The sequence below is a fragment of the Bos taurus genome, chromosome 8, assembly GCF_002263795.3.
Source record: "Bos taurus isolate L1 Dominette 01449 registration number 42190680 breed Hereford chromosome 8, ARS-UCD2.0, whole genome shotgun sequence".
NCBI classification, from domain to species: domain Eukaryota; kingdom Metazoa; phylum Chordata; class Mammalia; order Artiodactyla; family Bovidae; genus Bos; species Bos taurus.
The window spans coordinates 61,696,919-62,268,116 of NC_037335.1; the positions used below are offsets into that span (position 1 = coordinate 61,696,919).

Sequence of the window (571,198 nt, forward strand, 5' to 3'; positions counted from 1 at the left end):
AGGGGTGAGTTCTTAAGTGATTCCAGTAACTTGGGTCTCTAATGCTGACTGAATTTAGATAAACAGTTCTCATATGAAACTACCCGTTTTTTACTTTGCTAAGATGCTCTTGAGTAACTTCCCTGGATTCATAGGGAACCAAAGAGGGGAGAAATTAATAGAAAATCATGCTTCTTGATGAAAAAGAATAGATTGTTAGCATTTGCATTTTATTCATCCAATGTTTATCTGATGATATGGTAATTCGTGGCTGATTTGTTAAAGGACAGTGTTACTCTCATAACAATTCCCTTCCAAAGGTCTGGTGCCTGCCTTCTTGTAGAGAGACAGGAAAGTAGTGGGTGGCAGTATGGCACAGCTGTGTCTTGGGGTGAGGAACTGGTTCTGGATGCAGGCTAGAAGGTGAACTATTCCTGTCTCAGAAATGTTCATCCTTCCCCTTGCATGGTTCCTCTAGTTGTAATGGAGGAAACAGTAAAAGAGGTTTGGCTATTTGTCTTTTCTTTTCATGGTTTTTATTTTTTCGCTTGTTTGTTTGGTATGTAAGTGGTGGTATTGTCCAATTATGGTTGACATAGGTGAGGTAAATTGAGAGACCATGCTTCAGGAAGTTAATACTGGAATTAGCTGTTTCACATCTTGGACCCCTCATTTTGTTCCTCATTGAAATGATGAGGGACTTGGGTCAAATCTTTAAAGTTACTTGCAGTTCTAAAATGCTGAAATTCTGTGTCTGTCTTTCCTGTTCTTCCTTTATAATCTTACACGAAAGGCTAAAAGCAAAGAATTCCCTGTGCTTTGCCACGGAAGGCAAAAATAAAAAGTATGCACACATAATTTAATATTGATATTTGTATTATTTAGTCTAATCAAATGGTAGTTGATGTCACAACCTGACTTGTTTTTCGTTTCAATCCCAGGAGGGTTTTAAGAGCTATTTCCTTTGCCTCAACTTCCCAGATGGTACTGCACACAAGCATTCATTGTGTACAGACTACCCATAAAATAATTAACCATTTTAATTTCTATCACTGGGGAGGAATTTGTATTTGCAAAGTCAGAGATGAGAGATGACTCATGATTGGGGAATAATTCCAGCATATAATCACAGGAACTTTGTGGTTTCTAATTTATAGGGGATGTGTAGTTTTCACATATTGAACCTACAGCCCCTTCAGATGAGAAAACTGAGGTCCAGAGGGAAGCTAGTTAGAGGCAGAGCCAGCTGGGGCTGGGGTAGGAGTCTGTGCTCTCAAAAAAAAAAAAAATATATATATATATATATATATTTTGTGCGTGTGTGTGCACTTATTTATATATCTATTTTTTACCAAAATGGATAACATGATATATACTGTTTTCACTTGCATTTTCCATTTAAGCTATATTGACTGTCTTCCTACATCTTTATTCTTCTAAATATCATTAATGATGTCTCTGTGGTATTCTTTATATGCTGCTGCTGCTTCTGCTAAGTTGCTTCAGTCGTGTCTGACTCTGCGACCCCGTAGGCGGCAGCCCACCAGGCTCCGCCATCCCTGGGATTCTCCATGCAAGAACACTGGAGTGGGTTGCCACTGCCTTCTCCGATTCTCTATATGAATGTACCATAATTTATGTAATTAACCTCTACTTTTGAGCATTTAGATTACTTCGATATTTTCCCTATAAATATTACCCTGAGAAACATTCTTATAATAATCTTTGTGGACCCTCAACATGTTTTGATCATTATAATTATTACCTTAAATTCAGAGTTCTCAACTTCTCTCAGTGACCCTCCCCACCTTTTTTTTTTCCTAAGGACAAAAAAGCACTCTCTGGCCAAGAGCATAGGTATCAGATTTCCAGATCTCTGGGAATTACAAACAAGGGATGGGAAATTTTGTTTGTTTTCAGAAAAGGTTTTCTTCCTCGTACTATAAGTTCTTATTATTTAGCAGCAGGAGAAGTAAAATATGCTCCAGGGTTTAGTTTGCATTGACATTATTTAGAGCACATAATAATTACCAGCCATCTCCTTGGCAGAGGTTAGATGATTGCTTTTGCCACTACTCCCACCTCACCCCCATCACACAAAACACACATAGTATATGTTGTAGAAATGTGCCTATACACAGATGGATATAGTTTCTTGCCTATTAGTAAAAATGTAGAACCTGTTGTATAATAAGTGCTTAATTAATATTTATCAAGTGAAAGAAAGCACTAGAAGGAAAAAAGAATCTTTTACTGATTCAGTGACAGCACATCCACCTTTGTTAGACTTGCCTTCATCCCATGTCAGGAGACCTTTGCAAAAGCTGGAAATGAGCTCCTTACTTTTAACTTCCACAGGAAAAAAAGGACGAGGCTACCAGTATGAATTCTCCACACCCTGTCCCCGGCATTTTGCAGATGACACACCTGCCTGATCAAAGCAAACAAGTAGATACCCACAAGCATATTTTCTCATCTCAGAAAACATAAAGCTTCCTAAAGGTAGGAATATATTTCGCTCTAGCATATCAAATTTGAATAGCTATATGTTGTTTGTACAAATTGTGAGTGAAGGAAGTGCCAATAAAGGCCAGGCCTTAATCTGTGAGTTGTTTGGTCACTCGGTCATGTCTGACTCTTTGCAACCCCATGGACTGCAGCACCCCAGGCTTCCCTGTCCTTCACCATCTCCTGGAGCTTGCTCAAACTCATGTCCATTAAGTTGGTGATGCTATCCAACCATCTCATCCTCTGTCGTCCCCTTCTCCTGCCTTCAATCTTTACCAGCATCAGGGTCTTTTCCAGTGAATCAGTTCTTCACATCAGGTGGCCAAAGTATTGGAGTTTCAGCTTTAGCATCAGTCCTTCCAATGAATATTCAAGATTGATTTCCTTTAGGATTGACTGTCCTGATCTTCTTAATTCCAAGGGACTCTCAAGAGTCTTCTCCAACATCACAGTTCAAAAGCATCAATTCTGTGGCTCTCAGAGACTTCTATGGTCCAACTCTCACATCCATACACGACTACTGGAAAAACCACAGTTTTGACTATGCGGACCTTTGTTGACAAAGTAATGTCTTTGTTTTTTTAATACACTAAGTTTGTCATAGCTGTTCTTCTGAGGAGCAAGTGTCTTAATTCCATGGCTGCAGTCACCATCTGCAGTGATTTTGAAGCCCAAGAAAATAAAGTTTGTCACTGTTCCCATTGTTTTCTCATCTATTTGCCATGAAGTGTTGGGACTGGATGGCATGATCTTTGTTTTTGAATGTTGAGTTTTAAGCCAGCTTTTTCATTCTCCTCCTTCACCTTCATCAAGAGGCTCTTTAGTTCTTCTTTGCTTTCTGCTATAATGGTGATGTCATCTGCATATCTGAGATTATTGATATTTCTCCCAGCAATCTGATTCCAGCTTGTGCTTCATCCAGCCTGGCATTTCACATGGTGTACTCTGCATATAAGTTAAATAAGTGGGATGACAACATACAGCCTTAACGTACTCCTTTCCCAATTTGGAATCAGTCTGTTGTTTCATGTCTCATTCTGTTGCTTCTTGACAGGTTTCAGGTTTCACAGGAGGCACATAAGGTGGTCTAGTATTCCCATTTCTTTAAGAATTTTCCACAGTTTGTTGTGATCCACACAGTCAAAGGCTTTAGCATAGTCAATGAAGCAGAAGTAGATATTTTTCTGGAATTCTCTTGCTTTTTCTGTGATCCAATGGATGTTGGCAATTTGATCTCTGGTTCCTCTGCCTTTTCTAAATCCAGCTTGAACATCTGGAAGTTCTCAGTTCACGTACTATTGAAGCCTAGCATGGAAACTTTTGAGCATTACTTTCCTAGTGTGTAAAATGAGTGCAATTATGTGGTAGTTTGAATATTCTTTGGCATTGCCCTTCTTTGAGATTGGAATGAAAACTGATCTTTTCCAGTCCCGTGGCCACTGCTGAGTTTTCCAAATTTGCTGGCATATTGAGTGCAGCACTTTCACAGCATCATCTTTTAGGATTTGAAATAGCTCAGCTGAAATTCCATCACCTCCACTAACTTTGTTTGTAGTGATGCTTCTGAAGGCCCACTTGAGCTTTCACTCCAAGATGTCTGGCTCTAGGTGAGTGATCACACCGTTATAGTTATCTGGGTCATTAAGATCTTTTTCATATAGTTCTGTGTATTCTTGTCACCTCTTCTTAATATCTTCTACTTCTGTTAGGTCCATACTGTTTCTATCCTTTATTGTGCCCATCTTTGCATGAAATGTTCCCTTGGTATCTCTAATTTTCTTAAAGATATCTCCAGTCTTTCCCATTCTATTAGTTTCCTCTTTTTCTTTGCATTGATCTCTGAGGAAGGCTTTCTTATCTCTCCTTGCTATTCTTTGGAACGCTGCATTCAGATGGGTATATATTTCCTTTTCTCCTTTGCTTTTAGTTTGAGCAAACTCCAAGAAATTGTGAAGGACAGGGAAGCCTGGCATACTGCAGTCTGTGGGGTTGCAAAGACTTGGACACAACTTGGAAACTGAACAACGACAACAAAAACCTAAATGTAAGCTCTGGAACCATAAAACTTCCAGAAGAAAACACAGGTGATCAACTCTTTGACATTGATCTGGGTTAATATTTTTTGGACATGTCCTCTCAGGTGAAGGAAATAAAAACAAAAATAAACAAGTGGGACTGCTGCTGCTGCTAAGTCACTTCAGCCGTGTCCGACTCTGTGTGATCCCATAGACGGCAGCCCACCAGGCTTCCCCGTCCCTGGGACTCTCCAGGCAAGAACACTGGAGTGGGTTGCCATTTCCTTCTCCAATGCATGAAAGTGAAAAGTGAAAGTGAAGTTGCTCAGTCGTGTCCGACTCTTAGCGACCCCATGGACTGCAGCCTACCAGGCTCCTCTGTCCATGGGATTTTCCAGGCAAGAGTACTGGAGTGGGGTGCCGTTGCCTTCTCCGAACAAGTGGGACTATGTCAAACTAAAAAGCTTTTGCACAGTGAAGGAAATTACCAACAAACGAAAAGGTCATGTACTGAATGGAAGAAGATATTTGCAAACAGTATAGCTGATAAGGGGTTCATATAGAAAACGTTCAAAGAACTCATACAATACAACATCCCTTCTACCCAAAAAAACCTAATTCAAAAATGGGCAGACAATCTGAATACACATTTTTCCAAAAAAGACATACTGATGATCAACAGGTACATGAAAAGATGCTCAACATCACTAATCATCAGGGAAATGAAAATCAAGATGAGCTATCACCTCACACCTGTAAGAATGGCTATTATCAAAAAGACAACAAATAACAAGTATTGGTAAGGGTGTGGAGAAGAGAAACCCATGTGCACTGTCGGTGGGGACAAAAAATTGGCACAGCCACTGTGGAAAATAGTATGGAGAGTCCTCAGAAAATTAAACATGGAACTACCATACAATCCAGTGATTTCACTTCTGGGTGAAAAGCATGAAAACACTAATTAGAAAAGATATATACACTTATACACTACCATGTTCATTACATTATTTATAATAGCTGAGATACAGAAGTATCCTAAGGGCCCCTTGATAGACGAATGGATAAAGAAGAAGTGGTATAAATATACAATGGAATATTACTCAGCCATAAAAAGAATGAAATCTTAATATTTCCAGCAACATGGATGGGCCTAGAGGGCATTCAGTTCAGTTCAGTCGCTCAGTCGTGTCCGACTCTTTGCAACCCCATGAATCTCAGTCCCTGTCCATCACCAACTCCCAGAGTTCACTCAAACTCATGTCCATTGAGTCGGTGATGCCATCCAGCCATCTCATCCTCTGTTGTCCCCTTCTCCTCCTGCCCCCAATCCCTCCCAGCATCAGAGTCTTTTCCAATGAGTCAACTCTTCGCATGAGGTGGCCAAAGTACTGGAGTTTCAGCTTTAGCATCATTCCCTCCAAAGAACACCCAGGGCTGATCTCCTTCAGAATGGACTGTTTGGATCTCCTTGCAGTCCAAGGGACACTCAGGAGTCTTCTCCAACACCACAGTTCAAAAGCATCAATTCTTCAGCACTCAGCTTTCTTCACAGTCCAACTCTCACATCCATACATGACTACTGGAAAAACCATAGCCTTGACTAGACGGACCTTTGTTGGCAAAGTAATGTCTCTGCTTTTCAATATGCTATCTAGGTTGGTCATAACTTTTCTTCCAAGGAGTGAGCATCTTTTAATTTCATGGCTGCAGTCACCACCTGCAGTGATTTTGGAGCCCCCCAAAATAAAGTCTGACACTGTTTCCACTGTTTCCCTATCTATTTCCCATGAAGTGATGGGACCAGATGCCATGATCTTCGTTTTCTGAATGTTGAGCTTTAAGCCAACTTTTTCACTCTCCTCTTTCACTTTCATCAAGAGGCTTTTGAGTTCCTCTTCACTTTCTGCCATAAGGGTGGTGTCATCTGCATATCTGAGGTTATTGATATTTCTCCCGGCAATCTTGATTCCAGCTTGTGCTTCTTCCAGCCCAGCATTTCTCATGATGTACTCTGCATATAAGTTAAATAAGCAAAGTGAAATCAGAAAGAAAGAAAAAGACAAATACCATATAGTTTTACTTATAAGTAAAATTTAAAACAAACGAGCAAATGAACAAACAAAATAAAACAGAAACAGGATCCTAGATGCTGAGAACAAATTGTTGATTGTTGAAGAGGAGGGGGTTTGGGAGAGAAGAGAAATAGGTAAGGGAGATTAAGAGATACAGAATTCTTGTGAAATAAATGTGTCACACGTATAAAGTGTACAGTGTGGAGAATATAGTTGGTAGTTATATAATATCTTTTGGCGTACAGATCACACATTGCAGTGATCATTCTGAAATGTACAGAAATATTGAATCACTATTTTGTGTAACAGGAATTTATATAATCTCGTAGGTCAACTATACTTCAAAAACAAACTCAGAGGAAAGGAGATAGGATTTGTGGTTACCAGAGATGGGGTGTGGCGGTGGGGTAATTGAATGAAAGCATTCAAAAAGTACAAACTTCCAATTATAAGATAAATAAGTTCTAGGGATGTGATATACAACATGAGAAATATAACACTACTATATGTTATATATGAAAATTGTTAAGAGAGTAAATCCTAAGAATTGTCATCACAATGAAAAAAATGTTCTTTTCTATTTCTTTGATTTTGTATCTACATGAGATGGTGAATGTTCACTAAATTTATTGTGATAAGTTCATGACGTATGCAAGTCAAATTAGTAAACTGTTTGAAGCATATATAATGTTTTATGTCAATTATAGTAAAATTGGAAGAACTAAATTAAAAACAAATAAAATTTAAAATTAAGACAAACCTCTACTAACTGTCCTGTGCTGGCTTAGCTGTGTGTCTGCATGGCCTGTTCCTACCCCTGTGAGAGTGTTAAAGCACTGAGCACAATGTCTTGCCATTGTGTATGTGCTCTTCTCCGTCCCTTAAAAAGGATAGCCATCATGTCTTACTCATTTTAAATCTCATAGTACCTAGCAGATGGGAACTGTTCAGTAAGTGTCTCCTAGGTAAATGCTTGTTGTCAAATAAGTTGATTTTGAGGAATGGTATCAAAGCTTTTATTGTTGGATAACCTGGAATTGTAAGCCTAGAAAAGACTTAGAAGTCTGAGACATTATAAATGACTCATAGGCTCTGTTTCCTTCTCAACCTGATGGACTTGGAAGACATGCAAGGACTGATACACACGAACGTCACATGCATCCCTACACAGTGTATTTCCAAGTCACATGACGCCCATTCCTCTGCAGGGAAAGAGCCCCGGGCCAGCTGAGCTAGGTTAGTGCACTATGGGTGAGCCTCACAGGCTGCTGGCACACCTCAAGAGGGTGTGGATTTTGTGTCAAGTGTAGGAAAGCCAACTAGGGCAGAGAGTATGAGAACCGGTTGGAAGAAGGATGACACCCCAGGAAGATGGATCTCCTGTTCAGCAGTTCTAGTCTCAACTCTTTCATTCATGAGCTGTGTGATCTTGAGCAAGTGTCTTCCTTTGTGTAGGCTCCAGTGTCCCTGTTTGTAAAATGAGGGCTTGGATTGGCTGGTCTCTAGAGTCCCTTCCAGGATTGATGCTCTGGGATTCTGTGAAGTGTGAAGACTGCAGACATCAGTGGAAGGAAGCAGGTAAGTGTGTATTAGGAGCATGTGGCAATCAGCCATCTGTTCCAGGCCTTTGGCAAAAGGGAGCCAAGCCAGTGTACAGATTTGCTTTAAATCAACCCAGAAGTGGAGACATCTGAGGCACAATGGCTCACCATTGTGTCTTAAGGATCTAACTCAGGTCTGTCAGAAGGAAGCATTTCCAAGGATTAGAGTGGGGGTGGGTGGCAGAGCAGTGTTAGTTTTCATTTCATAATAAAATGATCACATTTGGGACAAGTTTTTATGGTTTTTTAGCCAATAGTTTGATTAAATTTTTTGCACTGAAATTATCCCAAATATGAGTGTTGGAAATGATGCAAAGAGTACCACCTGGAGCTTAGCTAGGGGAGACCTGACAGCAGTGCAGTGTTTTTGAGACCTCATGAACTGTAGCCCACCAGGCTCCTCTATCCATGGGATTCTCCAGTCAAGAATACTGGAGTGGGTTGCCATTCCCTTCTCCAGAAGTGTTTTTGAATGGAACTGTTAAGTGGATGAATTGAGATTTTTTTTTTTTTTTTTTTGAGTTTGAGGCTGTGAACCATCAAGTCATAGAAACTTGCCTTAGCCAAGTGAAAAACATCCAGTTTCTTCTGAAGTCTTAAATGGGTGGTAGTGCCTTTGATAATTAAATGAAAGATTCCTTTCCTTGAGAAGCATAAAGAAAAGTATATATATATATATGCCTAACTGAATAAATACTTCATAACCAACTCTTACTAGGTCTAGTACACTGGTGTCAGAGTCTCTGAGAGGTGTGTGGAAACTCCCACCTTTGTTCCTGAAGGAACTGGAAGCACGTAGGCACAAGGTGTGCTCAGGAAGTCAACCTTCTGGCCCAGGATAACTCCTTCAAGTCTTGTCCTTCCTTTGTGTTGACCAAGAGTTTCCTCATCTTCTTAGAAAAATGCCTGTGTGATGATTCACTTGGGTTCAGAAAGATGGATGCATAATCTCTTAATTCTTGAGGGTGTTTGGGTTTGTATCCTACTGGACAAAGCACAAGACAAGTGTTGGTGTGCCAAAGTTCCGTTTTTGGCTCTGAGGATTCAGTTGAGCCAGGAGCAAAGTAAAGCCCCTCCTGAGGGGACCAGCCAGATGCAGAAAGAATGAAAGGAAATGGACCTCCAGGAAGAGGAGCCAAAACACAGAAATAGTAATAGTTAAATTCACTGACTGTTTACTCTGTGATTCCAAATCACAATGATCGTAATCAGAATTACACTATTAATAGTTCTCACACCATCCCTCTGAGGCAGCCTCTCTTATTCCATTTTCTAAATGGAAAACTCAGGTACAGAGGGGTTAAACAGTCACCCAAGGAGAATCGGGTGGTGATTGTAGAGCTGGGATACAGACCCAGGTAGTTGGGCTGTAGGGTCCTTGCTGTTTACCCCTGTGCCCTGCTGCATCCATAACCTTTCAAGGTCATATACAACTCTCGCCATGTATCTCCAGCATCCAGTCTGGGGCTGGGGAGGTAATGGGCTTTGTGGAGCGTTCGTGAACCGAATGGAACCCAACAGACCCAGCCTGTGCCCACCTGGACTCTGGGAGGCTCTGTTTGACTCAGCGCAGTACTTGAGAGGAGCAGAATGCTAGCCGGTCCCTGGGGGTTGACAGCTGAAGCCCAGTCTGACCAGCAGATGTGGGATCATGTGCAGGGTTCCCTCTTACTGCACAGACATGGGGAGGCAAACCATGGGTATAGAAGAGCCCAGAGCTGGGGCTTGTGAGGGAGCAGACTTCTGGTTCCAAAGCATGTACTGAGAACCCTCTGCACCAGCCCCTGTACTGGGCACTGGCCACTGTGATACAGAGTTGGATTGTCCATATTCCATGCCCCGGAGGAGCTCTATGCTAGTATTTGGAAGGGCTACCTATCTGAGGGGACCCAGGAAATTGCCTTAGGACTCCTGTCCTGCTTTGCAGGGCCAGAGAAGACTAATTCTCAATCCTACTGTCTTTCTTACAGAGTTTTAAAATTCAGCTCATTCTCACTAACTGGATTCAGGAGATGGGTTATGTAACTTTCAGGCCTCTGGATGAACTTTCTGGATCAAGACTGTAGGGCTAAGATGGTGGCAAGAACTTGGAAAAGGGCTCTGCAATTAAAATGGCTAGAGAGATGGTTGGATAAGAGAAAGGAAGAAAAGAAAGATAGCTGTTCATGTGTTCATAAAACACTGCTGCTGGTGCTAAATCGCTTCAGTCATGTCTGACTCTTTGCAGCCCTATGGACTGTAGCTTGCCAGGCACCTCTGTCCATGGGATTCTCCAGGCAAGAATACTGAAGTGGGTTGCCATTTCCTCCAGGGCATATTCCTGACCCAGGGATCAAACCCACATCTCTTAAGTCTCCTGCATTGGCAAGCAGGTTCTTTACTACTAGCGCCACCTGGGAAGCCCCACATAAAGCCCCCATTGAAGTATAAACACTAGGACCTATTTACCCAGTAGGGAGGAGAGGACATTTAGTCTCTGTGTTAATTATGGAACCATCTTTTGGGTCAAGTGTCTTAAGTGATGAAGCAATTTTGGCAGACTAGGGACTCATTTGGTGGTAAGTGATGAAGCTGATGTCTGTCTGGTTTGCCTGGCTAGTCACAGTTTATGCTTGTTATACTGCTGGCATTATTTATTTATATTGCCTTGTTTCACTCTAAAAAGTGTCCTGGTTTGGATGGTAAATTTTATGGTCATGCTGCCCAAGGACCCAAAAAACACCTGCATTTTTTCTGGTGGGCTTGAGTTCTTCATTTTAAGACCAAAGAGATTGAAGTATAAACACCTCTTGCTAGATAGCCTTTTCCTCTGTTACCATCATGCCTGAATATGGTCAAAACTCAGTCCTTTCCCCCCTTAGCCTGGCTGGAAAATGTAAAACTAAAATTTACTCTAAAAATTAATAAAACCTCTCCCCACTTCCAGAAATCTCTTTAGAAATAGAAAAACACGGGCAAGGTACAAATTCATTCAGCTTTTGCCATAGATTTCTTTGACTAGCGTCAGTTAGGCTTATCAGTTCTCAAATCTTTTAGTTTTCCTCCACTTAAAGTTCTGGGGCCCACAGCAGACAGAGGCTGGAGCAGGGTGCTGGTAGGCAACCACAGATGTAGAGGGGTCCTGTCAGCCTCTCACATGTCCTGCTGTTCTATAGGACCCTAGTCCTTGAGGTGTAATCTCCTGATTCCTCAGGGAAGAGAGGGAGGAGAGTTATTTTCTCATGTGGAGCCACCCCTGGAGATCTGCTTGAAACATAGTCACTGTGACTGTAGCAATTGTTAGAAACTAGCAAAAGAATCAAGGAAAAGGAATGAAACTGGTGGTGTTTCATGAAATTTAATTGAGCATTGCCCTGCTTATTAGCATCCCTTAGCTCAGTTTATATGGTCTCATTTACACACGGAAGAAAACAAGGATTTGGGGAAGGAGCTCTCTTGTGTGTCCTTTGCTTTCTCTCCCCTCACTGGGACATCTGCCCTTGCCTGTGTTGTTGCGCTGCTGTTGCTAAAGCCATCAAGCAAGACCTGTGGCTGTACGTGACCTTAGTCATCTATTTGTTACAGAAGCATTTTTGGACTGTTTGAATGGCTTCATCACCTCATCCTTTTGGATACAGCTAGAGACTAGGAGGAATAGTAATAGACAATTATTGAGTGTTAGGCCTGTCATAGATGTTGAAGGGAATTACAGGGTCAAGAAATTATAGTCAAAATTCAAAGGGATGCAAAAAGAAGGAGATATTGTTTAGGTTTTGATGCTAGAAGCTCATTATTTCAAAGATCTACAAGTATGTAATAAAGCCATGTCAGCTCTTGTTTTCACCTTCTCAACAGCCAAAAAATCACTGAATAATAAGAGACAGCGAAGGTGTGCTTCTTCATGGAGAATACCCCTAGGAATCTTGCTGTTTCAGGGAGACATTGGTTTTCTTCACATCAAATTCTCTTTAAAACAAAGTGAACTCTGGGTTGATGAAACAACACACTGATTATTTAAGAAACGTGACATAACCTACCTGTGAAGATTATTGAATGTGTGCAGAAGCCTTCCAGATTTTAAACTCTGGGGGATAGAAACCAATTCCAAACCACTGCCATTGCAGAAAACCTTGTTTTCCTTTGCAAATCATGCCTGAGAACTGTCGCTAATAACGACTTATCAACCTTAAAAGCAACCGCAATCATAACTTTATAGTAATGATAGAAGTACTGAAAGTATTTAAGTTTTAACAAAAACAATAATTAAAATGTATCAAGGGCATATTGTGCACCAGATCCTACCCTGAGAGCTTTACATGCATTGTCTTGTTTAATCCTCCCAATAAAAAGTATTCTTATGTAGGCATTATTATATTATTATCCTAATTTTACAGATGAATATTATTACAGTCCAACCTCTCTCCAGACATCAACTGTCTACTCAGCATCTTTGTTTGGATATTTAATAAGCATCTCAAGTTTAAAGTCCAAAATTTGGCTGCTAATATTCCCTTTCTCTTTCCCCTTCTTCCAGCATACTTGCATGCCTTCAGTAGTTCCTCATCGCAGGTAATGGCAACTCCAGCCTTCAAGTTGCTCAGGCCAAAAATCTTGGAGTCGTCTTTGACTCCTCTTTTCTCACTCATGCGCCGCATCCCACGTGGTTAGAAAATCCTGGCGCTGTACCTTCAAACCTTGTTGGAATCTGACTGCTTCTCACTCTTCCACGGCTACTACCTGGTTCCAACTACCATCCTCTCTCATCTGGATGACTGCAGTGATCTTCAAGTCTATGCCCTCGCCCCCTTCAATTCTATTCTCTTCATGGAGGCCAGACTGCCTCTGCTAAAAGGCAAGTTCAGAATCCTCCAGTGGTTACTCATCTGACTCAGAGTAGAAATCAAAGCCCTTCCAACAGCTGCAAAGCCTCAGTCAGGGCTAACTTCTTTTCTGATCTTCACCTTGAGTTCACCAACCCTGAATTTTTTACAGTGTCTTGTGCATATATAAATCTGTGCATTCTTCTGGGAGAACCTATCTAGTGGTTACCAGCTTCTTGAAAGACTCAGCACCTCCCCAAAGCTTAAGAATCACTGCTTGGAGGAAACCTCGTATTTGAAAATCCAATTTAAGGAAAGCATTTATTCAAATTATAAAATGTTTTGAAAAGGATTTTTTATTTGATGAAAAGAGTCACTGAAAATGTCTTGTGCATTTACAGTACAATGAAATCAATATGTTTAATTATTTTACTAGACTCTGTGACCCAAGTATATCAGTTCTAAGAGGATTCAGAGTATATCTGACTATAGTAAAATCTATGTGTAACAGATAGATGTTTAAGCCTTAGCTAACAGTTCTCTTATTCTCATTAATATCAAACCTATATGTACAGTTTGGGGGCTGTTATATGTAAGGTGTTGTATTTGGAAATATTTTTGACATATTTAATTTCACAGAGCCTAATGTAAAGCTGGGCACAGAGTAATGATGTCTATATTCTGTATGCTCTTCATGCCTTTACCCCTTATCCTAGAACTTGAATCATTTCACAGATCAGCAAATTGTAAAATGAGACTGGAGCCAAGTGATTCTCTTGAACAGGGAGAGAGACCAGCAGTGTTTGCAGGTGGATCAGCCTGGATATGGGTTCTTGAGTCACTGAGACCCCAGGACTCAATCATCCTCTGCATCTCAACCATTTATAGACTAGAAACCCTGACATATGCCAGGGGTGTTGTGTGGATTAACCAGTAAACCATAATCAGTTATGAAGTAAACATTAATTATTGTTTTCATGGTGAGTTCTGGTCTGGGTTCCTGACCTGGAGAGAGGATCTGCTTGCACAGTAGCCTCTGTTGGAGTTCAGAGCACCCTACAAACCTGTGAGGGATGTGTCCTCATTTGCCATACGTTGGGAGTACTTCAAAGAGTTGTGGAGCACTTGATTTTGCACTGGAGACGTGTCCTGTGTGTGACTACAGGGAACCCGGTCCCTGTCTCCAGCATAAGAAGGGCTGCTGTTGGGCAGAGGATTTGTTCTTCTTGGACCCAGAGGGCAAAACCAGGACCAGTGGGGAGGCAGGTGTTAGCCCAAGAGTGGGAAGAACTTCAACAGTTGGAGCAGTTCAACTGTGGAACCAATGCCTGAAAAGGCAGGGAGTTTTTCCCAGCCATGGAAAAGTTTAAGGAAAGGCTAAATGACTTATTTTCAAATAACTTACTGATTTATTACCTACCCTATGTAGGACATTATGCTGAGTGCTGGAGGAGCCCAGATGTGAACTAGACAAGTACTGTGCTCTTAGCATAGATGTAAGAGGGAAGATAAAACCCATCCATCAATCCAGTGAATCTACAGTGGTCCCTCAGTCTTCATGGGAGATTAGTTTCAGGACCTCTGCCCTCCCCACAGGTACCAAAACCCAAGAATGCTCAAGTTCCTTGTGTAAGATGGACAGTATCATCTATAAAACAGTATAGTCTGCCCTCCACATCTGGGGATACAGAACTTTTAGATACAGAGGGCCAACTGTATATTGAGGTATCATAGCGCTGGGTGCTATACAGTACTGCATAAAACAGAGAGTTTGTGTGTCTTGCAGCTGGTAGATGAGTTTGACAATAAGAACCCCTAAAGCATGAAGTTAATGTCAGTCTTCGAGAATGAAACTAGGAAAAGTTAACATGAAACGAAAATCAACTGGCTAATGGCAATGTGATTTTAACTGAAAAAATTTAAACAAAAACAAATCATACTTTGGCAACTGTGAGGACAGTGTGAAGGGAGTGGTCTGTCTGGAGCTAGAGGACAGGGAGTTAAAAGGCAAGTGTTTGTGAATTGTTTCCTAGCTAGATCTGAACACAGGCTCGTGGATCAGGGACTGAGAACATTGGGCTGTCACAGCTCAGTGACACTGGCCATGGAGATTATACCACTCATACTCTTCTCAAGGAGATCTCTTCTCCTGGATGACTCCTACTTATCTTCAGGTTTTAACATAAATGTAACTTTCCTGGAAAACCCTCATCTGCACTCTCACAGTACGGAGTGATATTTCTATGTGGCACTTATTCCAGCTGTAATTTATTCATTGTTCCTTGGCATCTCTCTTCCCCACTAGACCAGACGCTGCATCAGTCTTATTCACCCTTGTATCCCATTGCCTGGCACACAGAGGCACTCAGTAAATACTTGTCAAATGACTGGATAAATAAATGAAAGATGGAATAAATCTGATTTCCCAGGAAGATTTTTTCCTATAAGAGAAGAATTTTCTGAGCAGAGAGATGACTTTTATTTCTGGAATTCTTGGAGACCTCACTTAGAGCAGGATTCTAACATAAGGTAGAAATGTGAGTGGACAGGAAATGAGCTATGGGACTTCGGAGATGGAATAGCAATGATAGAAGCGGTTATGTAAGGGAGGGCACCTGACCTGAGTACCGAATCAAAGATGGGATTTGGCAAGTGGAACTGAGAAGTAGATGGAAAAAGATTATTCTAGCTAGAGATAGACAGCATGAGCAAAGATATCCAGTTTGGAATTCAGAGTGTATGTACAGGAGTGATGAAATATAACATGGGGAGGCAGGCTGGGATCCCGCTGAGGCAGGCAGGATAAAGGGTTTAGACTTATTCATCTATTGGCAGGCTTTGCCATAGAGGGGACCCCAGCATTGCATGGGTGTCAGTTCCTTTTGTAGCTTTTCAAAAGATATGACATGGACAAGGACTGGGTGACTTCAGTAGAAGGCCAGCTGTGTGTCTCCTTAAATGTCCTCAAAGTAGGGTGTAATTATCAGGGATCTCATAGGGTTCAGGTTCTTGCCCTTTATCTGTCAGGCTCAAAAATCTGTTTATCCATACTCAAAGGTGGATCAAAGCTCACAAGGCTACCGTATATAACCAGGATGCTAATTTAGTAATTCATAAGGAAAACTAGCATTGCTACAGGTATCATATAGTCAAGTCCTAAAATGTTCCAGCCCTGTAAGCAGATCACATAAAAAGTCATATATAATTAGGTGTTAGCTTGTTAACTCACAAGAAATACATTCCCCAAGGATGCCCAAGTCCAGTAGCTAGGTAGTCATTTCCTGTCGGTAGATTTAGACGGGAGGCCAAACTACAATCAGTTGCTTGATAAACCTGGAATTTAGAACAAGGGAAACTCATTAGAAGGATGTTTCAAATGAACTTATTTACAAAATAGAAATGGACTCACAGACTTAGATAATGAATTTATGGTTACAGGGTTGGTGGAAGGGTAGGAGGGGAGGGATAGATTGGGGGTTTGAGATTGACATGTACACATTGCTGTATTTAATATAGATAACCAACAGGACCTACTATATAGCACAGGGAACACTGCTTGCTGCTGCTGCTGCTAAGTCGCCTCAGTCGTATCCGACTCTGTGCGACCCCATAGACGGCAGCCCACCAGGCTCCACCGTCCCTGGGATTCTCCAGGCAAGAACACTGGAGTGGGTTGCCATTTCCTTCTCCAATGCATGAAAGTGAAAGTGAAATTGCTCAGTCGTGTCCGACTCTTAGCGACCCCATGGACCGCAGCCTACCAGGGAACACTGCTTAGTATTCTGTAATAAACTAAATGGGAAGAGAATTTGAAAAAGAATAGATACAGGCATATGTGTAACTGAATAACACAATGTTGTTAATGAACTATTTGTTGTTTAGTTGCTAAATTGTGTCCAACTCTTTTACAACCCCATGGACTGTAGCCCACCAGACTCCTCTGTTCATGGGATTTCTCCAGGCACAGAATACTGGAGTGGGTTGCCATTTCCTTCTCCAGGGGAATCTTCCTGACCCAGGGATCAAACCCTGGTCTCCTGTGCTCCAATATAAAATAAAAATTAAAAGAATGTTTCTAGACATCTGACATCTGTAATAGGCAGGTACTTGTCACCAGAATTACCTGGGTCACGTTTTTAACCAGAACCCCTCTTCTCTAGATGGTATTAAATGGACAATGCCAAGGTTTGCATGTCTGACCTCCTTTCTTTGCATTTGTATGGCTGGTCAACCTCCCTTCTGACTGATGCTTGGCTTTTCTAGCTGTGTTAACACTTTCAACTCGATTTCATCAAGTTTTCCTGGTCTGAGAACCATTCTGTTTCTTTAGAGTGATTTAGCAAATCTCTCCTGTAATTGATGTTGTGTTGATGTCCCAGTTTAATTCTCAGAGGACAATCTCATTTCTGATTCTTTCAGGATCACTCACTCACTGTTGGCCCTAGTACTGACAACACTTTCCAGCCTCGAGATTCTAGGGCAACCCAAGCCTCCAAAGGTTTGAAACAATCTTATTTAACATTGTGAGATTGTTACAAACTAGATGAAGCCTCAGTGATAATAACTATTTCCATTCCACTCATGTTCCTTTTTGCAATCAAAACACAGGCTCATGTCTTTTATCACTCTAAGATGAAATTCCTTACCTCTTAAGGTAAAGAGGGCAGGGATTGAGTTGCTCATGGTCACATAGTTAACAAGAGACAGAAACAGAGCTCAAATCCCAGGCCACTTTCTAGTATATCCCACTCCTCGACCGTGTAACAGAAGAGTTTTCTTTTAAATTCCATTTACGTTGAAAGAAAAAATCAAATTACACTAACATTTAATTTATCTAACTGAAGATCATGCAGAGAAGTCAAATCAATTCTCCATCACGAGTGATGGAGAATTCTAGTATCAGGACCAGGGCTTGATTAGCAGTAGATATGAAAATCCCACCCCTACCTCAAGGAGGCAGAACAATGAGATTAGACAGATCCCTGCGATCACAACCGGCAGGAGCAGTAGGAACAAAGACCAGATCACAGACCGCAAGGCCCTTGGGTAAGCCCAGAGTTGGGAAAAAGGGGCTGGTATTCCTGAGGGATGGTGCCACTATTCCCCAGGGAAAATTGGGTGAATGGTGCCTCTTAGCCTTTCTGGAATCAAAACACTCTTTTATTGCTGGAAATAGGAGGATACATTCACACTCTTTGAGTCTTTGCCCCATACTTTATACAACCCACCTCCCTTTGTGATAATTCGGGGCTAGGGACATTATTTTGCTCCTAACAAGGGTGAAGATTGTATTGCCTCCAACCTAAACCCAGGAAACTATAACTCTTAGACGTTAAGTAACTTGAGCAAGGTCACTTAACCAATATATGTTGGAAAAGGGTTTCTAAGGTAGGTTGGTTTGGATGTAAAAGTCAAACTTCCCCATTGTGCCGTGCTGACCCTCAATACATTCATGTCTTTGAAAGAGATCTTACAATTCAGGCCTCTTTTGTCCTCCAGTCCTGCAGTCAGAGTGATGAGAACAAAAGACAGGAGAAAGGCAGGAAAGTGTTGCATTCAGTATGTGCTAGAGCCGTATCATCTGGGTTCAAGTTCTACCACCTGCTAGCTGGATGACCTGGGGCAAGCCTTACCCTCTTCTGTGCCTGTTTCCTCACTTCTAAAATGAGGAGAATAATAGTACTCACTTAAAAAAAATAATAGTACTCACTTCACAGGATTGTTGTGAGAATCAAATACATTAATATAACTATGGTGCTTAGAAAGGGGCTTCCCTAGTGGCTCAGATGGTAAAGAATCTGCCTGTGCTTAGAAAAGTATCTGGCACATAGTACATGCTCAATAAAATTAGCCATTAATATCTTGATTAAATTGAGGTCTTGACCTCAATCCAGTCTGACTCCTTCAGTGGCTTTGGGAGACACTGCAGCCTCATTAATTCCATAATTCTAAACTCAACATTCAGAAAACTAAGATCATGGCATCTGGTCCCATCATGGCAAATAGATGGGGAAACAATGGAAACAGTGACAGACTTTATTTTGGGGGGCTCCAAAATCACTGCAGATGGTGATTGCAGCCATGAAATTAAAAGAAGCTTGCTCCTTGGAAGAAAAGTTATGACCAACCTAGACAGCATATTAAAAAGCAGAGACATTACTTTACCAACAAAGATCCGTCTAGTCAAAGCCATGGTTTTTCCAGTAGTCATGTATGGATGTGAAAGTTGGACTATAAAGAAAGCTGAATGCTGAAGAATTGATGGTTTTGAACTGTGGTGTTGGAGAATACTCTTAAGAGTCCCTTGGACAGCAAGGAGATCGAACCTAAAGGGAATCAGTCCTGAATATTCATTGGAGGGACTGATGCTGAAGCTGAAACCCCAATACTTTGGCTACTTGATGTGAAGAACTGACTCATTGGAAAAGCCCCCGATGCTGGGAAAGATTGAAAGCAGGAGGAGAAGGGGACGACCGAGGATGAGATGGTTGGATGGCATCACCGACTCGATGGACATGAGTTAGAGTAAACTCCAGGAGTTGGTGATGGACAGGGAGGCCTGGCATGATGCAGTTGATGGAGTCGCAAAGAGTTGGACACAACCAAGCACTTGAACTGAACTGAAGCCACCTGTTGGGGTAGGTTGCTTTCTAGATGGGTCATCTGAACTATTTTAATGGGTCATCTTAAGCATTTTAACACATCCCTACTGATGTAAATACTAGACGTCATCTAGAATTCTAGGGTCACATGGGTAGTCCCTACAGTTTGCCTCTGTTGTACCCTCTGCCTCCCTCTCCTAGAAATGCTTGTCTAAAGTGACTGATAAATTTACTGGAGATTTGCCCTGATGTGGGTGCCAGCAGCTCACAGGTGGCTAGCATTCCCCACAGAGCCCATTCCTTGCATGCTTTGTAGCTTAGCAGGCTCCTGCATCTTCTCAGCTGGTGAGATTCCAGATGCCTAAGCTGGCAGGAAGGGTGAGGCCGCCCCAGTTGACTCCAGGAAGGGAATCAGCTCTGTCCACACAGACAACTGCAGACCAATTAAAATGGTGCATAAGCTAATTAAAGACTGAATGAGGTGCCACATACGTGCCAGATAATGACAGCCTTGAGCAAGAACCTTCTATGACTTGAAACTGAATGGCTTAGGTGACGAGATTAAAGCAAATAGGGCCACAAAGTGCAAGACATAACTTCATGCTTTCACATGGAATCTTTAATTCCGTTCAATTTCATAAATACTTATGAAATGTGAATAGGGCAAGAAACAGTGCTAGACATTATGGGAACAACATGGGTGACACTCAGCCCCTGACTCTAGGGTGTCAGTTCTCCAACCCGACTCCCACATGTCATCGGTACCTGCAATTCCTCTCACACGGACCATTGTAACCTCTCTTACCTAATCTCCCGTCTCCTGTGTTTCCTCAGCCACAATCCATACAAACTTTGGTCTCATAACTCTTCGCTCAAAATGGTTCCCATTGCCTACACATTAAGTGCAAATGTCTTGCCAATGTTAAAGACCCCATAGATTGGTCCAAATTAATCTTTCCAGGTTTTTCTCTAACTACATTGCCCTCCTCCATGTCAGCCTTATTGGTCTATTACGGTTTCCTCAAACATGCAGTCTTCATTTTCTCCCCATCTTCCTGCTTTCCTGAGTCTGTTACAAGGCACAGCATGCTTTCCCCTTGCATCTCTGACCAGAGAGATCTTGCCTCTAGGCTTCAGGGCTCATCTCCAGTGCCACTTCTCTGAAGTATTGTCTGATGCTGGCCGCCTCTCATGGGATGTCAACAATCCCCATGTTATCCTCCATTGTACTTGGTTTGTCCTGCTCTCATGCCTGAGTTTTCTTCCAGCAAGTCTCCTGAAGAACTGGTCCTGGGGTTGGCTTTGTTATTTTCCTCTCCCACAGCTTAACGAGCATGGTACTCATGTGTAGTGAATTATACTGAATGGTATGGGGCAGATAAACCCAGCCGAAAGTGACTATTGTCAGCCACAATGCTACAAGGTTCTATGCCAGAGCTCCAAAGTGGAAAAGAATTCCAAGTAGGAAAGACCGGGAAAGGTTTCATTTTTTTCATGTAAACCTTTCCTTATTTCTCCTCCTCTTGTGACATGTGTCCTTCTTGTATGCCATGCTCTGCTCCCCACTGTAGTATTCACAACTTGGTATTTTAATTGTTCCCTTATATTAATATATCTGATTTAGGCTTCCCTGGTGGCTTAGCGGTAAAGAATCTGCCTGCCAATGCAGGTGATGTGGGTTCAATCCCTGGGTTGGGAAGATCCCCTAGAGAAGACAATGGCAACCCACGCCAGTATTCTTGCCTGGTAAATCCCATGGACAGAGGAGCCTATAGTCCATGGGGTCACAAAGAGTCAGACATGACTTAGTGACTAAACAACAACAACAAATATATCTGATTTATCTCCTGGATGAGAAGATCCTTGAGGGCAGGGACCAAGCTTTAGTCCCTGTTATATTTTTGTACCAAGCCCAGTGCTTGGCACATAGTAGGTGCTCAGCAATTATTTGTAGGAGGAGGAAAAAGAGGGTGGGAGAGAGGGAAGGGAGAGTTTATTTATGTAGAGATGGAAAAAGGTGAACACTATAAAGAAATTGAATCCAAAGACGTATAGTCGTAAGTGGGGCTCTGCCAAATTGTCTTGGTGGAGTAGCTTGATGTAATGAAAGTGCTCACTTCTTACATACTGCTTTTTGTAGGTGCTAATTGGCACTGAGTAAATAAGGAAAAAACCCAACTCAGTATTCCTAGATCCTTTTGTCCCCCTCTTCCTCCCACATCCTAGAGTTAGCACAGTGATACTTTCCTCAATACAAGATAATTAGGAGGCAGTTGGCAGCTGCAATCCATTCCTCCTTCATTACAGACAATCATTGTGATTGCTGGAGCTTCCACCGACACAAAGACCCTTCAAATGGCCACTTAAGGTAACTCTTAAAAAAAAAACAAAGACTTCCAGATGAGGCTGAAATTCTTTTTCCCTTGCTTCTACATAAAAGGCAAAATTAGGAGTGGAAGGGATTCCCAGGAGGCTCAGTGCATAGAGAATCTGCCTGCTACACAGGAGCTGCTGCTGCTGCTGCTGCTGGTAAGTAGCTTCAGTCATGTCTGACTCTTAGCAACCCCATGGACTGCAGCCTAGCAGGCTCCTCCATCCATGGGATTTTCCAGGCAAGAGTACTGGAGTGGGGTGCCATCGCCTTCTCTGGCTACACAGGAGACTCAGGTTCAATTCTTGGGTTGGGAAGATCTCTGGAGGAGGACTTAGCAACCCATTCCAGTATTCTCACACATTCTCTTTCACCTGCCTGCAGTCAGGGGCCACAGCATAGCAGAAGGAGCGGTGACTCTGGCTTTGCGCAGGCATGCCTGGCGGTTTCACCACTTACAAAGCACACAACTTAAGCACCTTAATCACTGAAGCTTATTTCCCTCATCTATAAAATGGGAATAAATACTATCTTCTTCCCGGGACTGTTGTGAGAATTAAGTAACACGTACCACAAATACCTTGGTCCAGCACCCAGCATAGAGCAAGTCCTATGTAAATGGTTAGCTGTGGATCATCATTATTTAAAGTTTTGGGTTGACCAAAATGTTTGTTTGGGTTTTCCATAAGATGGTACAGAAATACCCAACTGAACTTTTTGGCCAACCCAATATTTGGGGTAAGGATTCAAGGGCCTAACGCTGTAGACAACTGTTATCAATACATATTTCAGAAATCCTGTTAGTTGCTCCAGTTGTCTGATGGGATAGTTTTAGAGCCCTTGGTATTCCTTTCACTCCCTGTTTTTATTTTATCCCATTCCTGTGCCTGTATTTATATGCTACAGAAAGTATGGCACACTTAGCAATAATTAAATTCATTCCTGGCCCCAATTTATCCTCGTCTAGTTTCCTTCTACCCCAGGCCCTACTAGGAACACAGGATAAAGCTCTTTCTTTTCTATAACATTTTAAAAAGTGCATGTTTGCAAGAGTTTTGCAAGAACTTTGCAACTTGAACTTTGAAGAGTTCCAATCCAAATAGACAACATTCTAGACTTTGGGTTAGAAAAATTATTCTGCTTGTAAGATAATCTGGCTTCCAATATTTTCATTATTGTAGTTTTAAAATTATTCTCAGTTTCCTTATCTATTCTGGTACAGAAAGTGAAAACATTTTCTCATGTGTATCTACAGTGATAGCTGGAAGTTTGTGGGAAGGAAGGCAGGGAAAAATGACAGATTCATCATAACTCTTGATAACAGGAAGGTGAAAAAGATAATGAGGAGAGAAAGAAGCAGGAAACAGGAGAGTCTACACTGGGGTAGACCTTTGACAGTCGTTCGCTGGACACATTAATGAATTGCAACTTCAGAGCATTAGACTGAAAGTTCTCAGAGAGAAGCAAGACATAATAGCTATCAGATACCCAAAGCTGTGAGACAGACCACCCCGAAGAACCTACCAAAGATTTTTAGCAGAAAAGTAGTTACATGACTGTTGTGCTATTACCCCATCAAGGGTCCAGAGATGCCACACTCTTGGAAGCTTTTGAAGAGGATTTCCTTGGAGGAAGTGATGAGTGTAAGTGCCACCCGCGGCCCCAGGGCTTAAGGGATGTGGGTATCCACCTCATCTCACTGCAACAAGACCACTCAGAGCGTGAGCTGTGTCTCCTGCAGTTATGGGCCCTGGGGACTGGGTCTGACTCCTTTCCCTAATTTACAGGAAAAGAGCAGGACTGGCTGATGCTTTGGCAGCAAATCAAAGGAGGTTGCTGCTGCTCCCAGATTGGCCAACACTCCTAGAGTTCCAAGGAGTGTTCCAAGGAGTGGATAGAGCCAGTATGGGAGGCGCCTTAGATCTGCTTAGAGGGAGTTCAAAGAGGCCCCAGATGAGGAGAAGCTCTGTGAGGGCTGCAGCATTTTCTAGAAACTCTAGAAACATTGAATAGAATGTTTTTGCTCAGGTTAAGGGACCGTCTAAAGTGAGAAACCACCAGGGCTGGGGAAGGGCGAAGATCTTTGAGGAACTTGAAATAATATTATATAGGGGAAAATCAGTTTCAGACAACTGCCAGGCCTGGAGAGGATGAACCCATCTCACCAGGGGCCCAATCAAGCAGGCCCTCCATGCCCACTTTTCCTCTCCTCCTCTCTTTCTCCAGGAGGGGTCAGAAACCCCATTTAGGAAGACAGGAGTGTAACAGGAAGGAAAGAGGATTTAGATTCTGGTTTCCCAGCCATTGAAAGCCCCCTGAACGAGGTTAGAAGTTTCTGTTACTATTCCGTGGATGTGGATATTTTAATTTACTGAATTGAAATGGTTACTAACTGTGACTTAAAGCCAGGACTTGTGGCCACTTAGGAGTGGCCACTAAAACCTAGGGGCATGCTTAAATTTACATCTAGTGACAGAGGAAGTTCTGTCCCCATTCCACCCCTGCTAAGTTTAAAGGGTGGTGGAAGATTTAAAATAGTGTTTTTGTTATATTCCCTGAATTTTGGTTGTTCAATGTACTGGCTACAGAATGAATAAATGAACAGATTAAAACTGAATGAAAGAGTGTTGTTTATATTAGGGTGCACTATGATGCAAACATAGGGCTTTTTATTTCTTAATTTTTTAAAAAGTATTTTTGATGTGGACCATTTTAAAAGTCTTTATTCAATTTGCTACAGTATTGCTTCTGTTTTTATGTTTTTGATGTTTTGGCCACGAGGCATGTGGGATCTTAGCTTCCCAACCAGGGATCGAACCAGAAACCCCTGCATTGGAAGGCAAAGTCTTAACCACTGGAGAGCCAGGGAAATCCCAGGGCTTTTTAAAACTTGAATTCTTATGACATTTTATCATCTTTGGAGGGTGTGTGGTTATAGGTAGACATTACTGTTGGCTGTTAGCTATACTAAGGTCCCATATTGAAATGAGCACCATCCTACCTGTTTCCTGTTACCTCCAAAGCTGTAGCAAGTGAAGTGGGTCACCAATGTTTGTTACGTCCCTCACCTCCTTTTACTCTCTGATTGTGTTCATTTCCTGCTGAAAACCTTAGCTAGCTGTTCTGCTGAGAAGGTGCTCAGAATGCGTTCACACTCAGGCGTAGAAGAGTCAAGATCTGGCTAATGCTTATTTCCAGGGACATTTTTGCTTTAATTGTGAAATGCCTGAGTTCAAAGAAGTGATGCCTTCATGGTGGGTTTGGGGCATTTGCAGCAGGCAAATGTAGACGGAGATTTCTTTGGCTGTGGCTCCCCAGCTCCCTGGGAACCTGGTCTCTAGGCATATGGGCAGCTGCCCAGGTGCATACCCGTTCTCCAGCTTAACTTGTCTGAGATGGTAAATGGGAAAGCATGGTGTGAACTATAACATACCCTGCAAATGTGAGCCAGCATTATCATGATTCTTTAATAGCTTCAACTACTCACAAGAGATTTGTAAGCTCTTCTTAAAAGGTCATTTAACCCACAAGATGCTTTTGCTGTCCTCACCAAATTATCTCCTTTTGACAGGAATTTCGTGAGCATCCCAAAGGGCCAGGGGCAACTCTCCTCCATCATGACAGACATGGTTCTGAAAACCAAAGACTTAGCCCCTTGTGGGGCATTTTTCCTTTCTTCTTGTCTTTGTCCACCTGTCTGGAAACATTTCTGCTTCTGATGCTATCACTCCCATCTTGCAGCTGAGGCAAAACCTCCTGCCTGGCTGAGCTTCTTTTTGTGTTAGAAATGATAAGGAACAGCTGTCCTCGGATTAATGCCATCACCCCTGTTATGATTCAGCCATTCAGCTTGTGGCAGCAATTACGTGTTAGATGAATGTCTTTCTAAATTCAATCACCCCAAAATAAATACACTGCAGTAGCCTCATTAAACAAAATTGGATGCAAGGAGAGGATGGGGCTGACTGATAGGAAATGAGAAAGAAGTAGAATATTTCAAAACTGCACGCATTCAATTGCCCTTCAGAAACCTCTTCTAGGACCTTGTTCAGCTTTAGAACACTTAAGTTGTTTTTTTTTTTTTTTAAAGATGCTTGTGTATGTGGTACCACTTTCCAAAAGGAGACCTTTTTAAAAAAATAGCATATGATAATATATATATTCATATTAAGAGATCATCATATAAAATAGGCTCCGATGTTTGGCAGAAACCAACAAAATTCCGTAAAGCAATCATCCTTCAATTAAAAATAAATTTTAAAAAATAAAAAATAAAATAGGCAAATATGCAGATGTTTTTATATACAGCATCTTATATAGGATATTTAGCATACCTTAGGCAGCTTGTTCAGCGATCATTCAAATATTTGAAAGTTTAGCCTCGAGTTTGCTGAGAATGTGTTAAATTGAATCTATTCATGTGTTCATTCATCCAACATATACTTGCTGAGACCTACTCTGTGCTATGTCCTGTGCTCTTTATTAGTGGACCACCATCTACTAGACAGTCTCTGTTGGGAAAGCTGCTTAGAATAGGGTGTGGGATTGGATAGAAACCCATAACAATATTGAAAGATTCAACATGCTAAGTGCCATAAGAAAGATGCGGGAAGACCCATGAGGGTTTAGAAGAGGAAGTGGTTGTTTATTAAGAAATAGAAAATCTTTAGGCCGAAGGCAGCATTTGGGCTGACCTTGAAGTCTCTGAACAGTTTTAAAATTGAGGGCTTTTTTTCAGAAAGAGAGAAACAAATATCCTATTAATGTGTGTGTGTGTATATATATATATATATATATGATTAAAAAAAAGTGGTACAGATTAACCTGTTTGCAGGGCAGGAATAGAGATACGGACATAGAGAACAAACATGTGAACACAAGTGGGGAAGGGGAGGGTGGGATGAATTGGGAGAGTGAGGTTAACATATATACACTACCATGTGTAAAATAGATAGCTAGTAGGAAGCTGCACAGGGAGCTCAGCTTGGTGGTCTATAATGAACTAGATGGGTGGGATTGGGGGGTGGGGGTAGGAGGCAGGTTCAAGAGGGAGGGGAAATATGCATACATATAGCTGATTCACTTTGTTGTACAGGAGAAACAAACACAACATTGTAAAGCAATTATACTCCAATAAAACATTTTAAAAAATAAATTAAAAAATTGAGGCCTTCCCTTCTAGGCTAAGGGAACGGTGTAAACAAAATGAAGATGATACATTTGGGTGAGGGGTGGGAGCCTGGAGGGCACAGACTCACAGGGGAGAGTACCGAGTGCTGGGCTAAAGGGTTGAAACCTTTTGTCGTAGACACTTGGGAACCACAGTAGGAATGATATGATCAGATTTGTGCACAAGGAAATTTAATCCAGTAGCAGGCTCTGGTTAGAATCGACTGGAGGTGGGAGGCTTTAGAGACCATCGCAAAAGTTCAGGCCAGGAATAAAGAAGAGCCCAAGGTAGGATTATGGCAAATAAGCACTGGAGAAACAAACATTAATTATTAAAAAGGAAAAATCAATGAGTTTGTGACTGTGGATGTTTTAGGCTTAGTCTGTTCTTCTGGGCATTAGATTTATTTGTACAGGTTAGGACTATGTGGGAGAGAGGTTTGTAGCATTCAGGGTCCTGGGGGAAACTGAGGTGAGATTTTTAATGACAGCACTACTTGCAGAGGGGTGAGTGGGATTAAGGGAACCAGCAAGAGGTGGTAAGGCACCCAGAGATTAGCAAGAGTGAGAAGCTTTAGCATACCTACAGAGCAAGGGGAGTAAACAGCATTCCCAGTGTCCAGTGAGAGCTGGAGCCATGGAGGTGCTGTATTCTAGGAAAGAAAAGCAAGAGAGTTGGAAAGAAATACCCTTACTTCTCTCCTTTACTGCTGTTTGATCTGCTGGTTCCTTTCATTGGCCAAACTCAGCTGAAAAGGTGTCGAGGTAATGCAGTTACAGGGGTGGGCCTCTCAGGGCACGGATCAGGGGAAAGATGGGCAGAAATAATGATGGGGAGAGAGTAGGGAGAACAAATGGAGAATAACCAAGAAACAGTGCTAAACTGTGCTGAATGTTAGGTGATAGTGTCCTGGAGCTTCTTGAATCCTACAGATTTCAGACAGAGGGGTTTCACCATGAATCCTGATTCCAATAAAATCATCACTACACTCTTGATAATAAAAGCAAGTAATCAAATATACATAATGAAAGGTGAGAGCCAGGCTTAGGCACATAATTTAACTATTGAAATTCAGTTTATCTGTAGAACAATGATAATTCCTGCTGAGCCTACTCAGTAAGGTGATTATGAAAATAAAGTGAGATAAAGGTTGTAAAAGTGTTTTTTATTTAAAAAAAATATCTATTTATGGCTGTGTTGGGTCTCAGTTGCAGCACTCTGGCTTCTGTCTCGTTGTGGGCGTGACACACCAGCTGCTCTGCAGCATATGGGATCTTAGCTCCCAGACTGGGGATCGAACCCACGTCCCTGAATTGGAAGGTAGACTCTTAACCACTGGGCCACCAGGGACATCCCGTAAAGGTGTTTTTAAAATTAACTTTTGCAAGCTTCCCTAGTGGCTCAGTGGTAAAGAACCACCTGTACGTGCAGGAGACGCGGATTCGATACCTGGTCTGGGAGGATCCCCACATGCGTGGAGCAGTTAGCCCGTGTGCCACAGCTGTGGGGCCTGTGCTCTGGAGCCCAGGAACCACAAGTGTTAAGCCTGTGAGCACTAGAGCCCATGTTTTGCAACCAGAGAAGCTACTGTAGGAAGAAGCCTGCACACGGCAACGAAGAATAGCACACCCTCTCCACAACTAGAGAAATGCCCGCGCAACAATGAGACCCAACACGCCCAAAAATAAATAAATTTTTTAAAGTATTAAAAAATTAATTTGGGGCATAAATCATTTGCAAGATGTGAAGGGTTTTTCTTATCACCTGGATCATCCCTTTTGCGGTTTGGTACTCTCCACCCTACCAGCACAGTGCCTGGCCCAGGGGGCTGCTGCTCCATCCACATTTACAGCATTGAATTAACTTGAGTTCTGAACGCACTTCTCCTTTCTCCCATGATTCTTGCACAATCTCTTTCAATCAGCTTTTGCTACTGTGGGACTTTTCCCCTTTTTCAACATATTCTATCCCTCAAATAGGCTGTCAAGAAAAAATTGAAAGTGAAAGTGAAGTCGCTCGGTCGTGTCCGACTCTTTGCGACCCCGTGGACTGTAGCCCACCAGGCTCCTCCGTCCATGGGATTCTCCAGGCAAGAATACTGGAGTGGGTTGCCATTTCTTTCTCAAGAAAAAATTAAGACCGCTCAAAATTAAAATAATCAGGAAATATTTAACTTCATCAAGGGAAAGTTCCTTCCTGTGTTCTTAGAGTAAGATATTGTGAATAACTTTTGACCAAGGATCCCAGGTTCTGGACCTAGGATTCCTTCTCTGAATTTACTAGTTTCCTTTCACAGCCTAAAACTGCTGCACATACTGTGATCTGGAGGAGGTACAGTTTGAAAGATGAAAAGCCCTTCAAAGCAGTATGAAATCTCTAAACCCCATATGTGAAGTGACTCAGTGCTCGTGCTGTAATTGCTTTCCTTAGTCTGGCCCTCAGGGAGAGGCCCTCGATGAGATATTAGGCTGGTTCCATCTCCAGTACTTGTGATTTTGCCTTCAGAGCTCTGATTTTGCTGAAGTCTGTACAATGAAATGCAGGCACGGAGCTCCCTGCCAGGAAGTCATTTGAGGGAAGGCCTGTGATTTCTGGCCCTGCAAGGGCAGGGAGACTCCTGCACACTCAGGAGTACTCCCCTTCACTGGTTCCCTGAAACATCAGCACCGATAACCTTTCCTGAACTCTGGGAACCTCTAAATGTTTAGGGGGTCTCCTGGCCACAGACCTGTCCCAGGGCCTGTTGATATCCTTGCTTCCAGAGCTGAAAGACCTGGAGAAAATGTGTGAGTAGCGAAAAGAACTACAAGTGTGGAGCATGAAGATGAGACAACTGGGGTGGGAGACATGAAGTGGTTTTCACCCTGCAGCCATCTCTGGGAGTGAGGGGGCTGTCTTCCCCAGAGAGGACACCCATCTTGTGCCCACAGCTCTGCCCCTCCATGCCCAGGATTCTCCAACCCCACGAAACTGGCTGTGTGAGCAGTGCTCCTCAAAATGTGGTCCATCCAGCAGCACCATCAGCATCAACTTGGAGCTTGTTAAAAATGCAAATTTCAGGCCTTACTGCAGACTTACTGAATCAGAATCCCTGGGGGAAAGGGCCCTGAAATGTGTTTTAGCAAGGCCTCTAGAGGTTTTGTGTGCACTTTAAGGTTTGAGAAGTACTGGTTGAGGGTGTAGAGATTGCTTTGCCCAAGAGTGTGAAGATCTTGAAGGTAAAATCATACGCAGTGAGGTGATTGTGTTTGTCTTCATGCCCTTTAGCATAACAGAGATTCAGACCACACTGGGGTGTGTGTGTGTGTGTTAGTCACTGTCAGTTCTTCCACCTTTCAGGCCATCTTTGCTGTTCCAATTTTCCTTACATGTGCCTGAAATTGTTTATTTCAGCTCTGATGGTCCCAAAGAAGTAAGTTCTTTTACTTTCTACTCTTTCAACCCCAGTTTGAAACTAGGATCTCAAGATCTTCTAAATTCCAGCCTAATCCCTTTATCTCAAGCCCCTGAGTTTCAGAATTTCCCTGGTCTTCCCTCCCGGCTTAAGAGCTGCTTTAGATCCCTCAGACTCTTTGCTCCCCTTCTTTTAAGTTTTTCTTTTTTGACTTCTACCTTCTTCAATTTCTAAAATAATAACTCTCCTGACAAAATTTTATTTCTTACTCTTTATATTGGTGGCATCTCCCCACATCACTGCCCATGAGAGTTTTAAGATTCAAGGTCCTCTCCTTTCATCCCCAGTCATGATTTCCACCGTAAACAACCTATTTGACTTCATGCCTTCCCCCCGGAGTGTGTGACTTCTAAATCTCTCTAGTTTGGAATGCTGAGGGGTGGAGGATATGTACTCAAGTACATGAGGTTGCCGAATTTTCGTTGGGAAAACATATAGCCTATTCCGGCTACAAAGTAATGAAAGTAATGGGAAGAATGGAAGGGTCCTAAGAGTTATCAGCAGGGCCCAACCAGGCTTAAGCTCAACTCGATTCAACAAACATTTATTGAGAGCCTAAACAATGAACAGGATGTATACAGGAGAAGGCTCAGACAAAAGGGAAAACCCAGCACTGGTGGATCCCATTACTAATGAGGCTTGCTCCTCTGCATAGAGTAGACGCTTAATGAAAAATCTTGGTTAAATGAAGAAGACTTTAAGACTGACCTGCCTTTGATTATACATGTCTTTTCCTCTGTTGCTGTGAATTTGGGTTTCACAGAGCAGTTTTTATAGTGCTTTATGTTGCAAGACTGTGTGTACCATTCCTCCCAGTCCTGTTCTCCTTCTGCTTCTGTGATAATGGATGGGGCAGCAGCAGGACGGAGTTTTACTGGAAAATGTGAAGGAGACACTTGGAATCTAGACAAAAAGAGAACTTGTAAACATATTAGTCTTTGGGGAAATCTTACTGCAAATTGCTCTGAAGAATACAGAGAGAAGAAAAAGGACAGAGAAAAAGAGTTAGGAAGGAGAAATGAAGTTTTAAAAGCAAACAGAAATAATAGCTTAGATGGGATGTATTTGCTGTACCAATCAACCTAATGACACGAGTCTCACTTGATTATTGGCAATTATATTAAAAATTTAAATATAAAACAAATTTTGTAGATACAAAGTGCTCATCATACCCTTTAACTCTCTGGATTGGCAACTAATGTAACTATATGAGGGGAAGTCACATGGGATGAGGATAAAGAAGAGAAGGGGCTGAGGTTCAGGCCTGGCGTTGCATGATATAGTGTGTGATCTTCAGCAAACCCCTTCCCTTCTCAGTGCTCCAGTTTATATCCTGAGTAGTTTTGACCAGGTCAGTAGTTCTAAATGTGTGGTCACTAAACCATCAATAGGGACATCATCTGAAAACTTGCTGGAAATGCCAGTTCCTGCTGCAGCAGAAACTCTGGCGTGGGGCCCAGCTGTATCGTTTTATAAGGCTTCCAGCTGATTCAAGTCTGAGACCCACTGAACTAGTCATTCTGTGTTTCTGTAAATGAAGTAAGCCTGGGCAAAACAGATTTAGACAATCGAGGCAGATGTCAGTGCTCCAGGCCAAGACACAGCTGCTTGGTCATGGGGTGCCGTGGAGTGTCGTGGGGCTGTTCTCAGCCACAGCCCTGTCATTCTGTCTCTCCAGTACCAGATGGCCCAATCGTAGGCACACTGAGCACGTGCCCAGGGCACTAGCAAAGCACTTACTAGTGTTATTTTTGTTTAGAAAAAATTCAAAACCTTAGTTTTCAAAAAAAACCATTAAAGTACATAGACCTCCTAGGAAAAAAGTCAGAACATTGTTAGACCTCTTTATATTTAGTTTGTTACTTAGTGCTTTTATGTTTGAAATTCTCAAGGCAGAGATGGGAACATGGTAGGCTCTCTATATAGCCTTTTCAAAGTTTAGGGTATTTAAAGTTCTCCATCCTACCTTCCCTTTCTCCTTGTTTTTCCTTCAGATTTTCAGTAAGTAACTTACTATACTTCACAGACTTCTAAAAAGTGTATCTTTTTACTTCTGAGATTGGGATGTGTCTTACAATTCATGGTGCCTTTGATCCAATGAAATATAGTATATTGTTGGCACTGTTGATGTTCCTTAGAAGCCATTCTATGTCAAGATTTCCCCCCTATCCTTTTCGGAAGTCTAAAACTCTCTAAAAACCCCGTGTCTGGAATTAGAGTTCCTTTGCAGTGTGCGCCATGGTTCAGGCATTTGGACACACTCAAGCAGAAGGTATCCAGGCAGTTCTTGATAAAGCTCCCACGACCGTGGTGACTCCTAGGTGATTCAGGGCTGGGTGAGCAGCTTCCTCTGGGCAGCTTGACTGATTACGATGATCAATCCAGAAGGACAATTGTTCTGGAAGACAGTGTAATGGGTGGAAAAGGCCTTGACACACAGCCAGCCCTCAAAGAGCTCACATACTAGTGGATACAACATGAATGTCCACGAACAATAATAATGTCATAGGCTAAATGACATGCTGCTGCTGCTATGTCGCTTCAGTCGTGTCTGACTTTCTGCGACCCCATAGATGGCAGCCCACCAGGCTCCCCCGTCCCTGGGATTCTCCAGGCAAGAACACTGGAGTGGGTTGCCATTTCCTTCCCCAATGCATGAAAGTGAAAAGTGAAAGTGAAATTGCTCAGGCGTGTCTGACTCTTTGCGACCCCATGGACTGCAGCCTACCAGGCTCCTCCATCCATGGGATTTTCCAGGCAAGAGTACTGGAGTGGGGTGCCATCGCCAACAGAGGCAAATATAAACTTCCACGGAAGGGAAAAATTCAGTCTGTCTGGGTTTACTGGGTGTGAATTCACAGAGGGGGTGATACTGCTTGGGTCTTCAAGAAGAGTGGGAGATGGTTAAGTGGAAAAGGAAGGCAGGAACAGCGTGTTCCAAGCACTTGGATACGTGGACAATGGTGATTTTTATGGTATGTAAATTATAGCACAATAAAGCTGTTTATAAAAGGAAAGTGCTTAGAGCCTAAAGTGTACCTTGAGAAATGACAAGAACATCTTTGTGACCAGCAGAGAGGGTGCTTATGTCAGTGGTGAAAGATGAGGAAGACATTTTGTTGTAATGAGATTGTAAAGTTTTATTTTGTTTTATTAAGAAATTGAAGTGGCCAGAAATTTAGGCGGGAGTGTTGAGTAGAAAACAGGGATTTGGAAGTTGGCAGAATGGTCTGTGAAAATGTGGGATTTGTTGCTATGGGGCAGGAAAAGCTGCTGTCATTTAGCACTAAATGTAACTCTTTCTTGGCAGTCTGGGCACAAAGAAATGGGTGGTGAATTAGACAGCTTTCATTACTGATAAAGGGAACTACGTCAGTTTTTCAAAAGAGACAAATTGTTTTCCTAGTGCTAAACTTTAAAGAATTTCTAAAGTTCATCTTAGCATCAGGGTCTTTGAACAACACAGTTTAAACTAATGTCATGGATCGTGCATTTCTGGTTTTTGCTGTTGTTGGAGCATAGTTGCTTTACAATGTTGTGTTATTTCCTGCTGTACAGCAAAGTGAATCATCTATACGTGTACATATATTCCCTCTTTTTTGGACTTCCTTCCCATTTAGGTCACCACAGAGCACTCAGCAGAGTTCCCAGTGCAATACAGTTGGTTCTCATTCATATGAACACTTGAGACCATGAGGATGGCAGCTATGTCGCTCATCTCTGTAGTTCTAGGAGTCGGGGCTCGGTAGTATTCGTGGAATGACTGAGTGACTCTCAGAGGCAGTGGGAGACCTGGTGCTCAGGACCCTTTGCTTGCTGGAGAGGAGACTGACCCAAAGCCTAGCAACTGGGGCTGTGCTTAGTCACTTAGGACCCGTAGGGCAGGCAGCATCATAGTGATAGAAAAGGAGAGAGGATTCTCTGTGAAGGAGAGAGGATTCCCAGGACTTACCCTGGGATTTTGGATTAAGTTCAGCTACATATAACAGACAATCCAAAATAACAGTGGCATTTACACATAATGGGGCTTCCCTGGTAGCTTAGCAGTAAAGAAGCTGCCTGCCAATGCAGGAGACACAAGTTCAATCCCTGGGGCAGGAAGATCCTCTCGAGAAGAAAATGGCAACCCACTCCAGTATTCTTGCCTGGGAATTCCCATGGACAGAGGAGCCTGGTGGGCTACAGTCCATGGGGTTGGGAAGAGTCGGACATGACTCAGCACGCGTGCACGGGCACTAACACATAATGAATTCATTTTCTCTCCTGAATTTTCACAAAATGATCTCACCTATGTGTTCAGCAACCAGATAAAAAAACAGAATATTACTCCTCTTTCCTGACACTAGCCCTACCCAAAGGCAGCAACTGTTTTGGCCTCTAACACACATGAATTAGTTTTTTCTGGTTTTGAACTTTGTTAAATGAAATCAATAGTATGTACTGTTTTTGTCTGGCTTCCGTTTTAACCTCTTTTATTGTAAAATTGTACATAGCTACAGAAAACAACATACAACTATGTAGTTCAATGAGTTCTTATCACCTAGGCCAAGAAATAGAACACTGCAAGCCAACCCAGGGACACTCCCTGTGCCCTGCTGCAATCTGAACTCCACTCCTCCATAAATATTCACTCTCCTGATTTTAGAATGACAATGTCCTGTACTTCCTATAGCTTTATCACCTGACTCTGCATCCCTAGACGCTATATTTTTAGTCTTGCCCATTAAAAGAAGTTGATTATGTCATTTAAATCTTTTAGTCTACCAGCTTCCCTTCGATTCCTTTTTTTCCCCCCCTAACAATTCATCTGTTGAATAACCTAGATCATTTGACCCATTGAGTTTTCCACAGCCTAGGTTTACTTATCACACTCATGGTGCAGTGTAGTATATTCCCCATTCTTTGCATTTCCTGCAAAACTACAGCTGAATCCAGGGGCTCTGCAGACTTGGGTTCATTCCCACTGGCAAGACCCTCAGTGGTGCAGGATTCTTTAATCAGTTGTGACTCCTAGTGTGATGTCCGCAGCTGTGGTGCCAAATGCCAAGATCTACTAATTCACTGGAAGTTGCAAAATGATGATTGTTCTAACTCCATCATTTCTTTTTCACTTATAGGTTGGGATATTTTTGATAAAGAGATGTTTCCCTTCACTGACTATTTTGTTACTTAGAGATAGAGCCAGCTAGCTCATGAAAACTGATTGTACACATCTCTTCCCAGCCTGGTGTTCACCTATGTCACATGACTAGCTTGAAATTGGCTATGGTATTATTTACACTCTGGAAATTAGCAGATGATGCAAATCCGGGCTTCCTCCCCACCCCTGCCAGAAAGCTAGTAGTTAAACTTTTACCAGCATTTAACTGGACCATTCATATAGGTAAGGCAGGGTAAACACTGCTTCCTTTTTATTTACTCCAGCATCACCCAAAGGTGACCAAATAGGTTTTTTAAATATATCATTAGAATTTATGGATTTAAATATATTGGATATGAGTTTCAACATAGTGCTTTTATTATTCTTATTGGAACTCAGAGTATCCCATCTTGGGCCAGAGTGTAGGTATGATAGCTCAGTTTCCAGCAGTGATTTAGGCTTGTGATATTTTCAAGTTTATTGCAACAATTTTACTATTTGTTTGCCATTGATCCCACCTGTTTTATATTCTTTTCCTGTTCTTTGTTTATCTTGGATTAATCAACTGTTTTTCATTATTCCATGTTTTCCCTCTTTGAATTTCTTAATTATATGTTCTTTTACTTTAGTGGCTACCCTAGAGATTATAATATATAACCTCGACTTCTTATAGACCCAGATTTCTTTTATCTTGTTTTTTTTTTTTTTTTCACAGTCTTTAGCATAGGTTTCCATCTTCAAGGTCACCTCATGGTCCCAATGGCTGCTAGAGTGCCAGCTATCATATCCACATTCTAGGAAAATGGGAAGGAGAAAAGGGAGACAGGCAAAAGGGAGCATGGCACTAAAAAGCTTTTCTAGGACAATCTTCCCATGACTTCTTAAATCCTAATGGGCACCTTTATCTAAGGCATAGGCTAGGAGATGTAAGGTTTTGGTTAGGCACAATACCCAGAACTCTACTACTAAGGAGGAAGCACAGAATGGATACTGAATAGCTTCTGCCTTGCTTTCTCTCTTTAGACCTCATTTGAAAAGAGCAGGCAGTTGGACTAGACAACATCTAAGGCAGTTTAAGAGTTCCAAATATAGTCCAAAAAACCTGTTATCTCTCTGCCTTCTTAATAATTTAAAGACAAACCAGCAAACTTTTGTCCTTAATGAAAATTCTCTTATCTTTCTGACCCTTTCTGAAACAGATTTTTGTGTGTTGAAGAAAATCATTGTCGAAAACTAATAGAAAAGTGAGCAATTGAACAAACCTTTCCAACTGGCTTTAGGAAAGAACGATGTTCTATGCCTTCTCTCTCCATCTCCCATAACGATCTGGATTTTGTCATCAAAAAATCTGAAGCAAGAGATTCTTTTAATAATTTGGATAGAGATTATTAGTGTTGTTCAAGTATTTCAGGAGTGCAGCAGTAGTAGAGTTATACAATAATTTGTCTGTGGGTGGGAATGGATGGGGTAGCTACAGGTACACAGAATTAGAGACTGAGAGCTATAGGGCTTAATAGGACCTCAGTTTTGCTTGTAAGAGAAGGAAGTAGAGTCAAGGATTCCTGTGAGCTCAGGCTTGAGTACTGCTGCTGCTAAGTCACTTCAGTCGTGTCCGACTCTGTGCAACCCCATAGATGGCAGCCCACCAGGCTTCCCTGTCCCTGGGATTCTCCAGGCAAGAACACTGGAGTGGGTTGCCATTTCCTTCTCTAATGCATGAAAGTGAAAAGTGAAAGTGAAGTTGCTCAGTCGTGTCCGACCCTCAGCGACCCCATGGACTGCAGCCTTCCAGGCTCCTCCAGGTTCCTCCAGGCTCCTCCTTCCAGGCTCCTCCGTCCATGGGATTTTCCAGGCAAGAGTACTGGAGTGGGGTGCCATTGCCTTCTCCAAGGCTTGAGTACAGGTGGATGCAGATCAAGTCGCTCCCCTTTACAGATAATACTGTGAGGGGTCTACCAACACCACAGTTGAAGGGACCCCATTTTGCTCTCATTGGTTGCAAAGTCAGGCATCACCACCTTGCCAGTGTATAAGAGGAGGAACCCTAGCACAGGCCCCACTCTCAGAGCATTGCTCTTAGTGCCTGAGCTTGAGGCCCAGGAGGCAAGGTGGGGCCTTCTCTATGTGCTCCATCAAGGAACAGGCTCTGGGGAACAGAGAAGCCTGTCTTAACTCCTAAAGTCTTCCATCCATTGATTCCACCTCCTCCCATTGGTTGTGGCTCTGCCCTATGAGGCTCACAAAACAAACCGAATCTGTTTTGTGAGCTTCCACAAAGTCGAAAACAGCCATCATCTTCCCTCATATTTCTGATGTTTCCCCTCTGACTGAGATAATGCATTTTCATAACAGAGGACATCTGCTGATATTCAGTGCAGATTGAAACAGCCTCTGCAGGGTATAAAGCTGATATAAAGCTGTCACTGTACATGCCTCCTAGGAGCACATCCTCACGAATGGAGGGTGCTGATGTTGCAGCAGTCCCTGCAGAATCTGGAGGCTCATGGGAGAGGAGCTCCCACACTTCTCAGGGTTTGCTGGACAGGCTCCCTTTGCTGATTTGGGTCCAGAATTGAAAGCTGCAGGGCAGTTTGGGAGCAATCTGAAAGTACTCACTGTATTCTATGAGGGTGTCACATCATGAGACAAGCAGAAACTTTCATCTGTTTTTCTGAAAATGGTGAGAAGCTAGATCCAACCATCTACCAACTGGTTCCTCCAGAGACTGCAGTCTGTGAAATATCTGATCCCAGACTGGGACTCAGCCCATGCTCGGTATACAAAGACAAACTTCCCATCAGTGACTCATAGAGTATCGGAGCTTGGAAGTAACCCCAGGGTTCATCTGGGTGCTCTCCAGATGAGAAAATGATGCATTGTTTCATCTGCAGTTGTTCTGGTATGCCAGCTGCTCTAACCAGTTATATAGACCAAATAGCCCATTCTTCGTAGAAGGCAATGGCACCCCACTCCAGTACTCTTGCCTGGAAAATCCCATGGATGGAGGAGCCTGGTAGGCTGCAGTCCATGGGGTCACGTAGAGTCGGTCACGACTGAGCAAATTCACTTTCAGTTTTCACTTTCATGCACTGGAGAAGGAAATAGCAACCCACTCCGGTGTTCTTGCCTGGAGAATCCCAGGGACAGGGGAGCCTAGTGGGCTGCCGTCTATGGGGTCACACAGAGTCGGACATGACTGAAGTGACTCAGCAGCAGCAGCAGCCCATTCTTTTCCCTTTTCCAGAGAATTGTTTCCCATGGAAAAGAAACTCATCACCTTGGCTGACGGAGATGTCCTCAAGATATCCAGAACCTATTTCAAGATCCAGGGCAAGTGAGGCTAAAATTAGAGATTGATCGAGGAATATAATGCAGCATTCCAACTCCCAGCCCAGGGCCAGGCATATGCCTCTTGCCTCCTAGCTTGGTCTAACATGCATACAGTAAAATAGGAAGAATCCTTCCTTGCTTTTTTAGAACCATATAAAGCAATTATTTTGATCACTACAGAGAGCACTCAAAATCACTGCAGATGGTGACTGCAGCTATGAAATTAAAAGATGCTTATTCCTTGGAAGGAAAGTTATGACCAACCTAGATAGCATATTCAAAAGCAGAGACATTACTTTGCCGACAAAGGTCCGTCTAGTCAAGGCTATGGTTTTTCCTGTGGTCATGTATGGATGTGAGAGTTGGACTGTGAAGAAAGCTGAGTGCCGAAGAATTGATGCTTTTGAACTGTGGTGTTGGAGAAGACTCCTGAGTGTCCCTTGGACTGCAAGGAGATCCAACCAGTCCATTCTGAAGGAGATCAGCCCTGGGTGTTCTTTGGAAGGACTGATGCTAAAGCTGAAACTCCAGTACTTTGGCCACCTCATGCGAAGGGTTGACTCATTGGAAAAGACTCAGATGCTGGGAGGGATTGGGGGCAAGAGGAGAAGGGGATGACAGAGGATAAGATGGCTGGATGGCATCACTGACTTGATGCACATGAGTTTGAGTGAACTCCGGGAGTTGGTGATGGACAAGGAGGCCTGGCATGCTGCAATTCATGGGGTCACAAAGAGTCGGACACGACTGAGCTACTGAACTGGACTGAACTGAACAGAGAGCACTCACTACTAAACATATGAATTCATTTTTCTGTAGCACTGATATTCCATACCAGGGTCTTTTTAGGCTCAATTAGTCTCATGGAAGGTAACGGAGGGCAATTGAAGTCCATATTTTTAAATATATGAGCAGTAATTTAGACACCTTTTGTTTGTTTCCCACTGCTGTTCCATGGGAGAAACAAGTGCTGGGTGAGGGTGCTTATATAAAAGCACAGTATTAATAATCAAAATGTTGCCTGATGAACTTAAGTTCTGACAGCAATAATATTAGGCAGGCACTTGATACAACTCTTCTGAAATATGAGCAATACTTAAATAGGACCCAAGACCACAAACTTAAACTAGTAACTATTGATTAAATATTGATAAATGCATGAAAAAGCATTTAAGGTGTGTGTCTGACCCTGCGACTCCATGGATGGTAGCCTACCGGGCTTCTCTGTCCATGGGATTCTCCAGGCAGGAATGCTAGAGTGGGTTGCCATTTCCTCCTGCAGGGGATCTTCCAGATCTGGGGATCAAACCCACATCTCCTGTGTCTCCTGCATAGGCAGGTGGATTCTTTACCACTAGCACCACCTGGGAAGCCTATGAAAACATATTTAAGCTTCACTTATAATCAAGTAAAGTGAAAGTCGCTCAATTGTGTCCGACTCTGCGACCCCATGAACTGTACAGTTCATGGAATTCTCTAGGCCAGAACACTGGAGTGGGTAGCCTTTCCCTTCTCCAGGGGATCTTCTCAACCCAGGGGTCGAATCCAGGCCTCCCACATTGCAGGTGGATTCTTTACCAGTTGAGCCACAAGGGAAACCCAATCAATGCAAATACACTTTTTCATTTCATAATCTACAAAATTATCGCCTACTACACTGTGTGAAGAGCAGAGCCTGATTTGGGATAATGTTCTTTTCAAGAAATCCTGGGACCTGAGAGAGTCCAAAGATGGAGAATAGGATGAGGAAGAGCCTCTCATAAACAGTTTGGGGCTCTGGGGGAGCTTGACCAGGGAAGTGAAGACTCAGAGTGTCCAGATATCTCAAAAGAGACTAGTAGGAGAGGGGTAATGACTCTAATGACAGAATCTGAGTCAACAGGCAAGAACCCACAGAGAGGCAAGATTCAACTCATTAGAGACACTCCCCTATTTTTAAACATATGTTTGAGCATTTTTTGTTGATTAGGTCATAGTTGCCATCATAAAGCATTCATAAACCACAAAGGGACATACAATGAAAAGGAAGTTGTCTTCCCATGTCTGTATTTCAGTCACTCAGTCCCCGTTCCCAGGAATTTCTCATATTATTCTTCCATAAATAGTCTATGTATATATAAGCATACCATAAGCAGATGATACAGATTATTCTACATAGTCTTTGTTCATTCAAAACTAAGATTATTCTCTATCAGTCCATATAGTGCTACCAACTTATTTTTTCCTTATTTTTTTAATGAATGCATGCAACTTTTTGTATGACTGTATTATAGTTTATTAAGCCCTCCTCCGAGCATTTAGGATGTCTCCAATCTTTGGCCATTAAATAATACACTGCAATGAATATCTTTGTACATATGGAACACATGTGTAAATATACCTATAGAATTAGTTCCTAGAATTGGAATTCCTGAGTTAAAAGATTTTTTTCAATACTAAAACTTAAAAATATTTAATACCATTATACAGTTCAAAATTCATAAGATTCAAAGGGTATATGTAGACAGTTTAACTTTCATTTCTGTCCTCAGCCTTCTAGTTCTATTCCCTGAGTTAACCAGTGTTATCAGTTTCATATCTATTCTTAAAGAAGCATTTCCTTCCTTTTTTATATACATATGGTACCACATTATATTCATGGTTCTGTGCCTTGCTTTTAAAAAATTAATATATCATGAAAACCATTCTCAGTCAGTGGTACAAAAGAGGTTTTTTTTTTTTTTTTTTTACTGTTACACACTATTCCATTGAATGGATGTGCCATAACTCACCTATCCTCTAATGATGGACACTTAGGTTGTCTAAAATGTTTTGATGTACTTTTAAAATTTTTCATAGGTATTGCCAAATTGTCCTTCACAGAAATTTTATGAATTTATACTTCCATCAGGGCTTCCCTGGTAGCTCAGCAATGAAGAATCTGCCTGCAATGCAGGAGACCCGAGTTTGATCCCTGGGTTGGAAAGATCCCTTGGAGGAGGGCATGGCAACCCACTTCAGTATTCTTGCCTGGAGAATCCCATGGACAGAGAAGCCTGGTGGGCTGCCGTCTATGGGGTCGCACAGAGTCAGACACGACTGAAGCGACCAAGCAGCGGCAGCAGCATGCTTCCACCGATAATATATGAGTTTGTTTCTCCACATTTCAACAACACAGTATATTATGAAAAATTTTGATCTTTGACACTATGATAGGTAATGCATGACATTTCGATGTTAACCTTTATTTGAATTTCCCTTATGAGTGAGGTTGAGTATTTCTATCACTGTTAGGGTCATTTATAATTGCTTTATCATAAATTATCTATTCCTATCTTTTGCTTATTTTACTACTGGGTTGTTGATCTTTTCATTATTGATTTTTAGAAAAAATATATAATAAGGATATCATCCCCATGTTTGGCACATGTATTACAGATATTTTTCCCAATTTTTCATTTATCTCTTGAGTATGCCTATAGGGTTTCCCCTTCCCCTCTTATGCAAGATTTTTTATTTTTATGTAATAATATCTATTCATCTTCTGTTTAATGTTCACAATCTTTCCCATATTTTCTTCTAGTGCTTTGATGGTTTCATCATTTAAACATTTGATTCATTTGAATTTTATCTAGGAATAAAGAGTAAGATATAGGAAGCAAGATAGAGTTTCAGTTCTTTAGTTTTTTCAGATAGTCATATATTTTATTTAAATTTTAGAGCTTTTTGTGTGTCAAGACCATATCTGATGCATCTTTCCATGCTCCATAATATCTCTCACTAATAATGCCTAGGACTTAATGAGCACTTACTCAGGCCAGGATGTCTGTACATTCTTGTGCTGAATGACTCCAGGACCCTTGCACTTCCCCAGGACACTACTTCCCCTCACCTAGCACACTCAAAGGCTCCCAGTCAATGACAATTGAATAAATGAATGCATTTGCATATACTAAGTTTGGGCCACATCTGATTCAGGTGAGCAATTCACAGAATCCAGTCACGTCAAGTCAATACTTCCGCATATCCAGCATGGTTTTGGGCTATTACATTGGACTACGCTTTAGCTCTGCCACTTATCTCTGACCTCCAAGCAAATAGTTTAACTGTTGTGAGCTTCTGTTTTCCTTGTCTGTGAAATGGAATAACAATACATAGCTTAGAGGAGTACTGTGAGAGTCAAATGAGATACTCTTTGCATAAGGGGTCTGAAGGATATCAAGGTGGTGCGCCTTAAGGGATTCTGGTTCAAGCGTGAGTAGTGCAGATGCCACTAACGACTCGCCCCTATTATGCATCCTTTTCTGGTAGGACTGAAAGAAGAGGGGGAAGCTGAACAGAGCTGTGGGGAAGGCAGGGCTGTAAGTAGCTATTTCTGTTCCCCAAGTGTTTATTCTCTGAGCATAGACTCAAATTCCCTCTGGAGCCATACTAATGGTCACATTAGTATCAGTTGACAAAGTACCATATGCTTCTGAAATGTTCTCCCATTAAATTCCATGGGAAATAGCAGGAATTCATGGTCCATTATAGGAAATCTGCCATTACTTTAGCCTTTATTAAAACACACTCCTAGATCTCCTAGCTCTGGGGTGTCAGGCCGTGCCCCCAGCTACATGATGATGCATAAGACAGAAAATCTGTAAAGTCAGGTTATCCTGTCAATTCTAGGCTCATAAAGTCATGTTTTATTTTTGAAAAAAAAAAAAAAAAGAATGTTTTAATAAATATTATTATTATTTTGTGGATTATTTTGTGAATGCTCTTGCTGTTGGATTTCAAGCTAATTAGCATGTATAGCAGTCATTATTCAGAGTCCAGATTAGGAAAGTATACCATATCTTCAGTGTCATTAACAAGTACGCAGTTTTTCATAATTCACCACCCTAAATTTAAAATACCTTCAGCATTCCTTTGGGCTTCCCCGGTGGCTCAGACAGTAAAGCGTCTGCCTGCCATGAGGGAGACCCTGGTTCGATTCCTGGTTGGGAAGATCCCGTGGAGAAGGAAATGGCAATCCACTCCAGCACTCCTGCCTGGAAAATCCCATGGATGGAGGAGCCTGACAGGCTACAGTCCATGGGGTCACAAAGAATCAGACACGACTGAGTGACTTCACTTTCACTTTCAGCGTTCCTTTGCAAAAAGTATTGTCTCTTTTTGTATCAAAAAAATCTTCATCAAAAAAGAAAAAAGACAGACACAAGCTCCACAGCAAAGTATTCAGATCCGGGAGTTTCCACGTGCATAATAATAGCTGCCTTTATCAAATGCCTACAACACTCCTGATCATATGCTATGTACTTTGTTCTTATTATTTGATTTACTCCTCACAACACCCTTCAAGGTCAGCATTATCTCCTTGCTATGATGAGAAAAACTGAAAGGTTACATTAGTTGTCCAAGGACACAAAACTCACAAGGGACAGAAGCTGGAATTCAGCCCATCTGACTCCAGCACCCATCCTTCCCAGAACATCCCTGAGATTCAAAGCAGACTGAAGCACAATGTTGCAGTCCACAGTACATAGTAACAGAACGTGAATAAAGCCTTGTTTTTAAGAAAATCTAGATCACCCATCTCTCTGCCTGTCCTGGACTAAAAATGAAAGAGGGTGCCTCCAAGACTCTCCCCTGTGCCTGGAGCATGCACCCGTTCCAGATTTTAGGTTGCAAAGGAGTGTTTTAACTGAGAGCCTCACTGGTGGCTCAGATGGTAAAAACTCTGCCTGCAGTGCAGGAGACCCTGGTTTGATCCCTCGGTCAGGAAGATCCTCTGGAGAAGGGCGTGGCAACCCACTCTAGTATTCTTGCCTGAAGAATTCCATGGACAGAGGAGCCTGGGAGGCTACAGTCCATGGGGTCACAAAGAGTTGGACACTACTGAGCAACTAACTGAAAAGCGTCCAGGCTAGCACTGCCCCTTCAGTCAGGTTTGCTCTGCCTTTACCTGTCTTCCACATTGGGCTGTTTAATAGGTTTTGCATTGAATAAAGGATTCCACAGTCTCCCCTCAGCCAAAGAGAAAAAAGCTGATGTAGCACGATTCTTTCTTTTATAGATAAGGCACTAAGACCCAGAGCAGCTGTGACCAAAATTATCCAGAAAGGTAGGACAGATCCCTTTCTCTTTAAGGTTTTAATTGCTGAGTTCCTGCAGGAAAACTATTCGGGTGACAAAGATGATCATCATGGGAAATAGGTCCCAAGAGCTTTTCTAGTTTGTTGACTGAATAGAGAATGGTCACTGACCCAGATTTAAATTCTGTCTTCATTGCCTGCTAGCTGGATTTTGAGCAAGTTACTTAACCTTGCTGAACCTCTTCGTCTACAAAACAGACACCGTAATATCTGCTTATTAGAGCTTTGTGATTGATTAATATTCTATTTAAAACACCTTGCATATCATAGGTTTTCCTTCCGACCTTCAGAACCTTCTCATAGACTGTTGTCTCTGCCAATGAGCTCTATCTTCCCTCTCCTTCCCCTGGTAGCTAACTTGTACTTATTTTTTAGATTGTTTCATTAAACTCCTTGGGTTTGAATCTAAGCTCTGCCACATACTAATTAAGTGACTTTGGAAAACTTAGCTTTAATTTTCTCATCTACAAAATGAAGGTACTAATTAATAATATAAATCCTGTAGAATTATGTTAAAATGAGATAACATGAATTGCTTAGAACTGTGACTAACAAGTATTAGGTCTCGATAAATTTTAACAATTTTGTAGGGTCCACAGAATAATTTTGGAGGGTTCTCTTTCCTTCATAAATAAGCTATTCACATTGTCTAGAAGCTTATGACATTTATACTTTATTCTTGGAGTTCAGGTCATGCAAATTTACCAGGTCATGCAAAATCCATTCTGTCAATCTCTGTTAACTGGTGTATTTTAGACAACTTACTTCTAATGTAATTATTGAAATGTAAAGACTTAAGTCTGACATTCTATTATTTATTTCCTATTTATTCTCCATTTTCATTTATCTTTTCTTCTTTCTGCCTCCCTGTGAATTATTGGGCATTTGAAAATAATTTTATTTAGTTATTTCTTTATTTATTTTTGGCTATGCTGGGTCTTTGTTGCTGTGCAGGCTTTTTTTTTTTCCTCTAGTAGTGGGAAATGGGGATCACTCTCTGGTTGCAGTGCACTGGCTTCTCATTTCAGTGGCTTCTCTTGTTGTGGAGCACAGGCTCTAGAGCCTGTAGGCTTCAGTAGCTGTGGCACATGGGCTCAGTAGTTGCAGCTTCTGGGCTCTACAACACAGGTTCTATAGTTGTGGTGCGTGGGCTAGTAGCCCCACGGCATGTGGGATCCTCCGAGATCAGGGATTGAACCTGTGTCTCCTGCACTGGCAGGCAAATTCTTTACCACTGCGCCACCAAGGAGGCCCTACTTGGGCATTTTTAAGAATTTCAATTTGATTTATCTGCAGATTTTTTTTGAGTACAGTTTTGTATATATTTCAGTTGTTGATAAAGTATTAACATTAAACTATACATACCCAATATGTCAGCAGATTTGGAAAACTCAGCAGTGGCCACAGTACTAGAAAAGGTCAGTTTTCATTCCAATCCCAAAGAAAGGCAATGCCAAAGAATGCTCAAACTACCACACAATTGCACTTATCTCACATGCTAGTAAAGTAATGCTTAAAATTCTCCAAGCCAGACTTCAGCAATATGTGAACGGTGAACTTCCAGATGTTCAAGCTGGTTTTAGAAAAGGCAGAGGAACCAGAGATCAAATTGCCAACATCTGCTGGATCATAGAAAAAGCAAGAGAGTTAAAAAAAAAAACATCTATTTCTGCTTTATTGACTATGCCAAAGCCTTTGACTGTGTGGATCACAACAAACGGTGGAAAATTTTTCGAGATGGGAATACCAGACCACCTGACCTGCCTCTTGAGAAACCTGTATGCAGGTCAGAAAGCAACAGTTAGAACTGGACATGGAACAACAGACTGGTTCCAAATAGGAAAAGGAGTACGTCAAGGCTGTATATTGTTACCCTGCTTATTTAACTTATATGCAGAGTACATCATGAGAAACGCTGGGCTGGAAGAGGCACAAGCTGGAATCAAGATTACTGGGAGAAATATCAATAACCTCAGATGTGCAGATGACACTACCCTTACGGCAGAAAGTGAAGAAGAACTAAAGAGTCTCTTGATGAAAGTGAAAGAGCAGAGTGAAAAAGTTGGCTTAAAACTCAACATTCAGAAAACTAAGATCATGGCATCCCATCCCATCACTTCATGGCAAATAAATGGGGAAACAGTGGAAACAGTGGGTGACTTTATTTTTGGGGGCTCCAAAATCACTGCAGATGGTGATTGCAGCCGTGAAATTAAAAGATGCTTACTCCTTGGAAGGAAAGTTATGACCAACCTAGACAGCATATTCAAAAGCAGAGACATTACTTTGGCAACAAAGGTCCATCTAGTCAAGGCTATGGTTTTTCCAGTGGTCATGTATGGATGTGAGAGTTGAACTATAAAGAAAGCCGAGCGCAGAAGAATTGATGCTTTTGAACTGTGGTGTTGGAGAAGACTCTTGAGAGTCCCTTGGACTACAAGGAGATCCAACCAATCCATCCTAAAGGAGATCAGTCCTGGGTGTTCATTGGAAGGACTGATGTTGAAGCTGAAACTCCAATACTTTGGCCGCCTGATGCGAAGAACTGACTCATTGGAAAAGACCCTGATGCTGGGAAAGATTGAGGGCAGGAGGAGAAGGGGACAACAGAGGATGAGATGATTGGATGGCATCACCGACTCAATGGACATGATTTTGGGTAAACTCTGGGAGTTTGTGATGGACAGGGAAGCCTGGCGTGCTGTGGTTCATGCGGTCGCAAACAGTCGGACACGACTGAGCGACTGAACTGAACTGAACTGATACATACCCAACTTGTCACAGTCTATTGGTGTTGACATTTTACCACTTCAAGTAAAATGTGCCTTTAGGTCCCTTTGTTTAGCCTCTCTCCCAATATGTGAAAGTGAAAGTCACTCATTTGTGTCCGACTCTGTGTGACTCCAGGCCAGAATACTGGAGTGGGTGGCAGTTCCCTTCTCTAGGGGATCTTCCCAACCCAGGGATTGATCCCAAGTCTCCTGCACTGCAGGCAGATTCTTTACTAGCTGAGCCAACAGGGAAGCCTCCTCTTCCAATATAATTGTCTTAAATATTACCTCTATATATAATGAGGACATCTGGCAATATTATATTTTTTGCTCCCACAAATATAAGTCTAAAAACTTGAGGAAAGTAATAATCTATTATATTAACTAATATTTTAACTTTTTCTTTTATTCTTTCTTCATTGCTGATATTCCTAGTTTTCTTCTTTTATCATTTATTTTCTGTTTGAAGAATTTCCTATAGTCATTCTTTTAGGTGGATCTAATTGTTCACGAGTTATATTGGTTTTTCATCTTAGTTTTTCACCTTCATTCCCAAAGGATTTTTTTTTTTAACTGAATACAGAATTCTGAGTTGACAGCCGTTTTCATTCAGCACTTGAAAAACATCACACCACTTCCTTCTAGTCTTCATGATTTCAAATGAGAATTCTGTTATCATTTGAATTGGTATTCCTCTCTAAGTCATTTCTCTCCACTATCAAGACTCTTTTTTTTGTCTTCAGTTTTTAGAAGTATAATTACAATGCCTGATAATTATTGAAATGTTAGGACTTAAGTCTGTCTGTGGATTTCTTTAAGTTTCTTTGAACTTATCCCTTCTGGAGTTTGTGCAACTTCTTTAATCTAAGCTTAAGCCTTTTGCCAATTTGGGGAATTCTCAGAGATTGTTTCTTTATTTTTTTAGTCCCTCCCTCTCCTTCTCTCTCTCTCTTCTTTCCTGGGACTATGATGATATGAATTTTAGTTTAACTTTGTTCTTTTATTTTCCCCCAAGGCTGTTTCATGCTGTTGTTCAGCTTGGTTAAATTCTATTAATCTGCCCCAAGACCACTGAATTTTATCCTCTGTTATCCCTGCTTTGCTATTGAGCCTATCCAGTGAGTTTTTCACTCCTTTTATTTTCCAGTTATATATTATTTAGTTATTTTTTAATAACATCTATTTTTTTGCTGATAGTTTCTAAAGTTTCACTTGTTTCAATAGAATTCAGAAGTGCTTGTTTAAGAATTTTTAGGATGGCTGCTTTAAAATCATTGTCAGATAATTCCAAAATCTGTAGTTTCTCCCTTTTGGCATCTGTTGATTGTCTTTTTCTCATTCAAGGTGAAATTTTTCTGATTGCGGTGTGATGCATGATTTTTAAAAATTGTACTTTGGACGTTTTAGGTATCATGTTCTAAATGCTGCATCTTATTTGCATCTTCTGTTTTAGCAAGCTGACACTGTGCTAGTGGAGAAAGGGAACACTGCCTCATTACCCACGGACAGGGGTGGAAGTCCAAGTTCCCCACTTAGCCTCTACTGACCAGAGGTGGGAGAATAGGAGTGTTGTGTGTGTGTTTTTTTTGGGGGGGTGTTTGTCTGAAGTGGGTTGGTGTTATCACAAGAGCTTCTTCTTCTTCTTCTTTTTTTTTAATATTTATATATTTGGAAGTGCCAGGTCTTAGTTGTGGCATGGAGGATCTTCAAAGCAGCATGTGGGATCTTTAGCTGTGACACGTGGGATCTAGTTTCCTGACCAGGGATCGAACCTGGGCACCCCTGCATTGGGATCACAGAACCTTAGCTGCTGGGCCACTGGGGAAGTTCCAAAGCTTCTGTCTTGTTAGGCTGCTCTTTCCCACTCCTTTGACAATGAAGATCAGGCTTTCCTTGAGGCTCTTTTTGTCTGTCCCTACTGGCATTTCTTAGCTGTGGGCTTCTCTAGTACTCAGTCTGGGATGTATAGGAGGCAAAAAGAAAATCTAGGGAATTCATTGTCATGTTGTTCATTGAGTCCTGAGGTCCCTGGCTGGTCTGCTTTCTCTGTCATTCAGAGTTTTCTTATGTTTGTTTTATACGTTAGGGGTTTAGGAGGAATAGGGAGAAATGTATCACCTCCATCTTGTCCAGAACTGGAATTCCTAGGTGTGTAATTTAAATTACTACTGTGTACCATTAATGAGTCTTTTCTACCTGAAAATTCCATTTTCTCAAATTATAAAATTCCGATTTTCTGGAATTATAAATTATAAAATTCTCCTATTACTTCTTTGGCTGTTGCATTGTTCTTTTCTTATTTTTGCTCTATTTGGTACTGCTGTTATTTGCACGACTCCTAGATACTTCATCCACTTTTTTTTTTTTTTTAATATTTCCCTCACATTTCCATTTCTTTGTATTTTGGGATTGGTTCTGTGGGATTGTTCTCTCTTTTAATCTTTCAGACCATTAAATCAATTTTCAGTGGTGTTCATTCTATTCTTTGCTTCCACAATTGAAATGTTCAAATTTGAATTTTCTTTTACATCCCAAAACCATTTTTACTCATTCTTATTACTTTCCCCCCAATCTCTAAATCCTCTTAAAAATCTTATTTTCAAAGCTTATTTTGTCTTATTTTAAATCTGTCTGAATATGAGTCCTCTCTTTTAGTTATCTACCTTGGTCTTTCTCCTGTAAGTGATTGAGCTCCCTAACTCAGGTCTGTGGACTGGTACCTCCTGTCAGATCAGCAATGACATTAGATTAGAAATAAAGTCACAATAAATGTAATGCTCTTGAATCATCCCCAAACCTTCTCCCCTACTCCTGGTCCATGGAAAAACTGTCTTCCACAAATCAATCCCTGGTTCCAAAAAGGCCGAGGTCTGCTGCCTTAACTGATCTCTGATCTGCCCTGGCTACTCATACCAGCTCCTGGGCAGGTCAGGCTCTTGTGGCCTCTTGGGTATCAACAGCTGAACAGTTGTAAAAAGGAAGAAAGATTGCTATTTCTCCAGTGACCTGGTGGTGAACAAGGCTGGTCGGCTGGCCCACCAGGCTGAGGTGATGTGGGAGAGATTCTTGGAATCTTTAGACACTCCCAGGATGAACGGGGAAGGATGGGGCTTCTGTTAATGTGTAAGTTGTTTTCCATACAGGGTACCTAGTTGAGAGAATATTAGGAGCTAAAATCCACTTGTTGAGCTGTTTTTGGAGCTACATCTGCCTGAAAGAAGGAAACATTACTTCCTCATTTGCACAAAAGCATCTGAATGTGATGCCTTTTTGTAACCCACATGAAGATGCTGTATAAGCTAGTAGTGGCCCTGGGAGGGGTAGTTTGACTTACTTGTGACATTCCCCTCTAGGGAAGCAAGCCCCAATAGAATTCACTCAGCACTCTGTGCAGGAAGTGGGCAAAGACAGTTCTTTCTCACTGCTAAGGGGTCCCATTCAGTTGGGCCCAGCTGGGTAGCTTTAAAATTGGAAGCCTTTGCTGCACGTGTGCCAGTGAAGCAAGCACTTCCCAGGCTTCTGGGCCTTGGTCCTCCCTGCAGTTTTAAAAAGTGTGGCGGAGGCACCATCCTTCTCCAGTCCTGCACTGGCTCAGTCTCCCAGGGATGTGTGAGGTTTGCTTTAGGCCCCAGATCTAGGCCCTAACATCCTACCCTCTATTCAACATATGTCTCACAGTTTGAGTCACTTCTGCAGAGAGCTGGTTGAGAGAGACAGTGTCAGCTGTAGGGTGCAAGCCCCCATCTTTAGAGAATTCCCTTGGATAGTCATCCTAAAATTATTTAGGAAATTTTCCCATACTGCAATTCTATTGCAGTCATCTCCGTGTCCCACCCCCACCCCAGATAGAGATATATTACCTAGAAAAACCTGAACTCAAATCCCATTTACCAGATCTGTGACTTCATACACATCATTTGACTTCTCTAAGTTTGTCTTAGTTTCTTTGTCTGTAATAGGAGGGTCATAATGTTTGTCTTCTATAATTCAAGGAGCTATTGAAAGAATAAAATGAGACGACTGCTCTGTCTAACGCTTTATTAAACTGTAAAGTACAATGAAAAGGTAAAGGAGATGAGAAACGGGTGATGGTGACATCCGTCCCTGGGGCCGTGGGAAGCAGGGCAGTGGTGTGAAGCCATAGTCTCCCAGGAGAATCAGAGCAGGATCAAACCTGGGGGAACTGTAGCAGTCAGGATTGGCAAGACCAGAGTAGGGCCACCCCAGACACTGGCCACAACCTCAAGGACATGCCTTCTTATTAGGAGCTGACCTTCCAAAAGCTGAAGCAGCAGAGGAAAAGAGAATTTTTAAAAGATTAAAAAGGAAAGGGTAAAGATGCTAAAACCACTCATATATTTTCAAAGCTGTCTCTCAGAACACTGAAAGATTTATCATCTAAAGAATGAGATAAAAATATCTGATAGGAGATATAAAGATCTTGAATATATAGTTTTTAATTGTGATAACCATTCCCTATGCAAATACCCCATCCTTTTTCTCTGTTTCCAACCAAGTCATTAAGTCTATCAAATTACAACAGATTAGAACACCAGTTTTATCAAGGATCAGAAAATAGGATTAGGAACAAGAAAATAAATTTAAGCAGGCAAGCCTTATATGAGAGCTAAGGTTTTCCACACTCCCTGACCCTTCCCCAAGAAGGGAAAATAGATCATCTTTGGGAGAATGACTATGATAGGTGATCATGTAAGGTTTGGAAAGTACTGGGAGACTGATCTCTCTTTGCTAACACACAATGGACGTTCTAGCCTAACTTTCTATTCTAGATATTTTACAATGAACTGGACAATTCATTTTTAAGACATGAGCAGTGAATGTCTGCCTCTGTGTCCTAGAATTTTGGAAGCAAGAACATGTTGTTTTTATGCCATTGTTTTTCTTTGTAAGGCAAGAATTTACTTGTCCTCAAGAGGTAATATAATCCACATGATAAGCACCCGGTTTCTTCTGCAGACAACAGCAGAACCTCTCTTTCAACTTAATAATATTTAACTTCCTTAAACTCAGAGGATCATTTGGTTTAGGACTCAAGAGACATTGTTTGTCAGAAGGTATCATTCCCTCCTTTTACAGAAGAGCCCAAAGAGGCAGTGTGACTTTCCTATAGCCATGTGGCAAGTTTAAGTACAGAACTAGGTTCTAGACCTGCAGGGCACAGCTTTTCTATAAGCAGCTGACCACAAATGCTGGTATGGATGTTCCTAATGGTCCTGCTGCAGTATTCCAACTGTCCATGAGTCTTGGCTCAGCAAAATCTCAGTGACACTATCTTCATTATAGTTCACTGTTAACTAGAGCTTGAATATTAAAAACATGTCACCAGTTTATGTAGTGTAATAATACTGTCTTAACCAAACCATTCCATTACCTAACCAGTCTGGATTTATGTTTGAATCACTACACTTCAAAAGGCATGAGTTGCTAGGAGGGCACTCAACAATGCTGAATGAATGACCACTTAGAGGCTCATTAAGGAACTACGTCATTTTAGATCTAAAAGAGACCTTGCAGGTCCTTATGTCTACTCCTCCTTTCTTCTGCAGCCTGAGGAGTGAGGGCATTTGAGCAAGTGGCAGAACAGAGCTAGAACTCCCCAACTTTTCTCTATTTCCCAGACCAGCTTTCTTTTCTCCACCTGCACTGCTTTTCATTAATTTGATACAAAGACATTAAAATAGCCAGTTTACTTGTCTGGTAAATAAAAGTAGTGTTTCTAACATCTCATTTTAAAATGCTACTCCATACAAAATGACAGGGTCAGGTTGTTTTTTTCTTAATCCTGTGGAATTTGATCATTCTGATGAAGAGCAGAAACTCATCCTATATCACAGCAGACAGTAAAGCTGAAACTTGAAGCAGTAAATGATTCTATTTTGGGAACAAGAGATATAAAGTCAGGAAGAGTTAGGCATTCTAAGAAGGAAATTATATAGGAAAGCTTACTATTAAGTCAGCTCTCCAAAGTATTTGAATGAAAAGGAGATTAATACAGATAAGGGGAAGGTATGGGCTCTTAACAGATGACAAACGGCACATTCATGCCACAGAGAAAGCAAACTTTTAGCTGAAATGGTACTTATGGGAAGTAAATTCAAACCTCAGATGTTTTAGTCAGGAAGTCTCATTAGGATGCTACATAGCTCCTTATTATGGGTTATTACATAGTGTCACTAAAAAAAGAAAAGACATCTGAGAGGGACAAGACACGACCAAATAGCAATTTGAGAAATTTCAGTCTTGCCATGAAAGTGAAAGTGAAAGTTGCTCAGTGGTGTCCAACTCTTTGCAACCCCATGGACTATACTCCAAGCCAGAATCCTGGAGTGGGTAGCCTTTCCCTTCTCCAGTGGATCTTCCCAACCCAGGGATCAAACCCAGGTCTCCCACATTGCAGGCAGATTCTTTACCAACTGAGCTATCAGGGAAGCCTTGCCTTGCCATAGCTTGCTCTATAATAATATTGGATCATTAAATGTTATCCTCTCACCAAAAATGACCTCAGAATGACAGAGATTAAACAGAGCTATCATCGTTGAAATGACAGCTGTTAGGGTAAAACTCTTCTGAGAATCTAATATGTATTTTATTCACTGATTTATTCATTCATTCAACAAATATTTATGGAGTTCTAGGAAGACAAACGCTTCCCTGGTGGCTCAGTTGGTAACGAATCCACCTGCAATGCAGGCGACCCGGGTTCAATTCTTGGGTTGGGAAGATCCCCTGGATAAGGGAATGGCAACCCACTCCAATGTCCTTGCCTGGAGAATTGCGTGGACAGAGGAGCCCGGGGGGCTACAGTTCATGAGGTCACAGAGTCAGACACAACTGAGCAACTAAATCACCACCAACCACCATCAGGAAGACAAAAAGAAGATAGTGTCTTTTTCTAGGAGGTCTCAAGAAGACAGACATATAAGTAAACCATTGTGGTGAGGTATGCCTGGTACTTTATTTGAAGAATAAACCATGCGCTTTTTGATGTTCATTCAGCAAGTGTGTCCAACTCTTCACAACCCCATAGACTGAAGCATGCCAGCTTTCCCTGTCCCTTACCATCTCCCAGGGTTTGCCCAAGTTCATGTCCATTGAATCAGTGATGCCATCCAGCCATTTCATCCTCGGTCACCCTCTTCTCCTTTTGCCCTCAATCTTCCCCAGCATCAGGGTCTTTTCCAGAGTCAGCTGTTTGCATCAGGTGGCCAAAGTATTGGAGCTTCAGCTTCAGCATCAGTCCTTCCAAGAAGTATTCAGGGTTGACTTCCTTTAGGATTGACTAGTTTGATCTCTTTATAGTCCAAGGGACTCTCAAAAGTCTTCTCCAACACCATAGTTCAAAAGCTTCAATTCTTTGACACTCAGCCTTCTTTATGGTCCAACTCTCACATCTGTACATGACTACTGGAAAGACCATAACCTTGACTATACGGACCTTTGTTGGCAAAGTGATGTCTTTGCTCTTTAACACACTGTCTAGGTTTGTCATAGCTTTTCTGCCAAGGAGCAAACCAAGCACAGCCCAGGCACAAACAAGGGACTGGGGGGACCTCAGAGAAGAGAAGATGTTTTTGACCAGGATTTAAAGGCGGAAGAAAGTTTGGAGGGCTGTGGTAAACCCGGGGAAGTAGGGAAGCCTCCCCAGTGAGGCAGTAGCTTATGCAAAGTATTTCGCAGTATGGGATGTAGAATCCTGGGTGAATCCCAGTGCAGCTACTTTAAAACTGTGGAATCATAGGTAAGTGATGTTCCTTCTTGGAGCCTCAGTTTCCTTCACTGTAAAAGGAGTGGAGCATAGTAATCCTCACTGTGTATTCTGATTATAAGCATGACTAACAGTGCTAGCTACTGTTTCATCTCTAATAGCTCTTTTAGAACATGCCTAGGTTGCAGGTATTCTTATTAAGTTCCCCCCTGCAGAGGAAGAAACCTAGAACTGAGAGCTTATGGAATTTCCCCTACATGACACAGGATAACACGTGACTTCTTTGGGATTTGAACTCAGGCGGTTGGGCTTGAGACTGTCGGTTTTAGCACTGGGTTCTATACCTTTTATTACATGAGATATTGTGTGTAAAGCACTCAACCCAGTGTCTGACATAGAGTAATAAATTAATAAATTATAGCTGCTTTTACTATTGTAAAATATGATTGCCCTAGGAACATGAGGTCTTTGGTGTGCAGGTACAGGGTGAGGTGGGGATGGGACTGCAGCAGTAATGGGTTGGATCACTGGGGACTTCATGCCATGCTAAGGAGTTAGAGCTTTATCACCAGGCCAAGAAGGAAAAATGGCAGTATCTTCAGCAGGAGAGTGACATCAGATTTATGGTTTAGAAAGGTCACTGGCAGCATATGGCAGCACTTGGTGAAGCTGTGCTTCACTAAGAAATGATGAGGCTCCAACTAAGGCAAGGGCAGCAGGATAAAGAGATGATGTGTATGAGAGATGTTATGGGGACGGAGTTAACTGGACTTAGTGACCAGTAGGATATGAGGGCCAGGAAGGTGGAAGAGTCTAGAATGTTCCTTTGGTTTCTGGCTTAAGTCCCACCACCAGTTGAGATATGGAAGCAATGCAGTAGGGGAAAGATGTGAATTTGGTTTTGGCTCTGTTGAGACTTGGGGACCTGAGGGGCATTCAGGAGTTGCAGCAGCCAGTGGTGTCTCTGGGTGTGGAGCACAGAAGATCTCAGTTGAAGATTAGAATTGCAGTGGATGGAACTTCTCAGTGAGGGTGAAGAGAGACTAGGGACCAAGAGGGGACACAAGCAACCTTGGTATTTAAGCAACAGGCACACCAGGAAGGCTGAAGGGGTATGAAGGATCAGAATGGCAGTGGGAACCCAGGGTTTAAAGGTGAAATTGTTTATACAGATATACATAAAGCACCTGAAGATGCAGACACTTCTGGTATGGGCAGCTAGGACACTGAGAGGAACAGGACAAAATTCCATGGGCAAAATTTGTACTCACTGGACAAGAAGTTTGAGTTTTATTTTCTTTCTTGACAAGTGACCTCTTCTTTCTTTAATCTACATTAGGGAGAGTAATTTGGTTATTTTTATCTATAACACATAATGTTAAAGCTTAAACTTTAGAGATTGTAGATTCACACTCAGTTATAAGTAACAATATGGAGAGGTACAAATTTAACTTTTTAGCAGCTGACTTTATTTCCACCATGGCTTCAAAATTTTCCATTTTTGTCCACTTTCCCTAATGGTGCTGATGGTGGAGGAAGAACTCTGTACATTCTAACTAGTGTGGAGATGGGCCAGGGAAGGAGGCCTCAAGGAGTGAAGGGCTAACTTCACTCCTGGGGCACTAAGAGAAAAGGGAGTTTTTGGTGGAGGTACCTAGGACACATTTTAAAGATGGAGCCTCTCAGGAGAGAGTTTTTGGATAGAAGCCTGGATTTGGGAATGAACCATGAGATGGGGTAGGTGCTGAAAAGCCTTTCTTCATCCAGGCCAGGTGGGTTCCAGGTCCAGCTACTGCAATGCAGCTGGGTGTTTTTGGGTATGTGTGTGGTGGGGGTGAAGGACACACTTTCAAATTTATATTTGTGCTCCATTCCACCACCAAAATAATCTAACATGCCAAACTGATGTCCCTTCTAACATGCCAACCTAACACACCACTTCTAACATGCCCCTTCCCTACTCAAAACTCCCAGCATGGTCCCTGCTGACTTTGCTGCTTCAGCCCTGGACTCCTGCCCTTCCCCACTGTGCTTTCTCTAACCCTGGGGTCTTTGTTTCTATGGTCTATGTCTGGAAGGCTTGCTCCACACTGGTACCTTTCACTGGCAACCCCCTTGGCCTTTCAGGTTTCTTTTTGGAGGGCATCTTCTCCAGGAGGCGATCTTTCTTAAGCCAGTGCAGGCTGCCATGCCTCCTTGGCCCCCGAGGATCACACTATGGTTACAGAAACTGCACTGTATTAGCAGTCTGCCAGGCAGTACATTCTGTGAGAGTAGGAACTGTGTTTTATTCGAGGCTGAATCTCCGGTGTCTAACAACAGTACAGGGACCTAGTAGGTGTTGAGTAGGTATTTCCGCAAGAAAGAGTTCTGAGTATCCATCCTGCAAATGGGTAGGATGGAAAGAGAAGCGATAGGACTGGAGCCAGTGGAGTGGGTGGGTGGCCAGGGAGTCAGAAGAGGGCTGAATGCAGAGTCCTGAGGGCACCCCAACATTTTAGGGCTTTGGGTTTTGAGGAGCCCTCAGGAGAAGGCGATGGCACCCCACTCCAGTACTCTTGCCTGGAAAATCCCATGGACGAGGAGCCTGGTAGGCTACAGTCCATGGGGTCGTGAAGGGTCGGACACGACTGAGCGACTTCACTTTCACTTTTCCTTTCATGCACTGGAGGAAATGGCAACCCACTCCAGTGTGCTTGCCTGGAGAATCCCAAGGACGGGGGAACCTAGTGGGCTGCCGTCTATGGGGTCGCACAGAGTCGGACACGACTGAAGCGACTTAGAAGCAGCAGCAGCAGCAGCAGCAGCAAGAAGACTAGGAAGGAGTGGCTAGAGAGATCAGAGGAACCAGCATCCCAGAGACCAAGGAGTTTGCAGAGGCAGGGGAGGTGGTCCATAGTGCCAAGGTGGACCCACCCCTTCTACCTCTCCTCAGCGCGAGGGCATGTGTGTGTGTGTGTGTGTGTGTGTGTGTGTGCGCGCGCGCGAGCGCGCTCGCGTGTCTGTGGTGGTGGTGTCGGGGACAGTCGGGATCATCTGTGTCCCTCGAGTCCCGTGTAGCTGGAGCTCTCTTCAAAAGGCCTTGGAGTAAGAGAGCCTGGGGAAGGGAGGAGTGAGAAGGAAATCGTGACTCTTCTGGGTTCTAGTTCTGGCTGTACCGCCGCCGGTCCGGGTGAGCCTGGGAGTCCCTTTCTCTCCCGGCCTCAGTCTCCCAGTGGATACCCGGCGGACGCTGCGCGCCCAGGCAGGAGCTGGCCAAGGCCGGCGGAGGCAGGGCCCGGGTGGGAGCGGGACCGCCCACTGCGGCGGGCCGGGACCTCCGGGGCCCGCGGAGGCGGCGCGCAGGGCTCCTCCCCCGGGGCGGGGGTCGCGGCGCCGGCAGCTGGCAGCCCCGCAGCTGCAGCCTCAGCACCTGCCGCGGCCAGACGGCGCGGGCGGGCGCGGCCGGGCCGTGCGCCCCCCTCCTCCGGCTGCAGCCGCGGCGCGGGAGGCGGAGCCCGAGCCGATCCCGAGCCGAGCCGCTGGCCGAGCCTTGCCCGCGTCCGTGCCGCCGCCGGGCGGGGCCGCCCCTAGCCGAGAGCGTCAGCCCGCCAGGTCCGCGTCCGCGCGGGCGGCGCTTCCTTGCAGGTAAGGGCGAGGTCCCGGCGCCGCAAAGTTTTGGGGGGGGACTGCAGGTCCCTACGCCCCGGGCCTGCGCCTCCGGGAGCTACAGACTGCCTGTCCCCGCAGCTTCCTCCGCGCCGCCCTCCGCCGTGCGCTCCGCTTGCACCACCGGCCCCTGGTGACCCGCGCCCGCCTCCAGTCCTAGAGCCCCCACTCCTGGCGGGGGGCGCGCGTCCCGGTCTCGCTCAGGGCCTGCGGTGGTTAAATCTTTACACAGTATCAATGTATTGCTTAAGTTTTCGAGATCTGCATGGCATAGTGCAAAAGAGCGGCAAACCGGGCGACCTGAGTTCAAGTGCGCCCACGGCCAGCGGCCAACTTTCTGAGTGACCGCAGACCAACTCGCCCTACCCCGTCTCTACGGCCACACCTGGACCGGGAGGGGTTTGCCAGGGGCGATCACCTGAAGCGTCCTGCCTTATTGCCACTTAGTGAGTCGCGGGGCACCCCTGAGTGTCTCAGTTCCACAGCTCCTTGGGGGTGTAGAGAAATGTTGGGACCTTACAGAAGTCAGTCTCAGGGGTCAAGTTGCTAACCTGCAGCAGCTCTGGCTGAGCTTTAGGAGGAGTGTTGAGTCAGCCTTTGGAAATAGCGGATGCTCCCAGGGCGGGGAGCCAGGGGGCCCCTGGCTTCTGGTGGCTGCTCTGCCATTCACTGACTATGTGACCTTGGGCAAGTACCCCCTACCAGTTTTGCCACCCATAAAAAGGTGGGGGCGGGTGTTGAGTTCACTACCTGATCGTTGAGATCCTTCGGCTATAAACCTGATGAAGTGAAATCTCCTGGTCTCTGTATTTGGGGAGGGACTATTTCACCAGGAATCCACACAGCACTTGCAAATAGGCGTTTAGGAAATAAAGGAGACATTGGCAGTTTGTTTCGAGTTCTGAAATAGACATGGTAAGGATTGGTGAATGCTCACCTTTCCCCCTTCAGAGCTTTGGACCATCATAAAATATTTAAGGGCATAATGATTTGTTTTCAAAGTGGCTTGTAGATCAGGAAGCATTTCTGTTTGTGAGTCGGTTATTTTAGTAAAAACCTCAAATAATTGTGTGGGGAAAAAATAATTCACTGATCTAAGGGTCCTAACGTAGAGGCCAGCATCTCCTAGTTTCTAGTCTAAAGCCACAGACTAAGATGTTTTCCAATCAAGACAATTTGAAATCACTTATAGACCAGATATCCTTTGGTGGATGTTCAGCATAGCTGTGATTGGAGAGGCCAACAGTTAGGCAAGTGCGTATTTTCCAGGACAAGTGAGTTCTGGTGCATCCACAGCAGAACAAACTCAAGGTGGCTAACTGTGACATCCTAGCAGTTGAACTTTGTCCTTTGCCCAGTCTCTTACCAACACCACCCACCCCCCATCTCCTGCTTGTGCTGCAATTAGTGACTCCCCAGTGTGTGGGTGAAATCCATTACTATGAAAGGATTCTTATGGAAGTGATTTTATTATTTGATTTCCTTCCTAGACTTCCCGGTTTTAAGTTTCAAGCTTTATGAAATCAGAGGACTAATGAGAGTGTGTTTTGGGACTGGAGCAGGAAAATGGCAGAATTGTGGCACATAAATCATAAATTTGCCTTTCCTGAACAATACTCTGTAATTGAAGCTAATTTGTTCAGAGCCTTCGATCTCTCAGATGCCTCCCAGTGCCACCAGTCTTTCCCCTCTTCATTTTTCAGTGGTTCAGCAAGAACTTTCTCAACTCATTCTGGAGGAAACAAAGAGGTAAAATACTGATGGGCTCTACCCTCAAGGAGCTCAGATTTTAGTGAGAAATAAAGAGAAATAGCACAGGGCATTCTGGGAGCTAAACCCTGGGACCTCTGGGAATGTCATGGGGAGTGAATTCTAACTGGGGAGACTGGGGACATGCACACCATGGAAAGTGGAAGGAAGAAGAGGATTCAACAGGTGGTGAAAAGTGGAAAGACCATTTTAGATCACAGCACTAGAATGAGCAAAGATACACAGGTAGGAAAGCACAGGGCCCAGACGAAGAACAGCAAGTCTGGTGGAAGCACAAGAGAGGGCAGAATGCCTCAGAGCAGAGGACAGTGGAAAGTGATTCAGAAGGCACTGACCCTGGGCTGGGATCCACACTGGTCTGGGGATGTTGGCCCTCTGAGCCTCACTTTTCTCCTTTTTCAAAGGGGAATAATAATAATTCCAGACTCACAGGGTTAAATGAGGTCTTGTGTGTAAAAGTGTCTTAACAGAGTGTTTGCGTACAATGAGTGTTTGATAAGTTAGTTCCTTTTAATAGCAGATTCATAGGCAAGTTCCCTAAATGTTGGAGTATGTAAATAGTACTTTTGTTTTAGCAATCTGTATTGTGTTAGAGGGCTTCCCTAATAGCTCAGTTGGTAAAGAATCTGCCTGCAATGCAGGAGACCTGGGTTCGTTCTGTGGGTTGGGAAGATCCCTTTGAGAAGGGAAAAGCTACCCACTCCAGTATTCCAGCATGGAGAATTCCACGAACTGTATAATTCATGGGGTTGCAAAGAGTTGGACATGACTGAGAGACTTTCACTTTCACTTTTCATTGTGTTAGAACCCCTCCACCAGGACGGAGTTCCTATGACAGTGTGATTTGTATTCAAGATGCCTCCTGATTGAAGGTGTGGGGGCTTTTTGTTCTTTGGAGGTTGCTTGGACCATAACTGACATCAACAGCAGCCAGTGACCTGCAAGTACTGTTCAGTGGTGGAAGGCTACAGAGGGATAAATTGGAAGATGGAATCTCTGCCTCCCACAAGCTTATCATTAGTGCTCAAGGACCTGGGTTTGGGGGACTTGACTGCCAGACACAGTTATAAATAGGTCAGTCTTGTCCATATATACTGGGAACTGGGTGCCTGCTCTCATCTGCCTAGTGTAGGGAGGGGCATTTGTAGTAGCCAAGGAAGAAGAAGAGGACAGGGGGGTAAAGGACAGCATTGCAATACCTGGGTAGCGCCATGTAGCATCCAAAGCACTATCCTTCATTTGCTTATTCAATAGTTATTCATAGAACATTCTCTGTGCCAGAGAATTATTCTAGGTGCCCCAGGAATACACTGGAACAAAAGGCAAGATCCCTGCATTCCTGGAGTATATATTCTAGTTGGACAAACATAATAAACAAACAATACATAAATAAGATAATTGCAGGTGGTGCTAAGGGCTGGGAAGGAAATAAGCAGGGTAATGTGAGAGAAGGTAGGTAGTGGAGTGCTCCATTTGAGGGTGGGCAGGCAAGGCCTGTCTGAGCCATGGAGAGGCAGCGAGAGAGGGAGCCAGTCATGCCTGAAACTGAGAGAGGCAGCCCAGCTCTGGAAGAGGTGGGGTAACTGTAAAGAAGTGTGCAGACTCTGGGGCCACACCGCCTGGAGTCCTGGTCCCCCGACAACTAAATATATTCCACGGTCAGGTTATATATAGTCTTCTGGGTTTCTTCATCTATAAACTGGGGGTAATAATCCTACTTGATAGGGTTGCTTTGAGGATTACATGTGTTGTTATATTAGAATAGAGCCAGGGATGTAGCAAGCTTCCAGGCAGAGGGAACAGCAGATGCAAAGGCCTGGAGGTCTGAAGGAACTTGGTGGGTTCTAGGCCTAGATGGGCTGTCTGGACAGATGTCATCTTCACTGTTATTAAGGAGATTCTGGAGCAGGTTGTCTGCCCCTTGAATGTAAAACTATGTTTTTGGAGTTTTGGAAAGAGACACATCCAGCCAACCACCCTCTCACCTTCAGGACTGGGCCCCGGGGGTGTGGTAAGCTGCTGTTTCTGCTTTGGGATGTCTCACTGTAGACCCAGTTCTGCAGGTAAGGTGGAAGCTGGTCTGAGAGAACTGGCCACAATGAACTACAGAGGCTGGAGCCCTCAGGCATCCACGAGTCAGTCTGCTTTGGTGGACACAGTTCAAGTTCATTAAAGTTGTTGACAGTTCACTTAAAAAAAAAACAAAAACCTTGTCTCTGCATCCCTTCCCTGTAGGCTCCTCCTTTCCTCTCTGTCCCTCCTTCACTTCTCTTTTCCCTTATCTCCTCTCTCTCTCTGCAACTCTGTAGAGTAATGCCCATGGAGGTACCCAGGGCACCCCCATAGATGTGCCCAGGGGAAGCTTGACTGGGGCTGAGCCCATGGTGGTATCAAAGCTAGCCTTGCCTGCCTGCTGTGGGATCCCCGATGGCCAGCATTCCCCTCCCCCTCCAAGCCAGGAGCCGCACAGCAGGGGAGAATGATCATCTTGTTCCCTTGATCCCTCCGTCCTTAAATCTAATCACTCATCAAGTGATTTTTTTACTTCTAAAGTCTCTCTCAAACACATCCTACTCCTTCCACTCTCTCTCTGAGTGTCAAACTTATTTCTTCTAACATGTGGTCCAGAGGCCTTCAGTGGGTCCCTTGTATATGGGGAATGAAGTCCAGGGACCTCAGCCTAGCAGACACGATGGGCTGTCTTCATCCTGCCTCAGTCCCTCTTCTCCTTCACCCTGTCCTCCATGCATAATCCCTACCCCCCGCACCCAGGGCTAGGGCTTTGCTCATCCATCCATATGGCCCCTCTGCCTAGCATTCACCTCAGCCCTGGTGGTCTTGCCCTCGCCTGAAGGTCCAGCTCAAATCTGATTTGTCCTGGGAATTGTCTTCCTTATCCCCTTGTCCCAGGCAGGATCTTCATCTTCACCTGACCTCCCTTCTGCAGTTGGTACCTCTTATGAAGCAGCATCACTGTCAACCTTGAAGGATTCTGTGTGTGGCCACTTGTGTATTTGGCCATGGCCTTGAGAAGTCCTTGGGAGGGTGGGCATAACCCCCCTCTTACCTCTACCCCACAGCCCTTCTCACAGAGCCCAGCCCTAGTGATGACTTTGCCATACTGGAGTAACAGAAACTGGTGATTTTATGAGTTCTGAAATGGTTTGAATCAGGCCAGAAATATGATGCTAATGCACAGGGGGTGTGGTCCTCAGCTAAATTCCCTTGTGACATTCAGATGCCTTGAAATGTAGGCCCTTCATTTGGTGAAGACTTGATGTAACCTCAGAGATGAGTCTGAGTTTAGCTTATTCAGTATGGCCTATATTATTAAATGGGCCTCCCTGGTAGCTTATTGGTAAAGAATCTACCTTCAATGCAGGAGATGCAGGTTCGATCCCTAAGTTGGGAAGATCCCCTGGAGAAGGAAATGGCAACCTGCTCCAGTTTTCTTACCTGGGAAATCCCATGGACAGAGGAACCTGGCAGGCTGCAGTCTACCGGTCACAAGCACATAAGTGTCAGACACAACTTAGTGACTAAACAACCCATTTTAATAAATATGCTATGTAAAATTTGAAATTTCAAGTTAGACAGACTTGGTAATAATTGTTCATATTGTAGAAGGATTCTGCCCTATACTCAAAGATTTGATGTGGGAAACTTTCAAATACCAAGCATGCCTGTGTACTTAATACCAATCAGTATATAAAGTTCTGATTTATGCAAAGCTGTTGTAGCTGTACTTCTACGATAGTCCAAGATACACACCAAACTTACCACACATTCATGGAAGCAGGGTAAAACAGTCTTACATTTATTTTGGTAACTACAGATTATATTATGCAGCTCTGCAAATGTAAGGATTTTTTACAAAGTTAACTCTCTGCTTGAAGGACCATGGGCAGCCTGATTTAGTGCCTGGCTGATCGATGTGAGGGCAGTAGCCAGTTATGTTCACTAAAGTGAAACAACATTTTCAGGGACCCACTTGATGTTTGGAGACCTTTTTGCCAGTGGTTAGAAATGGTTCAGGCTTCCAGTCATTTCACAAAGTGGCTGCTAAATGATGTGTGTGCTTAACACTGGTTCTTATGGAAAAAAGAAAAAAAAGAAGGAAAAACTCTAATTACAGGCTAGAAATGGTATGGTGGTAAATCTAAAAGTATGAAAGTGTGTTCTTTTGACCTCTCTTGAAGAATGATTGGAGAAGCTCAGCCTTTTCAGCAAAAGCGTAACATGGCAAACTGTCAAAATCCTGAACAGAAAGAGCTTCAGAGGAATTCATCCGGATGCAACAGTGCTTAGTTCTCTGAGACTTAGACTTAAGAGATGACAGATGTGCAGGCAGACGTGAAAGGCTGCATTTCCTGTTCTCTGAATATCCAGAATATAGGGTGTAGGCTAGAACTTGTAACATCCAGTGGTAACAATGCCATCCGCTGTCCCCGCCGGGGTCGACATGGTTAAACTTCTGGGCTACTGCTTCGTAGTTCAGTTTATTCCATATATATGATTCAGAAGGGTGCAAGAGGAAAAGCAGTTATCAAAATAAAGATGAGGGTGCCGTTTATTTGTTCTTACGAAAGTAATTCAGTTGGTAGCCGGAGTCTGTGTTCTCTCTGGTTTTCACTGGAGAAGGGCATCAAGCCCAGGCTGTTCAGGGCTCCTCTGGGACTGGTGCACGTGCTGTTGGCCCCTGGCCAACTTACAGGTGATGTCTGTACAGAAGTATATATTTTTCCTCTTCCTTCCTCCTTGGGAACGAGGGACATTTTGAATATAGAAACAGGAAGAATTGATTCTTTTTGGAGCTCATTCCTGGGTAGTGGCAATACTCAGTGCTTCACAAAAGCTGTGTAATAAGTTTTAGTGAGAGCGTTCCCTGTCTGTATGCCGAAAACCTAGATTCACACAGGATATTTTAGCCACAAGGCACAGACCTTCAAACAAAGTTGCCAACCCTGAAGAAGATCAAGTGTAGCCTTTGTTTGGCGCAGGAATTTCCCTAGCACACCCAGCCTCTGCGCACAGACCTGCCTGTCCCTGAGGCATTCCTAGTCCCTTGTCAGTTGGCTCTGATTATTAGAAGGTTCTTCATTATGCTGAACCCAGCTCTTCCTCCAGGCAACAGCTGCCCCATTGGCCTTGATTCTGCTCTATGAAGCCCTGTACAAAAATCCATTTCTTTTCCCATGACAGCCTTTTTAGCCATTTGGACATTCAAAGACAGGGATAAGTTCCCAGAGTCTTTACTTCTTTAGTCAGAATGCCCCCAGTTTATCCAGTCCCCTGGAAAAGACAGAGCTGAGAATTGGACACAGCTGTGCAGGTGGGGTTCAGGAGCCTCACTTCAGAGTCTGGCCTTGTATTAACATACCTGTGGCCCAGTTGGGCTCCCTGTGAGCCCGTTTTTCAGTCACTCAGTCGTGTCCGACTCTTGGTGATTTCATGGACTGCCACATGCTAGGCTTCCCTGTCCTTCACTGTCTCTTGAAGTTTGCTCAGACTCATGTCCATTGATTCCATGATACCATCCAACCATTTCATCCTCTGCTGTCCCCTTATCCTTCTGCCTTCAATCTTACCCAGCATCAGGGTCTTTTCAAATGAGTCAGCTGTTTGCATCAGGAGTTTTAGCTTCAGCATGTGTCCTTCCAATGAGTATTCAGGGTTGGTTTCCTTTAGGATTGACTGGTTTGATCTCCTTGCTGCCCAAGGGACTCTCAAGAGTCTTTTCCAGCACCACAGTTTGAAAGCATCAATTCTTCAGTGCTCAGCCTTCCTTATGGTACAACTCTCACATCAGTACATGACTACTGGAAAAACCATAGCTTTGACTGGATGGACCTTTGTCACCAAAATGATGTCCTGCTTTTTAATACGCTGTCTAGGTTTGTCATACCTTTTCTTCCAAGGAGAAAATGTCTTTAATTTCATGGCTGCAGTCACAGTCCACAGTGATTTTGGAGCCCAAGAAAATAAAGTCTGTCACTGTTTCCATTTTTTTCCCCATCTATTTGCTGTGAAGTGATGGGACCAGATGCCATGATCTTAGTTTCTTGAATGTTGAGTTTTAAGCCTATTTTTCACTCTCCTCTTTCACTTTCATCAAGAGGCTCTTTATCCTCTTTCCTTTCTGCCATAGGGTAGTGTCATCTGCTTATCTGAGGTTATTGATATTTCTCCTGCAGTCTTGCTTTCAGCTGTGCTTCATCCAGCCCAGCATTTTGCATGATGTGCTCTGCATATAGTTTGCTATCAGCTGCTTCTTCTGGGCTTTACATGGGCCACTGGGGACTGCATGCACGTTGGTGTCACAGAGACCAGGTGGGCCATGGAGGAGTGTCCCGGATCAGTGGCTGACACAGAGCGGCTCTGGGTGAGTCTGCCCCATCTCTGTCTGGGACTCAGATCCCTCATCAGATCACTCCATTACTTTTTTCTGGCTGCTGTGACAAATCCCCACAACTTTGACTTAAAACAACAGGAATCTATTCTCTCAATAGTTGTGGAGACCAGAAGTCTGAAATCAGGGTGTCGGCAGGGCCATACTCCCTCTGGAGGCTCTAAGGAACCATTCTGTCTCTGCTTCTTCCAACTCCTGGTAGCTGCTGGCACTTACTGAGTTGTGGCTGCTTCACTCCAGTTTCTGCTTCCTTAGTCACATTGTCTCCTTCTCTTCCATCCATCAAATCTCCCTTTGCCTCACTTTTATAGAGACATGCGTGCATGCTAAGTCATTTCAGTCTTGTCTGATTCTTTGCGACCCTGTAGACTGTGGCCCACCAGTCTCCTCTGTCCATGGGATTCTCCAGGCAAGAATACTGGAGTGGGTTGCCATGCCCTACTCCAGGGGATCTTTGCAACCCAGGGATCGAACTCACCTCTCTTATGTCTCCTGTATTGGCAGGCAGTTCTTTACCACTAGTGCCACCTGGAAAGCCCGATAGATTAAAGGCCAACCTGAATAATCCAGGATAAGATCCTTAACTTAATGCAGTGACCCTGTTTCCAAGTCAGCTAACATTTTCAGTTTCTTGGGATTAAAGCGTGAACATTTTTTTTTTTAGTGGGCCTTTGTCTACTTTTTTTGCTTTTTTTTAAACTCTACTTTTTCTACTTATGTGACTATCCTTCTTCTTCTTCTTCTTTTTGCATTTTTAAGCTGTATTTTATAGATGAAGGAACTAAGTGTCAGGGAAATTGCCTAAGCTAAGACCTCTCCACTAATACAAGGTGGAGCTGGGGTCAAATTCAGTTCTCCTGACACCTCTCATGACTGTTCGTTCTCTCAATTATATTTGGACCCAGCTCTCCAGGTCAGCCTTGAGTCTTCATTCTGCATGTTTCATGTCTCTTCCTTCAGCATCATGGCTGCTACTCTGAGGGTGCTGAGCCTGCTCTAATCCACTCCACCATAGATGTAGGAGGGGCTCACGGATTAGGCTGCCAGGGAGAATGCAGGTGTTTCTAGTCCACCTGTCATCTTTAGGCATGCTCTGGCTGATCAGGGGGAGTTTTTATCAATGTAAAGGAGAAGCTGTGTCTATTAAAATATTCATTACCAGGTCTTAGACTTAGGGGAGATCCCACAATGAACATGCTCTGGGTAGAGAAGGGACATGTAGAGGAAGACTTAATGTCCTTGAATTTCCCCTCTAATTTAGTCCAAGTTTGACTCACTGAACTCGAGGGAAATTATTTATATTGTCAGTGCCCAAGTTCATGTCTCTTTCTATCAGTGATGAGGCAATGGTGCTTTGCAGCGCTGAACGCACATTGCAGTGTGATCTTCTTGCCCTTCAGCTAGCTGAAGTTCACAGTCCTTTAAGTGGGGTCTTCCATCTGCTGCTGGCTAATGAGCTCTCCAAATGCAATGCATAGCAAAATATGCTTCCCTGCCCCTCCAAAAGTGCGTGCACCACTTCGTTTGCACTTGACATTCCAGAGTACCAGAGAGGCCTAGGGCAAGCAGGAGTGTTGGGTCTGTTGAGGCAGGTGGGGGAGCTGAGAAGAAGCAGAGGGAAGGGAGCGGCTGGGAGGACCTGGCACCGAGCAGTGCCAGGCTCTCTGCTTGTGGCCGTCACTGCTGATCCAGGATTACGGCTCACACCTGCCCAGAGCGGCCTCCTGGACCGCTGCTCCACTCAGTTCAATATGCTTTGCTAAGAAAGGCCTGTGTGGGGAAGGGGACAGGAGGGTTCAGGAGGGGAGTGGAGACAGGTGAATCAGATGGCTCTTGCCCAGCCTGGAGGAAGTCAGTGTGGGGCAAAGTGCTGCATGTTACAGAGACTAACAGGAGCCCAGCAGAGGGCTGGCCATGCCTCGGGTGATGGCTGGGAAGGCTTTGAGGAGGGACTGGCATTTGAACTAAGCCCTCAGGGGAAAGGCAGATAGAGCAGTCCACCCAAAGGTGCCCTCAGTTGTGTCCCCACCAGGACCCTAGATTGCCCCCTTCCTGGTCATCCACTGGACATGACCTGGATAAACCTCAGGTCTGAAAGGGACCTTCAGTTCAGTTCAGTTCAGTCGCTCAGCCGTGTCCGACTCTTTGTGACCCCACGGACTGCAGCACGCCAGGCCTCCCTGTCCATCACCAACTCCTGGAGTTTACCCAAACTCATGTCCATTTACTTGGTGATGCCATCCAACCATTTCAATGTCCAGTAAAGCAGATATTCCACTTTACGGCTTGGAGCCCTAAGGGCAGAAGAGGGGGAGCATGTCAGAGATTTCTACTCAATTTATTTGCTGGATGTAAAGAACATCAACTTCCCATTTTGACAAGACTTGTTTGGTGTAGCCGCTTGGAAATATCCCCACATCAAAGTGTCCTGTGTTGTCTGGGAGGTCTCTTCCAAGCTAGGAGAGCCCTCCTCCCCAACTCTGTCATCCCTCCTGGATAACACTCCCTGGGATCTGTGGTCATGGGATGTTTCCATGTAACCTGCCCCACTTGGCTGTGAGCTTCTCCCAGGTAGGGACAAGCCTGGTTCAATCTAAAGCCAAAAAGAGGCCTGGTCCTGGGCAGAGGCTTGTCATACAGTGTTGACTGATGAAACCAAGGGCTATGGTTCTGATGACTGCCTTGCTTGCATCTGGCTCCCAGCTGCCCCATTGCTTTTAAGTCGTGAGTGCTATCCTCTAAGTCGAGGGCAAATACGGGCCTCTTGTTTCTCTGTCTTATACCTGTTTCTGCAGTGGGTCTAGCCTGTCAGCCAAGTGCTCGTGAAGGGTGGTGCCTGCTCTCTGCCTTTTCAGAGGGTGGGGAGGCTGCAGACCTAACATTCAGCATCTGGAGCTGCTGCCTGTCACCCTGAGATATGGCCAGGGCTACCTGTGACCTCACGCAGTAGCAAGCACCTGGGCTTTGGCCTCAGTCAGACCCAGGTCTACTAGCTGTGTAAACTGAGACACATAATTTACTTGTTTATTTAATTGATTATCTGTGAGTGTTAAACTTATAGAAGACACAGAGAGGACAGGATTGCTGTTTTCTACCTGTATGTGGTTAAATATTCAATAAGAGTCAATTTCCTTTTTATATTATCTGAAGGGCTGTCATGGAGAAGAAAGATAAAGCTTGTTCTCTGTGTTAGAGGCTGTCCAAAACCAAAGTTAGTTACCCCCAGTTTGTCATCCTTTCTAAGTTCCATCAAACCCCTCAGCCTCCTAATTTCTCAAGCATTGCTAACATCTTTGATTTCTTTCTCTCTTCCACCTGCTAATTACCACCAGCTCTCTGTGTATTTGGAGAAGCTGCTTCCCATGTCTGAGGCTCTGTTTCCTATATGTCTATGTTAGTCACTGAGTCATGTCCGACTCTTTGCAACCCTGTGGACTGTAGACCGCCAAGCTCCTCTGTCCTTGGAATTATCCAGGCAGGAATACTGGAGTGGGTTGCCATTCCCTTCTACTGGGAATCTTCCTGACGCAGGGATCAAACCTGGGTCTCCTGCATTGCAGGTGGATTCTTTACTGAGACACAAGGGAAGCCCATATGTGGACTAGATTTTTTCTAGGGTCCTTTCCAGCCCTCCAGTGCCACACAGCCATGGACTTTGAGGAGATATCCCACTTCCAAGGGCAGAGAAGCCCCAGAAAGATGGTAGGAGCTATGAAATTGCATTTAGAATCAAACCCCATACCTGCCAGAGCTGCTCAGAGGGCGCAAATAAACCTTGTACACACCAGGACCCACAGAGACTGACACAAAACTGTGTTTGAGTGTCTCCTGCAGAGGTACGGGTCAGCAGTGGACTGCTGCAGGGGCAGGGCATCTGGGTGCAGTAGACCTGGGTATGGCATAAGCCCTCTTGGAGGAGGTCACCATTAACCCCACCATACAGCTACCAGGGCTTACACAGAACTGAGGAAACAGACTCTTGGAGGGCACAAACAAAACCTTGTGTGCACCAGGACCCAGGAGAAAGGAGCAGTGACCTCACAAGAGACTGACCCAGACTTGCCTGTAAAGTGTCCAGGAGTCTCAGGTGGAGGTGTGGATCGGTGGTGGCCTGCTGCAGGGTTGGGGGCACTGAGTGTAGCAGTGCATGCATGGGACCTTTTGAAGGATGAAACCATTATCTTCATTGCCTCCACCATAGTTTGGCCTCAGGTCAAACAACAGGGAGGGAACACAGCCCTGCCCATCAACAGAAAATTGGATTAAAGATTTATTGAGCATGGCCCCACCCATCAGAACAAGACCCAGTTTCCCCCTCAGTCAGTCTCTCCCATCAGGAAGCTTCCATAAGCCTCTTATCCTTCTCCATCAGAGGGCAGACAGAATGAAAACCACAGTCACAGAAAACTAACCAACCTGATCACATGGACCACAGCCTTGTCTAACCCAATGAAACCTAGAGCCATGCCGTGTAGGGCCACCCAAGACGGACAGGCCATGGTGGAGAGTTCTGACAAAACATCGTGCACTGGAGAAAGGAATGGCAAACCATTTCAGTATTCTTGCCTTGAGAACCCCATGAACAGTATGAAAAGGCAAAAAGATAGGACACTGAAAGATGAACTCCCCAGGTCAGTAGGTGCCCAATATGCTACTGGAGATCAGTGGATATATAACTCCAGAAAGAATGAAGGGACGGAGAACACCCAGTTGTGGTGATGTGACTGGTGCTGGAGGTAAAGTCTGATGCTGTAAAGAGTGATATTTCATAGGAATCTGGAATGTTAGCTCCATGAATCAAGGCCAATTGGAAGTGGTCAAACAGGAGATGGCAAGAGTGAACATCAACATTTTAGGAATGAGAGAACTAAAATGAACTGGAATGGGTGAATTTAACTCATATGACCATTATATCTACTACTGTGGCCAAGAAACGCTTAGAAGAAATGGAGTAGCCATCATAGTCAACAAAAGAGTCAGAAATGCAGTACTTGGATGCAGTCTCAAAAATGACAGAATGATCTCTGTTCATTTTCAAGGCAGACTATTCAGTATCACAGTAATCCAAGTCCATGCCCCAACCAGTAATGCTGAAGAAGCTGAAGTTGAATGATTCTATGAAGACCTACAAGACCTTCTAGAACTAACACCCAAAAAAGATGTCCTTTTCATTTTAGGGTTCTGGAATGCAAAAGTAGGAAGTCAAGAGATACCTGGAGTAACAGGCAAATTTGGCCTTGGAGTACAAAACGAAGCAGGTCAAAGGCTAATAGAGTTTTGCCAAGACAATACACTGGTCACAGCAAATACCCTCTTCCAACAACCCAAGAGAAGACTCTACACATGGACATCACCAGATGATCAATACTGAAATCAGATTGATTATATTCTTTGCAGCCAAAGATGGAGAAGCTCTATACAGTCAGCAAAAACAAGACTGGGAGCTGACTGTGGCTCAAGTCATGAACTCCTTATTGCCAAATTCAGACTTAAATTGAAGAAAGTAGGGAAAACCACTAGACCATTCAGGTATGACCTAAATCAAATCCCTTACGATTATATGGTAGATGTGACAAATAGATTCAAGGGATTAGATCTTATAGACAAATTACCTAAAGAACTATGAACGGAGGTTCATGACATTGTACAGGAGGCAGTAATCAAGACCATCCCCAAGAAAAAGAAATGCAAAATAGCAAAATGGTTGTCTGAGGAGGCCTTACCTATAGCTGTGAAAAGAAGGGAAGTGAAAGGCAAAGGGGAAAAGGAAAGATATACCCATTTGAATGCAGAGTTCCAAAGAATAACAAGGAGAGGTAAGAAAGCCTTCCTCAGTGATCAATGCAAAGAAATAGAGGAAAACAACAGAATAGGAAAGACTAGAGATCTCTTCAAGAAAATTAGAGATACCAAGGGAACATTTCATGCAAAGATGGGCTTGATAAAGGACAGAAATGGTATGGACCTAACAGAAGCAGAAGATATTAAGAAGAGGTGGCAAGAATACACAGAAGAACTATACAAAAAAGATCTTCATGACCCATATAACCACGATGGTGTGATCACTGACCTAGAGCCAGACATCCTGGAATGTGAAGTCAAGTGGGCCTTAGGAAGCATCAGTATGAACAAAGCTAGTGGAGGTGATGGAATTCCAGTTGAGCTATTTCAAATCCTAAAAGATAATGCTGTGAAAGTGCTGCACTCAATATGCCAGCAAATTTGGAAAACTCATCAGTGGCCACTGGACTGTAAGAGGTCCATTTTTATTCCAATCCCAAAGAAAGGCAATGCCAAAGAATGCTTAAACCACCACACAATTGCACTCATCTCATGCGCTAGCAAAGTCATGCTCAAAATTCTCCAAGCTAGGCTTCAACAGTATATGAACCACAAACTTCCAGATTTCAAACTGGATTTAGAAGAGGCAGGGGAACCAGAGATCAGATTGCCAACATCTGTTGGATCATCAAAAAAGCAAGAGAGTTCCAGAAAAACATCTACTTCTGCTTTGTTGACTACACCAAAGCCTTTGACTATGTGGATCACAACAAACTGTGGAAAATTCTTCAAGAGATGGGAATACCTGACCACCTGACCTGCCTCTTGAGAAATCTGTATGCAGGTCAAGAAGCTACAGTTAGAACTGCACATAGAACAACATACTGGTTCTAAACCGGGAAAGGAGTACGTCAAGGCTGTATTGTCACCCTGCTTATTTAACTTCTATGCAGAGTACATCATGAGAAATGCTGGGCTGGATGAAGCACAAGCTGGAATCAAGATTGCAGGGAGAAATATTGATAACCTCAGATATGCAGATGATAGCACCCTTATGGCAGAAAGTGAAGAAGAACTAAAGAGCCTCTTGATGAAAGTGAAACAGGAGAGTGAAAAAGCTGGCTTATAATTTAACATTCAGAAAACTAAGAACATGGCATCTGGTCCCATCACTTCATGGAAAATAGATGGGGAAACAATGAAAACAGTGGCTGACTTTATTTTGGGGGGCTCCAAAATCACTGCAGATGGTGACTGCATCCATGAAATTAAGAGGCTTGCTCCTTGGAAGAAAAGTAATGACCAACCTAGACAGCGTATTAAAAAGCAAAGACACTACTTTGCCAACAAAGTTCTGTCTAGACAAAGCTATGGTTTTTCCAGTGGTCATGTATGGATGTGAGAGTTGGACTATAAAGAAAGCTGAGTGCCAAAGAATTGATGCTTTTGACCTGTAGTGTTGGAGAAGACTCTTGAGAGTCCTTGGACTGCAAGGAGATCCAACCAGTCCATCCTAAAGGAGATCAGTCCTGGGTATTCATTGGAAGGACTGATGCTGAAGCTGAAAACTCCAATGCTTTGGCTACCTGATGTGAAGAACTGACTCATTGAAAAAGACCCTGATGCTGGGAAAGATGGAGGAGAAGGGAACAACAGAGGATGAGATGGATGGATGGTATCACTGACACTATGGACATGAGTTTGAGTAACCTCCAAAGGTTGGTGTTCGAGAGGGAAGTCTGACGTGCTGCAGTCCATGGGGTTGGAAAGAGTCGAACTTGACTGAGTGACTGAACTGAACTGAACTTCCAGCCCTAGCATGACATTTTATTTTACGACATTGATGGATCATCTACTGTGTGGAGGGTGATGTTCCAGGCCTCAGGGCACATAGGGATTGAAAAACAGTCATCTGACTTTAGAGGTCACGGCCTACTGTGGGGACAGACAGGCAAAGCAGTGTGATGAATGCTGTAGTAGGAAATGAATCCAGAGCTCGGGGGAGGGGGGGGGATCCAAACCAGAACAGAAAGAGACCAGCTACTTGAGGGACATATGGGCTCTTTGCCCTTAGGGAAGAATTATCTAGGAATGTTGCCTGCTTGAGTGATGAAGACTGGTTCCTCCCAGGTGGCCTTAGGATTTTAACTTTTTATTGGAATTATCAGTATGGAATATCTCAGCAGAGAGGGCAGGTAGTAGAGGCCTTCTTTTCTCTCTTTTCTTCTTGCCTCCATGCAAAGAAAAAAATCCAGACCTCCAAACTACACTGACCTTTATGCACAGAAGTTTCTAGGATATATGGCATAGTTTAACAAGTACCATTTGTGTGACTGAGAAACGTCTAAGTCGATGCAGAAATGCAGGCCTAAAGTGAATTATTCCGTCTTTTGCTGTGATTGTGTTCAGTAGCTAATTTTCAAAGTTTCCATTTTCCCAGCTGTCTGGATGATAGTTAGATGCATACATGTGCACTCTCATCCCTTTTCTTGTATTTATTCTGCCCAATTTAATTCGGTTACATTCTATAAGCATTTACCAATTATAAGTTAAGCCCCATGTTGAGAGGCTATGGGTACAAGAGAATGTATCACCATCCAGAGGTTTCTCTCTAGCTGGCCTGGTAAGACTTATAGTTAGGGATCAGCAGAACAGAGCCATCTATTCACTGGGGGTTGCTGAGGAGATTGGTGTGAGGCCAGGATTCCTGCCCCAAAAAGAGAGGTATACAGAGATGGATGGTGTGGATGGGTCTTAAGAAGGACTTTGGAGGAGTCTGTCTGCAGGGCAGGGAGTACAAGCAGAGTTGAGATGCAGGGAAGAGAGCAGTTCAGCAGGTGAATTCAGCAGGAACTAACTTTTCAAAATCGTTCTCAGCCCCTCATTCACATGCCTTGTTAATGAAAACATTCTTTCAACACCTGACTCTTTAGCATGCCTCAGGACCTTTGCTCATGCTATTCCCTTTGCCTAGCCTGCTCTTTCCCCTTCACCTGCCAATGAAACTATGAGTTATCTTTCAGTTCAAGTGTACTTCTGCTTTTGGGGCCTCATTGACTTCCCTTCTCCCGGCTTCTTATAGTGTTTCATTTATATTAATACTTTAGCACCTGGAGCATTACAGACCCCCAAGAGATGGCAGGTGAATAGATGGCTGAGTGAATAAATGACTGATTATGGGATTTTTAGTCTGGCGTACTTCAAGAACTGTGAAATGTTTGTTGAGAAAGGAGTGAAGGGCACCAAGATGAAAATGTGGGTGGCAGGTGCTGAGCAGGGAGACCCTGGGGCTGCTCTTGGATGTGGGGTGGCAGAAATACCTTTTGGAGAGGGGATTGGACTTTGGCTTTCTGATGAATAGAAGTACACAGTTAAAAAAAATTCTCTGCAAAAATACTGTAGACATAAAACATTTGGAGAAAAGTCTGCCTCCAGAGTATTCAAAGGACTACAGATAAAAGCAGCAACACCCCCTTTATAAATCTACTAAATTAAGGATCAGTGAGCAACTGGAGGAAGTAGCTCTGGTACTGCCGGGAAGAGAGCCTGGGATAACCTTTCTGGAAGCCTTCTGCCTGCATCTAAAGCCTTATAAACTTACCCAGGGTTTCACCCAGCTGTGCCGCTTCTGGGAATTTATCCTAAGAGAATAACTGGAGACATATCATGCAAAGATATTTATCTCAACATTATTTGTAATACAGACATTGACAAGATAAACCAAATGTCCAGCACTAGAGGATTAGCTTTATAAGTGGCACTCCTCCCTATAAGGCATAAAAAATAATACTGTAGAATAATAGACACACACATGTATATAGAATATTGTTCTAAGCGGAAAATCAGAGTACAAACCAGTAGGTACAGTAAGTTCCCAATTATGTCGAAAATGTACATTTTCACACAAAAAGGCTGGAAGGGTAATTCGCAACTTGTAGATTACAGTGGGGGCTTCCTTGGTAGCTCAGCTGGTAAAGAATCTGCCTGCAATGCAGGAGAGCCTGGTTTGATTCCTGGATTGGGAAGTTCCCCTAGAGAAAGGATGGGCTACTAACTCCAGTATTCTTGGGCTTCCATGGTGACTCAGATGGTAAAGAACGTGCTGACAAAACGGGAGACCTGGATTCAATGCCTGGGTTGGGAAGATCCCCTGGAGTAGGTTTTGGCAATCCAGTCCAGTATTCTTGCCTGGAGAATCCCATGGACAGAGGAGCCTGGTAGGCTAAAGTCCATGGGGTTGCAGAGTCAGACAAAACTAAGCGACTAAGCACAGCACAGATGACAGTGGATAATTTTTATTCTTTCCAAATAAGAAAAAGTTTAAAATTTTCTACCAGACACAGGTATCACTTTAATTATCAGAAGCGGGGAAAACAACTGTTATTTAAGAAGAAGAGAGAAGCTTTTGGAGAGCACTGTTCGAACTTCAGTGGGTTGAAAGCAGGCTGGGCACATCGTTTATCTTGCAAATTCCTGACAGGTAGTGTTTTCATAAGGGAGAGTGGTCTTAGGTCCATTTGTGGGAGTGTATTTATAGAAGTGAGAGCTTTGGGGGAAGGAAATAGATTGATTTTTTTTTCCCCTTGAACTTTTTAAATTGTTTCCACTCCATTTGTAATTGAGCCCAGGCAGCTATTCTTATTTCTTCCTTTCTGGACACTGCATGAGATCTAAAAATGTTAACTGGCTTAGGATGTGGGTTTTGCTTAAAATGATCCCCTTAAAGTCTCCACTAGACTTTCTCTCATGCTTAAAAGAGGGGGTCCCAAGAAAAGCTGCCTTTTGCATGTATTTTGCCCCCTTATCTTTGGGTAACTCTGGATATTCCCAATAACCAAGTTGGGAACCACCTTTGCCTTACTGTGATCATGGGTGCCATCAGCCATGGGTCAGGGACTCAGGAGGAGGTACCTGTGCTGGGTGCTGTTTGTTAGGAAGGTTTATTTAAAGGCCAGTCTGGCATCACTGTATCCTGTGGACGTAACATTAGTCTGCAGAAAAGGAGATCAGAGCTGGGTAGAGTCTCTTTAAATATTAATTGGAGTGATGCCTTTTGCCACACATCTCCAAAGAGCTTTGAGCATTTCACAGACATTACCTCATCATTAATTTTTGTGGTGTTCTTGAGTGAGAAGCTGATGGTAGGTACTACGGTCTCCATTTGGGGCAGAATATATAGCATATTTTTGTTTATTTATTTATTTTGGCCATGCTACATGCATGCAGGATCTTAATTCCCTGACCAGGAATCGAACCCATGCCCCCTGCAGTGGAAGCCCTGCTGGGAAAGTCCCAAGCATATATTTTAAATAGTTAAAATGTCCAGTACTAGACAAACTCCTAAGCACTTATTAGGAGTTGTCCTAACTAGATATCAGTTGATTAAAAAAAAATAGAAGCTTTTGTTTGTTTGTTTGTTTTTGGTGTCTTTATTCACAATCCTCCTGCGTCTTCCGTGGATTAAGTTGCCTTCACTGCTTTTTGTTTCACCAACGTTTATTGAGTGCCTACCGTGAACAAGGTACAGTGCTGTGTACTATGGCTAGCAGTGAAATTTAACCTCCTTAATCCCACACTGAAGGCCTTTGATGAGATGGCTTATACCTGCCTATGTACCCTAAAGCCCTCCACCCTACTTCACATACCATTTGAACTTCACATCCCTCTTGCTGAGCTGGTCTTCAGGATAGCCCTGTGCCTAGCATCTCCCTTCTTCTCCAGCCACTGTCCCCAGTGCCCTCCTGTCTTTCACAGTCTGGTCACCTCCTCCACTGAACCTGCCCTACTATCAGCCTACTGTTTCCACAGCTGTGTGTCATCTCCCACCGTCAAACCCAGGCTTTCTACCAGCCTCTGTTGTGGTCCTTACTAATTTTTACTTTGTATTTTAGTGATTTGTGCAACTCTTGATGATATTTCAAGATTCCTAACTGCAGGGAGAGTCCATTTCATCTTTCTATTTCTCTCTGTGACTTGTTCATGTTAGATGTGCAAGTATTTGTTGTATAATGGAATGAAATGGGTGTAATTTCAGGCCAGAGTTCACCAGTTTGTGCAGGGTCCTGCAGGGTACAGAAGACAGAGATCATTGATAGAACCCTGCTTGGCCTGAGCCCTCCTTTGATCCTAATCACTGAGGCCCCTCGCTGCCTACAGACCTATTCTGTCCTCTCATTGCACTCACACCATTTTTCAGCTAATATATATATATATTAAAAATCATTCCTTTCTCACGGCCTTCTAGGAAGACACACAAAGAGACAGTTGGAGTGGTTTTAAAAAGGTTACCTCTGTGCTTATTTCTTTCTTGACCTCTGTTGTGCAGATCATTCACACTGCCTGGGACCCTAGAACTTCAAAGGTCTTCATCCAGAGCATCTCTGTTCATGAGCTGGCATGGGGGCTGGTATCATCTCGTGCTCCACCTGTGGCAGGCTGTTGAGGCTGGGCAAGTTATTTAATCTTCCCATGGCGTCATTTCCCCATCTGTTAAGGGGGGATAATGTGCTTGAGGGTGACCTCCCTGCCTGGGATGCTGTGAGGCTTATCGACTTATTGCTGTTGCTATTAACTTGAACGGAAGATGGCTGGGCAGAAACAGTGAGAGACCAGGCACAGAATAAATTCTCCAGCCGTCAGATGGATGCCTCATGAGACCTCAGACATCACCTTCTGTGTTGCCCTTGGCACAGAGGAGGCCAGTGTGCTATTCAAGAACCTCTAGGATTTCCTCTCTCAGCCAGCTCAAGTGGCTGAGGTCTTGAGAATGGCATCTGGAGGGCTTCTGGGCTTGCTGAGCTGAAAGGAGAGAGGCCAGACTCATGTTAAGGACATAGCTGCAGCTGCCCAGTATCAGCAGATATGTGGGACCCAAGCCACAAAGACCATCCAGCTTTGCCCACATGGCCTGGCAATCAGTTTTTCTCGGGCTCATTGACGAACTCCGGGAAGGTTATTTGATAGTCACATTCTTGTGGCCACAATCTTTGGAATGTGGCCTTTTATCTTTAAAAATAGCTGTGTGCTGGGAGGCCCAGGTGCAGTGTCCTGGGATGGGAGGGAGGTGCCAGCATTGGGAAGAGGGGCAGATTTCTTTCCTTGGAGGACTCTCTTTCACTCTGCTGGACTGGTGAGTTGATGTTTTCTTATTCTATAACCTGTTCTGTTTTCTCTGTTTTCTGAGACTTTTCTCAGAAAGGGAATGGTGGTGTGTGTTTTTTTTTTAATTGTAGTATCTTTGTTGTATATTTTTAATCCATTTTTATGGCATATTTGTTCTTGAGCACTTAATATTATACACAAAACCCGTTTAAGTAAAAGTTCTTTCAGTTCTCATAATTGCAATTTATTTGTTATACATTCTGAAATTTGGTAATTATTTCACATGTTTTGTGTTTTGAAACTGCAGTGTCTTTAATCATTTTATACGAAGGGCAGACATGGCTCAGACGGTAAAGAATCTGCCTGCAATGTGGGAGAACTGGGTTTGATCCCTGGGTCAGGAAGATCACCTGGAGAAGGGAAGGACAACCCATTCCAGTATTCTTGCCTGGAGAATTCCATGGACAGAGGAGCCTGGTGGGCTACAGTCCATGGGGTCACCAAGAGTCAGAAACGATTGAGTGACTAACACTTAATCTTTTTATATATAGATGGGATAATCATTAAATACTTTTGGGACTAAATTGCCAACAGGTTTTCAAGATTGTGAGATCATAGAACATAAGACCTGACACTGGAGATTTAGAGGATGACTATCTGTTGCACTTGGTGCAGTGACGTCCTGAGATGGTAATGAGTGGTCTTTAGTTACACAGCTAACTAGCGACAGAGTCAGGACTTGAACCCAGGGCTTCTGACTCGCTTCTCCAAAACTCTCTGGTCTACCTTGTAGAATTTAGCTTCTGAACTACACATGATAAGGAAAAAAAGAAAATCACATTCCAACTTAATTTTTCTGTGTGTTTTAACCTAATTAAAGATGAATTTTCTAGCTTTAGGAATGCCTGTGCCATGTACCACAGCAAATCCTCCTCTGTTAAATCCCTGGATTCATTTTCCAGACTGCATGGATGATCCTTAGAATGTGGTCCCTATCAGTGTTACCAGGAGCTTGTTAGAAATGGAAAATCTCAGCCCCACCCCAGACTACAGACACAGAAACTCTGGGGGTGGGGCCCATTTGTCTTTTAATGAGCCCTCCAGGTGATCACATACTCAGTTCATGCAGTCCTGTCTGACTCTTTGTGACCCCATGGACTGCAGCACGTCAGATTTCCCTGTCCATCACCAGTGTTTGGAGCTTACTCAAACTCATGTCCATTGAGTTAGTGATACCATCCAACCATCTGATCCTCTGTTGTCCCCTTCTCCTCCTGCCTTCAATCTTTCCCAGCATCAGGGTCTTTTTCAATGAGTCAGTTCTTCACATCAGGTGGCCAAAGTATTGGAGTTTTCAGCTTCAGCATCAGTCCTTCCAATGAATATTCAGGACTGATTTCCTTTAGGATGGACTGGTTGGATCTCCTTGGAGTCCAAGGGACTCTCAAGAGTCTTCTCCAACACCACAGTTCGAAGGCATCAATTCTTTAGTGCTCAGCTTTCTTTGTAGTCCAACTCTCACATCCATACATGACTACTGGAAAAACCATAGCTTTGACTAGACGGATCTTTGTTGGCAAAGTAATGTCTCTGCTTTTTAATATACTATCTAGGTTGGTCATAACTTTTCTTCCAAGGAGCAAGCCTCTTAATTTCATGGCTGCAGTCACCATCTGCAGTGATTTTGGAGCCCCCCAAAATAAAGTCTGTCACTGATTCCACTGTTTCCCCATCTATTTGCCATGAAGTGATAGAACCAGATGCTATGATCTTAGTTTTCTGAATGTTGAGTTTTAAGCCAACTTTTTCACTCTCCTGTTTCACTTTCATCAAGAGGCTCTTTAGTTCCTCTTCACTTTCTGCCATAAGGGTGGTGTCATCTGCATATCTGAGGTTATCGATATTTCTCCCTGCAATCTTGATTCCAGCTTATGCTTCATCCAGCCCAGCATTTCTCATGATGTACTCTGCATATAGGTTAAATAAGCAGGGTGACAATATACAGGCTTGATGTACTCCTTTCAATTCAGAACCAGTCTGTTGTTCTATGTGCAGTTCTAACTGCAGCTTCTTGACCTGCATACAGATTTCTCAAGAGGCAGGTCAGGTGGTCAGGTATTCCCATCTCTTGAAGAATTTTCCACAGTTTATTGTGATCCACACAGTCAAAAGCTTTGGTGTCATCAACAAAGCAGAAGTAGATGTTTTTTCTGGAACTCTCTTGCTTTTTTGATGATCCAACAGATATTGGCAATCTGATCTCTGGTTCCCCTGCCTCTTCTAAATCCAGCTCGAACATCTGCAGGTTCATGGTTCACATACTTTTGAAGCCTGGCTTGGAGAATTTTGAGCATGACTTTGGTAGTGCATGAGATGAGTGCAATTGTGTGGTAGTTTGAGCATTCTTTGGCATTGCCTTTCTTTGGGATTGGAATGAAAATTGACCTTTTCCAGTCCTGTGGCCACTGCTGAGTTTTCCAAATTTGCTGACATATTGAGTGCAGCACTTTCATAGCATCATCTTTTAGGATTTGAAATAGCTCAACTGGAATTCCATCACCTCCACTAGCTTTGTTCATGCTGATGCTTCCTAAGGCCCACTTGAATTTGCATGCCAGGATGTCTGGCTCTAGGTGAGTGATCACACCATCATCGTTATCTGGGACATGAAGGTCTTTTTTGTATAGTTCTTCTGTTTTCTTGCCACCTCTTCTTAATATCTTCTGCTTCTGTTAGGTCCATACCATTTCTGTCTTTTCTTGTGCTCATCTTTGCATGAAATGTTCCCTTGGTATCTCTGATTTTCTTGAACAGATCTCTACTCTTTCCCATTCTATTGTCTTCCTGTATTTCTTTGCATTAATCACTGAAAAAGACTTTCTTATCTCTCCTTGTTATGCTTTGGAACTCTGCATTCAAATGGGTATATCTTTCCTTTTCTCCTCTGCCTTTCACATCTCTTCTTTTCACAGCTATTTGTAAGGCCTCCCCAGACAGCCATTTTGCCATTCTTTTCCTTGGGGATGATCTTGATCACTGCCTCCTGTACAATGTCATGAACCTCTGTCCATAGACGTCCAGGCACTCTGTCTATCAGATCTAGTCCCTTAAATCTATTTCTCACTTCCACTGTATAATGGTAAAGGATTTGATTAGGCCATACCTGAACGGTCTAGTGGTTTTCCCTACTTTCTTCAATTTAAGTCTGAATTTGGCAATAAGGAGTTCATGATCTGAGCCACAGTCAGCTCCCGGTCTTGTTTTTGCTGACTGTATAGAGCTTCTTCATCTTTGGCTGCAAAGAATATAATTAATCTGATTTCGGTATTTACCATCTGGTGATGTCCATGTCTAGAGTCTTCTTTTGTGTTGTTGGAAGAGGGTGTTTGCTATCACCAGTGTGTTCTCTTGGCAAAACTCTGTTAGCCTTTGCTCTGCTTTGTTTTGTACTCAAAGGGCAAATTTGCCTGTTACTCCAGGTATCTCTTGACTTCCTACTTTTGCATTCCAGTCCCCTATAATGAAAAGGTCATCTTTTTTGGGTGTTAGTTCTAGAAGGTCTTGTAGATCTTCATAGAACCATTCAACTTCAGCTTCTTCAGCATTACTGGTCGGGGCATGGACTTGGATTACTGTGATACTGAATGGTTTGCCTCGGAAACAGACGAAGATCATTCTGTCATTTTTGAGATTGCATCCAAGTACTGCATTTCAGACTCTTTTGTGACTATAATGGCTACTCCATTTCTTCTAAGCGTTTCTTGGCCACAGTAGTAGACATGATGGTCATTTGAGTTAAATTCACCCACTCCAGTGCATTTTAATTCGCTGATTCCTGAAGGTCAATGTTCACTCTTGCCATCTCCTGTTTGACCACATCCAATTGGCCTTGATTCATAGACCTAACATTCCAGATTCCTATGCATTATTGCTCTTTACAGCATCGGACTTTACTTCCATCACCAGTCACATCCACAACTGAGTGTTGTTTTTGCTTTGACTCCCTCTCTTCATTCTTTCTGGAGTTATTTCTCCACTGATCTCCAGTAGCATATTGGGCACCTACCGACCTGGGGAGTTCATCTTTCAGTGTCATATCTTTTTGCCTTTTCATACTGTTCATGGGGTTCTCAAGGCAAGAATACTGAAATGGTTTGCCATTCCTTTCTCCAGTGCACGATGTTTTGTCAGAACTCTCCACCATGGCCTGTCCGTCTTGGGTGGCCCTACACGGCATGGCTCTAGGTTTCATTGGGTTAGACAAGGCTGTGGTCCATGTGATCAGGTTGGTTAGTTTTCTGTGACTGTGGTTTTCATTCTGTCTGCCCTCTGATGGAGAAGGATAAGAAGCTTATGGAAGCTTCCTGATGGGAGAGACTGACTGAGGGGGAAACTGGGTCTTGTTCTGATGGGTGGGGCCATGCTCAATAAATCTTTAATCCAATTTTCTGTTGATGGGCAGGGCTGTGTTCCCTCCCTGTTGTTTGACCTGAGGCCAAACTATGGTGGAGGTAATGAAGATAATGGTTTCATCCTTCAAAAGGTCCCATGCATGCACTGCTACACTCAGTGCCCCCAACTGTGCAGCAGGCCACTGCCAACCCACACCTCCACCTAAGACTTCTGGACACTCATGGGCAAGTCTGGGTCAGTCTCTTGTGAGGTCACTACTCCTTTCTCCTGGGTCCTGGTGCACACAAGGTTTTGTTTGTGCCCTCCAAGAGTCTGTTTCCCCAGTTCTGTGTAAGCCCTGGTAGCTGTATGGTGGGGTTAATGGTGACCTCCTCCAAGAGGGCCTATGCCATACCCAGGTCTACTGCACCCAGATGCCCTGCCCCTGCAGCAGTCCACTGCTGACCCATAACTCTGCAGGAGACACTCAAACACAGTTCTTTGTCAGTCTCTGTGGGGTCTGTGGGTTCTGGTGCACACAAGTTTTGTTTGTGCCTGTACTCAGTAAAGTAAGATAACCATTGCCTGGCAGGTCTTAAACTATATTCCACTCCTACCATCCCTCCCATGTTTGACAGCCAGTGTAGTGACACTTTGGCTTTTTTGTTGATTTTGACTTTGTTCACTGAAGAAGGAGCTTCTTTTTGCTAGTTTTTAATAATAATTCCCTTTATTCACTCTTCCTCCCATCATCACAAAGCACACACACAATCTAGCAATGAGTGAAGTATTTGTGGGCAAATAATGACAGTAAAGAGAGGATATCAATGAAAACAGTTTTGTAGACAGCAAAATATTCCAACCAGTGAGGTATATTTTTTAAAATTTTAAGACTTGCTACCTTTCTAAGGACAGAGATAAATTAGACTACCACTGACTGTATTGTGCTGTTTTGTTTCATTTTTTAAAATTTGTTCATTCAACAGATATTTTGTATCTTCTATTTGCATGGCATATGTTAAGTGTGAGGGGAAAATGTATTTGAGTTTATAGTTTATCAGGAAGTAGAGACTAAGTTCAGAAATGACTGTAATATAAGCTGTGCATGTGTGCTAAGTCATATCAGTCAGACACGACTCTTTGCAACCCTCTGACTGTAGCCCACCAGGCTCCTCTGTCCATACGATTCTCCAGGCAAGAATAATGGAGTGGGTTGCTATGCCGTCCTCTAATGGATCTTCCCTACCCAGGGATTGAACCTGAGTCTCTTACATCTTAAGCCAGCCATTGATAAACACATGAGAATCATCTCCAGTGAAAGGATTATAGAGGCCTAGAGGTGATAGAGATGTGTTACAGAAGAGGACATCATGGAATACTTCATGGAGGAGGGAGCATTTGAATGAGTCTTAAAAGGAGGCAGCTTTTGTCATGGAGAGTTTGGAGATGCATAAAGAACATTCTGGGGCTTTGCTGGTGGCTCAATGGTAAAGAACCCACCTACCACTGCAGGAGACACAGGTTTGATTCCTAGGTCAGGAAGATCCCCTGGAGAAGGAAATGGCAACCCATTCCAGTATTCTTGCCTGGGAAATCTCATGGACAGAGGAGACTGATGGGGCTACAATCCATGGCGTTGCTGAAGAGTCAGACCGAATTAGTGACTAAACAACAACAAAAGAACGTTCTAGGCAGAGGTGGAAAAAAGATAACGGCATGGCAGGGGCTCTCAGTGCATTTGTATGAATCAGGGGTTATTTGAAGGTTAGTTAGTGTTAGTTGCTCAGTTGTGTCCAACTCTTTGTGACTCTATGGACTGTAGCCCACCAGGCTCCTCTGTCCATGGAATTCTCTAGTCAAGAATACTGGAGTGGGTTGCCATTTCCTTCTCCAGGGGATCTTCCCAATCCAGGGATCAAACCCAAGTCTCCTGCATTGCAGGAAGATTCTGTACTGCCTGAATCACCAGGGAAGCCCTATTTGAATGTGATTAGCAGGAAACGAGGCTACACAAGTAGGTCAGTTCCTAAAGGAGGAGGATCTTCAAACACAGTTTGTTCTTTATCCTTAAGGCAATGGGAGCCATTGAAGGGTTTTGAATGAGGGCTAGGCATGACTAGAGCTGTGCTTTTAGTAAGTCTAATCTGCTGTTAGTGTACGATGTAGATTGAAGTGTGTGAGAGGGAGTAGGTGAGACTTCTGTTTTTATTCTGTAACTGTTTTGCAGCAGTATGTTGATATATTGGAAAAATCATCTCAATGTTCATTTATGAAGTAATTGGTTTTTCTTATGAGAGTCATTGGATTTTGAAATAAGCTCCCATGGCCTAGGTTATTGTCCAAGGAAACACAGCTCTAATTTTATAATGAGGAATCTGCAAGAAAATAGAAATTGCTTAACAGAATGGCTTTATAGAAAACTTTCAGAACTCCTTCCTTCTTTGTTTTCTCTCCTGACATTTTCTTTTAAGCAAAATGTATTTGTATTCATTTTACTCAATAATGACCTGATAATGCCAGGTCACATAGACTCTATAATATTGAATTCCTAAAACATGAATCTTTCTTTTCTTTTTAAGATTTTTTTTTTTGATATGACTATTTTTTAAAGTCTTTATTGAATTTGTTACCATATTGTTTCTGTGTTATGTTTTGGTTTTTTGGTGTGAAGCATGTAGGATCTTAGTTCCCCAACCAGCGGTCGAACCTGCACCCCCTGCACGGGAAGGTGACGTTTTAGCCACTGGACAGCCAGGGAAGTCCCTTCTGCTGCTTCTTACTCAGCCTCCAAAGCAGTTTTCCCTCTCACTAATGGCCTTATTTTGTGAATGCACCTGAATAAAATTCATTTTACAAGGATCTGCCTTATTCCAATGGTGGCTCTAGTGGGAATAAGTGGTAGGAAACCTGACTATCATAAATTTTTTAATGTGTTATTACTTCAACTATATGTAGTATTGAGAAGACCCTGTTCATTGTTGAGTTTTTTTTCAGTAGGGCTATCTTCGTAGGGTTTGGCTTTGACTCGTTGCACTAGGCTACCCTGGTGGCTCAGCTGGTAAAGAATCTGCCTGCAGACCTGGGTTTGATCACTGGGTTGGGAAGATCCCCTGGAGAAGGGAACGACTACCCACTCCAGTATTAGTCCGTGGGGTCTCAAAGAGTTGGACAGGACTGAGTGACTTTCACCTTCTCCTTTAAATCGCACCATTGGTTTTAGTCATTCAACCAATGTTTACTGACTATCAGTTAGGCAATGAAGAAACACAATGACTTGGACAACCACAGTCCTGCTGACATGGAGCTTATATACTCTAGCAGGGGGTATATAAACACGTAGTTCTGAGAGAGGGAAACTAGGGATATATGGATGCACCCAACCCAGAGTTGGAGATCAGAAAAAAGTTAGCAGTTAGAATATAGACCAAGACCTAAAAATCAACTAGGGTAAACCAGTGGTTTCCTGAGACTGAGAAGGCATTGTTGAGGGGAAAATGGGAGAATGACGGCTAGTGGGTATAGGATTCCTTTCTGGGATGATGAAAATGTGGTAAAATTCATTGTGGTGATGGTTGCACAACTCCATAAACTTACCCAAACTACTGACTTGTATACTTCAAGTAGGTGAAGTTTATGGTATGTGAATTACATCTCAATAAAGCTGTTTTTAAAAAAATGAATCAGACAAGCCAGGAGTGGGAAGAGGGCAATGAAATGGCAAGTGGAAAGGCTCAGCAGCAAGAGCAAAAATGGGAGAGATTTGGTAGGGCTGCATTCCCTGGGAGATCGAGAGCAGTGAGACAGAGGGAAGACTCAAATGGATGCCAGGGTCCTGTGCTTGGGAAGCTGAGGTAGTGGGGGGTTTAATGCTGCCCATGATGTCCGTGCCACAGAGGTGCTGCAGTGTGGGCTGGTTAGTGTCTGTCACGTGAGAGTAGTTCAGACCTCTGAGCTCTCTGCCGGTGAGAATCATGGAATCAGTGGTGGCAGGGGCCTTAGAATCCTTCTAGGTCTAGAGATGGAAATGGAGGTCCTAGAAGAAGGGGCTTGCTACAGATTGCACAGGGGCAGATAAGGTGTGCCCCTGCTGACACTCAGGCTGGCTGCATTTGCTTGCCACGTTGCCAATCCCCAGAGCTTTGTTTCTCTGCTCAGAAGTTGTCAGTCTGATCCTAAAATGAGGTATCATTGTACACAAACAATAATTGGAATACAAATAAAAACAGAAGACATTTACAGCCTAAACCCATCATCCATCAGATCAAACTTGCTGTTTTGTGTCTCCTGCCTGCCACTGCCCAACATCAATTTTACAGCTGTACCCAGAACACAGATGTGGCTTTACAGCCCAGAGTTTACACTTTACATGAAAACAGTTGCTTTTCCTGAAATGTTATACAGCTTCTGGTTATCATTTCTTAAGGATTCAAAAAAGAGGATGTGCTGTAACTTACTTACTCTCTGTTGTCAGGTGTTTTGTTTTTCTTCCTTGGAGATATTGTCTCATTGAGCATCTGTGTTGCACAGCCTTTTCCTTCTTTCCTTGAGCAAAACTCCCAGCCAGGAGAGTCTCTCTGTCCTTTTAAAGTGGAATAGCCCAACTGGACACTTTTCTGAACTGAAGTCAGGGACAGAAGGCAGAATGCTCAATTAGGGCTAAGTTTCTGTGTTTCTGGGCCCTACTGTCTTCACTGATTTCTGACTCCAGCTGGCATCTGTCCACAGTTGTCGGCACTGCTCCTAATGGCTGCCATCTCTGAACAGCTGACCTGATTCTCTGAATCGTTGGCTATAAACTGGGCAATTCTACAGGATGGAGAGGAGGTTTCTGGGCAGAATGCTTAATCAGGGCTTAATGAAGATGGCCAGAGTGGCTCATTGGCTTGAACCCTTGCACAGGGTCCTGATGGGCAGGTGACACCTGGTGTTCTTGGCTGTCTGACAGCCACCAGCCGTCCCTAAGCCCCATGCAGAGATGAGCAAGACACATGCTGCCACAATGGTTGGTAGGAGCCCTTTCACAGACTCCCTGGAGCATTTTAGACATCCCTTTCTCATGGGCCCCACACTCTGCCTCACGTTGGTTAGGAGTTAATTATGTAGGTGTCAAATCCTCTTGATAACACAACAAACTCTCAAAGGGCAGGTGCTGTGTCTGGCTAACCTTGATCTCCTCTACCACACCCAGCACAGGGCACAGTAAAAAGAGAGTGCTTGATATGAATTGAATGGAAAGCATTGGTTTTTTGGACCAGATCCCTCCACTTGAGATAGTTGCAAGGACTAGACTTGAGAAATGCAGGGACTGGGAGCCTACAAGCCCATGGCCAGTGCCAAGTCTATGGGAAGGGTGGAGACTTTTTGAGAAGACCTCAAGATCTCTCTGGGCAGGACAGAGCCTGATGTCACAGGTCCTGAGGCAGGAGCTCTGAAAAGCATGCCTTGCACCCAGCTTTGGGAGCCATTCTTGGTTTCTTGTGCTGTAGTTGTGGTTGTTGTTGTTCTTTTAGTGTGGTAGATTTGGAATCTTGCTTTCCTTCCCTGGATGCAAACACACGGAGGCAAATCCCAGTCCACCCGGGTGGCCAGCTGCTTCATTTGAGCCACTCTGCGGTGCTCGGTCTGAATTTCCCAAGCACTGTACTTGCTGTGGGTTTTGCTTTTGGTGCCTGTGGTATCAAACATGCCAGAAGCTATTGAAATTAGTTGGCAGGTAATGACATTTGATGACTCATTTGATCACAAAAAAACAAATCTAGCCTTTGAGTCTACATTCTACAGTTTTGTTGAATTATACCCAAATGGTGGTAAAGAGGATTTTTCTTAACAGGTTTGGAGCATTTATAATAACCAACAAGTCTATGAAGACAAAGAGAACTTCATGTTGAATGTCAAGGGGTACTAAAAGCTGGAGGATCTTATGGTCTCTGAGATAGAAAATCCCTAATTAGCTTCTGGTCCAGCACCTGGATACTTTGTGCACCTGAGAAGCAGCAGGTAGCCCCAGGGAAAATATGTTATCATGAAGGCCCCAGCCATCAAGGCTTTGGCCCCTTTTCAAGATGGACTTTTGGCTGTCTTGTATTTGAAATGGTTGGTCACATATTCTTTAATGTATGTGTGGCAAAATACACAGAGCATAGAATTTACCTTTAAAATATCATTTTCAAATGCACAATTCAGCGGCATTAAGTATACTCACAGTATTGTGCTATCATTACTGCTAACTAGTTCCTGCATTTTTTCATCTCATAAGGAAACCATCAAACAAACATACCCTATTCCCTCCTCCCCTGAGTCCCTATAATATATAGTATAATTAGATAACTAGATTATCTCATTTACTGTGAGGTAGGTGAAGTCAACCCACTTCACTGATACAGGTTCAGGAAGGTTAAGGTATTTGTTGAAAGATGCAGAAGTGAGTGAGAGCTGGGACTGGAACCCAGGTCACGTCCAGGCCTGTGCACTTGACATGAGAAGTTACTGGGGAAGAGCCTTGAGCCCAGCAGCACTGTCAAAGCACAGAAGGAGGGAATGAAGATGTGCCCACCACATGAGCTCTCCATGCCCTGGAGACTGCTTTGAAAACTGCAGAGGACAGTGCAAAACCTTCGCAAACCGTGCTCGTGTGTCTCCAGCAGATCACTGCTACCATTCTGCTCTGAATTACAATTGGGTGTTTATAGCTCCGACTCCCCCCAGTGAATTACAAACTCCATGAGGGTGAGAACTGTGCTCACTTGTCTCAGTGTCCCCGTCAGCCTGTGTCCTGGCACACTGCTGATCAGTGAGTATTTCCTGAGTGAGTGTGTGTGTGTACGCCTTGGCTTGGAGAGGAGGAAAGGGAAACAGATGCCAAGATGATGTCTGTCCAGGTATGTCATAACCAAAGGCTTTGATGAGAATTGGAAAGAAAGCGAAGAGCTCTCTGGCCTTCTGGAGATGTGAATGGGAGAACCCATAATGGGAAAAACTTTGGCCTGACCCCTGACTTCCAGCTCCATAGCACTGATAAACTAATCTAATTCTTTTTTCTCTCCCTAGCCCTTATCAGTTTTTAACATTCTTAATCCATTTCCTTTATTATGTTTGTCATTTCTTGTCTAGTGAGAGCTTCCATGAGAAAGTAAGCTTCATCAGGGTCGTCAGTTTTGTCTGTTTTGCTACACTTGTCTTTCCCCAAGCCCCTCGACCTAAGCCAGCACTAATTCCTTTCTATCACTATAGATTTGCCCCTTCTGGACTCTCATATGAATGGAATTGTATAACACATATGTCTCTGGCGACTGGCTCCTTTCACTGAGCACAGGGTTTCAAGGTACATCCATGCTTGCCTCTTTACAGGCAGGAGAATTGAAACTCAGAGAAGGAATGTACGTGACCTGGGTTATGTGTCCTGAGGGTATGGCTGATTGCAGGTGTTCTATCTCTCTTGGACTGACAGGCTTGGCAGCCACAGCCAATTCAGCAGTGCCATTTTGCCATCTACCTTCGGGGCTGCCTATAGGCCCCCATCAAGCATAGCCATGGTGAGATGAGGCCTTGGAGACAGTGTTATTGCTAGTGGCAGCTTTCTCCCATGTTCTTTCCAGGGCTGTCTGTCCACCTGATAAAGTAGATGCCTTGTGTGACCAGTTTCCAGTCTCCTGGTGTCGCTGGGCCCTTAGATCACTAGCAAGGGAAAGGCACAGCCCCACGTGCTGACTGCTCCTGCTGCCACCCTGTTGCTCCCAGAGGGCCATGCAGAGGCCATCTGCACTGAGCTAGATAAGAGGCTATGCCCTTCCTGAGAGATGTCTAATCCTGTTAGGCAGATGTGAAATCTGGGTGGCATGGTGATGCCTTGAGCCTGTGTTTCCCAAAGGTTTGTTTTTGTACATGTGGCACCCAGGGTGGTTTCAGGTGATTCAGGAACAACCATTTTTCTTTAAATAGTTGTATATTTACTTTAATATGTACCAAGAAAAAAACCCCATATCTATCAATAGTATGATCAGACATGTGACTTAATGAATATTATCATTAATATTTAGGCTGAAGGTAAAGTAGGAGGTGCTGTACCGTAGAATCTTTCTTTAGGCAGATGGCATGTCACAGGCATAATACTCTGGATGACTTGCTCCCCCTACCTTTCTCACTTTCTCAGAACTGTCATTTTTCTGATAAAGTACCATCTTCATCTGAATTTCTTTTAGAAAATGAATGCAGCCCATTATCTCTCACTGAGCTATATAATCACTGTAATGAACCAAGATGATCTCAAATAATTGACCAGAAACGTAAATATGCATTTCCCTAAAATATTTGCAATTAATTTTTCCTTTTGGCTTAGAACTTCAGGAAATAAAACTGCTTATTGTTCTAGTGAGTCTAGCAGACTTACAGATATAGAGATATAACTATAGATATAACTGCAGACTAGTACTTACAAGGAGGGGGAAGAGGGAGGGGCAATACAGGAGTCGTGGGGGGAAAGGGTTATTTGGGGATTATATGAAATCATGTGTGTGAAACTTTAGAAAATTGTAAGGCACTTTGGAATTATTCAAAAAATCTTTCAATGTTTTTGAAAAAGAATTAAAGCTGCTTATTGTTCTAGTGTTCTGAGCTCACCACAGCATTTCCGACATCTGTAAGCTGCCATTATTAATTCAGCAAATGTCGATTGAGCTCGGGGCATTCTGCTGGACCCTGCAAGGATTATGAAGAAACAGGACATCTTTCTGCTCCTCTCAAGGAGTTTACAATCTGGAGGGCAAAAAACAACAACAACAACAACAACTCTGAATCCATATGAAGTTTGGAAACATAAGATGAGAGCATAGACCAGGAGGTCAGGTGCTGGAAAGAAAGGGTAAGACATAGCACAACAGCTCTGCAATGGGAAACTGGGTAGTTCGTGGTAGACTGGTAAGCAGGAACCCACCCTGGGTGTGGTGGAGCTCCAGCTGAGTTTTGAAGGTTAGATAGGATTTGGATTAAGTCTCAGAGAGTGAGGAAAGAAAGAAAGTGAAGTTGCTCAGTCGTGTCTGACTCTCTGTGACCCCATGGACTCCACCAGGCTCCTCCATCCATGGAATTTTCCAGACAAGAGTACTGGAGTGGGTTGCCATTTCCTTCTCCAGGGGATTTTCCCGACCCAGGGATCGAACCTGGGTCTCCCACATTGCAGGCAGATGCTTTACCATCTGAGCCACCAGAGATGAGGAGATCATGAACAAATGCACAGGTGCGGCCACCTAGGGCTCTTCTGAGGGCCAGCGAAGCATTGGAAGAGAGAATTACATGATTGGAGGAGGATGCGGCCTTGGGTTCCCTCGGTCATTTGGAGGAAGTTCTTTACCCTTTACAAGACTCAGCTTCCTTGTCCTTAAAATGCAATTATGTATTCCCACCACACAGGGCTGTCATGAGAAGTCAGTGACACGCTATTGGTTATATATTTATGTTTGTTCCCTTCCTTTTCCAAATGTGTCAGGTGGGAAGTTGAGTTGGACATCTGGGTAGAGATTGGATATTAGGGATGGGAAGCCCTGGAGGCCTTAAGGAGGAAACTGATGAGGTCCAAAACATAATTTTAGGACTGGCAGATTCTTAGAGAAGTTCAGTGCTTATAAAAGAAATAACCAGAACTTTGGTGACTTGTGCAATTTCAGGCCTAATTAGAGTCAAAGTCAGGAAGAGAATCCAGGTTTCCTGACTTTTAGCTCAGTGCTCTTTTCAGATTCCCTAGCTTTTATCTAGAGGGATGTTAAAATGCACATTCTTGGGCCCTACTGTACTACTGTAGGGCAACTGAAGTAGAAACTCTGGGGCCCTACAATTGGTGGTTTAATCAGCCCTCCAGATGCTTGTAATGCTTTTTGGGAACCAGTGTTCTGGGTTTTACTAAGAAAGAATGGGGGGAGGATATGAGGAAAGACAGGTTCCTTATTGGAGTTGGATATTACTTACCATTAAGGGAAAGGGGGCAGAAGGGTTAAGCTCAGTGCCAGAGAGAAACTTCCTTTAAAATGTACAATTCAGTGGTTTTTAGCATATTTGCAAGGTTATGCTACCATCACCACTGTCTAATTCCAGAGTATTTATCACTCCCAAAATATACGTCTTTCCCATTAGCAGTCAATCCTCATTTCCCCTTTCCCACAGGCCCTGGCAACCACTGATCAATGCTCTGTCTCTATGGATTTGTACATTCTGCACATTTTGTATAAATAGAATCATCCAATATGTGGCTTTTTGTGTCTGGTTGCTTCTACTTTGTGTAATGTTTTCAAGTTTCATCCATGTTGCAACACCTACCAGGACTTCATTCCTTTTTTATGGCAGAGATGAACTTCTTTTTTAATATTTATTTATTTATTTGGCAGTGCTGGGTCTTAGTTGCAGCATGCAGGATCTTCGATATTTGTTGCATTATATGGGATCTTTAGTTGTTGCCTGTGAACTCTCAGTTGAAGCATTTGGGATCTAGTTCCCTGACCAGGGATGGAACTCAGGCTCTCTGCATTGAGAGCATGGAGTCTTAGCTATTGGACCACCAGGGAAGTCCCAGAGATGAACTTCTCATAGTTCAAACTTTTGTTTCAGATTTGGTTATATAACTGAGCTTTACACTACCTCAAAAAAACAGGTTTCCCTTGGACACATTTGTGTAGAACTTTATAGTTTTCAAAGAATTGTCACAGCACATTGGAATGTAAACCGTTAACCAACCCTGGAACATGACCATGCAGGAATCATCGCAGTTGTTCTTCCAGATGAGAAGACAAGCTTCTTGTCTTCTCATCTGGAAGAGAGAGAAGAGTTTGTGCTTGACCAGTGTACTGTTATGCCCACACACTGAAGTATCAGTTGGAATTTGGGGCGTGACAGGCAGGGCAAGTGGACCAGGCAGAGGAAATAGCATCGACAGAGGCATGACAGTGTGAGAAATCAGGCATGACAGTGTTTGGGGAACAGTGGGTAATTCAGTTCTAATGGAGTGTGCAGTGTAAGGGAGATGACAGACAGGTAGGCAGGGGGCCGCTCACAAAAGGCTTTGACTGCCACTCCAAGGCTGGGAGGAAGGCAGGGGGAGAGGATAGTTGAGTCCAGCTCCAGAGACCAGCAAGCTAATCTGATTTGGAATTTCATTTCTGCCACTTCCTTGCTATGTACTAAAAAGCCAAATTGCCTCTTCATGCCTCAATTTCCTTTTTGTAAGTGAGGATTGTAATAAGCATTAAATAGGATAACACATATAAATTGCTTAGCCCAGTGTCTAGCACATAGTAAATGGTAGTATGTTAATGTACTTGTGTTATTAATATTATTGTAATTCTTGAGCTCAGACATTATCCTAAAGATGAAGGGAAACCACTAAAGGATTTTAAAAATAAAAGTGACATAATTAGGATTACATTATATCATTTTGGCAGCCACATGGAGGATAGATTGATGGAGGGTAAGTCTAGAAGCATAGATACTGGCTAGGAGATTATCATAGTATTTCAGATAGGATCAAAGTTTGAGCAATGGCTATAGCACTAAGAAAGGAGAGTTACTGAGAGATGAAGGTAATTGGAGGGTTTCCCAGGTGGTGCTAATGGTAAAGAACCACCTGCCAATGAACAAGACATAACAGAGGTGGGTTCAGTCCCTGGTTTGGGAAGATCCCCTGGAGGAGGGCATGGCAACCCACTCCAGTATTCTTGCCTGGAGAATCACATGGACAAATAGTCTGGCTGGCTGCAGTCCATAAGGTCACAAAGAGTCAGACATGACTAAAGCACACACACGAGCACAAAGGTAATTGGGAGCAAAGTCAATAGAACTTGTGACTTGCTCAAAGTGGGGCATGTAACAAGGGGAAAGAGTCAAGAATGATTTTTGGCTTGGGCAGTTAGAAAATTAAATAGTGGTCTCCTTCAATAAAATGTTCCACCCTAGAGGAGACAATTTGAGGAGTGGAGCAATGAAAGACAGTGAATTCTATCTTATATATAACTGGCCCAAGTGCTTATGGGACATCTTGGTAGAGATTCTAAAGAAGCAGTTGATTCTCTAAGCAGCTGAAACTGGGAGAGTAAATGATATCACCCTTGGAGAGTGTTGTGTGGTAGTTTTAGCATTCTTTGGCATTGCCTTTCTTTAGGATTGGAATGAACACTGACCTTTTCCAGTCCAATGGCCACTGCAGAGTTCTCCAAATTTGCTGACATATTGAGTGCAGTACTTTCACAGCATCATCTTTTAGGATTTGAAATAGCTTAACTGGAATTCCATCACCTCCACTAGCTTTGTTCATACTGATGCTTCCTAAGGCCCACTTGATTTCCCATTCCAGGATGTCTGGCTCTAGGTCAGTGATCACACTATCGTAATTATCTGGGTCATGGGGATCTTTTTTGTACAGTTCTTCTGTGTATTCTTGCCATCTCTTCTTAATATCTTCTGCTTCTGTTAGGTCCCTACCATTTCGGTCCTTTATCGAGCCCATCTTTGCATGAAATGTTCTCTTGGTATCTCTAATTTTCTTGAAGAGATCTCGTCTTTTCCATTCTATTGTTGTCCTCTATTTCTTTGCATTGATTGCTGAGGAAGGTTTCTTATCTCTCCTTGCTATTCTTTGCAACTCTGCATTCAAATGGGTATATCTTTCCTTTTCTCCTTTGCTTTTCGCTTCTCTTCTTTTCACAACTATTTGTAAGGCCTCCTCAGACAGCCATTTTGCTTTTTTGCCTTTCTTTTTCTTGGGGAAGGTCTTGATCTCTGTCTCCTGTACAATGTCACAAACCTCCGTCCATAGTTCATCAGGCACTCTGTCTATCAGATCTAGTCCCTTAAATCTATTTCTCACTTCCACTGTATAATTGTAAGGGATTTGATTTAGGTAATACCTGAATGGTCTAGTGGTTTTCCCTACTTTCTTGAATTTAAGTCTGAATTTGGCTATAAGGAGTTCATGACCTGAGCCACAGTCAGCTCCCGGTCTTGTTTTTGCTGACTGTATAGAGCTTCTCCATCTTTGGCTGCAAAGAATATAATCAATCTGATTTCGGTGTTGACCATCTGGTGATGTCCATGTGTAGAGTCTTCTCTTGTGTTGTTGGAAGAGGGTGTTTGCTATGACCAGTGCATTCTCTTGGCAAAACTCTATTAGCCTCAAACTACAGCACAATTGCACTCATCTCACACGCTAGTAAAGTAATGCTCAAAATTCTCCAAGCCAGGCTTCAGCAATACATGAACTGTGAACTTCCAGATGTTCGAGCTGGTTTTAGAAAAGGCAGAAGAACCAGAGATCAATTTGCCAACATCCACTGGATCATTGAAAAAGCAAGAGAGTTCCAGAAAAACATCTCTTTCTGCTTTATTGACTGTGTCAAAGCCTTTGACTGTAATACCAGACCACCTGACCTGCCTCTTGAGAAACCTGTATGCAGGTCAGGAAGCAACAGTTAGAACTGGACATAGAACAACAGACTGGTTCCAAATAGGAAAAGGAGTACGTCAAGGCTATATATTGTCACCCTGCTTATTTAACTTATATGCAGGGTACATCATGAGAAATGCTGGGCTGGAAGAGGCACAAGCTAGAATCAAGATTGCCAGGAGAAATATTAATAACCTCAGATATGCAGATGACACCACCCTTATGGCAGAAAGTGAAGAACTAAAGAGCCTCTTGATGAAAGTAAAAGAGGAGAGTGAAAAAGTTGGCTTAAAGCTCAAGATTCAGAAAACTAAGATCATGGCATCCGGTCCCATCACTTCATGGCAAATATATGGAGAAACAGTGAAACAGTGGCTGACTTTATTTTGGGAGGGCTCCAAAAATCACTGCAGATGGTGACTGTAGCCATGAAATTAAAAGACGCTTACTCCTTGGAAGGAAAGCTATGACCAACCTAAACAGCATATTAAAAAGCAGAGATAGGGAGGAGGGTTCAGGATGGGGAACACATGTATACCTGTGGCGGATTCATTTTGATATTTGGCAAAACTAATACAATTATGTAAAGTTTAAAAATAAAATAAAATTAGAAAAAAAAAAAAAGCACAGACATTACTTGGTCAACAAAGGTCCATCTAGTCAAGGCTATGGTTTTTCCATTAGTCATATATGGATGTGAGAGTTGGACTATAAAGAAAGCTGAGCACCAAAGAACTGATGCTTTTGAACTGTGGTGTTGGAGAAGACTCTTGAGAGTCCCTTGTACTGCAAGGAGATCCAACCAGTCCATCCTAAAGGAGATCAGTCCTGGGTGTTCATTGGAAGGACTGATATTGAAGCTGAAACTCCAATACATTGGCCACCTGAAGCAAAGAGCTGACTCATTGAAAAGACCCTGATGCTGGGAAAGATTGAAGGCAGGAGGAGAAGGGGACAACAGAGGATGAGATGGTTGGATGGCATCACTGACTCAATGGACATGAGTTTGGGTAAACTCCTGGAGTTGGTGACGGACAGGGAGCCTAGTGTGCTGCAGTCCGTGTGGTCACAAAGAGTTGGACACGACTGAGCAGTGGAGCCTCAAACTTTGCTGTTCATTGGAATCGCAGGCCAGGGTTGGGCGGGTCTTTAAAACTAACAGTATCTGGCTTGAACCCACAAAGAGTCTTAATTGTTCAAGGGTGTGATCAGGGATTGTTAACAGCTCCCCTGGTGATTCTCATGTTCCTGAAGTTTAGAAACTACTGCTTTAGAAATAATGTGTCATTTATTTACATAAGAAGGGAGCTGAGAACCAAAACCTGTAATTAGGTGATGGAGGAAAGAGGAGTGGGTGAGTAGGTGTAGTCTGAGATGCTGGAGGAAACTGGGGAGACAGATGTCACAAGAGCCAAGAAACGAAGGTCAAGACATTTTAGCACTTAATTATTTGTTAGCTTAAGAAAAAATGCTAGTTTGGTAGTTTGTTTTCTCTCATTCTTCAAAAGGCTGGATGTTTGCCATGCATTTTGTTTCTTGTTTGTAACATCAGTTGGTTTATATCCTTAGATCTAGTGTATATTAGAGATTAGATGTTATAAAAAGATACACATATAAAAGCTCTTTCTCTACCTGGGTAGCCCAATGCCATTTTGGTATAATAGCTCTGATTATGAAGTGTTTAACAAGGTGGACAAAATCAATAAATATTAATAAAAGCTACCTCCATGGGTACATGGAGATTCATGATTCTATTGTCTGATTTGTGTATGTTTTGAAATTTCCCTTAAGAAAAATTAAAGAGAAAAGTTGTTTGCATTGTTTTCTTGAGCTTAGATAAATGTTTACTTTAGGTTTCATTCAGAACAAGTTCAGGCACCTTTTTCACGTATAGTCCTTTCCAGTACTTGTTATTGTCCATAAAGTCTTAACAACTGAACAGTTTTGCTCAGGTTATTTATTATTTCTGATATTTTGAAATTGAGGCCCATATGCAGTCATGCCACCTGTAGGCACTGGTGATTTAGGCCCCTTTGGTTTATTTACTTCTCATTTCTCTTTCATGTCATATCACACTAGCTGGTGACCCTAATGTTGTGATGAACACTGTTATTTTTATTTTCCTTTGTGAGTGGAATGCTTTTATCTTTTATTCTAAAGTAATTTTGAATTGCCTGGTATTTCTGGTTTTTTAAAATCAAAACAAGGAGATTAGATTACATAAAACAAATGATTTTCCAGAATCTTATGATGTGATCATCCATTATTTTTTTTTCTGTTTATGAGCTAAAACATATAAATAGTTTTCCTTAAATGGAACTTTTCTTTCTTAGAATAAATCCAGCTTGATTATGATATATTATCCTGTTAATGTGTTGTTTCTGGATTTTACTGGAGGTTTCTTTAAATTAAAAAAAAAAAAAACGAGTTTATTGAGAAGATTTTTAATGTACACAAAAGTCAAGAGAATAGTAAAATGAAGTTTAAATACCCATCTGCTAGCATCAAGAATTATTAACATTTCTGGCTAGAATCTTGTTTAGAAATTTTGTGAATATTTTATGAGTAAGATTGGCCTCGATGTCCCTTTTTAGTATAAGCTTTGCTAATTTTAAGTTCAGGGCTACCTTTACATTATTAGGAGAAATTGGTCACATGCTATTGTTTTTCTCTGTTGAAGAATATTGTCCATTAGTTTTTGAGAGAGTGTTTGAAATAATTCTCTGATAAACACAACAGCAAGTTCTATGTAGACTTTTAAATAGATTTTTGAAAAATTGACTTTCCAAATTTCTTCCACAGGTATAAATTTACTCAAATTTTTAACTTTAATTCTGGTTGTTTGCTTTAGGGGTAAAGGTGTTGAGGTAGGGGCTGCATCTTACTCATCTCTCATTCTTGGTCACCTGCCCTGAGTGTTTTTTCAATGAATGTGTGCTTAGTCACTTGGATTTATATTTAAACAAATGGTATATATCTTAGCACATCCAAGAAAGATCAACATCTCAGATCCCCAGAGGCTACTACCAGGGTGTTTCACTGTTTTCATCTTCATTATGGGTCTTAGAGTCTTCTCCTTTTAACACCCAACGTAGAAAGTATTTCTTCCCCTCTGCCCAAAGAACTGGTCTAGGAAAATCCCTTCACAGGTCCAAATGCATTTACATACCAAGGGTTGATATGGAAATCTTGGGAGACACTGTTCTATGGGGCTGACCTTGTTAGGCAGAAGTCTGTCCCTCAAGAAGACTGAAGGATTTATGAGAAGAATACATCTAGAAAGATGCATTCCCAGTAGATCTTCCAAAGCCACTCATATTCTTAGCTTATCTAAATTGTGTATAACATGTATAGGACTCTCTAGTGTTTTTTTCCCTAATGTTTGTTTGTCTTTGCTCATTTCTCATTTTGTTCATAATAACTTGTACCAGTAGTTTACTGTTTTTTGTCAATCTTTAAAAACCCACATTAATTTTGTCTTTATTAAGTGACTCTTTTTTTCTTATTTTCCGGTTTATTTCTGCTTTATTTTAATTTTGTTCATTCAGTCATTCAACAAACATTTATTCAGCCTATGTGACAGGTCCTGAGAGAGAATTAAAAGGGGTAAGGCATGTTCTTTATGCTCAAGTTTCTGACAGTAGTAATAAGAGAAGAAATAGTGAAAGAAAAAAAAGCCACTAAGCGGACAAATGACCTTCACTAGTAGGTTAAAAAAAATCACAGAACGACTCCCAGGGATATCTTTCAAGGATAGAGCGTCAAACATCACTTGTAAAGCTTTTACATTCCCCAAAGAGAAATAATGAACTGAGTCTATGTTTATACCTAAATCATATGCTACAAAATATAAGAGCTTAAGCGTTTCTTTTTCAAATGATATTTTTTTTTAACTCCTTTAAAACAGATTTTAATGGTGATTCTTTAATCTTTGGCACTTAAGAGCTTGAGCTGATGTGTAAGGAACCTTCGTTGAGGCATATATCTGAGAGCTGCTTCTTGTGTTCTTTATATTTGAAATGTATTTTCCAGCTCAAGAAATTTACCTTTAACTTTTTTTATTACAATTTTGTGCATTCCTTTTCTTTCTTTACTAGCTCCTATTATTTGGAAGCTGAATATCCTCAACCTGATTCTAGCTCTGACAGTTTCACTTGAATTGGTATCTGAAGTTCAATTTAGTGTAAGTGATTTTTAGCTCTTCACTTTATCTTCTACCATTGCTGCCTCCTTTGATGTTTTTCATTACTCATTAGCAGTTAATGGTTTCTTGAAGTTCTTTATTATCACCCCTTATATCCCTTTTGAAGGGTTTATATCCTTGTCTGTTTGCTTTATAAGATGATTATCACCCTAGTGTGTTTGGTCTTTTCCATTTGCAAAATATTTTGAGAGAGTTTGTCTCTTCACAGTGCTTTGTTCCAGACAACCAGAAGTGTGTTCCGTTTGGAGATTCATGCTCTTTTTGCGAAGCTGGCGTGTGCCCCTAGGAGGACGATCTAAAGTGATCCTGTTGTGTGACGACCCTTTGAATGAACTGAGGATGCTTGGTCTGGGACAGAGGGGGCAAGATTGCTCTGTTCAAGTCCAGAGAGACTGATGTATAGAAGAGGGAGCTGCTTTATTCTGGTTGGTGTGCTGGTGTGGGGTGTGGAATTCAGCTTTATGTAAAGCAATTTTCTGGCAGTAAGATAGTTCTAACAATAAATGACAGAACAATTAGAGGCTGGATGACTTCTTAGCAATGCGGTTGCAGAGAAGATTCAAGTGTATGGAAATTATCTGGGCTCTTATTTTCTTCTATTGGCTCAGCATTCCCAAGGCAAATGTTAAAACCATTAGCAGGTCATTTTCTTGACTTTAAACTTTCCTGCTCAGGCTTTGCTGAGTCAGGGAGCACTTTTAATGGCTTGATTGATGTCATTTGTTTGGTCTTTGGGGATCCCTAGATGAAGGCATGTGCCTATCCACAGTCCAGATATATACTTCAAATTAATTACTTTAATTAGAGCTATATATGTTTATAGAAATCAATTAGCTAGACTATATTTGGCAGCATTTGTAACAGTCTCCTGTAAGTTACCATTGCAGTCAGATGACCTTTGAAAGAAATGGAGCATCATTATGGATGAGTCTGAGATCCTTAGCAACTCTGCGGTCATTTGGAGATTGAAATAACATAGTGGTCAGAGATTTTATAACTTCCAGAACTGTGGTGACTTCAGGAGTTCCAGCTACTCCCCAAGGGATGTGGGTCTTTGAATTCTGAGACAGAACACAATATCATCTCGTCTGCTTTTTTAGATCTAGTAGAGACCTCAAGTTCCATGGGTGGAAGCAACTAAAGAAGTCATCTGGTCCCTGTGCTCTATTGTAAGGTCCCTTCTGTAATCCAAGCAGAGTTATTTATTTAGACTCTGCTTGATTGCCTTCAGTGACCTGGGTCTTGCTAACTCTTGAGAAAACCCATTCCATCCTTGAATCCCTAGGAACACTAGAGAGCTTTAGCCTCAGTCTGAGCTGGAGTCTCCCTCTCTGTGGCATTCCCCCATTAATCTTGACCCTGCACCCCAGAAACATATGGCATATGTCTCTTCTACCTGGTAGCCTTTTGGGCGTTTGTGAACCATGATCATAACAGGCCACCTACAGATCTTTGTTGAATAAACATTCTCTAATTTTTTAAAGAAACAAAATAGTGACAGACTTTATTTTCTTGGGCTCCAAAATCACTGCAGATGGTGACTGCAGCCATAAAATTAAGACACTTGCTCCTTGGAAGAAAAGCTATGACCAAACTAGACAGCATATTAAAAAGCAGAGACATTACTTTGCCAACAAAGATCCGTCTAGTCAAAGCTATGGTTTTTCCAGTAGTCATGTATGGCTGTGAGAGTTGGACCATAAAGAAGGCTGAGCACCAAAGAATTGATGCTTTTGAACTGTGGTGTTGGAGAAGACTCTTGAAAGTCCCTTGGACTGCAAAGAGATCAAACCAGTCCATCCTAAAGGAAATCAACCCTGAATATTCATTGGAAGGACTGATGCTGAAACTGAAGCTCCAATACTTTAGCCACCTGATGCAAACAGCCAAGTCTTTAAAAAAGACCCTGATGCTGGAAAAGACTGAAGACAGGAGGAGACGGGGACGACAGAGGATAAGATGGTTGGGTGGCATCACTGACTCAATGGACATGAGTTTGAGCAAGCTCTGGGACATAGTGATGGACAGGAAAGCCTGGTGTGCTGTAGTCCATGCAGTCGCAAAGAGTCAGACATGACTGAGGGACTGAACAACAACAATTTTTTATTGAATCTAAATATGACTTGGTTTTAAGTCTACTTAGCATCCCAGACCCCTAGGAGAGGTGCTGGAAGTGTGATGTTCAGACATAAGGCAAACGGAATTAACATCCATATCCTAGAATTGCTAGCTAACTCATTCCTGTTAAGGGCATGTTTGAGGCAATTGATACTTGAAAGCAATATCCTGTGGACTTTACTGAATGTTTATTTTTGTATCCTTTGTGATTAGTCTTTGTGTTGTCAGGACACTGGAACCTACATTCTTGACTCTCCCTGGTAAGTCTCATAGAAAGATGATGTGGTTTAGTGTCCTTGGCAAAAGGACATTAAATAATCCTTAGTATGAAAGTGCTTTTGCAATAACAGAAAGGCAGACATTCTAGTAGAAAGATAAGGAGAAAACAAAAATGAGAAAGTAACAAAAAAGAAACATAAATGGCCATAGTGCATAAAAAATGTTAAGATATACAAGTAATCAGGTACCTTCAAATCAAAACTATAATGCATTCTAATCTGGAAATATATCTACAATGTATTCACCAATTAAAAAATGCAAGATGCAGACACTGAGTATAACATGATTCTATTTTTGTGGCCTATATATTTTAATATATGTAATGTAGATCTCTATAAGTTTAGGGCAAAGTTAGAGTGAAAGTCAAAGTGAAGTCGCTCAGTTGTGTCCAACTCTTTGTGACCCCATGAACTGTAGCCTACGAGGCTCCTCTGTCCATGGGATTTTCCAGGCAATAGTACTGGGTTGCCATTTCCTTCTCCAGGGGATCTTCCTGACCCAGGGACCCAACCCAGGTCCTCCCACATTGTAGACAGCTGCTTTACCATCTGAGCCACCAGGGAAGTCCAAGTTAGAATGAATACACACCAAATTGTTAACAGTGATAATCTCTAGGAACTAGATTGGATGTTTGAAGAAAGATACTCAACTTATATAATTTTTAATGTTATTGAATTATATGTGACATTTACTTTTGTTTTCTATATTTCTCAAGAAATATATTTAAATTAATAATTTGATGCTACTTTCCATCCCATTAGCAAATATTTAAAGCATAGTATCTTAATATTATATGAGAATGTGGATTTTGTTTACTTATATCTGATGTATTTTTCAAAATAGAAATATTTAAATCACTATTTTCCATCCTGTTAGCAAGTATTTTTCAAAAGTATTCAATATTTACAAAGGTCAGTCCTGGCTGGTGTGCAAATTGGTAGCTTCTTGGAAGCAATTTGACGTTATACATCCAAATTCTTAAAAATGAACATATGCTTAAATCCAATAATTCTATTTCTAGGAATTATCCCAAGAAAATACCTGGGAAGTAGCCATTTATCATGAATAAGAAGAGTCATTATAAAGCTTTTATAATAGTGAAAAATTGGAAATAGCACAAATATCCGATGTTAGACTTATTGAATAGATTATGATATGACCAAAGAAAACAATACTGTGTAGCAATTTAAAATTATTTAAATGCTTAAATATTAATATGGAATAATGTTCATGAAATATTAAGTGGGAAATGTATAATATCTCATTTTAATAAAAATATATAGCATGTATAAATGTAGAAAAAGAATGGAAATACACAAGTGATAACTCTAGGAGTTAGGACTACAAGAGATTTTGTTTTTATATTTTTCTGTGTGTTTATTATAAGTATATATACTTTTAAAATTAAATAATTAAAAGTAAGTAGTTCTAAAAAATAATATTAAGGGCTTATAATGGAAAACACCAGTCTCCACTCCACTCCTCCTCAGCCTCTAATTTCTTATTTTTTTTAGAAGCAACCTCTTTCTACTCTTCTGTTTCCCGTTTTATTCTTCCATATTTAGGATGCTGCTGCTAAGTCACTTCAGTCGTGTCCAACTCTGTGCGACCCCATAGACGGCAGCCCACCAGGCTCCCCCATCCCTGGGATTCTCCAGGCAAGAACACTGGAGTGGGTTGCCATTTCCTTCTCCAGTGCATGAAAGTGAAAAGTGAAAGTGAAGTCGCTCAGTCATGTCCGACTTCGCAACCCCATGGACTGTATGCTTAAATTACTTCCCTAATTTATTAATTTTATAGATTGTCTAATTATTATGGCAGATGAGAATTTAGCTCTTTTACCACTGTACTAGCTTTCCTTTACTATATCCTCCCAATATCATCATGTCACTAATTTTGAGAAGTAATTTTTCAGTGTTTATATTATTATAGAAATGTAAATATTATTCAATACTGAGCCAAGTAGTGAGCTCTAATTTTGTTTCCTTTCTTATACGACTTTTTTTTTATTTTATAATTCCCTGTTTTTTATTTGTTTAGTTTTCCATGTACTTATTGCTAATACTTTTCACACTTTCCAACACTATCTCAGTGAGATTTCTGCAGAAACACATTAGATAATCTATCCGCTCATATTTCTTTTCCTTAAGACCTGTGTCTTCGTGTACCAGTCTGTATAGGTTTCTCTCTAGGTCTTATAGACAGGCATTACCATAGTACATCCTTTCATGGTCATCCTGAGTATTCCCTTAGCTTCTTGTCTGTATTTCATCCCTATCTTCTTGGATTCCATTTCTTCTTTTCTTCCTTGTTTTGCTGGAATACATCCTCTAGTAGAATCCTGAGAAAGTGTATATGAGAAGTAAATTTTTATAAACCTGAACATTTTTGAGGTTTTTCCAGTGGTCATGTATGGATGTGAGAGTTGGACTATAAAGAAAGCTGAGCACTGAAGAACTGATACTTTTGAACTGTGGTGTTGGAGAGTCCCTTGGACTGCAAGGAGATTCAAGCAGTCCATCCTAAAGGAGATCAGTCCTGAAGGTTCATTGGAAGGACTGATGTTGAAGCTGAAACTCCAATACTTTGGCCACCTGGTGCAAAGAACTGACTCATTTGAAAAGACATTGATGTTGGGAAAGATTGAAGGTGGGAGGAGAAAGGGATGACAGAGGGTGAGATGGTTGGATGGCATCACTGACTCACTGGATATGATTTTGAGTAAACTCCGAGAGTTGGTGATGGACAGGGAAATATGACGTGCTGCAGTCCATGGGGTCACAAAGAGTCGGACACAACTGAGTGACTTAACTGAACTGAACATTTTTTAATGTCTCTGCTATTTGATAGGTAGAATGGGTGAATTTAACTCATATGACCATTATATCTACTAGTGTGGGCAGAAATCCCTTAGAAGAAATGGAGTAGCCATCATAGTCAACAAAAGAGTCTGAAATGCAGTACTTGGATGCAATCTCAAAAATGACAAAATGATCTCTGTTCATTTCTAAGGCAAACCATTCAATATCACGGTAATCCAAGTCCATGCCCCGACCAGTAATGCTGAAGAAGCTGAAGTTGAACGGTTCTATGAAGACCTACAAGACCTTTTAGAACTAACACCCAAAAAAGATATCCTTTTCATTATAGGGGACTGGAATGCAAAAGTAGGAAGTCAAGAAACACCTGGAGTAACAGGCAAATTTGGCCTTGGAGTACAGCATGAAGCAGGGCAAAGGCTAATAGAGTTTTGCCAAGAGAATGCATTGGTCATAGCAAGCACCCTCTTCCAACCACACAAAAGAAGACTCTATACATGGACATCACCAGACAGTTGACACGGAAATCAGATTGATTATATTCTTTGCAGCCAATGATGGAGAAGCTCTATACAGTCAGCAAAAACAAGACTGGGAGCTGACTGTGGCTCAGCATGAACTCCTTATTGCCAAATTCAGACTTACATTGAAGAAACTGGGAAGAACCACTAGACCATTCAGGTATGACCTAAATCAAATCCCTTACGATTATACAGTGGAAGTGAGAAATAGATTTAAGGGACTAGATCTGATAGACAGAGTGCCTGATAAACTATGGACAGAGGTTCGTGACATTGTACAGGAGACAGGGATCATGACCGTCCCCAAGAAAAAGAAAGGCAAAAAAGCAAAATGCCTGTTTGAGGAAGCTTTACAAATAGCTGTGAAAAGAAGAGAAGCAAAAAGCAAAGGAGAAAAGGAAAGATATACCCATTTGAATGCAGAGTTCCAAAGAATAGCAAGGAGAGATAAGAAAGCCTTCATCAGTGATCAATGCAAGGAAATAGAGGACAACAATAGAACAGGAAAGACTAGAGATCTCTTCAAGAAAATTAGAGATACCAAGGGAACATTTCATGCAAAGATGGGCTCAATAAAAGACCGAAATGGTAGGAACCTAACAGAAGCAGAAGATATTAAGAAGAGGTGGCAAGAATACACAGAAGAACTATACAAAAAAGATCTTCATGACCCAGATAATCACGATGGTGTGATCACTCACCTAGAGTAAGACATCCTGGAATGTGAAGTCAAGTGGGCCTTAGGAAGCATCAGTATGAACAAAGCTAGTGGAGGTGATGGAATTCCAGTCGAGCTATTTCAAATCCTAAAAGATGATGCTGTGAAAGTGCTGCACTCAATATGTCAGCAAATTTGGAAAACTCAGCAGTGGGCACAGGACTGGAAAACGTCAGTGTTCATTTAAATCCCAAAGAAAGACAATGCCAAGGAATGCTCAAACTACCGCATAATTGCATTCATCTCACACGCTAGTAAAGTAAAGCTCAAAATTCTCCAAGCCAGGCTTCAGCAATACGTGAACTATGAACTTCCAGATGTTCAAGCTGATTTTAGAAAAGGCAGAGGAACCAGAGATCAAATGGCCAACATCTGCTGGATCATCGAAAAAGCAAGAGAGTTCCAGAAAAACATCTCTTTTTGCTTTACTGACTATGCCAAAGCCTTTGACTGTGTGGAAAACAATAAACTGCAGAAAATTCTTCAAGTGATGGGAATACCAGACCACCTGACCTGCCTCTTGAGAAACCTGTATGCAGGTCAGGAAGCAACAGTTAGAACTTGACATCGAACAACAGACTGGTTCCAAATAGGAAAAGGAGTACATCAAGCCTGTATATTGTCACACTGCTTATTTAACTTATATGCAGAATACATCATGAGAAATGCTGGGCTGGAGGAAGCACAAGCTGGAATCAAGATTGCAGGGAGAAATATTGATAACCTCAGATATGCAGATGACACCAGCCTTATGGCAGAAAGTAAAGAAGAACCAAAGAGACTCTTGATGAAAGTGAAAGAGGAGAGTGAAATGTTGGCTTAAAGCTCAAGATTTAGAAAACTAAGATCATGGCATCCGGTCCCATCACTTCATGGCAAATAGATGGGGAAACAGTGGAAACAGTGGCTGACTTTATTTTGGGGGGCTCCATAATCACTGCAGATGGTGACTGCAGCCATGAAATTAAAAGACGCTTACTCCTTGGAAGGAAAGTTATGACCAACCTAGACAGCATATGAAAAAGCAGAGACATTACTTTGCCAACAAAGGTCGGTCTAGTCAAGGTTATGGTTTTTCCAGTAGTCAGGTATGGATGTGAGAATTGTAATATAAAGAAAACTGAGCATCGAAGAATTGATGCTTTTGAACTGTGGTGTTGGAAAAGACTCTTGAGGGCCCCTTGGACTGCAAGGAGATCCAACCAGTCCATCCTAAAGGAGATCAGTCCTGGGTGTTCATTGGAAGGACTGATGTTGAAGCTGAAACTCCAATACTTTGGCCACCTGAAGCAAAGAGCTATCTCATTTGAAAAGACCCTGATGCTTATAAAGATTGAGGGCAGGAGGAGAAGGGGACGACAGAGGATGAGATGGTTGGATGGCATCACCAACTCAGTGCACATGGGTTTGGGTGGACTCCAGGAGTTGATAGACAGGGAGGCCTGGCATGCTGGGGTTCATGGGGTCACAAAGAGTTGGACATGACTGAGCGACTCAACTGAACTGATAGTATAATTCTGTAATCTATAGAATCTATAATCTATAATTCAACCTAGAGATTGAAAATTATTTTCCTTCAGAGATTTGAAGGCATGGCTTCAATGTCCTCCGGCCTCTGTTTTTCCCGAGAAGTCTAATGCCATTTTTGTTCTCAGTTTTTCGTGTGTGATCCATTTTTTTTCCTCCCAAAGCTTTGAAGATGTTCTGTTTCTAGTTTCTGAAATTTTACAATGTTATTTCTTGATGTGGGTATTTTTTCATTAATTATGCTGGGTAATTAGTAAACATTCTTAATCTGGAAATAAGCTTCTAAGGCAAACGTTATTGACTTATTTAACAATTTCCTTATCTCCATTTCCTTTACTCTCTCCTTACAGAACTCATGGTGGATGAATTTTGGACGTCCTGGATTGTTAACTATACATATCTATTTTTTTCTTTTTACCCTGTCTTTGGCTCTTGGTTACTTTTTCTATATTTTATTGACTACATTTCTCAACTTTTTAACTGAATTTTTATTCCAGCTATTTTATTTTTAGTTTCCAGATTTATGTTCTCTGATTATTCTTTTTCAAAGAAAATTCTCTTGTTTCATAGATGTAACATCTTATCTTTTTGAGGATTTGAATTGTAGATTAACATTTTTTCTTATTTCCTGCATTGTCTCTGTTAGAGTTCCATTTGTTTTGATCTTTTTAAAATAGTATAGGTTTCCTCAAATATCTATTCATGTGTAAGAGTGAAGCATTAAAAGCAATTGGATGGGGCAGGTCATCGACAATATGTATGCATGGTCAGGGCATTGAGATTATCAAAGAATGAAAAGAGATCTGAGATGTTTTGGGAAAAAAACCAAAATGATTGGAAGCTTTGTGTGATGGATGGATGGAGCCCACTGACAGGACACTGACAGATTTCAAGCCAGGGTGATCTGGCAGCAAGTTACCAGAAGTATCACTATCTAAAGGTCTTTTCTCCGGTGCTCTTTAGTTCTCCAGAAAAAGATCTCTTGTCTCTTTGGATGTAAATTCCTAGCTGCCTGGATTCTGGGAACTGGGCAAAGGAGTTCTTGTCATTTAGTAAGAAGAATTTTTCTTAATCCTTCTATTTCATTCCCATATCCTGTGTTGTGCCTGGTCTCCACAAATCTGCAGCCTCTCATGTTTGATTCGCTAAAGAACAAGTCTTTTTCCCCCAGAAGGCTAGGGAAGGGATGGTTGTCTAGGCAGGTAGTAGGATGGGGCCTGTGAATATAGTTGCTGCTTTATACAGACATTTCATGTTTTCAGCCCTATTCTTCATCCCTGCTTTCTCCCATACCTGCTGCCTCTAATTCCTGAGCCATCAAATGGCAAATCAACCTGTTTTCCATCAGAGTCTCTTTCTGCAAGCACACTGGTTTCTGTTTCCTTTGCTCTGCTCAGTTACATCTCCTCCCAGCAGTTTATCTTCCAGACACTGTCAACATTGCTCATCTATGGTCTTCTCTATTCTATGGGTTTATTTCCTTTATTGTAATTTGTAAGATTTAGAAAAGAGAAGAAAGATTAAGACATTGTTTCAATTCACCATCTTTAACCAGAAATCTCTCACTTTTATAATTATAAAAAGTGAGCTGTGTAGAACTGAAGATAGTATTCAGGTCTGCTGTCCCCATAGGAAAAAAGCTAGACTGACACATCCCTTGATCCAAATGGAATTTATTTTTGGTTGCAGTCTATGTTTTATACCCATTAATTTGTATTTAGCTGCCATTTGATGAAAAATGTTGTCTCCGTGTTTCCAAAGTGATGAGTTTGGGTGTCCTGCTTTCATTTTTATATGAAAACGGTTAGTGCACTCCTAGTAGAGATTCCATTATTATTCTGTAGATTCTGATAGGTTCTAGTTGCTAATATTTTATTGGGGATATTTACTTTGATAATTGTGGGAGATGGTATTTCTGCCTTATCATAATATGTTTATCAGAATTGGTATCAATGTTATAATGACTGTTTAAAAAATTTTGGAAGCTTTCTTTTTTTTTTTTAATGCTCTTCAATACCTGGCATAGCATTGGGGGAAATAAACTAAGCTGGCTAAAAGCAATGTGATATCCTAGATTGAATCCTAGAACAGAAAACAAGCATAAATGGAAAAGCTGATGAAATCTGAATAAAATCTACAGCCTAGCTAATATTAGTGTACCAATGTTAATTGCTTAGTGTTGACAAAGTTACAATGATTATGTAAGATGCTAACATTAGGGAAAGCTGAATGAAGGGTGTAATGGAATTCTCTGTATTATCTTTGCAGCCTTTGTGTTCATCTAAAATTATTCCAAAATTTAAAGTTTATATTTAAAGTAAAACAAATAAAGATCATAAGGGTGAGCTATGTCTTATAAATTTGTGAGAGTTCACCTTTGAACCTATTTACCTGGGAATTTTTGTTTTCTTTTCTTTTTTTTTTTCCTATTTATTTTTAGAGGCTAATTACTTTACAATATTGTATTGGTTTTGCCATACATTGACATGAATCCACCATGGGTGTACATCTGTTCCCCATCCTGAACCACCCCCCACCTGCTTTCCCATCCCATCCGTCTGGGTCATCCCAGTGCACCAGCCCTGAGCACCCTGTATCATGCATCGAACCTGGACTAGCAATCCGTTTCACATATGATAATATACATGTTTCAATGCCATACTCCCAAACCATCCCACCCTCTCCCACAGAGTCCCAAAGACTGTTCTATACATCGGTGTCTCTTTTGCTGTCTCGCACACAGGGTTATTGTTATCATCTTTCTAAATTCCATATATATGCGTTAGTATACTGTATTGGTGTTTTTCCTTCTGGCTTACTTCACTCTGTATAATAGGTTCCAGTTTCATCCATCTCATTAGAACTGATTCAAATGTATTCTTTTTAATGGCTGAGTAATACTCCATTGTGTATATGTACCACAGCTTTCTTATCCATTCATCTGATGATGGACATCTAGGTTGCTTCCATGTCCTGGCTATTATAAACAGTGCTGCGATGAACACTGGGGTACATGTGTCTCTTTCAATTCTGGTTTCTTTGGTTTGTATGCCCAACAGTGGGATTGCTGGGTCATATGGCAGTTCTATTTCCAGTTTTTTAAGGAATCTCCACACTGTTCTCCATAGTGGCTGTACTAGTTTGCATTCCCACCAACAGTGTAAGAGGGTTCCCTTTTCTCCACACCTTCTCCAGCATTTATTGCTTGTAGACTTTTGGATCGCAGCCATTCTGACTGGCGTGAAATGGTACCTCCTAGTGGTTTTGATTTGCATTTCTCTAATAATGAGTGATGTTGAGCATCTTTTCATGTGTTTGTTAGCCATCTGTATGTCTTCTTTGGAGAAATGTCTGTTTAGTTCTTTGGCCCATTTTTTGATTGGGTCATTTATTTTTCTGGAATTGAGCTGCAGGAGTTGCTTGTATATTTTTGAGATTAATTCTTTGTCAGTTGCTTCATTTTCTATTATTTTCTCCCATTCTGAAGGCTGCCTTTTCACCTTGCTTATAGTTTCCTTTGTTGTGCAAGAGCTTTTAATTTTAATTAGGTCCCATTTGCTTATTTTTGCTTTTATTTCCAATATTCTGGGAGGTGGGTCATATGTTGGAGAGTGTTTTGCCTATGTTCTCCTCTAGGAGTTTTATAGTTTCTGGCCTTACCTTTAGATCTTTAATCCATTTCGAGTTTATTTTTGTGTATGGCGTTAGAAGTGTTCTAGTTTCATTTTCTTACAAGTCATTGACCAGTTTTCCTAGCACCACTTGTTAAAGAGATTGTCTTTTCTCCATTGTATATTCTTGCCTCCTTTGTCAAAGATAAGGTGTCCATAGGTGCATGAATTTATCTCTGGGCTTTCTGTTTTGTTCCATTGATCTATACTTCTGTCTTTGTGCCAGTACCATACTGTCTTGATGACTGGTTTTGTAGTAGAGCCTGAAGTCAGGCAGGTTGACTCCTCCAGTTCCATTCTTCTTTCTCAAGATTGCTTTGGCTATTTGAGGTTTTTTGTATTTCCATACAAATTGTGAAATTATTTGTTCTAGTTCTGTGAAAAATACCATTGGTAGCTTGATAGGGATTGCATTGAATCTATAGATTGCTTTGGGTAGTATACTCATTTTCACTATATTGATTTTTCTGCTCCATGAACACGGTATATTTCTCCATCTATTGTGTCCTCTTTGATTTCTTTCATCAGTGTTTTATAGTTTTATATATAGATCTTTTGTTTTTTTAGGTAGATATATTCGTAAGTATTTTATTCTTTTCGTTGCAATGGTGAATGGAATTATTTCCTTAATTTCTCTTTCTGTTTTCTCATTGTTAGTGTATAGGAATTCAAGGGATTTCTGTGTGTTGATTTTATATCCTGTAACTTTACTATATTCATTAATTAGCTGTAGTAATTTTCTGGTGGAGTCTTTAGGGTTTTCTATGTATTGGATCATGTCATCTGCAAACAGTGAGAGTTTTACTTCTTCTTTTCCAATCTGGATTCCTTTTATTTCTTTTTCTGCTCTGATTGCTGTGGCCAAAACTTCCAAAACTATGTTGAATAGTAGTGGTGAGAGTGAGCACCCTTATCTTGTTCCTGACTTTAAGGGAAATGCTTTCAGTTTTTCACCATTGAGGATAATGTTTGCTATGGGTTTGTCATATATAGCTTTTATTATGTTGAGGTATGTTCCTTCTATTCCTGCTTTCGGGAGGGTTTTTATCATAAATGCATGTTGAATTTTGTCAAAGGCTTTCTCTGCATCTATTGAGATAATCATATGGTTTTTATTTTTCAATTTGTTAATGTGATGTATTACATTGATTGATTTGAGGATATTGAAGAATCCTTGCATCCCTGGGATAAAGCCCACTTGGTCATGATGTATGATCTTTTTAATATGTTGTTGGATTCTGTTTGCTAGAATTTTGTTAAGGGTTTTTGCATCTATGTTCATCAGTGATATTGGCCTGTAGTTTTCTTTTTTTGTAGCATCTTTGTCAGGTTTTGGTATTAGGGTGATGGTGGCCTCATAGAATGAGTTTGGAAGTTTTCCTTCCTCTGCAATTTTCTGGAAGAGTTTGAGTAGGATAGGTGTTAGCTCTTCTCTAAATTTTTGGTAGAATTCAGCTGTGAAGCCTTCTGGCCCTGGGCTTTTGTTTGCTGGAAGATTTCTGATTACAGTTTCAATTTCTGTGCTTGTGTTGGGTCTGTTAAGATTGTCCATTTGTTCCTGGTCCAGTTTTGGAAAGTTGTACTTTTCTAAGAATTTGTCCATTTCTTCCAAGTTGTCCATTTTATTGGCATATAGTTGCTGATAATAGTTTCTTATGATCCTTTGTATTTCTGTGTTGTCTGTTGCGATCTCTCCATTTTCATTTCTAATTTTGTTGATTTGATTTTTCTCCCTTTGTTTCTTGATGAGTCTAGCTAATGGTTTGTCAATTTTATTTAACTTCTCAAAGAACCAGCTTTTGGCTTTGTTAATTTTTGCTATGGTCTCTTTTGTTTCTTTTGCATTTATTTCTGCCCTAATTTTTAAGATTTCTTTCCTTCTACTAACCTTGGGGTTCTTCATTTCTTCCTTTTCTAGTTGCTTTAGGTATAGAGTTAGGTTATTTATTTGACTTTTTTCTTGTTTCTTGAGGTAAGCCTGTATAGCTATGAACCTTCCCCTTAGCACTGCTTTTATAGTGTCCCATAGGTTTGGGTTATTGTGTTTTCATTTTCATTCATTTCTATGCATATTTTGATTTCTTCTGTGGTTTGTTGGTTATTCAGCAGTGTGTTGTTCAGCCTCGATATATTGCAATTTTTAATAGTTATTCTCCTATAATTGACATCTAATCTTACTGCATTGTGGTCTGAAAAGATGCTTGGAATTATGTCAATTTTTTGAATTTACCAAGGCTATCCTGGAGAAGGTTCCATGTGCACTTGAGAAAAAGGTGAAATTCATTGTTTTGGGGTGAAATGTCCTATAGATATCAATTAGGTCTAACCGGTCTATTGTATCATTTGAAGTTTGTGTTTCATTGTTAATTTTCTGTGTAGTTGATCTATCCATAGGTGTGAGTGGGGTGTTAAAGTCTCCCACTATTATTGTGTTATTATTAATTTTACCTTTCATACTTGTTAACATTTGTCTTACATATTGTGGTGCTCCTATGTTGGGTGTATATATATTTATAATTGTTATATCTTCTTCTTGGACTGATCCTTTGATCATTATGTAGTGTCCTTCTTTGTCTCTTTTCACACAGCCTTTGTTTTAAAGTCTATTTTATCTGAGTATTGCTACTCCTGTTTTCTTTTGGTCTCTATTTGCATGGAATAGCTTTTTTAATATTTAAAGTAAAACAAATAAAAACCATAAGGGTGAGCTATATCTTATAAATTTGTGAGAGTTCACTTTTGAGCCTATTGCCCAGAATGTTTTTTGAGTGTAGCTCTTTAACAACTTTCTCTTCTGTGGTAATTGTCTTTTAGACATTCTGTCTCTTCTAGGGTCATCTCATATCATTTATATTTCCCTTGAAAACCATCTAGTTATTAAGTTTTTCAAAGGTATTTATGTATTGTTAAGCAACATAATCTCTTGGAATTAAAAAATTTTTTTTTCTGTATCCATGGTTATTTCCCAGTGTCATGTATTATTTTGTATGGGTATTTATTGGATTGTGAAATTAACTTTATCAGTTGAGACAGTATTTTAAGAAATATAAAATTATATATTGTTTTAGGAAACTTTAATCTCAAGCATATATACTGTTTTTCTTGGTAACCTGATAATGTCTATCAAAGCACAAATGCATGTAAATTTTGACCTCGCAATTCAATATCTGGAAACTTAACCAAATATATAATTGCATATGTACAGAAATGATATTTGTACAACATAACTTGTTGCAATATTACAATAGAGAGATTGGCAATAACCCAAATGTCTATCAAGGGAAGACTACTTCTTAAATTAGAGTACATTCATACAGTGTAATACTCAGAGGCTGTCAAAAGGAATGAGGAGGCATTCTTTGTATTAATGTGAAAAGATAGTGATGAAGAAAGCTTGGTGTGGAACAATGTGTGTGGTGTACTATCCTTTGTGTTAAGAAGAGGATACATAAAATCTATATTTGTATTTGCTTGTTCAGGCATACAGAAACTCTGGAAAGACAGATATCTCAAGTGGGAAAACTGATTATGTATCAGTATGGGAACTGAGTGGATGGGGTTAGGGAAGAGGAGAGCGGAGACCTTTCACTGTATATCTTTTTTTATTTTTATGGTAAGAACACACTTAACATGAGATCTACCCTCTTAACAAATTTTTAAGTGCTCAATACAGTAACTGTATATCTTTTTCTTTTTTTAAATCTTGGGTTTGAATTATACAAATTCAGAATTACCTGTTCAAAAATTAGATATAAAATGCTAAGCAAAAAAAAAAAAATCCAGCACTCAGACGAGTGGGCACAATGTGATTAAAATGCTTCCATCTCCATGTAGTTCCTGATGCAGTCAAAACCAAGTTGTGCTGTCCAGGGATGCACACAGAGTTGAGGTGGGAGGGCAGCATCACAGAAAGTGTGTCTCTGACAGTGGGTCATAGTCACAGTTTGAGAAGCCTTACTTACATTTCCCAATCCTTATCTTTAACCACTGAAGAAATAAAGCCAGTCTGTGTATCACAAGACTGTGGGCTCTTTAGGGCAGAGGGCTGCTAAAGTTGTCCACTCTGTGCACCCTGAGCACCTGTGTGTGTTAATTTCAGATACAAATAAAGCCCTGGTTATTTGATCAGCGTGTCTTAAAATTGGCAAACATAGGAAGCATCACGGTGATCTGTTAGAATCCTCTTCCAAGCATTTTGGTTAGCTTCTTAAGAAAACTCTTCTTCTTTTTAGGTAAATGGAAGAGCTGGAGACCAGCTTATTCCAGACACGGAAAGCACACAGAATAGAACAAATGGTGGCAAGATGGCTCCGGCGCTCCCGGGACAGCTCGGCCCGGTAAGACTCCTGGGCTGGCAGAGATTTCTGTCTGTAAGGGTTCAGTGTTCCCGTGGGAGGAGGTTTTGCAGTCTTGGCAGCGCCTGGGGATCACTGTCTCCGGCTTGCTTTGTTCTTACATCCTGTGAGATGTAAGAACAAATGGGTCAGCAATTTTGTAAATGGGTCAGCATTTTTGCTGGAGTGCCTTTCTCTCTGTCCCTTTCCAGTTCCTCCCCTCTGCATCCTTCAACAGGCACTCACAGACATAGAGTCACTCACCCCAAACTCATGCCCACATTTATAGAGACACACATTCACACACAGAGACATATGTACACTCATACCCACATACTTGCAGCCATGTGCCTATATGCTCTGAAACACACACCCACACACACAGTTTTGAATACACACTCACACATGCTCACTGTTTCTGTCTGTTTCACACACACCCCTTGTCTTAGTACTTGATGTCAGGCAATCTGCTGTTTATACTCTTTCCCCGTCTTTGTTTCCAGCAGCTGTTCCTTCCTTGCAGTCCCTATTTCATTCTAAACAAAATGAAATGAAATCAAATACAGATCTGATTTGACTGCTACAAGAGAACTTAAAATATGTTCTGTTTGAAAGCGCTCATTTTCCATCTCAGATTTCCTGTCTGGCCCTGACATGGAGATGAAATATCACGTGTCAGGTGTTTCTGATACACATACTCTTCCAAAGGAACTGGGAACAGCTGTCCTGTTGCCGAGCAGTAAACTTGCTCAGAGCTGCACTGCCCTGTGTCCAAGTGCTCGGGTCCTCGCACACTGCAATAGGATGAGGTTGGGAGGACTAGCCCCATTTCACAGATGAAAACCTGAGGTTCAGGGAGTATCTCGTTCACAGCCATCCGCACCCGCTCTGCTCTGAAATGTTCGCTGGGTCGTCATCTCCTATAGGACGAGTTCAAACATTTTTGGTTGGATATTCAAGGCTCTCTATGATCAACCCACAATCTGTTACAGCTGTCTGTCTTACTCTTCTGCTTCATTCACATCATACTCCAGCTGAAATGACCTACTCGCTGTTCCCCGACCCAAGCACCCAACTTCCCCTTCCACCACCTAGACCTGGGTTCCTGTGCCACATCCCTTCCTCCCATCTCCATGTGTCTAGACCCCACTCACAGTTCAGGGTCTGGCTGAAATGCTGGGTCTTCCATGAAGTGTTCCACAGTCCACAGCCAGAATTCATCTCTCCCAAGGGGTCCCATAGTATTTAGTTTGTAGCATCAGCATTGTGCTTCTCCCGATGTGTTCAGCTTAAATTTGAGCACATCCCTTTTCTTTCTTCTGAGCTTCTATACAAGCTCAGTGGAAGGCAGGGAAAGTAGTCAGCCTCACCTCATAGCCCCGATTGAGTTCCAGGAGACTGCAAGGACTCAGGTAGTGCTTGGTGAATAAATGGGAAAAGTCCTAGGTACATTGTTTTCTGAAGTGGGTTCTGCAAAACCTAATTGTGGTGTGTGTGTGATGCAACCTATATCCGATTCCTACCCACCCACTCTTGGTAATTCATAGTGTGTTTTGGCACAGTAAAGGCTCTGAGAAGTCCTGCAGAAAAAGACCTGTGTAACTTTGACTTGGCCTTACCTGAATATTTTCCCACGTAACTCTCTAATATCTAGCTTCTCTCAGAGTGTAAATAAAAGGCAACATCTAGGAAGTTTTTTTTCCCTCATCTATTTTGAGATATGTTTCACATAACATAAAATTTACCCATTTAAAAATGTACAGATTTATTTAGTGTATATACAGTATATATTTAGTGTATATATAAAATTTTGCAACAATCTACCACAATCTAATTTTAGAATACTTTCGATGCCCCCAAAAGAAATCCCATACCCATTAACAGTCATTCCGTATTTGCCCCTCCCCCAGCTCTAGACAACCACTCATCTACTTTCTGTTTCTCTAGATTTGTCTGTTCTGGATATTTCCTGTGAATAGAATCATACAATATATTGTCTTTGTGACTGCCTTCTTTCACTTAGTGTAATGTGTTTGAGGTTCATCCATGTTATAATATGCATCGGTGTGCATTCCTTTTATTTAAAACCTTTTTATTTTGTGTTGGAGTATAGTGGATTAACAATGTTATAGTGGTTTCAGATGGAGAGCAAAGCAACTCAGCCATACCTATACATGTATCCATTCTCCCCCAAAACCCTTCCCACCTAGGCTGCCACATAGCGTTGAGTAGAGTTCCCTGTTAGTTATCCATCTTAAATATAGCAGTGTGTACCTGTCCATCCCACACTCCCTAACTATCTGTTCCCCCATCCTCCGCCCCCCGCCCACTGCTGCTGCAACTGTAAGTTCATTCTCTTAAGTCTGTCAGTGTGTTTCAGTTTTATAAATAAGTTCATTTGTATCATGTTTTTTTAGATTCCTCATATAAGGGATGTCATATGATGTTTCTACTTCTCTGTCTAACTTACTTCACTCAGTATGACAGTTTTTATTGTTGCTCAGTTGTGACCGATTCTGTGACCCTATGGACTGCAGCACTCCAGGCCTTACTGTCCTTCACTGTCTCCTGGAGCCTGCTCAAACTCATGTCTATTGAGTCCGTGATGCCATCTAACCATCTTGTCCTCTGTCGTCCCCTTCTCCTCCTGTCTTCAATCTTTCCCATCATCTGAGTCTTTTCTAATGACAATTTTAAGGTCCACATCCATATTGCTGCAAATGATATTATTTCATTCTTTGTGATGGCTGAGTAATATTCGATTGTAAATATGTACTGCCCCTCCTTTATGCAGTCCTCTGTTAATGAACATTTAGGTTACTTCCATATCTTGGCTGTTGTAAACAGTGTTTGCATTCCTTTTTATTGCCAAATAATATTCTATTATGGTGTATATTCTTTGTCCATCAGTTAATGTACACTTGAGTTGTTTCTACTTGGGAGCTATTGTGAATAATGCTACTATAAACGTTTCTTATTTGAACATATGTTTTCATTTCTCTTGGGTTTATACTTGGATTAGAATAGCTGGGTCATATAGCAGCTTGATGTTGAAGCTTTGGAGGAACTGCCAGGCTGTTTTCCAAAGCATTTCCACCACCAGGATATGAGGGTTCCAGTGTCTGCACACCTTTGGCAACAGTTATTATCTGCTATTTTTTATTATAAACATCCTAGTGGGTGTGAAGTGGTATCTCATTATGGTTTTGATCTGTATTTTCCTGATAGCTAATGATGTTGAGCATCTTTCCATGAATTTAGTAGGAAGTTTGTTTTCCAAGTGCTTTAGAAAGAGAAGAAAAAGAGGGAGTGATTCTTAGAAGTGTCCATGGAAGGCATTATTTCTGTGTTTCTAGGATAAATCACTGGAGAAGGCAATGGCACCCCACTCCAGTACTCTTGCCTGGAAAATCCCATGGACGGAGGAGCCTGGTAGGCTGCAGACCATGGGGTCGCGAAGAGTCAGACACGACTGAGCGACTTCACTTTCACTTTTCCCTTTCATGCATTGGAGAAGGAAATGGCAACCCACTCCAGTGTTCTTGCCTGGAGAATCCCAGGGACGGGGGAGCCTGGTGGGCTGCCGTCTATGGGGTCGCACAGAGTCGGACACGACTGAAGCGACTTAGCAGCAGCAGCAGGATAAATCACATGTAGTCTTATTGAAATTGTTTCTCATCTCTAATCCTGCAACCTTGATTCAAGCTGGGTTCTTCTGTCTTCAGATTAGTTGAAAATGGTCAAGAATTGAAAAGCATAATTTGTTTTCCTGAAGTAGAGTAAATGGTACCACCTTCCACAGAATTGCTTAACCAAGAGACCTGTGAGTCATCCTGAATTTTCCTCTCTCTCATACTCTGTATCTACCCCATCAGCAACTTTTGTCAGTTCATCCTCAAACGTATCTCCACTCTGTCCACCTCTCTGTCCCAAGAGGGCATTGCCATAGTCACTCACTCTTTCTCTGCTCCACCCTGAAGCCAGAGTGAGCTTTTCAAAATACACACTGCTCCTGTCCCACATGCTCGCTTCTGGCTCCACCCCATCCCAAACCATTCAGTGACCACCTGCCACCATGCCATAGCCTACAAGTCCCTTTACAATCTCGTCCTGATTTCATGTCTTCATCTTGTTCCTCCTACTTCCTTGCCACAGTTTATAACAATATATCCATTTGTTTGCTTGTTCTTTGCCTAACCCCCTACCTGCTTAATATATGACTCTTCTCCCCCAACCCTCCTGCCACATATAAGACCAAAGACCATAACTATCTTGTCTAAAAAGTATCTTTAGCCCTAGAAGAATGCATACATAGAATGAAGTAGATATTCAATAAATTTTTATTGATTAAGGGCTTTCACAGTCAGGGACTATATTACTTATTTTTATTTATTTAAAATATATCTAAATTTTGCATTGTTTCTTCTTCCAAATGGAATTTTTGATGATTAACAGTTTTAAAATGCATAAAAAGTTTTAAATAAACTCTGGAAATTCTACAGATAGAATAGAAAACCAATTAGATGTAGGATTTAGCATTTGAGTACTAACATTGGCTCTGCATTTCCTGATAGCCAGGTCAAGAAATGAAAAAAATACATTGAAGTGTTTTTTATAGTCCAGAGAAAAGGAAACAGAAATTAATCTGCAGTCACAAGTTTACATGCATCTTTTAACAATCCTGCTATCTTTTCAGACCTTTAAAAGTTTCTACTCATTTCAGCTGGTTGTACTTACTTAATTATAATTGCCATTTTTTCCATAAAGTTAAATTTTATCTCTAACACTAATTGAACTGTCTAGGAAGAAATTAGTCAAAAATAACAATTTCCATTTCCAAACATTATTAAACAAATTTATAATTTTTATGAACTTGGGTAATATTAGAGCTTTATAAGGCATCTTAAAATGGTTTTTTCTGGGGAAGAGTGTCAACTTTCAAAGTTACTTTGATTTCTTCAATTTTAAATGAGTGGACAATCCCTAGTCAAATTCAGATAGTGGCACTCAGTTTGAATGTCTGTGTGTGCGTGCTTGGGTAGGGTGGAAGCTTAGTGATACCAATAATTGTAGAAATGCAAAATTACTCAGATATTATTAAGATGACTGCTATTTTACCACTTAATTTCACATTCCAATATAAAAATAACATTTACAGTATCAGTGCTCTTTTAGAAATAGCTAACCCCCTCGAATAGTCTCTGTGGCATGTTTTGAATTTCTGTAAAAATAGTGTAATAGAAACCACTTAATAAAAGCTATAACATAGTGACATTACATTATAAACTAATTTTTAACCATTTTACTTTGTACTAAATTGTCATCTTCTTTACCACTTTCTATAACTAGGTAGGTGATAAACTGAGATGAGAAGGACATGTTATAGAATACTTTTTTGCTTAATTATACCATTTTTTGTCTCCTACAATTTTTGATTTTTATATAGTTAAATGATAATCTCTTGATGATTTCTTTGATTGGTTCAAAGCTTAGAAAATCCTTACCCAATAATTAATTAATTAATTTTCAATTTGATAGTTTAAGGTATTTTATATTTAAGTTTTTACTTTGGTGTTTATTTTAGTACAGGCTGTGAAATAAAGATCTAGCTTGGTTTTTTCCAAAGTAAGTAGTATTTGCATCACCATTAACTGTGAATAACCTTTCCTTTCTTCACTGACTTATGGTCTCATTTTATCATATATGAAATTGCTGTGTCTGTGGGTGAAAACTTGTATCTCTTCCTAGGCTAGCTATTCTGTTTAATTGATCTAACTGCCTTCTTTCACACACCTGTATTAAAACTATTTATATTTATTGTCTGTTAAACTAGACTTTTGTTCTCTTCATTTGCCATTTTATATTCTTATCTGCCTTTTCCATGTGAGCTTTAGAATAATTTTATTGTATGATTGAAACAATTTTGTGTAAGATTTACTGAATTCTCTTATGTGTAATCTAGAAATGTTGGTTTTATAGGTAAAAACTTAAAAAAATCTAAGGAGTTTGATGAATTTCATGTCTTCTTCTTGGTGCTTGGTTTTATAAACTTCAAAGCTTAAAAAGATTTCTTTCAATTTATATTTAATCTTAATATTAGTGTGTATTATATTAATCTAATGTGCACACATGTATGTTTAATAAATACACATATGCACACACACATGTACACACAGGCATATGTATTCACAAATGTGCAAACATGCATCATGGCATCTCTGTGTCAGAAGTCTTGGCTATTGATTTTCCCCTCCTTCTAAATTTGCTTGTTCATTATAACCATAGTCTGTTTACTAGTTATAGGAATGGTATTTTTGACCTTTCTAATACTCCTAATGGTGTAGAAAGACCATTTCAGGTACCAGTTTTTTATTGCTATTTGACCATGGGCAAAAGGGAAAGATTTTAAGAGAACAGGTTAGAAAGTTCCTGTGCTGTGTCTGTAGGGTCACCCTTGTCTTCTGAACCTCCTTTTTAAAGTAGCAATGGAATACTTTCTCCTCTCAGCTGTAAGCTTTTGCCATATAGCACTGTACACACAATATATACATTCAGTGGTCTCTAGAAACTATCACAGCCACAAGCCTAGTCCTGGGATTATGACTACAAGATAAATTTCTTTCTGGAACAGGCCACTCCCTCTATTTCTTCTTTCTTTGAATAAACTTTAGATTAAAAATCCAGTTTATACCAGACGTTCACTTTTAAAATCACTCAAGCTGAACATAATACAGTGTTTAAACACAGATTCAAAATAGTTTCTCCACATCCTGCTGGAAGTCAGAGGTGAATTCTTTGTTGTTACAAGATAGGGGCAAATATATTTCACAGCCTATTAGAGAGCAGATAAAATGCCAGAGAATATTTGAAGCCTAATCTGTCTCCATCTGGTATTTTTTTTCTTCTCGGGGTTATTGATCAACTCAATGTGAACTTATAACCCATAAAATACAGAATGAAGCTATTTTCATGATAAATTTAACATGTGTTTTCCAGTTCTACCTTAGGATCCAGTTATCTGATAAGATTTCTATTAGTGTCGCCAGGTCTTATGCTGTTCCTATGTAAAACCACAGGAATGATCTCAGATTTATGATTTAAAACCATTACAGAGGCAGCAGACAGAGGCTTTTGGATTGTCAGCGTTTAGTTTGATGTTTATAAGATTCTTCAGAGGAGGAAATTTTGCTGCAGAGATCATTTCCTTCAGTTCCCTGTCGAACATTCTTTTCGAGGAGAGACTATAGCTTCGTCCTGTTTTTAAGCAATCCCTTTCCAAACAAAAGCCTAGATGTGGCCTTCAGGGAAAATGTCAAATCCAGACTTTGGGCCAAAGCTCCTGACACTGCCCAGGGATTAATCAACACAGTGGGGCCTTGTTTGTCTACCATTGTTGGGGAGCACACCCTTTCAAATGGAAAAGTCAGATAAATGAAGACTACTCACTTGAAAAGCATCCAAACGAATTCTGTTCTAACCACGTGGTAGGGTTTGTATTTTTCTTTAGTCTTGTAAACATTTATTAAGCCTTACTGTATGCCTAGCATTGAATTCAGCACATGGGGGCAAGAAAGACATGATTGTACTATATGAGCTATTGTCTAGAAAGGACAAGAGACTTCACACTGGTCATTACAAATATGATAAGTTTCAAAAATTGATGTATAGATTTTGTGTACAGGTTCAGCAGAGGGAGAGGGATATTTCCACCAAAAACAGAAGATTGAGTAGGAGCTGTGCAGGTGAAGTATATGGTGGGGTGTTTTGAGAGCTGTGTCAAGGGCTAGGGGATATTCTAGGCAGAAGGAAGACCTTGTGTGTTTGAGGAACTCCAAAGGGACTTGTCTGGCTAAAACAAAAATACTGAGAGAGTGAATGGCTTGGTTGTAGAGGCTTCAGTGGCGAGCAGGGGCTGTATTAAGCCATACTAAGGTTTTTGGATTAAGTCATTCGGTCAGGGCAGACATATGAGCAGGATTGCACTTATTAATATAATATCAATCTACTTGCTGGATGGAGAATCATTTAGGTGAGACAAGAATGAAAAGTGGGGAGGGACTTCCCTGGTGGTCCAGTGGCTAAAACTTTATGCTTGCAATTCAGGGGGCCTGGATTCAATCACCGATCAGTGAACTAGATCCCACATGCTGCAACTAAGAGTTCGCATGCCACATCTAAATGATTCTGCATGCCACAACGAAGACCTGGCACAGCCAAATAAATAGATATATTTTTTAAAAAAAGAACGAAAAGTGGTAAGACCAGCCAGGAGACACTTAGAGAAATCTGTCTGTAGGACAGGTGACAAGGTCCTGAAATAGAATGGTGTCATGGAGACAGAGAGAAATGGACATCTTTAGAGAGTTTTGAAGTCATGACTGATAGGATACTAGGGGTGAGAGCAGGGTAAAGTCAAAGATTACTTCCAGGAGTGTGTCTTTAGCAACTGATCACTGTTCTCCGGATACTATTTATTGAGCTCTGGGATATGGAGAAGATGGGTCCTGATTAGGACTCATAGTCAAAAGGCTGCGCTGTATATCAAATTAAGCAAACTTACAGGACAAATGACAAACATTGAAGTCTGTCATATTCAAATTTACTGCTATTTATTAGTGGCTATATATACATTTCCACCTTTGCTAATCATATTAGGTGTACTATTTTGTATCATGCTCTCTATATTCAGTATTTTGCTCATATATTCACCTAATAAATAGAGATGCTTTCTGTGGGCAAAGTTCTTCACTTGATATAGAGAGAAATACAGAGGTGGGTAAAAAATGGTTCCTGAATTCTGAGAATTTGCAGTCTATGCGGGGTGATGATATATGGAATCAAATAGCTGTCACTGACAGTTGAGGTGCTCAAGGCCAGAAGGGCTCAGAGATGAGTGAACCTGTGTCTAGCTAGGAAATCAGAGGAGCATTTTTGGAAGAGGTGGCATTTGAGCTGGATTTTGATTGGCCTCACAGTTTCCTGTGAGGCAGCTGCATGAACTGAAGCCCAGATGTAAAACTGGTGCAGCAGGAAAGGTTAGGCTGGAGAGAAGGCCTGGGAAGGAGAGTGGGTGGAGAATGTTGGCTGGGACCTGAGACCTAAAGACAAAAGACCAAGAGGGTAAGGTTGAGGAGTTTAACTTTTATCCTGTGGGTGATGGGGAGTTGTAGGGGCAGAATAATCCACACAAGGGGGTTTGGGCAGTTTGGAAGAGTATTTTCTAAGCTATATTTCCATGTATGTCTAAGTTTCACAGGCTTGTGGCCCTTCATTTTTGTAGAGTCTTGGGGCAATTCCTTACCATGCTTGATCTATTCTCTGTTGGATGGTTCAGTTTTTTCAACTATTATAAATAAAGCTATGGTAAATATTTTTGAATACACAATTGCCAGGGTGTTTTGAGCTCACACTCTGTTCTAGGGCTTTATGATACAAGGGAATGTTTGTCTTCTAGGAACTCATAGTCTAGTGCAAACAGTGTTTTATATTTTAGGGGGATGCATATTACTTTGAGGAATGTTATTCCAAATGGTAACAGAAGGTCAAAGAAAATGATCAAATTTTAAATTCATATTATAATTTCCCTGATGACTTTCCAAAGAGAGTAAGCAGCCAATTTATATGGTCCCCCTTAAATCCCAGGGCCCACACATGTTGGACTTTATTATTTTTATTCCTACGTGGTGATTTAGTGACATGTAATAGTTCTCTGTAGTCCATTCAGTTGTTCTTCTTTAATCACCAGAGTTGTACATTTTCTGTTATTTACCAGCTTTATTTCTTCATGTGCGAGTTTTCCACTCACTTGCTTTGAGGATGTGAAGTATGGGTATTTACTGCATGTTTTTATGTCCATTCTGCATATATTTTTAGTGTAAGCTTTTTCCCTCCAGGATTTTATAAGTTGATTTACTTATTTACAACAGCTCTATCTATATGTTGCATACCATGCAATTCACTCACTTAATATGTACAACTCACTGATTTTTAGTGTTTTCACAGGGATGTAAGACCACCACCACAATAAATTTTGGAAAATTTCATCACCCCAACAAGAAACTCTGAATGTATTAGCAGTCACTCTCTATTTCCTTTCTAAACCCTCCTTCCCCAGCCCTAGGCTATCACTAATCTACCTTCTGTCTCTATAGATTTATTTAGTCTGGACGTAGCACATGAATGGAATCATACGGTATGTGGTCTTTTGGACTGACTTCTTTCATTTCGTATGACGTGTTCAAGGTTTATCCATGCTATAGTACATATCAGTATTTCATCCCTTTGTATTCCCGAATAATACTCTGCTATAGAATATTGTTTTTGTCATTAGTTGAGGTACACTTAGATTGGTTCCACTCTGGAGCTATTATAAGTAATGTTGTTATGAACACTTGCGTGCAAATTTTGTGCGGACCTATGCTTTTCAGTTTTCTTGGCTGTATGCCTAGGAGTGGAATTGCTGGGTCTTCGGTGTTTAGTCTGTTAAGACTGCAAGTCTGCAAGACTATATGAGGGTTTCGTTTTTCTCCACATCTTAGTCAGCACTTGATCTATCTTTTTGATGATAGCCATTCTAGTGGGTGTGAAGTGGTATGTCCCTGTGCTTTTGATTTGTATTTCCATAACTGCTAATAATCTTTTCATGTCCTTATTGACTGTGTATTTTCTTTGGTGAAATGTCTATTCAAATCCTTCACCCAATTTTTATTTGGGTTATTTGTCTTTTTTGTTTAACTGTATTATAAAAATTCTTTATATATTCTAGATACCAGGTCCTTATCTGACTCTTTTTAACCTCATGGACTGTAGCCCGCCAGACTTCCCATGGAATTCTCCAGGCAAGAAGACTGGAGTGGGTAGTCAGTGCCTTCACCAGCCGATCTTCCCAACCCAGGGATTGAAGCTGTCTCCTGCATCACAGACAGTTTCTTTTACTGTCTGAGCCACCGGGTTTGCAAATATTTTCTCCTATTTTGGGCATTGCCTTTTCACTTTTTCATTGGTGTCCTTTGAAGCACAAAATTTTCAATTGTGAAGTTCAGTTTATTTATGTTTTCATTTGTTGCTTGTGCTTTTAGTGTCATATCTAAAATGACACTGAAGTCACAAAGGAATATTCTTATATTTTCTACTAAGAGTTGTATAATTTTAGCTCTCGTATTTAGATCTGTGATCCCTTTTGAGTTAATTTTTGTTTATAAGAAGTTAAAATTTTTTCACTTAAATTTCTCTTTGTGCTTTTCTATGTAGTTATCCAATTTTTTATTTATTTGAATTTATGTATTGGTTATTGAAATTTCACATTCAAACCATCCCCCTTATATCTTATGCCTATCTTTAATTCTTCAATCCTTAGAAATGTATCTCCTCTCCAGAGCTGGCACAAAGGGTCCGCATTTATTTCCAGTTCTTGTAATTCTCTCTTTTGACCTTTTTGAAATTTAGTACTTTGTATAATGCTTAGTACCACAGTGTGATGATTTTGTCACCATGTTGAATTATTTCTGGCTGCTGCTGCTGCTGCTAAGTCGCTTCAGTCGTGTCCGACTCTGTGCGACCCCATAGACGGCAGCCCACCAGGCTTCCCCGTCCCTGGGATTCTCCAGGCCAGAACACTGGAGTGGGTTGCCATTTCCTTCTCCAATGCATGAAAGTGAAAAGCAAAAGTGAAGTTGCTCAGTCGTATCCAACTCCAGCGACCCCATGGACCACAGCCTACCAAGCTCCTCCGCCCATGGCATTTTCCAGGCAAAAGTACTGGAGTGGGGTGTCATTGCCTTCTCCATATTTCTGGCTAGCCACATAATATTTTAAAAGACTTTCTGGAATTTCTATTCACTTTCATTGGTAAAGACCAGGCAGTTTTGATCATTGCTGGCCTCTGATAGGAGCATAAAAATAAATTAGCTCACTGCCTGGTACATAGTTAGTGCTCAATGGATGTTGCAAGTGATTATTGTTGTTGTTACTGCTACTCTTACTGTCATCAATTTATTAGATTTTTTTTTTTTAATCTGGAAGGATTTTGAACCAGTGTTCCATCAAGTTTATATTTTCATCCAGTACTTATGTTCATTGTTGAATCTGTAATCTTCCCAACCAGGACTCCAGCATCAGTATTATTTGTGTCTTCTGTTATTACATCAACTTTTTAAGAAAACCTAGTTCCTGATACACATTCAGCTGTTCTGTCTTTAATGGATTATAGGATGGTTTTTGTGGCTGTGTTTTATGTATTTATCCTGCAACTCCACTAAACTTATTTTTTAAGTACTAGCAATTCTTTTTTGTGGATCATTTTCTCAGTGTACATTGTCATTTGTTTGAGAAAAAAAAAAAGGTATGCTTATTACTCCTCTTATCATTTTTCTTTCTCCAATAACTATTCCAGGCATTTCTCCTGCCACTTAAATAGGAGTAGTGTCTAGGGTGTCCTTCCTGTTGCTTTTTCAAAGGAACACAAATGTTGATTTTTGTTTTTCAGTGTACTATATTATTTATTTTATTTAGAGAGGCCCTTTCAAAGCTTTAAAGTTTTTTTTTTTTTTTAATCAGGAATACCTATGGTTTTATTCAGTATAAATTATCAGAGTTTTCTGTCTCTTCTCTCTTGTTAAGTCTGGCTTCTAATACTTCTCAGTACTCCCCATGTGCTTGCCTGGGAGAAATCCTTTCTTTGTTCCTAAGGGAACTCCTTTATGGGTTATCTGCATAATATGGCTTTGTGCTTGGACTTGTCACATGCATGTTGGTTCTTTGAGGCAGTTTTGAAAAATATATTTCCTGGTCCTTGTTGAAACTTGAGATTATTATAAATGACAGAGAGGTGATTTTCAGATAAGTGAGGTCCTATTGCATTAGGAAGAGTTCCTGACAGTATTTGGTAAATGGATGAGAATAAATGAAAAACCTTAACTGCAGAGCCCCAAGGAAGCTGTTACTCCTCCACATTTCTGTTGTGTATAATGACAATAAACACCTTATCTCTCACTATATGACCTTCCACAGAAAGAACCACTGACCCTTAGAAAGACAAAAGCCATTTGTCACAAATAAAAAGTAGCTCGTAAATTCCCTTTGTGATATTGAGAGATAGAAGATACAACTTTCAACTTATCTGCTTTTAGATATACTGAAAACACACGTATTTTTAACAATTAATATAGAGGGAGTCTGTGTTCTCTGGGATTTTATATTGGAATCCTCATAGATACAAAGTTGAAGGGGAAGCAGCATTCATCATAAAGCAAAAAAAGAAAAAATCACCAAAGAAACAATTCACCTATAAAAAATTAGTCATCATCAGACATCCAAACTGAGCAACTGCTTGCTCCTACTCACAGTCCATGTTTTTCCTCTTTTGTACCTCTACTGAAGCAGTGCCCCCTGCCTGGGTTGCCTGTCTGTCCATCCATCCATCCATCCATCCATCCATCCATCCATGGATCTATCGATCTATCCATCCATGCATCCATCCGCTCAGCAGCAGTTACTGAATATCTTCCTCGTGCCAGGATTTGGTTTGGGTAGATATACCCTTGAAATCTCTCAGATGCCATTTCTTCCAGGTAGCAAATACTTGCCTGATTCCTTCTCCCCTAGCTCCACAAAGTTAAAACTGCTCTGCCTCTTCTTTGCACACTCACAGCACTTTGTGACTTGTCTTTCAGAGCATGGTGCTGTGTCCTGCTGTTTTATTTGCTGGTGTTTGTGTCTTCTCTCTTTTGAGAGGAGAGTTAGTGTCCACTCAGCTCTCCATCTTCCTTCTCCAGGATGTTTGGGGCTGACCTGGTTTGTGCCACCCACTAGACTCCCCTTGCTGTCTCTTTTACATACTGCTTCTCTTCCAGGGCTAAAGTTGCCACAGCTGATGGGCCCCCCGGGGTCCCAACCCAGACCATCATCCCTGTGAAATACACAGTAAAAATAGACAAAGACACCCTCCTCCAGGACTATGGATTTCACATCTCCGAGAGCCTTCCCCTCACAGTGGTGTCCGTCACAGCAGGTAGGGGCTGATTGGGAAACAAGAAAGGACTTGGGCTTCTTGTGGGGGATTATCCCCGGCTCTCTTCCCATATCTCTGTGCTGTAACATAATGCAGAAAAGGCATTTGTGCCCAGGAAGTTAGAAAGGGCACATCTAATTTTGACCTAATTCTGCCTGGGGCTTTGCACTTTTCTATGATACAGGGAAGAGGAGCCCCAGTGCAGTTGCTGATCTGCATTGCAGGTCCACTGGCCTCAGCTGAGGCTTTGCCCATCCGTGGCCCCCTGGCCAGTCTCAGGAACAGTGACAGTTTTGGGATCAGCAGGCCCTCTTCTCTGAATCCTGCATGCTCTGAGCTGGGGAGAATTTCTTGTCAGACAGTAATAGAAATTATTGATTTGTTTTCACTTGAGTCTCTGTAAAATATAGGCTGTATCGGGGAAGAGGAGCAGGCTGGGAATGTCTAGTGTTTGTTTTCATTCTTCAGTTATATATTGATGTGAGATCTGGGACCAGTTAAAATCTATTAATCTGAATTTACACACACACACACCCCGCACCCCCACATTTCTTTAGAGATGAATGTAGTAGATTTGTTGGCTGGCTCTGTTGATTCAGGGGATTTCTTCTGCTAGTCCTCTTTCCTTGGACAGTTTCCTAACATCCCTTGAAGGTGATGGATGGTAGGTATCCAATTTTGTTATCCAAGATTTGTAAACAGGGAAACTGAGATCCAGGTGAGCCCAAGTCTGGTAGGGGTGGGGATAGCTGGTGCCCCGGAGACTGGATCAGGCTGCCATTCAGCTGAGTGGCTATGACACACTGGGTCTGGGCCCTCCTGGCATGAGCACCAGGTATTTCTTTTCTCTCCAACAGGGGGCTCTGCTCATGGTAAACTTTTCCCTGGTGATCAGATCCTCCAGATGAATGATGAGCCTGCCGAAGACCTTTCCTGTGAACGAGCAGTCAATATTCTGAGGTACTAAATTGGCTTCCATCATCCATAGAGTTGCACAGGTTATTACAGAGCAAGAATGAGTGACAGAAAGGGCATAGCTGATCCTCTGTGATTTAAGTAAGGTCCAGGCTCCTTTAAAGCAGCAACAGTAGCCTCGTTTTCGAATTTCATCTCGGTTCCTCTCTGCTCCCTTTCACCTGCCTATAAATGGGATTAGGAGGAATGGGTCCTATATTCATCAGCCCCCTGCAATGCCCAAAACACTGTGCTAGGTGCTGTGGGGAATGTAATTATGAGTGATACATAGGCCCTGCCCCTTAAGGATGTACAATATAGTGTTGTTAAAGATTCCCTGAAGAAGGAAATGACTCCCCACTCCAATATTCTTGCCTGGAGAATTCCATGGACAGAGGAGCCTTGTGGGCTACAGTCTGTGGGGGTCACAAAAAGTTGGACATGACTAAGCAACTAACACTTTTATCCCTATGGATGTGTAGGGCTGTTGTAGCATATGGCAAAGATTGGACTAAATCGATACCAAATCTACTTGTTGTTCTTTAATACTTTTAATATCTCTTCCTAAATCTTCTTGGTAAAGCCTGCTTGATATATATGTAGTTCCATTGATACAGCACTCACCACCTTCTACCTGGTGTCATGGTGATCTTTGTGAATGCCTCACTTTCTGCCTTGACTGATCACCTTGAGACCAGACATATAGCAGGTGCTCAATGAAACAAGTGAATGTGGTTGGCACTGACAGCTGGTAACCCTCATCTTAAGACAGAGGAAATCAGTGACAGGAGTGAGGAGGCCTGATGGACGTTCTATAGGTCGATGCGGGCTTTGTCTTTTAAAACTTCCACCCAACTCGTTTGAATGACTTTAATATAAATAAAGGGAAATGAGAAATAGAGCTAGAGCAAAGCCACCTTGAAGATACTTCAAGTTTGTACTTGAGTTTGCGCCTTTTGGTGAGTGGTGGTTTTCCTTTCTGAGGGCCTGTCGTGTGCAGCACACACTGAGTAACAGGCAATAATAGCAAAGTCAGAGAAAGAAAATGGAAATGCAGATGCAGTCTCTACCCTCAGGAAGCCCACAGTCTCACTGTAGAGAAACACACACACACAGGGTAAGATTTACAGAGATTCCATCAAAGTATAGAAAATAGGACTGCCAGGCTAAGGTGATTGGGTGGGGCAGCCAGGAAAAGGATTTGATGATTTCAGTTTTAAAAATGAAATATGGTTATGGAAATCGTGAAGTTTGCTTTCCCAATTATTGGGTGATTTTCTCAAAGAATTTCTCAAGTCCAGCAAATGGGTTTTACATTTTCAGTGCCACTAATATCTCTGCCAAGTTAGATTGAAGTCTGACTAATAAATGAAAAAGTATTCACAATTTAAAACAGTAGACTAGAATTTGGATGTTTAGGTAACATTGAACTCAGATCGATTCACTGGGCAAGGAACCCTCTAGGGGAAGGGACTCCACTCCCCAATACTTAGGCTCATAGTGCAGATATAAGTCATATAAACCCCACTGAGATGGAGGGCAGACAGTGCATCCGGAGAACTAGGGGAGGACTTCCCCGGTGGTCCATCGGTTGAAAGTCCGCCTTACAATGTAGGGGACATGAATTTGATCCTGATCAGGGAAGATCCCACGTGTCACAGAGTGGCTAAGCCCACTCTGAGCCTGCGCACTAGATCCTTTGTGCCACAGCTACTGAAGCCTGTGTGCCTAGAGCCCGTGCTCAGCAACAAGAGAAGCCATCGCAATGAGAAGCCCACGCACTGCAACTGGAGAGTATTCCTCTCACACCGCAACTAGAGAAAGCCCATGGGCAGCAATGAAGATCCAGCATAGCCAGAAATAATAAATAAGTTAATTAATTAATTAAAAAAAGAGAGCAAAACAGGGGAAAGGGGTCGTAAACGCTGGAGAGTCCTCCACCTTGTGAGGAAGTTGTGGTTTGACAAAATATAGAAGAGTCCAGAAGTATTTCAGCTGACCAAATTCTACCTTAAATGCTGGGCAGAATTTGTGCCTCAAAGATGGAGGTGAAGGGCAGACCAAGTTAAAGTGATCAGGAGGAGCCATTGGCTGGGGAGTTGGGGGTGCTGAATGGTTCAGTTTGTCTAAGGCACCGGATGCCTAGACAAAGTTCTGACAAGTGAGTCCAGAGGATGATGGAGGGTCTTGGTGCTGACACAGCAAGTTATTCTCCTTCTGGCAGGAGGAGCCACCGAATACTGCTGAGCAGGGATGTGACCTAATGTTTGCTTGCCCCTGCACTCTCGGCTACATGCCTTGTGTGGGAATGCTGAGACTGCTTACTTTTGTAGCAGAGTTCCCAGTGTCAGTGCCATTTACAAAAGGAAAACAACCAAGCAAACAAAAAACCAGCAAAATCTCTAATTCCTCCAATTATCTATGAGGCCAAACTCTCCTTTTGAGAGCTCCTGGGCATTGGTTTGCTGTGAATTCTCTTGGAAAAGACCTATTCTTACATAAAATGGGTAAGAGGCAGTCTCCAGACCCTTAGAAACCTTGGGTTGAGTTTATCTGTTTGAGGCAGTAACACATGGGCAGAAATAGGCCTCAATTTCATATTGCAAGAAATCAAATGTATTTGTTTTTCTATGTAGCAATGAAAAAGGAAAAGGAAAACATGAATCAGTTGTTCAGTTCTATCCTCAAAAAAGTTGAAGTTTGGTGCTTATCTAGTTGATTTGATCACCTTTGGAACCTAAGAGATTATAACAAAACAAAAATGTCTACTATTTGATTACATGATTGTGCTCATTACACTGACTTTATTTGCTCAAACACCATAAACTGATTGGCTTTAATCTGATAAGTGTTATCCACATTCTTTTATTCTGTTTCATGGATATTTAGCCAAGTTTTCTGAAATAGCAACCTAAGTTATCTGTGTTATTGCTGTTTTCTCTTCAAAAATATTTTGGACATAAACCTAGCTAGTGGTCATAGCAACTAGATGAGTCTTCCATCATACAGACTAAATAAAGGCTAAGTAACTTCATTTAGTGGCTGTAGGTATAGACAAGATGGTAGAGACAAGTATCTGAAGACTTTCTTAAGGTCACAGTGGCATTTGGGACAACTTAAGTTCTTTCACAGATCACTGCTTTCTCAATGTCCTTCTCAATTTTGCTGAGGCAAGAGAAGCTGCTTTGTAATTCTACCAGTCTCTTTGACGCCCCCAACCCCACACATGCACCCTCATGTATCACCCAGGACGATGACACCTTTTTTGTTTATTCTTTTTTTTTCAGGGAAGCTGAAGATTCTCTCTCAATCACGGTTGTTCGCTGCACATCGGTAAAGCTCTTTCTATGTCTTGTGTGTTAGTTGTGCCCTTCTTGGCCCCAAGACCCTGTACCACCAGCAGAATATTCCTCAGAGAATAAACGGGGAAGGCAAAGGGCATCAGAGAAGCTGTCAGGCAGTCAGTGTTGCTTGACGACCACATATGTGCTCGTATTATGGAGAACTCGTATGTGGGTCCAGGCTTCGAGAACTCATGGTCTTGCGAAGGAGACAGGCCTGTGATTATGCAGGTGACAAGGGCACCAAGCTCAGAGTTTCAAGACAAATCTGAGTGGCATCACTGTGCAGAGGTCCCTTAGTTTCAGTTTTGAATTCTGTAAAACAGAGATGAGGACAATAACTGCCCTATCTATCTAGTGGGTGTTATGAGGACCCAGTGAGGTGTTGGATGTGAACGTGTTCTGTCAGCCACAAGGCAAGGCACAGGACAAGAAACAGACGATGCCCAGGGCAGCAACAGCCATCCTAAACCACCGCACATCCAAGAGCCTTTCGTATGTGGTAGAGGGAAAAGTGTATAATCAAACTGTAAGAGAAAATTACCAAGGAGGAAAAGTTGACAGAAAATTCTCATTCTGAGAGACCTTAGTACATACTTCTTAGCCCTTGGTCACTAATAGAGAAAAAAATATAAATAGGGGCATAGAGAATTTTAATAATGCATTTAATAATCTAATCTAATTGATCCCATATCAGGCTACCCAAAAGCTAAATTTCTCAAAGCAACTGTGTAAGTGTCTTCTCTAAAATACAATAAAGCACAAATTGATAACTATCAAAAGCTTAACACCACCCAGTCATTTGGAATAAAAATGCAATTTCCTAAGTAAAGATGGAATCAAATGGAAAATTAAAAATTATCATTATATACTAGCTAGAAAATAATTAAAATTTAGAGCTCTACTTCTTAGAACTTATTATATACAGTTGAGCTATACTCAGAGTAAAATTTGTAACCTTAAAAGTGATTTCATTATTTAACAAGAAAAAAGAAAACAGGTCAGGAGAATACTCAGTGCCAGAAGCATAAAGAAAGACTAATAAAATAAGCATAAAGCACATTAAAGAAAATGATAAAAATTTAAATCTAAATGATGCTTTGGGAAAACAGAAAAATTAGAAAGTTGGTAAATCCAAGGGCTAGTTCTTTACAGGAAAAAGTAAAAAAATTGAAGAACTTGAAGGAAAAGAACTATGTGGGCCTTATGTGAAGGAAACTAGAGTAATACTGGAGGAAATAAAATATTTTCTTTAATAAAGAGGAGATACATATTATATTCTTTGATAGGAAGACTATTAATACATCAGATTTTCTCATATTAATGTATATGCTTAAAGCAAGTTCAAACTCCCTGTAGGAATTTTATTTGGATTTTGACAATGTCAAGGTGAGACTTATCAAGAAAATCTTTTTTTTGAAAAGGATAATGAGGATGGCCTTGAGATACAAGATTTTAAAACTAATAAAGCTGCAATAATTAAAACAGTATGATATTGATGAAATGTTGGATGTATCAATCTAATCAAATAGAAAGTCCAAGAATAGATACTAGTATAAGAATTTGGTATATGCTAAATATGGCATCCCAAATCAATGGGAGAAAAGATGATCATTCAAGAAATTGTACTGGGACATTTCTTTAGGTATTTGGAAAAAATAAGTCTAATCCCACACTATTTGGTGTTAAAAATTTAAATATAAAAAACAAATCATAGAAATGTCAACAATATGGAAGGGCATCTATTTGGCCATAAGTTGCAGAAGGAATTCCTAAGCACATAGGGAGTGGGAGGAAGTACAGTAGAACAGACAGCTCTTTGATTATGTGCAAAGAAATTGTCTCTTCTCCTTATTTAACCAGTGTTATCTTTTTTGTTTGTTTCCTGGAAATAGAACAGGAAATAAACTCACCTAAATAGAACTAGGAAGTTTGCCATAAATATGACAGACCGAGTGTTTTACACACACATAAATGGAGATTCTTCTATTTTAAATAGAATAATTTATCTATGGAATAATGTGAAACCAATACATAAAAAGCAGTATTGCTGCTGCTGCTGCTGCCGCTAAGTCACTTCAGTCGTGTCCGACTCTGTGCGACCCCCATAGACGGCAGCCCACCAGGCTCCCCCATCCCTGAGATTCTCCAGGCTGAAAGCTAATTGCTATAAATAGTCATGCAGGTGTTGAGAGATTCTTTTCATCTAGCTGATTATCATCTCAATGGAGAACATCTGAATTTTAATTAGGTAGTTCTTTTCCTACTCTATTTCCAAGAAATGAAAGCAGAAGGTAGCACTTGTTAAGTAAGGAGAGAGGGAAACAGCATATAGCTGCCTCCTTTTAAAAAGTAAAAAGTATAGAGAGGAAAATTAGCATGATCCAGTACCATTCCTGAGATTCTTATGAGGTTCCCCAGAAAAGAGGAGTGTGAATACTGTACTTTGGAGGTCCTGCAGGGAAAGTTGATACCAGCCCAGCTGATGGTCCCAGAGGCCCTGAGAAACGCCCTGAAGATTGTCTAGCCCACTCAGGCCTCTCACCAGAAGTCATAGGATCACAAGACACATGTCATATATATTTTACTTCAACAAGAATACTCATTTTTGTCTGAGTGGATTCTTAGAATCCTCAAATGATTTGAAATTGATTAGGAATTATAATATCCAAAGTTGGAATATTAATGACTGCTTCTCTAGAACATAGAATTTTATGATCAAAACATATTTTGGTTTAATTGTCTATATCTGTATTTCTATTAATTATTTATTAATATAATAAGCATTACATTAATTATTTATTAGAATATGAATGCTAATATTTGTCTTATTTAATTTTTGCCAAAAGAAAATCCTACAAGGTAGATATATTGGTAATATCGCTTTTACAGAAGAGGACACTATGACCTCACACACCCATGGTCTCACATTCAGAAATTGGTAGAGCTGGGCTTTTTCCAGGTAGTTAGACTCTGGAACCTATGCTCATTAGCATTATGCTATTTTTACCTCCTGGTCCAACTCCCCTATTGCGCAGAAAAGAAGACTGGAGGCCAAAGAGGGAAATGTACACACACACACACACACACACACACACACACACACACTCACAACTGGTTTTCTTCCTCGATAATTTGTGTTTAAGGTGGTTCTCAGAACTGTTGAGTAGCTGAAGTTGGGTTAGAATTCAGGTCTCTCTGTTCACAGGCCAGTTCTCTTTGTCTTCATCATACTACAGCCTTGGGCCAATGTGTTAAAGCTTTAGCTTTTCTCAGACACACAAGACATATTTGGTTGAGATCTCTAAATTTTATGAAAAGAGATCTTTAATTGGATATCATTCTTCTTTGTGGTTTTAATTGAGCTCTCAGTAGCTGTCAGAGCTTTTGCTTTTAAGAAATGAGAAGATGCACATGGCTTTTTTGAAAGTCCTGTTCTAAAGAGCGTCATGTTAATGTTTTGCAGGGAGTCCCCAAGTCCTCCTTCCTGACAGAAGAGAAGCGAGCCAGGCTGAAGACCAACCCCGTGAAGGTGCACTTTGCGGAGGAAGTGCTCGTCAGTGGACACAGCCAGGTGCAGCACTGGTCAGGGGGTGGAAATGGCTGTTCATGAAGCAGGCATGCTGCCTCCTGGCACTGTCTCCTGGAGACGCTGGAATCTACAGCACGGAGGGGACAAAGTGGGAGTGTAGTGGGCTCGCTGGAGGCTCTATGCTCGCTCAGTAAGGTGCCTACAAACCAGGGACAGGGAGAGACACACTGGGTATGACTGTGTCTTTCTGAGACTCCATTTTTCTAGCTTGAAATTTCAACATGTTCCAGTTATTCACTTCTCATTCTGAATCTTCTAACTTAGTACTCCCTCTGAAAGTGATACATTGATAGTAGAAATGGTGGCAGGGGTTGCTTTTTTAAAAGACCCTATCATCTACTGAATCTCTAATACGTGAATCAAAACATCTTGGGTACATAGTCCTTCATCATCACCATACCCTGTAAGGGAAGATATTTTAACAAAGAAGAAACAGAAGCTTAAAGAGGTTAAGAGAATTAACTTCTGAGATCATACAGCTAGGAAATACAGGAGAACAGGTCTGTGTGACTTTAGTTTTTCTGTTTTCCACTACAATATGCTGTCTAGTCCTTTTTGATATGGAATACCCAGGATTGATGTGATTGAATATGGGGGTTCAGGAGACAAGACTGACCCTAGAAGAATCTGAAATAAAAACCTATGTTTGGATTTTTTTTTTTTTAAATCATTGAGGTATAGTTGATATACAAGTTTCAGGTTTCAGCATTGTGACTAACAATTGTTAAAGGTTATATACTGCATTTATAGTTATTAAAAAATATCAGCTATATTCCGTGTCCTATACAATATATCTGTAGCTTATTTATTTAATATACAATAGTTTGTACCTCTTAATGCCCTACCCCTACCTTGCCGCTCCCCTCTTCCTTCACCCTATTGGTAACCAGTAGTTTATTCTCTATATCTGTGAGTCTGTCTCTTTTTGTTATATTCACTAGTTTGTTTTACTTTTTAGATTCTACACATAAGTGATCAGATCAGATCAGATCAGTAGCTCAGTCGTGTCCGACTCTTTGCGACCCCATGAATCGCAGCACGCCAGGCCTCCCTGTCCATTACCAACTCCCGGAGTTCACTCAGACTCACGTCCATCAAGTCAGTGATGCCATCCAGCCATCTCATCCTCTGTCGTCCCCTTCTCCTCCTGCCCCCAATCCCTCCCAGCATCAGAGTCTTTTCGAATGAGTCAACTCTTCTCATGAGGTGGCCAAAGTACTGGAGTTTCAGCTTTAGCATCATTCCTTCCAAAGAACACCCAGGGCTGATCTCCTTCAGAATGGACTGGTTGGATCTCCTTGCAGTCCAAGGGACTCTCAAGAGTCTTCTCCAACACCACAGTTCAAAAGCATCAATTCTTCGGCGCTCAGCCTTCTTCACAGTCCAACTCTCACATCCATACATGACCACAGGAAAAACCATAGCCTTGACTAGACGAACCTTTGTTGGCAAAGTAATGTCTCTGCTTTTCAATATGCTATCTAGGTTGGTCATAACTTTCCTTCCAAGGAGTAAGCGTCTTTTAATTTCATGGCTGCAGTCACCATCTGTAGTGATTTTAGAGCCCAGAAAAATAAAGTCTGACACTGTTTCCACTGTTTCCCCATCTATTTGCCATGAAGTGATGGGACCGGATGCCATGATCTTCGTTTTCTGAATGTTAAGCTTTAAGCCAACTTTTTCGCTCTCCACTTTCACTTTCATCAAGAGGCTTTTGAGTTCCTCTTCACTTTCTGCCATAAGGCTGGTGTCATCTGCATATCTGAGGTTATTGATATTTCTCCCAGTAATCTTGATTCCAGTTTGTGTTTCTTCCAGTCCAGCGTTTCTCATGATGTACTCTGCATATAAGTTAAATAAACAAGGTGACAATATACAGCCTTGACGAACTCCTTTTCCTATTTGGAACCAGTCTGTTGTTCCATGTCCAGTTCTAACTGTTGCTTCCTGACCTGCATACAGGTTTCTCAAGAGGCAGATCAGGTGGTCTGGTATTCCCATCACTTTCAGAATTTTCCACAGTTTATTGTGATCCACACAGTCCAAGGCTTTGGCATAGTCAATAATGCAGAAATAGATGTTTTTTTTGGAACTCTCTTGCTTTTTCTATGATCCAGCGGATGTTGGCAATTTGATCTCTGGTTCCTCTGCCTTTTCTAAAACCAGCTTGAACATCAGGAAGTTCACGGTTCACATATTGCTGAAGCCTGGCTTGGAGAATTTTGAGCATTACTTTACTAGCGTGTGTGATGAGTGCAATTGTGCGGTAGTTTGAGCATTCTTTGGCATTGCCTTTCTTTGGGATTGGAATGAAAACTGACCTTTTCCAGTCCTGTGGCCACTGCTGAGTTTTCCAAATTTGCTGGCATATTGAGTGCAGCACTTTCACAGCATCATCTTTCAGGATTTGGAATAGCTCAACTGGAATTCCATCACTTCTACTAGCTTTGTTCCTAGTGATGCTTTCTAAGGCCCACTTGCCTTCACATTCCAGGATGTCTGGCTCTAGGTCAGTGATCACACCATCGTGGTTATCTGGGTCGTGAAGATCTTTTTTGTACAGTTCTTCTGTGTATTCTTGCCATCTCTTCTTAATATCTTCTGCTTCTGTTAGGTCCATACCATTTCTGTCCTTTATCGAGCCCATCTTTGATTGAAATGTTCCCTTGGTATCTCTGATTTTCTTGAAGAGACCCCTAGTCTTTCCCATTTTGTTGTTTTCCTCTATTTCTTTGCATTGATCGCTGAAGAAGGCTTTATCTCTTCTTGCTATTCTCTGGAACTCTGCATTCAGATATTTATATCTTTCCTTTTCTTCTTTGCTTTTCGCTTCTCTTCTTTTCACAGCTATTTGTAAGGCCTCCCCAGACAGCCATTTTGCTTTTTTGCATTTCTTTTCCATGGGGATGGTCTTGCTCCCTGTCTCCTGTACAATGTCACGAACCTCATTCCATAGTTCATCAGGCACTCTATCTATCAGATCTAGGCCCTTAAATCTATTTCTCACTTCCACTGTATAATCATAAGGGATTTGATTTAGGTCATACCTGAATGGTCTAGTGGTTTTCCCTACTTTCTTCAATTTAAGTCTGAATTTGGCAATAAGGAGTTCATGGTCTGAGCCACAGTCAGCTCCTGGTCTTGTTTTTGCTGACTGTATAGAGCTTCTCCATCTTTGGCTGCAAAGAATATAATCAATCTGATTTCGGTGTTGACCATCTGGTGATGTCCATGTATAGTGTCTTCTCTTGTGTTGTTGGAAGAGGATGTTTGTTATGACCAGTGCATTTTCTTGGCAAAACTCTATTAGTCTTTGCCCTGCTTCATTCCGTATTCCAAGGCCAAATTTGCCTGTTACTCCAGGTGTTTCTTGACTTCCTACTTTTGCATTCCAGTCCCCTATAATGAAAAGGACATCTTTTTGGGGTGTTAGTTCTAAAAGGTCTTGTAGGTCTTCATAGAACCATTCAACTTCAGCTTCTTCAGCGTTACTGGTTGGGGCATAGACTTGGATTACTGTGATATTGAATGGTTTGCCTTGGAAACGAACAGAGATCATTCTGTCATTTTTGAGATTGCATCCAAGTACTGCATTTCGGACTCTTTTGTTGACCATGATGGCCACTCCATTTCTTCTGAGGGATTCCTTCCCTCAGTGGTAGATATAATGGTCATCTGAGTTAAATTCACCCATTCCAGTCCATTTCAGTTCGCTGATTCCTAGAATGTCAACATTCACTCTTGCCATCTCTTGTTTGACCACTTCCAATTTGCCTTGATTCATGGACCTGACATTCCAGGTTCCTATGCAATATTGCTCTTTACAGCATCAGACCTTGCTTCTATCACCAGTCACATCCACAGCTGGGTATTGTTTTTGCTTTGACTCCATCCCTTCATTCTTTCTGGAGTTATTTCTCCACTGATCTCCAGTAGCATATTGGGCACCTACTGACCTGGGGAGTTCCTCTTTCAGTATTCTATCATTTTGCCTTTTCATACTGTTCATGGGGTTCTCAAGGCAAGAATACTGAAGTGGTTTGCCATTCCCTTCTCCAGTGGACCACATTCTGTCAAATCTCTCCACCATGACCCGCCCGTCTTGGGTTGTCCCAGGGGCATGGCTTAGTTTCATTGAGTTAGACAAGGCTGTGGTCCTAGTGTGATTAGATTGACTAGTTTTCTGTGAGTATGGTTTCAGGGTGTTTGCCCTCTGATGCCCTCTTGCAACACTTACCATCTTACTTGGGTTTCTCTTACCTGGGGCGTGGGGTATCTCTTCACGGCTGCTCCGGCAAAGCGCAGCCATTGCTCCTTACCTTGGATGAGGGGTATCTCCTCACCGCCGCCCTTCCTGACCTTCAATGTGGGATAGCTCTTCTAGGCCCTCCTGCGCCCGCGCAGCCACGGCTCCTTGGACGTGGGGTTGGTCCTCCCGGCCACCGCCCCTGGCCTCGGTCCTGTGGTTGCTCCTCCCCTCTGCTGCCATTGGCTTCGGGCTTAGGGGCGTTGAGTAGCTCCTCCCTGCCGCCGCCCCTGACAGACGCAGGGTAGCTCCTCTCGTCGCCGCCCCTGGCCTCAGGCGTGGGTATCTCCTCTCGGCCGCGCCCCCTGACCTCGGACGCCGGGTAGCGCCTCTCAGCCGTTCCTGCGCCGACGCAGTCTGGTACTCTCAGCCGCTGCCCCTGACTTGGGACGTGGGGTAACTCCTCTTGGCCGCCGCCCTTCGGGCATGGGGTCCTCCTGGCTTCTGCCCCTGACCTCGGACGTGGGGTGGCTCCTCTCAGCCGCGCTATGGCGCGCCCGTCGCAGCCGGCATCATGCAGTATTATTTTTCTCTGCCTGACTTAAGGAAACCAACATTTCAAATATTCTTAAATTTGCTAGCCATTAAAGAAATGCAAAGGAAAATATTAAGAACTGCCACTTTATAATTAATAAATTAGCACAAAAAAGGAAAATATAAGCCCTGATACTGAGACAGTAGCTGCATTCATGTACTAATTGGCGGCTTTGTAAATTGATTTAATCTTTGGGAATAGAAAAAAAGTTAATGAATGCCATAAAAATGGCCCAAGGATCACATTCTTATTAATTTATTTCTATAAAATAAATGCAAAAATCCATGTATTTAAACATATATATATGTATATCTCACAAAAATTTTTGAGAAAATGTTAAATGCTTAGGCAGAGAAATGGTTACAGAAATTCTGATGTTTCAACTCAATAGAATATTTATAAGTCCATTAAAATTATAAACATTAAACTCACATGAATAAGTATATATGAGTTGAGTGAAAATACACATAGAATTGTGTATAATCTATTAGTGCAGTTCTCTGAAAGCTATTTACAGGTATAGATAAAAATCGGAAGAAGCCTTAGAGAAAAGTGAATAGTGTTAGTTATGTGGTGATGTTATGAATGTATTTTTTTGTAAATCACAAGGATCAAGGAAAGCAGTCATACTTCGAAAATCCAAAGATTAAGATTTCTAAATACCTAAAACCAGAGTCAGGAGATGACAGCAGAGTGAAGGGTTTAAAATCCCTCATCCCTGGTTGAGTGTGAACGGGCCCTGGGGTATGAACATATGCCTTTTCTTCCATAAAAGTACTCTGGCTTTCAAAAAAAAAAGTTATATAGAGTGATGAATGTGTCTTAAAAGATACAAACACCCTTATATTTAGAAGATACAAAATTCTTAACTGAAAAAGACTGTCAGTTTTCTGAAAAAAGGTGATAAGCTTCTAACCTAGGTGGGCTTCCAGAGATGAGAGCTGGGGGGCAGTTGTAGCTCAAATCCTGGAGACTCTAGAATCTCTTATAGGTTCTGAAGGGCACCAGCCACTTCTTTGTCTACAGCTCAACACTCAGAAGTCACTTTTTAAGAGAGCCAGCCCTAAGGGTTTCTCCAAACCCAAAGGGAATGATTCCCTTGCCCTGCTCTGCCTCAGGAATTTTGGCTGGCCTGGGGTCACCAAAGACAGACCAGTCCTGTGCTTCCCTCCCTAAAAGCCCTCCAAGAATGGCAGAACCCCTCAAGGGGTCCCATGAATCCAGAGTGATAGTTGGGGTGAGTAGAGGCTACTTGGTGTAAAGAGCTGACTCACTGGAAAATACCCTGATGCTGGGAAAGATTGAGGGCAGGAGGAGGAGAAGGTGACAGGGGATGAGATGTTGGTTGGCATCACCAATTCAATGGACATGAGTTTGAGCAAATTCTAGGAGATGGTGAAGGACAGGGGAGCCTGGTATTCTGCAGTCCATGGGGTCACAAAGAGTCAGACACAGCTGAACAACTGAGCAACAACAAGAGGTGGAAAGCAGCCCTCTGCCCTTTGGTGATGCTTTACTACAGAGAATGCAGCAGTGAAATGTTGAGGAGACTCTCAAGGAGCTTCCTGCCCCCCATTTCACCCAAGCCTACAAGGCACAGTGCGAGAATCTCAGAAAGGCCCATTTTGGGCAGTGGGCTTGCTTGTCACTTGATTTGCTGTAGGTGGCAACGAGCAGTGACGTGTCAACGGACGGTATCATACATGCCTGCGCAATGCCATCAGCATGCCCGTGGCAGGGCTCACTCTTCACCCTCCTCCCTCCTGTCGAACAGTTCTTGTGACTGGCCCTGGAACAAAGCCTGTATCTGTGTGGCGTAGGCCTCCTCCCTTGCAGAAATCTCTTAATGTCAAGAGTCAGCCTACAATGTGGTGAGGAAGTTGGGGAGAATCCTGCTGTCCACACCAAGGCAGGGCCAGGGAAACAGGCTCTGTCACATCCAGGAACAGGGAGGGACAGTTTTGACACTGCTCTTGTGTCTTCCAGGGTAATTCTCTGCTGTGTATGCCCAACGTGCTCAAGTTGTACCTGGAGAATGGACAGACCAAAGCTTTCAAGTTTGAGGCACACACGACTGTGAAGGTAATTTGGAGTAAACTTGACTCTCTTTCTGGTGAGAATTTGCTGGCTCCCAGGACCCCCAGGCCTCTTGTTAGCAGCTGCCTCAGTGATCTCACAATCCCATGGTCTGAGCACCTGCAGTTAGCCAAGCACTGTGTCATCTCAGTTCATTGCACAAACACCCAGCAAGCTGATATTTTAGTCACCCTCTTGCAGGGGAGGAAATCAGGGTTCAGAGAGATGAAGTACCCAATACAACTCATTAGCCTTCCCCATTAACCACTGGGATTTCCTGCCTCTTGTATGGGGTTCCACCTGCTTCCCAAAAGGCCAGAGTCACTAAAAAACCCAAGCAAGGTATCAGGGCAGGTCCAGGCCCCTGGGAATTCTGTTCTGGATGGAAGTCAGTTTGAATTAGATTTAATTACGTTCCCACAAAGGAGACACTCTGAGGCGGGTGATACAGAGAGAGGTAGAAAGTGGTCTCTGTCCCCCTAGCTTGCAGTCTAGTTGAGGGAAAATGGACGTCCAAGGAGCTCCCAACGGTCCAGGGCAGGACGAAGGAAGGGCTGTAAAGAGAGGGCCGAGGGGCGTGCTTAGCATACAAGAGAAGGAGCCCTCTGTCTCATCCCATCAGAATGTCAGAGAAGGCTTTGCTGAGAAGCTGGACCTGAGCTAGGCTTTGAAGGGTGACTAAGAATTCATCAAGGGCAGGTGGGGGCACAGCTGTAGAGGGGTCAGAGGATGAACATCAGGCTGAAGAAGTCCCATGAACAAGGCAGAGAGCCAGTAAGACAAGGCATCGCCTGGGAGGTAGTAAACCATCCCATGGGACTGGAGCAGAGACCGTTGCCTTGTAGGGGGAGTGGGAGAGGGTGCACACTGGCTGCAGGGATGGCCTTGCATGGCAGGCAGTGGAATTGGGATTTTATCCATAGACAATAGGGGATAGCACTATAGTTTTTCAATAAGGGAGCAAATGGTGTTAGAGGCAGGCTCCAGGGAAGAAACAAAGGACTTGTTCAAACATTAGAAACCATGTAAGAGTCAACACTGAGCCCAGTTCCTCTTATTAGAAGAAGAGCAGGTTCAGGTGGGTAGGTACACCTCTAGGTACTGGACAAGATATACACACACACATATTGCACACACACTTGTGTGCACACATGCAAACATAATGCACGCATACCACCAGTGTTCCCTGGCACCTTCCTTTGGCAATTCCTATTGTTGTTCAGTTGCTCAGTTGTGTCTGACACTTTGCGACCCCATGGACTGCAGTATGCCAGGCTTTCCTGTCCATCACCAACTTCTGGAGCTTGCTCAAACTCATGTCCCCATTGCGTCAGTGATGCTGTCCAACCATCTCATTCTCTGTTGTTCCTTTTTCCTCCTGCCTTCAATCTTTCCTAGCATCAGGGTCTTTTCAAATGAGTCAACTCTTCGCATCAGGTGGCCAAAGTATTGGAGTTTCAGCTTCAGCATCAGTCCTTCCAATGAATATTCAGGACTGATTTCCTTTAGGATGGACTGGTTGGATCTCCTTGCAGTCCAAGGGACTCTCAAGAGTCTTTTCCAACACCACAGTTCAAAAGCATCAGTTCTTTGGCACTCAGCTTTCTTTATGGTCCAACTCTCACACAAATACATGATTATATAGCTTTGATTATATGGGCCTTTGTCAGCAAAGTAATGTCTGCTTTTTAATATGCTGTCTAGGTTTGTAATAGCTTTTCTTCCAAGGAGCAAGTGTCTTTTAATTTCATGGCTGCAGTCACCATTTGCAGTGATTTTGGAACCCAAGGAAATAAAATCTGTCACTGTTGCCATTGTTTCTCTATCTATTTGCCATGAAGTGATGGGACTGGATGCCATGATCTTTGTTTTTTGAATGGTGAGTTTTAAGTGAGCTTTTTCACTCTCCTCTTTCACTTTCACCAAGAGGCTCTTTAGTTCCTCTTCAAGTTTCTGCCATAAGCCTGGTGTCATCTGCATATCTGCGGTTGTTGATATTTCTCCCAGCAATCTTGATTCTAGCTTATCCTTCGTCCAGCCCGGCATTTCTCATGCTGTACTCTGCTTATAAGTTAAATAAGCAAGGTGACAACATACAGCCTTGTCATATTTCTTTCCCAATTTTGAACCAGTCCATTGTTCCATGTGCAGTTCTAACTGTTGCTTCTTGACCTGCATACAGGTTTCACAGGAGTCAGGTAAGGTGGTATGGTATTTCCATTTCTTGAAGAATTTTCCACAGTTTGTTGAGATCCACACAGTCAAAGGCTTTAGTGTAGTCAATGAAACAGAAGTAGATGTTTTTCTGGAATTCTCTTGCTTTTTTGGTGATCCAGCGGATGTTGGCAATTCGATCTGTGGTTCCTTTGCCTTTTCTAAATCCAGCTTGAACTGGAAGTTCACGGTTCGTGTACTGTTGAAACATGGCTTGGAGAATTTTGAGTGTTACTTTTGTAGCATATGAGATGAGTGCAATTGTGTGGTAGTTTGAACATTCTTTGGCATTGCCTTTCTTTGGGATTGGAATGAAAACTGATCTTTTTCAGTCCTATGCCCACTGTTGAGGTTTCCATATTTGCTCGAATTTTGAGTCCATACTTTAACAGAATCATCTTTTAGGATTTGAAGTAGCTCAGCTGGAAGTCCATCACCTCCACTAGTTTTGTTTGTACTGATGCTTCCTAAGGCCACTTGACTTCAGACTCCAGGATGTCTGGCTCTAGGTGAGTGATCACACCATCGTGGTTATCTGGGTCATTAAGATCTTTTTTGTATAGTTCTTCTGTGTATTGTTGCCACCTCTTAATACCTTCTGCTTCTGTTAGATCCATACCATTTGTGTCCTTTATTGTGCACATATTTGCATGAAATATTCTCTCGGTATCTCTAATTTTCTTGAAAATATCTCTAGTCTTTCCCATTTTATTGTTTTCCTCTGTTTCTTTGCATTGATCACTTAGGAAGGCTTTCTTTTTTTTATCTCTCCTTGCTATTCTTTGGAACTCTGCCTTCAGTTGGGTATATCTTTCCTTTTCTCCTTTGCCTTTCACTTCTCTTCTTTTCTCAGCTATTTGGAAGGCCTCCTTAGATAGCCATTTTGTCTTGTTTGCATTTCTTTTTCTTGTGGATGGTTTTGGCTACCACCTTCTGTACAACGTCATGAATCTCCATCTATAGTTCTTCAGGCACTCTATCAGATCTAATCCCTTGAATCTGTCACTTCCACTGTATAATCGTAAGGGATTTGATTTAGGTCATACCTTAATGGCAGTTCCTAGGGCTGCCCCAAATGCCCTATTTCATTCTTACTTCAGCATGACTGAAGAGAAGCTAGAGAAAGCCTGTCTGGCCCTGGGAAGTTCAAGCCCAGAGGAGGAATAGGAGAGGAATGGATTTGTTCAGTGTCATTCCATGTCTGGCATTCCCTGGGCACTTCCTTATTTGCTATCTCACTTAGTGCCCCCAGTAACCTTGTAAGGTGACAGATGTCTCACTTTTCAGATGAGAACACTGAGATATCCGAAACTCATCAAAATCAGTTCTTCCAACTTGGTCTGTTGTCTCTGAACCCTGCACTGGAGCTGACCATGTTGCCATTCAGCATAGAAGCTATGCAAATGCATTAGACATGGTTTCTACTTCTGTCACCTTTGAGCAGAGTGCACTGGAATGGGGGGTGGGGTGCACTGGAAGGGGAGGGAGTCCTCCTTCTGTGGCCAAAAAGACTTTGAGATGATTTACAATAAAACACATACCACAGGGGAATTAAAGCCAAGATGACACATGGAGTTGGGGAAATGGGCAAGGACTTAGCTAGTATAGTCCTGGTTAATCTCACTTATCTGTAATAGCCCAATTTTTACAGAGCAAATCTTTTAGCTCTTTGTGACAGAAAAAGAGAGGGGGATATAAGCAAATTGTATGGGTGAAAAAGAGAAAAAAACACTGTCAAGTCATCAGCGACTTCTCTTCCTCACTCCCTTACCAAGAGAAGCAAGAGTTTTCTTACATTAGAAAACCCTCTTTCTCTGCTGCTGCTGCTAAGTCACTTCAGTCGTGTCTGACTCTGTGCGACCCCATAGACGGAAGCCCACCAGGCTCCACCGTCCCTGGGATTCTCCAGGCAAGAACACAGGGGTGGGTTGCCATTTCCTTCTCCAATGCATGAAAGTGAAAAGTGAAAGTGAAGTCACTCAGTCATGTCCAACTCTTTGCGACCCCATGGACTGCAGCCCACCAGGCTCCTCCGTCCATGGGATTTTCCAGGCAAGAGTACTGGAGTGGGGTGCCATTGCCTTCTCCACTCTTTCTCTTAAGTCAAGGAAAATAATATGTCACTTAGTGATACTTTTGAGTGCTAGCAAAGCTGTTAATGATACAGAAATAAACTCCCTAGGGTCACTCTCTTAGGGAGCCCAGAGTGTTGGGGTGGGGCTGGGGTGAGGAGATGGGACCTCAGGTTAATTCATGAAGAAACCAAGGCAAATGCAGTGCGTTCAGAAGCAGGAAAGTAGGATGTGAAAATGGGGTGCTGTGGGCTCCCAGGAGTGAGAGCTTCCAGCTAGGTAGCAAGGAATGGCCCCCAGGATGTGGTGACCTATGAGATCAACTTGGAAAGATGGACAGGAATGGGTCAGGAGTGGTATGTGAAGACAGATTTCCAGTCATGGGGAGTGACACCAACAAAGACCCAGTGATGGGAAAGTTTAGCAAGTACATGGGGCTTGCAAGCAAAGTGCAACAGAAGCAGCAGCAAAGGATAAAGTGGAATAAATGGGTTGGCACCTGATACTTGAGAACCTTTAATGTTAATTGAGGAATCTGGATTTGGGCTAGTGGGCCATGATGGAGGAGGCACTGAAAATTCTTGAGCCAGGGAGAGCATGAGCAATACAAGGCTTAGACAAGTTCCTCTAGGTCAAGGGTCAGCAAACTCTTTCTGTAAAGAGCCAGATAATGAATTCGGTAGGTTTTATGGGCCGGGGGCTTCTGTCATGGTTACTCACCTCTGCCAGTGTAGAGAATGGGTGTAGCTGTGTTCACATATGACTGTAATTACAAAAACAAGCAATGGGCTGGATTTGGTTTCCAACCTCTGCTCTAGATGTAGGGTGGAGGTCAGATAGGGTAGCAGGGTGTTCCTTAGGACATGAATCAACAAGGCCAGGACAAATGTGTGTGCTGAAGCCAAATGGAGAATGGAGAGAGTGGACAGAGCCATGAGAGGGGCTCTCTATCATGGCCAGCACACAGTAGGCATTGAACTAATGTTGTTGAGTTTCGAGGTGAGTGAACTTTAGGACCTAGTCACCGGTTAGTTATGGGGGGCGATGGAGAAAGCAGGAAGAGGATTCAGAATGGGGAGCCATGAGGAGCAGGTAGCGCCCGATGGTTTGGCACTTACTAAATCTAAAATTCTAGCAGGATGTGCATGATGAGTCCATGATGACTGTTTATTCATTGAATGGAAGTCTACTGAGCATCACTGAATGCCAAGCTTTGCAGATATAATGGAGTACAAGACAAGCAAGGTTCACATTCTGGGGGAGTCTAGCATCTAGCAGGTAAATGACAATAAGCAGAAAAACAGATGTCAGCAGCTACCAGGCAGTGAACACCTGTCATCTGCCAGGTGCTATTCTAAAGGCCATGTATGGGGATAGCCATTTAATGCACACAACAACCCCCGAGAGAGATGTCACTATTATGACCATTTTAGAGATGAAACCACTGAGGCATGGAGAGAGTAAGCACGTTATCCAGGGAAACAAAGCTAGTGATTAGAAGTCTAGGTCTAGAGCCCATTCACTTCACTGTACTGTCTATTACTGAAGAACAGTGCTGTCATCGAAGAAGATCTCACAGTGATGAAGGACCCTGGGACAGAATAACAGGGACAGTCACATTTAGATACAGAGACCAGAGGTAGCCTTGGGAAGCGTGCAGGAAGAGTGTGCCAGGCAGAGGAAACAGCACTTTGAATGCCCCGAGGCAGCAAAGACCTTGTGATGCCCAGGGGGCCCTGTAGTGAACGAGGGGAGTGTGGCATGGCAGTTCTGGTGGCCCAGTATTTACCTGCTAGATGCTAGACTCACCCCATCAGCCCCTCTAAGTGGGCATCATTATCCTCTATTTCACAAGAAGAAACAGGTTCAGAGGCATCAGATTGATTTCCGTCAGTGGCAGAGAGGGCAGGTGGTGGGATTATGTCTGGTAAGCAATTGACAGTGCAGACTCCAGACATAGGATGGATCTGGAGACCTTGAAGAGGGGCGTAAGGCCCCAAGGGATAGCTTCAGCCTCCCAAGTAAAGCCGGAGAGGGCGGCCATGCGGGGGGCACTGGAGCCCTGAGGGGAAGGGAGCAGCGGGCACAGGGCCCTGAAGGGGTGATGAGAAGTCCTACGTGGGGCCCATCAAGATTAGCCTCCTGTGTTGGCAGTGGACCCAGCCAGCACGGGCCTTTCTTTCCCTGGCAGCACGGAGGAGCGGAGGGGAGTCAGGGGAGTCCTCCCCGCTCTGTGCCTGAATGTGAGGACCAGCCCGCTCCTTGGTGACCCTTGTGCCTCTGTGCCCACAGGACATCATCCTCACGGTGAAGGAGAAGCTGTCGATCCGAAGCACAGAGTACTTCGCGCTGGTCCTGGAGGAGCAGTACAATGTCTCCCGGCTGCACCTGCTGCATGAGGAGGAGCTCATCCAGCAGGTAGCACCTGCCTCTGCTCCCAGTGGGGAGATCTGGGCAGGGTGAGCTGCCTGCCTCGGCCACAGCCTTTGAGTACAGGGTGCAGTGCATCTGCAGGTTTGATGTGCTTTCTTGTGCCCAGACAACACAGAGCTCACTCAGCCTGGTTTGCAAACAAAGTTAGGCAGGCCTCCGTTTTGCAGACAAGGAGAAAGAGGCTTAGATAGGTGAGCAAGGTAATGCAACCACTAGACCCCATCTTTTGCTCCCAGCTCTGATGACCTTTCTCTGAACCTCCCACCTTTGAGATGTCAGGAAAGCATCTGTTGCTGGGTCTCAGCCCTTTCTGTGAGGCTTGTCCTGAGCAGGACAGGGCTAACACTGTCCATCTGTATCTCTCAGTCTTTAAGCCATGCAGTGATTTGTTATACCAGCTTTCAAGAGCCAAACACAGGTCAGTTCCATAAATTCTTATTGAGTGTGTACTACTATAAAGATAAGTAGGATTTCAGTAATTGGAAAAGGAAAAGGGGCTTTTTTTAAGAAGTGGAGCAGCGTGAACAAGGCATGAGCTCATGGAAGCCGCTCTGAGTGTTCCTCATTGCAGACGAATTCCTGCCGTGGTCACTCATTTCCTAACATTGCTGCTTACAAACTTTAAAAAAATCACTTCTGTTCCATTAGCATTGGAAAAAGAAATCAAATTAAACCACTGAAATAGCTGAAGTGAAAAAAAAAGTAAGGTACAGGGCATATTTATTATATATACCCACATAATGTATTGTATACTACTATTTATGGGAAATAAAGGAATGTACATTTATAGGAGCATAAATACCCATAGACAGTCTCTGGAAGGGTATATAAGAAACCAGATGCAGAGATTTCTTCTGGAAAGGGGAACAGGTTGATGGGGGTGAGTGGGAAACTGTTCTTTTGAGCTTTTTACATCTTATACCCATGGGAAAGTCAGTCAAGGGCACAGGTCTGTGCTGACTTGGGAAGAACTAAAACTGAAATCTCTAGGGACTGTCTTTCATTGTCTTTTTTTATTTAAGTTGTTTGTGGAATAACTGAGAACAAAAACAGAAGATGAACTGTGTCTCTCTTATGCATTGCAGGTAGTGGAAAGGGAGGAGTCACATGACTACCGCTGCCTCTTCAGGGTTTGTTTTGTCCCCAGGGACCCCCTGGACCTCCTGAAAGAAGACCCCGTGGCCTTTGAATACCTCTATCTGCAGGTGACCTGGTCTGCCCTTCCTAAAATAACAGTGGTTTTTCTCAAAGATGGCACATTGGGTTATTTTCAACATGAGCTCGAGGCAATTAAGCAACTCACTGGTAAGGATTATCTTGGTCTGAGGGAGAGTAGGCCTGATTATCCCTTAGAATTCCGTTTTATGTCACTGAGTTGCTATGTTAGGCGATTTGCAATATATTAATGAACTTAGAGCTTAGTCCTCCATGTAGATTTACATTTTCTAACACCATTTAGGATCTTTAGAGTTAAGTTTTTATTGCCAAAAGGGGCAACCAGGGTCACACAGGCAAGAATTGGCAGAGCTAGATCTCCAAGTTGCCTTTCACCCGAGAGCACTAGGAACCCAATCCATGTGTTCTTCTTTCCCAGTGTCTCTGATCTCATCTCTCCTAGAGCTGCAGCGATGTGCTCCAGGAGCGCTTTGCGGTTGAAATGAAGTGCAGCTCGGCGCTCCGCCTGGCAGCCCTGCACATCCAGGAGCGGATCTACGCATGTGCGCAGCCACAGAAGATCTCTTTGAAGTACATAGAGTGAGTGGCAGGGGACTTCGATGTCCCGCCAACAGCAGCTGTGTTGCATTTATCACTTGGCTGGCGCTGGGCCAGGATGGCCAGAATCCACACGAAGCTGACACTCACCCACCCCCCACATCTGTCCATTGTCTTCCCTTCATTTCCCTCTGCACCCTCTCCAACACAGCCTGGCTTCCCCCAGGTCAGAACCCGGATGCTCCCTCTGGGGCCCAAGCCAGCTCCAGATGGAATGACACAGGATCCCTTTGTAAATTCCCAGTTCCTGGGAGGATATCTCAGGAAATCCTGACAACTTCAGCATCAAGCTCTTCTGAGAGCAAGAATTCCCTGGAAATTCATTTGTGGTGAACAAAATCCTATTGTATTACATTTCTATTAGAGCAGTTTCAAGTCCTGAGGCTCTGACATCTCCAGATTCTTAGCTTAAAATGTCACTTTGCTCTGGGTGTTATCACCCAGATTTACTCATCTCTTCACCAAATCTCAGCTCTGTCTTGTCTGCTGATGAATTATATTTAAAATTTTTTTAAAAATCCTTGGCCTTCCCCCGGATATCCTAGGTTAAATCTCTAGAGAGTGGGACCTGAGAATCTGTATTTTTAACTAGTTTGTTGGGTGGGATGGTGGGGGATTAGGCTGGCATCATCCTCAAGCATGGCCTCAGGGATTCACGTGTTCTATGTGTTGCCCTATGAGACTGTGCTGAACATGTGTAAGGAGTAATGGGCTCCTTGAATGATCATGGGGTTTAATTCCAGAATGGCTCATTTTTGTGGACTGGGTATGTGTTTGTATAAATAAATAGGTAGATAGATATCACACATATACAGTATTCATATATATATATATATTTACATATACTCCACAAGACCAGCCAGATATCTTCTGCTGAGAAAGAAGCTCATAATTACAGTATTCTTGGAACAATAACTACTGAATCAAATATAATTACGTTCTTCATTAGAGTCAAGTTTGCTGTAGACATGAGCCTCCTTGTCTCCAATGTCTCATGGCAGGAAGGATTGGGGAATCGAGAACTTTATATCTCCAACTTTACTACGAAACATGAAAGGAAAAGACATCAAGAAAGCCATCAGCTTCCACATGAAGAGGAACCAGAACTTGCTGGAACCCAGACAGAAGGTAATTTAGCCACAGCCCCTGCCAACCACACGCTGACTGTTGTGAAACCTCAGGGGGAGAATTTTCAACATTGCCTGCATTTTAGACAAATGAATAGCTCTGACTTCAACAGTCTTTTTTTGTTTTCTTTTTTTTTCACCCTTATTTAAGCAACTTATTTCTGCTGCCCAGCTACGTTTAAATTACCTACAGATCCTTGGGGAACTCAAGACGTATGGTGGGAAAATCTTTAATGCTACTTTAATGGTATGTATTAAAGAACTTCTTATAAGGGATGCAAGAGAGCCTCTGAACATCAGTGTATCTTTTAGTCTAAAATTCCTGAGGACTGTTCTGGACTAGAGTTTGTTTGGGAAAGTGAACATTATGATGTCAGGGAGCGTCTGCCATGCCATTGCTTGACACCAGCCCTCTGACAGATGCTGGGGGAGGCAGAGCTGAATGAGACATGGTTCCCATCCTCAAATGATGCAACGAGGCCCCAAACAGGGCACAGCAAAGCCATGAGAGGCACAGGACCATTCTGGAAAGTCAAAGACAGAGACCACCACTGCCAGCTTCAGGTTGAATGGGGAAGGAGAAGGCATTAAGGAAAGGCAAGAAGATTGCATTTGGCCAGATTTCAGAGGAAAGGCATTCTGAGGGCACGATACTGTGATCAGTTTACCCTGGAGCTTTGGATATATGAAGGTGAAGAGGGATAAAAGGGAAATCGTGAAGAAAAGATAAGAATGTTAGACTGGAGGCTGGGGCCCTGATTATTCAGAACGGAAGAAGTGAGGAGTGGACCTGAGAAGGGAAAACAAGAAGAAGAGTCCTCTGCTGTGTTATCCATTCCTCCCTTGGTCTGCTTTTTGGAGCCTAGGCCTGGAGCTCTGTGCTCTGCTGCAGTCAGTGATGTGGGATGTGGCTTAAGGGAATTCTGCCCCCACAAGTCAGTCCCAGAACTCTCAAGCACAAAGCCAGACAATTTACCAATTAGAGATTAAAAAAAAATAATAATAGCAAAGCTCCTTTCAGTGGATTTAGTGTGCTTCTTAGTCATTTACAGTGATGGGTTAATTTAATTAGGCTGCTGACCTAACAGTGTAGATGGAAAAAGAGAATTGATGTTTTGAAAGAAAGGAAGAGCATCTGATTGTTTGGGGAAGAGAAAAATTGGTCGAGTCTTTGTACAAGTAGTGGACTAAATGGTGGAGAAGACACACTAGATCACAGAAAGGAAACTTGAAGGTACAAGAAAAACTACCCACTTTTCTCTAGGGCTAATCCTGCCCTCTGCCAGCTGTCCGGTTCCTGTCTCCAACTCCGCTTTACCTTTCTTGTCTAAGGAAAGACCTGGGAGTGGGAGAAGAAACCAACTACACTGAACTGGCTCAGGGTGCTTGCTGGTCACTGGAGGTACAGATGTAGGCATACACAGACTCTGTTGTCAGGGACCTTAATGGAATATGCAACTCAAATACAAATAATAACAGTAAGAAGTCTGAGCTTAGAAGTCCTAGAAATCCTAGTCCTAGACAGTCCCGTGCTGTCCAAGAAGGACAGAGGACGTGGTGTGGAATCAACATAGAAAAGTACTGTTCTGGTTTGAGGAGCAAATCAGGTGGCATTTTCAATGGGCAGTAGGTTTTGATGGAAGGTTCTAAAAAAGGGTGGGTTTTCGATAGGTAATGATAACAAGGGATCCCAAGTGGAAGGCACAATGTGAATTTAGGCATATAGGTGTGCAAGTATATGGTTGTGTTTATGGAACAGGTAAAAGTCCCGTGGTTTGATCCTCTACTGTGAAGAGTATTATGGGAGATAAATTAATACTGAGTTTATCTGTAGATGGGGCCCAGGTTAGGCTGTCACCTAACTTGGTCATCTAGAGGAGTGGTGGTTAGGGGTTTGCAGAAAGAGGTATCATGTCCTACGTGTATAATGTATTTTCCCTAGCTTGTGAATGGAAACTAATTCCCCTTCCTGCCCTCTGCAGTTACAGGACAGAGAATCCTACATTGCCCTTCTGGTTGGAGCCAAGTATGGCATTAGCCAAATTATCAATAGCAAACTCAACATCATGTCCACGTTGGCAGAGTTTGCCAACATCAGCCGTGTAGAGCTGACAGAAGAGTCTGAGAAAGTGAGCATGGTCAAAGTGTATCTTCAGGATGTCAAGGTAAAGGGGAAGAAATTTTTAATCCAGCTTCTGGAATCTGGGGCTAAATTACTTGAGTGTAGTTTATGTGAGTTTGGATATTAACAGAGTCTCATGTTCAACATTTTCTTAAGAGATGGAATTGTCCATCCTGTCCCATCAAAGGGAAAGTAATGAACAGGGTACATTTTCCCAGGCAAGTCCTAAAAGGTTTTTTTTTCTATAAACTGAGCTTGACCGTGTACTTTCCTGACAGGTTCAGCAACCTAGATGGGAGCACCAGAGGGTATTATCACATACATTAGACCAGAATGGCTGCCCAAGATTTTGGGTGATGGCAATTAAAATAGATCAGTGGTATAGGGTACTTCCTGTACCTCTCTGGAAGGTCCTACATTTATCCTGCTTCCTTTGACTTAATCCCAACATGCACAGGACTGGTGCTTCATTCTTCTTATCCCCCTCTCCTTCCTTCTCTACTCGATCCTGCTCCTTTTTCTTCTCTAGGTCAGGTCTTGAAGAGGTCCCATAGCATGAATGAGCAGGGTGGGGTGGTTGGGATAGAAGGATAGTCACTGTGGAGACTGGTTGGGAGGAACCCACCGCATGTGTGAGTGCTTGTGTGGCTGTGTGTGGGCATACTCATTTCAAATCTTGTAGGTGAGGACAGGTATATTGTCAGGACACCAGGGGGCCTGTCTATGGACCGTGGCTGGATTTACCTGAAATCTCTCATGGGCCCCACATGGCCTGATTGCCCTTTCTGTTGCTTGCTGCCAGCCTTCAGACGTTGTATCCCTTGTTGCCAGCCTTAGCCCTTTATACGCTTAAGAGCCTCTTTACCTTCAAAGGTTCTGACTTTGCTGCTGGAATCCAACAGTGCGAAAGACCTAGCCTGCCTGATTGCTGGGTACTACAGGCTGTTTGTTGACCCAGTGACCTCCATTTTCCTCTGGCCTGGAAACAAACAGCAGGTGCACCGGGTGTCTGCTGAAGAAGGTGAGGTGCTGAGGCTTGGACCCAGGAAGGACAGGCCCACTTCGCTGCCTTGTAGGGTCAAGGTAGCCTAAAAGGGGATGGTGCATTGAGTGGAGCGGAGGCTTCCACTCAAGAGGGTGAGAGCTGTTTCTCCATTCATTTCTTGGTAAACAGCTGATCTTTCCAAAATCCTAAATAGAGAGGATTTCTTTGTACCTGAGAGTCCCATAAAGCCAAGCAAGGCTGTGGAAGGTCTCTGATTCCCTGTAGTATTACCTAAAATCATCTCCAAGATCCACAGTATTTTATCTTTGACAGTAAAACAAGATGTCACTTGTTTAGAAAGTATAGCTGACCTAGCTTCTCATCTCATGCCTCTTTTGCTTCTCTTGAATTATAATAAAAATTCTCTGCCTTACATGTTTATAAGAACAGGGTACATGGAGATAGAAGCTAAAAATCATATGACATAAGGAATGAAGTAGGGGAGGCCACATTAGGTGAACATTTTCCCAGTTTCCACCAGGCTTTTGCCTCCGCACTATTGACGCAGCATTCTTCCCAGCGGTTTGCTGATAAATGTTTAACAACTGTCTCTGCAGGGGAAGAAACAAAATGAAACAGAACCCTGATTTGAAGCAATTGCCTAAACATTGGCAGTGGCATAAACACTCCCACCGTGTCAGCTATACTTTCTAAACAAATAAGTGACATCTTGTTTTACTGTCAAAGATAAAATTTCAAGCCCCTGACATGCTGTCACTGGACATGGAGGTGGGGAGAGGTGCTCAGTAGCACACCATCGTATGGCATTTCCTCCATGTGGATAAGACAAGCATAAGTAATCTCAGAGATTGGCTAATAGGAAACTAAGAATTCAGAAGTGAAGCATTTCCTGTACTTGTTCCCTCTGTCTTTAACACAGCTTATTAACAAGGGATGATGCCTCTGAGACGGCACCCCATGGAGCCATGCTGTTGTGGAGGCCTGGTGAGGTGGTCACAGGAGGCCTACTTCAGCCTGTTTGTAATAGGTTATGACGAACATGGTGAAGTTACCCAGGCAAAGAGGGGAAGAGTGATCCTTTGAAGCAGAGGGACACAATGGAGGCATGAAGGCTGAAAAGCTCTCTGTAGTAGCTAGAGCCTGGGGAAGGCTGCAGTGAGTGAGCAGGCTGCTGAGGAAGGGTGGGACCTGCACTGTGAGAGGGGGACCAGGCTGCTGAGGGTCACCCTGTGAGAGCCCCCAACCTCAGTAGGAGAGCTTAGGTTCTTCCCTTTAGGCAAGAGAAACCATCAGAGTTTTAAATACAATGTGATGTGATCAGAGAGAAGTGGCTTTGTTTGTTTGGTTGTTTTTTTTTTTTTTTTTTTGGCTGTGGTGTATGGCATACAGTATCTTAGTTCCCTGACTAGGGGTCAAACCCTTCCCCCCTGCAGTGGAAGCATGGAGCACTAACCACTGGACCACCAGGGAAGTCCCCAGAGAGAAGTTGAAAACAGATTGCACCTGGAGGTTTATGGTGCATGCGCAGTTTGAGACCTGGCTCAATGCCCCCCAACCCTCTCACCATGAATCCTTCCAAGTACCAGCAGTGGGTCACTTTTCACTTTTCTAAAAGCTCTGTAGCACCAGTGGGTCGCTAGGCCAGGCTTCAGAATGATGCCAGCCTAGCAGCCTCAGGACCCCCATAAAGTTAGTAAAAATACAGATTCTCAGGCTCCACTCCCTAGCTTTTAGACTCAATACATCAGGATGAGGTCCAAGGATATGTTATTGTTGTTTTTTAAATATGATTCCCTGTCTGATTTTGATACCCAGTCAGGACAGAGCTGAGATTTTTAGGAGAGCTGTAGCAAACCACCTAAATACCCGGCTGTTTCCATAAACAGATAGATCTCCTTGGAGGTGGAGGTAATCCTGTCTCCTTTAGGTGGCTTATAGATGTGGGGAAGGAGACTTGACAGTTGTGTGGAGAACGTGGAAATTTGGAGTCCTGTGGATCCTGTGTCAGTCAGTGTAGCATGGTCCAGGCCTGTCATCCCGCTGGACCTCTGTTCTCTCATCTGCAAAGTAAGAGGGCAGGCAAAGTGGGGGCGGGTGGACATGTGAGCATCTGCCAGTCCCCTAATCCTGTCACATAACTCTTGTGTCAGGCTACGAGTCCAGGGCCTGCAGTGACTCCGAGGAGTCATCCGAAGTGGACTGCGTGCCGGAGCCCTTCTCTGACAGATGCCTGCCGAAGCTGGGCCCCTGCAGACCACTTACAGAAGAAGAGCAGCCTTCTGGGGACAGCTCCATGCCTGCAGTGGCTGGGAAAGGCCCAAGCACTTGCGGGGCCAGCAGCACAACAGACAGTGCCGAATCTGAGGCATCTGACTCGGCCAACACCGAGAGCCGAGGCTGCAGGACCAGCGGCTCCAGTGAGTCCATGGACGCTCTGGAGGAGGATGACCTGGATGCCTGCTCTTCCAGCAGGTCCGGCTTCTTCCACCTGGGCTTGCCTGGCTTCCCGGAGAGTCTTGATTCAGACAGCCAGGAGGAGAGAAGCAGGGTTGAAACCGGTGGCTTCCTCTGTCTCCTGGACCTGGCCCAGAGAGCCAACCCTCAGAGCCAGAAGACAGAGTTTTCTGAGAGTCCTGCTCCTGAGGCCTTCAGTTGGGGGCCGGAACTGAATGCGCTCAGGCTGGACCCCAGGCTGTATGAGGGCAGCCGGATTGACTACTACAGCTTGTGCACCAACGTCTCCCCCGCCAGCCACCTGAGCAACAGCTCTGATAGCACAGCTACCCGGCAGGGTGGGGGCACGGCAGCCCTGGGCCAGCGGGGAGGGTCTGAGGCCCCGTCCAGCTCCGTGCTGCAAGCCCTGGCCCCAGGCCTGCCACTGGCCTTGGAGGATGGCAGTTCCGACGAGGAATACTATGATGCAGCTGACAAGCTCACACCCCCAGAGGCCCTCTCAGGTGAGCCCTCCCTGGCAGGTCTGTGGATCGTGCAGGCAGCTCCTCAGTCCCCAGGGAGGGCAGTGTACAAGCCTGAGGGGAAAACATTTGGGTGAAGCATGGGTGCTCATTCTCTTTTGAGGTGGGCTCCCTGGGCTCAGTGGACCACGTTGTGGGCATCCCAACTTCAAGCAAGGGCTACAGGGGAGGTTCAGAGAACTGTGGACAGGCAGAGATGGGTGGCATTAATTCTACAGTGGGAATCAGGGAAAGCTTCCCAGAAGAGGCAGCAAATGGGCCAGGCCTTGTGAGATGGACAAAATTCACAGAGAAAGAAAAGGTCTGATATGAGCACCCAGTAGAGGGAAGCAGCTGTGCTGTTGTTGACCTGGAAGCTTTAAATGAGGCCTTAAAACAAAAAGAACCTAACTGGCAGGCCACTGGTGGTCCTTAAGGGACTCAGACATAGGTGGGAAGATCAGATTCCTCATTCTTTCCTCCACAAAGAGTGTGGGGTGTCTTTACTCATAGAATGACTTCCTAAGCTGACCTGAGGTCCTTGCAGAACATTTACATACACACACACACACTCACACTCACACTCAAACATACACTCTCTCTCCCTCTCTCTCACTGCACTCTGAAGGAAAAAAAAAAATTGGAAAATGGCACCCAGACATTAAGAGTGACCTACTAAGAGCGGGGGCAGCTGTGAGCCCTCTTCTGTGTCCCAGCCCTTTTCTGTTGCTCCCTGTCCTCCAGTGGGTTCCCATTGCTTGTGGGAGAAAGGCCAACTCCTTAGCAGCCCCTGTGAGGTTTCTCGAGGCCCTCTGTGACATGGCCTCGGTGTCTCTCTCCTTCCCCCTGAGCCCTCTTCCTGCATTCCTGCCACACAGACCTCCTTGGCATTTTTAAAAGTGCCCGGTTCTTTCCCGCCTCCAGCCTTTGCACATGCCGCTCCGTCTACCTGAAACACTCCTTACCCTCACCTTTGGCTGCTGCTGCCCTTCTGTCTCTCAGGCCCCACCTGGACATTCGCTTCCTCTCAGGACGAGGTCTCCCCACCCCCATCACACACCTTGGGTGCTTCCTGCCTGTAGCTGCATATTTATTTGTGTGATTTTTTGTATGGATATTTCTCTCCTTCACTAAAGCAAAAGCTTCTGTGATGTGGGAACGGTGCATTTGACACTCACCTCTGTGTCCTGCCACAGAATTCCTGGCAGTTGCTGCTAGATGGATGAATGAATGCCCTTTCCACCACATACCCTGATTTCATGAACTGATTAGTAGAAACCCATGGCCGGGTTGCACACTGCTCCCCAGAGAACACAGTCAGCTGCCATCCATGCCTCCAGTCTTGTCCCGCTGGGCCAGCCATTGTGCTGGAGACATGATGGAGGTGAAACAGACCATCACTCAAGGCCTTCCTTTGTGGGAGTCCAGTCAGGGAGATAAGGTCCACATTGGACACTTCCTCTTTCATGGAGAGCCAGTGAGGTGCTGGGGAGGCAGCCCAGACCTGGGACTCAGGGGCCCAGGGTCTGCTTGGGCCGCTGACTCACTGTGAGAGCCTCTCCCGTTTTTAAGCTTCAGAAACACCCTTGGCCAGTGGCTGAAGGGGCCTAGAGCAGAGCAGCAACTTCAAAAGGTGTCTGGGCATCAAAATCACCCAAGGGGCCTGAGTCAAATACTATAAATTCCTAGACCCAGACTCAAAGATTCTGCTTTAGGAGGTGTGAGGAGCAGCATAGGATTTGATGAGGCTTTTAATAAGGTTCAGCCAGGTTGGAAAAAAAACGGTCCGAGTATAAGAGCCCTCTGATTCTCAGGCATTAGCCTGTGATCCTAATTCCTTCTGGCTGATTCCCAGGACTTCTTCATAGAAGTGTTTCTCCTTTCAGAATGATCCTTCTCGGTATGCACAAGATCCCTCCTGCCCGAGACTGACAGTTGTAGTCACTTTTTGTCAAAAGAAAGCTCCTTCAGAACGCTCACCCTGTGGTGATGATTGTAACAGTAATGGCACAGGCTTCCTTTAGTGACCACCCACTAGGCATAGGCTTGTGCTAGGAGCCTGATATGTACTAAGTCATCTATCCAGCATGGCAGTGTACTGGTACTGCCTGACTTGGGTTAATGAGAGAAAGTGAAATAGTGTTGGAAGGATGTCAGATAGCTTAGAGAATTGCCAGCAGAGGTGAAGCCCTGATTCTGACATAGGCAGAGATACCAGACCAGGAGGCTAGGCAGCAGGATTCCTCATTGTACTGTTAGGATTCCGTGGCTGCAAAGAATGGGTTGTACTGGTTTTTTTTTCTATCAATGTGTTTGAGTTTGAAATTTTAGGAAATTTTGTGACTGACTTTCTAGCTCATACCTCTGACCACTTGGCTGATATGGATAGGGCTCTTTCATTAATAGTTTCAGCAGCCTATAATTGTTGGAGAGATGTCATCTCCTGAAAGGAAGTTGACCAAAAGACAAGGCAATGGATGTTGGGCAACCCGGAATCAAAACACATCTACCACAGTGCCCATCCCCGTCTTTCAGAAGAGGAAACTGAGGAGCTCAAGGTTTAACATGCCCCAGGTTACACGGCCCAGGCAGGATTCAAACCCAGGCCATCCTGCATCCTGAGCCCCAGATCTACACGTCTCTTTGTTATTCTGCTTTTCATCTTCTTTTTACTTTCTTGTTTCTCAGGGCTCAGAGCTGCTTCTGCTGTAGAAACCAGTGCCATGGGATCACAGAATGAGGCCAGCCCCTGCAGCCCTGAGGTCAGCCTGAATCCTGGGCCAGATGGAAGAGAGCCAAACAGAAGGGGAGGGGTGAAGAAGTATGCCAAGACCCTGAGGAAAAGAAGGTCTTTCCTGCAGACCGACCACACCTGTCAGGTCTCCTTCCCCCTGGTGGCATCAGCTTCCCTGGAGAGTGTGGACGACGTGTGCTACTACAACCGGGAGCCCTACCTGGCCCTCGGTGCGCCCTCCCCAACCGTGTCCTCGCTGCAAGACGTGCAGGGTGAGCCTGGCGTCCTGGAGACCAAGGCCCTGGGGCTGCTGACTCCCTTGAGGGAGACCAAGAGCAAAAACCCAGCCTCCCGGGCCATGGAGATGGAGCCAGAGACCATGGAAACCAAATCTGTCATCGACTCTCGAGTGTCATCTATTTCTGCCATTCGCCTCCGGATTGACCCTAACCATAAAGAGAATTCTGGGATTGCCCCTCTGACCTCCAGTGTCGCCAGTTCCCCAGCAAACACCCCTCACGGTCTCAACCCAGGCTCATCTGGCCCAGATACTGCTCAGGCAGGGCCTCCCCAGACCTTATCTCCATTTCAAGACTTGAATGGCAGTGCCCCCCAAGAACTCACCATGGAGCTTGGGAACAGCACCTTGTCCCTCTCCAGTGCTGATGTGAACCCAGACAGAGTCTGCCTGACTGTCAGCCCAGGGCCACATACTATTGCTCAAGGAGACACACTGGAGCTGGGAGGAGTTCAGTTGGAAACAGGATTGGGATCTCTGTTTATAAATCCTATGCCAGAAACTGCCCCCCAGGACACAGAGCCTTTGTTGTCTTCTCAAGACAGACCTAAAAGTGATGACTGTGGAATAAATTCGGAAGAGACGATGGCTTCTTTCCCTGCAAAGGAGGAGCAACAAGGACAACTATCTCTGGAACATAGAGAAGAACATAGAGAGAACATTTGTAGAGAAGTTACAAACAAAAATGACACCAGCTTATTTCATGATGAGTCTGGGAAGGATCCAGGTGACCCCAAAGTTGATGGGTTGGATGTTCTTCCACAGACTACTGGTGTCAGTGCTCCAGCTCGTGGCATGGTAGCCTCCCTCTTCTTGGAGACTCCTGTTACAGGGACTGAGCAGACCCCACCAAGTTCCCCTACAGAACCCCAAGGACAAAGCAGAGAAATCCCAGGTCAAGCCTGCCAGGCCCAAGAACAAAAACTATCGGCAGATTTGGATTTTAATTCAGATTTCTTGCTTAGGGACCAGACCATTTCATCAGCCTTCTCTCTAGAGGAGGTCAAGGCAGAGCCATCTAATCATGTGACAGGGGAAGACACCACCCCTAGGGACATTCCCCAGCACGTCTCTTTGAATCCAGGGCCTGCTCTGCCGGAGCCACTACCGTGTCCCCAAGAGGAGCCCCACTTAGAAGGTTCAAACCATTTTCCGGTGCCAGAAAGTGAAGGCAAAAGGCCTAGCATCTGCCTTCCTGCTGAGAAGTCTCTTCTGTGCTTTGCCCCAGAGAGCTATCCTAAAGGTTCTGACAGTCTCAGGACAGCCCCATCTTTGGGGTTTGCAGGTGTGAATGAGACCGTGGCCCCCAGGATGGGCATGGAGCAGTGCAGCTGCCAGTTCTCCTATGCCACGTGCTTCCCTGGCCTGCAGCCAGAGACAGAGGAGGAAGACAGAGACTTGGAAGCATGTCCTACAGCCCCCCTCACCTCACCGCCCTCTTCAGGAAGTCGGCTGGCTCTGCCCTGGAGGCCTGCCCGGGCCCACAGCTGCAGTGCTGAGCTCCCATCGAGGAACAGCCACATCTGGCCGGAGTACTGCTCCAGGGCTCTAAGACAGCTGAAAGCTGCCCCTGCCAGCATCCCTGAGGGCTTCATCCAACTCATAGAGAGCTTGCTGGAATTACAGGACATTTTAGAAGCTTCCTGGGGGAATGGGAATAAACACCCCCCCGAGAAGTGCACCTGGCACTTTTCTGAAAGCCGGAGCCGCCTCTGCATGGGCTCCCAAAAGCTCCTGTCGAGCTGTCAGCACGTGATCAGAATGGACCAGACCCCGGAGGAGATGCAGAGTGCTGTGCGGGACACCTTCCAGCACCTGGTCCAGCTGGCCGGCCTGTGCTTCCAGTTCACAGACTGCAGCCGCTGCTCCACCCGCCACAGGGAGGCAGCGGGGAACCTGAGGGATGTGGTGTACACCTACCATCAGTTTGTGGAGGCTGCTAAGCTGACCTGTGAGAGAGGCTACCATGACCTGAGCGTGAAACTCTTGGCCCGTCAGTGCACGGCCCTCACGGCCTCCGTGTTCTGTTTGACCCAGAAGTTCCGGGCCTCCACTGCCCTGTGAGCAGGCCAGTCGCCCCGGCCCCCTGCTCTGCCCTGACTTCCCCGAGTGGTGTCTACCATTCTTCTACCCACCCCTCTCAAATGTTTACTATTTAAAGTATTCAAATAAACTACTGCTTAATCTTTGCCTGAATTCTACAAAGTGATGACAAGTTTGGGTCAAAAGCATTCACTCTTATTCATTCAACGAACATTCACTGGATACCTCCTCTAGTCAGGGCATGTACTAGGGTCTTATTCATAAAGATGAGTAAGACAAGTCCCTGCCCCTGGCCAGGATGCTCACAGCCCCTCTGGGTGGGTACAGAGAAGCAGATTGCCATCAGTAATGTGTGTACCCTAGGAGGAGCATACTCTGTGAGTGTGGAAGCAAGAAGTCACATTCTGTCCCAAGAAGGCAGGGATAGGGGAGGAAGGTGGAGTCGCTGAAAAATCATTTTAACCTCTCCCAGCACACTTATTTGGCAGTAACCTCTGCAAATAGGAGTGAATACCTGTGATATCTGATAGATTCTACCTTCACAAGTTAGGGTTGGCAGCACCTCTACCTGGAGGCCGGTATTCTTGGTGGCCTCACTGCAATGAGCATAGGTTGCCACTAGGTGGCAGTAAGCACCTTGGTTACATGGCCCCCACAGCCAGGAGTGCTCTGTGCTTGACCTGAAATTGACTGTACCCTCTATCCGATTTAGGGCTTCCTGGATAGTTCAGTTGGTAAAGAGTCAGCCTGCAATGCCTGGATCAGGAAGATCTGCTGGAAAAGGGACAGGCTACCCACTCCAGTATTCTTGGGTTTCCCTTGTGGCGCAGCTGGTAAAGAATCTGCCTGCAATGCAGGAGACCTGGATTTGATCCCTGGGTTGGGAAGATCCCCTGGAGAAGGAAAAGGCTGTCTACTCCATTATGGCCTGGAGAATTCCATAGACTGTATGGTCCATAGGGTTGCAAAGAGTCAGACACGACTGAGCGACTTTCACTTCACTTAGGTCACTTCTATTCATTTTAAATAGCTAAAAAGGCAAATATTAAAATCCTGAATCTAGATTTGCCTTTTAAAGACTAATATTACAGCAAAAGAAATATATCCCGTACCTTTCTCACTAATTCCAGTTGAGCCAGTTAATCCCTGTTAATCTTGGTGGGACCTTGATTCGACATGGCTACCTAACTTATCAGCGCTTTGGTTTTCTATTCTGAATATCAGAGATATTAATAGTGCCTACTTTGCGTGGTAAAAACTAGTAAATGGTCAATAAAAGTTAGTAATCATCCCCAAAGTTTATGGATGCTTCTCCCCATCTGAAATCCTTTCCTGCATTTTGTTTCCAGGAAAACTGATTTCTAGATACCCTTAGGATGCCTTTCCCCTCGACTTCTCTGTCCAGGCCAAAGATAATTTAGACACTGACTTTGGGCTATCAGAGTTTATTCAAACCCCTGTGGGGCTCCTGATTAGTTTTGAGCTCAGTGTGCTCTCTCCTCTGAGGCTTCCTAATTCCTCTCCTTCACCCAGCAAAAGCAGAGCAAAGGTGGGGGTGTTAAGTGACATACCCAAGCTCTTGCCAATCAGAAGGAAAGCAGTATTGGGGGAGAAGGGAGGAGAATCTTCCCATCACCTGTTATCAGTTACTTGTTAACTAGTAACCAGTTAATCAGTACTTGTGCCAGGACAAGATTTATTTTCTTAGAGGCCTGTTTCTTTTCACAGAATACTTTGAACAAAATTTAAATAAGGCTCTTGAGAACAGATTTGAAGTGGTTTCATGACCATGAAAGGGAGGAACAACAGGACATCGAAATAATAAAAATTGTTATGATGTTAAACAGAACTTGAATACTTTCACAAGCAGACATCTATGAAGAGCTACATGACCAATTTATGTGAACACAATCCATGTATTCACAAGCTTAGGGAAGGAGCTCAGGACTTCAATGCAATCAGGTCTTGAATCCTGGTGATCAGGGAACGCTTCCTGTAGGCGGCAGCATTAATTATAGAACCAGTATGTCAAGAAGTATTTGTTGAGTAGCTACTCTGTGTCAGGTCCTGGGTTTAGTAGATAGGAAGGTAAGTTATTCTCAGGAAAGGTGAAAAATCACTCATTTGTTTATCCTGTTGACGAATATTCACTGTGCAGTGCCACTGGGAATATAATCATTTACATGATAGATGTATTATCAGGGAAGACAGAAAAAAGATATATGATAGGTGAAGGTGAAATAAACAAAATGAAGAGTGTCAAGATGCGGCTGGGATGAGCCTATCTTCCCTAGCAGGGATCAGTAAAGGTCTCTCTGAGGAGGGAAGGTTTAAGCTGAAACCGAAAGGGTAAGAAGGAGCCAGGCATTTAAAAAGTGAGAGAAAAGGGAACAGTACTTGCAAAGTACTGTTTAAATCATTGAAACATTTTGTGTGTTTTAATCATTTCAAGATGGATGTGACTGGAACACAGCAGGCTGGAAGAAGAGTGAAAGATAAAGTTGGAGGGGCATCCAGGAACCAGACTGTGCAAGGTCTTAGGAAGATTCAATTTTACCTTCAAGTACAAAGGGAAACCACTGAGAGGGAGTACGGGACACACATAGTCATCTGGTAAATGGATGGGGGCGGAGCAGGGTGGGCAATTACACCAGCCAAGTGCTCTTTTCTGTGGGGAAGTGGCCATGAGCTCACAGGAAAGGTGTTCAGTACAGCTGAGTGCAAGGTGCATGGATTGGTAGGTGTGGGAGCCACTGAAGACCATTTTAGCCAATTTTCAAGTCCTGCTGAGTACAAAGCCAAGGCCAACTTCTGAGCAAAGAAGAGACTTTAGAGCTGGGTTTCAGAAAAAAGCCTTCTGAGGGAGGAAATCATGTTTGGTTTCAGTATTTTACAAGTTGTTCCACTGGCAGATAAAGGATGGATTAAGGCTTGGACTGGGAGTGGGAGGTGCTGGAGAAGTTGTGGAAAGAAAAGAGGAAAACTGTGGGGCCAAGGACAGATCCAACAAGGCTGTGGTTTCTTGGACAGTAGATATTTCAGGCTCATTCAGGGTAGGGTCTCTCAAAAGGATGAGACATCTAAGACTGCAAAAATAAAGAGTGGCTGATAGTTTTTATCAGGCCAAGGCTTGGACAAGACACTTTAGGTTTCTGAGAGTCAGTTTCCCTGTGGATTTGTGAGATGAGATGAAGGAGGGAGAGTGGCCAGAGGCTAGATTCATTTGTGATCTGCCCAAGCTAGGATATCTGTTATCCTGGATGACCAGATTGTGGTGAGAGGAACTGTGTCATCCCAAGGGCTCTGCTGGTTTTGGGGAAGGCAAGGCCCCAGGATGCCAGATGAGGGGTGGTTCACGTCTGGTTTCAGTCCAGTTTCGCTGTGTTCAGACTTTCAGTTCAGTTCAGTCGCTCAGACGTGTCCGACTCTTTGCGACCCCATGAATTGCAGCACGCCAGGCCTCCCTGTCCATCACCAACTCCCAGAGTTCACTCAGACTCACGTCCATCGAGTCGGTGATGCCATCCAGCCATCTCATCCTCTGTCGTCCCCTTCTCCTCCTGCCCCCAATCCCTCCCAGCATCAGAGTCTTCTCCAATGAGTCAACTCTTCACACGAGGTGGCCAAAGTACTGGAGTTTCAGCTTTAGCATCATTCCTTCCAAAGAACACTCAGGACCGATCTCCTTTAGAATGCACTGGTTGGATCTCCTTGCAATCCAAGGGACTCTCAAGAGTCTTCTCCAACACCACAGTTCAGACCCTAACAGCCATCAAAGCGCCTGGTCATCTGCAGCAGCGCTGTGCGGTCGGCAAGCGGCTGGGATTGTATCCCCAGCGAACAGGCAAGGAAATCGAGGCTCAGCGAGGCGCAGGAACCTTGCAGCGGGACGCAGCTCCTTAGTGCCACCATGCGCTTGGCATCCTAAGCCCGAGCCTTCGCCGCACACCGACCAGCCAGGCTGAAAACGACAACTCCCAGAATGCTAGTCGGCGTGGGGCCGGAACCGGAAGTGGAGTCGGAGGCGGGACTTGGTGAGTGCCGCTTCCGCCGCGGGAGGAGACTGGTTCAGGTACGTAGGGCATGTATTTGTGGGAGGAATCGGGCATGAGGGTCGGGCCTCTGATAGCCGCCTCCTTTGACCGTGTGGCAGAAGCCTGGGAAGCAGGCGCTCGCCCTGCAGTTGTGTGGCGCCAAACTCTTGATGATGGTCCTTTCTGCTTCCCGTCGCTTTCGCAGCCTGTGGGCCATACGGGGCCTACGTCGGGGTACTCTTCGAGCTTGGGGTCAGGGTGTTCTAGTGCTGAAGGTGCCAGAGGAGGAGAGCCGACTTTGGTAGCTAAAACCTAGAATGAAAAACTAAGAGAAGAGTTCAGAGGCTGGTCCATCACTTAGCGCCCAGGGATATATTCATCAGGTGCAACATGGGTTAGAAAAGTTCTGAGGCCTCCGTCAACTCAGAGATGGGGGTGGAGTGGAGGATTTATTAATTCAGCAAGTCTTTACTGAGCGTCTGTTATGTACGAAGCCTGTTTCCAGGCATAGAGGATATAGTGAACAATACAAACATAACACTTATAGGAGTGGGGACGTTCAGACCAAAAAATAAGTAAGATGTGTGCCATGTTGGAAAGGGAAAATTGGAATGTAGTGAGAAAGGTAGTAGTCATATAATTATCCAGGGGAAGAGAATTGAGGTAGAAAAAACAGCAAGTGCAAAGACCCTAAGGTGCTATATCCTTAGTATATTTAAGAAACATAAATATAGCAAGTATTGGTCAACAGCAAGTAGACCAGATAGTTCAGACAACAATAGATGATCAATAACAATCAGTGTAGGCCATTGTAAGTGTTCAGGAAAATAATCAATAAGCAATCTATAATAGGAATAGAAGAGAGTTTTATTCTAGCCAAATTGAGGAGTGTAGCACGGGAGACATAAAATCAGGAAGCACCTGAAGTGTGTTCCACCAGACAACAAAATGGGAGAACCTTATAAAGGTAAAAACTGCAAGGTTACAGTTAGTTACATGAGTTACTTGTCATGAATTATAATTGGAGCTGGCAAGAAATAAGGGTGCTTATTAGTAAGGATTGGTTAAGGTCTGAAATGGTTGCATAGTTATGAAAGGAGATCTTGAGACTGTAGGGTTGCAGCTGGCTGGTGTTATTCTGAATATGACTGATAGTGTCCTTGGGGGTCTGGTACAGTTCAAAGAAAGTTCAAGTTCTCAGTGGTGCAGAGACTTGTCTGAGACCAGATCTTCAGTGGCCACCCAATTCCATTTTTGTCTGCCTGAACTCTTACTCCATTTTAATTTCAATGGATCATTACAGAGATTTACTTTTTCAAAGATACACGTTTCCTATTATGTTGGTAGCACACTGGACTCAGAGGAGTAGCCATGAGCAATGGTTATAGCATTCTTAATCTGCCACTTGCCTCTAGACTAGAGCACTTTTTTTACATATCTTCCTCAGGGATTTTGAACACCACTTTGAAATTATTACACTAGTTAAGTGTGCTGTAACAATAATTCTTCGTATTTTTCTACCTCAACTCTTCTGATGGATATTACCCATTTCCTCTATGACTATGGCTTTCTGCTGCAGTAATATGTAAGTCAGAGGAGGGAATATGTAGATTTGAAAAGTGAATTCTGATACATCACCAGCACCTTAGAATCCTTGGTGGGATTTGGGCTGCTCTTTACCATAATTTTTGGCCAGCTCTAAACCTTCCAGGGTGTTTCTAGTATAGGACTTTGCATAGCATAGGTGCTTAGTAAATATTTGCTAAAAGAATGGTTTTTAAAAATGGAAACGTAATGGGATAGGTAGGTTTTACCATCTCTGTCTCACCCTCAACTCATACACGCATTCCAAAGAAAATGAACTGATGTCACTGCAGCAGTGAATAATTATTGCTTGGAGGTGTCAGGGGTCATGCCTGTCTTCTAAAGAGGAAATTTGGCTTCCTTACTACTGAAAGGTTTCTGCGCTTACATATTTCTCTAGAAGACACACATGCTTTTTTCTGTGTTAGTATTTTACACACTTTAACACTATTTGTCACTTGGATATAGGGAAATACTTCTGCAAGTATAATAGTTCCTTTTTCTAATCTGGGTGACAAGGACAGAGGACTAAACGCATGGACTGGAAATTGGAAGGGAGTGCTCAGAAAACAGAGTCACGGGTGCTGCAGGAGCACGAAATCACCCTAGATGACCCAGGTGAAGATGGTGTCTCTGAGAGCTTCCAGCTTCTACAGATTGATGTGGGATGTGAGCATTGGGAGCAAGAGACCCTGCCCACAGGCAGTGCAGCGTGGTGCTCGGTGAGTGGAACGAGTTGCCAGGTCACAGGCTTTGAGATGATGAAATGTCCCAGAGGCCGTATTTCAAGGATAGATCCTGGTAACGAGAAGATTGGGAATGAGTTAGGTGTATTCCAAGGGATGAGTTTCATGTTACCTGGTTTAAGGTTTAATTTCATTTGGATCATAGAAAAAGTAAATTAAGTTCAAGAGGAATCTTTGTATACCTCAGAAAGGTCAGGAAATCTCAACCCTGTTCCTAACAAATTTACTGTGACCTTGGGCATGCCACTTCTCTTTTCTGGGGTTCTGCTTTCTTGGCCATGCCACTTCTCTTTTCTGGGGTTCTGCTTTCTCTAAACACAATCTAGGCCATTTTTGTTTTTAAGACTAACACCGCTTTTCTCTCCTAATCCTATATCTAAATTTGAAAAATAAGTAACTATTTCTAATATTCATTTTCCTTTTTGGTGCTTATGAAGTTCTCAAACAATTTTGTTTTCTGGATAACATAAGAAAAATGTCCAAAGAAAGCAGAGGCACTGGGAAAAGATAGTTGCGGCAAAGAAGAGTAAAAGAAAACAAGAAAAAGAAAGACGAAAAGCCAACCGTGTAGAAAATTCAGGTAACGGTAAATTAGATTGTTCGTGTAATTATTAGTATATTTATTTGTTAGCAAACTGGTATCTGCTTGTTCCTGGAAGAGTGGGGATATTGTTTTTAAGTAAAAACATCTGGGAGATATGACCTATTGTTCTATTTTGTCGGGAATCAGAGTATCAAAGAAAGCAAAATTTAAGACTGCCTTTCACATATAGGCAGTCTAGTGCATATATGTGTTTATAAGCTCAGAAGTAGAAGGAATGATACTAACAACAGCTAATGTTTATTCAGGACTGTGTACTAGGTTCATTGCTAAGAATTTTACCTGGTTTACCATAAGGGGACTTTTATTATCCTCATTTTCTCAGCAAAGAGATTGAGGCTCAAAGCAGTTAAATAACATGCCCAAGATCATATAGGTAATAAATAAACAAACTGAACTCTGCCTTAGATCCAGCAGTGTGTTCAGAGCACTGACTTCACTGTTCTGCGATACCTACACTGCCTAATGAATGAATACCTTGTATGAGCTTCCAGTTTCTCTTCTTATGCAAAAAGTACTCACCTGGCTGAGGAGATTTAGTTCTTACTGAATAATATTTTTCTGCTTTTCCACTTTTATTCCTTTCTGGTATTTCTTACCCTAGGCATCTACCCGCAGCACAGCAAACGTTTTCTGAGATCCCTAATCAAGGAAAGACTTTTGGAAGCCAAGCACTCAGGCCCAAGACTCTGTATCGATTTGAGTATGACTAACCACATGTCTAAGAAGGTAAAGCATCCACTGAACTCTGAATGGCTGCTCACATGAGAGAGGTTCAGGTGGGAGCAGCTTTTACAAAGAGCATGACCAGCTCCAGTCTCTAGGATTCTCTAGAAATCCAGGAAATGTGCTTAGTTTTCTACACATGGCTACTCAGTTCCAAGAGGGCTATTGTAAATAGGAAGAGAATAGACATCCTTTGGTTTAGTTTAAGATTTTTTGCCTTATATTCTGTTTTAAACCCAACGCATTTGCCACTGTGTTCATGGTGTCCCAAGTCTAGAAGGAGCCTTTCAGGTGTAATTGTCCAGGGAAATCTTTGGCTTTCTGCTAGGGAGAGGAATGTTTGCCTGGTTGCATGTTGTGGGGAGATTACCTGGTGGGAGGTCTTGCTACACTGTAAGTGTTTTGTAAAGCCCTGTTGGTGAAGGATGGCTTTTCGCCCTAGGATTCTGCGGGTGGCTGAACACACAACACTCCACACCAGACAGATAAGATTGATAACAGTCACATGTACTCATCCGGAAAGGAGCATGATACTGCACAACATTTGGGCCACATGGGATTGCGTTCGGGAACAGAATAAATAGCCAGGGGTCATACTTTATAGGTTTCTGCAGGAAGATTGATTGATTTGTTGGAATAATGCTGTGGGTTGGCAGGAGCATTGAAACCCATTAAGATGCCCTGGAGGAGGGCATGGCAACCTACTCCAGTATTCTTGCCTGGAGAATCCCATGGACAGTGGAGCCTGCGACACAGTCCATGGGGTCGCAGCTAGTCAGACATGACAGAAGGGACTTAGCACACATGCACGCATTCAGGGATAAACAGGAACCCTTTATCAGAGGAATCCCTTTGATAAAAAAGAATTGTTTAGCTTGTGCACCTTATCAGTGGCAGCAGAATTTGGAGAGGAACTTGCAGCTCAGCCCTTCACAGCCCTCTCATTTTCACCAGATAACAAAGTGGCACACAGTATTGGACCTTGCTTTTGGGCCTTATACCTTAAAACGCATCTTTGTTTCCCATCGTCCCTGTTGTACGTGCTAGTGTCTCCATGTTTTTCAGAGAAATTAGTATCTGAGATTCTTCCAGGAAACCTCTAACTATAGCCCACTGAAAAGGTCAACCAAGAATTTTCTACTGTTTGTATTCATTGAGATATCAGATTAAATCAAAGCCTAAGGTTTCTTGTGTGTGTTTTTATTTTTTCCTGTACTGAACCAAGTCAGGCCAGATTGTGAAATAACCTTTCTATAAGGGTTATGTCTCTGAATCAGGATGGAAAGTTAAAAATTCCAAACCTATGACATTTCCTGGAGTTAGGGAGAATGTGCCAAGTTTACCTGAGGGAGTATAAAAATGCCTATACAGTAATCTAACCTCTTTTTAATAAATAGTAAATATCACATGGTAAGCTTTTTGATAAAAGCTAAAAGAGAAATAGAGTTACAAATATAGAAAACAAACTTACAGTTACCATGGGGTAAAGGGAGGGGCAAGGATAAATTGGGAGTTTGGGATTGACATATACACACTACTATGTATAAAATAGATAACTAATAAGGACCTACTGTCAGAGAAGGCAATGGCACCCCACTCCAGTACTCTTGCCTGGAAAATCCCATGGATGGAGGAGCCTGGTAGGCTACAGTCCATGGGGTTGCTAAGAATCGGACACGACTGAGTGACTTCACTTTCACTTTTCACTTTCATGAGTTGGAGAAGGAAATGGCAACCCACTCCAGTGTTCTTGCCTGGAGAATCCCAGGGACGGGGGAGCCTGCTGGGCTGCCATCTATGGGGTCGCACAGAGTTGGACACTACTGAAGCGACTTAGCAGCAGTAGCATCAGCAAGGACCTACTGTATAGCATAGGGAACTCTACTCAATATCTTGTAATGGCCTATATGGGAAAAGAGTCTAGAAAAGAGTGGGTTTAGGTATAAATGATTCACTTTGCTGTACACCTGAAACTTAATACAATATTGGACGTCAGCTATACTTCAATAGAAGTTTTTTAAAAAGCTAAAATAAATATATATACACATGTATATATATGTATGTATTAGCCAGTCTAGAAGGAGGGAGAGGTCTTAGTTTTTTCATTAACTGACTATTTCTGGGCTGGTATCATTACCTTGACTTTCATCTGTAAGGTATGATGCCATGGGATGTAACACAAGTGCATACATACGTGTACGCACTTGTGGAGTAAAAGGGGCCATTGTATTTCATGAGCTTTCCCAGAGTCGTATTCAGTGAACTTACTCAGTAACCATTTGTTGATAATGAATTTAGAAAGAGTGGGCATGTTACTACCCTAAGTTATCCTTACTTTGAAGGAATTAAGTAGACTGGCTGGACAGATCCGAAGGTTGTATGGTTCCAATAAGAAAGCTGACAGGCCATTTTGGATCTACCTCACTGGGTTCACCACAGACAGCCCCCTGTATGAAGAGTGTTTGAGGATGAATGATGGATTTTCCAGTTATCTGGTAAGCCTTATTTTGCATATTATTTGAATTGTCATTTGAAAAGTAGGTTGGAGGAGATAATAGTAAGTTTTTTAACTTTTTCATATTTTGATGTAAAAAAATTTTATATAATTTATATATTTTCACTATTACAGTCTTAAAAAATTTAGAACCTCTCATCGGTTCTTATATTTAAAAATTTTCATCCTTCCCACTGCATTGGAAAACTAGTATTACCAGTATCTAGGGCTGTATTTTGTATCTGGTGTATTTTATACTAGACTGCATTCCAGGAATGTTTTAGGGAAATGCCATGACTCCTTGTTCTTAAAGTGCAGAATTTGGAAACATGAGTTTTGAGGGGAAGAGAGAATCCTTATGGAAGTAATATGGATTTAAGATGAGTTTTAGGGAGTATTAAGTTATTTTCAGTACTTTCCTTAGGATCTCTTAAATGTAGACATTGGTATACAGGTAGGAATCTAGATCAGTGCCTAAGAAGTGACTCTAAAAGTGCCCTTGTGTGTTTGCATCGTGTAGCTGAGACTGAGTAGTGTGACCTTTCCCAGGGAGGTCCTCGGAGGCCCCAGGTGTGAAAAGTGCTGTTTGCATTGCTGCCCAATTAGTCATGGTGCTGTTACCTCATATCCCTCCTGTAATGCGCCATTCCCAGCTTTATTTCTCTGTACATGTTTTGTGATTCCTGCATATGAGCCAAACAGATCCACTCTAAGGCCCGTGTAGTTCAGCCCTCTTGCTTTCCTGTCTTCGTGCTTTTCTTAGATGATTCTCTCCAGTTTGAATACCTTTTCCTTTTGTCTGTGTCAGTCTCACCTCTTTTCAGAAACCCAGTTCCAGCATTCCCTTCACTACAAGGTCGTTGCTGGTGCTGTCATTCTCTCTCTGTAGTCCCAGGGCGTGCTCCCTGTGTGTCAGGGCCTCATTACCACTTTCTGTCTCATTTTGTAAGGTTGAATGTCTGTGCCTTTCTACTTCTGCTCCCCAACTGAGCCCTTTCTGAGAACAGGTTGTCAGACATGTATCCCCTTGGAGCACCTGGAGCCAGGCCTGATAGAAACCACTGCGTGCTCTGTAAGTGACTGGGTGCTGCAGTGTGGGCTGTGTCTTAATCTAGTTAACGCTACATTGGATTGTTTACATTTTTCAGCTAGACAGAACAGAAGAAGACTGCTTTAGTTTATTTCCTCTGGAAACCCTTGTGTACCTGACTCCGGACTCAGACCATGGTATGTTCTTTATGCAGTCATTGCTTCTTAGCCCTTTATTTCATTATTCCTGGTGTCAGAATTTGTTAAAGCCACCCATGGTGTATCCAAGGTAAAAAAGGAATGAACGTTAATTGCACACCTCTTATGGATAGAGACCTCACTGGATACATTGTATTTGTCCTGCCATGTGTACAAAGCTGCACAGATTTAGGGTCTCCATCCTCAGTTGGACCTTGTAAGCTACTTGGTAATCCTCCTGAGTTTTCCTGGTCACCTCCTTGCATTGACTCTTTTTGGATCAATGTCAGATAAGTTTTTTTTTCCCTGAAAATTATCTATTTCACATAATTTTCACTTTTATTAAGTTGATCTCAGTAGTTGTCTAATTATTTTATATTTCTCTGAAATTTTATCTCCTTTCTGAATCCTGATGGTGATCTGAGTCTGCCTATCTGATTAGATATGCCAGTGGTTTATCTATTTAATTGAACTTTCCAGGGGATTAGCAAATCTACTCTCTTTTCATTTCCTATTTCATTAAATTTCTACTTTTTATCATTAATAAATTCTTTCCTTTTACAATCTTTGGATTTAGAAATTATAAAACAGATTAATCTTAATGGCCTTTATTTTTTCATTAGCTCTTGAAAATGTTGATCTAAACAAAGTTTACATCCTTGGTGGACTTGTGGATGAAAGCATTCAGAAGGTAAGTGTACATTTTAGGCCTGACAACTGCATTTTGAAAAATGAAGCTTTCTTTTAGAGGCACCTGCCCTGTCGTAATCGCACCCAAAAGACGTGAGAATCCAGAAGGAGTAGGAATAAAGAGCCTACTCTATCTAGGTTGACCCTCCTACTTGCCAAGTTCCCTCTCTTATCACCAATGTTAACAATCCTGATACCTGACAGAATCCAGTCAGGGACTAGAGTGGGGAGTATTTGGTAATTACATAAATAGCCATTATTGAATTCCTTTCTTATTTTCTTATCTTCAGTTCTGTAGGGATTACTCTGATCTTGACCAAGGAATTTGTTTAAAAAAAAAAAAATGGTTGGCTGTACCAGATCTTAATTGTGGCACATGAGATCTTTAGTTGTGGCACGTGAGATCTAGTGCCCTGACCAGGGCTCACACCCAGGCCCCCTGCATTGGGAGCCAGGAGGCTTAACCACTGGACTGCCAGGGAAGTTCCTACCAGGGAAGCTTTCAACATTCTTACCAATTATTTGTTCTTTGTTGAAACAGTAGTTTGTTCCTTCTTGGATCATCTTCCCTGTTGACAGACGTCTTACCCATAATCTCAACCGCAGTAGAATTGTCCAGGTTTCTTTTGTTGAATTTGAATTTTATGAGAATAATTGGAGTTTTGAAACACACTTCTATTATACAAATATTTGTTGAGATAATTTTGTATGCTTAATAATTAGGATATTCTGTAGATGTAAATAATGATATAATGGTTAAAATGTACAAAAAGGAGCACAGCGAAAAATAAGTCTATCTCTCATCTTTGTCGCCCAGCGTCTGCAGTGTGAGGCAGCCATGGTTTTCTTGTGTATCTCTTGATATATTCTGTGACCACACAAGTATGTATTTATGGGTTTATGGGCATGTTAAATTAATATATTTTTTCATGTATAAGAGTGTATTTTTTCATATGTATGTGAGATACATACACATATTTAACACAAATGATATTTAACTGTACTGCATTTATTCTAAAAAAAGTCAGTGTTCCACGACTCCATAATGATAGTCTTAAAATATGGACAGGAGGTAGGGGTAGGGGAGCGCTGTAAAGAATGTCAGCTAATAAATGAGAAACGAATAATAGAATTGAAAAGTCGCCATTTTGTCACTCCCAGTGTAATCATTGATTCAGGGAACTGACTGAAAGAAAGGTTGTGAGGGAACTAACTATTCATGTGGTCTCAAAGTAGCAGCCCACGGATTAGAAAGGCAAAAGTGTACCCTTAAAATGGAGTGATCTGGAGTTCACCATCTTAACAAATGATCAAGCAGAATCCCCAGTGGTGGCAAGTACCTCCTTATGATGGAATCTCACCTGTGATGTATTCTTACTAGAAAATGTTTAAACTGAATTTAATCATCAACAGACCTAGGATGTGAGACATTCTATAAGACAACTGGACCAGACTTTCAAAGAAGTCAGTGTAATGAAACCTGATATGGCTATGGGGGCTATTTTAGGTTAAAAAGATTAAAAAGACAGAACAGCAAAGTGCATCTCCTGCAGCAGAGTGACAGCCCCTTTTTTGAAGCATACAGTTCTAGAGGGCCAGTGAGCAGTGTGTAATATATAGATGCACAAATGTAACACACTGTCCTCTTTATTTTCCACCAACATTTAAACTGAAAAATAACTGGTACGAAGATTTGTCAAAGGTATAGAACTTTCTGGTTGCTACTTAAGAGTTTGGCTCCTTCACTGCTGCTGCTGCTAAGTTGCTTCAGTTGTGTCTGACTCTGTGTGACGCCATAGATGGCAGCCCACCAGGCTCCTCTGTCCCTTGGATTCTCCAGGCAAGAACACTGGAGTGGGTTGCCATTACTTTTCCAATGCATGCATGCATGCTAAGTCGCTTCAGTCGTGTCCGACTCTGCAACCCTATGGACAGCGCCCACCAGGCTCCTCCGTCCATAGGATTCTTTATGCAAGAATACTGGGGTGGGTTGCCATTTCCTCCATCACAGAAATATACTAAGAACAGCATTTATTCAAGGGGAATCATTTTATCTTTAAGTGTTCAGAGAACAGAAACTAGACTGTAAACTCCTTCAGGGCAGCATCCAAGTCTCCTCCTGTGTACTCTAGTTCAAAGTAATTATAAAATAATGGAGTAGACTTTAATAATCACAGCTCATATATGCAAGAGGTTGTTAACTTTCAAAGAAGTCCTTTGAGTAGCTGTACCTTTATTTCATCCAAATTGCATCACTTAAAACATTTTTGGAAGGTCTTTCTTGGAACCGTGTTTCATGTGAATCTGAGAGGCTAGTAGTCCAGTGTCAGAAGAAGGAAGGTGCTAGGCCTGCTCTATGCTGTTCCAGTTCTTTAGACCACACCCACAGTGGTCAGTCAATATGGGATGATAAATGAAAAGACATTGACAAGCTAGAACAAGTTCAGAAGAGGTTGACCTGAATAATGAAGGGACTCAAAACTAAATCATGGTCAAGGAAAAGTTGACAGAACTGAGACTGTCAGCCTGGAGATGAGAGGATTCATAGGGCACGATCCCTGCCTTTGAGTATCTGAATGGCTGTCCTGTGGAAGGGCCATTTGACTTGCCTGGTATGGCTCTGGAGGAAAAGAACTAGAACAAATGACCAGAAGTCTCAGAGGAAATAGAAAATGTGCCTCAATATCAAGATTTCCTATTAACTGCTACTATCAGAATTGGAATGGGTTACCCCAGGACGCATGAACTCCCTGTCACAAGAGTTGTCCATTTAAAGCCAGAGGCCACCTGGGAACGAGGTCATAGAGAATAGACAAACATTGAATGGGTGGTTGAAGTGGAATAGTTGACTATCAAGGTCCCTTTCAAACCTGAGTATGCTAATTTTCTCAGTAATCTAAAACTTTAATCCTGAGATTCCAAATATGTAGATGACTTTCCTGGATCTTCTTAAAAGGTAGTGAGTATAATTTAAACTCAGTCCATGACTCAGGGACATCTTTAAGGGACATTAATAACTGTACTGTAATGCTTAATGGCCTCAGTACTCTGAAGCTAAATGACCTCGGATTGTTGGATTTTTTTGAGTTCTGTCTCCTTTTTGTAGTTTTCAGAACCTTGCCTTTTCATCGGGCTGTATCGGGCTGTATGTTCTTATACCTTAATGCTGTCTTGTTGCTAGTGGTGTAATTAACTTGAATCCCGTCTCCTCATTTCTAATTTGCTGCTACCAGTTGGCGGTGGCTGACAACTCCAGATATCCAGAATTGGATCTTACTGAATTCGGGCCAGTAATGTTCTCTGGTTGATTAGACTGCTTGGATTTTTGGATGCAGATTGTGACTGCAGATATGCCTCTTTTTACTTCCTTCCTTCTTGGTTGTATTGATAAGTAGCCGCAAGTAGAAGCTAGCAGATAAATGGCTTCCAAATAAGTGGGTTATTGCTGCATAAGCCATTTCTTACTTGCCAGAAATACTCATTATCTGCAGTTTCTTCCTTTCTATTTTTTTAATACACATCATTTAATTATGATTACAGATGTAAATGGTAAATGAGAATTCTCACAATTTGCTCTGCTGCATATTACATTGAGAATAACTTCATGTATTATTTTTATAAGAAAAATGTTTGTGATTTACAGAAGGTGACATTTCAGAAGGCCCAAGAACACTCTGTTAAGACTGCCCGCTTACCAATCCAGGAATATATGGTCAAATGCCAGAATGGGAAGAACTATCATTCAGAGATACTGACCATCAATCAAGGTACTGCTCACATGGCCCATGCTTAATATATGTTAGTTATGCTACTGCTTCTTTACATTGTATTTAAGTATAAATGGTCCTTGAAGCAGCCTCCCATGTGACTAATGTGCTTGGACTTTATTGTATGCACTTTGTGACAGGTATCCTGGCCTCTCAGAGGCATTTTGCATTTTCTTCCTATTCCCAACTGTGTTACAGATGGTTGAAATTGTTTCTTTGTCCTAGTATGCCATGCCTTCAGCCTGTCACCGAACAGTGAATTCCTGTTTGTCCTTCATGATTCCATTCACAGGCATCTTGGCTGCTCCCTTCCCCTTCAGGCCATGTCAGGCCCCTCTGTTGTGTTCCCATTGTACTGTGTCCCTCTCTGCTGCAGCATTGTCCATTCACAGGCCTGTATCTCTCAATGTAGGTTGAGATCCTTGTAGGTAAGCAGGGCCTTTGTCTTTGCCTGTCTCCCCAGGAGACATAGGTGGTACCATATGTGGTGGAGTAGATCTGTTGATTGAAATATTCCAGAACACTTTTTTCCTTGTTAGTCATATACTAATTCTCTTTTTTCCTCTGTGTGGTCCCTTTGTTTTCTGTTTACCCTTCTAACAGTGTTTGATATCCTGTCTACTTACTTTGAGACTCAAAACTGGCCTGAAGCATTGAAGAAAGGAGTTTCTTCCAGAAAAGGCTATGTTCTTCGGAACTCAGTGGAATGATAGAGAGCCTAAGGAGGCAGCTGCAGGAGGTGAAGTTGCTGGAGTTGTCTTGACCAAAGAGCAGAGCAGAAGATGGTGGTAGTACTCATTGGCCTTTACTTGACATCTTGGCTGTTCACTGGGATGAAGAGGGACCACATTTTATGCTCTTTTGTATCTCCCATAGTGCCTGTCTCACAGGAAGTGCCCAGATACATGTTGACTAACTAGAAAGTTTACATAACAATGAATTAGCCCTAAGACTACATGGCTTTGGATGTGTTAATTCATCTTCTGTACATCTATTTGTGAAATAGCTACTCCTAAGAGTAGCTTAAATAATCAAGTAAGAATTATTCTATCACGAGTTGAATTTTCATTGCACAGGCATCATAAAGTTGCATGACTTTGTCCAGCCATCTCAAACATGCTGATTTTCCCCAGCTCAGTAATATGCTATACAGACTTTGCAGGGTCAGCCTGTCCTAACAGCCCTGCTTTAAGCCCCCATAGCATTTTGTTCCATCTGTGTGGCTCCTACTTTGTCTCCCCTATTCTGAGGATGGGCAGTGAGTGTTTCTTTCTTCCTAATAGTAGCCTTGTAACAATTTGTGGCAGTATCTTTGTATCCTTATGAGCTTTGTACCAACTAGATTCTTCATATATACTTGTGATTAACAGGTCAAATTGAAAAGCACACAGTATTGTAAGTCTAACTTGAAGAGACAGAAAATACATTGCATCTGTCACAAGTATGTTAGGTAACCTAAATCTCAGTGATCCCTTTTTTTCATGTCCTAGTCAGGTAGAGTTGCTTCAGTTACTCTAGCCAGTTTGGGTTAGTAAACTTGTTAATTTAGCTGCTAGCAAGTTCAGAAAATGTATTCTATATCTTAGAAGAATCAAAAGGTTACTTTTCTGCTCTGTCCCCTCTCCTTCACAATTTAAGTTCCTCAAGAGCTGTGATCACTTGATATATTTTATCAGTGTCTTTTTACTACTTACAAATGGCCCAGTCTTCAGGAAACATGTTTAGGAATACATAATGCTCCTTGGTCTTTATCAGCTTACTGAATGTGTTCTATAATCCTTGGTCTTTATCAGCTTACTGAATGTGTTCTATAATCCTTGGTCTTTATCAACTTACTGAATGTGTTCTATAATCTGTCATCGGAAAGAACCTATGGATAGGCTTCAGGGGTCTGTAACTAGGTCTCTTAACAGAACCACTGACCTGGATCATCTGTCAGGCTTCATTTTCACCTTTAAAGGCTTTGCTTAAAATGCAAATTTCCTCTCTGACTCCCTCACAAACCTCGTTTTTTTTCCAAAACCCACAAGTAGTTTTTTGTTTGGCTTCCCAGAAATGATTTTAACAAAGTAAGATCTGGCTAGACTTGGAATCAGAGACCTTCATTATAGTGTTATCTATAGAACAATAAAAAACTACACATATCTAAAATATCCTATAACATGAAAATGAAATATTATACAACTATTGAATTTTTAATAGCAGTCACAAAATATATTACATGTTGTTTAATGTGGACAAAGTATACAATGGAGTGGTATATAGAGTATAATCCTGTAGTTCCAATTTGAAAACCATACATTCACATACAGTAGTTGAGAATGTAGGCCAAGTTAATCCATGCCTCAGTTTCTTCAACTAGAAAGTTAAATGTCTTTGCAGTTACTAAGTGAATTAATCCATGCAAAATACTTGGAACCAATAATTGTTAGCTGCTACATACTCACCCACTAAATAGTGGGATTACAGGTGGTTTTTGTTTGCTTTATATTTTTTTATGTATTCTGCATTTTCTTTGGTGAACATATTTTACTATCAGAAAATAGTTTTATCTTAATGCTCACTTCCACTTACAGAAGCTACACTCTAGCAAAGTAATAGTTAACATCAAATAAACTGTAACAGTAACTGTTAGTAAACTTTATTGTAAAAAACAAAAAACTACATCATGGCTTCATGATTTTTCTCACCCATAAGAATCTGGGTGGCAACCAGTAACTTTTTTATAAAAATATTTTATTTAGCACTATAATAGACAATATGTACATTCACATCTTGTCTCCTGAAGATTTAATGTGGAATTCACCTGAGAAACCTTTTCCCCAGGAAACCCAGTCTCTTGGTTCAGCTGACCCATAAAAAAGCCCACATAGGTCTTCAGCTCTCTGCCAATCTGGAGAAGATTTGTTTTCTTTGATCTGCTGTCATGTGTTCACAAGCTTCTAAAATGTTTGCCAAAATCAGAGTCTGCTGAATGGTTTTTGCCTTAACCCATATTCTTCCATTCATTCCAAATACTATCTCCAGGGGGTAGAGTTTTCCCACTTCTTGTAGGATTTCGCAGTCTGGAGCTAACAGCCTGGTGAGGAAGGGAAAGAAAACAAAACTTTATTAAGTGACAGGGTGTGCGCCTTGACTTTACTTCAGGGGACTCCTTTTTTGGGCAGTTCTCCCCAGTCACTCAGAGCTCCACCAACATCATTGCAAAACAACAAGGCACATGAAAACATCTACTCCCCTTTTTCTTCCAAGAAGCTTTATAACTTACAGGTATACCAGAGGTCACAATGGTGGGCTATCCTCTAAAGAAACCAATCTCCCTATGCCACCAACTTCACAAAAAAACATATAAAGTTCTTCCTTCACATTGTCAGAGCACCTTAATTCTAGACTTAAGAACTGTAGCTTTTTTATTGTCTCTGGTGCTAAAAGAACACTTTAACCTTATTTTCCTGACCATGTAAATTATTCTTAGGTATTAAATTCAATACTTGGAGGAGAGTGTTGACTCTTTCAAACCACAAAATGTTGCTTGGTTAATAACATGCTTCTTTAAATGTCCTGAACTAATTCTGCAAATCTGCAAAATAAGTAGCAAAGAGAGATATGGAAGATAGCTGCGAACCTCAGCTTTAGGAGTAAAGCCCTTTAACAGGGCATAGCTTTGGGTAGGTGAAGATCTAAACCTAACAAAGAGAATCTGCCTCTGGGAACTATTAAAAGAACAGTAAAGCAGGAGCCTTTTGTAAATGTCTGCATAAGTCTGAGGGTCACATCACTCTAGCTTAATTTGGCTCCCATTATAAGAGAAATATGATTTTGTATTAATAAAATACAGATAATAAATTGCATCTGTATTCAAGTAACTTAGAAGGGGGAACGCCAGTTTTCACATTTGGTCTGAGTATATATAAGGAACAACTGGCCTACCAGCAGAGAAGTCCAGATTCCATATCAATACAGAAACTATAATGACAAATAGGTCTGAATTTTATCTATTCACATTGAGAGGATGGGGCTAAATGCAAATGCAAGAGTTTACAACTGTGCTAAAATGGATACTGATTTTAACTTTGAAGAGATAACAGCCATTGTTATAGCCAAAGATTAGTCAGCTTTCTAAGAAGGTATAATATAAAAGACAACAGGCAAGCTGGAAAGCATCAGACTTACTTTCTAATTAAGCCCAAAGTGACTTTAAAAAGCAGACCATCCTGTCCAATCACACCCATTCCATTGGCTCGTCCACAGCTGTCAATACAGACCATCTCTGGTTCCATGTCTTTATTAGCAACCACAAATTGGCCATAGATGAGATCTCCGACCTACAATGATAATTAAAAAACATCGTTTCTTCTCAGCAAACTATGCTACAGGTGCTGCTATTGGCTGTTTTCAATAGGCGTCAATGCCAGTCATCTGCAATTCTGTGGCTAAATAACAGACTACACTCCAGGATTCTCACAGTCCTGCTGGAGTTGTGTCCTAAAAGAAGGCAAATTAAAGCGTGTACCCTCACCCTTCCCTTCCCAGAAAATCCCCAGACTGGGAGCCTCAGCAAAGCCAGAGTGCCCACTGGGGTTACACTGTCAACTACAGTAGCCACTACTCACATGTAATTATTTAAACTTACATTTAATTAAAACGATGTACTTAAAATGCAGTTTTTCAGTTGCATTAGCCACATTTCAAATGCTCAATAGCCATGTGTGACTTAGTGGCTCCCATAATACTCAGTGCATATGTAAAACACTAGCATCACCACAGAGTTTTATTGCACAGCACTGCTTTAGGGAACTACACAAGCAACAACCCCTGGCATGCAAATTGTTCAAAGCAAACAGAACACTGGCAATTCATTGACTGTTCTCCATACAATAATTACTTTAAAAGCTTCAAGAGTTAAACTTCAAAATGACAAAAACTATGGAAATGAAGAAAAACTATGGTACTTGTTTCATTAAGTACCAACAACTGCTGGTTACTCAAGGAACTAGAGAGAACATGCTCTGCCTTTTAGAAGCATTTAGTTTCAGAGGGCAGTGGGGATATATATGTAAACAAACTTCATTCACAGCTGAATCCAGTAAGTAAGAAAAATGACTGAGAATTAGGGATGTTTTTACAGAGGGGTAGTGGTGCTCAGCCTGGGTCTTGAAAGACCAGAATGTGTTCCACAGGTTGAGAAGAGGATAAAGCAGTCCAGACAGAGGGAACAGCATTACAGGAGCAGGAGATTATGAATTGAGTGGTGCTCTTAAATAGTTCGGTGTAATTCAGGCAGGGCCACATGGAGATATAATTATGGATGAGGGAAGACCTCTGGAAATAGTAATATGTAGGCTTTGAAGAACTTTTTCTTTTGCAGAAAGGGGTATGAGAGGCTGTCAGCTCTTAAAAGCCTGGATGAAGGGGCAGAAGTGTACAGGTAGGATGTTACTAAGGAGGTCACTGACTTAAGTCCAGTCAAGAGACAGCCAAGGCCTGAACTTGCAAAATGGACATAAAGGGGTGGACATGTGGCAAATCAGAGAGACTTGACACGAGGGATGAGTGAGAAAAGGCAAAGAAACCTCCACATTTCTGGCTTGGATGGACAGGAAGAGTGTGGCCATGCTACCTGAAAAGCCCAAGTTGAAACTTGAAGTAGCAAGACTGCTTCTCTTGTCAGCTGCAAAATGGGATTGTTGGGAAACAGTGATGTAACTGAAACTGTGAGATACAAGTCCCAGGACCCACATCCAGGAAAGACGGATGAGTGATGTGGCAATTTCCACCACTGTTCCTTCCTTCCTCCCTAAGCCTCTGGCTTACTTCTTTGTCCAGTGTATATGGATATAACAAACAACAGATACAACCTTTCAATTCAGCAGAGATGAAAACATCCCCCAACATAGCAAATGTAAACTAAGTATGTGGCTTTGGTCCCAGAGGTGGAGCATCTGAAAGAATTCTTGAAGCCTGGAGTGATTACAAAGATGCTCTAAGATCATCCAATAGCACTAGGAAAATCAGACAGTTCCGGTAGCCTTCTGGATATATGACTGTTTAGGAAATGGATATTTGCTACTTTTGAAACCAAAGGTCCTGTTGTTACCTGCACATTAGGTCTGTTTCTTTTAGTTGCACCTTCAAATGCCAAGTAAGACAGGGAAGCTGGCTCACTCCCTCCAACATCAACTTTGAATATGTCTCCAGACTTAGCTGTCACTATGCCAATCACATGGTCTCCTTTCACCGGGACATACTACAAAAAAATGAGAGAACAACCATAAATGACAATCATTTTTAAGACATCTTCAACAAGTGCTCAGCGGTTATGTTTATCAGTTAAATATTTAGAAAATATTTTAAAACCCATGTTTACAAATCAATACAAACCTTACAACAAACCTAATCATGTCACTCTCCCTAAAAGAAAACCAATCACATGATAAAACTCTCAGATTTCCAGCTTCTAACAGTGTTCATTTAAGTCTGTATCATCTTATTTCTTCTGAATTCTTATCAGAAACTCCCTAGCTTTTGTTTGCGAGAGTCCAGTGATACAGGGGTCCTCAACCAAGCAAGGCCATTCTGTTGTTAGTTTCTTCCTATGTGAAATTTCTTACTTATTCTAAGAGAAACTGAACTCCCTGTGACATCCACTCATTGAACTTGATTCTTTGGAACCCCGAAAGGCAAGTCTGTTGCTCCCTGACCTATGGGGTTTTGAAGACAATGACCACGTCTCACAGTCTTTATCCCCTTATGCGCCCTTATATTCCCAGGCTCGTTTCTTTACTGGTCGCCCATCTAGGGCCACGTTCCAGCTGTTCACGGTCCCTCTAAAAGAATTGTAGAAGTAAGCACAAGACTCTAGTGGCTCTTGGCTAGCCTTACCAGAGGAAGGCTCCAGGGCCCCTTCCGTGCTTCCGAAGAGTATCCTCAGCCTTCTCCCGGCCGGACAACCCCTCCGGAGTCCCAGCTTACCCGTTTCTGCTGCGAGTCCACCCAGTAAACGCCACCGCCGCTGCCACTGCCGGGTTCCTTGTGACGGAGCCGGCCGCACTTGGTGACCAGCAGTCGGTCGCCGCAGCGCCGCAAGCCTGGGCCGCACACCACGCGTCCCCGGGAGCGCGCTGCGGCGTTTAGGCGCAGCGGTCGCTCCCCTGCACCTCCTGGGCCGTCTCCGTCCTCCTGATCTGGCAGTAGCAGCTCCTCGCCCGGCAGCACCACTTGATCCAGCACCGTCCGCGCTGCCCGCGCCCTGCAGCCAGCCAGGGACTCCGCTGGAACACCCGCTGCTTCGGCCATCACGGGCGTCACTATACAGTTTCCGGCTTCCGGCTCCGCGACCAATCGCCAGCCCTCTCAAGAGTTTCCGTTTCCGGCAGCACAGACTTGTGGGACTTGAACCTGTTTTCCAAAGTCCGATCGCGCTGGGTCGGCGGGTTCCTTCATGATGGCTATGATTGTGTCATTAGCTGGTCGTGCATCCAGCAGTCTGTTCGCAGGTCCGCAGGAGAAACGCGTAGCTTGAGTCAGTCGCGGAGCCTCCTATCCCGGCGTCTGAGATGCACAGTGGGATATGAGACCTCGCCACCTTTAGTTTCGTGGAAACCTTGGGAACTGAGCAGGCCTTCGGGAGTTGGCTCTCTCTTCTGACTCTACCTTCAGAGGGACCTCTAATCTTTTACCAGATAGAGTATTCAGTATTTTCTTTTCTTTTCTTTTTTTTTTTTTTTAGTTCTACCAGTTTATTGCTACCAACCCGTGACCCTCCACCCTCATGCACACATGCTCAGTCATGTAACCCCATGGACTGCAGCCTGCCAGGCTCCTCTGTCCATGGACTTTTCCAGGCAAGAATACTGGTCAGTATCTTCTTTTTCATAGGAAACTTTTATCTATTCACGTTGTGGAAGACCAGAGAAGAATAGAAAGAAAATGAAAAGCATTAGTTTTGCTCCCTGTTTGTCTTTCTGCCAGGCTGTCAGCTAGTTCTCCTTTTTTTTTTTTTCTAGCGCAGGTCCTGGCACGAAATAAATAATACCTGGTGAATGAATGAATGAAAATGAATGTTGACATTTTGGTGTGCGTTTCCTTTCCCCTCCCCCTGAAAATATTTACATATCACATGCATATTTCCGTATAACTGAGTTTCCCCTCCACGGCCTGGGAAAATCAGTAACTGCAGTTAAATCTTTGCTACTGTTTTCCTTGGAGCACGCTTTAGTTGTCCAGGTGAAGAGCAGCTGAATTGCAAATCAATAGCACATGGGGTCTGCCCTTCTGACTTCCAAGGCTCTCACTTGAAATCAGTTTTCTCTGTCAACTGGTACCTTCAATTAGCATTGGTCAGATTATCCAGTAGGAGTCGGAACTCCTGGGGACTTGGGAGGGCGTGGCCCTGACCAATGGCTTTTAGCTGTCTTCTATTTCTACTGCTCAACTCTTTGAGGTATCTGCTTCCAACCTGAGTCTTTAGATTTTTAGGATTTTAGACCATCTCTAACATATCTTCACAATTTTATAAGACGCTGGTGAATCAACTAAATACAATGAAGTGAAAGTGAAAGTCGCTCAGTCGTATCAGACTCTTTGGGCCCCACGGACTATACAGTCCATAGAATTCTCCAGGCCAGAATACTTGAGTGGGTAATCTTTCCCATCTCCAGCAGATCTTCCCGACCCAGGGATCGAACCCAGATCTCCTGCATTGCAGGTGAATTCTTTACCAGCTGAGCCACAAGGGAAGCCGCAAATACAATAATAGAGGCCAACTGAAATGTAACTGGTTTTGCGACAGATTATTGCAAGAGCTGTTCTTGTTTGGCTACCTTTGCAGAAGGGATGGCGTAGATAAGTTTTTCTCTCCTCCCCACTCCAACCCAGTTCCAGAGGGCCTGCATGGAGCAGGTATTCAGTGACCAAGACTACCTCTATCGCAGCTGGCCTAAGGCCATGCTGTACGGTACTCAATGACCTCAGGTCCCGGCCAGACAGAGAGGTCAGGAAATGATCCTTGGATTGTCTCTCACGCACCTTCACGTCAATAAGAGGAGCCTCTGTCAGAAATGGCCCAAATCTGGCTGAGGAGGTCTACCAAGGGCAGTTCGGGCACGTGTGTCCGCACGTGGGTGTTGGTCTGGTACATTGCCAAGTCCACAGTGGCAAGCATAGGTGTGGAAAAGAACAGTCACCTGAGACCGGAAGCTCAGGTTTGGAGGGCGGGTCGAAGGCCCCTGGAGGGCGGTGCCCTGCGCGACACGCCCAGAGGGCGGAGCACGCTAGACGCATCCTGGTCCGTGCGCCGCGTGCCGCCATGTCGGTTCTCTGCTGTCTCGGCGTCGTGCAGCCGGCGGTGAGTAAGCGCACGTGGCCGTGGCCGGCGCGGCTGGCAGGCCCAGGGGTGCTGAGGTCCACCCGCGTGAGAGGGTGGAAACCGAGACCGCAGCCAAGTGTGTGGAGCCCGGCTCAGAGCTGCGCACCCGGACTAAGGGGGCGCGGGTTGTGTGGGGGCTCGTTGAGAAGTTCGCTTTTAGAATGGCGCATGCAGCCTTTTTTGGGTATGAAAGTGGCCGCTGCCATTGGGGAATGAAGAGGAGGCGGGGGCCCGTGCGGTCGATGGCGCGCCCTTGGGGTCTTCCGGGCTTATTTACCAGGGTGAATTAGGCCGGCTACTTGTTTGCCGGACTTGCGGGCCTGGAGCCTGTGCAGCAGGAGTGGTACCGCCCTCGATTGCCTTTGGGACATACCCCCGCATTCCTTAGCGTTTCCTTCGAGAAAATAACCACATTGCCCTTCGGAAAAGTTGGTCCAGACCGTGGCCTTCTGAACTCTTTCCCAGAACTTCCTGTTTAGAAATCTTTGCTACTTGAGAAGCTGGAAAAGTGCTATCTCATGGTTGCTTTTCTTTGTTGACTGGTGAAGTTGGGCGTTTTTGGCACTTTCAGTCAAGACTAGTTGAGCTTGTGCTCTGGACCAGGAATTGAGCTGGGCAGTGAGCCCGGAAACCAGCTGAATCTGGTACCTGCCCTGGGGGAGATGACTGTCACCACACGGAAATACCAAGTGTAACTGACTATAACAACCTGATTTGTGTGTCAGCCCCGAGAGTACAAAAGATGAAATGATTACCTCTATGTCGGAGGAAGGTGGGAGTCAGAATAGATGTCCATAAAGAAGTAGAATTTGAATGAATCTTTAAATTAGTTTAGTTCACAGGTTTCTAAAAATGATGAATGAACTGCATGCTAATTTATATACAAAAATTAATAGGAAAAGAATCCATGGAAGTGTTAATATTTTTATTCAAGTGAAGAATTTAAATGAAATGCTCACAATTATCACTACACAAGTGAGAATCTGTTTGGTATAAACATTTTTAATCACAAATGATCTTGGCTTGTGAAAACTAAAGAGAGCTTTAAAGGGTTTAAGAATAGCAGGTATAAGGAACAGCCATTACTCCTAGTACTTAGCTCACCTAAGCAAACTCTCTTCACTGGCCTGGCCTGATTGAGACCTTGTTGTATAGGACATTGTTATGGCTTGTTAAATGGCAGGAAGTCATTAGAAATCTGTGCCAGACTTCCCTGGTGATTCAGTGATTAAGAATCCACCTTGCAATGCAAGGGACACCTAGTTAAATCCCTGGTCCTGGAATGTCCCACATGCTGCGGAGCAACTAAGCCCATGCACCACAACTGCTGAGCCAGTGCTCTAGAGCCCCATGAGCTGCAACTACAAAGCCCATATGCCATGTGGAGCCCATGCTCCACAAGAGAAGCCACCACAATCAGAAGCCTGAACTCTCCACGACTAGAGAAAGCTCACATGCAGCAATGAAGACCCACCACAGCCAATAAAGAAATAAATCTGTGCCAGTGGAACTTGCTGGAAATCAACCCTTCAGAACTTGCTGGCATTTCTAGGATGCGAGGGAAAGCTACTCCTGGGGAGGTGTTTCTTGGAAGCATCTGTTATAAAACTGCCTAATTGCATGCTAGGGGAAACTGCTGACTGCTGGGTGATTGCACCCACCAAACCAAACAGGAGCTGATGCTGCAGAAGCTGTGGTACTGCAGGAATATGCCAGAGAGCACAGTGGAACTACCAACCAAATCTCATTCCTTCTGCAGTGCTTCTGCAGGGTATTCTGCCTACAAAGGTTGTCTTCATGATAGATAGCAAAGGAAAAATGTTTTAAAGGCCCAGATCCATTTTCTCAGAGCAGGCAGTGAAGGGTGATTTTAGAGCTGAGTGGCAATACATTGATAACTGGCCTGGAGTCTCATGAGAGGTTTTAAGATGAATAAATTCATCAGTAATAGCAGTAAGATAGAGTCTGCCTGGGCCCAGATGGCTTCACTGATGAGTTCTGCCAAATATTTAAAGAATTAATAGCCATTAATACAAACTCTACCCCAAAAATAGAAGAGGAGGAAACATAGCCTAATTCATTTTATGAAGCCAATATTACCCTAATATCAAAGTGAAAGGTATCACAAGAAAAGAAAATCATAGATCAGTATTCCTTATCAATATAAACACAAAAATACTAGCAAACTGAATACAGTAACCTACAAAAAAGGTTACATACCATGACTAAATGGTATTTATCCCAGGAATACCTGCTCTTTTAACATCTGAAATCAATCAATATAATACACCATATCAATAAAATAAAATCCACATTATCATCTCAGTACATGGATGAAAAGCATATGGAAAAGTCCAACATCCTGTTATGATAAAAAACAATAAACTGGAATTAGAAAGGAACCATTTAAACCTAATAAAGAACATTTATGGAAAAACCCACAGCTAACATCATAATTAATGGTGAAAGAATGAAAGCTTTCTTTCAAGAACAAGGGTCAAGAACAAGACCAGGAAGTCTGCTCTCTTCACTTCTATTCAACGTTGTATTCAAGATTCTATCCTGGGCAGTTTGGCAAGAAAAATTAAAGGTATCTAGATTGGAAAGAAAGAAGTAAAACTTGCAGGTGCTATGATCTGGTATATATAAAATTCTAAGGAATCTGTTTTACAATAGGAAAGAGAATTAAACATTTGGGAATAAATTTAATGAAAGAAATAACCTTAAAACCTTGGGAACTACAAAACACTGTTGAAAGAAATTAAAGATCTAAATAAATGGAAAGGTACTCTCATGTTCATGGATCAGATGAATTAGTGATAAACAGATTTAAAGCAGTCCCTGTCAAAATCTCTACTGTCTTCATTGCAAAATTTGATAAATGGATCCTCAAACTTAGATAGAAATGCAAGGGACCTAGAGAAGCACCACACCCTCCCCCCAAAAAACTGAAAAAGAATGAATTTGGAGGATTTATACTTCTGTTTTCAAGATTTACTACAAAGCTTACAGTAATTAAGATAGCCAGAGGCATAAGCATAGATGTAGATCAGCAGAATACAATTGAGAATACAGAAGTAAACCCTCACAATTGTGGTCAATTGTTGTTTGACAAGGGTGCCAAGACGATTCATTGGGGGAAGAAAAATCTTCCAGTACTATTGTCCCAAGTAGTGTTGGAACAACTGGATATCTACAGGCAAAAGAAAGATGCTGCATCTGTCTCTACTGAAACTACCAAATTTATGCACACCCCTGGGATGCAGAAACTTGTATATTAAAGTCGTCACATGAAGGAGTTTCTATACCTGTGAAGGAGTTTTATACCAGAAAGAGCCCCATTGCCTTACTCTTGTCAGATAATTCTCTAGCTTAATTAATATTTTATGTCACATATGCCTGCAGGAACTACTTAGTTTACTTTTGCTCTAGGCTAAAAACAATATATTTGAGGAAAAACATGGTCCCCACCCTTGAAAATGTGTGTCTCACTTCTAATTTTCCTTTAAATAATGTAGGTGATGAGTTTTAAAAGTCTACATGGTTTTCAAAGGAAAAAAACAGTGGTGGTTGCCAGGGGTAGGGGAAAGGGGAGTTAAAGAGTTTCAGTATGGGAAGATGAGAAAAGTTCCTCTAGTCCCTATCCCAAGAGGCAACCACCTCTTCTTCTGTACACTTAGGTCAGACTCCAGGCATTACTTCGTTATCGGAGTCTTAAAACAACTGTGGCAAAAACAAAACTATGGCAGGGTACAGAAGTTTGCTCTTCTTCCATTCTGGCAAAACCTTTTCCAAATCTCACTCTAAAACTAAACATGATATTTTATACCCCCCATACATGCAGGATTTTAAAACTGCTATACAGACTATAAATTTCATGCACTTCAAATATACAATTAAGTTAGTTTTAGTAAATGTATTAGTAGTGCAACCATCACCAAAATCCAGGTTTAGATCACCTCTGATGCTGCTAAGTCACTTCAGTCGTGTCCGATTCTGTGTGACCCCATAGACAGCAGCCCACCAGGCTCCCCCGTCCCTGGGATTCTCCAGGCAAGAACACTGGAGTGGGTTGCCATTTCCTTCTCAAATGCATGAAAGTGAAAAGTGAAAGTGAAGTCGCTTAGTTGTGTCCAACCCTCAGTCACCCCATGGACTACAGCCTACCAGGCTCCTCCATCCATGGGATTTTCCAGGCAAGAGTACTGGAGTGGGGTGCCATTGCCTTCTCCTCAGTCACCCTAAAAAGATCCTTCATGTCCATTTGTGATCAACATCTGTCCTACCCCAGTTCCACACAGCCACTAACCCACTTTCTGTCTCTCTAGCCTTTTCTGGACACTTTACATAGATGGAATCATACAGCATGTAGTTTCTTTGTGTCTGGGTTTTTTTCACTTAGCATGGTGTTATTTAGGTACATCTGTGTTTGTAGAATGTATTAGTAGTTCATTGCTTTTTATTTCTGAATTGTATTCTACTGGGTTTGTCAAAAAGATTGTTCAGGTTTTTCTGTAATATCTTATGGAAAAATCCAAGTAAACTTCTTTGCCAACCCAGTATTTCATGGATACACTACATTTTGTTTATCTGTTTACAAGTTGAAGGCCATTGGGGTTGTTTTCACTTTTTGACTCTAATACTGTTAGCATTTGCATACAAGTCTTTGTGGATGTATAAGTTCATTTCTCTAGGATAGAGTACTTATGATAGGGATTGCTGGGCTTGTGATAAACTTATATTTAACTTTTTAAGAAACTGCCAAACTTTTCTAATGATGCTGTAGCATTTTACATTTCTCCCACCAGTATATAAAGGTCCTAGTTTCTCCACATCCTCACTAATACTTGTTATTGTCTTTTTTATTAAAGTGGGTATGAAGTACTAATTCATTGTGGTTTTATTTTTAATTTTCCAAATAAGTAATAATGTTGAGCACCTTTTCATGTACTAAATGACCATTTGTATGACTAATCTGGTGAAATGTCTATTCACATCTTTTACCCACTATTAAAATGTGTTATTTGCTTTCTTATTGAATTATAAAATATTTAAAAATATATTTTGGGTACAGATCCCTTATCAAGTATATAATTTGCAAATATTTTTTACTGGTCTGTGGATTGTCTTTTCATCTTTGTAATGGTGTCTTTTGAAGCATGTTTTAAATTTTGATGATATCCAGTGTACCGATTTTTTCTTTTTGGATTGTGCTGTACTGGTTCAAAATCGGGAAAGGAGTATGTCAAGGCTGTATATTGTCACCCTGCTTATTTAACTTACATGCAGAGTACATCATGTGAAATGCCAGGGTGGATGAAGCACAAGCTGGAATCAAGATTGCCGGGAGAAATATCAATAACCTCAGATATGCAGAGGACACCACCCTTATGGCAGAAAGCAAAGAAGAACTAAAGAACCTCTTGATGAAAGTGAAAGAGGAGAGTGAAAAAGTTGGCTTAAAACTCAACATTCATAAAACTAAGATCATGGCATCTGGTCCCATCACTTCATGGCAAATAGATGGGGAAACAATGGAAACAGTGAGAGACTTAATTTTGGGGGGCTCCAAAATCACTGCAGATGGTGACTGCAGCCATGAAATGAAAAGATGCTTGCTCCTTGGAAGAAAAGCTATGACCAACCTAGACAGCATATTAAAAAGCAGAGACATTACTTTACCAGCAAAGGTCTGTCTAGTCAAAGCTATGGTTTTTCCAGTAGTCATGTATGGATGTGAGAGTTGGACTGTAAAGAAAGCTGAGTGCTGAAGAGTTGATGGTTTTGAACTGTGTTTTGGAAAAGACTCTTGAGAGTCTTTGGACTGCAGAGAGATCAAATCAGTCCATCCTAAAGGATATCAGTCCTGAATATTCATTGTAAGGACTGATGCTGAAGCTGAAACTCCAATACTTTGGCCACCTGATGTAAAGAACCAACTCACTGGAAAAGACCCTGATGCTGGGAAAGATTGAAGGCAGGAGGAGAAGGGGACGACAGAGGATGAGATGGCTGGATGGCATCACTGATGCAATGGACATGAGTTTGAGTAGGCTCTGGGAGTTGGTGATGGACAGGGAGGCCTGGCATGCTGCTGTCCATGGGGTTGCAAAGAGTCAGACACGACTGAGTGAACTGAACTGAACTACACTGGTAGTGGAATCCTGATGCTGGGAAAGGTTGAAGGCAGAAGAATAAGGCTGTGGCAGAGGATGAAATGGTTAGCATCGTCAACTCAATGGATGTGAATTTGAGCAAAATCTGGGAGATAGCGAAGGACGGGGAGCCTGGCGTGCTGCAGTCCATGGGTCACAAAAAGTCAAGAAACAACTTAGTGACTGACCAGCAACAACAAAATGGAACCCAGTCTCTATATTTTAGAATCATGAAGTATCTGATATTTTTACAGAATTAAAGTTTTAACCTATAGTTCACCAATAACAGCTGTCATTTTACACTCATCTAATGTCAAGTACTGTGCCTGTGTACATACCTCAGATGGTTTCATCAGTTGGCTTTTTACATTAGAAAATGTAAGCTAACATTTTACAGACTTTTTAAAAATACGTGTTTGTCCTACAGGTTTTTAAAAAATAATTAATTATCGTTTTAAATTTGTTTTATTATGGAAGATTCCAAACATAAAAGTTGGCAGACTACTATAGTGAACTTCCATGTAGCCAAAATAGAACCCCAGTGGCCACCAGTCCTGCCACATCTGTACTCATGGGAAAAACAATTGAGTCAACAGTTAATAATCAGGCAATTTTACCTGAAAATTTCTGATGAGCCAATCCAGAACACCCAGTATGAGTTCAAAGATTGGAAAGAATAATATCACCTTTACGTTGTTTTTATTTCAGTGTAGTATCAAGCTGGCAAACAAGCAGGGCAAAGAGTCAAGGACATAGAATCACAGAATCAAGGACATAGCTGCCCCCTCCCCACTTCCACAGAGAAGTGTGCACAGTTCAGAGGTGTTCCAGGTGAAAAGTCCAGCATCTGGGGCTTAGTGCCCTGAGAAACTGGAAGATGGAGGTGGCTGTGTTATCTGATTTTACCCGCAATCACAGGAGGTGCTTCCTTGCTGTGCTAGGTATGCTAGGTACATAGTCCTGTGTCCTATTTCTTGCTGCATCATCAAGCAGACAGCAGGTCTTATTTTGAACTTCAACTTCCAGCTTCTCTTGAAAAAGTTGTGACAGTGCTGATCCTGAACTCATTCATGGTAGCTGAGGTCTGGTGTGCCCCAGTGGAGGAATATACAGTGGTGACATTTAAAGTTCAGAGGACAATACCTGTAAAGCTCCTGCCAATAAGCCTGGTGAAGTACTAATGGAAGTTGTTCTTTTAAAATAGTATTCTGGTTATCCAAGGTTCAGAATGAAAATTTTGAAAGTGTTTAAGGGAATAGGTCCCTTACAGTCCATGGGGTCACAAAGAGTCGAACACTACTGAGTGACTGCACATTCACATTCATTCATTCAAGGGAATAGGAGGACAAGACCTGACATTTATAGATTAGTTTGGATTTAGGGACTAAAAAAAAAAAGTAGTAGTTGTCCTTGGCAATGAGCTTGTATATACAACACAGCACAAAGATTATAAGCATGGACATGGGAGGTAGGCTGCCTGGGGTTGAATCCTGCTCTGTGACTTGTAGGCTCTTGTGACTTATCCTTCCTGTGCCTATTTTGAGATGGCACAGAGAATGAGAAATGTTTTCTCATTTCTAAAATGAGAACAAGAACAGTGCCGACATATCTTGAAATAATATATAGATAAAGCAGCCAGAATATTAGGCATGTATTAAGCATTTTATGAGTGTTTACTTTTTGTTTATTTTTGAAATAAGCTTATGTGATAGGAGCTCTTTACTTCTGATTCCCTTGTTTTCTTTGGGTTAGAGAAGGTTCATCGATTGAGAAGACATGTTTGCTTTCTCTTTCTTGTCATTCTGATTTTTCTTGGCAATGCGTAAGTCCTGTCTCAAGTATTGTAAAAGTAGGCATCATGTTACGTGTGAACTGAAACTGAGAGGTCATTGGGTACCTCAGAGGACCTCTGCAGCCAGACCCTGGGAACTGTGTCATGAACAAGTCTCAGTTGCTCTCAGTCCTACCTCTTTTTGTCTGTCTGCATCTCCTCCTACCACCAGTGTTCTTCCTGACCCTCTATCCTGAGTCTTTTCTCCCTCTCATAGCTGCCGTTTACTCCTGATTTTTCTCTTGCTCCTTTGGTGCATAACTGACCAGCATGACCTCAGTGGCCTGGCTTTACCTCATGACTTTTCAGCTCCGGCTCTCATTGCCAGCTAGCTCACTCCTGATTTCCCAGTTCAGATCCCAAAGAGTATGAATCTATGTGGGCAGAGCTTTTTGTCCTAGTAGCCTCATGGAGCAGTGGCCAGTCTGTGGCCTGGATACTCAGATACTTGCTCCACCCTAGCTAATGGGTAGGGAAAACTAAGGTAGAAAAGCTACAGAGTTTCACAGCCTAGGCCTTCCCCTTTAGTAGGATGTATATGCTGGCACATAGGTGAGGTGTCAGATGTGAAAGGCAGGCAGGTAGGCTGCTACATACAGTAGATAGAACCCATCAGGGGTCCCCAGAGGATGTGAAGTTGCTAAGTTGCTTCCGTTGTGTCTGACTCTGTGCAACACCATGGACTGTAGCGTGCCAGGCTCCTCTGTCTATGGGATTCTCCAGGCAAGAATACTGGAGTGGGTTGCCATTTTCTTTTCCAGGGAATCTTCCTGACCTAGGGATCAGACCTTAAGTCTCCTGTATTGGCAGGTGGGTTCTGTGAAGGGAGCTGTCCAGATCTTTTCTGTGGGTCTCATACTGAATATATAGGCAAATGTCAATTGATAGATCCATAATGTACCCAATATACTTTAATCACACCTTTATTTTAAACCTGTAACACTTTATTTAATACACAATATTTACTAAGTGCAAGGCTCTGTTTTAAGAGCTTTGTGTGTATTAACTCATTAAATCCTCATAACAGCTCTATGAGTTGGTATTATTATAATTCATACTTTATAGATGAAGAAATGGAGGGACAGAGAAGTAGTGTGCCTCTGGTTACATAGCACATAAGTAGCAGAGTCAAGATTTGGACCCAGGCAGTTAGGCTTCAGACAGCCCTATATTATACTATCTTTCACAGTTGGATTACTGACTAGACTGAGTTTTCTAGGAAAGCATAATCTTGTTTTCTTGCACCCATTTTAGAACCTTGTATGGTAAAATGCATGAAGAGGCTACCCATTAACAGAAGAGCTAAATAGGCATTTCTCCAAAGAAGATATACAGATGGTCAATAGGCATATGAGAAGATGCTCAAAATCTCTAATTATTAGAGAAATGCAAATCAAAACTCTAGTGAGGTACCATCTCACACCAGTCAGATTGGCCATCATTAAAAAGTCTACAAATAGCAAATGCTAGAGAGGATGAGGAGAAAAGGGAACCCTCCTACACTGTTGGTGGGAATGTAAGTTGGGGCAGTCACTGTGGAAAATAGTATGGAGATCCTTAGAAAACTAAATGTAGAATTACCATATGTTTGAGCAATCCCACTCCTGGGATTATCTGGGATATCCAGATAAAAGTGTAATTCAAAAAAATACATGCATCCTTATGTTTATAGTAGCACTCTTCACAGTAGCCAAGATGTGGGAATGTCCATTGAGAGGTGAATGGATAAAGAAGATGTGGTACATATATACAATGGAATACTACTCAGTTGTTATAAAGAATAATGCCATTGGCAGCAACTAGAGATATCATTCTAAGTGAAGAAAGTCAGAAAGAGAAGACAAATACCGTATGATATCACTTATATGGGAATCTAAAATATGACACAAATGAACCCATCTAGAAACAGAATCATGGACATGAGAACAGACTGGTGGGTGCCATGGGGAAGGGGGTTGAGGGAGGGATGCAGTGGGAAGCTGCAGTTAGTAGATGCAAACTTTTATATATAGAAAGGATAAACAACAAGGTCCTACTGTATAGTACAGGGAACTATATTCAGTATGTTATCATATACCATAATGGAAAAGAATATTAAAAAGTGTGTACATATATATATATGTATGTATACATGTATGTGTGTATTACTGAATCACTTTGCTGTTCAGCTGTAATTATCCCAACATTGTAAATCAACTATAATTTTTTTAATGTAAAAAAAATAAAGAGGTTGCCCTTTTAGGTTTATGTTGCTTTTTCTCAGTTTTCATTTAGAATAAATGTAAAGTTTTTAGTTTTCTATATTTTTTAGTTAGATTCTAAGAGACAGGATTGTAAAGTGAGAATAATGAAGACTTTGGAGTCAGATAGACCTGAATTTTATCTCTGTGTGACGTAATCCATCTGATCCTTAGATTTCATATCTGTAAAGTACAGGATTGCTGGGAGTTTGGGGGAGTGTATGCAGAAAACCTGACACATACTAGGTGCTCATTATATGACAGTTATTGTCATTGCTATTGGCAGCAGATGATATATATAAATCCTGGCCATCATTTGGTAGCCTTAAAAGGCTTCAGAAAGTCTTCATGGTGTTGAAGAACCCCAGGAGGTTTTATTGTTATTAGGTGGTATCTGAGCTGGGCTTTAAGGCAAGCATTGTAGATATGTTATTTGGACTATCATGCCCTCAATATCCTCTTCTCATGTCAGACATTATCAATGGATTACAGCATTATTTCTTGTTGAGCTCAGAATCCATTTCATGATTGCTCAAGAATTGGTTGTAGTTAATGGGAATTGACCCCGGAGGTACCATTTTTTCTTTAAGTCCAGATATACAAACAAGCTATCCAAGCCATTCCTTTAGTAGCCCATTCCAATCTTGTCTTTGTTTCCTTTCAGTCTCTTCTTCGCCTTGTGACCAATAAATTTTGGAAGAAGTTGCCTCTGGTGACCCTGAACTTGCGCCTTTATGAGTCTCAGCAGCAGGAAGAGAAGTCCAAACCCATCGGCCGTTACCCCATTCCCTACAAAAAGGACCTGCCTTTTGACATTTTAGAGCTCATGGAGGAGATAGAAAAGAAGGTGAGACACTTGCCTCATGCAGAGAGCCACAGCCAGTGCAGACCTTTGTTTGCTGGAGTGTAATCCCTGGAACTGGTTGCCGCGGTCTGCCCAAGTTCCCACTGTGCATGAGCCCTTCCTTTGGGGTTCCCAGTCAGAAGAACATGCACTTTTTCCTCTTGTCTTAGGCACACCATTTTAAGTTCTGGAACTCTGTCACTCAGTTCTCTGCCCACTGTGACCTGTAGCTCCCTTTAGCACCATAATATGGTGTGGAGATAGAACCATGAGATACGTGCCAGATACTTCAGTAAATGTGAGAGGTACCTTGATCCTTCCTGCAATTATATATTGAAAAATTAGAAAAATAAGCAAAAATTTCAAAAATAAAAATTCCACCAAAGTCAGTCACTTGTAGCACTTCTTCCCTATTTTTTAAAAATAAATATACATGTAACTCTTTTAATGAGATCATGTTAACATGAACACTTTACTGGGTTAAAACATCATGTTTAATGGCTGCATGATATAGCACTGTATAATAGAGATGTTTTAATTTATTTCAGCAATCTCCCAATCTTGGATATTTGTGACTTGTAACATGTTTATACAGATATCTTTTTGAACATCCCAGAATTATTTTTTGAGGATACTTTTTATTATTTAAAATTTGTTATTTATTTGTTTTTGGCTGTGCTGGGTTTTGTGTTGCTGCATGTGGACTTTCTCTAGTTGGGGTGAGCAGGAGCTAAGTATGCAGCCTTCTCATTGCAGTGGCTTCTCTTGTTGTGGAACAGGGGCTCTAGGTGTGCAGGCTTCAGTAGTTGTACACAGGCTTAGTTGCCCTGAGGCCTGTGGGATCTTTTATGACCAGGGATCGAACCTGTGTCCCCTGCATTGGCAGACAGATTCTTAACCACTGGACCACCAGGGAAGTCCAAGGGTACTCTTTAAAGTTGATGCTTTATATTGTCAAATTATAAAACCCTTGTCTGAATGCAGACATTTACTCTAAACTTTGTTTTTGAAACTTGGTGCTGAAACTTTGTGGATTTTTTTTCCAGACAGAATCTTGTATGTAAATCCATTTATAAGTATATAGAAACCCAGCTGCTCTGGTGGGAAAGGTTTGGAGCCCCCAGCCTCTCTCTCAGTACCTGTCTGTACCTCCTCACATCATCACCTCTTCCCTAGCTCCTGCCTCAGCAGACATAAATGGTTCTTTTACCATGTCTTCTAGATCAGTAATGAACTTTAGCTTCTATTATCAGTTAGAGTGCTTTCAGCTATAGATAACAGAAAATCCAATTCAGTTGATATAACAGCAAGGACAATTCAGTGTCTTGTATTAACAGTAGGTCCAGACACAGGGTGATTTCTGGATTGTTAATCCAGTTGCTCAGTGATATCAAGGATCAAGTTCTTTGCCTTTTTTAGCTCTGACTTCCTTGATATGAGAACTGTGTGCTCAGACTTGTGACCTCCTGGTTCCTGGGTATAACAGCAGCAAACATTACGTCCTTGCATAGCTCCTAGAATGGATGTGGAGGTCACACCCTTTTCTCATATTCCTTTTGGGGAGAGAAGTCTCCCAGCTGATTTCCCTTCATTTCTTATTTGGCATAATGGTGTCACATGCCCATTCCTAGGCCAATCACTGACAAGTAGAATAGAATCACTATAATTGGTTTAGATCAATCAGGATTCACCCAGTGAGGTTGGGGAAGGGTTTAACCTTCCCTGGAGCCCATGGCAATCTGATATCTGAACAATGTCCAGTATCCACTGTCAAGGGAAGAGGAAAGAAATGGCTACTGGGAAGCAGTCAATAGTTTTCTGCCATAGCATCCCATTGGAAAACATACTGAGGGACTTCCCTGGTGGTCCAGTGGCTAAGACTGTACTCCCAACGCACAGGGCCTGGGTTCCATCCCTGGTCAGGGAACTAGATCCCACATGCTACAACTAAGAGTTCACGTGCCACAACTAAAGATCCTGTGTGCTGCAACTAAGCCATTGAGCCACAGCCAAGATCAGAGATTCCATGTGCCACAAAGACCCAGAGCAACCAAATAAATAAGTAAATAAATATCTTTTTTTAAAAAAGAAAAGAAAACCCAATGTCAAAATCGCAAACATGCCTCTTAGATTTGGTTTGGCTTGTGCAAGTCAGTCAACCTCTCTGGGCCTTAGTTTCCTTATCTGTAAACTGGGATAATGATCCTTGCCTTACCTACCTTAGAGAGTTGTAGAGAAGAAAAAATGAGATTGGATGTATGAAAGAACTTTACAGAACTTTACTAATATCAAGGCTTGTTACTGATTTAATTCTTAGAAATAAATGAGCACCATCAGCCCCTCTGTGAAAAGGGAGGTAATAAGTATAGCCTAAATTCTAAGAAATATCATTTAGTTTACATACAACTCTCTAAATTTTATAAAATGCCTTACTAAAAAGAAATTACATATGCCTTTAGAAGTAACCCTTATAATCCCCTAAAACGTGAAAGGATGTGTGGGTTGTGCTTTGACACAAGGCTGTAGCCTTCTTAAGACTGCATCTGGCATTCAGCAGACAGTATGGGAACTACCAGTTACTATTTGCCAATCCTGTTCTTAGTTGTCATTTTACATTTCCCTGTTTCTCTCCTTCCCTACAGACAGGATTTTTACCAAATGTATTTAAAGTGTTGTCTCACCGGCCATTGGAATTCAGAGCCTTCTTTGCTTATTACAATGTGATCTGTAACAAGAAAACAGGTAAGTGGGGGGCACGGGGGAAGTGCTAAGTCATTTTTAGATAAGATCCAGGTGCCTGCTTGCTAGAGTTCATTCCCACATAGTCCCAGATTACTCTGGAGCTAGGGAGAAGCTCAGAAGGACTGGAGCTGGCAGAGACATTGTCTGGATTCTGACACTGAGGTCTGAATGTTACTTGATGGTTATAGGTATAGAACGGAAATAAGTTAGATAATAACTCTGGCTCGACTTTCTTTGTGCTCAAAGGCCCTCTCTGGCTCCCTACAACACCCTGGATAAAGTTCAAGGACTTTAGACCAGTAATCATGGATTTCTTGCTTAGGATTCAGGTTAGGCTGCTGTTGCTCAGACCAAAGACACATTGATTTAAACAAGGTATTTTTCTCTCTGTCTCTCCTGTAGTCTCACATGAGCTTCTGAGGGGCAGTGTAGTGTTGTTTGCTATCTGGAATTCCCTTGCTTACATGCTTATGTGGATTTACCACTACTACCTGCAGAAAAAGAAAGAAGGGTATGTGTAGACACATATCCCTTCCTTTATGGTCATGACATGGAAGCCACACCCATCAGTTCCATTTACCTCCCATTGGCTAGACTTGCCTCACATCTAGCTGCAAGGGAGGCTCTCTGGCCATGTGCCCAGATAAAACTAAGGGATTTTATTATTAAAGGAAGAGTGAGCAGCAGAGATGGGAGGCAGCCTGTCACCATGACTCTCTATGGCTTGACACCAGCCTGCCTCCCAGCCTCATTTCCTTCAGCCTCTCTTCATGTTCTGTCCATTCAAGTCAAAGTGAACTGTGAATTATGCTTTACTCTCCAAAGCACTCCAGTCTCATGATATCTCTCCTTTTTAACTTGGATCACACTTTACTCTGCCTCTGGGCTGCCTTGTCCCTTATCCATGCTTTGTGAATCTGAACTTTCCATCAAAGTCCATCTCACCTGCCTTCACTTATGAGGGACTCTTTCTCCTCTGACCTCCCACAGCCTCCCTCATTTGTCCTTTTCCAGTGGCATGCAGAGTGCTGTCTGCTGTATCTTCCACAACTGCCTCAGCCTCTCCATCCTAGAGGGAAGAGATAGGTCCTGTGTTCAGATCTGATTCTGCCATAAATCATGATGTGAGCTTCAACAGAGTACTTAAATGTCTCAGTGCTTTGGTTTTCTAACTAGTAAAATGGTATTAATACCTCCTCTACAGAGCTGTTGTGAAGATTATCTAAAGTTCCCAGATGGTACCAGGTACCAAAGTGGACTCTCCCCTTCTCTGCCTTTCTCTACCTAGAGGTAGCATGGCCCCTGAGGTTGGAAAATGTCTTTTTTTTTTTTTTTTTTTAACCTCCTTTTCAAAAAGTGTCTAGTACCTGATGGGCCTCAGAAAATACTTTTTTTTTTTTAAGAAAATACTTCTTGAATTAGTAATTCATTCACGTATTTTCTGAGCAACTGTTATCTGTTAGGCATTCCTCTGGGTATACAGTGGTGAACGAATCAGAAAAATGCATAGATTTTCAAGTATATTCCAGAGAGGAGAAAACAGTGAACAACTTAAAAGAACAAGTTGACTTCAGAAAGTGTTAAGTATTGTGAAGAAAATAAAAAAGGTTAGCTCATAGCACAGGACTGGGAATGAATAAGTGAGCAGATAGGTGGGCAACTTGCTAAAATATGGCTGAGCCTGTTTAGGTTCCTCTGAGCTGCTCTCCAGGCTTACGGCAGCTCTTCTCTCTTCTCCCTCCCCAGGCCAGCTCAGCAGAGCTGACAAGGAACTCATCATTTTGGTGACCAGCCTGGCCAACAGGTGCTCATATAGCGTGGTTGTCCACAGTGCCCTGTACAGGGTCTTTTCGAAGAACCCAGTGCTCTCTGACCAGGTGAGTGCCCACCTCCCCATGACAGTTTCCCATTCCTGTGCCCACCTGCTTCTGTGTGCACGTGATGTTTGGGACGAAGGGATAGCTAAGCTCTAGCCTTGTGCCAGACCTGACATTCTCTTAAATGCACACAACTCCCTAAGTTGAACCTTATTATAACCCTTTTACCTTTGAGGTTCAGACCTGGAATTAATGTGGGGTGCACAACTAGAATGGCAGAGTCCACTTTCAAAGTTTACACTCTCTCTGCTACATTGTATAGTATGCATTTTCCAGTATGAATTTAGTCTATGCATGCATGTCCAGTTGCTTCAGTCGTGTCTGGCTTTTTGTGACTCTGTGGACTGTAGCCCAGCACGCTCCTCAGTCCACGGAATTCTCCAGGCAAGACTACTGGAATGGGATGCCATGCCCTCCTCCAGGGGATCTTCGCGACCAGGGATTGAACCTGCATCTCCTGCATTACAGGCAGATTATTTACTGTCTGAGCCACCAGGGAAGCCCTTGTGAGTTTAGTCTATCCACTAGTTATTCCTAATGGGCTCTAAACAGTTTTTTTTTTAATTAATTTATTTTAATTGGAGGCTAATTACTTTACAGTATTGTAGTGGTTTTTGCCATACATTGACATGAATCAGCCATGGGTGTACATGTGTTCCCCATCCTGAACCCCCCCTCCCATCTCCCTCCCCATCCCATCCTTCAGGATCATCCTGGTACACTGGCCCTGAGCACCCTGTCTCATGCATTGAACCTGGACTGGTGATTTAAGATTTCTTTTACTTCGTACAGCTGGCCCCAAGCTTGGGCTTGTCAGTCTCCCATTCTGGAACTGCCCCTACTTGCTCTTTCCCACCAAGACTGGTTGTAAAATGGGTCTCAACCCCCCAGCCAGCAGCTTACTCTTGTTTCATCCAGAGTCAGGCTGTTTGAATGTCAGAGGTCGTGCTAATTCTTCCCAGAGAAATGAACCGAGGATAAAGACACAGTAAACATGGGTTTGTCACCAAGCTTACAAAACCCTGCTCATCCCTACAGTGAAATTCCTGATCTTCTGAGCCAGATGTTTCTTCAGAAACAGATGTTTCTGTTCTATGCATTTATTCCTGAGGGAGAGTCATCAGTCTTTTCTAATCCTCCAACCTTCCTTCCTGACCCCACCTGAGTAGAGACCTTGAAAATTGTTCCAAGGGCCTCTGTTGCCAGCCAAAAGCTAAACAAGACAGGTATATCATCACCTTTGCCCTTCTCAGAGCCGCCTGCTTATTCACCAGAACTGTGCTCATCCAGGACCAGTCTCAAACATAGTCTCCCTAATGATCATAGGATGTACTATCACACCATTTGCTCAACTGTTCTTCCGATTTTTAGGTAGTTTGTGTGTGTGTGTGTTAGTCACTCAGTTGTGTCCGACTCTTTGTGATCCCATGGGCTGTAGCTCACCAGACTCCTCTGTTCATGGAATTTTCCAGGCAAGAAAACTGGAGTGGGCTGCCATTCTCTTCTCCTGACCCAGGGATTGAAACTCAGGTCTCCTGCATTGCAGGCAGATTCTTTACTGTCTGAGCCACCAGGGAAACCCCAGGTCATTAATGGTTTCCAGTATTTTGCTTTAGTAAGGGTAATGATTATCAGTATAGTCACTGGAATCAAATATACTTGGATTCATATCCCAGCTCTGCCACTCTAGCTGTGTGACCTTGGGAAAGTGTGTGAACTCTTTGAGCTTCAGTTTCTTTGCCAGTAAAATTGGGAGTGACTAATAAAAAACATTACTTCCTAGGATTTTTATAAGAATTAAATGAGATAATGAATATGAAGCATTGAGCACATTCTTAGCACATAGTCATTGCTTAAGTATCAGCTATTAATTTTGCAAATTAATAGCTGATACTTAAGTGGGGATAAAGGGATAATTATCTGAGCTTCACTTTTCTCATACAAAAAGGTTGATATTTGCAGGCCCTTATGTATTAGGAGTCTCTGAATCTTGGTTCCGAGGTTTTTGATGCTATGGGTGTTTAGAGGAGAAAAAAGTACTTGCAGTTGGAGTGAGCAAAGATTTCCTGGCAGAGCTAGAGTTCCAGGTTTGCATTATATTGAACTTGACCAAGATACTTCCTGTCTGTAAAGTTTATTTTGGCCTCACTTCACCTCTTTACTTTGACTTGGGTTTTTTCATTAATGCTTCTTTTGTTAGGCCATGTGTTTTATTGGCTATGTTGTGATGGACAGAGATTCTGCCTCTGTGTGTTTTCTTACAGGTCTGTATCAACTGGAGAAAGTCTGACCTCCCTGCCCGGGAAAAGGCAATGCTGGAATTTGCACTTGCTATTTCCCAAGCTGATGACATAACAGATGACCATTTCAAAAAGCTCGAGGTGCATGGCTTCAACCAGGAAGATGCCTGGGATATAGCTGCAATTTCAGCTTTTTATGCCATGTCCAACCGCCTTGCTCATTTTGTCAATCTTGTTCCCAACAAAGAATTCTATTTGATGGGCAGAACCAATGATGTCAAAGACATCAGGAGTGAACCTGCTGCTCCTGAAATATAAAAGCCTGAACAGAAAGGCCAGTGTTTACATTTCTAGCACATTTCATTATAAGACACCAGTTGGGAAATAATTTTTAAAAAAATGTTTAGTCAACGGATAGGGAAGAAAGTAAACAAATTTGTTCTCTGCCTCCTTAATGAGATTGATGCTAAAAGGACATGTGATGGATATCACATGTGCTTTTGCTTGCTTGCTTTTTTTTTTTTTTACTTTTGTTGTGATTGGAAAGTCACATCGGGATTAGAAAAGAGTGTTGGGGCAAAGGATTTCAGAAGATGCTTCAGGCATTTCTATTGAATTGATATCTGTGAATTTCAGCAGTTGAAGTTGAACATTTTTTAGTTTTTTAAAAAATAGCATTGCATAGAAATTAGTCTATAGACTGCAGTTTGAAATAGATTTCTTGTTAACACAGTGGTATTTAAGGGCTCTGAAAGGCAGGTAAATAGAAGCATGCATAGAGTTGTTCTGTCTTTAATGCCTTCTCTGGTAACCTCTAGTGATTTTTATTTTTTTGACTGAGAGGTTTTAAAATAATGGTGAAACATTTTAAGTAGAAGTGTAAGAAAAAAACCCCAAACCTAATATTGCTAAATGGTTACCACAACCACTACTTTAGATTTGTGGGTATCTTAACTTTTCAGAAATCATTTTCGCTATCTAACTTTTACACATACATGCAAACCTACAAAATGTTTTTGTTTCCATTGGATTTCTTTAGATTCTGTAAGTTGCCAGTGAACAGTTCTTAATCAGTTTGGGAGCAATAGTGAGTTAATTTTGAATTGCCTGAACTGTGAAACCTGATTATCTTGAGACAGCACAACTCTTGTTGCAGAGCTCTGTTGGAATTATATCTTAAATACTTTGTAATATGTAACCTTTTAACATTGAGTTTTGAGGGAAGGAGGCAGACAAAAGAAAGAAAGTTGAGTTTTATTTTACTTACTGAGAAAGTTAATAATGTTGGTGAATATCATGGTCAAAGTTTTGTAGACCAAAGAAATTTTAGCCATTGGCCATAACTTGGAATCAAGCAGAGGACCTTTAATAAATAATTGTTGCAGTCAGAAGTTGTGGGTCACTAAGGGACATTATTTGTTAATCATAAAACAGACCTCTAACCCTTACACAAGGAATATCTCCAGAAGAATGCCTCCCTTGATCTTCTCTGAACACCAGACACTTGCTTCTTGCCCATGTTTCAGTCAGCTTATTGAGTAACTACTAACTTTGCTGGTGGGAGGACCTGCTGAATGTTCAGCCCTGTCTAAATATCATTCCTTTCCTCCTGGCATCTTTCAGACTATCCTAAACCATCACCAAATCACAGCTTTCTGTAACTCAGTTCTTGCTCAAGGCCTGGAAAGTGAAAGTCTCTCAGTCGTGTCTGACTCTTGGTGACCCCATGGACTATACAATCCATGGAATTCTCCAGGTCACAATACTGGAGTGGGTAGCCTTTTCCTTCTCCAGGGGAATCTTCCCAACCCAGGGATCGAACCCAGGTCTCCTGCATTGCAGGCAGATTCTTTACCAGCTGAGCCACCAGGGAAGCTCCAAGGCCCGGAAGGGTTGTCATTTCTTACACCTACCTCTTCTTATACCTCAAGGTTCCCTTCCTTGAAGACTTTCCTTCTCTCCTCAAGAAACACCCCAGTTCCAGTTAAGCTTTTTCTGCAAATGAATTCTATGTATTTAGCTTCAGCAGCACTAACAGCATCTGTTATGCCCTCTATGCCCTGCTTGGCAGATGTAAGCAGGATTGACCCTGGGCTCTGTCGCTTGTAAGGTTGAATTAAGATTTCGGCTCCTCTCAGTGACTCCTGGCTGGGTATATGCTCCTTGCAGAGAGGAAGGCTTTGGTAAAGGCTTGACCTAGTAGGTAAAGTTGCTGGTAACTGGGCAGAGCTCCAGGGCAGCAGTAAGCCCCAGGCGCTGTGCCATCCAGGGCTTTTCAGTGCAGAAGTTAAACCTGAGTCCCTAGATTCCCAGGCCGAGTAGGCAGTACACCATGCTGCTTACTGTGTGAGCAGCACATAATATGGTCATTTCTTACCTTCGTTGGTCTCAGTGTAAAGTAGAGATGATTATGTAAACAGTACCCAATCATACTCAGCCTCTTGGACTGACCAATCAGACCCTGTCATCCCCAAAGACACAGTCTGGTCATTGATAACCACATACTGACAATAAGGCACGCAGTTCCCGGGTGCTAGCGCTACCCCATGCAGCCTAGGCCCTGGGCATCCTCACTGTCGCACACACACAGTAGCTCTAGACCTCCAACCCTCTCGACTGTGGCACCCCGAGTCGAATGGTGTCTCCGCTTTCTTGGTCCCCGGCGGATGATACCGAGAGGCGGCGCGGGTTTCCCAGCCGGCGAGGTTAGGCGGCGGCACGCCGGAAGTGGCGGCTGGAGCGGGAGTACTGAGGTGTTGGCCGGCTGTGCTGCGGCCGGGAGCCGGGGGCGGGGGCGTTGGCCATGTTTCCCCTCGGGCTCCGTTGCCCCGGAGGGAACAGGGCGGCTGGAGCTGGGGCTGAGGAGCCGGCATCCTATAGGAGAGAGGCGGCTGCTGCCGGGCCGCTCCCTTCCCCGCCCTCGCCACTACAGCCCAGGGCTGACGCAGCCCCTCCCCCGTCGCCCGGAGGGAGCCCTCGCAGTCCTTGCGCCCCCTCGGAGCCCCCCGGCGGGCGCGCGCGGGAGTTCGGGCTCCCCGGAGCTCCAGAGTCCTCAGCCGCTTCCGCTCAAGGAGATCCTTCACCGCCTTCCCCGCCACGCCGGCCACCGGGGCCTGACTGCAGGGCCGGGAGCCGTGGCCAACCCTGCCTCAAAGCCCGCCTGGGCGGCCCTGGCGCACGGCTCTTCGGGTGGCTGAGAGAGCGCAGCCTGGGCCGCGGGCTGTTCGTGGACCCGGCGCGGGACAATTTCCGCACCATGACTAACCTCTATGGTTCCATCCATCCCGCGGATTCGGTGTACCTCAGCACCCGCACCCACGGGGCAGTCTTCAACCTCGAGTACTCGCCCGACGGGTAAGCGCGGCCCCTCGGAGGGCGGGGACCCGCCTCCTCCTGGCGAGGCTGCCGGTGGGCGGCTGCCCGGGGCCTGCTCGCCCAGCCAGGCCTGGGGTTTGGGAGTCCCTGTGGGGCGGCCGGCTTTCGTGCCCCTGACTCTGTGAAGCGCTCTGTCGGTGTTGGAGGCCCCGTCCGGCACTTGGAGGTAGGCGAACCCGGGGCTGGTTTGCTCCTCTTCTGGACCAGAGCTCTCCGAAGTGACTAAAGCAATCCCGGCGGGTTTGTCAGAGCCAGTCCAGAGTTAAGGTTTTCTGGTACACCGTAGATGCTCAATAAGTTCACTTTGAATAAATTCCCATTTCCCCCTGGCACCCTAGGCATGTTTTTCCCACCTAAGCTTTGTCAAGGGTATGGAGCCTGCAGAATCCCTGTTCCCTGTGCCCGACCTGCGCTGAGGGTACAAGTATGGATTCCTTCGTTCCTTTTCTCCAGTAAGATACTAAGATCCTGCAGAGAGATATCTTGTGATGTGGGCATCTGTGAAGTTTCCAGGCTAGATTAGATGTTCTGTTAACGGTATCTAGCCTTTTTCTTGGCTAATTAAAATACCATGTTTGGCCTCGGTTTACTTTGAGCTATGGAGAATTTTCAAAGTGATATCTGTTTTTTAAACTTTGTTATTTGAGTACAGGAACAAGTTCAACAGCAGTCAAAGGAAAAACTTTACACAGGGTTCCACCATGAGGGGACATAAATAATCCAACTGTTACCAAATCAGGGCCTCTGGATTCCTAGTCATTTGCTTAGTTGTTCATTCACTCAGTCCCTCATTCAGCATGTATTTGTTGAGCACTTGTTATGCTCCAGAGGCAGAGGTGGCAGTCGTGAGCAAAACAACAAATGGCATCCCGTTCCTTAGTCTTGGGGCCTATTGGTTCAACTAGACATTAATAAGCATACTAGATAATTTCATAAAGTATATTTACAAGTTGAGATGAAGGCTGGAAAGAACCTGTTGTGGACTAGGGTGTTCAAGGTTTCCCTGAGAAAGTGACACTTAACCAAGATGGAAAGATGAGTAGGAGATAAATTAGTCAAGACAGTATTGAGGAGGGGATAGAAATATTTCAGATGAAGGAACTGGTATGTCAAACGACCTATGGTTCTCTAACATATCATGTTAGAGAAACTGAAAGACGATAGCTTAACAAAGGAAAAATTGTGCTGAAGAAAGACATAAAATATGCTAACGAAGGAGCAAAGTATTAGAATCTGGGGTCACGGAGCAGGTACACCCTATTTCATTTCACTTGCAAATGCTTTTTCTTAATATAGTAGTTGACTTGAAACAATGACTGTGCACCTGAATACAGGGAAGACTGGTGAGAGGAGAAACTATTCTGCTGAAGTTTATCTGTGGAACCTCCTCTCCTCACTCCTTCCTCCAACCAAGTGCTATTCCTAAAGTTTCTCCCAAAATATCAGCAGTTTGTTCTTCATAACCCTTCAGTTCCTCTCTTCAGCATATCTCAGCTCCTTTCCTTCCAGCCTCCTACCTGTTTTCTCAGGCCTTCAGAAATAGTTGTTTCTACTCTTTGAAGGTGGAATTTTAGGTAGAGGGTGAGAGGGATAGAATGAGTTATGAAGAAGGAATTCTCATTACCAGTACTATAAGAATGAGGAGTATATTACTGATAGTTCTTGTTTGAATATGGGCTATGTTTTCCTATAGTAACATTTTTGTAAAGGGTGGTACTTTTATTTAGGTACTCTGATATTTCATGCAATAACATGCAACTATACAATTACTAATTACTTACTGTAGAAAACCTAGACAGTAAATGAAACTAAAAGAAGCTGAATATCCATTATGATCCCAGAGAGTAAATGGATATCTAAGGAATCTTTTTCTTTGTATATATCTTTTTTATTTGTTAAAAAAAAATTTTCTTCTTCACTGCACCATGTGCAGCTTGTGGGTCTTAGTTCCCTGACCAGGGATTGAACATGGGCCATGGCAGTGAGAGTGCCGAGTCCTAACCATGGCACTACATGGAACTCCCTTTGTATGTTTAACATAAAAATAGAACCTACTGTTTTGTAGCCTGCTTTTTTTCATACATTATAAATTATCTATGTTAATGAATATACTTCTACAGCATTGTTTAAAATTTTTCATTGGTTAAAATAAAACCTCTAAACTGATATTTTAAATTTATGTCCTTATGGTAAGTCCTTAGAATGAGTAAAAGGTTATGAAGATTTTGGATTCCTATTATTAAATTGTCCTTTGTGAAGACTGTACCAATCCTTCTTCTTATCAGTCCCAATGAAAGTGCTTGTCTTCCTGTACCCTTGCCAGTGTTGCACATTGCCATTCTTTTTCATTTCTGTCAAGGTAATAGGTGAAAATAGTTCAGTGTTTTAATTTTTTAGTCTTCTGACTACATCTAATATGCCCCAGTTTTTATAGGACTTAAAATGGTTTTATATAAATTGACATATCTTGTTAAATGAGATGATTTCACATATCCTTCAGTTACATATAAGTTAAATCAGCTTACTGGATACTGTAACCACTGACAAGGACTTCTCAGTACAAAAAGAAGAGGTGATACAGAAGGTAAGAATTAAAATTAAGTATTTGATAGAGACCAGACTAGAAACAATTTGGCACTAAGAAAGAAAAATGAAGGCTATGTGGACCAGAAGGTAATTTGTAAAGAACTGTAAAATGTTTTAAGCAATAGCAGCATTGTCAAGATAAGTGTGTCACCTCCTAAAATGGCATTTTGAAAAAGGAAATTTGATATTTGCAATAATATGGACTTTCTTACGCTATCCTCTATAAGAATACATTAGGCACTGATGTGGAGAGAATTAGTATAGTGGAAAATAGAAGTGAAGAACTTATCCAGATTGCAGACAAGAGAGGCAAAGAGACTGAAAATATGAAGGAGGATTGGTGACACAAAGCACAAAGAAAAAAATGCGTACTGTGTATCTGGTTAGTTCCTAACGAAAATGCAATAATAGGATAAAACAAACTTGAAGCAGCAATAGCTGAGAACTTTCCAGAATTGAAGAAAGGTATCAAATGATTTAAGAAACCTGACACACACCTAGCAGGAATTCTCCCTTGCCATATAGGAAACTGCAGGACAACAGATATAAAATAGTAAAAGCCAGAGGGAAAAAGGCCTTCAAAGGAGTAACTATGCAAGTGAAAGCCAATCAGTCATCAGTAATAGTGTAAATTAGAGGATAGTGGTGATTACAATTCAGTATGCTGGGAAAAACTGCCAACCTGAATGTCTATACCCAGCAAATATGGGTTCTTTGTTCTTGTCGAGAACAAAGATGAAATAAATACATAAGCATCCAATCAAAGCTCTGTAAATTTGCCACCAGACCTTCAGTAATGGAATTCTAAGTTCAGAGAGAAGAAAGTGTTTTCAGCTGTAAGGTCTTGAGATATTAGAAGGAATGAAGATCAAAGAAGGTGGGAAATTTGTATGTAAAACAATCTGATTTTGTTTTTTGGGATTAACAAAGATGTAGCTAAAATAGAAGACAACAATAGCATATAAATTATGAACGGATGTTCGAAGTTCCTTATTTTTTTGAGGGAGAATTGTGATATATTCACTTTAGGCTTTAATGTGTACATACTGAAATGTACAAGGTAACCACCAAAAGACAAGTGTATTATTTCAGGACTAGAAGAAGAAAAAATTTTAGAATGAGGAAAACATATTCTAGAAGACAAGAAAGGGAAAGGGAAGAAAAGTAGAAAAGGTATAATAAAACACAAAGAATCACTGAAAATAAATACAAATATTACTAATTATAATATAGAAGTACTAAATGTACTTCTTGTACATAAGATAAAGAGGATATATCAAACACCTAAGCAAAAGAAAGCTGGTGAGCTATATTCAATATCAACAAAATGGGCTTTAAGGCAAAAAAATTACTAGACAGGTTACTTTATATTCAGATCAATTCACCTGAAAAATAAAAAAATTCTGAAATTGAGTTTTTTAACTTATATACATCCAAAATTGATAATTTCAAGGAGAAAAGAGAAAACTTATTATCATAGAGTTGATATTAATGTACATTATAGCATACCTCAGTTAAATCAGGCAGACATAGAAACAGTACTACTTCTAAAGAGTATAGAGTACCACATTCAGGCCTGATGTTCAGCTAGTACACATTGGTTCAGCTGTACCAGTTGTTAAAATATTAATATATATCCATGGTGGTTGAATAGTTAGTTACTGCCCCAAGTCCACTGAGTGTCCTCCTAGTACTTAAGCACCTTCCATAGGATCTCCTAGAGTAACCCATTTGTGGTAACTAGACTCTTGGGAGATCCAGAGATAAAAGGAGCAGTCAGATGAGAGTAATGGCACTACTGGAGGCACCATCCAAACGTTAATTCTCTTGACAAAGTGTGAACACCCACTGCAGGATAGAACCCGTGGCAGGTAAATGAGGTCAGTGGGGTGGTTTGTGGATGAATACCATATGGATACAGATCCCTAATCTTACCATTCTGACTGAATTTCACCTTTATTTAGTGGTATAATTTTCCCAAAAGCCACTGAATACATACCCAGCATAGGCATTAGTAACACTCACTTTATTAATGAACATGACTGCCAAAGTAAGTGTTCTCTATATCAGAAACATTTAGTTGAGAGAACTGAGATGCAGAAAGGATGTTAAACACAAAGGATTTGTACTCTGGTTTATGCTCTTAACTACTGTATTACATTATGTCTCATCTGGGCTGAAGGATTAGGTTTGATATCAAATATGATGTATCAATTATTTTGTGACTTAGTTATTAATATAATTGAATGTAAAAATTAACGACAAGCATTATAAGGGCTAAATTTTTTCCAGTATACTTACTGTTAACTGCAGCAAAAGATAAAAAGAGGATTCAGCTCCATGAACTATTTTATTGCTATTAAGAGTGATTTTTTTTTTTTTTTACTTATCAAGACCACAAGTTACTTAATAACTACTTATTTATAAGGAATTTTTAAACTGAAATATAGTTGCTTTACAATATTGTGTTAGTTTCAGGTATACAGAAAAGTGACTTAGATATATGTATATTTTTTCAGATTTTTTTCCATTATAGATGTTATAAGATATTGACTATACTTTGTGCTGTATAGTAAATCCTTGTTGCTTATCTATTTTATCTGTAGTGGTTTGTATCTGTTAATCTCCTACAATGAAAAAAAAAAAATCTCCTACAATGGCAAGCCACTCCAGTACTTTTGCCTGGAAAATCCCACGGATGGAGGAGCCTGGTAGGCTGCAGTCCATGGGGTCGCTAGGAGTCGGACGCGACTGAGGGACTTCACTTTCACTTTTCACTTTCACGCAATGGAGAAGGAAATGGCAACCCACTCCAGTGTTCTTGCCTGGAGACTCCCAGGGACGGGGGAGCCTGGTGGGCTGCCGTCTATGGGGTCGCACAGAGTTGGACACGACTGACGTGACTTAGCAGCAGCAGCACTCCTAATTTATCATTCCTTCCTTCCTCTTTTGTAACCATGTTTGTTTTATATGATGACTACCTGTTTAATGTGGAAATTCTTGGAGGGTCTTTATGCAGTTTCCTATGGCAGTTCATGGTCCAAACAAAGGCATCTGGGTCAAAGAGATAATTATGGCTACAATTTCTAAAATTAATAAATGTTTGGGAGTTACTAGAATAATTTGATGAACAATTTGAGTTAGAATTGATATCACTTGGCAAGCGTTTTTATAACCTATAGGTTAGCCTATTTTTTAATTTTTTAAATTTAAAATTTTTATTCATGTTAATTTATATTACTATTGAATATTTAGTATTTTTTAATATCACACTTATGTAACAGCTGCCTCATGGCTTCCCCCCACCCCCCACACACAAAGATGAGTTAAAAATTCCTCTCTTATAAGGCCACATATTTCAAAAGATTGTCATTAAATAGTTTCTCAGGATAATGTGATTGCTAGAAATCAATAGCATGTATTTTCAAGTTAAATATTTATAAGTAAAAATTTATAAATAGCTCATAAGTCAAAGTAGAAATGATAATGGAAATTAGAAATATTTAGAACTAGATGAAAATACCACATCTCAAAAGTTGTGGGATATAAATAAATCTGTACTTAGTATGAAAATTATGGTTTTTAATAAACTAGAAAGGAAGACAAGGAAAATTAATTAGCAGAGTATCTATCTCAAGAAACAATAACAGAATAGTGAAGTTATAACAAAGTAAATCTGAAGAAAGCCAAAGGAAGGAAATACAGAAATATAGCAAAAAATTATTGAAATTCTAAAAATCAATAGAAATACGCAACAGAAAGATTTGTCTTTGAAAAGACAAAGAATAATGAAACATGCTCATTAAATTGATCAATAGAATACCCAGATAAACAATATTTAGAATGAAAAGGGGGATATAATTTTAGATGCAAGAAGCAGAGATTGTAGCTTTCCAGAAGTAGCAGAATAGGTGGTTTGGACCAACCCTCCAACTGAGAATAATTAGAAAATCTACAGAAAAACATCAATATCTAATATAAGATATAAACAGTTATGTTTGAAGGGAGTAGAGAGCTGAGGCAGTGAGGAAATTGCAGGGCCAAGCTCTGCAAAAGGAGGGTAGCCAGAGATGTGAATCCACCTTTTTAGCCAACTGAATGTAGCAATATGGTAGAAATGAAAGATTGATTTGACATTAGAAAATATATTAATTGTAAATCACTACATTAACATTTTAAAAGAAAACTATAGGATAATTTCAGTAAATGTTAAAAAATATTTCATATACTTTAATGTATATTAATGAAAAAAAATGTAACAGATTTGAGGTAGAAGAGAATTTCCTTAATCCAATAGTAGGAATCTACCAAAACAAACAAACAAACCCTATAGCAAACATTGTGCTTAATGATGAAATGGTGAATGTATTCTTAAAGATCAGGAATAAGACAAGAGTGATTGCTATATAAACATTTCTGTTCAACATTGCACTGAAGGTCCTAGCTGGTGCAGCAAGGAAAAAAAGTATTAAAAATAAGAAAGCAGTTGTTTGTAGATGATTAATGATAATTGACAAAGAAAACCTAAAATAACGTGATAAATATTAAAATAAGATTGATGAATAAATAACATTTAAAAAATCAGTTGGCCTTCTGTACACCAGCAGCAAATGAAACAAAATTTTAAAAAGAACATTTACAAGAGCATCAAAAAATATCTCAAGTACCCAATAATAGATCTAATGAAAGATAGGCATGATCTACATGGAGAAAATCTCCATTGCAAATGGAGATATGTCATGTTCAAGGATTGGAAGTCTCTGTATTGTAAAACTATCAACTCTATGCAAACTTTTCTATAGATTTATTACAACCTCAAAATCCACAGGTGGATATGTATCTGTATGTATAACTTCCTATGTCAGTTCTAAATGTATAAGGATGTACAAAGAATTGTTATAGTTCTCTTGCTAAGAATGTCTTAAATATATGGAAAACTGTGCATATTACTGATGAGATGATCCAATGCTGTATGATATAAATTGTACCAGATTAATTTGTAAAGTCACTGCATCCTAATAAAAATACCAACAAAATTTTTTAGTAGGACCTGACATACTATATCTAAAATTCATTTGGAAAAGAGAGTATGATATTAGCCTCCCCTAAAAATGTTTATTGGGGCAGTGAGGGGGTTTTGCTTTGCTACTTGCCAGACCTTTTAGAAATTGCATGAAATAGAATATAGAGTCCTAAAAGAAAATCTATATATGACAGAGATGGAATTTACAAAGGTATAGAGTTTGATGTTGGGACAAATGACATCTAGTTTTAAAAGTTACAAATTATGCCATGTACAAAAATAGATTATATTAAAATGAAAAAATGACCATCAGTCTTATTGATCTTTCAATAGCTCTCTTGTTTATAATGCTTAATATTAAGACTTTCCAAAAATCATTGATTCATTACTTTTATGCATGAAAAGAAGACAAGTTCATTTCATGATTCTTCTAACAAAAAGAAATATTTATGCATCTTCTAAAACTACATATATTTGAACATTTTTACTCATGGTAGTCAACTAAAACAAAAATCCTTCGGATATTATTAAATTTTTTAAATTCAGATACCTCACAAAAGGATTTAGACGGACATCCTTTAAAGGATAATTTCATGATTTCTAAATATGGAAAAACTTTCAATTTAGTAGATGTTTCCCCTTACCTTGTTAATCATTTGTTCTGAATTTTAAAGTTTGGCCATTTAGAATTCTATCTTATGCACTTTCATCTTAAAGTGTAAAAATCCCATGTGCTTTTGGAATTATAAATTGAAAAGATTGCACTTTCAGAATTTCATTTGAAAGTAAAATCAATGCATTTCAATCTTGAATTGAAATCAAGATTTCGTTTGCTAGGTCTGAGTCTAAAATATCAGTATTTACAGAAAACTAAGACAAAATCAATAAAAGACAATAGATTTTCAGAAATCAAAATGGTGTTTGACTATCAGACATAAAAGAAATTGACAGTAACACAATAATAGTAGGAGACTTTAAACACCCCCAGTTTTGATGGACAGATCATCAAAACAGAAAATTAATAAGGAACCACAAGTCATACATGATACATTAGATGAGATGGATCTCATTGTTATCTTCAGGACATTCCATCCAAAGGCAGAAGAATACACCTTCTCAAGTGCACTTGGAACATTCTCCAGGATAGACCACAGCTTGGGTCACAAAACAAACCTCAGTAAATTTAAGAAAATTGAAATCATATCACGCATCTTCTCTGACTACAATGCTATGAGACTCAATATCAATTACAAGAAAAATGTAAGAAACACAAACACATGGAGGTTAAACAACATGTTTCTAAATAACCAGTAGGTTACTGAAGAAATCAGAAGGGAAATCAAAAAATTTCTAGAAACAAGTGACAATGAAAACATGACAACTCAAAACCTATGGGATGTAGCAAAAGCAGTCTTAAGAGGGAAGTTAATAGCAATACAATCATACCTCAAGAAAAACATCAAATAGACAACATGACTTTACACCTAAAACAACTGGAAAAAGAAGAACAAAAAAAACCCCAAAGTTAGTAGAGGGAAAGAAATCATAAAGATCTGAGCAGAAATAAAAAGAAATGAAAGAAACAGTAGTAAAGATTAATAAAACTAAAAGCTGGTTCTTTGAGAAGATAAAAGTGACAAACCTTTAGCCAGACTCACCAAGAAAAAAAGAATCAAATCACCAAATTAGAAATGACAAAGTAGAGGTTACAACAAACAATGCAGAAATAAAAGGATTATAAGAGACTACTATGAACAACTATATGGCAATAAAATGGATAACCTAAAAGAAATGGACACATTCTTAGAAAAGTTCAATCTTCCAAGACTGAACCAGGAAGAAATAGAAATTATGACCAACCCAATTACAAGCACTGAAATTGAAGCTGTGATCAAAAATCTCCCAAAAAACAAAAGCCCAGGACCAGATGGCTTTATAGAATTCTGTCAAACATTTAGAGAAGAGCTAATGCCTGTCCTTCTAAAACTTTCAACAAATTGCAGAGGAAGAAACATTTCCAAACTCATTCTTTGAGGCCACCGTCACCCTGATACCAAAACCAAAGACAACACAAAACTATAGGCCAATATCACTGATGAACACAGATGCAAAAATCCTCAACAAAATTTTAGCAAACAGAATTCAGCAACACATCAAAACTCTCATACACCATGATCAAGTTGGGTTTATTCCAGGAATGCAAGGATTCTTCAATATATGCAAATCAATCAATGGGATACACCCTGTTAACAAATTGAAAGATAAAAGCCATAAGATAATCTCAATAGATGCAGAAAAGACCTTTGACAAAATTCAGCACCCATTTATGATTAAAACTCTTCAAAAAATAGGCATAGAAGGAACCTGCCTCAATATAGTAAAGGCCATATATGATAAGCCTACAGCAAACATTATTCTCAATGGTGAAAAACTGAAAGCATTCCCCCGAAGATCAGGAACAAGAAAAGGGTGTCCACTTTCACCGCTATTCAACATAGTTCTGAAAGTCCTAGCTACAGTAGTCAAAGAAGAAAAAGAAATAAAAGGAATCCAGATTGGAAAAGAGGAAGTAAAGCTCTCACTGTTTGCAGATGACATGATACTGTACATAGAAAACCCTAAAGATAGTATCAGAAAATTACTAGAGCTAATCAGTGAATTTAGCAAGGTTGTAGGATACAAAATCAATACACATGGAGAAGGAAATGGCAACCCACTCCAGTATTCTTGCCTGGCAAATCCCATAGACAGAGGAGCCTGGCGGGCTGCAGTCCATGGGGTCACAGAGAACAGGACACGACTGAGCGATTAAGCATACACAGCACAGACAGATGCTGGTTAGCATTTTTTATCAATCAAGAATTTTTTAATTAAGATATATATGTTTCTTTTTAAGATACACTACTGTTGCACACTTAATAGACTACAGAATAGTGAACATAACTTTTGTATGCATAAGGGAAGCAAGAACTTTGTGTAACTTGCTTTATTGTGATATTGGTTTTGTTGTGGTGGTCTGGAACTGAAACTTCATCTCCAAAGTCTGTCTGTATTTGGAAAGATGGTAAAATACTTGCCGGATATGAATCAAACAGAGTAAGAATAAAACAAAATATTTGGCAAGATTTAATACAGTGCATTGTTTCTTTTAGCCAAAAACCAAGTCTTGACAACCATTCAGCTGTGTGTGCATGTATAAGTGTGTGTATATGTGTTCTGCTATGAAACACATAGAGAAATTTTATTTCGAATTTGAAAAAAAAATATGCATTGCAAAGGTACTCGGTTGGTAACTAATTCTAAAATACTTAAATTGATGATATTCTGCCTATCTTTTGTATTTTGAGAGCTAAAAAACTTGCCTAGGTATGAATTTTGGTAAGGGAAAATAGTTTTGTTATTATTTGTTACTGAATTTTCCAGAATAAATTATATACAACTTCATTTCAGGCTGGTAATTCAGTTGTCAAAACTAATTCTCATAATTTTATTGTTTTGATCTTTTATTAAATTTATAATGCTTTGAATATTCTTATATCATGTATTCAGTATATTTTTGGACTGTTACTTAAATGTTTCCCTGAAGGTTGTGACATATATACGTTTATGTACATATATATTAAACAGTAGATAATTGTGTGTGTATATATATATAATATTAGGTTATATACATGTATGTGTGCTTATATGCATAAATAAATATACATGTATACTTAAAAAAAAACAAAATCAATACATAAACATCACTTGCATTTCTATATACTAACAATGAAAAATCAGAGAAATTAAGGATTCAATCTCATTCACCATTGCAACAAAAAGAATTAAGTACCTTGGAATAAACTTAAGGAGACAAAAGAACTGTACACAGAAAATTTTAAGACACTGATGGAAGACATCAAAGATGACATAAAAAGATGGAGAGATATTCCATGTTCCTGGGTAGGAAGAATCAATATTGTGAAAATGATTATACCACCAAATGCAATCTACAGATTCAGTGCAATCCCTATCAAATTACCAATGACATTTTTCACAGAACTAGAACAAAAAATTTCACAATTCATATGGAAACACAAAAGACCCTGAATAGCCAAAGCAGTCTTGAGAAAGAAGAGTGGAGCTGGAGGAATCAACTTCCCTGACTTCAGATTATACAACAAAGCTACAGTCATCAGAACAGTATGGTAGTGACACAAAAACAGAAATATAGACCAGTAGAACAAGACCGAAAGCCCAGAAATAAACCCATGCACCTATGGGGCCCTTATTTTGACAAAGGAGGCAAGAATATACAATGGGGCAAAGACAGCCTCTTCAATAAATGGTGCTGGGAAAACTGGACAGCTACATGTAAAAGTATGAATTTAGAACACTTCCTAACAGCATACACAAAGATAAACTCAAAATGGATTAAATACCTAAATGTAAGACTAGAAACTATAAAACTCTTAGAGGAAAACATAGGCAGAACCCTCGATGACATAAAGCAAGATCCTCTATTACCCACCTCCTCAGTTCAGTTCAGTCACTCAGTTGTGTCCGACTCTTTGCAACCCCATGAATTGCAGCACGCCAGGCCTCCCTGTCCATCACCAACTCCCGCAGTTCATCCAAACCCACGTCCATCAAATCCATGATGCCATCCAGCCATCTCATCCTCTGTCGTCCCCTTTTCCTCCTGCCCCCAATCCCTCCCAGCATGAGTCTTTTCCAGTGAGTCAGCTCTTTGCAAGAGGTGGCCAAAGTACTGGAGTTTCAGCTTTAACATCATTCCTTCCAAAGAACACCCAGGATTGATCTCTTTCAGAATGGACTGGTTGGATCTCCTTACAGTCCATGGGACTCTCTCAAGAGTCTTCTCCAACACCACAGTTCAAAAGCATCAGTTCTTTGGCACACAGCTTTCTTCACAGTCTAACTCTCAAATCCATACATGACCACTGGAAAAACCATAGCCTTGACTAGGCGGACCTTTGTTGGCAAAGTAATGTCTCTGCTTTTGAATATGCTGTCTAGGTTGGTCATAACTTTCCTTCCAAGGAGTAAGCGTCTTTTAATTTCATGACCCACCTCCTAGAGTGATGGAAATAAAAACAAAAGTAAGCAAGTGGGACCAGATTAAACTTAAAAACTTTTGCACAGCAAAGGAAACTATAAGCAAGGTGATAAGACAACCCTCAGAATGGGAGAAAGTAATAGCATATGAAACAACTGACAAAGGATTAATTTCTAAAATATACAAACAGCTCATACAACTCAGTGGTGGAAAAACAAACAATTCGAAAAGTGGGAAAAAGACCTAAACAGACATTTCTCCAAAGAAGACATACACATGGCTAACAACCACGTAGAAAGATAATGCTCAACATCACTCATTATTAGAGAAGTGCAAATCAAAACCACAATGAGATATCACCTCATACCGGTCAGAAGGGCCATTACCAAAAAGTCTACAAACAATAAATGCTGGAGAAGGTGTGGAGAAAAGGGAACACTCTTGTACTATTGGTGGGAGTGTAAATTGATATAGTCACTAAGGAAGATGGTATGGAGATTCCTTAAAAAACTAGGAATAAAACCACCATATGACCCAGCAATCCCACTCCTAGGCATATACACTGAGGAAACCAGGCTTGAAAAAGACTCATGTATCCCATTGTTTATTGCAGCACTATACAATATCTAGAACATGGAAGCAACCTAGATGTCCATCGACAGATGAATGGATAAAGAAGTTGTGGTACATATACACAATAGAGTATTACTCAGCAGGAATGCATTTGAGTCAGTTCTGATGAGGTGGATTAACCTAGAACCTATTGTATAGAGTAAAGTGAGTCAGAGAAAGATAAATATCTTATTCTAACACATATATGGAATATAGAAAAATGGTACTGAAGAATTTATTTATAGGGCAGCAATGGAGAAACAGATGTAGAGAATAGACTTATGGACATGGGGAGAGGGTGAGATGTATGGGAAGAGTAACATGGAAACTTACATTACCATATACAAAATAGCCAACGGGAATTTGCTGTATGGCTCAGTAAACTCAAACATGGGCTCTGTATCAACCTAGAGTGGTGGGATGGGGAGGGAGATGGGAGGGAGTTTCAAAAGGGAGCAGATATAGGTATGCTTATGGCTAATTCCACCCTGCTTATTTAACTTATATGCAGAATACATCATGAGAAATGCTGGGCTGGAAGAAGCACAAGTTGGAAGCAAGATTGCTGGGAGAAATATCAATAACCTCAGATATGCAGATGACACCACCCTTATGGCAGAAAGTGAAGAGGAACTCAAAAGCCTCTTGATGAAAGTGAAAGTGGAGAGTGAAAATGTTGGCTTAAAGCTCAACATTCAGAAAACGAAGATCATGGCATCTGGTTCCATCACTTCCTGGGAAATAGATGGGGAAACAGTGTAAACAGTGTCAAGCTTTATTTTTTTGGGATCCAAAATCACTGCAGATGGTGATTGTACTCCTTGGAAAGAAAGTTATGACCAACCTAGATAGCATGTTCAAAAGCAGAGACATTACTTTGCCAACAAAGATCAGTCTAATCAAGGCTGTGGTTTTTCCAGTGGTCACGTATGGATGTGAGAGTTGGACTGTGAAGAAAGCTGAGCACTGAAGAATTGATGCTTTTGAACTGTGGTGTTGAAGAAGACTCTTGAGAGTCCCTTGGATTGCAAGGAGATCCAACCAGTTCATTCTAAAGGAGATCAGTCCTGGGTGTTCTTTGGAAGGAATGATGCTAAAGCTGAAACTCCAGTACTTTGGCCACCTCATGCGAAGAGTTGACTCATTGGAAAAGATTGTGATGCTGGGAGGGATTGGGGGCAGGAGGAGAAGGGGACGACGGGATGAGATGGCTGGATGGCATCATGGATTTGATGGACTTGGGTTTGGATGAATTGCGGGAGTTGGTGATGGACAGGGAGGCCTGGTGTGCTGCAATTCATGGGGTCGCAAAGAGTTGGACACAACTGAGCAACTGAACTGATGGCTGATTCATATTGAGGTTTGACAGAAAACAACAAAAATCTGTAAAGCAATTATCCTTCAATAAAAAAGTTTAAAAAATGGTGTTTGTAAAAGGTTTATAAAAATGTAATTTTGTAATAGGAAAGGGCTGAAACAAGAAACAGTACTAAAATCCATAAAAGAAAAGGTTTAGTTTGACTAAAACTGGTTTGGTAAGATGTATGCTAGACCTTTGAGTGCATTTTAATAGATGCTGATGAAGAACTGCCTAATTTATATGATCTTTTCTTAAGTTGCCTCATTTAAGCATGTTTTTCTGAAGCCAGCTTTTCTCATGTAAAAATATGTTTTTTAGGCTCTTCATATGCATATAAAGTTACCCGTTTTTAAGTGTTGTACCATTTTTCAAAGTATTATATACTATGGCTTATATAATTGATCTTTCTTTCATGTACACTTAGGTTACTTCCAGTTTCTCCCTACAATGAAGCATATCTTTATATGTGCTTCTTTGTATTTGGAAATTATTATTTCTCTAGATTGGATTCTCAGGAAAAAAAATGTTGAGATAAAAGATATACACGTTTAAAATTTTGTTAGATACTGGTACTCTCCATACAAGCTGCATCCAGCTTATACTTCACCATAATGTATGAGAGTAGTATTTCCTACTACTACTTGGAACAGTGAATAGTCTCAATCTTTTAAATATTTGCTACTAATGTGGACAGAAGTTATTCATCTATATCTTATATATAGTCATAAATAGATGAATATCAATAAAATGAGAATGCTAAATAAACTAAAAGAAATGTGTCATTTCCTTCCAGGTCAGTGCTGACAGTTGCTTGTGAACAGACTGAAGTTCTACTTTTTGATCCTATATCTTCAAAGCACATAAAAACACTTTCTGAAGCTCATGAAGACTGTGTAAATAATATAAGGTTAGTATTACTGTGAGAAAGTAAACTTTATTAATGTGACCCAAAATATTCTGTTTTGGAAGTTAGTGAAAATTTATAATGCCTTGACCAGCAGTACTAGATGGTACACATTTGTAAATTGTGCAACTTTTCCTTTTAATTAGAAAAGTTACTGTTAACCATTTTGGATTGGAATCTTTCTGAAATGCCTTTTCACTTCCATATAATTTTACCTTTTCTCTTTGTGTTTTAGGGCCATCATTATGAACCTCAGCCATGTATTTTGTTAGTCCTGTAATGCTTTGGGGCAGTGCCATTGCTTAGCCTCTCACACCACCAGCCCCCAGATTCAAACTGTTGAGGGGAAAAAAACAGATAGGCACAGAGAACTTCTTTATTGTTTGAAGCTCCTTAAATTCTCAATAATGTGGGAAATAGCAGTTGTATAGTTTGGTGGACTAATACACAGTCATTAAAATGATGATTACAGATGCTGCATATCAACATGGACAAATGCTTGAAATAGTACAGGTTAAAATCATAAAAACTGTATAAATAGGACATGCAGAAGAAAAAGATTAGAGGAAGTATTTTAAAATGCTTACAGTAGATATATTAGAATGAATGGATTATGAGTAGTTTTCTGTTTTCAAAACTATATAATGAGATTATATGACTTTTGTAATGATTACTTTTAATTATCAAAAAAGAAGAAATGCTCCAAACATATAGAACAGTAGGTTAAATAGCACAAAAGATACAGCTAGGCTCTGAAACAACATAAACATCTTTGTGGCCATATGGCCAGACTGGAACATACAGAAAAAACTGTTAAAGAACTGAAGACACAAGCCCACTGGGTTTTCAGGCTGGCACTGACATGTAGTAGTTTAACTCCTGTCAGGAATCAAAAATGCTAAAGTATTTCATGTGAGGCAGGAACCAGAACCAGAATTATTACATGAAGCCAGGGGTTTAGTTGGAATGTCTGTCCCATATTTGTGAAAGGCTGTAAAAAGGGGAAAGCTGTTAATTACCTGGGGCTATAGCTTTTAGCTGATAAAGATTTGTATAGCCTCATGACCATGAATTGAATGAAGCCATTGCTGAGTCGGTGATTGAAGGTATATAAGTGATAGTTCCAATATCATCATGAAACTGGAAGCTTTGATCTCAGTGAGACCGAGTATTGGATTTGGGTCCAGAAATCCAAATAGGACAACTATAAAATCATTAAATAGGAAGAGAGAAAGAAATTGTTTTTTCATCTTTCTTACTCAAAAGGAGTCTACAACCAAAATTCTAAAACTCATTAAGGTAATCTAATATTAATATAACAAAATCAGCAACTGGAACAGGCATTTTCTCCAGATGAAATTACTTTAATGGAGTAGTCCAACAAAGACTTTATTTTAAAAAATGAATTATTTATTTTTTTTGACTAGGTAATACATGCAAGTGGTACAAAATTCAAAGGTACAAAAGGGTAAACAGTGAAAAGTAAGTCTGTCTCCCACCTCTGTCCCCTAGCCACCCAGTTCCTCTCCCCAGAGGCAACCACTATTACCAGTTTCTTGGTATCTTTTCTGAAATAGTTTATGCATGTACAAACGTATATACACATACACTCATACATGCACACACACACACACATATATATGTATACACTTTTATATAAATGGTAGCATTCTACACATACTAATACATACCTTGGTTTTTTCACTTAATGACATATTTAGAGATCATTCCATATTTGTACCCATGGGATGATTTTATTCTTTTTAACGGCTGCATAGTATTCCATTGATTGGATGACACTTTAAAGCATTTTTAGGATGCTCAAATAAGTTAACAGAAAAAAAAAAAAAAAAAACCCAGATACTTTCCATTAATAGAGAGCTCAAAATTATGAAACAAAAGAGATGAAACAAGAATAGGTTAATATGGAAAAGAAGTAACTAGAACTTTTATAAATTAAAAATATAGTTGGTATATTAAAAAACTTAATAGATGGGATAATTATTACCCTATACACCACTGATGAGAGAATTAATGGGTTGGAAAATATTACTAAGAATTTTACCTAGAGATTAATTGAGATATGTAATATATCAAATACAGAAAAAAAGAAGTTGCAGAGATTGGAGGAGAACTAAATTTTGAAGACACAAAGGCTGAGAATTTTTTGCATTGAAAAAAGTCCTGAATTCTTGAATTAAAAGTAAACTGTAGTGTTTAGTGGGTTAAACAAAGATAAATTCACATCTGGACAGGTTGTGATGAAACTCTAGGATATCAAAAATAAAGAAAATCTTACCACCAAAGTTAGAAGCCAGATTATCTATGGAGCTATGATAATTAAACTACCTGATTTCTTATCACTAATAGTTGATGCTAGAAGAAAAAGGAGTAATATCTTAAATATCAGTACAGTCCATGGGGTCGCTGGGAGTAGGATACGACTGAGTGACTTCACTTCCACTTTTCACTTTCATGCATTGGAGAAGGAAATGGCAACTCACTCCAGTGTTCTTGCCTGGAGAATCCCAGGGACGGGGGAGCCTGCTGGGTTGCCATCTATGGGGTCGCACAGAGTCGGACACGACTGAAGCGACTTAGCAGCAGCAGCAGCAAGACAAAGTAATGTTTGATACCATTTCATATCCAGATAAATTCTTATTCTAGGATAAATAATTTCAATTATATATAATAATTATAAATGTTGTTATTACTAGAAGGTAGGTTAGGATTTTAGGGGGAAGAAGGTGCATTTAAAACAAAGTTACAATGAAAGTTCTAGATCAGCACTACCTTAAAAATTGTCTGATAGTCACATAAGGACACTAATTTTTAATAATTTATTTGCTCCAGTATGCCTAAAATGTTATTATTTCAACATGCTATCAGTATTAAAAATACTGAGATATTTTACTTCCATTTTTTTTTTCATGCTAAATCTTCAAAATCCAGTGTATATTTTAAACTTAGAGCACATCTTGAGTCAGACTGGCCACATATTAAGGACTCAAAAGCAACATGTGTCTAATGGCTACCAAATTGCACACTGTAGCTCTGGATGGTGACAACAAATAGGTTGTATGGGTGAAGGAGTTTTGTTCAGTGGGAAGGTATAACATTTAAGATTCACATCATGTTTAGGAAGAGGATAGAAATACTAAGTAATTTCTGACTCTTTCAGAACAATTTATGATTAAATGTGTATGATAAAAAATTAATAAAAATTTCATTTATAGCTTTCAAACCAGCAGAGTGGGATAGGGGGTGACAGAGACTATTAAAAACTTGATCAGTAAACAGAAGGGAAGCTTAAAAAAGTGAAAATAAAAAAGCAAAGGAAAGGAAAGATAAATAGAAAACAAGAAGTAGAAATAGGTCCAAAATATTAATAGTCTACATTTACATATAAATGAATTGATCTTCTTTATTAACAGACAGATAGAAATTTGAATAAAAAATAAGATCACACATATACTCTTTATGAAGATAGCAAAAATAAAACTACCCAGAAATGGGAAAAGAAAATTGATGTAGGTTATCCCTGTGGAACAGATGGAAGACCAGAGGCTTTCTTTGATAAGGATAAAGTGTAACTACATATTAAAAGAAAAATCCACCAAGCATATATAATAATCATGAACTTGTATAAAACTTGAAATTAAGAAAGCAAAAACAGAATAATAAGGAATTACTAATACATGTCTATAATCATAGTAAGAGGTTTTAATACAGTTCTGTACAAAAACTGGTAAATCAAGCAAATAAACATTTAAGTTGTAAAAGATTTTAAATACTTTGAATAACCTTTCTGCTAAAAACAGAAATGTTGGATAATTTTTTTTTTTAATATTGTTTTAATGTAGAGTTGAGCTGATAAGAAAGTAAGGACTCCTAGGGCCAAATATGAAGTGGAAGCAAGAATGCAAAGAAGTAAACATGTATTCAGCTGGCTTTTACCCTGGAGGCATCTGCTAAATGCCTGTGACTCTTTGAGTTTCTGTTTTGACAGGTATGAGAAGTACAAAGGACAGGAGAGTTAATTCTACATCCAGTTCAAGGTGAGGAGTCTAGTACAAAACTATGCATAAGACTGGGGCTACAAATTCTGCAAAGGGCTACAGTTTCAGCATAAAGGTTTTCTAGAAATAAACCACCTTGTTCATCTAGACTGTGGCACTGGGTAGAGGCATGTCAAAAATCTCTGTGAGTTACTAATGACAAGCTAGCCTTCATGCAGCCTTCACACGGCCATATGGTCCAAACCCCTCCAGCCAGCAATTTTAAATTGGTTCCAGCTTAGTAGTGCTGTGAGAAGAAATGCAACTCTCTGGAGGAGAAAACTCAGTATTATAAAGAAGTCAGTTCTTCCCCTAAAGTAGTCTATGAATTTAGTGCAATTTTAATAAAAAATCCCAACAGGATTTTTTATTTTTATTTTTTTTTAAAGGGTTGTTTTTTTTTAAAACTTGATATAAAAGTTCATACTTAATGATAAAGCACCAAGAATGTCTGAGAAAACTTTGAGGAAGACTGAGATGATAAGAGTACCCACCCCTTTAGATATCAGACCTTATCTTAGGACAGGGATAAATTAAGTGACCAATGAAATGAAATAGAACTTCCAGAAACAGACACATGCCTACATGTAAATTTGATTTATGACAGCAGGTTATTTACAAACCAGTGGGGGGAAATGGAAAAGAGATTGGTTTTGTGTGTGACTCGATGGACGTGAGTCTGGGTGAACTCCTGGAGTTGGTGATAGACAGGGAGGCCTGGCGTGCTGCGATTCATGGGGTCGCAAAGAGTCGGACACGACTGAGCGACTGATCTGATCTGACCTGATATATATAAAAGATGAAAATGAAATTAGATTTCTACCTCATATCATAACTAAAAATAACTGCCTGTTTCTTTGTTTTTAAAAGAAATATAGAATATATTCTAAGTACAATAAAGGATTCTTTTTAAGACACACCAAAAAAGTATAAACCATTAAGGATTGATAAAGTCACCTATATTAAAATTTAAAACTTCGTTGTAACTAAAGACATAACAGTGTGAGAAGATGCGCGATAAGCTGGTGGGAGAAGATATTTTCTATGCACATAGCCAAGAAAAGGATTAGTATCCAGAATATATGAATAAATTACCTTAGAGCAAAATAGGCAGAGACTCACTAAGAGAAAATATCAATAAAATGAGCAATAAATATGGAAAGATTTTCAAGCTTACTAGTTATCATGGAAATGCAAATAAAATAGCAGTAAAGAACAAGTATTGGCAAAGATGCTGAAAAATAGACACTTAGACATTATTGATGGAGTATAAATTGGTAAAATTATTTTGAGCAATTTAGCAATATCTGGTTAAAATTGAATATCAGTTGTTTAAAAGAAACCACATATGAATAAAGCAATGTGCAAAGAAGTTTCATTATAGCATTGTCAGTAATAGAAGTTGGAAACAAATCTCCATCAAGAGGACTATAAATAAATTGTATACTCATACAATGGAATACTATACATCGGTTAAATGAAGTAGAAGCATCAGCATCTGAGATGTATCTCAGAAATTCAGGATTGAGCCAGAAAAACAAATTGTAGAATGAGCTGTACACAGTGTGATACCATTTATATAAAGTTTAAAAATAAATAAACATAAACTTGATGAGGGCATGTATTTGTTCTCTGCTTTATCCCCAGCACCTGGAACTGTGCCACATGTGGGGGCTCATTAAATACTGACAAAATAAGTTGAATGCAAAACAAAACTAAATTGCTTATGGATGGATATACAGTTGTAAATTCATAGTATTAAAAACTTGCAAGGGGAGTAACAACTTTTGGATAGTGGTTCCCTCTGGAGAGGGAGGGAGGGGAATGGGATTGGGGAGGGATATACAGGGTTCTTTGATTGTTTGTAATGTTCAAAAAAAAAATCTAAAAGATAACCAAATGTTCAAATGTGATAAAGCTGGGTGGTGGGTATCACAGGTGTGTATTATATTCTTCATTATTTTCTTTATGTTTCTAATATTTTTACAATTTAAAAATTTCTCATCTAAGAAAAGACATGTCAGGTTCTTTGCCACTACGCAAAATGACCTCTGACTAATTTGCTGTTAGAATCTGTGCTGTTTTTCAATATCAGTTCTCATCTGCTGCTGTCAGTGTGCTTGCTCTAGTACCTGACACAAATTTGAAATTGCCTCTTATCTGTTAGAAAAACAGATTATGAAGCCATTTAGAAGTACGTATCTCATAAGTGTTTTGAATAAACATCAGAAAGATCCTCTGGCATGAGCCTAAGTGTGCATTACTTATTAATAATACTAACTTCTATTTTTTGAGTGCTTACCATGTGCCAAACCTTTTGTGAAGCACTTTTAATACACTATATTGTTTAATCCTCACAGTATCCTGATGTGAGACAGATATTGTACCCATTTGTAAGGAATGAAGAAACTGCAACTCAGATAAAGAGATTTGCCTGTGCTCTTATATATAGTAAGTGATAGAACTGGAACTCATACTTAGTTCCGTTAGACCACCTCAGTGTACTGTTCAGAAATATAGGCGTGCATTTCTCAGTTTGGTTCTAGATAGTAATTTTCCACATACTTAGTGCTGTTTTGTAGTTCGTTTCTTAGTTTTGAGGTTTGCTTATCTTGTAAAGTTAAAATACTGATATTTGTAGAGTATTTTCTGTTGCTTCATGTGAAAGTCAGGGGGAAAATATGTAATTTAAATTCTTAAGCCCATTATACAGCCTTCTTTCTCATTCATGAGGACTCTGTATGAGGATTTGAGTCCATATAATAATCAAGGTTCCCTAGTTATGAGGTTGCAAGAGGAAGTGAAGTTATCATAATATTTACTTAGCAACATGGCAGTTAAAAAAATCAGTGCCCATTTAAATATTCTAGGATCTTCTTTTCCTTCCTACTGTCTTTGTTGGTCTTTTTCTGATTGTTATATTTCAGACAATATAATATGGGTACAGTCCTTATCATGGGGAACATGAAATTTCTGATCTTGTAAAGGATGTACAATTTTGCAAGACCCTGAGAAGTGATATTAATGAACTGGTCAAAATCATTGGCAAATGAGGATATGATAGAGTTAGACCAGTTATCAGTTACAAAAAAGAGAATGACAGAATTGATGACATGATAGAAACTTCAGAGAATTAAGTGAATATCTCATAGGACTAAGGGAAAGGCATTTGGGAAAATTGATGAAGATCTTGAATATTATACAGAAATGGCCCTCTTTTTATTATAGTACAAAATTCAAAAGTAAGGATGTCATATTCTGCATCATAATTTCATTGGAAATGTTATGTAAAAACCCATACATTTAACTTATTCTCTTTCTAAGAATTTACATATAATTAAATGTAAAAAGGCTTATTATATGATTTTGGTTTTAAGATACATTTCCCTTGTACAATGAAATGTTGGTACCTGTTTTAAGAAAATTCAATTTCAGTTGCTGTTATCCTCTGAAAATGAAAACCTCAATTTATCCAGAGCTCCTTAGTCATGTATTAGAGTTAAATGGGGTTCTATTATGTCCTAGGCTTCCTTGGTGGCTCAGAGGTAAAGAATCTGCCTGTCAGTACAGGGGACGCAGGTTCAATTCCTGAGTCAGAGAGATCCCCTGGAGAGGGATATGGCAACACTTGTCACCTGAGCACACATTATGTCCTAGAGCCAGACATCCTGGGGTGTGAAGTCAAGTGGCCCTTAGGAAGCATTATTATGAACAAAGCAAGTGGAGGTGATGGAATTCAAGCTGAGCTATTTAAAATCCTAAAAGATGATGCAGCTAAACTGCAGCAGTCATTATGCCAGCAAATTTGGAAAACTCAGCAGTGGCCACAGGACTGGAAAAGGTCACTTTTCATTCCAATCCTTAAAGAAGGGCAATGCCAAAGAATGTTCAAACTACCATACAGTTGCACTCATTTCACATGCTAGCAAGGTTTTGCTCAAAATCGTTCAAGCTAGGCTTCAGCAGTGCATGAACTGAGAACTTCCAGATGTACAAACTGGGTTTTGAAGAGGCAGAGAAACCAGAGATCAAATTGCCAACATTTGTTGGATCATGGAGAAGACAAGGGAATTCCAGAAAAACATCTACTTTTGCTTCATTGACTATGCTAAAGCCTTTGACTGTGTGGAACACAACAAACTGGAAAATTCTTAAAGAGATAGGAGTACAGACCATCTTACCTGTCTCCTGAGAAACCTGTATGCTGGTAAAGAAGCAACAGTTAGAACTGGACATGGAACAGTTAACTAACTAGTTCAAAATTGGGAAAGGAGTATGACAAGGCTATATATTGTCACCCTGCTTATTTAACTCATATGCAGAAATGCTGGGCTGGATAAATCACAAGCTGGAATCAAGATTGCTGGGAGAAATATCAACAACCTCAGATATGCAGATGATACCACTCTAAAGAGGAACTAAGGAACCTCTTGAGAGTGAATAAGTTGGCTTAAAACTCAGCATTCAAAAAGCTGTGATCATGGCATCCGGTCCCTTCACTTAATGGCAGATAGATGGGGAAAGAATGGAAACAGTGGCAGATTTTTTTTTCTTGGGCTTCAAAATCACTGTAGATGGTGACTGCAGCCATAAAATTAAGACACTTGCTCCTTAGAAGGAAAGCTGTGACAAACCAAGGCAGGGACATAACTTTAGGGTTTTCCAGGTGGTGCAGTGATAACAAATCTGCCTGCCAATGCAGGAGACACAGGAGACATGGGTTCAATCCCTGGGTCGGAAAGATCCCCTGATGAAGAAATGGCAACCTACTCCAGTGATCTTGCCTGAAAAATTCCATGGACATGGGAGCCTAGTGGGCTACAGTTCATGGGGTTACCAAGAGTTGGACTTGACTGAGCTCGTGTGCTTTGCCGACAAAGGTCAATATATTAAAGCTGTGGTTTTTCCAGGAGTCGTGTGGATGTGAGGGAGTTGGTCCATAAAGAAGACTGAGTGCTGAAGAGTTGATAACTTTCAAATTGTGGTGCTGGAGAACTTGAGAATCCTTTGGACTGCATGGAGATCAAACCAGTCAATCCTTAAGGAAATCAGCCCTGAATATTCATTGGAAGGACTGTTGTTGAAACTGAAGCTCCAGTACTTTTAGGAGTTCTTATCATCAGTCACCTTCCTTCCTTTCTTACACCTGTAAGACACACAAGTCTTTATTTTTTTCAACACTGTATAGCACAAGGAGATCAAACCAGTCAATCCTGAAGGAAATCCACACTAAATATTCATTGGAAGGACTGATGCTGAAGCTGAAGCTCCAGTACTTTGGCCACCTGACGCAAAGAGCCGACTCACTGGAAAAGACCCTGATGCTGGGAAAGACTGAAGGCAAAGACGAGAAGGGGACAACAGAGGATGAGATGGTCGGATGGCATCGCTGATTAAGTGAACATGAGTTTGAGCCAACTCCATCAGATTGTGAAGGACAGGGAAGCTTGGCGTGCTGCAGTCTATAGGTCTATAGGGTTGCAAAGAGTCGGACATGACTGAATAACTGAACATATATTTTGAGGCAAAAAATGAGAAAACTAAAGTCTAAGTATTGAATTTTTCATTAAACTTATTCAGTTCAAAATTACTAACTTTTTTCCAAGATTATATTTTCTGCAGTATTAAAATATCCTTTTATGCAACAATGGTAATTTTTTTCAGTGACCTTATTGACAAAATTTTTAAACTGATCCCTCACTTTATTTTATTTTTTATGAATATACTTTTGGAACCTGGTCAGCTCAGAGATTCTTCTGAACGTCTTAACCAATCATGTTACTTTCTTGCTTAAAACCCTTCAGGGTGGACTGGTATGGTCTACAGCAATATAATCCCACTGGGGTTTTAAATCCATATGTACATTATGTTCTTTCTATATTAATAAAATATCTTAGGTTTTTTCCCCTAAACTTTTCAAATGTATGAAAATGCTTTTATGATGATAATCAGTTTAAAAAGTTTGACTTTTCATTAGCCTTTGTCATTTTGTATTTTTAAAAATCATATAATTCCTGTCAAGTGTGAAAGTCTTTGAAATACTATTAAAAGCCTCATCAGTAAATTTAAAACTATAAGGGGAAAAATGGATTTGACAATATAATTAAAATTTTCATATAGTAAAAACTATAAATCACATTTAAAGATAGAAACATATGTAAAACATTCAGCATGCTGTATTTGAAAAACTGAAGTATATTATCCTTATTATAAACAGATTTTATAACTCATTTTGCAAGAGGGAAATCAGTAAGGAATATGGAATAGAAATTCCCAGAAGAAATATAATATTCCAATTAATATGAAAAAAGTTTAACTTTACCAAGAATAAACATATCCGCTTAAAACAAGATGATATTTTTTTCCTTGCACTTAATAGAATTAATATATAAATAACTTGTTTGGGAAGGGTTTGGAGAAACAGACACTATTCTAACTGCTCATAGAACTGGCTATTATTAGTATGTTTTTTTGAGGACAATTTGGCTATTTATATTCAAAAGCCTTACATTTAAAAAGTCCCTTTTTACTTAGCAATACATTTTCCTGCAAATGTATTTAGAAAAACAACTAGGAATGTGGTTAATGTTTGACTGTTAGGATGTTCATCATAGTGTTTTGAATAGTAAATTGGCAGCAATCTAAATATCCAGCAATTTGCAAGTTAGTTTAAAAAAGAGAAAAGATTATGATTCATTCATAGTGAATGCTATTCAGCCATTAAAAATTATTTTGTCAATAATGACATGTAAAATATTTATAAAATAATATTAAGCATGAGATACATGAATTAAGCTAAATATCAATTTCAGTGGTTATTTTTGGTAGTGGATTTTTTCCATTTAAAAAATACTTCCAATGGATATGTATTTATAATTAAGAAATAGTTATTGGGAATCACTATAGAATGATTCCATGATTTATGCTCTACTTGTCTCTCGTTTTCCACACACAGCACATCTAACTGCTGTTGCCTCACAGTACAACATCCCTGTACATACCTTTATACCTTTGCTTACCCCTTGCCCTTAGGGAGTTCCTGCTCATTTTTTAAAAAAAGAAGTTCAAATGACACCACCATGAAACATTTCCTAACTGTCCTCTTTTCTTTGCTTACTCAACATATTTATTTTGTATAGCTATATATTTATAATACCTCCTCCACTAGGCAGTGAAGTGTTCATTCATTTAATAAATATTTGTGAATTTGTGAGTAGGACTGTGTGTGTTGGGTACTACAAGATCTAACCGTGAGTTATGCACACAGGTTTTGCCTGCCTTCAAGGAGTTTATAGCCTTTTAAAGTTATTCCCTTACACTGTAATATTAAGTATTGTGATAGAAGTATAGAGTGCTTTGGGAAATTAGACGATCAGTAAATCTGGCCCAGACTGGATATAGAGAGAAGTCTTCCTAGAAGGGCTAATTGTTGAGTATTAAAAAGGAAATAAGTGTTATCCAGGTCAAGAGATCGGTAGAATGTGGTTTCAGGTAGCAGAAACAGCCTGTACAAAAGCCTGAAATTTTTTAAATTGTTGTTTCAGGAAGGCCATTATGGTGCTTGTGGATATTGATTTCTGATAGAAAATAATTCTATATAATTTTATCTTGGAGGAGTTCTTTTCTTTGAGAGAAGGTAGTTACATACAATAGTATATGTTAGAGAAAGCATCCTAATATTGAATTAAGCAGAAATTAAAATGTGATAGGTTATAATTTTTAAATATTTGTAAATATATTCCCACTGAGAAATTAGTGTAAAATAATTAAAATCTGAATTATAGAGTATTTTAATTGTGTTTTTGTTTTACTGAAGTATAATTGATTTACAGTATTTTCTGGGGTACAGCAAATGATTCAGTTATATATATTCTTTTCATATTCTCCATAATGGTTTATTACAACATATTTAATATAGTTCCCTGTGCTATACAGTAGGATCTTGTTGTTTATCTGTGTTATAAATAATAGTTTGTATCTGCTAATCCCAAACTCCTAATTTATCCACCCCACTTTCCCCTTTTGTAACCATAAGTTTGTTTTCTTGGGCTGTGAGTCTGTTTCTGTTTTGTGAATAAGTTTATTTGTATATCATCTTTTAGATTCCCCATTTGAGTGATATCATATGTTATCTTCATTTAGTATGATAATCTCTAAGTCCATCCATGTTTGCAAATGGTGTTATTTCATTCTTTTTTATGGCTGAGTAGTATTCCTCTATATATGTATATATTATCACATCGTCTTTATTCATTCATCTGTCCATGGACATCTAAGTTGCTTCTGTGTCTTGGCTATTGTAATAATGCTGCTATGAACATTGGGGTACATATAATTTTTTGAATTAGATTTTTTCTGGTATATGCCCAGGAATGGGATTGCTGGATCATATGGCAATTCTGTTTTTAGTTTTTTAAGGAACCTCCATACTGTTTTCCATAGTGCTTATACCAGTTTACATTCCCACCAAGAATGTAGACGGATTCCCTTTTCTTTACATATTCTCCAGCATTAATTATTTGTACACTTTTTAATGATGGCCATTCTGACTGGTGTAAGGGGATACCACATTGTAGTTTTGAATTGCATTTCTCTGTTAATTAGCATTGTTGAACATCTTTTCATGTGCCTATTGGCTATCTAGATGTTTTCTTTGGAGAAATGTCTGTATAGGTCTTCTGCCCATTTTTTTTATTGGGTTTTTTATTATTAAGTTGTACAAGCTTTTGTAAATTTTGGAAATTAAGCCCTTGGAGGTCACATTTGCAAGTACTTTCTCCCAGTCCGTAGGTTGTCTTTTTGTTTGGTTTATGGTTTTCTTTGCTATGCAAAAGCTTATAAGTTTGCATAAGTGCCATTTATCTATTTTGTCTTTCATTTCTTTTGCCTTGGAAAACTGTTAATTATTTTGTAATCTTGACTGATCCTAATAAAATGTCGCTAAGTAAGATTATTTGGGGAATGCATTTGAAATAATGGGCTTCTCTGATGGCTCAGATGGTAAAGAATCTGCTTGCAGTGCAGGAGACCTGGGTTTGATCCCTGGGTTGGGAAGATACCCTGGAGAAGGGAATGGCTACCCACTCCAGTTTAATAGATTAAAAATGATGGCATGTTTTCCCTCTTTTTTGGTGAACGAAAGATTTTAAAAATTCTGTAGTGCTTTACAATTTTAATGGCTTCCCTGGTGGCTCAGCTGGTAAAGAATCCGCCTGCAATGTGGGAGACCTGGGTTGGGAAGATCCCTGGAGAAGGGAACAGGTACCCACTCCAGTGTTCTGGCCTGGAGAATCCCATGGCCTGTATAGTCCATGGGGTCACAAAGAGTCAGACTCGACTGAGCAACTTTCACTTTTACTTTACAATTTTAAAAAGTTTCACATAGATGATTTCATATAATCCCGTAATAAACCCTCCCCTTTCCCCTTCCTATCCCTCTTCTGCCCCTCCTTGCTTCCTTCTTCACAGTGCTGGTAACCACTAGTTTATTCTCTGTATCTGTTCATCTGCTGCTGCTTTGTTTTATTCACTACTTTGTTGTATTTTTTAGATTCCACTTACAAATGATATCATACAGTATTTGTCTTTCTCTGTCTGACTTATTTCCCTTAGCATAATGCCCTCCAAGTCCATCCATTTTGCTGTAGGCAAAATTTCATTCCTTTTTATGTCTGAGTAGTATTCTATATATATACACCACATCTTTATCCATTCATCTGTTGATAGACACATGGGTTATTTTCATATCACAGCAGTTGTAAATAATGCTGCTGTGGACATTGGAGTGCATATATATTTTTGAATTTTTTTTTCAGATATATGTCCAAGAGTAGAATTTCTGGGTCACATGGGTCTAATTTAGTTTTCTGAGAAACCTCTGTTTTCCACAGTGCCTGTATCCATACATTCCCATGAGCAGTGTATGAGGGTTCCTTTTTCTCCACGTATATACCAACATTTGATATCTCTGTTCTTTTTGATGAGAGCCATTCTGACAGGTATGAGGTGATACCTCATGGTGATTTTTAAATTTATGTTTCTCTGATTATTATTGATATTGAGCATCTTTTCATGTGCCTGTTGGCCATCTGCGTTTCAGCTTTGGAAAAACGTCTGTTTCCTCTGCCCATATTTTAACTGGGTTGTTTGTTTTTTTGATGTTGAGTTGTGTAGGCTGTTTATATATTTTGGATATTAACCCTTTAACAGTCATATCATTTGCAGTAACTTCTCCCATTCAGTAGGTTGTCTTTTCAAACTATTTTGTCAGTAATTTCCTTTACTGTACAAAAGTCTTTAAGTTAAAAAAATTTTTTTATTAATTTATTAATGTGGTTCACAAATTATACATAGCCATAAAATTATTTTGAAATATATATAATCACTAAGGAACATCTTCCAACCCTAAGTCCTTTTTTTCATTTAAAAAACAATTTTTATTTTATATTAGACTATAGTTGATTTACAATATTGTATTAGTTTCAGGTGTACAGCAGAGTAGTTTTGGTTTTTATATATACATAGTTAAGTGTATGTATGTATGTGTGTATATATATGTATGTGTGTGTGTGTGTGTATATGTATGTATGTATATATAGGTCCTTGTTGATTATCTGTTATATGTAGAAGTGTGTATATGTTAATCCCAAACTCCTACCCTCTTTCCCCTTTGGTAACCATAAGCTTGTTTTCTAAGGCTATGAGTCTATTTCTGTTTTGTAAATAAGTTCCTTTATATCATTTTTCTAAAATTCCACACATATAAGTGACATTATATGGTATTTGTCTTTTTCTGACTGATTTATTTCACTTAGTATGATAATCTCTAGGGCTTCTCAGGTGGCACAGTGGTAAAGAATCTGCCTGCCATTGCGGGAGACGCAAGATACACAGGTTCAATCCTTGGGTCAGGAAGATCCCCTGGAGTGGGAAATGGCAACCCACTCCAGTATTCTTGCCTAGAAAATTCCATGTATAGAGGAGCCTGGTGGGCTACAATCCATGGGATTGCAAAGAGTCGGATACAACTGAGCACACATGCACGATACTGTCTAGGACCATTCATGTTGCTCCAAGTAGTATTATTTCATTCTTTTTTTTTCTATTTATGTTTCTTAATATTTGTATTATTTCTATGCATCTATTTTTAATACTGAATTCTAGAGTATTTCATTCTTTTTTATAGCTGAGTAAGATTCCATTGTATATATGTACCACGTCTTTTTTTTTAATTTGAAGTATAATTGATTTATACAATGTTGTACTAATTTCTGCTGTATAGGTGACTCAGTTATATACATATATACATTCTTTTTTTATGTTCTTTTCCATTATGTTTTATCCCACCAGATTAGATATAGTTCCTTGTGATATACAAGGTATACAGGTAGGACCTTGTTGTTTATCCATTCTAAATATATTGGTTTGCATCCACTAACCCCAAACTCCCAGTCCATCGTTCTTCTGCCCAACACCCCCAGCCCTTGGCAATCACAAGTCTTGGCAATCACTCTGTGTCTGTGAGTCTGTTTCTATTCTGTAGATAGGTTCATTTATGCCATATTTTAGATTCCACATGTAAGTGATATCATGTGTTATTTCTCTTTTTGACACTTCACTTAGTGAAATAACGTCTGGTTGCTTTCATGGTGCCTGCTAATGGCATCATTTCTTTTCTTTTTATGGCTGAGTAGTATTCCATTATATTAGATTGGCCAAATGAACTTTTTGGCCAACCCTGTGTGTGTGTGTATATATATATATATATATATATATATATATATATATATATATATCTTCTTTATCCATTCATCAGTCACTGGACATTTAGGTTGCTTCCATGTCTTAGCTGTTGTAAATAGTGCTACAGTGAACATTGGGGTGCATGTCCCAAATATTTTCAAAGTATGGTTTTTTCCTAGATATATGCCTAGGGATGGGACTGCTGGATCATATAGCAGTTATGTTTTTAGACTTTTAAGGAACCTCCATAATGTACCCCATAGTGACTGTACCAGTTTACATTCACAGCAATAGTGTAGGAGGGTTCCCTTTTTCCCACACCCACTCTAGCATTTATTGTTTGTAGACTTTTTGTTGACGGCCATTCTGATTGGTACCTCATTGTAGCTTTGATTTGCATTTCTCTAATAATTAGCAGTGGTCCAGCATGTCACACAGAGTTGGACACAACTGAAGCAACTTAGCAGCAGCAGCAGCAGCATGTTTTTCAAAATATTAGCATCTTTTCTTGTGCTTTCTGGCCATTGGTATGCCCTCTTTGGAGAAATGTCTAGATTTTCTGCTCATTTTTTTGATTGGGTTGTTGTTTTGATTTTGAGCTGTGTGAGCTGTTCGTATATTTTGGGGATTAATCCCTTGTTGGTCAAATCATTGGCAAATATTTTCTCTGATTTTGTGGGTTGTCTTTTCATTTGGTTTATGGTCGCCTTTGTTGTGCAAAAGCTTTTAAGTTTACTTAGATCCTATTTATTTTTGTTTCCTTTGCTTTAGGAGACAGATCAGAAAAAAAAATGCTGTGTTTTATTTCAAACAGTGTTCTGCCTTATGTTTTCCTCTAGGAGTTATATAGTATCTGGTCTTAGATTTAGGTCACTAATCCATTTTGAATTTATTTTTGTATATGGTGTTAGAGAAATGTTCAAATTTCATTCTCTTACATGTCTAGTTTTCCAGCACTACTTATTGAAGAAACTGTCTTTCCTCCATTGTGTATTCTTGCCTCTTTCTCATAGATTAATTGACCATAGGTATGTGGGTTTATTTCTGGGCTCTCCATCCTGTTCCATTGGTCTGTGTGTGTTTTTGTGCCAGTACTATAGTGCTCTGATTATCGTAGCTTGGTAGTATAGTCTGAGGTCTGCCTTGGTGGCTCAGATGGTGAAGAATCTGCCTGCAATGCAGGCGACCTAAGTTCAATCCCTGGGTTGGGAAGATCCCCTGGAGGAGGGCATAGCAACCCACTGGTATTCTTGCATTGAGAATCCCCATGGACAGAGGAGCCTGGCAAGCTACAGTCCATGAGGTCGCAAAGAATCAGACACGAGGAGTGACTAAGCACAGCACAGTATAGTCAGAAAGCATGATTCTTCCACCTCTGTTCTTTGCTATTTGGAGTCTTTGTGTTTCCATACAAATTTTAAAATTATTTGTTCTAGTTCTGTGAAAAATGCCATTGGTATCTTGATACGGGTTGCATTGAATCTGTAGACTGCCTTGGGCAGTATGGTCATTTTAACAATAATAGTAGGTCTTCTATCCCAAGGACACATATCTTTCTATGTCGTCTTCTCATTTTCGGTTTCTTGCATCAGTGTATTATAGTTTTCTAAGTATAGGTCTTTTATCTCCTTAGGTAGGTTTATTCCTATGTATTTTATGCTCTTTGACATGATGGTAAATGGAATTGTTTCCTTAATTTCTCTTTCTGATAGTTCATTGTTAGCATATAGAACTGCAACAGATTTCTGTATATTTTGTATCCTGCAACTTTACCAAATTTGCTGATGTGCTCTAATAGTTTTCTGTGGTATCTTTAGGATTTTCTGTTATGTAGTATCATGTCATCTGCAAGCAGTGAGTTTTACTTTTTCCTTTCTTATTTGGAGTCCTTTTATTTCTTTTTCATCTCTAATTGCCGTGGATAGGACTTCAGAATGGACATCCTTGTTTTGTTTCTGGTCTTAACGCATTATTGACTGGGGGATTTTTGCAGAAACTAATGCCTGTGGCTGGCAATTTGTTATGTAAATGAATATTGAAATGTCTCTGATAAATAATTTTGGGATAACAGAAGACATATTGATACGTCTCTGATCAATAATGTGGTAAAAGGAAATGCCCTCAGCTTTTCACCATTGAGTATGATGTTGTGGCTTTGTCATATATTGCCTTATATTAAGCCAGATTCCCTCTATACCTGCTTTCTGGAGAGTTTTTAATCATAAATGGATGCTGAACTTTATCAAAAGATTTGTTTGCATATGTTGAGATGATCATATGGTGTTTATTCTTCAATTTCTTAAGGTGGTTTATCATACTCATTGATTTGTGGATATTGAAAAATCTTTGCATCCCTGGGATAAAATCTGACTTGATCATGTTGTATGATCCTCTTCATATTGTTGGATTTAGTTTGCTAATATTTTGTTGAGGCTTTTTGCATCTGTGTTTATCAGTGATACTGGCCTGTAATTACTATGTGCATGTGATATCTTTGACTGGTTTTGGTATCAGGGAACTCATAGAATGAGTTGGAGAGTGTTCCTTCCTCTGCAGTTTTTTAGAATAGTTTGAGAAGGATAGATTTTAACTCTTCCCTAAATGTTTGGTAGAATTCACCTGGGAAGCCATTTGGTCCTGGACTTCGGTTTGTGGGGAGTTTTTATTTTTATTTTTAAGTTTTAAAATATTTATTAATTTATTTACTTGGCTGTGCCATGTGGCTTTCAGGATCTTAGTTCCCCATCCAGGGATGGAACCTGGCCCTCAGCAGTGAAAGCAGAGTTCTAACTACTGTGTCATTAGGGAATTCCCTGTGAGGACTTTTTAAATTACTGATTGAATTTTATTACTGATAATTGATCTGTTGGTATTTTCTATTTCTTCCTGGTTTAATCTTGGTTCAAGACTGTACCTTTTAAAGAATTTTTCCATTTCTTCTTCGTTGTCCTAGAAGTGAGTTATTTGGGGAATGCCTTTGAATTAATTGGGCTTTCCTGGTGGCTCAATTGGTAAAGAATCTGCCTGCAATGCAGGAGACCCAGATTAGATCCCTGGGTCAGGAAGATCCCCTGGAGAAGGGAATGACAACTCTCTCCAGTATTCTTGCCTGGAGAATTTCATGGACAGAGGACCCTGTGGGCTATAGTCCATGGGGTCACAAAGAGTAGGACACAACTGAGTGACTAAACACTTTCACTTTCACTTTGAATTGATTTTGTATATGTAAATATATTTTAAAGAGAAATGTACACTAAATAGAAAGCGATGTTATTTGTAACAAAGTAAATATTTGTCATAATTTTGAACACTTTATGCTTAACATGTTTCACCTGCAATTAAGTATTCAAAATCTCCTTGTCTCCTATTGTCTCTTACCATTTGTGTTTCCTATATAGATTCTAAAATTCATTTTCTCTAGCATTGTTCTCTAAACACCCACCTCTATTCCTGGTTTTCAATAAAATAATTTAACACAAGTAGATAAAATTACAACATGGTCCTCATTAACTCCTTGTATCCTGTGGTTATGTAAAGTATACTTACTACTGTTATATATTAGAATCACTGGGTTTGTACAGTAAGTTTGTAGTCCTTTTTTGGTTTGTTTTCTTGATTAGGTAACAGCAGTTTTCTTTAATAAGAGATTAAATAAACCAGTTTTTCTTTTCTGCTTTGTAGATTTCTTGATAACCGGTTGTTTGCCACCTGTTCTGATGACACTACAATAGCCCTATGGGATCTGAGAAAACTGAACACGAAAGTATGCACTTTACATGGTCACACTAGCTGGGTGAAGAACATCGAATATGATACTAATACAAGACTCTTAGTAACGTCAGGATTTGATGGAAATGTCATTATTTGGGACACCAACAGGTTTGTGAACAGGAGACTATGTTAGGATTATGAACAACAAAAAAATGATTTTAAAATGGTAAAAAAAAAACTCGGTGTTCTGTCTTAGCTCTCATGTTTCTTTAGAAGAAAGAAACTGGCTTTGGGAAAAACAGTCAGAACGTGATTCTATCTTTAGTTCCTTGCAGTTAGTCATATATCGTGACTAAAAAACTTGGAGAAAATTATATGGAAAAAAAAACCAAGTACCAAATACTTAACCAAAACCAAGTTAATGATGAAAACTGGTTTATAAGATGAGTTTCCTGAATTTAAGGAAAAATATTTTGTTATTTCCTTTGTGGAACTGAAATGTTTTCCTTTGATCCTTCAATTCTAAATCTATTTTGTAAATTTTGAAGTTTGTTTTCATGCATTAAAAGAGTAGTTTCTCAGAGTGGTACTGATGTTAGGGGAATGTTTAGACATAATGTGTGGTGCAGTTTTAGTTGTCACTACAGGAGAAGAAAAGAGGATTTCCATTCACATTTAGTCAGCAGAGATCAGAGTTTGTAAACATCCTGTGGTGCGTGGGGTAGTTTTCACAGTGGGCTAGTCATCCCATCTAAGTTGTCACTAAAACACTTCAATAGAATATCTCCTGATAGAGAACTGAAAGAGTTGAAGTTTCGGAAATAATTATAAGTTTCTGAAATATTCTTTTTAGAGCTCATATGTAAAACTAGGGGAATATTCTTAAAGATTTCTAGTTATGCATAGTGTTTGAGCCAAGCATAGAGCTACTGATTATCTTTAAGACAAGCATCCTGTTTAAACTTAGAACTAATTATTTTTTAATTTAGAAGATTTTAATGTTATTAATAACCTTGACTTAGTTGGCAGATGTAGAATTCTGCTGCCAAATAGTGAATACATCCTCTGAAGCAGAGTTTGAACATGTACAAAAATTGAGTGTGTTCTGGACTACAAAGTACGTCTCAACCAGTAACAAAGAATTGTTATCACACAAATCTTTTCTCTGATCTCAGTATAGTTTAAATAACTACAGGTAAATTAAAATTCCAAGGTTTGGAGACTTATAAACTTATGTCCTAAATAATTGATGGGTCAAAGAAAAAAATCATAGTGAAGTCAAAAGATAGACTAAAAATTAATGAACTAAGCATCTTACTCAAAAAAGATAATAAATCTGATGAAAGTAGATATATAGAAATGATTAAGATAAAAGCAGAAATTAATGAAACAAAATGAAAGTACAATAAAGATTTTTTTAAAAGCTTGTTCTCTGGTAAGATACATTAAGGAAAAAAGAGAGATGACACAATCTTAACAATGAGAGACAATAAAAAATACAATATAAAGTAAAATAATAAGGTCACTTTTATGCCAATATACTTGAAAACTTTGATGAAACTGACAGATTACCCCCAAAAATACACCTTTGCAAAAGTGATCAAGAAAGAAATAGAAAAAAATAGACATTACCAGGACAGATATTTAACCATTATGCACTGGTTCAGCTGAAAAGGTTGTTAAAAGATTGAATTTCTTCCAAACTAACTAATAGATAGTTACTGTCATGAATCATCCTCAGGTGTCATATCCTAGCACCTCTGGGTACCCACAAACCTCTCTAGAGATACCTCCCTCAAGATCTCTCTTTATGATCCAGTAGCTGAAGTCACTCTTACATAGTAAACTAATTACAGGATTCAGTTCCAGCACTGAAACTCTGAAACTCAGGATCCAATTCCAGCATCAACTCTGGCTAGTTTTCATGTAGGGCTGGTTATTTAAATATTCTGAGCATAACCTCTGCTTTAACCATTAGAGAAATGAAAGAAAAAAAGTCAATTAAAACATAGCTACTAATTAAACAGCAGCATGTCAGTTTTACAGGTGACTTCTACCAAATATTACAAGAAACAGAACATTCCAATTTTATTAAACTGTCCAGATTGCAGAAAAATGGAATTCTCCTTACCTTAGGTATGAAGCTGGTATGACGTTGATACTTGAATTCAGAATGAAAGTTCAGTCTGTAATATGAATGTAGATGTGAATATTCTAAAAAAAAAAAAAAATGATTCTGTAACAAATTAATCAAAATAATCATGACCACTTTGGGTTTATTCTAGAAATGAAAAGATGATTTATCAGTAGAAATTCTGTTAGTATAATTTATCCCATTAACAAATTAAATAGATAAATCCTTATGACTGTATCAGCTGAAGAATAAAATTCAACAATCATTCATAATTAAAAGAGACATCATTACCAACCTTACAGAAATTAAAAGGATTAAAAAGGAATATGTGCTTACTCACTCAGTTGTATCCTACTCTTTGTGACCCTTTGGATTGTAGCCCACCAGGCTCTTCTGTCCATGGGATTTTCCCAGCAAGAATACTAGAGTGCATTGCCATTTCCTCCTCCAGGGGATCTTCCCAACCCAGGGACTGAACCCATGACTCCTGTGTGTCCTGCACTGTAGGTGGATTCTTCACCCACTTAGCCATCAGGGAAGCCCCACAAAAGAACACAATGAACAACTTTATGGCAACAAATTAGACAACTTTGATAAACAAATACCTGCAGAATCACAAATTATTTAACTCAAGAGCAAACAAAATCTCTAGACCTATTGACCTATATAGCAAGTAAAGAAATTGTATTGGCAATTTAAAAATCTTCCCACAATGAAAAGCCCAGACTTGTAAGTCTTCACTCATGAAGTTTGGTGAATTTTACCAGACATTTACAGAATAAATGATATCAATCTTTCACAGTCTTACAGAAAATAGAGAGGAAGGGAGAGCACTTACCAACTCATTTTATGAGGCTAGTATTACTCTGATACAAACCCAGACAAACATCGTAAGAATAGAAAACTACAGACCAATATCCTTCTCCTGATAGTTTGATAAAAATTCTCAACAAAATATTAGCAAATCTAACCTAGCAACATATATAAGGGATTATATGTCACAACCAGTGGAATTTATTCCAGGATATAGATAGGGTTGGTTAAACATCTAAAAATCAATTTGTGTAATGTATTAATAAAGGTCAAAGTCCATATATATGATCATCCAAAGGCAGAAAAAACACAAGACAAAATCCAATACCCATCTGTGATAAAACTAGGTAAGAAGGAACTTTTTCAGCTTGATAAAGGACAGCTATAAAAAGCCTATAGCTCAAATCATACTCGGTGTTGAAAGACTAAAAACACCCCCACTAAGACTGGGAACAAGGCAAGGATGCGTACTCTCACCACTTTTATACAACATCTTACTGGATATGCACTGAGTACATTCAGACAAAAATAACAGGCATTTAGATTGGAAAGAAAAGTAAAATTATCTATATATAAGATATGATCTTATATATTAAAAATCTTGAATTCACAAAACTACTAGAACTAATAAGTTCGCCAAGGTCATAAAATAGGATTCATATATAAAACTATATTTCTGTTCATGAGCAATGAACAGTCCAAAAAAGAATAAAAAGAAAAATTTCACTCATAATAGCATCAAAAAGAATAAAATATAAGATATAAATGAATGGAGAGACCATTTCATGCTCATGGATCTCAATATCATTAAGATGGCAATTCTCTCAAATTAGTATATAGATTCAGTGCAATCCCTATCAACTCTAGCTGCCTTTTTTTTTTGGACAAATTGTCAAACCAATTCTAAAATTTTTATGGAAATAGAAATAACCCAGAATAACCAAAACAATCTTCAAAAGGAAGAATGAATTTGGAAAATTCACACTTTCTGATTTCAGAAATTTCTACGGAGCCATAGTAATCAAGGCAAGGTGGTACTGGCATAGGATAGAAATCTAACATAAGGGAACAAAATTGAGAGTCCAGAAATCAATCCTTATATTTATGATCAGCTGATTTTCAGCAAAGGTGCTAAGGTAATTCAGTGGTTCAGGAAAAGATAGTCTGTTCAACAAATGATATGAGCAACCAGATACCCACATGCAAAGAGATGAATTTAGACCATTATCTCACATCACAGAAATGAATTCAAAATGGATTTCAACCTGAACATAAGAGCTGAAACTATATAACTCTTAGAAGAAAACATGTGAGTGAATTTTCATATAACACCAAACTGATTTTAAAAATTGATAAAATGGACTTCATTAAAGTTAAAAAGCTTTGTACATCAAATGACACTAAGAAAGTGAAAAGAAGTATTACAGAATGGGATAGCATATTTGTAGATCACATTTACTAAAGGATTTGTATCCAGAATGTATAAAGAACACTTCCAGCTCACTTGTATGTATTACAAATAACCCACTTTAAAAATAGGTGAGATATTTACATAGACATTTCACCAAGGGCAATGTACAAATGATTAATAAGCACCTGAATAGATGTATGACGTCATTAGTCTTAAAGGAAATGCAAATTAAAACCAAAATAAGATACCACTTCATATTCAATAAGATAGCTTTAACAAAAAAGACAGCAACAAATACTGGCAAGAATATGAAGAAACCAGAATCTCACATATTGCTTGTAGGAAAATAAAATGATACAGCCATTTTAGAAAACAGTTTGACAGCTTCTTAAAATGTTAAACACAAGAGTTGCCATATGATCTAGCAATTCCACTTCTAGGTATCTACCCAAGAGAAATGAATACATATGTTTGCACAAAGAATGCTTATAATAGTATTATTCATAATAGCAGAAGAAAATAGAACCAGTTCAAATACTTATAAACTGGTAAAATGATGAACAACATGTGATGATATATTTATACAGTAGAATACTATGTGATAATGAACAAAGTACTGTTAGGTGCTACAATGTCAAAGAACCCCAGAAAAGTTAAGTGAAAAAGCTAAACCAGAAGACAATTTACTGTATGATTCTATTTATATACAGTGTCAACAACAGGCAGATCTGTAGAGATAGGAAATAGTACTGGTTGCCTGTGGCTGGGAGTCGGAAAGGGAGTAACTGCTAATGGGGAAGAGGGATTTTTAAAGTGATGAAAATGTTCTAAAATTGGGTTATATTGATTACACAATTCGGTAAATTTACTAAAAAATAAATCATTTAATTGTACACTTAAAATGAATTGAGTTTTATGGTATGAAATTATACCATGATAAAACTGTTTAAAACAGTCTGTTAATTAACTAGACATAGAAGGAAACCCATTAAAAGTATGCACTAAAAACCTATAGCACATTTTGAAATGGTCAAATTTTAGAAGTTTTCTCTCTAAAATCAGGAAGGAAAACATACTTGCTATTACTATTACTGTTCACTATTGTTTTAGTGTGGAGGGAGGCAGGGTCCTAGTTGGTGCAGTAAAATAAATAAGGATTGTAATATATAAGGATTGGAAAAGAAAAAAATGAAACAGCATTCACAGATGATATGATTGTCTATATCAGGGGCTGGCAAACTTTCTATAAAGGACTGTGGAATAAATATTTTAGATTTTGTGTGTTCTACTGGGGCTTCCCAGGTGGCGCTGGTGGTAAAGAACCTGCCTGCCAATGCAGAAGACTTAAGAGATGCAGGTTCGACCCCTGGGTTGGGAAGATCCCCTGGAGGAGGAAATGGCAACCCACTGCAGTATTCTTGCCTGGAGAATCCCATGGACAGAGCAGCCTGGTGGACTACAGCCCATGAGGTCACAAAGAGTCAGACAAGTGAAGTGACTTAGCATGCACACACGTTCTATTGTCTCTGAGCAGTCATAGATAATACATGAATGAGTATGGCTGTGTTCCAACAAACTTTGTATATAGAAACAGGCAATGAGAACTTCCCTGGTGGTACAGTGGATAACAATCTGCCTGCCATTGTAGGGGACGTGAGTTCAACCCCTGGTCCAGGAAGATTCCACATGCCACAGAGCAACTAAGCCTATGCACCACACTACTGAGCCCAAGTGCCAGAACTACTGAAGCCCATGCGCCTACTGCCTGTGCTCTGCAACAATAAAAGCCACCACAATGAGAAGCCCCTGCTCGCTGCAGCTAGAGAAAGCCCATGTGCAGCAGTGAAGACCCCTAATAAAATATAATAAATTAATAAATAAAAAAAAAGTAATCCAGATTTTGCCCATAGGCCTCAGTTTTTAGACACGTGGACTAGATAGAAAACCCTGGAAATTCTACTGACAAATTATTAGAATCAGAGTTAACTACAATAGTTGATATAAGGTCAAAATATAAAAATCAATAGTGTTCCTATACATAACTTTAAATAATTAAAAATTTTTAAGTACATAATTTTAATAATTAAAAATATTAGCTGGGGACTTCCCTGATGGTCCAGTGTAAGGGGCATAGTAGGTTCAATCCCTGGTCGGGGAACTAAGATCCTGTATGCCATGTAGTATGGCCAAATTAAATAAATAAAATACTCTTAAAAATTTTAGTTGGTACACAGGAATAAATTACTGCAGAAGATTTATATAACCATTATGGAGAAAACTAAAATTTTATTTAAGTTATTATAAGACCTGAATAGAGTCTGTGAATGATAAGATTCCTCTAAAATACAAACAAATTTTAAATGAAGGGTATAAACTCGTAAGATGGGGAAACAGGAAAGAAAGCAATGACAATAAAATTTTAAAATCTGGAAAGCAGGAGGATGAGTGGCAACCATCTTAGCAACTTACTTAATAATAAGTACAAGAAAGTTGAATCCTAAACTAGCAGTGGAAAACATTAAGAACTTAAGACAGTTTATACAAAATCCTCAAAAATCACAAGAACTGGCAACTCTGGGTACTGTGTAGTAGAAAGGGTAGCTAAAATAAGGATTTAAATGAAAGATATTTAAGGATTTATATCTCTTCCCTTAATCCATACTGCTGGATGATTTACCTCCTCTATGTCAGCAGAAATCTTAAATCTTATTCTCTAAAGAGGGTAAAATAGAAATCTCTCTATATTAAAGGATGCCAGACACAGTTGAAGGCTTTGAGTACCTGACCAAAATCAGGGGGACTAAATGACCATATGCACACTGAATACTGAATTCAGATATCCTGAGAGTTCTTTCAGCTATTGAACTAAAGATACTGACATCAGAAGTTCCTCAAAAAATGGCTTCCTTTTTTGAAGCCTGCCCTTGCACTTAGAGTTCCCAGTCACTTTTTTAGTTCCCCACTCTTAACTATGAGCAGATAGTCAAAAGATAATCAGACATTTGACAGACGTGTCTTAATAGAAAGACCTAAACAAACGGGGAGATATTTTGGAAAAAGTAGAGACTACATAAGGAGAAGACGACTTAAATTTTAGAAAAACTCTCAGATAAGAAAAGACATTGCATGCTTGAAGTGCTGCATGCTGACTGAAGGATGCAACAAGGGGAGAGAAACAGGAGACTTAAAGTATTGGTATTGATACTTCTTAACATGGGTGGTGAGTTACAGATGTTCACTTTTCTCTAAACTCTACAAGTACTTTATGTACTTTTCTGTAAGGATGATACATTTCACAGTTTTAAAAATAAAAAGGAAATAAAATGGGGAATAAAAAATATTAGGCAAGGAATAAAAATGTATCCAAAAGATCATGCAGATTTGAAATAAAGCCAAATAGAACTTAAAGAAGTAAAAAAAAAAAAAAAAAAAAAGTACTGTTGAAATTTATAAAAACAAGTAGCAGAAACAGTTTATACAACAGATTAATATAGATACTGAAAAATTACCCAGAAGGCAATATATGGAGATGAGGAGATAGCAAACATGAAAAAGCAGTTATGAGACAAGAGTCTCATGGGAATGTTTCAAGTATCTATTTAGAACTCCAAAAGAATTTAGAAATAGGTGAGAGGCAACATTGGAATAATGACAGAAAATCCTCCAGAATATATGAACAATTTGAATCTTAAGATTTAGAAAGTCAACCGAATCTCAGTGAAGATCAATAATAAGAAATCAACATTTCCAAACGTCAGAGTGAAACTGCAATACTCCAAAGACAAGGGAAGATTAGTCAAAGGAAAAAAAAAAATATCCAAAGTAACAATTCAACTGATAACAGACTTTAAAATAACAACAATGGAAGCCAGAACTCAATGAAATATTATCCTATTTAGAAAGAAATAACTATCAACCCTTATAGGCTCAGCTGAACCTTTAATCAAAAAGAGTGAAATAAAGATTTTTCAGAGCAATAAAAAGAGTTTTCCTCAACCAAGTTTTACTTAATATACATGAGAAAGAAAGAATAATCTTTTTTAAAAAAGTTAAAGAGATGGAAGAAGGAATGGGGAGCAAAAATTTTTCATCTGTATAAGTCTGAGTATACATTGAGTGTAAATTCTAGTTGGAAGGGCAAAAATAGGACTATCACTGAATGTTTATGATAACTAGGTTTTGTTGGTTTGATTTCTTCTGTAGGTGTACAGAAGATGGATGTCCACATAAGAAATTCTTTCACACACGTTTTCTTATGCGGATGAGATTAACACCAGATTGTTCCAAAATGTTGATCTCAACGTCCTCTGGATATCTCTTGATTTTGCATGATCTTGACTTAACCAAGTCTTTAGAAGTAGGCAGCTATCCCATTTTGAGGGCAAGAAGAACAACATCAAGTTCAGGTAAGCTTTCCTTTTTTGATTAAAAGAAAGAGTTTTCTAAATAATCTCAGATGTGGAGATGGTATATGTTTCTATTTTGAGAATGATAACAGGAAGAAGGGAAGAAAATTAAAAGACATTCTTTGGAAAGTTCAGTGAGAGCTTTTTTCCCAAAGAAGTATAATGATCTACATGTATCTTTGATGTAGTATTAGTTTGTACCTCACAAATTATCTAGGAAGAATAACTTCAAACTCTAAAAAAAAATATTTTAGCCCTCTGCTAGCCAGAAAATTTTCATCAGTGTTTGTAAATCATCATTATCTCAAATACTAGTGATAGCCCAAAGTACTGTCAATCTTTTTAAGTCTTTCTGATAAATTGGCATTTAAAATCAGCTTCAAATGGTTGGAATCTTTCTCTGTGCATGTGGCCACTTTTGAGGATCTTTGGGAATGCATAGGCCTCATTGTATTGCAGTTGCCTAATTTCATTGCTGAAAGTAGAAATTTAAGTTTTACCAGCTTATTTGCAAGCAAGAGATTCATTAACATGTAAGTGCAGTCCTTTTAATTTCAGAATTTGTTAGGTTAAACATTAATAATCAACTTAAGCTTAGTGAGAAGTAGTGATTTAGGAGATCTAGTTGGCATGTTTTGCTTAAAAACCAAGAAGGTTTTCTGTCTTTTAAAGGTAATTCTGATACTTAATACCATCAAAAGAAATTAGATTAATAAGAAGTCCCCACAGATGTGTGGGGCTACAAGAAAAGTGTGACATAGAGACTGCTGTTTGGAGTAGTACATCAGACTCCCCTATCTGATATTCATTTTATTTTCTCAGATTTCAATATTATGTTTGTATTGCATTTCAAAGATAGTATTCACATAATTTCAATAAGCATGATAGAAGTTGTTGCTATGCTTTAAGGAAGATCTGTTCGTGTTCTCAGTAATGGGCCTGTTGTTTGGATGCTATTCTAACATAAAACAACAGACTGAGCAGCTCAGTTTTCATTCATGCTGAATTTTCTTATTCCATTTCACTACAGAAATAATGGGGAACCTAAGATGTTGGAGAAGGAAATGGCAACCCACTCCAGTATTCTTGCCTGGAAAATCCCATGGATGGAGGAGCCTGGTAGGCTATAGTCCATGGGGTCGCGAAAAGTCAGACATGACTGAGCGACTTCACTTTCACTTTTCAAAGATGTTCCTGTGTTTATTTGGTTTTTCATTTTTATTTCACTTAAGTCATTGGTGTAAAGAATTTTAGAAAGCGACTAAGCCTTGGAATGGATAGGACATTCCAAAGAAACATCTTGCCCACCTCAATCTTAGTTATTTATAGACCACTTTTAGGCGGGTATGTAGTTGCCAAGATGAACTTTAAAAATATGTTTCAAGTAGATTATTTAAAAGTTGAGACACTACCAGAATTCACTGTTGGAATGTTTTGTATTTTCAAGATCTTACCACTTTGTCGAGTTCGTCTGGTCCTAGAGTTTCTGGTTCACCTTGTCATCACAGTGATTCTAATTCATCTTCTGAGAAACACATGTCACGCACCTCACAAAGAGAAGGTAGGTTAGAAGTTGGATTTAATAATCTTGTATATAGATGCTAAAATAGCTTTCTTTGGTTTGATTTTAATCTTTAAAAATAAAAGCCAATAGAGATGAGGTTTTTCCTTGCCCCTCAATAATCATTTTCAAAAAGCTAACCAGGGAATTCCCTGGTGGTTCAATGGTTAAGACTCTGCACTTCCACTGCAGGGGGCACAGGTTTCATCCCTCGTCAAGGAACTAAGATCCCATATGTCCCTCATTGTGGCCAAAAAACAAACAAAACCCCACAAAGCTAACCAGAGTCTCTAGGTTGAATATCATGGGCTTAAATTTTTGTTGGAATTTGAATTTTGGTTTTACTTCCTGGATTTAAGTTTGGTCCTGTTTGGAGAGAGAATAGTTGGGAAATACAGACTCCAATTAAGATTGTAACAAATTAAATGAGAGAGTGCATCATGAAAAATGCTGGGCTGGATGAATCACAAGCTGGAATCAAGATTGCTGGGAGAAATATCAACAGCTTCAGATAATGCAGATGATACCACCCTGATGGCAGAAATTGAAGAGGAACTAAAGAGCCTCTTGAGGAAGGTGAAAGAGGAGAGTGAAAAAACTGGCTTAAAACTCAACATTCAGAAAATGAAGATCATGGCATTTGATCTCATCACTTTACAGCAAATAGATGGGAAAAAATGGAAACAGTGGCAGATTTTATTTTCTTGGGCTCCAAAATCACTGCGGATGGTGACTGCAGCCATGAAGTTGGAAGACGCTTGCTCCTTAGAATAAAAGCTGACAAACCTAGATAGCATATTAAAAAGCAGAGACATTACTTTTCCAATAAAGGTCCATATAGTCAAAGCTATGGTTTTTCCAGTAGTGATGTACAGATCTACAGTGATGTGAGTAGGACCATAAAGAAGATTGAGCACCAAAGAATATGCTTTTGAACTGTGGTGCTCGAGAAGACTCGAGTCCCTTGGACAGCAAGGAGATGAAACCAGTCAATCTTAAAGGAAATCAAGCCCAAATAGTCACTGGAAGGACTGGTGCCTGAAGATGAAGCTCCAGTACTTTGGCCACCTGATGGGACAAGCCGACTCACTGGAAAATACCCTGATGCTGGGAAAGATTGAGGGCAGGAGGACAAGGGGGTGAAAGAGGATTAGATGGATGGACAGCATCATTGACTCCATGGACATGAGTTTGAACAAACTCTGGGAGAGACTAAAGGACAGGGAAGCCTGGTCCGCTGCAGTCCCTGGGGTTGCAAAGAGTTGGACATGACTTAGCAACTGAGTAACAACAATGGATCTGATAGTGCTATATAATATATAATATAAAGGGATGATTTATCAGGTGCTTGTGAAAGTCGCCTGGTTCCAGCCCGGTAGGCTTTTTGCTCTGCTGTTTCCTTACCTCAACAATGCCTGGCAGCCTCACAGGGGTTGTGGGATAAAGTGAGATACAGTGTGGCCCCACTTAGCTTTTGCCAGTTTTTTCCCAGCCAGTCTGGTAGAACTGTCTGGTTAATCTAGCCTATCTACCCCTCAATTGAAATGCTTTCTATCTAGCAAATTTCACTTACCATCCCTCTCCATACTAACCCACATTTGAGGTCTTTCAGCACTTTTTATTTGTTCTCCTCTTGGTAGTCTGATGGCTAGATACAGGTTTTGTTTTTGTTTTGGTAGTTTTGGGTCACCTTTTGGAGATATCTTGTACCTAGAAATTTAGAGGAGAGACCTTACATTAGACTTCTAATTAAGGTTTTTCCTGGGTGGCCTTACCTGGTAAATGCCTATTTAATTACTTGATTACTTTTTATGGCTACTTCCAAGAATGGTTTGAGAGTCTTTCCTAACCTAACCTATTGACTATCCATCATCTGGTCCTCTGAATATTAAAGACTATGCTGTCTCATTTTAAGGTTAAATATTCTCCTCTTAGAGATTTATGCCTGGATATGTAATATTTCTCCTGTGGATTTTTAGGGATGTAGCACAAATAAAAGTAGAGTAACTGATCCAAGTGTAATTAGAGAGGCCCTTGACCCTCCAGTCTTGCTGCCCCATCTCCACTCTGACCCTGTATGGTTCCTCCCTTTAGCCAGCTCTTAAGCAACCTCCAAGGAGCAGAGACTCAAAAACCACTGCTTACCTATTCAGAATGAGTTTCTTTTCTGCTTTGGTTATAGATTTTCAAAATTAATTCTTAAAATAGGATTTTTTCCCCCTAAAATTGTTGTTAAAGTTTAATCACATGGGAAATTACTTATATATAATTTGGTTGTAACTGCAGTTTAGAACATAACAGGTTTTTGTCAGTGCAGTAATCTAAAGGGAAGCTTTTAAAAGAAGAGACCACATCAAAGTGAGAAATAATTCACAAAGGGTCTGACAGAGGCAGTTCATTATTTTTAAATTAACTCCTCAGAGAAGGCAATGGCACCCCACTCCAGTACTCTTGCCTGGAAAATCCCATGGACGGAGGAACCTGGTAGGCTGCAGTCCATGGGGTCGCTAAGAGTCAGACACGACTGAGCGACTTCACTTTTATCTTTCACTTTCATACATTGGAGAAGGAAATGGCAACCCACTCCAGTGTTCTTGCCTGGAGAATCCCAGGGATGGGGGAGCCTGGTGGGCTGCCGTCTACAGGGTTGCACAGAGTTGGACACAACTGAAGCGACTTAGCAGCAGCATAGGCACAGAATTTTTGAAATATTTCTCTTGGTATTAAATTTCGAAGTTGCTTCCTTACAATGTTTATGAAAGTGATTTTCCACATATTCAGGGACATGACATACTCCCATTTGTAACAATGGCTCACTACAGCAGTCACTTTCATCAGTGGCTAGGTAGAAAGAAATGATGGCCATAGCAGAGTACCAGGAATATGTACAGTTGGCAGTATCTCCCACCCCTTGTCTTGACATGTCTCTGTGTGAGTTGTCCTCTCTTACCTCCAAAATTATAGGTCAACTTATTGTTTATGGTACTATCCTAGGGGCTGTAAGTCCTGCTCCTTACATACATCTTTAATCTACATTAAGGCAGTCGTCATGGCTTCCAAGTATTTCTCTGGACTAGAGAGCACCAGGTCTTCTGAGATGAGAATTGTTATCTTTTACTTTTCCAGACTCCTTTCATACCACATAACTTTTGATTCTTATATAGCTTTCTGAGATGCAGATTCAAATCAAAAGGACACCTAGTCAGCTTTACTGCCGTGTGTGTGTGTGTGTGTGTGTGTGTGTGTGTGTGTGTGTGTGTGTTAGTCTCTCAGTCATGTCCGACTCTTTGCAACCCCATGGACTGTAGCCCACCAGGCTCCTTTGTCCGTGGGATTCTTCAGGCAAGAATACTGGAGTGGGTTGCCATTTCCTTCTCCATTACTGCCTTAGCCATAGATTACTGTTGATTCCTGCTGCAGGAACTTGGATTCTTTAGTTACTGTCATACCCTTTCCCCTACACCCACCTCCAGAAACATAGCCCATACACTGAAGGGCACCTCAGTGTATTTACATGTGGTAGCATAAAGGGCAGATGAAGAAATAAGGAAGCCCCGATGGGGTGGCTGCCAGAAATCAAAGCTTTGATGAGTTGCCTTAGTCTTTTAATAATACGAATTCCACATCCTAATATTCTTATATCTCAGGAATTTCACCACGAAATAGTCTTGAAGTCTTAACCCCTGAAGTTCCTGGTGAGAGAGACCGTGGAAACTGCATCACTTCCTTACAGCTGCACCCAAAAGGCTGGGCCACTCTTCTTCGGTGCTCAAGCAACACTGATGATCAGGAGGTACGGGGCAGCACCACTGCACCTTCAGCGGGGCTGACTGAACAAACTGCCATTGCCATGTGTGCTCATGGTGTCTTAATCCCTTCAAAATCCTTCTTCCTCCTCTCTGGCCTGGGTTTGGCAAGTGGGAGATACTTTAAACCAGTCATCAGCTCAGATTAAGCCCAGTTTAATTCTTGCCTCCTTCATCTCATTGTAAAAAACCTCTTACATAGTAAACCCAGGACTGAGCTAAGCTGACTAAATGGGAGGTTTTGCTAAGTCAATGGAGTATTACGAGTTTCTCTTTTTACAATGCAGGGGGCCAGGGTTTAATCCCTGGTCAGGGAACTAGACCCTACATGCCACAACTAATATCCTGCATACTGTAACTGAGACCCAGCACAGACAAAATACAAACAAAAAAAACAAAGCTTTGGGAAAGGAAGGGATTGAACTGATAACTAGGGGGAAAGGGGTTGTATGACCTTAGGATCCTCCTTACTCTGGAAAGCTAGTGTCTTCCAAGAATCTCACTAGCTTCAGAAGCCACAGCTAACAGGAGAGAAGAGTCTTCGAAGTGTGTAGGAGAGGTAGTGTAGGGCTTAGATATCTTAACCCTAAAATATCAAGATTGTTGTTACTGTCAGGGGAATTATTACTTTAGAAGTCACAGTAACCTTGGGGAATAAAATGCTTCAAAGTGTCACAGTACAGCAATAACCTTGATATGAATGTAGATAAGACAGTGTGGGGCCTACAGATTTTGTTAATTGGGAGAGGGGTAGCATTCATCTGGATGTTTTCTTGCAGCAGGGATGTAGCTGTGGCATTCTGTTGAGCCTTTGGGGGAAAGAAAGATTATCTGTAGCACTGTTTGGGGCTCTATAACTTTGTTTTTGAATTAATTTTAGTTGAAGTGTAGTTGCTGTACTGCATTTTATAAGTTACAGCTGACTACAGTTATTCACAATTTTTAAAGATGATACTCCATTTATGAGGCTCTGTAACTTTGACTTCGCTCTCTTCTCTCCCTCTAGTGGACTTGTGTCTATGAATTCCAAGAAGGAGCACCCGTGAGACCAGTCGCACCTCGCTGTTCTCTACGCCTGACTCATTACATTGAAGAAGCCAATGTAGGCAGGGGTTATATCAAAGAACTTTGCTTCAGCCCTGATGGGCGAATGATTTCGTCCCCACATGGATATGGGATTCGCTTGTTGGGGTTTGACAAACAGTGCAGTGAACTTATTGACTGTTTGCCCAAAGAAGCCAGTCCCCTGCGGGTGATCCGTTCTCTGTACTCTCACAATGATGTGGTACTGACGACAAAGTTCTCTCCAACACATTGTCAGATCGCCTCTGGGTGCCTTAGTGGACGGGTTTCTTTGTATCAGCCAAAGTTTTAGGCACAATTTAACGTCAAATAAGGAACTCTACTGGTGTTCGACTTCTGTATACTTCAATTTAGGTGAAGTATTTTCTTTTTAGAAGATCTTAAAAGTTTGGGTCAAGATCCTGGTTCTTATGGGTCCACAAACATACCTGTGACCTGAGTACTTGATCATCCAGCATCACGAGGCATCGCCAAGTTAGACTCCTTTTGCAGCATTCCTCCACTCCTGCTGACCCGTGCCACTACACTCCAGCTCTGCTGGTAGCTTTGTCAGGTCTCTTTCTTTTAATTCTCTTTCTGTTTTTGATTTTGGTGTGAATTTTGTGGACATTTGGCAGGAGTTTTGGTTGGATTAGGAGAAACTCGTGATGCTAGTATTGAATAAAACCCGGAAGTCTGATGTTGGCATACTGGTTGCTGAAAAGAAATTTCATCTTCACTTATCAGTATTCTTGGCCTTTTAAAGTTGCTGTTAGTTTCTCTATAATGAGCACAGATGATGGCATTATCCTTACAACTGTTACAGTCTTGCAGCAAAATGTCTTTTAGGTTTCCTGTCAAAATTATGTTTTTCACCGTGAGAGTAATTTTGTTGCGAAATTCTAGAAAAAACATTATCACCTCTCTTTGTAATTTACTGTATTTGTATGAATTTTTAAGTCTACAGCATATGTCCTTAGTTGATATTTTGTTCCTGTCAACAGCATTAGAAAGGAAAAGAGAGGAAGGAATGGGCTTGGGTCATTTCTATTGTATGAAGAGGATTTATTTATTAAATTAGTATACTGTCTGTCTGGCCACAGAGTGATGAGAACAATGTAGCTTAGATTTTCTGTTTCCTCCACCACATTATTTGAATCACAGAGTGACAGGTGGAGGGAAAATTGAGAGTAAATAGAGTTGTGTTTTTCTCATTTTCCTTGAGTTCAACTCTTACTATTAATGAAGAGAGAACTTCCATTTGTTTTCAAGCTGTTGTCATGACTGTGGCAGTCAGTGACTTGGTTGTCAAGACCTTTTGTTGTGTCTTGTTATGGAACATAGCAAGTAAAAAGCATCATGCAGGGGCCAGGCATAAGGCTGACTACTCTGCTGATGCAGGCAGCTTTTTTCTAGTCTTCTCTGCTTTGAATGGGATTATCTTTAGAGGAGATTTTGCCAGAGGTTAGAGTAATTTGAGCCACATGCTAGTTTTTTCCCTCTTAGAACATATTCTCTTAGGCCAGTGGTTCTCAAACATTTAGGGTGCATTATAATCATTGATGTGAAAGTCGCTCAGTCGTGTCCAACTCTTTGTGACCCCAATGGACTACTTCATGGAATTCTCCAGGCCAGAATACTGGAGTGGGTAGCCTTTCCCTTCTCCAATAATCATTGAGGAGCTTGTGAAAAATAGAGAAATCTGACCCTCACCTTAGGAGGTTCTGATTCAGCCTGGGAGAGGACAGGAATCTGTATTTTTAACAGTAACCCCAAATAATTTATATTCAGATGGTTCCTAGATCACAGCTTGAAACATTACTACCTTAAACATCAGTAAATATTTCTGTACCCATCCGGTGCTTACCACAACTCCCAGAAGGTGTTCTGATAGTTTAAAAAATAAGCAAATGAAAGCAATTTTAGAGGTCTTAAAATGGATGCAATCTCATTATTTGATGAATGTAGAAGTTAAGTGACTTAGCTAAGGTCATCCTGCAAAATTAGTGGCAGAGCCAGGACTTGAATTCAGGTCTCTCCATTCCTTGCTCAGGGCAATTTCTACTGTATTATGCTGGCTGTTAAAGATTTATAAACACTTTTTTTTTTGTCTTTAAGTTGTATTACTATGGATACCCTTAAACTGGCCAATAGATTGAAAAAGAAAGGTATGAGAATATTGATGCTGAGAATTCCAGCGATAAGGAGAAACTGTTTTAAATCTTATAGAAATATTTACGTAACCCAAATGCATGAATAAAAATAACATTTTTTGTAGAATCTACCAGACAGCCATTTACACACATAGAGGTTACATCTCACTTAGATAATGTTGGCTCTAGGACAAATTTTAAAAATTACATCTTTTTTTTTACCATGGTTGTTAAAATAAAAATTGTAAATTTTTTTAGTCATCATAAAAAGTACACACTGAAAAACAAGTTTGCCATAAACTTTTTAAAAAATACATGTTTAAAAGAAAGTTTTGGAGACAAAAATACCTAATGCTGATAGTAAAAATAAGCTACTAAGTACAATGGTTATAAGAAATTTCTATATATTGCATCTCCTTTGGAGAGCACTCCATGTTAGATGCTGGGCCCAAATGTTGCCCAACTCTAAATTTCAGTACATGATTCTTAAACCACTCTATCATATATCAAATAATGTACATACTTTACTGCTAACCTTCACAAAAACTGCAAGGTAGGTGATGTGAGCACCAATTTACTGTGGAGGAAATGGGAGACTCAGGTTAGGTGATGTGCCCTGAGCACAGAGCTGACATGTACTGAATTTCAAACCCAGTGTCTTAGTTCCTAGCCTGTGCTTACTACCCAACCATTTTACCCTTTAGTTTGTAAAGGATGGTAAACTGGCCTATTAATTTACCTATTTAACAACCTCTGGAACTCTTATTAACAGAGCTGGCTTATTTTCTTTACTATGCAAAAGAACATTTACAAGATTGACAGTTTCCATTAGAATTAGTGCCATAAACTGCAGGGTGTACATACAGTCCATACCTAACTAAAAACCCTCAAGTAGGATAAATAACTATAAAGAAAAATGGAGGATTAATAGCCTTGTACAGAGTCACACAGATAAGAATGAAAAATTAATAGCCAGCAAACTCAGTAAAATTTTTGTCTTCTCTGAGGTATAGAAGGAAGTGAAGTCACTCAGCCGTGTCCGACTCTTTGCGACCCCATGGACTATAGCCTACCAGGTTCCTCCATCCATGGGGTTTTCCAGGCAAGAGTACTAGAGTGGTTGCCACTTCCTTCTCCAGGGGATCTTCCTGACCCAGGAATCAAACCCGGATCTTCCACATTGCAGGCAGATGCTTTACCTTCTGAGCCACCAGGGAAGCCCCCTCTGAGGTATGATCATGATCAAAAAGTCATCAGGTAATATTAAGAAATTAAAAGGCATCAGGAATGCTATACTATTAATATTGGGGGATATTACACTTAAAATTTTGAGGTCCTATTTCACTTCAGTATAAAGTCTAATCTGGTGTTTTTAACTCAAAATTTTTAGTCATTTTTATTCATAACTGGTAAATTGTATTATAATTGATAAGTATAATTGTTGGTAAGTATAGTATAAATTATACTTGTTTTTAAAAGCTTTCTGCAGAGTAGTATATTTATGGCAAAGCTATGTTGAATGACTTTAAGAACATCAACTCCACAGTAGTTCTTTATTTTCAGTTGTGAAAATGAAATGGCTGATGCAGAAGAGACCTGTATTTTAATCTTTTGAAAATGTCTGTGGTCTTTTTTTCTCAGAAGCTCAAAAAGCATGTGTATTTTGTTGTTTCTCCTTGTTACATCCCTGAAGAGAGGCTATACCAAAAACTTTAGGAAAACAAGCATGGAAAAGGTTAATCATCTGTTTCCCACTTCTGTATCTAGAACCAGGATCACATCACATTATTGTTAAAGCTGTTTTCTAGAAAGTGCAATATAGGAAAAACACTCAGAGAATCTTTTGGGAGCCTAGTGTTTCCCATATTAGAATATATGGTGTTGGCATCCATAAGGATCTGTTAAGCTTGTGTTTAACAGGATAAATAGTTTGATAACTTACTGATGACAATCATCCCCATTTAATGACCAGCAGTCACTGAGAGCTATGAAAACTCACTCAGTAACACCATGTGGGTTATGAAGAAAGCATATATATTAATTTTGGGATAAATAATGCATATCTCTTTAAGTGCCAAAATTTAAAACCTGTAATTATTTTTGATGCAAGTCTTTCAGATATGTCAGTATACCTTACCTGCCTTCTTCTTAAACAGCATGCTCAGTATAATTCACTTTTTCATGATGAAAAGTAAGTGATATTCATGTGTTATTACAAATATCTAAAGAGCTCTGATGTATGTAAAATACTTCATAAATTGTAAAGGGCTATAACAAATTGATATTATTATAAAGTGATTCCCTTAGCCCCAAGGTATATATAATCATTTGCCTCAGATTGCTGGTGTGTTTTTTTTTTTTAATTTAAAAAATTTTATGTCTGCTAAGCAGTCTGTTTTGCTTATATAGTGGTTTCTTACTACACTTACCAATACACCTGCTTCTAACAGGCTCCCCACTTCCTTCTAATATGCTGTGTTCATCTGTTATGAGCTGGGAGGTGAGATAACCAAGTCTGCTTAGTGTTTAAAGAGCTGGATGCGCTCTGGGTGCACAATCTATGAGAGTTTTTTTGGTTGCTCACCACCTTCCTGACAGTTTCACAACAACCTTCTAAGTTCCCAGTTAAAGCCCAGGCTAGTGATTTTCTTCAGTTGCCACTAAGTAAAATACTACAAAAGCTAAGGATGCTGCTATATTAAGGAAAGCAATGTACCAAAGTACAGGGAAGGAAAAACAAAGGCTCTGTATTTGCACAGGGGTCTTTCATGCTTTGAAGAAAAAAGAAGAGTGCAGAGTGAAAAAATAAAAACCCAGGTAGACTTAAGAGTATTCTTGATGCCATTAAATTTTGTCGATAACTATTAAACTATATGGTTATCACATTGTACAGATAGTTTAATCTCAGTGCAAAATGAGATTGTACGAAATTTATAACCTAAACACAATTCTGAAGAATTTCTCACATTCAAATGATACGAAATTATTATCAAAAGCAAAGTCTTAAATTTACTTGTGTGCTGCTTTAGTTGTAAATGAAATTAGTGATGGAAAAATGGATTTTATTAATGGATTTTATCCAAAGTTCCAAGGAATATATCTCCCATGCACATACCCTCCTCTAAGTATGTGTATATAAATGTCACTATAGATGAAAATGCCAGAGATAATAAAATACCTTTTAAAGTTTAAATCTGGTCCAAAATACTTAAAAAAGAATTTTCAGCTTTCCTGAGTTTTTTCCCTTACATAGATTTCAGTTTTTACATTAAAGGTTGAATATTTGAATTTTCTTTTAAAATTCACTGCATCTTCTATTTCTTGACTGTGCTTTCTGACTTTCAGGAAATTTAGATTGTCCCAGATAATATGCCAAACACCAGAAAGTTTTCTCACTAGATTCTTACACCAAACTGTAAGCTCCTTGAGGGCAGGGACTTTTATTCCCAGTGCCCAGCAGGATCAATCAAATAAATTGAATGTTGGATGAATCAAATTCACCGTATGTGGTCTCAAGTTCCCATGAGGCCAGAATTTTGATGTGTAAATTATTCAGTACTACAGAAGTCCATCATTTATTATAATGAACAGACTATTCATTGGAGTAAGGTTTTTTCCTGACAGTAGGACAGAAAAACCAAGCATTTCTCATTGTTCTCGAAAATTGCAAGATTCAGTTTTTCATTCAACAAACATGTGACTCCCTACTAGATGCCTAGTCTAGTACTAGAGCTCAAGGGACAAAGATAACTCAAGTTTTGGTATTCCATAGCTGCAGGTGACACAGACTTAGACCCAGGACTGGCTTCATGGGTGTGTGACCTATGCAGTCACAAGGGCCCTTTACTAAGAAAAGCCTCAGGCTTAGTTTATTGCTCTGCTGAAGCAATCTTGACATTCTTAATTTTTTGAACACGGGGCCTGCATTTTTATTTTGCACTGGGCTCACAAATTATGTAGCTGGTCCTGCTTGGATAGTATCATTTTGACCTAGTGAAAACAATAAGCATTAGAGTACCTTTTATCTACCTTCTAGTAAAGATATTCACATTCATTGAAAACTAGCCATAAAATAATTTAGTAACTTCTCAAATCTAAAATTGAAACAAAACTTCCTTCTTCCCACGTTATTAATAGGTTTTTACCTTTTCTGAGTTTTCAAATGGATGGTAGAATTACAGGTGAACTTATCTACATACCTACATACAATTTTAAGGTTTTTAATGTTTTATTAATATATGCATTGAGTAGTTTAAGTCTACCTCATAATGTGCTTTAAAAAAATAATGCTACTTTGAAACATCTGACACACCTTTTGGGTGTCTTTTAACCTATTTAAAAGATAGCAAACATGGATTTAGTATTAGTTTGAAAACTTTTGTTTACATTTTGTTCATTTTTAGACCAGAATCAACCATAAGGCTATGACAGAGGCAGTGGTGTTTCTTGTTAGTGGTATTCTAAACTTTTTTGATCATGTAACTCCTAACAGAAAAAGTTGAGAGAAAACACTTTAAATTTTGGTTATTTATAAATTATACACATATTATACTCATCTATTATATACATCATAAAACATGTATAAAGGAAACTTTAGAAGGATCAGTTCAGTTCAGTTGCTCAGTCGTGTCCGACTCTCTGTGACCCCATGAACCGCAGCACGCCAGGCCTCCCTATCCATCACCAACTACTGGAGTCCACCCAAACCCATGTCCATTGAGTTGGTGATGCCATCTGGCCATCTCCTCCTCTGTCGTCCCCTTCTCCTCCTGCCCCCAATCCTTCCCAGCATTAGGATCTTTTCCAATGAGTCAACTCTTCGCATGAGGTGGCCAAAGTACTGGAGTTTCAGCTTCAAAAAAATCAAAGTTCTACATTACCTCCTGCACGTTTATGTTCACCTTGTCTTTCCACTGCTATGTGCACACTGCACTTTGTGAAGGCTGCTATTGTAAAACACAGAACTGGCATTTTACACTGAAAACACATTTATTAAGATCTGAACCATTCACATCTGTTCACTAAAGTTCTGGCCATTTACAAGTTTATTCAATATGAATGTGTATATGCTATGCTAAGTCACTTCAGTCGTGTCCGACTCTGTGCGACCCCATAGACGGCAGCCCACCAGGCTCCCCCGTCCCTGGGATTCTCCAGGCAAGAACACTGGAGTGGGCTGCCATTTCCTTCTCCAGTGCATGAAAGTGAAAAGTGAAAGTGAAGTCGCTCAGTCGTGTCTGACTCTTAGCGACCCCATGGATTGCAGCCTAACAGGCTCCTCCGTCCATGGGATTTTCCAAGCAAGAGTACTGGAGTGGGGTGCCATTGCCTTCTCCGATATGAATGTGTGTCATTTCATAAATGATTTATTCAGTGAAAATTATTCATACCAATAGGAAGCATAGTTGATAATTTTTTGTCAAGCTGTATACAGTGATCAGTTCTCATACAAATTTAGAACATGTTTTTCACACTGCTCCCTAGAATGACATCTTGTATTATTTAATAGTGTGAGTGACCATTCATTTTGCCATGCTATTTTAAATTTACATGCTAAATTTAATTTACCCCTACATGGGATGCTAACTTTTGGTAAGTCATTGAAAAGGAAAATAGAGTGAATCTCTTTCAGTTCAGATTATTTGGAGAAATTAATCATTCTTTAGATAATTTAACCATAGCATTAATGATCACTATTTCAATTATTCCTGAAATATGACTGACATAGATTACTTATAGTTTATTTAAATAGAAGAGATTTGGCATTCACTAATACTAAAGAACTATTTATATTCATTCCCTATTACTGATATAACAAATTTCCAAAAACTTAATGGTTAAGAAATTTCCTTCTAGGCCCTTCCCTTCCGGCAGAGAACATGAAAAGTGGTGCAGGCATTAGTATCACCAGGAGGGCTTGTTAAAAGATTGCTAGGCTGACACCCAGGGATGTTGACTTCACAGTTCTGGGGTGGGAGCCCCTATTTTGTGTTTCTAGCCAGTTCCCCGTTGATGCTGAAGATCTGGGGACCACAGTTTGAGAACCAGGGATATAGAAAATGTAGTTCAGGTTTAGTTTTTTCATGGATGACAGTTCCATGAATCTCTGTGAAGATAAAGCCAGTTTGGAGAATATCTTAACTTTGGAGGTTCAGAGAGGGATAACCATGCTTCCCGTCAGCTACAGCTATACTTGGTCCTCTCACCAAGTGCTAGAGCTAAGACGTCCCTATTTTCAAATGGTATTTACGTTACTGAGCAGTTAATTATGCTAAGATCATCTTATCTTCTCAGGAACAGACTTGGTGCTGTGTGGCTTATCTTCTAACTACATGAGAGGAGGCACTACAGAAACACAGGGAGCTCCAAACAGCTTACAGCAGCTGCGGACAGGATAACAGTTGAGAACAGGGGTAGCAGCTCTAACCAGAGTACAGACCACTCAGAACAGCTTTTAAACCCTTTTTGGCAGGTGGGGGATGGATGGCTGTCTCTCTTGAAAGCTATTTAAATTATGGGTACATGAGCCTGCTCTGTTTACATTAACTTGGAAAAGCCCATCCCTATAAAAGATTAGTTTTTGGGTAAAATGAATCCAAATTTTGTTCTAAAAAGAATACTTTCTTAAATACAAAGTGTCTGATCTGTTCTGAACACATTATTCTTAGGGAGCTATTACCTTAGAGATTTTGTGTGTGTATACAATAAACATTTGTATAAAAGAACAACTTCCTGGCCTTTATTAAAAGTTGCAGAGTACTGGCAGGAAAATCATGATGCCCACCTACCTTGGTCACTTCAGGTGTGAGTAAACCACTCACTTTTGGGGTAGTCTTAAGGAAAACATCAGCTTATTAGCATCAGCTTATTACCAGTCCTGTCCCAATCTGGCATGTCTTCTGGGCTTGAGGAGAGGGAGCTGGTGGCCACCACATCATTAGTAGGACTAGTGGGACGGTTAAGTTAGTAATATGCCATAGGTTTGTGTTCCCTTCCAGCAGGTGTTTCTATGTGGTGTCCTGATTTCATGGCAATCTAAGAATTAGTAGTATACTAAAAGAACTGAATCGAGTCTCTCAATATGTGCTGACATCAAATACTGTGACAACATCCTAATGATTTTTCTTAACATTTTATTATGAGATGTTCAAAACATACAGGAAGGTTGGAAGAATTTTACAGGGAATATATGTTTACCAAGACTCAACTGTCAACACTTTACTAAGCTTGTTATATCAATTATCCAATAGTCTATCCACCTATCAATCCATCTTTATTTTTGATGTATTTTCATGAATGAATTGCAGTTATTAACACCCATCCTTCTAAAACTCCTCAGCAATACATATTATTAACTAAAGTTCAGTATTCTTTTGTTGTAAAATGTCCATACAATGAAGTGCACAAATATTAATGGTACTTGTGCTAATAAGTTTAGGCAAATGCATACACCTATATAACCCACACCCCTATTCAAAATATTCTTATTTACCATCACCCCAGAAAGTTCCCTCGTGTCCCTTCCCAGAGACAACCACTTTTTTTCCCTACCAGATTTCCCTGTTGTACAACTTCACATAAATGGACTCAGACATTATGTATTCCCCATGATAATTTTTAAAAGACAAATTCCTATGAAATTCAAAGTGTCTCTGAAACAGGGAGAATAGTGATAAAGACAACATCTGGGATCAGATTCTGATGCATTCACTGAGCAGGTATTATGAGAACCTCTACTCTGTAGATAAAGAGATCAGACAATCTCTGCCCTCAAGGAGTTCACACTGTCTTGCGGGGATACATCCTGGTCAGAGTCCTGGAGTTGAAACAGTCATCACGTGCCACAGAAGGAGACCTAATACAGTCTGGGAACCAGAAGGGAATCAAGGGAAATTTAACGTTGTACCTAGGAACTTGTCTCAGGCAGCCAATACTCTGTATTATCTGCAATTCTAGAATCTTGTAACTCAAAATGATTTGTCCTTAAAAGGGCAGTTTTACAGTACTGAGATGTCAGGCATTCTGCCAAAGAAACTATAAAAGTTACAAACTGAAATTGGGCTTACTGTTTTCTCTAGTTTGAACTGATACAAACTCAGGTGCTGTATTCAGCATTGCTTCCAAATGTAAAAGCACCATGCTTTTCTGGTCCCGAACCACAAGTGGCAGAAGTTTTGAAGGGCTCCAAACAGCAACAGCAAAGCTTTACATCTTCCTGGACTTTGCCTTAGCTTTCTCAAGGCTTATCAGACCCATTATATCTCCAAGTTTAGGCCCTCACTTCCTAACTCATTTTCACTCATTACCTTCAAATTTTACACACAAATTACAAATGAAAGGTACTTGGATCCCTTATATACCAACTTTGTCCTATGGCTGTTTTCTAGTGGGGAAATATGAGGGGAGCCCAAGAAAATGTGATGGTATTGAAATTTGATTAATCACTCTTCTTCCAGCAAAGTATGACAGGGATAAGCAAAGTTTGCAAACTTCTTTTATCCAAAGAGAAAGGAGAAAGCTATACACCAGGAGCCACCTATTGCTACAGATATGATGACCCTTGAAAGAAATTAGTTTCTTTTTCCTATCATTTGAAACAAAAAGTTAGCTAGCATCTCAGTCTAACTAAACGCATTCCCCTTTTTTGGTGTACTCTGTCAGGAGCAAGTCACTGCTGACTAATGACTGAAAAGAACTTAAACTGAACGTTGATGGTAAAAGGAAGAGCAACTACTGAGGTGGTCTGCTTTAAACAAGTCATGGCACTTCTATAGTAACAAAGCAGCTATCAATGACAAACTAATTTTAAGGAATACTTTCTTCTTGCCCTTCTCAGTCAGCTTGACTCAGCTGAGTTCCACAATTCACAAACAGCTGCAAGAACAGAAAAATGAAGTGCCTGTACATTGGAATCCTGACTCAAGCAGACTTGTTTCATTGGCTGGATAAAGGATAGCAGAATGTATAACCGAATCATTTTCCTATACACCTGAAACTAACACAATGCTGTAAATCGACTATATTCATATATTTAAAAAAAAAAAAAAAAGATAACTAAGCATTAAAGGTAAAGGAGGAGAGGAAAAAAATCTCAGTTTAGCACATGTATGTTATAGCCTGAAGGTTTGTGTGCCCCACCTTGTATGTGGCACTCTTGACCCCCCGATGTGATGGTATTTAGAGGGCAGCCTGCGGGGAGGATTACATTTACATGAGGTCAAGAGGTTCTCTCTCTGCCATGTGATGACACAGAAGTCTGTACACTAAGAGCCAAATCTGCCAGCACCTTGATTTTGAACTTTTCAATGTCTAGAACTGAGAAATGTCTGTTGTTTAAGCTATTTGTTGTTGTTTAGTTGCCCAGTCGTGTCCACCTCTTTTGAGACCTCATGAACTTGTAGCCTGCCAGGCTCCTCTGTCCATGGGATTCTCCATGCAAAAATACTGGAGTAGATTGCGACTTCATTCTCCAGGGGATCTTCCCAACCCAGGGATCAAAGGCACATCTGCATTGGCAAGAGGATTCTTTACCACTGAGCCACCAGGGAAACCCCTTAAGCCATTCGGTCTATGTTATTATAGCAGCCCGAGTAGTGTTAAAATGTTTCCAACAACTTCTATGACCCATCAAGGAATGAAAGTCAGACAGGATATTCCAGATTGCTGTGATGCTGAATATTCATATGTCCCTTCACTCTCTTGATTCTTAAAAGAAGTATTTATCAGATATCTACCAGGTGTAAAGCACTGTGCCAGGTGCTTGCAACTGTGGAAACTGATTAGATCAGAGTCTCTGCCTTGTGGAGCCGACATTTGAAAAGCTAAGTAAGTAAAGTCGCTCAGTTATGTCCAACTCTTTGCGACCCGATGAACTGTAGCCTACCAGGCTCCTCTGTCCACAGGATTTTCCAGGCAAGAGTACTGTAGGAGTGGGTTGCCATTTCCTTTTCCAGGGGATCTTCCCGACCCAGGGATCGAACCCGGGTTCTCCAGCATTGCAGGCAGATGCTTTACCGTCTGAGCCACCAGGCTAAGGCATCAAATAATGACAATATAAATAAAATAGGTAAGTGCTATGAAAACAGCAGAGGAATATGGTACCACAAGAGTATGTAAGAGGGAGATCCGAACTGGTCCTTAAGTGTAAGCTGACAACCCCGAAAAAGTGAAATCTGAACTGAGATCTGGAGGCAATCAGCAGGACTTACTGAGTGAACCAGTACAGTGGGACTCCGCATGAACAAGGCTGGGAGACCAGAGAGTACAGAAGTCCCCATTGGCTGGGCAGGGCAGTTTTAGCTGCAGATGACAACAAGGGAGACAGGGCCTGGATCACTTGATCTAAAAAAAATACAGAAATAATAAAGAATGGACTGAAGGGAGAGGAGAACCCTGATAAATCCTATTTTATCCATTTCTACTTCAGAATCAGATACAGTTATCTGCAGAAAAAGCTCCCTACTGGAAACTAGATTCTGAAGGAAGTAAGCTGGGATCAGCCTTTGGAGACTGGGAGGTGCTGCAGCTACAGACCTCCCCAGGCCCCCCACCCCGCGTCACACTGTGAGAAATGCTCTCTACTCCCCTCACTCTGCAGGCAGTTTACAATGACATTTTATCAGAAGATGTGCTGAACACCCCTTTCATCAATTCTAGAGTTCAGGATATTCACTTTTATGATAAATGTCTTTAAAAATTCTAAAACTGGAATGTTTTAGAGTAATTATTAATGTATGGCAACTGCTTCCTCATCTGGTGGTCCCTCATCAGGGAAGCTCAACTATCCCTTTGTAAGGGTCAGGGAGCGCCTTACAATGTAATGTGTAAACCAACAGTGTAGCTCATATGATTTCACAGTCTCCTAACAGAAACAAGCAAAATGAAAAACAGATATAAAAAGCTCAGAAAGCACCCATATCCAGACCATTTAGCTTGGGAATAAGCATGACCTGAAGATACATTATTATAATACAAAGTATTAATAAGCTGAATTTACCAAGACAGTTTATACTCAGTAAGGGAAAAGTTTATTTGGAAAAATCCTTAAAAAGAAAAAAAATGCTTTGCAGTCAACCTATTTTGAAAAGAAACTTATTTTTCTTGACCAAAACTAACTTTTCTTGACCAAACAAAATGGATCAATGAAGAACTGTTTTACCTACAAAGTTATGAGGTGGAGTCACTAAGAGTCAAGGTAGCATGCTAAATGTTCTACCAAGAAAAAGACTAAGAGACTAACCTACTACAGAAAGGAAAGTGCTAGTAACCATAACCCAACCACAAGAGAAGACCAAATAGAAAGGACTTTAAAAAAAAAAACAAAAAACTTTATTCCAAACAGAAATACCAAAAGAAGCACATTACCTCTGAAACATTTAACAGAATTTCATTTAAACTGATATAGTCACAAAACTGAAAATATCAAACAAAACCAGCTTTGCGTGCTTAACCACTTTTAATAATGAAACTTTAAAAAAGGAAACATACAGAGACTCCCCCACAATTTGGGAGCCATTTAGGCAAGCATATATTCAGTATTAGGCAAAAAGGCAGCATTAAAAACTAAAAATCCTCAAATTTAAGGAGAATGCCTATTCAAGTCTTTGATACTCATTTATAAGCACATGAGAAAACAGATTATTTTCAAAGAGTCAAGTCTGAGTGCTTACCCTGTCTTTAAATGTGATCGCCACTGCACCTTCATTTTGACTGCATACCCCTCACACGACAGTACTTCACCTACACTGAATAGTCTTGGTCAGTATGACTGGCTTACCGTGAAGGCCTCCAGGACCACCGTCGTCGTCATCTTAAGGTCTGTATTGCCTGATAACTGAGTCTCACCATGTTATCAAGCTAGGGAATTTCAGGTCTCCAAAGCTGATTATATACACACAGTTCTGTTTCATTGCACAGTTCACAATATATAGCAGGTAATTATATGTAATATTAACTGTTGAGACAAAAGCACCAACTATCTCTGACCACTAAAGAAATGAAGACACACTTGCCACCATATAGAGGTTGTGTTTACTCTGTAGTGCAGTCCTGAGGGCTCATACCACTCTAAGGGTGTTTAGTATAGACTCTATAACATATTTCTGGTGGCATCAGAATGAAGTATAGGAGGCAAGACCCGAACTGCCCTGTGCTCTGAGCCGTCTGCACCACATATGTAACAGAAAGGCCACTTTTAAAGCTTTTCAGATAAAGTCATTCGATCATTATTTGCCTTTTCAAAATTATTACCATACTAGTTCACACTGAAGGTAAAAACAATAGTTAGAATCTCTTACTTACTAATAACACATTTTGACTTCTTTTAAATTTCAGACAAAGCTGTTGGCTACCAAAAGTTCTGTTGAGTTTTCTGTCAAATTTAAGAAACTACAGGACAACACAAAACCATCCCTGGTAATGTATTTGCAGTTTGGTCTTCAAAAGCTGTAAAAAGTGACAAAGAAATCAATAAAGTGAGTTAAATTCATTAAAAAATATTTATTGTTTTTAAATGCCACGTTTGAGACAGCAGAAACCAAAGCAGCCTTCCAATTCTCACTTCACTTCTATTTCACAAAAGTGCTTTAGAATTTAGATTTCTATCACCTACATGGAGTGTATAGGCAAAAGGAAGCCCTGTAGAACTGAACGCCAGGAGAGTCAGGGCCAGGGCGTGACCCCAGGCTGACTCGCCCACCACACGCTGAGCACCCAGATATGCCCCCGAGCATGGGACACACAAGAGAACGAGAGGTTCAGGCACCACAATGCCTTTGCCACCCATCCCTGAAATTCAATCTGTTTTAAATCCTGACTGTTCCATAGGCCAAAAGATGCTACTCTCATTTGGCGTTAAATTCTTATTTTCTCAAATCCTTGCACCTGCACCTCGTTTCTAGAATAAACTGCCATTTCCAGCACAACATTCCCAAAGAGCCTCTGTAAAGCTGGCGAGCTTCATTACCACCTGGCAAACACCTGACACCGCCCCCGACCCTTCACAGCCGGAAGGACGACGGTCCTGTCACCTGACCAGCCATCCTGCACTGAGAGGTAAACATCTTTGTTGGACTATCTGTCCAGAAACTGAGTAAACTATCATTTGAGGCCCTGGATTTATTTTGGTCAGCATGTGCACATATTCACATGCAATTATCCAGAAAGATGAAAAACTGGTGATAACAGCTAGGTGCTCTGCCCATGTCAAATGCTAGAAAGCAATCTTAACTACATAATACTTACAGATGTGGATTTTTAAAAAACTGATTAACCATTTTTCTAGGGTATCTGGTATGTTTTACTAGTTATTCAATACCAACTGAAAGAACCACTTTGCTTTTTTATCTGGAAGAAAATATTTTAAAATCTGATTCCTCTGACAAGCAAATTTTTGTCTGTTAGGATAAGGGATAACTATGCTACCCAGCGATCACCAACTTCTTGAATTTAAAGTATTTCAAATATCTTTATTTAAGCCTTATCCTCTTAAACTGTCTTACTATTTAAATGATAAAATGGTAAAACTGAGTTCCCAAAATGTAAAGATCCTAACAGAAGTTTCTATTTCCAAGAGTAAAATAAAAAAGACAGCTTAACACTGTGGGTGAAAGTTATCCTGAGTTTTTTCTCCTCCTTCTCTGGAACACTTAGAAACCAGAAAAAAAAAAAAAATCTGAGGTCTGATTAATAGACTTCCAAAATACAATGGAAGCACTTTGTTGTTTTTTTAAAGAGAGTTTCAAGAGAATAGGATACTTGAAAATGACAAACTAATACTCAAAGGAAAAATGAAAAAAAACTTCGAAGTTCTTCACTAAGTTGGCAAAAACAATTCAAAGAAGTTGAGCTTAACAGAGCTAGATCTGAAATACAATTATAGGTTTCCCCTGCATTCCCATGAAACCTTTTGTAAGTCGAAATGGTATAAAGTGAAGAAGCAATTACTTTTTGTAAAAGCAAAAATCAACTTTTGGTTAGTGAAAATAGGTACTAATGTAGGTCTTATGTAAAAGCAAAGTGGCATAAAAGAAACTCTGGAAAAGTGGGGGATACCTGCAATATGAAACTTAATGGGATGAAACAAAATTAACAAAATTTAAGTCTCCAGATCTTTTGGCAATGAAATAAGTGAAATATAAAAATATTTTGGAAAGGTTTAAAGTCACGTTCAGAACTACAGAGAAAACTTTCAACCCTAGAAAGCAAACCTTAGATGCTTGAGTCTACCATGTCTAGACAAATAACTCAGATAATGAACATCACAAGAGGTGCTTAGTTTCAAAATGAATACAAGCAATTTATCATGAAAAGCCTACACATAATAAACTATTTTTCTTCTCTGTTCTGCTCCATTGTTCTACCATGTACATGCTTAAGTTCACAAAAACTACCCTTTGCAATTCCTAAGAGCAGAGAAGCAAGAAATGGAGTAACAGAAGTTTGAGAATTCATGGGACCCTAAGAGCCTTTTCTCTGGCTGGTCATGGCCACTTATGTTTCAGTACAGAAGACTTCTGGAAAAGAGAATCATACCTTGGCTGTTTGTTTCCTTGTCAAAAGCTATGAGAGCAGCTAGTAATAAGGCAACTAGCCTAAAGGTCTCAGATAATGATTTTAAAAATCCCACCCTGCTCAAAAAAAAAAAAAAAACCTTTAAATTTTCCTACTGAAACCATTTATTCTGAACTTGCTGGGGCTTAAGGAAAATAGCTTTGCCCAGAATTCACTGTGCCCTGGATATGGACACCAATTTGTATTTGGCCCATTAGAAACAAGGCCGAATTGCATCCATCTTAGGTCTATTCAGTCGACAAATGGCACTGAACCAATTTCTTTCATATAATCTTTAACAAGAACTCATAAGTTGCATTAATTATGCCCCAAGAGATGAGGGACCGATGGTAATTCAGATGGGCACCTCGGAAAAGGTTTGTCAGTTTCCTGTCCCGTTCTAGCCAGATTTTTTGGAAAACCTTGGGGAAAGACTGAAATTCCCCACCGATTTGAGACTGCATGCGAGTTTTTACAACATTAACTGGAAAAAACAAGATTCCCAACATGGCACCCAACAGGCCTCCACAGATAAAATCATTGACCAAATGAGCACTGTGAGTCGTTGCTGTAGGCAGGTGCTCCTTTATGGGACCTCGAAGGCCAAAAAAAAGGACATTGCTGAATCCGTTACGGAAGAGAACGGGCACCAAGCCTCGATAATACTCTCGAATTCCATGGCATTTCAGTGCCTTGAAAGCCTGGTAAGTGTTTGTAAATTTGTCATGATGCCTGTGGTCCTGAAGCAATGTTTGGACTCTTTCCAGTGGAGTGAAAATTGCTTCTGTTGTCCCTGCAAGGACTGCGGCCATGCTGCGGGTTGCAAACTCTGGGGTACTGACATGCTTACGGAGAAGGCAAGATAAATCCTCATATAGACCAAACATAAGTGCCAGTGTGGTTGTCTTCTGCATTAATGGGGGGAGGATTCCGCGATACAAGTTTCGAAATCCGTCCCTCCTCAACTGAAGTATCGCATCCCGGGTTTTGATTCCATACAGCTGTTGCCGAAAGAGAACCTTCTGAATGGGAAATGTGATTGCTATGTTGTTGAATGCTGCACAGCAGCCACACAGGTAATGCTTCATTTCACTAACAGTTGCAATATGAGGTGCTATATCTTGCTTTGAAGATGTTAGGATTGGGGGCCTCTTTTCATGAGCTTCTGAATCCATCATGTTGCTTAAGATCTTTCTCCGTCACAAAGGACTTTTCTAACCTACAAACAACAAAATGATAATAGGTAAACCTTTATATACAGTACTAAACATATGACAAATTCCCCTAATCCTTCCTCCAATTTTTTGACTCTATTACATTTGGGGAGGGGGGCGGCCTGAGGCCCTTTCAGCAGTCCACGGGGTCCTCCTTTTTCCAGCTACATATCTGCGTAAGGCTGGATTTTCTGCATATACTTCAACTAAATCAATTTACCACAACAGATCAAATGCAGAGGTAGATATGAGATGCCACTGACCTTTTAAGTCGGACATTAAAGAGACTTACAAAACTGTAAAACATATTTCTCATTAATTCTGGGGGAGGGAAAATAATTATTTTTCATGAAAACATGTTGCTTATGTTAACATGTAATGGGTTTATTGCTGTTATTCTAAAGTGAATTAATAAATATTTAAAAATTTTGTTTTATAAGACCATGAATATTAATCCATACAAATAAAGGCTCTTTGGCTGGGGGTGGGGGGGCGGGTACCACAAAATTTTTTTAAGTTTGTAAAGGGACCAAAAAATTTGAGAACCACTGGACTAGATCATATGTAATGCCTAAACTACATAATGGTACATGCGATTATCCTTCTGAAACAGATTCAAAGGGCTCTTGTAAGTAATAAAATAACAAGACACACATTCGATCATTCTGTTTGCTAACACTTACTTAGTATCTACTGTAAACTAGGTCCTCTGCTAAGTGCTACAGATTCAAAGACAAGGAACTTGCAATCTAACAGAGGACTGCCAAGGTAGACAATCACTTCAGTGTACTACCTTCTATGATAAATATCTACTGTGGGAACACAGGTAAGGGACAGCAAGTATATACTTTGTGAAGTGGAGGCTGGGAGAACAGGGTCAAAGACAGCCTGCAGGTATATACTATACACTCTTCACATATTTAATTCTCAAAAACAACTCCATAAACATTACATTACCAGTTTTACAAATGAAAAACCAATATCCCCTTCATCCAAGATACAGTTAGTAACTGGTGGAGCTGGCATCTTGAAGTCTGCCTCCAGAGTTTATGTTCCTGTTGTCACACCACAGATGGCAGTGACTTTGGTAGGCTGTCCTGGGACAGACTGGCTGTACCAGACCATGCTGAAAAAGATCTGAAGCCTAAATACATAGGCTTAGCCCACTGAATAGAATGAAGGCAAGGTCCTACCCCTGGAATAAATACGCTTTCTAAAAAGAGCCAGATTACTCCTTGCCCGTCATCTACAACCTAATTAAAAACAAGCAAAGGGCTTGAACAGACATTTCTCCAAAGATATACAAAATGACCAACAGACATACAAGAAGATGCTCAATATCACTTATTGTCAGAGAAATGCAAATGAAGACCTCATACTCATTAGGACAACTGCTATTAGAAAAGAAAAGAACAACTGTTTAGTGGGGATGTAAAATGGTGCAACCACTATGGAAAACAGTATGGCAGTTCAAAAAATTAAAAACAGAACTACCATATGATACCATCACCAATCCCACTTCTGGGCACACATCCAAAAGAATTCATCGCAAGGTTTCCAAGAGATGTCTGCACATTCAAGTTCACAGAACTATTCACAGAGCCAAGAGGTGAAAGCAACCCCAGTGTCTGGATGCATAAACAAAACGTGGTATATTCGCACAAGAGAATATTATGTAGCCTTAAAAAGGAAGGAAATCCTGTTATATGCTACAACATGAATCAACTGTAAGGATAAGGGGAAATAAGCCAGTTATAAAAGGACAAATAACCACGTAATTCCACTTACACAAGTACCTAAAGTAGTCAAATTCATAGAGACGAAAAGTGGAAAGAATGGTGGTTACCAGAGGCTGGGGGAGGTGGGAACAGAGTTATACTATTCAGTAATGTGTACAGTTTCAGTTCTGCTAGATGAAAACTTCTGGAGATCTGTTTTATAACAATGTAAATACACTTAATGTAATTGAATTTATACTTAAAATTGGTTAAGATGGTAAATCTTAGGATACATTTTTTCTTTTTTTAACCACATACCTAGAAAAGAATACATATAAGGGTTTCAATTGTAAGTAATTACAAGAATAAAACAGGCCACATAATAAACCATCTAGGTCTTTGACATATGACCAAAATAAAACCACCCCCCTTCCCAAACAAATTTATTGTTCTTTCCTCCCCATACCACACACATGCTGCTGTGAACTGCTAACCATTCAGGACAAAAGGTGTTAAAGAGAAATGTCATCACGTGAAGGTAGAGCAGAGTGCAGAGTGAGGCGCACAATCAGAAAGCGTATGTTCAGTTCACACGTGCAGAAGCCACAGACATGTGACAGAAAATACAGAACACACCTACACGATTCTAATTTTCCTTCTAGAAATACAGCCTAGGGAAACAGTTATTAATAGAAGAGGTACACAAAGACTCATCTACAGGACAAGTACGACAGTGCTCTTAACAGAAATACAGAGTCAAAATTAAAATGTGGAACAGAAAGGCACGCACTGCATAGATGAAGACGTAGCCAACTGACAGGATGTCATACAGGTAGTAAAAATGAAGGAGTATTTACACTTAAGATTCAGTATATTAATTTGAATTTTTAATGGTGTTAAGTGTTGGATAGCAGCGAGTCCTTCTTTTGATCAATAAAGTATCACAGAAAAAATAAAAAATAAGGGAGAATACTTTTATTGACATGGCACAATCATGTTTTCATTAATATATTTAGATAAGAAATAGAAAGCCAAAATTAGTTTTATATTTTCTGATTTAATAATAATGCTATATTTTCCTATTCTATATTTTTCAGGTTGAATTAGCTGGAGACAGTGATAAATCTAAAGGTCTAACCAGGAGGACAAAAGGCCGACAGGGGGACGTGATAAGTTCCCAAGTGACCAAAGGCAAATTGCTGTGCCTCCTTGAGGCTGCTTCCACACGTGTAACCAGCCATGGCTGCCCACCCGCGCTCTGGGCAGAAGTCAGCTGCAGAGTACAGCAGCCAGGTCCCAGTAGTATGCTGGGGACACAGCGAGTTCTGAACTGTGTTCTTCTGTTTGCTTTATTCAGACTCGCATGATAACATTATCAAGATGTTATTTTCATTTACTTCTGTTAGGAATTCCTTCTTCTTTGCCTGCTTTTACACTGGTCTCCTCAGTCTATTAAGTGATTTTATTTTAATTCAATCAATTTATTCAACTCCTGTAACGTTCAGAGGTTAGGGATAAAAAACGACCTTGGCCTCAGGGGAGATACAACATGAAAATGACTGGATCACAGTGTGATAAATGCAACCACAGGGACGTGTACAAGGTATATGGTCCCATAGAGGAAGGGGCCATTAATTAGCTGTCCGGAGGGAAAGACAGGGTGGGCTATGACTTCTGGGCAGGGCTCTGCAAGGTGAATAGGACTCTGGTTGTACGTAAGGGTGAAGCACATTTTGGCCAAAGGCAGCACAGGCTAAAATGGAAGCCCCGTATCAAAGGAGCAGCAGGATCACATTCCTTAGGAGTATGTCTGGCTGGAGCTTACTGTGGAGGGAGATGCATGAGTGGCAGTCAGTAACACAAAAGCTGGCTAGGCCCTGCGTTACCAGAAACCCTCATGATGATACCAAGACCCTCTGATGCTATTATGGTTTGTTTTTCCCTTTCTCATGTGAAGCCAATAGAAATAAGACTATTTTCCTTAGGCATGTTATACCAAGATCTGTGTGCCCTTCTCCCAGAAGACAGACTACATTAAGAAGAAAATGTGACATCTATATGCTCTAGCCCAATGGCTGTTTGCAGTTGGAGCTGGCTTGCTATCACATTTCTATTAGAAAAGATAAACATGCCCTCAGTTGAGAAAAATTATGCCTGGAAACCACTGCAGGCCCAATGGACTGTAGCCTGCCAGGCCCCTCTGTCCATGGAATTCTCCAGGCAAGAATACTGGCGTAGGCTGCCATTTCCTTCTCCAAGGAAAGCCTGCCTTAAGAAGGTAATAAAAGGAGTCAGCTCTTCTCCCTGCTGTCAGCTGGTCACACCTGTAAAAGGAGACAGCGCCAGGGCCCTAACTTCTCACTGTTCGCTCCCATCACCAGAGCAGCCACACTACCCCTGGACACCAAACACTGTGTTCACCTGAACAAACGTCACCTCTGGCAGAGGCTGGAGGACTGGGACTTATCTCTAAATGCTGCTTAGTACTATCAAGATGGGGAATTAAGGGACGGTAAAAACTGTGGTTGCTGAGGGGGCTGGGAGAGGGATGGAGCAGCAGTTTAGGATTAGCAGATGCAAGCTATTATACAGAGAATGGATAAACAAGATCCTACCATATACATAGGAAATTATGTTCAATATCCTGTGATAAGCCACAATGGTAATAAATACGAAAGAGAATGTATATATACATATATAGAGATAGATAATGGAATTACTTTGCTGTAGAAAATAACACTGTAAATCAACCATGCTTCAATAAAATAAACTAAAAAAACACAATTTAAAAAAGATATTTCTTAAGAGAAAAATAAAAGTGTAATTAATGAAATACACATATGTCCTCTCCTCCAGGCTCACTGCCCTAGCCCAGGTCCTCTTCATCTCCTGCCTGACCACTGACAAACCCTCTTTACTAGTCAGCCTGACTCTAATCACACATTCCATCTCATCCCCACCAACCTCTCCATCATTTAAAAATCCGCTAACAGCAGCAGACACCCCAGTGTTTTGAATGGTCATATAGTAGTTTATCAAATGGATATATGTAATTTATTCTATCTCCTATTCATGGTCACTGTTTATGATTTTTTTCCTTTTAAATAATGCTGCAATGGGCAACTTTGTAACTACATCTGGTGAACTCTCACAAGTTTATCTGTAGGGTAAAATCTTTAGAATGGACTGCAGTACATTTTAATTTGAAAGCTATGCCAAATTGCCCCCAGAAACCTTACTGTGATTTACATTTCCACCAAGTGTATGCGAGTTCCCAGTTTCCCTACCATTTCCAATACCACGTATTAAACAGTAATTTCTGCCCATCTGATGGGTGAAAAAAAACTTGTCACTGAAATTTTTTGATCAAAATTGAGCATTTTTCATCTGAAGGTCATGCTTTATTGACCATCTGAATTTCTTTTACTGTAAAATTTCACATTATCCATTTTTCTGAAGGCATTTTGTTAATTTGTAAGATTTCTTCCTATCTAAAGAAAATCAATCCTAGTTACATTAACCAAGTTGTGGCAAATACTTTCTCCAGTTTGTATCATTTTTGTGATACTGAAGTTCCTAATATTGATATGACATCTACCGATTCTGGCTTCTAGGTTTTGTGTGCTCCACAGAAGACCTTCACTATTCTTGAAGTATAAACATGGATTATAAGTAATCCACACTTCCTTCTACAACTTCTGTGGTTTTCATTTACCACTTTCATTTAAGTTCCCAGGTAAACTAGAATGTATTTTTGTCATATTCCTCACTCAAAATCTTGGAATTTCATAGAAGTTGACTTTATAAATTTAAAAAACTGTCACTTTCTCTTAAATTGAACCTTTAAAAAAAAAACAACAAAAAACTGTACAAGGATGTGCTTTCTTCCTATTTCCTTTTTAGAAACCTTAGCAGCATTTAAAATTTTGTTCACAGATCTTGAAATTTCTCATGACCAGGTATCTTACCTTTTTAGTACCTATTATCAAAGAGTTATTTTCTTCCAATTAATTTTCTGCTCTTTGCGTATGAAACAGTTACCAGTTCCTGTGTATTAAGGTTAAAGGCGGCCAACAGCCTCTATTTCTCAGTTTTTTTTGGCGGATCTGCTCGTTTCCACTACATAAAATATCAAACAACTTTGCCTTCTCTTTATAGTATGCATCTTTCTTATGGGATTGGCATGTACTTGCTGAACAAAACTGAACTATGGTAATAGTAAACATCCTTACACTCTGACATTTGTGGGGACTCCAGTATGTGAAGCATGACGCTGGTTTGTGGTTTCAGGAACATGAAGTTCTTATCATCTGACTGTTTATAACCAAGTCCTAGCAGTTTCAAGTTTATGTGGGGAAACAAGTCATCATGATACAAAAATGTTCACTGATCAACTAGACCATGTAAAATTTGTTCCCACTCAAGTAATCTGTTTACCATCTCTCGCTGCCCATCTTCAGGACTGGGCTGCAAACATGAACTGGAGAATGTCTTCCCAGAGCTATTATGCAATTTCATCTGACAAATTACACTGTAACCCCCAACACTTCATTCCGCATTCATTCTAAGAATTAGTACATCTACAATGATAATTTAAGCCCCTGCCCCCTGCCATTTACTAGGAAATTTGTTTCCCATTAAAAATGGATTCCATTTTTCTAGCACTCTGTTCAGTCGCTCAGTCATGTTACTCCTTGCAACTCCATGGACTACAGCATGCCAGGCCTCCCTGTCCAGCACCAACTCCCGGAGCCTACTCAAACTCATGTCAGTGATGCCATCCAACCATCTCATCCTCTGCTGAACCCTTCTCCTCCAGCCTTCAGTCTGTCCCAGCATCAGGTTCTTTTCTGATCAGTCGGTTCTTCGCATCAGGTGGCCAATGTATTGCAGTTTCAGCTTCAGCATCAGTCCTTCCAATGAATATTCAGGACTGATTTCCTTTAGGATGGACTGGTTGGATCTCCTTGCAGTCCAAAGGACTCTCAAGTTTTCTCCAACACCACAGTTCAAAAGCATCAATTCTTTGGTGCTCAGCTTCCTTTATAGTCCAACTCTCACATCCATACATGACTACTGGAAAAACCATAGCTTCAACTAGACAGACCTCTGTTGCTAAAGTAATATCTCTGCTTTTTAATATGCTGTCTAGGTTGGTCATAGCTTTTCTTTCAAGGAGCAAGCATCTTTTAATTTCATGGCTGCAGTCACCATCTGCAGTGATTTTGGAGCCCAAAAAAATAAAATCTGTCACTGTTTCTATTGTTTCCCCATCTACTTGTCATGAAATGATGGGACTGGATGCTACGATCTTAGTTTTCTGAATGCTGAGTTTTAAGCCAACTTTTCTACTCTCCTCTTCCACTTTTATCAAAAGGCTCTTTAGTCCTTCTTTGCTTTCTGCCATAAGGATGGTGTCATCTGCCTATCTGAGGTTACTGATATTTCTCCCAGCAATCTTGATTCCAGCCTATGCTTCATCTGGCCCAGCATTTCGCATAATGTACTATGCATATAGGTTAAATAAGGAGTGTGACATTATACAGCCATCACGTACTCCTTTCCTGACTTGGACCAGGTCTGTTGTTCCATATCTAGTTCTGTTGCTTCTTGACCTGTATACAGATTTCTCAAGAGGCAGGTCAGGTGGTCTGGTATTCACATTTCTGGAAGAATTTTCCACAGTTTGTAGTGATCCACACAGTCAAAGGCTTTGATGTAGTCAATAAAGCAAAAGGAGATGTTTTTCTGGAACTCTCTTCTGTTTTGATGATCCAGCGGATGTTGGTGATTTGATCTCTGGTTCCTCTGCCTTTTCTAAATCCAGCTTGAACATCTGGAAGTTCACAGTTCATGTACTGTTGAAGCCTGGCTTGGAGAATTTTGAGCATTACCTTGCTAGTGTGTGAGATGAGAGCACTTGTGCAGTAGTCGGAACATTCTTGGCATTGCCTTTCTTCAGGATTGGAATGAAAATTTACCTTTTCCAGTCCTGTGGCCACTGCTGAGTTTTCCAGATTTGCTGGCATATTGAGTGCAATACTTTCACAGCATCATCTTTTAGGATTTGAAATAACTCAACTAGAATTCCATCCGCTCCACTGGCTTTGTTCGTAGTGATGCTTCCTAAGGCCCACTTGACTTCACATTCCAGGATGTTTGGCTCTACCACAGTGGTTATCTGGATCATGAAGATATTTTTTGTATAGTTCTTCTGTGTATTCTGGCCACCCCTTCTTAATATTTTCTGCTTCTGTTAGGTCCATACCATTTCTGTCCTTTATTGTCTTCATCTTTGCATGAAATGTTCCCTTGGTATCTCTAATTTTCTTGAAGAGATCTCTAATTTTTCCCATTCTATTGTTTTCCTCTATTTCTTTGCACTTATCACTGAGGAAGGCTTTCTTATCTCCCTTGCTATTCTTTTGAACTCTGCATTTAAATGGGTATATCTTTCCTTTTCTCCTTGGCCTTTTGCTTCTCTCCTTTTCTCAGCTATTTGTAAGGCCTCCTCAGACAACCATCTTGCCTTTTGCATTTCTTTTTCTTGGGGACAGTCTTGATCACTGCCTCCTGTACAATGTCACGGCCCTCTGTTCATAGTTCTTCAGGCACTCTATCAGGTCTAATCAATCCCTTCAATGTATTTGTCACTTCCATTGTATAATCGTAAAGGATCTGATTCAGGTCACACCTGAATGGTCTAGTGGTTTTCTGCCGGGAGCCGGTGAGGCATTCCACTCATGACAAAGGTCATGAGGAAGGAGGCTTGGCATACGCAAAGGTGGGATCGAGCCTCAGGAGTCCCCCTGGATATTCTCGAGCATCTACCCCCCAAAAAAACCAGAGTCTGCCTACTTTATTGCTTTGTGCTCCACCTCTGACTTTACTGGGGGCTGTCCCCCACCACCATGTCGCTCTCTCTGTCAAAGAGTTAACTTACAGCTCCAATTAATAAAGTTCCTGGGCAACTAGGAGTGTTTAAATCCAAACCCCTCAGATGGCTCTCTAACTCGCCTGACAAGTTTACTTGGACTCCTACAGCTATGCATACGATTGTTTACAGTCTCCCAGCCTCGAGAGGCACGGGAAGCTTAAGATATTCAAATAGCTTAGAGCCTCTCAGAGAGTTAGAAACTGTCAGAATAAAACGAGTAAAAGATTTCATTGATGAGCCAATGCTTGCTGCCAACTTTCCACATCCCCTGAATTGTATCCTTGAATGTGTATTAATTAATATAGTTGGTATGTAGAAAAAATAAGTAGTGGCCTTGGTGTTAGTAACTTTAGATCCTTAAGGTAATAAATTCTTTCCTTTATTGTAAACCCATTACACATCCGCCCTATAGGAATGCAATTTTATCTTCGGAAGATGACGCCAAACTTCAAAATAATTACTCTTAGAGAAAATAAGTCTTTGTTGATAAGTCTTTGTCAAGAGTCATAAAATGTTAATAAGCCTTCTGGCCAGAAGATGATGTAAATCACCTAAACCATTTGTATATGATAAATGTGCAGGAAAGAAACCCTGGTTTTTGATAAGGATCAAAAACTGCTGACTTTGCATCCCCTATTATCCTCTATGTGTAACTTAGGGTATAAAAGCCCCTGTTGAAAATAAAGCTACGGGCCTTGCTCACCAAAGCTTGGTCTCCCCATGTCATTCTTCCCCTCAATTTCCAGCTGAGTCTCCATCTGGAGCGCGGATATCCTCTGCGACCATTTATTTGCCTGGGCTTCTAAGACCCACTCGAGAAGGTGTCTAAGGTGGGGCACCTTCCGCTATTCAAGAGGGCGCCTGCGGCCTCCATGGTCAGAGCTAACCTGGTGTCACGGGTTATATTGATTTTCTGCGTAAAACAAGCTACTCAGCTTCTTTTCTCCACTGAATTTTCCTACTGAGCTATCCTCATTCTATTACTCTTTATATCTTTGATGAATAAATAAATAAATAGTCGCCGACACCGTCTCCCCTTCGAATACTCTGGATCAGCCGGGGCTGGACCCCGGCAGTTTTCCCTACTTTCTTCGATTTAAGTCTGAATTTGGCAATAAGGAATTCATGATCTGAGCCACAGTCAGCCCCTAGTCTTGTTTTTGCTGACTGTATAGAGCTTCTCCATCTTTGGCTGCGAAGAATATAATCAATCTGATTTCGATATTGACTATCTGGTGATGTCAATGCTTAGAGTCTTCTCTTGTGTTGTTGGAAGAGGGTATTTACTATGACCAGTGTGTTCTCTTGGCAAAACTCTGTTTGCCTTTGACCTGCTTAATTTTGTATTCCAAGCGCAAATTTGCCTGTTACTCCAGGTAGCTCTTGACGTCCTACTTTTGCATTCCAGTCCCCTATAAAGAAATGGACATCTTTTTTGGGTGTTAGTTCTAGAAGGTCTTGTAGGTCTTCATAGAACCTTTCAGCTTCAGCCTCTTCAGCGTTACTAGTTGGGACATAGACTTGGATTACTGTGATATTGAATGGTTTACCTTGGAAACGAACAGAGATCATTCTGTCGTTTTTGAGACTGCATCCAAGTACTGCATTTTGGACTCTTTTTGTTGACGATGATGGCTACTCCATTTCTTCTAAGGGATTTTTTTCCACAGTATTAGATATAATGGTCATCTGAGTTAAGATCACCCATTCCAGTCCATTTGAGTTCACTGATTCCTAAAATGCCGATGTTCACTCTTGCCATCTCCTGTTCACTCTTGCCACTTTCAATCTGCCTTGATTCATGGACCTTACATTCCAGGTTCCTATGTAATATTTCTCTTTACAGCATCAGACTTCACTTCTATTACCCATTATATCCACAACTGGGTGTTGTTTTTGCTTTGGCCACTAATAATCAATAAGGGCCTCTTAGTTTTTTCAAACATGAGAAGGGAATACACATTTATTCCTGTTTTATGATCACCTCCACCCTTTCCCACCACCACTACCCTAGGAATCTATCTTGAACTCTGGTCAGTTGCTTCCAGGAAGCTACTGAGAGGATCCTATGGACCCTGGAGACAGAGCCAGTGTAACATTTAACAGGTACAGATAATTGCCTGGGTTCAAATCCCGGTTGAACTATGTATATACTGTGTGACTTTCAGCAAGTTACTTCATGTCCCTATGGCTTAGTTTCCTTGTTTACAAAATAAGAATGCTATCTACCTCACAGGCCAGCCAATTAATTGAATAAATACATAGGAAGCACCCAGGAAAGTAATCTACAGCACAACAGATGGCTTGACAAGGATAAAGTACTATTGTTCTTTTCTGATGTATTTGTTTGGTGTATACGTTAGTGCGTTGCTTGACAATTTGTCACCCTTGCAATCCTACTTGGCCACAGTGAAATATTCCTTTAATGTACCACTACAGTTTGCTAATATTTTAAAATTTCACATCATTATTCGTAACATACTGAGCTTCCGATTTCAGTACTACCTTCATGTAAAGTTGAGATGTCAACGTTCCATTCCCTTTGTAAAAGAATTCTGTCATTTTTCCTTCTTTAAGCTGGCGAACAATTTAAATCTTATCATAATTATCTTTTTCTTGAAAGTTAAGAGAAGTCACCTGAAACGCCATCTGGGCCCGGTGTTTTGGGGGAGGGCAGCTTTACAAAAACCTTCTCGATTTCTTCCATTGTTACTGGCCTGTTAGGTTCACTTTCCAGAGTCAACTGTGATAACTGGATTTCCCTAGACAGAACAGAGAAAGTCTGATTTATTTAGTTTTATAAGGCACTTGTTATTTAAAAGAACACTTTTACTCTTGTGTGTCTACATTCCCTTTTTCTTGAGCAGGGTAGCCAGTTTACCTAATTTACATTTCTCTCATCACAGCAAAGAACCAGTTCTTAAATTTACCAATTTTACTATGTTTCAGTTTTCAAAAATTTTGTTTTTCTTCTTTATCATCTTATTTCTCCTGCTCTGAGTTTATTTTCTTCTAATTTCTTAAAGGGAATTTTCTTACTTTTATGTATTCTTTGTTTCATAATTTGAGTGTTCAAGGCTATGTATTTTGCTTTAAGCAAAACCTTTACTATTACTTTTTAAGCCATTCCATGGAGAGTTTTGGTCTAATTGGTGGTTACCTTACCATCTGTATCATCTCCTGTTCTTCACCACAGTGGCTTTGATTTGGGATGACATGCACCCTTTCCAGAGTCCAGGCCTATTTAGGGTTTGTGCATCACAGCATATCTTTAATTTATGCTCAGGAGATGAGAATCTTTCTTGTGTAGGAAAGATCCTACAGGGATGAACCTTGATATCTGACAACTACCCTCCAGTCTGAAAAGGTTCAATGACAAAAACACCTTGAGGCTGACCTTCATCAGTGGGAGAACAAAGCAGCAGCAAGCAGCCAAGTTCACAAAGTCCACTGCTAAGTTTTTTGATCACAGTGGGACACTGGTCATGCATGTACACAAGCCTGAAGTAGCCAGGCTCCATAATAGTCTCGCCACAGAAAGAAAATAAAACACAGACTTTTCAAAGTGACCATCTTTCTGCCGGATCATGCTGAAATACAAAGTGAGGAGGAAAGAAACTGAGATCTTAAAATGAAGCCAGAAATGTTAAAATGTCTGTTCTGAACTTTTAGTCCATCCAGGATAAACAGGATTTTCCAGCACAGATATGAGAAGCTGCCATCTGGTATCTAGCTGGGGCCTCCTTGACCTGCTGATTGCACTATTTCGACTCTTTTTCTGGAAAAGCACTTTTGATAAAAGCTGTATAGATTTCCTCCTTCATACCAAAAGTAATTTATATAGTATTGGCATTGTGCCGTGTAGTATTTGAAGACTCAATTTTTAAACTTGTTAACCTGTTTCTGACTGTGCTAACTCCCCTTTCAACAGCTGTCTCCCTTAATTCAGGATATGATCTGCATGTATGACAGCTGTCCTTCACACACAACTTTTGCAGGTATGCATAAATCTGACTTTGGGAGAACTGGAAAAAACAACAACAGTTTTTTAATTTGTTTAAAACAGATCTTCAGTTACATTTTGTGCTCTTAACGAATTAAAGGCGTCAACAGCATTTTTAGTTAAAGAAAATTTGTCCTATAGACGCTTGAGAAGTTTGCCAGGGCCTAGAGTTTGATAATTATTAATCGATCAGTCTTTTATATCCTTTCTTCTTATCATTTCAGCTGCCAGACATGAGTTCAAACTCTTACTAGTACTACACTTGTCAATCTAAGATTAACCAACATTTTAAAAATAACTTAGCATAGAAATACTTTATATCCATGTAATGCTTCGCTCTTCTTCAGTTTCAGGAATAACCAATGTTAAAACCAACAAAAACATCCAGATTCATGTATGTTATTTGCCATTAACAGTGACAATTTGTAAATGTAAAAAAATTTCATTTTTACATACAAAACACATAACAATCTCAATTATAAAGTCACAAGCTACAAGCTATTTAACAATATACATCCTTGATAACACAAACCAAGATACTTGTACACCTGAACAACACAATTTTGTTCACGTTCACCCTTAATGACTGGAATGGTACTTGCATTACTTTTCAAAATTTTGCAAATTAAAGTACTTCAATTAGTTTTGTCATGACTCTTTGGGTCTGTTATTAAACAAACAAATCTGTGGCTAATAGAAGCCAGTCATTTCTTGACTACTGTACTGAATTATTTTAGGAAATCTGAAGAACATGTGTACATTTATGGTTTCAGATTTTTAAAAAATAAGCCTGGACTTAGGAAAAAGGAACATAATGAAATCTTTCCAGACTTCACAGATTTACAGCTTTCTCCCTCATTTCATCCTATACACCAGGATAGTGTGAACAGGTTCTCAATTTAGCAACAGAAGGCAGGCTAGTGTGCAGGATAGTCTTCTGTAGCGAAATTTAAAATTTTGCGTGTTTATCTAGAGTGTGAACATGACTAAATTTCTTTGCTAAACTGATCTATATATTTAAATTCTTTAACATGGATAATAATTCTTTGCAATTTATTGCAAAACTTATTTGCCATAATTTTACATTTGTTTGCTACCTAAAACACTCAACCTATGTCAACATTAGGAAAGTTAATTAAGCTGACTTTCATTAAACTCCAAGTGTCAATTAAACTTCTGCGGCAGAAGAAAACAGTGTAAAGTCTAAATGCTCACTGTAATTTACAGTCCACGGGATAAGACCGAGAAATGAGCCAGCACAAAGGTCTTTGTGCAAAAACTGGGGAGAAAGCAACTGTTATTCTCAAAGGATGTTGACTCCCACAAGTCAGCACGTCTGAGTCAGCATTCAGAACAAGATTAATCTGGATTCTAGTTCTAGTTAGGACACCTGGATTCTAGTTCTAGTTAGGACACTATCTTGCTACTATAAATACAAAGCAATGTCTATAATTTTAAAATTCCACTTCTCTGGGCTAACTTTAATCTACCAAAGGAGAGACCAGATAAATCCACTCCCTCTTAAAGGTAACAGCTTGTGATCTTTCCCTGGGATGCACTCGAGGTGACTCCAGATCCAAAGTGCCTAACCTGTGCTCTGGAACCACTAACGGGCCCAACCAGTCCTGACACCTTTTGATTTTATGGAATTCTTTCAAAACAAGGGCACTACAGAGTTACTTTAGGGGCTTCTGTTTCACTGCTTGCAGGTGGGGATTAAGACCAGATGTGTACAGCTGAAAGGGGCAAAAAAGAAAAGCGTAAATGCAGCTGAGGCATCGACACGCTCCACCTAGATAAGCTACTAAGCTTAGTAATTGGTACAGAGATTTTCAATTAACAACAATGCCCACCCCCACTTCCCCACCATCACGGAAAAAAACCAGCCTAGTACAACGGAGTTTCTCGCAATGCGAAGCAACATGGTGTCGCAGAACAAGCATTGTTTGGCCGGGTAGCTGAACTTACTTACCGCTTCCCTGGCGTCCATTTCCCCGGTCTGTGGTTAAGGGGGAGGGGAGGGGAGTGGACGGGATCGTCCAGGCCTCTCCAGTCCCTGACATTCAACGGAACCAGAGGTCCTGGAATCCCAGGCCCCGAGATAGCAAGGGCCCTTCAGCGGTCCCAGCGTCGCTCTCCCGGGACTCAGGCAAAGCCCGGCCCCTCCCCGCCCCGCTCTCAGGGCTCGCCGGGAGGCACCTCCCCGCCCGGGGCGCACCCAAATGAAAGCACAGCCTCCTCTGCCGAAAAGGCTCTTCCCAGCAGCCAGACGGCGCCCTCAGCCCGGAAAAGCCCGGTGGCGGGCGGCAGAGCAGGGAGCGTAGAGCTGGCCCCGGCGACTGCGGACCCCACCCGGGATGGCGCGCGCGGGAACAGCGGGACGCACCGAGGGGAGGCAGTGCGCGCGCGCGGACGGGGGTGGGCGCCGAGCAACCGAGCCAGAGGGCCGGGCAGACGGCCTCCTCAGAGCCTCTTTCGTGCTTCCACTCACTCCACGCGGAGGCCGGGGGAACCCCGTGTTTTCCTTTCGCCTGCCTCCCGACTCACCCATCGCCGCGGGCGCCCGGCTTCCACGCCCGGTAGCGGCCCGCCGGCAGGTTGGTGAGCCTGCGAGCCGGCGCAGGCGCAGACCTTGACCGACCCAGAACTCTGGGCGGGGCGTGACGCGGTCGACGCCGCCGAGCCCGGTCACGTGAGGGAGACGCGGCCGCACCACCTCTCAATAATCCCGCGGAGGGTCAGGTGATGCCGGCTAACTCCTGGCAGCGGTTCGCCGCCGCAGGGCAGGTGTAGGGTCACCCATCACACCTGTCGTCAGGCTTTGGGATTCCGCTTGCTGGAATAGCGTACCCTTGGTGTATGGTGGCCTTGCCGTGCCACAAATAGCCAACGCTTTTGCTAGTGCACAGCCTGTGGGAGGACCACTGGGAATCGACAGTTGTGGATGGCAAGCTTGCACGTGGGCCTAGGCCTTCCAAGTCCCCACCTCACTACCCTTTGTATCATTGGTTAGATTTCATCAAACGCTTGGAGTTGCCTTTTGTCAGGTACTGATACTGCAGTTCACAGAACACCTTTAGAATATACAAATATGTGTGCTCTAAAATATACAGATTATTTAAAAGCCCTGTTTCCTTCAATTTCAGACAACTTGCACGTCTTGGACTCTACTGCAGTCGGAGTTAGGAGGCCTAGGTCAAGTCATAGCGATCCTTGAGCCCCAGATCTCTGAAAAGTAATACCTGCCTTGCATGCATCCCTTGGCCTTTGTAAGAATCACTGGGAATAATGATCTGACTCTTTTATCAACTGGAAGGCACACAGATGTGAGGGACCGAAGGAATTGGAAAGGTCAGCCTGGGAGCGAGGTCCTCTTGAGGATCATCAAATATGTGATGGCTTACCAGGTGGCTCATTGCTAAAGAATCTGCCTGCCAATGTAGGAGGTGCAAGAGACACTGGTTCCATCCCTGGGTGAGGAAGAGGAAGATCCCCTGGAGTAGGAAATGAAAGCACACTGCAGTATTCTTGCCTGGAAAATTCCATGGACAGAGGAGCCTGGCTGGCTACAGTCCATAGGGTCACAAAAAAGAGTCAGACACAACTTACAGCTAAACAACAACAACATGCTCTTTACTTGGGGTTTGTCCAATAAGCAACTTCCTGGAGTGAAACCAGGTGGGTGGGTCTCCCTGTGTACTTCCCCTGAGAGCACTTTGTAGATACTGACTGCTTGAGCTGGTCTGATTAACTGCTTCTTGTGATGTGGGAGGCCGTGCTACCTAATTTCAGCCAATGCTCTGCTGAGGTACCTACTGTGTGCCACTGTGTTCTCTTGGGGGAGCTTAGAGTGCAGTGGAGGCTGTAAAAGCAAAAACTCTGAAAATTCAGAAGCATGAGGGGCCTTTCCCCTTAAGAGGGAACCAGGGATGGCGTCACAGAGGAGGAAGTCACCTAGGCCTTGGGGGATGAATGAGTGGGAATTTGGACTAGTGAGTAGGAGGTAAAATTGTAAAGGTCAGGTGGTGGGGTCTGATATTGCAAACCTTGACCGTCAGATGCAGGCACCTGGCATCTAACCAGTGTGCAGAGATAGATTTCGGGCTCCACGGATAATGACAAGGCCATTCTGTACCTTGGAATCATTAAAATCAGGCAACAGTTGGCATTTATGCCAGAATTATGTTTGCCCTGTCTTTTGTGAATTCCTATTCAGATGTATTATTTGAAAAATAAATAAATTAGGCAGGCACCCAGCGTGTTCATAGCATAAATAATTCATTTCTGATTAGAATGGAGAGGTTATTCTCCTGTGGTAGAGCCTGAAGAGGAGGCAAAAATGGAAACTAAACACACAGCTGGGTCACAACAGACTCAAAAGAGGGGGGAATCCCCTCAAAAGAGGGCAGTGTGGACAGGAACACTCAGGTCTGGAGCTAAGCCAGCTGTTTCTTTTATGCAGCGGGTCACAGCGCAGGCCTCTCCCCCACCAGCTCTTAGTTCCTTGTCAGAAACCTCCCAGGTCCTTAATTGGCTATTCTTGGACATATGAATGTTGAAGGTCAAAAACCTCTATTATCTGATTCAGGATTCATCATAAAGTTATCCTTTCATTTCTCTATTCTCATCCACCCATTGTTGTATTCTTTCTTTAGTCTCTTAAAGTATTCTCTATACCTCCAGCTTCCACAGCATCTGTCAGATAACATCCTCTAACCGAGTTTTTTTTTTTTTTTCCAAGTTGCAAATACTAAGCATTTAATGGTTTTATTTTATTTATTTGTATGGTATTTTATGTTATTTTGTCTGATGGAGAAAGTAAAAATCACTCAGTCATGTCCAACTCTTTGCAACCCCATGGACAATACAGTCCATGGAAATTTCCAGGCCAGAATACTGGAGTGGGTAGCCTTTCCCTTCTCCAGGGGATCTTCCCAAACCAGGGATCAAATTCAGGTCTCCCACATAGCAGATGGATTCTTTACCAGCTGAGCCACAAGGGAAGCCCAAGAATACTGCCCATCTGATGGAGAAGTCATCTCTTTTTCATATTTTTTTCACTTAAAATTTTTTTAAATTGGAGAATACCATATAACAATGCAAATCAGCTATAAATATGTATATAAACACATATATTTATAGCCTCCCTCTTGAGCCTCTTCCCCCATCCTCTTCCACCCCTATAGGTCGTCACAGGGTGTCAGGCTAGGCCCCCTGTGTCTAACCCAGTTTTTATTATCTCAGTTTTATTATCTCACTCCTCAGCTTAAAAACTTCTAAGGGTTTTGTTTCCGCAACAAATCCAAACTCCTTCACTTGGCTCATGGGTTCTCGGTGTCCTGCCCCTTTACTATCTGTCCACCCCATCTCTAGCTTCATTCTGTGCTTCAGCGTTGCGCAGTCTCTCAGTGTGTTGCAAACCCTTGTTTCTTAAACCTTCCTCCCTCCCTCTTTCATCATTGACTCTCAGTAGTCAAACATGTTAACCATTTAAGGCCCTCTGCCTTCTCCCTGGAAAAGCATGTCTTATTAACCTGGGCAGACATGGTTGCCCTTGCCCTGCCCATCACACACAGTTTGGGGCACTTCTAATATCTGTTTATGTTACAATCACTTGTGAAGGTGTCTCCCTTTTCTACTAGGGCAGAGCTGTCTGACGTTTCTGACCCTCTAACTCAGTGCTTGGCATAAAGGGTGTTTCCCCAAATGAAATGCTGGTGGAGAGGGTCTGGGTTCTTAGAAAAAGGGCCATGGGAGTGTTGCCGATCAATCTTTGCTTAAGCACCCTCTACTCCCCCTTCAACCTCCCATTAAAATGCTTTCTAGAAACTTGTCTAGTGCACTTATGGGCCTTTATATCCACAAAAACAGCTTTACGCAAGCTGTCGTCAGTGGAGCCTTGGCTACCTTGAGAGGCTCTCTGCCCAGATAAGGTCACCGGCTCTGTCCCTAGCAAGGGTAGGTGACTTTTCTTTCCCTTTCTGGCCACTCCCCTACACATCCCCAGGCTCCAGCCACAGGCCAGCCACTTCTGGGTCCCTTCCCTGAGCTTTCACTTCCCTGCATTCTTTGACTTGTCCTAGAACCATGTACATTTTGTCCTTTGCGCCTCAAAGACTCTGCCTGCTTCATGACAGAGTTGTATTCACCCCTCACTGCTCAGCTTAGGCAGAGGCTTCTTGCTGCTCTTTCTGACCTCACTACCTGACACAGAGCTCCCTCACAGGGCTGTCCTTTGTGACTTGTATACATTTTACAGATCAAAAAGTTAGATCCTAGCAGATGCACTATGAAATCAGAATTTCCAGGGGAGAGGCTTGTTGGCCTCTCTAGCTCAAACACAAGCCTCAGGTAGTTCTTTTTAGACACCTTAGGGAAACAACAGCTCTAAACCGATATCCTGATCCATAATAGTAACCTAAAGTTTGAAAATTTTACTAACCTAAAGTTTGAATTCCCCGATGGCAGGGCTTAGGAATGTGGCCCAGAGAGGAAATTGGGGTTTAGTTTTAACAAGAAATGAGCAGGGCTTGAAACAGACATATACCAAGCACTGTGAAAGCCCATAGAAGAATGAAAATGCCCTAGCTGCAATCAGGGAAGGCTACCTGGAAGAGGTGACCCATAAAACATAACTAGGACTTAAAACAAGGTGGGCTCCAGAAAAAGCACAGGACAGGAAGGAGTGTGTAAGGAAGGAGACAGCAGGCTTCTCGTTTTCCTTGACCTCATCCCTGTCCTCCAGCTTTGCTTTTCTCCCAGTCACATCTCTGAGCAGAGCCTATGGCCCCTGGTAGCCCTCAGGGCTCAGAACATTGTTGACCTTGGGGTGGAATCCTGGGACACCTTACTTTGTATCCAAGTGACACATACTTGTGAAATACAAACACATTTCTATCTGGCAAGGGCCGAGTCAATAAAACAACATCAAACATTTGCACAACAGTCTTTGAGTTTTCCAAGCAGTGACGCGATAGCTATCCCCTCTGGTTTTCATGTAATTTGTGTGCGCAGGGAAGTCCTGTGACCTGCTTAAGTTTAGTAGGTATCAAGAGGTGAGGCTGGGCAGCACCACCTCCCACTATCTTTGAGAACAGAAGCACTGTTGAGTAGCTGGTGCCTGGCACTTGGGGAAGAATCTATGGATGGTGAGCTGCAGAGCAGCAAGCAGACTGGCCCTTCACCCAGGATGCTCTAATCATAAGGCACCTGAGTAGCTTGTTACCAACACAGGCTCCTGGTGCCCGTCAAGACCTACTGCCTCAAACTCTCTCAAAAGAAGGGCTTCAGTTCAGTTCGGTTCAGTTCAGTTCAGTTGCTCAGTCGTGTCCAACTCTTTGCAACCCCATGAATCGCAGCACGCCAGGCCTCCCTGTTCATCACCAACTCCCGGAGTTCACTCAGACTCACGTCCATCGAGTCGGTGATGCCATCCAGCCATCTCATCTTCTGTCGTCCCCTTTTCCTTCTGCCCCCAATCCCTCCCAGCATCAGTCTTTTCCAATGAGTCAACTCTTCGCATGAGGTGGCCAAAGTACTGGAGTTTCAGCTTTAGCATCATTCCTTCCAAAGAAATCCCAGGGCTGATCTCCTTTAGAATGGACTGGCTGGATCTCCTTGCAGTCCAAGGGTCTCTCAAGAGTCTTCACCAGCATCACAGTTCAAAAGCATCAATTCTTCGGCGCTCAGCTTTCTTCACAGTCCAACTCTCACATCCATACATGACCACTGGAAAAACCATAGCCTTGACTAGACAGACCTTTGTTGGCAAAGTAATGTCTTTGCTTTTGAATATGCTATCTAGGTTGGTCATAACTTTCCTTCCAAGGAGTAAGCGTCTTTTAATTTCATGGCTGCATTCACCATCTGCACTGATTTTGGAGCCCCCCAAAATAAAGTCAGCCACTGTTTCCACTGTTTCCCCATCTATTTCCCATGAAGTGATGGGATGGGATGCCATGATCTCTGTTTTCTGAATGTTGAGCTTTAAGCCAACTTTTTCACTCTCCACTTTCACTTTCATCAAGAGGCTTTTTAGTTCCTTTTCACTTTCTGCCATAAGGGTGGTGTCATCTGCATATCTGAGGTTATTGATATTCCTCCCAGCAATCTTGATTCCAGCTTGTGCTTCTTCCAGCCCAGCGTTTCTCATGATGTTCTCTGCATAGAAGTTAAATAAGCAGGGTGACAGTATACAGCCTTGACGTACACCTTTTCCTATTTGGAACCAGGCTGTTGTTCCGTGTCCAGTTCTAACTGTTGCTTCCTGACCTGCATATAGGTTTCTCAAGAGGCAGGTCAGGTGTTCTGGTATTCCCATCTCTTTCAGAATTTTCCACAGTTTATTGTGATCCACACAGTCAAAGGCTTTGGCATAGTCAATAAAGCAGATGTTTTTCTGGAACTCTCTTGCTTTTTCGATGATCCAGCAGATGTTGGCAATTTGATCTCTGGTTCCTCTGCCTTTTCTAAAACCAGCTTGAACATCTGGAAGTTCACGGTTTGCGTATTGCTGAAGCCTGGCTTGGAGAATTTTGAGCATTACTTTACTAGCGTGTGAGATGAATGCAATTGTGTGGTAGTTTGAGCATTCTTTGGCATTGCCTCTCTTTGGGATTGGAATGAAAACTGACCTTTTCCAGTCCTGTGGCCACTGCAGAGTTTTCCAGATTTGCTGGCATATTGAGGGCAGCACTTTCACAGCATCATCTTTCAGGATTTGAAATAGCTCAACTGGAATGCCATCACCTCCACTAGCTTTGTCCGCAGTGATGCTTTCTAAGGCCCACTTGACTTCACATTCCAGGATGTCTGGCTCTAGGTGAGTGATCACACCATCGTGATTATCTTGGTCCTGAAGATCTTTTTTGTACAGTTCTTCTGTGTATTCTTGCCACCTCTTCTTAATATCTAATGCTTCTGTTAGGTCCATACCATTTCTGTCCTTTATCGAGCCCATCTTTGCATGAAATGTTCCTTTGGTATCTCTAATTTTCTTGAAGAGATCTCTAGTCTTTCCCATTCTGTTGTTTTCCTCTATTTCTTTGCATTGATCGCTGAGGAAAGCTTTCTTATCTCTCCTTGCTATTCTTTGGAACTCTGCATTCAGATGCTTATATCTTTCCTTTTCTCCTTTGCTTTTCGCTTCTCTTCTTTTCACAGCTATTTGTAAGGCCTCCCTAGACAGCCATTTTGCTTTTTTGCATTTCTTTTCCATAGGGATGGTCTTGATCCCTGTCTCCTGTACAATGTCACGAACCTCAGTTCATAGTTCATCAGGCACTCTATCAGATCTAGGCCCTTAAATCTATTTCTCACTTCCACTGTATAATCGTAAAGGATTTGATTTAGGTAATACCTGAATGGTCTAGTGGTTTTCCCTACTTTCTTCAATTTAAGTCTGAATTTGGCAATAAGGAGTTCATGGTCTGAGCCACAGTCAGCTTCTGGTCTTGTTTTTGCTGACTATATAGTGCTTCTCCTTCTTTGGCTGCAAAGAATATAATCAATCTGATTTTGGTGTTGACCATCTGGCGATGTCCATGTGTAGAGTCTTCTCTTGTGTTGTTGGAAGAGGGTGTTTGTTATGACCAGTGCGTTCTCTTGGCAAAACTCTATTAGCCTTTGCCCTGCTTCATTCCATATTCCAAGGCCAAATTTGCCTGTTACTCCAGGTGTTTCTTTGGAGAAGGCAATGGCACCCCACTCCAGTACTCTTGCCTGGAAAATCCCATGGATGGAGGAGCCTGGAAGGCTGCAGTCCATGGGGTCGCTGAGGGTCGGACACGACTGAGCGACTTCACTTTCACTTTTCACTTTCATGCATTGGAGAAGGAAATGGCAACCCACTCCAGTGTTCTTGCCTGGAGAATCCCAGGGATGGGGGAGCCTGGTGGGCTGCTGTCTGTGGGGTCGCACAGAGTTGGACACGACTGACGTGACTCAGCAGCAGCCAGGTGTTTCTTGACTTCCTACTTTTGCATTCCAGTCCCCTCTAATGAATGGCACCCCACTCCAGTACTCTTGCCTGGAAAATCCCATGGACGGAAGAGCCTGGTAGGCTGCAGTCCATGGGGTCGCTAAGAGTCGGAAACGACTGAGCAACTTCACTTTCACTTTTCCCTTTCATGCATTGGAGAAGGAAATGGCAACCCACTCCAGTGTTCTTGCCTGGAGAATCCCAGGGACAGGGGAGCCTGGTGGGCTGCCGTCTATGGGGTCGCACAGAGTCGGACACGACTGAAGCGACTTAGCAGCAGCAGCAGCAGCCCCTCTAATGAAAAGGACATCTTTTTTGGATGTTAGTTCTAAAAGGTCTTGTAGGTCTTCATAGAACCGTTCAACTTCAGCTTCTTCAGCATTACTGGTTGGGGCATAGACTTGGATTACTGTGATATTGAATGGTTTGCCTTGGAAACGAACAGAGATCATTCTGTCGTTTTTGAGATTGCATCCAAGTACTTAGAAAAGAAGGGCTTAGGAATTTGTAATTTACAAGAGGCCTGAGTGAACTATATGAGGCAAAGGTGGGACCCACTGAAGTAGATGTGGCATGTTGCAAGATCAGCAGACCCAGGTCTGAGTCCTAGACCTACACACCTACAGACCAGGTGTGCACAACGTGTAGGGCACACACAGTAAGCCCCCGTATATGGGAACTGTTATCATTGTTATGTCATTTAACAAATACTTATTAAGCACCTACTATGTGTCAGGAGCTCTCCTAGACTTCTGCTTGTGTGGAGTCCACATTCTAGTGGGTGGAGACAGATAAATAATGAACATGATATGTGTTTAATAAACAGTCAACACACTGCATGGATTTGATGCTTAAACAGTAAAGACAATAAATGTGATATGATAATTAGTTAAATGGTAAACACAACAGCTGCTTATTATTTAAATAATATAGTATGTTAGCATTAATTCAAATACATAAAGATGGGATAGCAGAAGATGCAGAGGTAGGGAATGAAGAGAGCAATTTTGGACTTCAATCCGGACAGGAAAATGATCTTGAGCACTGATCCTTCATGATGTTCAGTGGTGCTGGGGCACTTTTCATTTGTAAAGTGGGCTCCTCTGTCACCTCCTACAGGAAGCCTTTCTAGAACCCCAGACCCTCTTTCCTTTGAATTCTGTGGCTGTATTGAACGCTGCCTTTGCTGAAAGCACACCTTGTTCTCATCCTAGCTGATGCTGTCTGTAGGTTGACGAAAGCTAAGACATGTGAACGGTGTTTATCCAACACTGCGTGTAATCTTTGCAGTAACCCCGTGAGGTCACTTCTCATGCCACTTTACCATGGAGAAAATGGAAGCTTCTTACACCTTGCTCAGGTCGCACAGCTGGAAAGCACAAGAGCCTGGGCTTCAGTTTCCGTCTGTGTAACAGGCCAATTGACTTGGAGCTGCCTTCCCTTCCGGCCGAGACTGGCTGCAATGTTGAAGAGAACCACATGAGGGCGCCAAAACCACACTGGTGACATCCTGCCTCCCAGTCAGCATGGTCCCTTCAAAATTGTCCTCCAAAGCCAGAGATTATACTAGTAACGGCAGGCTGGGACGCTCCCACTCAGGAGGGAGCAAGAGACAAGGAACCGGCTCACACACTGTCCTAGAAAAACCCCCACCCCTACCCCAGTCTTCCCCGAGCTGCTGCACCAGCCAAGGTAACGCTCTGCGCTGGCCACCCTCAAACACCCATGGCATGGGGCGATGGACTCACTGTGTGCTCTGAGCGTCCTCCTATCCCTCTCTGAACCTCAGTCTCTGGCCCTCGATGCTGGTCCCTGTGCAAAAACGCAGGGGGGAAGGCGCCAGGTCGCCCACCATTTCCTGTCGACTAGTTAAGGAACATGTTACCTGGACTCACCTTGCTCCTGCTCACCAGCTCTTCCCAGGCCCTGTTTTATTCTCAATGTTTGTTAAACTGAACCAAAACAGAAATTTAAAAACTCCCCCAAACATGAAATGGGCATTTAGAAGTGACCACCAGAGACATTTTCTCCTCTCTTCTGGAAATATCCCTGGTTTCAGAGCACTGGTGTTTGCCAGTGTTGGGCCCGGGAACATGCCAGGGCTTTGCCCTCCCTTGAACATGGGCCTCCTACAGCAAGCCGTGTGTGTGTGTGTGTGTGTGTGTGTGTGTGTGTGTGTGTGTGTGGTGGGGAGGGGTGTGCTCTGATAGGCTCAGGAGTTGGACCTGAGGATTGGAATGTGGAATCAAGGCCTGAGACCTGGGGGAGCAGTGGTGGAGGAAGCAGCCTGATGGGGGACAGAGGGCCACACCCTCGGGAGGGAGGGAGAGGCAGGGAGTTCCCCGGGGCCAGGTCGGGGTGGGGCTCCACTCCAGAGCAGGCTTCCAGGCGAGCTGGGATCGGGGGTATGGGGTGGGGAGGTCCCTGTGCCTCCTCAGGTGCTGACCTGTGAGGGAGGAAGGAGCTCGGGCTGCAGACCCTCCTGGGCCTCCGTGTCTCAGGCTGCGTAAGGACATCATCATGATCATGACAGGGGAACAAACAATGGCAGACTGTATGCCAGTCGTATCCTACCTGCCTCTCCCCGGAACGCAGAAAGTGCAAGGGTTAGTCGCTCAGTTGTGTCCGACTCTGTGACCCCATGGATTGTAGCCCGCCAGGCTCCTCTATCCATGAAATTCTCTAAGAATACTGGAGAGGGTTGCTACTCCCTTCTCCAGGTGATCTTCCTAATCCAGGGATCAAACCCAGGTCTCTTGCATTGCAGGCAGATTCTTTACTGCCCAAGTCACCAGGTAAGGCCTCAACGGGCCAGCACCTCCCAGTCTTCAGGAAAACCAAGAATGGCTTCCTGCCACAAGCGATGAACTCCCCTCTCCTTGCCTCCACAGGATGAAGCCCTCAGAGGCCCAGAGACCTCGCCATCTCCTACTATGCAGGCTGTGCTACACTGTGACCCCCCCACCTGTTACCTCTGCTGGGAGTACCAGGCTTTCAGGCTCCCGACTCATCCTCCAAGGCACAACTTTCCTGACCGCTGCAAACAGACTCAATCCCCCCTCATCTGCCCCCACCCCTGGCCCGCCTCTATTGCATCACGTGGAGTTGCCTGTTTTCCTCCACACTGGAAACTTCCTGAGGGCAGGGCTTGGGCTCTGTTCTCCTCTGTAGCCACTAGGCTCAAGGACTCAACAAATGTTTGCTGAACAAATTAATTTGTTTTCACTTAACGAGCTCATTAGGGCTCTAGCTTCCTCCTAATTACGAAGCAGGAAGTTTCCTTTTTTTCCATAACGATCCATCTTTGGGGAATGATGGCAGAACTTCAACTTCGGCAAGAAGAAGGCAATCAAACTAGACCCCTGGCACACGTTTGCATTTGAAAGAAAGAAAACATGCAGGCTCAGTGAGGTACAGTTTAAACAAAACACGTGTATATTAAAAGCTTCACATTAAATATACATTATCATACAGTTCATCACACAGAATTAGATCTTTACAGGACACTTTCAGCAGGAGGGGGTGGTCACAAGGCTCCTGGCAGTGACACAACAGCCCCGAGGAGAAGGGGAGAGACTGGGGGCTGTCCATGCCCAGGGGGTGCCTGAGTGTGTCTCTGTGGGGTTCTGGAAGGTTCTCCTGCATCTGGGCTCTGGGTTGTGCTCGTTCCATTGGACAACTTGCCCCATTTGTCTCTGTCAGTAATCGCTGGTGGAAGGTAAAAGACGTGGCAGCTTGCCGGATGATCATCTGATCCCGCCAGGACCCTTCACGGGCATCGATGGGCCGCTCTAATCGCCAGCCTGCCCTCTCTGCCCGTTTCTGCAGGCACTGTCCTTGGGGTCTGTGAGAGCACATGGGAAGCCTGGCTGTCTGTCCCTGCTGGGCCCTTGATCAAGTGACATCAACTGCTGCCCTGAGCGTGTATTGGAGAGCTGATCAGAGCTCGGTGTTCTGAATCTTAAAAAGGCAATCTCCGGGGCCTGTGACTGCAGAAGCAGAGCATCCACCAAGGGCTCCACCTGTTGTTCCCAGGGCCCTGCTGGAAGTTACGTCAAGATGGCCCTCTGCCTGCCCACCAGAGCTGCTCTGGGAGGGGAGGCACAGCTCAGCTGGGATTGGCCCAGCCTTCAGAAGAGGGGCCTTTTCACCTCTTTCTTTAGAAGCGCTGCTCTGTGAGCCTGTATCCTGACAGGCAGGTGGGCCCTCTCTCCCCACAAAGCCTCCTTTCTTTCTGGGCCGCCATCTTGTTCTGGAGGGGCTGCCCAAAAGGCCTTGACTCCTTGGTGCTCAAGGACATTACTGCTGAAGTGGTTGGGGCATTATGGTCAATAATGAAGCCAGCAATGGAGGGAAAGAAAAGGGAAAAAAACCCCAACAGTCCTGTGGCTCTGAGCAACGCAGCCTGTTAGGGGTTGGAGGCTGTGCTCTGAGACAAAATGCTGAGGCGGGATATTGTGTGGCAGGGAGCTTTTTTTTCCCTCTAAGAAATCCAGCTCATTTTCCCCCTCATTAATTGGCAGCAGATGAAAAAAAAAAAAAAAAGCCAAAACAAAACCCAAACCAACGCCAATAACCTGAATGTGAGTGTTTCTGAAAGGGAAAAGCTGTTTCAATTGTTAGATGTCCAAGAAAACATGAATACACGCCGCCAGAGGAAATGGTCACAATTAGAGGAAGAAGAGGGAGAGGTTCATAAAATTAAGGAAAAAAATTCCTTTTAGTGGCTCCCATCCTGTAAACTGGCTCCTCTGCCGACCTCAGTCCCCAAGGGGAGCTGGAGGTTGGGCCTCCCAGGGAAACTTCAGGAAGATGGAGGCAGGGCCCAGGAATCCCTTAAAAGAGTAAAGGCAAGAACAGAGGATGAAGCAGCCCTGTTTTTCCCTCAGACCATGGGGCAGAGCCTTTTCTGAGGATAAGTCTGTTCAGTGAGAATGGTCGTGGGCTCCTGTACTACCTGACCTGTGGTTCTTAGGAAGGGCCCTGTAGGAAATCTGGATTTGCTGGTGGAGGAAGGGCTACTGTGAGGTTCATCCCAACGGCCTACTCCTCGGGCTACCTCCCCTGTCTCCAATCTCTAACTGGGTCCTAGGGATCCACTCTCCTTTGGCACCTCTGTTTGGACAAGTGCCAACTTCACTCATTTTCTCACTCACTAGGAAAAAAAAAAAGAGGAAAGCGTGAATCACTTTAGGTACTGTAGCCTCAAAGGATGTTTTGGAAACAGCAAAGGAAAGGTCAGGATTGAGGTGCTGGAGACTAGGCCCAGGTCACAGGCAATGAAGCAACCATGAGGTGGATGGACCTGTGGGATTCATGGATGGGATGGGCTGGGGCTGCCCGGACTGAGACAAGGACTCAGGAGACTGACCAATTGGCTAAACTGGGCAGGAAGCAGATGCTAAGGGAACAGCTTTAGCCATAGCCTGCTAAAATCCACCAGACACCTAAAGGGACATGGCTGGCTTCTAGTCCTGCTTTGCACTGGCTTAACGGGCAACCAGGGCAAGTCCTCTCCTCTCATGAGGCCTCCATCTCCTATCTGAACAGTGAGTCAGGAGCATCTCGAAGGCCTGGCAGGGCTGGTGATGTTCAAGCTGAATTCAGCCCCCTCCTACTTGGGACGATGGTGACCAGACTTCCATTCCTCTTAGCCCACTGGCAGGCTGGACGACATGGGCTTGGTGAAGGTGCTGAAACTCGTGATGTATCTGGACCCCTTGTACCTCCTTCAGGAGGTGAAAGCCATGCCTTTCATGCTATTCCATGAGCTTCTTTTGTTTCTTCCATTGCATTTAACTGTGGTATGGGGGTGGGTGGGTCAGAGGAAAAGGAAAATTAAGAGTAACTGAGCGTCTGCTCTGTCGAGAAGGATCCAGCTCCTGTGAAGGGCAGGGGCAAGATGGCGGTGGAGTGTGGGTGTGTGTGCAGATGTTCCTATCTGTGTGGAGGTAGTGCAGATGACCAAGAGGGCTCCATGTCCCCCGAGAGGTCAGGATTTGCCTTCCTCCAGGAGCAAGGTGACAGCAAGAGACAAAGAACTGGCCCAAGAGTTTCCTCTGCTTGTGGACTGTGTGAACTTGGACAAATCACTCTCCTTCTCTGAGCCTCCCTTTCCCCACATGTGAAGTGCTCATGGGGTAGCACTGACCCCAGTTAATGGTGAGAGCACTTTATAGACCGCTGGGTGCTGTGCACCTGTGGGGTTAACACAGATTTGCCATCACAGGGTGGCTGTATGCAGAAGAGGGAACGTGGATGCTGGGTCAACATTTGAGGCTACCACTGCTGGAGCCTGAATGCCCCTTCTTGTAGGTTGACTCTCAAGGGGGCAAAGAAAACCCCTCTGCCCTGAGCTGGGGGCTCTGCCTCCTTCCCATGTGCCCAGAGGAGTTGCACCTTGCTCTGGGAATGAAACTCGCAGGTAAGGACTTGCCCCCCCTCACTGCAATATATTAAAAAAAAAAAAAGGGATAAGAATATATATTAAATGACTATTTTATTTACATACCCTATTCATAAATAATTGAATCCTTTTTTGACTGCACAATGATCCCTTGGAGATCTCCTAATGATTACACTGAGTGACTAGAAGTGGATTAGTGGGCTTACATCTGTGTGTGGTCGTGTTCTTCCACCAGTATGCTCGCGCACACACACACACACACACACACACACACACACACACACACACACACACACACACTGACACGCACACACCAGAAGGGAGGTGGGACTCCGGGGCCTTCTGGGCTCTTAAAACACCAGCACTTGGCTCCCAGCACCAGGGGGGCCCCGGTGGGGAAAATTGCGGCCCGGTACACAGGTGTGAATTCCTGACGGCTGGAGAACAAAGAGCCGCGACCCGGGAGCTGCCGCCCCGCCCCTCGGAGCTGCTCTCCTTTGTTCATCCTGGAAGGCATCTCTTTGGATTTGCAAATATTTTAATTCACAGAAACTCGAGGAGGGGGGTGGGGGGTGGGGGCTGGGGTGGCGCACTGGCTGTCCTTCAGTCTTTATCCAGGCCTTCTCCAGCCCCCCGCGAGTGGCGACAGCATTCTAAGACATGCAGTGGTGTGCTAGTACCATACACACGACACAAACTGGACACGGCTGGCAACAGCGGCCGGGGGCCACCGGCTCCACGTCTGCGCCCCGGCTCGGCGGGGCGGGGCTCACAGGGTCCGCACAGCCACGGGGTAGAGGAGGGACAAGTGCTCGGCGCCTTTGATGGGCAGCTTCCTGGTGGTGTAGTAGTGGATGACCTCTGGGACACTGTCGAACGGGGGGCTGTTCTGACCCAGGACGTACTTCTCTTTGGTTTTGGCCAGTTTCATGTGCATGAAGCCTTGGTTGCTCCTGTGAACAAAGCGCAGAGGTTGTTAGGATCCGCAGAATGAGGAAGGCCGAGGCCGCCACGCTGCTCGGGAGGAGGGAGGGGGTGGGAGGGCCGAGGGTCCCTCAGGAGAGCAGTTCCCAGAGAGCCTCTCGCTTCTGCTCTGAACCAGTTTGTCATGAATTCACACTCATTACCCGAGAGAGCTCTCCCTCTGGCCAACCTCCTGTTGAGGTGTGGAAGACTCCTTGCTGCCTGGGACAGACAAGAAACAGCCCTGAGCTGCCCCGCTCCCAGCCAGGAATGGGGCCCAGGCCCAGCTGAAATGTGGCCTCACCCGAGAGCCTTTCAATCCTAGCAGCAGACACGGCTGCAGGAGAGTCGTCAAAACTCAGAAGATTCGAGGGACTTCCTCAGGAAAACAAGCAAACCCCCAAACTTGGCTCCTCTCCCTATTACTGTGCAGAGAATTTAAGCCTTGCCTGGCAGGCACCGTGCTTAAATCCCCAATGCCCTGACAAGTGGGCAGGGCAGCGGTTAGCACCCCCAGTTTACAGTGTGGCAGGATGACAGGTGAATTGTTTACAATCTCCCTTCAGTAATAGGGAACTGTCAGCAGGAAGGGGCTGCTCAGCCTGAGACTACATTTCCCAGCCTCCCTTGCATCCACTGCTGTCATGTGACTAGTTGTAGCCAATGGAATGTGGGGAGAACGTGTGCTCCCCAGCTTTGCCCCAACACTGGCAGTCTCCTCTTGGTGCTTCCTCTCTCTGCTCAGTAAACCCTGCCTGCCTCCTCCAAGGCTCAGCCTGAATGTCTCCTCTGCCAGGAAGTCTTCCAAGTTCCCGCTGGCAGAGCGCCTTCCTTCCTCCAACTGCACCGAGGATATAATGCCTCCATCAGCACTTGCCTTCCTGAACTGTAATTACTTATCCATCTTCTCGATTCCCTTGGGAGCTCCAGAGCAGGGTGCAGGCTCTGTGCCCACCGTGCTTGGCATCTGCTGAAACGGGCAGTGGGTGGGTTCCTCGGAGATCAAAGCAGAGCCCTGAGCCTGTGACATGCATGCTGGGTGGGGCGCCACTTCCGCCTGGCCCAAGTGGACTTCTCCCACCTCCCACTGAGGACTCTGACCACATCGGGTCACTAACCCCCAGTCAACCCACCTTTGCTCAGACTGCCCTTTCCCTGCTCACTCAGCTCCAAGCCTGGCCTAGCCACCACACCTGTGGGTGCCTGGTTTCCAAAACGGTCTAAATTTACTGTATCGCTTAGTGAGAAAGCTGGGGCTCTGACCTCCTGCGCCTTCTCCAGAGCCCATCCTTTGTGAGCAGCCCTAGAGGCCGGCTTCCAGGAGACTGAGCCCATCCCAGGCGAGGCTAAGAGCGCTGTGTGGACGCAGGTGTGCAGCCTCCAGCCCTTCTGAGCTTTGGTTCTCGTTTCAGCTGCTCCCACATCTCTTCCATCCAGGACTGGGTTCTCCTCCCTTACCGGTGCCTGCTCTATTAATGCATCAATTTGGACTCCAGGACCATTTTCAAATGGGCAGAGCAAATGCTTAATGAAGTGCAGGCACTGAGTAATACATCTGCTCATAATAATGTATTTAGAGATGTCACCCTCAGCTTAAAGGAAATCGTTCGGAGAGCAATTATGTTTCAAGAGAGAATAATTCCTGTAAAGAACTGAAATTTAAATCAAGATTTTTTAAGGCTGACAATGTTCTAATTACAGAGCCTGTGGCAAGCTTTGCTCCTCAGTGAAGGGTCATTTCACTGGAGAATTACCTCATCTGAGAAGCAGGAGGCGCACTTGCTTAAGCCGGTGCATGCTTTAAAATATGAGCAACTCCCTCTGAGCCCAAGACTCAGCTACCTGCTACCCACCTCTGTGGAGAGACGGCAAATCTGTGCTGGCCTAGAAGAGTCTGTAACTGCTCGAATTCAGGGCCGAAACTGTATGGCTAATAAAACTAGGGACAGTTAAGAAGCCTTGTAGTCTTGGAGGCCACGTGCTCAGTTTTACCTGGAGAAGGGGTGGGTGGGTATGGGGGCAACAGGGCTGGAGCAGAGGTGAGTGACCTGGGTGGGTGGGTGTGGCCTCAGACATGTCATGCCCTCTGCCTGGGTGATATTTTGGGCTTTACAGCTAGTGCTGCAAAGCACAGGATGTGTTAGATCTCAGCAACTAGCTGTGAGCTGGCCTGAACGCCAAAGCTTTCATGGCATTGTGGGTATGAGGTCGCTAGGGGAACTGATTTAGTATCTAAGGAGGTTAAAGAAAATAACTCATATGGGTTAACAGGATATTTTCACACCAGTTGTTGTGAAAACATTCAGTGAGGGAAGTGGGCAGGGATGCTGGCAACAGGACAGAGCCAGAGAAGGAAGCTGAAGCTCTTCTGTTCCCAGATCGAAGGCTCTCAAGGTTACCACATACTAGGAACTCCACACTGATGTCTCCATCTCAACAGACATGGGCAGGCACTGGGACCTCCCTGCAGTCCTTCCTGACTCTCCAGGCCCACTGGTTTTTCCTCTGATGCTGGTATTTCAGTACATACTAGTTTATAACCCTGAGCTGGGCTATGCTGAGGGGGCGGGTGGTCACAAAGTTCAGAGCTCAAGGCAGAGAACTCAGGCCTGTGACCCTGGAATCCAGGGCCTGACTATCCCCCGCAGAGGGAGAAAGGCCCACGAGCTGGCCCTCAGGCTGGAGTTCTTGCAGGAACGGCCCTTCCCCTTGGGCTCATGGACTGCACCCTCTATTTCTCTGGACCTCAGGCTCTCCTTGGGCCCTACTGGGCTCTGTCTCTACCCACACTGGACCCACGGTAAGGCTAACTGCATGGCCTCTGAGGGCGCTTCTAGACTTAAGGTCCTAGATTCCACGTCTATGAGCATCATCTGCTGCCCATGAGGTGAGGGCTTCCTGCAGGAAGGGATCAAGTCAGCCTCATGCCCCCTCCACTGCTGCTCTTGGCCTCCAGTCCCACTCTCACAGGGCGTTGGCCTGGATGGCTCTCAGGGCTGATGTTTCCTGGGCACTTCCTGTGAGCCAGGCCATGTGCCCAGCACTGAAGCTCCAGACGGGAGGTAGCTGACTGGGGGTCACGTAGCCATCAGCTGCTCTTGCTTCCGTCCCTGGGGGCCTTTCCCAGAACCCATGCTTCTGACCTCAGCGCCATAAGCTCCAAGAGAGGGCCCAACCTAGTCCCCAACACTCCCCATGAGGCCAGCCGGGGGGCGGGTGAGAGACATCAGACTCTGAGCAGGTGACTTCTTGACTGCCAGCCTCAGTTCCCACGGCACTCACCCTGCCGGTAACAGTGGATCAGAGCAGCACAGGGGCTGGCAGTAAATGGCCGTCCCGGGGACCAGGGATGGTGTGTCCTGACCGGTGGAGTCCCCCGCCCGGAGGGACCATCATAGAGTTGGTGGGCCCCGAGAGGTGAGCGGGTCTTTCTTTCTGAGACAATCTGTCAAATCCCAACTTAACACAAACGATGGGCAGAGCCTTGTCAACACACACGCAGGAGGTGTGCTGCAGAGATATATCCTGATCGGTCACAAGGTCCCTACGAGTGAGATGCCACCTAACGACAGCTGAAGATTTAAAAACGGCTGCCAGGGATGATTTTAATAACTGCCAACTCAGAGGAGGAAATCCAGCACAAGATTAAAATTTTCGGAGAATGGAGGGTACATCAGATACCCAGCATGCACAGGGATGTGTGGGGCTTTAGGAGCAAGAAGTAGCCTAGGGACCATGCATCCAGGGCCGGGTTCCAGGCCTGGCCACCTCCCCGTCATGGCTTCTGCGAAAGCATGGGTCCCCGGGGAGCTCAGACAGGCTGCCACCTCCTGCCAAGCTCCTGCGTCAGTCCTGTCTCCTTTGATAGGACATCCTGCGAGAGCTAAGTCACAATTAGGGGTGTCTCCAGCGGGTGACCTGTCTAATGAGTCTTGTAAGGCTGGTGGAGGCTGGGGATGCTGGGGCTGTCAGGGTGTTCAGATCGCTCATTACCATCACAAAAAGCACCTCCTTGTAACCGGGATTATCAAACGTGCCTGGCGCGTCAGGCCTAATAACAGGCCCCACCTCGTCTCATAATCATGGGCTTTAATAAAACATCACTCAGCCCGCAGCTGCTGGCCCGAGCAGGGTGCGAGGCCTCACCTCACGCTTTTAGACCTAATTGCTTGATGCATATTTCATGAAGAATCTTGGGTAATAGTTATGTTAAATCGCTTCTTTTCATGATGAAATGACTTAAAAAATACTTGATATAATATTTATGTGGGAGAAGTCGAGGAAATTGTCCTTTGGGATTAGTGTGTAGGACCTGGTTACAGGAATCCACGCTCAGAGGTGTGATCTTAGGTCTACCTCTTTTGAAAGGTAGTTGGGGAGATGCTCTCTTCATGGAGATGCTCCAGCACATTGTCCCTCAGCTCAAGACCATCCAGGGCTGTCCTTGGGACCCTGCAGAATAAAGGCTGAACCCCAACGTGCACCGAGCTGCTGCTACCGGCTATCTCATTTAAGCCTGCAGCAAGGCTGACACTTTGCTTGGTGTAACTACCGTTGTTGACAGATGGGGAAACCAAGGCTGAAGGAGGCTGTGTGCCTCCATGGGCACCTTGGGGCTCACACGACAGGTACTTCCTGTGGCAATGCTGCCTCCACAAGCAGATGGCTCTGATTCAGCACATCTGCTCTCTGACCTCCAGGGAGATGTCTACAGAGAAAAGTGTCTACAGAGAAGACGTTTTTCCTCCTCATCACACCTCTGAGCAAGCCTCTCCAGAAACACTTGTGAGTGTCTGCAGAGAAGCATGCTCCAAGGAGCTGCTGTGGGAGAAATCACCCAGACCTCCAGTGATGGGGGCCTTCAGGGGAAAGGCACTGGGGTGACATCTCCTGAGGACTTTGCCCGTGCAGGCTGGACCTGCACAAGCTTTGAACTTCCCTCTTGGGGCCTGGGAGCCTGGCAGAACAAATGTGCACAACATGATTGCCACTGCTGCCCTTGGTTGGTGACTGGACCAACCTGTGGCTTCACAAAGAAGCTGGGAGGGCTGACATTATCTGCAAGAACCCCAAGGGCCAGAGGGAGAAGCAATCTGCCTGAATCGCAGGGAGAGGACACCAGGGCTTTCTGAGTCCTTACAGCCATGTGGTGGGGTTCTCCAGCTGTGCCATGCATGGGTGGGGGGCATGAAGGCCCCTTCCAGCTGACACGTTGTAGGGGTCGAGGGAGCTGGGGGAAGGGGTTTACAAGGTCACACGCCTTCTGAAATCGCCTTCATGGGGACAAGCCAAAGACACATGCACCAAGTTATAGAGCACAAACATCTAAATGTGAACACTGCTGAGCCAAATGACTTGATTTACAACCAAATAATCAGACTTTCAATAAATGCATTGGCAGCGACTAGCCTCCCCAAGAAGCCCAGGCATTTCTCAAGCTCTAAGTTGGTGGCTCAGGGTGAGATCTTCAGTAAATCATGATGAAAAGCCATCTCCAGGGGGAAGGAGCAGAGAAGGCAATGGCACCCCACTCCAGGACTCTCGCCTGGAAAATCCCATGGATGGAGGAGCCTGGTGGGCTACAGGCCATGGGGTCACTAAGAGTCGGACATGACTGAGCGACTTCACTTTCACTTTCATGCATTGGAGAAGGAAATGGCAACCCACTCCAGTATTCTTGCCTGGAGAATCCCAGGGACGGGGGAGCCTGGTGGGCTACCGTCTATGGGGTCGCACAGAGTTGGACACGACTGAAGTGACTTAGCGCCAGCAGCAGCAGGGGGAAGGAGAGCTGGCCGATGCCTTTTGCAGCAAGGGTTGTTTTGTGCCACAAAATGCAGCAGGTGGGTCAGAACGAACCCATCGGGGGCAATTTTCTCAGGAGTAGACTAACAAAGTGTCAGACAGGAGGACTGCAATGATCCAGACAGCTGAGGAAGTGAGCCTCACATCGCTGGAGGTGTATGACTGGGATGGTAATGTGCTTGATGACTTTTGTAATTCTTCTGGTTGGTGTCCCTACATAAGCTTCAGCAAGAGCACACGAAAACTACAAGGGGAGATGTGCATGCAGAGCGAAGGGTGACATGTGAAATGTTTCAGAGCTTTAGGAAGAGGAAAGAGGACTTTCCTAGGAATACAAAGACCCTTTTGTGTTTGAAGCACATGGGGTTGATGGTGATGGCTGGACTGAAGTCAGATGCCTGGGTCCAAACTCTGACCCCACTTATGTCATTGGCTGGGCAGGTCCCCTCTCCCTGGGCCTCAGCATGCTTGTCTGGAAAAGGTAGAGGGGGTTCCTCCAGCGCTGAAGTTCTCAAGCCAGTGAGAGACGTCATAGGGGCATGGGAGCTGCAGCAGCACTGCCAGTGGGACTGGTATACTCACACAGGGATAGCCAGTTTCCGGGCTTGGGGACAGCACAGTGGCAAAAGCAGGCTTTTTAGCATCTGTGCCAATGGGATGGATGCCAATGGCCTGGGGGGTTGCGGGGGGTGTCTCCTTCTACAGGACAAGCCCCTCTCTACCCATACTCTCCTTGGGGCACTGATTATCAATGGGGCAAGTTTACCTCCTTCCTGGGGACACTTGACAATGTCTGGAGACAGGGGAGCCGCTGGCATCTCTAGGTGGAGGTCAAGCATGCTGCAGAGGACAGAGCCACAGCATAGAATAACCCAGCCCAAACTTCAACAGCGGCAACTCACGGGTCACCAGTGCCTCAAATCCTTCATGTGTGAAGTGGGACTAACAAGAATAGATGTGAGGCAGAAGCGAGAATGTGTCTGTGAAGGAAGCAAGAACACCTGATAAAGGTTAGTTGTCCGGCTCCTCATTCAAGGGCTGAAGATGTGGCACAGAATTTGCCAAAGGGATGCACAGGCTCCAGGCTGTTTGCAAGGACCAAGCGCCCCCTAACCCCCCGTCACTCCAACCAGCAGGTGCAGGGGGAACATGAAGCACCTGAAGGCGGGTCCAGAACAGGGGTCGGGCAGGTGCTGGACAAAGGCAGTTGTTGAGGCAAGCACCAGCTGCCGCGGAGAGGACTTGGAGGGCACAGTGGTTTTCATAGGCAAAAGGGGAGCTGGAAACCTGAGGCCGAGCCAGGTGATGCGGAGAGGGAGATGAGGGGAGCACTCCGGGGTGAGGAAGGTCAGACAACGGCAAAGGGATCACTGCCTGCAGGTCCAGAGGGACCCAGACCTGAGTCTCCCAGGTCTGAGAGTCTCCCAGACTGCCACTTCTGAGCTGTGCCTCTCTGAGCCTCAGTTTCCTCAACTGGAGCTTTCACTGCCCACGCGCAAGGACTGTCCTGAGGTCCCAGCTGGGTGGGGCATGGCTTTGTTTGCACCCACACACTGCAGGAGCCCTCATAGAAGGTGCTGCCCAGGCTGAGCACTAAGTGTGCCCCCGCTCTGCCTGGTCTGCCGTTCGTGGCCGTGTTGGCGGCAGGCCCACCTCCTGTATCGGGGCAGCCTGCCTGGCTGAAGTGGGAGGTCTGGGTTCTGGCCCCAGCTCTGTCACCAGATGACAATGGGCATGGTGTTTACATCCCTGAGATAGATTTTCCCAAACATCGAGTGGTATTTCTCAACACTCTCAAAAGCTCATTGTTATACACCGGGGTCCATGTGAAAACAGAATGGGAATGATGAGGAAAGAGCCTTCTCTCCTTAAAAAATGCTGGTCTAAGGCAGTACTGTGGGTAGTGCTTTGCAGTCAACATTTCTGATGGACACAAGATGCCAAGCAGAGGCTTTTGAGGCCATGTCTTTCCCTGACTTTACTTTACAGATGACATGAGACCCAGAAAGGGGTGGAGGTTTGCTCCCATTCTCCAGTAAACCCAATATGACCCCCACCTTGTGCCATCAGCCATAGGGCACTACCCATAGCCTCTGTATGCTCTGAGAAGGCAGTGATGCTATACAAGGTGCAGGGTGGAAGTGGGCATGCAGAGAGCGGGAGAGACAGCAATCCACCTATACCCCAGTTCTCACCTTCGTCCTTAAAGCAAGGTGCTTACCCTCATTATCCTATGGACCCAACTCCTTTCCTGGTGGGGCTTTCCTCACTAACTGAGCAACTGATTCATTAGCACAGCAAAGAAGGGGACTCGCCCACAAACCATCTGATCCAACTCACAGTTTTACTTAAAAAAACAAAAACAAGTAAAGAAGGAAAATCCAGAAGGGTCTTTAAAAACTGCAGACTAAAACAGATCTATTTGCTCAGCAGCCCTGCCTCTAAGCTGAGGATCCATTCTTTCTCCCTGGAATTTCAAAGGCACACACGTGACTCTAAGCCAACGTGGCCCTGGCCAAAAGCCTTTTGCAAATCATGTGAAAGACAGTGATCGGTGGTTTTCAGTGGAAAAGCTCCCAATAAGCCTTGGGGATCTGGGCCACAGTCTCTTCATCTGTGAAATGGGGAGATCTTTATGACGTTCCCTAACCTCACTGAGAGCAAGGGAAAAGAGCCCTGAGCAGTAAGTCGAGACCTGGTCCCACCCCTGGTTCTCGCCCTCTTGGGCCTTGGTTTTCCCATCTACACAACAAAGGGAGAGGCCGAGGTGATCACTGAGGTCCCACAAACTTATAAAACTTTGAAACTTAGCACATAGAAGATGCTCACACCATGCGATCAGGAAAGAATGACTTCAGATATTAAACAAAACGATTGACCTTCACTGTAGATGCCCCAAGAGTTCCAGGGCTGGAAGAGAAGTGCAGGTTTCTCAAACACAGAGTTTCTTCAAATGTGCCCCGGAATGCCTACATCAATGTCCCCAGGGATTTTGCTAAGCCTGTGGCTTCCTGGGCTTCTCTGGAACTAGAATCAGCCTTTAACACGCTCTTCAAGAGATTCTGATGCACATTCAAGTTTGAGAACCACCATTCTAGTCCTTATCTGGTGATGCAAAGTCCACATTCACATCTCACATCCAGCATTTTCTTTTTGCTCACCTACAGCGCTGGGCTAGCTCACTCCTTGCAGGGACAACCTTTTTCAACCTTTGATGGCTCTCCCCATGAGAAAGTCCTTCTACGTTCTGAGCTGAATTGTGACTTAGCACAGTCCTGCAGGCCATAGCTGCTCCACCTGCCCTGGGAAGGCTCGCCTGAAGAGCAGGGTATAGAGCAGGTACAGACCTGAGGCTGCTCCTCTCTCCAGCTGTCCTCAGAGGGCAGAAGCTCCTATCCTTTCCCATTCTGGTCCCCCCTGCTGCTCACAATCTCTCACATGCTGGGGCTGCAACTGGACAGTGTCTCCCGTGGGTCTATCCCACTTGGCCGTTAGTCCCACTGTCTGGACATGATTCCATCACCACATGCACACCCCAAGCCTTCGCTGCACTTTCTTCTGGTGTCTACTGACCTCCAGAGTCCACTCTGTCTTCCTCCTCCTCCTGATCCCAAAAGACAGGATCTCATTGGCTTTAGAGTGTTAGTGGGTCAGACAACATGCACCTCTTGACCCAAACCAAAAAGGGCACCAGCCCAAGAACACAAAGAAGCAAATGCCCACTGGCTGTAGCCACACTTGGAAGGTTTGCAAATGTAATTTTGAAAGGTCACTGTCAGCCCTTCGTAATTTGGGCTCTGGAGGGCGAATCCTCTCATGTTGGGCATCCATTCTGGCAGCTTCTCGACAACCTCTGTCCACAGGGTAGAGCGTTCTCTCAAAATTAAATTGCTGGCTCTTTGCTCCCTAATGAAATTGATTTCTGCCTTGATACACAACAAAGCTTTCATTTTATTATTTGGCTAGGGTTTGACCACATTAATTACAGTTTTTTTTCAGCATGGCTGCAAGTAATTGAGTTCCCAAAAGTGACTGACTATTGGAACTGATGGCTTTTTAAAAGCATAACTACCACAGAAGTCAAACGGTCAACTCTCATTTTGTCACAGAAGATTTCTGGGGGGTAAGATTGGAACAATTCAGGACAGGAAGAAGCATTTTTCTGGTTTGAAAATCTGAACTCAAAATGGGATTATGCTCACATTTGGAGACTGCTTTTGAGATGCGGGTGTGCCCGGCACATACTACCTCACGCATTTGCTGCCTCAGTGGTTTGATCATCACTTGTGTCAGAACTCATAAATTGCCCCAAGTTTTTAATCATTGTTATTGGCACAAGTCTACCTACCTTAGAGGATACGCTGTGGAAGCCTCTTCGAATCAGTTTCTAACACCAGGTACCAGGGATTGCAAAGTGCCTACCTGGTCCTGTGTAAATGCGTTTTCCCCCAGGAGGCTGTGTTCAGCCAGGGCGGGCTATACACCTTAGTGTCAGGTGGAAATGATGGGCACACAGCTACTCTGAGCAAGTTGAGGGGTGGGAAAGAATTGTACAAGAGAGAAAGGGCCAGAAATGCAGAAAGCTGCGGGGAGAAAGAAAGAGAGCTGACCAGGACTTCAGAGTTTATAAGGCGCATCTTTGTCCACCTGGACCAAATGTTTAGTCGCTTTGGCCAAGGGGGGCTGACATGGTGGGGACAACTGAAAACTCAAGTTGGCACCACAGGGAGAGGGGACACTGCAGAGACCTCTCCTCTAATGCCAAACCTAATCGTCCTTCTCTCTTGCTGTTACTTCCCAATACGTTATCATCCTTCTAGGCCCTGCTCACACGCCACCTCCTCCAGGAAGCCTTCCAAGATGCCACCAGTCAGACTCACTTTCTTCTTCCCTTATTTATTCCCTGCCACACTTCCCTCTACCACAGCCCTCACCTATTCTTGTCCCTCTGTCTCCCTATCCAGCTGGAGGCCTGGTGCCCAGCGGGAATGCAGCAGTGACACCTAGGCTGCTGACCTGTCACCCCTGCCCTGAAAGTCTGTGCTGAGAATGTGACAGGCTGATCCCCAAACCGCCTGGAGCTGTGAGCAGCGTGTGGATTTTCAAAAGGAAAATAGCAAAAAAAAAAGTTCTAATTAAAGCATTTCTAATAAGCCAGCTTTGCCAAAACCAATTGTTTCTTATATTCCTCCTGAGTGAAGCGATCCTTTTTTTAAAAAGGCATTTATAGTGGCAGAAAGCACCCTAGGCTGGAAGGAGGTCGGCGGCTGCTCACTGTTGGGGGGTGGGGTGTGCTCAGCAAAGGACGGGTTTGAGGCACAAAATGTGTGCATATGTGAGTGTGACACACACTCAGACACAGCAAAACATCATTTTTATAGCTTTAGAATTTGAACTGTGGGAGCAAAGATGAGAGCTATAAAATCTGACATCCGATTTTATAAATCTGCAGCAAATACCAAGAACGTTTATGGAGAAAATGAGAGAAGAAAATATAGTGCTATGGGGCTTCAGAAGGGTAATAACCCTGGATGGGAGTCGAGACATCTGGGCTCCACCAGCAACTCGCTGCGGGACCTTGGGAAGGTCCTTTTCCCTTCCTGCGCCTGTTTCTCTCATGCGAAAGCCAGGGTTTTGACCTGGATGATTCAAGACTCTTCTGGTTGCAAGGGCCTGAGGGTGTGGGGAACAGGAAACCTTGAGATTTTACTGAATGAAGCTGGGTGCTTCAAGCCCCACCAGATGCCTCAAGGAGAGAGCTGGTTATATTTCCTCTGGGGAACATCCAGCTATTTACTTAGCTATTAGCAAAGTAAGACCCCCAGTTCTTCCCTGGGGAAGGCACAAGTTTCTATAAATAACCCCACCTGCATTTATACAGCCACTCGGGAATTTACAAAGAGATCTCCCTTCCGCTGTGTCCCTGAGCCTCAGGGGTGAGGCTCAGAGACGTGAAATAATTCGCTGGGTGACCCCCACAGCCGGTGGAAGCAGTGGGATTCAGGCCCTGGTCCCCTGGCCCCTGACTGAGTCCTTCTCCATGTTTCTGTCCCTTCTCTGATGGCAGGTACGAGGTCTGTAATCTGTCACCACGGCCTGGGCCTGTAGTACCCACGTGTCCTCCCAAGTTCCCAAACAAGCCATTCCCAGATGGCTTTTGCAAAAATATTGTTAAATAAATCCTATTAACAAGATGTTAGAAATGTGACTGGAAAGAAATGTTTTTCACATTTTGAGACCAGTGCTTCAGAAAGGAAGCTGTCCCAGGGCATGAGAGGCTTCCTGGCAATGAATGGGCATTTGGAACCGCCCCCCGCCCCAACCCCGCTCCCCCTCTGCCACTCGGCAGGCGAGCCACACAGGCAGATTTATGTGGCTGATACAAGATAATTAAAAACCAGCTGGAAATGTAATCGGGGTGGCTCAGACACTGCACTAGGGAGCTCTCGGGGGAGTAAAGGGCAATGCTGTGTGCCTGGCTGGGAGGGGAGTCGTGGCAGGTCAGGAAGGGAAACCCCACCCCATCAGTGGGCACCTTGGGCGCTGCCAGGCTGGCAGGTGCTCTGGACAACGGGCTGGAGTGTGAGTGCAGGCACCTCTTGCCTCTGGGTTTGGGGCAGCAATTGGGGCAGGGATGAAAACTCGTCTTGAGTTATGATGAGTTTCCTGGGTTTTTCAAAACTGAGAGTTCCAGGTCTGTGTTGCAGCTGGCGGAGCCACCACTTACCCGGCCGTTCAGAAATCGGAACGAGGCCCCAGGCTCCTTGCTCTTTCTCATCCTCTTCAATTCTACCAAGACATGACCTCTGTTTACTCCCACTGCCTGAGTCCTTCGCTGAACTGTTGCAGCCTCCTCAGCAGCCAGCCCTCCATCCTGACCTGCCTTCCAGATTCAGCGACCATCAGATGGGGCTTCTGAAAACCTCTATCTCTAAAGTTCACTATTTTCATTTCGTCTCCTACACAGAACATTTGAGGAGCCTCTTGTTTTGCCTACAGCAGTAGCTCCTAATTGCACCATTTCCTTTAAACCTTTTAGAGAAGGCGAAAACATGCTGTCCACTAATTGAGCAGAAAGTTCATTTTCCCTCCATCAGCCCTGAAAGGATGTGAAACCCTCCGTGTAGCAAGAGCAAAGATGCAGACACCCCCCTCCCCTGCTTGCTCTTTGTCTCAGGCTGACACAAATGCTGCCAAATCTCAGGGCCTGGCTGAGAAGCTAGGAGGCAGACAAGCGTCTTCCTCTCTCTGGCCTTAGTTCTGCATGCCTGTTGAGGTGGTCATCATCTTCAGGAGCTGATGAGGAACTGGCAGATCAGAGAGGTTAAGTGACTTACTCAAGGTCACACAGTCATCAAGAGGGCAGCCTGGATTTAACATGAGCTCTCAGCTCTCAGTGATTTGTCTCAGTCATAGTAGTGCAGGATTTTCTCCAGTGGCAGCCTGTATGAACTCTAAGATCCTATCACCGTAAAGGGGAGTGGATGTGGGCATGGACAGTCAGGGCAGGGGACTGAACCACACCCAGCTCTTTTCTCAATAACCTATGGCTGTAACAAAGTCTGTAACAAAGACAGTGAGCTACCACTAACTTACTGCCTGCTGGGCACAGGCCAAGCACTTCACATATATCGTCTCTTCATGAATACCTCTGTAAAACCCATTTTAATAGATGAGGAAACCGAGGCTCAGAGATGTTAAGTCCCTTTGTCCAAGACCATCCTGCTAGTAAGTGGCAGAGCTGAGGTTCAAAAGCCCATGCCAGACTGATCCAGAGCTCATGTCTTCTGCTACACTGAGCTGCCTCTATTCTGGGGAGATGGGGAGGATGTTAGTGATTGGATCTACTGAAAACTGGGTTGCAAAGTAGGCAGCTTCTCTCCTCCTGGTCTGCTGTTTCCTCAGCATGGGCAGCTCCTTACTCTGCCCACTCCCAACTGTCTCAGCCCTCCTCATTCCCCAAGGCCCAGGTCAAAGCCCTTCCTTACCCCACCCTCTCCTGCCATCGCTGTCTGCCTGGAATCAGCCAGCTACCTTATGCCAGTTTGCCTGACCCCCGCCTCTCTTTCTTTGGTATCCCCCCTCCTCCAGCCCTCACACACACCTGGCAGCTCAGAGAGGTACAAAGTAAGGGGGGCATGGGGGCAAACAGCCAGGAAACTAAGGCCCCGGTCATCGGAGCTGGGCAGTGCCCCGGGCAGTACATACCTGCCTTTCTTGAAGCCCTCAAGGGCAGGCTGGGGAGGAGGGCAAGTGGGTAGGGAAGCCTACCTATGGGGCAAGAGTCCCACATTCTGGGGCAGGAGGTCATGCTGGGTAGGGAAGCCCACGATGGCTTGGAAGCCTCCACTGTGGTCTGGGAGACCACTCTGGGGGCTCACCCATGGGAGCAGCCATTGTGGAGCTAAGAGGACAAAGCCTCAGACGCCCACTCAATAAGGGGTGCTCAGATGGCAGAAGGAACTGGAGTCCGTGCTCCCTCTGATGATCGAAGGGCGAGCAGTCTTTCCGCGTTCCCCCACCTCTCCCCACCCCACAAACTGTTATTATTTCTTGCTCCTGGCTGTCAGCAGCAACAAACTAAGATTAATCACTTGCTCGCCTGCCTAGACCCAGACATGCCTACTGTTTGAAAACTCTCTCCTTTACCATATAAATCAATGAAGGGAGAGGAGAAGGAAAAACAACCCTAACAGAAATGCGCCCCCCGCACCCCTGGAACACAGCCCATCGTCTCCTCTGGCCCCGCCACACGCACCACCCTCCCAGGAAGCATCTGTTGGGTGAAGACTGGCTGCCCAGCAGTCAGCACAACCTCCCAGCTCCAGGTGGGAACCTGAAGGGCCTCGTTTGGCAATCAGACCAGGAGGCATTTTCTTGATAAATCGTTTCGCCCCCTCCTCCCCACCTGAAGAAGGAGGTGGGGCCTTCCCACTGTCCTTAGGATGGAGCAGAAAGAGAAGCTTGTCCTGACCATGGGGACCTTGACCTGGAAGCAAATTTATGAATCAAACGCTGGACCCTCTTTCTATGGGCACTGGGGGTGGGGACAAAGACACCGGCACAAGTCATCCAGAGGCAGCCACAGCCCAGACACACCCCCAGGGTGTGTGACCCGGTGCAGCCTAGTCCACCATGCTGGCTCCGTGGCAATTTCTAAAGGCTCTGGGAAAGCTGGGAGGAGTGGAGACTGCATATACCGAGTACTTGCTGTTGGTCGGGCCTGCTAGGCTGCGTTAGTTTTTATAAGAAGTTCATGAGAGTGGCCTACATAGCTTTCCAAGTGATGATCAGGGAGGTAAATTCACGTGGCTAGAATCACACAGCAGTTAAGAGTGGAGCAAGGATTCGAATCCATGTATCTCACTGGTTGCAGAGCCCATGCTTTTCACTCTTATATCTTTACTTTTTTAAAAAAAAACAAATTTTGGCCACACTATGCAGCATGTGGGATCTTAGTTTCCGACCAGGGATTGAACCCGAGCCCTTGCATTGGAGGTGCAGAATCTTAACCACTGGACTGCTAGGGAAGTCCCTCCCTCTACATCTTTAAAAGTGATCTCCCACGGGACTCCCGCCCACTTCTTGGACTGTGCTAGCTTTGGTGGCATGTCTGTGGACATGCGAGGGCACAGGGAAGCAGAGTGATGTTCCACCCAGTTCATGAATGGTTCTAGAGCACAGCTCTGGGGACATGACTGCAACCCTGCTCAAAACCCTCAGGAATGCTCCCTGATGTACAGGATAGAGCCCCAATTCCTCAGCTGGATGACCAGTGCCACCTTTCTCCTTGGCTCCTGCCAATGTTACTTGTTATTCTCACACAAGCTCTGCATTTTCCTGTCTCTGTGCCATCTTCTCTGCCTGGCTGTCCTCTCTGCCCTGTCCACAGGGCAGCCTTCCAACACCCTCTCTTCTGGTTCCTTCCCTCTTTCATGGACCTGAGCACTTTCTGCCTTGAAAAGTGAAAAAGTGAAAGTGTTAGTCACTCAGTCATGTCTGACTCTTTGCAACCTTATGGACTGTAGCCCACCAGGCTCCTCTGCCCATGGAATTCTCCAGGCAAGAATACTGGAGTGGGTAGCCATTCCCTTCTCCAGGGGGTCTTCCAGACCCAGGGATTGAGCCCAGGTCTCCTGTCATCTGAGCCATCAGGGGAAGCCCACTTTCTGCCTTAGGTAGCCTTAAACATGTTCTGTGAGTATTTGAGTTACCAGTATAAATGCCACTTCTTCCCCACTTGGGCTATGAACTCCTGGAGACTGGAGCCCAGTAATTGACAAGAAACTGAAGGGACAGAGCTTATGGGCTGAGGAAGACTCTTGAGAGATTGGGGCTGAGTTGCAATCTGATGGAAAGGTCAGAAATGTCTCTTGAGGTCAGAATCTGGGCCACATTTGCAAGGTTGTTGCGCAGTTTGCCTGTGGGGATTTGAAAGCTGAAGGCACCTTTCGAGGCCTCCCTGGGGCTGTGTACCCTACTGGGGATGGCAGCTCAGGGCCTAAAGAGAGCTGGGCTGGGCCCAGGTCAAAGCAGCAGGGGCATCTCTGCTGAGGCCAGGAGGGTCACTCTGTCTGTCCCTGTTCCCAAGCATAAGAGGAGGCCCTGGGTGCTCTCCTACGTCCCAGCTGTAAACCCTCCAGTCTTTGAAGTCCTGTTTCCCTCATCTTGTCCAGATTCCTTTGTAAAAACTCATGAAACTAGAACTTGCAAAGAGTCATTCATAGTCCAAAGTGCCTAAAGAACCCTTTTAATGAGGTTTTTTTTTTTTTTTTTTTAAATCCCTTTCTCCCACTGCTTGCCTTTCCAGACAGGAAACTGTGTAAGAGGGTGATGTTTTCTTGCCAACTTCTAAGAGCTCAACCTTTTGCTTTCCTGAGGCTAGAGTGAGTGTACCAGGGGTCAGTGGTGTGTGCTGGCGGCCAGTGGCCCAGTGCCCTGCTGGGTCAGGCTGGAGATGGGAAGACGGAGAGGTCTGCAGAAGGGGTTGAGGACAGTGTTGAAAAGTGACAAGGCAGGACCTCTGTGAGACTGCTTCATGGTGGGGGCCGCTGCCACGGAGGGATGTGAGAAACTGAGGAAGGCAGGCACAGTCTTGGATTACCATGGGTGCAGGGAAAAGCTTTTGGTGAAGGGGCAGGTGGGTGGCTGCTTGGCCTGGTCCAGGGATCTGACTGGTCCCCACAGTGGGATGCAGACACCATCTCTATTGTCTGTGTGGTCACTTGCAGCTGGGTAGCTGGGTCAGTCGTGAGTCCCCTCTGGGTCTTGGCCTCCTTGGCCACAAAGCCAAGGGACTGGACCAGCTGGGCATCTAAGGTCACTAGAGGCTCGACACTGATGATGAGGGTGGTGATGTCTGCCCTGACCACCCCATAGGGCTGTCCCGACATCAATATGCAGGTTTTCTAAAACTGTGAAGTACTGCGAGTACTCAGGGTGGAAGTGAGGTTTAAGCACATGGCTTGATGCCTGAGGGTGGCCCCATCACTAAGAATTGAGTATCAGCTCCTCTGTGGGGCTTGAACCCTGCCTAGGCTCTTCTGCATCTCCAGGGCTTTGTCTGGCGTGTCCCCTCTACCTGAGATGCCCACCAACTGTCCCTTCCTAGGGAATACCTACCCTCTCCTTAAGGTTCAATGTACCTCTGCCCTGCCGCTTTTCCAGACCCTCCCACCCTTATGCCAGCTCCGGCCCCCAAGCCCTCTGCAAGCAACAAGGCCCAGACTGGGAGCTCTGCTGCCTAGGCCAGACTGTCCTCACCTCTGCTCCCGCCTCTGCACAGCCTTGTGCCTGGTACCCAGGGCTCTGATAAATATCTGCCAAGGGACAGATGGATGAGCTCTGTCCTCTGGCGTGGAGGGGTGGAGAGCCCTGTCCTCTGGGGCCACAGACCCCAAACTCTCTCTCTTCCCCAGAACACCCTCACAGCAGGACCCAAGGCTCACATGATAACATAGCCAGAATTCCAATGTCAATATGCACTGCAATCCTGATAATGCCACTCCCCACCCCGCCCCTGCCAGGCAGCCTTCGGCATCAAAGAGACCCCAAACCTCCATGGTGGCTGGCAAAGCTGGCACCTGCCCCAAGCAGCTGGGACATTCAGTACCAGGGCAGTTCCATTTGGGGTTGAGGTGATGAATGCCAGGTGTCTCTCCCTGATTGGCAGCCTGGCTGGTTACTAGGGCTGCTCTGGAAAACAAGCCCAACTTCCCTTAGTAGGTTGCCCTGGCCCAACCCTCCTCCCCAGCCTCCTTTGAGGGAAAGCTGACCAGGTAAGACCACCCCTCTGGCGTTTGGGATCTAATGGCTCTAGACAAGCATGCAAAACTAAACCCTCTACCTTGGCATCCGTGGGCAGAGACCAGTCATCCAGACTGCACTTCCTGATAATGAGAACAGACAGGACGGGTGCAGGAAGACAAACCCGGGCTTGATGGCAGAGTGCTCTGGTCGAGGTCCCAGTACAGGCCCCCCCTGAGCTGTGCCCCCCACCTTCTCCCCTTGCCCGGGAGGTGCAGGGGATCCGGCTACAGTAAGCCAGGGGAAATCTGGAGAGCCAGGGACACTGATGGGCCTCTCTGTCTATATGGAGAACAGCATTGCCTCTCGTGCACAGGTGAGGACACAGGCTCAGAAAGGTGACACGGCTGCCGAGGCCACGAGGTCAGGGAATGGGAAAGCCCGGCCCCTGGACTGTAAGCCTGTGACAGAGCAGGAGGGTCGGGGAAGGGAGCAAACCTGGGACGAAAAGGGAACTACGCCCTTAGAACCGCGACACGCACACTCTTCTGAAGACCCACCTGTGAGCCAGCATTTGCCTCTGTCCGCATGACGGATGGCACGGGCTCAGGATGCTGGGGGGTGGACCCTTCGGGCCCTGCTGGTGTGAGTAGTTCCCACCCCTGGTTCAAGATCCCTCGTGTGCTCCCAGTGAATAAACAGAAGCGAGATGGGTCCCTGACACGTGCAGGAATGACTGGGCTGGAGTGGGGCGCCCCCACCCCCTCCTCTGTGCCTTCAGCCAGTTCTCTAGGGAAGACGCCTCTGGCCTGGTCCCAGATGACGGAATTCCAGGAAGAGTGAAATACACTGAGGAGCTCAGAGACGGCCAGTGTGATGAGTGTGTGGAAGACCAGGGAGTGGGCAGTCTATCCGGGTCAGCAAGGAAGGATGGATGGTGATATGGAGTCCCATCTCTGATGTCACTCATCTCTCTCACCTCCTGAAGCCCAGAAAGGCACAGTTCACCTTGAGGCAGGAAGGTGAAGATCTGGAAGCATCATTCATGGGCACCCGGTTGCTAGGTTACCTCGAACAGTGGGGGCGGGAAGAGGCAGCATGGAGCAGTAGGGAGTTCAAGACCCCTGACCCTGGCAGCACAGCAGCTGTGTGCACCTCTCCCTGCTGTTGCCCTCTCCCCTAGGCAGGGACAGCCCTTTGACTTTGGCCGCCATCAGCCCAGCTACAGTTTAGCATACTGAATTCTCCTTGGCTGTAATAAAACCGGCCTGATTCTAAGCTGTCAGGCCTGATGGTGGACAATGAAGTATCCATGTGTCGCTTGCCCTGAGTGCCCTCCCAGAGGCTCAGAAATCCCCTCGACATCCTCCCTGGCAAAGCAGTTGTCCAGCTCCTGGTTGCACATCCCCAGTGATGAGACACTCACCACCTTCTGAGGCAGCTCTGATTCCTGATAGGCTTGAAGGGTTAGAGAACCGTACCTCTTGCTGACCTGGAATCCACCTGCCCATAACGCCCCATCTACCACTTCTGCCCTGATGTCCTTGAGAGACCTGTGGTTCCTCCATGTCCCCACACATCCTCCCTTCTCCAGGCAGACTTCTGGTGCCTCTGTTTCCGGCCCAGGCTCTGCTCTACAGTTTGTCACGGTCCCTTGCAGGTGGGGTCAGTCATGAGCAGAGAGCCCAGGCCAGTCTCTCTCTGCTTGTGTGCACCGACCCTACTGACCTCATAGCTGGCCTGCACAGGGCTCTCCTGATGCGTCCTGGCAGTTCTCTCTGCATCACCTGGCCTCGAATAACAGCAAGCTGAGTAGAAAGAAAGCAGGCAGCTGCTTGCTTTCTGGTGGTCTGTGCTGGCTGACCATTGCTCCCAGTGGTCTGTGCTGGCTGAAGGACCTGGGTTTATATCTCAGTTCTGTCATTAACTCTTTAAATCCCTCCTCTCTCCCAGTCTCACTTTTCCTATCTGTAAAATGGGTTTTAGTCAATATGTTGGCTTCCATCCAGCAATAGCACTGAAGGATGAAACCCTCAATCAAAAAACCCTTTTCTTATTTCAGGGTCACCTATCCTGAAAGCAACATCTTGTGGATCACAAAGACCCAATAGTTTACAAAGCAACTGCAGGTGATCATGTCAGCAAGATTCTTCCTGGCTCTCTGTGGGGTTCCTTACAACCTTCGTGCGACACATAAAAGAGAGGCTTTCCCAACAGTAGCCAAGAACATAAGGAAAAAGTGGTTCCCACGGGGGCAGCAGGAGCAGTGGGGCGTCAAACACCGGGCCTTGAGTGCTGACCCAGCCCACCTCGGGTCAGCCCTGGTCCCTCTCTGAGCCTCAGCTTCCTCATCTGCACAATGGGGACAAGATGTTTCTCCTCAAAGGGCTGTTGTGAGGTTTGAAGGAGGGACGAGGCACGCTAAGTGCTTCTACAGTCCCTGGCTCACGGCAGATGTGGAAACTATTCTTGGATATTTAATATAAATCCTAGGAAAATGCCCCTCCTCTTCAAGGGAGGCAGAAATGGAGAATATAAAAACTTCTCTGTGTCCCAGAAGAATTAGATCAAATTGGAAAAGCAAGGCGTGAAATAACTCATGCTGGCAAGTTTCCCCGGGGGGACACTGGCGGGTCTTTCTGCCTCAGACAGCCGGGCCGGATCGCACATCGCGGGAGGCTGCCAAGGGCCAGGGGTGGCCGAGGTTACTCACTTCAGGGAGAGGGAGTAGTCATGCCTGCTGGTCTGGCTGTTCCGGACAAGGTAGCTACACTCCTTACAGAGGCGCAGCAGGTTCTCAGCGTCGCCCCTGCTGATGGCTCCGTGATACCATCTGCGGAGAAGAGATGGGGTCAGAGTTCAGCAGGGATAGACCCCCACCATTGACATCCTGAAACCCATCTGCCCCGAGGAGGCTCAGCCCCACTGGAGGGCGGCTGTGGCATCCTGGGCCTCGTCACTAGGCCGCGTCCCTGTGCGTGCAGATGTCACGTGTGCCTGTGCGCACGCGCGTGTTCAGTCACTCATTAGACATGCACAGTGCCTGCTGCATGCAGGTCTTGGGGAGAGTGTGGTACGCAAACCTGGCCTCCACACCGTGAGGCACACAGTCTCGTGTGGATGCCACGAAGGACACGGAGCAGGGTCACCTGGCTTGGAGCTGGCGGGAGGGACTGCTGTCTTAAGCAGCAGCAAGGGAAGCCTTCTGCAGGGGGTGACATTTCAGTATGGGCCTGAAGGAGCTGAGGGAAGATGCCACAAAGGAAGAAGCTGGAAAACAGCCTATTTGGCAGAAGAAAGGCAGCCAAAGCAGGATGTCTGGCATGTTTTGGAAACAACAAGAAGGCCAGTGACGGCTACAGTGAGACAAGGGGGCGGTGTGGGCGCTGAGGCCTCAGAGGCCCCGTGGCAGGGCTGGGTTGGGGGCCTTGTGTACAAGGGGACTCTGGTCTCTCTGAGAGACACAGAAGCCATCAGAGGGTGCTGACAGGCGGGACACATGCTGGCTCTGCGACACCTGCGGGACAGAGGGCCGGTGCTCGTCACTCAGGAAAGCAGGCGGTGGGGTGGGGTGGCCAAACCAGTGCTCCCGCCAAGTGCATCTGGCATCGACCGGGCACGTGGCAACCCCAGCAGTTCTGCTTCCGGGCAGCACGTGGTGAGCGGCAGAATCTCATGGGAGGGGCGCCATGGCAGATGCCTGGCTAAGGCCCCGAGTGCAAGACCAAAGGGGGACGTGGGTTTTCAAGATTGGAAGAGTTGAACTTTAAGTTTCAGTGGCAGAGTGAAGATCCTAGGACGCTGGTCAGTAGGTGTACTCAGAACAGGTCTCTACTTACTTACATTATGGTCTCTGAGGGATCGGGTCAGTGGGAAGATGGCCAGAGATGTGGTTAGGAAGGGAACCAGAGGTGCCAGTGGTCAAGGATAGATCATGCTTTGGCCGCGGAGGCACAGACCTGGCTCTGCCACTGGCCAGTTGGGAGTCTGGGGCAAGAGGCTAAATCTGAGTGCATCTCAGTTTCCTAACTTAGGGTCACTCTATTCCTGTTTGGGGGTTGTGAGGATTAAACAGAATGATGCATTGAAGGGCTGATGGAGAGCCTGCAATGGGGTGAGTTTCAGCAACTGGCAGCTACCAGCATCAGCCAAAAGAGAAGTGAACTTGCAGACAGCCAAAGGTCACTTCCCCAACTACCAGTATTTCAGGCTGCTGCTGTGTAGACTGCATTTAATTTTATACCTCCCCCAGGTGTATGGCAATGGCACCCCACTCTAGTACTCTTGCCTGGAAAATCCCATGGACAGAGGGGCCTGGTGGGCTGCAGTCCATGGGGTCACTAGGAGTCGGACATGACTAAGCGACTTCACTTTCACTTTTCACTTTCATGCATTGGAGAAGGAAATGGCAACCTACTCCAGTGTTCTTGCCTGGAGAATCCCAGGGACGGGGGAGCCTGGTGGGCTGCCATCTATGGGGTCGCACAGAGTCAGACACGACTGAAGCAACTTAGCAGCAGCAGCAGCAGCAGGTGTATGGAGGAGCCTGCCTCCGGGACCTGGCCCAGGAGTGCCCTGTGAACAGTACCCGTGAGAGTTCTGGTACAGACGTCCTGTGTGGAGAAAAGCATCACATTGCCTTTCTCTGCACGTTCTGCCATTTATAAGGCAGTGTTCTAAACAGTTAGCAGCAGTGAAGATGACATAATTATAACCTAAAAAAAAAAAAACCAACTCAACCAGCTCTAGGAAAGCAAGGACTGCAGAGTGAGAGAGACGTGAGTATCCCCGTCCAATGAGCTTGTGACAGAGTCACTGATGGCCCAAGAGGTGACCACTCACAGGTCAGACCCGGGGCTGGACATCTGGAGGGGGACTCACTGAGGGAAAAGGCGAGAGGAAGTGTACACTGCAGACCCACCTTCCTGTCTATACTTAAACAGAAATTAAGAGGATGTGACGCTAGGAACTGCATGGGTTGCCATAATTACAACACTCCCAGAGATGTGACAGGCCAGTGTATGTTTAAGAAAAGATATGTGAGACGTGGTTAGACAAGGATGGAGCTGACTTTCGAGATGAGAGTTAACAGTTTGGCCAAGGTGGTTTTCCAGGAAATTTCACCTGTGTAACACAGCCCCAGTGAGCTGACAAAATGCTGTTCTATTAGCCAAGCAAGTTTCAGCTATTTGAAGCAGAGCCGTCCTCAGGGAAGGCCAAGAAGTAGTCTCCAGGGAGGCGCTGCCTGAGTCCAACTCCCAGAGCACAGGACAAGTGGCTCTAAGAAAGGCGGTGGCAGATGGGCCTCGGGGGTTCTGGATCCTCGTTAAGGGTGATCCCTGGTGGGTAAACAGGATAAGCTGCTGGTTCCTTCCCCAGCTGCTCCAGCCATTCCACATGTAGAGAAAGGCAGGGGACTCGGGGTAGAGGATCAAAGGAGAAACAGGAGGAGTTGGGGAGAGAAGAGGCAAAGGACACTCAACTGGGGGATGGGGAGAGGGCAGACTGTCAGGATGAGGATGGCTACCAGGAGACAGGATGGGCCTGGCTGGCAACCCCTGGGCCCAAGGAGGACCTGCCTGAACTGAAAAGAGAATCCAGGCAGGAGGCCATCTTGGGGATGCACTGGACTTTGTAGAGCTGGCCACTCAGGCCTGAACCATGGGAATTAAGATTAATTAATTAATCTTAATTAATTAATCTCCAACACCCATGAGATCATCCAATTATTTACTCACCACTTACTATATCCTTGTTCTCAAAGGGCTGATGCAGGCAGATAGAAAGTCAACCAACAGATTCAGGAAACAATTTCAGATAGTGACAACTGCTATATAGGAACGCTGGGTTTGTGATAAGGCAGTGACTGGGGTGAGGGAGGTGCCTACTATGGAATGAATGGACAGGGGGGCAACCCCGAGGAGATGACATTTGACCTGAGAATCTGCACTGAGAAGGAGCCAATCATGTGAAGAGCCAAAGAAAACACGTTCACTGCAGAGGCAGCACCAAGTGCAAAGGTCCAGAAGCAGGAATGAGCTTGGGGTGTTCACAGAGCAAAAAGGTAGCAAGAACAGTTCAGTGCTGTGACTGTGGGAAGTGGGACAGGATGCGGGTGAACAGGAGGCGGGGCCCAGTTCCCCGAGGCCGTGTGGGCCACAGGAAGAAGTCTGATTTCATTGTAAGCATAGGGAAGGCAATGAGAGTTTTAAATAGAGATGTTAAGAGATACTTGCTCTGGACGATTTTACAAAAGGGTAGACAGGCTACCCTGAAGAATGGCCAGAGGGGAAGTGAAGCAGGAAACAGGCGAGGAGGCTTCTGCAGTGGTCCAGACGGGAGGACCTGAGATGACAGGAATGGATGGATTCGGGATGTGTTTGGATGGAAAACTGGAAGTTAGTAACGTACTAGATGCTGGTGTGACACCAGTAAAGGAATCACGATGACTTCAGGACTGTGGCTTGGGCAACGTGGTAGATGTGATGCTGTTGGGGTGGGGTGGGGACGGTGGGCAAACTGGGGAGCAGCGGGTGTCCAGGAGATCAGGAGTCCGGTTTTGAACGTGTTAAATTTAAGATGCCCATTCGTCAGCCAAGTGGAGATGCCAAGAAGGCAGCTGGCCGTAGGAGTTAGGAGTTCTGGGAGAGGTGTGGGCTGGGGATGGGAACTGGTGACTCACCACCAGCATCCTGAGGAGACTACCCAGGGAGAGCACGTAGCTGGAAGCCGAGCCCTGGACAGTATAACCTTCAGGTCAGCTTGAGGTGAGGAGCTGGCGGGGGAGGCAGAGGAAAACCGGGAGCAGAGAGCGTCTTAGAAGGAGGGAGCCGTCTAATGTGCTGGCTGCCACAGGGGTCAGAAGAGGTCAGCTGGTTACCCGGGCAGAAAAGGGAAGCAGATTGGGGTGGATGAGAGAATGGGAGGTAATGGAAGGGAGAGCGAATGCACTGACTGCTCTGTGGGGACTCTGTTCACCGAGGGGACAGCTACCTATTCACCGAGCACCTATTATGTGCCAGGCACCAATCTAGGCACTGGGCACGCAATGGTGACCCAGACAAGCTCCTGCCCTCATGGAGGTTACATTCCCAACAGGGGCTGGGGTCAGATGGGGATGTCTAGTCAAGATTTATTTATTTATTTGTTTTAAGAAGTTCATAAAGAAGGCTGAGCACCTAAGAATTGATGTTTTAGAACTGTGGTGCTGGAGAAGACTCTTGAAAGTCCCTTGGAGAGCAAGGAGATCAAACCAGTCAATCCTAAAGGAAATCAAGCCTGAATATTCACTGGAAGGACTGATGCTAAACCTGAAGCTCCAAAACTCTGGCCACCTGATGTAAAGAGCTGACTCACTGGAAGAAACCCTGAATGCTGGGAAAGACTGAGGGCAGGAGAAGGGGATGACAGAAGATGAGATGGTTGGATGGCATCATCGATTCAGTGGACAAGAGTTTGAGCAAGCTCCAGGAAATGGTGAAGAAAACAGGGAACTCTGGAGTGCTGCAGTCCATGGGGTCACAAAGAGTTGGACATGACTGAGTGACTGAACAACACCACCAAGAAGTTCATGACTAGGACACGTTCAAGTGCTGATGGTAATAATAATGCTGAATGGAGCGGGCGGTGTGCTGCCTCTAGGAGGCTGGGGAGCAGTCAGCCCTTAGTACCTGAGCAGCCTTTCCACTGTCCCAGGAGGGCCAGCGAGTAGTTTGGGTGCCTGGGCAGAAGTGTGACTGCCCATCCCTAACAACCCTCTAAGACTGGGGTACCTGCTCAGTGCGCCTACCTTCCCTCTCCCCTGCACTAGGGTGGGGAGAAGTCGGGAATTGGAAGTGCCTACTAAATTCCGAGGCAGCATCAGCCTGGGTGGGATACAGTGAACCTCTCGGCCTGGGTCCTGGGTCCTGGGTCCTCAGGCTCTGCTGGAAGTGGGATCTTACCTAAGCCCACCACCCTACCTCTTGGGTGATGAGGCAGGCCTCTAGCAAGCTGGAATAATCCCAGGGAGATGAGATGATGGGGAGGAAAAGCCAGCCATGACTCTGGATTTGGCTGAGGGCCTTTTGGGTGGGAACAGGAAAGGAAAGGCAGACCTGCCCTCACGGGGCTCATGAAGTTCCATCTGGGTGTGGGCAGAGGGGAGGTTGGGCCGCTGACCACAGGCAGACCTGGGTCAGGATGCACGCTGAATAGCTCCCAGGCTTCTCTGGATTATATTTTGTTTGTTGATTAAAAAGCGCACAGTCTGATCAGAAATAAGCAAAACCTGCCACCCAATCTGTGTGGCTGTGAGACGTAAGAGATTAACACGACACCTGCTGGGAGCCTACCCCTCCCCCCTCCCCCCATGTGCTCTGTGCAGCAGGCGCAGGGCTGTCACAAAGGAGGCTGCAGCACACGCTTAAAAAAGGGCACACGAGCGCATGACATCATTCGGAAAACTCTGCATCCTGCTCAGCGAGGGAGCATTTCCTGTGAGGGATGCACTGCCGGCCGGGCGAGACCAGAATCCCCTGGGTGGAGACTAATATAGTGCATGATGCACTCGACAAGGTCTCACAAGGAACCCGCTGGGTGTCAGCTAATCTCCTGGCCTTACTGAGTGCCTACTCTGTGCCGGTCACGTGCTAAGGGCGAGGGAAAATTACATACAAGAGGGAAGTGAGAGGAAGGTGTGGGGTCAAGTCACAGAATTCAAATCCTGCCTCAGCACTCTGAGCCAGGAGATCCTAGCCAAGGCTCCACATCTCTTGGGGTCCCGATTTTCTCATTTTGCAGTAAGATGATAATCCCACTTACCCCACATTTACTTGTGAAGAGGGCGATACACCTGATGGTATGAGCATGGGATCCAGGATGTGCTTTGTTAAGTTCCAGGAGACACTTACTCTAGGGCAGGTATGTGGAACAATTCACAAAGTGAGTGGCAATTCTGGGAGGTGGGATTTTATCCTGGAGGCGATGGGGAACCATGGAAGGTTTCAGAGCAGAGCAGGGACCCAAGACCCCATCAGAGAAAGGAGATGACCATCTCGGTCAAGAGGATGGAGACAACACTGACCAGAATGTTGCAGAGAAGCAGGGGGGCAAGGGGCAGCAGGGATGGGACTCGAATGCTGATTAAAGCTGGGAACTCTCTGGGGGAAACCCAAATCAAGAGTGCCAAGGTCTTGCCCAACTAAGATCAAGCAGATGTGGGGCAAAAAGATCATTCCTGCTATAAACTAAAGCTAATAGGCAGCAGGATTTAGCATGTGTATGTGTTAGTTAGTCGTGCCCAACTCTTTGCAACCCCATGGACTGTAGCCTCTGTCCATGGAATTCTCCAGGCCAGAGTACTGGAGTGGGGAGCTATTCTTTTCTTCAGGGGATCTTCCCAATCCAGGGATCGAACCCAGGTCCTGTATGGCAGGCAGATTCTTTACCACCTGAGCTTCCAGGGATGTGGGGCAAAAACATCACTCCTGCTATAAAATAAAGCTAATATGCAATCAGGCAGGAGGGTTTAATATACATTTAGCTTTTTAAAAGCTCACTTGCTGCATGATGAAACTAGAAAGGAGGATACAAAAGTAAGCAGAACACCATGTGGACGATCCCACTGTCCTTCCTACTAGCCATCCGAAGGCAGGCAGGTGATACAGAGGAGAGAGAGGAAGCACAGGGCCAGGAGTCAGGAGAGATGTGCTTTAATCCTGGCCGGACAGACTTGACAGCGGCCTCAGCCTTCTATGAGCATCGACAGTGACTCCGTGAACTGGTCACTGAGACTGAGCTTTGCTCCCTGAGGACTTACATTTGCTTCTCCAGTGGCACAGCAGGATCCACTCTCTCTCCCAGGATCCCACAGAACTCAGGGCTCCCATGTTTGATGGGCTTGAAGCCCCCTCCGGGAGCTCGAAGCTGGCGCCGCCGGTCCCGGGAAGGTGAGGGGGATGACTGCCGCTTCTCGCTGCCATTAAACTGGGCTGTGGGGGAGAGAGAAAGAGCACGGTTACCTGGTTACCCAGAGCTCAGCCCAACAAGTCACTGGCGGCACATAGTGGGGCCAGGAAATCAGCACAGTTGGTTGATGATTTACAATTTGCAGGCAGAAGAGCTCCAGGCAATGAACAGACATGGCTCAAAAGTTGTGGGCTTCCCAAACCAGGATGTGAGGAGCCATCACAATCAGATGGTGCAATCGAGGGGCTGGTTGAATCTCCAGAGGCCACTGAGCTCAGCCTTATCCCCAAAGGAACCCTCCCGCAACCTCCATCAAAGGGGCCATGGTACTCCCAGAGGGGGCTCTGCTCCCTAGACAGTTGTCAGGGGCAAAGTTTTTCTTTATTTTGTGCCAAAAACCTGCCTCCAAGTGGCTCCTCTCCTCCTCCATTCTCCTACCTTCCCCCCCGACACAGGGCTACACCGGCCACATCTGCCCCCTTCCTCCTGGGACAACCAGAGAGTTCTAGTCGAGGGGTGTGTTGCATCACAGCCGTCTGCTCCTCTATACTCACCCTACCGTGTGGGCCCTCCACACAGCCAGCCCCGTCCTGGACTAGCCCCCAGGTGAGGCTGGAGTAGTGCCCAGCACAGTGGGATGGGCCCTCCAATGTGCCTTCTTTCCAGCCCTGGACCTGCAGGAGCATCCCTTCACCCCATGGGCTGGGGAGGTACCTTTGGAGGGCAGGACCCTGGAGACACCCCACAAAGAGTAGAAAATACTGAGCTAAAACTGGAGTTACCAGGACATCCCTGGTGGCCCAGTGGTTAAGAATTCACCTTCCAATGCAGGGGATGCAGGTTTGATCCCTAGTCAGGGAACTAAGCTTCCCACATTCCTCGGGGCAACTAAGCCTGCATTCTGCAACTACTGAGCCCATGTGCTCTGGAGCCCTTGTGCCACAATGAAAGATCCTGCATACCGCAACTAAATAAATATTTAAAAACCAACAAAATTGGAGTTGCCAGAAGTGTTGGTAGAGACCAGCAGTCCACCTTGCAAGTCATGTCTATGGGTTTCCGGTTGCCTCATCTGAAAACTAGGGATGACGACCGTACCCAACTCGTGGGGCTGTTGTGAGGAGTCTGCCAGGAGGTGAACAGCCATCTTAGCAGAGCGCCTGGCGTGTAGCTAGTCTGTGCTCAGTAAATGCTATCATAAAGGGTTGCTTTCATTACTATTATCATGCCTACTCAATATGGACACATACTAAGTACTTCACAGAAGCCTCCGAACTGCCCTAAGTCCCCCTCTGAAGTTGGCCATGACCTGCTGTGTGCCTTGGCTAAGCCACTCCACTTCTCTGAAGCCCTATTTCTTATCATACTGACTGCTGTGGGAATCAGATGAGGGATTACATTTGATTGGCCCAACATATACTGAGTGCTGAGTAAACTGGGCCAGGGCCTGCGGAACCGTGTACCCAAGGCCACGTCCAGCTACAGGCCCACAGACACACAATGCTGGAAATCTCCCCAGCCCCACCCAGCAAGCACGGACGTGGCGAGTCATCCTCCGACCCCAGCTACACAGCAATCAACCTCATGTTCACGGAAGGTGGTGGGAAACTCCTGCCCTGACGGTGGTGATGTGCGGTCTATGGACCACCGAGGATGGTGAATGAACTCGTTGTGCGTCTCAGCCACGGAGCCAGATCATCCATCAGGGCGGCGAAGCATTTCCATCCCTCTGAGACAGGCTGCTCTATTAATCACTACAGAAAACAGCGGGGAGGGGGGTTCCTGCCAACGGAAGGCTCGAGACAGGTTGGACCCACGTGTTTGGTCACTCTCGTGACTGCAGCGGGGTCTGGCAGGCTGTCCCTTCTAGACTCCTGTTCACGTGGGCCAGGCTTAGTTCACAGTTGGGGAAAACAGCACTGAGCAAAACAGAAATCCCCACTTCTGGAGTTCAGGGTCTGAGAGACAACAAGTAAAGTAAGTCAGATCCACAGCATACCGGCTGGGGCTAAGTGCTCAGGAGAAAAGGAAAGCAGGACAAGGCAGGCCTCTCAAAGCACAGCATCTGAACAAATGCCTGGAGGAAGGGGGCAGAGCAGCGTGGACGTCTGGGGGAAGGACATTCTGGGGAGAAGGAAGAACAGATTCAAGGCCCTTGACTTTAGGAATGGGCTGAGGGTGACTGAGAAACAACACAGCCCAGGGCAACTGGAGTGGATTGAACTGGGTGGGATTTGAGGCCCAGGGGAGTGGGAAGGAGCAGGACCACATGGTTGGGGGTTTTGTGGACCCTGAGAAGGACTTTGGTTTTATTCTGAGAAAAATGAAGAGCCATTCTGACTTCTGATGGGGAAAGCTTTCGACCTGGTACTCTTTAACAGGACTGCTGGGCTGAAAAGGGACAGAGAATGTGGGTCTATGGGAACTCTCCATAATTTCATCTCTATTTTGCTGTGAACCTAAGACTACTCTTAAAAAAACAAAAGTTTGTTAAAAAGAGAGAGAGAGTGAGATGGACGAGGAGCAAAGCCAAGCAGTAAGTAAACTCCTGTAGGACGGGCTGGCATTGGAGAGGTGGATGGAAGTGACTGAGAATCGGACTTGTATATGTCTTCAGAATGGAGGGAGAGAGAGACAGAGGGTCAAGGTCACTACTGGCTTTAGGCCTGAGCATTGGAGGATGGGGCTGGCAAGTCCAGGTGAAGAAGTCTCACAGAAAACCCTAAGCTCTGTGAGAAAACACGGCAGAGGCCAAGCCCCAACCTCCAGACGCCCACAGCCTACGATGCCAGGACTGGGGCAGAGTGAGGACCCGTCTGGAGGCTCCCTGCCCTCTTCTCTGGCTACAGTTCTGTCCTGTGTCCAACCACGGGGACAGACAGCCAGGTGGCAATGACCTCAAGGCCCTTTTAGGGGATAGGTCCTGCGGTTGGATATCTGAGAAACAAACATCCTCCTCCATCCAGCTGATGAGCTGAGCTTTCACAGTGGTGATAAAGGGGTGATGTTCAGAGCGGGGGCCCCCACACACATGTCACCACGGGCCTTCCCCCGGCTTCCCAGTAGCCCAGCTCCCCAGTCAGAGCTTGCAGGGAGCCACACCAGCCCTCAGGGCAACCGATCAAATGGGGTACCGTCCTGGGAGGGGGTGTGAGAGAGAGGTAAAGCAAGTTCTGACCTGAGCCACCTAACTTGCAAAGCCCTGGATGGGTGACGTTGGGCAGGGGCAAGCACTGGGATCAGGTAGACAGATGAGGGTCTGGTCACCTTTCTAAAGAGCTGGGACTTGATCCTATGAGTGGGTTGAATTAAGGAATGCCATCCTTCAGACTGGGCTTTAAAGACCTCTCTGACTGCTGATGGAGAGAGGGTTGAAGGGTGACCCTGGAGGCAGAGAGATAGGGAAGGTGATGGAGGCTGAATCCCTCAGTGATGACAGGGACATTGGAGATGACTCCAACAGGACTTGACTACTCACGGGGCAAGTTGGGGAAGACTCCTGTGCAATACCGCACTGCGATGGAGATCGGGGCACAGTGGGAGGTGGGGTCAGGGAGAACGGGACCAGTGTGCACTTTCCCATGAAGCCTCCCGTCTGCTAACTTTCTGGTTTGGGGGAATGGAGAGAATGGAGACAGGGACAGTGCAGCAGGCCTCTGGCCCCAAGTGGTGAACAGTGCCCCAGGGGTAGCAGAGTGGGGGTGTGGGAAGGGGTAGGTGGGAGACAAGGTTCTAGGCTTAGTTCTGCCAGAGGCAGATAAGAGTGAGGGACTAGATGAACTGTAAGGCACTTTCACCCAGGACAATCTGGGTGCTCCACTGGCTAAATCGGAATCTGGGAATTTCTGCCAGTATAAAATCCTACTACACACCTCCTGGCCCAGAAGGTAAGAAGAGAGGCATGGAGCATGCAACACGATCATGGAAGGAATGCAGGTTCTCAAGACCAACAACCTGGCAACCTATCTAGTCTCAGGTCTCACCATGCCGCCCTCCAGGCTGTGTTCTTTGTGTGAATCATTAGAACTCTTGCCTTTCTCCTCATCCACCTGACTGACTCCACTTGTTCTTTAGGAGTCACCTCTTCCAGGAAGCCCTCCCTGGCTTCACCCCCTTCCCAGACTCACCTTGATCTCAGCCTCAGTTCAGTTCAGTAGCTCAGTTGTGTCTGACTATCTGTGACCCCATGGACTGCAACATGCCAGGCTTTCCTATGTATCACCAACTCCTGGAGCTTATTCAAACTCATGTCCATTGAGTCGGTGATGCCATCCAACCATCTCATCCTCTATCGACCCCTTCTCCGGCCTTCAATCTTTCCCGGCATCAGGGTCTTTTCCAATGAGTCAGTTCTTTGCATCAGGTGGCCAAAATATTGGAGGTTCAGCTTCAGCATCAGTGCTTCCAACGAATGTTCAGGACTGATTTCCTTTAGGATCAACTGGTTGGATCTCCTTGCAGTACAAGAGACTCTCAAGAGTCTTCTCCAACACCACAGTTCAAAAGCATCAATTCTTCGGTGCTCAGCTTTCTTTATAGTCCAACTCTCACATCCATTTATGACTACTGGAAAAAGCATAGCTTTGACTAGATGGACCTTTGTTGGCAAAGTAATGTCTCTGCTTTTTACTATGCTGTCTAGGTTGGTCATAGCTTTTCTTCCAAGGAAAAAGTGTCTTTTAATTTCATGGCTGCAGTGATTTGGGAGCCCAAGAAAATAAAGTCTCTCACTGCCATTGTTTCCCCATCTATTTGCCATAAAGTGATGGGACCGAATGCCGTGATCTTAGTTTTCTGATCTCAGCCTATGGTACCCTAATGGCCAGTTTCTTTGTTTGGCTCCCCATGAGCCCCTCAAGAGCAGGGGCTACACCATATTTTCCCCCATTCCCCCAGCCTTAGTACCTGACCACAACATAATAGGTGCTCAAAGAATGACTGAATGAAGAAACTTAATGAGCTGCTGTTTCATTTTACTGGGGAAAAATATCAGTTTTCATACCAGATAAACTGGATAAAACCTAATAACGTCCCAGTCAACACTGCAATTCCCCACTGAATTAATTTATACATTCGCTTGCAAGCTTAATAATATAGGCATATATTTTAGAGGGAACAGGTGGTGATGAATGACAGGCTTAATTAGGCAAATCATCCCACCTAAAATAAAAATATACAAACTCCAAGCGCAGTGATTCAGCAGCACAAGGGAAAAACAAATGTTAAGGACAAAAGCTCCAAACACAACTGCTTTCATTCCTTCTAATTAAGTTTCTCTTTAATCTGCAATTTTAAAAGGCAATTCTTTTAATTTAGTGATTTTCTGTAAAAGATAAAGGAAGACACAGCCCTCAAAAGAATATCTGCATTTAGAGAAAAAATATACCACCCCTGTGAGTTGTTAGAATGACAGTATCTAATTAATTCCACCTATAGGCAATTAGAAACGGAAGTCAGGGTTCTGCTGGAGGGAGGGGAGCCTCAGGCGGGCAGGACCAGGCCTCTGGAGCCCTTCGTATGTGGTGCGATGACGGGACCAGAGCCCTGGTGGCAGTGGGAGAGGTGGTCCAGTTAACGGCTCCACCAGCCTCTGTCTCCAAGGCAGGTGAGGTGGCCCTTCATGATGCCCTAGATGTCCTTCCAAAGCTCTGATCTGATGAGATCTTTAAGACCCAGCTCAGATCTCCTGGGAGGCCTTTCCTCCACCCAGGTTAGCCTTTGCTGTTGGTGGTCCCCTTCCTACTTGTATTATAGATGTTATATCAATTAGTCCTGACGTTGGGTCAGTGTTAACAAGCACCCATGCTAGCTCTAACCCTCACGACAACCCTGCCATCCTATGGGTGAAGGGAGGGGGTTACCATCTGGGTCTCAGAGCAAAGTGACAGGGCCGGCCAGGCAGGCATTACATCTCCCTCATTTAGTCTTTGAAATGACCACCAACTGTATGATGTCTAGAAGCTTCCAAGGTCTGGCACAAAAGCCTGCCTTCCACAAAACCTCCCCATCCCGCCTTCTGAGAACTCCCCTCCTCCAGTACAGCTCACAGCACTCCACCCTTCTCTTGTAGTTCAGCAAGCCCCCAGCCACTCCTCCCCTGGCAGCCCATGGGGTTCTCTGGGGGACAATACCTATGACTTATTTTCCTCTCCAATATCTTGTCAGCCCCTAAACTGAATACAGTGCTTGGCATAGAGGTGGTACTTAGTAAATGTTTGCTTAGATGAAATAAATATGTTCCTTCTAGATTTGGCTCCTTCCTGTTTATCATTCAGGGCTAGCCAAAGAGATCAGGTTCCCAAATTCCCATAAGCCTGTAAAGCACAGCTCTCCAGGTCCAGAAACCCTTGCTAGCTCCTAGGTCCCCGGGACAGGAAAGGACAGAGAACTCACTCTGGTGCTTGAGGCCCTTGGTGACTTGGTGACAACCCTTCTGGGTTTCACACCCACCCTTCGGCTCCAGTCACAAAGAATAGCTGGTCCCCCATCCCTCATCTCCCTGCTTCCAGGCCTCTGCTCTGCTGTGTCTGCCCTGGAGAATCCCTTTCTTCACTATCTCTGAGTGCAAAAATCCTAGCCATTTTCCAAAGTTCAGCTTTAATGCTGCCTCCTGGGGGCAACTTTTGTCAAGACCACCCAAGGTGGAAGGCTTCCCCTGTGGCGCTAGTGGTAAAGAACTTGCCTGCCAATGAAGGAGACAAAAGCAACATGGGTTCGATCCCTGGGTGGGGAAGATCCCCTGGAGGAGGGCATGGCAACCCACTCCAGCATTCTTGCCTGGAGAGTCCCATGGACAGAGGAGCCTGGTGTCACAAAGAGTCAGACAGGACTGAAGCAACGTACACGTACGCAGGCCCCGGGAGAAAGGAATGCCTTTCTCCTTTCCTGAACCCCGCCTCCCTGTCTAAGGCATTGTCTGACCCCACCCCAGTCCATATGATACATACATAGGTGTCTTCTCAGAACCAGATGGAGATGAGGCCTCATGCCTTAGCCTCTCCTGAAGTTCTCTGTGCCTGACACGCAGTCCATGGGCTGCAACAAGGCCAGAGGACAGAAGAACCGCAGCAGCTCAGCGTCATGGAGAGGGTATGGACTCTGCAGTTAGGAAGATCCAGCTTTGAATCTTGCCTCTGCCACTAATGTGTGACTTTGGGTAAGTTTTCAAACCTCTCTGAGCCTTAGCTGCCACTTCTATCAAACAGGGCTGACAAGGCCTATACCATAAAGGATTATGGAGGTGATTAGTAAGAGAGGACATACCAAAGCCCAGGCAGGGCCCCTGTACATGGTGGTCCCTTCTCCCCATGGCCACATCCATGCTCAGAGCAGCTCCTTTTCATTTACTCAGGAGGATTGAGTGCCTTGTATCAGAAACCACTTTCTCCAGCCTGCGCTGAAATTCTTAAGGTGGAGGCTCCAAGAAGACAAGACATGTTCTGTTTTTTTAAAGCTGAATTCCCAGTGCCTAGGATAGTGCCTGATGTCAATGCTTAGACTCTATTGAGTGAATGAATCTCCACCCAAATTTATGGTCAGCAGGTCCAAAAAAAAACCTCATTCATCAATCAAGAAAGGAAACTTAGGAGCTGGACTCCCTCCTCAAATCATTTTAAAATAGTTTTGAAAAATGACTTGACCTTTACTGAGCGCTTCCTGTTCACAGGCAGGCATATGTGAGGACCTGATGTGACATTCTCTGACCCTCACAACAAAATGAGGAGGTTGGTGGGATTTTATGTTTTTATGAACGGGGCCTGGACCGGGCAAGTAGACTGCCCAGCAGAGAGGAGCAGGCCATCATGCCAGGCAGGGGGCGCCAGCCCCCAGCCCCTGACGCTCTGCTTTGGGATGAAAGCCTGGGCAGCCTCCCCTCACCTAGGGGTGCTCTAGGAGTGCCTTTCTCTAGGCCAGGCAGGGAGAGAAGACTTGACAGCCTGCCAAACATCCCTGAGTCCTCCGGGCTGACCATGAGTATGGATGTTAGCCCCTAAGGATGATTCACAGGGAACTGGAAGAAAGTGAAGGGCACCTAGGGCCTTGGGTCCCCAGGTGGGGCCTGTGGATCAGTGGCTGCATCTTTTTGGCTGGCCTCCGGCCTCCCCAGTTCTCCAGCACAGGACAGAGTCCCTTACGCAGGGGCAACAAGGATTAGAGAACTGAAAACAAAACTCTGTGCACAGAGCTTTCAGGTGCTGAAGAGGCCTTTTAAGGCCCCATGAGGATGAGGAGGGAACAAATACGGGGCTGACAGGAGAGGCCTGACGGTGTTCCAGGTCTGGTGTTTGTTCATGGATATCCTATTACTTTGAAAACACAAGGGCAGAGAGACCAGAACGAAGGTGCACACAGCACCCTTTCCACACAGTCTAGGGTGCTGATTCCTGCACACTGCTGGCCTTGGCTCTGGCCGGTTCTTGGTAGAGGGCACAGGTGTGGAGTGGGGAGGGCAGGGGTGAAGAGGCATATAAGGGGCTGCAGCCCAGGCAGTCGTGAGCCCCCAAGAGGGGGCAAGGAGGCAGACCCTGCATTGATTTGGGGAGGTGGGGCCCCCATGACCAGAGTCTATGGAAGCTTTCATGACAATGCACAAGCGCTCCTACTTGACTAAAACTCTGTTCCCAACAATGGTCCTCCGCTGCTTCAACTTTCTAAACATATGTTCTGCATCATCTCGCTTGTTCCTCATAGACAAGCATTAGAATTTCCATCTTACAGGTGGAGAAACTAAGGCCCAGAGAGATGAAGCCCCCTTCTCCCCTGCAGTTCAAGAGCAGGCCTCACTCTCTCCTCTCCCCAGGGAGTGAAGGCTGTACCTGCAGATAGGTCGTGAGACAATGGGCAGCTCAGCACATGTTTGGCTGGCTCTTTTAGGATCACCAATAACAGGCCTCTGTGTTCCCCTCACAGGTACATGCAGGCCCCAGGACACCGTGCTGCCATATCTCAAGGGCAGTGCCTGAGAACAGAAGTTCCTCATTATAAGAGAGGGTAGTGGTGACTTCCCGAGAAGCAGGGCATGGGGAAGCCGGTGAGGTAGGCGCCTGGAAGCCGCCTGGGCTCCAGGAATGCCATCTGGGTTCCAGGAATGCTGTCCATGCATGTACACCCAAGCCTGGACTGGGGAAGGAGGGCCTGGCACAAGTGAGCATGGCTTTATCCTCCTAGTCTGCACCCCAAAAGGGAAACATGGATGTGGCTGCCTGGTGCAAAGACCCCACCCCGAGGGCTGCTGCTTGGCTGCAGGAAAAGTAGGGATAAATCCTGATGAAAATGACAAAATGACCTAAATGCAGAGGCCTTTACAGCTGCCAAAGCAAGCCATCTCCACCATCATAACTCATTTTAGAAATGAGAAATGACCAGCTGCGAAAGGGACTGTCCCATGTCAACAGCTAGACTTGAACTTGGAATCCTAGGGGCCTCTAACAAGTTCAGCACAAATCCTATCTACAGTGTAACAGGTTCTCAAAAACAGTAGTGATGATAAAGATACCAAAAGCCAGCGTCCACTGAACACTCACTGTGCCCCCGACTTCTGGCACCGATTCAAATTACCACCTGGTTTTACAGATGACGAAACAGGCCGTTTGACCCAGGTCACCCTGCTAGCAAGTGACAGCCCAGGGGCTTAAATCTAGACCCTGCAGCTCTGCTAGCTCTGGGCTGGGTTCCCTGTCAGATGGAGAATGCCCACTCAGATCTAATGCAGTGTGTCTCCTAACACTTTCACCTGCAGACACCCAGAGACACTTAGAATCAGTCCTGGGGCCTGGGAGAGGGACTTCCCCCATCCACAAGCCTCAGAGGATGTGCAGGAAGCAGGCTGGGCACGTGTAGAAACGAGTCTTCCCTCCCAGGAACCCCCAAACCTCAACCCAGCTGCTCATTATGTTTCTGCTGCTGCCTATCCATAGATGGAATTACAGGAGAGGAACGACAGGAGGGGACAGGTGCCTGGCTCTCAGGGTCCTGCTTGCCACCTACTGACACACCAGTCTCCCCACCCACAACCTGGCAGGCAGATTCGCGGGCCAATCCTCCAACATTCAGGGACACACTCTCGGCTTCTAGTTCAGACCAAGGGCAGCAACCACAGCCATCACCAGCCACTCACAAATGCCCCTATTTTGTGCAGGCCCCTCTTCCTCATTTGAAGAGAAGACAGGTGTACAGCTTGAAAAAGTGATGTGAAAACATACCATCTCTGTCTGAGCAGGCTGTGCGATACCCCTCAAGAGAACTTGGGGTTGGTTTTCCTGAGACCTAATTTACTCAATAATTTAATAAATACTTGTGTGTTCATTACCTGCCAGGCACTGATCTAAGGTGGGGACCTATGTGTCAACAAGGCCCGCCGAGTCTCTGACCTCACAGAACTTAAAACCTCTATCCACATGAAGACCTCTGTCTTGCCAAGCAGAAGAGAGAGCAAAGACATTCTACTAAACCTTTGGGGTTTTTTCCACACAGGAGACAAAGGCACTTGAAGAAGAAACATTTCTATCAACATAATTAGCTGGCAAGCCAAAGCTATGAAACACCAGTGTTTTTCTTTTCTTTTTTTTTTTAAGGTTACTAAATGAATTCATTCATATGTCAAACAGAAAAACCAACTGGAAAAACCTGTCCCTCGGTAACATATCAGCCAAAGGAAGTGAGTGATCCCAGTTCTCTGTTTAAACCCTCCCCCTCCTCTCTGCAGACCTGCTGTTCACACGTGTTAAACATTAATTACAACTGTTACTCATTACATAGCATAAAGCTCGGAGTACCAACACAATTGTTAATTTCCTCCCAGGCCCAAGGCATTCTGGGAAGCTGAGCAGGGGGCAGGAAGCATTGCTGGAGCCCCACTGGGGCCAATGGTGAGGAGGTGGCATGCGCAGGGTGCACCAGGTGAGGGTGGCAGATTCCCCGTGGACTCTTCTGCCGAGGCTGAGCCTGTTTATTCTAAGCACATGAGCATGAGTCACAGGCTTGGTGGGAATAGCGAGCCTGGAGCAGGCGCTGACGCAATCACTGTCAGCACCACCACCTTCGGAGCTCTTGTGCTTCACGGTGACAAGTTACCAGCCCAGTACGGAGTGGGTGCAGCGGCTTCTGCCTTAAGAAAAGCCACCTCACCCCAGCACAGGTAAAGGGAAGGTTCAGACCTGCTCGTGACATACTCACAATGTCAATGCAGCAGTGGGGAGAGCGCCTGACTCGACTTCATTAGCTGCGTGGACAGGCTGCTCACCGTCTCTGAGCCCGAATGGTGCCATCTGTGTGATGACAGTGAAACCACACCATCCCTTCCCTTGCAGGACTTCATAGGGTTAACCCACGCCAGCCTCGTAACCGGGGCTCACTGTCTATTAACTTCCTGCCCCTCCTCCATCACCCCCTTATCTTCATGAGATTATCTTAAATTAGCCAACTGAGCTGGCTTAGGGATGACTCACAGATGTTTAGGAAATAGACATACCTGGGACCTTACTTTCCCCTTCCTCTGCCCTTTGAGCCTCACTTGATGAGGCTGGGAAAATGTCAAAACTCAAGAGGGTGCCTGCCAAAGGGGTGACCAACACAGCAATAGCACCCCTTCAGCTGACAGTGACAAGGGAGTACCTGGCTGTTCCAGAATAAACCAGTGCACATCCACAGAGGATGTGGAGGGAGCACAGAGGGGCCCCAGCCCAAGCTGGGACGGGGGTGGGGAAGGGAGTCATGTCAAGGGAGGCTTCCTGGGGGAGGTGGCACTGACACACCAAGCCAAGCTGTGATACCCCTTTCCTACCTCCTCCCTGAGCCCAGCGCCTAACATATAGTAAGTACCGAGTGTGCTGTAGGTTCTCAAAGTGGGGTCCCCAGGTCAGCAGCCTCAGCAACACCTGGGATCCTGTTTGAGAGGCAGATTCTCCAGCCTCATCCCTGGAACCTACTGGATCAGGAGCTCTGGGGGTGGGACCCTGTAATCTGTTTGACGCTTCTTGCCGGTGACTCTGCCACATGCTCTGAGCAAACCAACCAACGAACGAACATGTCACAGCTAGAATAGAGAGGGGTTTGGGGGAGACTGGCAGTGGGGACCCTCTCATACCTGGGGACCAGTGGTCTAGTCCTCAGGAGGGACTGAATAAAGGATGGAAGAACTGGGTGGTTCACGGTGAGAACTGTTGCTGGAATCGAGAAGGGAGTATCTCCTACAGAAGTGTTGTTTTCCACACTATCCATACCTCTCATTGCCTGCAGTAACTGGGAATGAATTTCATAAATGGGCCCTCTGTGCCCCCAAAGTAGCTTTTTATGCAGTACTGTTTTAATATATAAAATTAAATTTTACTGAATACAGCAAGCCTTCCCTGAGCACCAGTAACCATTCTCTCAGGCATGACCCTTTAGAGTTTATGAAGTCTTTTCAGCCAATCTTCTCCCTTGATCACCACAGAGATCCAGCGTGATAGTTTGTGACAATCCCTGTTTTACAGACGGGAAAACCGAAGCTCAGGAGGCTGAGAGCCTGTCTGAGATCCCACAGCTGGTGAGTGGTGGAGCTGGCATGTAAACTTGGGATTGTCTGACTCCTACTACTGTCCCAGTGGCTCCTGACACCAAGACACTGTGTTGAGCTTTCAAGGGCAGAGAAATTGGCCAAGGAGCTTAGTAAGGAAGACAGATAAGTACTCAAAATAAGTATATTCAGCATTGAGTCATGTCTGTCTTCTCTTTTCGCTAGAAGGCAGGCCCGTTGCTGGCTGAAACCAGGACATTGCTTTAAAAGTAACTTCAATGGGGACAAATCTCCAGACAGTGAGTTAAAAACAAAATGCCTCTGTTTCTCTGAAAGATCTTTTTTTTTTTTTTTGACTGTGCCAGGTCTTAGCTGCAGCACGTGGATCTTTGATTTTCATTGTGGCATGCAAAATCTTTAGTTGTGGCAAATGGGATCTAGCTCCCTGACCAGGGATCAAACTGGGGCCCCCTGAATTGGGAGCAGGAAGTTTTACCCACTGGACCACCATGGTAGTCCTTCTCTGAAATATCTTAAGGGTGCCCTTCACCCACTCTCTTGCTGCCCAGCACCTTTAGTAAGCACTCTGATCATTTGCTTCTTCTCGGAGGCAACGGCAATCATTAAAAAAGTAGCTTTTAACTGAACCCACTGAATTAAAAAGAAATGTTGATCCATCCTCTGTGTATGGCCCAATTGGCTCTGCCATGAGGTCTCCAGCAGTTCCTGTTCCCTCCCTGGGCCTCAGTTTCCTTGGCTGGACAAGGAGTGGGATGCCGTGGTGTGGGGACCCCTCCTTGTGCAGAGCGGGGGCAGAGGATGACCAACCCATGGGATGGCTCTGGTCATCCCTGTGCAGTCACGAACCTTCTAGAACTTGGGCTGTCACAGGCTCCTCAGCTGGAACCATTTCGAGTGGAAACCTACACCCCAGGCACATATCCTACTCGCTGTAGACACAAGGAGAAATTGGTGATGTTGCCAACAAGGTCATATAGTCAAAGCTATGATTTTTCCAGTAGTCATAAATGAATGTGAGAGTTGGACCATTAAAGAAAGCTGAGTGCTAAAGAATTGATGCTTTTGAACTGTGGTGTTGGAGAAGACACTTGAGCGTCCCTTGGACAGCAAGGAGATCAAACCACTCAATCCTAAAGGAAATCAGTCTTGAATATTCATTGGAAGGACTGATGCTGAAGCTGAAACTCCAAAACTTTGGCCACCTGATGCGAAGAACTGACTCATTTGAAAAAACCCTGATGCTGGGAAAGATTGAAGGTAGGAGGAGAAGGGGACGACAGAGGATGAAATGGTTGGATGGCATCACCAACTTGATGGACGTGAGTTTGAGCAAACTCCAGGAGATGGTTAAGGACAGGGAAGCCTGGTGTGCTGCAGTCCATGGGGTTGGAAAGAGTGGGACACAACTGAGCGACTGAACAACAACCCAGGGGCTCTGGGAGGATGAGGGCTCTAGCACATTACATGCAGTATCTTGCGTGGTGTCAGAGAATTGAGACATCAACAGGGTAAGGGCTTGGATTCTAAGTGGGACTTTATAGGTTCAAATTCTGGCTCTGCAGCTGACTAGCTATAGGATCCTGGGCAACTGTTTCTTCTCTTTGGACTTCAATTTCTGTATCTGTAAAAGGACAAAACTAAGATCCCAGGAGGTGGTTGGGAGGATGAAATGAGATAATACACGCAAAAGTGTTCTGTAAATACCAGCACTACCAGTACAGTGCTCTGTAAGCCTCACCAGGACCCTCTGCAGCAGACACGTTTCCCCAGAGAGAGCACGGAGGCCCCAGGAGAGGTTCTATCCCTGTCCTTCCAGGGGCCCCCACAGATGTGGAGACTCCACATCCATGCCCCTCCCGCCCCCCCAGAGCCCAAGTCTGCTTCTCTAGGTTACCCACCCAGTCCTCAGCCCTCTCCCCGTGTGGCCACCTCCTGGGTAGGCTCTGTCCATCTTACAAAGCCCAGGGGCTGGTCAGACCATCTGCACCAAGCTGTGCCACCCGAGACAGCATGGGATCACTCAGGGTACTTCTCTTGCCCCACGCTGGGCAGGGAGTTGCATCAGTGAGGGGTTGGACCTGCTGCCTATAAAGTCTCTGGGGGGTGAGTCAAAGCAGCGGGGGGAACCGAGTCCAGCCAACTCTGAAGGCAGGGGAGTCTGCTGGGTGGGCAGGGGGCTGACAGCCTGATTGTAAAACTGATAAGGCATCCGTTTTGGAGGTTGGGATCAACCCCCAACCTCAGGCCAGGCATGTATGCTGAGACTCCGGTGCTGGGTGCATGGGGGCAGGGATCCTGGCTGAGGCTATCAGCAGCTTCCCATAGGGAGGGCAGGCAGGAAACCTCCTTCACCTGCTACAGAACTCTGAGCGAAGGGAAGACTATCATTCCCAGGAAGTGAGGACCACCTCAAACCCTGCAATAGCTGTTTTCATGACAACCAGGAAGTGATAATCGAGACTTCCCGAAAGGCTGCCCTGGCTGAGAAGGCCACCTTCTGTGGGAAATGCCGAAGCACCCCTTACAAGAGCCTCCTTTCATGACTGCAATGCAGGACAGCACTGTGAAGGGCAGAAAGCACTTTTGCTTCATAGACTGAATCACAGAGGTAGTTCAAAGGGCTCCCCTTCCCTCAGCCTCCGGCCAGCATGCTGGGGTCCTGATGAAATGAAGCATGGAAGCAGCCTTGAAGTGGGGGGTTGCAGGCAAAGCCCTCCTGATACCAATGCGGCCTCACTCAAGCTTCTGCTGGCCAATCTCAGTGACAGGAAGCTCATGATACACTTTCAGGTGTATCTGAAATTCTTACCACTCACCGGGACCATATATCCCTATGGCTCCTCCTTGGTAGGCCCACCTCTGCCCTTTGGGGGTGCCCATACTGTACACCTTTGGAAATCTGAAAACACTGCCCGGGTTCCTTCATGCAAGCTAAACAGGCAGAATCAGAATATAAGGGATGGAAAGAGATGATGACAGTTTTGCCCAGTGGATTTTTAGCCCAGTTGCAGATCCTGTCCCCAGGCTCCTGGGGCCCATCACAGCACCCAAGGGCCCAGAGAACTGGGCGGGGCACTTCAAACAGGGGTTGTGAAAAGGAGGACGAGGCCCAGCTCAGCACTGCCTTGCTCCCTGACACCACCAATGACGTGCTAAAGCATGTGCTGCACACTCTACTCATTCAGGCAGGAGGTGGGAGCCACCTTTGTTCCTGAGCAGCCACCCTTCCTGGTTTAGAAATGGGACTCTGGCAGCACTTCAGCAACCCAGTCGAGCTGTTTCCACTCGTTCTGGTTACCCGAGAGGTGGTGCATCCACTTCACTCCACCTACACGGTGGGCTAGGAAACAGGAGGGTGCTCCTCACCTGACAACTTCTGTCTAGATGTGGGGAGGGGATCTGGTCAAAGACTCAAGACTGGTGCTCACAGCATCCCTTCAGCCAAGGGAAACAACTTCCTTCTATGCCCCAGAAATCAGAACTGAGCCAAAAGCTTCTTGGGGAAAGCACAATCAGTATCCAGGGCTTCCCTGGGGGCTAAGCAGTAAATCCACCTGCAATGCAGGAGATTCGATCCCTGGGTTGAATCCTGGGTCGGGAAGATCCCCTGGAGCAGGGCATGGCAACTCACTCCAGTATTCTTGCCTGGAGAAGCCCATGGACAGAGGAGTCTGGTGGGCTACAGTCCATGGGGTCTCAAAGAGTCAGACGTGACTGAGTGCCTTAGCACACACCCACAATGAGTATCCACTCCAGAGCAGGACACACAGTTGATGAGGTAAGTGACTTGATGAGACACAGGTGGGGACAGGATTCTGCATCTGCCTCCTAACAGCAGCCTAAGAAGTTGACCTACAATGACACATGTGATAGCAACTCAGCAACAGAAAACCAAATCCAGAATGGAGACCCGTGGCCCAGAAACTTATGTGGGGACCAGTTCTGAGACCTTGTGATCCTTTGTGAAATGTATAGTAGTTCTAAAACCAGCTTTGGGCAGAATTGGGCAAGTTCTGGCCTGAGAGCCTTCTGAAGAGATGATGTCGTGTGGGGTAAGTGCTTTTCATTTTAACAAGCCTGAGAATCCCCTGGGGGTCTTTTGAAACTTATTGACTCTGCAGGTCTGGGGGCTTCCCTGATGACTCAGATGGTAAAGAATGTGCTTCCAAAACAGGAGACCCAGGTTTGATCCCTGGGTTGGGAAGGCCTCCTGGAGAAGTGAATGGCTACCTACTGCAGTATTCTTTCTTGGAGAATCCCATGTACAGAGGAGCCTAGCAGCTACAGTCCATGAGGTTGCAAAGAGTCAGACATGACTGAGCGACTAACACTTTCACTTTCTGCAGGTCTGGTCTGGGGCCTGAGACTCTGCATTTCTCACCAGTTCCCAGGTGATGTGATGCTGCTGGTCCAGGGACCACATTTTGAGCAGTAAAGCACCAGACTAGACCAAAACATCAGAGGTAACATGACCTGCAAGGTGGTCAGTCCAGGAGAGGGTGAGATGCCACAGCTGCCTGCAGTGTCATCTCTTGCCATGGCCCCTTGGTGTCTAGAACAGTTGTTACATGAAACGTTTAGCCCTTTAATCAAACTGGTGTTTGCGAAGAGCCACCTCTGGAACAGCATCAGTCCCATTCTAGCTTCTCCCACACCCGGGATCAACCACGCCAGGGGACAGTCCTTGGCTTTCACTGTGCCCAGAGTAGGAAAGGCTGTGAAATGCACTGGAGAGATGTGAGGTGACCAAAGACCTTTCAGTTACCCAATTACTCTCAGCCCTGGCTTTTGGCTGGCACACACCACCTGCCAGACGGGCCCAGCACCCATAGCACTGACTATATGGTGAAAGAACTGCCCCACCAGGGTCACGAGCAGGAAGCTCTGCAGGCCTAGAGAGGCAGCAAGGAAGCCCGTGGGATGCGTGGATGTGCCAGGAGGGCTCAGAGTGATGGCAAAGGAAGTGCAAGACTTTCCCAGATAGGACACAGCTGGGAAGGGCACTTAGCAGAAGGCAGAGATTGCACAGAGTGCTACATCCAGGGAACTGAGCCATACATGCTAGAGTAGTCAGAACCTCAACTGAGGGAATCAAGACAAGTGGAGGGCAGAAGCCTCACTTCTGAGCCCCAGAAAGGGAGGAAGGGTCCAGTTGTGCTTGAAAATGGGAGATTCTAAACAAAATGAATGTTAAGAATAAAAACTCTTCCTTTATGACCTTCAATGTGATAAGAGTTAGTCACTCCATGTTTCTTTGTTCATATGCCAAAACTCTTAGAAGCATAGAAATTTTTTGCATCTGACTTTCCCCTTTTAACATTAAACATAAGCATTTTCCGAGGCTGCTATACATAATATACTCTTTGTCAACGTCACTTTGTAGTGGCTGCTCAATATTCCATTTAATCAATGCCCAATGCCGAACATCCAGGTCGTTCCCCATCTCTCATGATCATCATGCCTTTTTCTGTGCTTTCGATCATAAGTTTGGATCCTAAGGACTGAGATTAGGATCAAAGGGTGTGAACATAGCTGAAGACAGGTGACACATATGACATACTGCTTTTCAGAAGGCTGTGGGAGCAGAGAGGCACCTGAATCATTCAAGGGGCTCCGGGCCAGGGGCGAGGTCAGCCCCTGAGGTCAGGACGTGCCCACAGCCTGTGCTCTGTGAACAGGCTTGTGCTGAATGAAGCTGGAACAGGAAATGCAGTGGCCCTGGATGTATGCAGGCTGTCGTAGCTGCACGACAGACTGATTTTCTTCTAGTCTTTAAAATTTCCTTCCAAAATCTTGGCTTCAGTGAACTAGAGCATTACCAACAGGACCAAGACAGAGTCAGACAATGAGATCATCTGGGCTGTCTAGATCCTGGCCTCCAGGATCTTCCTCATCTTTAAAGGGCCCAGCTGCACTAGAAACCCTGTGGCTTACCTGAGCAGGCAGGGACCCATGCACTTACTCCCTTTACACAGGTGAGTGCCATGCAGGTGAGCAGCCTCCTCTGAGTGGGGCCGCTGGCTCCTTACCTGCCAGAGCTGGGATAGTGACCCGGTTCCACTCCCATGGCTGATCGTACTCGTCAGCGGGCCTGTCGTCATCCTGGGGCAGCTTGCTCTCCCGCAGCCGGGGGCTGATCGTGCTCTCTGAGTCCGAGTCCACGCTTTGGCCCTCGGGTTCATAAGGGGTGTCGTATAACTGGATGCCTTTGTGCTGCGACCGGACGCTTTCCTGCCTCTGAAATTCTGCAGTCGAAAAGGAAGGAAGCAGAAATGTAAAGTGTGCACAGCACATGCCTCCTCACCTGGGATCTGCCGGATGATACACATGGGAATTCAGAGCCACCAGCCAGGGAGATGGGGACTGCACAGAACAGACCCCTCATTGCATTTAACCGCTGCCCTCCCCTTGAGGGCAGTGTCTCTGCTTAATGGCTCAAGGCTTCCTCACAAAGATATCAGGTTCTGGACCAAACAACAGAACCAGAATGCTCCCTGTCACCATCCGCTATCTTCAAGGGCAGAGTCCACACACGAGTGTGATGTCCTGGGTGTGTTCCAACACCAGCCCAGGACACACAGAGCTCTCAGCAACCCCCCGCTTACAGATGGGGGGGTGATCTTCCCACTAGGGCAGCTCCCTGGTCTCTGGACTTATCATTCTCCGCCTATAAGATGAGGAAAATGAAAGTGAAAGTCGCTCTGTTGTGTCTGACTTTTTGAAACCCCATGGATATACAGTTCATAGGATTCTCCAGGCCAGAATCCTGAAGTGGGTAGCATTTTCCTTCTCCAGGGGGTCTTCCCGACCTAGGAATTGAACCAGGGTCTCCTGCATGGCATAGGCGGATTCTTTACCAGCTGAACTACCAGGGATAAGATGAGGAGACTGGGCCAAATGGCCTTCAAGTTTCCACACAGCTCACATATCCATTTACAGACCTACGAAGCCAAGAACCACCTCCAGAGAACCCAGGGTCACTGATTTCTCCCCTACAAAGCCCCATGAGTGACCCTTTCCCTGCATTTCTACTTCCCTCAGGGCCTGCCTATCTCCTAACACGCTGAATACAGCCAAGACACTGGAGAGCAGAGGTCCAGTTTCACTTCTGAATAAGGAAGGAAAGCTCTTAATCTTCTGGAGAGGATGCCAGGGCCCGGCTCCAGTGTGGGCTGAGCAGCGGCCGCCCATCGAGATGAGGCCTCACACAGGGCACGATCCTTTCAGCGACTGCTGACTCCTGAGAGGACAGTGGCGGCTGAATGACAAATGCCAGGATGCTATACTCAGGCTCCTCCTCATCAAAAAAGGGGGCATTTTTCTGGCTTTGATAATAAACACCCCCTGTGTGCAGGGGGACAGGAGGGGTTGCTGAGGTTGCTCTCGGCAAGCAGAGAGGTTTGCTAATTTAGGCAAACCTAAATTAGCATAATACTGTTTTCAGGAAGGGGTCTCCTGCAGGGCCCGCGAGGGATGAGGCAGGAGAGATGACATTTGAACTGACAGCTCTGACAAGTGGAGGGATAGGACGAGGGACAGGATTCCTTGTGCTAGGACCAGGGCAAGCCCAGGCAGCACAGCTGGAGAAAAGGTGCTCACTACCCACTTTCTTGTTTTATTTGTAAGATACATATATAGAGCATTTGCCATTTAACCATTCTTAAGTGTGCAACTCAGTGACATGAAGTACATTCACACTGTCATGCAGCTATCACCACCATCCATCTCCAGAACTTTCTCATCATCCTAAACTGAAACTGTCCCCTACTAACCCCTCCATTCCCCCTCCCCCAGCCCCTGGCAACCACCATTCCCCTTTCTGTCTCTGTGAATCTGACTACCTGGGTACCTCATCCAGTGGAGTCATATAAGGTACTTGGCTGGGGACACTTGGTCTTCTTTGACAGTCTTATTTCACTTACCACAATGACACATTGTAGCATGTGTCAGAAGTCCATTTCTTTTTAAGGCTGAATAATAGTGCATTATATGTCTGTTTGGGGCTTCCCAGGGGGCACTAGTGGTAAAGAACCCGCCTGCCAATGCAGGAGACTACGAGAGATGGCAGTTCAATCCCTGGGTCAGGGAGATCCCCTGGAGCAGGGTATGGCAACTCACTGCAGTATTTTTGCCTGAAGAATCCCATGACAGAGGAGCCTGATGGGCTACAGTCTGTGGGATCGCAAAGAGTCAGACATGACTAAAGTAACTTAGCATGCATGCAAATGTTTATTTACTGCCTACTTCTGCTGGAGCACCAGGCCCAAGGAGGTGGGAAGAGGGGAGATAGGGCTTGACACGGAAGTGGTGAGGGTTTTGAGAGTGAGCCGTTCAAATGGAGTTATGAGGCGTTCTCCAAATCAGAATTCCAGCACCACAGGGACACAACAGGAACCCATGGGAGTCACACATCTTGAAGAGCAGTTGACAAAACACATAGATGATGTCAGCCCTTCCTAGGAACAGCGTTCTTTAGACTAGGCTTCATGATTCAATACCAGCTCATAGGGCCGACAAAAACTCCACCCTGTGCATAGCACCCGATACAACAGAAACTAACTGATGCTGGGCAGTGACCTTTAGTGTTTTAAATTAAACAGCGCTATGGTGATATCTTTCAGTGTCACATCTTCTGGCCTTTTCATACTCATAAAGAAAGCTGAGCACTGGAAAATTGATGCTTTTGAACTGTGGTGTTGGAGAAAACTCTTGAGAGTCCCTTGGACAGCAAGGAGATCAAACCACTCAATCCTAAAGGAAATCAATCCTGAATATTCATTGGAAGGACTGATGTTGAGGCTGAAGCTCCAATACTTTGGCCACCTGATGTGAAGAGCTGACTCACTGGAAAAGACCCAGATGCTGGGAAAGATTGAAGGCAGGAGGATAAGGGGCGATAGAGGATGAGATGGTTGGATGGCATCACTGACTCAATGGACATGAGTTTGAGCAAGCTCTGGGAGATGGTGAAGGACAGGGAAGCCTGGTGTGCTGCAGTCCATGGGGCTGCAAAGAGTTGGACACGACTGAGCGACTGAACAACATCAACACCAGGTGGTATCTCCCAAACTTCACTGAGTTACATCCCAACTTCATGATTTTGCCATTTTCTAGTACCACCTGGGTTATTATTTACCATTTTTATTGATGTTGCCTCATTTTTTAGAGTAAATAAATCCACTTAAAAAGGAAACTTTTAATTACCACCCCATAAACCATAACCTTTTACCCAAAAACAGATGATAAACATAAAAAGAACGAACAAGAACAAAGCCAGCTAGGTAGGTACATCTCCCAAAGCCCAAGGCTTGCTTTCTCTCTGCTGAAAAGGTGAACAGCAAGCACTGGAGAGCTGATGGGGCATGCAAGCAGCAAACCAAGATACCATCTTTGGCAAATAAGAACAACTTTCTCTTTTTAGAAAGAAAGAAAATGAAAAGTGAAAACCTCACTATGTGGCCACCTAAAATCCTGTCTCCTCTGAGATGTCCCATACTTTGGCAACACATGGCTTTACTGGGTCCCTTGAGTAAAGTGGGATGATTTATTAGTTTTAAGGATGATACTTTCATTTTTATGGGGGAGTAAGAGAGGAAGAGGTTTCCCAGGTGGCGCTAAAGGTAAAGAACTCGCCTGCCAATGCAGGAAACATATGAGACCCGGGTTTGTCCCTGGGTTGGGAAGATCCCCTGGAGAAGGGAATGGTAACCCACTCCAGTATTCTTGCTGGGAGAATCCCACAGACAGAGGAGCCTGGAGGGCTATGGTCCACGGGGTCACAAAGAGTCAGACATGACTGAGCGACTTAGTACACAAGAGGAGAAGAGAAGAGTTATAAGAGGCAGGACTTGGCCACTTTCAGGCAAAAACCAACTGGAAAGTACTGGAGACAACTCTGTAAATTACGAAATCTATCAAGCTATTTGAGCAGTGTTTTGTGGGGTTGTCATTATCCGCATCACTGCCATCCTGGTTCTAAAGACTGCAGTTTCACTTCCTGTCTTTGGAAAATTCCAAGGGCTTGGGACATTGGGAATGCAGCTGACAGGGACTGACCTAGGAAAACCACCTTCCACTTCGTCTTCTTTCACAAGGAGGATTGACAACCAGTAATATGTGCTCTACAGTATCCAAAGCACTTCGCATGAAAATTCGCCATTTAATCTTGGGCCTCAGAGCAACTCACGGATGCTCTGTGGGCCGCCAGTAATCATGAACATCCTTGCTCATTTTCTGTCTTAGAGTGCAGCTGCAAACAGATATTTCATGAACATGGGTGGGATAAATGAACAACAACTGACAGCCAGAAACTCCTCTTTACTCCAAATTCCAATTAATTTATGAAAGTCTCTGACTGCAGGGTTAAGGTACCTGGAACAACATGAAAAATGAATATAGTCTAGTGTTACACAATATTCAGAAGAGATGGATATTCTACATAAACACCAGCCTAAAAGGAAAACATGTGCAGGGAACAGATTAGCTATTAAATCAGAGGGACTCATGCATACACCTCTCAGACAGGATTTATTGTTCCGAAAGCATCTGTGCCTTACCAAAGCTGGGTTAGTAATGGCATGCAGTCAGGGCAGAGGATGTTAGAATGGTAATCATTAAAACGAGCTTCCCCCTGTATTACATGGTGAATTCAAATTTTCATTAAGGCTCCAACAATAGGGAGCAGTTAAGTAAATTATGGCACGCTAACTGGATGGAATATTAAGCAGCCATTAAAATGATAAATCTGAAGATTATGTAGCTACATGGAAAATTGTGCATGAAATTATGCTAAGTAAAAAAGTGAAATACAAGACTGTTTATGTGTTGAGCAGACCCTATCTCGTGGGTTTTTTAAACAAGTCCTGGGCAATGTGAACAAAGCCCCAAAGGAATTCTACTCCTTGTTTAGGAATTGCTGGATACTGCCATCACACATTTTGCCCATAATATCTAAACTCTGATGACAGCTATGTTGTAAGAACTGATACACGTGAATAAAGTGTGGAAAATCTGATACTGCGTTTAGAGGGAGGAATTATTGCATAATAATTTTTGAAAGTTTTAAATAATGAATAAGGATGCTAGTAAAGAGAAAATGTAATTAAGAGAATCTCACATGAAAGTCAATGTGATTTTAAGCAGGTTGGGTTTATAGGAGCTGTGTGTTTCAGAAGCAGCTGCTTTTGCCTGAGAAAACACCCATGTAGGGAGCATCTCTGCTCCTATTTAGGAAACATCTCCTCTCCTCTTTCCAAGAGTCCCAGGAAGTCAAGTGCTGTGGTACCATGCCAGCCCGTCACTGTCCCCTGCCTAATGACCAGGCCCATCCTCCTTATTACTCTGACTGATCTGTGACGGTCCAGAGACTGATCTAGTAGGGAGCTGTAACCATATGTTTTAACTCACGAGTTATCTGGACATCACCATCTATAAACTCATGAAAATGACCTTTAATATTGGGTGGCAGGCTGTGATTTTATGCCTCTTAGGCAGGGAGCAGAAACATTAAATTGACAGGGCAGGGATTTCTGCTGACCTCTGGAGCAGAAAGGTTTTCAAGTGCAACTACATATGGAGGAAGCACACACACACACAAAGAGCACTTTCTTTAGAATCAGAGACTGTTGAGGAAGGCACCCCGAGCACATTCACCATGGACATAGAGTCCAGAGGGTGAGGCTGGTGTGCTGGCTAAGGACTGTAGCCCTGAGAGGCAAGGAGGGCCGGGGGTTCATCTGAGTGAGGAGCCTAGGACAGAGCTTGGTGCAAACCAGGGGCCTCCTAACTGGCTCTGAGAGTTTTGAGTTCCCCAAGTCCATGGGCAACAAGTTACACTTTGCTCTGGTGCTCACCACTTCTGTGCCTCCCCCTCACAGCTTTTTGTTTGCATGTTTTTATTTTATTTCCTTTGTCTGTCGGGAAGCTCAGAATTAATTCTGATGCTTAATTGCAATGGCTCGATTAGCTTAGATATGGGTGGATTCGGGTTCACCTGCCCTTCCTTCTAGAATGTGTATCTTGATATCTATTATAGCAGCCTCATTATATACATTTCTTTGTATTACGCACAGCCTCAAATCTGTATTTTGAAAGCAGGTGGATATACATCTAACGAAAAAGACTAGAAGAAAAAAAAATTTCTTTATCTCTTGACCTTCCTTTCAGGAACAGATACAAAAGGACAGGGCTTGACTTCATCTTTCGGAAACAGTCTAAAAAAATCAGCGCACATTGCTGGTGTACCCAACCTTCTCCAGGAGCATGGGTATCCTCCTGTCCTCACACCCAGTCAGGCACCTACTGAATGCCCAGCACATGAGCAGATCGAGACGAAGCAGAACAGTCCTGGTCTTCAGGACTTGGTCCTCGGGGACAGAGGGTCAGAGCCCCCTACACAGACAGAGGTGGCTTAGTGTCCTCAACAGGGGGCAGATGTGACCCTACAACTTAGTTGGGGGAAATCTGGGAAGGCGTTAACGAATTTAGACATAAGGGCATGCATGGTGGTGTGGCAGGGAAAATGGGTGTTTGATGAAGGACAGAAGCAGGGGCACAGCAGCTGGAACCACGAGGTGAACATGGGGAAGGCGGGCCGTCCAGGGGCTCAGGCGGAGAGGAAGCGGAGGCAGGTGGAAGTGGTTCTGGGTGGCCTTGAATGCTGTAGCACGGCACCCCCAGGACTGTCTGAGGAGAGGTGCCCTAGAACCTCTGGGCAGGGTGGAGATGGGTGGGGAGAGGCTGGCACAGACATGCAGAAGCTGAGCTGGAAATGACAGATGCTGGCCTGCAGGCCCCTCATCTCTAATTTTGCCAGCTGGTTTGTCTGAGAATCCACACCAGATCCCAAATCATAGGGTAGCAGAGCTCAACAGAAATATGTGGCCAAGGAGGCCTCCATTCCCAGGCCCCACCATCATCTCTCAGCCCAAGAAACCTCTATTCAGTCAGTGGTGGGCATGCCCGGCCCTCAGGCCTCCATGGTCTAGGGCTGTATAATCAGGACAGTGCAACTGCCACTGCCCGGGGCTGCCCCACACCAGCCACCTGGGAGACAAAGTCCAGGCTCCAGATAATGGACAGGTTCAACAGCACAGTGTGCTGGCTGAAACCACGGATCCCCCCATTCGGCTGGGGCTCAAGTTCTGACCCCAGTGGGGGACCCAGAGCAAGCTGCCCCAGTTTCCTCATCTCTGGGGCAGGGGCAATAATATCAGGATGTTATAAGGATTAAACGAATCCATGCACCTTCAGTGTTTAGGACAGTGCCTGGTCCACAGAAGGTGCTCTGGGAATGTTGATTTCATTTCAGTTACCACTACCGGGGCATCTCTGGAATACCATGCCAAGACCCCTCCTTCTCTGAGATCACCCTTCATCCCCCAGAGCCACAGAAGTCCTGCTTACAAACTCTAACAGGCAACCCTGCACTGGAAATGGAAGGGTTTCATCAACCACCTATGAACCTTTCCTTTCTGGATCGACAGCTTCCGATTTTAGCTGCTGCTTTGGCAATCTCTTGTTTCCACATGGGAGCTTTGCTCTCAGATCCACTCTTGCACAGAACACAAAACACACAGGGAAAGGCTCTGTGCCCAGGAGTCTAATGACTACATTTTAAAACGTCTTTTTATTTTATATTGGAGTATAGCCAACTAACAATGTTGAGATAGTTTCAGGTGGACAGCAACAGGACTTGGCCATACATGCACACGTCTTCTTTCACACCCAAACTCCTCACCCATCCAGGCTGCCACTTAACATTGAGCAGAATTCCCTGTGCTATACAGTAGGTCCTTGTTGGTTATCCATTTTAAATATAGCAGTGTGTAAACGTCCATTCTAAACTCCCTAACTATCCCTTCCTCCCATCCTTCCCTTACCGGCAACCACAAGTTCATTCTCCAAGTCTGTGAGTCTGTTTCTGTTTCGTAAATACGTTCTTTTTGTATCATTTCTTTTTAGATTCCCCATATAAGGGATGTCATATGCTATTTCTCCTTCTCTAATGACTACAGTTTATAGATGGGGAACCTGAGGCCTGGGGAAGGCATGAAGCTCTTGGTCCTCTAATTCCTAGACCAGGCTCTTCTTCCTGCCTTTCCTGCTTCCTCACACCTCTTTTATCAGACTGTCTTGGTTGTAATCTTCTGGAGGAAGGGGCAACTTCCTCGGTCAGATCTGAGGTGTTAAAAGTCACACCCAGCACCACAGCCTGAGTGAGGCGTTCCACAGGAGGGGCGGGCGGCTGTTCCCAATTAGACACACAGCCGAAACCCAGCCAAGTTCCGGGCACCACATCAAAGGGAAGGCAGGTGACGCTCTCCTCATCTAAACCGTTACAACATCTGCTAGAGAAAGACCCTCCTCCTAACCAGGGGTCTTCAGGGCTGGGCCTGAATTCAGGGGTCGCCTGGAGACCGAAGTGACAGCATGGGGCAGCAGGGGTCCTCGGGGTGGACGCCACCAGGCAGCAAGGGCAGGGCAGCTGGGAGATGGATCCTGGACGCAAACCCAACACAACGCAGGCAGAGGCCCCGCCCCCTCCTCCATCGAGTCTGGTTTCCGGAGCTGTCGAAAAGCCAGGAGACTGACTAATTGGTGTTCCCTTACCATCTCTTTTCCAGGCATGCACAGAAATACCCCAGAAAAAGGGTGAGCTCTGTGGAGCAGAGGTGTGGAAAAAGAACAATGGTCAAAGCAGCAGGAGCAGTGTGGGCCTGTCACTGCCTGGCGGAACCTGCACTGCCCGCTCTTGGACGCTCAGCCCAAGCTTGAGGGGAAGGCCCTGGTCTGAGTCAGGGAGCTGGATCTGCTCCCTTCCCCCGGTCATCTGTACAGGGATGGGGGTCTCCCCTGAAGGGCCCTGTTCTGGGGTCCCTGGAGGGAGACAGGCTTGCACACCTGGCGACACGACTGTGCTTTGCTCACAATTTAAAAGGCCATGCAGGCCTCTCTGCAGGGCTCTCGGGAGCTGCCGGCAATTACGGCTGGCCCCTCAGCCCTGCCCGTCACTCTGTGCTCTTCCGGTGACTGCCTTTGTGTGCAGAGACCTCTTTGAGCTGTATCGCCATCCCCTGTGGAGACTCACTGAGGTGAACTGGCCACTCCGGGGTCCCGGCTGCTCCGGGGCTCAATCAGTACATGAAGGAGGGCCCATGTAGAGCAGCAGCCTTCTCAGGAGACAGCTCTCTTGCTGCCGTGTCGGCGGAAGATCCACATTCATAAGCAAGCGGGGAACCTGTCTGCTTTTCTTCCTCAGACCCATCATCGAGTCCTCACTGGGTGCCAAGGTGGACCCCAGGCTGGTGCTGAGCACTCACATGGTATGAGACAAGACCCCTCAACTCCAAAGAACCCATGGCTCAGCAGGAGAACTGGGACACCAGCAACCATAAGCACCGAGTGAAAAACCATGACAAGTTACAGAACGCCTGCTCGTGCTGGGCACCGTCCTGGGTGCTGGCTGCATGGCCTTCCTCAGCCCCATGAGACAAGAGACATGGGCGACTGGCAGCCTCAGAGCCTCCACAGGGGCCAGCCCAGTTCTAGAGTGGTACAGATGCTAGCAGTCCATGGAAGTAGAAAGCAAAGGCAGTCCCAGGGATTTCAAGAATCCTTAGGGAGGAGGTGGCACTTAAGAGGAGCTCAAGTCTTAGTGCAAAGAGGCCCCTCAAGGGCCACAGAAGCCAAGGGACCTCCCTGGGATCACAGACATCAAATGGGGAACCCAGGGTAGAATGTGTGTGTGAGTACTCAGTCGTGTCTGACTCTTTGTGACCCTATGGATGATAGCCCACCAGGCTCCTCTGTCCATGGGATTCCTTAGGCAAGAATACTGGAGTGGGTTGCCATGCCCTCCTCCTCGGGGATCTTCCCAACCCAGGGATCGAACCCACATCTCCTATGGCTCCTACACTGCAGGTGGATTCTTTACCACTGAACCACTGGGGAAGCCCCTCAGGGAAAAATGTGCTCAAGGAAAGGAGGAAGATTCGGACAGGCGAAGACAGGGCCTCAGGAGAAAGGGCAACGGGGGCAGGGTGAACACAGGCCAAGCCATGGATGGAGCAGAGATGGAGAGATTGTGAGGCAGAATCAGAGACTGTGAGCTATCTGAGCCCAGGGCTCCGGAGGAAAGGATGTGGGGCGTGGCTAGAAAAGGAAACTGGGGCTGGGCTATGGAGGGCCCCGAATGCCAGGAGGAGGGGTAGGAAACTGGAAAATGTGGCCAGCAGTCTTCATCAGGTTTGCGATTTCAGGGGGAAAAAAAAAAGCCTTTATAGAAGCTGGCAGGAAACACCAGGGCGTGGTCATCAGCTGCTGCTGACCTGAAGGTCTGACCCTCCAAACAATTAGGGCTCTACACGTTCAAAAAGTGGAGGATGCCCAGGGCTCCAGAAGGAAAAATACACTCCAGTGAACGGTTCCCTAAAGGGGAAAAGCAAGCATTTCCACTGGGCTAACAGGCAGAGGTTGGGGTGGAATAAGCACCTTCAGGTCAACCTTGAGGGGCGGGCGTCTGCTGACCCCTGTGCTGTGGACACAGCCTGGGGCCCCCCGGGGACTGCCAGAGGCCTCAGACATTAGCCAGACATGATCCAGCCATGTGTCTTTTGAGTACTGATGGACTGTACTTACAGAGAGGGCTTGCCAGCCCCTCTGGTGTGATCTTCCAGTCTGCTGGGCATGGCGTGGTCTCAGCTTCTAGAGAGGCCTCAGGCCATAGTCTAATGAGATAAAGCCATGGGGGACAGGCTTTCATGCCAGACCAGCTGGGCTACAGCCCTCACCAAGCACCATCATTTACCCTTTCTCAGGGAACCTCCCAGAGTGAGCCTTGGAGGAGCCATGACCACGCCCAAGCCCCCTCCCTACCTCCCTGATGTGAAATCTGCAACTCAGATAGGCTGTGTGGTTCAGCCAAGGTCTGGGAGACTCAACCCTCAGTAGTATACTTTAAGAGTGCTTAGTGTGTGTGATGTACCAGGGTCTGTGCTAAGTGCGGTGCCTCCAGGTTCTCATTCAATTCTCACACTTCTGTACAGGGGTGATGGCGGTATTACCACTTTACACTTGCTCACACAGCAAGCCAGTGATGGAGGCAGCCTGGCTCCAAAGCTCATGCTTTAACTATGCAGCTATCTATGTCACCTCTCCAACACTAGTTGGTACTCCCTCCCCTCCACCAGGTACAAAATAATACAAACATGCTTGGGTCTGCAGGGGAAGAAAGAAAGCACTGGAAGAAGCGAGTCCTAGCTCCAGCTAACTTGCTCCTGGCTTCACCATGCTGAGTGATGCCAGGCAAGTTACTTCTTCCTTCTGGTTACCAGTTTGCTTTTTAGTCAGGGGGACTCAAGTCATCCTGGATTTTATCTGACAGGTCAACACACAGGTGCCTATAGGAATTGTTAGGAAAGCAAAGGGTGATATCAGGAGGAAGAGAGCTGGCCATTGAGGAGGTATTAATAAACACATTCTAGATCTTTAGAGGGGTGGCCAGCGCATGCGGCTGGTCCCAGGCTGGCTTGATCTAAGCAAGTGGTTACAAACTGGCAATGGTTGCAGGGTGCCAGCCTCCCAGGGCAGAGCCAGGGCCCCCTACCAAGCATGACCCTTCACTCCATCTGTATCTAACAGCCCCTCTTGCCACGTGTCAGGTTTGCAGCCAAATTGGTCAAACCCCACACGCACCCATCTGGTGGAGGCGGCAGTCCTGGGGCTGGTCATGGCTCATGCTGGGGGATGTTGCTGGCGTTGTGCCCCATGCCCAGCACAGCTGTCTGGCCGGAAGCAACTTGCTGAGATCTGGCACACTCTCTGCCCCAGCCTTCCTTGCTTTTGGAACTGCTTCAAGAGAGGAACTAATGTCCCTGGGGACTTGTAGACAACCTCAGCCTTCTGGATGGTGATGATGAGGTTGCCGGCCTAGGACCAGCCGGGCCCTCTGCTCACTGGCTGTGTGACCCTGGTCTGCTGCCTCATCCACTGGGGTCTAAGATTTCCTGCAGGTGAGGCAGAAGCCAGTAAAGGAGATGGTCTCGGAGAACTTTTTGCCTCCAGAGTCCTCAGTCTGATTCTATGAAGACTGGATGTTCACACAGGCTTCTTGCTCCACTGCTGTGGCTCCAGCACGTGAAGGAAGAGGGGACATACACAAGAGCACCCATCCTACAGTGGGCAGGTTCCCTGACCTTGGCATCCCAACCACCTTCCAGCAAACCCCTCCCAAATTCAAGCCCAATATGCAGTTAGAATCCTCTGCAGGGAGAAGCTCTACCAACACAAAGTTGTGTTTTCCTGCCTGTGATTAATTTTATGTGTCAACTTGAGTGGGCCACAGGGTACCCAGATACCTGGTCAAACATTATTCTGGGTATTTGGGGAAAGGTCTTTTTGCATGAGATTAACATTTAAATCTCTATGTAAAGCAGATTGCTCTCCCTAACATAGTGGGCCTTGTCCAATCAGTTAATGATCCAAATAGGGAAAGAAAAAAACAAACAAACCAACCCTCTGATGATACAGGGAACTCTTTCTGCCTGACAGCATTTGTACTGAGACATCAACTTTTTTTCTGCATTTAGACTCGTACTGAAATACTGGTTCTGCCTGGGTCTCGAGCCTGTTGGCTTTTGAGACCCAGGAACCACACCATCAGCTTTCCTGCTTCTCAGGCCTTCAGACTTGGACTGGAACTAAACCACTGGTGCTGTGGGGTCTTCAGCTTGCTCACTCACCTTGGGACTTGCCAGCCTCTATAATCACATGAACCAGTTCCTTGTAATAAACCTCTCTTATTGGCCTGATTCTCTGGAGAACCCTAACTTACACCTCTACGAAGAGTCCTTTCTCACATGTCTACCATGTCATCCTAGTACGGGCTGCTTGTCTGCTCCCTTTCTCAAACAGATCCTGCAAAGACTCCATATCAAAACAGAGAGCCAGGTCCTTATCACAATGCAGAGGGGGCCTGCACTTTTTCTGACCCTGAAGAACTAGGGCGGCAGCCAAGCATCAGCTTCCTAAGAGGAATACGCAGTGCCACGAAATTCCACCCTCAGGAGACCTCACAGTAGCAAAGCCCTCACAAGACTGGTGATCTCGGCAGAGCTCCCTACTTGGCCCAGGAATGACCACCTGCCAAGAGCCAACCCAAACTTAACAAAAAAGACCAACAGCAAGATTCCCTCATTCCATATAGAACTTTCTGATCTGCAGAGCCCTTTGTGCTATTTGGTTCTTATGACCTTCTGACTATAGACAGATTTTAATGGTCAGAGCCAGCATCCGCATTTAACAGGGCAAACAGGAAACCCAGAATCAAAGTGATTTGCCAAAGTCAGAGTGAGAAATCTACATGATTCCTACTCTACTCGTCTTTCCGACTTTACAATTTCATCTTGTACTTCATGGCACAAAAAAAAACCCCAATGAAGTGTTTTTGTCTTGTTTGAAAGAGGAGTGGGGAAGGGGAAAGTGTGTGTGAGGTGCTACACATCAGAATTAGGAACCCGAAAGCTACCACCATTGAGAACTGCCTTCAAGCGGCTCTTTCCTGTCGAGAGCTATCACAGATTACGCCATCCATACGACCATCTCAAGAATTTTTGGAAGGAAACATCTGGATAATGAATGCTTCATACCGGGAAATGCAAGAACAGCCCCTCTTGGGGCCCTAAAAAGGTGTCCTGAGGAGACTGCATACTGTGTGAAAGTTGCCATCAACACCCGGAACGCGAGAACAGAGACGCTGTGTGATGCTGAGTGGAGACAGCCTTCTCCCTGCTGGTGGCCTTTCCCAACCAGCTCCCCGCTGGGAGTCCCCAAGCCCCAGTTCCTAGTTTCTGTTTGGGTTGGGACCCCACGTATTGAAGCTTCACTGCGTGTCAAAGAACCCTTACTGTCACTAGCACTTCCCTTCAAGGAGCCAGGAAGGTGCTCATCACTCCCACACGCCCTCAATGTTACTGGTGAGGGTCCCTCAGCCCAGGGACCCTGAGACCCTACCACAGTTCTAGCCATCTGCACACTCAGCCCTCACGCCCATTGCAGCTTCTGAGGGCTGAGTTCAAGTCCAACCCATCCTGACACATCCTCTGCGGGCCCTTTAACACAGAAGGAGGTTCTACAGACCCTCAGTAAATACCGGTGGAAAGAACAATGTGCAGTCTTTTGCAAATTCAGAATTTAGCACAGTGAAAAATATTTTTAAAACATCTGTTTACCTTAGGAAGGGAACTACACTCATAGACTGTTGGAGGGAGTATAAACTGGAAATGACCTTTCCAGAGGTAAAACTGGTGAATCTGACAGAAATTAAATATCCTTAGGCCTCAAGTTCCACTTCTGAAAATCAATTCTACAGAAATACCCACAAGCAGAAATAAATGCACATGGCTGTTTGCTGCAGAATGTAAGAACAAAAAACTACACGAGTTAAAAGTATATAACTAGGGGAACAACTAAATATGCTGTGTTACAGTCACATTATAGAACCAGTCAAAAGGTTCTAACCAGTCTAAAAGGTTCAGACTAATGATCTTGGACAAGATCTGTGATGCAAAATGATGTCTAGCAGGATAGCATTTGTGTAGGAAAAGAACTGCTGGTACCATGTAGAGATGTGTATTTTTGTAAGCCAGTGGGAAAAGGGCTAAAGGAATACAAAACAAATTATTAATGATAATTCTTGTCTCTGAAGAGACAGTTCATTTTTTATTTTCTATATGTCTATATGTTTTTCCTACCAGAGCACATGGTTTTTTAATGGAATAGTTAAAAAATCTTTTTAAAGGAAATTTCACGTGCAAACATGGCACTTTATTATTATTGTTTGTGACAGCACTTGCTGAGGGTCTACTTTGAACCAGGCCTGGTGCCAGCAGCTTTATGGTAATTGCAGGACAGATGGGGAAACTGAGACTGCACCAGGAAGAACAGGTAAGTGAGGTCAGGGGCGGGACTAGGACTTGTCACATGTGCCTTCATCAGAGTCCATGCACGCTGTCCTCGTTCCCTGCTGTTTCCGGGAAGCACCACATCTGCAGAATTCCTTCACCTCCTACTTAACATTCCTGTGGAACAGGCTTCCAATCAACAGCTTCTGCTTCTGTAACTGTTTTTAAACAATTACCAGTTCGTGTCATGTTTACACATTTGAAGTTTAGGAAATAAGAGTTTGGAGGAGATCATGTTTTGGTTTCTAACACGAAGATGTACATTTTAATTATAACACAGCTCCCAGCTATGCCCCGGTCATCTGGGGAGGCACTCCATGTTTAAAGACACATTAAAGAACTGTAGTTACAGTCTCGGCAACCACAAACAATGAAAGCTTTCCTAAAACACAGCTACAAGGGCAGGCCTGATCACTATTTGGGACCCGTGGTTTCACTGCAAAGGGCCCCCACCCTCTTAGGGGCTTGTTATCTTTTCTTCCAAGTGATGAGTCAAGGTGATAATTCCCTTCAACCAACACTGCTCGGCAAGCGTTGGACCAAAATCAACCTGGGATGTGTGATAGCAAGCAGCTGCCCTTTTTGGGGGAACAGATACTCAGGGAAGCAGGTCTAGACCTCGACGCCCAGCTGCAAAAAGAGGGTGCCTTCTGAAAGATGGCTCCTTGCCAAAGGCATCAGAAGGGATTACAAGCAGCCTGACAAGTGCTTATCCAGAGGAGTGACACAGGATTCCAGCTCCTGCAACACAAGAAAGGTGCTTCGGGAAGTGCAGTGAGATCCTGATAGCAGAAATCCACACGGCAAGTGGGCGAGGGTGAAGGTCTAGACATAACAACCTGCTTCACTGGTTCATTCTTTCACTTGCTCACTCTCCCTACAGAGCCCCTGTGTCACTGGTTTATAGAGAAATGATCAGTCAAGCCTGGTCCTTGTCCTAAAGAAGCTCACAACCTAAAGTACAGTCTTCTCTGGGGTTCTGTAGTTATGTGTCTCACCTGCTAAGTACCACCAGGCTAAGAGGATCACACTTCAGTGGAGAGGCAACGGGGAGCCATCAAAGTCTTCTGAGGCGGCTAAGAGGTGGGCAGAGCCTCAGGTCTGCCCCACCTCACCTTATCCTGTGCCAGGAGGCTGGGCTAGTCAGCCCAGGGGTGTCGTTTCCTCAAGTGTTAGATTGCATTCTCACTGCTGCCTTGCCACTGCGTGCAGGGGGGCATGAACTAAATGATGACAACATATCATATCAACCGTGGGTCCTACTGCAAGTGTTACCTGCGGGGTGCCTATGAGCCAGAATCAAATGCTACAGGTGCCGGAGATGGAAACAGGGTCTGGGGAGCACTACGTGTGTGTGTACTTACATGTACAAATATCCATGCATACACACACACGTACACACACACGCACAGTCATGTGCTCACACGCTAGGCCCTCTAGCAGTCCAGCAGGCCCCCACGCCACTCTGGTCAGTAGGTTTTCTCTGCAGAGGTGGGGTGGGGGTGGAGTGCAGAGGTCCAAAGTATTTCCTATCAAGGGCACACGGGGTGAGTGATAGGTGAAGAGACTCTCAATAAAATGACAAGCAGCAGCCCATGTGACAAGAGATATTCTAGGCTTGCTGAAGACTATTCTTCTTCCTTTTTCCTGGAACAAAATAAGGCTTAGCACTTGCTTTTGGATTAAGTCTTAGGACCCAGTGAATGAGCACTGGAGTTGGGGGGTGGAGCCAGAAAGAAAGCCTATTTGAGTGTGTAATAAATTCAAAGAAAAAACAAATTACAGGAAGAAAAATGAACCAAGTTAAAAATAAGATAGTTCCAATGTTATTGCTAGACAGAAAATATAACCCCTGTTAGGCAGGGAAGCCAAAGTGGTATGAAAGAGAAAATATAAAGTTCCCACCTAAAAATAACTGGCAGACTAACACAGACTCACCGTTGAGAAATACAGAATTCCTGAAATGAGCCCGAGATTGCAGTCCCACTCGGTAGGGAGGGGTTGCCACAGTCTGGAATTTAAAGTTCTCTTCCAACTATGAAGCTGGCAATAGAGGACAGAGATCAGCTCAAGAGCATTGCTATCTGTTGGCTCAAAGACTCGTAGAAAACTCAGATAAGCCGGTGGGCAAGAGGCAGAACTTGGGCTGAAGGTCAAAAGCCTGGCAGAGCTCATGGCCAGTTAGACCCTGGGCTCCTTGCAGCTTCCACATCTGTAAAGTGACTCAACACTAAGTGCTGACTGACCTCGCTTGTTCATTTATTTACTAAATCACCCCTTTCCATACTGTTCCTTCCTTAAGGCAATGGCACCCCACTCCAGTACTGTTGCCTGGAAAATCCCATGGACAGAGGAGCCTGGTAGGCTGCAGTCCATGGGGTCAAGAAGAGTCGGACACGACTGAGCGACTTCACTTTCACTTTCTTGCATTGGAGAAGGAAATGGCAACCCACTCCAGTGTTCTTGCCTGGAGAATCCCAGGGACGGGGGAGCCTGGTGGGCTGCCGTCTATGGGGTCGCACAGAGTCGGACACGACTGAAGCGACTTAGCAGCAGCAGCAGCATGGTTGTATAATAGCAACCCAGTAGCACAGAGAGTAGAAAGCGTCTATGGGATCTGGATGTGACTCTTATATTCAGGCCACTTCCAAGCTGTGTGCCCTGGTGAGTCTTCCAACCTCTCTGGGCCTCCAGCTCCTCAAGAGCCAGAAGACGTCACTCAACCCAATGAGTTACGAGGGAAGAGTACTGTGCGTGAAAACAGTATTGTCTTCCGCCTTCCCTGTCTTCTAGTGTGCTTCAAACCTCGACACTCCTGGAATGAATGCAAATGATTAGCCTCCCACTTCCTGCAACAATGCAGGTGCGTGGTGCATGCATGCTCAGTCATGTCCGACCCTTTGTGATCGCACAGACTGTAGCTCGCCAACCTTCTCTGTCCGTGGGATTTTCCCAGAAAGAATACTGGAGTGGGTTGCCATTCCCTTCTCCAGGGGATCTTCCTGACCCAGGGCTCGAACCTTCATCTCCTACATTTCAGGCAGATTCTTTACTGTCTGAGCCACTGAAGAAGCCCAATAATGCAGGTACTAAACTCTATGAGACCAACCAGTTGTATCCATTTTGGAACTAGACTGAGCAGTCTTAGGTTCAAGACCTGGTTTTGCCATTTATCAGCTCACAGCCTTTGGGGCTCGACTTGCCCCAGTAGAGCCTCGGCATCCTCTGTTGTGGAGTAGGGAAAATATTAATATCAACTCCACAGGGCTGTTACAACATAAAACCAGGCAAAGCATATAAAGACAGCTTATAAACCATAAAACTCTATGCAGACGTTACAGATTAGAGCAGCATATACAGACGTGTGCACACATACACAGCCTTGTTTCTGCCTGACATCTGGTATAAATGACTCGCCATTCCATCAGTTTACATCCACAAGAATATGTCCCATTTCATTTTTCTTTTGTAATTTCAGCTATGTGCCAGGCCTCTCACTGGTGCTGAACAAACAGAATCAACTTCTACCTCACTATTCAATATTTTCCATTTTTATCCCCCAAAGGAAGACCCCTACCATGTGTGGCAAGATTCTGAAATGACATGATCTGATTCCAGGGTTTAGAAACATGACACATTTTTTGGCCTGGCACCTATCACTGAACAATTCAGAAACACTCCAGGGAAAGGAGTGCCTCGATGTTACAGAGAAAGGCCCCAGTAACTGGAACCAACGCTTTCTTCCTGAGTGTTTCATTAAGTACATCATCTGCTCACGTTTGGCACTTTTCCACTGGCTAGGAACCTACAAAAACTGATGTGGTATGACAGCTGAGTTGGTGCTGCCAGACAAGCTTCCTCACTGGCTCGGAAATGGGGGTGGAGGGGCGGCGAGAGGGGAAGGAGCTGGGAGGGGTGGGAGTGGCAGCTGTCACATTACACGCTTGCACTTCAGATTTCTCTCACATCCCCCGACAGAAGCACTGGCCACATGACCTCTAGGGCTCCACGCTCATCCATCCCGGAGAGACAAAGAGGCCGTGCCTCACCAGGGATGTCCATCCTCCCGAGGCACTTCTCAGCCCGTCTTCAGGGCAAGCTCTCCTCTAGCTCTGGGCCCGGTACTTCAACCATCTGCCCACCACTGACTCTGAAAAGGTCTGCTGTTCAGTCTTCCTGCCAATTCAGTGGGCTGACCACTGCATCCTTCAGCCGGTTTGTAAAAACGCTCCCATGAAGGCAGTGGTCACTGTGTGTTCCGAGCCTGAGGATCGGCCTCAGCAGGCCTTGTGGATCCTGCTGAGGTGCCTTCGGTTACCTAAGTCCATGTTCTGTCACCCAAGTTCATGAAAATCTCATTCATCCTCACTCAGAGGAAGACTCCGTCCTCCTGGCCTGCTTTCCTCACTGACAAGGTTGGGGACATTAATAGTGGGAGTGACATTGTGGGGGGCAGGGAAGGGGAAACAGAGAGAAGGGTGCTTGAATTTTTCTCATCCACTCTATAAGGAAGATCGCTGCCATAGGACCCTCCACGGCACTCCCTTACATCTGCCAGAAAGAACGGCTCAAGACCAATTATTCTAAGAGCCAAATCATCATCCCAGGCAGACGTCTTTCAACATCCAACTGGCTCGCGTCCAAAAAGTCTATACAATAGGTCAAATCATTCTGTTTCCTGGGGGTTTAATTTGCAACTAATTCCTCTTGCAGTGTTCACCAGAAAGCTCCCACTGTTTGAAACGAGATGTGCCCGGTACTTTGTGGAGATTGTTCTACGTGGTGGGCAATCTGACATCGCTGTTTTGAAAAATGCCCGAGCTGGAATGACCGCAGCCATTCTGTGTGCTTGCAGCCAGCCATGGCCACAGGTGGGAGCAGACGCAGGGTGGGCCACCTGTCCACAGGCTTGATTGGCTGGCTCAGTTTTCAGGGGGATCTGAAGCCCACCTCTGCCCTCATGCCCTAGAAGAGCTTCCCAGGTTCTTGTCTGCACTGACAGCTTTTGAGCTCAGCTGGGGCTCCCAGGGGAAGTCTGCTCAGGAGGGAGAAGGAGCACGTTGGGAAGAACAGCCTTGAAGGCTAACTAACTGCATGGAGGGTCCCTAACCCAGGCCCCGTGGCCTGGCTGTGTGATTACGTGCATAGGGGCCAAGATGGCAGAAGCCTGCTTTAAGGACTTTAATAGTGCAGCAGTTCTTTAAAAAATATTTGGCACGTCAGCTAACACTTAGGTGAGAGTCTGAAACATTCATTTCTACAAACACCAGCTGGCTCCCCATCCTCTGAACGCTGGACACGTCCAGAATCACAAAGTTAGCACATGCACTTTGTCAGGCCTGCTCCCTACCCCATGCCCCCCACCAATAATCACCTCTCCTTTAGGCTCCCCGAGGCCTTCCAGACCAGGTTGAGCTCATCTTCTTCAAGTGCTGCCCTTGGATACCTCGGGGAGGCATTCTGCCCCTCTGCTGCCCACTCCGGCACTGATGACCCAGCCTATTCACGCGTCAATCAATGCAAGGCCTCAAGACATTTCTTCCAGCGCTGGTTTTAACTGCCACCGGATTCTGTGTCCCCAGCTTCTTATCCTAGACTTAGTTTTCCGACTTGACCTCAGTTTTAAAGCAGAGGCTCAATGGGCTCAATCTGTGTGCCCCAAGGAGCCCACTGACCACCTGGTCCCAGTAGGTGCTCAACTGATACAGGGGAAAGATAAGCTGATGGCTGGGGGTGGATAAAGGGTGGGTTACAGTTAACTCGCAACAGTCACTGAGGTAAAGCCCAAACTCCTTTCAGGGGTTCAGAAAGCCTCCTGGAACCTGGCCATCAAGCACCTGCCAGCTGCCCATCTTCCCACATGCTCTCCACAAGCCTTGAAGCTGCAGCCACACCAGCCACTCAGGACTGCTCTCTTCACTCCCAGGGTGGCACAGGCTGTCTCTCCCCCTCCCCCACATAGCACCCACCTCTGAGCTTCCTCAGGGCCCAGCTAAGCACCCATGAAACCACTGGTGGGTCCTCTCCTCCCAGCTGGCTCATCTGTCCAGACTTGGGTCAAGCTTCACCTCTTGGGAAGCCTTTCCTGCCTCTTTCCCTTGGAACCTGAGAGATCGTGCCATCTGGCGAGGACTGCCACCCAACGAAGTGAAGTCCAAGACACGTCAGTGCCTCCCAGGGTCTCATTTATGTCAGTGCTGCAAAATGACTGGTGCAAGGACGAAATGCTCCTGAAGTCCTGCCAGCCCCCGCCCCACCCCCCGCCACAGCCATCTTTTTGTGGCTGACCCTAGAGGCCCAGAGGGCAATGTCTGATGCCACCGTCCTTTGGCCCCTCTAAGGCCCACAAGCCCTCAGGATGGTTTCTGCCTGGTATCCACGCAGCATAACAAAACGAACATGGTCAGGAGACAGGGAAGCCATCTTGCCACATTTCGCTGGGGCAGAGCTTTTTTCCCTTGTAAAGTGATGCTCCGCTCACCTGCCTTCTTGCAAAGGGAAACATGTAAAGGGGATTTAGTGTTCCTGTTGCTCTGAGATCTCACCACTACGGTTTCAAGGCACTAGTGACCAGCAGCCGGCTGCTTGGTGGGACGAGGAGGCAGTAGGGCCAAGGTCAGACCAGACTGTCACCCCACCAGCCTGGACCTCCAGACCACAAACGGCTCCATAAACTGTAAACTTCCCTGAGCCGCAGACACTCTGGGGACCCGTGATATCTCCCCCAGAGTGAGGCCAACTGTTTTCTGCATCGCCTGTTTTCATATTCAGGAGAGTGTGTGCTCCGACAGCCCCAAAGTCATTATTTGTGTGCGAGTGCTCATTTTTCAGGGACAAACAGGAGCTCTAAGAACCCAACTGACGATTACGTTTGCAGCATCACACCAACTTCAAAGGCAAGCCTCAGACGTGTGCAGAGGAAAGGCCTGTTTTCATCCCATTTTGACAAGCCCTTCCCGAGTGCAGGGTCCCACACCAGACTCTGAGGGATGACTCAGGCCTAGTCCAGGCTGCTGGAGGAAAGAAGGGCTCAGTTGGGACCCAGAGCAAGAATAGGAAAGAGGGAGTAGAGGCACTGTTTGGGTTCTGGGGTTGGGGGGCGGGGGACGCGGGGCAGGGAGCCAGGGGTGGCTCCTGGAAGAAGGAGGTTAAGGTGAGAACTGATGCAGGACAGCAGAGGTGTTGCCTGGAGTCTGGGGTCCCTGGGAGGGGCTGCGTGCAGAGGGAGGCATGGCTTGTGGAAGACCTGGAAAGCCTGGGTCTGTGGGGCTCAGTCAAGGTGTTTGAACAGGGGAGTAACATCATCGGGCCATGTCCAGGGAAACCATCTGGAGACAGCAAGAAGGAGGGATCTGGGAAGGGTGTGTGGGCAGGCTCGCCTGTGGCCCCTCACTTGATCCTCGACAGGTCCTTCCTCTCCCTGAGAGCTCCCCTGATGTGTGCCCTGGGGACACGTGGGACTCAGGAGCTCAAATGCCCTTCCTCTTTACGGGATGATGTATGTGTAAAATGACAACCTTTTAAAATGTATATTTTAAAAGATTTTTTTAAAAAGTAGGCATGGTGAAATCTGCTCCATTTGGAAGCAGGCTTCTCTGGAAAGATAGCCCCCAGGATCTCTGGTGTGGCTTGAGCTCTGGTCTGCAGGGTGAAACAGGCCATGTGGAGGTCTGGTGGTGACTGGTGACAGAGAACAAAGGCTGCAGCCCTGCCTGCAGTGCCCAGGAGGGCATCTGTGCGGAGTGTCGAGTGCCAGGGCCAGGGGGCTCTGTGGAATTCCACTCTGTCTTATTGCTGCTACTGCCACCACCAATGGAGATTAGCACTTTAATCTCCTCGTGACCAGGTCAGAGCTTTGACTTTAGAAATGGGAAAACTGAGGCCCACAGGGGCAGTGCCTTGCCCATGCTTAAACCAGGCTGTGGAGCTGGGATGAGCTCCAGAGTCCTTCAGCTCACGATCCCCCACCAAACCATAAAACGCCCTCTACCCTGGCCCTGTCTAATCCAGTCACTCACAGATTTCTAGCTCTGTGAAACTAACAGGCTGAGTCTGCAAGGCTGTTCCCCTGCCACTGACAACTGCCAGAGGAGGGGTTTCTGCTCCTCTCTGCAGCTCCCAGTGCTCAGGACTTGCAAGGGGGATGGTGGGGATGTCAATAAGATACCAGAATGGATGTCCATGCCCCTGCAGCAGAGGCAGAAAAAGAAGGAGGCAAGAAGTCAAGGAGCGTAATGCTGCTGGAAGACCAGACCAGAGTGCCAGGAATTGAAAGAGACCTCAGGCTAAAGTGAAGCTCTCAAACCATGGGACCATCTGTCCCAGAGTCATGGAGCCAGCTATTAAAAGGCAGATTCCTGGGCCCCAGCGAGAGTGTATATTGGTGCAAGGCCTGGGAATCTGCATGTGCAACATCTACCTCCCCTGGCTTCCCCATGTTGACTATGACACAAACTGACGTTGGAAGGCCCTGAACTCACATCTTCAAGGCGGCCTGCCCCTCCTCTTGACCCAGGGTGGCGGGCAGGGTGTTGGACTGACACTCTTCATGTTTCAGAGATCAGCAGAGATGAGGGGCCTCTTGGCCTCCGGAGAGCAGACCTGGGGGCAGAGAGCGTGGGTGGGTGTTCCATGGAGCCTTCATGTCTCCTGCATGCTCCTGCCCTGGTGGACCTGCTCTGAGGCAAGCGGGATGCTGTCTGCAACACAGGGCTAACCTGTCATCTGGGGACTCTAGCATGGCTTGTCCTCCAGAGTCACTGCAGGCTGCCCTCATCACACCCCTCTAATGTGCAAGGTACTTTGGGCCAGAATGGCTTCTCTTGCCCCGAGTGCCCCAGAGGACCAGGGGTGAAGAAGCTCCTGAAATGAATCACGGAAACTGGACTGTGTGTGCGGAAGCCAGGCTTATGGTCAGGTACTGGGCTCTGGTCCTGGTTTCCTGTGTGTTTTTAGGAAAGTGCCTTAACCTCTCTGAGTCTTCATAGCCCTGCCTACATAACAGGGATAAACACCACATGTCCTGTCCTGTCTACCTCCCCAGGGTGACATGAGAATTAAAGGAGCATGGATATGTGCAGGTCAACAACACAAGGGCTATTGTTAGGTGGTTTTTTGCTATTCTTTTTTTAAGCATTAGGAAAAAGGTGTGTTCTTTTCTTCTAACGCTAGAGATCAAGTCAATGTGAGGTAAGCTGGCATTTTTTTTTTCAGCAGTAGGCTTCCACCTGGCTGGCCACTTTCTCCAGGAAAAGAAACCAGGGGTCCTTGTAGACAACTCTGAATGGGCCTTTCATAATTCTGGAATCCCAAGTGCGTGTGTGCTGTTTATGTCAGTACTTATAAAGGGAAATGGAACCACCCTTGTCAGGAGAGGAGATAATCGTCCAGTATGTCTCCCTGGCAGAGGCACTGTTGTGTAATTAAAGATGATAATTATAGCTCCGCGTCTAGTGTCAAACCCAGGGCTCTTTCCAGACGCAACTGAGCCTCTCCTCGTGCTGTGTGAGCAAAAACACACAGGCTGTGGATGGGAGGGCCCAGGCAGCCCTGTCCCGGAACCTTGGGCGGCTCCTGTGTGGCCAGTGCTTCCGGTGTGACCTGGAAACTTTGTCCAGGACAGCGGGGTCCTCTGCAGTCCAGCCTCACTGCAGGATGAGAACAGGTGTCTGGGGACATGGTCCCCAGACCTAAGAGCAGGAAGGAGGGCCAGCTGGCTCCAGAGGGAACCCAGGTTGGTTCCCTTGGAGGGCACATACTCACTGGCACAGAGCTCTCCCCTGGTGCCCACCAACAGTCCTCCGAACGCTGCCTTGAGCACTCAGTCTCCTCCTCTGTCCATGGGATTCTCCAGGCAAGAATACTGTTGTGGATTGCCATGCCCTGCTCCAGGGATCGAACCTGGGTCTCCTGCATTGCACACAGATTATCTGGGCTTCCCAGGTGGCGTTAGTGGTAAAGAACCCACCCACCAATGCAGGAGACACAGAGACTCAGGTTTGGTTGGTTTGGTTGCATGGAACCCTTGGGCTTCACAGCCTCCCCAGGACCTGGTGCCCATAGCCTGGAGTCCATTGGAAGTAGCGCTTCATCTGAAATCTGCCATCCGTTTCTAGCTGACTTTGACCTGAACTCTGCGTGGTGTTATTGGAGACCGAGGTGACTCCTTGGTCTCAGCCTCAGAAAGAGAGTCTGCCCTTCTCCTGGGAATGTTCAGGACTGAGGCAGGGTAAGAGGCTGGGGCCCAGAGGGCAGCCGGCAACTTTCTCTTTGCACTGAGAGCTTCGGGATTTACAGCAAATCTTTGTCCAGATGAAAATTAGTTTCAAGTCTAGGGGGCACACAGGCTGTGTGTATTAATAACAAACAAACCCTTCCTCCTAATTTCTGGGTGCAAATTATGAAAATCATAAGAACATTGCCTAGTTTCCTTTGAGGCTCAACTCAACAAGATTCCTTTGCATGAAAGCCTAGGCAAAGCTTTGGTAGAGGTGGGTTGCTGAGCTGGGGTGGAGGTGGGTTGAAGGTGGGGTAGAGGTTGGGGAGCCAAGAGCCAAGGCGACTGCCTTGGGTGGGTGTCTTTCACAATTCAGAGGCCTCCCTGCTGCCTGTGGGCCAGTCCTGCAGCTCCTCCTTCCAGGCCTCCTTGGCACCTGGGCTCAGCCACGCCCCCGCTGCCTCTACTCCCACCACGCTTCCCAGCCCAGCCACCAGGTAGGGGAGTCTGTCCTAACCCATGCCACCCCCCAGCCCAAGCAGACCAGTCCATGCCCTCCTCTGTAGTCGCCAGGGATGCACGTCTATGCCCACATCTCACATCCTCAACCACTGACGCAGTTCCATGGCACGGGCCACCTCCCCCTGGAATGGCCTTCCAGAGGGCAGGCCCAGGTGCCTCCGAACTCCCAGGACTACAGGAACTCCACAGGTGCTGGGCAAAACCCTCTCCTCAGCTTTACCCTGAAGGGCGGGGCTGCCCCTCCTCTACCTTATCGGGGCTGACACCACCCACCCTACCCTCCAACCAACCCTCCCCCTTCCCCCAAGAGCAGCTGGGCCAGCACTAACCCTTTTCCCAGCAGACTGTCCGCAGAAGCAGCTCTGAGCTAGGGAGTGGGAATAAAGCCCTAGAAGAGGCCAGGGAAGGCGGCGGCGGGGCTGGGAGGTGCGGGGTTGGTGTGGTCCACTGGCTGTTTTTCAGTTCTGCTGGCTTGTGCAGTTGTGTCTGGAGCACTGCAGCCCCCACTTTCAGGTTTCTGCTTCTTGTCACTGACGGGGGTGGGAACTGACCCCCACAGATCCATCCAGTCTGACCTGAAAACTGTCCATCCCTCTCCACCAACCTCAGCCCAGGGTCCTCCACCTGCCCCCCACCCCTGCCTGGCTTCTGGAACACAGCTCCCAGGATGCCAGAAATCTCCCTCATGGCCCCTGGTTGTTACTCAAGGTTTTGCTTCTGGGCTTCCTAGCCAGTAAAATGGAAACAGCCCCAGGTACTGCCTCCCTGGGCCTTAGAGAGGGTGAGGAGGGTGCTCTGCAGGACAAGGTTCCTGATGGAAGGCTGACCAGTCAGTTCTGAATTAGAATGAAGCTGGTGGGTGGGATGGGAGGGCTTCGGGGGAGGGCGAGCCTGAGCTGGCAGGCTGGGCTGGGGTCAGAAGGTGAGGCAGAGCATGAGCAAAGCACTGAGTTAGAGTTGGAGCCCAGTGAAGAAAAGACGGACAGGAGCAGACTCTCCCCCATCTGGCACTGTGCCAGGTCCGCTGGCTGGCAGGGTCAGGTGGGTGAGGCCAAAGATGGCCCTGCTTCGGCAAGCAGGATGCTGGTGCTGAAGAAAGGTGTGAGGAAGGCTGGTCATGTGAGGGAGACCAGGGTTCAGACACTCGGGCGCCCAGCTAGACGGGGAGGGGGAGGGGCAGCTGGTGACACCCTGAGCCAAGGGAGGGTGACAAGGGCAGTGCAGACTGAAAGGCCTCCCAATCTGGAGGACACTGCGGTTGGGGCCTGGGGACACAAGTGTCTGTGCTGGTCCCCGCATACAGACCCAAGGCCTGGGAGTGAATCTACAGAGGCACAGGCAGCGGGCTGAGCCCAGGATCAGAGAGAGGGACAGGAGGGGGACCCAGTGACCAGGACCAAGGGGTGAGCTGGCCAGGGCGTGAGACCCAGCTCTGGACCTGGAAGCCTATAAACTTGGAGGGAGAGTTTACCAACTGTTTCACAACATTCCACCCAAACCAGCACATTCTGACCTGGGGACATTCTTCAACAGAAAGTTCCAGGCCAGTATCTCAAGCACTGGGTGCCAATAGTCTGACAACAAGACTTCCAAGCCCTGTGGTCCCTGTGGTCCCTGCCCTCCAGGGGCCCCCAGCCCAGCAGATAAATTACAAAGCAATGTGGTAAGCTCTGTATCAGTGCGATTGCACAAAGAGTGATTGTGGAGCCCACAGAGGGGCTCAGGCCCCAGGAGGTGACCCCTTCTCCAGTACATCACTTTTCAGGTCGCCAGGTACAATTAGAAGCATGCATTCTGGAAAGGAGGGAAATGAGACATTTTATTTATTTGTGCTCACACTGCCAGTTTCAAAAAAGGACCAAAAAGGAGGCAGAGTACCATGAAAACACACAGACCAAGCTAGGTGAGAGTTGAAAGGCAGGATTCCCCAGGACGAAGAAGAAGGGTAAGGAGGTGGAGGAGGAATAGATCTCGGGCACCTGTCAAGTTGTCCCACAGACAGAAAGTTTGCATCAAAAAAAAAATGCAAACCCATTGTTACTCAGCATCCTTCCCTCGAGCGGCCAGGCACTGACCCTGCAGGGAGAGGGGGCCTGGAATTGGGCACAATTCCAGGGAGCCTCCATGACTCAGCTTTCCCATCTGCAAGATGAAAATAATGGCACTGCTTCCTCCCGGGTGCCTTAAGGAGATTCTCGGCATAATCTATAAAAGAGCCCTTTAAATACAGCACTCTGTCACTGTTACAAACTTGCAGAAAGCCAAGCTGAGCCCTAGTTAGAGGAGGGTACAATTAATTAGTCAAATAATAGGGTGTGAGGGCAAATCACTAATCTCCCTCTTCAGGCTTTTGGAGGGGCAGAAACTCCAGTGGGCGGTCTCCTTGGGTAGGCCCTGTCAAGCAGCTCCAAACACATGGAACGCAAAGGTGCCACATCTGAACCCACTGAATCTTCCCCCGAGAAACTTCCTCCCCTTCTTGAATATGACAGTCCCCATTGGGTAACTGACACGCTCATCCTCCCACTCCCCAGGATCCCAGCTCCTCCCTCCCTCTCACCCACTGCACCCGACGGGCAAGCTCTTCTATCCCATCCACCTGCTCCCACCCACAGCACCCCACAGCCCCGGCCCTGGCTCCAGCCTCAGCCCCCTGGCCTGGATGACTGTCGCAGCCACAGGACCAAAGAACCAGTTGCCCTGCCTCTTGCTTCTCTTTGCTCTAATCCATCCTCCGCACCCAGGTGGCGTGACTTCCTAAACGGCTTCCTAACCTGCCCAGGATGGGTGGTGTTTCCCCACAGCCTCCGTGCTCTGCCCACACCCGAGGTGCGCTGCTGGGTGGATAGGGGATGAAGGAGCTTTGCTGCCTGGCATCTACTTCTGGACAGCACTCCCATCAGTCTCTGTGCCTTCAGATCTTTTAATGTCTCTCTGGAATTCGAAAGGGCAAGAGGCAGGGGTGGGGAGGTGAGCTCCTTAATTTCACATTCCCATTCCTTCATTTCCACCTTTGGGAGGATGCCTATTTCTCTCAGAGCTGCCAGGAGACAGAGAGGAATTAGGTGCTGCGTTCCTGGGGTCTGGAACCTCACACCTATGAGGCTGGTGCCAGCACACAGGATGGGGCTTGCTGCTCTGAGAAAATTCATGACAACCCCTAGAGTTCGTGCTCCTGCCCTGAGGCCAAGAAGAGAGAGGAACACAGCAGCCAGCCCCTGAGCCAGAGCTGTGCCCCTCTAACCCCAAAGACAGCACTGAGACCATCCTGCCTCCTGAAGGTGGCCAGGGCTCTGGAGACAAGTCTCCATTCTGCCCTTGACTCTGAGAAAGCCGTAGAGCTGCAGTGCCCAGAGGCCGCGGAGTGTCTGCGAAACAGACCTCCCAGGACCAGAGTTCCCAGAAATGAGTTTATGGGAATCACGGTTACGTAACACTCCCCTTTGATCCTGCACCCAGAGCGAAAGCCTCACAAGAACAGGGCCTCGGCTTGTTCACCACTCAACCCCTAGAGCACAGAATGGTGCCAACGCACAGTGGATGCCTGCAAACATCCATCCAATGAACACACGCATCGCACATGGCTCCCTGACTCAGCCCTTGTGACTTCAGACAGCGGTTTCTTGGCAAAATAGAAAAAATTGTTTATAGCAAGTAGCTGTTTACTGTTTGCTTTCTTCCCATTCATTGATTCTTCACCTAGACTTGTTTCCTGGGCTCATTCATTCACCTGGTAAATAGTTACTGGGCCCAGAGATGTGAGGATGGGTAACACCCAGTCCTCACCTTCAAAGAGCTCTCAGCCAGGGAGGGAGCAGAGGGAGGAGGCACCACTGGAGACCCCAGGGCGCCCCGCAGCATGGAGACAGAACTGATCTCCAGGGTAGAACAAGGCACCAAGCATCTCCTGCCCGACTCCCACCCAAGGTCAAGCCAGCTCCTTCTCTGCACCGCCCCCCTCCCCACCAACTCAGCAACTGGTTAAACTGGGACTTCCAGATCTGTCACCCTTCAAGGAGGATGTGATGTCTCTGGGCTCCTGAGGGGGCCCCAGCATGTCTGTCACCCAGCCCCTCGTCCTTGGAATTAATTAACAGCCTTACACATTCAATGACTATTTACTGAGTCCCAACTTTGTGCCACATACAACTTTAGCTACTGAGGTTACAGCAGGAACATAGCGGACATTTCTGCCCTTGTGAAACCCACATCTTAGTGGCAGACAGACTATAAATGGATGAAGTGTGTTAAATAGCAGAGTTAAGGAACAAAGTCAAGCAGAGAAGGAGAGGCAAGAAGTGTTGCAGATGGGTTGAAATTTAAGGTAAGTGGCCAGGGAAGGCCTCAATGGGAAGACGGTTTCGAGTCAAGATGTCAAATGTGGCTCTGCTTAGCGCCCCCTTGCCGTGCAACCCACCCTGGTCTTCAGGAGCCCTTCCCACCCCTTCCTGTATTCTCTTTTCAGTGTCATTCTGCTTGGCCTGTTTCATACTACAGACACCAGTGTTTGAGTCCTTGTCAAGCTCCCCATGCCACCAGGGGCCCCTGGAGGGCAGGGGCCGGGGTCTGGCACACAGCAGGAATGCCATCAGTGACTGTCAGCTGTCCATGGCCTGTCCCAGTCCTGTCAGAACTTTCCTGAAAAGCTGAACACGCTCAATGTCAAGGGTCAAAAGGGCAAGGGGCACTCGGGGTAAGAGAAGAGGAAGTGACTGCCAGTGTGGGCCTGCTGGTCACCACGGGAACCTGAACTTCCTGCTGTCCTCCTCAGCAGCTCCTCTCCCCACCCGGCCTTCCCAGTCCTGGAGCTCAGCAGGTAAGCAGCACTGGGTGTGTGTGAGCTGTGCTGTTTCTCAAGAACATGAAAGTCATTGGGTGACTAATCCAAAATCTATTTACACTTGATTATCTCTTTCCTGTCTGGTAGGTAAGTCATTCTGGTAAATGATAGACCAGCCAGGGAACTCTGCACAGTCCATGACCAAGCCTTCTATCTGTCAGGCAGGAGAGTGCCTGGGCAGGTTTCCAAACATTTCAAAACCAGGGCAGGAGCCCTGTGTTAGAAGTCAGGAGACCTGCTCTCACACAGCTTGTGGCTGTGTGACTCTGGCCAGCTTGTGCCCCTCTCTGGGCCTCATGTGGAAAGAGGATGCTCGGCAGAAAGACTGCTCTTTAAGGGGAGTGCCATCTGCCATCCCCCAGCCGGTGGAGACCTGTGACGCTCCCCCTCCCCAGGACAGGTTGGAGCCTGAGGCAACTAGGAGAGCAGGCAGACGGAAAGGAGCACGGGGCTTGTACCGGGTGAGGGGAACGAAGGGTGTGGAGACTGTTCGGATAGCCGGGCTGTGGAGGAGGCCAGGTGAGAAGGAGAGACGGGTGCACAGACATCCTGGGAGCAGAGTCCACTGCTCCACGGTGCTGCAGAGCTAGGAAGGGCCTGGGCTCAGGGGCCCAGACGGAAAGGCCCTTTACTTGCCCACTACTAAAAGGACAGGAAAATAGTGTTGCCTCACGCTATTATACAGAGAATAGATAAACAACAAGGTCCCACTGTATAGCGTAGGGAACTGTATTCACTACCTTGTGATAAACCATAATGGAAAAGAATATTTAAAAAAGAATGTATAGGTGTGTATAACTGAATCACTTTGCTGTGCAGCAGAACTTAACACGCTGTAAATCAACTATACTTCAATTAAAAAAAAAAAAAAGGGGGATTGCCTCAAGTGGGAGGGCAGGGACGACAGTGAACATGTAAGGAGGGCAGGAATCTCAGGCAGGAGGCGGCCCCTCTCTCTGATGGCCAGGCAAGACTCAGAGGGCGCCTTCTCTGAGAAGCATTTGCTAGTGTTTGGGGATTTCATTCTGGGATTCAAGACTAACAGCTCCAGGAATGGCATCTGGAGGTGGCCATCCAGAGGGTACAGACTTGAAGCTCCTGGGACGGTGCCATGCCAGCTCTTCCTCACAACCTGGCAAGACCTGGGCTGCTGCTACGAGGAGGGCAGTGGCGGCAAGGTGCGGGTGGGGTTGTCAGGCCTGCCCAGGACAGCCAGAGAAGCCCACTGTGACCACAAAGGCAGGAAACCTAAGGGCTTATAAAGACCCTCATTGAGCCTAGGGAAGAAGGCAGCATCTGGTTTTTCAGATGAGGCAACTGAGGCCCAGAGAGGGGAAGCAACCTGCCTCAGGTCACACAGTACACCAGAGCAGAGCCAGGGCTAGAGTCCACATTCCTGCCTCCTCCCTCCAGAAACAGGCCGCCACTGGAATACAGAGACTTGAAAGTGGTACACAACCATCATTCTCTCAGAAAGCACACTGCCACTGGAAGAGGCCACGCCAGAGGATAAGAAGATATGAAAGGATGACCCCACCTGCACCTCCACCTTTAAAATCAGTGACCTCCCTGGCAGTCCAGGGGCCAGACTCCCACACTTCCATTGCAGGGGGCACGGGTTCGATCCCTGGTCCCGAATGCCATGGCCAAAAATAAAAGTAATCAAATCAAATCAGTAACTGGCTTTACCTGGAGAGTGCCCATGAGCACATGGAGTTTAAAAGGGCATAAGGCAAGTCGTGAGCAGCAGGGCTCTGTGTGAAATGGTTTTCTTTTAATTTCCTCTTATTATGCTATAAAGTTGATTTTATAATAAAAACATGCTAAGGACTTTTAAATGTATAATTGCTTACATATTAAAAATTATATGAAATGCTTTCAACTAATGCTTATATGATTCATCCTGTGAGATGACACTTTGAACAATTTTATATAGGATGGGGGGTGGGTGGGGGGAGTCACACCTCAAAATGAGGCCTAAGTAACTGTAAAATTCCCAGTTATTTTTGCAGACCCTCTGGGAGTCCAGGACAGATGTGAGTGCATTTTAGCTAAAGGCAGGGGCTCCAGGGGGTGCTGCTTTTCCTGGTTCTGCTGCTTACTTAACCTTTCTGAGACTCAGTGCTCTCATCTGTAAAATGGGGATGATAGTAGTACTTAAATCTCATAGGTTCCTTGGGAGGACTAAATGAGCGCGTCAGGGAAAGGGTTTGGAGCAGCGCCTGACACAGAGGAGAGCCCTCTAAAAAAACAAACTCCCACCTTCCTTGTCACCACCATCACCGTGGGCATCTCTGAGAATTCCTGGGGTTGAAGGCCTGGGGAGGAAGGATCCCGGGTGAGAAATATTCTGTGCCTTTAGGGTAACAAGGGCCTGATGATCTCATCCATCTTTACATGCTCTTGCCCCGTGCTTTTCCTATCAGGATCCTATCAGAAGCCTCATCTCCTGCCACTCCTCTCGGGCAGAGAGTTCCCACACCTCCATGCCTTTGTTCAAGCTCTTCCCTCTGCCTGGCTGCCAGGCCCAGCTCTCACCCCCACCATTCTCACCTCCCACCCACCTGGGATGGCCCAACAGGAAGCTGCTGTCTCTGCTCTGAACTCTTGGAGGTTTACAGCTCACCTCCACGCACCAACCAGCCCTGGGGTCCATGTCTGTCTCCATGCTTCACAGATATTCCCAGAGGCAGAGGCAGTATTTGCCTAGGCTACATGGTCCAGATGCCTACACAGCAGGGCTTGGCAAAGGCTCCGGGTACCAAAGTACTGCAGAGGACCTGGGAACCAACTGCTCCAGCGTCCTGCTTGTTTGGCCACCCACCTCCAAATGGGTTGGAGTTAGAAATGCAACCTACTCCAGCATTCTTGCCTGGGAAATCCCATAACAGAGAAGCTTGGCGGGCTACGGTCCATAGCACTGCAGAATCGGACATGACTGAGCAACTGAGTATGCATGCATGCACTCCAAATGGGCAGGGCCCCGATGGGGACTGGTCAGAGAATTCAGCAGCACAGAAAACCACGTGAAGGACCAAACAGGCCCTCTGCCCCCAACATCAACGATCTCAAGCACATGTACGAAGTTTGTTCCTCCACCCAAGACTCACATCAGTGTTACATGCCTTGTTTTACAATGCGGTCCCCAACACGCTAAGCACCCTGGCCCACACAGTCACCCCAGTGGGCCTGACTCAGCCCAACACCCTTCCCTCTGCATCAGTAGGTGTCTCTGTGCATCTGGAGCTCTCAAGTCCCAGCATCAAGCCTCAGGGAAGAAGGAGAGAATGGGCTGCAAAGCAGGGTTTTGGAGAGGGGTGGCATGATTCTACCAGCTCAGTGGGAGGTTTGGCCTGGGGACACTAAAGGTAGACACAGGGGCAGGATGGACATCAAGAAGTGGTATGATCCTTCCTCTTCAGCGCACACATGGAAAAGGTCAAGACCAGAACCTGACCTCAAGGGATGGGCCAAGGAATAAGAAAAGGGGAACCAGGACTGAACAGTTGCTGTGAGTCAGGCTGGCACTGAGAAAGGAAGCTGCCAGCCCTAACCAGATCCTCTCCTATTCAGAGCTGGTCTCAGGTGCTCCCTTTGTGGGACTGGTCCTAGGTGTCTAATGACAGGGCAGGGCACAGTGAATCAGGACACCCTGGAGCTCAGGGCTGGCACAGGCCTAAGAGGTAGCTTGAACCAACCACACATCTGAGACTTCACTACTTTCATGTCCTCTCCCAGTGCTGGTTGTCTTGCCTCTGCTTGGATGCCTCTAGGGATGGGTAACTCAGTACTTCACAAAGTAGCTTCATATTTAACCAGAATGTTTTAAAAAGTCTCAAAAGGATCATGACCTTTTTGAGCTTCAGTTTCCTCACCTATAAAAAGGAAAGCTGGGACTGGGTTACTAGCTTTCCAGGGGGGTTCCATAGAGCCCTAGGTGTTAACTCCTTAACACCTAGGTGTTATCTCCAGAGCTGCTGTTGGGGTGAGAGAGGTGATCAGGACAAAAAGTGAGGTCCAGGCATACATGGATTCTGAGGCTCCATGGAGACCTGACCTCCATCTTGGAGCCACAACCTAAATCCCATGGATGACACTAGGGGAGCCGACGGGAGAGGGTGAGCTGAAGCAGACAAGAGGGAAGTGGGTAAGAGGAGCCCCTGGAAAAACAGGCATGCTTCTCCATGCACTCCATCCTAGCTACAGCCAATGGGGTGGCCTGAGTTCTCCGTTCACCAAATCATACCTCCCACAAGCTCTCTACCGCTTGCTGCGTGGTGCCAAGACTGCGGAGAACAAAACCTTGCCAGTTAATCATAGGCCCCCTACTCCACATGGGCCATGATGAGGAGGCTGAAAATCAAGCTGGACAGACCCTACGTAGCTGCTAAACAGGGTGTTGGCAGACAGCACCCCCAACTGACTACCTGGCTATGTTGCCTTGGAGCAATTACTTAATATCTCTGTGCCTTAGTTTATCAGGGGAATGGGCACCTACACTTCAAAGAGTAATGGTGAAGATCTGACAAGAATTCACACCAAGTGCTATAAACAAGTATGAGAGAACTTGGCAATGGCTGCCACTGCTGCTGCTGTTATTACTGATCTATCCTTCCTTAAACCGGGAAAAACAGAATCACAGAACGTGCCACCCAGGGTCAAAACAGCTAGTTCACAGCCAAAAGCGGCTACAAGTACTAGTGACTGTCCACTCTAAGGCACCTGCTTCTCAGTGAGAAACTGAGGCCCACTTGGTGGCAAGTGACCATCCCAGATCTGCTTGACATCAGCCTGGTCTCCTTTCAGACCAGTATAGAGAGGCACGCCATCTCAGGCACAGAGGCCGTGCTCATCCCAGGAGCATTATTCTTACATACCAAAGAGACCTGCCCCGTTACTAGAAGCTATGTGCACTCACACACATAAATATTACAGCATCAAAAAAAGAAAGGTCACCCTAAAAGGTCGAACGTAAACTTGTTCTGTGCCACCCCTTGCTCGGCTGCCATCCCTGGCACCCACCTCTGTCACCTCCCCTCCCATGCGAGCTTCACGGCAGCTCAATGAGCTACTTCCTGGAACACTTACACGGTGCTGGCTAACCCAGCCCCCAGCCCCGCCATCAGTCACTGCGGTGATGGTGATGTTACACACAAGGAATTCCAAGTCAAAGGAGCTGCTGCAAGGTCATTACACCCAGAAAATGTCCAGTTTAATCACCTATTTCCTTAAAAACATAAAAACATGGGTAAATTTGAGCATAGTCTCCAAGGTACGAAGAAAGCACGGAGCAGAAATTAGAAGGATGCTTCTTTGGACAGAGAATGCCTGAGATCTGAACAGGTTTCTGGTAAACTCAAACTGCCCTGCATTGGGCCTTGCCCCTGTGGGTGTGCCTCATTAAAAAGCCAAAGTCCCTCAGGACAATTCCACCTGGCAAATCAGCTCCTCACTGCTGCGGTCCACGACAGCACCCAGGAGGAGCCCGGCTCCACTCCAGAGACGCTGAGCAATTGCAGACTCTCCCCAAAGTCTGGCTCGAAGCAGATGCTCCCACCCACCCTTGTCAGCTCCCCGCCCCCATGTTCTGAAGATGCAGGTCTGGATCTGTAATGCCTTCTCCCTTTTTTGCTGGTGGGACCCCAGGGAAGTGACTTGTCCAGAGCCTCCATCACCTGTGAAATGAGACAACACTTCCTTTGCAAGGACATGGTGAGGCTTAATGAGTATGTATGTCAGAGCGCCCACAAAGGCTCCTCTGCCAAGAGAGATCAGGAAGATGGGAGAGGGCATAAGAGGTGGCCCTCGGGAGTCTGACCAGTTGCTTCCTGACTCAGCCCTTCACAAAGCAGCCTGGTGTTCTGGAGCCTACACAGGTAGCCAGAGAATTGCTTTCCGTGAGCAGGAAGAACATAAGGCAGAGTCCTGGAAGCAGGGCCTGGACTGATACTCAGATTCTTCAACAATTATCCTAGAGGGTCTCCACAGCCCGAGAGAAACATTCAACTCAGGCCCAGCATGTGCTAAGAGCTCAGTAACTGGTGCTTCCTTTCCCTTTCTCCTCCTCCTCCCCCTCCTTCTTCTTCTCTTCAATATGTTCTTTTATTTTTTATTTTACTTTTTGGCCACACCACATGCAGGATCTTAGTTCCCCAATCAGCGGAAGCACAGAGTCTTAACCATTGGACTGCCAGGGAAGTCCCTCCCTTCCTCCTTTAAATTCAGAAGGAATCAGGAGAACGTGCTCAAAAACATGAACACCAAATAAACAATAAGAGGGTCACAGAAGGAGGCACCTGAATCCCAAACCCTGAGACATATGGGGCACCGACTCAACAGGCTCAGAATTCAGGGCCACCTGCCTGTGGTCTGCAGTACATGGTGCCCCTGCTCACATCACTGTCCTGCTCAGGGTCAGAGCAGGCCAACCCACGAGCGTTCTTCCATGCCTGGACCATCCTCCTGAACCAGGGGGACCCTCATGGAGGGGTTCTCCCCTGCTTGTGATCTCCCTACCACCCGCCCATGCCTGGGGTCTGTCAAGATGGCTGCTATCTGATATCTCTTAATTCTTTAAAGATGCTCTGGAACTTCCCTGGTGGTCCAGTGGCTATGATTCTGTGCTCCTCAAGGCAGGCGGCCCAGTTCGATCCTTGGTCTGGGAACTAGATCCCACATGCTGCAACTAAGGATCTCGCATGCTGCAACAAAGACTGAAGATCCCGCATGCCACAATTAAGACCCGGTGCAGCCAAATAACCTTTTTTTTTTTTTTTAAGATGTTCCAAGTATTATTCTGGTGAAAACAGACCCCCCCAGGATACCACATACCCGTCCACATTCTTCTGGGCCCCACACTGCTGCTCTGACAGGTTTCATTATCAAGGGTCAATAGGAAAACAGTTATAGGAGGAAAGTCTCTGTGTTTCCTATAAACCTGCCACAAAGACCATGGTGCTTTAAGCTGCTTCCTGTCCTAAAACAAAGATTTTCTTGGATGGGGGCAGGGATAACTTTGTCCCTAAAGACCTAGTCTGCCCCCTTCTACTAAGTAATAAAAGCAAGGTAACTCTGCCTGTTTCTCTTATTGCCCTGGATGCTAGGAAGCTCCAAGCTTTCCACCTCAAAAGCTGTATCTTTTTTGAATTAGAAATTCCTAAGGGAAACTCCCCCCACCTCCCCACTTACTTCTTGATGAATTCTTGATGAATTGTACTTAGTACCCTACTATCTCTGGACAGTCACTGTGCCCTGCCGGGTTCTTCCTGAGGTCAGTGAAACCTGAACAGATAACCTGTGGTAAAGATTCAACACAGTGCCACCCCCCAACCACCACCTCCAAAGTACACACCTTCCCCTGCAGAGGCTGGCCGGTGACCATGTGACCCATCCACCTCCCCGCGGAGTTGCAAGTGTCTGTGCTTACCAGTCATGATCCTCTGGGCCTCATAGGGCTCCATGTAGCCTGCGCTCTCTCCCTTTCCTGTTTTGCTTTTGAGATCATTCTTGGCATCAAAGGGGTCCGAGTAGTCATCAGCGATGGTCACCTGTAGAGAAGATGGCAAGGGTGTGAGTCCACCTGGGGCTTTCTACTTCACTTCTGTTCACAGCCAGGCTTTGCTTCAACAAATATAAACCGAGTCTGTGCCAGGTGGGCAAGGAAGGGGAGGTGGAGGCAGGAGTCTGAACTGGTACCCACCAGCAGGGAGCTCTGATTCTTGCAGGGGTAACAGGGAACCTACGTTACGTTGCTGTGCTCCATCCTAAGGGAGGGTCCTGGGCCTGCACAGGTAGGATGGCTGCTCCAGGCACAGTGAAGTGAGAACAGAAGCACAGAGGCAAGAACCTGGAGGGCGTCTTCGGGGGATGTGACTTGCTTAGAGTAATGGAATGAATGTAGAGGGAGGAAAGTTGGAAAGGAGCTCGCAGAAAGCCCAGAAATGCTGACATGCTCCTGGTGCTGGCTGAGGCATAGAAGAGTTTGTCTCGAGATAATTATGTCCAGCGTTCCACTTTCCCAAATCTGGAACACAACCATGCCTTGGGTAATCAGACAACAATTCGGTGAGATCAACGCTCTGCAAAGATGACTGAGGCCCCAGCCGGGCCCAGTGAAAACACAAGAGCAGCTCGGGGATGGCCAGACAGACTGCTAAGGGCAGCGAGGGCCTTGGAAGCCACATATCAGAAGACTCTCCTGTGACAGATGAGGAAACTGAGGTCTAGAGCAGGCGGGGGCTGAACCGAGACCCTTGGCTGGTTCCTCTGCCTCCTTCCTGGACTCCTCATTTGTCTGTATTCCAGAAAACAACGAAAGTTCCACAACAAACAGAGCAGTCACCTGGAGCCAGGTGGTGGGGGCAGCCAGGGGAGTCCCAGAGATCATAAAAAAATCTGAGTTTTGAATACTTCAAAGCTTTCTCTTTTCCCAGGAGAAAGGTAAAAATTCCCAGTTGCATGCTAAAAGCAAACACAGCAACTTTTCTTCTCATTGGAGGTGCCCCCTTGGGGCACCCTCACCAGAGGGGAAAGCACAGGTCCCTTTTCAACGCATCCTCGCTCCACCAAAACTCACTGTGACTTGGGCTCCTTTGGTCCCACATCTAGCAAAGGGCAAGTCCTCAGCCTCCCAGCCAGGGCCACCCAGCTGCCTCTTTTGGGAGGAGGGGGGCAGGTTAGCCTGTCTCTCAACCCTTGGGGTTTCATGAATTGTTATTTAAATTGTAGGTTTAATTAGAAACCACAGGAGCCTCCACTCTCACCCAGCTCCTGGAATGTAAGGCATTTGAGGGGCCTGTAAACCCAGGGGAAGGGAAAAATCCCCCTTTGTCTGCCGGGTAAGTGGCAGTTTGTGGCAGCAGCCCTGGCCGGGTGAGCAGAGTGACCTCCAGCTGCCCGGAATGTGATGCCCACGTTAGGACCGCGGGCAGCTGCCCTGTCACCAGCATGTGGCCAGGACGGCCGGCGGGAGGCATTGCACACAGCAGTCACTGCTCCCTGAACAAGGGCAGGCTTATCCGTGAAAGACCCAGGGCTGGAGCACCATCTGAGCATGTGCAGGGCCCGCTGCCACCGCTCCGAAGCGGCTGTGGGTCAGGCTCTAGTCCCAGTGGAGGCGCTTCCAGATGCTGACATTGTAATTGTGGCCTTTCTGGGGACTCCCTGAGCTCAAATGACACGGGCAGGGAGAGATGGGGGAGAGGAGCGGTAGGGCCTTTCATGTCTTCCATATGATATTTCTACTCTACCATTTGCAGAACACATTAGGGAGAAAATTAGACACGTGAACCACTGTCCTACAGAACAGCTCAGATGCAGATCTGGGGTGCATAGGGTTTTGTGTCTCAGAATTCAAATGATGAACCTGCTGTGGATGACATGTAATCTCATTTCTCTCGTCCTAGCCTTCCTTGCAGTCTCTTTTCTTCGTGAACACCCTCCGACTATTCTGCAACGAGGAAGGGAGCAAATATTTCCCTAAGAGAACAAAATCACTTTGGGGGGATTAGCTGGGGAGGGTGCTCGGCTGCGTAATCTAGAAATCAACATTCCAGCTCCTCCCGGAAGTGCTCAGTAATTTGCAAACACGGAGGCAAGAAGGATACAAACCAAATCTTTGTTCGCCCTGGGACAGGAGCTCTGGGAGGCCTTCGGTTCAGCAGGCGCTATCTGTATTTTCTAATTAAAATGAGATCTGAGCTCAGGCTGTCATGGGGGCCCTCAGGCTGCCTGCCCTGCTTGCTTCCGTTTCAATAAGAATTTACAAATCCCGAAACCAGGGAAAGCTCCTGGTCTCTGCTGACATATGGTTCTAGTTATACCTGCTGACAGTTTGAAAATCCTTCCGTTTACAAAAAAACAGTTTAGAATTCTGTTAGTTTAAGAAGCAAATCGGAAGGTTCCTAAAAATGTATAATATTTAATCAATTTCCTTTCAAACTTCAAAGTAAGGTTGGTAGAGGGGAGGGAATTTGAGGTTTAAGCAACGTGAAACTCGGCAAACACTAACTGAGCTGTCTGACCTTTCACAAAATCTTGTCCTGGTTTTTGGAGTAAAAATTTAACCAAGAGTTAGGAGAGTTGAGTAGGAAGCTTAGCCATGCAATGTGCCACCGGCCTCAAGGGTGGCCACTATCCAAGCTGCCCAGGGACACCACGCTTTGCTTTAAAATGCCCCTGTTAGTGGACAAGTACCTTAAATCTAATTAAACAGTTCAAGCAAAAGGGAGCCAACCGGGACCCCTCTGTAGGTCAGGCCACTCAGGTATACAAGAAGCTTTCCGTGATTTTGATCTTGAATAGGCAAACACCCAACAGGGCACTGGACCCTTCAGATGGCCAGTTTGCCTTACACAGGCAGGTGCAGAGCTGAGAGGGGAAGCCAGGCCACTGGGCCCACCACTCCCCAGGGAGGAGAGCAGCAGAAGGACGGCTGTTGAGTGTGGCTGCCTAACTAGATGTGGCTGCCTAACACATCGTCTTTCATGGTTTTGGCCTCCTGGGATGGGTGTACTGCCTGCCCCTCTCTGAGATAAGAAGCCAGGTATGGCTAAAAGCCAGGCAAGCCTTTTCTTGCTTTCAAACAAAATTGGAGAGTCCCAAGTTAGCCAGTGGCCCTGAAGGACTTTCATAGGTTTATAAAGCGGTGAAACTGGAGCGGGGCGGGAGCGAGGCGGGGAGGGTGGGTGCTGTCCTCAAGAGCCCTGTCCCAACCTCCCATTTTTGTACATGGCCTACAGCAGTCCCTGGCGGCTCAGACAGTAAAGAATCTGCCTGGAGTGTGGGAGACCCAGGTTCGATCCCTGGGTGGGGAAGAATCCCTGGAGAAGGAAATGGCAATCCACTCCAGTATTCCTGTCTGGAAAATCCCATGAACGGAGTCTGGCAGGCTACAGTCCATGGGGTTGTGAAGAGTTGGACACAACTGAGCAACTTCACTTTCCTTGCCTTTCCACAGCAGTCCAGAGGATTCTAGAATCCCAGCACACTCAGTGCCCCTCTGACAGGGCTCTGGAGTTAGCTCCACAGGCCTCCTTTCTGCTTTCCACACACTGCTGGGTGGAACTGGTCCATCCCTGACAGCAGTCTGAAGCCTGGGTCTTCGCGAGGATTTAGTTTCATGATGGGAGGTAGTCTTTCAATTCACCCCCAAAGGGAAGCACTAGAGGAAAGTGGGGGCCTCCACTTGGGCACAGGCCCACGTGCTTTAACGAGACAGTGGCACTTGTATGGAGAACCGGGTCCTCTCTCTCCACAGGCTCTGGGTGGAAAGGTAAATGGTAGAGCCACTGTGAAGGCTAACTTTGGGCAGAATCCACTAAACTCCAAAAAAGCACGTGGTTTGACCCAACAGTTTCACTTCTCTGTATTTATTCCCAAATGTGCACAAGGGAGACTTGGGCAAGGATGTTCACTAAAGCAAGTAATAAAGAGAAACTTCAAGAACCTTCTATGTCCATCAATAGGCGAATTGCTAAATAAACCGTGCCAGTTTCTACTAAGGAATATTATGTTTTAGATTAAAAAAAAAAAAAAAAAAGCAGTCACTCTAATGCTATTGCACCAACACTGCTCCATGATATAGCTTTGAATGGAAAGAAAGCAGGTTGTAGAATGATAAATACAAGATGATACCTATTTATGAAAATTAAACAGAAACTTGTATCTCTATTTAATGTAACAAAAATGTCTGGGGAGACAGACTCTTCAAACTGACAATTCCTCTGGGAGGAGGGAGGGACTAGGATGGGGTGATGAGATAAAATAAAAGGAGACTTGTCTGTAATATTAATACATTTTTCAAACAAGAAAAACTTATTACTCAATTATATGAAAAACTAAATTTTCCAAAGCACTCCTCTTCACAGGTTATTTTTGGTAGAGGAGATAAACTACTTCTTAAACTAGCCTGAAGATAGGCGTGGCCTGGAATCCTTGTTTTATAAAACCCAGATTCTTAGCCCTAATAACTTGTATATTTAATAAGTAACCCAGGTGATTCTTATGAGTAAAGTTTGGGAAACCTTAAGTTAGAGCCAGCCCCCTCGCCCACCAATCTAAAGCTAAGCCTCTCGATATGACTTTGGAATTCCACTTTTCCCAGATGTTTCTCAGCCTTGTTCAATAAAGTGAAGCAAGAAGTCAGTGTAAAATGCAGCTCTCTCTTGCTTTCTTCCCTGGGGGTCAAGTGGAGTAAGAGATGATCCAACACGCCTTGATCCATCTCCAGGATCCAAGACGCGGGAGTGATGGCATCCTCTGTGCAATCCTGAGGGCTGGTCAGATTGAGCAACATGCCTGAGCTGGGGGGAGGCCAGATACTGCCCTGCCCCCTGAGGGGAGCCAGGGCTGAAGCTGGGCCTGGCTGTGAAGATGGGCAATGCTCTCTGTTCAAAGCATAGATCCTATCAGAACAAGACTGCTGTTCAAACTCTCCAGGAAGGTTACCTGGCTCCAGGGAGGGCTGGTGGGACTGTGGAGAAGAGCTGAAATGTACAGGTATCCCTGCTAAAAGCACTCAAGCCTACTGAAAAGAAGGGACACGAGACGGGCAGCTCTACCTTCCGGGACGGGGTGGCCTGTGCTGTCCCCACTGACCCACAGGCACCTCCTCCAAGCCATACAGGCACCTCCTATGCTCTGCTGCCTGTGAGAACTGGCAGCATCGGGCTGCCCCAGCTCAGCCACTTGCGGGATGAGGCAAGACCAGTTTCCACCACCCTCCGCTGCTTTCCTCTTCCTGGAAAGTGAGGGGGCGGCAACCCATGAGGCTCTGTGTCCTTTCCAGGCACGTGGCTTTTGTCTGCTCTACTCTAAAGCAAACTGCATGTGAACACACCTGGGAATGTTCTACATGGTCCCAGTTGGACCATTCCTTATCAATTTATTCTTAAAACTGTGCTAGCTTTCTTCATGGTTTGGGGGTCATGGATCTCTTTGGGAATCTGATAACTGATAAAGTTGTTGCTCCCTCCATCACATTCATATATGCCTGCAAAGTGTCAGGCACTTCTCAAAAAGGTCAGGAGCCCCAGATTAAATGACTAAGCCTCCCCACTGCCTTCGGACCATTTTAAAGAACAACTAAGGGGCTTCCCTGATGGCTCAGTGGTAAAAAAAACCCGCCTGCCAATGCAGAAGACATGGGTTCGATCCCTGATCTGGGAAGATCCACATGCAACTAAGTCTGTGCCACAACTACTGAGTCTGTTCTCTGGAAGCCTGGGGACAGCAGCTACTGAGCCCATGAGCTGCAACTACTGAAGTCCGAGTGCCCCGGAGCCCGTGCTCTGCCGTAAGATAAGCCACCGCCATGAGAAGCCCGCTTACTGCGACAAAGAGTAGCCCCAACTCGTGGCAATTAAAGAAAAGCCCATGTCGCACAGAAGACCCCAAAAATCAATCAATCAATTTTATTTTATTTATTAATAAAGCCAAAAATAAATAAATAAGAGAGGTTCAACATCCCTGGCTGAAAATACAGGCCAGAGTATGACTGGCCTGCCTTTGGACTGTGCAGGGGCAGAGGGGCCATGGACAGCCTGGGGTTCTGTGTCTTGGCTTTCCAGCTTGAAACCCAGGAGCCCTCCCCTCCACTCTGGGGGTCAGGAGGGCTCCTTGAAGGTAAGTGAACAGCATGCATGGCAGCAGCAGCCAGTGGCTCCCTGTTTATACCCCCATCAGGGGACTGGCAGGCTGGAGTCCTGGTCTTCCTCTGGGGCCCACCGTGACAAGCCTGACATCCTCAAGAGGGAGACTCAGTTGCCATGCTGACCAAGAGATGGCATTAACAGAACAGGGATTTGGGGGCCTGGAGAGGGCTTCCAATGATGAGGGGCTGCCTGGAGAAGAGGAGGTAGACAGATGCTCCACACAGACCCAGACTATACAGGAGTAAGCTCGATGAGTCAGGAAGGACATCTAACAGCCAGTGAAAGGAACAGCTGCCTGGGAACTGGAGCTCCTGCCATTCAGGTGCCCAAGAGAAGCTCTAAGGTGGGTGTCTGGTTTGGGTAGAGGTCAGAAAACTGGATACCACCTGTCTGTGCTCTGTTTGTTAGTGCAGCTTCAGCTGCTCCACAGCAGAACACCGGCTTCAAGGAATACCTAGCTGGGTGGCTGTCTGCACAACCCCAACTGTGACCAAGATGGGTGGTATTTCCAAAGCCCCAGCAGCAGGCCAGAACTGTGCAAAAACACAGAAAAACGAGTGGCTCCACAGAAGGGACCCCCACCAAGCAGAAATGTCCCAGACAGAGCATTCTGGCCCAAGCCGACTCTCCTTCACCCTTGTGGGTTAACTTTGACCAAGCTTCTTTTTATCTCTCCAAGCTCCAGCAGTTCTTCCGTGAAACAGGGCAAAACTATTTGCTTTCTCAACTTTATGTGAGTTTCGCGAAGAGCAAATAATCTCATGACTTGGGGACATGTCAGTAGTTTATAAAGAATAGGCTATGGTGGCACCTCCTGGGAGCCCGGGATCAAGCTGGGGTCTCTGTCCATGGGAAGCTGAAAATCTAGTCCGAAAGACAAAACAAAGACCCAAGAAGAAACCCCAGAAAAGGCCCCAGTGATGATTACAGAGAGAAAATTGGCTGCAATTAGGCATGACAACAGCTGTCACATTTCTCAACCACAAAAAGAAAAATGTTTGTGAACGATCCTTTTTTTCGCCTTTTATGCTTTGCGGAGGATGCACCTAGTCCAGGGACTTGGTTAAGAGGTAGAGAACCTCCAGGCCACCTTCCATGTGCTGAGATGGCAGCGTGCTCTGGGTCTATGCCCACGCCCAGGGCTCCAAGGGGTCCACAAAACAGGCTGCAACACACACAGGGCTGTGGGGACACCCCGCCCCCATGCGGAGATACAGGCAAGCAGTCCCTGCTCGCCACTCCTTGTCCCTGGCTTTGACCATCATAGACCACCTCTACCTACAGGCACACCAATAAATCATTTCTGACATGGTAAGAAAATTAATTTGGGGAAGATTAATTAGCTACATTCAGGCGTTCAGCTGAAACTCCTGGAAATCAGATGGTGGGGAGAGTGCTTTTCCGCAAGGACCTAGGACAGATTCCCTTTCTCTCCTCTAAGGTCTGACTCAGCCACGCAGAGTCATCTCAAAGTGCTAGGCCCCTCTTTCACTGACGGAGGTCGAGGGTTCTGCCCATAAGGCTGCAGGGGCGGGAGCTCACAACCCTACGGTTCAGTCATTCAGGACAGTTGTCACTATCCAAGCAGCCGCCATCCGTTTCTTGGGTGTTTTGTGGTAAACGCTTCTTTACAGACCAGTCAGTTAGCTGGCCCGCAAGTCAGGAGGCGGTGGTCTCCACTGGTCTTTCCAGTCCTGCCCCTCCCAAGGCCACAGCTGCTTGCCTAGACACCTGCAGGCTCCAACTTGTCAGGAAAAATGCATTCCAAATTACAGCCTTCGTCAGCGCCTCTCCAGCCCTGCTTGCTCGCCTCCCCCCTCCTCTCACATGCACACCTCGCCCTCCTTCAGTTTCACCCCATGGAGAAGGCTGTGGGTCCTGGGTGGGAGGTTGTTGGAGTGGAGCCTGGCCTGGCCCTCTGTTCATTTACCCCAGAACCTTGCTGTTATGTGGTAGGGACCGGCTTCTCAGCATCTCTCAAGCAGTGGGAGGTTCTATTTTGAACTCAGAGATAGCTCAGTCTTAGTATTTTTTCATTGCTTTTAGCCAGAACCTACAGACAGAGAATCCAGTGCCTCCCCTCCTGAGGACAGAAGCACCTGGGGGTCTGCAGAGTCACTACATGTGGGGTCAGAGTTCAGAGGGCCTCGGGAGACAATCTAGTCCAGTGGGTTTCAAACTTTTATGTGTAAAAATTGTGCAGAGGAAATCTCACACGGAACCCCAACATTTTCTACTTTCCATAGCCTGAAAAGCACGAATGCACTGGGGAGCAGGAGGTCTTGGGGAACGGGGAGTGAAGGTCAGTGCCAGAAACAGATAACCAAATGTTTCTTCACTCCCAGCTCCACACAATTCCCGTGATACCTGGATGCCTATCTAATTTTTCTCTTAAAGTCTTTCTTAAAAATTTTGGGGCATATTCACCACAATCATGCCCCAGGAAAAACACACTAGCTCCTCTCACAAGAACTTTCATCCATCCCCACAGACAGTTCCTTGTGGGAGGCAGCCCCAGGCCAGGCTCAGTCCACCTGGGGATACCCACTGGGCATCACTTTGTCCTCCCCTGATCTCTGGCTCAGCACAGCCCAGCCCTCCTGCAAACCCCAACCACCCGCACCCACCTTCCCAGACAGTCCTCTCTCCCAAGCTTCCTGCTCAAGAGGGGACAAGTGCCCCTCCTGGGTTTGGGGCTACTGCCTAGAAAGCACTCTGAGACCAGACCCAGGACAGGAAGGCTAAGATGGGGATTTTCTTCTTCCCTGGAGGGCTCTCTAGACTTTCCATCATCAGGAGCAGGGACAGGGGACGGTTCTGAAAGTCAGGCACCTCTCAGGGCCTTAGGCCCCTCGTCTATAAAATGACAGCGGGGTGGGGATAAAATGATCCCATCTGCGTGATATACTTACAACGGGGCTGGCACATGGCGAGTCCTGAGAAATGTCAGTTCTGATGATCATCATCTCAACCCATCATCCAGCCTGATGGAGTCCCTCCTCTTACTGAGGAGGAAACTGAGGCCTGGGGAGGGAGGGGAAGGGTCTTGCAAGTCACCTGGATGCCCAGTAACAGAATGCTCATTAGCAGGGTGACAGAACCAGACTCCTGGCAAATCCCAGCCGCACAAAAACCTAAGTCGTTTGGTGACCTACATACATATTTATAGCCGCCTGCTTCCAAAATGGGTTTTAGATGGCTGAATTGGAGTCATTTTTTGGTCCCATCCGCTGTTCCCTTCCCAAGGAAGGATCAGGCATGCCCGTGGGGCTTTCTCACGGTAACAGGAGGCTGTGTCCAATAAGAACAACTTCTCCAGTGGACTCAGAAGAAAAGTATGTAAAGCAAACGCAGTGTGCAAAGGAAAAGTATGTAAAGTAAAGAAGCCAAGGCCTTTCCCGAGGTCTCGGGCACTTCTGAAAACCCCTGGAAACCAGGCCTCCATGCTCCACGCAGGGCCCAGGAGAGAGCAGGAGTGGAGAACAAGGGGGCTTCTCCCACCAGCCTTGCTCTGTGCTCACAGCTGGATCAAGGGGAGACGGGGCCCAGGCTGGCACAGCGCATTTCAATAATCAGCAACAGTGGTGCAGGACCATACTAAGTGAAGGGTCATTCTCTCTGAATGCAGCCCATTAGGATGATTCATGCACTTTTCCAACCTGGGAGCCGCAAGGCAGGCCAGGCCCCAGCGCCTCTAAGATGTGAGCACTAAACAGCGGCCCCTCCGCCACCCCCGAGTCACTGCCTTTTTATGGAGGACACGCAGCATCGGCCATAATTACCACCACCATATTTGCAAGTTTCCAATTATATTCAGCTTAATAGTGGGTGCTCAATAAATGGTGATTCACTTTTGAAAACAATGCCATGTTCTCAAATCCTTCAGCAACCAAGCCTCAATTAACTCTTTCTCTCGGGCAGTCCTCTAAGTTAAGCAGCTGTCCCTGAAGCCCAAAGCACTTTTTCTTACATGTACTTGGCCCCTCCTAAGGTATGGGAAAGTTACCAGGGACAGAACATTGCAATGTCATATCTGTCTCGGTTACCCTGTACTCATGATGTGCTCTTTGCTGGGAGGCAGACTCGGGCGGGTCCTTCCATAAGGCAATCAGCCCCTGGGCACAGCAGGGCCCTCACAAGATGCGCTGGGCAGGAGCAAGGGTGGGCGGGGATGTACAGGGTGGTACTGAATTCAGGGACCCGAGCTTCAGTGCTTTCTGGCTTCTCCCCAGGTGTGGGAGTCTGGGCATGTCTCTTCCTCTTCTCTGAGCCTGAGCTCTCGCCCCTTCACTGTGAAAACATCTTCCTCCAGGGGTGGGAAGAAACTGAGTCAACGGACCGAGGGATAACACCATACTGGCATGGGCGAAAGCAGTAGAGAACCGGGAAAGGATGTTGTTCCCACCTGAGATGCCACAGGCCAGGTATTTTAGTCTGGGTTCTCCCAGATGCAGAACCGGAAGCCAGGACTCAGGTGCAAGTGGTATATTTGGGAGCTGACACTTAGGAGGGATGGGGAAACGGGTCAGGGAGGGACAGCAGCAGGAAAGCTGGGTAATCAAGTCAGCTACCAAGGTGGACCACCCAAACTCCACCCAATTTGGAAACTTTTGAACACTGTCTACATAAACCTACTGTTCAGAATCATTTTACCAAGGTGAGGAGGACAGGGGAACCAGACACCAGCTAACTCTGGGAGGGCCCTTTGGAAGCTGTTCTTGAGCCCTGACTTCTGGGCTGCCTCACGAGTGTGGGAAGGATGATCACCCCATTGCAGGTCCTGCACAAAGCCTCGGGGAGAGATGCAGGTACAAGCTAGCTGGAGGAGGCTGGACTGGTGAGCAGGAAGGAGGAGGAGGCTGACAGCATCCGCTGCCGGGGGCCAAGAAGAGCCTCACACTTGGTGAGTTTACACGTAGCTGCAGCAACAGGCGGGCCCATCAGATGGCCCCAGACTCCTGTCCCACTTGGCCCCTAGCCTGCCCACACCGCTGTTCTCAGAATTTCAGGTTCCTCATCCACGCAATGGGAAGAAGGATCTCCAGGTCCCATCCCCTCCAAGCATTCTGAGCAGAGAATAATGGCTTTGAAAAGGTGGTGGAAACTGTACAGACTCATGGAAGCAGGCCGTCCCTGGAAGCCAGCTTCCCTAGCACAGGCAGTGTTCCCACACAAAGGCCCTGGGTCATTTTCTCCTGGGCGAGGGCCACCGTTCCAGAGAACAAGTAACCAGCACCTGGACAAAACCAAATGGGGACCATGGTGGGCCACTAGTCCCTTCAGAGGCCTGCAAAGTCACCTGGCAGCTTGAGGGAGGGCTGAAGCTCCAGTGCAGTGGGTGGGCTGGTAGAACACGTGAGCACCTGGAAAGGCCTTGGGGGCCACAGACCCCAGCAGGGTGAGCCTGTGTGCAGAGGGGCCACAGCCCCCCTTGACTGGCTGATGGAGCACCAGACCACTGCGGGACCCACACTTCATCCACCCTGTAGCTGAGGACGCTGGCAGCCCATGCCGGCACCTGACCCCACAGGCAGAGAAGTGAGTGGCCTGCAGTAACACTGTTCTCAGCAGAGTCTAAAAATGCACCTCCTTGGTGCAGACATCTATGGCCCAGACCACAACCAAAAGTGCAGAAGGAGAAAATTCTGAACCGGCAGCTGGAGTTCTGACTTGTTCCAGGATGAGGTGAGCCGCTTGAGGACCCCTACTATGCAGCCAACAAAAGAGGGTAACAGAATCTTTTCAAAATTTATTTTTGATTGATTTATTTTGGCTGTGCCAGGAGGTCTTAGTGGCAGCATGCGGGATCTTTGATCTTTGTTGCAGCATGCAGGATCCAGTTTCCTGACCAAGGAACCAAGGCACCCTGCATTGGGAGTGTGGAGTCTTAGCCACTGAATACCATGAATCCCCAGAATCTTTACTGGTTAAAAAAAAAGCCTTATCCTTGGCACTTCAGCAATTGACAAAAATCTGATTTCAACATAGAAACTAGGAAGATTCAATTTTTCTAAAATATAACACCAAAAAAAAAAAAAAGAGAGAGAGAGTGAGAGAAAGAAAGACATATATTTAAGTACATAAAAAAAAAAAAAAAAAAAAAAAAGGACTGCAGGACTTCCCTGGCTAGTGGTCCGGTGGTTAAGACTCGAGCTTCCAATGTAAGGAGTACAGGTTTGATTCCTGGTCTGGAACTAAGATCCTACATTCTGTGTGGATCAGCCCCCCCAAAAGGGGGGGGACTGGAAGGAAATACAGTAAAATAAGCACATGTGGGCATTGCACACTTGCTCCCTCCATCCCATCACCCATGGCTCTACAAGACTTCTCTCTGATTAGGCCCTCTAGAGCCCGGGGGGTGGACTCGTGGACTTAGGACCACTGAGTTGTCCAGGCTCATGGACACATTTTCCCCATTCTCTTTGCTCCTGGATCCCCTACCCAGAGGCACCAGATTTGTAAATATGTGAGTGATTTCAGGGAGAAGGCACTGGAACCCCACTCCAGTACTCTTGCCTGGAAAATCCCATGGATGGAGGAGCCTGGTAGGCTGTAGTGCATGGGGCTGCAAAGTCGGACATGACTGAGCGACTTCACTTTCACTTTTCACTTTCATGCATTGGAGAAGGAAATGGCAACCCATTCCAGTGTTCTTCCCTGGAGAATCCCAGGGACGGAGGAGCCTGGTAGGCTGCTGTCTATGGGGTCGCACAGAGTCGGACATGACTGAAGTGACTTAGCAGCAGCAGCAGAGTGATTTCAGACCTGCAGCCTTTGCCCTGAGAACCCCAAGGTGAAGCCACAGTGCCCAAAGCTTTCAACACAGGGTGGTTCTATTGGCTCTGCCCATCTACATCCCAATGCTCAGTCCCAGCCTGGCATAAAGGGGGCCAAGTAAATGCTAGATGGGTCAATGAGCTAATGAATCGATGGAGGGTTTGTTGGGCCATTCCTCTCCAGGGGGAAGCCTGAGTTCATGCCTATAAGGGGCCCCTTATGCTTAGGGTACTAGAAACAAGCATATTTTCACTCAAGCACCTGTACACTTTCTGGCTGGGCCATCAACAGGCTGCATGACCTTAGGCAAGCTACACAACTTACACTCTGTCCCGAGTTTCCTCATTTATAAAGTGGGAATAATACAAAGATGTACCTTAGGAGATTGTTACAAGAATTGTGTCTTAAATATTTGTCAAATGCTTGGAATCATGCACATAACACAAGGTAGACATCATTTAAGTGTTTAGTAAATAAAATAAGTAAATATATACACACACGCCTAGCATACGCACCTGCACTCAGACGTGAATGTACAGGCATGCCCATAAAGGCACAACGTCCCCAGCCCCCCACATGCTCCAGGAGGCCAAGGACCTCAGTTTTTTGTTTTTTTCCAGATAAGCTGTAAGGGTCAGACGTGCCCTCTACCACAGCCAATGGTCAAAGAGAGAAGGGCTCTGGTCTGCCCTAAACAAAAAAAAAAAAAATCCAATGAGCAAAGTCCAGTCAGGGCACTGACCGACAGCCGTGGCTGTGAACCTTGACCTTGCATGTCGGCTCAGCTATCTGCCTGAGCCAGGCTCCTGTGACAGGTGACCCCAGCCCCCCTGGTCCTCAGTGATGTACAGTATCTCTCCCTGGAGATATGGCACCACCAGAACAAACACTAGCAGGTGGGATGGCAGGAAAAGCCCTGGTCACCAGTCCACCTGTCCAGCCTTCTTCCTCCAGGTTTATAAGGCGTATTTCAGTTTTTTCAACACTGCTTTAAAAAATCAAGCCCTCCTTTGGATTTCAATGGTCTGGGATACATCCACTACTTAAGGGGGTTTGCTTTTCCCACCACTTACTCCAAGGGCACATTCAAGACCACAGAGACCTGGTCTCTATGAAATGCCAACACGGTGCAGGACAGTAACCTCATGAATCAAGCCGGAAGTGGCCTTAATTACTGGTGCACATTGTAAAATCTCCTTCCAAACAAGGTCATAAATCCCTTACCACTGGAAATGTTCTATCCTTAAAGAGAGGCAAAGGTTTCTTGAACAGACTTATCAATTTCAGAATAGTAAACTTTGATCCACTGTGTGAATCAAGCGATCGCGGAGGCTGAGTGCCTCTCTGACAAGGCACCATCAGGAGATATCCCCAACATGATATCCCGTCATCAGCTTTCTCGCTTCACACACTTCTCTGCCAGGAAGTGAGACCCCGCTCGACTCCCTGGGACGACCGCCTGGAAACGAGGTCTGCTGGTGCCAGGACCTGAGAACCTAAACCAGACCCTCCAAGAGCCTGAGGGTACTCGAGGGTGAGAACTGTCAAGAAGCTCGGACATGATGCTGAGGATGGAGGGAACACCCACTGTCGGGCAAGACTGAGATTTTAACACTGTCTTACTTCATCCTCCTAATTATATTGTTTTCAGATGAGATAAATCAAAGCCCAGAGAGATTTCCTAGTTTCTCCAAGGCCTCAGAGCACACGAAGTGTTGCAGGTTTCAACTCTGGCCAGCCTCCCTTCCAGTCTTTGGCTCTTCTGTGACACCCACAGCCTGCCGCCTGAGTTTCAAAAATCCTGGGTTCCTTCCCAACAGCAGAACGAAATCTCTGAAGGGAGGTTTGAAAGAAAGAAGAGGAAGCTCTGCCAATTTGGCTCAGATACACACCAAATTGGGCAAGGGCCACCCCGACACTCCCTCATCAGCTGGGTGCTGGAAGTCTCCCTTCCTCTTCCTCGGCCTCCCTGTGACTGGAACACACCTGCAACCTGCCAAGGCCACACCTGGGGAAGCACCGCTTCCGCCTGGAGCCATGCTCTGTGGCGGGCTTCTAGCAATTACTTCCCTCCATTGCTTACTGCCTCCTCCATCCTGCCCAGGATCCCACCTCCTCCTACTCCCCACAACCTACCACCAAAAATAGTGCAGGCATGTCCTTACACTAGAGGCAATGAGCTCCAGCGTTGTTCTGAAGGTGTTCACAGCAGCTGTGAGGCAGTAGAAAGATGGGGTCCCACTTCTGCACACAGAAGCATCAGTCAGAACAGGATGGGGATGAGAGCCAGAAGGTGAACCTGAACACAGGCCCCTGCTTCATTAACAAGAATTAATAAAGGGCTGTATTAACTTTGCCAACAAAGGTCTGTCTAGTCAAAGCTATGGTTTTTCCAGTAGTCATGTATGAATGTGAGAGTTGGACTATAAAGAAAGCTGAGCACCAAAGAATTGATGCTTTTGAACTGTGGTGTTGGAGGAAACTCTCTTAGAGTCCCTTGGACTGCAAGGAGATCAAACCACTCAATCCTTAAAGAAATCACTCCTACGTGTTCATTGGAAGGACTGATGCTGAAGCTGAAACTCCAATACTTTGGCCACCTGATGCGAAGAACTGACTCATTAGAAAAGATCCTGATGCTGGGAAAGATTGAAGGTGGAAGGAGAAGGGGACGACAGAGGATGAGATGGCTGGATGGCATCACCGACTCGATGGACATGAGCTTGAGCTAGCTCTAGGAGCTGGTGATGGACAGGGAAGCCTAGGATGCTGCAGTCCATGGGGTCACAAAGAGTTGGACATGACTGAACGATGAACAGTTTGGGGAGAAGGATACGAACCCCAGAAGGATGTACTCCCTAGGGACATTTAAACCATCACCCCAGCCAACCAGCCAATCTGAAAGGGCTCCACTTGAGTGGTGGACCTGAGTGGTCCACCTGAGTGGTCTGGCCCCACTTGCCCTCTCCACAGTTCCGTCATGCCCATCCTCTGATCTGTGAGCAACAGGTCTAAACGGATGGCCCTGAGCTCCCCATCATTCTGGATCCCCTAATTGGAGCTGTCCTGACCTGGCGGCGCTGGCTTAGGGACCAGCTTGAGTGAGCTGCTGCCGCTTTCCCAGCACCCCTGGCCAGCTGTGTCAGCTTGGTGAGTAAGGCAGGGAGGGCCCTCAAAGGCTGCCCACAGCCCCTTCCACCCAAGAAAAAATTTGCTCTAAAATATCGACACCCTCCCCAGAATTGCCTCCCGGATTTAAAAAGGGGAGAGGTTGCTTGGCTTTAAAAAGGAAATTGGATTCCCATTCATGAACTTCCCACACCAGGACACCTAACAGGTAAAACGGGTTCTGCCATTGATTAATGAGCTGGGGTAATAATGGGGCTCACCCTTTTGCCATTAAGAATATTAACCTCGTTCCTGGCCCAGAGATGTCATAAATCCAGGGCCCACGGAGCTCTGTCACAACCACACTACACATCTGCCAGGTGAGGGGGCTGGGTGCATGTCTCTAACCTCCAGGGTAAGCCAGGAAGGGACAGAGCCCTTTGGGAAGCCCACAGACACTCCACCAGGCCAGATGTGGGCAGAAGGAGAAATAATGCCATAACTTGCCATAGATATGCAAGAACCCAGGAGTCTCAGCTGCCTGGGACCTTTATTAAGGTGATGCTGTGCTCGCATGGTCTAATGGCTTCTCAAAAGCCAAGCTGCCCACTGGGGGCATTGACAGTGGTGTGACCTTATGACTTCCACCACCAGGGAGGAACTGTCTCCTTCCATTCTGCACAAATCTGAGGGATGCTGGAAAATCACGTCCAGCTCTGGGCCCTGCACTTTAATTAAGAGCTGCCACCAGGATGATAAAGAGCCCGGACTCCATGTCTCATGAGCATAATTAAAGAGACTGAGAAGTGTGTATGTTCTAGATAAGATTTAGGGGCATGTGTGCGCAGTGCAGGATGGATAGTTAATTCCTGGAACCAGATGTAGACATGTTCTGTGGGGCCAGAGATGACAGAATGAGGACCAACTGGTGGAGGTTACAGAAAAGATTTCAACTCAAGGTTAGGAAGACTGATCAAACACAGCTGTTCAAAACAGCACAGGGTTATTTTAGGAGGCAGTGAGCTGCCTGCCACAGGGATCTCTGGGCAGATCTCTGCGTGAGCCAGCAGGAGGACCTAGACGAAGACCCTCTGCCACTGGAATCTCTGCTCCTTCTGCGATTTTTATGGCACCCCAAAGCAGGGCACTGGGGGTGGCAGAGGCAGCAGTTGGTCCAAGCTTTTAGAAGTATAACCCCTTCTCTCACTTCCTCAAGAAGCCCCCCAGCTTGAGAGCCCAAAGGGTGCTGCTCTGCAGTACAACTGGCTCATTTCGTAAAAGTATGTGAGGGTGGGAAGATACACAAGCCTGCCCGCTGAGAGACAGCGTCACCATCCAGGAAAGAGATGAGACATATCTCCAGATTGGGACCAGGTCACTCAGTGGGGGACGGTCTCAGCCTAACCTAATCAGGGCCTCTTCTTCCAACTGATGGGCTGGGACTGACCCAGGCCACTTCTGTTTTGGAATTCAGCAATGCCTGTGGTGATCTAGAAGGGGATAGAAGGACAGTGTCTGCCCTCAAAGAGGGGAAGAGTCTAGCAAGAGATGTCAGCAAATTTCTTCTCTAAAGAGCCAAACAGTAGATAATATTTTGATTAGCAGGACATACAGTTTCTGTGGCAACAACTCTACTCAATTGCCACTGTAATGCAAAAGCAGCCATATGTACAACTAAATAAATGTGCACGGCTGGGTGCCAATAAAACTTTATTTCAAAAAATAGGCAGCAGTTGGATTTGGCCCAAGGGCTGCAGTGTGCCCACCTCTGGGCTAGTCCTATGGTTCTCAACAGGCTGTGCATTAGAATCCCTTGGGGAGTTTTCACAAAGCACCAATGCCTAGGTTCTGCCCCAAATAACATTAAAATGGTGTAAGGTGGGGTCTGGGGTCAGTGTTCTCTAAAAGCTCCCCCAGATGATGGTACCATGCAGTCAAGACTGAGAATCACTGATCTCTAGCAGAAGAGAAGTATGTGAAATCCCACTATAATCTCACAATAATCCATAGGATTTCACAAACCCAGCCCAGGTGAAGTGACTGGCTCAGGCTCATAAGTGAGTCAAGAGGCAAGGAATCCCAGCCCATGAGCTTTCCCCAGCACACAGCACACAGCATGGGCTCTAAAGCACACCCCCAGCCTAGTGCTTGGGATGCAGGTGCTTTCTAGCACACGACCCACAGTTCCAGGAAGACAAGACCCTGCAGACGGAAATCAATACCAAACACGTTCGCAAGACACACTCTAATGATGAAACCGGGCCCTCTCCCCAGACCAGCCTCGATGACCTCGGACTAACAGGGGAAGAGAAATTCCCAAACAACTCGTTTGTCTGTTTTTGAGAAGCAGCATTTTAACCAAATTTTAAACAGTTTATTAGCATCTGGGAAGAACAAAAGGGGACTATAAAAACTGTGTTTCCTCAACCCTAACAAGCGCAGCCACAGGAAACTCTTTACCAATGACACCACTGAGGACCTGCCAAAACGTGCTGCCTGCCTGGAGCTCTACCCACGCAGGACTGGGGCACAAGGAACCCCCAGAGCCCTGGGGAATATTACAAGAGCTTGGATGAGGCTGGGCGGCCACTGGCAGCGATGATCTCAGCATCGACAGTGCAAACGTGCTTGGTAGATGGGGCAAACCCAGGCATCCCTGGCCTTGCAGCAGCTCTGTGGGTGGCCAGAGAGCCTCTGAGCCCCAGACCTCCCCCTTCCACTGAGTCATGGGGTCAGTCAGGGGCTGGAGACAGCAAGGATGGGACAAGCATGATCATAAGACAATAAATACTGAGAGCAGAGACCAGGGACTATATGCAGCTCTTTTCATGTTCCCAACAACTCCTGTGGAGCAGATTCACACGTTGTCCCCATTTTGCAGATGGAAAAACTGAGCAACCAAGTAGCTGAGTAATGTGTCCACAGTCACCATGGCAGCAGGTTAGAGTCAGAATTCAAACCCAGCTCCTCTGTCCCAGATTCTGGCTCTCAATGTTATGCTCCAAGGACTTAAAAGAGACTCCACTAAGGCAACTCTTTTCCTGCAGAGGTGATGAATCACAACCAGAGAGAGTAAGGGGCTGGCATGGGGCCAGACATGGGGGGCTGGGGCAAAACCAGTTCCATGTACCACCCTTTCTCTCTGTAGAGAAGGGTCCTGCCAGTTTCTCCGAGGATGGGCTCACTAAGTTGCTGAGGGCCTGCAGAACTGGAGAAAAAGTCAGCTTGAGGGCTCCTGTCTGCCAGCCTGTGTGAAATAAAGCCTGTGAGGAGACCCCACATGACTCAGAATCTTCTGTTCCACCTGCGTGGTACAGAGGCCTGCTTGTCAGCCCCTCACTGTCCACCATCGTCCACACTCAACTGCAGGAGTCACCAGCCAGCTTCCCAGTCATGGCTCTCTGCCCCAGTGCCCTCCAAGGACGCTCCATTCTCCAGTTACTGCACGTTCAAACTCTACCTAGGCTCCAAGGCACAGTCCTGGAGAACATGAGCTCTGGAGTTATAGCTGAGCTCGCATCCTAGCTGTGTCACTTTGGGAAGCTTGTTCAACCTCTCTGGGCCTCAGTTTCTTCATCTAGGAAGTGAGGAGGATAATGGAGCCCACCTCAGGCTCGCAGCAGTTCATCATGGTTCAACCTGCACGTACCTTCCTCCGAGAAACTCCCCCTCCATGGTTAGACGTGAGCTTGCCCTCCTCTGAGCCCCCTAGTTCTGTCTGTACCCCCACTCAGCCCCCAGGGCTGACTCTGGGGCAGGTCCCATGCTGGGCTCTGGGACAAGCTGAGTGAGACACTACTTCAGTCCTCCAGGAGTTCGCAGACCAGTCTGGGGGACAGACGCAGGCTCGCAAATAGCTGTGAGGGCTAAGAAGTGACATTTTACATCCTATGACACTGTAACAAGAACTTTTTTTTTTTTTTTTTTAATCTGGCTCACTTCCCACTGACTAAAGGCAGTTTCACTGATGAGCTGTATAAGAGTTTTAAAAAATCAGGTCAAATCACAATTGGAGAATTCCAAATGGCTCCCAGAATTTCCCCCTTCCCTTACTTCACAGTCTGGATTTAGCCATTCAGGTCCCTCCTTCTCCACCTCTGTACCCCCCATATATGTGTGCCCAGGCCCAAGCGTTCTACGCACACTAGGGCTTGGATGCCACAGAACAGGGTGGGTGCATAGGCACCAGGCTTGAACAGATCTCCAGACTCAAGAGTGGCGTTGTTCTATTATAAAGCAACGGACCCAGGAGCCCCAGTAACCAACACTATTTCTATGTGCACTGCACTTTACAGTACATGGCAGAATGTCACTTGCTCTTCCCACGAAGTCATCTTGCCATGATTACTAAGACCTCCTAAACTGGGGTTCTAGGTCAAGGTTTATGCCTACTTATCTTTCTGGTACCTGTGTTTAACACAGCACCCAGCACATACTAAGGTGCTCAATAAGTAAAAAAAAATTTACAAGCGGGGAAACTGGTTCAGAGAGATTAAGAAACTTGCTCAAGGTCACACAGCAAAGGAAAACAGCCAATCTGCCCAAGGGCAAGGAGAAGCTGAGTGTAACAAAGCAGGACAGTGGGCAAGGGGCCATCCACCAGAGGCGGGTGAATGAAAGGTAGAGTGGAAAAAGGCAGATGAAGCTCCAGGAAGGGAGTGTCTGACCAAGAGAGAACAAAGACAGGCCCTGGGAGCAGGATGAGAGGGGCCAGAGGAAGTGAGGGGATGGAAGTTTCTGAGACAGACTGTCAGCCGTGAAGAACAAGTTTCCGAACTCCTGAAGCTTATCAGGCAGGCCGGGCTGACAGGAGGGTGTGACAGCCCTGGATGATACAGCACAGGAAAGGGTTCTTTATAGTTGGCTTTATTCTTTTGAAAAATGTGAATAATTTGTTATTAGAATGATGAAAAGCTATCTTAAAATAAAGTGCTCTATCAAATGTCAGGCCATTTAGACCTCCAATACAGTCCCCAAACCAGGCAATGGGAGTCTTTAAAAATTTCAAAACTATTCCTGGCTTGTCACTGCATCTAAATAAGAAAATGAACAAGCTAGGCTCTTTTACCAAAAAAAAAAAAAAGGTACACTTTAAATGATAAGCCCAAGAGAAAGCCAAGTGCAAGACTTTATTATAGCCCTGGAATCACTCTGTCATCAGCCTATTTGTGCTACTGCAGATATCAAGGCTTTAAGATCCAAAGAAAGGGGGTCATGGCCCCTGGGCCAAAGACTCCATCCTATTTTTGCGGTCCAGAGGTGTGTGAATGAATGGATTCCATGATTCTTGGCTCAAACCTCCTGATTTTACAATCCCCTGTCCCTCCCCCATCTACAGAGCTGAGGTCACAAAGCCACAAAGTTCCCTTGTAATGCTACTTCCTGTAGATGCCCAGTCTGGCTTTCTGAACAACCTCTTTAATTTGACCGTACAACCCACAGTTGTCCAGAAATGACTTTGATACAAGAAACATCTCAGGCAAGCTCAGGCACCTCGCGAGTCCAAGACGTCTCTGGCTTGGGGCCTGCCATCAACCACTCGCCCTGGCAGGGGCTATGCCCATCAACTTGGTTCCAATAGCCCAAGAGCCCCACCCCTCCCCTGCCCAACCCCAGGGTAGCTCAGGGCTGACTGGAGCGGGAGCGAGGGAAGAGGAGGAGGAATTCCACCAGTGGCTCCTGACAGAGGCTCTGGCCTTGCCCTGCTCTCCACAATCCCTGGGCCACCTTCTTACTCTGAGCCAGAAAGGCTGATTGGGGTTCTGAGGTCACGTTCTAATGCTGCACCACAGACAGGAGTGTTGATAGCAGGCTGAGCCTCACAGAGTGATTGTTCTCAGAGGACAAGACTTACTATCTGTCCTCAGAAATTCCACCCTCTCCTCTCCTCCGAGTTCTCTCCTTGGAGGCTTAGCTCCCTCCGAGAAATGCAAAGAGTGACTGAACTTCCAGGTTCCGAAAGGCAGAGAGAGCCAGGAGAGATTGTGGTTCCCACCTGGGCCGCCAGCTGGCAATGTGACTGACCTGGGTGAGGCTCAGCTACTTCTCAGGGAAAACAGAAACCATGGTCACCTGAGGGCTGTCTCAGGTGGGAATGAGACCACGTGTGAAGCCATACAATGATTGGTAAGGCTGTTCTCACCGAAGCTGACTGCAGAAGGGTGGCCTGAGACGTGCATTAGCACCTACGGAGTGGGAGGAGGGTGGAGATGGGGATGCAGAGGGTACCGGCCCACAGGCTCCAGCCACTCTGCTTAAGGAGGTGAGATACGGTCACCAGAGGGAGCGGGCAGGCAGGCGGTACTGGTGGGGGTCAGGTGGCCTCCTGGAGGAGGCGCATCTCCTGTGGGCTCAGGCGGGAATGACTGCACTTGAGGTAGGTGGATCAGTGGTAAGGCATCTGGAGGGGGCGTGGAAGTGAGGGAAGGAAGAGTAAAGTGACCAGGCTACACTGCTGAAGAGGTTGTACGGTGGGCGTATAACAAAGACACGTAGAAACGGAGTTTGGGGCGGGGGGGAGTGGATTGAGGGCTCCGCTTTGGGGCTTTACTGTAAACAGAATGTGTTAACATTCTGAAGCAGAGGGGTAACCAGCAAGGGGAGGGGTGATGGAGTGTGCAAGCCGGGAGGGGAATGCAGCTGTCCCAGGGAAAGGAGACAGTTTGATGTAGAAGATTCCTGCTCCACAGGTGCTTAGCGAGCAGTTAACTTCCGGAGGACCTGGCACTTGGGAGACTGGGACAGATGAGAGCCTATGACATTTATCCTCACTCAAAACCTCTCTTAGAACCTCCAGCCAGGGATGAAAGGCCTAAGTACAGTCATCACCAGGTTCACTGTTTTCTATACAATCAGAAATAAGCCCTTCATGCCTGATACCCAGAAAGCCCTTTTCGCTAATCAGGAACCTTCATTTGCCTTTGTCCACAAAGGCTCTATTTGCACTCTTTCCCCTCACCATGCATACAGGTGAATCCATCACCCAGCCAGGAGCTCTGTACAGGGGAGGGGCAGTCACATCACCACACACTTACCTGTGAGGCAAGTCAGGTCATCACAAGCAAGGCCCAGAAGTATGACCCATGGTGGGGGCTGGGGGGTGGGGGAGCAGAATAAAGAGACCGTGTCCATGTTCTGCCAAGAGGCAAGATCTGAGCTGAACCTGTATTTGCCAGATGGGATGGAGTGGTGGGAGGGAAGATGGGCATGCTAGCCTTGGAATAGCCAGGGGCAAAGCTCAGAGGGGTAAAAATTCAGTGAGTTTAGGTAAGGATGTTCCTGGCATATCAGGAAAAGGACTGGGGGACCACCTTGTAGGAGGCCTTGAATGCCAGGTTAAAGCAGCTCCATATTACACCAAAGGCAATGGGAAGCCACTGGAGGTTCTGAGAAGCCAATGACCAGGTAGGAATCGTGCTTTTACTGGAGTGACACAATGTCAGCTGTCCCCCATAACGTGGTGGTAGGTGGGGCTGGTACGGGATGCGCCAAGGACAGCAGAGGAGACAGAGTTATGGCAGGAGCCAGCTAACTGCCAAAACGTAGCCGGCTGAAGTCGGCTTGCAAACATACTTGTTAAAAATAGTGCTTTGGGCCTTAGTGGAAACAACCTCATTCTATACCTATTTCCTTTCTCGTTCTTGAATATTCTCCAGAGTGTCTGAATACGCATCTCATGAGGAAGTCATTAGCAGAAGCTCAGTCTGTTCTAATTATAAAACAGGCAAGGAGTCTGCTGAGGCCAATGAGGGGCTCATGCCCACGTCTGGCCTCACAGAGACACTAGGGCATGGGGTTAGAGCAGGCCCGGGGGTAGCACCATCAGGGCTCAAATGCCACGTCTGTCCTCTGCTGGGTTGTTACGCACGTTACTCAAATTCCTGTGCCTCAGTTTCTACTCACTGGGGATAATAAAAGTACCTACTGGGAACTTCCCTGGTGGCCCACGGTTAAGAATCCACCTGCCAATGCAGCGGACACAGGTTCTATCCCCAGTCAGGGAACTAGATCCCACATGACGCCAAACAACTTAGCCTGTGCTCTGCAACAAGAGAAGACACCGCAATGAGAAGCTTGTGTAACGAAGAGTAGCCCCAGCTTGTAGCAACTAGAGAAAGCCCGCTTGCAGCAACTTGAAGAACCAGCGCAGCCAAAAAAAAAAGTACTCACTGACAAAGTTTGTCACAAGAATGAAGCAAAAAAAAAAAAAAAAGCTTAACACAGCACCTGGCACACAGTAGGAACTTAACATGTATTAAGTGAAGCCAAAAATCACCCACCATCTTCAGCTGTCTAACTGCAAACCTCATCTCCTAACTGTGCCAATGCCCTTAAATTACTGAGGACTGTGCTGAGTGGTGAGTAATACGCTGGGCTGGGAGTGGGGAGGCCCAGCCCTATTCGGGGTAGGGTGGGGGGGCCTCCCTGACCTTGGCGGGTGGTGCTTCAAGCAGTTCACTTCCCCATCCCTAAAATGGGCACTGGAAATCCCCATCCCTACCTCCCATGCCCTCTGTCTCCTGGAGCAGCTGAGACAATACCAGTGTGAGGGCCCAGGGCAAACCAAGTGCCCGTGTGAGGGTCAGCACTCCCCTGCTCCACAGGAGTGGCCCGTCCGTCTTGCCCATCTGCTGGCTTGCCTCAGGAGTCACTGTGACAGGCTTTCTCAAGGCCAGCCCAAGCAAGCAGATGTCACAGCCAGAACAGCAGGGGCTCATTTCCAGCCTGGCCAAGCATGGGCTTTCCTGGGGTGAACAGGCCCAGCCTAGATGTCCAATTCCTGCTAATTCTCACCATGGGCCAGGCCCTGGGTTTTCCCTATGTCCCAGAGTGACAGAGACGCAGCCAGGGGTCCCTCAAACCCATTACTACAATACAGAACCGCCTGGCTAATTCTGGCCAGGCCCTCAGAGCCACTCAGAGGCCCCCATCGACCAGATAACCCACAGCCCTACCTGTTCCAACTGTGTGCTCCAGCCCCATGACTTTCCCACCAGACCCTAGCTGTACTTGCTGACTTCCACGACTTTGGTCAAGCTGTACCTTCTGCCTATAGTTCTTCTCAATCTTCCTGCAGCCACTTTTCAGGGCCAGACTGGAGCCTCCCTCGCACGCCCCCCAGTATCAATGCCCCTGTGACGCTGATAGTTTTGCTGTGTGGTGGAACGCTCTGTGCCTGTGGCCCTGCCCCCCAGCCTCTCTACCTACTCCACAATGCCCTGTTCTGCATACTTCACCATGCCCACACCAGGGGGCTCACCCAGTACACAGGTAGGGACCTGAACCACTGAAACAGCCCGCTATGAACAAGGTAACGGTTCTGCACACTTAGATTTCAGGGACTGATGTCTTTTTTATTTTTTTCAATTGGAGGACAATTGCTTTACAATATTGTGTTGGCCTCTGCCACACATCAACATGAATTAGCCACAGGTATACGTATGTTCCCTTCCTCCCGAACACCACCCCCCTCATCTGCCTCCCCGCCCTGCCCCTCTAGGTTGTCACAGAGCACTGGGCTGAGCTTCCTGTGTGTGTCACCCACCAAATTCCCACTTGCTATCTGTTTTACATATGGTAATGTATATGTTTCCACGCTCTTCGGTCAAGTTGTCCCACCCTCTCCTTCCCCCAATGTGTTCACAAGTCTGTTCTTTATGTCTGCAGGACTGATGTCTTAACTGCATTTCCCAAGCTAAAAACAATGAGTTGCATCTTTCCTGGAAAAGTGGTCTCTGGGCGATGAGCGGGTGAGAGCACTTAGCTGTGGGGCCAGCTGCCTTCAGAAGGGAGAAGCCCAAGGTGACCCAGCTTGGGAATCCAGAGCTGGACGAGCAGAAAGAAATCAAGAGGCCATGGTACTCCCTGCTCCCCTGCCACAGGAACCATCAACTGAGTCAGCAAGTCCTGGGAAGAGCCGGTCGGCTGCCTTTAATCCTCCCAAAACACGCTAGCATCAGGGAAAGCTCAGAGGGGCAGACCTTGCGTCAGGGCCGCAGCCCCTGTGCTGGAGCCAGCAAGCCAAGGCGGTGACATGGAGAGGCAGGCAAGTCCTGGCTCCGCCTGGCAGCCCACTTCAACCTGCCACTACCCATGAATTACAGGGAGGAGGCTGTGGCCAACTGGCTTCAAGGCCGGCCCTGCCTCTCAGGCACAAGGAAGCGCTTTGTGCAGCCCAACACCTCATTATCTGGCATCTTGGCCACACCGGAAAGGGCAAATAATGGGGTAAGCGTGACACATGTTGCACAGATGCCCCTCCCTGCACAAACCTGTCTTTGAGTCCCCACTGCCTACAGAGCAAGGGCTCAATTAACTCCTTAGTAAGGCATTTGTGGCCCTTCCATCTGGCCACAACAAATCCTTCCAGAAAAACCTCCTTCTAGTCTAATTCACTTATTCATTCAAAAAATATTTGTTGAGCACCTAGGTGCTGGGCACGATGCTGAAAGAGCTGAAGGATCCCTAAATCCTACCGCCCTGAGCCTGTGCAGATCACATGCAGGTCCCCAGCTGAGAGCTCTGCCTATGGAAGGTGCTCAAGGTTAGCTACCTGTTATGATCATCACCCCTACCTGTCCCTGAGGAGGGAGGAAGCTGCTCTTCCCACACGCCCACCTACCTGCCCTCCAGTGTCACCACCACACCAGAAAGGTGGGCACAAAAGTTACTCTGACTGTTGGAGGCCCACCAGGTGCCATAATTTAGAGTGTGCTGGCTGCTCTGGGGGGCACTGGGCTTTGGGGGTTTCCCTGTGCTGGAGTCACAGGAGGTTGGAGACTCTGAGGGGTTTGGAGCACACTGGATCCTCAATCAACCTCACTGAGGTCACTCATCTGACATGCATTTCTGGATTCCTCCAGGTCGGGCCCTGTGTAAGGTGCTCCCACTGAGAAGGATGAAGAAGGTAAAGGTTAAAGGTACACAACAGGTGAGGGGCATGGAGGTAAAGTCCTGGTGGAAGGCAAGTGGCTTCCAACCAGCTAGCCAGGAGTCATGGAACAAGAGGGAACCTTTCACAGAGGTAAGGGTCAGCTTGAACATCAAGCTATGAGTAAAGACATGGAAGCTATGGAGACTGTTTAAGCCATGACATGTCTGGAGTCACTTTTGAAAGACAGAAGATGAAGGACTCATCTGGGGCTTCCCAGGCAGCACTAGTGGTAAAGAACCCTCCTGCCAATGCAGAAGACATAAAGAGATTTGACCCCCGGGTTGGGAAGATCCCTGGAGAAGGAAATGGCAATCCACTCCAGTATTCTTGGCCTGGAAAATCCCATGGACAGAAGAGCTTGGCGGGCTACAGGCCATAGGGTCGCAAAGAGTCAAATACAACTGAAGCGACTTAAAACAAAGGAGTGGCCAGAAAAGTCAAGACTCAAGCACTGTGGAATGTCAGGGATGGAATTTTTCTTCTGACAGCATTTGAAAAACCTGTAAGAGTAAGCAACTGGACACCCCATCAGTTTCTTACATCTTTATAAAGAGCCAGACAATACAACACGAGATCTCACACAGGACTACAAAGTTGGAGGGGAAAGTAATACACTTTTAAAAGACATACTTTTTGACATGACAATGTGGGCTACTTCTGTGCAACTAAATATTGATGAAAGCTCTCATAGCGTCTTTAGGTCAGAGACAGCTTGCAAGAAATCCACGAGTATGGGGAGGAGCGGTGGGTGGGGAACTTCCATACAATCAGGAGGTCAAAACATGTACAAAACACAGAAGGAACAAGTCAACATGGGCTGTGATTATGAAGAGATGTGCCTAACATTTTATGCCAGAGGTCGGCAAAGTTTCTCTTTATTTATTTGCTTGACTTCGCTGGGTCTTAGTTGCAACACATGGAATTTTTTATCTTCACTGCAGCAAGTGGAATCTTTTTTTTTTAGTTGTGGCATGGGAGATCTTTTAGTTGAGACATATGGGATGGGATCTAGTTCCCTGACCAGGGATGGAGCCCAGGCTCCCTGCATGGGGAGGAGGTGGAGGGGGTGGCCACTGGACCACCAGGGAAGTCCCTGCAAAGTTTTGTTTTTATGAATACAGTTTTATCGAAACACAGCCATGCCCATTCATTTGTATATTATCTACGGGCACTTTCTAACAAAGAAAAAACTGAGAAGCTGCATGTTGTCCCTCAAGCCTCAAATACTTACCACCTGGCCCTTCACAGAAAGTTTGCTCTGCGTGGGAATGGACACATGCAAGCAAGAACAAGAGCCCCCCACCCCTACCCTGGGAGGAACAACCTTGTCCCCAAAGCCCCTCTGAGTAGGGCCCCTGGTGAAGGCCACACACTTCTTTGAACATCTTAGGGTGGTAAATCTTCCATCCTTTAGAGTGTATTTGATTTTTGGAAACTGCCCAGGGCTTTTCAAACCAATTCAGGTGAAAAGGTGGGTGATCACGCCAAGGAATGAAACACGAGAGCTTGCCAAGGGCAGGACGCGTGCCTTAAACACTGGGTGAAATGAAATGGTAGTGAGAAATGTGGTTTCATTATAAAGTTGCATAACTTTATTTCTTGTGTCTCGTTAATTGGGGACAACAGTCATCTGATGTTCGGGCCTCAGCCAGATAGTAAAAGACCTCTTACAAGACCAACCGCATTCCACAGGCATCTGCAGTCTGGGATGGCTGTCCTGAGAAGTCTTTTACTTCTCCTAAAAAGACCAAGCCTGGTAACAGAGAATGCTTGGCCATTACAAATGGAGACACTGTTGCCCAGAGAGGAGATGGGACTTGTCCAAGCCACCCAGCCATGGAGCCTCAAGGTTTAATTCATCCAGAATAGTTAGAGTGCTTCAAGTTCTGAGTTAAAAGTTTAAATCAAAAATGTGTACATGCTGAACCCCTGGTCTCCAATGAGACAGGAATGTCAATAAAAACATGGAAATTTGACAGGCCTTGGCCATGTTCCCTGACCTGAGTCTGTTTTCTTATACAAAAAATGGACAATAATCTCCTTGAAGAGTTCCTGGAAGGATTACAGTTTAGTGATGCACCTAAAACACTCAGCAGAGTACAAGATACAACGGGTTCTCAATACAAAGTAGCTCAGAATCTCTGATGCAAGGGCAAGTGCAATGGCAGCAACATTCCACCATCTTTACCCACAGTGGGTGGGCACACACACCCTCCCATACAGCAAACTCCAAGACTGCACAGCTTCAGTGGGCACCTGCCCATGCATGGCCTCATTTGGCTCGCCTCCAGCAAGGCAGTTTACAGGGGGAAACTGCCATCTGCCTCTGGAGGAGCCATGTTCCCAGCTCGAGGGAACCATCCCCTCTTTCAGGGACTAACTCCCATCAGCAGGACCACAGTTGTAAACACAGCACAGACAAACAGGAACCAAGAAACCAGAGCAGATGAAGAGCAGGTAACTCTGGCTTTTGGAGGAGGCCAGGATCGATGTCTTCTGAAGGGGCAAGGGAAAATCCCCACACCTCCCCTGGTGAAATAATGCCAGTAAATCCCTCCACGCTGGCCTCTCTCCTCACGTGTAACAGCCAAACATGCCAGCGGGAGCGAAGCAAGAGAGGGTATGCATCGCGGCTTCCGGTGCCTGGCTGCGCAGTTCTGATAACAGGGCTCTGCCCAGGCGAGGGCTGTGACCACAGACACAGACAGACGATGTCCTGATCCGGCACCAAGGGCCAGCGCTGGCACCATCCAGCAAGACTGGTGAGCTTATATAACAAAGGGCTTGTCATCACTTCCTGTGAGCCTCATCGCCCACATTCCAACACAATGAGACGCTCTCTCTGCCCTGGCTTTGAAGTTCAACAGCTCATTCACAAGGCTGGGCAGAGCTCTGCTGGGAGGCAGAGAGCCTGCACTGGCTCACCTTCCCATTCCCCTTGCCCTTGCCATGTCGTTAGTTTATTTGGGGAAAAAATGTGCCTTTGTGATTAGTGTTTGTTTTCAAAAACTGAAAAATATCCAACCTTATATGACAACTACTATTCACACTTGGGTCTATTTACTTCTGGCCCTTTTTCTACCTTTGTAAGTGGGAATGGAGTAGAAGGAGAATACAAGTATTTGGTTTTTTAATATCCTACTTTGAAAAAGTCTTCTGTGGTGAGCCTTTCCTCCACAGAAAGGTCTTTGACCCTTTGCAGTTGAGTTACTCAACCCAGCTTTGGATAGCCGCATTCCTTTCCACCATATGCGTGTGCCTTTCCCACAGCTGGATATTTAGGTGATTTCTACTCTTTCGTTTTTCCAAATGCTGTAGGATACTGGTAGCTAAATCACTGTGACTCTCTCCCTAGGGTAAACTCCTAGTGAGGCCACAAAGTAGCAGCTTCTCAGCTTCTCTGTGTTATTCCCTCAGCTTCCCATCACTCTTTCTGACCGGGAACCAAGTCTATAACATTTTTGAGGCAACTATGATTTATAAGGTCCTTGTGTATGTGTGCGCACAGGCTAAGTTGCTTCAGTCATGTCTGACTCTTCTGTGAGCCCACCAGACTCTTCTGTCCATGGGATACTCCAGGCAAGAATACTGGAGTGAGTTGCCATTTCCTCCTCCAGGGGATTTCCCCACCCAGGGATCGCACCTGCATCTCTTACATCTCCTGTATTGGCAGGGCGGTTCTTTACCACTAGTGCCATCCAGGAAGCTCCATAACGTCCTTTTCAGTTCAATTCAGTTCAGTCGCTCAGTTGTGTCCGACTCTTTGCGACCCCATGAATTGCAGCACACCAGGCTTCCCTGTCCATCACCAACTCCTGGAGTTCACTCAAACTCATGTCCATCGAGTCAGTGATGCCATCCAGCCATCTCATCCTCTGTCGTCCCCTTCTCCCCCTGCCCCCAATCCCTCCCAGCATCAGAGTCTTTTCCAATAGTCAACTCTTCACATGAGGTGGCCAAAGTACTGGAGTTTCAGCTTTAGCATCAGTCCTTCCAATGAACACCCAGGACTGATCTCCTTTTGGATGGACTGGTTGGATCTCCTTGCAGTCCAAGGGACTCTCAAGAGTCTTCTCCAACACCACAGTCCTTTTACATTGGGCTTACTGACTGACCTCATGATAGGGATGAACACCCTCATTTAAAGATGGGAAAATGGGCTCAGGTAGATGAAATGACTTGCCCAAGGTCATAGGCCCTCAACTTGAACCCAGACTAAGCCTGAGCAGCCACTGCTCCTTCACTGCTCCACACCACTTCTCTCAGGCCCCCAGGCCAGCGTGACAACAGGCATGACAGGCGTAGTTTACAACTGAGTGCACAGTGATCTACAATACACACAGCTTGCTACAAATCCCAGGGTCCACCTGTCTATGCTTGTCAGTCTTGACCAACCAACCACAGATCAAAGAAGGGAAACATCCATAGTTCTTCGACCACAGGGTTCAAGCGGTCTTTTGTTCAGCAATGGGGAAGGTTCGTTTTTACCACTAAAGAACTAATGAGTAGAAAATGGCTACTAGTGGCTGCAGGGATAAACTTGATAATGGCAATCCAACTCAGTTCTTCCTGATTTTCAGCCGTGAATGCAAGATGACCTTAGATTTAACATTCAAACAAATCTTTGAAATTCATAAACACAGATCTTCTAAAGAAGCCTGGCTTCTTCCTAGGAGGGATGGTCTGATTTCCCTTCTCAAATTTTCTTAAAGAAAAGTCTGGGGAGCACAGGATGGCATGAATTTATTTCATTTCAGTACCCTTTGCAGATGTAAAATCTCTTTCCTACCTATCTGCAATGTCCCAGACAAAATGATCCTCTGATTGAATGAAGGCATACAACTGATATTTACTTGCAGGATAAGAAACGTTTGAGCACAGACAGAGCTACATCTGCTGAACTTGAAAAAAATTGCAGTGCTCCAAAGTACCTGCTATGTTGTAGAAAAATAGGTAAAACCAGAAGAAACCATCAAAAGCCACAGGCGTTATGATATTTTCTGGAATAACCATTCCCCAAAGGATCTGACATGTATTAAAAAAAGGCATTTCTAGGAGAGGAATTAAATAGTTGTGGTGTTGTTGTTTAGTCACTAAGTCATGTCCTACTCTTTTGTGACAACATGGACTGCAGTCCACCGGGCTCCTCTGTCTATAGGATTTCCCAGGCAAGAATACTGGAGTGGGTTGTCATTTCCTTCTTCAGGGGATGTTCCCAATCAAGGGATCAAATCCTTGTCTCCTGCATTGGCAGGTGGATTCTTTACCACTCAGCCACCAGGGAAGCCCAGTACTTTCCAACGGAAAAAAAAAAAAAAACATGAAGAATGTTCCCTCACTCCCATCCACTGATTTCTTACTTCCAAACTCCTTATCCAGGGCTCCTCTGTAAGCTGTCACTATGCAATTTCTGCTTTCTCTGGAGGTTTCATGTCTGATCATTTAAAGGACTCTGAATACAAAGGGTTTGCCTGGATGGAAAAGAGTTCCTCAGCTTTTTAAAAATCAGGCTCACTTCTGCCTCAGTCTGTGTGTGATAAAGAACCAGAATCAAGGGTGCAGACAAAATTCGACCCCAGACACAGGCCTGGGGTGGGGCTCTGCACTTTGGCAACGCCAGGCCCAAGGCCTGCACGTCTGATCCGGGCCTTGACAGTGTTGTCAGCTGTCCTGCGGGTGATTCGGAAGTGATGACACCGATTCCCACCATCTTGTCACTTCACAGTCACGCCACAGATGGCTTTCAGACGGATCCTGAGCCCTGCAGAAGTTCAGTGAGCAGGAGCCGAGTGACAGCTGAATTCCCCAAGCGTGTGCCCCAAGCATGTGGCAAGAGCCCCCTGAGCTGGCCTGATGGCACATTATTCCTAGATCTTATTTACAAAGCATCTCTTCGGGAATTGGGAAGCATGCTCTGGGCCAGAGGGGCCCTCAGATTCAGCAGTGAATGAGAGAGGAATTGGCCAGGGATCCTCAGGGGGCCCTTCAACTGAGACCAGCAACATCTTCATCTTCAACAAGGCTAATGTTTCTTCCCCCCAGGAACTCAAAGGCTCCTGAGCACTTACTGCTTCTCAGATCTCCTCCCATGGGGGACGTCCTCTGAAGGTCAGCATCCCAGCGGCAGCCAGAGTGCTGGTGCTCCCGTGTCCCTTTTGCATTCCTTTCTTCTAAAGGCTCTAACTGAACCAGCAGCAGCTTTACTGTGGCTCCTTTGACCTGCTATAGTGTTTGCCTGGACATCCTGGGATGCCTCCAGCTCCCCCCCAACCCCTCCCCTCAGGGGCTGCCATCAGATGGGAGAGCTGAATTTTGGTTTCAAGGTCAGGTGACTAGCTCTGCAGTGCCCCAGAACAAACACTGAGCACTCCCCTACCTCCTTCACCATGCACAACTTCCCTCAACAAGTAGCTGAGGTGCTGCCTGGTTCATATAAGATCTCTACCCACCCAACTTTCTGGAAAGGCATGCGTGGAGATGCACCTCTGTTCCTGACCCAGGCCCCGGGACGCACGACCCATTTGACTCTGACAGAATGTGCACAAACACTCTGCTGGCCTGGGTTATCTGCAAACTCCACAGAGGGCACATCCCAGCTACTGATGACAGTGATTCAAAGACTCTATTCCCTAGACTCAGTTGATTTCCTTCCATTGACCATTGTCATCTGAGAGCCCCTTGAAGCATCAGTCACAGTAGTTCATGGTTGAAGGATGCAGACTGGGGCCAGGCCCTTGCTGCCTCTGCCTAAAGCATTTGATGTCCTCTTAACAGGGCTTCAGAGAAGGCAATGGCACCCCACTCCAGTACTCTTGCCTGGAAAATCCCATGGATGGAGGAGCCTGGTAGGCTGTAGTCCATGGGGTTGCTAAGAGTCGGACACGACTGAGCGACTTCACTTTCACTTTTCACTTTCATGCATTGGAGAAGGAAACGGCAACCCACTCCAGTGTTCTTGCCTGGAGAATCCCAGGGGCGGGGGAGCCTGGTGGGCTGCCATCTATGGGGTCACACAGAGTCAGACACGACTGAAGCGACTTAGCAGCAGTAACAGGGCTTCCCACCCTTAGACCCCACACTCACCCTCTCTAATCTGTCCTCTCTAATTCATCTTCTTAAGATACGAATGTCACCTCCCTGGCTCAGATGGTAAAGAATCTGCCTGCAATGCAGGAGACCCGGGTTTGATCCCTGGGTCTGGGTTGGGAAGATCCCCTGGAGAAGGGAATGGCTACCCACTCCAGTATTCTTGCCTGGAAGATTCCATGGACAGTGGAGCCTGGTGGGCTACAGTCCATGGGGTTGCAAAGAGTCAGACACGACTGAGCGACTAACACTTTTCAAGAAGCAGACAGATAGGTCTCCCTGAAGCAGAGATCGGATCTTATGCTCCACCATCTCTCACTACCCACAGAGGATAGGCCCAACTCTGCTGCCCGGCCCTTCAGGCTTTCTGACACCTGGCTTCATCTCTCTCTTGTATCTTTTCTGTCTTCTCACAGCCTCTTCTTTATTCACTATGGACCACTCACAAGACCCCTCCCAGGAAGTCCTCACATCCACCAGTCTCTAAATATCCAGATCCTCTGTATCCAAGAAGGCCTGCCTCATGCGCCCCCTCCTCCATGAAGTCTTTCTGATGCTCCTTTGGCAGCATTATCCTGAGAAGACACATGGAGAGTACCTGGCCCAAACCAGATGCTTTATCATCAGTAGAGAGTTACAGCTTTCAAGTGGTCTGGTGTCATGGTTTTGGGACCACCAAATAATACAAGAACTGACCTCTGTCACTGTTCTCTATAACTGTGTAGCACAGAGGTTATGGGCAGACAGAAGCCAGACTAACTTCCTGGGCTGGACACCTCCATCTGCAGCTCTGCCCATTACTAGCTATGCCACCTATGACAAGGTACTTATAAAAAAAAAACAAAAAACACATCTGTTTGCCCCAGTTTCTCCATCTATAAAATGGGACTCCTAATAGAACTTGCATTCTGGGGTGTGTCACAAAGTTCAGTAAGTTAATATTCGTAAGCACTTAGAAAGGAGTGGTAATCCAGGTAGATCCAGGTAGTTATTACTTCTACTGTCCCACTACAGGGAATCATGGGTCAACCACAAACTGACTATCAAGGACAGGGTCACTTTTTGAGGACAACCTCACCAGGCCAGAAAGGGAAGTCCCACTAGCTTGACTGTGGGTGTCGGAAGCCCAGAGTTTGAGGCTGGGCTCAGGTCCAGAACAGTTTGTGGCCCAAAGAATTCATAAAGTTCTTTCCACATGCCAAGCATTGTGCTTAGCCATTTAAACAAATAATTTTATTGACCTTATGTATTGCCCCTGAACCTTATCTCCAGAATGTTACCTCATCTGTAAAAAGGCGATTCTAATAGGACCACCTCAGACCAGCCCTGAGGATCACGCACAGAAACTGTTCCACAGGTGCGAGGCACAGGGTGAGCAGTCAGGAAACACCACCTATTATTATCACACCCACGTCAGGACAGATGGGGCATTCCAGGCCTGAAGAAACTAATCACTTGTCCCAAAGTACTAAGCTTCTGAGACCAGGAGCCACGATTAGCCCAGACTTCTGACCCCACAGCCAGTACTCATTTCACATCGCCACAGCAGACATCACTAGGGTCCTGCCGTGCTTGAATCAACAGCTCTGGGCACTTGTGGTGGGTAGTGTCACTGGTTACCTCCACAAAAGGCGAAGAACCCGGACCAAGAATACTGGGCCCCCAGCACCACCCCACTCTCACCTGGGCAGCTGCTGCTCCGCTTGCTGTTTGCTCAGCACTGAGGTCCTGATGGCAAGATGCCCCTGGCCCCTGCTCCCCGGGAACATACTCCTGCCTGCTGCTTTATTGTTCTCTTTGCCTTAAGAACCACCCCCCACCAACACCCCCGCCCCACTGCCCTGCTCCTAATGCACCTGGGAATCGAATCCAACCATGCTCCACATTCAGTCACACTACGGCATGATTAACTCCTCAGTGTCGACCTCAGCCCACCCACTCAGAACCCGCTCTGCGGCCTGCCACTTCCTGCCCAGGAAGCTCCCGGACTGGGGTCCACCAACGCCCTCCACACTTGTGATGCTAAAGGGTACTGGCCCTCAGCAGTTGGTGTCCTGGCTGGGAATCCGGCTCTGTGGGGAAATAGTACAGCCTGCAGCTTCCGTCTGCCTTTGAAGATACGATCACACATCTGAGGGTCGTCATGTGGAAGACATAAGGTTAGACTGGTTCTGCTTGACCTCAAAGAGCCCAAGTAAAACAATAGCAGAATCCACAGAGAGAAACAAGTCAGCCAGCAGAGTGCCCATAAACACCAGGTACTCAACAAACCTGTACTAAATTGGAGGGGATAGCAGAAAAAACTTGAAGGCCCAGCTGTGCAAAGGAGTGTCTGGTTATGTGACAAATCCTCTCATCACTGCACATTTTCAGGCACAGGTGTAGGAGGGTTGGACTGGGTGATCTCCAAGCTCCCTGGGAACCCCAAACCAAGTCTAGGATAGTAACTTGCAACTTTAGCTCCACGGCAGAATCACTGGGGGACCTTTCAAAACTACTGATGTCCAGGTTCTGTCCCCAGAAACTGTGGGGTCATTAGTTTGGGGTGGAGCCCAAGCGACTAAAACTTTTGAGAAATGCTCTCCCGGTGATTCTAATAGGCTCAGGGCTGGTCTAGGTAGAGCCTGTTGACGTGGTGACACCCAGCATAGTGAATCAGGCAGATACTCTCAGCTCCTTAGAACCATAGAGATGTTATTCCGTGTTCAAAAATCTGCATTTTTTTCCCCCTGATTTATTCACCATGAACGCTCCTGGGTTTAATCTGTTCTGTCAACACCAATACATTAATGTCACAAACCCCAAGGCAGACACTGCAGAATGGATTATCCTGACACTGGCCTGAGCCAGGAAAAGAAGAACGTGCCACAGAGATTGGGAAAGGTTCTCTCACGAACTGAAGACATAAGGACTTCTGGGTTGAGGGGACAGAAAAGGCTGGGGGTGGGGAAAGAACTCTGTAAATTCATGTTACTTGCACTGGAGTTGGGTGGGTGTGAAAAAAAATTTAAATGACTAAAATAATATAGTTCCCCCACGCCACATCTTTAAGTTCTCCCCATCCTTCCAGTGTGAGCTCGGCTACTTAAGGTCTGTGCTAAAAAATGCCTGCTGCATGAATGACTGAATGGTATACACTTTTCTCACAAACATCACCACTGTGTAAAAGCTGAAACGGACACACTCAAATAAGGCTGCACAGGCAGGGCAGACAGTAAGTGGCTGCCCCAAAATACATCTAGGCAGCCAGCCCCCTGGTCCTTGAGGGGGAAACTGACTCCAACAGAGGTGAGGCGAAGGTTTCCTGGCCTCATCCCAGAAAAGCTCTGGCATCAGATCTGGCATCCAAAGTGAAAGCTCTGGCATCGGATCCAGCACCCAAAGTAAAGTGCTATTACCCGGTTACTTTCCTAAGGTGTCAGGAGTTGAATGTGTAATAAGTGCACGGGTATCTACAGATGAAAAGTGTCATTTTATAAAGACAGGTGAAATCATCATTATCATAATAGTTGATGAGAACATAACACAGTCAGCGTTGAGACGGAGTCAAAATATTGAAATCTAAAAAGGCAACCCAAAGAAATACAGAGAGCTGATAGAGCAAGCACGGAGGAGAGGATGTCCAGACACAGACTGGTCATTCAGAAAAATAAAATTACCTACCTTGTACTCTGAAATCAAACTCCAGATTAAAATGTCAATGTTAAAAAAAGAGAGAAACCATCAAAGTACTAGAAGAAAGTACACTGGAGTACAGAAAACTTCTGTAAGCAGCACACTGGCTACACTGTGTTAAGCATCAAAATGATCCAGGAATAGAAAACAAATAATTCAGTGTAAACAACCAAAGCAATCACTGGATACAGGGCTGAATGGCAAATCACAAACTTGTAAAAAATATCCTGCAATCTAAGTGGCAGGCAAGGGACTGCCATCCTTAATCCACAAAGAGCTCGTATAAATCAATAAAATGATAAACCCTATGGCAGAAACGATGGACAGATAGAAACACACAGTTTTGGAAAAGAGACACCCGTGGTAAACATGCATATGCACTAGTAACCCAAGAAGCTGCAAATTAAACTAAACTGCATTACAGTAAAGCAGGCAAAACTTGTAAGGCCTTTCTAGAATACAATTTGAAAGCCTGTATCAAAATGTTTATCTTTCTACTCAATTCTCTGGGAATCAATCCCAGGGAAATAATCACAGACTTATTTATGCAAAGAATTAAGTTACAAAGATGTTCATTACAGCACTGTTAAATTAGTGAAAACTAGGAAGAGCCTAAATAGGCAAATAGAATACTATACAGACATTAAATTATTGCTGTTGAATGTTTAAAACAATGTAGACATCTTTCCATGTCATTAAGTGAAAAGTAGATAGATACACACAATATTGATTTTTGTGAAGGAAAATACATACACACATAAAGCACTGAAAAAGGTTAAATGGAAAAACAGTGAAATGTTAAAGCTGTTTCTTCGAATTGTAGAACTGAAGTTGGTTTCTATTTTAGTCTTGCTTATCTGCATTTTCTATACCAAACCTTGTCTTAGTTTTGTTGAAGGGGGAAGAAAAAAGTTAACACAGAGTTAAAACAGTTAACATTGGTGGTGGTTTAGTCACTAGGTCATGTCCGACTCTTGAGACCCCAGACTCCTCTATCCATGGGATTTCCCAGGCAAGACTACTGGAGTGGGCTGCCATTTCCTTCTCCAGGGGATTGTCCCAACCCGGTGATCGAACCCACGTTCTCCTGCAATGCAGGCGGATTCTTTACTGCTGAGCCACTGAAATTTATTTTAAAAATCCAAGTTTACTGTTCTGAGGAACTGCCCAGAACACAGGCAACTGGCATCTGCCCCCCACAGGAGGGCAGGTAGGGGCCGCATCATTCTGAGAATGCCACGCAGGCCCCAAACCACATGCATGGCTTTGGAATGCACCGGGGGGATTACAAGGCTGTCTGGCTTTCTGAGAGTGCAAGTCCCAGAAAGCAGAGAAGCTTCACTTTGAAGAACTTTTGGGACATTTTTATTTTTAGAATTTAGCCATGGCCTGGAGAAGCCAGGAAAGTTCCATTCCTCCTACTTCTGTTTGCCTCTCCCCGATAGCCCACGTTCTGGTGAGCCCCAGACAAGAAAGAACTTTCCCAGCAATCACAACTACCCTGCATTGAAATGTTCTGCTGAGCAAAACAGGCACGCTCCAGCCTCATATTCACCCTGTCATCCTGCCCTAGTGCCGAGCTCATTGGAGAAGGAAATGGCAACCCACTCCAGTGTTCTTGCCTGGAGAATCCCAGGGACAGGGGAGCCTAGTAGGCTGCCGTCTATGGGGTCGCACAGAGTCGGACACGACTGAAACTACTTCGCAGCAGCAGTGCCGAGCTCAGGCAGACAACACGGCAGGTGGCCTCCTTGTTCAGAGAATTGGGGCAATTTTCAACAAGGAGAGGTGGCCCTTTACACCCAAGCCCCTGCCTCCTCCTTTTATCACGAGCAATTCCACTAGGCAATCTGGAGGCTCTGGCCACAGCTGCTTGAATCCAGCAGGGCTCTCTTCCCTATCTCAGTCACTGCAGACAGGACCCCTTCTGTCTGGGATGCCCCATGTGCACCCTCCTCTGGACCCAGCTCCCAGATGACTTCCTCTTCCTGGTGGTTCTTCCCAGCCCCTGACAGAGGCTACTATGCTTCAGAGCATTTATGGCTCTTAATCCCGGACTCACTTGCTGCATCAACTCTGGCTGGACTGTGACTGCACCGCCGGGGTCCTATTCGTCTTGGCTAATGGCAATTCATCCTTCTAAACGCTCAAGTTAAAACCTGGAGTCATCGGCGACTCTCCTCCCCCATCAGATCTCATACTTCCTCTGTCAGGAAACCCTTTAGGACGTGTCCTGAATCCAGTCTCCTCTCATCACCTATCACCAGCGCCCCAGTTCCTGTGGCTGAAGGTCACCTTAGTTGGCCCTCTAGCTGGTCTCCTTCTATCTATTCTCCACGAGGCTGCCAGAGTGATCCTTTTGAACCCCAAAAGCCAGATCATGTCATTGCTCTGTTTAGAACCTCCACTGACTTTCCATCTCACTCAGAGTTAAAGCGAGAAACCCTTTTAGCGCCTCCAAGACCCAAAGCTCTCAGCCTCCCCATCCCAACTCATCTCAGACCTCTCATCTCCCCACTTCCTCCCCACCTGCTCCACTCAGTCATGCGATCTCCCTGAAGCAGCCAGGCGTGCTCCTGCCTTGGACTTGTGCCCTGACTGTTCACTCTGCCTGGAATGTACTTCTCTCTGCGAGCCGTGTGAATCATACCATCACACCCTTTAGCAAAGCCTTCTGAGCATCCATTTGAAGCAGTTCTCCACCCCAAACTCAGGCCCACCCCAGATTTATTCTTCTCTACACTCTACCCGACATACTATATTTGCTTGAATCCTCTCCTGAGAGGGCAAACTCAGGGGAACATGAATGTTTATGTTTTGTCCATACTGTAGCCCCAGCATCTAAATAGAACAATACCCAGCAGGTAACCTACTCTCACGGAGAAGGCGATGGCACCCCACTCCAGTACTCTTGCCTGGAAAATCCCATGGACGGAGGAGCCTGGTAGGCTGCAGTCCATGGGGTCTCAAAGAGTCGGACACGACTGAGCGACTTCACTTTCACTTTTCACTTTCCTACATTGGAGAAGGAAATGGCAACCCACTCCAGTGTTCTTGCCTGGAGAATCCCAGGGACGGGGGAGCCTGGTGGGCTGCTGTCTATGGGGTCACACAGAATCGGACATGACTGAAGAAGTGACTTAGCAGCAGCAGCAGCAGCAGCAACCTACTCTCAACAATGTCTGTTGAATGAAGAGAAAGGACCTGACGTGGCCTCTCATGGCCCAGCTGAGGACTTGGGAGTCCAGCCTGTAAGTGAAGGCCCAGCAGTGCACCAGAAGTACCCATCTCCCCACCAACCCACCCACCTATCAAATCATTTTTCCACTCACTGGCCTCGGGAAACCCCTTTCTGACCATTACTCTAAAGTTTCGCTTGGAAAACTCAGGGCCTGAGTCATTCTCCAGGGCTCTGACTAATTCTCGCTCCATCCCTTGAACCCACCTCCAAGATCCTCCCTCTACAGCATAATGGGAAATCCAGAGAGTTCCCCTTGGAGAAAATGGAAAGGAACTGAATGATTTAGAGGAAAATTCAATTCTTCCTAGTTCATCAGTTGAGAAAGCGCAAACTCTCAGGAAGCCAGTGCCTCCGAAAGTGAAACATTAATAGAAATATTACTGGAAAATACCAGACAGGAAGAGAAGGAAAATTCCATTGTGGAAGCAAGATCCTCTGTCGACGTTCCTTAATGGTCTCAATAACTTGCTTCAGAATCAAAACAGAAAGAACCGGAAATCCATCAGGCTGTCACCCTTCCTCTGGACTGGAGCTTTGGCCAAAACATCTCCACATCACCCCGGCACAAAGGGCATTAGACTCAGAACACAAGGTCAACAGCCTGGCCGCTGTGTTGGCTAGTACCTGCTGTGAGGCAGGGCAAGCTCCATTCCTTCTGGGACCCTCAATATTCCATCTGTAAAATGGGGGTTACAGCACCTTCCTCAAAGAGTGACTCTGACAATTAAGTTAATTATGGGTGTGAAAGATTCTTTTAAGCTTTGGAATACTTATGCAAATGTAGGAATCTGTAGGTCCTACAATGCTAACAGAGGAGATTTTTATAAGAGTTTAAGTCTAGCCACAAATAAGGCAGAGAAAATTAAGGCATGAGATTGTGCAGCCTGAGGTGCTATGGCACAGTGGTTCAAAACAAAGACCCTAAATCTGGTTTCAAGGCTCACCTCTGCCATTTACTGGCAAGGTGACCTTAGATAAGTTACTTAACCTCTCTGCCTCAGCTCTCTCATATGTAAAAGGGGAATGACAGTAGCATCTACTCAAAGGACTTTGGTGAGCAGTATGACTAATTCTGCTCTTGTGGAACGCTCCTTCAACTCGAGTGACTACTCTTTCATGATTCAAGTGCCTCCTCCTCCAAGAAGCCTTCCCTGCTTCCCTCAGTTGAAATGAACCTCCTCCTGACCCTGCTTCTCCTTTAGTTCCATGGAGTCAAGGCTCTGCTCAGGACAGCTTCTGTGCCAGGATGGCTCCCAGCTCACCCACACCACTCTGTTTACAGATAAACTGCCACACAGAGCTGTGTGGTCCCAGTGTCCTCACCAGAAGATAAGCTACTTGTGGGCAGGCACTACCCCTCCCCTGGCTTGTCCCTGTTACGCACAAAGCTTCTGACAGTGGCCTGCATATGGCAATTTCCCAGTCAACACAAGCCAAGCAAGGTATAAGGCAGGCAGGGTGGCAGACACCACTGGCAGCCTGTCTCCATCCTGCAGGAACAGCCCCTCCGCTCAGAGAGTGGGCGGAGATGCCACCATCAGCCAGCCAGCAACCCAGCTTTCTGCTTCAAAGCCACAAATCCCAATTTATTTTCTAGGGCGCCGCCTGACCTCTCCCTTTGCCACAGGCCACTACCACTTGGCTCTCCCATCCCAAGAGGAGAAAGTCAACCCCAAGTGAAACTGTCCAAGGGAGCGCCTGACCACAGGCATGTTCAGCTTTGCTCAAATGACCAGAGGAACGCACACCTTTTCAAGTTTGCCTTTTAACCCCTACTTTATGGGTCAGAAATGCTTTGGGGTTGGGGAGAGGACGATATCAAGGCTTGGGGGTTAAGTCTGGGGAAATCAGTTATGTTCTGAGGTGGTCAGATTAGAAGACAGTCATCTGATTTCCTTCGAGGACACTTAGGTTCTTTGTTGACAAGGGCCAAGGTATTGGGGTTTTGTGGGGTTTTTTTCCCCTTAAAAGAGCACACATGCAGTCTCACCAATCCTTCAATGAGAAGACATGACAGTTACAAGACACACGTTTTGTGCAGCTGTCCCTTGGGAAGTGCCAACTCTGAGCATGGAATTTCTCTATGAAATAACTCGGGTGCTGCATTAACATCTCATTTAGGGAACTCAGAGTGAGATGAGGGAAGGGGAGAGAAAAGCTGGCTCAGGGGCCCCTTTGGGGACCACCAAAGCCCAGACTGAAAGAGATGGGAATTGGGAGGGGGTGGTATAAGAAGAGGAACATTAAGGGGAAGAGGAGACATACAATGCACATTTCAGTAAATATCAGAGCTTTACTATCTCTATCTAAATCACTGAAAGGAGTTGAACAAATTGATAAAAAGCATACAGGCTTGTAATTCAGACTGAACAGGTGTAATCCTGGCCCTGTCACTTAGTAGTTTTGTGACATTAAGCAAATCAATACCTCTAAGCCTCAGTTTCTTTATCTGTGAAATGGGGCAATAGTACCCATGGTAGAGCAATAGCACTAAACTCCCTGATTAATGGCCCGCCTGTATCCCTACCCTCTGCCACAGGACTTCACAGCTTCCCTTCTCTCCCTGAATACTGACTGGCCTTATAACTTGCTTTGGTCAACAGAAAGCAGCAGAAGGAACAGTAGGCCAGTTTCTAACTTCAAGAAACTGTATGGGCTTCTGCAATTTCTTGGAACCCTGCCACTATCATATGAACAAGGCTAACTTGCTGGAAGATGAGAGATCACATGGAACAGAGCCGAACTGAGGCAGCCAAGGCCATCCTAAACCAAACACGTAAGACAGCCCAGCTAGGACTGGCAGGACTACATACCCACTCCACACTGACCATAGATGCCTGAGTGAGCCAACTGAGGCCAGAAAAACTACTCAGTTGACTTGTGGGTTCATGGATAATAATAAAGACTTAACATTTAAATCAGGGGTTGGAAATTGCAGACCACAGGCCAGCTGCCTATTTTTGTTAATAAAGTTTTATTGGAACACAGCTATACTCTTTAGTTTATATATTGTCTGTATGCTTTCAAGCTACAATGGCAGAGTTGAATAGTTGTGATGGGGGCTGTCTGGCCTACAAGCTAAAATTACTCACTAACTGATTCTTTTGCTAACCTCTGGTTTACAACCACCGACTTTGGAGTAACTTGTGATGCAGCGATAGCTAACAGATACAGTACCTAAACCCCTTCTAGGGTGACTGTGAAGATTAAATGATCAATTAAGTGGTCAGCCTGAAGCCTGGAGAATATATTTCTTTTCTGAGGAATCGATGGGAAAAACTGGATCTGATATGCAGCATTTCTCTCACACTACTTTCAAGGGACAGGACTTCAAAGTGTTCTAAGCCAAACCACAGCTACCAAGCTTGGTCCTTACTTTTTCAATCAATTACTTTCTAAGAACTGGAGAATGTGGCTATTAACCAAATGGAAAATGACTCTCAGCTCATGCTTCACCCTGGCTTCAATGAAGCTACACATCAATGATTTGATGTGAAAAGGACACAAAGACCCCAATTCCCAACTCCTCCAAAAGATACATGAGACATTCTCTTGTTTCGCAGCTCCAACCTCTCTCTACAATTCCCCTACCACACCCACCTTTCAGAGCCTCCATCCATTCTCTTGGCACCAGCTTCTACCTGGAGAAGCTCAAATGCCACCACCTCATGAAAGCCCTCCTTGAATTCATAGACAGAGTTGTAAATTCCTCTCAGCCCTCTGCACACACTGCTGTTCTGGCATGCCTCATGCTGTGACACTGCCTTATTACCCGACTGTCTCCCAGACTAGACCTTAAAAAGCTCATGTTCAACTGCAGACTAAGAAGCTTCCCTCAACTCGCCACCACTTATTCTCTGTGAGGTCCCCCCTGCCTCGTATGCTGCTCAGAAACTGTTCCTGAGTATTTAAAAAAAAAAAAATTTGAACATGATATTATTTATTTCTTTGGAAGCATGTTATTTAACTCAACTCTGTGGATGCTGACAAAATACAAAGTGTTGGTACACATCGGCATGTATTTAAACTTGGGAAACTGATGTCATGGTGCATCTCGACTTTCTCAGTTGCAGTGGAAACATTTACTTAATTATGATAAAAGAAACAAGACTTCAGCAGAAAACCTAAGTGGATAACACTTGTCTGGCTGCACATAAGGAGACCTACCAAGTTACTGGCCTCTTTGTCATCATTATTTTTTTTTATAAAGACAACCTGAGGGAATAATATTTCCACCTACTAAAGTTTTGTATTTTCCTTCCAGGAGCTCAAGTCCTCACTGTCTCTCACTGGGACTATATTGTAATTGCCTCCCAACTCCAAACCCATCAACCCCAGCCTGGGATGCTCCTCAACCATGGCTCTGAGTCTATCCTTTTCCTGATGCAACAGTCTTCCAGGCTTTCCCTGTGGGGTCCAAACTCAGGCCTCCACCTATCTCACACTGTCATCTCTCATTTCCCAAGTGAGGCCCACTGCAAGGAAGCTTTCATTTCCAAAAACACTCTCCACATTAAGGTTTTATATATGTACATGCACACACACACCAACACACAGACATACATGCATGCACACACAGATGCATGTACACAGCACATACACCTAAGGGCTCCCATAGGCTGCAGTCAGCCTTTCCTTGCGCTGAAATTCCACTTCCATCCCTAGATCCAACTCAAAGCTGCCTCCTAGGTGAAGATCTCACTAAATTCCCGAAGACAAAAACACTGGGAAACAAATGATGAAAAGGTGACGGGTGTCAGCAACCTTCAGAGGCTTAGGCCAAAAATTACTGCCAAGTCTTTTTGCAGCCTTTATTCCTTCCTCCTAGCTTGTCCTTGTACTGAGAGATCTCTGAGTGCAAAATATGTGCTGGGTAAAAGCTGGTTAAATTGAAAACAGACTCTCTCTTCCACGTGATTCTAAAAGGGAAACTACCCTAAACTGGAGACTGGCTGGTAGCAGGGTATATGTAGCCAGGTGTGCATGTGCCCCGGGATTCACCTAGGAGAACAGTGTCAGAAGGGGGCACAGGTACTGAGGGGGGCAGAAGGGCCCCCAAGATAAAGGTGGGTGGGAGGTGGCAATGGAGGCCCTGAAAGGAGGATTTGTGGACACAGCTCCTAGTCCCACGCCACAGTAACTTCCCAACATAGGCTGACATTAAAACACAGGTCCCCACACAGCTGGGGCATTCAACAGCCCTATGGGTACTTGTTCTATTCCCTAACAACTGATAAGAGGAAGCTGGGCCAGAGATTAAGTGGGCTGGAAGTACGTTTTCCTGGATCCATGGGTGAGGGGCAGAAGGCGGACTCTAGTGTGTTCAGGGCTGGACCTGCAGTGTCCCTGGCTTCCAAAAGCTGTCTGGCTGCAAATAATGTGAAAACCAGGCTACCGCCTGGCTGCTTGACCAGGAACACAGGGTAGGTATTGGCCCGGGACTAGGTGGCAGCTCCACAGAGATCAGAGATGAAGAGGGCACCCGGAGTCTCTGCATCCCAAAGCAGCTCCAACCAGAAGACCCAGAGGGAGGGTTATGAAGCCACTGTTGCGTAGGTGTGGTCCCAGGATCAGCTGCAAAAGATCACCTGAGAATTTGTTAAAGATACACCTTCTCAGGCCCCATGTGTTTTAACCAGTCCTCCAGGTGCTGGTTTGAGAACCACTGCATAGTATGACCCTCCCTGTTTCTTCCTCTTACTCGCTAGAAAGAATATCTGGCAGTTGCAATCCCTCTGACTCTGAAGATGGCAACAACCTCTTAAAAGATCAAAGGGCTCAAAGTCACAATCTAGTAGGTGAAGTGCACTCCAGAGAGATCTTTTTTAAAGAAACCATATCTGCTCATATGATTCAACAGCTAAATCTCCTTGCTGTGCTTAGGTTACAAGGTTCTCCCCGACCTGGGACCTCCTGCCCCTCTGGGGTCCTGCCCAACTCTAACCTTTCAATTCCTGCCACAAGGCCTTTACCTTCAATCCCCTAAAGCAGGTTCTCTTCTGCAGCCAACCATAACAGTGGTCCTCCCTGGCCACCTCCCATTAAGCTCTGCCATCACAGCACTCATCATGTACACCGCAGCCTGAACCACAGTAGTCACTGGACCCTGCTCCAGGGCCCAGCAGAGGGGAGCAAAGAAGAACTGTAAGAAACATCTGGTGGAACAAAGCCAAGTTTTCAACACACTTAACACTCCAGCTATTAAACTTAGTGTTCCTCAGTATTTGAAATAGTCTTATTTATAGTTAGGAAAAAACATTTACTAAAGTTTTGAAAACCATAAAGAAAGATTCTAGTGAGTAGGCAGAACCACAAGCAGCAGGAGAGAAAGGAGATTTGCCCACCTGGGAGGTGGTCATGGAATAACAAGGGAATGGTGGGATCTCTCTGGAGAGAGGCTAGGCTATCCTTCCATTTTCAGAGACTCCAGGTTCTCCCAGATCAGCACCTAGCCAAGCCTGGGCCACACAGAAGGCAGCAGGGAGCCTCTCTGCTGTTTCCCTTACAGATGGACCACAAACCCATAATCCTGGGGGCTCCCAGGGAAACCTCCTCTGCCCCCAAGGCAGCACCAAGGTGGCCACCCAGCTCCTAGCTCTTGTCATTTAGGTGTGGCACCCCAAGTGCTTAGGAAGCCCAGAGTCCATGCAGATGCATCCCCAGACTGGCCCCAGAGGGAAGTGGAATCCATAAGTTACCCATGCTGCCTTCAACAGACCCAGCAGGAGGTATGCTAGGGGGACCTGGGACCCTGGGGAGAGGAAGTCAGGCAGAAAAATTCAGGAGGGGCACCAGCTTACTTCTCCTGCCTGGAAAACAAAAAGTTCCCTTCCCAAGCACCATCTGGGAAGTAGGGGCCTGTCTCCCTCCTGTCTGGAAATCCAGTCCTAAAAAAAACGCAGACTCTATCAGTTTCCCCCAGCCCACATCTGGGTGAAAAGTTTACCTTTGGGAGAAAGCAGGGCGGTGCCGGGGAAGGAGAGGGACAGCAGTCTGATAGCCATCACAGGGCACTGGGCCTCAGATGTAATGAAAGCACTGCCTTCCACCAGAAGTAGACAGAACAAGTATTATTTTATGGGGGAAAGGAGGGTGTCACAGGAGTGTGAAGGGGGAGGAGAGGGCCCAGTCTGGCTGTAATTAACTAGACTGCTCCAAAGGTCCGGGGGATCAAGATAGTCTCATCTGTTAGGGAGGAGAGTGTACAAAATCGTCCCCCTCATCCTTGGGGCTATAAAGGGTAAGGTCAGGAAGGAAGATGAGGATGGGAGGGGTGGTCTCCTTCCAGCTGGCCCGGTAGGCGGACCCCTCCCGGGCCAGGCTGGAGGAACTGACAGGTCGAAGTGGAGCGCTCTTGTAGACCAGCGCACTTCAACCGGAAAAGCACGCGTGGGGGTTGGGGGGTGGGGGGCGTGTTTCGCTGTACAGCTCAAGTACAAAAGGCTGCCCCATTTGGAAACCTGGCGCGGGGGGTGGGGCAGGGCAGGGCATTTAGAGGGATTTACATATATCCGTTCAGAGACAGCCGGTCTGGATCTGCCATCGAAAATGTGTAATATCCGGCGGGTCCCTTCCCAGCTCTAGACCTCAGTTCCCATCTATAAAGTCAGGGGCGGGTGGAACGGGGGTAGACAAGAATAAACACTCTTCTAAATACGTGGAGAAGGAAATGGCAACCCACTCCAGTATTCTTGCCTGGAAAATCCCATGGACGGAGGAGCCTGGCGGGCTACAGTCCATGGGGTCGCAGAGTCAGACATGACTGAGCCACTTACACTTTAAATACGTAAGGGCTCTGACTCTCTGACTTTCCTCCTCGAGGGGCTGGTTGGCTGTTTCTTGGACCAGGCTGGGCAGAGAGCTCTCTGGTCAGGATACTTCCAAAGAGGGCACCTGGCTATGGGTTCAGATTGAGGACCTTCGGGAAGCAGCAGCGTTAAGAGGCTGTGTCAGGAGGCCAATGATTGGGGACAAAGCGCGTGCAAGGAGGCAGAATTTGGTAGCATCGTGGGAGGCCTGACCTCGGGTCCTAGCCCGAAGTGGATGTAGGAACTCGAAACTAGAGCGGTGCCTCAGTTTCCCCGTGCGCACAGTGGCTCTGGAACCTCTACTGAGGCCAAGGGCGCCTTACCTTGTCCTTCTTGCCGGCACCGCTCTCCTCCGCGGCCGAGGCGCCGCACTTGTTGAGCAGTTTCTTGCCTCCGCAGGCCGTTGGGCTCCAGGTACGGCCGCCGGAGCAGGCGCCCCCTGGGGGGTCCCCGGCACAGCCCGCGGCGCTCTCCACCTTAATAAGGCGATGCTTCGGGGAGATGTAGCGCACTTCGGCCGGGGTGGCGGGCCGCCGCTCGCTGCTGCTGCGGTAGAGGTGCGGGGAGCCAGAGGACGAGGACGAGGACGCGGCGGCGCCCGCGCCGGAGGAGGCGCAGCAGCAGCCCGCGGCGCCCGACGCGGACGAAGCGGAAAAGGCGCGCTGGCTCCCACCCGGTTCCCCGCCGCCGCAGTAGTCCAGGCGGCACATGGCGCGCAATTTGCGCAGCGACGAGCCGGGCCCGTTGTAGGGGTCCTCAAAGTCGCGCTCCTTCTGTGCGCGGTAGGCGCGGATCAGGTCGCTCGTGCTACCGCTGTCGTCGGGCAGCGATCCCGACGAGGCCGAGAAGCAGGAGGCGGCGGCGGTACCGCAGGACGCGGAGGCAGCCGCGGGGGCCTGCGGCACGGCCTGGGGGGGCTGCGAGGGCCGCTCGCCTCGGCGTCGCTGCTCGCGGTAGTCGGGCCGCGGCGGTTGCGGGGGGCTCTTGGTCTTGCTGTTGCCCAAGCTGAAGTACTTGTTCAGCCACTTGGCCATGGCGAGAGGCCGCCTAGGGCCGCGGCGCGGGAGCCGGGTCCGCCGCCGCGGCCATTCGGGGGGCAGCGATGCCGCCCAGGTCCCTTGGCGCCCCGGCCCCGGCCCCAGCGAGGGGCGTCCGGGGCGCCCGCTCCCGACGCCAAGTTCAAGTTCTCTCCGCTGCCTCCTGCCGGCCGCTCCCCGGCTCCGGCAGCTGCAGCACCGCCCTCCGCCTCCGCCGCGCGCCGCCGGGGCTTTGGATCTCCTGCCCCTTGCGGGCGCGTCTCATGGGATCCCCGCCGCGGCCCCACGGATAGCGAAAGGCCCGGGCGACCCCCCGCTCCTCAGACGCTCTGGCCGTGCGCTCTGCCACGGAGCGCGCTCCTGTCCCGTCGGAACCGCAGCCTCCGCCTCGGCCGGAATCCGCGGCTGCTGCTGGAACTTGTCGGGGTCCTCGGCACCCCCCCCGCCCCGATTTCTTCCTTCCCCTGAGCGCTGGAGCGAGCTCGGCCCTCGGCCGGCGAGCAATCGGGCCGGAGAGCAAGCGAGCGATGGAGGGAGGGAGGCAGCCGGCGCCCGCCCGAGCCCGCGCGCCCGTGCCCGTCCCGGCGGCGCCTGCCGCTGCCGCTGTCGCCGCCTCCCGAACCGCCGCGTGTGTGACACTCGGGCCGCCAGAGCCCGCCCCGCCCCGCGGCCCCGCCCTCTCCGGGCCCGCGCGCGCCCCGCCCCCAGCCCGCCCTCTCAGACCCCGCCCCGCCCACCCCCACGCGCCCGGCAGCCAGACCTCGGCCCTGGCCCCGCCCTCTAGCGCCCCGGTTCTGGACAGCAGCAGCTCTCCCCTTCAGCACGCGCCACCTCCTGCGGCCGCCTCGGCGCCAGCCCCCGGGTCGCGCCTGAGGGCGCCGGGGTCCCGCGGCGCAGCCGGCCCCGCCTCGCTTGCAGCCCGCCACCGCCTTGGGCGAGAGATTGCCAGCCTAAACCTGCAGCGCGTAGAAGCCAAACCTTCCCCACCCCGGCACCCGAGCGTTGTGTTCTCCAGGGATCCCCACTTTAGGGGACAAGGGGCATTTTTAGTCTACGGCGTGACCCTCTTAAAGGAAATGTGGTGCCGAGACCCTTAGGAACAGGGTGTCTATTTTCTGCTTAAACGGACGAAGACTTCGGTTCAACCCTCTGTGCCAGACCATCGGAGGATTATTTATGCAAATGAGCGCTTTAGCCATCCGGACGACGAATGCGACCTGGATCGTCTGCAGGGGCCTGGCCCCTCACCAATTGGAAAGCCAAGCTAAGGGGAGATCGGAATGTTTGCTTACCTTTTCACCTCTGAGGAAGTCTTGGCTTTTACCCTGATCAGTGTCAACCTAGCAGAGCTAGCTGTGGGAATGTTTAATGCCTAAAATTGTAGGAGCTAGCAACACTCCATTTAATCCAGGGCCCTCATTTTACTGATGGAGAAATTGAGGCTCGGAAGAAGGTCACTCAGGTGGGTCTGGATGTCAGTTCCTGGTCTGGTGGTGCCAAAATTGTGTCATTTCCACTCGTCTCTACTTTGCAATTTAAGATCGTCCTCTGATTATTAAAATGAGGAAACTGAGGCTGAGGGAGGAGCACAGTTCGCTCAGGAAGGCTTTTCCTGAGAGGAGCATAAGTTCTGTGGAGACAAAAGAGTTAACTGCCTCTAGAGCCGGTGCTCCTTTGAATTTGGCTGATCAAGCCCCAGACTATGACATACAGTTAAGGTGTAAGACTGAGAAATTCTCAAAGAATGCTGATTTATTAGGATGATAGTCCAAATCATTATCTCCACTTGCAACCTGCATATTACAGATGGGCTTTGGGGAAATCTGTTTCCTGTATCCTGCAGGAAAAGCAGGACCTTTTAGGGCAGAGAGCAAGGTCAGTGGCTTCTCTGGCCAGGACTGGAGGTGGAGGTCAAACTCACAGTTTGAGGCTCTTGGGTAGGTAGGGCCTCTTCCCCTGCCTAAGGCCACAGTGGGGAAGTGGCAAAACCAGGAGTCCAACTGGGATCTTACTCTGAAGCCTGAGCTCTGTCCACTCAGCCACCCACAGTAATCCAATGGAATTGACTGCAAACTGTCCCTTCAGGATCAGGCTATTCACTCTTCCCTCTGGTGAGACAGGACTATAATCATCTATGAGCCAGTTAAATTTTACAAACCCAATATATGACACACAGCCATATATTACCAACTACACAGCCCCTTCATTGCCTGAGATCTACTTATTTGGAATTTCATAGGAAATAATCTAGGATGTAGGATGTGTGTGTATGGTGTCTGGGGATGGTGGGAGGACCCAGAAGTTGACCTGGACTAAAATGTTTATTTTAAATGTCCCTAGATTTAACTATCTCAAATTACCCTTTAAATCATTCCTCTACTTTATAAGCACTTAATTATCCCGCAAGTAAGGGAAGCTCGAAGAGAAAACCTGAAAGGTGAGGATATCCTCACTGTGAATCCCAGCTTTCAACCAACCACAAATCCTCTCCTACTCCCTCCCTTCCTATCTCTGCTTCCAGGTTTAGGAAGGAGGAATGGTCAGATGCTGGCAACAGGCCAGGCCACCCTGGGCAAGACAGGCTTCTCCAGGATCTAGAAACTTGTTCCGTGCATGTGGGTTGCATATGGAAGAATTATCTCTGCCTTTTCCAAAAGTTTAGGAAGAGAAGTTATATTTCACAACTTATTTTTTCCATTTCACTTTCAGTGGGCCATGGGGTCAGACCCACTTTTCCATGTGATGTCTCTGCTGGGGTATAATTTGCAAGCCAAAATTATTGTAATGCTATAGTATTATGCCAAAAACTTCCAGAGCACTTGTGTATCTGCTTAGCCCCTACACATTCTGTATATAATTAACCCTCCTCAGCATCCCTACAATCTGGTATTATTCCCAGTTTACAGATGGGGTAACTGGCCTAAAGTAGTATTTATTTCAAGCAGGCAAAAAAACCACATGGGTGTTTTTCTTTGGGAACTAATAGCGACATCTTACAAAACTCAGAGTCAGAAATAATCACTGTGAAAAGAAACAGAAAATTTCCTGAAAGATGATGTTGGAGAAGTACTGTGTCAAATGGCTAGAGGAGAGGGGAACTTGTAAGAAAAGGATCAGAGCACTACAGATGGTTAAGCTAGATAGACTCTTTTTAGAAAGCCAGTGACCCCATTTCACAGGGAGAAACCTGGGACCAATGAAGAGAAGAGATTGAATCAGGAGGCACGACTGGGATTGACACCCAGTCTCTTTGGTATCACAAATTTAACCCTATGCTTGTCATTCTTGTCCTTTTGTCCTTTAAATCCCCCTGCCTGCCTCCTTGTCCCCAATATTCTTATTGGAGGGATTGGGTATGTTCCTATTTCTGTTTCTGCCCTGTTTCAATTTCTCAGTTTTCTCTGCACCATCAATATCTGGAGGTGTGCTCTGCCATTGGTAAAGGCCTGGAAAAATGGTGCCACCAACCCAACAGATTCTTCTACTTTTTCAGTTCATTTCATCAAATGTTGCTGTGTACCAGCCCAGGAGTCTGAGCTAGAAGCATGGATTCCAGAGTCATGAATCCTCAGTGAACATCTGAAACAAATCCCTGTCATTCTTGACACCTTTTTTTTTTTTACTCCTGCTCCATCCAACCATCAGCAAAGAATATGCAGAATCCTACCATGTTTTACCACCTCCACTGCTTCCATCCTGGTCCAACTCCTTTATCTCTTGACCGAATCATTGCAAGTATCTCTCACCCATTTCCCTGTTTCTTTCTCAGAACAGCAGCCAGTAATCCCATTAAAAATGAATCTGGGGAGTTCCCTCGTGGCCCATTGGCTAAGACTCCATACTCCCAATGCAGGGAGCCTGGGTTTGATCCCTGGTCAGGGATCCCACATGCAGTAACTAAAAGATCCTGCATGCTGCAACTAAGACTTGGCACAGTCAAATAAGTAAATAAAAATAAATATTAAAATTTAAATATTAAATATTTAAATAAATATTAAAATTTAAAAATGTATAAAAAAATGAATCTGATTATATCTCTCTTCTCTTCAATGAGTAATGAGTTTATGTGCTCAGTCATGTCCAACTCTTTGCAACTCCATGACTGTAGCCCACCAGGCTCCTCTGTCTGTGTGATTTCCCAGGCAAGAATAGTGGAGTGGGTTGCCTTTTCCTTCTCCAGGGGATCTTCCCAACCCAAGGATTAAACCCATGTCTCTTGCATGCAGGCGTTCTTGACCCACTGAGCCATTGGGAAAGTCCTCCCCTCAAACCTCTCATCAAATCCCCATTTCCCTAAGAATAAATGTCAAAATCCTTATAGTGGCCCATAAGACCTCAGATGACCTAGTTCTCTTAAATTCCTGACTTCATCTTCTACTGTCCTCTCTCTTGCCCCAAACAGGCAGCCTCTTTGATATTTCTTGAAGCTCTCTCAGGTTGGGCCTTTGCACTACATCTCTGCCTGGAATGCTTCCTCCAGCTGGCCCCTGGTTCAACATTTGCTCCCTTCTGGTCTTTATTTAAATGACAGTTGCTGTGAGACCTCCCCTAGGTACCATATCCAGAGTTGTCCCCACTCAACACTTTCTATCCTCATCTCTGCTTTATTTTTCTGAGTATTACTCATTCCCTTCTCACATACAACATATTTGATGTACCTTTCTTGTTTATTCTTTTTTTTTTCTTCTTTTTTTTTTTTCTTGTCTTGTTTATTCTTTATTTTCCCCCACAATGGGGAAGGCATCTTTGCTTTTTGTTCTCTGTATAACTTCCGTGTCCAGAACAGGGTCTGACACAAGTAGACTTGTGATAAATATTTGCGGAATGAATGAATGAACGTGAGTGGTTGATTGTGGCGGGTAGAATGGCAGAGGGCTAAAAGTACATCATCTCTCTGCCTCAGTCCTGGTGCTCCTGGCTTGGGCTTTGGTCTGGAGGTGGGAGCATGTCTGATTTGCTGCATTTTTAAAGCAAAAATGCTGGAGTGTTCTGTTCGCAGATGATGTCTCCTCCTTGGAGGAAGCAGAACGAGATTCGTCCCTGTTTTCCCAGCATCTGCAGGGGCCTCCAGGAAGGTTGTGGAGTCCAGGTAGCCCTTTCCACACAAGTCCCAGTCATCCTGACACACAAGCCTGTCCGTGGTGTCGCTGAGCCGGCTCTGTTGTTCTCTCCACCTCAAGTACAACTAATCTTAGGAATCTCATTCCTGGGTGAAAGATAATCCTCTGTATCTAGATTAAAGGCTGTGTTTTGACCATTACTGCGCATTGAACATTGAGCCGACAGTTTAATTGAGCTGTTTACGCCGCTGCCTTGATCTCTTCCCAGAGAATTTACAACTAATTCCAAATGTCTCTGTGAATTAAGTGGGCCTCTCCCAACATTCTCTGCCTGTTGTTTGCCTGTGCCAAATCCCACTTGTCCTTGTGTTACCCAATTATGGTCTCTCGCTCATAGCTGTATCTGGCCGGGACCACTTCCAGCCCGCTTCCTCCCTGAGATGGCCATTAGTGACATGCCCTGAGAATGACTATACCCCAGGACAGCCTCTGTGGTATCTGCAGCAGTAGAAAGGGGGGTGTAGGTGAAGACTGGGACAGTAGCAGAGAGGACATAAATCAGACTCAACCCTTTGAAGTCACCTCTAGGCAACTGATAATAACCCCCTAACAAGAGAAGGGTGTAAATGTCTTTAGCACAGTTCAGTGTGATGGAAGGAAAAGAATTCTAGATGGAGGTCAAGACTCCTGATTTCTTAGGCTGGCTCTCTTCTGACTTCCTATATGACCTCTGGGGCCTTGGTGTTACTATTTATACAATGGAAGCTGGCAGATCATTGTTTCTCATTCTGTGTCATGGAGCATCTAAGGGCAGAGTTGCCAGAATTAGAAAAAAACAAAATAACAATCACAAAAATGGACATCTATGCGATATTTGGAATACTCCTATAGTAAAATATTATTTATTGTTTATTTAGAATTAAAATTTAACTGTGAAATGAAAGTCACTCAGTTGTGTCTGAAGACTCTTTGTGATCCCATTGACTGTAACCCACCAGGCTTCTCTGTCCCATGGAATTCCTCAGGCAAGAATATTGAAGTGGGTTGCCATTCCCTTCTCCAGGGGAGCTTCCTGACCCAGGGATTGAACCTGGGTCTCCAGCATTGCAGGCAGATTCTTTACCATCTGAGCCACAGGGGAAGCCCCAAATTTAACTGAGTGTTCTATATTTTATCTGGTGATCTGAGATAAGTGTGCCCACAGAAGATAAAGGGGGCTCCCCATGCCTAGTGCAGCGTCTACTGATGAAATGGACCAGAGCAGACTTCTCAACTCACACTGAATAGAATCACCTACAAATCTTATACAGTGCCTGATGTCCAATCTGCTGTTGTTTAGTCCCTATGTCGTGTCTGACTCTTTTGCGACCCCATAGACTGTAGCCTGACAGGCTCCTCTGTCCGTGGGATTTTCCAAACAAAGAATACTGCCATTTCCTTCAGGGAATCTACCCGATTCCTGAATCTATGCTTCTCCCGCTTTACAGGCAAATTCTTTACCACTGAGCCACCAGGGAAGCTCCACTGACAATGTCTATATTTCAGACCAGTTAAATCAGAATTCTGAGGGTGAACTCAGGCATTAGTCTATCTTTTTTTTTAACTCCCCAGACGAGTCCAACGTACAACCGAGTTTGAAAACCACTGAACTGGAGCAAGGTTTCTTAAAATGAGGTCCCTGGAGCTTTTCTGGTGGTCCAGTGGTTAAGAATCCACCTTCCAATGCAGCAGAGACATTTTAGATCCCTGGTTAGGGAACTAAGATCCCACATTATACAAGGCAACTAACCCTATGCACTGCAACCAGAGAAAGCCCACGTGCTGCAATAAAGACCCAATGCAGCCAAAAAAAAAAAAAGGCTGACGTCCTTGGACCAGCATCAGCCTCACCTGAGAACCTATTAGAAATACAAACTCTGATTTGCAGAACTTCAGAATCAGAAACTGGGTGTTGTGGCACAGCAAGCCCTCCAGGACCTCTGCTGTAACTGAAGTTTTAGAGCCAGTTCAAAAGTTCCTTTGATGACAGTAGGGCACCTGATCAGCAAGTGGGTGCTAGGAAACTGAATTAGTTGAATTGCTTTGCAGTGATGCATCTTAATGGAGAAACTGCCTGAGCTCTGGCAATTGCAGCCTAAATTATGGCGTTTGCAACCTACCAAATACAGTGACTGTTTCAGTCTCAAACTTTGGTCTGACAGCAGTCTTGGAGGCTACCACACCTGGCAGCATGTCAGGTTGGGCCAGGAAATGCCATCAGTGGGCCGGAGAAGTCTGAGGGCATAAAATTCTGGGTCAGGGAGAAGAGGCTTGGAGCCTGTGGACAACGAGGAAGCAAAAAGTGTGACAGAAAAGAACCAGACAGGGTCAGAGAGGCCAGAGGTCAGTCCAGGTCCCAGGGAGGCCTTGAGACACAAGGATAGCTCCAGGGCTGGTTAGACTCAGGCACTGCTTCTGCAAGGAGCCAGGGCCAGGGCAGGCCAGAGCTGAGCTCACCCGGAGGAGGTAGGGAAGGACTGCTGGTTTTGCTTTGTGTTAAGAAGCAAGTGATGATTCAGACCAGGACAGCATTTTTCTGCTGCCGGGGAAGACTAAAGTATAGCCCACAAGCCCCGGCAGGCCTTTGTCTCTCTCTGTAGGTCCCGCAGTCCCTGGTTGATCTGTTTTGGGGGTGCCAGGTGTCCAGGATGTGTGACTCTCATGTCCTGGAGAGAATTCTGGAGGGCAAGGAACAGGGGCTGTGCGCAATGTATTGCTGCCCACTCCCAGGGTTCGCTCGGAGAAGGCAATGGCACCCCACTCCAGTATTCTTGCCTGGAAAATCCCATGGATGGAGGAGCCTGGTGGGCTGCAGTCCATGGGGTTGCTAAGAGTTGGACACGACTGAGCGACTTCACTTTCACTTTTCACTTTCATGCATTGGAAAAGGAAATGGCAACCCACTCCAGTGTTCTTGCCTGGAGAATCCCAGGGACGGGGGAGCCTGATGGGCTGCCGTCTATGGGGTCGCACAGAGTCGGACATGACTGAAGCGACTTAGCAGCAGCAGCAGCAGCCCAGGGTTCGCTGACATCAGGCAAACATTAGGCCCTGAGCAACTGTGTGTGGAATTGAATCCAACAGAGATTCAACAAAGCCGGGGGTCTTAAATATGAATTATCACCTTGGGCCTTAATAAACCACACTGATGAGGAGCCACAGACATCCCACATGCAAAAGGGCACTTGTCACCCCTGGAGTATCATTGCAGACTCTCCTCCCAGCTGGCTGCCTGCCTTTCTCACTTCTCTCTGCTCAGCACCCTTCCTATACGAGGCCCCGCTCCACCACACTGCAGGGAACGTTTGAAAAACAAGGCATACAGGCAGAAAACACTGAAACCGCCCAGGTGACACTTACCTGGGTTCTAATGCCAACGACTTTGTGTGCCAAACTCTAAACCTGAGGTCTTTAATCTGATTCTCCTTATCTCCATAATACACTTTGGAGTTCCTGAAAAGGTACGTGTGTGTGTGCGTGCTAAGTTGCTTCAGTTGTGTCCAACTCTTTGCAACCCCATGGACTGTAAAAGGTATGATATTACTTTAAGTCCTACAGTTGGGAAAGGGATTTATTTCTTCAGTGTTAAACTGCACACACACATGTTCTTCTGATGCAATTTTCATCCTTTCACTTTGATTGTAATATTTAAAGACAAATTTTAAAAGTCACTTTCTTTCCATGCATAATTTTCTCCTGCTGCATTTTATTTTTTTCTGGAATGAAAGCGGTTGCCATGCTGCCGTGTGAGACTTTCCTAGGGGGTGCATTGTTCTTAGCCAAAGCCAAGAAAGAGTTAAAGTTGTAAAGGACAGTCTGTCTTCTGTCTCAGTTTGAGGGTGGGGTGGGGGTGGAGACTACCCAATTGTCTGTCCTTCTTTTCCCCTCCCTGGGGCTGAGTGCAGGATGTTGAATCTCCCAAAATAACTCGGACCCTGTGAGTAAATGCCTGCCCAGAGCCTGCTTGGAATAGAAGATTCTCAGGGTCAGAGAAGAGCTTTCCCAGTTAAATAATCTGATCTCCTGGCTGGAAGAGAGAAGGGCCCAGCACCTTCCAAACCAGATGTCCACTACCAAGTCGTCACTGAACCACAGGAAAACCAGGTGACCGCTGTCAACTCTTTCTCCCAGGTGGCATCCCACAGAGGACTGTCCCCAAAGAGAGGCCTGCAAGGCCAGTGGGAGAGATCCCATCAGATCCTGGGCAGAATCTAGGTGAGCCTCTACATCACTGGAATTCCTGGAGATTTGGGGGTTTACATGACACTGTAGGGTCACCGCTTACTGCACATGCCCAGAAGTGGCAACTGTTGGTTTTTGCGGCTTCCCAGAGTCACAGTGAGTGGACGGGCTCCTTCTGTCTGGGCCTTGAGCCCCCTCTGATCCCTCTCGTCCCAGAGTTCAGACAGTGAAGGACTCAGAACAGCATGTCATTCTTATACTTTGAGTCTGGAGCTAGCAAAGCCCAGAGAGAAACATTGCTTTCCTTAGTGTCCTGCTTTTATCTTTATGCACAACTCCATTCATATTTCCGTTTGTTCCCGTTTGTGGACGTTTTTGTGGCAGACATAAACTTTTAATGTTATTATTAGGCTCTAACCACAGGAATCCACTTCTCCAGTGGATCAATTTAGCTATAAAGTGGCACGTTCACCGTGGCCACGATGTGGGTCAGAGGAGCTTAAACTCTTAAATGTGCCTCAGGGTCACCTAGAAACTGTCTTAGAATTAGAATGTGCGCTGGCAACACACTGGCGAGAAGCTGACTCAGAGCCTCAGGGGCCCAAGAATCTGCATTTTTATATGAACCACAGCCGATTCTGCTCAGATGGGCCAACTGTCCCACTTTGAGAAGCTCATGGCTAGTCTCTGAGTTCTGATCCACAGTGTAAACCAGCAAATCGTGGGTAGAGGCATTTTTGACTTTTGTCTCCAAGATGCGATGTTCAGAGGATTGGACTGCCTGTCTCTCATGCAATAAATGTCCCTGCAGGGTGCCATGTCACCTCAACTGTGCATTCTACAAGACACACAGTTGTTCTTATTTATACTGAGCAAATCTCCCTCAGTGGCCAGTATAATGGATTCCAAGAACTGGGGCTTAGGTAGGAGGTAGGGAGGAGAACAAATGTGAACACAGAACACAAGAGGATGCTGTGCCCAGCTGAGGACCTGAGGACTCAGGGGTCCAGGGCCAGTAAGTGCTGGACTCAGGTATGTTTGACTTAAAGCCCTCCTTTTTTCTATTCCTTGGTTGTTGTTGTTGTTTTAACTGAAATGGGTGCATTTTCAAACTTTTTCAACTCTTTTTTGGAAAAATTTCAAACTACAGAAAAATTGCAAGAATAGTACAATCAACTCCACAGACCCTTTAATTGTTAAGATTTTGTTGCATCTGCACTCTATCTACTGTTGACAGAAACACAAAAACCAAAACCGCTTGACATGAGAGCTGTAAGTTCAGTTTCATCTGGGGACTTAATGAGGACTATATCCCCGGAGATAGCTTCTCAGATAGCTCTGAGGAACTGCTCTGAAGAGGTTGTTGGTGGTGAGGGGTGTAGGGGGGAGGTCATAGGATTTTGATGAAGAGGATGCATGCAATTGAGGACACATCTCTGCAGAAGGTTGCTGCTGGTCACAAGGAGCAAATGTCTCCATCAAGGATTAGAGTGCTTTTCTAGCTATGAGAAGATGTAGGAAATCAGGTTCATAAAATTTCCTCCTGAAAATATCTCACTCTCTGAAGGCCTGTTCTACCAGTTTTCCAAGATCAGAGTGTCTCATTCCTGATCTCCATGCTGAGCTCCTTTCAGGGTGTGTTAAAGGTCAGTGACTGCAGTGGCTAGTAACTTCATTCTTGTAGAGCCAGATGGTGAGCAACATTTTTTAGTTGTATCTGTCCATGCATCTGTACATCCGTCTATCAGTTATGCTAATCCATTTGAGAATGACTTGGAAGTATTTGATTTACTCTCAAATACTTCAGCTCAACTCCAAAGAGCAACGGCATTCTTCCACAAAACTACAATAAAATGATCCCACTTGGGAAGTTTAACATTAACACATTACTATTTGATATCTGGTTTACTTTAACAATTGTTTATAAAATGTGCTTTATAGTATTTTTTTTTTTTATTTAAGCATCCAATTCAGGATCATTCATTGTATTGAGCTGTTGCATTTCTTTAGTATCTTCTCGTCTAGAGCTTGGCTTTCCAGTCATTATTTTTTGTCTTTTATAACACTGACATGTTTTAAGAGAACCAGGCCAGTTGTTTTGCTGAAATCCCTCCATTTGGATTTGTCACATTGCTTCCTCATGATTATAATCTTCTTAAGGCTTCATGTCAGCGGGACAAAGGCTTTGCCCTTTTGATTATTCTCCACTGCCTCTCACCAGGTGAGGGTCAAAGTTGGCCTTTTGTGCTGTTATAAGGACCAACATTGGAAGAAAAGCAGCATAGCGTGGTGGAAATGAGTGCAGGCCTCGATGAACAATAGAACTGAGTTCAAGTCCTGGTTCTGGCCCCTAGCTGATTTACCTTGACATATCTGTCAATATTCCTGGCCCTTGTTTTCTCAATTGTAAATAGTTCCTGCCTTGCAGGGTTTTATCTAACATAAATGAAAAATTTAGCAGGTTATCTGATGTATAATGAACTATAATTTTATAAATGGCAGCTATTATTAAGTCCTTAAATGTGACATACCAAAATACCTTATTTCCTTTTTCAACACATCTTTCAGATGCACCTTTTTTGTGCTTTCACCTCTCTCCCATTTTAGGGCATCTCTGTTGTCACTGTCTCCTTTCGGTGCCCACACCCTAACTTGTCCCGTAGATGCCACCACTGCTTGCCCTATAGCGTGGCCCTTGCCCTCATATTCGCCCGACTCCCTGTTCCCTCAGTGCCTGAAGTCTGCATGCCTGGCATTCAGTGCCTCCCATCAGCTCACCTCATTCTACCCACCTGAACTTGCCTCCCACTAGTTTTCACAGGGAAATGTGGCTGCTCTTGATTGACTGCTAGCAAATTCTTCCTCTCCTCTGTCATCAGAGTTATAGATCCTACCCTACGCTCCACCCTTGGGGTGTATGCTTGTATCAGTTAGGATATGGTCATAAACAGGAACTGCTCAAGGTATTTTAAGAAGGAGAGGACTTAATAAAGGACATTAGGTCCTTAAAAAATCATTAGAAAGTCTGGACAAAAGTCAAGGAAGGCCACTAGCTTTTACAGACAGGAATTTGAAGGAACTCAGGAAACCAGTAGGAATGATCATAGCTGCCTCCCATCTTGAGGCCTGAGATTTTCAGGAAAATACTTAGAGACCACTGCAAAATGTCATGTCTGCCTAAGCCCAAAGTTTGACAGTGCCAGAGGAGGGAAAATCTGGCTTCTGCCTTATTTTGCCTTTCACATCTTGATAAGTGCTTCTTCTTGAAGAACTGCTGTCTCTGAAGGCAGGGATTCTGGGACGTACCCCTCCCAGGCTTCTAGCCCCTTGATAAAGGGAAGAGCATAGAAGGGTCAGGCTTCCCCGGTGGCTCAGCTGGTAAAGAATCCACCTGCAGTATGGGAGACCTGGGTTTGATCCCTGGGTTGGGAAGATCCCCTGGAGAAGGGAATGGCTACCCACTCCAGTATTCTTGCCTGGAGAATCCCATGGACTATATATCCATGGGGTCACAAAGAGTCAGATGGGACTGAGTGGCTTTCACTTCACTTTATAGAAGGGTTATTTCCTCCATCACTGGGCCAATGGAAGTCTCCCCTGGGGACTCTTCTGATGGAACTAGTGGGGAAGACTTCTAGGGTCACAACTAGAAGTGCATGAAACTGGTTACCTTGAAGGCCATTGTCCCTGACTTTTAGAGGAAACCAAGCTACAGAGAAGGCAATGGCACCCCACTCCAGTACTCTTGCCTGGAAAATCCCATGGACAGAGGAGCCTGGTGGGCTGCAGTCCATGGGGTCTCGAAGAGTCGGACACGACTGAGTGACTTCACTTTCATTTTTCACTTTCATGCATTGGAGGAGGAAATGGCAACCCACTCCAGTGTTCTTGCCTGGAGAATCCCAGGGACGGGGAGCCTGATGGGCTGCCGTCTATGGGGTCTCACAGAGTCGGACATGACTGAAGTGACTTAGCAGCAGCAGCAGCAGCAAGCTACGGTAGAAGAGAATGAAGCCCTCAAAGAGTGGAAACGGAGTGAAAAGTGGAAAACATAGGTGCGGATGGAGGGAGAGGGAGAAGAACAGGAGGAGAGAGGAGAGAGAGCAGTGGCTGCGAAAGCTGATGACACTGGGACACTGTGTCAGCGCTGGGCTTGGCCATACCCTTTGCCACTGCTGTCCATGTTCGTCTCAATCATTTCAGTTCAGAAATTTCCTTTTTGTCTAAGCTAATTTATGTTGCTGTTACTTGCAACCAATAGGGTCCTAATGTATAGCAGAAAAGAGATTAGTGAACATTACAGAGTCAGAGGGCAATGTATGCTCTGCAAAGTGGTAGAAAAGTGCTAACAGCACCCAAATAAGATAATAAGAGAGTTTATCTCTCTTTAGTCTTTTATCTTGGAAATATTGTTTTAGCCATAATTTTTTTCTTGGCTGTTACTTCCAGAATACTCTTCTTTTTTTCCTTCTTGTGATGCTATGGTTTATAATAAGAAATATATATATATATTTGGTCTTTGTCCTGTTCCTGCCACAGAGCTCCTAAAACCCTTGGAATATCTTTAAGTGTTAAGAGCACAAAAGTAAAATGGGTATCTTTTGTTATTCTGAAAAAGCTCCTTTCAACCACATCAGAGTTTATGTTAATGAGGTGACTTTTGAAAAGCTACTCTGGCTGGGGACTGGTTGCCAGAGGGACTAACCAGGTGATTAGAGCATTGAAATTTTCAGCATCCCCTTCCTGAAAGGTGAGAAGGGCTGGAGGTTGAATTAATTGTCAATGACAAGAAAATGGCAACCCACTTTAGTATTCTTGCCTGGGTAATCCCATGGGCAGAGGAGCCTGGCGGGCTATAGTACATGGGGTTGCAAAAGAGTGGGACACAATTTATTGGCTAAACAACAACAGCAATATTTAATCAGTCGTGCCTATGTAGTGAAAACGCCTTAAAAACTTGAAAGAATAGGGTTTGGAAAGCTTCTGGGTTAGTGAACACATTTGCAAAGGCTAGTGTCCTGGAGAAGGCATGGAAGCTCTGTGCCCCTTCCCACATAGGCACAGTGTCCTGGAGAAGACATGAAAGCTCTGTGCCCCTTGCCCTATGTCTCTTCCATCTGGCTGTTCCTGAGTTATAATATTCTTTTACAACAAACCAGTAATCTAGTAGCTCCTGAGTTCTATTTGCTGTTTCTAGCAAATTAATCAAACCTGAGGAGGGGTAGTGGGAACCTCCAAGTTATGACTGGTCTGTCAGAAGCACAAGTAACTGGACTTGCAATTGGCCATCTGAAGGGTTGTTCAGTCACTCAGTCATGTCCGCCTCTTTGCCACCCCATGGACCGTAGCATGCCAGGCTTCCCTGTCCATCTGAAGGGGGAGGGGTTCAATTCTGTGGGACTAAGCACTTAATTTGTGGGATCTGATGGTGTCTCCTGGTAGAGTCAGAACTGAGTTAAATTGCTGGATACCCAGTTGTCACAGAATTGCTTGATGTTTGGAAAACCCACACATCTGGTGCCAGAAGTAGTGTAGTGGTAAAATGAGGTTAAAGGAGACACATAAGAGTATTTTCCTTTATTTTATTTTTGGCTGTACTGTGCAGCTTGCAGGATCTCAGTTCCCCAACCAGGGATTGAACCTGGGCCATGTCAGTGAAAGCCCAGAATCTAAAGCATTAGGCCACTGGGGAACTCCCAGGAGTGTTGTTTCTTTATACTTTTGTTTCTGAAATACTTCCTGTCTTCTAAACATTAGTTCAAATCTGCTATCTCCAGGGAGTCCTCAACTATTCGACCTCATTTCTGAATTCTTGAAGTTCTTGGCACAGAATAGTTGAACATTAAATTATTAAAAATTTTCTGTGTGTTTTGACTCTTTTTATTGATTCTGAACTCCTCAAAGTCATGGGCTACATCTCACATCCATTCTGCAATCCTCCATCTCTAGGCTTATCACCATTGACCTGTGCTCAACTAATACCAGGGAGTTGATGGAGTGATTGGACTGATTGCTCAATGAGGATGCTGAAGTTCCCATGGGCAATAGACTGGAAGAGTAGGCGTGGAGGAGATGAATCCTGTCCAGGTGCCAGCCATCCAGGAATAAACAAGCGTTTCCAGAAAGAGTAATCAAGCTGACTCAAAAGTACTTGGCACACAGGTGTGGACCTTGAGTCCCAAGCAGCGCACCTCTTGTGGTGGCCACAAGGGGGCGGCAGAGGGCACAGTCCAGGTATCAAGCTGTAGATAATGGCGCCTGGTCAGCTAACAGCCCTGCTGGGAAGGAGATATTGGTCTAGGTGATTTGCACAGGATAAAGCGGGCTTCTTATTAGAAGACCTGAAAGCAAGGTGCCTAGACCAAGCTGGGAAAGCCAGAGGATGAACAAGTGGTTGGCAGACATCAATAACTAAGAATACGAGCTGAATTCTCCAAAATCAAAGCAGTGAGTGATCTTCAAAGATATCTAGATATTCTGCTAAGGATCCAGGGATTACCTCAGTGTTTTGGCAGAGGAAAAAGGACATCCAGGCATGTTATCATGGACAAGAAAAAGTCCAGGGGCAAGGGGAGGTAGTAGAGTCTCATCTCAAAGCCCCTAATTCCTTAGCACCTGGTGAATGCTATTGCTGTGTGACCTATGGGATGATCCACCCCTCTCTGAGCCTCCAGTATCTCTTCCTATACAAAGAAGATTGGTGTCTAGAGATTCAGAGACTGGCCCTGGTTTTGCACTGGTCTCTACCACGGCCAGGGATCCTTCTAGTTTAGATGGTCTCTGGATTTACAAGAACAAAGAAGTTCAGTTGCCTACAAAAACCTTTATTACCGTGTCTGTGGCTACTTGTTCTCTTTAAACATTTTGATGGGCCCCATGGGACCAAGGCTGTTTCAGTACCTTTGTAGGAGCCAAGCAGTCTAACCTTCAGAGGCACCACCCCATGTCATAGTACATACCAAAATTCCCCCAATATTCCACTACGAATGCAATTATTTTGCTTTAAAATAGTCTTGAGGGCATTTTTAATAATTCCGTTTTCAAGATTCTTTTGCCCATTTAATTTTCAGTGACTGTGATTTCTGAGAAATCATTAGGGCAGTTTTAGGGATTCCTTGAAGTAAAATAATCCATTAATTGTTTTCAAATACTGTATAATATTTCTACAGATACCAAGTTGAACAATTTAGGGAGTTGACATAATAACTGTATTTCATGGACATGTAGTTAAATTTCAATTTTGGAATTTTCATTTTGTATCTTGGAGTTGATGAGAATGTTTGTGATGTGCAAGGATTCTTCTAGGGCCTTAAAAGGCTTGCATGTCCTCAATCCTGTGTCTGTGGCACCTGATGAATAAAACCCTCCTGCCTGCAGCAGCTGAGACAGGGTTGGGGGCAGGGGTGGCTTCTTTCAGTGATTGCGTTTTGTCTTGTGTCTTCTGGCCTGGGAGCCTGAGCACGCTTTGAGTGCCTTGACGAGAAAAGGACGCCTCCTCCCACTTCCCTTTAATCTCAGAAATTTCACTGTTACCGTTTCTTTCAGCCTAGTCAGATAGGCAGGCTCCAAGGTGGCAAAGTCTCCCTGCTCAGGGATTTTTGTAGAGCGGCACCTCCCAGCCCTCCCAGACAGACCACATTCAAGCCAAACGCCATCCCCATTGTCAATGCTTCCACAGAAGTAGTTATCTCACAAATGGCAATATCTCGCCAGAGAATTTGTTTTCTCTTGCTGATAATTTCTCTCCATAAACATTTTTGAGAGAGATGAATAGGTGTACCTTTCTGGAACAGTGGGCAGATGCTGGGGCGTGAAATGACTTTGTGAGGCATGTTTTATGGATGAGGGAGGGGACAGTCCTGAGAACCATTTTTGTTTCCCCAGCCTCCAACTTGGTTGCGGATGGCCAGGTTCCTCTTCTGCAGGTGGTGATTCTCTTCGCTCCACTGCTGCGCACCTGAAAATTTAAAGGCCCAGCTTCGGTGGAAGCTACAGAGAGAGACTCCCAAAGTGTTGGCACAAAAGGCCAGTAACACTCTGGGTCCACCATGGAGCCCTCGGTCCTCTTGGGACATTTCACAGCCAGGCGTACAGTCTACAGATACTCTGTTATGCTGGTATTAAAAGTTTTTTCCTGTCTCTCTTTTTTTCTGTCTCTAACAGCAATGAGGGGAATGAATTCTTTTCCATCATAGAGTTAATGAATCTCAAATGAAAAAAAAAAAGAAGACATGATCTCAGAAAAATAAGGAAACTAACATAAAAACAGCAAACCCTGTGACCTTTAACAAAATGAACAAATGTGGGATTTTTCCATCCTCTCTGTCTGGGAGATGGGGAGGGTGATTGTTATTAACAAAGTGGCACCAAATGATTCACCAACAGTTCACCAGAGTCTCTCTGGAGCCCGGAGTCAAGAATGCCAAGTGACTCAGGAAGGTGGCAGACCACACACGGGTGAGGTGGGGACACAGCATACATAGGCCCAGGGCACAGGCTTCCAAAGGGCTTATTTTCTCCCCCGGGTCAGGATGCCAGATTCAGCCAAAATAATATATGGCGCCCAGTTATATTTGAATTTCAGGTAACAAATAGTTTTTTAGTATATTTGTGACATCCTTGTGCTAAAAATTTTAATGTTTATCTGAAATTCAAATTTAACTGAGAATTCTTAGTTTTCCCTGGCAACCCTACCTCAGGGACACAATACTTCTCTTCATTTCCCAAGTACGTACCTATTTCTAGGTTCAAGCTCCGCTAGGAAGAGTCTCTCTCCAGCTCAACGTCTTGAATTTTGTGCTGTCTTACAGTGTTCAGTTCAAAGACCACACTTCTATGAAGACTTTCCCGCTAAATCAGCTCCTCCTTCCTCTCTGTCCCCTTGCCCCAGATTTTATTTCCTATTTTGGTTTATTTTCAGTTGCTTGTAAGTCTGTTTCTCCCACTTGATGGGGAACAACTCAAGGGTACTTGGTCTAGATTCTTTTTTCTCATGGCCCCAGTATAGACTTTATATAGTAGGTAGTCTGAATATTTGATGAGTGAACGACCGTACCTAACATACTGTGAGTGCTGACCATACGTGCCGGGCTTGGGTCTCAGCATTTTACATGGACGTAAGTCCTTTTCTCTTTGAGTAGCCCTTTGAGGTAGGCATTATTTTTATTTTTACTTTAGAGATGGAGAACTGGAGGCACAGAGAGGATCATACAGCTAGAAAGGGGCAAAGCTGGGATTTGAACCCAGATTGTATAACTCCAGGGTCTGTGCTTGTAACCTCTACGACATACTGAATGATTAGATGAACAGAAGAATGTGTGGAAGAGCAAGTGAAGGAATGCACAAGCAGAGGCAGCAAACAGGTATTAAAAATCTGGAAGACAGAACAGGTGGGATCAAAGTGGGTGATGAAGAGCAGAGGCTGGAGGGGTTGGAGAGATATCAAGAAACTGCGAACGAACCTTGATGAATCAGTGACTTGCACTTGGAAGGCAGTGTGCAATCCACAGTGGGTGGGGCTGATTTCTTCCTGTTTCTGCTTTGGAAATCAGTTCTTTCCCATGCCTTCCATATCTCTGCAGGGGCCTGACTGTAAGTCTTTTTCTGCTGCACAGCCCACTTCCCAGCGTGGAACCTACCCTCTTCTGTCTTAGGAGGCTCAGCCCAGACAAGTTCTGAGGCCAATCCTTTCTCCTCCCCCTACCCCACCCCTCCGGGGCTCTCAGCTGGAAGTCAACAGACTCTTCATTCTTGGGCTCCAGTCCCTCCGTGTCTGGTGCACCTCTGCCTGGCTCTTGCCTAAGTGTGGCCTGTGTGTTACACGGAGGAACCGACAATCCAAGAAGGGTGATGGTGAACTCGAATGAGCGCACTGCCCAGGTTATTATAGTGATGTAATAACCTTTCCTCGTCAAGTCTGTGGACACGGTAGATAGTAACTTGCTAATGCCTTCAACCTAGTTATTTATTTATTTTCACAGTGGCTTTTTAAAAATAAAGGTTCTAGTATTTTATTTATTTATTTTTATATATTTTCTTGGCCATGCCACATGGCACATGGGATCTTTGTTCCCTAACTGGAGATCCACCCCCATGCTCCCAGCTTTGGGATACAGAGTCTTAATCACTGGATTTCCAGGGAAGTCCTTAGTCTTTTTCTTTTTCTTTTATTTATTTATTTAATTTCAGCTTTATTTGTTTTTTACTTCACAATATTGTATTGGTTTGGCCATACATTGACATGAATCCGCCATGGGTGTACATGTGTTCCCCATCCTGAACCCCCCTCCCAGTCTTTTTGTTTTTAGTTGTGGTTAAAAAACAACAACACATAACATAAAATTTACCATCCTAACCATTTTTAAGTGTACAGTTCAGTAGTGTTAAATATATTCACACTGATATGAAACTGATCTTTAGAACTTTTTCATCTTGTGAAATTGAAGCTCTATACACATTAAATAACTTTCTTTCTCCCTCTCCCCCCCAGACCCTGTTAACTACCATTTTATTTCTATGTCTATGAAATTTACTTCTCTACATACCTTTTTTTTAAAGATAGCCATTAAAAAAAAAAAGATTTATTTATTTATTTTTTGGCTGTGGTGGTTCTTCACTGCTGGGAATGCTTTCTCTAGCTGTGGTGAGAGAGGGCTGCTTTGCATTGCCGAGCACAGGCTCCTTTTGCGGGGAGCAGGGCTCTAGCACACACAGGCTTCAGTAGTTCCAGCCCACGGGCTAAGTAGTTGCAGCGCACAGGGTTCGTTTCTCCGAGGCATGTGGGACCTTCCTGGGCCGGGGATTGAGTCATTATCTCTTGCGTTGCAAGGCAGATTCTTAACCATTGGACCATCCGGGAAGCCCTAGATACCTCTTATAAGTGGAATTGTGCAGAATTTGTCTTTTTGTGACTGGCTTACTTCACTTACAGAATGTCCTCAAGCTTCATCCCTGTTGTAGCCTGTGTCTGAATTCCCTTTTTTTGTTTTCAAGGCTGAAGAATATCCCATTGTATGTATAAACCACATTTTGTTTATCCACATATTCTGTTGAAAGGCATTTAGGTTGCTTCTCTATCTTGGCTTTTGTGTATAATAATGAATAATAGGTGTACAAACATTTATTCCAGTCCCTGCTTTCAACTGTTTTAGATACATATCCAGAATTTGGATTGCTGGATCATATCATAGTTCTATTTTTAATTTCTTCAAGAAACTCTATACTGTTTTCCATAGCTGTTGCACCCATCCCATCAACAGGGCTCCAGTTTCTTTAATCTTTATCAACACTTGTTGTTTTCTGTTTTGTTTTTTGATAGTAGCCATCTTAATGGGTACAAGGTTGCCTAGAACCTAGTCTTTATTAGGAGGCTGTGTTTCTGAAGTGCCTGAGGACATTATTCACTGGCACTGAGCAACGGGGAAAACAGCACAGAGCTCTGGGCAGACGACCTGATAACCTGCAGATAGAGCATATCATAAATTCACCAAAGACTTTGTGACTCTGGGAAAGTTATGCAAGCGCTTAATTTCTATCTGCCCACTGGGGACGAGGCTTTCTTGATGACTTAGCCTCCTCCCTCCTTTCCCCGATGTTTGCTCCAGGAAAAGACAGGAAGTGAGAGATGGGAAATGACTCGTAAGATAAGCACCTTCATCTCAGCTGCCGTCACCCTGAGTGCATTTTTTCCTGTCTTTTTTTTATAAAAACAAGTCATAATTATTTTTTTTCAAATTAGCTCAGAAAAGCCTTAGAATCAAGGAAGTATTTATCCATCCCTTCATCACTTGGAGGCAACCCCTGATAATATTTCAATCTGTTTCTTGTGTTTTTTTTTTTTCCTAAATGAGGCAAACTTCTTTAATCTTTGAAAGTCCCTCTTTTCCTAGAGATGAGCACCTCATTTTCACAGCAATCAAAAGCGAAGTTAACTGAGCTCTCAATTTCTTAAATATATCTTTCTTTGTGTTATTTCACGTCTTAAATGTGTCACTTTGAGTGAAATGCAATTAATTACAGTGGAAACGCTGCTTAGAGACGTCTTATGAAATTGTGTTAATACGTGTAGAGAGAGGGAAAGGAAGGGGAGAGGGAGCTGATGGGCAAAACGACTAGTCTAGTTAAATGGATAATTTCCTTCCCTTTCAAGTTTCAGAGTGGAGGGTCTCTTTATTTAGGAAAGGATCAGAAAGTTATTACGTTTGTCCCAATTTGTCAAAATCAGTAAAACTCCAGCGGAAAAGCAAAGTTGATCAACCAGTAAAAAGGTAACAAACAACAAAAAATATTTTAAAAAGAACACTATCCGTTCAGGAAAAAAATCTGAAGATATAAAAAAGATGTAGTGTGGGACTTCCCTGGTGGGCCAATGGTTGAGACTCTTCACGTTCAGTGCAGGGGACAAGATTTCAGTCCCTGGCCAGGGAACTAAGTTCCCACATGCCACATGGTGTGGCCAAAAAAAGGAAAAAAAAAAAAAGGAAGGAAGGAAAAAGGTGGAATGTGGGAGAGCCTGGAAGGTAAGGCACTTTGTTAGGAATTTTTGACCTCAGGAAATTGTGCTTGAGGATCTTCTGGGCTGGTGCTGTCTAAAGGAATTGGGCTGAGGCACTATAGGAGACCTAGAAGTTCCTATCTTGGTAGCTTGGCCTGCCTGGGACCACTGAGGATCGCAGACCTGACTCCTAGGCTGGTAGAATAATGCGTGAGAGGAGTTCAGTACCAGGCACAGAGGAAGTACTCAAGAACCGTTCTGTGTAATTGCTGTTATCTGGGGTGGAGGAGGAAGTGAGCTTTTGGATCTTCTTGGCAATGTGCTAGGGGTCAGAAAGTGTCATACTTGGAAGGCAGGCAATGGTGGCGAGCGGCCTGGTCCTTTATCTTCTTTCTGCATACGTGTGTGTTAAGTTGCTTCAGTCATGTCCGACTCTTTGCGACCCTATGAAATGTAGTCCATCAGGCTCCTCTGTCCGTGGGGATTCTCCAGGCAAGAATACTGGAGTGGGTTGCCATGCCCCCTTCCAGGGGATCTTCCCTACCCAGCAATTGAACTTGCCTCTCTTACATATCCTGCATTGAAAGGCAGGTTCTTTACCACCTGAGCCACCTGGGAAGCTCAACTTCTAATTCCTCTTTAATCTAGGCTTCCGGGTCCTGGTTGGGAAAGGCATGTGTGCATATATGTGTGTGTTGGGCATGTAGGATGAGGAAGGCTCCAGGAAGTGGAAGAGTCAACTAATATAATTAAGCTATACAGCAGACACCACATTCTAAGTGTTAAAAAGCCAAAAGGCACCAATCTTGCAAGAGAGGTTAGGTAACTTGACTGCACGTTTGGACCAGGCTCGTCTGTCAGACGAGCTTGAGCTTGAGCTCAAGCTAAAGCTTGAGCAGAGAGAGACATTCTCTCCATTTTCCATTTTAGAGAGATTTTCTCCACTAAGTTTCAAGAGTTCAAGTCTAACCTTGCCGTGGGTAAGGTTGCAAGAGGCAGAAGTTTTCCCATTTGGGGAAAATCAGATTTGGGGAAATCAGAGGCTCTCCAGCTTGGGATGTTGAGGTTTTCTGCCAGTGACAAGGAACCGCACCATCACTGGCTCCCATTAGCACTGAGGGCCTCTCCCCAAAGGGGCTGAGTGGGCTGTCCTGATACAGGCGTGCCAGAAACCTCCTCCTGGGCCATGTGGGAAACCAGGCAGCCCACAGCCCCTGCCTGGTCTGATGCAAGCCCTGGGTAGAAGGGAAGCAAGCTCCAGCCTGCAGGCCAACCCTGGCACACAGTGGGGCAGCAGGCAAATAGCCATCCTTGGCGCCACTGGAGCCAAATTTCTTGCTAAGTGGGCTTCAGTTTCCACACGCTGGTACAGCATAGGAGCCTGGGAGTGTAACTTTGCCATCAACCATGATGCTGAGCCAAAGAGACCCCAGAGAGTTAGCACGGTGGGTGGAAGGTATGGCACGGACACCCGGCTCTCGGGGACCCAGCCCTTCCTTGGGGAGTGTGTTATACCATCCACCCCCAGGACCTGCTATGATGGGGTATGTCACACGCCATCCCAGGGTGGAGGTGGGCTTTCATCACCTGTGCTACCTGTGAAATCTTAGAATTTAGACTAGGAAGGCTTTTGTAATGATCTCCCATTCTTGTTCAGCCTGAATCAGGAAAGGAGGTGAACTATAATTAATAGATCTTTTTTTTTTTTAAGAAATCAAGACATTTTATAGTGTGCTTTAGAAAGATTTACATTCAAAATGATTGTAGTTCTTAATTTATATCCAAACCAATGATAATTTTTAATATTTTGGCCAATGGAAAGCTTCAGTTATCAGCAAATTTCATTTAAGTGGAATGGAGAGTATCAGATTTTGCTGGGTTAATGGTAAGAGTCACATTTACTGAATGTTTACCATATCTCAGGCCCTACTTTAAGTGCTTTACTTGCATTAACTCCTTTGATCCAGGTAATAGCCCTGTGCAATGGTATACATAGTCTTGCTTTACGAAGGAGGAAACTGAAACACAGAGGAGTTTAGTAACTTATTCAAGGTCACACAGCTCATAAGTGGCATACTTGGATTTGAACCCAAGGAGTCTGGCTTCTGAGCCTGTGCTCTTAAAGCACTGTTCTAAAGTGTCCCAAATAATAAAGACTTTTCTTTGGACATTTTACTAAGTGATCATTTACGTAAAGTTTTCATGGGAATTTTCACAGCAACAGTTCATGGGTCAAAACAAATTGGGAAGACCAGAAACTTGACATCTTAATCCCTTCCTGCCTCCCATGCAATATTACAAATGAGAAAATGAAAGCCCAGAGAGATGTTAGTGACCTATCTAAGACTGTACCATGAAATCTAACTGGAAGTTAGAACTTAACATCCACGCTGGGTATTTCCCAACATACCATTCTTGGTGATTTTTTTTTTTTGACCCCCCCGACCAGGCACTGAACTTGTGCCCCTTACAGTAGAAGCATGGAGTCCTAATCACTGAAAGCAGGGAACCAACCAGGGAATTCCTTATCGTTCTTCTGAATAATTTCTATGTCAGTTTCTTAGAGTTCTGAATTCTGCCCCGACCCCCTCTTTTTCTCTCCTCTCTTTCACAGCCCAAGTTCTTGTCAACCAGAAAGTGTCTATGCTTTCCTGTCCTGTACACATAATCCCTGGTTCTGATTCCAATACAAACACTCCTGGGCTCCCCCATGTCTGTCCTGCCTGTTTTGCAGGGGCTGTGTCTGAAGGAAGAATACAGAGTCTATTTTCCTCTTAAAGTCAGGGTTGAAACAGAGTGGCCAGGAAAGGAACTTCAAGCAGTAAGGTCCAGACCACATGATTAGGTGATGGACACCAGGGCCTGGGGACAACGGCCACACCCATCACCCCATCAGCTCCTCCCTCAGCTATTTATCAAATCACTAACTATGCTGAGATGCCCCGGACTCAAAAGTACTATAAGAAACAAAGATTTAAGTGTCATGGCTAGATGTTGGAAATACTGGAAGAGTTCTAAATTAGTAATCAGGAAGCCTGGCTTCCAGGCTTGGCTCTTCCACTAACCAGCGGTGTGGCTTTGGGCAAGTTGACATGCCTCTCTGGGCTTCTTGTTTCTCATATGTTACATGGGTTAATGAGCTGCTTGTCCAACTTCACAGGATTTCTGTGAAGCTAGACTAAGAGAACAACAGTGCTTTGGAGATGACAATACAGTGTGAAGATGCAAGGAATTATTGTTGTTACGCTGAACTAGATCCAAACGGCCCAACGCTCCGGATTCCCTGCCCTGATGAAAAATAGTGGCACGAAAGACTTATTCACTCTCATCTACCATATAGGGACTCGTTCCCTGGAAGGGATTTGGGAAGTAGAAAAACAGAGCCCAGTCTGGGGTTGCGTCCAAGTCCACGGATTAGTTCTTTGGGATACCGTGCCAGGAGTCAGGAGCCAGGGCTCTGGACACCACCTGTGTGCCCCATGAGGCTCTTAGCCTCTCTGTGTCTTGGCTGGTTCTGAAACTCTGATGCTACATTGTCAGTTTGAATTCAGGGAGTTGGATCAACTCTAGAATCTGGGGAAGGCGGAAAATGGAAAAATATGCCTAGTAAGTGCCAGGTCCTTCCCACGTTATCTGTCCCCTTTCATTCACTCAGCCCCTGATTGTGCCAGACTCTGTGCTAGAGGCTGGGATCAGCTGTCAGTAATCAAGACAGACCCAGCTTTCTGGCAATTCTGATGAAGCAAAAGAGACAAGCATAAAGCCAAAGTTCACACAAATATAGAGAGAAAATTGTGAGAAAGGATAAGAAGGAAAATAACTGTTGGGGAGACCAAACCAGCCCATTGTGGAGCTGAACTTGACAGAAAACAAGAAGATGGCCAGCTAGAAGGGGACAAAAGAATATGCCAAGGGAACAGGTGTGAAGGTCCTTAGGTTGAAAGGAGCATGGCATGGCCCAGAGACGGAGGGGCACAGCAAGTGTGACCAAGGAGCAGTGAGCACGGGGTGGACTGTTGTTGGTGTGGATGCTCAGAAGCTGACCAAGCCCTTTCTTATAGGCCATGGTCAGAAGCAGAGGTCTTGATCCAATTTTTGAATGTGAGCTCTGCTGACCTAGGTCTTCTGAATACAATTAGAATTTCTTGTTTTCTGGACAATCTGACTGATCACATTCAACAAATTTAATAAACATTCACTGTCCTGTGCCCTAGAAAGATAGGACAAAACAGAAGCTTTGTCTCTGCCCCTTGTGTTGCCATCTGGAGCTCAGGCTGGGTACAGGGCAGCGGGACTACTTAATAAAGTAGCCATAAAGCAAGAGAGTCCGAGATGAGTGCCACAAAGGAGGTGCAAGGTCTAAGGTTCAATGAATAGAGCTGACAGGTACTTGTCATGTTAATGGCCACATCTTTGAAATGCTTGTCACACCCATTGGGAGAGTTTCCAGGAAAAAGTATAATTTCAACTGAGCCTTGGACAATGGTAGGACTTAATATTTTTTTCCAGTTTAAAAATAATATGTACTTCTTAAAGACAATTTGAGAAATGCATAGATGAGTAAAGAAGATAATTATAACCACATTTAATCTGGAGAAACCATTGTAAACGTTTTAGTGAGTAACCTTCAAGGCTTACCTGCGTTTTAACAATGCTGAAAACATCATGTAGCTGTAACTTGGCAGCAGTCCCTTTTTTCATTTTATGTGTCGAGTCTTTTCCTATGTCGTTAAATATTCTTCAAAAACATGATATGGAATGGCTGTTCAGTATTCGATTTTTTGGATTTGTGTAACCAATTCATTATCATCGGATATTTTGGTAGTTTCTAAATTTGTTGCTACTATGAATAATGCTGCAGTGAGCATCCTCAAACATGAAACCTATGACAGCACCTGGGTATTCCCTTAGGGCAGATCCTGAGGAATAGAATTCCTGAGGGAAAAGGCTGTGAAGATTTCTCTGGCTTTGGATTCATACTCCCACCAGTAACATAAGAGCTTTCCTATCTCACTGCACATTTGCCAACACTAGTTTCTGATTTAAATCCTTACCATTTTGACTCGGGAGGGAGAGGAGCTGTGTTCTCTTGCTGTTTGAGATGATCCTGACCTTAGCCAGCAGAGGAGGGGGAGTCGAGAGGTGGGGACGAACACGGAACAGTTTGAGGGAAGTCCTGGTAGGTCTCCTCCCCAAGCAGCTCTTCAGAAGCGTCTGGAGTGTAAGGGAATCACACAAAGGTTGCCTTGCTATTAACTCCTCCTCTGCTCTCTGTGGCCCGTGAATCAGGATATTTCACCCAGAGGACAAGTGACTGCCTGAGGCACTATTTGTCCCAGGATGCACCCAGAAGGAAGTTCATCTTGCCCATACTGCTCCCCTATAGAACAGATCCCCCACCCCCAAATTTCCCCAGCGAGGGGAGAGTCTACTTTCAATCTCCATAAAAAGTGAAATAAGGTGAGGTGGGATGTGGGAGTAAAATTTTTTTGGCAAATGCCTTCAAATTTAGGACTGTATTTATAGACTCCTAGAGGAGCATAAATTAGTTCAACTCTTTTGGAGAGCAACTTGGTAATCAAATTGTAAAGTATGAGTACTCTTGAACTCAATCATTTTACTTTAAGAATGTGTCTGAGGAAATAAGGGGCTTCCCTGGTGGCTCGGTGGTAAAGAATCTGCCTGAGAATGCAGGAGACATGGGTTTGATACCTGAGTTGGGAAGATTCCCTGGAGAAGGAAAAGGCTACCCACTCCAGTATTCTTGCCTGGAGAATCCCATGGACAGAGGATGGCAGGCTACAGTCCACGGCGTTGCAAAAGAGTCGTATCTGTTCAGTTTAGTTTATTTGCTCCGTCGTGTCCGACTCTTTGTGACACCATGGACTGCAGCATGTCAGGTCTCCCTATCCAACACCAACTCCTGGAGTTTACTCAAACTCATGTCCATTGAGTCGGTAATACTAGCCAACCATCTCATCCTCTGTTGCCCCCTTCTCCTCCCGCCTTCAATCTTTCACAGCATCAGGGTCTTTTTCAATGAGTGGACTCTTCGAATCAGGTGGCCAAAGCATTGGAGTTTCAGCTTCAACATCAGTCCTTCCAATGAACACCCAGGGCTGATCTCCTTTAGGATGGACTGGTTGGGTCTCCTTGCATGCAAGGGACTCTCAAGAGTCTTCTCCAACACCACAATTCAAAAGTATCAGTTCTTTGGTGCTCAACTTTCTCTATAGTCCAACTCTCACATCCATACTTGACCACTGGAAAAACCATAGCTTTGACTAAATGGATCTTTGTTGGCAAAGTAATGTCTCTGCTTTTTAATATGCCATCCAGCTTGGTCATAACTTTTCTTCCAAGGAACAAGTGTCTTTTAATTTCATGACTGCGGTCACCATCTGCAGTGATTTTGGAGCCCCTCAAAATAAAATCTCTCACTGTTTCCACTGTTTCCCCATCTATTTGCCATAAAGTGATGGGACTGGATGCCATAATCTTAGTATTTTTCTGAATGTTGAGTTTTAAGCCAACTTTTTCACTCTCCTCTTTCACTTTCATCAAGAGGCTCTTTAGTTCCTCTTCACTTTCTGCCATAAGGGTGGTGTCATCTGCATATCTGAGGTTACTGATATTTCTCCCAGCAATCTTGATTCCAGCTTGTGCTTCATCCAGTCCAGCATTTCTCATGATGTACTCTGCATATAAGTTAAATAAGCAGGAGTACAGCCTTGATGTACTCCTTTTCCTATTTGGAACCAGTCTGTTGTTCCATGTCCAGTTCTAACTGTTGTTTCTTGAGCTGCATACAGACTTCTCATGAGGCAGGTCAGGTGGCCCAGTTCCCATCTCTTTAAGGATTTTTCACAGTTTGTTGTGATTCGCACAGTCAAAGGCTTTGGTGTAGTCAATAAAGCAGAAGTAGATGTTTTTCTGGAACTCTTTTGCTTTTTTGATGATCCAGTGGATGTTGGCAATTTGATTTCTGATTCCTCTGCCTTTTCTAAATCCAGCTTGAACATCTGGAAGTTCATGGTTCATGCACTGTTGAAGCCTGGCTTGGAGAATTTTGAGCATTACTTTGCTAGCATAAATTTGTGTGGTAGTTTGAGCATTCTTTAGCATTGCCTTTCTTAGGGATTGGAATGAAAACTAACATTTTCCAGTTCTGTGGCCACTGATGAGTTTTCCAAATTTGCTGGCATATTGAATGCAGCACTTTCACAGCATCATCTTTTAGGATTTGAAATAACTCAACTGGAATTCCATCACCTCCACTAGCTTTGTTCGTAGTGATGCTTCCTAAGACGCACTTGACTTTGAATTCCAGGATGTCTGGCTCTAGGTGAGTGATCACACCATCGTGATTATCTGGATTGTGAAGATCTTTTTTGTATAGTTCTTCTCTGTATTCTTGCCACCTCTTCTTAGTATCTTCTGCTTCTGTTAGGTCCATACCATTTCTCTTCTTTATTGTGCCCATCTTTGCATGAAATGTTCCCTTGGTATCTCTAATTTTCTTGAAGAGATCTCTAGTCTTTCCCATTCTGTTGTTTTCCTCTATTTCTTTGCATTGATCACTGAAGAATACTTACTTATCTCTTCTTGCTCTTCTTTGGAACTCTGTATTCAAATGGGTATATCTTTCCTTTTCTCCTCTGCCTTTCACTTCTCTTCTTTTCACAGCTATTTTTAAGGCCTCCTCAGACAACCATTTTGCCTTTTTGCATGTCTTTTTCTTAGGGATGGTCTTGATCACTGCCTTCTGTACAATGTCATGAACCTCCATCCATAGTTCTTCAGGCACTCTGTCTATCAGATCTAATCCCTTGAATCTATTTGTCACTTCCACTGTATAATTGTAAGGGATTTGTTTAGGTTATACCTGAAGGGAATGGCAAACCACTTCAGTATTCTTGCCTTGAGAACCCCATGAAAAGTATGAAAAGAGTTGTATACGGCTTAGCAACTAAACAACTTAACAACAGCAACAACTGAGAAAACAAATAGATAAGAATGCAAAAACGAGTGCATAGGCTTGGGCATGGAAGGAGGTACTGTTGATATTCATGAAAACAACCTGAGTGGGTATCTTCTCCATGCCTAAGAAATAGAGACATTTACGTGAGAAATTTCATGCGAGTCTGAGTTAAAGAAGGGGCTAATGCCAGCTAAGAAAAAAACTATCTGGAGACTATCTGCAGGATCCCCTGCCCAACACCCAAGAGGTGCCCCTCCTCCCAGCATGGCACCTAATACGGTAGTCACACAATTCAGGAAGGGTACCAGGCTGGCTCACTTCAATCTGCGCCCATAAACAGGGAGAGTAAGTCATTCTGCCAGGAAGGTGAGGGTCCTGTTAAGCTACAGTCCCTCCCGGTCCCTCTCAAGCTGCTAACATGACCAATAGGAGAGCAGTTCGTTCATCCTGAACTGAAACATTCCAATAGGGAATGGAATACCCCCTTATCAGGTGTCTTTCATGAGGTTAAAAACAATCCTAATCAGGGGACCAATTAGACTAAATGTCTATTTTGGAAAGAGATACATCACAAAGAATAAAAGAAAAAAAATATTTAACTTCAAACGACAGCAGGCTTTGAGAGGACACCATTTATTCATTACAAAAAGCATGCAGGGACCCCCACCCTGTGCTACAGTGAACAAAGCAGGCACAGTCCCTGTCCTCATGGAGCTTGCTTCATGGAGGGCAGTAGGTAACAAACAAAGAAGCAAGACATACGTGGTGGCTATGTGGAGTGCCTGAACAGAGACCTGATGAGACCTGATTGCAGGCAAGGGTGCTGTAGGCAGAGGGCATGAGTCTTGGAACAAAACAGGGGCCAGTGTGGCTTCTGTGCGGGGCAGGGAGAGTAGTGTGGGCTGGGGGTGGGGTAGGGTGGGTCACGAAAGGTCTGATTCAATCTGAAAGCAACTGACAATTATTTGTTCAGCTGCTCAGTCATGTCCAACTCTTTTCGACCCCATGGACTGCAGCACGCCAGGCTTCCTTGTCCTTCACTATCTCCCTGAGTTTGCTCAAACCCATGTCCAAGGAATCGGTGATGCTATCCGACCATCTCATCCTCTGTCGCCCCCTTCTCCTGCCCTCAATCTTTTCTAGCATCAGGGTCTTTTCCAATGAGTCAGCTTTTCGAATCAGGTGGCCACAGTATTGGAGCTTCTGCTTCAGCATCAGTCCTTCCAATGAATATTCAGGATTGATTTCTTTTCGGATTGACTAGTTTGACCTCCTTGCTCTCCAAGGGACTCTCAAGAGTCTTCTCCAGCACCACAGTTTGAAAGTATCAATTCTTCAGCACTCAGCCTTCTTTATGGTCCAACTTTCATATCTATACATGACAACTGGAAAAACCATAGCTTTGACTATACAGACTTTTGCCGGCAAAGTAATGTCTCTGCCTTTTAAGACACTGTGTAGTTGTAAATAGGAGAAGAAACAGATGACTTTTTTTGCTGACCCTTTCCAATTGGGCACAACAAGGGTCTTCCTGTCTGGTGTCATCCAAGCCCATAGAATGAGAGGAAGTTCAGTTCAGATGCAAAATTTTATTCTTTTCTTTTTCAAATTTATCCTTTAATTGAAGGAAAATTGCTTTACAGTGTTGTGGTAGTTTCTGCCATACAAGAATGCAGTTCAGCCATAACTATACATATATCACCGCCCTCTCCTCGGCACCCCCTCTAGGTCTGCACACAGCTCCAGGCTGAACTCCCTGTGTTATATAGCAACTTCTCACCAGCTATTTGTTCTAGTCAAGTAATGGACAGCTGCAAGCCTATATTCTAGAGTACATGCTTCCCCAACGGGCTGAAAGATGTCTAGGGGACTTTATCAGGTTATCAGTCAGTGGCGAGGGGGTGGAGTTCTCGTGAGGCAAGAGCAGCTATACGCCTCATGCTCCAGGTCTGAGTGCTGGGTGCAGCGTCTCTGCACATGGCTCGCTGCCTCCATTTTGAATTGAGTGCCGTGTGCAACTTCTGCATGTGGTCCTCCGTCGGCACAGCCATTTTGCACTCAGAACTTTGTTCTGAGGCATCAGGTGCAAGGTCTCTGCTGTCATCCTGTGAGCAAGTGAAACTAGACAAAGAACAAAGGAAAAAGGGGTTAGACTTTTTATCCAAATTCTAGGGGTTTTTTTGGACTGTGTTGCTCTGCATATGGGATCTTTGTTCCCCTGCTGCTGCCACTGCTGCTAAGTCGCTTCAGTCCAACTCTGTGCGACCCCATAGACAGCAGCCCACCAGGCTCCCCCATCCCTGGGATTCTCCAGGCAAGAACACTGGAGTGGGTTGCCATTTCCTTCTCCAATGCATGAAAGTCAAGAGTGAAAGTGAAGTCGCTCAGTCGTTCCGACTCTTCGCGACCCCATGGACTGCAGCCTACCAGGCTCTTCCGTCCATGGGATTTTCCAGGCAAGAGTACTGGAGTGGCTTGCCATTGCCTTCTCCTACCAGGTATTAATTAAACCTGGGCCCAGTGCAGTGGGAATGTAGCATCCTAACCACTGGACCACCAAGGAATTTCCTGCAAATTTTATTATTTAATGGGCTTTGCCAGAGATAGTTTATGCTTATTGCTATTGTTGCTTTTTGAGTTTTGTTGTTTGTATTTTTAGTTTACTATTTTTTAAAAATTAAGATATAATTGATAAACTATAAAATTTACCCTTTAGAGTAGAAGCTGGTGCAGCCATGGTGGAAAATAGTAAGGAGGTTCCTTGGAGACTAAAAATAGAATTACCATATGATTTATCAACTCTACCCCTGGGCCATATGTGCAGACAAAACTATAATTCAAAAAGATAAATGCACCCCTATGTTCCATTCACCCCTTTGTTCATAGCAGTACTAGTCACAGTAATCAAGACATGGAAACAAATGTCTATTGACAGAGGAATGAATGAAGAAGATGAGGTTTATATATACAGTAGAATAATATTCAGCCATAAGAAAAGAATGAAATAATGCCATCTGCAGCAACATGGATGCAACCAGAGATTATCATACTAAGTGAAGTAAGTCAGAAAGAGAAAGACAAATACTGTATGATATCACTTACACGTGGAATCTAAATGAACGTATCTACAAAACAGGAACAGACTCACAGATACAGAGAACAGACTTGTGGTTTCCAAGAAGGAAGTGGGAGAGAGAGGGATGGAGGGGGAGTTAGGGGTTAGTAGATACAAGCTATTATATACATTGAGAATGGATAAGCAAGGTCCTCCTGTATAGTACGGGGAATGGCATCCTTTCTCCTGGGATAAATCGTAATAGTAAAGAAAAAACTTTTTTTTTAAAAGAAATACATATATATATGTATGTATGTATGTATGTATAATAACTGAGTTACTTTGCTGTACACCAGAAATTAGCACAACATTGTAAATCAACTATACATCAATAAAAATTTTGAAAAACTCACGCTTTAAAAGTGCGCAAATGTTTCTATCGTATCACATATTTGTGAAGCCATCCCCATTGTTTATTTCTAGCACATTTTCATCACCCTAAAAAGAAACTTAATATCCACTCACATAACTCTCAATATCCCACTCCTGTCAGCCCTTAGCAAACACTAGTCTACATTTTGTCCCTATGAATTTACCTATTCTGAATATTTCCCAGAAACAGAATGATACAGTATGTGACTTTTCTGACTGGCTTCCTCCATTTAACATGATTCCAAGTTCATCCATGTTGTAGCTCGTATCAGTACTTCATTCCTTTTTATGGCCAAATAATACTGCAGTGTATAGATATACCACATTTCTCCTTTTCTCAATTGATGGATATTTGGGTTGTTTCCACATCTGGGCAGTTATGAAGAATGCTGCTATGAGCATCATGTATGAGTCTTTGAATGAAGAATATATGAACATATGGTTTCCCTGAATAAGTGTTCCTTGGATTGCTGTAAGACTTTGATTAATTTTCAGAGTTCAGAAAAAGTTGATTTTGACAATTTTTGCCAATTTTGACAATTCTGTCAAACTGTGTGTATGGAGAGGATTTTTGGAGATCCTTACTCTGCCATTTTGCCAATGTCACCCTGAATCACTTCATTTTAAACCCTATATTAGTATTTGATGAATCAAAATAAACTGAATTTTAAAGGTAAGTGACCCCAAAGGTTGTCTTCTAAGACCTGCCTCTGTTTTTAAATTTATGGTTTCTGATGGGCCAAATGTTGAGTGAAATAAGAGGCCAACTAAGCGAGTTAGACCTTCAGTCAGCCTCTGGGTAGAGCTTCAGGGCTGGGAACAGTGCAATTGTGTTTCTTGATGAGATGGCCGTTCCCGCAGAGCAAGCTGCTGCCATGGGGGATGAGCACCCTTGGCCAGTGGGAGGAGGCTGGCTTGTGGCTCTAACTGGCTGTAGGACCTTGTTCCAGGCTTCAAGCCCCCAGCTTTATGATTTACTGTGATCGGGGGTCCCCAGAAGCCACAAGGATGCTCCACTCCGGGAAGGTCAAATATTTCCAAGTTTTTATGGCAACTCTTGGGGACTCTTGGTTGTTAAATGGGGACTCTTGGTTGCACATGAGGACACTTTTGCACATCATAACTTCTGTAGAATTTCCTGTTCAGATAGATTGGGGGTATTGTCTGGCAGCAGCAGGATGTATAAGTTGACTTCTGTAAGTTGACCTCTGTTGTTCCTTGGGGATGAGGTATGGTCACTTCTCTTGGGTTGGCAGGAAAGCAGATTATTCATGCCCATATGGAAGATGGAGGAGCTGAGGCCAGAGCAGGGCCAGACTATTTCAGCTGCCTCGAAGTCCTCAAAAGGGCTTGGCTGGAGCTCTTTGTGTTCCAGTTTCCAACTGGTTTTTCCTGTAGATGGCCCCATGGCAGGGTGGAGTTTATCCAGGTCAATATCAAGTCTTACTCTTGGAGATAAAAATCCAATTGCAGAATTCTGGCTCAGTAGAGATAAATGAGAGAAGGGCCAGGTGATGGAGTTGATGGAGATGAGTGGGAAATATGAGGGGCTACCCTTGCGGGCCAAGTGGATCTCAGGATGTGCTAATGAAATAATGTCTAGAAGGAGGGATGTTAAATTTCTGTATGTACTCTGGGTTGCATCATACTTTCCTGGGGTTTTGTGTCCTGGTGTATGTCTAAGGTAGGGAGGGCATCCTGGGAACTATATTGTGTTAGAACAAGTGAAGTATTAGAAGCTGTCTAGCTAAAGGACAGATTCAAGGAACATGGTCTATAGATCTCTAATGGGCTGTCCTGGGGCAGAGAAAGCCAGTTAGAGAGACCCCCTTGAGGCCCAAGTTGGGTTCAATGGGGGAAGTTGCAGGGAGGTAGCCTTAAGCTCAGCATTGAAAAGACCTCTGTAACAGGTTGAGTGTCCACATAGGTAAGCGTGGGTTCAAGTCTGTAGGCAGTAATCCCCCAGTCAGCCCAAAGGGGCCAGAACAAGAGAGTTCTAGAAAGTGTTCTGTACCACATCTGAAATAATGTTCTCTTAAAAACATGTTGTGGAGAAGGCAATGGCACCCGACTCTAGTACTCTTGCCTGGAAAATCCCATGGGCGGAAGAGCCTGGTAGGCTGCAGTCCATGGGGTCGCAAAGAGTCGGAACGACTGAGCGACTTCACTTTCACTTTTCACTTTCATGCATTGGAGAAGGAAATGGCAACCCACTCCAGTGTTCTTGCCTGGAGAATCCCAGGGACGGGGGAGCCTGGTGGGCTGCTGTCTATGGGGTCGCACAGAGTCAGACACGACTGAAGCTACTTAGCAGCAGCAGCAGCAGCAAAAACATGTTGAAGCTGGGCATGGTCACTGTACCTTCAGATCTAGCCTTCCTACATTCCAGATCTCCAAAGGGATGTCCCTAACCCCTCCCCGCCACCCCCATCCCCCACCAGTTTAGCATCAATCAGAAACCAGGCATTCTCCTAGACTTCTCCCCTTCTCCCACTCACGTCAATAGATCAGTCAATCACCAGATTCTGACAGAGACAACCTCAGGCTAGCTCTTGCATCTGGCCACCTTTCTCTATCCCACTGCTGCTGTCTTAACTCAGATTTTTACCATTTCTTGTCCCGTCCTTTGTTACAGATTCGTATCTGTTCAGGGGTAATCTTAACTGATGATCCTTAAATGCAGTCTGATCATTTTAGCACTTTGAAATATTTACCATCTCTCCATACTCTCAGGATAAAGCATAAACAGTTTAACACGATATTCAACCCACCTTTCTGGGATCACTCTTCTCCAGGTGCTTCATGCTCCAGCCACATGTCATGACCACCCGGCCTTTGTTTATATCAGCTTTTTGTATAAAGTTCTCTTTCCTGGCTTTTTTTTTTTGCTTGTTTGTTTTTTAGGTTTTCAGAAAGATTGATCAGAAAGTGCAGAGTTCTCACACACACACAACCCCCTCCAGTTTCCCCTGTTATTTACATCTTGTGTTAGTGCAATATATTTTCCCACAACTAAGGAACCAATGTTGATACATTATTATTAAGTCCATAGTTTACATTAGGGTTCACTCTTTGTGCTGTACATTCTGACAAATGCATGATGACATGTTTCCACTATTACTATATCATACAGAACAATTTCACTGCCCTAAAAAGCCCCTGTACTCTTCCCTTTAATCCCTCAAAACCAGGTCAAAATCTATCCATCTTTTAGGATCTTATGTAGATACTACCTCCTCCAGGAAACTTTCACTAATTCTATCGACTGAAAATATTTACTCTCTTCTCTTAATAATCAGTAGCATATATGGCACATCTTTTCCATCCTGGGTGCTATACCAATCCTCTCTCTCTCTTCCACATACCAACTCTGCTGGATAGATTCTAACTTCCAGATGAAGAAACAGAGGCTCCTTTATTGAAATGACGTGCTTAAGACCTTACAACTAGCAAGTATGAAGACTGAGATGTGAACCCAGGTCTGTTTGCCTCCAGACCCGCCAAGAGGCCTTTTCAAGTCCTTGACCTCATTCACTGTTTGGTTTCCACCCTGGACTGAGAATTTGAGTTCAGGTGCAATCTCTGGGTCCTTAGAATCCAGCATAGAGCCTAAAACAGATCAAGGTTTTAAGGTAAATGTGAACAGATTGAAAAGTATTTTGTTCATCGGAATTCAAAAATCCAGAGTCTTTGGGCTGTCTGCAGGAAAAATTTGCCCCATTCACACCAGCAAATGCTCTGGGCTGAGCCTCTTGAGTGAACCTGTTAATTCCAGTGACAATCACCTGAAGTTGTGTGTGAGTCTGTTAGTGCAGGAGGATCCCTCTCCCCTACTCCTAGGACACTCTTAGGAGGGAAATGGACTCCTTTCATCTCAGCCTGGAGAGGGCTGGAGAGGCCCAGCCTTCCTGCTGGGCTCTGCTGGAGATGGGCCAGGCCCCGAGTGTGCTCACGTGTGTGCACTTGAACTCCAGCATCTTCTCTTCTTCACGATCACACCACCAGATGCGTAGTTCTCTCTGCGAATGCAATTTATATGTCTGAACATGAACGGAGGATTTGTGAGCCTTCAAGGCTGGGGCTTTGGAAATTACCTCGGCAGGCCAGGGCTGCTGGGTAGAGACCTAGGGTTTTAGGAGATTTTGGGGGAATTATTTTCAAAGGTGCTGAGGCTCCTCCTGGCGGGAGGAAGGGCCATCCCCATTCCACATCCTCCCCCCGGCCCTTCCTAGGGTCCGTTTTGAAACAAACCCAATAAGACTTTCTGGTTTAACGGTGATCACGAGGGAGCTACACAACGTGGCAGAACAAAGGCTCATTTAACAGGTCAGCTGGGCAGGGAGTGAGGGGAAACGGGAGCGGGTCGAGCCTGGGCTCCCGTCCAGTATTGGGCACTCACCAGCTGGAAGCGTCAGTAAAGTTTTAAATCTCCGCCTCAGCGCCTACCTGAGGAAGTTGAGAGGGATAAATAATGTACACCAGGAGGCTGTCTCATTTTGCAAAAAGACGCAGGCTTTTGTATCTGCAAAATTTGTATGGTCTCAGGCAAGCTATTTCACCTCTCGGAGTCTCCTTTCTGTTATTTGTAAATTTGGAAATAATAATGGTTACCCTGCAGGATTGTTTTTTATTATTATTGTATTTAATTTTTCGGCTGCAGCACATGGGATCCTAGTTCCCTGACCAGGAATCACACCTGCACCCTTGTGTTGTAAGTGCAGAGTCTTAATAACCACTGGACCACCAAGGAGGTCCACTGCAGCATTGCTTTGAGGGACTAAATGAGATAGTATGTAGGAAGTGCCCAGAGCAGCGCTGGTACCTAATAAGGGTTCAGCATCAGCTGCCTTCTCTCCCTTTGGCATGTCAGTCACGCTCTCCCACCCACTCCAGGGCCTCAGCCACCACCTCTGTCTGAAGTGCTCCTCACTCACCTAACACAGTGCTCCAACCCCCATCATCTCTCTTGACTGACAATCCTGAGTCGATTTTCTCCCCACTTGCGGGGACCTTATTGCCTTCTGTTCTGCCTACAAAAGGCTCTTTCTGAACCGTTTTGACCATGTCTTTTTCCTGCTTATAAAACCTCTTACGACTTCCCTTTGTCTACACGATAAAACCTAACCTCCTTTCCACCTTTCACCTTTCCAGTCTTGCTTTATCTTGCTTTAAGTAGATGTCATACTGCTGTATCAGGTCCAGTGACTGTGGCTCCCTGTTTTAAGCATCTGTTATCCCTGTTTCTTGGGTGTCATTGATCTTTCTCCCTCCCAAGTTGAGGATGGTTTCTGTACTGAATTTTGAAGATGATGATTTCTTGACCTAGTTTAAGAAAGTATTCTATGGAAAAACAAAATAGCAATTTTTTTCTTTATACCTCAGAAGCCACCTGAGTTTTGCCATGGATTTATTCACTGTTTTCCTATGAGCCAGCTGTAGAAAGATCAGAACATCCCATTTCTTTGTAATTTCCCTGTGCTGAGTAGCAGGTCTGGAAAATGATAGATGCCTAAAATTGATCAGGGTAATCGATGCTACGTGAAGTATTTACACATGATGGATGTATCATCTGCCAGATGTGAGTCTTGGCAATGGCTTGCTTGTTTATAAAACCCCAGAGATCTCATTTGTATTAGTGACTAATGTTTGCACATGGAGCTGTTTGCAGTGTTTTAGAAATGACTATTTATTCGACATGCCCACCTTTCTCCTTTACTTTCCCATTTATCACAAGCCTTGCTGCTCTTTCCTACATAACAAAATTAGGGTTTTCTTCAACCTTCTTTCTCCTTGACCTTGCTGATATATGGGGGTGTTTTCACTTTGCATTTCCAACTGGGCTTCCATTTCCCCTCTCCCTCTAATTAAAAACTTATGTGTTGTTGGTATTATCTCCTGAGGCTCTGACTACTCATTACCCATTACTGTACCTACAAATAAACTCTAACACCCCTCATATGGCATTTAGAATCCTCCCCAACCTGGCCTCTGCTGATCTTTCCAGCTGTATGTCTTACTGAGGATCCCAGCATTGGACAGGGATATTCTTGTAAGTGACAGAAACACAGCCTGCCTGACCAGCTTATTCCCACAGAAGTATATATTGAAAGATCCCTGTCTATGAAGAAAGATCTGCCTGAATGAGCGCAGTTCTGGGAATCTCAAAGACAGGAACCAGGGTCTCCAAGACTGTCATTACCTACCATAACGCCATTTCTGCTTCCTCTCATTTTTGCTTGTCTTACGTGTCATTCTCTCCTGCAGATAGGTTTTCCTATACCTGGCAAGCAATAAGGCCACTGTCAGCTGAACTCCTCAATCGGGAAAGTACACCTTTTCCCAGTTGCCCTGGGGGAGGAACTCTGAGTGGCCTGGCTTGGGCCCCTTATATTCCTGGGTGAGTCTCACTAGCTGGGGCATGAGGGGTGATAACTGGCCCAGCTCGCATTGCTGGCCTGACTCTGAGGCCAGGAGGGCAGTGCTGGCTCCTAGATAAAGGGAGTGGGAGGGTGCACTGGGCACACAGAACTCCATGGCTGCTGTTGCTGCTGCTAAGTCGCTTCAGTCATGTCCGACTCTGTGCGACCCCATAGACAGCAGCCCACCAGGCTCCCCCGTCCCTGGGATTCTCCAGGCAAGAACACTGGAGTGGGTTGCCATTTCCTTCTCCAATGCATGAAAGTGAAAAGTGAAAGTGAAGTCGCTCAGTCGTGTCCGACCCTCAGCGACCCCATGGACTGCAGCCTTCCAGGCTCCTCCATCCATGGGATTTTCCAGGCAAGAGTACTGGAGTGGGGTGCCTACCATTCCTATTTCCTGGACTAGCCACGGTGTGTGTTCCATTCAGTAACAACCAGCGCTCTGTGCCAGGTTCCTAGCCCTCTGTCACCTGAGCTCACAGTCTGGTGGAGGAAACAAATACTCAACAGGTCATTACAATGCAGAGTGTAGTGTGCCGCGATACAGACAGACTCAGAATGCTGTCAGAGCACAGGCGGGAGGCCTTGGACTCAACCTGTCTCAGTCAAGGAGAATTCTTTTGGAAGAGTGACAGGAGCCTGAGAATACCAGATTCTTACAGAACAGCAGGAGGCAGTGAGGTAATGAGGGAGGGAAGGCATTCCAGGTGAACAACTGCGTGAGGGCCCAGAAGTAGAAGGGATTCAGGAAGGAGGAGCTGTGGTGATGGTGAGGGGGGCGGGGGTTGGGAAAAGCGGGTAAGGCTCTTAAATGCTCACTTCTGGCTTTGTCTCCCCTTCTGCCCCTGAACTGAACTCCAACTTTCGCCTTTAAGACGAACCTCTAAAGCTGTCTTGTCTTTGAATCTGGAGGTAGTGAACTACAGCTTATCACAGCTTCCTCGGGGACTCTGCAGTGTCTCAGGCGCCTCTCTGCTAGACTTCTGTTCTGCCTCCTTTCAGTCATTTATTTACATATCTGAGGTCCTTTATCGCATCAAAAGACCCTTGGATGCAGTAACCATGCCTAAATGTCCTTCTCTCTCACACAGCATGGCTTAGCACAGGTCCTTGTTCATTATCCAAAAAATAATTCTTGAATTGTGATCACTTGGCTAATTGGGCATTTTCCCCCCTTGGGATCAACTAGCAAAATTCTATTGGCTTCATGTGAGTAGAAAGAATCTTTAAAATTATCTATCAACATTTCATCAGCATAGCCAGTGTTTTTTTCCTTTGCCAAAACAAAAAGAGCTTTATAGATTTTAGTGATTATAAAGTTGATACATATGCATACATATAATGTAAGTAATACATAAAAGCGTTAGAATAAATTTAAAACTACACAAGATTCCATCTCCCAAAGGCAACCACTGTTGATATTTCAGATAACAACTTTCCAGACATTTCTCTATAAATCCAGCTGTAATTAACATATCACTTTGTAAGAAGGTAGTTCAAAATACAACATAAGCTAAGTTTCAGAGTTATAAGTTTAAAATAATTTAATAGTTGAGTAAAATGTTTTTTTCTAGATTATCTAAATGAATTCTTGATGTTCTCTGAGGGATTAAGCAACCACTCAATATTTGTTTTGGAAAGTTCTACCTGCTCTTTCTCATTGAAGTATAATTTACATACCATAACATTCAGCCTTTTAAAGTGTATAATTCAGTAGATTTTAGCAGGCTCACAGACTGCACAACTCTCACCAGAACATTTCATCATCCCCTATACCCTTTAGGCCATCACTCTCCATTCATCTCTCGCTTTAGCCCCTGGCAACCACTAGTCTCTCTATCTCTATGGATTTGCCTATTTTGAACATGTCATAGAAATGGAATCCTATAATGTGCTGTACTTGGTGTCTAGTTTCTATCATGTAGCATAAGTGTTCAAGGTTCACTGCATTCTAACAAGAGTCAGTAATCCAGTCCTTTTTAAGGCTGAACAATATCGTATTGTATAGATATACCATATTTTGCTTATCCATTCATCAGTTGATGGACATTTGAGTTGTTTCTACTTTTTGGCTATTATGAATAACATTGTAGTGAACATTCATGTAAAAGTTTTTATCTGAACATATGTTTTCACTTCTCTAGGTAGTATACCCAGGAGTAGAGTATATGGTCATATGGTAACTCTTTGCATAATGATTTAAGAAACTGCCAAACTATTTTCTAAGGCAGTTGTATCCTTTTACATTCCCACTATCTATGTATAAGTTTATGATTTCTCTACACCCTCAACAACAGTTGTTATTGTCTGTCTTTTCTATTATGACCATTCTAGTGGTCATAATAGAAAAGACAGTGGGTATGAGGGGCTTCTCCAGTGGCTCAGCTGGTAAAAAACCTGCCTGCCAAAGCAAGAGATGCAAGAGATGTGGGTTTGATTCCTGTGTCAAGAAGATCCCTTGGAGGAGGAAATAGCAACCCACTTCAGTATTCTTGGGGGCTTCCCTGGTGACTCAGTTGGTAAAGAATCTGCCTGCAATGCAGAAGACCTGAGTTCAATCCCTGGGTGGGGAAGATCCCCTGGAGAAGGGAACGGCAACACACTCCACTATTCTTGCCTGGGAAATCCCTGGACAGAGGGGCTTCAGTTCAGTTCAGTTCAATCACTCAGTCCAGTCCGACTCTTTGCAACCCCATGAATCGCAGCACGCCAGGCCTCCCTGTCCATCACTGTCTCCCGGAGTTCACTCAAACTCATGTCCATCGAGTCGGTGATGCCATCCAGCCATCTCATCCTCTGTCGTCCCCCTTTCCTCCTGCCCCCAATCCCTCCCAGCATCACAGTCTTCTCCAATGAGTTAACTCTTCGCACGAGGTGGCCAAACTACTGGAGTTTCAGCCTCAGCATCATTCCTTCCAAAGAACACCCAGGGCTGATCTCCTTCAGAACGGACTGGTTGGATCTCCTTGCAGTCCAAGGGACTCTCAAGAGTCTTCTCCAACACCACAGTTCAAAAGCATCAATTCTTCGGCGCTCAGCTTTCTTCACAGTCCAACTCTCTTCACAGTCCATACGTGACCACTGGAAAAACCATAGCCTTCACCAGAGGGGCTTGGCAGGCTACAATCCATGGGGTTGCAGAGAGTCAACATGATTGAGCCATTAACACCTTCACTTTGGGAGTACTCTGGGGGCTCAGATGGTAAAGAATTTGCCTGCATTGTGGGAGACCCAGGTTTGAACCCTGGGTTGGGAAAATCCCCTGGGGAAGGAATGGCAACACACTCCAGTATTCTTGCCTTGAGCATTTAATGGACAGAGGAGTTTAGTGGGCTACAGTCCATGGGATCGCAAAGAGTTGGACACGACTGAGTAGCTAACACACTCAGTATTCTTGCCTGGAAAATTCCATGGACCAGGGGAGCCTGGCAGGCTACATTCCAGCAGGCCACAAAGAGTAGGACACAACTGAATGCACGTGAGTGCTCAAATACACACGCACACACACACACACACACACACACACACACAGAGTGAGTATGAAGTAGTATTTCACTGTAGTTTTGATTTGCATTTCCCTAATAATTAATAATATTCATGTGTTTATTGGCAATTTATATATCTTCTTTAGAGAAAAGTTTATTTCTTCAACTCCTTTACCCACTTTTTGTTTGGGATATTTATCTTTTTATTGCTGAGTTTTAAAAGTTCTTTAAAAATTCTGGATACTAGACCTTTATCAGATACAGGATTTGCAAATATTTTCTCCCATTCTGTGGCTTATCTCTTTAGTTTCTTGATACTATCCTTTGAGAAGCAAACATTTTTAAGTTTGATGAATTCTAATTTGTTATTTTTCTTTTGTGGCTTGTGTTTTAGGTGCCATTCTAAGCAATCACTATCTAATACAAGGTCATGAAGATATACACCCATATTTTATTATAATTGTTTTATTGTTTTAGCTTTTACATTTAGATATTTAGTCCATTATGAGTTAATTTTTGTATGTGGTGTGAGAGAGAGGTCCAACTTCATTCTCTTACATTTGGAGATCTTGTTCGAGGACCATTTGTTGAGAAAACTATTTTTTTCCCCATTGAACTGTCCTGAGGAAAATCAACTGATTATAAATATATGGGTTTATATCTGAACTCTCAATTCTATTCTATTGACCAATAGGTCTACCCTTATACTAGATCCAAGTCGTCTTGATTAGTATAGCTTTGTAATAAATTTTAAAATTAGGAAGTATAAGTCCTCTAACATTTTTCTTCCTTTGCAAAATTGTTTTGTCTGTTCTGGATCTCTTACATTTCTCTATGAATTTAAGGATTAGATAGTTTCTTAAAAACAAACAAACAATCCAGCTAGATTTTGGTAGGGATTGAGTTGAATCTATAGATTAATTTGAAGAATATTGCTATTTTAAGTTCATGAACATGAGATTCTTTGTATTTATTTAGCTCTTAATTTCTTTTAATGATGTTTTAGAATTTCAGTGTGTGGATCTTAAATTTCTGTCTTGAATTTATTCCTAAATGGTTTATTCTTTCAGTACAACTGCACATGGAATTGTTTTCTGAATTTCATTTTTGGATTCTTCATTGCTAGTATACAGAAACAGAACAGTATTTTGTATATCGATCTTGTATCCCACAATCTTGCTGAATTTATTAGTCTAAAAGTGTGTGTCTGTGAATGTCTTAAAATTTTCTTTATATAAGACCAGCCATCTGATAGTTTTACTTCTTTCTTTCCAGTCTGGATGTCTTTTATTTCTTATTCTTGTCTAATCGCCCTGGCTAAAAACTCCATTACAATGCTGGGAAATATTAAGAGAAAATCCTTATTTTGAGAGAAGGCTTTCAGGCTCTCACCATGAAGACTTTTTCTCATTTTAATGTTTGGCAATTTCTTCAGATAAAAATCCTATTTCCTAAAAGTTTTCAGATTATCTGCATTTAAAATGTCTGGAGAGGCGGCTCTCATGGAGGCAGCTAGCTCGAGGCTGTGGAGCTGCCCAGACTAGCAAATAATACAGTCAAGATGGCTAAAGGTGATCCCAAGAAACCAAAGGCAAGATGTCTGCTCATGCCTTCTTTGTGCAGACATGCAGAGAGGAACATAAGAAGAAAAACCCAGAGGTCCCTGTCAATTTTGCTGAATTTTCCAAGAAATGCTCTGAGAGGTGGAAGACCACGTCAGGGAAAGAGAAGTCGAAATTCGATGAAATGGCAAAGGCAGATAAAGTGCGCTATGATCAGGAAATGAAGGATTACGGATCAGCTAAGGGAGGCAGGAAGAAGGACCCTAATGCCCCCAAGAGACCACCGTCTGGATTTTTCCTATTCTGCTCTGAATTCCACCCCAAGATCAAGTCTACAAACCCTGGCTTCTCTATTGGAGATGTGGCAAAGAAGCTGGGTGAGATGTGGAATAACTTAAAGTGACAGTGAGAAGCAGCCATACATCAACAAGGCAGCGGAAGCTGAAGTATGAGAAGGATGTCGCCGACTCTAAGTCTAAAGGGAAGTTTGATGGTGCCAAGGGTCCTGCTAAAGTTGCCCGGAAAAAGGTGGAAGAGGAAGATGAAGAAGAGGAGGAGGAGGGAGAGGGTGAATTAAAACAAACAAACAAACCTGTTGATCTGTCTCCTTGTGAATACCTTAGAGTAGGGAGTGCCTTGATTGACACACTTCTCATCCAAGAGGTGTCTGTTGCCCTCATTATGTTTAATTACCCAGTTGGATCATGATCATTTGTAGTCTCTCAAGGTGCTCTAGCAATTGTCAGTGGTTTACATTAAGTGGCCATGGGTATCCAGAGCACCTGGAAACTGTTTCAAAGTTGTGCATATTTCCAAACATTTTTAAGGTGAAAAGGCTCTTGTGTTCTCCTCACTCTGTGCACATTGCTGTTGGTGTGACAAGGCATTTAAAGATGTTTCTGGCATTAAAAAAAAATTTTCTAAGGTGGTGTGTTAATTCTATGGTCATTGGCTAGAAATCCCGAGTTCCCAACAGTACATATCTATAGTCTGTAAAAAGAACAAAGCAACCGAGACACACTCTTGATGCTCCTTGCTTGGTATGGAGGCTGTGGGGGCAATGCCTTCTGGAGGGGCAGTAGCTCAGAGCCTGCACTGTGGGGCTGGACCTGTGGACACTGCAGTGGGCATCCATTTAGCTTCAGGTTGTCTTGTTTTTGTATACGGTGACATAGCATCCTGCTGCCATTCTTAGCTGTGGAAAAGGCGGGGTGGGGGTGGGGGGTGGGGGGGTGGTGGCGGTGGTCAGCAAGCATGAGAAGTGTTTTGGATCCTTTTTAGTTGAAGTGCGGTAGTTTTAAACTGGTGTGTTTTTTTTTTTTTTAAACAAACTGTAGAGCTGTTCATTGTCAGCAAAGCCAAGAGCCACTGCACCAGTGGAAGTTCAAGAACCTTCTGTACTAAACACGATCTGCAATGTTGTTATTTTTTTTTTTGTATGTTTAGAATGTTGAAATGTTTTTGAAGCTAAATAAACAGTATTACATTTAAAAATAAATAAATAAATGTCTGGAATCTCGAGGCTATAGCCTTGGTACTGCTGCTGCTCTCGCTCCAGGGTCTGCTTGATGACTGCCTCGGGCGAGCAGTGCCGCCCCCCCACCCTGCCCCCGCCGCCGGTCCTTAATGCAGCTCTGTAACTCAATCTGCTGCAGCTCGCTACTGAATCGATTCAAATACCTTTCAGTTAATTCACAAGCATCTCTCTTTGAATATCCCACTTTTTTGAGGTTCAAGATGGTTTTGAAACCACTGCAGTTTTTCACCAATAAGGTTGAGATCCAACACCTTTTCATTCTTCAGTTTTCCCTTTTTTTTCTTGTTTGTGGGCCTTTGAGTTGCTTTTTTACTGTATGTATGGATGACTTTTTTCTTGTCTTACACTTTTTCCCTTTGGTGCTTTAGGCTAAAAGAAATGTAAGTTAAAACTTCTGGATTTATTTGGTGGTTCAGTGATCGAGAATCCGCCTGCCAATGCAGGGACACCGTAAAAATACCTGCTGCAGGAAGATTCTACAGGCCCCGGGGCAACTAAGCCCACAAGTGGCAACTATTTAAGCCCCTGGACCTAGAGCCTGTGCTCGTGGTAAAGTCCTCATGGTGAGGGACTGCTAGATCTCCAACTCACATGCCTGCACTCATCTTCCGTGGCAGCGGCAGTTCACAAGGTGACTCGCTCTTTTTTAATTCACTTTAAAAAAATTTCTCTTCTTCAGTTGAATCATCTCAATTGACCTAACTGCAAGTTTGCTGATTCTTACTTCTGCCTGCTCAATTCCACTGTTGAGTTCCTTTAGTAAATGTTTTTATTTTGGTTATAGTGTTAATACTTTTCAACCTCAAATTTCGATTTGGTGTGTCTTTATAATTTCTATCTCTTTATTGTTATTCTCTATTTGCTGAGACATTATTCTCATTCTTTTATTTAATTCTTTAGATATTGTTTCTTTGCCTTCTTTGAACATAATTGTGTGTGTGTGTGTTAGTTGCTTAGTCGTGTCTGACTCTTTGCAACCCCATAGACTGTAGCCCATCAGGCCTCTCTGTCCGTGGGATTCTCCAGGCAAGAACACTGGAGTGGGTTGCCATTTCCTTCTCCAAAAGGAACTATAGAAAGAAAGAAAGTCAAGTCGCTCAGTCGTGTCCAACTCTTTGCGACCTCATAGACTGTAGCCTACCAGGCTCCTCCATCCATGGAATTTTCCAGGCAAGAGTACTGGAGTGGGTTGCCATTTTCTTCTCCATGAACATAATTAAAAAGCTAAGTTAAAATAACTGGGTTTCCTCAGGTAGAGTTTCTATTGATTGCTTTTCAATTGAAGCATATTGTATCATATGCTTCACTATATGACACAGTCTCTCTTTTTCTTTGCATATCTTCTATTTTTTTGTTGTTATTGAAAACTGGACATACCTAATAAAACAAAAAGCAACTCTGGAAATCAGATTTTCCCCCCATCCTCAGAATTTGTTTCTGCTATTCCCTGGAGTGTGTCAGGGCATGTTTCCTGATATGCCTTTGTATATCTGATTGTTTTAGCCCTGCCCTAACTAGAGCTCTCATCTGCATTCTGACTCTCCCTTCTGAGTCTTGCAGGCAACCCAGGCACCTACAAATATTGGGATTTATTGTTACCCAAGATTCCTCTGTGGTCACAGCACATTTTCACACGAGACACTTTGGATTAACTTCAAGATTTGTCTGGACATTTGGCTGAAAACTTCCTCCAGCTTTGGCTTCTGTGACAAAGACTCTATTTATTCTCCCTCTACCTCTTTCTGCTCCTCTTTGACTCTTTACTGGGCTCATTGTCTTGCTTGGGGTTTGCCATACTCTCACTTTTCTCTTTCTCCTTTCTCCAAATGTATCTAGTCTTCTTCAACTCTCTCCTCTCTGTAGCTCTTCCATGATGAAGTTGGAATGCAGTGATAATGAGAGTAAGCTTTGGAGTCAGCCAGACCTGGGTTTGATATCTGGCTTGGACATTTACAAGCTGGGGAATCTTGGACAAGTTTATTTACAGCTCCATTTCTCAGTTTCTCATCTATCCAATAAGGATAATAATTATACTGCCTCAAGGAGTTTCATGAGGCTTAAAACCTTCATGTGCTCATGATAGAGTAAGTGCTCAAAAAATTAGCTTTGGGGTTCTACCGTCACTTAGACTCAGTCAATCCAAACCAAGCTCATAATTTCACTCCAAATAAACCCTTCTGTCGTCCATGCTCTCCAGCCCTCTAGTCTCCTCACTTTGTGAGCCACCTGTAATCTGGACTTGTTCACTAAGATGATGACTTCCCACATGGATCTAATATCACCAGAGCTTTTGAATGCCCAGTTTTTTGTTTTCTTTATTCTTGGAGCATCATTCACTTAATCCTGCTAACTTTTCTTTCAAAATATCCCTCTCCCTATCTTTTCTTTCTGCCTTCACTGACTTTGCTCTAGCTCCACCCTCACTGAACTCTCAGTAGAGTGACACTCCCTGATACCACAGCTTCCTATCTGCCTCACAGGAGCTAGATTCCAGGCAGCTTCCTGTGGTCCCTGTGGCTCTTGTCCTTTTTTCTGGCAAGGTGGAGCCACACACTAGCCAGAGAAACTATGGGAGGGGGTTAACTGTGGGATTTGAAGGCAGGAGTTCTTGATTCTAGACGAAGCTCCGCCATGGACTTACTAGAGAACCCAGACAAGCCCTTCATGTTCTTTGGATCTTGGTTTCCCAATCCATGCAGTGGGGATGCAGAATTGAACTGTTTTGAGTGCTCCTGCCAGCTCTGATGTATGCTGATTTATCACATGTGATTTCTTTCACATGCAAGGCTCGTTCATGGGGCTTCTGAGATATTGTTCTTCATTCTTTCTCTACTTTGATAGACTTGTCTTCTAAGGCAAATTCTCCTTTGCCAAGTTTTATGCAGACCTCATTTCCTGCCCCTGACTCACTCTTGGCTTCTTCCCCTCCCCTGTAGCCTAGGGTGTGTATGCTGATACACAAATTTACTCTGATTGTTGGCGCAGCTTCTACTTCTGTTGTCACTTGGTCTTTCCAGAGAACCTCTGCATTATGCCTCTCCTATTCCATCCAGCTGCTACACTGATACATACAGGACTTCCCTGGTGGCTCAGACGGTAAAGTGTCTACCTACAACGCGGGAGACCTGGGTTTGATCCCTGCGTCGGGAAGATCCCCTGGAGTAGGAAATGGCAACCCACTCCAGCATTCTTGCCTGGAAAATCCCATGGACAGAGGAACATGGTAGGCTACGGTCCAAGGGGTTGCAAAGAGTAGGACACGACTGCATGACTTCACTTTCACTTTCGCTACACTCATGGCCTGTGGGCTCTTTCTAAAGCATAAATTGGAACTTGTCACCACCTTGCTGAAAAACCTTCTGTGGCTCCGTACATCCCCAGAATAAAGTTTATTTCCTGAACCTCCTTTCGTAGGTTCCCACGCTCCTCTACAGTCTGAACCCAGCTGTTTCTCTGTTCAGTTGTTTCTGAAGGAATGGTCCTTCCAACTTTTACTCTCTGTTCCCTCTGCCTGGACTGCACCTTTTCCCAATCCAAAGAAGGATTGCATACTTCTTTGTCTGTTGAAATCCTGCTTACCCATCAGGTCTCAGATCAGCTATCAATTTCTTGTGAAGCCTTTCATGATGTCTTTATTCAAAGCAAAGCCCTATTGCTTTCGGATCCCCCCAGGATGTTACTCATCCAGTAGAGAAGAATCACTTTCTTCTTCATATTATAATAAAGGCAAAGACAGTGTCTGTTTTAGGACAGGTGCTTGGCAGATATGGTCTTCACTGGTGACTCAGACAGTAAAGAATTCACCTGCAATGCAGGAGACCTGGGTTCAATCCCTGGTTTGGGAGGATCCCCTGGAGAAGGGAATGGCAACCCACCTCAGTATTCTTGCCTGGAGAATCCCATGGACAGTGAAGCCTGGAGGGCTACAGTCCATGAGGTTAACAAAGAGTAGGAGATGACTGAACGACTAAGCACACACACACTTGGCAGGTAGGTAGTGCTCAGTAAACATTTGTTGAAAAAGTGAATAATTTTTCTCAGGTTATCTGGCTTTAGACTCACTCCCCAATCAGGCTACTTGAGAGGCCACCTCCAATTCGTCTATCATAGAAAGATCTTCCCAAAGGGCAGCTTGGTTTATCTGCTGCTGAACCCAACTCCTGTTCATCCACATTTAAACAAAGGAACAGGAAGAAGCAAGGATTAGTGCAAGATCCGCATCACTGAGTGCAGAGACACCTACTAGCATGGGGAACTCTGGTGGAATTCCCTGCCAGTGTGCACAAAAGCAAGTGGTTGATGATGTCCACAGCCAGGATTTGCATTGGTTGAGCTGGGGAATCTGAACATTTGGATCCTTCCAAATACTAGGTTGTCAGAGCTAGAGCTGGCCTTCGAGATCACCATGTCCAAATAGATGCAGAAGCTAAAGCCCCATGAAGGCTTCCCTAGGTCACACAGCAGGTTGGAGCAGGGCTGAGAAAGAAACCCAGGGCTCTCACTCCTAGGTCTGAGCTCCTCCCTCTCCACCAGGCTGTGAAGTTTTGTAAGAATTGTTGTAACTCCTGAATGTCTTATTTCATGAACAGGGATTTTCTTAGAGCTGGATTAATATGACCTTGAAATGGGCACCAATGCTTTAAATTGCAAGAGCAGAAACACTCATGGATGAGTAAGAGAAAGAGAGAGGGAGAGGGAGAGAGAGAGAGAAGAAGGGTGGGAGAGAAGAGGCAGACAGAGAGAAATACAGAGGGAATGAGACATGGACAAAGAAAGAGACAGAGACAGAAAGAGAGAGAGATGAAAATGATCAATGATCAACAGGCAAAGAGGCCAAAAGAGAGTCAGAAAGAGACAGTGTGTGTGAGACAGAGGAAGCAGAGATGGTATGCTAACAGAGTCCTCCCTCTATTCTGCCTATCTCCTCCCTCTACCCAGCCCTGGGAAATGCTTCAAAGGTGAATACAGCTGTTTTCACTTTGGGTTCTCTGAGGCTCATAGGATGACATGGCCCCAGACATCCTAAGACTTTTTTATTGGGAGCTGCAGCTTCAGCTCTTTGGGTGGCATATGCATATGAGGTGAGGATTCAAGAAAAGTGTTGGGGTTTATCCAGTAGCTTCTTCCAGGTTTCCTGGGGCTGCAGAAAGAGCTCAGTGGAGCAGGGATGTCAAGAACTCTGGCTCTGGTTTGGGTTTGGCACTGCCTGGCTGGGTGTCTTGAGGTTTTCAACCCAGGCTTTGGACCAGCTGATCCCAGAGGCCTTCTAGTTATAAAATTCATGACTGAGCCTTTGGATTTAAAGATAAATGGTTCTAGCTCTTCTTGGATGCTCAGCCATTACTTTGGAATTGTGTTTGCCATCAAGGATGTGAAAAGAGAAGGATTATACATCTAAGGAGACAGACTCCACATGTTGATACCTCCAACAACAACAATAACAACAACAAAATCTTCTTGGTAGAAATGTTAAGTTACAAACCATCAGAGCTGGAGGAGCACCAGACACATCTTTATTAATTTATTCATTGCTCAGATGGGAGAGAGAGACACAGAAAGCCATTACCGAAGTAGAAGCTACAACTTAGATCTACTGGTTCCCAGCCATGTCCCATGTGTCAGACTAAATGTTGAGTGGCAGGGGGTGGGGGAGTTGGGAGAACACAACTGGGGTTTCATTGGCAATGAGAATAGCCAAGGTGCCAGAAACATCCCCAGATTTTGGGTTGGGCAGCACTTCTTTACCCTTCCCACTCCACACTTTAAGTTAGGTCGTTATTCAGAACTTGTTGTATAGTCCCACATCATTGCTCTAGGAGCTGAGAGGCAACTGGCTGCACACTTACCCTTCATTCACAAAGAACTCCGACTCGCAGCTCCTCTGTCTCAAAGCCTTGCCAACTGTTTCAGCACTATCTTGGAGGAGGTTGCTTCAAGCTTTGGAGAGTGCTTGACAGTGGCCGAAGAAGGTAGCAGATGGGATAGTTGGGAAGGTGAAAGGGATGTTAAAAAGATGAAGGTCATTAAAACCTTATTTACATTACACACCACAAATCACCAAGTGATGGACCTGACTTCCAAAGGCATGCTGGGGCTATCTTTTTCTTCATTCCCTTACTTATTCATATACTTACTCATTTATTCAGTAACAAACCAACCAGTCATTATTGATGTACATGCCCAGGAGTGTTGATGGTGGTGGAGGTGGGTGGCATTGGTGGTGGTTGGTAGTGGTAAGGGGTGCTTTTACCGGTGGGTGGTATTGTTGAATGTTAGCAATTGTGGAGGCACTGATGTGGTGGTGGTAGTGGGTGGTAGTGATAGGTTGGTAGTGTTGGTAATGATGGGTGCTGGTGATGAGAGATGGGTGTTATTTGTGGGGGTGTATTGATGGGCAGTGGCGATGGCAGTGTTGTTGATGGGGTAACAGTGGTGGTGCCGAGTGGGTTATGCTGGTGGTGAGGGGGTAGTAGTGACAGGTGTTGTTTTAGGATAAAGGTATTTTTAATGGGGGTAATGGTAATAGAGATTTGTTGTTTATGACGATCATGGTTTTGGAGATGGTGATTGTGATGGTGTTTTTTAAAAATAATTTTAAAACCTTGTTTATTTTGGCTGTGCTGGGTCTTCATTGCTGTGCAGGCTTTCCTCTGGTTGTGGTGAGCAGGGGCTACTCTCTAGTTGCCGAGCTTGGGCTTCTCATTGCGGTGGCTTCTCTTGTTGCTGGGCATGGGCTCTTGGGCATGCAGGCTTCAGCCTTTGTGATTTCCAGGCTCTAGAGCACAGGCTCAATAGTTGTGGCACATGGACTTAACTGCTTCTCAGCATGTGGGGCCTTCCTGGACCAAGGATTGAACCTGTGTCTCCTGAACTGGCAGGTGGATTCTTTACCACTACCAGAGAAGCTACCAGAGAAGCCTTGTGATGGTGTTTTTAATGATGATAATGAGGTGCTGTTTTGAGGGGTAGTGATGGTGTAGGCTGCTGTCCATGGGGTCGCTAAGAGTCAGACACAACTGAGTGACTTCACTTTCACTTTTCACTTTCATGCATTGGAGAAGGACATGGCAACCCACTCCAGTGTTCTTGCCTGGAGAATCCCAGGGATGGGGAAGCCTGGTGGGCTGCTGTCTATGGGGTCGCACAGAGTTGGACACGACTGAAGTGACTTAGCAGCAGCAGCAGCAGCAGATGGTGGGTGAGTGGTTGTGACTGTGGCAGTATTGTTGACGGAGGTTGTATTTTCTACTGCTGTCACAAGTTACCACAAATTTAGTGGCTTCACGCAGCACAGAATTATTGCCATATACTTTTGTAGGTCAGAAATCCAATGTAGGGCTCCATAGGTTAAAATGAAGGTGTCAGCCAACTGAGTTCCTCTCTGGGGGCTTTGAGGGAAAAAATCTGTTTCTGGCCTTTTCCAGCTCTTAGAGAACACCTGCATTCCTTGGCACATGGCCCCCTTCTTCCCTCTTCAAGGCCAGCAATATCACAGCTCTCCGACCTTCCTTTTATTGTCAATCTCTAACCACAGCCAAGAAAGAGTCTCTGTTTTTATATACTCAGTGGTTAGATTGAACCCACACAGATAACCCAGGATAATTTCCCCATTTCTAGGTCCTTGTCCTTAATCACATCTAGAAAGTTCTTTTGCTATGTAGAGTAATATATTTATAGGTCCCAGGGATTAGGCTGTGGACCTCTTTGGAGAGTAACTGTTCTATCATAGGACTTAGAGTCGTGGGGGTGGTGATGATGATGGTAGTGATGATGATGCTGGTGGTGGTAACTCTGGTGGGTTTTGTTGATTGGGGTGTCAGTGATAGTGTAGTAATGGGGGTGGGTGACAGTGGTTGTAGTGATAGGGGAAGAGGTGATGGTGATGATGTTCGTGGGCAGTGGGTGTGATAGTGTGGGCAGGTGGTGGGTGTGATAGTGTATTTTTGAAAAGGGGAATGGTGGTGGTAACAATGGAGATATTGGAGGTGGCAAGCTGGGCAGTGGGGACAAATCACCCCGTTTGGTTCTCAGTGTACTTGTAGTCTGGTTGAGAAGAAGGTGTGACCTGGCTACAACACCGTAACTGCAGATGTACAATGCTCAGGGATGTGGAGAGGGAAATGAAGAGCTTTGGGGCCTTGGAAGAGGTAGAAGTTTGTGCTGGTTAGGGCTTAGGAAGTTATTCCTGGATCCTGAAGTGTAAGTAGCCATAATTAAAGAAGAAATCTACATAAAATAATAGTTTTATTGCTTTTATATTTGTAATGACTGCTAATTCAACAGAACCAAGACATATAGAAAAGTACAAATAAGAAAATTTTAAATTAACCAAAGTCTCACTTCCTAGACATAATGATGGGGGAGACAAGTCATTTTCACATTCGGAAATGGAGGTTTAGAGGTTCTGGACTCAGGACATTCCCTTCCAGACGGAAGAAGCAGAATGAGTGATGGCCTGAAAGTGCCAGAAGGTAGGGGTTATTCCAGAGCAGCTGTGCCCATCAGCAGGCATGAGGATCCTGCCTTCCACTGGGGAAGAGAGAAGGCACATGGGGCAATAAAAGTGGACATCCTTCTGACAGAGTTGGACAGGGGTGGGTGGGGTGAGGGTGGAGCAGAATGGGCTCTCCCTCTCCCTGTCCTTCATCCTGTGACCCACCCGGGTGAGCAGATAAGCTTTGCGGATCATTGTGTTCTGTGTGTCACTCCCAGGAGCATATTGAAGTGTATCCAAGCAGGTTGCTGCAGCATCCCAGTGAGCAAGGGAGATCTGGAAAGGAACAAGATCGTAGTCCTTTTCTCTGTTCCCTTTGCACCAACCCCTCCGCTTTTGTGCCCATAAACAGAGCCTCCCAGAATCCCTGACATTTCTGTTTATTTGTGGATCTGTATGATGTCAAAGGAACATGCTTAGCAATGACCTTGGGGAAAAAGATCTCTCTGGGTCCTACTGAGATTAAGGGTTACTTGGAAGTTTTCAGTGCGGTTTGAGAGCAAAAATGTGTCAAAATTTTAAGAGCCTTTAAAAAAATTATACATTTCTTTTAAATTATTTTTGAGAGGACAGCATCATGTGGCATGTGGGACCTTAGTTCTCTGGCCAGGGATCAAACCCACATCTCCTGCACAGAGTCTTAACCACTGGACCCCAAGGAAATCCCTTAAGAGCCTTTTAAGGGTGATCAATACCAGATCTTTCCAGCCCTTCCATCCGTGTTATTTTATAAGTTGTGACAACCTTTTGTCAAGCAATATCTTCAGTGAAAATCCAACATGGAGAAGCCTCCAACAGAAAGGAGGCTTCTCTGGTTGAAGCAAAGGAAGAATTTCTTGCCTAGCTGAATCCTCGATCAACTCAACCCCAGCCAAGGATTGAAGTGTGAGATGGGGATGATCACATTTGTCTTTCAGGGCTGTAGGAGGATAGAATGTGATAATGCATATAAAGCTCCCAGGATGATGTATGTAGAGCTTCTTGGCACTGTTCTAAGGCCTCCGCATGATATCTCATTTGGTGCTCCAAAAACAAACTCTTCCAAGGCAATATTATTATCCTACTTTATACATGATATACTTTATCCTATTTTATACATGAGGAAAATATATCACAGAGAGGGTATGATTTGCCCAAGGTCATGCAGGTCCCAAGTAGCAGAGCTGGCATTTGATGCAGGCACCATTGTGCCAAGACCCACAACCAACAGGGCCCTCTCCATTCCTGAAATCTCAGTTGTCACATCTCACTCCCTGGCTACAGCTCCCCTCTGCCCTTGCTCTTCCACCTTAGGGACACTTATAGGTGCTTTTATATCCTTTCCAATTTCACCCCTTTCTATTAGCCCTTCTTATCTTCACTTTATCATCTCAAATGCTTAGATTCATACTGGCAACCTCATCTGCCTCTCTGAGCCCCAGACCTACTACCACATCTGGTGAAAATTCGACTTCACCTATCTGGAATGAGACAAAAATCTCTTTTGAGAGCTAGCTACTTTGGAAGCTTAGAAGGACTGTCAAAGTATTCTTCCAGGTAAAATTGCTCCTTTGCTCAGAGAAGCTCTTTTAAGAGCCTTTAGGTGCGACACAGGGGTGGGTGGAGCTGGGGCTGTTCGGGGAGGTTACTCTCAGGTCAGGCCCTGTGTACCTCTAGGGGCCTACTCACAGTGCTTCTACATAAATGGGACTCAGCACATTGTGGAGCGTGTCCTGCTCCCTCCCGCCACCTGCACCCATAAGAGCCTTATCAGGAGAGATCACAAAGGATGCTTTTCAACACTACCTCTGGAATATGAGAGGAAGTTATACTCTTATCTTAAAATCCTCAACCATCTGTAAAATGGATTCCAGCGTCCTTACTCTGGACTCAAGGTCCTACAAAATCAGGTCCCTGCCTATCCCATAGGATCACACAGCTCCACCCACACCAACTTCCCGTCTCCCCGCAAACACCAAGCATAAGACAGCCTCAGCCTCTGCCTTTGCACCTGTGTCCGCTCTGCTGGGCCACAGACCCCTAGATCCCCAAACAGCCTGCTCCTTGATTTCATTGTCTTTGCTCAAATGTCACCTTCTCAGAAAGGCCTCCCCGACCTGCCTAGCTAAAATTGCATACTGTCACTTTCTAACTCCTCACTCTGCTTATATGTCTCTCAAGCCCTGATCGTTATCTGATGTCAAAGTATAATAAGAGTCAAAGACATGACTGTCACACAAGCATCCAGTGGGATGTGCCAGTGATTTATTTAACTCACAGTGAGGGTATCGACAGGATGACAAAATTGGTTCAAAGAAAGTATGAGAAACTGATATACGTGATCAATGGAGAAAGAGAGCTGGAATAAGTTTGCAAAGTTAAGATACTAAGTTGGTTAATGTCCTATAGCACAATGAAACTGCAACCTTCCTCCAGACAGAGGAAAGGGTACTTTCCCATTTGCATCTCTGCTGGACAAAAATCACTTGCTGCTTATCAATCTTCTTTAAGTTAGCATTTTACTTCTTAGAGTCTGGGTCCTAATCAATAGTAAATAGTAAGTCAAACAAAAGTTAATTTCCTAGAGCAGTGCTGTCCAAAAGGACTTTCTATTATGAAGGAAACATTCTGTTCAAAATAACTATGCCACCCAATATGATAGCCTCTCATGGGACTAGTCAGCTCTTGAAATGTGGCTGGTGTGACTGAGAAATAGAATTTTAATATTTAATTAAGTTAAATGAAATATCAATAAATTTAATCAATACATTAAATAAACCTTATGTCTTTGTATATACCAATGTAATATATAATAATGCAATATAAATAAAATATGATATAAATAATTTAATATGATATAAATATAAATTACATGTAAATATGTGATTTATTACATTAAATATATTTCATTAATTAATATAAAGTTAACAAGTTAAAATTAAATTTAGATGTCCACCATAAATTTTAGTGGCTACCCTATTGCCCAATTGGACAGCACATCCCTGAAAAGTCAGATGACATCTTGTTAGACAATGCTGTAGCTGAAAGGGAGTTATTTTTGTACTTTGAATAATTTTTATTAATTTTGACATCATATATTTGCTTTTGTCTTCTGTCCCTACTAGAAAGTAAGCTTCAAAATAGTGGGCACTTAGTGCTATTTTCTGCATGTCCCCAGTACATAGGAGGGGTGCCCAGAGCATGGAAGTCAAGTAAATAAGTAAATGTAAGGAGGCTGGAGTCTTACCAGAAGCTGAAGCAATAAGGGACTCCCCATGGTATGTCTGGCTGATAAACTTTAGCAAGAGCGATGCCTGATGTTTAATTTTAAATTGTCTTCTTATTCCATAAAGTAATATCTTTTCATGACCCTCAGACCTTCAGTGAACTTACATGGCTCTAATGGTTAATGGTTTTGGGTGGAGGTGGGGATAAGGGCTATGGGGAGAGGGCCAGGCCTGGAGGCAGGTGATGACATGCTGGGGATAAGGAGGTGGTTGATTTGGGTGCAGACAGGTAGCACTAGAGTGGACAGAGGACTCCCCAGAGAAATGGGAGTGCCTCCTGGGGATCCTAAAAATACCAAGGAGAACCTCAGGCACCATGAAGTTAAAGAAAGATGAATCTAGTTACTTACTTTGCATGATGTATTAATATTAGAGTAAGTGACCTGTAGACCTGTGAACAGTTTACTCTGGCTTAGAGGGTAAAGCATCTGCCTGCAATGCAGGAGACCCAGGTTTGATCCCTGGGTCGAGAAGATCCCCTGGAGAAGAAAATAGCAACCCACTCCAGTATTCATGCCTGGAAAGAATCGGACACGACTGAGCGACTTCACTTCACTTTTAAGTGACCTGTAGTAACAAATGTCTTACAATCGCAGTGATTGAACATCAGCAAGGTCTCAGGACAGGGTCCAGATCTTAGAGGACAAGGTCTAGTGGGAGTAGAACTAGACCTTGTAGTAGAACATCTATTTACATAGAGTGAAGGTATGGTTGATAAAATTCACAAATCACTTTTTCCATCTTTGGGCTGCCTTGGGGCCTACGTCTAAATGGGAAAGTGTTTACTCAGGGAATTTACATGGGGTCCGCCAGGAAGTTCTGATGCTCTGGGTGCAGAGAAGCTGGGAGACCACAGCTTCCCTTTCTTATGCCTCCCCTTTCTTGACCCCATGCATTCCTCCACTTTTGGCCAACCTGAGACCACACAGCTGACTCTTAGATCAGCTGAGTTGCCTGCTCTGCTGGCTTTCCTTTTCTGCCCAAACCCCTCTCGCCCCACTTTTCTGAGCCACCTAAAAGATGTGGCCTGTCTCCTGAGGATGGGAATGGTGGCAGGGTTGGCATGGGGAGGTGGCACAGGTCTCATCTGTAAGGCACCCTGGCTGCCCATGGATGGCTGAAGATTATAAATGGAATGAAAAGGACTGTTTCTCTCTCCTATTCAGGATGGTCATCAAATGCGCTGGTACATGTGATTATGAAGTTATCAAGCTGCACCATCCCTTTAAGAATGAGACCTGGAATCATTACTGGAGCTCCTCCCAGAAAGACAGAATGTCAGATATGGAGGGTTCTCACCTCTCATTATACAGAGACCTGGGCCTGGGGAGGGGATGGGACTGCAGGGGGCCCACAGCAAACAGGGCAGAACTGGGCCATGAAGCAGGGACTCCTGTCTCCCAGCCAAGCACTTGTACTCCCTCCCCTAATCTCAAAGCCTCCCTCCAAGGTGCCTGTTTTATGGACTTGTCCCCTGGTCCTCCCTGCCCTTCTCCCTACCGTCAAAAGTGCCAAGATGAAGTGGGATAGGAGACACAGTAGAATGCAGAGAAATGCCTTTTTAGGCTGCAGGGGCTTCCATTCTGGGACTGGAGCTGAGAACTTGTTTATGAGGGCCTTATCTCTGGGTATGGGCCCCCCATGTCACTCTTCTGTCTGGACTGAGGGGCTTGGGTGGGGTGGCAAGTACTGGTTGCAGGCTGTGCCTGGGACTGGGATCCCAGCCTGCCACGTGGCTCCATACCCCTGATATCTGTGCTCTATACTCTCCTCCCTGCCTGGGAATTCCCTGTTACCTCTCCCTTTCCATGTAACAGGGAAATCCACCAACATCAGAGTTAGAAAGGTCCTGAGAAATCTTCCAGCCCCCCTCATTTTGCAGCTGGAGAAAGAGAGGGGAAGGGGTTTCTGCTTGGCTACATGGCCAGTCAGGGCAAAGCTGGGACTAGAGCCTGAGGTTTCTGAACCAGCCAAGAGTTATCTGGTGCTTTATGTTGCCTCCTGCTGATTATCTTGTCTTGTCTCATCTTGTCTCATCTCATTAAGGATGAGGGGCTAGAGAGGCAGCACTGAGATGGGATCCTTAAATTGACTTTTGAAAGCTCTTGGCTTGTATAGTGAGTGTATCATCTGAGACAAACCCTTCCCCATTCCCATGCCCTCACCCAAACTCCCTCCTGGTGGCTCCTCTGTTGGCCAGGCTGTCTGTGTGGGGTTTCAGGACAAAGACTGCACAGGAGAGGAGTGAGTAATAGTGAGTATGCTACTCCTCTGGGCTTGTGCTCTTGGAACAAAGGAGGATGGACAGGCAGCCCCCAGTTAGGATAGGTCCTTTGGGATTTCATGGAATTCTGTAGAAGGGAAGGTAGAGGGAAATTAGAGCAGGTGAAGAAGGAGCAGAGACATGGTTTAGGCCTCTTGTTGCCCCAGCCAGTTGAGGAGTTTAATGGCACCTCTTCCTATAGGAATTTCTCCAAGCTTGACTTCTGGATTCCCTAGGAGAGAGGCAAAACTCAGAATGTGCTTGGTTCGCTCAGTCAGGATGCTTTTGGTTATCACAGAAACCCAGTTCACATAGGTGTAGGACAAAGGGGAGAGGAGGTTATTGGGAAGAAGCTGGACTTTCCCAAACCACTAAATCATGAAAGTCCTTTCTCACCTCTTACAGGTTCACTTCAGGGACACGGGAACTTGAATGCAGCCAAGCCCCGCCTCCCATCTTTCATCTCCACGTATCTGTATGTCAGCCCTGTTCTCTAACAGCTTCTTCCATGTTAGGGGACACAGCACTGACCATTCTCCAGGGTCCCACGACTCAGAGCTTTGCTATAAGGGACAGACAGCTCCTCTTTCTTTGGGTCCAGTTGGGGGAATCTCCAGGAGGACTTAAACCATCCTGGGGTCGGGGGAGAATCCATCGACGGCCTGAACCATTATGGTGCTGGGATCTGTCTTCAGAGAACACAAACCATGGTGAGCTAAGGGAACCTCCTTCCAGGAGCCTATACCAGTTGATTTCTTCTGAGTGTTTGTTGATGTTTCCTATAAGCCATACTCAGGTGAGGCTGAGCTGTGAGCAGCCTAGATTCAGGGCCACTGCAGTTGAACCCAGTAACAAAGCAGAAGGCAGAAAGTGCTCCAGGGCTAAAAGAGACAGAGGTGGTGCTCTGGGTTGAGAGCAGTTTTAGAATCAGAGAGAGCAGAATACATAAAAACTTTGAGGAACCAGGAACCTCTAGTGTATGGGGCAGGTAGCATGAGATGAGGCTACAGAGTTTCAGATTTGACCTGGAGGCAAGTGGAGACTACAGAGGACAGGAAAGTGACAGGGTCAGACTTGCATGACTGCCTGATGTGGGTTAGTGATTTGTCTGGCATAGGGTTGCTGAGTGGCCTGTTTTGGGAACTCGCTTTCAGTGATGTGTAGAAAGAAGGGACTGAGGTTGAAATCAGAAGAGGAGGTGGGTTGCAGCCTTGGGCTTCTCCTAGGATGGCCTCAGCACTCCTGCACCATTATGGAAAAACTGTATTAGCATAATTGAGCACCTTTGTTCTGTTTCTCCAAGGAAAGGGAAAAGGAATTGCTCTGAGAAATTAAATTAATCAACCAAAGAAACTGCTTTTGGTCAGATTCTAACATCTCACTTAACTTTCCTTCCCTGGCCTTGGCTCTGCCATCAGCTTGTTGAGGTAGGCAGAGTTAGGTTCTGTCCTTTAGGAGCTGGAGTAATCTGAAGTTTTGGCCAGTCACTGTGGTGAGGGGGGAAGTCTTGGCGGCTTGGTTGGGTGACAGGAGAGCATCTGAGGCTCTGGGGATGGGGAGGGCAGGTAACGGTCAGACACATGGCCTCCCCTTATAGGGATTCAGGTGTCTGGGAGTCCCTCCTGGGTCAGAATAAACAGAGCATCTTCTTAGAGCATCAGTTGTCATCAGAGATTTTAGAAGAGAAAAATCATGTATCATTTTTATATTAAAGTCAGATGGATATATTATGGAGTAAAATGCACATTTTGAATACTTTAAAAATTTTTGGTAAAATACATGTGACATAAAATTGACTGCCTTCACCATTTTTAGATGTACAGTTCAGTAGTGTTAAGCATATTCATATTGTTGTGCAACCGATCTCTAGAACTCTTTTCATCTTGCAAAAAGGAAACTCTGTACCCATTAAATTAAAACTTCTCATCCTTCCCTCCCTGCAGCTCCTGGAAATCACTTCTGCTTGCTGCCTCTATGAGTCTGACTACTCTAGATACTCCAAATAAGTGGAATCATACAGTAATTGCCTTTTTATAAATGGCTTACTTCATTTAGCATAATATCCTCAAGTTCCCTCTGTGTTATAGCATGTGACAAGATTTCCTTCCTTTTAAGGTTGAATAACATCACATTGTGGGTTTCCCTGGTGGCTCAGGGGTAAAGAATCTGCCTGCCAATGCAGGAGACATGGCTTTGATTCCAGGGTGGGGAAGATCCCCTGGAGAAGGAAATGGCAAATCACTCCAGTCTTCTTCCCTGGGAAATCCCATGGACAGAGGAGTATGGTGGGCTACAGTCCATGGGGTATCAAAGGAGTCCAACACGACTTAGTGACTAAACAACAAGAACAACATCCCATAGTATGAATAGGCCACACTTTGTTTATCCATTTCTTCATCTATGGAATACTTGGGCTGCTTCTACCTTTTGTGAATATGCTACTATGAACATGGCTGTGCAAATATTTGAGATCTTTCTTTCAGTTCTTTTGAGTATATTCCCCAAAGTGGAATTGCTAAATCATATAGTAGTTCTATTTTTAATTTTTGAGGAACTACCATACTGGTTTGCACACTGGCCGTATCATTTTACATTCTCATCTCAGTGCATAGGTCAGTTTCTCCACATCCCAGTCAACCCTTGTTATTTCTGGTTTCTTTTACATAGTAGCCATCCTAATGGGTGTGAGGGGGTACCTCATTATGGTTTTGTGCAGACATTTTTAAAAGGAAAAGAAACATCTTGCCTCTGATGGCTACTTTGCGCCTCACCCTCAGGGCCTGGGACTAGTGCATTCCAGCTCAGCCCTTAGGAACTTTCAGATCAGAGGCAGAGAGAGCATCCAGGCCTGGACGCAGCATGCTGTGTGGGTCTGCAGGAGTCACTGCCCTTCCTCCTTCCTGCCTGCTGTCCATCTTGCTCTCGTAGCTTAGAGGACAGGATAGACCTCACGTAACTGTGATGCGCAGCAGGATGAATCCCTTTTGAGGAGAGTCAAAGCATTAGGCTCGGAGGATAGGGCAATCCCTCCCCTCTGGGGATATGCAGGGAACAGCTTTATGGAGAGGTGATATCAAGCTGAAGGTAGAGAGGATTTTGCAGGTAGAAGGAAGTGGCATTAGAGTTTCTCCTTTTATTAGGAGCAGGTTTGAAGGATTTCAGTGTCTCCACACCTTCTTGCCTTCCCCATCCCTGCTGGCCAAACTGCCCTTCCTGTAGGTCAGGGGAGCCAGTGTCTTCAGGCTCCTTCTCCAGCCCTCTCCTCCAATGTGGCATTTAGCCCTGCAGATCACTCTCTTTTTCTTGAAACTCTCTCCTTGGTTCCTCAACACCTGGCTCTTTCGATTTTTCTCCTCTTCTCAGACTGCTCCTCCCTGTCTTCTCTGATATTTCTTCTAGCTCCTGAAGTGTTTCTAAGTGCGAAGGCTTGGCAGTTTTCAGTATGATGGGCTTGTGCAAACCTGCCATCAGGATCCCAGAGCAGGGGCTGTCAGTGGTTGAAGGGGTGACCAGCCCGTGCATTTAGCCTTGATTCCTGGTGTCCCCGGAGGAGTCCCACTGTGTCCTGTTGCCTCTCCTGCCCTAGATAAAGTAGCAGCAGCAGCTCCTTTCTGGTTGAGTTCAGTTGATTTAAGCTTACACAGGCACCTGGGCATCTGGTTAGGGGGACAGCAGTAGACGACATCAGGCAAAAGCTTCAGGCGTCATTCTTGCATCTAGTCTTTTGAAGACATAGATGAATCTTCCTGGCCCTGCCCTTCAAGAGGAGAGCCTGATTTGGTAAAAGGCAATGGCAGTCACTGTGATAGGCGGTGTGAGAGAGAGGTGCCCCATTTTAGTGGGAGCTGGAGGAAGAAGATATCCATCCAGCCTCAGGCAAGGCTTCAAGTAGACTTGACAGCCTCCCTGGAGAGATAAGCTCTGTGAACACACAGTAAAAAGGCAGTATGTTCTCAGAGACATTAGAAAAACAAACGAATACTTTGGGTTTCAGAATAAGAAGATGTTTTCCCCTATTTGGGCATGAAGTTGTCACAAAGACATCCTGGATGAGACAGAGATTGAGCCACACCCTGGGAGAATGGAAGCAGAGAAGAGGTGGAAAAAGAAGGATGAGGTACAAGAGTCAGAAAGGCCCTAGGGGCAGGAACCTGTGCATTATGTCCAGGAAATGGCATGAATCTTGCATGACGGGAGCATTTTGGTGACGGAGATGCACAGAAGATTCTAGAAGAGAGGTGGGATGGGGTGGGAAGTGTGCAGTGATTAGCAAGTCACTTCTAATGACAGAGTTGAGACTGCCATTAGCTAAAAGTATCAGGTTTGAGAAAAGTGAAATCCAATCTGTGTGGACTCATTAACAATGATTTCTAGGCCAGTGAAGTGGGAGCAAGTCTAACCTTTCGGAAAGCAGTTGCTTGAGGCATCAATGCACAGCTCCTGTTCAGTGGACCCTCAATCTTTCTAAGGATGCCATTTTAACCTAGTTTCCTGGAGCTTGTACAACTGAATATTTGATGTTTTAACAATTGAATCAGAAAACCTCAAACAGGGTAGAAAGAGCTGTCATTTTAAGCTTCCTGTTGGCTCAGTTTTTGCCTGGGTGTCTAGCGGCTGGAGAGGCTGAGAAAAGAGACACAGATGGAGGAGCAGGTCTGCTGGGGGAGCGGGAGGCATGTTTCACTCTGGCCTGAGGTGCATGGTGATTCCCAAGTGGGGATTTCCAGCAGACTGTTGTGTTTATGAATGTGACGTCTCGGGTATAGATTTGGAAGTGTATTAGACAGGGTATTTCTAGTTGTGAGAGACATAATCCTAACTTTAACTACATGAAGCCAAAAAGGCATTTTTTTCCCCTTTGCTCATGTAAGTGGAAAGTACAAAGGATGGTTGGCCCTGTTAGATGTGGCTGCATTTAGGGGTTCAACCATGTTGCTAGAGCTTTGTCTGTCTGTCCACATTCTCAGTTCTGCTGTCTCAGCCTCTTTCTGCAGGGAGCTTCTCTCTATCAGACAGGTTTTAGTATCACCAGTGGAAAGAGGCTAATTTCTTCCAGCAGCAAAGTCCTTTGGCCAGGACTAGGTATGAATAAGGGTACTAAGCACTGGGGCAGAGGGAGGAGTGATATTATGATTAGTATTTCCACTCTGGTCATGTGGAATGGGGAGAGAGGAATTCTCCAAAGCAGACATGGGGCACTGTTGCTGGGGATGCATGTGGGCCAACGAATGCTACGGCATCCATGGGCTCTGTCTGGACAGCTTCATTGCACAGGTGGTAATTCTGAAGCTAGAGGAGTGGATGAGATCATCTTGGGAGACTGTGAAGAGACAAGAGAAGACAACTAAGGCTCAACCTGCCCAAGTTCAGGGTAACGTTAGAGGCAGAAGACTGGCCCTTAAGAGTCTTCCAGGAGCCAGGACAGGCAGTAAGGGTCTGCTGCTACTGCTGCTAAGTCGCTTCAGGGCAGCCCACCAGGCTCTGCCATCCCTGGGATTCTCCAGGCAAGAACACTGGAGTGGGTTGCCATTTCCTTCTCCACTGCGTGAAAGTGAAAAGTGAAAGTGAAGTCGCTCAGTCGTGTCTGACTCTTAGCGACCCCATGGACTGCAGCCTACCAGGCTCCTCCGTTCATGGGATTTTCCAGGCAAGAGTACTGGAGTGGGGTGCCATTGCCTTCTCTGAGTAAGGGTCTAGATCAACGCAAACCCCAAGAGGAGACATTTCAAGGAGGAAACAAGGATTGGATTCACTGCAGATAGCTCCAGCAAATCAGCAGTGGAAAAGTGTCCATGATTTAGCAATTAAGCCACTGATGAGCTTGGAAAAAAGCTAAGGAGGGGTGGGGTAGAGCTTGGGGCTATGAAAGGAACTAGAGAGTGAGGGGAACCAGAGAGATTGGTGCATTTTTGCTTTGTTTTTGTCTTAATGAGGAGACACTTGATCTTTTGTTAGTGCTTAAGGGCAAAGACCCCACTCCAGTACTCTTGCCTGGAAAATCCCATGGACGGAGGAGCCTGGTAGGCTGTAGTCCATGGGGTTGCTGAGTCGGACACGACTGAGCGACTTCACTTTCACTCTTCACTTTCATGCTTTGGAGAAGGAAATGGCAACCCACTCCAGTGTTCTTGCCTGGAGAATCCCAGGGATGGGGAAGCCTGGTGGGCTGCTGTCTATGGGGTCGCACAGAGTTGGACATGACTGAGGCGACTTAGCAGCAGCAGCAGCAGCAGCAAGGGCAAAGAGTTGGACATGACTGAGCGACTGAACTGAACTGAACAGAAGGGAGGGGTTAAAGTTTGGGGACAGGGAGGAGATACTGGAGGAGATGGGCAGGGCTGGAACTAAGGACAGAGGCAGCAGGATTGCCTTTGTCTCCAAAAGACCTCCTGCACACAGCCATGCTACAGGAGTGCACTATTTATCTTTTAAAAATTGTTTTGGTGACAATATTATATCATATGAATTTCCCATTTGCCTTACAGTATTTATACTTACCTTTTAAAATTAATTTTTTAATTACAAAAATAACATTTGTGTATGATAAAACAATTTAAATAATTCAGAAAGGAATAAAGACGTAAAATAAAAGTCTTCTTCATTTTCCTTCAGGCTGCCTTCCTCAAGGTAAGTGCTTTTTAAAGTTTTCTCAGGAATTCTTCCAAAAACTTTTCATGCATATGTAAGTGTATATGTGCATATATTTAAAAATAGACACATGGGATCCTACAGTGCATTCTGTTCTGCCCCTTGCTTTTTTAACCCAATGATGTGTCTTAAAGATACTTCCTCACCAGCATATACTGAGATCACTCTTTGTTCCAGAAGCAGGATGGTGTTCTATTGTAGAGTGGAGCAGGGTCTGTTCAATCAGTTTTCCACCACATGAATTTACTGTTGTCTTCAATCTATCACCATTAGAAATAATATTTCAGTGTACATTTTTACTACAGGTATCTGTACACTGAAAGAACTATATTTGTCCATTAAATTCCTAGGAAATGAATTACTGGAGTATATGCACTAGTGGTAAAGACCCCGCCTGTCACAGGAGACGCAGGTTCAATCCCTGGGTTGGGAAGATGCCCTGGAGGAGGGCATGGCAACCCACTCCAGTATTCTTGCCTGGAGAATCCCATGGACAGAGGAGCCTGGTGGGCTGCAGTCCATGGGGTCATAAAGAGTCGGACACAACTGAAGCGATTTAGCAGGCACGTAGCATGCAGGCAGCACACATGCATAACAACATATACATTTAAAGAGAATGTATATTATTAAATGGGATTTTTGGAGTACACACGAGAATATACTTTTAAAAGAGTGACAAGGCTTCCCTGGTGGCTCAGTGGTAAGGAATCCGCAATACAGGAGACACGGGCTCGACCCCTAGTGCAGGAGGATCCCACATGCCTCGGAGGAACTGGGCCCCTGCTCCACAACTATTGAGCCTGTGCTCTAGAGCCCAGGAACTGCAACTACTGAAGCCTGTGTGCCCTGGAGCCCATGCTCCACAGTAAGAGAGGCCACCACAATGAGAAGCCTGAGCACCACAGCTTGGGAGTAGCCCCTGCTCGCTGCAACTTAAGAAAAACCCGTGCAACAGTGAGGACCCAGCATAGCCAAAAATAAATGAATAAATTAAAAAAATTAAAAAGAATGATAATGACAAATAGGAATTCTATAGATTAAAAAAAATAATTAATTTATTTTTGGCTACGCTGGGTCTTTGTTGCCGCGCGGGCTACTCTCTAGTTGGCGGTGCTTGGGCTTCTCATCGTGGTGGCTTCTTTCGTTGCTGAGCACGGGCTCCAGGGCGTGTGGGCTTCAGGAGCTGTGTCACATACGCTCAGTAGTTGTGGCTTCCTGGCTCTAAGGCACAGGCTCAATATTGTGACGCATGGGCTTAGCTGCTCCGTAGCATGTGGGATCTTTCCGGATTAGGGATTGAACCCTTGTCTCTTGCATTGGCAGGTGGACTCTCCACCACTGAGCCACACAGGGAAGCCCTATAGATGTTAATATTTCAAAACTTGAGTCAAAGATACACAGATGTTTATTATATTCCTGTCTGTACTTTTCTGTGTGTTTGGATAGTGTACACACACACACACACAAATATTTATACTCCCATGAACAGTAAATGAGCATGCTTCCATTTTCTCAAGAGGACATTAACAAAATTTTTAATCTTTGCCAGTCTGAAAAATGAAAAATGGTATATCTCTATTGCTTTAATTGCATTTATTTAATGACGAGGGTAGCTGATCATTTTTCAATGAATTGCTTTTTCCATTTCTAATGAGTCACACTCCTTTAAGGCCTACAGAATATTTCATTGTATGTGTCCTAATTTACTTAACTATATTCTTATGAGTTATTTATGTTGTTTCCAAATGACTGTGAACATCTTTGTATATAAAGCTTTTTTCTCTTTTATTTTCTAGACTTTTTCCTTTAGTGTACCATTTCAGAAGATGAATTGCTGGGTCAATAATGTGGACATTTTTATGCTTCAATACATATTGTCAAATTGCTTTCTCAAGGGACAATATAATACAGAGTACCCCCAATTTCATTATACTCTTATCAGATTGGGTTTGTTAATAAAAATTAATTTTTGCTAATTTTATAGGTAAAAATAGGATCTTAATTTATTTGCATTTTATATTACCAATGAAGTTTAATGTTTTCTTTATGTTTGTTAATTAAATGAATTTCACTTCTCCAAACAATCTGTCCTTTTTCTCGCTTCACTTGCTGGATAGCACATCCTTGTACAAAGAAAATGAAATTATGTGTTATCAGGGAAACCCTTATTTCCTCAGATTATCAAGTTAGCCTCTTGCATGAGAACACAGGGGAGGCAGTGGCTGGAAAGGCTTGGACTAGTGTGGCCTGAGCACTGCAGGGCCAGGACTCTAGGTATAGTGGGTGCAGAGAGAGAGGTGAGAAGGAATTTGTCGGTTAGGATAAAAATTCATGGTCACCATAGAGAACATGCTGGACTCGGTGTTCTTTACCTCTGAGCTTCCCGGTGGAACTCTGGGTGGACTGGGTAGCCATGCCTGTGTTTCAGAATTCCAACCAGGTCATCGTTTCTGCTTGTTGAGGCCTTCTCCCAAGGCCAGTGCTGCGGAGTAGATAAAAGATTGGAATAAGGGAGGATTATGCAGAGTACATCATGAGAAACACTGGACTGGAAGAAACACAAGCTGGAATCAAGATTGCAGGGAGAAATATCAATAACTTCAGACATGCAGATGACATCATTCTTATGGCAGAAAGTGAAGAGGAACTCAAAAGCCTCTTGATGAAAGTGAAAGTGGGGAGTGAAAAAGTTGGCTTAAAGCTCAACATTCAGAAAACGAAGATCATGGCATCCGGTCCCATGACTTCATAGGAAATATATGGGGAAACAGTGGAAACAGTGTCAGACTTTATTTTTCTGGGCTCCAAAATCACTACTGATGGTGACTGCAGCCATGAAATTAAAAGATGCTTACTCCTTGGAAGGAAAGTTATGACCAACCTAGATAGCATATTCAAAAGCAAAGACATTACTTTGCCAACAAAGGTCCGTCTAGTCAGGGCTATGGTTTTTCCTGTGGTCATGTATGGATGTGAGAGTTGGACTATGAAGAAGGCTGAGCACCGAAGAATTGATGCTTTTGAACTGTGGTGTTAGAGAAGGCTCTTGAGAGTCCCTTGGACTGCAAGGAGATCCAACCAGTCCATTCTGAAGGAGATCAGCCCTGGGATTTCTTTGGAAGGAATGATGCTAAAGCTGAAACTCCAGTACTTTGGCCACCTCATGCGAAGAGTTGACTCATTGGAAAAGACTCTGATGCTGGGAGGGATTGGGGGCAGGTGGAGAAGGGGACGACAGAGGATGAGATGGCTGGATGGCATCACTGACTCGATGGACATGAGTCTGAGTGAACTCTGGGAGTTGGTGATGGACAGGGAGGCCTGGCGTGCTGCGATTCATGGGGTCGAGAAGAGTTGGACACAACTGAGTGACTGATCTGATCTGATCTGATTGTTACTGTTACCAGTTATTGCGTGCCTTCCCCCAGCTTTATCCAGATAGTTATCTACTTATTTATACATATATATATTTTTAGAAGTTTATTTTATATTGAACTATAGTTGATTTATAATGTTGTATTAGTTTCAGATCAGACAGCTATTTATTGATAGTTTCACCATTATTGAACAATCTTTGTCAATTAATTTAATGTCTAGAGTTGCTTTAATTCTTCTTTTATCACTACTTTTTATATATAGAGATATTTTTATCAGCTTTCATATTTAGGTATATATATAAATTATATTTATATATCCATACCATTTTATTACTTCTTTTCATATCTGTGTGTGTGTATGTGTATGGTGTGTGTGTGTAGTCTCCCCAAAAGAGAGACTGTTCATATTCACTTTATTTTCCTTTTAGGATGTTAATTTTATTTATTTCCTAATAATCTTTATATATTAAAGTTATGAGATTGTCATTTTTAACTAACATTACTTCTAACTTTTTGCTTATCTTCCAATTTTATTTTTTTTCACTTTTTACTACTGAAATGCACAGAGTATGTTATGTTTGATGAGTTTTGACAAATGCGTATACCCGTGTAACCCACATTTCTATCAAAGTATAGAATATTTCTATTACTCCAGAAGGTTTAGCATAACCCTTCCCAGTCAATGCTCAGCCCTGGCCTGCTCTGCCAAGGGCAACCACTATCACCATGTATCAGTCTTGCTGTGCTAGCATTTCATGTGAAGGGAATAAGAAGTGTGTACTTTGCTGTCTAGCTTTTTTCACTCAACTTGAAATTTAGCCATGTTGTTACTGTTGATAACACTTTGTTCCTTTTTATTGCTTAGTAGTATTCCTTTGTATGAGTAGAGCATGGTTTATTCATTCTCCTGTCCACTGACATTTGGGTTGTTTCTAATATTTAGCTATTATGAATAATGCCCCAATGAAAATCCTTGTACCAATCTTTTTATAGACATGTTTTTATTTTTCCTGGGTAAATATCTAAGAATGGAGTTGCTGGATTATATAATGTGTATATTTAACTTTTTTAGAAACTGCCAAACTTTTTTTCCAGGGTGATTATACCATTTTACATTCCTACCAGCAATACTTGAGGTGCTAGTTTCTCCACATCCTTGCCAATATTTGCTGTTATAAGTCTTTAGTGGGTTAGTGGTGTCTTATAGTAATAATAAGTTTCACTTCCCTAATGACTTAGGTTATTGAACACTTTTTCATGAGCTTATTAGCCATTCATATAATAATAAATATGACTTAGAGACTTAAAATTTAATGTAGTCAGGTTCATTCATTATTTTATGAATTTTAAAGCTTTTATATTCAGAAATTCTTTTAAAACACTACCAAATATTTTTATTTATATATCCTTTTACTACTTTATTGATGAAACACCTAAATGTTAAACTCTTTTTAATATACCTATAATTTTTTTAAGTTGAAAGGAAAGTATTTGTCCTTATATAATTAACCAACTGAACTATATATTAAATAATCACTTCCTTCTTTATCCCCTTATTTGATTTACTATATTTATCTTAAACCAATCTTTAAATATACTTGGATATATTTCTGCTCTACTGTGTTACAGGTGCTTTTTCTACTCATAGTATACTTTTAACAATTGGAGTTTTAGAGTTTAATTATCAAGTGAGCAAGTTAACTTTCATTCCCCTTTATTTCATCAAAAGTTTCTTAGCAATTCCAATCCATTTATTTGTCTAATCTAACTGTGTTGTTGTTGTTTAGTCACTAAGTAATGTCCAACTCTTTTTCGACCTCATGGATTGTAAACTGCCAGGCTCCTCTGTCCATGGGATTTCCCAGGGAAGAATACTGGAGTGGGTTGCTGTTTTCCTTCTCCGGGGGATCTTCCCAACCCAGGGATCAAATCTGTAGTTCGTGCATTGTAGGTGGCTTCTTTAGCACTGAGCCACCAGGAAAACCCCTGAATCTAACTATAGCAGACTGAATAATAGCCTCTCAAAGATGTCTGTGTCCTAATCTTTGCAACCTGTGAATGTTACCCTACATGGCAAAGGGGATTTCGCAGATGTGATTAATTTAATGATCTTGCTATGGGAAGATTATCTTGGATTATCCAAATGGACTCAGTATAATCACAAGGCTTCTTATAAGAGGGAGACAGGAGTAGTGGAGAGAGAAGATGATGGGGACACAAGCCAAGAAATGTAGGCAGCCTCTAGAACCTGGAAGAGCTAAGGAGCAGATTATCTCTTGGAGCCTTCAGAAGAAAAAAGCCCTGCCAACATCTTGATTATTCCTTAAGCTTCACCTCAGTCTTCTGACCCTCCAGAACTGTAGGAGAATAAATTTGTCTTATTTTAAGTCCTTACATTTTTGGCAATTGCTATACCTGCAACAGGAAACTGATACAGTAACTTAACATTCCTTTTAAAAACTAAGTTCTAATTGTTGTTCTTAGACTTGATTGGATTGTGTTTTTGTTTGGATTATATTAAGCAGAGACTTTAGTTTGGGAAGGACTGACATTTTTAGACTATTCAGACCTGCTATGCAGACTGCTCCAGAAAGGTGCCCCCACAATTTCTACCCGTTGACTGCTATCTTTGTTTGGGTTCCCCAGAGGTAGACATGAATGCAAGCAGTAGGGAGAAGGGAAGGCAGGGGGGGAAGGCAGCCAATAGAGATTCATCAAATGTGCACCTCTGGGTTCCCTAAATATTTTTTATTTAATTAAATTAATTTATTTAATTTATTTTTTGATTGTGCTGAGTCTTCATTCTGGGTGAGGGCTTTTTCTAGTTGTGGCAAGCAGAGGCTATTCTCAAGTTGTGGTGTGTGGGCTTCTCATTGTGGTGGCTCCTCTTGTTGCAGAGCACAGGCTCTATAATGTGCAGGTTTGTGGACCTGCAGCATGTGGAATCTTCCAGGAGCAGGGATTGAACCCATGCCCCCTGCATTGGCAGGTGGATTCTTAACCACTGAACCACCAGGGAAGTCACCCCAAATCTTCTTGAGACAGCAAATGTACCACCTCAGCCTTGGGAATGGAGGGATATCAGGGTGATGAAAGACCTTCAGACCTGGTGATAGCAGCAGATGGATACTGTCATCGTTGTTGTTCTGTCGTTCAGTCGTGTCCAGCTCCTTGCGACCCCATGAACTGCAGCATGCCAGGCTTCCCTGTCCTTCACTATCTCCCAGAGTTTGCTCAAACTCATGTCCATAGTGACTGGCTATTAAGGCACTCACTTTTTTCCCTGGGGCCCAGCGTCCACACATTCCCTGCTCCCTCACATGGAGGCAAGGTTACAAAAGGGATCAAGCTGGCCTAACTCTGCACAGGACGTGATAGCCAGACAGCTTCCCAGGGGAGGTGAGCTGCTTGTCGAGTGCCTAAGTAGCTGTAGCAAATGATCCCTTCACCCTTCCCATTGTGATAAACATCTGGTTTCCGGTGTCAGCGTTTGCATCTCTTTTCCCAGGGGCTTATCCTACTGGCCAGAGCCCATGAGAGATCAGAAGTGCCAGAGAACTAAATTTCCTTGCCAGCAGCTTCCAACTAATGACAAGGGGGTTAGGTAGAGAACTCTGATCCTGAGTGCCCCAGCGAGTTGACACTGGACCATGCCCACTTATTGGCTGCCTTGCCTTCCCTGCCTTCAAAAGGTGCTTCCTGGGTTCATCTCCCAGATATGTATTTATGCCTGAATTCTTGTCTCATGGTCAACATCTGGGAAAATTCAAGTAGCACAGTAGGCAATGGACCTAAGTGGCCAGAAGGGTGAGATGGAGGCATTCCAGGTGTGGGAATCAAAGGCAAGCCCCTTATAGCTGAGACATAGAGATTCTGAGCCTAGGGTGTCAGCTGAGAGGATTTTGACCTTCTTTACACTTGATGTTTTTATGGCTTCCCGACATGATATTTTTATGCCTCCATCATTTTGGTGCTTGGCTGGCTAGTCACTATGGCTGCTCTTTGGGGGTCTGGCTTGAGACTGGGATCCTAACAGTGGTTCTGGCTACGGGGCTAGCCCATTTGAAGGGTAAGAGTATATGGAAAGTCATTCAGTTTCATTGAGGCAGCAGGATCCACAGGCCACCTAGACTTCATTTTGGCAGGAGAGATAAAAACAAAGGCTTCTGGTAGAAAGAACTCTCCATTCTGGAGGATTTAATGCATTCCCAGGAGGAGAAAAACATCAGTGGAGAGTGAGTTAGTGCTCCAAGGAAGACGTTCCGCTAGGCCCTCCCTGGTAACCATGGGGATGGAGGAGAGTGGGAGCCAGGCAGGATCCATATCCCATAAAAATGTTGGCGGCTGGATTGCAAGATGAAGGGCCTGCAGATACCCTCTGACACCATATAATTTATGGGGTAATCAGAAGTCCTCCTGAAGGGCTGTGAGAGAAGAGGAGCTGTGATTCAGAGCTTTCGGGCCTTGAACATTTAATGAGGCACTGGGAGCCCATAAAGATTAAGATCAGAATGATTTGCCCATTTAGGGTGCTGATTTTATCTTAGCATTGCCCCTGAAGGATACCACATCTTCTCTGAAATGCCTGTAAGTCTGAATGTGGAAATCAACAGCCCAGAATTTGCGGGATATCTTGTAAAGATTTGGTCGGGGGATGCTGAACTCCTGGAATTTCTGGATGCTGAAACTCTTCATTTTGACACTGGAAGCTGCCTACTGCCAAGAAATTGAGAGAACCTAAGAATCTCAAGCTGGAAAAGCCCTTACAGAAAAGGATGCTGAAGTCCAGAGAGGTCAGGTGACTGGTTTAAAATCACACAGTACACTAAGAACTGTTGGTACCAGCTATAAGATCAGGTGGAAGAAAAAAGAACCTTCAGTCTGTATAGGGGAAGTAGCTGGCATGATTCCTTTTTAGAAGGCAAAGAGCAGTCTACAATGTGCAAAAGGCACAAATAGTATCTTTTGGGGCTTTAAAGCTCAAACATTTAAATTGGTTTCCTAAGTGCAAAATATGTATTATAACACTTTCAGAATCTCTAATGGTTGGTTGAGCAATTAAGAGACAGCTTATTAATATACAGTGACTGACTCATGAAACTGATTTAAAATGGCATCTGTGTGCTTTTAAGCTGAGACGTTTCCAATGTCTGGAGACATAAGGGCCTGAAACAAGATGCTGCAGGAATATTCACGGAATCAAAGGATGAATGAGACTTGGCCGTCTGAAGGGGACCTGGCCCTGGTCAGGGAATCTTAATTTTTTTCCCTTTCTGATTCTAAAGTTTATTGTAGAAAATTGAAAAATACAGGAAAATATGTAAAAGGAAAAAAAAATCACCTATTAACCAGCCCTTTCAAATATTCCCAGAAATAACATTCTTAACATTATGATATATTTCCAACAAGCATTTTTTTTTTGGTATACATGTATTTTTAAAAATTGTATTTAAAAATCTCAGCTTTAAGAGATTTGCATTTTGCCTTGATTCTAACTTACTGTTTAACAGTCTCCAAAGAGATTAATTTAGGTAGCTGCATTATATTCCATTGAAAGGTTGTGGTATAATTTATTAACCTCTTTCTAGGTCATTTCCAATTTTTCAATATTATAAATAACACAATGATAAACATCCTGGTGCATAAATCTTGGATGCCACCTCCGACTGAACTCAGAGTCCATTTCCAGTGATGGGAACTATCGGACAATCCTCACCCTCCCTGCATGTCTGGCCCCAGGGGCTTCAGCTCCAGTAGGAGAGAGATAGGGTGCCATGGGGGCACAGCTGACTGTACTGTACTAAGCTTGACACCATTAAGCACATACTTTTTATTATATTAATTATTTACATGCTTGATAAGGTAGCTCCTGCATTAGTTGCATTGCCCCAGGCTCTGTCCTGCCTTCTAGGAATAGCCCTGCCTGGTTGCACCATGTCTAGTGACCCCTGAGATCTGGGGTAGCTCCTCAGAGCCCCAAGGTCCTGCAGACCCAGTCTGAAACCTGCACCTTCTATCCATTCCAGGGATGCCACTGTTGACACCACTCATGCTGCTGTTACTTCTGCCAGCTGCTCTTGTCCTCTGAGTTCTCCCTGCTCACCAGGTACCACGCTCAGTGCTTTATGTGCATTAACTCACTCAGTCCTCACAGCCTTTTGGAGGTGGTGCCTGTCATCATCCCCATCTTACAGATGGGAAAACTGAGGTTCAAGGGTGTTAAGCCCCTTCCCCGAGGTTATAGTCCATTTGCCTCCAGAGCCCATGCTCCTATCAAGCACACATACTGCCTCTGCGAGCTCCTTTTGATGCCTCAACACACACAATAGTGGCAAGACCCTCCCACTATTGGCTTGTGCCCAGCCCTCTGCAACCCATTATCACATCCACTTGCACTACAAAGAAGACTGAGAATGGGGCCTGTTTAGGTTATGATGCTCGTTCCATCTGGGACAGCCATGGGTCTGAATGACTGGGTCTGAACAATAGTGTGAGTCAATAGCTGATAGACGCAGATCGCGTGTGTCTACCCTGACCCACCGTGAGCCCTGCTTGATGTTCACACTACCTCCCCTCTGTGGCAGAAAGCTATTGGCAGCTTTCTCCTTTCCTGCCATCTCAACCCAGGATCACAATGAACCCCCAAATAATTCCTGGCAAAACTAACCAGGAATTGAATCTAGGGTTCTCAGAGAACTCTGGCCAGGGAGATCTGGGTCCAGCTCCACCACCTACTGCTTCTTGAGCCCAAGCTTCCTTGTCTATGAAACGTGAGGCTGACTACCCTCCTCCTCTTTATCAGGACTTTGGGGCTCAGAGAGATGCCCAATAAGAACATGTTTTGTGAACCTGGAGTCTTGCACTTGTAGAAGGAAGCCCAGCTGTGGCTAATGGAAAGAAGCTACAGGAAACGGTGTTCACAAATAGACGGAGTCCCGCAGATCTTTAGGGTAATACCAAGCCGCCCTCTTTGGGCTTGCAGAGCTTGGTGATGGGCCAGCGGTGACCCCTGTGCCCCTCTTTGACTTTAAGTCTCCTTATCTGAAAAATGGAGTCATCCTACCCACCCCAGACGAAAGTCGTGAGGATGAATGGAGACAACAGGCAGGGAGGTCTTAGCACTACCCCAGAACCTAGTAGGAACGCAGCAAGTGGGAGTCCCGACCTCTTCCTCCCCTTCTCTAAGATTCATTCCCAGATGGAAATGCCCGAGCAGGTGACAGGCCCCTGGGGCTGTGGGAACAGGTGTGAAGGTCAGTGGCCAGGCCCCCAGGCAGGCCCTGGTTTAGGCTGGGTGTAAAAGCAGCGGCTACACCAGGGCTGTGGCTACTGTCCAGTGGGCCTGGGGGTTGGGGGGTGGGTGTCTGGAATGGGAGCCTGGAGCTCTTTTGTCTGTTGCTCCCCAAATCTCAGGAACCCTGAGATATAAGGTATTAAATCTTCAGGATTTCTGCCTTCTAAACTCGGGAGAGGGGTGGGATGTGAAAAGGGAGAGAATATTTGGTTTCCTGTCCTGGTTCTGCCACTGACTCTGTGTGACCATGGGCAAGCCCCTCCCTTCTCTGGCACACAATTTCTGTACCTGTGAAACTGAGGTTTGGTTAAATGTGTGTTTAGCAGTTGTGACTCACAAATCTGTCTCCCCCACTTGGCTCCTGGAGATGCTTTGCCAATGTCTAAGTCTTGGGTGTTAGTGGGGAAGGGATGGGCCTGCAGCTCACGGGTGGCCACTGGCCTGTGAGATCCCCAAGGATAGAGACTGTGTCTGATCCATCTCGTCCATGGCCTCCAGGGCCCTGGGGCTGCTCAGTCGTGTCTGGCTGATGAGGGAAGGAAGGCCTCCTGTGGCGGAGTGGAGGAAGGCTGGCCACCCAGTGTTGCCATCTGCCTGCCCTCCCCCATGACCAGTCAGGCTCCAAGTCTGGGGGTGGGGGTGGTAACTGTTGAGGGGACAGGCAGGTTTTATATGATTTCATAATTATTTCCCCGTGTAGTGGGGTTTGTCTGGGTGACACTAGACAAAGCACACAGGGTTTCTGTTACCAGCTTCCAGATCTGTCTACTTGGCCAGGCTGGGCTTCCAGAGGTCAGGGGCCTGTTGGATTCCTCTCTGTGTCCACAGTGTCTATACAGGGTCTGGTACAGAGGTGGTGCCCAGTGAATAGTCAGAGAACCTACTTCACGGCTGGACTCCCTCTGACTCCATTTAAACCTTCATTTGATAGCCCCTTACTAACTGTCAACAAGAGCCAAGTCCATGGTCAGGCTGTCCCGTGGAGGGCCAGAGATAAACCTGATTCCTGATCCTCAAGGCACCCCCAGTGTAACTACGAAGAACTAAGTGAGCAATGTGCAGGAGGGGTAATGGAGAACAGGGCTCTGTGAGCACAGAGAGAGAGCACATGGCTTGGCACCTGAAACAAGCTTCTGAAACCACAAGCCCTGGAGCCAGCCTGTGTGTGTTCACATCCCGGTTCTGTCCTCTCTCAGCTCTGCAGCCTTGAATGAGCCATTTCATCTCTCTGGGTCTCAGTTTCCTCATCTGCCAAACTAGTACCGCAAGTAGTGCCTTAGAACAGTGCTTGGCAGATAGTGAGTAGTCAATAAATATCAGCTGAAGGAAGACAACAAGCGGCCAGCACTTCTTAGGACAGGAGAGGGACTCAACCTTCTCCCCACAGTTACCAGGACTGTATGCTCCCTGGGTGTCTCTTCACAATTCTGCAACCCAGTTTTAACACTGGGTGTTAAAAGTGGGGCAAGGACTTGCCCTGGTGGCTCAGTAGTAAAGAATCTGCCTGCAGTGCAGGAGACCACGGTTTGATCCCTGGGTCGGGAAGACCCCCTGGAGGAGGGCATGGCAACCCACTCCAGTACTCTTGCCTGGAGAATCCAATGGACAGAGGAGCCTGGCGGGCTGCAGTCCATAGGGTCGCACAGAGTTGAACACGACTGAGTGACTCAGCAGCAGCAGCAGCAGTAGCATATAGCCAGTGGCAGAGCCATGACTGAATACATGAGCTCCTACCTCCCAGCCTGAAGGATCGTCCTCTTTTGCAGGTCACTTCCCTTGTAAAAACCCCGTGTCTACACGCTTGGATTGACCCCTTAAGGCCCATGTGAAATGCAGCTGGATGCTCTTCAAAATTTGGCTCAAAAGGGAGTGTGCAAGCTGGCTTTCACTGATCATTGGACCAGCCAGAATCTTGCTGGTCTTCTAGGAATTTAAAAGAGTTTCTCTTTTTAAGTGAAGTGTTTTGGTTGGCTTTTGCCATTTAAAAACATATCCAGGGAAGAGTGATCAAATAGCTTCTTTTTCCTATATATGTCATCTGAATAAGATGGAACCTGGACTGTCCTTTTTGAAAATTACCTGCTCTCCTTCTGCATCCCTTCTCTTCATGTTCTCTGCCAGATTTAAGGCCTTTGTGAGCATCTCTCCACCTGACTGCTCTTCCAGGATCCATTCATCCTCATCTCTTTTGGGTGTTACTGTATAACCACCTCTCCCTGTATCCTGGCATATGGTTTTGTACTTCCCATTTCCTTCTCTACTGAACTGAGGTGTATTTAAAAAAATCTACTTATATCATTTCCCTATTCTAAACCTATGGCTTCCCAGAATCTTCAGGGAAGGGACCATAGTCCTTAGATTGTCATTTAAGGTCTTTGGTGATCTGGCCTCAGTTTACCTATTCAATTTCACTTCCCTTCTTCCTAGACACAAATTCTTTATCCCCTATAGATAAGTCATGCTATGCATGCTAAGTTGTTTCCATTGTATCCAACTCTATACGACCCTATAGACTGGCCTGTAGCCTGCCAGGCTCCTCTTTCCATGGAATTCTCCAGGCAAGAATACTGGAGTGGGTTGCCATGCCCTCCTTCAGGGGATCTTCCCAAGCCAAGGATTGAACTTGTGTCTCTTGCATCGGCAGGTGGGTTCTTTACCACTAGCACCACTTGGGAAGCCCCAAAGAAAAGTCAGGGTGAAACTAATTACACAAACCTCTGAGGCTAAGAAGATCGCTGTCACTGATGTCACGTTTCTGGCAATCAGGGTTTGTCTTAGTTTCCTGTGGCTGCCCTGACAAATTACCTCAAATTTAGTAGCTTAAGAAACAGAAATTTATGCTCTTAGAGTCCTAGAGTTAGGAATCTAACTTGCATCTTATCAGACTAACTCCCATTCTCTTGGGATGCTCCACGTCCCTGCCTCTTCCAGCTGCTGGTAGCTGTGGGCAATCCTTGACTTGTGGCTGCATCACTCCAAACTCTGCCTCCAAGGTCACGTTACCTTTTCCGGGTCAATCATCAAATCTTCCTCTGCTTCCCTCTCAGGAGCTTCCTTATGATCACATTTAGGGCCCACCTGGATAATCTTCTCAACTCAACACCCTTAACTTAATCACATCTGTGAAGCCCCTGTACCATATCAGGTGACATTCCCAAACTCTAGGATGAAGGCCTGGATATCTCTGGGCTCATTCCTCAGCCAACCACAGAGCTCAGAGGGAACCAGGCTGCATCTCAACAATTTTCTCATGGATGAGACAGACTTTTTTTCTGCCACTCTGAAGATTGTTACTTACTTGCTATGTGCAGTTTTCTCTCCTTTTAGCTTGGATTTTATGGGATGGAGGTGATAAGAATTATTTCTTTAAAGTGCACTGGATTGGATTTTGGCTACCACTGGGTATGCAACAATGGAATTATTGAGAAATTAATTGGTATCTTGTTTTGTTGACTCCTGTGGGCTTTGCAGAAGGAATGAAAGTATTTTCTCCCCAGGCTCTACCATAACTCTGTATATCTCTACCCAGGGAGGAAATGGTCTGTTTTTCCAAAGGTCTGGGCCTTTTCCTTCTTTAACCATTCACTGGGGAAGGAAGTAGGTTTCCTGGTGTTCTCTGGTCAGAGTAGAGAACTGGCCTTCTGGAGGTTAGCTGAGGATCTCCTTGAATGGGGATGGTTACCCTGGGGCATCTGAGGACAAGGTGTGAGGTTTGGTGCGCTGGGAGTTAGGTTACACTGTCTGCCTGTTTCCCTTCCTCCTTCTCTACCCTATGAAGGGTGGTGGAGTGGTGGGATTCTAATAGCCTGAAGAAGCCTGAACTCACCACAACATGGCTCCTAGGGGTATGGCCTGGGGTGGAGATGTCCGCATGGAAGCTAGGAACCCCTGGAGTCTCAGCATAGACTGTCTCTCCACCTGATGGGTTTTCTTGGGGCAGAGGGGAGTAGGATGACCAGCAGAGTGACCTGACTGGATGGCCGCACAGGCCTGAGCAAAAACACAGGCAGCCATGACCATGAGGGGCAGCAGCCCCAAGACCAGGACTAGTAAACCTGGGGGCTTCCTGTACCATCCAAGGGAGGTGGAGGGACTTCTTGTTGACCATGGACATGTGTAGGCAAATGGGCTTCAGTATAGAAAGCATGACATAGTCCCTGACCCCATGAGCCATGGAGCAAATCTCAGGCCTGTTATCCATGTGGGAGGTGAATGGGGCTAGCACGCTCCCTTTGAAGCAGAGTGGTGATTCATGCCGGTGCAGCAAACTAGAGTCAGATGCTGTCAGGCGCAGCTGTGCTCTCCAGGGCCTCTCCGTTGGCTGGGGCCGATACAAACAGCTGTGAAGACATGGTGCAGAGTTCGTGATCCTGAGACTAGGACAAAGAGCTGGAGTGGGGGTGAGGAGTGGAGAGGCACGAGGCAAGGGCATGGTTATATCCCTAGCTGCTAAAATCAGAGAAGGCTTCGTGCAGGAGGGCCCATTTCTGCTGAACCTCAATGGAAGAGAATTTTGGCCCAGGAGAGACAGACTTGGGAAAATGATGTCCCAGATAGGGGACAGGAGTGGGGTGGGAGCCAGAGGGAGTATCCAGAGCATGAGCCACGTTACAGGGTGACATGAGGGAGAAGTCAGGGCAGGGGGTTGGGAGTTGGCTTTGGAGGGAAGTGGATGCCAAGCCAAGGAGGCAACAAAGGAAAGCAAGAGTGTTGTGACCAGTTCCAGCGATGACTAATGCTAAAGCTGGAAATAGCCTGGCCGGGTGTCACTTTCTGGAGTGTGGCACTTGGGAAGTCACCCTCTAAGGCATAGCTGTGGTTACCTGGCTGTATGGCCTTCCTCACCCTGGCTGTCATCTATGAGGGACTCTCTCTTTTCTAGGTTCTGTGCTATATACAAGTATCATTTCCTTCAATCCTCACAAAAATCCTATGAGATAGATACTAGTTCCATCCTCATTTAACATTTGAGGGCTTCCCTGGTGGCTCAGCGGTTAAAGTGTTTGCTTGGAATGCTGGAGATTCGGGTTCGATCCCTGGGTCAGAGAAGATTCCCTGGAGAAGGAATTGGCAACCCACTCCAGTATTCTTGCCTGAAGAATCCCATGGAGGGAGGAGCCTGGTAGGCTACAGTCCATGGGGTCGAAAAGAGTCGGACACGACTGAGCGACTTCACTTTCTTTCACTTTCAAGCAGAAAGAAGTCAAGTAACTTTCCCAAAGTCTCCCAGATCATTTTGGCAGGACAGTCGAGCTCCCAGTGGAGCTTGGCATCAAGGTGCCAGGTCAGTCAACAGTACTAAGAACAAAGGTTCTGAGCAAGTACCTGCTCTGACCACTTTGAACAAATGGAGAAACCGAGGCTAGGTGGAGGCGGACCAAAGTCACCCAGTAATTAGAGGCAGAGCCGGAAACCCAGGGGCCCGGGCTTCTGGGCCAGAGGTCTCCCTCAGGAGTGGCCATACCTGAGGATGCAGCAAACAGATAGGATGCCTGGACGTGGTGCTGGCCAGGGTCCAGCCCACCATCTTCTATCCATTCCTGGCCCTCAGCCACAGATATGTTGTGAGCAGAGCCCACAGAGACTGCCTGGGGACACTACTTGTTGGTCTTAAGCTAGTTTGTGATTCTATTTTTCAAGATATTTATTATGTAATTATATGTATATATATATGTCTGTACACACAGAAAGAAACCAGTATTTGCGATGTATATGTTCATGGCAAAGCATAATAGTAAGATTAGCGCCTGCGACCCACTACTGCATTTGAAATAAGAATCTTCCTGGCCTTCTTGCATGTGTCTGGATGCATCTTCCCTGTCTTACCTCCTTGCTACCCCCAGGCGAGACCATGACCCAGATTTTGGTGTTTGTCATTTCCTTCCTATATTGTAGTAGTTTTAGCACACATGTATACATTCCAAAGCCATATGTTATTTACTTTTGCCAGCATTTGAACTTCATAAAAGTAGCATTATAATCTATATTGTTGTTTAGTTGCTAAGTCGTGTCTGACTCTTTTGCGACCCCATGGACTGTAGCCTGCCAGGCTCCTCTGTCCATGGAATTTCCCAGGCAAGAATACTGGAATGGGTTGCCATTTCCTTCTCCAGGGGATCTTCTCGACCCAGGGGTTGAACCTACCTCTTCTGCATTGGCAAGTAGATTCTTTACCACTAAGCCACCAGGGAACCTCTATATTACCTTCTATGAATTCTTTTCTTTTTTTTTTTGAATTCTTTTCTAAACTCAATGTTTTTTCTAAAATCCATCTATATTGATGCACGTAGCTATAGTTAACTCATTTTCCCCACTGTATAATATTCTGTTTTATGGAATGCTGCATATTATTGATCTGTTCTTTTACTGTTGGGTATTTAGTTTGATTCTAGTAGTTTGCTATCATAAATAATGCTGCTATGACCTTTCTTGGACATGTCTCCCAGGGCACATGGAAGAGTTCCTAAAAGACATACCTTGGAGTGGGACTTCTGGATATATATAGTATGTGAACAGTTAACCCTATTAGCTAAAGCGAAATCAGCAAATGCTATCTGCCTGGTGTGCTTCCCTTTCTCTTTTACCTTGTGGTCTCCCTCTAGTGCCCCCTATTGGCAGAAGCTAAGAAGGTTCGAAATACCCAAGCCCAGCAAAAACAAGAGTCCCAGGTCCGGCATTACAATGCAGGATTTGGAGGAGTGGGGTTGGAGATGAAAGGCATAGCAACTAATTTAGAGATGTGTGATCACTGTATTTACCGGATAAAAAACAACAAGGCCAATGTGGCCCAAAGGTCGTCTGTTTAAAACCTCTTCAATGTAACCTGATCTTTGCTCATTTTTTCTGCCCTTGCCAAAAGGAATGGCTAATCTTTTCCCAAACATGATACCCTTCCACCTCCAAGCTTTTATTTCTATTTCTTTCCATCTCAGTTTCCCTCTTTGCCTGGATATCTTGCTCCTTGTTCTTCTTGGTGCTGAAAGCCCATAGCAAATGCTGTGTCCTTCGTGGCTTTTTCTCTGATCTCTCCAGTGGAGGTAATAAAAATATCCTTCCCTTGGGTTCCATGGCCTGGTGTCAGCCCTCTGTCTGGGCAACAAGCACCGTTTCACTCAGCATCACAGTTGTTTGGTTTGTGAGTCATCTCCTCACTCAGAATTTTTCTTAACATTAAAAAAAGCAAGGCAGCATTATGATAATAGAGAAAATAATCACTTAATATTCTACTGCTGGCACAGTTTTTACCACTTCTGTGTATTCCTTTCTTGTTTTTCTGTCTGTGTGTTTTGAATAGGTAGCACACCTGTAACATCATAGCTGACTTCTTTTTTATCCTTATTAGGTCAAAAAGCTTTTCTCTCCTTTGTTTCTATAGTCTTCATCACAGTTTCTAATAGCTGTGCATCATTCCAATCTGTGTTAATAACCTTTTGGCTCTAAGTGACAGAAACTCAGTCTAAATGGGCTTCAGCAGAAAGGGGATCTTCATGCAGAATATACTGGGATCTCACGGTAACCAAGGGTAGGCTTCTGGCTGGACCCTGGGGACTCCCAGAAGAGGGTTGCAAATACCAGGAGGTGTTGTCCTACGTCTGTGTCAACTTCATTCTTTCTTCCTTCCCCAGCTGATCTGCTCTCTCTGATTTTCCTCCACATGGAAGGAAACATCCACACACCAGGCCCAAGCTTTACCTGTGATAGTCCAGCCAGCTTTTGAGACTGGTCCTTCTTTCTCAGGGGCAGACTCCGCTTGTATAGCTGCTGCTGCTGCTAAGTCACTTCAGTCGTGTCCGATTCTGTGCGACCCCATAGACAGCAGCCCACCAGGATCCCCCGTCCCTGGGATTCTCCAGGCAAGAATACTGGAGTGGGTTGCCATTTCTGTCTCCAATGCATGAAAGTGAAAGTGAAGTCGTTCAGCCGTGTCCAACTCTCAGCGATCCCATGGACTGCAGCCTACTAGGCTGTCCCTACTAGGGACACATTTTACCAAGGTCAGTCATACTTGAACAACCAGGTGGCTGGTGTAGAAAAGGGATCCTGGTAAGAGAATCCCATGGTGAGATTTTTATATTTCCTCCGGATAACTGCTACAGTAGTCATTGCATGTATTAGCATATACATTTTTTCCTTATTTTGAATTATTTTCTTTGGTCTAATTCTTAGAAGTGAGATGACCGGATCATAAAGTTCATACATTTTTATATATGATATTATTACCAATGGGATTTCAAAGAGTTATTCAATTTCACTCCCATTGTGTGAGAGAGCCATTTCTTTGTACCATTGAGAACATTGGGCATTATGACTGGAAATGGATTTTTTACTATTTTAATAATCATAAAAAGATATCTCTGTAATTTTTATTAGCATTTTTCTGGCTACTAGTGAGACTGAAGATTTCCCCATATATTTGTTTTATTAGAGCATATTCCCTTTTGTAAATTATCTTTTCCTAGTTTTTCCCATTTATCTAGTGGCATGTTAATTCTGTTCAGATTTAATTGCTTCTTTTTTGTGTGTGTGCATTTCACTTCTTCTACCTTTTTCTACCTTTATGCATGGTCTAGCTTATATTATAGTTACTTGTCTGATCTTTCTTATTGGACTATGAGCTCCTGGTGGACAGAGCCAACCCTGAGCACTAGCCTAGCATGGAATCCTAGTAAAGCCCTCAGTGATGGCTAATTGGATAAAATAAGCCTGTAGTTATGGTCTCCATTATGCAGAAGTAATTGTTCAGCCTGAGTGGTGAGCATATAGGTTACAAGGATGTAAGAAACATACGTTTCATTCATTTAGACTGAAGATCTGCTACATGCTATGATCTAGGATGCCTTGGAGCCACAAGACAGTGGAGAAGAGAATTAAACATCAATTAGACAGCTGTGAGAAATCCTACTTATCCTACAGAATTCCAGAGAGTTCTATGAGCTCTAATAGGGAAGGAGCATAGATCCAACATTAAAGCAAAATCAGCAAACTTTCTGTAAAGAGCTAGATAGTTTTAAAATTAATTTTATTGATTTGGCTTTGCCTGGTCTTAGTTGTGACATGTGGGATCTTTTATTAATAGATGTGACATGCAAACCCTTAGTGGCAGCACCTGGGATCTGTTTCCCTTACCAGGGAATGAATCCAGGCCCCCTGCATTGGAAGCGTGGAGTTTTAGCCACTGGACCACCAGAGAAGTCCCTAGATAGTTTATTTAAGGTCTTTCAGGCCATATACGGGCTTCCCAGGTGGCACAGTGATAAAGAATCTGCCTGCCAATGCAGGAGCCACAGGAGATGTGGGTTGGATCCCAGGGTCAGGAAGATCCCCTGGAGCAGGAAATGACAAACCACTGCAGTATTCTTGCCTGGGAAATCCCATGAACAAAGGAGTCTGGCAGGCTACAGTCCACTGGGTCACAGAGAGTCGGACAGGACTGAGTACACGTGCACCGACAACGCCATATACGGTTTCTGTCACGTAGCCTTCCTTGTGGTTTTCTTTCTTTCTTTCATAGCTCTTTAAAAATGTCAAAACAATTCTTAATTCAAGGCCATGCAGACACAGCTATAGGTTTGATTTGGTCTGCATGCAACTGCCAACCAGGTCCAGACTCCAGAGTTAAAGAGCACAATAGCTGGAAGAACCAACTTCCTCATTACTATATAGATGGGGAAACTGAGTCACAGAGGGCCCAGTGCCTGCCTGTGGTAAGATGGGCAGCTAAGGGCTTTGCTTGGACTTTGGCAAGGTCCTCTCTGCCTGTCTTCTGGGATAACCTGCTCCCTTCCCTACTTTTGTGCTGTGGCTGGTACTGTCCCCAGAGGTTAGAGGGCAGTCTGTTAACAGAGTAAGTACCCCTCCCTGAGGGATATCTCTTGTCCCTCCCGCCATGGGATTCTTTGACCCTATGTTTTCCCATTGAATTGGGGTTGAGGGTGACAGAAAAGATGAAATGGCAGCATGATTAATTAATGCATGTGTATCCTGAGGCTGAGAATTTTGTTGAGTATAGAAGTATGTCCCTTATTACAATTGATTTTTACAGGGAAGGTGACATTCTTTTCTCAACTGAATCATGTATGGGGCAGCAAATGCTAAATATAATTGCTTCTTCTCTCCTGAGATAACTCTCCTGATCAAGTACACATAGCGACAGATGGGACCTGAAGCTGCTGGCTCAGTCTCCAGAGGTTTCGGCAGGCTGAGGGCCTCACTGGCCTCAGTGTTGGAGGGGCTGTGGGGCTGTGGGGCTGTGGGGCCTTCCCTGCCCTCCCCTCACTATGCAAAGGGAGACAGACCAGAGGGGCATCCTCCTGGAATTGCCCCTGGTGTTGTGTTACTCTAGGGCCACAGGCCTGGGCATCTGAGGTGTGCACTGCCTGAAAGGGCAGGCCTTGTGGGAACCAGCACCTGTTCAGCCACACATCTCTCCCGGGCTCCCATCTCTGCTATCAGTGGGCTGTTTCCTGCAAGTAACAGCTACCACCCTCCCCAACCCTGTGCTCTTACCATTCTACATAGGAATATCTTGATACTCCAGTTTGGGATGGGTAGAACTTGAAAGCATCGAGAAATGATTTGATTTGATAATCAGATCATGAGTTAGGGGGCTAAGGTTCATACTGCTTCTGCCAGCAGCATGACCTTGGGTGAATCTCAGCCTCTCTCTGGGTTTCAGTTTCCCCTTTGGTGCTAAGAGAGCACTGACTTTGTTTTTCTTTTTTACACTATTCCTGGCAGCCTTGCGATGAGGCTGACTGAGGATCAAGTTCAGCCCTGAGGACCACCAGAGTGCTCCTGGGACAAGGCTGCCCTTCCCCCATGTTGCCCTTCTCCTGCCTCCATGGTGTTTTTGGGCTTTTCTTCTGACTCCTCTCCTCCTACACTTCTGCCCCACTCATGATCCAGCAGGGCTCTCTCCCCTCCTGGCCTTTGCCCTCTTCCTAAAATGCCCTTCCTCCCCACTTCATAGGATAGCTCCTGCCAGCCTTGCTGGGGTATGCCCTCCTCTGGAAAGGAGCCTCCACCGAGTTCTTGCTCCTCCTCCCATGCTGGGTTGCGGTGATGGGTGTTGAGGGGAGGTTACCACCTCCCCAGGTTACCAGTCCCCAGCTCTGATTCCTCTTGGTACCCTTGTTATGGATCTGGACACCAGGCAGGGAGAAAGGGTAGACCTGATGGGGGCAGAGCAGGCACAGGGAGCAAAAATAGACAGTTTATGGAATGACTGAACTATGTTTTATTTTCTAGAGAAAGGAGGTGCTGGAGCTCTGTCTGCCTCCTTGCCTGCCTCTCTGCCTGCTCCTTCTCCTGGGTCCAGCACCCTAAGCTCCAGGGATCTAGGAATAGTGACTCATCTGAGGAGCCTGCATGCGGACATGAGAGCAATGGGAGGAGGCATCTCACAGGCTGGACAGCAGTACATCTGGCCCCTCCTGACAGTGGTCAGCAGGTCACTGGGCACTCCTGACCACTCATAGCTGTTATCTTGTGCTGTTTCCCCTAACTTTTCCAGGAGGACCCAGCAGTAGGATCAGGACTCCAGTGGGAGAGAAAGGATTCTTTTGGGGGCCATGAGATAGAACGAGCCCTGGCCCTAGAGTTAGGGTTCAAGTTCAGCTCTGCCTTTGCTGGGTGACTTGGGCAAATCCTACCCTTCTCTGGGCCTCAGTCTCTCTTCTACACATTGAGGAGGTCAGAAGGGATGATATCTAAGACACCTCTCAACTGAAAAATGATGCAACTCACATCCTGCAAAGGAGGGTAGAGGTGGAAGGTACTCAGTGGCAAGATGACAAGTACTCTGGTGATTCACTTATCCTGAGGCTGTTCTGGGAACGAGTTGCCACAGATGAGCAGGAAGACGCAGCATAATTCCAGCAATCTGAATGGAAAGATGTGGAGATAGCCACATACTGGCCATGATAGCAACACGTGGCATTGTCATGCCTGGGAATGAACTTCTGACCGCTGCTGACATGGCATATCCATAACTGTCATTCAGGAGACGGGTCAGATGTAGTATTCAGGGCCTGGGTGTACATGTGAGTGCTTGTGAATATGTATGTGTTGGTGAGTGAGTTGGTGTGCCTGTGATAGTGGCCCTCTGTGTGGACATAGGCCACTGCTTGTGCATGAGAACTTGTGTGCATGAATGAATGTGAACTGAGTGTGTATGTGTATATTGAGGACAAAGCCTTTCAGTTAGCTTGGCTGTATCCAGACACATCAAGATCTACTGTTTCTTATTTTCACATACCTGTGTGCATGCACATATACACATACCACACCACACCACACACACACACACACACACACACACACAGCTTGAAGGAGTCAGCTTCAAGCTGGTACAGACAAATCCCCAAATGACTGTCTCAGAGTGGTAAGTCACTTTTGACATGAACCCATTTGCAGTCTAGGTTTTGAAATGCACAGGGAATAGATTCTCCTGAGATGGCCAATTTAATCAAATGATTGATGTGGAACAAACCACATGTTAACAGATTATTTCCCAGCTTGACCACTTATTCAAGACAGTAGCCAATAAACAGAGCTGATGTTAGAATTCTCTAGCTCATCTTTATCTTCTTTTCCTGCATTTTTTGGTTCTATTCTCTTCTTCCCTCCTTAAATATCTATCAAACTCCACATCATAAAGGGAATTGAATGGGATGGTTAAAAGTTTCTACTTAATTCTGTGGTTCACAAGAAACCCTTGGAGTTTTCTGGATGAGTGAGAAAAGGGTTCAGGGCTTTGGGCACTTGCTGTTTAGTGGTTTGGATCTTGGCCTTGAGGAGATGGTGACTGGCCTCCTTGAGACCTTTTTTAAGGTGATGGCCATGGTGATGGTGAGAACTGCTGAGACTTACATGGCTCCTGTGAGCTGGGCATCGTTTCAGTTGTTTCGAATCCATGAACTCCTTTACCTTCCGCAGCCCTCAGTGATAACTGCTGTTATTATCCACCCTTCCTGGATGTGAAAACTGAGGTCCAGAGCAGTTAGAAGACTTGCCCTTGGCCACACAGCTACCAAATCAAGCCAAGATTTGCATCAGGAAGTTGAGCTTCATAATGCACACCCTTTGCCATATACTCTCCTGTCTCTTAGGGTGCAGGGGGGACAGAGGGAAGAATTTGGGGGGCATGAATAGGCCTTATGAATGCTGGGGTATGTGGGTAAGGGAGAGGGCAATTCTGACACACTCCCAGCTTTCTGGTTTGGGCCACAGGACGATGGAATGATTTGATTCAGTCTCTAAGGTTTCAGGGCCTGCCTTGGCCTTGGCCTAGCGCCGTGGACCTCAACTCCATTAAAGGTGGAGTGTCTGGACACCATTGTACCCTTTGTAGTTCCCTGGAAAAACTCAACACATTTATCATGCAAATGAGAACCAGAAACAGTTTACCTGTAGGAAACATGGCTCTGTTCTATGTGTGCAGAAACTGTAGTAAAAACCATACGCTCATGGAAAAGTTGTTGAATTTGCAATTTTATTCTGTTTCCCATTAATATTCATTACTCTGTTTGCCATTTGTTCACTTGTTTTTGTTGAAAAAAATCTTTGCTCAAAAGTAGACAGGCAGTTGCAAGTGCTAGTTTTAAGAAAAATGTATCAAATGAAAACTTTTAATTCAGAAAATTCTCCCCATGAACTTAATGTTATTATCATTATTTAGAAACCATTGAGGAGATGACCCTTTCCAACGCCCAAAGCATTGAAGTTAGAAAACTGTGTCTAACTGTCTTATTTTCTGTAGAGAATGAACCCCTGGAAACAATTTCCTTAATTCCCTGGTCCTAACTCACTGTAGGTGCGAAGAAAGTTACATTAACAGTAACATTTTAAATTCTGCTGGTTCTTCAGTCTATCTCTTAAATTCTCTCCAGGTTGTTCCCTGAGTGTTTAACATGTGTTCCTACAACGGGATATAAATAAAGATGGTATATAAACTTTAAAGAAGTGCCTTTAAAAGTAGGGAGATTGTTCTCCTTTACTACTTTTTGCTTGCTGGAAGGTAGGTGTAATGGCTGGAGGTCCAACAGTCACATAGGATCATGAGTCAACTTTGGGAATACAGTGTAGAGTAACAAGTTGGAAGCAACATGGGTTCTTGATCTTGTGGCATGCCATACTAGCTCAGTATTTCTTATTGCTGGACTTCTCAAAAGCAAGAGAAGAATAAATGTTTATCTTGTATAAGACACTAATTTTAGGGTTTTTCTTTTCTGCAAAGCTGAACTTTAACTCAACCAATACTGATGCCAAAATGGAACTTATTATTCTCAGTCCTCCTGACCAGAGCCTCTCTGAGTCCATGTTGGAGGGAGGCAGTGTGTCTCTTCCCAGATCTTCTGCTTACTGTCTTACCTGGGCTCCACAGCAAAAGGTCTTCAGCTCCCCAGAGTAGCCCTTCTCCATACCTTCTTTTTCTCTCCTTGCAATGTGTTATTCTAGGCTTCTCATACTTCGGTGTACGTGGATCACCTGGGGATCTGTTAAAATGCAGATTCTGATTCAGTAGGTCTAGAGGTGGGGCCAGACAGTCTGCATTTCTAACACGTTTTCAGTTGGCATTACAGCTATTGGTCCAGACCAGGATTTGAGAACTAGAGCTGTTAGAATGCTCGGCTGTGAGCTGCTTGCAGGCGTGGAATCTCACCTATTTCCACAAGCTTGGTGCAAAGTAGACGCTCAGTGTGTGTAGAATGACTGACAATAATAGGCCATTAGTATGCAAGATGCCAAGAAATCCTGTGGAAAGGAAACTGACTCTCTGTTTACTATGCATATCTCAAATTTATTTTCACTGCAACCCTATTTTCAAAAATACCTATTGATGTGCCATGGAAATAGTGCTCTGAGAAACCCACTTTGACTGGTCCTGTAGCTAGAGTGAGGCAATTTCCATATGGGACCCTTGTATCCAGGATTCTATTTGGGTGTCTGCTCCAGCAATTAGGAGAAACTGTTTCAGCTCAGACTCCCTGTATCCCCGAGGGCCTGCAAACTCCTAGAGGGGACATATTTGAATCCATTAAAGCATAGGTGCCTGGTGCTATTGCCACAGTGTTCATTTTTTCTCTTCCCCTGGCAGTGCCCAAAAGGCCTGTAATCCCCTCGGGGATATGGAGAGCTTGAGTTGTTTGCCAATTAGCATGTTCCTGTGGATTTGTACAAATGTCTTTGTTCCCAGGCTGAGGCAGGGAGGAAGTGCTGGGGAGAAAACTGAAGGAGTTTGAAGGTGGGGAAACTGGCTGAGTTTTCCTCCAGGGATGATGTTGACTAGGTGACGCCCTAGAGCTTTTTCCTGTAAAAGAACTGTCCTGGGCTCTGGCAGGTCTGTGTTGCCAGCTTCAAGGGACAGAAGGAAGCTAGGAGGTGGGGCTTTGTCATCCCTCTGTGGGAGCTTTCTCAGAGATGCAGGCCTGGCTGCCCAGGAGCCCCAGGAATAGTCCTGCAGCCCCCAAGGAGAGATTCACAGGAGCGAGTTGTGGGGTCTACAGAGCTGCACCCCCTGAACTCGGGCACCCAGCGTTTCACCCTCATTTTGGATCTTAACATCAACTCTGGATCAATAAGGAAAAGCCTATTCACTGTTCTGTTACCTATGTCAAAAGATATGTCCCCTTATGAAATAAAGTCATAGGAATAGAGAGACAGACATTCTTTAAAAACCGCAGAATGAGAATTTTTTTAAAAAAAAATTAAATGAAAAAGGAATTAATGAGAAAAGGAAACTCTGTGATAGAAACTAAAAATGTAATCACAGAATTAAAACTCACTATTAATCCCTTGGTGAGATTAAAGAACAGAGCTGGTGCCGTGAAATATTAAATCAGTGCTGTAGAGGTCAAGGTTGAAAACTCTCATCAAAAATTCAGAGGTAAAGATAAAGAAATTAAAATGACTAGAGGAAAGTTTATAGGTATGGAGACCAGAGAATAAAGCAGTGCCAAGCAGACATTCCATGCTTGTGTGGGTGAGATTGGAGAGAAGCAATCATCCAGCAGACAAGAGAACGCCACACAAATCCTGGGTGTGCAGCTCAGAAGAGATCCACATATGCCAGGCAAACATCACTGAGATGGAACAATACCTAGACATCTCACAAAATGTTTGAAGGAGAAGGATTTTAAAAATCCTACAAGTATATGCATAGAGGAAGAAAAATCAGACAGGCTTCAGATTATTGTTGTCGTCAATTTCAATGGAGTATCTCTATACAGTTTTTAGAATAATAAAGAAAAAGATTGCAATACAATTGTTTGATACCCCACCATGGTTATTTAATGTTTGAAGTCTCAACAAAGATACTCTCAAACAGAGAACCTGAAAAAGTATTTAAAATTGTCAAGAGATGAAGCAGATTTAAGAACTGAGAGTGTTGAAGCCACTCCCTTGTACAAGCCACTCTCTTGTACTCCCTGTACAAAAGGACAGCGAACAAGTGCCTGTTTAACAAAGAAAAAATACAAGTTGTGAAAGTGGCACAAAGCAATGAAAGTTAAAAATATTCTCAAAAAGAGGCGAAGAGGACTCGGGAAGTAGATTTACTCTTGTCTGATATTTAGGAAAAATGTGGATTAAAGAATAGTTTTTAAAAAATTAAAAAGTTGAATTATAGACAGAATATATATGTCATATATATACATAACAGAAAATATATTAAAATGTATAATAATGAGATGTTATGTAATATGTACATATGTTTACACACACGTGCACACACACACACGCACACTCCCCCTCTCTCTCCGGAAGACAAAAAACAAAGACTACATGGTCCCACACCAAAGAGCAAGGAAGTATTACAATAATTTAGGTATTTCAAGATCTACTGTCTCAGTAACTTTCAAACAATCCAGTATTATTAATTAGAGTAACTGCACTGCACATTGCATGCAGTGACTTACTTATTTTATAATAGAAGGTTGTGACTTTTGACAAGGAGAGTAAATCTTAAAAGGTCTTATCAGAAAAAAGAGATTTTAATCATCTTTAGGTGATAATATAATATACTAAATAAATGTTACAACAATTAATGTAAAGGTATTACATTTCTGTAAGATAAAACTTTTCATGCTGTCTATAAGAGAAACTTTCAAAACAAAGTGAAACAGGAATTAAAAAGCAAATGGAATCCAAAATCCTTGGTATGTACCTAAAAGCTGAAAGCACGAACTAAGACTTATGTTCACAATAGTGAACACCGGGCGGGAACAACCCAAGTGTCCATCAACAGATGAATGAACAAACAACATGTGGTGTGTAAATATAAAAGAATATGATCTCTACTATAAAAAGGAGTGAAGTTCTGATACATGCTCCAACATGGATGAGGCTTGAATTCATTATGCTAACTGGAAGAAGCCAGACATAGAAGAACAAATACTGTATTATTCCATTTACATGCGTTACCTAGAATAAGCAAATTCATAGAGACAGAAGGTAGATTAGAGGTTGGCCAGTAGATTTGGTGTTGGTAGTGCCTGTAAGCTGGTTCCTGTGCCTCCATCATTCTTTGAATACTTCCTTACTTTCAAGCATGACAAGATGTTCCAGGCTCATTTGTACTTTCCCTTTCTAAACCCTGGACATTTCTCCAAGGAGTCCTTGTTCCTTTCAGTGAAGGCTAGTATTAAGAAGTCAAGATGTGAGTACTGGGTATGCTTATTGCTATTGGAGTGTTGCAGCTCCCACTGCCTTCATTGGAATTAGGAAATTAGCCTGGCCTCTCAACAGTGGGGTCCCAATGGCTCTCGCTTGGTTGAATGTGCTAGAAAAGGGGGGACATGCACCAAAGGAGCTTTTTTCTCAACTTCTCTCTATAAATGGAACAATTCTGACAAAAGCTTCCATTTGAGTTACCTCCACCCAGGAGAAGATTAAAACCTCCTTGATCACTGTCGGCTATTGACAACTCCACTTACCTATCCTAAACCTGTTAAGCTCCATTAGGGGCCTTACACTTGCCTTGCCTAAACTCTTTTCTCTTCTAGTTGATGTTCACAGAGCTAAGGCACAGCAGGACCCAGGCCTCTTCCCAGAGGGAGTGGGATGTGGGGCAAGGGTGAGGGTCACCAGGGAGCTCATGTCCCTCGGCATGTCTTCATTCCAACCAGAGACAAAGAAAGGAAAGACATTCCAACTCTGGAGTTTCTGCTGCTCGCTCCCAGTGCAGGGAAGCTGCTGGCATATGGGTACCTGCAGCACAGCCAGGGCTGGGAAGAAGCTCAGATATTGCAAATCCCGAGGGAAACGTGACTTCAGAGTTCTTTTCTAAGAAGCAGCCCTTTTGCTACCACAGGGAGGTACCTGCGGACAAAAATTATTTCTTTCATAGAAATAGTCCTTCTCAGTCTCCCTTTCTTATCACCAGAAAGAACTGAGTGATTCCCAGAGAGGGGAGGGCAGGAAGAGGAGTCCTGTGAACTGGGGAGCAGGGGATGCCCTTAAGCCTGAGTACCCCAGTAGTCATGATCCCCTTCCTCCCATACTTCTGAGGTCTTGGATGTGCTCCATGCCATGTCATCATTGATATGAACCTTCCCAACTGTGCCATTGCATGGGTCCGATGGTCACTGAGAATTTAGACATCTCACGCCTAGACAGGGACCTACTGTGCCTTAACAAACTGCTTTTCCTATACCTGTAGCTGGGAGGGTCCTTCTCTCTCTCTCAATAACTTTATTAAAAGATAATTTGCATACCATTCAATTCACCTCTTAAAAGTGATTTGAGAAATAGCATTGAAACATGTACATTCAGTTCAGTTCAGTTCAGTCGCTCAGTCGTGTCTGACTCTTTGCCACCTCATGAATCGCAGCACGCCAGGCCTCCCTGTCCATCACCAACTCCTGGAGTTCACCCAGACTCACGTCCATCGAGTCAGTGATGCCATCCAGCCATCTCATCCTCTGGCGTCCCCTTCTCCTCCTGCCCCCAATCCCTCCCAGCATCAGAGTCTTTTCTAATGAGTCAACTCTTCACATGAGGTGGCCAAAGTACTGGAGTTTCAGCTTTAGCATCAGTCCTTCCAAAGAAATCCCAGGGCTGATCTCCTTCAGAATGGACTGGTTGGATCTCCTTGCAGTCCAAGGGACTCTCAAGAGTCTTCTCCAACACCACAGTTCAAAAACATCAATTCTTTGGTGCTCAGCCTTCTTCACAGTCCAACTCTCACATCCATACATGACCACTGGAAAAACCATAGTCTTGACTAGACGGACCTTTGTTGGCAAAGTAATGTTTCTGCTTTTGAACATGCTATCTAGGACATGCTATCTAGGTTGGTCATAATTTTCTTCCAAGGAGTAAGCATCTTTTAATTTTATGGCTGCAGTCACCATCTGCAGTGATTTTGGAGCCCCCAAAAATAAAGTCTGACATTACATTACCATATGTGAAATACATAACCAGTCCAAGTTCAATGCATGAAACAGGGCACTCAAAGCCGGTGCACTGGGACAACCCAGAAGAATGGGATGGGGAGGGGCGTGGGGGTAGTTCAGGACAGGGGGACACAAGTACACCCATGGCTGATTCATGTCAATGTATGGTAAAAACCACCACAATATTGTAAGTAATTAGCCTTCAATTAAAATAAATTAATTCTTTTAAAAAATGTGTACAATTCAATGGTTTTTTAGTAAATTCATAGATATATATAACTATTGCCATAGTCAATAAGAAACTCAGCCCTAAGAAACCACTAATCTACTCTGTTGCTGTAGATTTCCTTAGCATGGACTTCTAGATAAAAGGAATCTATAGTACACACAGTGTTTTGTGACTGGTTTCTTTCACTTAGTATTAGGTTTTCAAGGGTTGTCCATGTTGAAGCCTGCATCAGCACTTCATTTCTTCCACATTCCTCTTGAGAGTAATAAGCAGGCCAAGTGTGGATCCATGGAATAGGGGACTATCTCCAGAGGCCCCCACATTCAGACTTGCGGTGAATGTGGCTCATTTCAGAGCATTTCATTTGCTTCCTTCTTAAGCTGTTGGTGGATCAAAGACCCTTAACTTCTCCCAGAAACATCCTGCCAGTCTGGTGCAGATTGTCTTTGTACTGTACATACAGGTTTCTGCTCAAGGCTACCATGGTTACCACCTTGATCTTGCCAAAGGATATTGGCTGGTTCCAGGTGTTTTGAATGTCCTCAGCCTACTATAACTCACCCTGGCAATGAAGAGAATCAAATAGTATGTGTAGGTGCCTGACCCTGGTGGGCTGTAGTTCATGGGGTCGCAAAGTGTCAGCAGTGTTTGAAGCAACTTAGCATATACCTGCGGAGAAGGCATTGGTACTCCACTCGAGTACTCTTGCCTGGAAAATCCCATGGATGGAGGAGCCTACAGTCCTCATGGAGGTGAGCTACAGTCCACGGGATTGCTAAGAGTTGGACACAACTGGGCGACTTCACTGTCACTTTTCACTTTCATGCATTGGAGAAGGACATGGCAACCCACTCCAGTGTTCTTGCCTGGAGAATCCCAGGGATGGCGGAGCCTGGTGGGCTGCCGTCTATGGGGTCGCACAGAGTCGGACACGACTGAAGCGACTTAGCAGCAGTAGCAGTAGCAGTAGCAGACACTTCCAAAGCTCTTCTGTGGGGTTCCAAGTCTTAAATTTTTCTTGGCAATCTTAGGTAAGGAAACATTCTTGACAGGCTTGGACTTGAACATAGGCTACCCACACTGTAACAGAGGTTTTAAACTTGTGATAGGTTGGCCTGGACTTTTTAAAACTAGAAGTAACCAGAAAGCCACATGATCTGTCCAAATGTCAATATGGGGCAGGAAGAAGAGATTAGGCAGGATTTGTTTGAAAGTTAGTGAATGGACAGAAATGTTTATGCCCTGCTGACTTCAAACTGTTTGATAAACTGGTTCCAAACTTAAGATCCTAGAGGCAGAAATCCCAAATGAAATAGTGGTCAACCCAGTGGTATCTTATATTTAATCAGTTTTATTTTAAGAATGTAAAGATGATTCAGATTGGTAAGTGCATTGATTCAACTGATCACAACAGGTCAAAAGTCTTGGCAGTAGTTTGGAAACCTGTTCACACAAGGCATTTTTATTCCTCTAGCACAAGCACCAAACAGAAGCCAATGGACACAGGTGATGTCTGTTTGCTGCTTTGATAACCCAAAGATGCCATTTGATTTTGGGGGTGATGACAAAGGTGTTTCATGTGACTAAAAAGCCACCTTGCTTCATTCTGTAGCAGCAGAAGAAGTTCAGCTGCGGGTGAATGATTTCTTGAGTGTGGAAGAAAGTCCCAGAGTTAAGGTGACAAGAATTGCACTTGAAAAATTCTTCAGGCTCCATCTATAATTCTCAGTGGAGTTTTACAAGGTGCTTCCAAGACCAGGAAAGGGAAATTGCTGAATACTGTAAACAGCAATATATATATATGTATATATATATCAGTTCAGTTCAGTCGCTCAGTCATGTCTGACTCTTTGCCACCTCATGAATCGCAGCACGCCAGGCCTCCCTGTCCATCACCAACTCCTGGAGTTCACTCAGACTCACGTCCATCGAGTCAGTGATACCATCCAGCCATCTCATCCTCTGTTGTCCCCTTCTCCTCCTGCCCCCAATCCCTCCCAGCATCACAGTCTTTTCTAATGAGTCAACTCTTCACATGAGGTGGCCAAAGTACTGGAGTTTCAGCTTTAGCATCAGTCCTTCCAAAGAAATCCCAGGGCTGATCTCCTTCAGAATGGACTGGTTGGATCTCCTTGCAGTCCAAGGGACTCTCAAGAGTCTTCTCCAACACCACAGTTCAAAAGCATCAATTCTTTGGTTCTCAGCTTTCTTCACAGTCCAACTCTCACATCCACACATGACTACTGGAAAAACCATAGCCTTGACTAGACGGACCTTTGTTGGCAAAGTAATGTCTCTGCTTCTGAAAATGCTATCTAGGTTGGTCATAACTTTTCTTCCAAGGAGTAAATGTCTTTTAATTTCATGGCTGCAATCACTATCTGCAGTGATTTTGGAGCCCCAAAAAATAAAGTCTGACACTGTTTCCCCACCTATTTCCCATGAAGTGATGGGACCAGATGCCATGATCTTTGTTTTCTGAATGTTGAGCTTTAAGCCAACTTTTTTACTCTCCTCTTTTCTTTAATTCCACTTCACTTTCTGCCATAAGGGTGGTGTCACCTGCATATCTGAGGTTATTGATATATTTCTCCCAGTCTTGATTCCAGCTTGTGCTTCTTCCAGCCCAGCATTTCTCATGATGTACTCTGCATAGAAGTTAAATAAGCAGGGTTACAATATACAGCCTTGACATACTCCTTTTCCTATTTGGAACCAGTCTGTTGTTATGTTGTTGTTATGTCCAGTTCTAACTGTTGCTTCCTGACCTGCATATAGGTTTCTCAAGAGGCAGGACAGGTGGTCTGGTATGCCCATCTCTTTCAGAATTTTCCACAGTTTGTTGTGTTCCACACAGTCAAAGGCTTTGGCATAGTCAATAAAGCAGAAATAGATGTTTTCCTGGAATTCTCTTGTTTTTTCCATGATCCAGCAGATGTTGGCAATTTGATCTCTGGTTCTTCTGCCTTTTCTAAAACCAGTTTGAACATCTGGAAGTTCACGGTTCACATATTGCTGAAGCCTGGCTTGGAGAATTTTGAGCATTACTTTACTAGCGTGTGAGATGAGTGCAATTGTGTGGTAGTTTGAGCATTCTTTGGCATTGCCTTTCTTTGGGATTGGAATGAAAACTGACCTTTTCCAGTCCTGTGGCCACTGCTGAGTTTTCCAAATTTGCTGGCATATTGAGTGCAGCACTTTCACAGCATCATCTTTTAGGATTTGAAATAGCTCCACTGGAATTCCATCATCTCCACTAGCTTTGTCCATAGTGATGCTTCCTAAGGTCCACTTGACTTCACATTCCAGGATGTCTGGCTCTAGGTCAGTGATCACACCATCATGATTATCTGGGTCGTGAAGATCTTTTTTGTACACTTCGTCTGTGTATTCTTGCCACCTCTTCTTAATATCTTCTGCTTCTGTTAGGTCCATACCATTTCTGTCCTTTATCAAGCCTATCTTTGCATGAAATGTGCCCTTGGTATCTCTAATTTTCTTGAAGAGATCTATCTATACACACACACACACACACATACACACACACACATATATTTACTGCAATATATATATAAAATCCAGTGAATGTGAGGCCAGAGGTTATCAGGGCAAACACGGACATGGCTTCTAGACATCTCAAGGCCACAAGTGATTTTGCTGCTTGATTTATAGACAGTTCTATTGTGATATAATTTACATACAATATCACCAGTTTTAAGTGCAGAATTCAATGGGCTTTTGACAAATATTTTCAGGTGTGTGATCATGACCATGATCAAGGTATAAAACTTTTCTGTGCCCCTAAAATTTCCTGGCGTTTCTTTACAGTCAGTTGTCTTTGCACAACTTCAGTCATGAGCAGCCGCTGATGCATTTTCTAGTTGTCTCTGCTATGGGTCCGGACCTCCCTCGGAACATCTCTGCCATCTTCAGCATTCTTTTTTTTTATTTTTTTTTATTTTTAAACTTTACATAATTGTATTAGTTTTGCCAAATATCAAAATGAATCTGCCACAGGTATACATGTGTTCCCCATCCTGAACCCTCCTTCCTCCTCCCTCCCCATACCATCCCTCTGGGTCGTCCCAGTGCACTAGCCCCAAGCATCCAGTATCGTGCATCGAACCTGGACTGGCATCTCGTTTCATACATGATATTTTACATGTTTCAATGCCATTCTCCCAAATCTTCCCACCCTCTCCCTCTCCCACAGAGTCCATAAGACTGTTCTATACATCAGTGTCTCTTTTGCTGTCTCGTACACAGGGTTATTGTTACCATCTTTCTAAATTCCATATATATGCGTTAGTATACTGCATTGGTGTTTTTCCTTCTGGCTTACTTCACTCTGTATAATAGGCTCCAGTTTCATCCACCTCATTAGAACTGATTCAAATGTATTCTTTTTAATGGCTGAGTAATACTCCATTGTGTATATGTACCACAGCGTTCTTATCAATTCATCTGCTGATGGACATCTAGGTTGCTTCCATGTCCTGGCTATTATAAACAGTGCTGCGATGAACATTGGGGTACACGTGTCTCTTTCCCTTCTGGTTTCCTCAGTGTGTATGCCCAGCAGTGGGATTGCTGGGTCATAAGGCAGTTCTATTTCCAGTTTTTTAAGGAATCTCCACACTGTTCTCCATAGTGGCTGTACTTGTTTGCATTCCCACCAACAGTGTAAGAGGGTTCCCTTTTCTCCACACCCTCTCCAGCATTTATTACTTGTAGACTTTTGGATCGCAGCCATTCTGACTGGTGTGAAATGGTACCTCATAGTGGTTTTGATTTGCATTTCTCTGATAATGAGTGATGTTGAGCATCTTTTCATGTGTTTGTTGGCCATCTGTATGTCTTCTTTGGAGAAATGTCTATTTAGTTCTTTGGCCCATTTTTTGATTGGGTCATTACTGCAGATTCTAAGTGCCTCCACCTCCTTGAACTCTGATCTGTTCTTCAACTCAATAGGCTTGCTGGTCTCAGTTTTGATCCCCCTCCCTGTGCTGTGGCTTGGAAATTCCCTCTGGGCAGACAGCTAGGACAGGTGTAGCCTCATAGGTGGTTTTTCCTGAGACCAAAATCACAGTCCTGTATCCTGTGTGATATGTGTATGAGACATTTTTGCCTGGTTTTTAGTTGTTTAGCCTAGGATGGCAATTTCTTAAGCTATTAATTCTTCACGAGCAGAAGTGGGACTGCTTTGCCTCATAGTTTACTGTTTGCACAATGATCTCATGTTACCTGGAGTCACCAGAAGGTACAGTCAGGCTGATGGCCACTCCCTTGTGGCAGGTGTACAGTTTCAGCTAAAATGGAAAAATTGTGTTTCCAGTTTGGAATCCATTGCCTCCTCAAGGCATGAAGAAGTATACAGATATGTTTTAATTTTGCCCTAAAGAATAACGGCAATAGAACAATAGCTATCATCCAGCAAGCATTTATTATGTGCCAGGCACCACGCTAAGCACGTTTAATATCCTAATTTAATCCTCAAACACTGTGAATTAGGTACCACCTTTATTCTCTTTCACAGATGAGGAAACTGCGTGTGTGTGGTAATGGTTTGGGACACACTAGAGGCCACCTGGGCTTTCCAGGTGGTGCTAGTGGTAAAGAACCTGCCTGCCAATGCAGGAGACTCAGCAGACGTGAGTTCAATCCCTGGGTCGGGCAGATTCCCCTGGAGAAGGGAATGGCAACCCACTCCAGTATTCTTGCCTGGAGAATCCCATGGGCAGAGGAGCCTGGCAGGCTACTGCCCGTAGTGTCACAAAGAGTCAGACATGACTGAAGCGACTTAGCGCACATGCAAATGCCACCTATTCCGTCTTCTTGACTAAAATAAAATTTCCAATCAATGACCCCCCAGAACTGTAAAAGACATTATATAAAGAAGAATTAAGAAAACTAAACAGAAGTGGTTGGATTTTTTCACTTGTATCTCAAATAATTCTGTTTTTGCCACTAATGACCCAGAGGTCCCATTTGATGCTTTAGTAGATAATACTCCTTCACATCTGCAGCCAGTTAAAAATTGGGTCAAAGACACTTATTTAAAGTCACCAAAGTTGTCAAAAATAAACCCCACTAGACCTTATTACTTGTACTAATGTTAGGTCAGGTCATAAAAGGAACATGAAAGGTAAAGACTAAAAATGTCACCCTAGCCAATGCCTTCTGGAAATTTGCCAATGCAGGGACCAACCCCAAAGAGACCTAGACTACTATCTCTATGTACAAAGAAAAACCCTATCACAGGCGTTATTAAAATATGAGAATTGATGGAGCAATTTTGATGTTGGTAAAAAATTATGACACTAAAAATATTTTCAAATATCCTTGTGAAAGGGACCATAATTTTCTCATGTATTAATTATAAATTAAGCACTATCAGTCTCTGTCTCAATTCTTAATGAGTATTTTTATCTGAGTTCATTTTTATTGAATCTCCCATGGGAGAAGAACGCTGGATCTACAGATATTTGACTAGGGCCCATTCATCATGGGCCATTTGCTGTGGCCATAAATTTTGTGGTTGAATGACAATGAGTGAAGAAGGAGTAGAGCAAGAAGTGGATTGAGGTTGAGAAATAGGATGGGATTAAAGGTGGGTTTACACAGAAAACAGTTTGTACATTTTGATACAGTTCAAAATGACCTGGTAAAAGTACCATGTTGAAATGTTTTTTGAATGAAAATAGCAACATTAAAATGGACTGCTTCACTTATATGCCCATCAAAACCCTCACCTCAGCTCAGAAGATTCACAAGCACAACACACATTGTTTTGGCTTTTTCTGCAAACCCTAAAAGCTGTGATTGGAATCCTGGGTTGTGAGACCAATGTGCTGAACCAAGATCCTGAGCTAGTGAGTGAACCTAGCTGGGCACTTAATTCCCACTGAGGTTTTGATGTCCTCAGTTTATCACTTAGGGAATGACTCCACCTAAGTGATACACACTTTGTTTTGTTTTGGGTTTGTTATGTGTGTATGTGTGCCCATGTATGTAATAAATGGAGATAAACAAAACTTTAATGAAATCTGCAAAAGGCAACCAATTAGTAATGGTGATATGGAACAAATGAGAACAGTAAATACTAGTGTCATGTTGGAAATGTGATTCCAGAAATCATGAGCCTACATATCTGAGTTCATTATTTTGGTGATTCAGAAGTATTTTGGAAAGTGTGGCATAATGGCTGATTTTTCTTTCTTGTATATGATATACTGTTGTTTAGTCGCTACGTTGTTTCCAACTCTTTTGCAACCCCATGTGCTGTAGCCCGCCAGGCTCCTCTGTCCATGGGATTTCCCAGGCAAGAATGCTAGAGTGGGTTGCCATTTCCTTCTCCAGGGGATCTTCCCGACCCAGTGACTCAAACCTGTGTCTCCTGAATTGGCAGGTGGATTCTTCACAACAAAGCCACCTGGGAAGCTCATATAGTAGATAGCTCCATTTTTGCTGAGCACATGGCTTCCCAGAAGAAAGACTACGTTTCCCAGACTTCTCCACAGATAGTTAAAAGAGTTAATAAAGCTTTGTAATAAAGTTCTCTCTATGGGGTATAAGTCATGTGTTCAACTTGGAGGTTGTGCCCTTGAAGGGAAGAGGCATGTTCTCCCCTGGCCCTTCTAGCTGGCTGGAATATGGACACATGGTGGGTCATTTTGAACCAGGTGAATGAGGAAACCCCAGGATGACAGAGCAACAAGAGAGAGGAAGCCTGGCTCCTGACAACTTCACAGCCAGGACTGCCATCCTGCCCAGACTCACGGTTTCTGACCTGTTTCTTAACTAGCACTGTAGTAAGTCAAGGATCCATTGTAATTGTTTCCATGCTTGTCTCCATTACCAGGCTGTGAACTCCTTATGAAGATCTCTCCCCATATTTCCAGTTCCTCACTGTAGCCCCAGAACTACTCTGGGTCCTGGCACAGAAAAGGCCCTTGTGAATGTTTATCGAATGAATGAATGAATGAATGTTCTGTGATATATACCAGCTTTTGACAGAAGTTGTGACAGATGCGTCAGAAGAACTGTGGAGGAAGAGCCACCTCCCATTTGAAATGTATGTCTAGGAATTTCTGTTTGGCTGCTTGTAACAGAAAACCCAAATAACAGTGACCTACAGCATAGTCATTCATTTTCTTCACATGGTGAGGGTTTGCGAGTGGGTGATTTCTGAACTGGGTCTAGTGCCATCAGGCCTAAGTTTCTGCCAGTCACTTTGCCTCTTCCTCATGGTGCCAATATAGTAGCCAAACTCCAGCCATCATGTTTATGTTCCAGAAAAGCAGGAATATCAAATGGTGAAAGGGAAAGCTAGCCAAGCTTGTCCCCTCCTAAAGGGCTCATGCTGCTCCAGATATCTGCAGGGACCAGGACAAGAGTATGAAGGGAGACCCAGCTACTATATGTTTGTCTATTTAAAAGTTGTTAATTCAAGTCAGCAGACTATTAAATAGCATATCTTCATCTTATTGCTTTGACAAAAATACCTTCAAAATGACAAAATCTAGAATATATGTCGTTATAATTTTTATATGACTGAAAATCAACAAAATACCAAAGATGAATTTAATTATGACTGAATATATCTGTGTATTCTTTTGATGAGCTGGCAAAGTCTGAATGAATAATAAAATCAAGGTACACACAATTCATAAGTTATTATATATTTATTCCATATTGTTTTGGCTTTCATCTCAACAAAATTAAATAATTATGTTATTATCAAGGTTTTCACAAATTTGTATTCTACTAACAGTAATGATCTAATGATCTAAAGCAGAGGTTGGCAAAATATGATCTGCAGGTCTGTTGCCTGTTTTTGTAAATAGAGTTTTATTGGCATTCAGCCAGACTCATTTTTTACATGTTGTCCATGGCTGTTTTCATGTTACAGTGTTAGAGTTGAAGAGTTGTGACAGAGACCATATAGCCTATAAGCCTGAAATATTTACTCTCTAGTCCTTTAAGAAAAAGTTTGCCAACTCTTGATCTAAAGGATTAAAACACAAAATGTAATTGTAGTGAAAATATACAGAATTTGAACATATTTTTATTAAAAAGTGTCAAAAATAAGTGAACATAGGGAATTCCCTGGCAGTCCAGTAGTTAGGATTCTGTGCTTTCACTGCCAAGGGCCCAGATTCAGTCCCTGGTAGAGGAACTAAGATCCTGCAAGTTGCAAGGTGTGGCAGAAGAAAAAAGAAAAAGACGATGGCAATTAAAAACAAGTGACCATAAAAGCCAAAGAATTAAGATCATTTTTCATATACATATTCTAGAGAAGTTTTTTCTAAAGAAGTCATCAGTTCAGTTCAGTCCAGTCGCTCAGTCGTGTCCAACTCTTTGCGACCCCATGAATAGCAGCACGCCAGGCCTCCCTGTCCATCACCATCTCCCGGAGTTCACTCAAACTCACGTCCATCAAGTCGGTGATGCCATCCAGCCATCTCATCCTCTTTCGTCCCCTTCTCCTCCTGTCCCCAATTCCTCCCAGCATCAGAGTCTTTTCCAATGAGTCAACTCTTCACATCAGGTGGCCAAACTCTACATCAGCTGGAGTTTCAGCTTTAGCATCATTCCTTCCAAAGAACACCCAGGGCCGATCTCCTTTAGAATAGACTGGTTGGATCTCCTTACAGTCCAAGGGACTCTCAAGAGTCTTCTCCAACACCACAGTTCAAAAGCATCAATTCTTCAGTGCTCAGCTTTCTTCACAGTCCAACTCTCACATCTGTACATGACCACTGGAAAAATCATAGCCTTGACTAGATGGACCTTTGTTGGCAAAGTAATGTCTCTGCTTTTCAATATGCTATCTAGGTTGGTCATAACTTTCCTTCTAAGGAGTAAGCATCTTTTAATTTCATGGCTTCAATCACCATCTGCAGTGATTTTGGAGCCCAAAAAAATAAAGTCTGCCACTGTTTCCACTGTTTCCCCATCTATTTCCCATGAAGAAGTCATAATTATTTAAAATTAAAAGGTAAAATATAAATTATAATTCATGTATAAGAGCAGTATTATTTAAATGCATTTATTTTATTTTTAAAAATTTAGCTAAACAAATCTTATTAAACATCTTTATATTTCTATAAAAATAAAACTTGGCACTCTGTCATTCAATATCCACATGACTGCTGAGGTTAACACCTCATATCATGTTTTGTGTCTGCTGCTGCTGCTGCTAAGTCGCTTCAGTCGTGTCCAACTCTGTGCGGCCCCATAGACGGCAGCCCACCAGGCTCCCCCGTCCCTGGGATTCTCCAGGCAAGAACACTGGAGTGGGTTGCCATTTCCTTCTCCAATGCATGAAAGTGAAAAGTGAAAGTGAAGTTGCTCAGTCGTGTCCGACTCTTAGCGACCCCATGGACTACAGCCCACCAGGCTCCTCCATCCATGGGATTTGCCAGGCAAGAGTACTGGAGTGGGGTGCCATTGCCTTCTCTAGACCTACACATATACAAATTTGAGAGTAATATGAATTGTTGAGTATGGAAAAATGTTCTTAAGCTGCCATGTACAACTGCTATGAACAGGGGGCAGTAATAGTAATAGTGAACTGGTAATAGTGAGGACCCCCCAGAAGGGGACTGAAACTGGGAAAGGAGCAAGAAAATGGATGCTTGGCACAACAGGGAAGTAGGGTACTTTGGTCTGTTAGGATATGATATTCATGCTATGTACTGGGAAGGAATTAACAACTTTTCCTGTTACCTAAGCTCTTCTGCCTTTGATCCTTCCTGATTTCAGAAGCAGCATTCATCTCCAGGGTCATCAGGCACAGGCACAAAATTTCCAGACTCAGTATCGCTTCAGGGAAACAGGGCAGGGGGTGTGGAAGTGTATTTCCCTGGGGCCTGAGTGGTGTTTGTAATAGGAACAGATGTCTAGGGCACGGATAGCTTGTGTCAGTGTTAAGCACGTGATCTCAAATGATAGAGAATGTCTTTGTGTTCATTAAGAAAAGTGTGTGCTTATACATGCCTGTGCATGTATGCATAATATGCAAGGCCTACTAAGTCATGGGGCCCAGAATGGGGTCTGAGGACAGACAATACTAAAAAAGCTTTCTTGGAAATCCACCCAAATGACTTCTGCTTACATTTTATTGGCTGTAACTATATGCTTTGTCCATTGATGGCTGCAGTGAAGCCTGGGCACATTGTAAGCTGGAAAACCAGGGAGAAGGGGAAAAACTATAATGTTGCCTGTGAGTAGTCTCCGCTACACTGCCCTCTCCTCTCTGCTCTATCTGGCCTTGACCTCCTCCAATATCTTTTCCCTGCCCACATACACAGGTCCTCCCTGGAGTACCTCTGTCTCTATGTCACTCAGCTCAAGCTCCCTGCTTGAGGGAGCTTCACTCCCAGCCAGGACTGAAATGCTCTGGACAAAGAAACTGAGAGTGGGAAACCCCAGGGGGCTCCTCAGTTCTCCCCCAAGCAGCGCCTCCAAAAGCACGTCATTGTCTGTGAGTTGTCACAGAGCTAACTGGCATGAGCAGTGCAGGGGCCAGGTGCCACCTGCCTCCATGCTTCCTCTTCACCCAGGTGTGGAAGGACCTTATCATCGGCTAGTTATGGGCTATTGTCCTCTGAAGAGTTGCCAGAGGGTTTTGCTGCATTCCTGTAGATCAGCGAGCTGTGTCTCTGCAGGAAGATGAGGGCCCCACTCAGGCCAACCACAGGGATCCAGCTCCAGCTGGGGGATGGAGGTGGGGGCCTCCGTTAGTTCTCCTCCCCTCTGGGACCCTGCCCCTGTCAATGTTAATGTAATAAAGAGAAGGAGATTTGGAGGAGCATGACTCAAGTCTGGGAAGGAAGGAGATATCTTTTTACATAATTTGTTACTGGAGGCATGCCAACAAGAATCACATTTTGTGGGCACAGAAGTATGCCAGACTTCAGGTATTTTACCCAAGGCTAGATCACAGTGATCTCACCTTGCTCCCCTTTACCCCTGAGACTTGGAGCATCCGTTACTCCACTGAGTGCAAAACTTAAGCAAAGTTAGTGGTGACTGACAGCTGAATCTGGAGGCTCGGATTTAGAATGAAGCAGGAACTCTGGTGGAAGAAGTGGAGCTCAGAGGAACCAGGAACTGTCGGGGAGAGAGTGGGCATGTGTCGGAGGTTGGCTGCGGATAACCCACATGTATTTGCCTGCCGAGGCAGTGGTCAGGCCACTTCTTTCCTTATAACTTCCTCTTTTTTTGGCACCTGCAATCCCTGAGATGCACCTGTGGGCATGGCAGTGAATTTCCTGGGTGTCTTGATAGGCAGCCTTTTCAGAAATATTAATAGATCTGTGTATGTGTGTGTATGTAAATGTGTGTAAACCCGTGTTGATGGGCATGTCCGAGAGTGAGTGTGCAAGTACCTGTGGGTGCCTGGGTGCAGTCAGACCCTCTTGCCTTCCTTGTGACTCCCCTCTATCGATTTCATCTTTCGCTCTGAATGCACAGGCAGAAGAGCTGAGGTCCCTAAACTGCCGCCACTCAAAAAAATGAATGTACAGAGCAGCAACTCAAGCCAAAGCCTCAGGGAAGCAGCTTTGCAAGCTGAACACCCTGCAGAAAAATAAGCCAAAGAGCTCGTGCCAGTCAGTGGCTGGTTTTCACTTCACACCTGGGAGACCTGCCAGGTGTCACTGATGAATATTAGTGAAGCACAGAGTGGCTGCAGACCTTGAGGGGCTAGGGTGGAGGTAAAATGAGCTGGTTGGACAAGTAAAACAGGGAGACTTTTCTCATGACTTCCTGGCTACATCTTGTGCAGAGGAGCCAACAAAGGTCTTGTTATTTCTGTAGGAAAATTGTGTTGTGTGTATAGGTTTAAGTATGTGTGGTATCAGTGTAAGTATGCGTGTGTGCACAGAGTATGTGTGCAAGTATAGGCATATGCATGCATGTGCACACATGAGTGTGTGAGTATGTCTGTGTGCATGAGTATATGTGTACACACATGTGCATGTGGATGCACTCTAAAATACGACAATTGTCATAAAGGGTGCAGGACCCATATCATGCTTTTAGCTAGAGAGTTCATACCAGCATCCATGCTTGTGAATTCCCTGAGGTTACATGCAAAAATGTGTTTTTTTGTGTGTGTTTCTTCAAACAAAGCCCTGGTTTCCCTTAGGTTCTCCACCTTTCCAGATGATGTAGGACTGTTATAGGCAGAATAATGACCTCCAACATCCTAATCTCCAGAACCTGTAAATATGCCATATTATGTGGCAAAGGAGAATTAAGGTTGCAGATGGAATTAAAGGTGCTAATGAGTTGACTTTGAGATAGAGAGAGCATCTGGACATCCAAGTGGGCCGAATGTAGTCACAAGAGTCCTTCTAAGTGAAAGATGGAAGCAGAAGAGGCACGCGAGAGTAGCAACATATGAAAAAGACCCAACCAACCATCATTGGCTTTGAAGAAGGAAGGGGACCATGATCTGAGGAATGTAAACGGCCCCTAGAAACTAAAAAGGCCAGAAAACAGATTCTCCCCTAGAGCCTCCAGAAAGGAAGGCAGCCTGCCCACACCTTGATTTTAGTCCAGTGAGACTCATTTCAGAGTTCTGACCTCCAGAGCTACAAGAAATTAGTGTTGTTTTAAGCCATTGAGCACAGAGTCGAGTCAGACACGACTGAAGTGATTTAGCAGCAGCAGCAGCAGTTCAGTTCAGTCTAGTCGCTCAGTTGTGTCCAACTTTTTGTGACCCCATGGAATGCAGCACACCAGGCTTCTCTGTCCTTCACCAACTCCCAGAGCTTGCTCAGACTCATGTTCATCGAGTCGGTGATGCCATCCAACCATCTCATCTTCTGTCGCCCTCTTCTCCTGCCCTCAATCTTTCCCACCATCAGGGTCTTTTCAAATGAGTCAGCCCTTCGCATCAGGTGGCCAAAGTATTGGAGTTTCAGCTTCAACATCAGTCCTTCCAATGAACATTCAGGACTGATCTCCTTTAGAATGGACTGGGTGGAACTCCTTGCAGTCCAAGGGACTCTCAAGAGTCTTCTCCAACACCACAGTTCAAAAGCATCAATTCTTCAGTGCTCAGCTTTCTTTATAGTCCAACTCACATCCATACATGACTACTGGAAAAACCATATCTTTGACTAGACAGACCTTTGTTGGCAAAGAAATGTCTCTGCTTTTTAACATAGTGTCTAGGTTGGTCACTGCTTTTCTTCCAAGGAGCAAGTGCCTTTTAATTTCATGGCTGTAGTCACCATCTGCAGTAATTTTGGAGCCCCCCAAAATAAAGTCTGTCACTGTTTCCATTGTTTCCCCATCAGTTTGCTGTGAAGTATGGGACTGGATGCCATGATCTTAGTTTTCTGAATGTTGAGTTTTAAGCCAACTTTTTCACTCTTCTCTTTCACTTTCATCAAGAGGCTCTTTAGTTCTTCTTCGCTTTCTGCCATAAGGTTGGTGTCATCTGCTTATCTGAGGTTACTGATATTTCTCCCGGCAATCTTGATTCTAGCTTGTGCTTCATCCAGCCCAGCATTTCGCATGATGTACTCTGCATATAGTTAAACAAGCCAGGTGACAATATACAGCCTTGACAAACTCCTTTCCCGATTTGGAACCAGTCTGTTGTTCCAAGTCCAGTTCTAACTGTTGCTTCTTGAACTGCATACAGATTTCTCAGGAGGCCACTCAGTTTGTGGTAATTTGTCACAGCAGCCACAAGGAGCTAATACAAAGACTGTTTCTTTACTTAATCATGTTACTTCACACTTCCAGGCCCTGTGCTGGCCTCCCCAGTCCTCCTCACGACTCTGGGGATGTGCCTTGCTCCTCCCCTTGGAGCAGGAAGGAAACTGGCTCAGTTAGGTGAAGTGGCTTGCTGAAACTCATTCAGATGTTAAGTGGGGAAGGTCCCTTATATACCCAAGGTTGGCAAGGCGTGGATTTAGCCAGGAGGCAGTGTGGAGCGGTGGGCAGAGCTGCACTGGCAATGGGGAGACCTGTGTCTTAGCCTAGGCTCCATCCTAACTTATTGTAGGACTTAGGGCAAGTCACCCACCCCTCCCTGGGCCTCAGTTTCCCCATCCTTAAAGTGAGAGAATTGTAACAGAGAACTCTCAATCCTGAGGCTCAATGACTCCAGGCAAGAAGATATATGTGTATATATATATACACATATGTATGTATATACATACTAAAGCGGCTTATTAAGACTCTAGGAACAACTAGGAGGAGGAGGCACTGCCCTTCCCCACGTCTCACATCTTATTGCCTGGGACCAAAGCAGCTGGATGGGGCCCAGCAGTGGTGGTAGTGACCCTGCTGAGGAGAGAAGAGAGTGGAGTAACTGGTTGTGTGTGTTAGTGGCTGAGTCGTGTCCAGCTCTTTTGCGATACCATGGACTGTAACCTGCCAGGCTCCTTTGTCCATGGGATTTCCCAAGCAAGAATACTGGAGTGGGTTGCCATTTCCTTCCAGGGGATCTTCCCATCGCAGGGATCGAACCTGTGTCTCCTGCTTGGCAGGCTAATTCCTTACCACTGGGCCACCAGGGAAACCTGGAGTAGTTAGTCAGGGTATGAAATTAGAGGGTGAGAGACAGCAGGTAAAGGGAAGAACCCCAGGTGTCTCCCCACCTCCAAAGTTCCTGAGATGCCACCTGGGATTATTCTAGTTCTGCAGTTTTGATGGTGAGGTTGCTTTCACGAGCAGGCATACGTACTTAGGAAATGACTTGATTTCCCAGCGATTCCCTGTGGCTCAGAGAGTAAAGAATCTCCTACAATGCAAAAGATCCAGATTCAATCCTTGGCTTGGGGAGATCCCCTGGAAAAGGGAATGGCAACCACTCCAGTATTCTCGCCTGGAGAATGCTGTCTTCTTTGCCACTTGATGAGTAAAATACATGGGGGGCTATGGTTCTCCAGAATGAGAGAAAGAGCTCAGGAACAATAGGCTCCCATAAGGCCAAATCATTCTCACCTCCATAGCTCACAGGTCCTCCCTACAGCCCACAGAGGCAATGACCAGGCAGGTTGGTAGATTGGGCATTGGAGCTGGGCTTTGACAGATGAGTAGGAGTTCAGTTGGTTGAGAATGAAGGAGATAGAACTATGTGAGCAAAGATGTGGAGGTAGGGAAGGATGAGGCATTTGTGGGAAAAGATGAACTTTATGCTGGAGTATTTTTACTTTGGGACCAAATCATGTAGGAGAGGAGTCTGGGGACTCCTCGAAGATTACGAGCTGGGAAACTGCAAGGTAAGGACAGCATTTTAGGGGAAGTTTTGGGTGGAAGCATGGGGAGTTTGGGGGAGGGATACGAGCAGCAAGGGGCTTCCCTGGTAGCTCAGCTGGGAAAGAATCTGCCTGCAATGCTGGAGACCTGGGTTTGATCGCTGTTTGGAAAGGTCCTCTAAGGAAGGGAATAGCTACCCACTCCACTATTCTTGCCTGGAGAATTCCATGGACAGAGGAGCCTGGCAGTCTACAGTCCATGGAGTCGCAAAGAGTCAGACACGACTGAGCGACTTTCCCTTCACCAGCAGCAAAATGCTGAAATGTTCTCCTGTGGCTCCTCCTTCTAAATTTCTTGCTGCTAAGTGGACAGCATAACATGGATTACAGATCAGAGTGTGAAGATTTGCAGACCCCACACCTACTTTCTGATCCTTTATCCAGATCCAGGAAATTGGTTGAGAGAATCAGGGAAATGGCTGGGTCATCAGCAGACCCTCAAAGCATCTTTGAGGACTAGTGCAGATTGCTCTGTCTGTATTGGAATATTAATGCAAGGGGAGAGGTCACATTTATCATTAATCAAGCAGTAGCGAGAGCAAGTGCAGGGAGCTTGCACTGATTCCGAACACATCAAACAAAATGGCGCCCAGCAGCCAGCGATAGCAGCCTTGGAGAGGCTGGTCAAATTGGATTAGCAGATCAAATGTCTGTTCTAATGCCTGAGAGATGGACGAGGCACATATTAAATGGTCCACAGGCAGGCATGTTTCGAGTACTTAATCAACCCTTCACTTCCCTCCTCCAGGGATGGGGGAAGCCTCAGTGCCACCCATGGTGAAAAATTACCCATCCCTGCAGGATCTCTCCCTGCCATTTCCACTGTACAATGTACATGAATTATAGAAAGAGTTCAGGGAAGACAGTGTAAAGCCAGCTGGCAATGGAAAATGCATAGGTCTGGGATCAGGAGACCTGGGTGCGGGTCCTGTTTCTCCACCTGCTCACTATGCGACTGTGGGTCTGTCATTCCCCTTTCTGGGCCTCAGTGCTCCCTTCAAGGCCTCCTTGCTTTTATGAGCTTGAAACAGTTCTCTGAGGATGCTTACAGGAGGCAGTAGGCAAAGTGGCTTGTGTAGCCAAGTGGTTTTTCTGGGGTGAAGATTTGCTCTGGGTGCCCTTGGGTTTTCTCTTTGTGACTTGAATTCAGCCTCAGCCTACAGGGTAGAAAGCCACTTCCATCCTCTCATCACCTCCCCTTCCTCTTTTCTCAATTAAGAGACTTAAATTTTAGAGCCAGAGAGCACCAAAGAAGCTGTCAGGGCCCCTTTGTCAGAGTCCCGGAGTCATCCCTTTCTATTCTCTGTTAAGATCTCCCCCAGGGTGGTTTTTGAGCTGGGATCCCCCCCACTGCTCTTACCTAATGATGAAACCCTTGATTAAGCTCATTTTCCTTCTCAAAGGAAAAACTAAAGGTAGGGGGAGATGGTCCCATGTTAGACTTTGCATCAAGGCCCATTATGCCAGCTACATGGTGACCTTGACTTCAATGGCCCCAGGCCCATCCTTCTATGGTTCAGGAAACTGAGGCCCAGACATGGGAATGGCTTTACCCAAGATCCCAGGGTGAGTTTGCGTTTGCTGTGGAGCCAGGGCTGGTCCTCTCCAGTGCATTCCTTCCTCCCCTTCCCCATAGACCTGCCCACCTAAGCCAAGGGTAGGGCCCCCACTGGGCCTGGTTGGCAGAGGACATAGTCACAGTGGAGCCCACCGTGCTTACCTAGAATGTCTTTCTCTCAGTCCTGAGCCCTGAGATCCTTTCTTGGTCACATGGATGTTCCCTTTGCAGGCTTCATATGCACCAGGAGAGTACAGTTTATTCCTTTCCTCCCAGAAGCATTTCCTACAATTAGAGTAAGCACTCCCACTCCACCCCACAGGGACCCACCAGGTTCTAGGAGGGTCTACTTTACTTCAAGGAAGCTTAGTAAGCCTTCTCATAACTATCCTTATTAAGCACCAAATATAGACATTAAAGAAAGCAAAATAAAATCTGGGGGGGAAAGTCCAATAAGTAAATCCCACAAAATTCTAGTGAAAATTTGGGCTCCATCACTCTAATTCTACTACCCATCAGTGGGCTTTCCTGGTAGCTCAGATGGTAAAGAATCCACCTGCAATGCAGGAGACCCTGGTTGAAGCTCCAATACTTTGGCCACCTGATGCAAAGAGCCAGCTCATTAGAAAAGACCCTGATGCTGGGAAAGATTGAAGGTAGGAGGAGAAGGGGACGACAGAAGACGAGATGGCTGGATGATACTCAAAGGACATGAGTTTGAGTAAGCTCTGGGAGATGGTGAAGGACAGGGGAGCCTGGTATGCCACATGCAATTCATGGGGTTGCAAAGAGTCGGACACAACTGAGTGACTGAACAACAACAACAACAATCCATCAATGCTGAACCTCATCCCGCTATCATCACCGCAATTCAGTAGAATGCTCCTTTCAAGCTGGCCAGAACATTTTTTTCAGGCAGTCACGCATTTTTACCTTGATGATCCTGGTAGCAGTAAGGATGGGCCTCATCCTTAACTCTACTGATGGGGTAGCAGGCATGACCTCCACCATCAAGCCTCTCTGACTACACAAGAATAATGAACAAAATAGTTGGATAGGGGAGTGAGACAGCATCCCCCTTGGTCTCTAGCCACCCCTCCTTCTGCCTTTAAAGGATCAAATGGAGGGATGACTTATTGCCTCAGCAGGTTGGGGTGGCCCTGCTCCCTGTCCTTTCTGGTAGGAGCCGATTTCTTAACTGATTTATTTACCTCCCTGGCCCTTTCTTCATCTATCTGATTAATAGTTTAGTTGGGGGTTCTTAGAAATTTACTTTCAATTGTTACCATAGCAACCAGCTCTCTTGCACAGGATCCCATAGAAAATGCATTTTGGGCCTTCTGAAGGAGCTGGGTTTATAAGGATCTCAGCATATACCAAAGCAGAGTGGGCACAATGATGTTCTACAGATATGAGCAAAAATTATGAGCAAGGATATGAAATGGTCTCGCTATACCATTGGCACCAAATTGGGTGCCTTCCCTCTCCCCTTTTCTTGTCTCTCTTTCACTGGACAACCCTCCTCCTCAATGTTCTCTTCTAGGTCCCCAGAAGGTTAGTTCCCCATGGGACAAAGGCAGGACCAGTACATGGAGATCATGGGGAGGCCCATCTTTAATGGAAGAATTTGTAGCAGGCAGAACCATCTGAAGATCCACTTGGCCACCTTGGAAGGCAGTACTCTCCCATCGCTGGAGGTGTGTGAACAGGACCTGATGCAGGGCTCTAGGGAAGCTTGCACGGGGTGAGGGGTGGCATGTGTGGAATCTCTGGGTCCCCTCCGCCCTAGGATGGGAGAGTTGACTTGAGCCTGCTTGTGAGTCCAGCTCTCACCTTCCCCCAAGCTAAGCAGAATGTCAGGCTTGAGCATTTTAGCTCCTTGGGCACCTGGAGTGTCTTCTGGGTCCTCATAAACTCAATGCCTAGCACCTTGCCTGGCCCATGGGTGAATGAATGAATTCCTTAGGGTTTTAGTAAGTGTATGGGCAGAATCTACTGACTGTTTATGTGTTCTTTAATTATGATAATACAAATCTACACTTTAAAGCATGGCCAAATAACAACTTGAACCGGAAACAAAAGAAAAATGACATTGCTTGTAAAACTCCATCTCTTATACTGGAGTCATTCTCTGAATTACAGCTGAGGCATGAAAGTCTTTGTCCTCTGCAACCATGTGGTAATGAGGAAGTTATGTGGTGTGGGGGAAAGCTCTGCCCAAAGGGACAGGAAAACCCTCTTTGGACAAGTCCCTTACCCTCCCTGTGCCTCCATTTTCTCCTCTCTGAATTGGGAGGAATGGAAACCATCAGAACTGACCAGCTGCTTTTCACTTATTGCTGACTCTGACTAATGGGTAGAGGCTGCCCGCGGTGCTGTGTACAGGAGGATTCAGTAGTTTCTCAGCTTAGCCAAAGAGTGTGCGGTAATAGATTAGCAATGTCTGCCCTGGGCACCAGATGGGAGGTGGGCAGACTGTGTGTAATATATTTTCCACCCCTGAAACAGGTGATCCCAGAAGGCCCTGATGGCTTCAGATGCCAAGACTTAATGGTTCTAAGTCATTTCCTTCATTTCTCTGCCTTCAAGCCAAACTTATTGGCTCTTCTCTACTCTTGAGTTTGTAAAATTATGAGAAAGTTGAGTGTCTACTGCTGCAAAACTTTGTTACATTTTTTATTCTAAATAGACTAGTCTGTGGAAGACCTCAGAATTAGTTTGTAAATGATGCAGATTTGTGGAGAAATGCAGGATTTAGATTCCCAAGGAACACTCAGTTTACAGCAGCTTGCAGGAGAGCCATCTGCAGTGGGGGGACAGTTGAATTCTTTGGGAAAGAGGACAGTGGATGGGCTACTGCAAGGAGTGGATGGAATCAGGTCTGTGGGCATTTATTCTGGGTGCACAGCTGTGTTCCCAGACTGAGATTTTTCCTTGTTAACAAGTGGCCATAACCTGCAAGAGATTGAGATCTGGCTGCCTTCTTGGATAAAATACCCTCCACTATTTTCCCCCAATATCCTCTCTGGCCTTATCTACCTCCTCTCTCTCTAACGCCCACCCCACCCCCCAACCCTGGGCTCTAGTTACACTGTCCTCTGCACCATTCCCACTTTTAATGTCTCTTCTTAACTCTATACTTTTGCCAGCGCTGTTTCTGGCACCTGGCATGTTTTCCTCCACCCAGCACACTCCTAATGTTAATAGGAATTAACATTCAGCCTTAACATTCTCTCTGAGATGCTTCTCAGCCTTCTGGACCATGTAGAGCCCCTGCATCCCCATCCCCGTCTCTGTGTTTAGACTGGCAGTGTTGTCTGGTTTCTTGGCAAATCCCTACTTTGTTTGGCTCTGGGTAAGCCTGGACTAATGGCATGAGACGTCTAATGAAATCATTTTGTGATAGAAAATAAAGATGGCTTAATTCTCTGATGACAGCAGGAAATTCAGTTTCTGTAAGAGCTCTCCCTGAAAGTTCACCCCTCAGCCGAGGGCTGCTTGAGGGTGTAGGATGGATTCCTTTGGCCCTTGTACAGACCTCTCCTGAGGTCTAGGCTATGCTGACGGATGGCAGGGGGGCCCTATGGCTGGGTTGATGTCATGAAGGGTTTCATATTTCATCTTTTGATGCTATCTCCAAGGCAGGTTATGTGGGTTATATATCCCATCACAGAGGTAATCTGACCTGATGAAAGCAGAAAATACTCAGCCAACAAAGTAATATTTGCATCTCATTATCAAACCACACCACTTGTGGTTTGCTATAAATTAATATGCTTTTAGAATAAATGTGTGATTATCTTGTGATCAGCAATTATACTGCATTGCCTTTTTCTTTGATATTAAAAGTGATAACCTAATAAATGTAAAAATTTTAAATATGTCACCATTTGTGTAATTGTTTCTTGATATCTTCATTTACTAGTATATAAAGCACCTCAACAGAGAAGGCAATGGCACCCCACTCCAGTACTCTTGCCTGGAAAATCCCATGGATGGAGGAGCCTGGTAGGCTGCAGTCCATGAGGTCACTAAGAGTCAGACACAACTGAGGGACTTCACTTTCACGTTTCACTTTCATGCATTGGAGAAGGAAATGGCAACCCACTCCTGTGTTCTTGCCTGGAGAATCCCAGGGACAGGGGAGCCTGGTGGGCTGCTGTCTATGGGGTTGCACAGAGTCGCACATGACTGAAGCAACTTAGCAGCAAAGCACCTCAAAAACTGAAAGTGGCCCAGTACTCTTTTAGCCTCTAAGAAACCCCACTTGTTTTAGGTTAAGAAAACAAAAGCTGTGGAGAGACCTTCAACCTGGGACACAGGGCACAGCTGAAAAGGTGGCCGCCCCTCACCCATCATGCACCGCACTTTCATGGGGAAACTGGTGCTAAACCATTCGTAGACAACCTGCTTCTGGGTCAGGGTTTACTGTGATCTACTGAAAGTCAGTCCTCGACATAAGGGTTTAAAAACAAGCAAAAACTAAAAATGTAAAAAAATAATAAGAAATTAATAATAATAAAAAAGATGAGAAAACAAAGCTGTATGACTTTGGGCAAGTTGCATAAACTGTCTTCATAGCCTCAGATTCCTCATCTGCTCCACTCATAAAATGATGAAAATAACTCTGCCTTGCAGAGTTTCGATGGTGAGATAACACTGCACGGAATCCATAAAGTAGCCAGCAAAGTTTCAGATACACAGAGTCCCCAATAGATAATAGGTACCCAGTGACTGGTAGTGGTGATTATCATGTTTTTATGGAACCTTATTTCCAGCTGCTTTGATGCAAAATACTCCTACATCTGTTATCTATTACTGTATAACAAATAACTTTACAAATTTGTGGTTTAAATTAACAGCCATTTATTAACCTCAAGATTCTGTAGGTTGGCAATCTAGATTGGGCTCAGCCAGCAGGTTTCCTAGACTCAGCTGGCATTCCTCCTGCTTCTGGGGTCAGCTGTGCTGACTTTGCTGACTTTGACTGAGCTCTTCACATGTTTGGGGACCTCTGCTGGGACAACTGAGCTGACTCATTAATCTATAGAAGCCTCGTGTGGACTTGTTCACATGGCAGGGACAAGAGTCTCAAGAGAGTGGCAAGGATAAAGGCCTCTTGAGTTTTTCTGGTCGCCACTCCCCCGGCCGGCCGGACAAGACCCGCCAGTAGCGCGACACCTATTCCTCTCGGGCTTGTGGGCGCTGCTCTGAGCAGCGTCATCCTTTATACCAGAAAGCTGGCGGGCACTATGGGGAAAAAACAAAACAAGAAGAAAGTGGAGGAGGTGCTAGAAGAAGAGGAAGAAGAATATGTGGTGGAAAAAGTTCTAGACCGTCGAGTGGTAAAGGGCAAAGTGGAGTATCTCCTAAAGTGGAAGGGGTTCTCAGATGAGGATAACACATGGGAACCAGAAGAGAACCTGGATTGCCCTGACCTCATTGCTGAGTTTCTGCAGTCACAGAAAACAGCACACGAGACAGATAAATCAGAGGGAGGCAAACGCAAAGCTGATTCTGATTCGGAAGATAAGGGGGAGGAGAGCAAACCAAAGAAGAAGAAAGAAGAGTCAGAAAAGCCACGAGGCTTTGCCCGGGGTTTGGAACCAGAGAGGATTATTGGAGCTACGGACTCCAGTGGAGAACTCATGTTCCTAATGAAATGGAAGAACTCTGATGAGGCTGATCTGGTCCCTGCCAAGGAAGCCAATGTCAAGTGCCCGCAGGTTGTCATATCCTTCTATGAGGAAAGGCTGACGTGGCATTCTTACCCCTCAGAGGATGATGACAAAAAAGATGATAAGAATTAACTTTCTTGAATACCAGCCCCTGTCACATCTGACTGTGGGTTTCAAGTGGGGAAAGAAGGAGTTCTCCTTGTCTTGACACCATAAAGGTGGCTTGAGAAGATGTCCTTTGAAGAGCCAGTATAGTTTCTGTGCCCTACAGCAGCCCAAGGGCTTCAAAGCCGTTCCATGCTGTACAGTTTGCACACCCATCCCGGTGGAGGGGAAGGAGGGTCAGTGTTTCAAGGCAACCCGTTCTGAACTTTGCTTTAAAAAAAAGCAAAGGGCCTTCTATGAAGGACAAAACGCAGAATGGGATGTGGGAGAGCAAGAGGTACTGTAGATCTTCAAAGAGCATCTCCACAACCCACACAGCCTTCTTCCCGATAGTGTTAACTCTGCATTTTTACAGCGTAGCATGTGTGTAGTTTTTGGCTATTACTGGTGTATTATTTGGGGTGGGTGGGGTGGGGTGGGAAAGAAGGGAGATGGGTTAGGATCATTTTTGTTAAAATTTGGGGAAACGGTGAAACAAAGGAAAGAACAACTAATGATGATTGGGTTCTGTGTCCGGAATATTGTATCCTTTCAAAAAATGCCATTGGCAACCTAAATGAGGACTGTGAGAGACTGTTTAAAAGCTGTGAATGCCTGAAACTTAGAAGCCAAGGTATTCCCTGCCTGAGCTTAATGCTGTTCCCAACAAAGGAATAAGAAGCTACCAAAGCTGCCATTTGGGGGATGGAAACTGGTTGAGGAGGATAAGTCTTATTGGAGTGTATACACAGGCAGATCATTCTGTCTTAGAGGTGCTACTCATGAAACTGACAAGAAGACCCTTTCTTTTCCTATTGTGAAGTTACAAATATCAGCTTCTCCATCCAAGCCACTGGTGAAGTATTTAGGGAAGGGCAGAGAGTGGTATAGGAGGTAAGTGAGTAGGGAAAGACAAGGGCCGGTGCTCATAGGGTGGAAAACTCTTGGAGCCTCTGTTTTTGAACTTTGAAACCATTGGTGGCAGGGTTCAGTCACTGACAGCACAAGTTCAAGAGTTGAATGATTTCAAAAGCCCTGGTCTCAGGAGAAGATAAATATTCATACTGGGGTAGTGGTTCACTTTAAAACAAAACAAATTTTTTAATCCTAAGAACTAACTAAAATCCAAAACGCTGTCTTGAGTCATGAGATCCATCAGTTGTTGACATCATCTTGATCTGCATCTAGAACTCCATTGTAATTTTTAGGCGTGTGTTAGGTTTTTGTGAAAAGTTGTTTAAATGTAAACTTCATATCAACACTGTCAGTTTTTTGTCTTAATAAAACTATATAGATTTATTAAAAAAAAAAAAAAAAAGGCCTCTTGAGGCTAAGGCTTCAAATAAGTACAATGTCATCTCTGCCACAGTCCATTGGTCAGAGCTAGTCAGTCTCATTTGGTGGGGAAACAGGCTCCATGACTTCTTGATGGGAAGAGCCACAAAGTCACATCTGCGAAGCAGCACAGATACAAAAAGGAAAATAATATGGGGGTCACTTTTGCAAACGATCTACCATAACTCCCCCCTTTTTAAACAAAAACCAGAGCCTTGAGTTTATTCCCCATGTGCTCAAGTGAGCAAGTGGGGATGATTTCTGTTCTTTTCCACTGTCTGATTCAAGCCTATTTTTAGATCTAGCCTAATAAAATGAATTTCACACCTGGCTTACTAACCCATCAACAAATACTTAGTTGTTATCAATGTTTGGGAGAAACACCTAGGCAGCTGGGATTTGTAGTTTCATTAGCTCCAAGCACAATAATTGTTAATTACTTGCTTTATTTGGTTCTGTTGCATTTGCCAATAGTCAATTATGTTAGGGTTTCTTGTGATCAGTGGGGCTTATCCAATATTGCAGCTCAGCTCTGTTTTTGTCTCAGAGATGTCTTTTCCAAGAGGGTTAAAGAAAACTCTTGTTCACTAGTTTATTGAATATTAGCCTTTATCTGCTTATTTCAAAGGCTCCTTATTCACTGCTGAAAGTACCAAAGTGCTCAGGCTGAGCTCTTAGAATTGAACAAAAGACTAAAGATAAGCCTCCCCTTTGCCTGATCTGGCTAAATCCTGGTAGATGGAATAGAGGAAAGAGCAAATCGTGGGATCCTGGGGTATTTGTTTAGCTCAGGCCTGAATCTCTGAAACTGCTGTATCCCCAAAGCAAAAAGGAAGGTATGGAGGCAGGAGAAGTAACTGGACCCAGATGTTGCAAGGTTTCACCTAGACTTTATGCTTCAGGCTACAGGAGACCAGTGTTGGGGGTTAACCGTGAGAATGATGAATCAGCTTTTGCCACATAAGAAACCACCCCAAATTGCAGTGACTTAACAGTTAGTATTCATGACTTACCCATCTGGAGTCAACTAGGGGTGGCTGGTTCTGGCTGGGCCTTGATGAACTGGTTAAGTTCTTCTCGAGCCTCTTATCTTCCTCCTGGGACCATCAGGCCAGCGTTGGCATGTCTTGCTCATGGCAATGGCAGGGGCAGAAGAATGCAAAAGGAGATATGCAAGGCATCTTGAGGGCTGGGCTCAGAACTGGCACTTGTCACTTCCACCTCACTCTGTTGCCCAGGGGACATCAATGGCCTAGTCTGGATTCAAAGGTATGCACCAGCAACACCCTTCACACTGTGGCCAGGAGATCTAACACAGAGATCTGATCGCATTGCTTGTGCCAGAGTGCACTGATGGACGCTATTCCTCAGTGCTCCCTATGCTCGTGACTTGCCTCATACAATTTTGCAGGTGCATACCTTTGAATCCAAACTAGGCCATGTGATGTCCTCTGGGCAACAGAGTGAGGTGGAAGTGACAAGTGCCAGTTCTGAGCCCAGCCCTCAAGATGCCTTGCATATCTCCTTTTGCATTCTTCTGCCCCTGCCATTGCCATGAGCAAGACATGCCAACGCTGGCCTGATGGTCCCAGGAGGAAGATAAGAGGCTCACGAAGAGCTGAACCAGTTCATCAAGGCCCAGCCAGAACCAGCCACCCCCAGTTGATTCCAGATGGGTAAGACATGAATACTAATTGTTCAGTTCAGTTCAGTCGCTCAGTCGTGTCTGACTCTTTGTGACCCCATGAATTGCAGCATGCCAGGCCTCCCTGCCCATCACCAACTCCTGGAGTTCACTCAAACTCATGTCCTTCGAGTCGGTGATGCCATCCAGCCATCTCATCCTTTGTTGTCCCCTTCTCCTCCTGCCCCCAATCCCTCCCAGCATCAGAGTCTTTTCCAATGAGTCAACTCTTCACATGAGGTGGCCAAAGTACTGGAGTTT

At 44.4% G+C, this 571,198-nt stretch overlaps 8 protein-coding genes, 2 long non-coding RNA genes, 3 other non-coding genes and 2 pseudogenes across 30 annotated transcripts; 7 read left to right on the top strand and 8 right to left on the bottom strand.

The window, feature by feature from the left end:
• The first annotated feature begins 59,057 nt into the window (after positions 1 to 59,057).
• FRMPD1 (FERM and PDZ domain containing 1) lies at positions 59,058 to 168,110 on the top strand. Of its 4 annotated transcripts, none has more exons than XM_005210184.5 (16): positions 59,058 to 59,284; positions 118,268 to 118,372; positions 132,220 to 132,377; positions 133,235 to 133,337; positions 136,619 to 136,664; positions 140,139 to 140,246; positions 147,092 to 147,187; positions 153,760 to 153,885; positions 154,986 to 155,105; positions 155,519 to 155,655; positions 156,675 to 156,801; positions 156,952 to 157,047; positions 158,783 to 158,965; positions 159,796 to 159,943; positions 162,079 to 162,885; positions 165,571 to 168,110. In XM_005210184.5, the coding sequence occupies exons 2-16, from the start codon at positions 118,272 to 118,274 to the stop codon at positions 167,976 to 167,978; spliced, it is 4,764 nt and encodes a 1,587-aa protein (XP_005210241.1). In that variant the 5' UTR covers positions 59,058 to 59,284; positions 118,268 to 118,271; the 3' UTR covers positions 167,979 to 168,110. The 4 variants fall into 4 exon arrangements, with proteins under 4 accessions (XP_005210241.1, XP_010806293.1, XP_010806294.1 ...); XM_010807991.4 differs by lacking the exon at positions 59,058 to 59,284 and adding an exon at positions 79,990 to 80,394; XM_010807992.4 differs by lacking the exon at positions 59,058 to 59,284 and having other exon boundaries at positions 117,627 to 118,372.
• A 3,883-nt stretch (positions 168,111 to 171,993) lies between these two features.
• TRMT10B (tRNA methyltransferase 10B) lies at positions 171,994 to 184,876 on the top strand. Of its 5 annotated transcripts, none has more exons than XM_059889087.1 (9): positions 171,994 to 172,958; positions 174,095 to 174,297; positions 174,793 to 174,901; positions 175,527 to 175,651; positions 177,991 to 178,143; positions 179,291 to 179,369; positions 179,993 to 180,060; positions 183,703 to 183,826; positions 184,430 to 184,781. In XM_059889087.1, exons 1-9 carry the CDS (start codon positions 172,940 to 172,942, stop codon positions 184,534 to 184,536), a joined length of 987 nt encoding a protein of 328 aa, XP_059745070.1. In that variant the 5' UTR covers positions 171,994 to 172,939; the 3' UTR covers positions 184,537 to 184,781. The 5 variants fall into 5 exon arrangements, with proteins under 5 accessions (XP_059745070.1, XP_024851479.1, XP_024851477.1 ...); XM_024995711.2 differs by having other exon boundaries at positions 171,994 to 172,029; XM_024995709.2 differs by having other exon boundaries at positions 171,994 to 172,029; positions 174,100 to 174,297.
• Positions 184,877 to 186,451: 1,575 nt separating this feature from the next.
• On the bottom strand, positions 186,452 to 191,137 carry EXOSC3 (exosome component 3). Its single transcript, NM_001035397.2, has 4 exons — positions 190,799 to 191,137; positions 189,924 to 190,073; positions 188,000 to 188,151; positions 186,452 to 186,905 (listed from the first exon to the last, which is right to left on the bottom strand). The coding sequence occupies exons 1-4, from the start codon at positions 191,120 to 191,122 to the stop codon at positions 186,704 to 186,706; spliced, it is 828 nt and encodes a 275-aa protein (NP_001030474.1). The 5' UTR covers positions 191,123 to 191,137; the 3' UTR covers positions 186,452 to 186,703.
• Positions 191,138 to 191,227: 90 nt separating this feature from the next.
• Positions 191,228 to 212,513, top strand: LOC514189 (uncharacterized). Its single transcript, XM_002689727.6, has 5 exons — positions 191,228 to 193,172; positions 204,084 to 204,266; positions 206,906 to 207,005; positions 208,752 to 208,882; positions 211,147 to 212,513. Exons 1-5 carry the CDS (start codon positions 193,134 to 193,136, stop codon positions 211,438 to 211,440), a joined length of 747 nt encoding a protein of 248 aa, XP_002689773.1. The 5' UTR covers positions 191,228 to 193,133; the 3' UTR covers positions 211,441 to 212,513.
• A 1,341-nt stretch (positions 212,514 to 213,854) lies between these two features.
• DCAF10 (DDB1 and CUL4 associated factor 10) lies at positions 213,855 to 280,585 on the top strand. 2 transcript variants are annotated; one of them, XM_002689728.7, is made up of 7 exons: positions 213,855 to 214,476; positions 229,931 to 230,044; positions 249,523 to 249,720; positions 258,114 to 258,316; positions 259,764 to 259,877; positions 263,525 to 263,670; positions 264,690 to 280,585. In XM_002689728.7, the coding sequence occupies exons 1-7, from the start codon at positions 213,926 to 213,928 to the stop codon at positions 265,056 to 265,058; spliced, it is 1,695 nt and encodes a 564-aa protein (XP_002689774.1). In that variant the 5' UTR covers positions 213,855 to 213,925; the 3' UTR covers positions 265,059 to 280,585. The 2 variants fall into 2 exon arrangements, with proteins under 2 accessions (XP_002689774.1, XP_059745459.1); XM_059889476.1 differs by lacking the exon at positions 249,523 to 249,720.
• Positions 231,430 to 259,859, bottom strand: LOC104969378 (uncharacterized). The gene is made up of 3 exons (XR_808376.4): positions 259,771 to 259,859; positions 251,684 to 251,766; positions 231,430 to 239,245 (listed from the first exon to the last, which is right to left on the bottom strand). It is a non-coding gene; the product is annotated as an uncharacterized lncRNA (long non-coding RNA).
• On the bottom strand, positions 274,014 to 297,929 carry SLC25A51 (solute carrier family 25 member 51). 10 transcript variants are annotated; one of them, XR_009495487.1, is made up of 5 exons: positions 297,868 to 297,929; positions 293,955 to 294,079; positions 279,199 to 282,667; positions 277,107 to 277,239; positions 274,014 to 276,928 (listed from the first exon to the last, which is right to left on the bottom strand). XR_009495487.1 is itself a non-coding variant. In XM_005210178.5 (3 exons), exon 3 carries the CDS (start codon positions 282,624 to 282,626, stop codon positions 281,733 to 281,735), a length of 894 nt encoding a protein of 297 aa, XP_005210235.1. In that variant the 5' UTR covers positions 282,627 to 282,667; positions 293,955 to 294,079; positions 297,868 to 297,929; the 3' UTR covers positions 278,335 to 281,732.
• Positions 297,930 to 311,781: 13,852 nt separating this feature from the next.
• SHB (SH2 domain containing adaptor protein B) lies at positions 311,782 to 447,153 on the bottom strand. The gene is made up of 6 exons (NM_001192934.3): positions 446,326 to 447,153; positions 397,149 to 397,269; positions 359,214 to 359,429; positions 340,519 to 340,690; positions 333,433 to 333,552; positions 311,782 to 312,658 (listed from the first exon to the last, which is right to left on the bottom strand). The coding sequence occupies exons 1-6, from the start codon at positions 447,034 to 447,036 to the stop codon at positions 312,475 to 312,477; spliced, it is 1,524 nt and encodes a 507-aa protein (NP_001179863.1). The 5' UTR covers positions 447,037 to 447,153; the 3' UTR covers positions 311,782 to 312,474.
• LOC132345964 (uncharacterized) lies at positions 389,135 to 391,394 on the top strand. The gene is made up of 2 exons (XR_009495592.1): positions 389,135 to 389,698; positions 391,136 to 391,394. It is a non-coding gene; the product is annotated as an uncharacterized lncRNA (long non-coding RNA).
• On the bottom strand, positions 396,011 to 396,081 carry MIR2472 (microRNA mir-2472). Its single transcript, NR_030915.1, has one exon. It is a non-coding gene; the product is annotated as a microRNA mir-2472 (primary transcript).
• On the bottom strand, positions 412,002 to 412,073 carry MIR2473 (microRNA mir-2473). The gene has a single exon (NR_030916.1). It is a non-coding gene; the product is annotated as a microRNA mir-2473 (primary transcript).
• MIR2474 (microRNA mir-2474) lies at positions 445,471 to 445,529 on the bottom strand. Its single transcript, NR_030917.1, has one exon. It is a non-coding gene; the product is annotated as a microRNA mir-2474 (primary transcript).
• A 39,443-nt stretch (positions 447,154 to 486,596) lies between the features above and the next one.
• Positions 486,597 to 495,552, bottom strand: LOC101905995 (translation machinery-associated protein 16-like; annotated as a pseudogene).
• LOC782838 (high mobility group protein B3-like) lies at positions 491,747 to 492,715 on the top strand (annotated as a pseudogene).
• Positions 495,553 to 567,215: 71,663 nt separating the features above from the next.
• LOC101904753 (chromobox protein homolog 1) lies at positions 567,216 to 568,267 on the top strand. Its single transcript, XM_005210186.5, has one exon. It carries the CDS (start codon positions 567,349 to 567,351, stop codon positions 567,904 to 567,906), a length of 558 nt encoding a protein of 185 aa, XP_005210243.1. The 5' UTR covers positions 567,216 to 567,348; the 3' UTR covers positions 567,907 to 568,267.
• Positions 568,268 to 571,198: the final 2,931 nt, after the last annotated feature.

What these genes read in the sequence shown, in the direction of transcription:
- TRMT10B (XM_059889087.1), top strand. An exon ending in CAACCGTGTAGAAAATTCAG is followed by an intron (nt 174,902 to 175,526) that starts GTAACGGTAAAT and finishes TTCTTACCCTAG; the next exon opens with GCATCTACCCGCAGCACAGC. An exon ending in TGGATGAAAGCATTCAGAAG is followed by an intron (nt 180,061 to 183,702) that starts GTAAGTGTACAT and finishes TGTGATTTACAG; the next exon opens with AAGGTGACATTTCAGAAGGC.
- LOC101904753 (XM_005210186.5), top strand. Translation starts at nt 567,349, where the DNA reads ATGGGGAAAAAACAAAACAAGAAGAAAGTGGAGGAGGTGCTAGAAGAA.
- SHB (NM_001192934.3), bottom strand. Translation starts at nt 447,036, where the DNA reads ATGGCCAAGTGGCTGAACAAGTACTTCAGCTTGGGCAACAGCAAGACC. An exon ending in GTGCCGGCAAGAAGGACAAG is followed by an intron (nt 397,270 to 446,325) that starts GTAAGGCGCCCT and finishes TCTTCTCTACAG; the next exon opens with GTGACCATCGCTGATGACTA. An exon ending in CACTATCCCAGCTCTGGCAG is followed by an intron (nt 340,691 to 359,213) that starts GTAAGGAGCCAG and finishes TCTCCCCCACAG; the next exon opens with CCCAGTTTAATGGCAGCGAG.
- SLC25A51 (XM_005210178.5), bottom strand. Translation starts at nt 282,626, where the DNA reads ATGATGGATTCAGAAGCTCATGAAAAGAGGCCCCCAATCCTAACATCT.
- EXOSC3 (NM_001035397.2), bottom strand. Translation starts at nt 191,122, where the DNA reads ATGGCCGAAGCAGCGGGTGTTCCAGCGGAGTCCCTGGCTGGCTGCAGG. An exon ending in TGGACTCGCAGCAGAAACGG is followed by an intron (nt 190,074 to 190,798) that starts GTAAGCTGGGAC and finishes ATTTTTTTGTAG; the next exon opens with TATGTCCCGGTGAAAGGAGA. An exon ending in ACTTTGGGCTTAATTAGAAA is followed by an intron (nt 186,906 to 187,999) that starts GTAAGTCTGATG and finishes CTTCCTCACCAG; the next exon opens with GCTGTTAGCTCCAGACTGCG.
- LOC514189 (XM_002689727.6), top strand. Translation starts at nt 193,134, where the DNA reads ATGTCGGTTCTCTGCTGTCTCGGCGTCGTGCAGCCGGCG. An exon ending in TGGAGGAGATAGAAAAGAAG is followed by an intron (nt 204,267 to 206,905) that starts GTGAGACACTTG and finishes CCTTCCCTACAG; the next exon opens with ACAGGATTTTTACCAAATGT. An exon ending in ACCCAGTGCTCTCTGACCAG is followed by an intron (nt 208,883 to 211,146) that starts GTGAGTGCCCAC and finishes GTTTTCTTACAG; the next exon opens with GTCTGTATCAACTGGAGAAA.
- DCAF10 (XM_002689728.7), top strand. Translation starts at nt 213,926, where the DNA reads ATGTTTCCCCTCGGGCTCCGTTGCCCCGGAGGGAACAGGGCGGCTGGA. An exon ending in ATTATTTGGGACACCAACAG is followed by an intron (nt 249,721 to 258,113) that starts GTTTGTGAACAG and finishes TTTCTTCTGTAG; the next exon opens with GTGTACAGAAGATGGATGTC. An exon ending in ACGCACCTCACAAAGAGAAG is followed by an intron (nt 259,878 to 263,524) that starts GTAGGTTAGAAG and finishes CTTATATCTCAG; the next exon opens with GAATTTCACCACGAAATAGT.
- FRMPD1 (XM_005210184.5), top strand. Translation starts at nt 118,272, where the DNA reads ATGGAAGAGCTGGAGACCAGCTTATTCCAGACACGGAAAGCACACAGA. An exon ending in CGAGCAGTCAATATTCTGAG is followed by an intron (nt 133,338 to 136,618) that starts GTACTAAATTGG and finishes TTTTTTTTTCAG; the next exon opens with GGAAGCTGAAGATTCTCTCT. An exon ending in TCTTTAATGCTACTTTAATG is followed by an intron (nt 157,048 to 158,782) that starts GTATGTATTAAA and finishes TGCCCTCTGCAG; the next exon opens with TTACAGGACAGAGAATCCTA.